The sequence below is a fragment of the Mustela erminea genome, chromosome 13 (assembly GCF_009829155.1).
Source record: "Mustela erminea isolate mMusErm1 chromosome 13, mMusErm1.Pri, whole genome shotgun sequence".
Classification (NCBI taxonomy): Eukaryota; Metazoa; Chordata; class Mammalia; order Carnivora; family Mustelidae; genus Mustela; species Mustela erminea.
In genome coordinates this window covers 24,503,971-25,034,256 of record NC_045626.1, presented here as the reverse complement: position 1 = coordinate 25,034,256, position 530,286 = coordinate 24,503,971, and the positions used below count along the sequence as shown (strand labels likewise).

The 530,286-nt window shown below is 44.4% G+C and overlaps 4 protein-coding genes, 3 non-coding genes and 1 pseudogene across 13 annotated transcripts; all 8 read right to left on the bottom strand.

The window, feature by feature from the left end:
- Positions 1–49,478: 49,478 nt before the first annotated feature.
- On the bottom strand, positions 49,479–80,783 carry SMAD7 (SMAD family member 7). The gene is made up of 4 exons (XM_032309669.1): positions 78,552–80,783; positions 77,194–77,247; positions 71,194–71,268; positions 49,479–51,556 (listed from the first exon to the last, which is right to left on the bottom strand). The coding sequence occupies exons 1-4, from the start codon at positions 79,162–79,164 to the stop codon at positions 51,018–51,020; spliced, it is 1,281 nt and encodes a 426-aa protein (XP_032165560.1). The 5' UTR covers positions 79,165–80,783; the 3' UTR covers positions 49,479–51,017.
- Positions 80,784–156,835: 76,052 nt separating this feature from the next.
- DYM (dymeclin) lies at positions 156,836–492,211 on the bottom strand. 4 transcript variants are annotated; one of them, XM_032310930.1, is made up of 18 exons: positions 491,907–492,211; positions 464,997–465,188; positions 438,385–438,437; positions 429,548–429,641; positions 428,421–428,554; positions 416,125–416,197; positions 396,249–396,374; positions 394,736–394,878; positions 361,079–361,261; positions 357,914–358,092; positions 356,059–356,184; positions 344,642–344,755; positions 343,261–343,355; positions 300,442–300,606; positions 263,909–264,011; positions 221,685–221,867; positions 209,732–209,845; positions 156,836–157,844 (listed from the first exon to the last, which is right to left on the bottom strand). In XM_032310930.1, exons 2-18 carry the CDS (start codon positions 465,134–465,136, stop codon positions 157,695–157,697), a joined length of 2,175 nt encoding a protein of 724 aa, XP_032166821.1. In that variant the 5' UTR covers positions 465,137–465,188; positions 491,907–492,211; the 3' UTR covers positions 156,836–157,694. The 4 variants fall into 4 exon arrangements, with proteins under 4 accessions (XP_032166821.1, XP_032166822.1, XP_032166825.1 ...); XM_032310931.1 differs by lacking the exon at positions 491,907–492,211 and adding an exon at positions 465,375–465,386; XM_032310934.1 differs by lacking the exon at positions 464,997–465,188.
- LOC116572150 lies at positions 223,723–227,710 on the bottom strand (annotated as a pseudogene).
- A 16,977-nt stretch (positions 492,212–509,188) lies between the features above and the next one.
- C13H18orf32 (chromosome 13 C18orf32 homolog) lies at positions 509,189–515,392 on the bottom strand. Of its 3 annotated transcripts, XM_032310432.1 has the most exons (4): positions 514,508–514,629; positions 513,927–513,974; positions 511,112–511,302; positions 509,189–509,889 (listed from the first exon to the last, which is right to left on the bottom strand). In XM_032310432.1, exons 3-4 carry the CDS (start codon positions 511,274–511,276, stop codon positions 509,824–509,826), a joined length of 231 nt encoding a protein of 76 aa, XP_032166323.1. In that variant the 5' UTR covers positions 511,277–511,302; positions 513,927–513,974; positions 514,508–514,629; the 3' UTR covers positions 509,189–509,823. The 3 variants fall into 3 exon arrangements, with proteins under 3 accessions (XP_032166323.1, XP_032166322.1, XP_032166321.1); XM_032310431.1 differs by lacking the exon at positions 513,927–513,974 and having other exon boundaries at positions 514,508–514,621; XM_032310430.1 differs by lacking the exons at positions 509,189–509,889; positions 511,112–511,302 and having other exon boundaries at positions 514,508–515,392.
- Positions 515,393–515,486: 94 nt separating this feature from the next.
- RPL17 (ribosomal protein L17) lies at positions 515,487–519,715 on the bottom strand. Of its 2 annotated transcripts, none has more exons than XM_032310428.1 (7): positions 519,657–519,715; positions 518,863–518,915; positions 518,740–518,780; positions 517,670–517,804; positions 517,326–517,424; positions 516,335–516,526; positions 515,487–515,560 (listed from the first exon to the last, which is right to left on the bottom strand). In XM_032310428.1, exons 2-7 carry the CDS (start codon positions 518,900–518,902, stop codon positions 515,513–515,515), a joined length of 555 nt encoding a protein of 184 aa, XP_032166319.1. In that variant the 5' UTR covers positions 518,903–518,915; positions 519,657–519,715; the 3' UTR covers positions 515,487–515,512. The 2 variants fall into 2 exon arrangements, with proteins under 2 accessions (XP_032166319.1, XP_032166320.1); XM_032310429.1 differs by lacking the exon at positions 519,657–519,715 and adding an exon at positions 519,385–519,406.
- Positions 517,505–517,570, bottom strand: LOC116572556. Its single transcript, XR_004278405.1, has one exon. It is a non-coding gene; the product is annotated as a small nucleolar RNA SNORD58 (small nucleolar RNA).
- LOC116572558 lies at positions 518,589–518,653 on the bottom strand. Its single transcript, XR_004278407.1, has one exon. It is a non-coding gene; the product is annotated as a small nucleolar RNA SNORD58 (small nucleolar RNA).
- On the bottom strand, positions 518,998–519,063 carry LOC116572557. Its single transcript, XR_004278406.1, has one exon. It is a non-coding gene; the product is annotated as a small nucleolar RNA SNORD58 (small nucleolar RNA).
- Positions 519,716–530,286: the final 10,571 nt, after the last annotated feature.

The window sequence follows — 530,286 nt, the reverse complement described above, 5'->3', positions numbered from 1 at the left end:
TGCAGACTGTCCCCTTGGATCTCCAACACACCAGTGGTTCTCAGTGTGGGCGGGAGGCGAGGGAGATGCTCTTCGGGAGGCTTCCGAGCCGGGGAACCAATATCTGGATTGCCTGGGAACTTCTCAAACTATCCTCGGAAGGAGGACACTTATATACACCAGAATTTTCAGAATCCTGCCCTCAGGGAGCCCCTCTTCTTACCGGTGGGGACACAGGTGCCATGCCCTCTGTGGGGAGTGAGAGAAAAGGTGTTTAAGGTCCCCGTCCCTCCCTCCCTCGGTACTCACTCCAGGACCGTGGCTCAAAGGTGCGCATGAGGAGCTTACAGCCATTCTTCCGGTTTAGAAACAGCTGCAGTCCTTACCTCCATCCACTGGATAGGTGTCACCGGCTTCTCAGAAGTTTGCATTAGCCGCTCCGCATTACAAAAGACCCACAGGAGCGCCCGTTTCCTCTAACCTAAAGCAATCCGAAGAGGATTTTCGCTTTTACGATAAAACAAAGCGAGAGGTGAAAAAGACATTTAGCGTTTGCTGGCAGAGCCTGGAGAGAGGCAGAGGTGCCCCTAGCAGGGAGAGCCGAGCACCGGGGCACCTTCCCTGGGTTAATGGCAATCGCTTCTTCACTTTGTGGCACACCAGCTTCTGCAAGTCCTCGTAGGAACATAGGAACACTCTGCTTTCAAACAGCAGAGGAGGCCTGTATCGGGATCTGCCATCCTAAGTGGAGTGAGGCTGGCTGGCAGGTTCACAGTCGGGGAAAGGGCTCCAGTAAGTAGGTGCAGAGCAGAATAGATACCACAGACTCAGGGCTGTGGTAGGACTTTCGTGGGGCCCCAGAGCACCTCGGCCTTCGTCGGCCCTCCTCTTTCAAATAAAATTTAAAATGTGGGCATGAAGACAAATAGATTCCTGTTACTTATTAAAACTTTTTTTTCAACCTAGAAATTAATTTCTTGCTTCTGATTTTAAAAGACACGAAAAGTGTTTTGCAGGCTCCTAAAAGTGTCGTGTGCCCGAGGTACTAGGTCTAATGGGTCCATCGGCCCTGAGGAAAGATCGCACTTTCCCTGAGCCTGCCTGGGTGAGCAGGGCAGACATGTGTGCACGGAGTTGGTCAGCAGGGTGCACATGCTGCCGTCTGCCGAGGAAGCAGCTGGCCCCCTCTGGAAGTGGATGCAGTAGGGCTTCTGCCCCAGACTGGCCGCTGGGCAGATGGCCCGGAGCGCACAGTGAGCAGCGGTGTCTGCGTGGCCCAGGAGACTGGCTCAGAGAGCCCAAGGCAGCACCCAGCCCTAGTTCCTGTACGCAGCACTTCCACACACATGACCTTGTGATGGGCTCACCAGAGTCCTGGGAAGAGACTAAATAACATTCTTCTACCCATTTTACATCTGGGAAAACTGAGGTTTAGGAACCGTGATAGTCGAATGGCACGTTCTGTTTTCAAATACATGTTCTGGTTTGATCCTCACAATAGCTCTGCCAAGTGACAGACACTTTGGACTCCATTTTATTTCCTTCTGTTTGTTTGTTTTTAAAGATTTTATTTACTTGTCAGAGATAGAGCACAAGCAGAAAGAGCAGCAGACAGAGGGAGGAGCAGGTTCCCCACTGAGCAAGGAGCCTGACCTGGGACTCAGTCCCAGACCCTTGGATCACCACCTGAGCTGAAGGCAGAAACTTAACTGACTGAGCCACCCAGGCGTCCCTTGCCTCCATTTTAAAGGTAGGAGGGGCCCTGCACCGCCGCCCTCCCCGTCCAGAAAACCTCCTGGTGGGCGTGTGGGGACCAGGATCCTGGCTCCTGGCCTCCAGTACCCATGGTCACCTTTGTGCCCAAGGCCCCTTGTTCTGCTGTGTCCCCTAGTTCTAACTGACCACTGGTTCCTAGGGACAAGTAGGGGCTCAGGCCAGGACACTTGGGCCCAGTGGTCACCCAGCAAGACATACAGGGACACAGCCCTCAAAGGGACAGGGATGGGTAGGAGAGGGGCTCATGGTTGACACGTCATTGGTGCCTTTAGGCCAGAAGTGGATTCTGCCTTGAGCTTGGCTCAGAGGAAAAGGAGAATTGCCAGGGGCTGAGGAAGGGACAGTAATTCCTGAACCATGTCAGGAGGAGAGGAGAGGGTGCTCGGGGTCTAAGTCCATTAACTATGACCATGTGATTCTGTGTACCTAACTATGAACTATGTAACTGCAAAGCTTGAAATCTCGGTGACTTCCAACCCAGATGTTCACTGCTCTTCTTTATGGGTCTACGGATGGGTTGAGGTTTGGATGATCTTGGTTGACCGACAGGGGAGTCAAGCCCAGTCTTGACCATGGACAGTGGTTGAAGGTATAGTGTGCACCTTCCCTTATTGTTACCTCCTCCAGGAAGTTCTCCCTGACTGAAACTCCTCCACCGTGCTTCAGCAGCTCCCAAGGATGCTCCTATCGTGGCCCTGCTCACTGTGTGACCCTGGGCATGTAGGTGGCCAGTGTCCACAGATCATGAGCTTGACCTTATCCCCTTTGCGTCTCCAGCCGCAAGCCCCAGGCCTGGCCCAAGCAGGTGCCAAGCAAGCATGTGGGGGACAGTGGGTGAACCATGACAGTTGAGGTCCAGGCAATAAGTGACAGAGGGGCTTGGGAGGGAAGAGCTAAGCTACGCAGACCAGTACAAAGTGGGGGGCCCCACATGGGACAGGGACTTCCAGTGGGGAGGGCTGGAGGTGGTCTTGGGGTCCTGAGCTCTGACAGTCCCAAGAGGCCCCCAGGGGGTGGATTTTTCTGTGGTTGGTGCCAGAGCCATGGCGAGTAAGCCAGGGCCTTTGTGTAAATGAGAAGGAGATGCCCTTACTCCCTCAGGGCTGCTGGTCCTAGCCTGGACCCGTCAGCCGCCACAGGTGCGTTCAGCCGGGCCCTGGTGTGGGACACACCCTGTGCGCTGTGTGTGAGATTTCCGGGGGCCTGGGTATATGTTTGGGGTGGGAGAGTGTGTGTGGGGGGAATGCATGTGTGGGAGTGTGCAAGCGTGTGGGGGAGTGTGTGGGTGTGTGCACATGTGTAGGGTGTGTGCACGGTGGTGTAATGATACATGCACATTTGTGCCGCAGTATCTCAGCTCCCCGGCTGGCTGGCCTCTGAGCAATGAGGGGTGAGAAGCAGAGGCAGGACGGTCCCAGGTCCCAGAACTAGAAGCGGGGTGTCTCCCAGAGGAGGTGACAGTGGTTTTCATCCTGTCCCGTGGGGACGGGGCTGATGTGAGCCCCTCAACAGGCCATGAACAAGCTGATGGTCGCCGGATGGGCAGGCCACACGCTGGCCCTCTGCTCAGGCAAGGCCTTCCTTCCTCGGCGTGTTGGCTACTCAGTGAGGGGAGTGGTGGGGACAGGCTGAGCAGAGGACTCTGGGAAGGAAAATGTCCCACAGTGGGTGGAGGGGCCTGGTCTCAGAAGACCGTGGCTCAGGCGGAGACCCCAGAGGGCTTGTGGCCATGGCTGCAGGAGGGACTACCCTGGGAGAGGCCTGATTCTCCGAGGAAGGGGCTGCACGGGGCCAGCAAGGGAAGACTGGGGCTGCCCGGCCAGAATGCGCCCATCCCCGTCAGTTGGACCCCGTCGGCCTCCTCCCCGCAGTCCCATCACCCCCTCGGACTGTGCGGCCTGAGGTCTCAGAGAGGAGCCGCGGGACCTGAGTCTCCTCTCTCGCGGGGATGCCAGGACTGGGCCCCAGCGACGGGGAGGCTGCGGCATCCAGGTGGCCGACCCTCCCGTGCTGCTGAGCTGGGCTCGAGGGGTCCTGGAGAGCATCTGTGGCTCCAGAGGTCCAAAGGCAGCAGGAGTCCCGAGCCGACACTTGCTGGGGAGAAGACGCCCCCCAGAAGAGCTGTGCTAAGACCAGAACGGGGTCTGCAGAGGACAGACAGCGGGCTCCCCCTCCCTGGTGAAGCTGCTCTGAGAATATGGGATTCCCCTTTGGGAACTCCATTCCGTTAGGCCCCTGGCTCAGGGTGGTCAGCAGGCCGGGAGGGAAACGGGAGCTGGTGCTCAGTGAGCAAGGACAGGTGGCAGGAGCCCCACGGGTGCCTGAGAAGGTGCTGGGGGGATGCATCTGTCCTCACAGCTCTGATCAGCATCTCTGGGGAAAAGGACTGGGGGGCTGGACACTGAGAATGGATGGAAGGCCTTTCCACCCAAGGGGGGGCCCAGCAGGTGGTGCGGCGGGGAATGGCCGAGGGTCCACATACGTGCACCAGCCCCCCTAGGAAGTCTCCCCCAGGAGCTGTGGCCCACCCTCCCAACAGTGCGGGAAGCACCCCTCCTTTGTGCCGCAGAGCTCCCGCTGGGAAACACCTAAGATCCCTCCCAGTTGGAGGTGCCGTGAAGGGAACGGGGCCTCCTGAGAAGCCTTCCTTCCCTTGATCCCCGCAAACTACTTCAGCCTTCCTCGCCCCCCACCCCCCACCCTCCAACTACTCCAGGCTGTCAGGGTGTGGAATTGAGCGCCCACCCTCCCATCATTCAGATGAGAACACTGAGGCCCTCCGTCGCAAGGTCAGCAGGGCGGTGGCCACTCACAGGCATTGGACTGAGCACTTCTCAGCATCTCACCCTGGCCCGGGAGGCCCTCCCTCTGTGTCGCAGAGACTGGGAGAGGTCAGCTGGCCCCTGCTGGGACCATGAGGAGAAGGAGAGGCAGCATTCTAAGAGGGTCCCCTCTGCCTCCAAGCCCTGGCCTGACTCCAAACCCCAAAGCTCACTGTCTCACACGCAGCCATCGAATCAGCGACGTCCGCTGAGACACGCAGTGTCTCTCAGTAACGTCTGCCAGGAGACGCGTAGTGCGGCTTCAGTGTGTCTGAGCCTCGGTTTCCTCGACTGAAATGGAGATGCCGTTTTTACAGGGCACGTCCTTGGAGCCCCGCACAGGTGACGTTTCTCCTCCATCCGGACCACCAGGCTGTCCCGCCTCACTGGCTGCGTGTGGCTTTTCTCCTGGATGGGAACGGAGGTGAACTAGCGCGTGTCTGCTCTCCCACTGGGACCTGCCTGGACAGGGGCTGGGATGGGGCTTGAGTGAAATCAAGTGTTGGCCTTTCCACCCCCCATGGAGGCCCTGACAGGTGAGCTGATGTGTCCCCCCCCCCCCACCTAATTCCCCCTCGAGCGTCCCATCAGCCAACCCTGAATGCCGGCTGGGTGCAAGACACAGAATGGGGTCTCACCCTAGAAGACACAGGAGAGGTCCCCTCCGTACCACTTCCTCCCCGCACCCAGTGTCGGCAATCTAGACGCACACTTAGGAGCAGTCAGGGTTCAAGCCAACAGGACAGCCCTCTCCCATGCCCCCCGCCAAACCCCCGCCATCCACCAGGTCTGTGCTCCACCGACCCAGGGGTGGACACTGGCTGGTGGAGGAAACCGGCAAGGAAAGAAGGGACTGTGACTCCCACAGAGCACACAGAGCTGCACCCTCTGGTGACAGGGTCATTAATCCCTGGGCAGCGGGGTGGCCCCCCATCAGATGGGGGCCTGATCTGGCCCATGAGGTCAGCCTCAGGGTGGGCTCACGGTGTGCAAGCACATGAGAGCAGGGCAACAGTGCTGGGGGAGGACCTTGGAAGGCAGGGAGTCGGGGAGGGCAGCTAGTCTCAGATGCACCAGAGAATTAGAGGCCAGGTCTGGGAGGACCTGGGGCTAACGTGCGGGAGGAGTGGCCTGGCGGAGTCACCAGTGAGTGCCCACGGGCTTCAACTGCCGGAGCAAACAGGAGCCATCGGGGAAGCTCCTTCCTTCCTTCCGCCTGCAGAACGGGGATTCAAGGGGAGAGACGCGGACTACCAGCTCCTCCCGTGGGTGGGAGACAGCTTGCTGGGGAGGAGGGGGGCTGGCCCAGGTTTCCTAGGTCCTGATTTCCACACGGGGTCAGCCCTCCCCATCCGGGGCGCCTGGCCGGGTCCAGAATGGAGGTGTCGTTAAGGTGACTTATCTCGTTTCATAGAAAACTCCTTGACAATATTTTGGGCAGAGAAGGTCGGAGAGGGGATCATACACGCCCCCGAGTTCTCCAACAGGGGCACTGTGCATTTCACACTTTCTTGATGACTCAGGGTCATTTCAACAACACTAATGAGCGGACTGGACTGTAATACCGAATTACCCTCGGGGAAGATCAAGGTATATCCCGTCTGCTTTGCGTTTTTAATGAGTGCATGTGCATTTTATAATTTCCCTGCCTCCTCTCTCATCAAGCAGCTCTTCTTGCTACTATCAGTATGCCTGTCGTGGCCTGAGAAACTAGACCACCGGACTTGTCAGAACAGCGCGTCAAGCAAGAGCAAATGGGCCCCGGGGGGGGGGGGGAGGGCATTTTTATAAGCAAAGTCTATGAGCCTTCCTTCGTAAACAGAATTTTCACCCTCACAGAAACCATTTTTGCCAGCTTTTCGTCCCACGATGACTTCCAAAAGTGGTGGACCCACCAGAGCCGGAAGGTTTTGCTGACTTCGGATTCAAGTTGTGTCCGTTCATGTGATCCTCCTTCTGGCCTGGGAGGCTGCCGGGCTGGGTCTTACACCAGTTTTCCAGGGAGGAAAGCAGAGCCTGAGGCTGGGGTGGGCCAAGATCAGACAGTGAGTCAAGAGGAATCTCATGACCACTGGCTTGGGCACCTCGCCCCAAGGCCACACCAGACCTCCCATCCTAAGAAATGAGGAGAAGGGGAAGCCGCAGCCCTGAGTTTGTGGAAAGAGATGCTGCTCCCAGTGATACTCCTGGTTTCACACCCACCAGCTAGGCGCCCGTGGAGGCATTGCTTCCTTGGGCCTCAGTTTCCCCACCCGTAAAAGAAGCATGTGTATATCTGTGTTTCAAGTATCCCCTTTGTGGTTCTAGAGTTATCTTTGCTAATTAGCTGGAGAGGGAAGGAGGAGAGAGAGCTAGAGTAACAGTTGCTTTGTCTGAACGTCCCCCGCCCACCCAAGCCTCCAGAAGCCCTCGGCCCCATGATTTAATCTCCCTTGTGATCCCTCTCTTCCCAGTCTAGTCTACACCTAGGCGGAGCCACCCGGGAGAGCTTCTAAATTTCAGATCAGTGAGCTAAGGTTCTACAGGCCTTGGGGGAAAGATCTAGAAATAATGACACCCCATAGATGCAGCGGGCCTTACCGCCCTGGGTAGAGACCGCAGCCCCGAGAAGGGCCTGCTGGTGGAGCTGGACCCCCAAATCAACAATTCTTTAGCTGCTTTTGTCTTTAGCACCTTCCACCTGTGTCCTGGGCCAGTCTCCAGCTTTAGTGCACTTTCCTCGCCTTGACACTCAGGCTCCCAGGCGGCCCAGGATGGTCCCAGGAAGGGACCGTCAGAAGGTGGGTCCTGTCACTCTGGGGTGAGTCCACGGAAGGCATTGCCCCTGGAGAGGCACCGGGAGAGAAGGCCAAGCGATGACTGGCTGACGACACTGGCAGCATGTCCCGGGCTCCCCACCGGCCAGCTGGACAGCCGGCCCAGCCTCGTGGCCCCTGCCTGCTGGACCCCTTCCCAGCTGGGGTGGACGCAAGCAGAGGCCCCCTGGTCTGCTCGCTGGAGCCCCAGCCCTCCCTGCCCGCCGCGACAGCACGGGCCGCCCGGGCTTGGCGGCTTTCCCGGGCTGCTGCCTTATCGATTATTTCGGCTCCCTTTCTGCTGGGGATGTCAATTTAGCGGGTTCCTGGGATGGCTGTGTTTTAACCTCTCACCCCGGTCTAGACTCCGTCGGCTCCCGCTGTCCCTCGGCCGGGAGGAGATGGAGGGCCCCGGGTCTCTCGGGCAGGCTCTGGAGCCAGCGGACTTCCAGGAACAGATGCTGGAATCGCCCGGCGGCTCCGCGGCCCCGCCAACCTGCCTCCCTCCAAACCGGCCCGGTGAATTATTAAAGATGCAATTTCCTTTCATCTTTCCAGTAAAATCGCTCCCTGTGCCGTGATCCACTGCCTTCCTGTCACTGGCTGGGCAGGGGCCTTGGCAGGACCCTTCTTCACCCCACTCCTTCCTAATGCCTGGGCCCTCTTAGGAGGCTGGAGGGGACTGACCCCCTTCCTAAGAGGGTCCAGGAAGCCCAGGAGTCTTGAGGAAATGGGTGAGGCTGAAGAGACTTGAGAGTAGAATACTGGAGCCTGCAGCTTACAGCTGAAGGAAAAGGAGCCCAGAGAGGGGAGGCGGGCAGCCCCAGGTAGCACAGCAAGCCATCGGCAGTCACGCAGTCACGGGGCTAGAACCCAAACCCCAGACTCCCCGCTGACAGTATCTCCTGCTCTAGCCCCAGAACAGCCTCGGGAGTCCCAACTCTCTCCCCCAGGATGAGTCCCCCAGCCCCTCCCAGCACAGGGAGTGGGGTCAAGCTTCTCATTGCATCGATCAGTCTCTGAGTGTGATTTACAGTCTTCGATTGTTATTTACCAGTCAGTTCCCAGCCCTGCTGCAGCAGGCTAGCTGAACATAAAGCCATAATTATTCCTGCCCTCTTGTCAGTATTTACTGCTTCGGTGTTTGCTGTTTACTCTTGGTGACCATCGTTGAGGGGCTGGTCCTGGCCCGAGCCTGCAGCCGCCGCGTGACCCCAGCCCCAGGCCCCGCTCCTCCCGGGTGCGAAAGCCACCTCCCAGGTCGCCCCAAACACAAGTGCTTTGCCCCCTCCTATGCTCCAACCAAACTCTGCTCTGAAAGGGTGCTTGGAAAGTACTTCGGGTTTTCAGCTGGTGTCCTGATGTCCAAAAAGAGGGGATGCCCTGTGCCCTGCCATGAACCAATGGTTCTGGGGCTCCAGATAACCAATGTCTCTTAGTCCAGGGGTCAAGTTCCCTCAGCCCAGGCAGAGGGATCCCAGAGCGGCCCTCGAGGCCACCCACTTCCTCCCCCTGCTTGGGCTCAGCTGCACAGGCCCAGGCTGCTGGGGGAGAGTAGGTCCCAAGGCTTTTCTCCATGACGGAACAGAAAGCCTCTCCAGACAAAAGAGGCCTCCAAGAACACAGTGGAAAAGCCTGCTCGAGTGGTAAACCCGCAACCACCCCCTTCTCATGGCAGGAAAGTTTTCTGAGGTCCTTGTTAAGCTCTTGCTCAGACCCTGATGGGCCGGGGTTCAGGTTACTGGCCTTTGCCCACAACTTGACCCAGCCTGGCTGGTGCACCCCACCCTCCCCTTACCAGACTCCTGGTCCTAGGGTACCCCAGCCCCTCTCCCAAACCCTCCCTACATCTCTCCAGCCTTTGAGAAAGTGGACGGCAGGTCCCGAGAGGATTCTGAGCCCTTCCTCGCCCACCTGTTTGGAGCACCCACCGACTGAGTTCAACTCTCTCTCCCTCTCGTCCTTAGTGCTGGAACCAGCTGCATGGACAGCTAACCTCTCCTGGCCGCTTCCGTGTGTCCGGCACGGTGGTGGGGCCCTTCATGGTCTACCTTTTACTCCATTTCACGAAATGGGGCCCTTACAACCACCTGTGTGGTGGGGCCCATCATCTCCACTTCACTTAACATACAACAAATTTTTTTAAAGATTTTATTTATTTATTTATTTGACAGAGAGAGAGAGAGAGAGCAGCAGAGGGAGAGGGAGAAGCAGACTCCCCTCTGAGGAGGGAGCCCCATGCGGGACTCGATTCCAGGACCCCGGGATCATGACCTGAGCTGAAGGCAGACTGAGCCTTCAGCTGTCCCAGCAAATCATTTTAAAGTGAACAATTCAGTGGCACTTAGTGGCACTTCAGGGTCACACAGCCACAACCTCTGTCTAACTTCAAATCCTGTTCACTGTCCCCAAAGGAAGCCCTGTACCTATTAATCACTTTCTTCCCATTCCCTCCTCCCCAAACCCCTGGCAACCAGTAATCAGCTTTCTGTCTCTGGATTTACCTGTTCTGGCTATTTCATATAAATGGGATCACACACTATGTGATCTTTTGTATCTAGCTTCATTCACTCGGTGTAGCTTTCAAGGTTCATCCGCATTAAAGCATACCTCGTGAGGACTCGGTTCCTTTTTACAGCTGACTATTCCATTGTATGATCTATGCCTTGTCCATTCACCCCTTGGTGAGCACTCTCATCTTACAAACGGGAAAACTGAGGCTCCAAGAGGTGGTGGAAGGTCCCCTTCACCCTCCGGTCTGCTCCTCCCAGGTAGGGGCCCCACCTGTGCTTCCCCCATTCCCAGGACAGGGTGAGGCCCTCAGGAAGAGAGCCCGATTGCCAACAGTGAAGCGCTGCCTGCCCGAGGGGAGGTGGGGTCCGAAAGCTTGCCTCTGAACCCGTCTCCCACGTTTGAAGCCTGACTCCGCCCCTTCCTCGCTGTCTGGCTCCGCCCCTCTCACCTGGCTCCGCCCTCTCGCTCCCTGAGTGCCGTGCCTGGGGCAAGTCCCCCAACGTCTCTGTGCCTTTGTTCTCTCATCTCTAAAAGGGAGATGATGACAATAATCCTGCAGAGGGTGTTGCAAATATTAAATGAGCTACACTTATATACAATTCTAGAAAATGAATACTTCCTAGAGTGACACAAAGCCCCTCAGTCAGTGGCTGCCTGGGGACCGGAGCCGGGTGAGAAGAGATTCCAAAGGAAGGGTTCTGAGGAAACTCCTGGGACAAGGCATCCATTCATTATATGAATTGCAGTGGCTTGAAGAGTATATGTATGTGTGTCGGAATTTATCAGCGCGTACACTTCACTACGCATCTCTTCTCCTACGTCAGCTCAGCCTCACTAATGCTGTTTAAAAATCTCACCTGAGCCAATCCACCTAAATCACTTAGCGCTGCTCCAGGCACGGTGAGGGCTGTGTGAATATTAGGCACTGGTGTTGTTCTTCTGTCCTGACCCTGCCACCAACGCCCCCCATCCCACGGCTCCCCCTTCTCTTTTTATCATGAGCCCTTCAGAGCGCCCCCAAAGCCCCGCAGGCTCCAGGCAGCCAACCGTGTATCTGGCTAACCATGTGGGTACGTGCCTTCAAACTCCTGAGATACTTCGGGAACAACTGATCCATAGCCACCCGCCCATCTTCCTACAGCCCTCCAATTCCCACTGTCTCCCCCAGCCCCCCATCTACTAACTCAGGGGCTCTGTTCCAGCTCGGTCCTCACCATTCAATGCCAATGGATATCAAATATTTTCTCTTTTTATTTATTTATTTGACAGAGAGAGACAGCAAGAGAGGGAACACAAGCAGGGGGAGTGGGAGAGGGAAAAGCAGCCTTCCTGACAAGCTGGGAGCCAGATCCAGGGCCTGATCCCAGGACCCTGGGATCATGATGTGAGCAGAAGGCAGATGCTCAATGACTGAGCCACCCAGGCACTCCAAGGATATCAAATATTTTAAATATCACCCTGTCTTAGAATGTCTTCACCCACAATCTGGCCACACGGTAGATATAACTTGGCCATGTCAAGCCCCTCCCCAACCCATGCATCCAACACCTGGGAACCCCACCATAACAGAGAAAAGGAAAACCCAAGAACATCAAAGACTATCTGCCCCAGGACGGTCCTATCTGGACATAGGTGATTATTTGGTTTTCTTGGCTTTTCTTAAACATTTCCTCTTCCTTAAGTTGCTCTAAACTCTGATCAAGAGACTTCGACTGAACAGGGACCAAGGAGGGTGTAGACCTTGACTCCATTTCTGTGGCTAGGCTGGGTTGGAGGAGAGAGATGAGTGCAGGGTCAGAACCCCGGGCAGGGGGCTCGGCAGCCTCCTGACTCATGCCCTTCCCAAGGACACTTCCCAAGGGCACTTGGGCAGGATGCTGCCTGCTGTCAGGAAGTGAACCATTGCACAATGCTGTCTTCTAGGGCTACATGAGTGTGATACAGAGCAGATAAGCGTTCAAGAATGGAAGGAAGAGATACAGAACACACGTATTCAAGCCCCCCTCAGAGATCCTGGGAGCCCAGAGCCTGACAAGCATTTGTGTCTTCTTGCATGAAGAGGAGGTTGCAGCCCTCATAGGTGGCCCTCACCTCCTCCATGGGAAGATCTCCTTCCCCCACGCTGGGCAGGGCCACCGATGGCCTTCCCTACCCCCAGGCTGTCCTTCTCTCTGATACCACTCTTTCCCCACCTCCCCGCGGACCTTGAACCTCTAAATCAGCATCTCCTATTTGGCTGTTCACCCTTGCCCCAGTATCCTGGGATCACCCTTTCCTTGCACACCTAACAAACACACGGCCAAGAACCCACATTGCCCAGGGGCTAGGGCAGCCAGGTCTGTAGGAGAAAGGACCAGGTCTGGCCTCACAACGCCAGTCCTGCAGCCCCTCGTCCAGTCTTCTATGGCCGTACACACTCACAGCTGGGTGACAGCGCCTGGAGGGCAAACGCCTGGCGTTTGGTCTAACACACCCTCCCGATCTGCACTGATGGACCTGGCTTTGCCATGCTGCCTGATCTTGAGCCCGTCTCCACCCCCTAACTTCAGTTCATAACAACCAGGAGACAGGCCAGAACAGAGGTTTTCACATAGGGTCTGGGACACAGGGCAGGCAGGGTGGAGGGAGGGCTGGGCATATCCCACCCTGTCCCTTTGGTTTTAGTTTGTTTTACATACAGGCTGATGAGGACCACCCAAAGGGTCCTGCTGCAGAAATTCCTATTCTAACAGACCATGTTTCTATAGGTGCACATGACCTCAGGCTGGTGGGGAGAGCCAGACCAGCCTGAGCCAGAAAAGATTCCCCAGGATACCCCTTGTCTTCTTCCTGTCTTCTTTCCATCAGGGGCTCAAGGGGTCCTCCTCCTCCTTCTTCCAGAGGCTTCAAAGTAGGGTACTGGGGCCTGGGAATCCCCATACAACCGCCCCAGCTTCCCCAGCCTCATAGGACAGGTACCTCAGAACCAGGAACAGGACATCTATGCCACCGAGCAGGGGGGACAGCTTTCCTGGCCAAGGAAATGAAGGACAGCTTCGTTAGTCATAGTCCTTTAGCAAGTGGCCCCCATCCCAGCTGCCCTGCTTGGGCTAGGGAACAGTGTCCCCTTCATCCTCTGGCCACTCTCCAGTCACCCCACCCACCCACCCAACAATCTATGGCTGGCTTCAGGAAGCCCCTCCCTGGAAAGGGGGCGATGTTGGGGGATAGACCAGGCACCAACCCCCTTGCCCAGGCTCTTTGGACTTTTTGGGATTCCAGACCTCTCTGAGAATCTAAGGAATGCTATGGATCTTCTTTCTAAAAAAGAACCACACTCTTGCAGACTTCTACTCTAATCTCAGAAGACTTTCAGGTCCATCCATTGGCACCATGTGTATCCCCAGACCGTGGTTGATGGCACTGGAGGCCCTGGCATCAGAGCAGCCCAGGATGGTTTTAGATGGCGGGGTGCTGGGCTAGAATCTTGAAACACAGAAGGTGCTAGACAAGCTTGGATGAAGGAAAACACTCCCTACCTGCCGTGATGTGGGCGGTAAGAAGGGTGGGCCAGGAGTCAAGAGCTGGGCATTCTGGCCGCCACCATAAATAACCTTGAGACCCGAGGTCTTATTTATTCCTTCAAGGTCTGACCACCCACTCTGTGCCAGCAGGGGGATATGGCGAGGAGTCAAACATGTGGACTTGTAGACGCGTTCTCCGCCCTTGCATTGCCTATAGTCTGAAAACCATCATCAAGAAAGTTAACAAGTGAACAGAGAAATAAATATACTTTTAGGAGGGGGTAGGAATTCTGGCCAACCTTCAGTTTCCACACCTATACAGTAAAAATAACTCAAGCTATTTGCTGGTGTTTCTAAGATGAAGAAATGAGACAACTTTTGCAAAAATATTTAACACTGAGCCTCGCACAGGAAGGCTCCGTCTGTTGGTGTGGCTGATCGGCAGAGAGAAGTATGCCTGCCCTTCCTGTGGTGCAGAAACCAGACCACCAACTGCCCTGGCCAGCCCAGACTCTGTGGCTACATCATTAGATAACATGGAGGGGAAGCAGGTGCACAGGACGGGGTGGAGGTGGGATGGATCTCCACACAGGGTGAGACTGACCCCTTTGAAGGTCAGGTTGAAGCAGTGGACTAGAACTGCGTCTTTGCAGGGCTGGGTTCTAAAGTCAGTACAAATTTCTACTTGTGGCTTCCGTGGACCAAGTTTCCCACCAAAAACAAGTGAAAAAAATATAAGCAAAAAATATATAGTTTTTAGGGATTTTATTTATTTATTTGACAGAGAAAGAGAGCACAAGCAGCAAGAGTGGCACAGGGAGAGGGAGAAGTAGGTTCCCTGCTCAACAGGGAGCTCAGTCTCAGGACCCTGGGATCATGACCTGAGCCAAAAGCAGAAGTTTAACTGACTGAGCCACCCAGGTACTCCGAGTAAAACCTATTTTTAAAATAGTTTTGGAGGGGCGCCTGGGTGGCTCACTGGGTTAAAGCCTCTGCCATCGGCTCAGATCTTGATTCCAGGGTCCTGGGATTGGGGTCCACATCAGGCTCTCTGTTCAGCAGGGAGTCTGCTTCCCTTCCTCTCTTTCTGCCTACTTGTGATCTCTGCCAGATAAATGAATAAAATCTTAAAAAAAAAAAAAAAAAAGTTTGGAGCCATTATAGAGGCCTAGAGGCCATGATACTGAAGAGAGGAGAAATCTGCAGAGACGAGTTCAACATTTTGGCCTTTTTCTCCGCCTTTGCTGAAGTTGAGAATATGCGATTTTACTGGGTTTGGGAAAAAGGGTTGGAGTAGGTGGAGTTTGAGTATCTCCAAGGGAGAGGAGCAGCCATTATTTTTTTAAAAAAGCTTTTAAGTTGGGACCCTTGAAAAGCACATCAGAAATAGATCAGCCTTCACAAAATTGAAACCTAACATCAAATAAACTTAAATCCAGATTCCGTTAGATGAGCTGCCTCTATTCTCACTCTCTTCCAGAAACAAGAGCCAATCCTCCATGGACCATACAGAACCTCGGATTATCTTTATAATATATTTTCCATACACATGGCTGGCAGTCAATAGAGTTTACCAGGCATACTAGGAGATAAAATCATATGACTGAAACCAAGATGGGGAGAAAAAAGTGGATAATATCAACAGACCACAGGAGATTCAGATACTGGCATTTAAAATAACATTGTGGAATAATTGTGATTAATATATTCAGAAAGTAGAAGAGACTAAAAAGTTGAAGCAGAGAACTGGTAATTTTTTTAAGTTATCTAATGGAAATTTTGGAAATGAAAAGTATAATAGTCATAATTAACAATGTAATGGATGGGTTTAATAGCAGGTAGATAGCAGGAAACAGAGGATGAGTGAACTGGAAAACAAGGCAGTATAAAATATTGAACACTGAAGTACAGTGAGAAAATTTGATGGAATATAAAATCAGGGCATAAGAGGAAAAACACTCTTTAAAACAAACAAACAAACAAACAAAATCTCTGAATTTGCACCCATAAAGCACAGTGTACATGGCATGTATGTTTAGGATTCCACAGTGTGGTGTCCATGTGTGTACATGAGATGTGAGCTCACATACATCATGTGGTAAAGAGTGCATCTCTAAAATTTAATTGCAGCATTTAATTGCATAAAAGATAAGAAACTGGAAGCTTCATGCATTAAATATAAACTTGAGACTCCATGGTGTATCAGAAGAAGGGAGAAAGCGAGTTTTGGAGCCTGCTGCTTGAATCCTTCTGTCTCCTACTCTGGTGGCCCTTAGCCCTGTCACGTAACCTCTCTGAGGCTGTTTCATTCTCTATAAAAATCGTGTCATGGCAGTGGAGGCAGAGGGCGGAGGGAGGGCACCTGGGTGGCTCAGTCGGTTAAGCATCTGCCTTCAGCTCAGAGTGTGACCCTGGGGTTGTGGGATCGACACCTACATTAGGCTTCCAGCTCAGTGGGGAGCCTGCTTCTCCCTCTCCTGTCCCCAACCTGTGCTCTCTCTCTCTGTCAAATAAGTAAATAAAATATCTTTTAAAAAAATGGTGTAACCTTGTCATGAGGATTGAAGGAGGTGGTTTATGTGCAAGGTATCCATTGGGCCTACCGCAAGTGAGAGAGAAACCAATGGCTTTGTTTGGTCTTCAGGAGCTGACTTCTCTTGGATTTCTCTAGCACTAGAGCTCTTACTCCGTGGAAATGCCTTCACTCTAGATCCCCCACCCCAGCTGAGAGAAGCATGTGATATATTCAGTTATGCCCCGGAAGTCCTTCAGAATGTTTGCTTCCAGAGGGAGCAGTGCAGGGAAGAGACAACACTTAACTACTAGGGAAGGTTCTGGGTTGGTAGGCCTTCAGGCACAGACAGGCCTTTGAGGAGAGGCTATGGGTAGGGGATTCTTCCTCAGGCCTCTTGACCCACAGTACGTGGGTGATCTCCCCAAGGCCCACCTGTGGCTCTTTCCTTGCTGACCACCCTCATCAAATCACTGGCCTTCTTTCGATTCCATAACTGACAGATCTCTTTCCTACCTCAAGGCCTTTTTCCATGCTGTTCCATGAACCTAGGAGGTGCCTGTCCCCACCCTTTTCATGTCCTACTCCTACTTCAGGTCTCAGCTCAAATATCACTCACAGGGGAACTTCCTTGACGGTCCCAGCTGAATTTTGTCCCCCGTCATGACCCTGACTTCACTAAGAAGTCACTTTGTGTTCTTATTTCTCATCTATCAATTCTCTCTATTGCTGAAGACAGCTTCTCTGGGGCCCTGACTATTACCTTCATTCTGACGCTGAGACCAGAAGTGTCAAACCCTAGGCGCTCACTCACAGAATGTCTCTGGAGCATTAACTGCGAGCATGACAAAGGCACTGGAGCACGAGATGAAAGAAACAGACCAAGTCCATACTCTCGGGGATCTGGAAAGAGACAGGCATAAACAGACACAAAACCTGCGAGAGGTGCTTGGGCAGTTGAGAAAAATAACTCTGTAAAAGGACACGCAGAGGCAGCCCGAGAGGACAGATGCCATTGCCTATGGCGGGAGGCACAAAGACCTCTCCGGGAAGGTGACAGTCCAGTAAACCCTGAAGGAAAGGATGATGTTGGCTAAGACAAGGTGGGGGTGGGGTGGAAACTTCCAGAGCTTCAGAAAAGGGTTTGTTATGCTTGGCAAAATACGAGGTCGTGTTTGTGCTTCTTTGGTTTCCAAAGCAAATTGTCTCTTGTGATTTAATAACATAAATCAAAAGCCTGAAAATATGCATACCCTTTGACCCACAAGTCCACTTAGAAATCCAGCCACAGGAAAAACAACATATGCACATATATTTATATATAAAGACACTAACCAAATGGGAAAAATTAAAAATATGGAGATAGTGTCAGATGTTCATGATGAGGGAAGGGGTTAAGTCAATGAAAGTCATCCACACAATGGGATACAGTGCGATTATTAAAAACACATAGAAAAATATTTCAAGATTTAGGGAAATGTTTACAACCAATTGTTAAGTCGTAATCCAGCCAAGTACCATTTTGTGAAGAAGAAACTGTGTAGAAGCCTTTCAAAGGCATAAATACCAAAGTGTTGACAGTAGTTAAATTCATGAACAGTGGAATTCTGGTTGACTCTGCCTTTTCCTCTTTTTACTATCCTCTCGTGTTGCGCTTCTCCCGGTGAGTGCATTCCAAATTAATTTTGCAATTTGAAAGTGTTATTAGAGTAACCTAACTGTCCCTGATACATATTCGTTTATGCATTGAAAAGCTTTGTATTGAGCACGTACTTTGTGCCAGAAAGTAGCTTTCCAGTGATAATGCACAAGCAAACAATGACATGACTAAGCCATTCACCTACTGGGCCAAGGGCCAGGAAGGGCCCCTGTGGGGGGCTGAAAGGGGCCAGCGGGATTCCCCTCTGATGGTGGAGTGACAGAAAGGACAGGGCAGTTTTGAGAACGCTGTGGAAGCAGGAAGGACGTTCTGCTTGAAGCACGAGGCAAAGTCAACAACTGAGCGTGGGCAGGGGTGGGAGGGTTGAGGAAGTGTGAAGCCTGAAGGACAGCACAGTTCCCAGAAAGCTCAGAAGACCTTCCAGGCAATGACGAGTCCCTCTTGGAAGTCTACGATGTGCCCAATCGGCGCAGCTATTGGATTTTCTCTGGCAAATTTTGACTATTTGGAAAGGTCGGGATTCTCCAAAGATGTACAAGAGAGAAAGAGAGAAGCCAGGAATGGGGAGGTTGGAAAATTGTAGCTGTTGAGCTGGAAGCCTGGAGGCTGGGCGGGGTGGTCAGAGAAAGCGAGGCCTGAGACCAAGTCACGCTATGCCCCTGAGCTGCCTGGGGAGGATGGGTGTGCAGGAGGTGAGGCAGTCAAGGAACCGAGACTTGGACCATGGGCAACCCCATGGAAAGTCCCAAGAGGCTGAGGACAGAGCCAGCATCCCGAGGAATGATGGTGCGTGACCAGGATCAGAGGTCAGCTGGCCTCTAGTGGGAGGAGGCAGAGAGAGGGTGAGCTCAGGACTTGAGCGTCAAAAAGAGCTAGGTTGGAAGTGACCATGTGAGCAAAAATGGGGCCCACCTGCCCACTGGTCCCGAGATGCAAGTGGAGGAGAGAAACACCGCCTCAGCTACAAGGGCTGGTGGAAAGGAGCATCCTCAGGGACCACGGGACATTCACTCCAGAGGCTGAGGCTCCAGGCACACTTGTAATAGCAGATCTGGAATTGCAGAGACCGTGCTCGCTTCGGCAGCACATATACTAAAATTGGAATTGCAGAGACCAAGGAAGGCAGGAGACTGGGTCAGATCAGGGATGTCCAGAAGAGGTAAGCATCAGGGTGACAATGGATAATTCTAGAAAGCTGGACTCCTTTCAGGATGGAGAAAAAGAGGGATGTGAGTTAGCCTCCGTTAGTGTCCGCAAGTCCAGTGCAAGTCCAGAGCAGGTCCAGAGCAGAGACGGGACTCATGAAGGCCGGCTCTCAGTGGCAGTGGGAAGCCCTAGTCACCACAGTTGGCTCTTCTGGGGCTCAGTCTCCAAACATGAAGCTGGGCGAACACCCAGCACCAATGAGGAAAGCCACACGTCCTCGGGTCACACAGAGAACTTGCGTCCTACAGCCGACTCAGGGAGAGTCACTCCAGGCCCCGCAGCCCAGGGCTCACGCCACCCACGAGGAGCTCTGGGCACCCCACCCCCCAGGAGGAGGAGACAGGGTGTATGGGGCCTCCTCCTCTCTCTCTGGGAGGCAGTGCTGCGCCCCTCCCCCTGCCCCACAACCCAGCAGGCTATGCATGGCTGTCCTGACTCACTGGCCTTGGGTGATCCTCCCCTTCCAAGCATTCCTCTGGGTTTTAATGCAGTGCTGGACTTGTTAAAAGAGTAAATTTAGCTTTTATGGGAGAAGCAGCTGGGCTTGGTCAGAGAGGCTGAGGTGGGACCAGGGGTCCCCGGGCTAGCCCCCGCCCCTCAGGGAGAGCCTGGGAAGATGCCTCCTGTCCCCTTCCTCATGGACTACCACCGGCCCTTGCCACTGCTCATTACCCCAATGAGAGCTAGCAAGGAGAGAGGAAAGACGGGGAGGGCATTCCCACAGGTTGTCACCAGCTGCGCATCTGGGGGAGGCCGACCCACGCTCCTCCCCGGGCCTCATCTCTAGAATGGGACCATCGTGATGCCACCAACCAGGGTGGCTGCGCCGTCTCCAGAGCGACAGGAGAGAAAGCCGGAGGGCCAAGTTCTGACCCAGGTCAGGGTCCTCAGATCCCGAGACAGGATTATGTCTGAAAGAAAATGGGGGAAACTATGGGAAAGTGTGAGAGAGCCCTTATATCGGGGTACACATCGGACTCCAAGTGAGAGATGGGAAGAAATCGGGGGATGGAAGAGTCCTAGACCACTGTGGAGTCTAAGGAAGGCTCAGCCAGGCCATCGGGAGTCCTAGAGCCGAAGCCAGACACTGACAGCCGCGTGTCTCCCAGCACGGGCCTGCCTCGGTATCCCCCGCCAAACTGGGAGCAGCCTGTGGGCCTCGCAGCCATGATTCCAGTAGGCAGCCCCCAGGGCCCTGGGTCAGTTCTGCTCCCGTAGTTGGGATACTAGAGCAGGAGGCCCAGATCCAGCCCTGGCCTCCTCCTTCCTCCTGTGGGGCCAAAGATTGCCCGGGTCAGCCTCTCTCTGCCTCTGTTTCCTTGGCAATCGAACACCCACCCAGGGAGGAGATCCAGTTCCAGGGGGAAGTAGTGAGGAGTTCATTATGAACAAAGCGACTAGCCAGGCGACTAGACATCAGCACTTGGGTTCCCCTCTACCCCCTGAGGCTGACACAGGGGTTCTCAACTAAGGAAAGCAATCGGGGCCCCAGGGGTTTCCCGTGCTGTCAGGGGACCAACAGACCTCTCTCTCCTTCTCTCCCATTTCTTCTCTCCTCCTTCTTTCTACACCTCCTTGTCATTTCCTCTCAGAACATCCCTGAGACTGGTGACCACCTCCTCTGGGAAGCCTTCCTGGCTTTCAGCCACACAGCCCTCTCCCTCCTCTTTGGAATGTCGTTGCCTTTTAGAATCCCACCGGCCAGGAAGACACTTAAAGGATTTAGACATCTTACCCCCGCTTGGCATGGAGCTCCCAAGAGGCCTGGCTTGCCTCCTGCCTCCCTTAGCACGGGCTGAGCACACGGAAGTCTCTGGATTGATGGATAACTCTCCAGAATGCCAAGCCAGCCCTTGGCACAGCCTGCTACCATGGGGGCAGGGAGAGACTTATGTGCCCTGATTCTATTAATTAAGCTTATCGCCAGTCTGCTCGGCCTCCCGAGCCTGCATAAGTGTTCCCGTCTGCTCTTCATACACACGTTTCCGCAGGGCAGGTGAGCAGGACTGGACAGCTGTCTGAGGCCTGGCACTCCACCAAGCAGGGGGCATCCATATCAAGGACTAGACCTGCCCACCCCAAGATCACAGAGTCTGGGGGACATGGGCCCCACCTCTCTATAAAGGTTACCCCTCGGGCGCCTGGGTGGCTCAGTTGTTAAGCTTCTGCCTTCGGCTCAGGTCATGATCCCAGGAGAGTCCTGGGATGGAGCGCCACATCAGGCTCCCTGCTCAGGGGGAATCCTGCTGCTCCCTCTCTCACTCCCCCTGCTTGTGTTCCCTCTCTCCCTGTGTCTCTCTCTGCCAAATAAATAAACAAAATATTTTTTAAAAATAATAAGATTATTGAAGTAATCTAAATCTATTTTTTTTATAATTTTTTTTTTAAGATTTTATTTATTTACTTGACAGAGAGAAATCACAAGTAGATGGAGAGGCAGGCAGAGAGAGAGAGAGGGAAGCAGGCTCCGTGCTAAGCAGAGAGCCCGATGCGGGACTCGATCCTAGGACCCCGAGATCATGACCTGAGCCGAAGGCAGCGGCTTAATCCACTGAGCCACCCAGGCGCCCCTGAAGTAATATAAATCTATTTAAAAAAAAAAAAAAAAAAAGTTGCCCCTGTCAGAACGGGAGGGAGGACCTGGGACCAGAGGAGTCGAGAAACCTCACCCCTGTCTTCCCAACCCTGTGGGAATAAGACAAGCGTCCATGAACAGCGCTCCTGGGGCAGGAGAGGCCGGAGGAGCCCTCACCCTTGGCCCTGACCGGACGAGGAGCAGCAGGCCCAGGCTGCAGGGAGAGCATGTGCCGCAGAGAGTGCCTCGACACTCCTGAGAGCAAGACGGGGACAACGCAACGGTCCTCAGAGGACTGATGAGGAAACTGAGCCCAGCGATGTGAAATGTTTTGCCCCAAGTCGCAGCATTACAGACAGATCTCCACAAAACACTGTGACTCTGCCCTACCCCATCCCCCACAGGCTGAGAGATGCCCCACAGAGAGGCAGCCCCACCCCAATCCATCCCTGAGACCTGCTGTGTGTGACTGGTCTCGAAGTCTGTTTCCTCCCCTGTAAAGCTCTGGAGGGGCTTCCCCACCACTGCCTGTCTGGCCCCCGTGGGGTGCCTCGCTCTGCGCTAGGCCTCAGGCTGGAGGCTGGGAAGTGTAGGAGGCCTTCTGGCAACTCCAAGCTTAGGAACCTAGCTGAACACACGGAACCGCCGCCTTCAGGGACACGGCCATGGCCATGGACAAGGATTTGCCATGTTCTGAGGAGAATCGGGTTTACACGGCCACCCCAGCCTACCCTTGGTTCCTGCTCCACTCCCAAGAACACCGGGAATCCCTCCCTGCTCGGGTGGTCTTCCTAACCAGTGAGGCTAAGCCAGCTGTGGACTGGGAGACCTCCTGCAAGGCCTCTGAGGCAGCCACGGGCTTCTCTGTGAAAACAGAAGTCTATTCCGGAGGGTACCTGCCCCTGGAGCACAGCCAAGTCTCTGCTCTGCCTCTCCCAGGCTGTGTGACCTTGGGCAGGTCATTTCCCTCTCCGGGCACAGTTTCCTGTCTCTAAAGTCCCAGCCTCTGTAAGTGAGAGTAAGGGGCATTGGTTTGAGAGGCCTGGTGGAGGCTGGGAGGAGTTTCTTTCTCCTGTAGAAGAAGGCAGATGTGAGCCTCCTCTGAGGCCCAGTGCAGGCTTTCCAGGCCCCCATGGAAGCCCAAAGGTCCTGTGCACCAGAGGTCCAGGGGCTCTGCAGGCCAGACAGGGAGGGGGATGGAAGGAAAGCCAGGGCCACACCAGCCTGGGCCTGCAATGGCCTGAGAAAGAACTGGCTCCCTGCGTTCCCCCTGCTCGAGCCTGCGCCAGCCCAGGGAGGGCCAGCCCTCTGAACCCCTGGCTCCCTTTGGCTGGCTCAGACGCCAGATGCCTCCTTGAACCTCCAGCGACTTGCTTCCCAGGCCAGCCTGGGCACAGAGCACCCCTGCTCACGCTCTCCCTCTACCCAGCAGAGGTGGTACGCCCCCATCTACCTGCCCTCTCCCACCCCCACCAGGCTCAGCACCCTCCTTCTTACCCAACGAATGTCTGGGCTTGGGATACCCTTGGGCCTTAGCCCGTGTCTTGTTCCCAGACCACCAGGGCCATGCCCAGCCCAGCCCAGCCCAGCCCACCCAGACCTGGCAGATTTGAGCCTCAGACAGCCACAACGGTTGCACTTGGGGACCCTCCTTGGCTCTACATGTTGTAAATAATGTCCAAAGAGAACTGTTCACTGCGAAACATCTCCCTAGCCTGGCTGGCTTCTCTGCCTTGTTCACGACCACTCCCGCAGCATCACTGTGGGATCCATCAAACCTTAAACCCAACCGGGTGGTGTCAGGGCAGCCCCTCCCTCCTTCTTGCCTCTCTTCTCCGAATGCTTCTTATGCCTGCGTGATTCCGGGCACCCTTAGCTGCCTGGCCTCCCCCCTGCACCCCAGTATCAGCTCCTGCTCCCACAGAGCCCGCCTGGAGCCCTGCCTTCTCTTTTTCCCTGCGTCTGCGCAGTCACCGCCTGTTGAACGAATGAATGAGTCAACAAGTGAACAGGCACATTTCTATCGAAACCATGTTGGCAAGCTGCCTAGGCCCCAAAAGAAAGGGGTTGCATTAAGCCTTAAGTCAAATAATGAAACAGCAGGGCTTTGGGTGGGTCGAGCCAGGCAGGGGATTGAGATGCTCAGGAGGCATGAGTGGCCTTCTGGGGAAAGAGGAGTCCTAGGAGGGAGGTACTGTGTTTCCAGACTGAAATCCACCTTCAGGGAGGCAACTGGGTCAGGCCACAGAAATTCCGAGTCTGCACGGAATGTGGTTTACGGAGCAATCCAGGCAGCACACCTGTCCTCCCTGGATGTATAGGATCTGTCCCATCCTAGGGACGCTTCATTGTATCCTACCAGAACCTGTGGGGCAGGCCTTACTATCGCCGTTTGGCAGATGAAGAAACTGAGGCTCAGAAAACTTACTCTACCCAAGAACACTTAGTTAGAACGTGAGGCAGCATTTGAACCCAGCTCCCATCTTACTCCGAAGCCCTTTCTCTTTCCTCGGTAATTCTCTGCCCTTCGCCCCAAATGTAGTCCTCCTACCCATTGTTCCTTCCTACGACCCTGGAGGCTGGCAAGAGGAGGATGAATGGGGGCGCCTGCGTGGCTCCGTCGTTAAGCATCTGTCTTCTGCTCAGGTCATGGTCCCGGGGTCCTGGGATCGAGCCCCGCATCAGGCTCCTTGCTTGGGGGGTGGGAGGACAGGGAGCCTGCTTCTCCCTCTCCTTATATTCCCTGCTTATATTCCTTCTCTCACTGTGTCTCTCTCTCTGTCAAATAAATAAAATCTTAAAAAAAAAAAAAAAAAGAAAAGAGGTGAATGCATGTAGTCACAGGGTCTGTGGTCTCCCTCCAGATGGATCTAAAACGGCCGAGTGCTCTGACCAGCCCATCAGAGTTGCCCCTACCCTGACTGGCCACAGGGCCTGGCATCCACCCTGTCTGATACGGGCGTAGAAGAGCTTAGGAACTCTGGATTCTCATCTCAGCACGGCTGCTAGCGAGCTCCGCGACCTTCTCTGCTGCCTCTAGAAATCATACCCACAAGTTTGAGGATATGTCTCTCTCTCTCTCTCACACACACACACACACACACACGCACACACACACAGCCCTTGCCCTCCAGGCCACTGGGGTTCATTTCTTCAGCTGCTCAGAGCAGGGCCCACTATGCACCAAAGACGTGGTCTTCGGCACCAAAGGAACCGTCCCAGACCCAGAAGCACCTGCAGGTAGAGTGTCTCTAGGAACAGCCAAGACCTGAGTCTATAGGTCACCACAGATTCTGGTAAGTTCCTGTCTTTCAGGCCAGTCCTAAACGGCCAATACCAAACTTTTGACCTTCACCTCATTCCTTTATTCGTTGACAATCTCCTGAGCAGCTCCGATACACAAGGCCGTAGACAGCCAGGCAGAGTGGCGCCAGCCAGGGCACTCCAACCCCCAGGCCTGCCAGAGGGGTGTGAGCTGGGACAGGGGGTCTGGCAGTCAGAGCATTTGGCTTTAAACCCCAGTTCTGCAGGACCTGGGCAGACCACCTAACTCCACTGAGCTACCCTTGCCTCATCTGTGAAGCTAATATTAATATTTACTTTATTTGGAACTGATACAGTTTCAAAAAATTAAATGAGAGGGGCACCTGGGTGACTCAATGGGTTAAGCCTCTGCCTTCAGCTCAGGTCATGATCTCAGGGTCCTGGGATCGAGTCCCTCATCGGACTCTCTGCTCAGCAGGGAGCCTGCTTCCTCCTCTCTCTTTGCCTGCCTCTCTGCCTACTTGTGATATCTATCAAATAAATAAATAAAAATCTTAAAAAAAAATTAAATGAGATCACGAACGCAAATTATTTTCACCAGATTTGGTCTGTAGTAAGTGGTCAATAAAAGTTAGCCATTAAGAGCTGAACTCAGCTTAGGAGCGGGACTTTGCCCAGCCACACCTCAAGGCCCACCAGGGGCAGGAACAGGGCTGGAAGGCCAGGCCCTGGGTCTGGGCAGTGTGCTGAGGGCAGGCCCACCATGCTGAGAAAGGCAGAGCCTGGGGGATCCGGCCTGTCAGCCCGACCGCTCTGAAGCACATTCTGACGTTTGAATCCCCCTCCTGGAGCCACGGGCTGGGGCCCTGCAGCTCCTGGGGTCCCCTGAAGGCTGCTCTCCTCTCAGAAGCACACAGGGACCGCACCTCCCCTCGCCAGACACGCACGCACGCGCCGGGCACCCAGGCAGGATGTGGGCCCCGAGTCCGGCAGGTGTGTGCGTGGCCCCTTCCGTGGGACGGGGAAGATGCCAGCATGGTCGTGGCGGAGGGTAAGAGCCCATTTCCAGACGGCGCTGCCAGGCTTCACCATGTTGCAGCTTGTTGACACGGTGATGGCATAATTATAGTTTCAATCACAGATTAATAATAAGTCATTTTTGCAAACAAGGAGGCAGGTCTGCACTGGAAAGGGCCCCAAAGGGCCTGTCGCCTCTGCTATCTGAAGCTGCTGGCCGCTGTTTGATGTTTTCTGCCTAGTCGAGACTTTTCGAAGGTCGATCATAACCACCACCACCACCACCCAGGTAATAATATCCCTGCCTGCCCCATGGGCCTCCAGATGGAAGGAGATGACAATGGAATTTGCTTTGGAGAAGGTCTGTAAGAGATATGTGTGTTGATCAAGATCTGGGGGGGGAATGCCCACAGGTGCTGGTTTATGTGCCTGGGATGTGTCCATGTGTGAACATGTGTGTGTATTTGGGAGTATGTGGGTTCCCGTGTGACATTAGCAGCGCCCAGAGGGAACCCACCCCAGAGAAGCCCAGGCCCTTCTCCTCTTCCTCCTCTACCCCTAGGGGCCTGTGCTGGAAGACTGGGAGCAGCTGAGGCTCTGGACCTCCAAGGAGCCCCTGAAGAGAGCTTTGGGGTCCAGCAAGGGTCCTGGCAGGGTGCAGGCAGCCTGGCACCCCCTGGGGCTCCCAGCTAGGGCTGAGACGCTGCTGGGAGGGCTCTGTTCGGAGAGGGGTTGGCCAGAAGCTAATAATAACAACCTTGACAATAGCAACCACTTACGTGTGTGCTGAGCTTTTTTCTTTCCTATTCTCTATTATCTCCGTGATCTCATTTGATCCCACAACTGCCCTGAAGGAAAAGAGCACAAAACTTGTGACTCCCACTGGCCCCGGTGGAAAAGGGGGTTCGAGGAGGCAGGGGACCTGTGCAAGATGACCCCCCCCTGGCTGGGCTCCGAGCCCCGGACGATCCTGCAGCATAGACTGGAATCCTGGCCCTCTGCTGGGGCCCCATATGGGCCTCGGCTGGACCACCCACCCTCTCCGTAACGGGTGGCCCAGGGCCCAAGGGGCAGGCAGCGCCCAGAAAGCCAGATCACATTTGCCAACTTCTCTCTGGCGCCATGGGGATGACAGCTTGAATCTGGAGACTGAGGTTCCAAGAGCTGGACAGCCTTGGCCGACCTCTCGGTGCCAGGCTCCACACCGGTGGCTGAACCTGGCCTCTCAGACGGGAGTGACTTTGTGAGCTCATTCCCCATGGCCCAGCCTGGCCCAGGTGGTTTTAACAACCCCGTGGGTGAGGCCCTGCCCAGGCACTGTCCTCCTGGTGCCCCAGGCAAGAGCGCAGAGCCCCAGCCGAGGGGAGTGGCCAAGATGGAGGTGAGGAGGAGATGCCCACACAGGCTTGGCTTCTTGCTGACTGGCCCTGCTCCAGGCCCAGGGGGTCCCCGGCTCTTCCTTGGGGAACCTAATTAACGTGCATGCTTGAAGGTCAGTCCTGGTGTTTGTTCCAAGAGCAAAGGGGCCACCATGCTGTTCCTCCTGCTCAGCTGTCTGACCGCCATGCAGTTCAAAGCAATCCCAGGCGAGTTCAATGACACCCAAGTGGAGGGAGGGCTGTGGGAGGTGGGCGGATCATCCCATTTCTCTGCTGGGGAGACTGAGGTGGAGCATCACACAGAGGTGAGAGATGAGTCAGGCCAGGGCGTTGCCTGGGCAGCCCCATAGGGCCTCATGGGCAGGAAGAGGAGCCCAAGCATGGATCCTGCCTAAAGGGCTCACCCGGAGCCCCGACAGGGCAGGCCTGTGGAGCCCAGACAGACCCAAGCCCCTTGTCTTCCAGCGGCCAACCTGGGGCTCTCTGGACCTCTCTCAAAATGCTTCAAGAATGGAGAAGAGTGAGCTCCCAGGTCTCTAAACTGGGACTCGAAGGCTCTCCCAAGGGTCCCCAACCCACCCCTCTAACTCTTTTTTTTTTTTTAAAGATTTTATTTATTTATTTGACAGAGAGAAATCACAAGTAGATGGAGAGGCAGGCAGAGAGAGAGAAAGGGAAGCAGGCTCCCCGCCGAGCAGAGAGCCCGACGCGGGACTCGATCCCAGGACCCTGAGATCATGACCCGAGCCGAAGGCAGCGGCTTAACCCACTGAGCCACCCAGGCGCCCCTCTAACTCTTTAGCACATCCGGAAATTACCTTCTTTGGGCCTTTGCCTGATCAACTCCCCCACCCTCGCTGCCCGCTCCCCGCTCGGGGCCATTCCTCCTTCTCTCTCAGCCGGAAGCTCAGTCAAACCACTGCACATGCTCCTGCCTCCTTCTCCGGGTCTGTGCCCCCAGCGTCTGCCGGACCACCAGACCTGCGGCTGCTCGCTCTGACCTCGGAGCCTGGAGAGTGAAGTATATGAGCTATTCGCTAAGTCCAGTCCGGGCCCCAGAAGCCAGACAGAGCTGAGTACCCCCTTCCCTGTGTCCCCAGGGGCTCCAGCATCCCGCCCTGTGCCCCCATGGTGGGGCTCCAGATCCATGCTCTGGTTAACAGACCCAAGAACGGAGGCGTTTCTCCAGCCAGTAAGTTTTAAAATACAGTTTCTGGGGGTGCCTGGGTGGCTCAGTGGATTAAAGCCTCTGCCTTCAGCTCAGGTCATGATCTCAGGGTCCTGGGATCGAGCCCCGCATCTGCTCTGCTGAACAGAGAGCCTGCTTCCTTCTCTCTCTCTCTCTGCCTGCCTCTCTGGCTACTTGTTATCTCTGTTTGTCAAATAAATAAATAAAATCTTTTTAAAAATAAATACATAAATGAATAAATAAAATACAGTTTCTGCTCTTCTCTACCCCAGAACTTACTCCCCAGCATAAGAATATTAGACACCTTCTTGTTTTGACTTTGTTTTTTTGTATTTTTGCCTCTGTCTCCTGCTTGCAGTGATAACATATAAGAATTCTTGAGTGCTGCTTGGGGGCTGGGCACGGTCCTCAGTACATGGACTATATTAATACCTCTGAGTCCTACCTAACCCTCTAAGCCAGCACTTCTTGGTCAATTTTGTCCTCAGGGGACTTCTGGCGATAACTGGAGACATTTTCAGGTGTCACGGCTTAGGGCAGGGCATGCTCCTGGGATCTGTGAGTAGAGGCCAGGATGTTGTTAAACATCCTATGGTGCAGAGGACAGCCCCTCACCAGGAAGAACTGTCCAGCCCCAATAGCCCATAGTGTTGAGCCTGAGAAACCCTGCTCTAAGACATAGCACCTAAGGTAAGGTCTATAATCCTTATTCCATTTTACCACTGAATAAACTGAAGCCCAGAGAAGTTAAGTAACTTCCTGAAGGTCACACAGCTGATCAGCAGGTGGTTTGGACCCAAGCTGAGGCTGCAGTCCACACATTTGGCATCTCACTTCATCCCTATAGCCAGGACCCCTCCTTGTGGGCAGCTCTGTCTGCCTATCCACAATACTGAAGCCATCTCCCTCTCAGAGGGTCCCAAAGTACTTAGCCACATTCCACTAGCCCCAAGGACATGGGACATCCTGCACCAAGCCCTGCCCCCACCAGCCCTGAAACCCACATTGACCCCTTTTCTCCAAATGGGGTCACAGCCCCATGCATGACATCCGTCATCTCACGTGCAGGGCCTTACATGGAAAGCAGAACAGCAATATCTTCATCCCCAGCCTACTCTAGGCCCAGGACCGTTTACCCACAGGTGGGCCTCAGTCAGCCTTCTGTGGTTTGGCCTATGACATGGGGGAGTGGGTATGAAGGCTCTGGTATAGACAAAGATAGGATGCCTGGTGGACAGATGTGAGGCTAAGGACTGTCAGTTTGCTTCTGGGAACCATGGGGGCCTAAACTGGAGAGGAAAGAGCTTGACATGAGGAACCTGTTGGGGCCTTTCAGACTGCAGGCAGGAGGAAGAGGTCCTGTACAGACGGAGAGAGATGCTGGGACCAGCTCTGGCTGTCTCAGGGTGCAGGCTCCTGCCGGGCCAGGCCTCCAGCCACTCTTCCGCTTGGGAGGCAGTGGGTCAGGGAGAGGGGCCCGGCCTGAAAGTAGATGCAGAAAAAGCCAGCAGGTGCCATGAGACATCTCCCCGCTGCTGGCTTGTTGCTTCTAGGGGGAGGCAGCAGAGAAAGAGGCACCTTTCCTTCTCTCCATCCAGTCTGATGGACAGGGTCTGGCACAATCCAAGGGTCCCCAACAGATCCTGCTAGAGAGGCATGAAGGAGGTGGGAGGGAAATATGGCAGCAGGAGACATGGGTCAAAAACAAGAAGACACTCCAAAGGGATGTGAAATTGAGGAGAAGCCGCAAGACGAAAGATGAAAACCCAGGGAGGAAGAAGCCCAGCTCAGGGGTAAGATTAAGGCTGCTTCCTGTGGGAACCCTTTACAGGTAGAGCAGGCCTCCCTCGGGCTCCTCAGCTTGGCTCCCTCCCTCTGGCCTCCCAAGGATGCCCATTTCCCAGAAGCACTCCCTTTGCTTCCCTGGAGTCCACCCAGAGTAGGTGTGGCTGCCTCCCTTGTAAATGCTCAGCCCTCCCACGGCTTGAAGGTGCATCACCAACTCACAAGTCTCCTCTTCTTGTATTAAAGAGCTCCCTCCTGCCTCTGCAGGAGGTCTTCATATGATATGCTTAAAGAAAAGGGGAGGGGCACCTGGGTGGCTCAGTGGGTTAAACCTCTGCCTTCGGCTCAGGTCATGATCCCAGGGTCCTGGGATCGAGCCCCACATCGGGCTCTCTGCTCATCGGGGAGCCTGCTTCCCCCCCTCTCTCTCTGCCTGCCTCTCTGCCTACTTGTGATCTCTGTCTGTCAAATAAATAAATAAAATCTTAAAAAAAAAAAAAAAGAAAAGGGGAGAGGCAGGAAAAGCAGTAATACAAAGTACATTATTGTGCTTTTGTATATTATCTCATTCATCCTCATAACACGCTTGCTGCTGTGTCCCCAGCACCTTGTGCAGTGCTGAACAGAATACACATTTGTTTGCAAATCCCTGGGCAATCCAAAAATGAAATTAAGAAAACAATTCTATTTCCTTTTTTTTTTTTTAAGTTTTTCATTTATTTAAGTGATCTCTATACTCAACAGGGAGCTCGAACTCAGGACCCTGAGATCAAGAGTTGCATACTCTTCTGACTGAGTCAGCCGGGAGCCCTAAACAATTCTATTTCCAATAGCATAAAAAAAAAAAATGAAATACTTAGCAATCAATTTAATAAAAGAAGTGCAACACTTATACTCCAAAAACTACAAACCTTTGAAATAAATTTTAAAAGAACCAGAGAATTGGAAGAATATACCAAGTTTGGATGTGAGGGTGATCTGGCCACGTCATTGTCACCCCATTGAGCGCCAGCATTGATTCGGCAGATCTGGCTGGGTAGCGGGTGTCCCCTTCCTCCCTCACGGTTCCATGTGCTTCCCTCCCGAAGCTGTGCACTCCGGTGAAGAGGACAACCGTCCCTGAGAGACGAGAGGACTGATCTTCGGTCAAGGGTATACGAGGAGCTGCACTTCCCAGGTAGGACCTCCAAACAGGCTCTCAAGACTATCTAAAGTTTACGGGTCAGGAGACTTAATGTTAGGATGGCAGTCCCCACTAAATGCATCTACAGGGTGCCTGGGTGGCTCAGTGGGTTAAAGTCTCTGCCTTCAGCTCAGGTCATGATCTCAGGGTCCTGGGATCGAGCCCCACATCGGGCTCTCCGCTTGGCAAGGAGCCTGCTTCCCCCTCTTTCTCTGCCTACTTGTGATCTCTCTCTGTCAAATAAATAAATAAAATCTTTTTTAAAAACCCTTATAATAAACAAATAAATGCATCTACAGATTCAGGGTAATTCCTATTAGAACACCAGCTGAGCTCCTTGTAAAGATTGACAAGCTAATTCTCAAATTCAGATGGAATTACAACGGACCCAGAATAGCCAAAACAATCCTGAAAAGGACAAGGTAGGAGGACTCACACTTTCTGACTTCAAAATTTACTTCAAAACGACAGTAACCAAGACAGTGTGGTCCTGGCACAAGGCACATAGGTCAATGGGACAGAATTGAGAGTCCGGACATAAACTCACCCATCTATAGTCAACTGATTGCTGACAAGGGTGCCAAGACCATCCAATGGAGAAGGAAGAATGGTTTTTCGACAAATAGTGCCCAGACAACTGGACATCCACACACAGGAAGTTCGACCATTACCTCACACCATAGATATAAATTAACTCAAAATGGATGAAAGACCTAAATGGAAGCGTTAAAGTTATAAAATTTTCAGAAGAAACTTATAAGGTAAACCTTCATGACCTTGAAATTGCAAAAGATTATTATATATGCCTAGATATCTAGGTACATATCTAGATACATTGGACTTCAACAGAAGTCCAATAGATGCATTGATCTTCAACAGTATTGAAAACTTTCGTATTTCAAAAGACACTATCAAGAATGTTAAAGAACAACACACAGAATCAGAGAAAATATCTGAAAATCATATATCTAATAAGGGATTTGCATCCAGAACACATAGAAAACTCTTACAACTCAATAATAAAAGGGCAAATAATTGAATTTAAAAATGGGTCAAGGATGGGACGCCTGGGTGGCTCAGTGGTTTGGAGCCTCTGCCTTCAGCTCAGGTCATGATCTCAGGGTCCTGGGATCAAGCCCCGTATCGGGCTCTCTGCTCAGCAGGGAGCCTGCTTCCTCCTCTCTCTCTCTGCCTGCTTCTCTGCCTACTTGTGACCTCTGTCAAATAAATAAAATCTTTAAAAAAAAAAATGGGTCAAGGAGGGGGCGCCTTGATTAAACGTCCGTCTTCAGCTCAGGTCATGATCAGGTCAGGTCCTGGGATTGAGCCCGAGCCCTGCAGTGGGCTCCCTGCTCAGTGGGGAGTCTACTTCTCCCTTTGCTCCTCCCCCATGCTCGTGTTCTCTCCCTCTCTCAAATAAATAAAAATCTTTTTAAAAAATAAATAAATAAAAATAGGCCAAGGAGATGAATTTTTCCAAGGAAAATGTACAAATGGCCAAAAGTACATGAAATGACGCTCAACATCATTAGTCATCAGAGAAATGCAAATCAAAACCACAATGAGATACCATTTCATAGTTTCTTGGATGTCTAGATTCAAAAAGCTGGATAATGATGAGAATGTGGAGAAATCAGAGCTCTCATCCGTTGTTGTGGGAATGGAACATGGTGCAGCCACTTTGGAAACAAGTTTGGCAGCCCCTCAAAATATTAAACATAGAGTTACCAGATGACCCTGAACTACTACTCCTGGGCATATATATATAAAGGGAAATGAAAACATATCGTCATAAAGAAATTCATACACAGATGTTTACGGCAGCATTATTCACTATAGGAAGAAAATGCAAACAACCAAAATGCCCATCAACTGAGAAACAAATAAATGAAATGGGGTATATCTATACGATGACAGACTTTTCAGCCAAAATCACTATACCTTAATATAAACTACGGACTTTAGTTGATAATGATGTGTCAATATTGGTTCATTGATTATAACAATCCAGTGCCACCCTGTACCGCACGGGTATGGATGTATGGGATGGTAGGGGAGTCTGTTGTGGGGGCGGGTAGGGTGGGTGGCAACTTTGGACCTTCCACTCAGTTTTGCTGTGAAATTAAAATTCCTCTTAAAAATATATTAATTTTTTTAAAGATTTTATGTATTTATTTGAGAGAGAAAGAGAGAGAGAGTGAGCCAGAGAACACAAACTGGAGGAGAGGCAGAGAGAGGGAGAGAAGCAGGCTCCCCACTGAGCAGGGAGCCTGATGTGGGGCTCGATCCCAGGACCCTGGGATCACAACCTGAGCCGAAGGCAGACGCTTAACCGACTGAGCCACCCAGGAGTTCCCAAAATATATTAATTTTTTTAAGAGCTAAAAAGAAAAGTTAAAGTGTTGATACAGGCTACTGCATGGATGAACCTTGAAAACATTATGTTAAGTGAAAGAAATCAGTTACAAAAGACCACATACTGTATGATTCCATCTATAGGAAATAACCCAAACTGGGAAATCTGCAGAGACAGAAAGATTAGTGTTGCCGAGGGCCAGTGGTGGGGAAGGGATTGGGAAAAGTGGGTGACAGCTAGAGAGTACAGGATTTCTTTGTAGGGTGATTGAAAGGTTCTAAAATTGATGGTGCTGGTTGCACACATATGAACATACTAAAAACCATTCAATTATACTTTTAAAAAAGATTTTATTTATTTATTTGACAGAGAAAAACACAGCAAGAGAGGGAACACAAGCAGGGGGAGTGGGAGAGGGAGAGGCAGGCTTTCCTCCAAGCAGGGAGCCCGGATGCGGGCCTCCATCACAGGATCCTGAGATCATGACCTGAGCTGAAGGCAGACGTTTAACGACTGAGCCACCCACGCGTCCCTAATTATACATTTTAAATTGGTGAATTCTATGGTATATGAACTATATCACTATAAAGCTGCTAAGAAAACGACATTATTGGGGCACCTGGGTGGCTCAAGCTGGTTAAGCTTCTGAGTCTTGGTTTCAGCTCAGGTCATGAACTCAGGGTCATGGGATCGAACCCCGCATGGGGCTCTGCACTCCGCAGGGAGTCTGCTTGGAGATTCTCTCTCTCTGTCCCTCCCCTCACTGTCTCTCAAATAAATAAACAAATATAAATAAATAAAATCTTTTAAAAAAGAAACAAGTAGCTTTTAAAAAATAAAGAGTCCATGAAAATATCTAGTACAGATCCTGGCTCATCGTGGGTACTCAATAGATATTTGGAGTTTGGATGGAGGGACAGGTGGATGGGTGGGTGGTGGGTAGGTAGACAGATGGATGTGGATGGTTATCTGGAACGGTGGAGAGGTGGGTTCTGGACAAAGGCTGACGGGGCCTGTCCAGCCTTACCTCCTCACCTCGCTGCCTTTCCTCTCCTACTCCTCCCTCCTTCCCCTGTGCCTGGCTCCAGGCCCAACCCAGCCCGAGACCCACCCTCACAGCGCAGACCCTCCTCTTCCTCCATGAAGGCTCTTCAAACTTTCCCCATCCTACAAGGCCCTACCAGGCCCCACTTCCCGCAAAGCCGACCTGGCCTGTGTGGTCTGTGTGGTCTGTACTCCTTCTAATGTGCAATATTTGGTGCATCCCATACCACCAGTTACTTCCTGTAGATGATCCTGTCCTGAGATTCAGCTCTGGAGCTTGGGGAGGGCACGGGCCTTGGCTCCTTCCCCCTCTGCTATCCCAGGGGCGGCTGGTGGCAGGCACGGGGTGAAGACACTGCATTGGCCCCATGGGTAGAAAGTCATGGCTTCTCCCTTGGAGGACGCGGGAGGACCAAGGCACTGGTAGGAGGAAGGCCCTCTGTAGCACCAGTTCTTCGGGGAAGGGCTAGGCCCAACCCCAGTGGAGGCTGGGCCAAAACCTGACCCCTCAGCCAGCCTGGGGTTGGGCTGGCAGGGGGACGCAGGCATGCTGGCCACAGCGGGGGCCAGGCGTGGGCGCCTCCCTCCCTCCCAAGCTGGGGCCGACCAGCCCCGGGCAGGCTGGAGGCCTGTTTGCCTTGGCCAAGGGCCAGGGCCGCCCCGCCAGTGAGTAATGCGTGAGGACCGTCTGACTCCAGTTCAAGGGAAACGGGCTGGAGACGGGGCCTCCTCAGCCTGCACTGGGCTAGGTTCTGGGGGCGGCTTCCCAGAAAGTGCCTGCTTTAGCTGCCTCGGGCCACTGCCCAGCCTGCCGTGCCCCCTTCTCCTCCTTCTCCCTCTCCCCCTCCACCTTCTCTTCCTCTGTGGAGACCCAGGAGAGATAGATCTTGAGTTCCCAGAAAAAGATCCTCAGTCGTGGCCCAGTTCAGGGGTTAGGTAGGGAGGCAGGAGGGGCGGGGGAGGCCTCAGAGGCTCTGGGAGCTCGTATTGAAAGCACTAGTGCTAGAAGAGGCCTCCCGCTTATCTGCCCACAGCCCAGGGTTCCAGATGAGGACACTGAGGCCCAGAGAAAAAAAGTGACTTGCACAAGCCCCACAGTGAGGTAATTGCCGCAAGACATGAGCCCAGCCTCCTGCTCCAAAGGATGGCCTCGGTTTTAAAGCTGCATGGCTCTCTTCATGGAAGAACACTGCCTAGGACATTCCTGTCTCGAGACTGGGTCCTCCTGAGAGCACTCCCAAGGGCTTTTGTAACTTTATGACCCTGCCCCTGCTGAGTGGCCTCTGGCTGCTTAGGACCCCAGTGACCACCAGGTGGGAAGGATGCCATGACCGTCCCCACCACTGGCAGGGGCAGGGACTCCCGGCTCTCCTGCCTGCAGCCAGCCATGCCCCATACTTCTCCCTGCTTCCATCCACGGTCAAGCTTCAGAGCTGCAAACTGCAGCAGATTATCCTGGCCGTGTTAAACACAGAAGAAAAGTCATGCCGGGATCTGGGTAGGTCACAGAATCCACAGCAGGCAGAGAGCTTCTCCATAGCGGGGGTAGCTGCCAAAACCACACCATAAACCTGGCCTCTGGAGAACCCACTGGCCCCGCTACGGAGCGGCAGATGACTCTTCTCTCCCCACTGACATCAGCACTGGACACCCAACACTGGACCGCGCCGCTGGCCCTGCAGACACTGCTGTTCCCCCAGAAACAGGATGTGGCTACTTCCCACCCCTTGAATGACTCTGCTGCATCCTTGCTTCTCTGTTCCCAGATCCTGACGCCGGGGCCGGAGCGGGGACATCTGATTGGCTAATCCAGCTCACGTGCCTCTCCTTGGCCGCTAGGGAAGCCGGGAAAACAGGTGTTTTCGTCCTTTAGCCTCCCCCAAGCCAGGTGGAGAGCCCAGGTGACATAGAGCGAATCAACAACAGACATCCTCTTGATTGCGTTCCCTGCCCCGCAAGTCCTGGTTTCTGACATCCCCGCCCACGCGATCAGAACTGAACAGACACACAGAAGGCTGTTGTAGAAGGGCTTGGGGTTCGGTGCATAATTGTATTATGTAAGCAAGATTCTTAAGTGTAGGACATGGCACACAACCGGTGTTGAACGCAGTCAGGTTCTTGTCCATGAAGAGTGTGTGCGGAGGGACGAGCAGAGGCTAGTTGGGGACAGGATCTGGCCTGGGTTTCGTGACTTCTCTTCCTGCCCTCCCACAGCAACAAAGAAGGAGGTTAGAAGAAAGTGTTGTATAAAGTGGTGTAGAGCGTGTTTTCACACTGGCAGGAGAGACTGGAAGGCTTCTTGGAGGACTAGATCTTCAGCTGAACTTTGAAAGAAGAAGTGAATTTCATCAGATTTGTGGCAGGGGGGGTGGGTTGCATGCCAGGTGAGGGGCCCGTGCAAAGGGTGTGGAGGTGTGGAAGTACATAGCTTTTACAAACAAAACCGCTAGGGATGCCTGGGTGGTTCAGTCGTTGAGCATCTGCCTTCTACTCAGGTCATGATCTCGGGGTCCTGAGATGGAGTCCCATGTTGGGCTTCTTATTCAGAAGAGAGCCTGCTTCTCCCTCTCCCTCTCTGCCTGCCTCTCCCTCTGCTTGTGCTGTGTGTGTGTGTGTGTGTGTGTAATAAATAAATAAATAATACAAAGAAAGAGAAAGAGAGAGAAAGAAATTTCTAGTCCAGAATGGAAGAAAAGCACATGGCGGGCGAGAGTAGGGAGCAGAGGGGAAAAAGAGGAAGATGACTCAGCTTTCCAGCAGATGGATCTGAGGTGCTGGATTCCATGTTCAAGGCCCCTTTATACGATGGGCACCAAAAATCACTGAGAAAGCAACAGGAGAGGTCATTTCTTTGCAGAGGGCTCTCGAGTGAATGGTTAGCTGTGTGCAGTAGGGGGTGACTCCCCATTAGGGAAGATCTGGTCACAAAAGGTGTCCCAGAACAAGCTTCTGGCTGGGGACAGTGTAGTTACCAACAGGGCTTTAGCACTGCTGAAGGGACTCTGCAAGTCCAGGGCCAGAGTGGAATTGCTGGAGACGGTGGAGCGGAGGCGGCTGATGGGTCCTTTCTTTCCCTTTTGCCATGCAGTCCTCAGGCAGGTTAAGGGAGGAGTGGGGAGGGAGGGAGGGAAGAAGGAAAACATGGTACATACAACATTTAAAGATGATTGGCACCCAAATGAGAGACTAAAATAGCATAGGTGAACTCATGAGCCCTAGGGAACAAGCAACCCCAGATCCCAGAGAGGAGCAGGGGTGCTGTGCGCCAGGCCAACAAGGCAGCCTGTCCAAGTGAAAGCAGAAGGATAGAGGCCTGGGGAGAGAATGGTGCTGTCTGACAGGTTTGATCTGCAGCAAAACTGTGTAGAGAAGGGGCTGAGGAGTGTGAAAAGCAATGGCAGAAAGTGCAGTGAACTCTAAGAACATGAAAAGAAACTGGCAAGTCTCAACTCCAGGAATATCAAGGAGTTGTGCAAGAAAATAAATACAGGGGCGCCTGGGTGGCTCAGTCAGTTAAGCAGCGGGCTCTGGCTCAGGTCATGATCCTACTATCCCCATGAGGGGCTCCTGGCTCAGTGGAGAGCCTGTTTCCCCCTCTCCCTCTGCCGGCAGCACCCCCTGCTTGTGTTCTCTCTCTGTCAAATAAATACAATCTTTAGGGGTGTCTGGGTGGTTCAGTGGGTTGAGGCCTCTGCCTTCAGCTCAGGTCATGATCCTAGGGTCCTGGGATCGAGCCCCACATCAGGCTCTCTGCTCAGCGGGGAGCCTGCTTCCCCCCTCCCCCTCTGCTAGTCTCTCTGCCTACTTGTAATCTCTGTCTGTCAAATAAATAAATAAAATCTTTAAAAAAAAATAAAATAAATACAATCTTTTATTTTTTTTTAATTTTTTTAAAAGATTTTATTTATTTATTTGACAGAGAGAGATTACAAGTAGGCAGAGAGGCAGGCAGAGAGAGAGGAGGGGAGCAGGCTCCCCGCTGAGCAGAGAGCCTGATGTGGGGCTCGATCCCAGGACTCTAGGATCATGACCTGAGCTGAAGGCAGAGGCTCAACCAGGCGCCCCAAATACAATCTTTTAAAGGGAAGGAAGGGAGGGAAGGAAGAAAGGAAGGAAATGCAATCAGAGTCTACGCCAAGGCTCAACAATGAAGAGTCCTGGCAGAAGTCAACTTAAGTATTGATGAGAAGGGACCCAGTGTGAAGATTCAAGAGAGCTAACCCCTAGCTAGAAACGGACTAGCAACTTAATAGATAATATCTAAAATTGGTGCATTGAGAAATACTAGAATAAGGGAATTATTAAGAAATACAGTGATAGGGGCACCTGGCTGGCTTGGTCGGTGGAGCGTGTGACTCTTGATGTCAGGGCTATGGGTTCAAGCCCCACACTGGGCTCAGAGATTACTAAAAAAAATAAATAAGTAAACAAACTTTAAAAATTTTATTTAAAAAAGAAACATTGTGATGTAATCACAGTTGTAATGTGGATTACCTCTGAAAGTGTCCTGAACACACTGAGAAGGGCTTTCACATTTTTCTCAGCACACCTCTGCACCTGTGGATATTTACTGATGAACATCTTTTTACATTTTAAAACAATAAGATGGGGCGTCTGGGTGGCTCAGTGGGTTAAGTCTCTGCTTTCGGCTCAGGTCTTGATTTCAGGGTCCTGGGATCGAGCCCCACATCGGGCTCTCTGCTCAGCGGGGAGCCTGCTTCCCCCTCTTTCTCTGCCTGCCTCTCTGCCTACTTATGATCTCTCTCTCTGTGTCAAATAAATAAATAAAAATCTTAAAAAAAAAAATCAGTGGGGCGCCTGGGTGGCTCAGTGGGTTAAGGCCTCTCTCTTTGGCTCATGTCATGATCTCAGGGTCCTGGGATCGAGTACCACATCGGGCTCTCTGTTCAGCGGGGAGCCTGCTTCCTCCTCTGTCTCTGCCTGCCTCTGCCTACTTGTGATCTCTCTCTGTCAAATAAATAAATAAAATCTTTAAAAAAAAATCAGTAAGAAATTTTAAAATACTAAAAAAAAAAAAAAAAAAAAGAGGAAATATGGCCATAAATACCAAAAAACACTGGAAGAGCTGAAAGGGTTTTCTGGTAAACGTAAGGGAGGGAAGGAAGGACAGTGAACCGCTGGTTTTCACTGTAAGGCTTTCGGTAGTCTTTGACTTTTTATATTTTGTGTGTGAATTATTTTGAAAAAAATTAATTGAAAAATAAATGACCATAAAGAATAAGAAACCAAGAGGAAAAAATAGGCAAAGATATAAATTAGAAATTCATTTGGGGCACCTGGGTGGCTCAGTGGGTTAAAGCCTCTGCCTTCGGCTCAGGTCATGATTCCAGGGTCCTGGGATCGAGCCCCGCATAGGAAATCTCTGCTCAGCGGGGAGCCTGCTTCCCTTTCTCTCTCCGCCTGCCTCTCTGCCTACTTGTGATCTCTGTCAAATAAATAAATAAAATCTTTAAAATAAATAAATAAATAAATAAGAAATTCATAGAAAACATGCAAATGTCCCTCAAACACATGAAAATAATTCACCTCTTCCCCGCTCGGTGAGGAGAGAAAATGTCAAAAGTGGCCGGGCATTCCCGGACCTGGAACATGTCCTCAGGATATCACAGAAAGGCTGGGGCTGAGGCTTGCAAAACCATATGATAATGTGATTTTATAACAATTTAACAAATTTTCTTTGAGCATCTCCTACATGGTGGGCCCAATAGATATACGTTTTAAAAATCCAAAAGGGAGGGACGCCTGGATGGCTCAGTTGGTTGGACGACCGCCTTCGGCTCAGGTCATGATCCTGGAGTCCCGGGATCGAGTCCCGCATCGGGCTCCCAGCTCCATGGGGAGTCTGCTTCTCTCTCTGACCTTCTCCTCGTTCATGCTCTCTCTCACTGTCTCTCTCTCAAGTAAATAAATAAAATCTTAAAAAAAAAAAAAAATCCAAAAGGGATGTGCTCAGATGTTAGCAGGTGCTCTGTGATTGTGGGGCCAGAAGTAATTTTTTAAAATTATTTTTTCTTATTAATTTCATCTCTGATCTTTAAATAGTGAACCTAGGTTGCTAAAGAGATCAAAATAAATAGCAAAAACAAATGGAACTTTATTTATACATTTACGTATTTTGAGCACCCCCAAAATAAGACCTAAAGCGAAGAGTATTGGCTTGGAAAAGCAGCGGCTTTGAACCTGCTCAGACACTGGGGATTGTAGGACACACCAGGTGTTCTGCCTCAGTGCCCAAAAGGGTCTAGAACCTATTAGGTCCTCAAAATGAACAAACTGAACAATCAAAATTAAGCAGGGTCTGGTGGGAGACTGTACGTATGTGAGCCTCCAGGATGCACACGAGATACTAAAAACTACCCACAGAGGTGTTAAAAGGAGTGTTGCATATAAAGCCCTTAGCACAGTGCCTGGCATTTTGTAAGTGCTCAAGAAATGTTAGCTCCTATTAGTACTAACAATAGTAGAAGTCATAGATATTGTTGCCATAATAGTACCCAGGATCCCAGAAATTCCACCACTCGCGCAGCTGCCCATCCACGAGGCTCTTAGTCTGTCGGTCCCCTTCCAGTCGGGGCAACAGTTTCCTTTTCAGCTGCCTGCTGCTCTGCTCCTCCTCTCCCTCAGCTTCCTCCTCCCCAGGTGCCCACTGACCAACCCGAGAAGGGCTTCGAGGCAGGACAGCCTGAGTCTTCACCTGATACTGGCCACCAGGTCCCAGGGATGCCACCACCGGAATGTCCAACGCTCAGGCGCGGCGCTCCCGCGTGTCCGCGGACTGGGTCCTGAGAGAGAGGGAGAAAGAGACACCCCCAGGAGAGAAGGGACTGCATGCCATTGAGTCCCTCCTTAAAAAACAGACTCTAGGGATGCCTGGGTGGCTCAGTTGGTTGGACGACTGCCTTCGGCTCAGGTCATGATCCCGGAGTCCTGGGATCGAGTCCCGCATCAGGCTCCCAGCTCCACGGGGAGTCTGCTTCTCCCTCTGACCTTCTCCTCGCTCATGCTCTCTCACTGTCTCTCTCTCAAATAAATAAATAAAAATCTTTAAAAAAAAAAACAACAGACTCTAACAGCAGTACACATGCACAGAATGTGTGCCAGTCCCGGGGTACAGCTCAGTGAACGTCACAAACTGAGCATTTCACCTAAACAGCCCCCCTAGATTGAGCAGAACCTCATCCGCCGCAGGAGCTCCTCTCCTGCTCCCTTCCTGAAGTCTAACACCGAGACTCATTTTGCCTGACACTCAGCCTGATACACATGAACTTCACATTCATGGAGTCACAGATCGTGCGCCCTTGTCGGACACCTTCAGCTCCACGTTCTACCCATGAGGGTCACTCTGCTCTTATGTCTGGTTGTGGTCCTTCGTCCCCGCTGCTGCGTGATGCCCACTGTATAAATTAACCGCATTTAAAAAAAAAAAAAATCTGTTCTACCTTTGATGGGCATTGTCTCCAGTTCGGGACTATTTGAAGAGCCCTGCTATGCCTATCCTTGGACACATCTTTTGTTGCATGTACGTGTATGCATTTCGGATACAGGTGTGGTTATCTTTAGAGGGTACTGCCAGTTTTCAAAAATCACTCAACCATTTCATACCTACACCATCTTCAGAAGGTTCGAGTCGTCCCGTTCCATCAGTCTCACCCAGCATCCAGGGGTGTATCTTTTAAATGAATACCAGCATCTTTTAAACTCGGCTCCAATACTAGACATGAAAATGAACAGTCTGCAGAAATGTCTGGGATGTATTATTAAGTGACATAAGCAGGTTGCAGGCCGATGTGTATACCACGGCTTCATTTATGAGACGTGTATATGTGTGTGTATGTAGGAGCTGAGGCCAAATTTAGAAAGGGGCTGTATTAAAGCCTCCGTAGGCTCTGGGAGTGGCTCTGGAATGCATAATTTTAAATGATGACATGGAAGATGGTTTTTACCTTTGATTTGGGGGTTTGGGGTATTTTTAAAATTTGAAAACAAAAGTCTGTATAAATAAAAGGAAACTCTCCATCCCCCATGCTCTGTTCCCAGTACACACCATTCCATTACCAAGGCTGGCAGCCCAACCCTGTCTTTCTTGTTATTCCCAGCATCCTCTCCTGCTCTGGAATTACCCTGGGCAGGGCCTCTGGGACAAGTCTCCCGGGCACTGTAATTTCCCCGGCTGCGGTGTGTCATTAAAAGATCTGGCACTGATGACACAAAGCCCAGATGCAGCAAAGATTCCAGGCCCTGATGGGACAGGAACACCTGGCCAGGAGAAGGCCTCCTGGCAGAGATACGCCCAGAGTCTCAAGCCACCTCAGCGGGATGTGGGCCTCAGGAGGTCTCTGCACCTCCTCAAGGAAACAAACCGAGAAAACGTCACTTGCCAAGCGGCAGCCTCCCAGGGGTCTCGGGGCTCACATCAAGGGGTGTAGAAGGAGGCAGATCTGACTGCTGCTCTGCCACTTGCTAACTCTGAGGCCCTCCCCGGGCCTCCATCTCCTCATCTGTAAAATGGGATAATGACAGCCCTTACCTTGGAGACACCACCAAGTGCCTGGCAGAGAGTGCCTGACACAGACTTAGCCTTCGGTAAATGCAGCTTGCTGTGACTGCTGGGGCCCGGGCGGGGAGCTTACGTGGCCACGGTCACTCCACGAGGCAGAGTTTCACGTTCACCTTTTGGGAGACAAATGCAAGGGTGCACTCCTTTCTTTTCGCAAATATAAAGCAAGCAAGACTCACTGTTGTTGGGGGAAACTGAATTCACCTGAAACTCGAATGCATGTATTTTAGCTGAAACGTAAGTAGTCACTCCACATTGGTTCACCCAAGGAATATCTTATCTGTCGAGGGCTAGGCTCTGCTCTGGATGCTGGGGATATGGCGGCTACCAGAGCGAAGCCTGGGCCATCTCAGAGCCTTGTCTCTGCTGGGAGAGTCAGCCTCTAGCAGAACCTACAAAGAGATACATCATTAAGTGTTAGACAGGTAGGGTTCCTACAAGACATATGACGTCAAACAGGGCTATGAAGACCACTAAGGTGAGATAAGAGTGATAAACCGGGAATGCCCCCTGAGGATTCAAATCAGTGTGTTCACTTGAGCCGGGCCTCTGCTTCCGGAACGTTCTCTCCTTGGCTGACTAGTGAGGAAGCCCAGGAGGGCACTGGTCTTGGCGGAGACTCAGCTGGCCCTGGGCGGGCTCGAAGGGTACAGGTGGCTTGCTCCTGTGGAGATGGGTGTGTTGAGGAGGAGAGGGGCCGCAAGGGCTTATAGGAGATGAGGAGCAGGCCAGTGCGGGGGGGGGGGGGGGGTAGCATTTTCAGGAGGCCGTGGGGAGACTGTGCCCCCAGAGGGCACTCCAGCAATCCCTCAAGGGGCACTGGTGCGGGTGACCTTGCTGCTCACACTCTCAACAGTGGGTACTTACTGCGCCCCTCCTACAAGCCCAGAGCCAGGTGTGTGCTCTGGAAGCTTCCAGGAAGGATGAGCGCTGGGGCCCGACCCACAGGAGCCCCAACCAAGCTGCAGATACAAGACCCATCTTCACGAGAAGCAGAGGGCACCGCGGATTCGGGGAGCACGGGAGTGTGAGGAACATGTCCCGGACGCATGCGCACAAGCAAACTGCCCGATCTCAGTCCCGTAACACACAGAAGGTGCACCTTCACACGAGGTCCTCTACGGGCCCTGTGGTTTCTGGGGGCCGGGATCCAGGGATCCGGGCTTGCACCTTCCAGGTCCCTGGTGTAGGGGGACGGGCTGACCAGGCTTGCGATGCTTCAGCCTAGACGGGGCCCCCCTGCATCAGCCAGAGTGAGTCAAATGGCCCCGTACAAACTACAGGGGCGGCTGGGAAGGCAGGAGCACATGGCTTCTCCCCGAGTGACCCCTCCTTCCCGCCAGGACGTGGCAGGCTGAGCAGTAGAAGAGGAATCCCAAAGGGACGTCCTCGGACGGAGCAGACGAGTGTCGTGCTTTGGGAAGGCTAGCCCCAGGATAGACTTAAGGAGAGCTGCCCGGCCTGGCTCTGCCATCCCCAGGCTGGGTGACCCCGTTAAGCCACTGACATCCCACGTTCTCAGTTTCTTCTTCTAACATGGGGTTGGTCAGAGCCTCCCTCCAGCACCATTTGCAGAACGTGTGTGAAGGTGACATCATTATCTCCGAATTAGCTATATTTTCGTTCAGGTTCAATGCAGCCCTAAGAGACATATTCTCTTTCTACCTCCAAGGCCTCTGTGTCCTGCCTGCAAATCCAAGGCCCAGACTCCGTCTCCTACTCTTCTACACACTGGGCCGGGGATAGGCACCAATGTGGCCCGTCCCCACCCCACCACCGCAGCCCTCACCTAGCCTTCCTCCCCAGCCTCCTACCCCCGCCAACCAGTAAATCATCCCTGAATTAATCGAAGTTCTTGCACTGGTCCGAACTCACTAGGGGCCTCCTCCAGCGGCCACTTTGTGTTCAGCACATTAATCGCAGCTGGGAGTGGGGAGAGACCCCATTTTTAGAAAATCATTACTTTCAGAAAGAGAAGGGGGAGCTCTTCTGGTTGGGGAAAACTGCTGAGCTGGTAGCTCGGGGCTCCTGTCAAAGCACCAGGAAACTCGGGGCTAGTCTAGCTACTTGTGGCTCAGTGGGCACAACTTGGGGGCTCCTCCTCCCCAGGGCCAAGGCACACCAGCCCCCCACCTGACTCCAGCTAGCATGTACCTCCTGCTCTAGGCCTGGGCTCAGCAGTTTGCTGGCGTTCGGAGCAGGAAGGATCACCCTGGAACTGACCACCACCCCCACAGTGGATTGGCTTCCTTGTGTGGCCAGCTTCGGCTACACCACATAGAGGTTATGTTCAGCCCCTGCCTTCAGGTCCAGGACAAAAAGAAGTCTGGGGACCCCTGATCAAAGCTGCTGCCTTGACTCGAGCATCTAGCAGATTAAATGATAAGAAATTGCCATCTTTGTAGGTCACGATGATCAGATCGTAGCTGTCCCACGTGGCTCAACCTAATTATCATATGGCCAGCCCTTCAGATGTATCTTCTCGCTGATCCCCCTTCGTGGCCCCCCGAGGCCATTTTGTTTCAGAAATTGAGGTTCAGAGAGGTTAAGCGGCTTGCCTGAGGAAGTACTCAGACCTGGTCTATCCGACTGCAACACCTCAGGGCCAAGTCACATCCTACTTGGGGTCAGACCCCCCATCCCACCTGCCCCCACGCTCACTCATTCAGGAGCCGGGCTTCGGCTGTTTTCTGCCAACAAGTTCACTGACAGAAAGCCCCTCGGCAGGCGGAGCGTGGGACCGAGTGACCCGCGGGGGAGGCTGCGCGTGCTGGGCTCAAGGGTGATCAGATCAGTTCAGTCCTTCCAAACCAGAACTTGTTTCACAAAAAACCATGCCCAACGTAGTCACCCCATGACCCAGACCTGCCCCTAGAGATCAGATAGCAGAGAAATGGTGAAGTCTGACACTACCACTTACCGGCAAGGGGGCGGTGCGGGGTGGGGGGGGTGTTGGGCGACTCTTTTAACCTCAGTTCCTTCATCTGTAGAATGGGGCTAGTAATGGCATTTTTTTTTAGGGTAGTTGGAAGGATTATATGGGGTCATTCTAACGTGCTTGGAATGCTCGGGACACTGCCTAGCACATAGTCAGGACAGGATCAGTGCTGATTGTTATTCTTACTATTCCTAGCCCAAGCTAAGTGCGGAGTTTTGCCTGCCCCTGCCTCATTCATACGGCAAGCCCGGTCTAGCATTGTGCCAGGAGCTGTTAGGATAGCGGGTCCTAAGTGGGGCCCCAACCAAGGCTTCCGAGTGCCAAGAGCTCATGGGATCAGTAGAGGAAAAAGAATTCTACACTGGGGATGGCTCTTTAGGGCAGGCATTTTTAAAAGGCGGAAGGCTTTCTGGAGAAGGTATGGCCCGAGTTACATCCTGAAGGTGCAGGAAAAGACGGCCAGTGAAGAAGCTGGCAAGCACGTGCTGGGAAGCCAGGAGCAAGGTGTGTTTGAGTCTCCTGGGGCCAAGGGACTGGGGTGGGGAGGTTAAAAGGTGAGGTCTGCAGGGGCTGATGCTAAAAGGCCAGCCAGTGGGATGAGAGGAAGGCAGGCCACGGAGGCGCCCCAAGGCCCTGAACTGAATCATACGAGTGGAGCCTGAAAGAGAATGTGGGTGACAGATTTCGCATTTTTTAAAAAAATATTTTTATTTGTCAGAGAGAAAGAGAGCATAAGCAGGGGAATTGGCAGGCAGAGAGAGAAGCAGTTTCCCCGCTGAGCAGGGAGCCTGATGTGGAACTCGATCCTGGGACCCCAGGATCACTACCTGAGCTGGTGGTAGCTACTTACCCAACTGAGCCACCCAGGAGTCCTAGACATTTGCATTTTCTAATTACAGATCAAATAAGGCAGGAAGGGCAGGATTTGGTTATTTCACATGGCAGCCAGGGCCAGGGAGATGAGAGAACCCGGGTTTCTGGTTGTGGCTGAGGTAGCCACGGGTGAGGGGAGATACGGCCATCAGAGGGATGGGGCTGCCCAGGGAGAGGGCAGAACCCTGCAAGACACCCCAAAATGTGAGGCGTGAGCTTAAAGACAAAGGAGAAGAATCAGGCAGCAGGAAAGCTTTCTTCCAATGTGTGGGGCACCTTCACTGCCCTCCATTAATCCAAACCCCAGCTGCTCTGGAAGCCTGGTCTCCTCTGGGAGGCCCAGGTGGTCCAGGGTACTGACCTCACTCCCCTGTTGGGTGGGTGTGTTGTCCTCCAGCATCCCCCGAAGGAAGGTGCCCCCCCAACAGCAGTCCTGGTACTCCTGGCACGTGGAAGACGTTCAGGGGAGGACTGGGTGGAGGGGATGACCACGGTGGCCAGCAAACCCCCAGGTTCCCCCTAAGCATTACAGCCAGTCATGCCTCCAGGGCCCATGTGCCCCCACCCCAACTCCAGCCTCCCAGGGCTGCAAGTTGAGTCCAGATAACCCAAGAAGGCAGCTTTCTGCCTCCAGCATCAGAGGCCCTGCTGTTCAAGCAGGTGGCATAGTGGTGGCCCAGCTTCTTCTGATCTTGAGTTTCAAGGCTGTCACCACCAGGATTCCATCAAATAGACGTCTCCACAGGGACGAAGGACAAAGATCTCTCAACCCTGGAGTGAGATCCTGAGCTCTCCACGTGCAATCTCCCTAAGTGACCTTTGGCAGGTCTTTTAACTTCTCAACACCCACATTTTTGCAGAGGGGTCCTAGTGGGGATTAAGTAATTCCCTTAAATGCTTAGCTTAGCATCATGCCTGGCACCTGGTTACGCATCCAGTAAGTGGCAATTATTATTATTATTAAAGTGCTTCCTGCAGGCCGATGCAAGTCAAGAGTAAACGAAAATGGCTTTGCCTGCTCCCTAAAGTAACACCTCCCACCCCCACCCCTCCTCCACCACTACCACCCCAGAGTTAATTAAAACCCTCCTTGGGTGTTTTCCAGACAATGGGATTTTACACTTATTCTGGGTTGCAGAACTAGAATGGCAGCGGTTTTGCTTCCACCAATAAAAAGCAAAAAGCTGCTTTGATAGGTAGTAAGCTCCCCATCACCTCATGTGTAACAAGCTGGTCCGGACCATTTGGCAGACATGCTCAAGCATAAATGAGAATGCAGTAGTATTTCTCACTACACAACTGTATAGTAATTCTATTGAATGACAGCAGTGCCTGTAGGCCGTAGGGCTTTGTGTCATTATTTGGCAAAATAAAATATTGATAATCCTACTTTGGCCCTCCAAAAAGGTTTTTTGAAATTATACCAGTTTGTAGTATCCAAAATATATATATATATATATTTTATATATATATATATATATTTTTTTTTTAAAGATTTTGAGAGACTGAGAGAGCACAAGCAGGAGGAGGAACAGAGGGAGCAGCAGACTCCCTGATGAGCAGAGCCCAATGCAGGGCTCCGTCCCAGGACCCTGAGATCATGACCTGAGCCAAAGGCAGATGCTTAACCAACTGAACCACCCAGGCACCCATGATATCCAACATCTTAACCCCCACTCCAAAGAGACCTCCCCATCCCCTCAATCTTAGGTTCAAGATCTAGACACCTACACAACCCTGTCTGGTGCCCAGATTGGACCGACCGCTTTTGTCAGAGGCCTTGAATCCAAAACTTGGCTTAGATCCAATAGCAGAAACCCCAGGGGCAGGGGCAGGGGCAAAGACAGGCCCAGGGAGGTGATTCAGCAGCAAGTGCCACTGGGAACTGTGGCGAGCCAGCAGACAGGAACAGTCACAGGAAGAGCTCTGGCGGACAAGGGAGATCGAAGAGGACCTGACCAGGTTCGCTGCAGCCAACTCCCTGAGTGCCCGGTACAGAGCCTGGGAGAGACCTAGGAGGTGGCATGATCCCTCTGCCCACCACCAACACTCAACCTCCATCAACCTTCCCTCTAGGTCCTTAGCCCTCAGGGAAGCAGTCTTGAAATCCAGGGTGACAGTGACCTTCCTCTGGGAAAGGTACAGTGGGGCTTAGGGTTTGACGTCAAGTAAGGAGTAAGAACCAGAAACCAGAGGGATCCAGGTTCCTCCCCATCCCATCCCCCAGCGCAACCCCCCCCCCACCCCGCGCTTTGTAACTCAGGGATCCCTGAGGTTGACGAATTCAGGACACCAGGCCAGTAACGGCCTAGAGTCACTAAGTACTAACAAAAAGAGGGGTCTTTGCAGCTACGGAATAGATGGTGGCTGAGCAGGCTGTCCTGAACGTCCCTTTTGTGGCCCACCCCCCCCTTCCTCCCCAACCAAGCACTGGGCCAAGAGGACCCCACTGTCCTGGATTCCAATGGACAGCCCCTCCTACGTCCCTCCCACCAGAAGAAAAAGGAGCTGGAGGACATGGAATCAAGTATACGTTTTAAAAATTGTTTAATGGAACATAAACTCCTTTAGAAAAACATTCAGCCAGGTGATAACACCCATAGAAAAAAACACCAATCTCGTGTTTATCTTTTTTTAATTTGGCATTTGTTATTTGCATTTATATTAAAGCAAAGTGCATCTTTTATTTTTCTTGTTTATACACATTGCACAATACATAAATAATGATGCTTATAAAACGTCTTTATATTTACAAGTAATAATATATTTATATATAACATAAAATACATTTTTTCTTTAATAAATCTCAGGGTTTTTTTTTTTTTTCAAGGAGTCCTTTCTCTCTCAAAGCACTACAATGCTAAATTTCCAATGAGAATGCTTCTCTTGTTCATTTAAACCTTTGTAGTTAGAAAAATAGCTTATGTTAAAGTCTAAACATGCTCATTGAGCTAAGAGCAGTGTCAACGTTATCATACGAGTGTATGAGTTGTAGAAGAAATGAAAGAAGAGTTAGGTGTCAGCCCAGGGCGGTACCTTGGGTTATGATGGACCGAATCCTTCTTGGTGGGAAGGGGGGCTGCCGAGAAGTCTCCCTTCCAGGGCTGCTCCCCTCGCTGGTCTAACAGCAGAGCTCAACACACAGGCGGCAGAGGGGAGGAAAGTGCTGAGCTGGTTTTCTGAGTTGGGGTTGGTGGGGCGGGGTGGGGCGGGGTGGGGTGGGGGGGGACACGACCTGATGTGACCAGGGCAAGGGAGAGGCTGAGGGGCTTGGGAGGGGCCCTGGGAGGGCAATACTGCACAGGTAGCCCTCGGGAAGCCCATCTCAGAGATATCCAGGAACAGATGACCAAAAAAGACACAAGGACAGCAGGGTGGCTGGAGGGGGAAGAAGACAAGCATGAAACAACTGATTCTAGTTCAGCCTCTTTGCAGGGTTGCTTCTAAGAAGCCTGCAGACAGGCCCGTGTCCTAGAAGGGGAGAAGCAGGGGTGGGAGTTGGGGGGAGGCTTTTCCAGGGATGGGGGACAGAGCCTGGCTCCTGGCAGCTGTTGGAACCCCAGCTGCCAGCTTGCCCAGGCACTGCCGCTGCCCCAATGAGCATGTCCACAGGGCAGGAGAGACAGAGCTGGGAGCACAGACCGCCCCGCAAGGACACCTGTACGATCCACAGACGCACACGCACTTGCCCACGCGTCTGGCCTGACAAGGGAATCGAGGACCCCCCGTGAGGGCCCGCTCCCCATTCTTATACTACGTCCGGTGGTACGAATTCTTGCCTCCCTTCTTCCTCCTGGGCTGTCCTGCCGGCCATACCCCGCCACCCCCGTCCCCCCGCAAAAAAAACCCTGACCGTTTTTTTCATAAGCTATTTCTCAAAGTTAACGAAACAAACAGAACATAAACGAGAACGACAAGCAGCAGGGTGGGGGTGGGGAGGAGGAGGAGGACGACGACACGCGACGGACCAGAGTCTGCATGAAAAGCAAGCACTCGGGAGGAAAGTATTAGCAGCAACGTCGTTTGGCCTGGGCCCGCGCGGCGCCCGCTGCGTCCCCGGCCCGCGCGGCTACCGGCTGTTGAAGATGACCTCCAGCCAGCACGGGCAGCTGCTGATGAACTGGCGGGTGTAGCACTGGCCCCAGCCCTTCACAAAGCTGATCTGCACGGTGAAGCCAGTCCACGGCTGCTGCATGAACTCGTGGTCGTTGGGCCGCCGCAGGCTGTACGCCTTCTCGTAGTCGAAAGCCTTGATGGAGAAACCGGGGAACACCTTGTGTACCAGCAGCGTCCTGGAGTCCGGGTTGTCCAGTGTGGCTGACTTGATGAAGATGGGGTAACTGCTGCGGTTGTACACCCACACGCCATCCACCTCCCGCGTGAGCTGGATGCCGCAGCCGATCTTGCTCCGCACCTTCTGCACCAGCTGACTCTTGTTGTCCGAATTAAGCTGTCCAAGGCAAAAGCCATTCCCCTGAGGTAGATCATAGAAGATATCCAGGGAGGGCTCCTGGACACAGTAGAGCCTCCCCACTCTCGTCTTCTCCTCCCAGTATGCCACCACGCACCAGTGTGACCGATCCCCAGGCTCCAGAAGAAGTTGGGAATCTGCAAAACAAGATGGCGGACATGGTTGGTGGTGATGGGGGCTGATGGTTCCCTCTTCCTCCGCAACAGCCAAGACTACCTCAGCTCTCGTCAGGGATGGTGCTGGTGCTGGATACGTATGCGGCCAGCTCTGGAGTCCTTGTATGGGGGGGCTAGGGATGAAGAACCCGCGTTTCAACACGGGGCTCCCTGGGGCACCTTGTCCCTCTCCCTACACCCCATCCCACCCCCCACAATCAGGTCAGAGACCCAGGACACCAGCGTGTTTGCCTGTGGGGCCAAAGGAAGCCCTTTCCCTGCAGAGCTCAGAAGCCAGGGACTCAGGAACTCCACTGGTCCCAGTTTGGGGGCAAGAAAAGGCCTTCCAGATGGCCTAGAGTTACAGCCCTTTAAATTCAATGGGACCTGAAAGCTTACAGCTCTAAGAGCCCCTGGTCCTCCTCAGGAGAAAACCAGGACCCAGAAAGCCTATTGTTCGGGCCTCACAGATGACACAGCCAGACCCACAACCCAAGTCTCCAGACTCCAGGGTCCCCTCACTAGGTGGTGTCTGTGTTTGTCACCAACTTCTCAGATCAGCACCTTGGTCATAAAAGAGCACCATCTGATAAAATGAAAGTGCAGGTGGTTTGAGGCACAAACATCTATCTTCCTCACAGAAAGAGTGGCGTGCTCAGTCTGTCTGTCAGCAGCAGCTCTGTACACAAAGGGCGAATTCAGTCAAAATGCCAAATCACAACACACGGATTGGTGTTAACCCAGACTACCTTGACGAAGCTTCCTCCAGCCCAGACAGAAGATTATGTGTCTGGGATGGGCTGACCTTCCCTCCAGTGCCCTTCCTCTGCCTGTTGTACCCCCCTCTACCCCCCCCTCAGAAGCATGGAGACACCTTGCCCTGCCCCCCTCCAGGCCCCCCTTCCCCAGCTTCCCTAGACTTGTTCTTCCCACAGGCAGCCAGGAGACCGGGGTGATTCTGGTAAGGTGACTTTCCCAAACAGACACCCAGAGCTCTTTTGGGGGGGGGGGGGATCCTGTGGAGGGAAAGGGAGGCCCCAGCGGCTGGCATTCCAACTCCTCCTTAAGCTGGAGCCAACGGGGCAAGGCCTCAGACCATAAATCTCCCCAGCCAGGCCAGGCTGCAGGAACGCTGTGGTCTGCGGCGGCAGGGCGGAGACCGGAAGTCTTGTATTTGTTAACAAAAATGGGGAAAGGCAGAGGCCTCCTGCTTTCCCCTGCAGCCCCGCTTCTCACTCACTGGGGGTTCAGGGCCTGAAGGTGGGGGCTAGCTGTGGGATGGCCAAGGCCGACAGAGCACGGCAGCTGGGGGTGGACGAGGGCTCAGGGACCTGTGTCCTGCTGCCCCAGCAGGATGGGTAAAACCCAGGGCAGCTCTGCACACAACTGCTTCCAACCTTCACAGGCATGTTAGGACCTGGGAACCCGTCAGCTCCATTAACTTTTTTTTTTTTTTTTTTTTTAAAGCAGTAGCCAGTCTCGCATGGAGGTGTTCTGTGAGGAAGTCTGTACAACGTGCACTGTGACCCACGGAGGCAGCCACACACAGCCTTAACCTGAGTGACCACTGTCTCCTACAGACACCTTCCCCCGCCCAAACTGGCCTTCCCAACGCCTACCCAGCCAGCCAGACAAAATGAGGACGCTGAGGGCTCCCTGCTCTCAGTACCCCCCTCCAAAAATCAACCCCAGAAAACTGGCCTGTCACCCCCAGCCCGTGGTTCTATGAAGCCTCCGTGTGAGAGAGGCTGTAAGTCCGTGAGGGCGAGCGAGCATGTGAGCGTTTGCGTGCGTACACTCTGGAACATATGGAAAAACAAGAGAGGGACAAGGGCTCCAAGCAGAGGTGACTCATCAGGCATTAACTTGTTTCTGCAGAGTATCCATCAACTGCTAATAAACTCCCGAGTGCTGGCAATCTTCTTTGAACTTTCTCGTGGAGGGAGCAGGGCTCAGGGGCCTGTACCAAAGACCCGTGAGATCTGTGTAAGAGTTCTCTGGCATGCAAGCTTGCTGGGGAGGAAGGCAAGACCGCCCTGCTGTTTTAGGGAGGAAGGTGTTTTGAAATGTAAGAAACTCTTGCTTATGCTTATTATCCCCACTCGGGGCAAGAAACCTGGTCTGGAAAGATGATGGGGAGATGGGCGGGGGTGGGGGGGAGTCGCTGGGAGGGAGATTCAGAGACCCTGGGTGGAGCCTCAAGATACTTTGTTTCATGGAGCTCGGCCCTCCTGAAACCTGGCACCAGCTAGCTGGGAAGAGGAGGAGGGGTAGGAGGTGCAGGGTAGGGTTGGGTGGGGTGGGGGCCTGGATCAAGTTGCCTGTGCCAGGCCCACCAGAAAGGGGTGGGGGGGCTCCCCCGCCGGCTGCCCAGCAGCCTCTGGGGGCAGGGGAAGCTGGGGATGGGGGGTGGGCCTGAGGTTGGAGAGGCCCAGAGCCCTGGGGGGAGGGGGAGGGGGAGGGGGAAGGGGAAGAGTTTGGGCACATTTCTCTTTTATCTGTGTAGCCCGCCAGTCCACCCAGCAATTTGCCACCAGACATCCCCGGAAAAAACCTTTTTCTGTTGAGGTTAATGGCCAAGCCCAGAACACCAGCAGTGATAGGTGTCCCTGTGCATGAGCAAAACCCTGGGAAGCCCACTAGGTGCCCTTAGCCGCCCTAGGACCCTCACCAGCTCCTTCCCAGCCCTGCCCCTCCAAGCTTGCCCCACAGCCACCCCCAGCCTCCCAGCGGCCAGCTACCTCCTCTCCTCACCGCTCCTGGGCTATCTCCAAACACAGAAACCCATGCCTTCCAGCAAGACCATCCCACCAGCAAAGGCCTCTTTAACACATCACACTTCTGGGGGCCTGGGACAACATCCTACATTGCCAACTCAGAGATATGCCCCAAATTCCCCACCATTTGGGCTCATTTCTGGGAAACACTCAGCATCATCTTCAGAGAAGCACAGTTCCCTGAACTGGGCCACAGCCCACAACCATCTCCCCACAAAGGTCAAAAGGTTTAGCTCCTAGAGGGGCTCCCCGGGCCTCCGGGGGAGAAGCGGGGAGGCTCTCACACAGAAAAGTGTCCCTCATTCCAAGAACTAAGGAAGAACCTCAGAAGCCTGCCTTTGACTTTTCCTCATGGATGCTGGTACTTATCCTCCAAAGGCAAGACTCGCAGGCCCTTGTTAACTTCCCTCAGCTTTACAACCTTTTCCGGTATTTTCAGCGACTTCTCTGCCTCCTCCCAAAAAACTATACAGGGGCTTGTTTTAAAACTGTATTTGTGCATTTTAAAGCATCCAAAAGAAAAGCTGTGTTGTAAAAAGCCAACTAATCAGATGCCTGCTCACAATTTTTTCTTTTTATTACAGTTTAGGGAATTTCTGGAGCAACCCCAGAAAAATGCTGAATCCGCCTGAAATTCCTTTAAGGTTGTTCTCCCCCTCCCCTTCCTCATTTCCCTTAAAGCATAAAAACCTACCCTTTAAAAGGAAGGGGGGGCTGTTGAGAAAGGAAAGGATTTTGCTTGTGTTTGCACTTGCATTAGGGAAGACCACTTAACAAGAAGCTCCCTGCCTCTTTACAAAGAGTTATTTAATTACCCTGGCTCATGAATGAACAGTCCTGACCCTTCTAGAAGACGGGAGACTCCTGAATGACTCGCACGCCCAGGGTTCTCAAAGGCAGTGGGTGACCAGACCCCAGAATTTTCCATTTTTGTCTGAAGGCGTGAGGACATGAAGAGAAATGGAGAGAGAGGACAGACCAAGCTCAGTGCCTCAATGGCACCATTTCTGGTCTCTTGCTTATGAAGCTGACCGTGAGGGCCAGAGAGGCAGGACTGTTCCAAAACATCCCATGGTGCTCTGAGGACAGGGCACGGACAGGAGGCCATTGGTGCCCGGCTACGTCACACAGAGGAGTGCTGCTGGGGAAAGTGGGGTCCCCGAGATTCTGGTCTTTCCAGACAGGAACACAGCAGGGAACCAGGCCAGTATAGATAGACTGAGCCACAGCAGTGGGGCCCACTGTTACCCGTGCCCAACTGCTGGGGCACAGGGGACAGGAGTAAGAGGTAGGCTAGGAGAGGTCTAACCCACTCTCCTCTCTGCAAGGCTCTTATAAAGAGGATGTCTCAAGGCGCCTGGATGGCTTAGTTGGTGAAGCATCTGCCTTGGGCTCAGCTCATGAGATCCCAGGGTTCTGGGATCGAGTCCTACATCAGGCTCAGCGGGTAGTCTCTCTCTTCCTCTCCCCCTCGTGCTCTCTCAAATAAAATCTTTAAAAAAATAAAGAGACGTCTCTGCCAAAAATCCCACAGTGGGTCAAGGCCTGTGTGCCCCCTCCCCAGCGCCCCAGCAGAGGGAGACGGGGCAGAAAACAGCTGCTTTCACGCAGATGGCTAAGGGCAAGCAAAGGGCACACAGGGAGACACACAAGTTAAACCCAGCAACCTTGGTACGCAAACACGGCCACGCCTCGCCTGCCACAGGTCCAGGGTCCTCCCTCCGCGGGACTCAGGCGCCACCCTAGGTTGCCTCATCCTGTCCTCCCCCCACCTCAGACATCTCAAAGGTTAACAGCACCCGTCAGCCCTGTTCCCCACCCTGGTCAGGAAACGGGCTGTCCCAAGAGCAACCAGCCCACTTCGGGGACAAGGACTGAGATAAGAGGGACCATCTGTCCCATCTACTCTCAACCCAAACACTTGCAATGAACAAGGAACCCTGCTGGGTCTACTGTCCAATCCCCAAAGACTGAAACCTAAAGCAGCCGTGGAGAAAACCCACTGGGTCTGAGCTCCACTCAGGTTCTGGAGGGAACTCGAATCTGCCAGGTTTACGACCTCGTCCAGAACACCCAAGATTCTGCCAGGGCTCCCTTTGATTCCTACAGACAACCTTGGGGTTTGGAACGTGTTACCCACAGGGGCTGAAACAAACTCCAAACACTTCCCAGTTAACCCTGAAAATGTTCAGACTCAGCCCATCACCGCTAACCCCAAGTTCCTCCACCAAAGAGATCAGGCAATGGATTCTGGTTGGTAAAAGGCAGGACTGAGAAGGTTGGGCTGTTTCCAGACTCTGGAACAAGATCTCTTCATTGAGGTGGATTGGGGTGGGGGTGGGGGCGCACAGGAGGACCACAGGGTCTGCTTCAAAGGCCAGAGAACTTGCTCTGGGGTCCCTGTGGTCCAACCAGCCGGACTCCCTGAAACCTGGCCCCCAGGGAACTCGGACTGTGCGATACCCCCACACCCAGCTAGAGTCCGACACCCCTTCAGACCTCTCTCCCTCAGCACCATGGCAGTGACTTAAGCTCCCAGAGCTCCCAGGGCCAGCCTCCCAGGGCTGTTGTGACAATCTGATACGAAGTGGCCAGGGGCCATGACCTGGCTTGTGCTACACATGCTGGTCTCCTCTCTCAGACATCTTGCCTTGGGTTCTCCAACTTCTTGAAAACGCTACCCAATGCTACCCACCCCTTCTCCCCCCAGGGAAAAGAACCGTCTTGGGTCATGCCCATACCTAATGAGCATTTACTATGTCCGGGCCCAGGTGGAAGGGATCACATGACAACGCTATGAGGTTGCAGCCTGTTAAGTGTCTTTATGCTGTGAAAGGGGGAAAAGAGCCACCGATCACTTGCCCAACAGAGCTGGAACTCCAGGCCAGAACAGTGGCCGACGTGAGCCGCAGTGGGCAGCTACCTCTGACCTCTGAGGTTACTGGCCCTCTCCAAATACTAGAGGAAGAAAATTAAGTGTCCTTCAGAACACGCTTTGGAAACATGATGCCTACTTCACATTTTACGTCACTATTTCCCTTTCAATGAGGACCCTGAGCGTGGGGTCCAGCTCCCCTGCACCAAGCGGGGGAAGGAACCGGGTTTCTTGGCCAGCAAGCCGCTCTACGATCTTGGCCAAGTGGCTTGCCCTCCCCCAGAGGCTCAGTCTGACCCAACCCTAACTAATATGAAGGAGGCAAGGACACAACAGGCCCCCCCGCCCCAGGCTCTCCAGTGTCTAGCTACATTCTGTGATTCACAGAAGTGCCCCATCAGTATGAACACAGGTTCCATTTATTTTTACTACCTTCCGGAGAGTAAGAAAATCACGCTGGGGAGCCTGGCACATTTTTGCATTTAATTTGCAACAATAAGACAAAACAAAATCAAATCAAAAGGGAAGAGAGATTTGAGCCAGATTTTGCGGTGTCCCTCTGTAAACCGGTTTCTTTTTACATGTGGGGAGGTACAAGCTGTGTGTGCTCTTTCGTCGCTCACCGCTCTCAGGTAGAGGAGGATCGCCAGGGGAGGGTCTCCGCCCATATCACCACTTTGCTTCCCAATGTCTACCCAGGCCTGGCCCCCTCAAGTTTCTCGCCATCACCTCTCTCCTCCTGCGAACTCCTGAGCTCACGGATTCAGCAGATCCTGCTTATCATCTAGGAGACTGATACCTGACTGTGCCTTACAACCAGTTCCTGAAACTAAAATGGATTCCTCTACCCTCCACTCCCCCAACGGGCCCCACCTGTGTCCCCCAAGGTCCCTCAAATGTCCAAGGCCAGCCCCAGCCCAGGAGACCTCCCTAAGAGCAGTATTTGGCCGGCAGAGACTATAACTGAGGGCAGTGCCGGGCAGGGGAGGGAAGCCACACAAATCAAAAGCTCCCATCTGTCTCGCCAGCCGGGCTGACACGGCTTCCTGTGGCCCAGCCTTCAGCCATGCAAATTATAGCGTGTACCCGGCTGCCTGCCTTCTGAGGAGGCCCGCTCTGCCCAGCTCCAACAGGACTCAGAGGAAGGGTGGGGACTCCCAGCCCGGCCAACTCCATTCATAATATTTACAGTAAATGGGCCTCTGGCTGTTGAGTGTGTACCCAGGCTCCTCATTTCAAGTTCGAATCTCAAGACTCTTCCCCCCTCCATGGCGCACCCTGACGTTCCCACCGTGACCCACCCTCCTAGAAAGGGCATTCACACACCTGCGTACACACAGCCCCCAGACCTGCACGGCACGTATCCGCCATGGTACCAGGTAGGACCCTGGTCACACTCTAAGACGACACAACAAGTGGGACCATCACCCAACAGGAAAATGTCCAAATCATTACCTCCAGGCTCACCCCCCCCCCAGCCTCCCTCCTAGAGACCGACCAGAGATTACCCCCCACATTCCACATGTGGATTCCCAAGTGGGAAGGCATACATGAATCCGACCCAAGAATCATCTCTTAAACGAGTAGAAACTCCCTCCTCTTCTCTGCACTGACCCCGTCTCTAAGTATGTGGGCTGCATGTTCAAACTCCGTAAGCGTCTTCATAAAAATGGATGCATATGTCAACTGTTTTGAAGGACACGACCCCCAGACGTACGAGGTACAGAACACTTCCCGCCTGGTTCTGCGGGTCTTGGGGCTCTGCAGGGAGCTGCTTTTGCTGTGGGGCCCTTTAATAAAAGCTTCATGCACAACGACCTCCAGTACCCCGAAAAGCAGCACAGTATTACAGGACCCAGACACGGGCACTGTCCCCCCCACCTCCCCAAAGCTCCTGCAGCTTTTCTAAAGGGTAGGAAAACCGTCGAAGACGTGGAAAAACACAGGGAGAAACAAAAGTCCTTTTCATCCCTCCCCTCCCCCAGCTCCCCTTGTTCCACAACAATTATGAAAACTGTTGGATGGGATGGCATTTGAACATTTACTGCATTCCGGCCAATAAATTCCAATGCAGGATCTGATGGAAAAGCCTCCCTCTCCGGCCAGCTCCTGGATCCCCGCCCCCATGCTCGCTCCCAGAGCCATCATTCCTCCTCTTTCTTTACAACCCGACACTGGGGCCTGGCCAGGCCCGGCCTGCACTGTACTCACAGGGAAAAACAACAGTACGACAGACTGGAGACAGTGTGCAGACTGGAAAAGTTAATCATTACTTCTGTCTACCTCTGTAATCTAATCTCTCTGGCTTTGACACACTCGCTGTTCACCCACCCCAGCCCTTTCACCCCCAAAGCACCCAGGGCCTCCCAGGCCTGGGGTGCCCGCCCCGTGAAAGAGGAATGACGCCTCCCCCACCCTTGACTACCATGGCGAGGCCCCCAGAACCCACCAGAAATCGCCTGCCGCTCAGGGCTGTGTGCCCCACGTTTCATAGGACTCTGGGCCTCCCATACATTTGGGCTCCAAACTGGCTTGTATTACTTGTGGAGAACCAGGCCGCCCATCCCCCACCACCCCGGGACAGACTCGGCACCCCCACCCCTTGCGCTGGGGCTCCCCTTCAAAGCCATCTAGTTGCATCAGGGAGCAGGAGGGCTGATCTGAGTCCCCCGCCCCATGGCATCAGTCCGCAACAGACACATGGGCCAAGATGGCGCTGCCCTACAATGCTGCCCCAAAAACCAAACCCAGGGTTACCCCATGACCCAGAAATGCCACTTCTGAATGTGTATCCAGAAGAGTCCTGAAGAAATTAATGGCACACATGTTCACAGCAGCATTTTTCACAACAGCCAGAAAAGTGGAAGCAACACAAGTGCGTCCACTGAAGGGTGAATGAAGGAAGATGCAGAGACACCTACACTAAGAAAGGACCGACACTGTGGCGCGGGCGAGGGCACAGACGAACCTTGAGGAGGTTCTGAGGCGTGACATCAGCCAACCACAGAACGTCACGTGTGGGATGACTGCACTCCTATGTGATACCGAGCACAGTCAAATGCACAGAGACGGACGGAGAAGGGGGCTGCCCAGAGCCGGGGGTGGGAGGCCGGCTGGGGGCTTAGGGTTCTGAGGGGACAGTTTCAGTTTGGGAAAGAGAAGTGGTCCTGGAGGAGGACAGTGGGGGAGGCTGCCCACAAGGTGACAGACTCATGCCTCTGAGCTATGCACTTCAAAACGGTCACGATGGGAAATGTGGGGTGTGTTTTGCCCAAAAAGAAGTTGGAAGGGAGGGGCACCTGGGTGGCTCAGTGAGTTAAGCATCTGCCTTCAGCTCAGGTCATGATCCCAGGGTCCTGGGACTGAGCCCCCACCCCCACTGAGCTCCCTGCTTCTCCCTTTCACACTCCCCTTGCTTGTGTTCCCTCTCTTGCCATCTTTAACAAAACAAAAAAAGAAGTTGGAAGGGAAAGGAAAGGAGAGGGGAAGGGAGAAAGAGGAAAGAAAAAGAGATGAAACAGAAGAGAAGGCCCCACCTCTTTTAATACTTTCTGGTGCTCCGCATTAACCTGGAGGCCTTAAGTACAGGTGATTCACTGGTGGGCTTCCGCCCATCACAAGCATAAAGGCCCCCTGAAAATGCATGCAAATTTTGGTATGCGTATGCATTTTTATGGGGAAGGATTCCTCAACTTTCACTCATTCTTGGGAGAATTTGCAAGCCAAGAAATGTGAAGAACTATCATGTTTTTATTCGCGCATGCAAGAGGCCGTTATCCACCCAGCACCTCAGCAACAGGGGGTCTCATTACCTCCCCTCAAAATCCAAGAACCAAAGACCACACAGATCACAGGATGCTTTGCAAGTTCTGCAAGGGCACTTGGGAGAGACCAGTCCAACATCTTATTTTGCAGATGAGAAAAACTTGAGGCCCTGGAGGCCACCGGCCAGCAAAAAGCTCCACCTTCAGCCAGGAAAAGTCTGCCAGCCCCTAGGGACAGACACCTCGGGGGGGGAGTGCTCTCCCTCCCACTGTCATTCTCCAGGGCCCCTCCCAGGACGCCTGCATGCCCCCCACAGCAGGCCTCCTCCCCCAGGCAACACCCCCCAGCAGGGGTCTTCATTCTGACCCCACCGAGCTGGAGATGGGGCCCATCTATTTTTAAGAGCTGTACTGTGCACCCAAGCTCGCAGAAGACTCAAATGGCTCTTTCGCTCTGGGTTACTGATTAATGAGGGGGAGGGGCCCGTGCTGGCTGAGAGGCTGCCCAGGGGCTGGCCAAGGTCCCCTAGCACCTTCTGGAGACCCTTCCTGGCCTCCAAATTTCACTCTGCCTACTGTGCAAGGTAGACACTTTCAATTTATTAGGGGCCGGTGGAAGCTGGGGCGGGGGTGAACGGGACAGGGTGACAAGAGCAGCTTGTGACCTCTGAGAGGCAGACGCAGAAAGGTGCGTCCAGAGAGCAGAGTCACCGCCCGGTGTCATATTGTTTCTGTTCCTGTTGAGCGGCCATCCCAAGTTCAAACTAAAAAGGCAATTCTGAAATGAACAAACCCGAGAGCCACTGAACAGTCCCTGGCCAGCGAACTGGGCCTGTCTGCTGACAGGAACTCCCAGCCTGACAAGATGAAACCGGAGTGGAGATCAGTACTTTCCTTTCCTGCCCTGGATCAAACCTCACACCAAACCAGCTCTCAGACTGTTCGGGCCAGTGGGGTTCCACAGCAGAGCGAGAAGATCAATAGAGCGAGTGACCTCCACGAACGGAGCCCTCCGGCAGCGGGGGGCGGGGAGAGCGTGGAAACGAACACGCTCTGGTCACTGCCTGTTAGATCACCTCACACAACCCCACCGCATGCTGCTGGCATCTCAGAATCGGCCTTGACCAGCAGATTTAAAATTAAAAAGCGCGAGATGCATCCCTAAATGGGTGCATTCAGAACCAGAGTTCTAAAAGGAAAGTCAAGCTCTAGGGCTTTCAGATTGCCCCTGCCCTGTGACTGTCCAGACATTAATACTATCTTCGGAGACATCAGTGTCTCTGTGGCCCTTCTCCCCCGCCCCACCTAACCCCCCCCCCCGCCCCGCCCCGCCCCTGGGCTATGGTCCCACAACCCAGCCAGGGCGTGGCCGGTCACCTCCCCCCACCACACCATACACCCAAGTCACCTCCCCTCACCACACCACACACCCAAGTACTATCAGAGTCTGGATTATAACTGTACCTCCTAATGCCACTGCTGTTATCTTAACCATCAAGGGGAGGATGGGGGAGGGGGCTGGAGCGGGAGGAGACAGACCTCTATTTATCCACCAGCTTTGTTTTATCTCAACTCTCAGCAGACCACACAACCAAAGCAGAGGCAAAAGCCATTGAGAGCAAAGCTCTGCCTACCCTGCGTGCTCAGACAATCCCTCCAGGGGCCCATCCCTGCACCTCTGCCTCGTCTTCCAACACCTCACCCCACCGCCCGCCTGCAGAGCCCAAGGGTCCTGGCTCATTCTGTCCCGTGGAAACCGCCTGAGAAGCTGCCCTCTCTCTGTAGTCCGGACACAGCCGAATCCCGTTCCTGAGCCCTCTACCTCACTGACCCAAAAACACCTCCAGGAAAAATTTCTACCAGGGGCCCCCAAACTGCATCCTCCACACCTCACGGGGCCTAGCACATAGTAGGTACTCTATTAAATCATCACTGAATGAACGAACCAGAGACCTGCTGGCTTCCTGAAGCGGCTGGGAACCCCCCACCCCACCCCAGCTTTACACCGGCCAGAGGGAGGTACAAGTGAACCTAGCTGGGAGGAGCAGCACTCCTTCCAGCCAGGGGTCAGCCAAAAAGGTCCAGGCCCCACTCCCAGTGCCTGGTGGGAAGAGAGAAGCCCCTGTCCTCAGCTACTTCCCAGCCAGCTGTGGCCGATCCACAGAGAGGGGTTTCCAAGCCAGGCGCCGGCCCGGCAACCTCTGTGGGCACACCACCTGCCCACAGCATTCTGCCTTGGCGTCCTGCTCTGTTTGGACAAGTTCCGCTCACCGAGTGTTCTCAACAATACTCTTACACACCCCACGGCTCTTGTTGTGTTATGAAAACAAAACAATGCACGCTAAGGGAAAAAAGCTGGGGTGCGGGGCGAGTGAGTGGGGAGCCAGAGCATGGCACACACGAATCTCCTTCGGGTCTCTATCCTAAAGGGGGCCCCTTCGCAGCACACGCTGGGGCACTGGCCTGTGTCACCCGAACAATGACATCATAAGGGGGAGGAGGGGGGCTCAGAAACCCAGAGATGAGTAAATGGAAATTGTGTTTTTATACCCAAGGACAATATCCCACCTACTTCATACCGCGTGGGGCTGTGGCAAGCCCTCTTGCTGGGGGAAGCTTCTGGGTGACTGGTGGGCCCCATCAGCCCCCTCCCCCACCACTCCTCAGGAGTGGCCCAGAAACGTCTCAGAAGGTAAGGAATTCCTGGGGGTTGTGGGGGTGGACACGGGGCTGGGCTCTATGGCTGGAAAAAATCAAGGCAGCCTGGACTCCACACCTACCCCATGCCAGGTACCCATGTTAGGGGAAGGCAAGGCTGGGGTGGAGAGCTGCAGGCACGAGCAAATTCTTACCTACCACCCCCGACCAAAAAAATAAGTTTTGGTTTTTTTTTTTTCTTTTGCAAGTTAAAACTGAGCTAATGACACTGGGTGGGGCTCCGTGTTGAGGACCTCAAGCAGCCAAACCAAAATTCACTTCCAGCCAAGAGCTGCTTGGCCCCACCATTTGGGGAAGGAAACTGAAAAAGTCATGAAAAGATTCTTTAGTGAACCAGGAAATAAGGCTGCAGTTAACATTTCAACTGAAGGTGACCCTTCTGGTCAAATATTTTTTTTAATAATAAAAATAACAAAGTTCTCAAACAGCCCCTTTCTTCAAGAAAATGGCCTAAAAGTCCTCGTGGGAGTGGAAGGGGGTGTTGAAAACCCGAAGAAACAACACAACAACAACAACAAAAATTCAGGGCTGGCCTCCTCTTAGACACTACCTTTTGCGAACAACTTTTTTTTTTTTTCTGGAGTTCTTCTTATAAAAGGAATGATGCAATTTCCTGTCTTATCCCAATATTTCCTGTTCACTTACAAGGTGAAAGTTATCACTGTTTTAAACTGTCCTGAACTCCACAAAAAGCTCCTTTTTCCATCCAGAGCCCCCATTCCCAGCACAAAATCTCCCCACCTTAGAAGGCAAACACCTTTTTTAGAGTTGGCTTCATTAAAAAGTCTCCGAGCTCTGTGTGGCAGACAAAATCTCCCGGATCACAGCTTCCCTACCCCAGATCCCCAAGGACACCCCACAGGCAGACGTGGAAAGGGGCCGGGGGCAGCCCTAGCGTGTTTGGGTACAGCCGTCGCTGACCAAGTCAATGTTGCTTTCTTGGTATGTTAGCCACTAAATTGAGAACTGGACCTCAGCTGTTAATAATATCTTCCCGCTGAAAATAGCCCCAAGAGGAAGCCTCTCTGTGACAGTAGGCACCCGGCCAGACTCTGGGCTAGCCATTCAATCCCGCGCAAGGAAGATGGTAGGACCAGGAGTGACCTCCCAGTGGCCGTGATGTACAGTAACCTTTCACGAGGCTCCTGCAAAGGGAGGGCCCCCGGGGAGGTCACCCGCCTCCCTCTGCAGCCCTATAAACCTCAGTGGGGATGTCACACAGACCAGGGGTCCCAAGCTTTGGGGGATGGGGACAGCCCCAGCATCGTACTCGGTTTCCAATCCCCGGGCTGGCCAGGCAGCCGGGAACCAGACTGGGTAGACCTGGGGGGAAAATACTATCTGAGGCAGAGAGGAAACAAGAGCACTCACTTCCCTTGCAAAAAGGTCAGGCTCGGAAAGAACCACAGGGAACTTTCCTGCCTCTCATTTCTGCAACCCACATGGAAAAGGGAAGGTCAAAAAAAAAGAAAAAAGAAAAAAACAACACTGAGAAGTGCCTGCTTCTCCCCACTTCTTCAGGGAGTTAAGAGTTAGAGAAGACAGGCCCATCCACGGGAGCCCCTCAACCTAGGAGACCTCAGAGGTATTATGGGAACAAGCGCTTGTCAACAGTAGCTCCCAGGTACCTAACACAAGTGTCTCCATTTTTATTCTCTGGAATCACCATTCTTGATTACCCAAGTATCAGCATGCATTTAAAAGTGACCATAGGGGGATGCCTGGGTGGCTCAGTCCGTTCAGTCACTGCCTTCAGCTCAGGTCATGGTCCCAGGGTCCTGGGATCGAGTCCCACATCGGGCTCCTTGCTTGGTGGGGAGCCTGCTTCTCTCTCTGCCTCTGCCTACCACTCTGCCTGCTTCTGAGCGCTCTCTCTCTCTCTTATTAAGCTTTAAAAAAAAAAAAAAAAGCTTTATAAAAAAAAAAAGTGACCACAGGTCACTACTTTTAAAAATTGGGGTAAAATACATGTAACATAAAATGTACGTTAGTGACAGAGTGCATTCCCACAGTTATGTAAGCATCAGCAATACGTACATGGTTCCAGAACATTCTTTTCGCCCCAAAAAGGGAACTCTGTCCCATGGGCCACTTTTACAATCTCATTAAAGGGCAGAATCAGCTGGAGGAAGGTGCCAAGTTAACACACCTTGTGAGGCTACTCATCAAGCAAAAATCCTATTTGAGAAGAGGTTCATTCAGTGAGATACTCAAATTCTTCGCTAGAGAGAATGACACCTGCGTGGCCACCAAGAGAAGGCACAAGAATCCACCCCCCCCATCACCACCACCACCGCAGGAACACAGATCTCTCTGCCCCTCCTCCCAGGGCTTCCTCAACTTGTCAGCACCTGGGGAGCTCCACATCCTAGAAGCCCACCTGCACACCGTGATGCAGAACATCCCAGGGTTGTCTAACACGCAGGAAAGTCTGGGACCACCACCCTAGGCCTCGTGTCCCCCCCACCTGCTTTACAGTTGCCACTGTGGGTTCCAAGCCCAGACTGAAGCGAACGGCTCAGGCTGGCTGTCACGCCACACTGGCAAGAGCTGGATTTCAGGACAGCAACAGCAATAAATGCAAAAGAAGCCAAACTTGAGCAGGACTTTAGCATTTCTTCCCTTTCCGTTGTCCTACTTGCTTGGAGCTTGCCACAGAGCCCCCTCCCCCGCAACAGGTCTAGAAGTCCACCTGGCTACAGCCAGGCTCTGCTAAGGAAAGCTCTAAGGAGGGTGGTAAGATTTCACGTGCTAGACTACAGCCGGACGTGACCCTGGAAACTGGCCCTCACCTGGCCCTCTCCCCCTCTGTTGGGAGGCCCTGTTCTGCCTTGGTGACAGAATGCAGGAGGCTGCATTCTGGCCAGTCCTGGCCAGGAGAGCAGCCCAGATTTGCTCCAGAGAACTTCGTCTCCCTGCACTTAACCCCTGCCTGCCTACCTCATTCTTTCCAGGACAAAGGGGATTTCATGAATGAACCTACATCCAGGGCTGAGAGCATGGCCCCAAGCGTTGCAGATGCCTGAGCTGCTGTCCAGGACTGGTCTTCACGGGGGAGTGGGTGTGCACCAGGTGAGCTGGTCCAGGCCCGACTCATTACCCTGGCATTTAGGGAGCTGTGGGCTGGGTCCCTAGAGATCCAGACTGTCTGGAGTGAGTAGGCAAGGAGTTCACTCACAGTCCCATGTGCTGGTACAGCTGACTCTCCCCAGCGCCTGCTTGGATGAGCTCAGCCCTCCTTCTCCACCACCACCACCACCACCGGGCCCTGGCATTAGAGACCTCAGTGAAACCACAAGCTGCTTGTTCCCAGGCAGAGGAAGGAGACATGAAAAACAGACAGGCACCCAGGTCCAGATCCCCAGCGTGCCATCACCATTCCAAGCTGGACAGTAATAACTGTTCCCACGGAGCTGATGAACTTTGCTTAGAAACAAGATGGAATCATCTTTCCTAAGCTACTTGGTTTGAACCGAAGTTGACCATGGACTGAGCCAGAGCACATGTCCAGATTATATACAGCTAATTTTGACGACTTCCTTCTCTGTAGCGATCACAGATGCCAGCAGGGATCAGAGACAAGGAAGGGACAAGCTCCAGGAGCGCCCACGGACCTAAGCACACTCCCATCACCCGGAAGTGGGAACGAGAAGCCATACATGGTCTTTGTTGGTTTTGGGTTTTTTTAAATACATGGCTCTTAAGGCCCTCCCCTGGGCTGGTGGGACCATGTCTCTCCGATAAGCAGGACTCTGACAGCCAAGAGTTGGGGCTCCCTCAACCGCACTCCCACCCCCTCAAGACACATCAGTACCACATCAGCATTGCCCTCCACTTCCTTCCTTGAATTCCACAGTGGCATCTCTCTGGGAGTTTAAGAAAAGACGCACTGCTAGCCTCCAATCCCAGCCCCAACTAAGGCCAGCTCCAGACAGGAGTACGCACAGGGAGGACGACGGAGGACAGGTCAACGGCCCAGAACCTGCAGGGGTAGAGAGACGGTGTTCCTCTAACCCACCCAGGACAGGACAGATGAGCTAAAGGAAAACCCCACAGCGAACTCCAGACAGAGACTGCAAAAATGGCAGCTTCTAGCACATGCTTTTGTATCACTGTACCACCAGTGATACAGGCAAAACTCTGGGAGCAAAATCCTCCCGCTTCCACCACCGGGCCAAACCCTAGAAGCTTCCCCTCTGCCTCAGACCTCTCCCAGGCGGGTCCTCCCCAGGCCAGGACCTGGTCCAGCGTCAAGGGCCCACTCGGAAGCTCCATGCCTTTCAAAAAGCATCACACAAACAACTGAACTTGCGCGGCTGCCGAATCAGGGCCCAGAACCAATCCACAAAGCACCCCCCGCACTCCCAAAGCCCATCTCCTCGTGGAAAAGCTGCTCTGCCATCCACCTACCCCAGGTGAGAGGAAGGAACCCACGCCTCTCCCACAGCCTGCCTGGGGACCCCTGCCTGCTTATGCTGGTGCACAGTCGTCGATCTGTACGTCTGCAGCACGCACAAGCGCGCGCACACACACACACACACACACACACACAAAAAACCATACACCAAGCAATCCATCTGTCTCAGAGAACCGGCTGTCAGAAATGAAAGTACAATCTCCTGGAACCGAGTCCCAGCCTTCTAAAAATGTGCCGTTTTCCCAGACTGAGGAAACTTGCCGGGGTGGGGCGTGTTTCACTGCGAAGTCCCCAAGGCCTGGGCCCATCGCCTCCCCGGCCAGACCCAAGCTGCAAGGCTGGATTCCAAACGCAGGCAGCGGGCCCGCGCCCAGGGCTCCCAGCCACCCACTCCCCTTCGCCGCAGGAGAGGGAAGGGCCAGCCTCGGAGTCACCCCGGCAGTTCAGGAGGGGAATGCCTTTGAGCACACCCCCACCCCAACCTCCGAGGCACCACATTTTCACATGTGGCTGCTTTTTCTTTCCCTTCTTCCCTTGCCAAGAGAATCAAGCTCTGGCTCCCGCTCCCGACCTTCCTCCCACCCTAAACTGAGCCCCATTCATGAAGCCTGCTCTCAGCCAGGGCAGGACAGGAAGGAAACAGCACACAGGGCCTGTGAACGACACACTCACAGAGGTTATTTCAAGGGGGAGGAGGGGGCAGGTCCTGGCGGCCGCTTTCACCGCTCCCCACTTGACTGCCCGCTTGCCGCCCCCTTCCCGAAGCCGGCTCCCACCCTCTAGCCTCTGCTGACCCCTTCCCTTGGGCAGCCTCGTCCCACTTGGCCATGGGCCCTGCCCCATTCAGCCACGCCACCACCACAGCCCCCACCAGCCTCATCCTCCAAGGTGGACACACCCAGGCCACCCCCCTCCCCTGATGGAAACATCAACTTGGGGAGGAGGAGGTTTGGGCTCCCTCCATCTCCCTCATCCTGGACCCGGGCCATTAAATCATCTTTTAGGAGGCACCCTCGCTCCGAAGGGCATAGCTCCGGGCTTTCTCCATGCCCATCACCTCCCCTCCTGACACCCCCAAACCACTGGGCACCAACCCAAAAAATCAAGTTTCTTCCAATTTCCCCACACAACACATTATTAATAAACTGCTCCAACCCTGAACGGAAAGAAGAAAGAGCTCAAACTTTGAAGCCTTGGGAATTAGTAAATTAAGAGCTAAAATTCAAAACAAATGCTCTTTCATGTGGGGGCCCCCTGGTCTTTTTCCTTTTGCAGTTTGGTTAAACCACTGGATCCCTTCAGAGACAACCGCTCCTCCCTAGCAGCTCCTTAGTGATCTAAATGGTTGCAATTACCTTAGGGGGCAGCAGTTAAGTCACTGTTTTACCCACACACCCCTTCCCCCGTTTGGGGAGGGCTTTGGGAACGTGAACCACCCATCTCCGATGGGGCTGCCTGGGGCATGCTGTGCTGTTGTTTGGCTCTTGGGCCAAGGGAGGAGAAGCTCGGGCTGGTGTCGTCACTTCCCCCAGCAGAGGAGACAGACAAGATGTTATCAATGAGACAACCCTTCCGAAAAGCCCCCCCCTTTCAAAAGCTACCACTTCCCTTGCTTATTTCATGTGGTTCGAAGGGGCTGGGGCTCCTCCCTACACGTTCAAGATCTAAAAAATAATCCCATCTAACAACATCCTGAGTGTGTTCTTTTGCCCAGACCCTCTCCTCTTCCTGGCCTTCTTTCTTTCAGGAACTTTCTCCGTCTTAGAAAGCAGAGAAGACGCAGTTCACACGTTCCTGCAAATTGCCAAGTGTTCCCCGCTTCACCGCTCTGGTCCAGCCCCGTCCTCAGGCCCGAAGCCCCACCCCCTCTCCGAGTCCCCCGCTCCTTCCTGCTCACTCCTCATTAGGAGCTTTGTGTAAACAAAACCCTCCTGTCCCAGACAACAGTCAGAGTATATTCTGCGCTGAAATAAAAACAAACAAGGGTCTTCCTAAAGGCGTCTTCCAAGCTCAGTTCCCGGGGAGAGCCTAGGAGGGTCTGGCCAGGATGAGCTGAGCATGACCATGGCATGGAAGCAGCACCTGACTCCCAGAAGTCGCCCCACAGAAGGGGGTACACCACAGTACCCCCCCAAGATAAATTCTACTGCTTCCATCCAAGCCGCCATGATCCTATACCAATGTCCCAAAGCAAGAAACGACAAATGCATGGAACTCTGTGGAATTTCTCCCCCACGCCCCCCAACCCCCAGTCTACTTTGCCTCTTTGCGCTAGCGAGCTCTCAGAAAACCCAGTGACGGCATACTGGGGTGCAAAAATCAGGTGTAAACCGGATGTCTTCAGAAAAAGAGGAAAATGCTTCCCACTTACACTGCTAAATGAGTTTCTCCAAGTTTATGACTCTCTTCTCCTGCCTCTCAAGGACAAGGATGCTGGCTCCCCAATGCCCCTCCCTCAATTCCGTGACCCTTCAGCACTGGCATTCCAGGCCCTCCAGCACACCCATGGACCCTGAGGAAAAGCTTCCCTCCCGGGTAAGCCCTCTGAGATCTACAGTCTGCAGGGCCTCCATCCTGTGACTCCCAGGCACAGATATGCACTAAGCTAGACCGGGAATGGAAACTTTCACAGAGGCATGGAGGACATCTATGCAGGATTCCCACCCGTTATCTCTCCAAGTTCCAGAAAGGTGGGTCCATCCCTTTCAAGCTGCTCAATCATTAAGGACAAGTCGGAAAAAGATTTAAACCCATCAACTAATGAGACCCCAGTCAGCCAAGTACAACCCCCCTGAGCCAGTAGCTTCTTTCACAATAATCAGGAAACAGCACCCCGCCAGCCTGCAGCTGCTGGCCCCCACTTCCTCATCCACGGAGCAGGCACAGGGGACTACAGAATGACCAGCTCAGGGGCCTAAGTCAACACGGATGCATCCAGTTTAAGCACATACAAGTGAGAATTAATCCCAAACCCGTGGGGACAGCAGCAGGCCACCCCCATTCCTCCAGCGTCCAGTCATTTCAAGAGGTCTTGAAACTGCCAGGAAAAATAAGGGAAAATGTCTCACCTGAAAGCCCCCCAGGGGCCAGATAATTCGTTCCCCCTGTTTCAGCGGAGGAAGGCACAGCATCTGGACAGTCCGCTGTGGATTTGAGAATGAAAGAGAAATAAATAAATACACAAATAAATAAAAACACCAAGATGAATTTTTAAGCACATTCTAAACAGCTTTAAAGAGAAACCACACATTCCAAGCAGCTGACTCCTGCTGCGACACTGATTATTAACGGACTGCTCAGGCTTCGCTGCCCACGGCAATCCAGACCACAGCACCTTGTCACCCGTCTGGGCTCCAGGCAGCCAGTTAATCATTGGTCAAGTCAGGCTCCATCACAGACTGGCTGGAAATTTCTCTTTTATTGCAAATCCCCCATTGAGAAAACCAGGTAGTTCCCAAGGTCAAAGAACGCCTGGGTTCTGTTCTCAACCCCCACTGCGGTCTGCCTACCAGCTATCGCTCGATCAAGGGTGAAGACTCTGCTCAAGATCCTGGGGCCTCTCTGCCACTCCCACAGACCAGTCTCTCCCTCATCTTGTGAAAGATAAACTTCCCAGTTCTTTAGGACTTTTTCAAGACTGCCCTTGGGCTAAAAAAGTCTTTTTTTTTTTTTTTGAATCTTATTTATTCCAGGCTCCCAGTCCACGCCTCGCTGAGCAGGGAGTCCAATGTGGGGCTCGATCCCAGGACCCTGGGATCATGACCTGAGCCAAAGGCAGACACTTAACCAACTGAGCCACCTAGACGCCAGCTTTTCCCTTTATAAATGACGTGTAAGTAGTATGGGAAAGCGTACACATCTCAGAACCACTCCGTGAATCCTACTCGTGTACATGCCTGCATAAAGCCACCACCACCAGATCAGGACAGAGAACATCTCAAGGCTCACAGGTGGAGGGGAAATATTCTACCTCCTTCCAGGACTGGTCCAAACTCCTCGTCTCTAAAAACCTTCGTGGGCAGCCCCAGACCTGTAAGCTCTCCCCCCCCCCCCCCCCCCCCCCCCGCTCCCTGCCTTCCCTGTCCTCGGCTCCCATAAAATCTTTCTGGCACCCAGCACTTGGGAGTTCCCTTCTGCCGTCTTTGCTGATCGTTTACCTTCAGATCCCGCCTGTCCTAGCCAGACTAGAAGCTTCTCTTCAACATCTCTGTCACCCTCGGGTGCTCAGCAGTGACCTGAATGTTCACGAGGATCATTAATGACAATTCTACCTGAGAAACAGACTCGACAGTCTCCCTCCAAGCAACTAAACAAACGAACAAAAAAAAAAGCCTCCAAACCACAACTAATTACGCCATGAAACAAAGATACACAAGACCCTGTAAGCTGTGTCACGCACCACTAACAATGCCAAACTTCCAGAGAGCCCTAGAAAAAGGCTAGCTCAGGAAAGAGGCTTCCTGGTGTCACCCAAACACACAATTCCAGCCCCCCAACCACCCCAGGTGACCAGCACCATGTCCCCGGGGTAGTGTCCTAACCAGCTTCCCACTGGATCCACTTGGCCAGATGGGCCAATAGAAGCCAAAGTCAAGAGCAGCCCAGAGGCAAGGAGCCCATCAACAGTCTCTATTCCCCTCCTCAAAGAAGAGGTGAGGGGCTGAGCAGGGCTTAACACAGGACCCCAAAACCACCACCTCTGGGTTTCTCCCACCTGCCCCTGCATTTCTCTGTGGCTGAAAGAACAACTTTTCAAAAATTCTCACCAGGGGAAGGGGGGGAGCGCAGGCGCCGCAGCAGTGGGCAGGGGAGAGAGAAAAAGACGGCGTGTAATCTCGTTTTATCAGGGTGAAGTGTAATTCCTAACAGGAATATACAGTTTTACAGGATACACTTAATCAAATGCAAAACAATAGGGGGAGCAGGAAATGGAGCTGCTTGTTAACTGGTGGAGACCCTACGCTTTCTAAACTACTTTGATGACCTTCACCATGTTCTAGAGATAGGCCCTACCTACCCACAAGCGGAAGACACACCTCCCCCACCCCCGTTAAAGATGACAACTGATCCACTGCCACGGCCCCCTGCCCTCCTTCAGTTTTGGCTGGCTCGGTCCCAGGGGCCAAGTGTGTTTCAAAGGAAGAGCTCAGCATCTCGTGGGGCAGAGCTGGGACCACATTCAGGGTGTCAGCCCCGCTCAGATCAAAGGTAAGCCAGGTCGGCACCGACAACCACAAGCGTTTTTATGAAATGGTGCTCTGCCCTTCTACAGAGCCTTTGATCTCAGGAGGGATTTACAAACATTAATTAGGCCTCCCTACCACCCCTGTGAAGTAGCAAAATATACCTGTTCGACCCGCACCCGGGTAAACTGAGGCGTCCCTGACAGTCCAAGGGGCCACCCAGTGAGAGCTGGGCCATGCCCGAGAGCTCATCTCGCCCCTCCCAGAGCTCTCCCTCCCCAGGCATCCCCGGCCCCCGAAGGTAGTCAGGCCAAAAGTCCCAGCATCCAGCCTGACCTCGAGCTACACAGCCAGGGGCTCGCAGCTCGTAAAGGTCCAAGAGGCCACACACCTCCATCCCTCACCCACTAAAAATCTCCAGCAAGACAGACCTCCAAAGTTAGTGTCTCAGTCTCTGCCCTGTGTCACCGCTCTCCAGAGCCCAGGCTACACACACACACACACACACAAGGTCTAGGCCATTCCTGGCTCTCATCCATTGTTAAACATTACCAAGCACCCAGTTAAGTGCTGGGTTCTCTGGGAGGAAGACTATCCTTAAAAGACGCTAACCTGGGGACCAGCCAAGGAACAAGCTGTTCAGAGGGTACAAGGTGAGGGAGCTGGAGATCCAACTTCTCTCACCGAGAGAATGATTCCTGGAGAGCCTGGATGCTCTGTCAACTTAGTTCTGAGCTTCGTTAAGGGGCACCAGAGCCAGAGGAGCTCCAACCCCGCTCCCTGCCAACCATAGCTGTACCCTCAATGCACCAGCTCTGCCCCCTATCACAAGCCCCATGAACCCTGGGGACAGCACAATCCATGGCATCAGAATCATTCACATTTTTAGACAGGCACATCACCAGGCCTGTAGAATGAATGAATGAACCAGTTAATGAGCCAATGAATGAATCATTTAACTCTTCACTCTTTGATCTAGATTTAAAGAGGTTTGGAAAAGTTAAAAGGCATGCGTTAAGAAGTAAAAACAGGGCTAGATCCCAGACTTCCCAACTACGCTTTGGAGGACTGATCCACCCAGTGGGTACCGATCACCTGGGTCCCCAGCCTACTCAAGTAGTGTCTCCAGCAAGGACCCCCTCCCATCGCCCACCAGTCAAGCCCTCTCTGCACCATTAGATACAATCCGGAGGACACAGGGAGCGGAGCCCACAGAGCACTCCCCTCAGCAGCCCCAGGCCATAAATCAACTGCTACTCTGAAACAGCACGTCCTTATCCCTTTGGGAAGGGAGGGAGTCTTCTTGACTTCAAATAGCCCCAAGTCCCAGCCATCTTGCCCCTAGGTTCAGTTAATGTCTAACTCTTTCCCGGAAAATCCTGTTGGTTTGCAGCCGGCACCCACGTCTAGAAGCTACCCCAGGACGGCCTGAACCACAGCAAAATAGGAGCTCCCAGCTTTAAGCCCTGGAGTTCCTCCAAAGGCTGCAGAGGTACCAGGCCCCAAAGGCCTCTCTTCCCAAGCTGGAGACTTCCCAGAAGGGATTCTCTTAGCTGTGCGACTGGCTAAGATTTTAACAGTTGTCCATTGTAAAACCTTGTAACTGGTTCTCACCTAATCACCCAAGACCAAAAATCCAGCCTAGAGCTCAGACGCTTAAGAACGCAATGAGCTGATCTCAATTCCCCAGCCAAGTGTTCTCCTCCCCTGTGCAAAGTGAATACAAAAACCTGGGGCAGCATCCCATCTGTGTGTGTGACTTCAGGGCCCGGGTCCCTGCCCTATCTCCAGCCCCACCATTCCCAGACCTGGCTACCCGCCAGGGTATGAAGACAATTCTTGGTTTTTGGGGGGGGGGGGGGGGTTTGCCCCTTTAACCACCTCCTGCCCCTACACAACAGCTCCTTTTTTCATTCTTTTGTTTTTGTTTTAAACAAAACGTTTTTGGGTGAGTAACCAGCTGTTTGAGTTTCCGATTGGCAGGCTAATCACTTCCTATTGGCTGATCTTGAAAACTTTTCTCCCCCTTGGAAATGGCACACTCCTGTCTTTGTGGCTTCTCTGTTTACACACATTTTGCTACCTAACGTCAACACTTGCTAATGAATAAATCTATCACTCCACTCACAGAAAATGAAGTCCTGGCCTGACAAGAGGACTGCCTGCATCCTATGAACGGATTTATCCTCATGTCCCTGCAGGAGACCCAAGACAGCGACACCTTCCCTTTCTATGCTTTCAGGTTTCCACAAGCATTTATCGACCCCTAGTAATCTTTACTCCTGGGGCCAAGGTGAATGGTCTTTCTCTCCTTTATGGAACCCCTCCAGATGGGAAAGATGAAGTTAAAACCAGAACAGGGCAGAGATTGGCCCCTTGTAGGACAAACCTCACAAACACTGGGTCTCGATATCGAAGCCCAGCCAGAAGCCCAGCCAAGCTCCGTTCTAGAACAGAGCATCGTGGTGATGTTTGTTACAAATACACAAAGCCGGTTATCTCCTCATTAATGACCATTTATCTGGTGTTTTGTAAATCGAAAGCAAAATATCTCAGGCTTTGCAGGCAGTGGTTAGCGCAGCACCAGGCAGGCAGCAACGCCTCCCGACTTCAGGGAGCGGAGGAGTCCCGGGAGGGCTGGCTGCAGAGCACAGGCTTCGGTTACACCGTTCATTAAAGTATTTAATTTATGACAACGCCCCAGCAAAACTTTTAATTAGTGGGGGGAAAGGCCCAACGGCCAAAACTCATGAGGCGGAAGGACTTGTGGAATTCCAAGAGAGAACTGGGGCCCAACCCTTCACGTCTCCTGCGCCCAGAACCTTGGCCAAACAAAAATGTCACAAGGGTTGCAGTTTTCAGGTACCAGGACATGGGCCTGAAGGCCCAGGTTACACACAGTCCCTGCTTTTCAGGGGGTGAATCCCTTCTCCCCTCACCGTGCAAGAAGGGGCTCGAGGACACTGGGGCCCATCCCTGTTGGCACTCCGGGTCCCAGTTTTCGCTGCCCCGCTGCCCCCTGGCACTGTGTGCCCCAAGGGTGAGCCCCTGCCCAGCCAGCCAGCAGCTGAAAGCAGACGACCGCAATGGGGCTGTGCCAGTCTCAAATGGGCTTCCGCTCTGGCCCCGCGCCACCCAGTGACAAAGCAACAGGCAGGCAGAGCTATGCTAAAAACTCGTGTAGTCCCAAGAATTCTGAGGAAACCCAGGGACGAAGTGACTTCCAGGTGTCCTCTGCTTCTGTCGCCTTCACTTGTTTTTGTTTTGTTTTATTTTAAAGCGGAAAAGTGTCCCAACCTACGGGCACAGAGGCACAGTAACAGAAAAATCATTTCCCTGATAAAACATGTCTACTGGCCAGGTAGGAAGGCTTGTTTACAGATTTTCTAACCTCTTACTTTCAACCGAAGCCTTCCCTGCCCCTTTGAAACAGTCTTCCCTCTCCTCAAATTATCCATTCTTCTCACTGACTCTTCTGGCACTCACAAGGTCTGCATTTTCCCAGCAACCTGTCCTATTTGGCGCTGGCAGACACTCTGCGTGGATCAAATTCCACGTGTTAAAGCTGAGCCAACACTGGTGAGAGTGAAAATACGTTAAAAAAAAAAAAAAGTAACAAAACGTTAAGAACACCTTTGCAAAAAAGAAAATCGAGATACACATTCATTCACGCACGCGCGCACACACACACACACACACACCCACCCAACCCAGCCACAACAAAAACAGAAAAATCCACCAAACTTCCAACAGAGGAAGCCCAGAATCACCTCGGGGCAAGCCCAGCGCCTCCCCAGAGCCGCTGCCTCGACAGAACGATCCGCGGTCTAGAGGCTCCACGTCTAACTTAAGATAGGAAGGGTATTTTTAAAATCATCCACTCACCAGTTGGTTTGAGAAAATCCATCGGGTATCTGGAGTAAGGAGGAGGGGGAGACTCTGGAATTAAAAAAGTAAGAGAAAATAAAGGCCGAGCCATGAGAGAGAAAGATAGAAACTTACGATAACAGAGGCATTCTTTCAGCCCAACTGTTTGTCTTAGCTGTGGGGGTTGGAGGCAGGGCCGCGAGGCGGTGATTGCCTTGATATTTAGCTGTCAGATAAACAAAAGAGGCCGCCTGGCGCCAGCCTCGGCGCTCCGCTCCTCCACGTCTGCAGCAGCCCCGCCGCCGCGCTCCGCCGGCCCGGCTGGAAAGCACCGGCTCGGCCCGGGCCGCGCACTTCACAGTTCACGGGGCGGGGGAGGGACAAAGCCCCCTCCCCTTCCCCAACCCCGACCCCGTCCGCCTTCCCGCCGGCCCGCCGGGGGCGCCAATTCACCCCCCGCGACCCCCCGCCCCCGCCGCACACGCGCGCAGAAAACTCGGGGATCCCCTTTCCCAGCCGACCCGGGAGACGCGCCCCAAGTGCGCTGGCGAACTTGGGAGGATCTGCGGGAGCCCGAGGCACATCCCCCGCCGCGCACAGAGACGTGGAGAAACGGGAAGCGGTGGAAAAGGCTGAAGGAGGCTGGGGTCTCAGAAGGGAGGCCGAGGCTTGGGAGGAGCAGGGGACAGACCACCTTACAGTCAATTCTCTGCTTTACTGTACTGGAAGAAGGGGAAATGCTGGGGATACCCAACTTCTGACCACTGGCTCTTTTCCATTCTGACTGCCGGACTTGAGAGTGAGAAACCCAGCTGGGCCTCCCATCCTAACCCCCTCTGCCCCAAGACCCCAGGGCTGCGCGGCCAGAGAGGATCCCGACGTGACTCTCCTTGTTTACTAAACGCAGAGACTTCCAGCCTCTACAACTCGCTTCTCCCAACCTTCCTTGGCGGGCTTGGACAGAATCCAACTCGGCCACACACCTCAACGCTTTTCCGGGTGCATGGGAGGCGTGACCCCCACTTCTCTGTGCACCCCCAGCTGATGTGGAAATAAAAGCAAACTCATTTTTAACCGCGTACCTGGGGAAAATGTGCCTAGAAAATGCCCTCAACCCACCTAGGGGCAGCAGAGCAAAAGAACCTGGAAAGGAACCCCCAGGAAATGCCCTTGCAGTTTCCCCGCGTCCTGTCTCCACTTTTGTCCCCAAAATCTTCCCAGGAGAGAATGTACACCCTTCCCAAGCAGCGCGCGCGCGCGCGCACAAACACACACACACACACGCACACGCACACGCCCCGGGGGGGTTAGGGGGTTCTTCCACTTGAGCGCCAGCGGAAGGGAAGGGAGGGGGTGCGCGCAGATCAACTTCTTACCTAGTTCGCAGAGTCGGCTAAGGTGATGGGGGTTGCAGCACACCAGCTCGGGGTTGATCTTCCCGTAAGATTCACAGCAACACAGCCTCTTGACTTCCGAGGAATGCCTGAGATCCGGCCACCTGAACACTTTGCACAGCAGGAGGGGGAGCGAGTAGGACGAGGGCGGCTGCGCGGGCTGCGAGCCGGTGGGCGCCCCCAGGCCCAGCCTGCAGTCCAGGCGGCCGGGCAGCAGGAGGCACGCGGTGCGCGTACCGCCGCGGGACTCCACGGCCTGGAGCAGCAGCTCCAACTGCCGTTCCTTCAGTTTCTTGAGCACCGAGTGCGTGAGCGCCTTCAGATCCGCCTCGGCGCCCCCGGCCGCGCCGGCGCCCGTGGCTGGGGGGTGGGGATGGTGGTGACCTTTGGCACCTCGGACCGCCTTGCCCAGGCAGCAGCCAGCCCTGCCCGCGCCGCCGCCACCGGCCCCATGTGCCCGGCCGTCCGTCGCCCCTTCTCCCCGCAGCTCGCCGCCTCCTCCGCCTCCCCCCGCGCCCTCCTCCTCGTCCTCGCCGCCGGGCGCACGGCTCCTCCAGAGACGCCGGACGAGCGTAGATCGTTTGGTCCTGAACATGCGGGGCGAGGAGGCGAGGAGAAAAGTCGTTTGCCGGCTAAGGAGCGAACATGACCTCCGCACACCATGAAGAAGTCGGGCGCCGAGTTGGGGCAGCAGGCGCAGGCGATAGCAGCAGCAGCAGGGGCCCGGGCAGGAGCGGCGGCGGCCCGAGGGGCGCTCCGTGGCATGCGCCAGTCTCCCGGAGACCGGGGCGCGCGCGGGGGCCCGGGGGCGCCCGCCGGGGCTCGGGGGCCTGCGCTCTGGCTGCCCCACCCCGCGCGGCCCGCGCCGTGCGCGGCTCTCGGGCCCCGGAGCACCCCGGAGGAACGCGGCCGCCGCTTCCCTGGGGGCGGCGAAGCCTACCCCAGTCGGCGCCTCCCGAAAAAGAGGCCCCCCCGCAGCGGCTCCCGAGAGTCGGGCTCGCCAGCCTCGGCTTCCTACATGGAAGATCCGCGGGGGCAAAAAACGAAAGGCGTTCGGCTGGGCTGCTGGAGGGAAGAAAAAGCCTCTTTCCCCCTTGCTAAGCAACTTAATTTGGGGGTGGGGAGAACAGGCAATTAAAAAAAAAAAAAAGCAGGCACGCGATTTATTTTTTTCCTCTATATCCTTAGTAACCGGATCTCCTCGAATTCCGTGCACACGAAGACTCGGGGGAGGGGGCCGAGTGGACTTCACCCCGCATGAGATGTCTGGCGAAATAGGAAGGCTCTCAAAAATCTAAGAACCAAATATGCAAAGCCCAAAATGAAAAACACCACCTCCTCGCACCCCCGGAGGTCTGGGGGCGTCCGGCTGGAGCTAAGGTTTAAAAAAAGAAAATGTTTACAAAGTAGAACAAGACGTTTGAGGGGTGGAAAAAAACGTATCCACGAGTTACATCCCCCTTTTTTCCTTACAGAGCCCCGCTGGTCTTCCTCTCCTTTTCTTCTGCCAAGAAAAAAAAAATCGTGTATTTTTTTAATCCACAGAAAGCTCTGGCTAGGCTGCTTCAATCCGCGGCATCTGGGTGTTTCAAGGGAGTCTGGTCTTTCCTCCCGCGCTCCCGGGGGCCCCGGTCCTCGGCGGGGACTTCCTCGGGGCTGGCGGGGGCGCAGGGGCAGAAGATGCTGCTGCGGCGGCGGCGGCGGCTGCGCCCGGCGGGGCTGACAGCGCGGGGGAGGGCGGCGCGGCGGCGGCGGCGGCGGGCCCCTGGCGGGTCGCGCGCTCTCGCCCTCCTGGGCGCAAGCTGTTCACTGACGCGGGGGCCGCCGGCGCCCCCTCCCCTAGCCGCGCCTGGCCGCCGGGACTCCCCGCAGGAGCTGCTCGCCCCGACCCGGCTGCGGCGGCAAGGAGGCCCGGGTGTCCTCACGCCGCCTCCTCCACCGAGACTCTCCTCGTCGCGCCCGGGAGCCTCCTTGTCCCCCGTCCGCCCTCTCCTGGCGCTCGGGTCCTTCTGCCGCCGCCGGGGGCTCGCCGCGCCCCACTCAGGGTCTCCGGGGCCGGACGCTCGGCAGCTCGGCGCCGGCGGGCTGGCTCTGTCTCGGGCAGCTCTCTCCCGCGCGGCGAGCGGACCGAGCACGGCGCCCGGCTGGCTCGGCTGGCGCGGCTTGGGGACAGGGTGCTCCGTGCGCTGAGCGAGTGAGCGAGTGTGCCCGCGGCTCGCCGCCTCCCGCAAGGCCTCCCGCCCCCGCCCCCTTCCCTCCCCCTTCCTCCCCCTTCGCTCCCCCGCCCCCAGCCGCCGCCACCGCCGCCGCCGCCTCCTCCCCGCCCCCCGCTCCCCCCCCCTCGGGCCCTCTGCTCTGCTGGTTCCACTGCGCAGTGGCGCGCCCGGCTCCGGCCTCGTCACGTGGCCGTCTAGACACCCTGTCGCTTTAAAAAAAAAAAAAAAAAAAGCGATTGTGTTTCGCAAACAACAGATCGGGTTTCTAAAAGCTATTTCTCCCCCCGCCCCCCCCGCCACCGCCACCCCCTCCCCAGCCTGCAGAAGGGGGACCACGGTGAGGAGGGTAAAGGTGGGGAGCCTTGCAGCTCCCAGAATCGATTAGCCCTGGCAGGATCAGAGGAGAAACGGGAAGACCCGACAGCACCGAGCAGGCTTCGCCGGCAGGTTTTGGAGCGGAACGAACCGGTCGGTGGCCCGATTTAGACCCAGCCCGGGAAGCTCAGCGGTGGCTGTCCCGCGCGCGCTCGCCCTAGCGCTTCATTCATTCGTTTTGTTTTAAAGGCCCTGGCGGCGGATCCCCTGGCCGCGCGGGAGGGAAGGGGGAGGAGAGCGCTGTCTCCGTTCAGAAGACATTTACACCGGACTGGACCCAGGCCCTGGGAAGGGTGCGCTGGAGGGAACAGCCGGGCCGCCGAGGGCGGGGAGGCGGCGCGAATGTGACCTCAGCGGCGGCCGCGCGCTCCCTCCCGCCCTCTCCCGCTCCGGGCTCGGGTTTCTAGGACTGCCTGGAGAAGTGTGTCTTGTGCACAGCTCTGGAATGCATTTGGCAGGCTGACGGGCTGCGAGGGGCAGCATCCAGGCGGGAGAAGGGGCGGGGGCGGGGGGGGGCGCTCTCCAGCCCGCCGCCCGCAGGTTTCCTCCGGAGCCCGGAAGACCTCCGGCACCCCGCCTCCCGGCGCGGGAAGGTTACCTTTCCTAGCCGACCTGCCTGGGGCATGCATATGCATGCGGGGCTTGTTTCTGAGCCCTTCTCGGCCCCGAAGCTTTCAAGGTGCTTAGGGTCATAGAGTTTATCGCCTGACCCCACGTTCGGGAGAAGCACAGACCCAGCTGGCAGGTTACTGCAAGGAAATGGGTAAGGCCTCCGAACGCACCGGACCAAGATGCGTTTATTTCGTGAAAGCTGATGGTACTGAGAAGCGAAATGATTTAAATATATACACATCACTGTTGACGAGGCCACTAGTTGGCATGGCGATCTAACCTCACAAATTATTCAGTGAAATAAAAAAATTTTAAAGTCATTTACAATTGTACTATCAGGACAATAATAAAACTCATGGGGATGAGATGAACGACGAATCTTTATAAAAGGTAAAACGTACTATTTTCATTATCCCAGCTAAATTATACGTTCTTAGAAGGAAAAGGGATAAATAGCTTTACAACCCCTTCCCGTCCAGCAACTTCAGAGGCCCATGATTTACCATACATCCTTAGTGAACATTTAGGAATCAATTCAGGACAACACAAAGGGGCATTTGGATCACTCCCCCCAAATCTAACAAAAGCACCTTTGGAGGTAAAAATGTGAGAGAAAATCAGTGACATCGATTACAGGGTCATCTCCAGGGAAGGGAGTCCTGAAGCTTATTCACGGCCGCAGAAATGTATGCAGGAGAGGGCAGAGCTGGCATTTTAAACATTTACTTTGAAAGGCCACATAGCTGCAGTTGCATAAGATCATTTTTATTGTAAATAAAAATGTTTCCTATTGAAAATGGCACTGAGACTGTGGGGGTGGGGGGTAACTTTGTAAAGAAGCACCTTGCAAAGACACCAGCCAACAAAGCCCAGAAGGACGTGGTCGGAGGGGAGGTGTGGCTCTGGGTGATCCTATCATCACACGTGGGAAAGACAAAAGAGACAGAAACCAGATTTCTGGGAAATGTATAATATAACTCATCTTAGAAGGGCTTCTTAAGAATCCCAGACTGGAAGTCAGAAAACGTGGTTCCAGGCTGGGGCTCTGCCCTCCTTGTGCAATAACTTGCACCAGTGGGGATCCTCACGTTCAACTTACACTTGGCAGGGATTAAAAAGCTTTCTGGCAAGTTTCCTGCCCTCTCAGGGTCCCATTCCTTCTCTCTGCTCTGGGCCTCGCTGGAAGATCTTTGCTTTTCAAGAGAGGCTAGGCAAGGCTGCAAAGCGACAAGAAGACATAAATAAAGAGAGAAATCAAATGTCATAATTCTAATGAACCATCTCCGCTAAGTGGAGAACGTGCAGAGTCTTTGAGAAATCTGGCCAGTGGTGCCAATACTCCGTGATGAGAGAGGCCAGAGCACACACACAGGGCAGGTAGGCTTAGTGGGTGTTTCAGGAGCTGAATCTGACGTCACAGCTTGTCTGAGTACAACATGCATATACTTGCAGAGCTATGTTCCCATATAGTGTAATTGTGGGTGTTTGAATTCAGGCGTCGCCTCTGCCTTACCCTCTGTGCATAGCTTTCGTCCATTTTACTACCCTAGGGAGATGAGGGGTGGGATGAAGGACAAGTTAGCTACAGTGAATGATTGGTCCTGCTTTATGGCTCCCGGGCAACCCCTGAATCAGTCGACATCCCCAAGCCTTCCTGAGAACCAGCCCCACCCCCCACAGCATTCTTGTTCCTTTCCAAGAAAGAAGCCTGGCCATGGAGGACCTCCTGGCCGGCTGGTGTGCCTAGAAAGGGAGTTCCTTTCCTTTCCACCGGAGTAAATGAGACCGACAAGCACCCTGTTTCAAACTATTCTGATCCTTGAGGAGGTGGGGGAGAAAGAAAAAAAGTTTAGGAGTTCACCAAACTATTGTGAATGAGTTTGATTCTAATCACTTGCTGGCAGGGAATATGGAATAAAATCTCTCATTTGCAGTTGTTTATTTCCTGTTGTGGCTTCTATTTTCATCTTTTAGTCACTTTGGTGATAGTAATCAAACCCTAATCACGGTGCAGCCACAAGTCACAGAGACCAAAATAACTTGCAGCAGAGTTCTGACAAACAAGGATGGAGTCAGCTGAAGACCTGGCTACTTCATCACTGGCCGCCGGCCCCCGGAGGACGGTGGGGGCTGCCACTTAACTGACCGCCCGGCTGAGCATCTAGGGGCGGGAGGAAACTGGAGGGAAGCTGGTCCAAGGCCCCTGGGCTCCCAGCAGTCGGGGGCCTGGGCGTGCACGAGGAAGACCTGCCGCCCAGCGGCGGACGCAGAGGAGAAGCAAGCGGACCCTCCACACTGTCAGGGGAGGGAAAGTGGGAATGAAAGAGACTCTGCCAACTCCACACCTACAGGCATCCGTCCACCGAAGCCAGCTTCTTCCTTTCCGTCCTTTCCTCATCGCCGGCGGTTCCGGGAAGAGAGGAGCCCAGAGGCCCCAGAGCACATGTGGGTGGGTGTGCGCTGGTAGGGCTGAGGACAGGGGTGAGGCAGGGAGGAGGATTTTCTTCTAGCAGAAGCCAAAAGAAGAAACCGTTGAAGAGGCCAAGAAAGTGTTGGAAAATATCGACATTTCTTGCACAACCGTCCCCTGAAAAAATGTGTGAGTGAGCTCTAAACCATCCTGAGCTGGCAGCAGGACAGATGGAAGCCATGGTTCATGCACAGAAGACCGCACGGGTGAGGCCGATGCGACAATCGGCGCTTCTTGGCTTCTCTTAGGAGAGCAAGAACGTAAGTGAATGAAAATGCATCTAATTCACAATCCAATAGAGATGTGATACGCCCCAACTCATCAAATATTCCTGCAGCACAGACACGCTGTCAGCTGATCCATACCATTTGCCAGAATGAGAAGAACATCGTTATGGAGGAATGAGAGAAACAGCCAGAAAAAGTAAAGATCGAGGACCACAGAGCCATCCAGATACATGGTCGTGTAGGGGATATGGTTTCCTCCAGGGAGGGGCACCAGCCGGCCAGCAGAGTGGGCTGGGAAACCGCCACAGAGAACTTTCTGTACCTTGATGAGTTTGGGCACCACGTGAATGTGTTACTTATTCAAAAAAATAGAGATTTCATTATTTATTATTATTTTTTTTTTAAGATTTTACTTATTTATTTAACAGACAGAGATCACAAGTAGGCAGAGAGGCAGGCAGAGAGAGAGGAGGAAGCAGGCTCCCTGCTGAGCAGAGAGCCCGATGCGGGGCTCGATTCCAGGACCCTGGGACCATGACCTGAGCCGAAGGCAGAGGCTTTAACCCACTGAGCCACCCAGGCGCCCCTTCACGATTTATTATTATTATTTTTTAGAAATCCCTGCCTGCTTTTCTCATTTCCTGAAATTTGCTGTTCTGATGTCCTTGTAGAAAAAGGGCTAGTTGGCAAGGTCCCATGTGGAAGTGAGGCCACAGACAGCTTCTCTCTCTGTGGGGCAGTTACTACAGGAAGGCCGATGACAACAGAGGCCAATGTGTCATCCCAGACGGCATGGGTGGAGGCTGCCTCGTCATGACCCTGGCAGGAGTCACTGAGGAAACACGCCAGTCCTAATCAAAAGTCATTCTAGATATCAGTCAGGTGCAAGTTCTAACCCAGGACAGAGGGCCTCGTAAAGACTGATGTGCGACGACCAGAAGTGCAGGAAGGAGCCTGCCCCATGTTCTGCCCCTGAGAACATGAGAGCTTTGCTTTTTAGAACAAAGTGTGTCCACATGCGTCTCCATCCAGTCAGCCAGCATTGATTCCAGACGAGACCACTAAGGGATCTGAGGGTGGTACCAAAGAGCCTATGCCCTCAAGAATGATCTAGAAGGGGGCTAGAAGTAGGGAAATAATCAGCCCTCACCAAACGTGACCAAAGCTTCCCCTGTCAGTAAATGCAGGTGCTTGCCCGGAGAATGGAAAACCAAGCCATTTATTCTGTCTGGGAGGGACAGGTGCAGAAAGCTTTCTCAAAGAAAGAAAGATTTTAGACTAACTAGATGGGCTGAGATGACTAACCGGGCAGAGGGGCTCAAGGTATGAACGGTCACATTCAAAAGGGAATCACGAAAGAAAGAGACAAACTGTAGTTTTCTGCCAACTTAGAGCTAACTCCTCAAAACCCACGCCGCGCTCGTCACTGCGCGTGTACTGCTCTGTCTAAAAACAGCCCTGAACCTCAGGAAGTCCGTGATGGAGGGGAGGCCCCTGCCGTCGGTGTTCTGGGGATCATCTCCCTCAGAATAAAGCTTTTTTCATAGAAAGGGATGGCAGGACCCACACTAGAACATCTGAGTTACAGGAAAGCTTCTCTTCAAATAACTGGAGAAATTTCCACGATCTCCCCTTCTCAGATCAACAGTTGGCCTCACCTGTGTGGGACTGGTTCGTGTCACAGAACGATGCCAGTTTCAACACAAGGGGAAGGGAACTTCCACAGTGAAGTAGGCCTCTGACAGCTCAGAAATGGGAGTTCTTAAGCTAATGCTCTCAAATGCCAATGGCAAAAAATTACTATTCACCACTGCAGCATACGCAGACATACGATTTGGATGATTTGCACAGGCACTAAAAAAATATTTTAAAGACAGCAAAGTAGGGGTGCCTGAGTGGCTCCATCCATTGGGTGTCTGCCTTTGGCTCAGGTCACCTCCCCAGGGTCCAAGGATCAAGTCTCACCATGGGTCTCCCTGCTCAGCGGGGAGTCTGCTTCTCCCCCTCCCTCTGTCTCTCCTCTGACATGTGCTCATTTGCCCTCTGTCTCTCTCAAATAAATAAATTAAAATCTTCAAGATATTCAAGATAAATAAATATATAGACAGCAAAGCAAGAAAATAAACCTTGAGCCTAACTTGGACGCCCCTTAACCAGCCCTGGAGTTATTCCCTGCTGTCCAGGCCTCAGGCAGCACAAAGTGGGGGGGGGGGGGGTGTCAAATGTGGGGGAGAGGGAGTGTCTTCATTTGGGCCTTCATTTTGACCTCAAACTTTCTAGCTCGTATCTCCTTTCCAGCTTGTTTGCTCTCCTCTCCGGAAAAAGACCCTGAGGGTCAAAGCATCCCGTGATGCTTCAAAACTACCCCCTCAAGCTATGAGGACTGCCGGGAGCCAGCAAGACCCCGCCCATGACTGACCCTGAGACCTTGATGGATTTTACCTTCACTGTCTACCTGCAGGCACCCACCTACCGTTGCCCCACCTGGTGCTTGCATAAACCTCAAGTATTTCCAGCCCTTCGGAGACAGTCTTTGAGATTCATCCACCATCTTCCCAGGATGGGCCTCCCTGAAATAAATTCTTATTTCACCACGCTTTTTTCCTCTGCCTCTGGATTTTTGACAGCAGGGAGTGGCTGGACGTGATCTGTATGGGACCCCTTCCGTCTCTTGCACCCCTGTGCTCTGGCTACAAAGCCACAGTGAAAACAGATGCTCCGTCCCACCAAAAAACAAAACAAAACAAAAACAGATTTCCTGCTCCTGGTAGAATTGGATTCCTGGGGCACCTGGGTGGCTCAGTGGGTTAAGCCCCTGCCTTCGGCCTCAGGTCATAGTCTCAGGGTCCTGGAATCGAGCCCCACATCGGGCTCTCTGCTCAGTGAGGACCCTGCTTCCCCCCGCCCCACCCCGCCTGCCTCTCTGCCTACTTAAGATCCATCTCTCTCTCTCTATCAAATAAATAAATAAATAAAATCTTTGAAAAATTGGATTAACAAATTAACCTGAGCTGTTTTTCTGATTCTCTCCCCCTCCCCAACCCCATTTTTATCTTTCCCATTCCAGCAGTCATTAGGAGATGCATTTGGTGCTCATTTCTGCCTAGAAAGTGCTGGGTAAGATCCAAGTAATGAGACATCTGGTCATGGTGAATCAGCTGGGGCTGTGTGCGGAAGGGGGAAAGGACGTCTGTAGTAGGAGCCCAAGTCATGCTGACCACACATGCTGGTCGTGGCCCGTTCTGGGACCCACCAAAGGAGCCCGGCCCCATGAGTGATGGTGAAGGAATTTCTACTGGTGAGTACCTAAGGGAGTAGAAGAGACCCTCAGCCCTGTCTTGGGATCAACTATACTTTTCTGCCATGACTAGTTTCGAGGCCCTAGGAGAACCCATTTCCATAGTCTGTCTGCTTGCTTCATCCAACAAACACCGCATTAACAACATCTTGTCTGTGCCAGACCTGGTGTGAGGTTCCCAGCACAAAGCCCTCACCCCAGGGTTGCTGGGTTCTGGCGTGGACACTGCTCCAGCACAAGCACTATGTAAACGAAGTCGTATACAGATGCTAATTATCATGATTATCATGGATTTTGAGGTGGGGGGCCCACCACTTAAGCTCATTTTGCCCAACCTTCCTGGTAGGAAATGAAGCTTTAACTGGAGATCAGTGCCCTAGGGGTAGGGTAAAGAAGGACGAAGTCACGTTTCTGGTGTCTGGGACTTTGTGTGGGTTTCCCTGGGACGAGCTGGGACAGTGGCAAGGAAGGCAGGCCAGCATCAGAGTTTAAAAGCAACGAACCCGATAAGCTTGGGAAGTCGTTTTCCTAGAATGAGAGAGCGTGAACACAATAAAAAGTGTTTCTCGTTCTTTTCTAGCATGACTATGAGTCAGATATATTTTCCTATGTCCTAGAAATAACTTTGTTGGGAATTACGGCCGGCAAGGAAGAAGTAAAGAAGAGGGCCACCTTCCTGGGGAAGGACGTGCCCAGCGGGTGGGGATGCCGTGTGTGGAGCTCAGCCCCCGTCTGCCACCAAACCCCCCAGGAACTTTGGCTGTGAAGACTTTCCAGGTTGGGGGGAAACACGATGTGATTTAGCATTGCTTGTCCGGTTGTCGGTGAGAGATCAGAAAGTGGCAGTCACGTGAGTGGGAGCTAGCAGCAGTTTTCAGGGTTACCTGGCCCAGATTCCAACATATGCATAGTGGGACACAATTTGGCGAGTCCAAAAGGACACGAAGAGGGAGAGTAAGGCTTCCTTCTTCAGGACCAGGCCGCACACACTCCTCCTGCAAGGCCACCTCCCCGGCCCCGACCCACTGGAGGCAGCCCTCGTTATAGCCAAAGAGGCAGAAACTGAGTCAGACGACCAGGCTCACCTGTGCTTTGAAGGGCAGCCCTACAGAGCCACCTGCCTATGTGACATCTCCCCTTGGATGTCTCAAAAGTGAGCTCAAGATTCTGTACCAAACAAGGGGTCATTTTTTTTTTTTTAAGACTTTGTTTATTTACTTATTTGACAGAGAGATAAAGAGAGAGAGAGACCACAAGTAGGCAGAGCGGCAGGTTGTCCACGGAGCAGGGAGCCCTATGTGGGGCTCGATCCCAGGACCTTGAGATCATGACCTGAGCCGAAGGCAGCTGCTTAACTGACTGAGCCACCCAGGCGCCCCCCAAACATGGGCTCTTCTTCCCAGAACCTGTTTCTCCTCCCGAGCTCCACTCTCAGAACCTTGCCTGCCTCTGTTCAGTAGCGGGAATCTGTCTTTCTCCCTCACTTCATACCCAAACCAGACTTCAGCACCTTGTCAGCTTTACCTTCAAGATGCCCCTCAACCCCTCTGTTTTTCCCCAGGTCCTCCCAGTGCAACCTGCACCAACGCAGGCCACCAGCACTCTCTGGTGAGTGGTGCACACAACGCTTTGTCCCTCGGCTCTTCCCTCAGACCCACTGCTGAGATGGGTCTCAGTGCTCGCCTGACTACACCACCACTCTCAACAGTCTTCCTACAACCCTTGGAACAAGGACAAAATTCCCTTCCTTGGCCTATGAGCCTTGGGTGACGTGATACTCATCTTTCCCCTCGCGGTCACCTCAGTGTCTTCCTTCCACCACAGGGCCTCTGCACATGCTTTCTCTCAGCCTGAAATGTTCGTCTCTCCTCTCCTAAGGCTCTTCTGGGCTCCCAGTCTTTGAGATCAGGTCACCCCACCCATATCTATGCCCCAGGCATCTGCCTTTGATAGTACTTACAACGCAAGAACTTCTAGATTTAATTCTAATTCCTTGGTTAATGCCCGTCTTCCAATCCCCAACTGTAAACTCTTGTGAGGGCAAGGGCCATATGTGACAGGACCTCAAGCACTGTGAGAGCATAGAATAGTGACAATTATTGTACCAGAGGAAAGCACAAAGCACCCTAGCACTGGAGCCAGGAGTGTTGTGTTCAAGGACCAAGTCTGTCAGCATTGGCTGTGAAATGGGGAAAATAATACCAACATGGAACAGTCTTGAGATGAAATGAGTTAACTTCTGTCCAAGGACACTGCAGAGATGGAGCTACAGAATCATGACATAAAAAGAAACTCCAATCAGGCATTTCCAAGCCTAACATTGAGTAGGGTCTGCTTCTACAGGCTGGTTGACTGGAAAGCACTCTATTTGTGGAATTACTGCTAGATGCGTTTGTATAGTAAATTTGTTTTGTTTGTTTGTTTTTCAAGATTTTATTTATCTGATAGACAGGGAGAGAGGGAGCACGGGCCAGGGGAGAGGGAGAAGGAGCTTCAGGCTTCCCGTTGAGCAGGATTCCAGGATCATGACCTGAGTCAAAGACAGATGCCTAACAACTGAGCCACCCAGGTACCCCTAAATTTGTTATTATTTCATGGCTATATATACAAATATACAGCTCAGGTCCCTTCCTCTTTTTCTCCTTGAACAAACAAGAGCATATTAAGTACAATCTCATGGTGAGGATGGTGAAGAAACTGACACCAAAACAATCTGAAATTTGTTTAAAATTGCACAAACACACAAACCTTACTTTTTGAAAAACGAAAGAAAAATTGCCAAAAGGGGCCTAGGAAAACAGATATAGGCTCGCTTGGAAAAGCCCAGAGCCCTAAATTGTTGACAGGGTTCTGGCCTTTCCAAAGGAGCCCCATGTCCTTTGCCTGTGCTTTTGCATCTAACAGATCCTGATGTAAAGAGAGGACAGTCTCAGGCAGTGGGTGGGGTTAGAGATCCCCAGCTCTTCTTCTAGCTCTCCTCAAGCTGAAGGGGAGGGCTTCCTCCTGGCACATCAGTCTTCTGCTGGTTCTCTGTCACACCAGAGACACTCAACAGGCACCTAGTCTATCTGTGTACTAAATCCCTGAGGATGTTAGAGTAGGGGGACACACCCATTCCATGTGCCCCCCACTTACCTCCACCCTGCCACGAATCACACTCACACTTCACCCCAGCCAGCTGTCTCCCAATGTACTCCCGTGGCTTGAGAAATGCAGAATTAGAGGATTCGATTAAATCCCAGCCCAGCTGGGAAAATTCAGGCCCCAGAAGACACTCAACAAATGTGTGTTCCCTTCCTCCTCCTCTCCAGGTAATGGATAGGGACTGCCAGGAGTTTCCTCTTCCAAGAGAATACAGTCCATTGCTCCAGAATTCCACTCTCTACCTCCACACAGCCTTCCAGCCCAACACTCAATCTCTCACGGAATATTCTTGACACTTGAAAGGATCTGGCCAGCACATAAGCCAATGTGGCTGCGTTCTTTAATTAATATTTATTGAGTGTCCTTATTCGTTGCCTGGCAAGCACAGTATAGAGCTAAAATATCTATTTCCTTTCCTCTCCAAGAAAATACATTCCTGGACAACCCTGGTACATGGACAAGCCAAGTAAAGGAACAGCACACTCCGACAACAGCAAAACTGAGTTGGGAGTCAGTGAGGGGACAGAAGCAGCACACAGGGGTCAGGAGATAGGAACTGGAATCCTCTGATCCCCGCCCAGCTACAGGACACCCAACAGGTAGTGTCTCTTCTCAGAATCTGTCTACACAGGTGTAATTGATAGTATCACCCTGTCTGCTTCCTAGGAATCTTGTAGAAACTAGGTGATATCATGTAAGTGATGCCTTTTGCAAAGCCTAATACACTCTACAAATTCCAGATGTTTCTCCCAAGTAAAATCTTCGGTGCCTGTCTTGGTAGACACAAAAACTGAATCAGGTTTAAAGAAAGGAAACCCAGGGAGGTGAAAATCTGACAAATGCCTGTTTGAGCATCACTTTAGATTCTGAAGCTCTAATCCAAACTACAGAAGAGCTCCTTTATTCTTGGAAAAATACTAAATATGTTTACCTTCAGTTATATGAGTTATACGTATGTACATGTATATCATATACCCGCCCCCCACACCCCGACATACACACATTTGGAAGAAGGGGAATCCTTTGGAAGTCCCTTTGCAAACACTGGGATCTGTGTATTTGCAAAAGTAGAAAACTCTAAGCGGATACAGTATGAATAAATTAGACCGTGAATGAATATAATACAGAGTTAGGTGTGCAAACTTCAGAGTTTTAATTTCATACAATCCTGGCAGATATGTAAATTGGTATGATCTTTCAGGATAGCAGTAGATAATTTCAGTCAAGAGTCCTAAAGGGGGTGCCTGGGTGGCTAAGTCGGTTAAGTGTCTGCCTTCAGCTCAGGATATGATCTCAGGGTCCTGGCATCGAGCCCTGAGTTGAGTCGGGCTCCCTGCTTAGCAGGGAATCTGTTTCTCCCTCTGCCCCTTCCCTACTCCAGCATGTGCACACACACACACTCTCTCTCTCTCCCTCAAATAAATAAATAAAATATTTTTAAAAGCCTTAAAAATGTTCCTATCAATAGGGGCATCTGGATGGCTCAGTCGGTTGGGCGTCTGACTCTTGGTCTTGCTCCGGTGATGATTTCAGAATGGTGGGCTCATCCCATGCCCAGTTCCAAACTCATCGGGAAGTCTGCTTGAGAGTCTCTTCCTCCCCTTCTGCCCCTCCCCCCACAAATAAATAAATAAATAAATAAAGTCTTTCAAAAATTAAAAAATGTTCCTATCAATAAACAAAATGTGGTCTAAGGGGCGTCTGGGTGGCTCAGTGGATTAAAGCCCCTGCCTTCGGCTCAGGTCATGATCCCAGAGTCCTGGGATAGAGCCCTGCATCGGGCTCTCTGATCGGCAGGGCGCCTGCTTTCTCCTCTCTGCCTACCTCTCTGCCTACTTGTGATCTCTCTCTGTCAAATAAATAAATAAAATCTTTTAAAAAACAACAACAAAAAAAATGTGATCTATACACACAATGGGATATTATTCAGCCATGAAAAGAGAGGAAATGTTCTGAACACATGTTGCAACATGGATGAATCTTGAACAGATTACGCTGTGTGAAACAAGCCAGTCACAAAAGTCCAAATATTCTGGGACTGCGCTGAATCTGAAGTACTTAGAGGAGTCAAACTCATAGAAACAGAAAGTTGAACGGAAGTACCAGGGGCTGGGGAGAGAAGCATACAGGGAGTTAGTTTAATGGGTTTAATGGGTTAGTTTCATGAGTACAGAGTTTCAGTTTTGCAAAATGAGAAAAGTTCTGGAGGTGGATTGTGGCACAACAGTGTGAATGTACTTTAATGCCACTGAGAAATGGTCAAGATGGTAAATTTCATGTTATGTGTATTTCACCACAATCCTTTTAAATTCTAAATATTTTGTTTATTTGTTTGACAGGGAGAGAGAGAGAGAGAGAGAGAAAGAAAGAGCAGGGGGCAGAGAGAGGGAGAAGCAGGCTCCCCGCTGAGCAGGGACCCTGACACGGGGCTCCATCTCTGCACCCCAGAATCATGACCTGTGCCGAAGGCAGATGCTTAACAAACTGAGCTATCCAGGCCCCCTATTTCACCACAATTTTTCAAAAAAATTTCCTAATTTATAACCCAGGAATCCATCTATGAACGTATCCAAAGGGTATAATCAGAAAAGACAGCCAAGATGTTTGTACAAGACGGCTGACTTAAGTCCTATTCTTGAAAGAGTAGAAACAACCTAAGAGCAAAATAGTAGTAGAATCAGTAAATAGATTACTGAATATCTGTTGGGAAACACGATGCAGCCATTAAAAAGCTTGCTTTATAAGAATACATAATGACATAGCAAGATAGTCAAAGAAAGAAGATTCAAAACCGTCTACCCAGGGTGATCTCAATTTTGGAATATGCATACTGCTGTATTTGCAAGGGGAAAAGATCATAAGAGAACAAACCAGGGGTTATCTCTGGGTGGTAGCCATTATAGAAGATTCTTTTTTTTTTTTTTTTTTTTTTAAAGATTTTCCTTATTCATTTGACAGAGAGAGAGATCACAAGTAGGCAGAGAGGCAGGCAGACAGGTGGAGGGGCGCAGGCTCCCCGATGAGCAGAGAGCCTAATGTGGGGCTCCATCCCAGGACCCTGAGATCATGACCTGAGCCAAAGGCAGAGGCTTAACCCACTGAGCCACCCAGGCGCCCCTATAGGAGCATTCTTATCTTCTTTACATGTTTCCTAATGTTCTGTGATGAGTATGCAATACTTTCATATAATTACTTTCATATGGGGAAAATGATAAAGATAACCAGTACTGGTTATCTACTTCATTCCATAAAACAGAGGAAATTTCAGATGGAGCAAAGATTTAAATAGAAAAACTAAAGCCATAACTGTATGGGGCTAGAACTCCTGACTGTGGCCACGTAACTGTGGCCCCATATATTTCGTGCTGCTTTGGGGCCTCTGCAGCAGTCTTGCTGAAACTTCAGGGATATTTATATCAGCAATTGCCTAAAGATTATTTGTCAGAAGTAGGAAAGAAACATAAGGTCGGATGTGTATTTCATGCTTGAAGAGGATGTGGTTGACAAGTATGATTCATATGGGTTTAGCTAAAATGTCCAAAACAGTCTTCGTTACATGTTAAATAGAGGTATTGGAAGTTGACCAACTGAAACTATAAAATGTATTTGAAGAAAAGCTTCCATTTTCAATGACACCCAAAAAGATAATATCCTTAGGGAAACCATTCCAAAAATATGCATGGTCTATATGAAGAAAATTTTCAAACACAAAAGAAGACTTGATTATATGAAAAGACATACCCTCTTCTTGGATAGGAAGATTCAGTGGTACGAAGTTGGGAATCTTTTTCAAATTAATGTATAATTTAACTTGATCCCAAAGGAAGTGCCAGAAGGATTTAAGCTAGGGATATGCAGGGGCATCGACCAGACTGATAGACTAAGCCTAGAATTTAAAAGAGACGCAGATGCCAGGTAAAATTTGAAAAAGCAGGGGCATCTGGGTGGCTCAGTCGGTTGGGTGTCTGACTCTTGGTTTCGGCTCAGGTCATGATCTCAGGGGTGTGAGATGGAGCCCACCCTGTCAGGCTCCGCACTTAATGGGGGAGTCTGCTTGAGTTTCTCTTCCCCTGCCCCTCCCCTTGCTCACGCATGTACACACACACACACACACACACACACACGCTCATGCACTCTCTCTCTCTCTGTCTCAAATAAATAAATCTTTTAAAAAGAAGCTGAAAAAGCAGTGTGTGGGACAGGGACGAGTCTGACCAAATGTTAAAAAACAATATAAAGCTGAGTAATATTCCATTGTATATACACACACCACATCTTCTTTACCCATTCATCTGTTGATGGACGTCTGGGCCCTTTCCATCTTTTGGCTCTTGTGGACATTGCTGCTATGAACATCGGGGTGCATATGCCCCTTCAGATCACTGCATTTGTATCTTCAGGGTACATACCCAGTAGTGCGATTACTGTCATTTGTAACCACGTGGATAGAGCTAGATGGTCTTACGCTAAGTGAATTGAGACAGAGAAAGACAAATACTATATGATTTCACTCATATGTGGAATTTAAGAAACAAGATGATGAATAGAAGGGAAGGGAAGGAAAAATAAAATAAGATGGAAACAGAGAGGGGAGCAGACCATAAGAGACTATAGGCAACAATGGAGGGTTGCTGGAAGGGAGGTGGGTGGAGGGATGGAATAAGTGGGGGAGGGGCATTAAGGAGGCCCGGGATCGCCTGGGTGGCTCAGCTGGTTAAGCAATTGCCTTCAGCTCAGGTTGTGATCCCAGAGTCCCAGGATCGAGTCTCGCATCGCACTCCCGGCTCCATGGGGAGTCTGCGTCTCTCCCTGACCTTCTCCCCTCTCATGCTCTCTCTCTCTCTCTAATAAATAAATAAAATATTAAAAAAAAAAAAAGGAGGGCACTGGATGTAATGAGCACTGGGTGTTATATGCAACTGATGAATCACTAAATCCTACCCTTGAAACTGATAATACGCTATATGTTAACAAAAAGGAATTTATTTATTTATTTATTTATTTTTAAAGATTTTATTTATTTATTTGACAGAGAGAGAAATCACAAGTAGGCGGAGAGTCAGGCAGAGAGAGAGAGAGAGAAGCAGACTCCCGCTGAGCAAAGAGCCCGATGCGGGGCTCGATCCCAGGACACTGAGATCATGACCTGAGCCGAAGGCAGCGGCCCAATCCACTGAGCCACCCAGGCGCCCCAACAAAAATGAATTTAAATTAAAAAAATTTTTAAGAAACTATAAAGCTTTAGTAATTAAAATAATGTTTTACTGACACTGGCATAAATACAGAGATCCATGTGACGGAACTGAGAGGCCAGAAATTGGTTTAAATATATGTACTTTCGGTCAATTATTTCTCAATAAAACTTTTGAAAAAAAATATATAGTTTTTTCAAAGAACCCATATGGCTTTGGTAATTTTCTATGTTATATGTCCACTTTCTACTTTGTTAATTTTCGCCCTTTTTTTAGTGTTTTCTTCCTTTTTCCTTTGTGCTTAATATGCTCTCTTTTTCCCCTTACTAATTGAAATCTGTTAATTTGATCACTGATTTTTCGCCTTCCTTCTTTTGTAATATCTGCATAAGACTTCATGTAGAACTTTAACTGCAGCTCTCAAGATTTGACACTTCATGTTTTCATTGTCAGTAAGTCAAAAATATTTTCTACTTTCCACTTGGTTGTAGGTTATTTTAATTAATCTAAAAAAATTTTTTTTAGGTTTATTTATTAGTTTAAGTACTCGCTACGCCCAACATGGGTCTGGAACTCCTGACTCTAAGATCAAGGGTCACAGGCTCTTGCGAATGAGCCAGCCAGGTGCCCCACCCCGCCCTCCCCCCTCAGGTTACTATGTTGCTTGGTTTCCAAACATTTGGGGGATTTTCTAGCTATCTCTTTGCACCTTAGTTTCACAGTGGTCAGAGAACATACTCTGTATGATTCCAAACATATATGGAATTTAATTTTGTATGGAAATGGTACCTCAAACCAGTGGAGAGAAAATTTATAAATAAAAAAATTATATTTATTTATATATTTTAGATATATTTTATACATAAATATATACATATATTATACATATATACACTATATATATTCTATAAAAAATTATATATCCAATAAATAGCATTGGACAACTCAATGAAGACATGGAGGAAAACAGTACTGGTTATCTACTTCATTCCATAAAACAGAGGAAATTTCAGATGGAGCAAAGATTTAAACAGAAAAACTAAAGCCATAACTGTATGAGAAGAACCTAAGAGGGAATTCTAAAATCTCAGAGTAAGAAAACTTTTTCTAAACTCAGAAGCCTTAAAAGATTGGCAAATTTAGCCTACATGAAATATTCAAATCTTTGCTGGCCTAAAGTACCCCAGACTCGCTCTTACAGGTTTAGGTGAGAGGGCAAATCTTGGGGAGGGTATGTGCAGAACTCTGCACTGTCAGAATTTAGGACTCAGGAATTCTCATGGCCATGAGCTGAAGTAGGGGAAGAATTTAAAATCCTGGTACGTGAGGAGAGCCAAGAATCTCGCCGTGTTAGAAAAGCATATGGAGGGGCGCCTGGGTGGCTCAGTGGGTTAAAGCCTCTACCTTGGGCTCAGGTCATGATCCCAGGGTCCTGGGATCAAGCTCCGCATTGGGCTCCCTGCTCACCAGGGAGCCTGCTTCCCCTTCCCTCTCTCTGCCTGCCTCCCTGCCTACTTGTGATCTCTGTCTGTCAAAAAAAAAAAGAAAGAAAGAAAGAAAGAAAGAAAGAAAGAAAGAAAGAAAGAAAGAAAGAAAGAAAGAAAGCAAAAAAAAAAAAAAAAAGCATATGGAGGGCGCCTGCGTGGCTCAGCTGGTTAAAAGACTGCCTTGGGCTCAGGTCATGACCCTGGAGTCCTAGGATCGAGTCCCGAATTGGGCTCCCTGCTCAGTAGGGAGTCTGCTTCTCCCTCTGACCCTCTCCCCTCTCATGCTCTCTCTATCTCTCTCTCTCTCAAGTAAATAAATAAAACCTTAAAAAAAAAAAAAAAAAGGGAAAAGAAAATCATATGGAGGGGCACCTGGATGGCTGAATTGGAAGAGCATTCGACTCTTGATCTCATGGTCATGAGTTGGAACCCCACATTGAGTGGAGAGATTACTTAAAAAAATAAAATCTTAAAGGAAGGAAGGAAGGAAGGAAGATAGGCATATAGGAATCGTCATAACTTTGTTCCCAACTTGCTGGGAGATCTGGAACGTGTGTTTCAGCTTCAGCACAGCCATGTCAATGAAAGCCATCAATTGTCCAGGCTCCTAATTGGATGTGTAGTCATAGTGGTGGAAGCCCTCCACATTGAGCATATTGTCCAGGAGACTGGGTTCCATCTCCGTCTAGGTGCTACCACTCAACCAGCCCCATGACCACAGACACATGCCTAAATCCCAATGGGGCCCAGAGGCAGGGGTGAGGAGCACCAACACTGGGGTCAGACCACCTACCTGGGTTCCAGTCTTGGCTCTGCCCCTTACTGGTGATGTGCCTTGTATTCACATCTGTAAACAGGGTTGACAAGACTAGCTCCTTCCCTGTGGGACTTTTCTGGAAATTAAAGAGATTAATAATTTTATTAATATATGTGAAGTCCTTAGAATGGTACCTGACACATAGCCTGCGGTCAGTGGGTGTTAGCGGTAAGGTAAGTCTCTCCTGGATCTTGTTATGATTATTTAAATGGAACTGAACTTGAAAGAGACCAACTCTTACTCTAAGAGGTAGATGACTTCATTTGTAGTCAAAGATGAAACTTTAGATCCTGACATAAGAGATGCTAGAAAGTCTTTCTCCTTGGGAGTTATGGACTCAGAATCGGGGAGAGCTTTAGAAATGATCAATAAGAGAGATCATCCGGCCTGTTGGAAGACTTTCAGGGACTGAGAATTCCCTGCTTTCAAGGAAAACTGTTTGTCCCTTGGTCAACTTTTTAGTTAAAAGGCTGACTCCAAAGTGAGCTGGAGTTTGCCCGCTGGTAACTTCCATCCGTTCATCTACCTCCTGCCTTCAGCAGCCATGCAGCAGTGTGCGACCACGTGCCAGGTCTTGAAGGCTCTCACTCTCTCCTCCCTTCTTCACTTATGCGCCAAACACATCCTGTCCTGTCAGGCGATTGTCACACACCCCTCACCAGCATGGTCACCCTGCTCTGGGGATCCTCAGTTGGTCAGCACTCCTGCTGGAAGTTGGAATGGCACCCAGATCACAGTGGTTTGGGTCTGGAATATCCTAGGCATGAGTGTTGAATGAATGAATGAATCAAGTAGTCCAAGTAGTAACATAACATACCAGAACTATCATCTCCCTTTTATCAACACAGCCTCTGATTTCATCATTTTCAAGAGAAGCTTCCAGAACTCATTGGCGGGGCAGGGTGGTGGTGGTTTGCAGGCATGCCTCCCCAGCCTTTCCCTCCCTGGGGAGGTAAGACTGTGGGACCCACTGATGGCTGCCCACCCCTCTGGGAGATGGCCAAAGGAGCAGCCTAACACCCAAAAAATAAAAGAAGATGAAATCAGAAAACAAGCATCCTAATCACACAAAGAAAGAAGCCTGCCAGTGACCAACTCAAAAAGGCTTTCTCTTCTGATGGACTCAGGGTTATTGGGGCATTGATTAGTGCTGCCCCACAAATATTTCCAATTCCGTTTACAGGCACAGATTGAAACGCATTTCCTTGCGCCCCTTAAGTAGGTGTAGCCACGTGACTTGAGAGTGCAAAGCCAGTGGCAGAGCCAGCCTCTGGTCCCCGTGTTCCCATTTTCCTGCCCTTGGCAATCATGCACACTCAGAGAGGAAACCTTCTCAGTGGGGGCCTTGCAGATCAGCTCCACACCCCACACCCCACCCCCCGCCACCCCCCCCCCCGCCCTGCCCCCACACCCCAGCCAGCCCACGAAGTACATCCAATACAGGTGAAAAATACATCTTTGTTGCTTTACCACTGGGGAAGAAGAAAACCCAAGAGGCTGGCTACTTCCACCTTTGAAACCAGCCTAATCCCAGGCATTTTGGAGAAAAGAAAATGAAACCTCATGTACATACAGGCCCAGAAGGAAAGGGTCTAGAGCCTGCCATTCCCAGCTGTAAGCCTGGGAAAGTCGCTTGCCTACCCCAGGTCTCAGTTTTCTTACCACTAAAAGAAGGGGATTTAGCTTGATGATCTTCCGCTAAGTTTCTTAAGTCCAGCAGATCGCACAGAAAGACATTTTTTTGAAGAGGTCACTTTTAAATAAACTCTACAGCCAGTGTGGGCCTCGAACTCACAAACCTGAGATCAAAAGTTGCACCCCTACTGACTGAGCCAGCCAGGTGCCTCAAAAAGACAATCTTAATGTGGGATGCTCTCATTGGGGAAAACTGAGTCAAGGGTCTACAGGATCTCTCCATTGGGTTTCTTACAACTGCAGATGAATCTATATTGCTTTAAAAAAAAAAAAAAGTTAAGGGGCACCTGGCTGGCTCATTTGGTAGAACACATTACTTCTACTCTTGATCTCAGAGTTGGGAGTTCAAGCCCCACTCTGAGGGTAGAGTTTACTTAAAATAAATAAATAAATAAATAAATAAATAAATAAACAAACAAACTTTTTAAAAAAAGATAACCCAACTTTAAACCTGAACTCAGTTCTCAAAAGGACGGATTTGTGAGTTTGATGGCATAATTCTGCAAGAGAGGAAACCCTCTAAAAGCCTCCATGGGATGTCCTGGGTGTAGGGCACGTTGGCCCTGTCCCCGGGTCCTCCACCCTGCCCATGACTCGACTCCACCCATCTCCAGACCTCCGGAGAAGTCTCTGGAGACCCATTCAACTCCCAACAATAGCAAACCAAGAATTCCCATTCTCCAGCTTAACTTAGCCACAAAAGCTAAATATTTTAAAAAATACAAAAAGGTAATGCCATAATATGTGTCCCTTCACAATGTGAAAACTTTCAGATAGCTGCTTTTTTTTTTTTAAGGTTTTATTTATTTATTTGACAGACAGAGATCCAAGTAGGCAGAGAGGCAGGCAAAGAGAGAGAGGAGGAAGCAGGCTCTCTGAGTAGGGAGCCCGACGCGGGACACGATCCCAGTCCCAGGACCCTGGGATCATGACCTGAGCTGAAGGCAGAGGCTTTAATCCACTGAGCCACCCAGGTGCCCCTCAGATAGCTGCATTTTTGATTGCTGGAATGACAAGTAAGTTCTGGTTGTTATACTTTTCACTTTTCTAGATTTTCTTCAATATAAGAAGTTATGGAAACAAAAAACCTTTCTTTAAGGAAACAATACAACTCCTGGTCCCAGTGGCAGCCCGGTGAGCCAGATTATTAGAGGACGCGATAGAAATAAGAACTTTAAGGGAGCATTAGCCTGGTGACCCCGGGAGAGTCGCTTTATCCCCGGGCGGCTCAGCGTCCCCTTCGCTGGACCTCATGTCAGTCCTCTGATGGCCCTTGGAGGTCAGAGCTTGAGACAGAGCCATGGGCAGACTGTGTCCTTCCAGCTTTAGCGTAGCCTTTGTTGATCTGTCAACAGAGTTCGAGTCATTAGCATTGCCCCCAGCCCCAGTTTTCCATGCATAAAACTTCCAAGGACCTGAGCACGCAATAGAATCTGAGGAATCTGAAAGACTAAGACTAGTCCAATTAACGATGACAGGGTGACATTTTTGGTGACCTACAGACACAGTACAGTAGTGGGAGATCCCCTTTAACAGTGGGCAAACTGAGGCACAGATGAATAAAAGTTTGGTGCTGGTGTTGCTGGTCCTCGAGGTTCCCTCCCCGAAGACGCTCCTGTGTCGAGATCCATGGGTTGGTTAAAGGATTCTTACTGCCCCAAAGAGCCGAGTCGAGTGGAAAACCCTCGTTAGCAGGATGGGCACAACTGTTAGACCACTCTGTTTGCCTCCTGTGGGGGGATGGGGGGGGTAGAAAGAGGCATGGTGGTCTTTCCGAGCTCTAAAGTTTGATGTTTGAAAATAAGTTGATTTTATCATTTGTAAATATTTTATGGATGTATAACTCACACCCAGAAAAGTGCATGGATCATAAGCATACGTGAATTGTCACAAACTGAATACATCCGTATCACCCGCTCCTAGGTCAAAACCCAGAACATCGCTAGTATACCAAAGCTCCCTCATTCGCTTCCTGCTTCCTACCCCCAGCGCCGATATCCACTCCTCTGACTCCTCACACCCGAGATTACTTTTGCCTGCTTTTGAATTTTATATAAATGGGATCACTACATTACTTTTCTTTTAGGATTTTAAGTAGTCCCTACACCCAATGTGGGGCTCGAACCCACAACCCCGAGATCAAGAGTCCCAAGCTTCACCGACTGAGCCAGCCAAGCGCCCGTAATGTACTTTCTTTTAAAGAAGCTAAAAATTTAAGTTTAGCTGAAGAGGAATTTCAAGACGGTGTTGTTCTTGGTTTGGGCAACACGCAGCAGGCTGCTTTAAAACCACTCTATACAGGCCATGAAATGATTTAAAAACCAAATTATTTCACTCTGCCTGATCAACTCACCAACTGAGTCTCAGCAGTCTCTCTCAGGGTCTCTGTGCTCCGTTGCTAGCCCATTCCTTTCTCCCGAGAACATGTAAGTCCTGTGATATTAAAACCCTAGCCAAAAAAAAAAAACAAAAACAAAACCCTAGCCAGACCAGTTTTTGTTTTGTTTTGTTTTTTACTTTTTCTTTTAGAACAGTTTCATTTACTTATTCTTTTTTAAAGAATATTTTTTGAAGAATATTTTTAAATTTTAAAGAATATTTTTAAAAGAATATTATCTGGGAGAGAGAGAATGAGAGAGTGTGAGCATGAGAGGGAGAGGGACAGGGAGAGAGACTCTCAAGTAGGCTCCATGCTGAGCGCTGAGCTAAATGTGGGGCTGGATCTCACCACCCTCCCTCATATCAGGACCTAAACGGAAACCAAGAGTTTAACGGTTAACCGGCAGAGCCACCCAGACGCCCAGGACCATTTCAGATTTACAGAAAAGTTGCAAAGAGAGTGCAGACAGTTCCCATATATCCTGTACTCACTTTCCCCTATTGTTAACATCATAACGTTGCTGTGGTGCCTTTCCTCACGAGAGCTCAGAAACTACATCGGTATATAGTATGTTATTATCAACTAAATTCCTATTCCACCAGTTTTCCCTGCCATCCATCCCTGGGTTCCACCCAGGATACCTCGTGTCTCCTTAGTCTCCTCTGGGCTGTGATAGCTTCTCAGATTTTCCTTGTTTTTGATGAGCGTGACAGTTTTGAGAAGTTCTGGCCAGGGATTTTGTAAGATGTCCCTCACTTGGGTCTGTCTGATGCTTTTCTCATGGCGACACTGGGATTTGGGGGAGAGGGGAAGTGTCGTTCTCATCACATCACAGATCAGGGATGCCTGCTAGTAATAGGACCTACCACCAGTGATGTTGACCTTGGTCACCTCGCTGGGGTAGAGTTTGCCTGGTACCTCCTCTGCAAAGGTACTCTCTCCGACCACCTTTCTACACAGCATCCTTTGGAAGCAAGTCACTAAGGGCTGTCACTCAGGGGAGGCGGGATTAAGCTCCACTTCCTGAGGGGACAATATCTACATGAGTTTGGTTTTTTTTTAAGATTTTATTTATTGGGGCGCCTGGGTGGCTCAGTGGGTTAAAGCCTCTGCCTTCGGCTCAGGTCATGATCCCAGGGTCCTGGGATCGAGCCCCGCATCGGGCTCTCTGCTCAGCAGGGAGCCTGCTTCCTCCCCTCTTTCTCTGCCTGCCTCTCTGCCTACTTGTAATCTCTGTCTGTCAAATAAAATAAATAAAATCTTTAAAAAAAAAAAAAAAGATTTTATTTATTTATTTGACAGAGAGAGTGAGAGAGCACAAGCAGGCAGAGCAGCAGAGGGAGAGGGAGAAGCAGGCTGCCCACTGAGCAGGGAGCCCAATGCAGGGTTCGATCCCAGGACCCGGGGATCATGACCTGCGCTGAGGGCAATTGTTTAACCAACTGAGCCACCCAGGTGCCCCAATATCTACATAAATTATTTGGAATTTTCTATATCGAAAATTTGACTTTTCTCCCCCATTTATTTATTTCTGCTTTGTATCAGTATGAGTTCCTTCATGGATGCTTATTTGATACTCTGGATTAAAATCCAGTGTGACATTATTTATTTATTTACTTATGCTCACACTGTTCCAGCCTTGGATGGCAGGAGCCCTTCAGGTTGGTGCCTTGGACACGTCCCCGCCCTTCTGATCTTGGAGCACTTCCTTACTTTCTGGTGCTACAAGCTGCTCTAGGCTCATCTTGAGGATTTCCTGCCCCAGGCCTAGAATCAAATCAACCAGTTGCTCCAAGAGTAGATTGGTGTTTTCTTTTTTTTTTTTTTTTTAAAGATTTTATTTTTTTATTCGACAGAGGGAGAGAGACAGTGAGAGAGGGAATAAGCAGGGGGAGTGGGAGAGGGAGAAGCAGGCTTCCTGCTGAGCAGGGAGCCTGATGCGGGACTCCATCCCAGGACCCTGGGATCATGACCTGAACTGAAGGCAGAGGCTTAACGACTGAGCCACCCAGGTGCCCCTAGATTGGTGTGTTTTTGTTTTGGTTTTTTATAAGATTTTATTTACTTATTTATCAGAGAGAGAGAAAGCACAAGCAGGGGGAGCTGCAGCAGAGCAAGTAGAGGGAGAAGCAGGCTTCCCTCCAAGCAAGGAGCCTGAGTAGGACTTGATTCCAGGACTCTGGAATCAGTCTGAGCCACCCAAGCATCCCAGATTGTCGGCTTTTTAACTCATCTTCTCCCCTCAAGATGCAAGCATTCTCCAGGGTGGGCAATAGCCTAGCCTTATTATCCAGTAAAAACCAGCCACTTGTAAGCAACTTTATTATTATTATTTTTTTACGATTTTATTTACTCATTTGAGAGAGAGAGTGCAAGTGAGCAGGAGCAGGGGGAGCGGCAGAGGAGGCGGAAGCAGCAGACTCCCCTCCAAGCTGGGAGACTAACACAAGGCTCCATCCCAGGACCGGGCGATCATTACCTGAGCTGAAGGTAGACGCTCAACCACCTGAGCCCCCCAGGCACCCCTGTAAACAACTTTAAATCTAGTTTGGTGTTCTGCAGGGGTTTCCCCCCTGTTTGGGTTCGTTGCTATGATTGAAGTAGCTCTGTGCTCACCTGTGTGCCTACCTACTGTCTCTTCTTCCCCATGGTTTTCAGTTTGCTTGAAGCCTCCTTCATCGTTCACTGTTCTTAGACTGTGGTGTAGACCCGCCCCAAGTGAGTCAGGCTGCGGAGCTGGGGAGAGTAAATTAGAGAGGTCCTCCTCTGGCAAGGCTTCTGGCCTGCCTGGCTGGAAAACTGCTATATAAAGATAGATAAGTAGCCAGCTACACACACACACACACACACACACACACACACACACACACCCAAAAGGGAGAAGGCACCAGAGGGAGGGCGACAGAGGCATTTGCTCTGAGAGCTAGTGTTCAAAGGGGAAAAACAGGGAGGCACTTGGGCAATGCGGCGCTGCAGGTCTGAGCTGGCCTGGGGTTTTAGCACAGGAGGAGTGAGTTCTTCAGAACAAGACCAATTAAAACCTTTTAAAGTAATTGTTCCCCTGCCTTCTTTCAAAGCTGAGCCCTAATCACCTTCTCTTCATTCTTCCCACCATTTCACCATTTGAAATTAAACCCTTTGCTTCTCTCCCACTGCCACATCGGGCCCCTCACAAAAATGCTACTTCGTGCGTTTGTTTGCTGGGGGCGGGTGGGGGTTCATGGGAGGGGACCCTGACACTTGCTTTGCTTCCCCGGAAATCACTATGTGCTCTGTCTCACCGGCATCCCCTCCAACCCCACACCCACAGAGCAGAGGGGAGGCGGCAAGGGGTCCCAACAGGCTTCCAGAACACCAACTAGGTGGTAAAGCTTTACGGCTGTTTCCCTCAGGTGTCCACATTACTCAGCCTCTCCAAGCCTCAGTGATAGGGTGGGCAGGGCCTCCCTGGGTCAGGGCCATAAACCTGTTATGGCTCCCTGAAACATGACACATCCAGTTGACATCACCTGTCCACCTTCATTCTTCTTTCTCTCTATCCAAAGTCCCTCCCCGTCAGTCCCTTGGTGCTCCTCCCCACAGGTCCTTTTGCAGGAGGGTACAAAGGTCTGAAGGTCCTGAAATGACGGGATGTTTCCCCATCCTGATAGAATAATATATAATTAAAGGACCTGCGTAGATCTGAAGGTCACCTTGACTTTGACTGAGGCATAAATATCACCAGAGCTGGGCACAGAGTACCTAACTAAGAAAAGCAAACTTTCACCTCTTTTATTCTTTCTCTCAGATCCACGTTGCCTCTCCATAGTATCAGAACACTTTAAGAAGGAAAACCCAGGCTCCTAATGGGTCAGACAGCTCTCTGGTCTCTCCTTTCCGGGTGGAGGGGGCGTCCACTCTCCTAAGACTGGCCGGGAGGGGCGGCGATGTGCCTCAGTCGCTCAGCCGGTTGGTGGCAGGGCTGTGACGGGAACCTAGGCCTCCAGACGCCTCTCGCGTCTAGGCGCTTCCCATAATGGAAGGCTTCGCTCCATTAAAAGTTATTTTAGGGATTCCACAAGCCCACCACCATCCCCCCCAAAGTGGAAAATTTATGTAAACGAGTCAAAATAAAGCAACAGTTTCTTAATAAGTATGTTTGGAGTTTCACTCCGGACTCAGGCGAGGGGATGGGAACTTAAAGGTTCCAGTGTTCTTCTCTATACAGCGAGACTATTTTTAACAATTTAAGGACGTATTCAGGTCCACAGTCAAGCCCAGCAGTGCACATCCCCCGGCCACCCCCCGCCCGCAAGGTTACGCAGGGCGCTGGTTCCGCCCCGCCCTCTCCGACGCATCCCCTCCGGGTGACCCCGGCCCGGCCACCCTCGCCGCCCCCACCATCCCGTCACAGGGTGCCAGGCGTGGCCGTGGCGTCATCCCGGACCCCTCCATAACTGCATCCTTCTCCCTCTCCCCCCCACCCCGCCCCGCCCGTCGCCCAGTCCCCCTGGGCGTCGGGGGAGGGGCCGAGGGATGGGGCCGAGGGACTGGGCCCTGCGGTCGCGCCCCAGCCTGGACCACGAGGAGGCGGGCTAAGAGCCGGGCAGAAGGAGAGGACCATTATTCCGCAGGGGTGCGGGGGAGGTGATGGGGCGGGGCTGGGGGAGGACGTTCCCAGGGGACTGCAGGAGGCGGGGTCGGGGGTGCTCCCTACTCCTCTGAAATAACCGCCGGGAACAGCCCGGCTCCCGCCCGCTTCCGGGCCGCGGGGGTTGGAGGTCCCGGTCGCCCTACTAGCCCGGCTGTGCGCGCGCCCCGGGCCCCGGCTCGGGGGCGCTCGGCGGGGGGCGGCGGGAGCGCGCGCGCGACGGCGCCGGGCGGAGATCGGGCCCGGCTGTGCGCCGTCTGCCCGGCGCCGCGCTCCCAGTGCCCGCGCCGCCTCCCGGGGCGCCGCGCGGGTGGCGCAGGTAGAAGCTCGACGGGGGCGGGGGCCACCCCAGGGCTCAGGTTCCAGCAGCTGTCCCGGCCCCGAAGTGGGCGCCGCCAGCGAGCCGGCCGGGGAGCCGAGGAGGCGGAGCTGAGGCGCGGGCGGGGCCCCGATTGACCACGCCCCCAGGCCCGGCCCCCGCCCCGCTGCTCCCGCCTCCCGCGGGCGCCGCAGCCGCGGGTGGGGGCGCCTCTGCGGGGCGCCGAGGCGTGGTGGCCTAGCCGGGCGCGGGGACCTGGGCGGGGCGCGGGCCGCACAGCCGCGGTGGCGGCGGCCGACCTGTAAACCTTAATGAGAGCGATCTCGCCCGTCTGCGCCGCTGACTCACGCGGTGACCCAGCCTCCAGTCACCCGGCGGCCTCCCTCCCGCCCTCTGGCCTCAGTTTCCCCGGCCGCCGAACAATGAGGCCACTGTGTCGTTATTCATTCCTCAGAGCCCATTCACCCGGGGAGCACCGCCGCCTCCCCAGGGAAGGCGTCGAGCTTTTAATTATCCCTGGTGGAGGCGGGTGCGGGGAAGGCGGCTCGGCTGGATAATGAACACAGGGACTATTCCCCAGTCGGCTTAAACTCTTCTAAACCGTCCTTCCCACTTCATCCTGTTTAAGTTTTACCCCCTTCCTCTCCACTCTGGTGGGGCTGCTTGCAAAGCAGTGAGATGACTCACCCCGTGATTCGGTGGTTTCTGCCTTTCACAAACATGGCGTGGTTAATCGATTTACTCACTACAAACTTGAGCACCTACTATGGGCCAGGCCCTGTGTGGTTCGCACTGAGGATCCGGCCGAGCCAGTGACCCGCGGGGGCTTAGGCCCAGCTGGTCCCAGGAGCCACGATGGAAGCCACCCACTCACTTGTTAGGTCCTTGTTTGGGAATAATAGGATCGAATTGCTGATACAAGCAACAGCGGATGAATGTCAGCCAGGCGCAAAAGAATACGTACTGTGTAGCTCCTTTGCAAAAACCCTAGAAAAGGCCAATCTACATGATCCACGGAAAGCCCATCATGGGTTGTCTGGGAGTAGCGCCAGGGGAGGGGACTGGGACAGGACAGGGAACTCTTTGGGATGATGGAAATGTCCCATAGCCATTGAAGTGGCTATGTGGGTGTATATAGTTGTCAAAGCTCACCATACCCTAAGATGCATGCGTTTTATTGTACGTTGATTAAACCGTAATAAACTGACCAAGGACGCTCCTCTTCTCTCCTGGAAGCTTTGTCAGGGTCACATGGCTAATCAGCGTCTGCATCATTCTTAACATTGAGAAAGCTTTCAGATAAATAGTTTAAAATATTATACTCATGTCACTTCCAGGAGGAAAGGGGATTCAGGAAGGAGAAATGAGAGCTTCAAAAAGAAGGCTTCACCTGGGATTATTTACCGAAATCTTTCAAGCCCTGAATATTACTGTTACTATTATTATCCCCACTTAACAGTGAAGGAAACAAACCCAGATAAAATGACTTGCCAGCCTCACTACACTTCTCCTGGCAGACGTTACTGAGAGACACTGTGTGTCTCAGCGGACTTCTCTGATTTTAGGGCTGTGTGTGAGACAGTGAGCTTTGGGGTTTGGAGTCAGGCCAGGGCTTGGAGGCAGAGGGGACCCTCTTAGAATGCTGCCGCTCCTTCTCCTCATGGTCCCAGCAGGGGCCAGCTGACCTCTCCCAGTCTCTGCGACAAAGAGGGAGGGCCTCCCGGGCCAGGGTGAGATGCTGAGAAGTGCTCAGTCCAATGCCTGTGAGTGGCCACTGCCCTGCTGACCTTGCGACGGAGGGCCTCAGTGTTCTCATCTGAATGATGGGAGGGTGGGCGCTCAATTCCACACCCTGACAGCCTGGAGTAGTTGGAGGGTGGGGGCTGGGGGGCGAGGAAGGCTGAAGTAGTTTGCGGGGATCAAGGGAAGGAAGGCTTCTCAGGAGGCCCCGTTCCCTTCACGGCACCTCCGACTGGGAGGGCTCTTAGGTGTTTCCCAGCGGGAGCTCTGCGGCACAAAGGAGGGGTGCTTCCCGCACTGTTGGGAGGGTGGGCCACAGCTCCTGGGGGAGACTTCCTAGGGGGGCTGGTGCACGTATGTGGACCCTCGGCCATTCCCCGCCGCACCACCTGCTGGGCCCCACCCTGTCCTTGGGTGGAAAGGTCTTCCATCCATTCTCAGTGTCCAGCCCCCCAGTCCTTTTCCCCGGAGATGCTGATCAGAGCTGTGAGGGCAGATGCATCCCCCCAGCACCTTCTCAGGCACCCGTGGGGCTCCTGCCGCCTGTCCTTGCTCACTGAGCACCAGCTCCCCTCTCCCTCCCGGCCTGCTGACCACCCTGAGCCAGGGGCCTAACGGAATGGAGTTCCCAAAGGGGAATCCCATATTCTCAGAGCAGCTTCACCAGGGAGGGGGAGCCCGCTGTCTGTCCTCTGCAGACCCCGTTCTGGTCTTAGCACAGCTCTTCTGGGGGGCGTCTTCTCCCCAGCAAGTGTCGGCTCGGGACTCCTGCTGCCTTTGGGCCTCTGGAGCCACAGACGCTCTCCAGGACCCCTCGAGCCCAGCTCAGCAGCATGGGAGGGTCGGCCACCTGGATGCCGCAGCCTCCCCGTCGCTGGGGCCCAGTCCTGGCATCCCCGCGAGAGAGGAGACTCAGGTCCCGCGGCTCCTCTCTGAGACCTCAGGCCGCACAGTCCGAGGGGGTGATGGGACTGCGGGGAGGAGGCCGACGGGGTCCGACTGACGGGGACGGGCGCATTCTGGCCGGGCAGCCCCAGTCTTCCCTTGCTGGCCCCGTGCAGCCCCTTCCTCGGAGAATCAGGCCTCTCCCAGGGCAGTCCCTCCTGCAGCCATGGCCACAAGCCCTCTGGGGTCTCCGCCTGAGCCACGGTCTTCTGAGACCAGGCCCCTCCACCCACTGTGGGACATTTTCCTTCCCAGAGTCCTCTGCTCAGCCTGTCCCCACCACTCCCCTCACTGAGTAGCCAACACGCCGAGGAAGGAAGGCCTTGCCTGAGCAGAGGGCCAGCGTGTGGCCTGCCCATCCGGCGACCATCAGCTTGTTCATGGCCTGTTGAGGGGCTCACATCAGCCCCGTCCCCACGGGACAGGATGAAAACCACTGTCACCTCCTCTGGGAGACACCCCGCTTCTAGTTCTGGGACCTGGGACCGTCCTGCCTCTGCTTCTCACCCCTCATTGCTCAGAGGCCAGCCAGCCGGGGGGCTGAGAAACCGCGGCACAAATGTGCATGTATCATTACACCACCGGGCACACACCCTACACGTGGGCACACACCCACACGCGCACACCCCCCCCACGCATACCCCCACATGTGTGCACACCCCACAAGCGTACACACACGCACACCCCCACTCATACCCCCGCCCCACACCTCCGGAAATCTCACACACAGCGCACAGGGTGTGTCCCATACCAGGGCCCGGCTGAACGCATCTGTGGCGGCTGACGGGTCCAGGCTAGGACCAGCAGCCCTGAGGGAGTAAGGGCATCTCCTTCTCATTTACACAAAGGCCCTGGCTTACTCTCTGTGGCTCTGGCCCCAACCACAGAAAAATCCACCCCCTACCAGCTTCTCGGGACTGTCAGAGCTCTGGACCCCAAGGCCACCTCCAGCCCTCCCCACTGGAAGTCCCTGTCCCATGTGGGGCCCCCCACTTTGTACTGGTCTGGGTAGCTTAGCTCTTCCCTCCCAAGCCCCTCTGTCACTTATCGCCTGGACCTCAACTGTCATGGTTCACGCACTGTCCCCTACACGCTTGCTTGTCACCTGCTTGGGCCAGGCCTGGGGCTTGGGGCTGGAAATGCAAGGGGGATGAGGTCAAGCTCATGATCTGTGGACACTGGCCACCTACATGCCCAGGGTCACACAGTGAGCAGGACCATGGTAGGAGCATCCCTGAGAGCTACTGGAGCCCAGATAGGGGAACTATAACCCCAATAGGGGGAGCAGTCAGGAGAAACTTCCTGGAGGACGTGGCATTATAGGAAAGTACACACTTGCACCTCCCATCCCTGTAACTCACTGCATGTTATCTGTGTCCCCATCGTCATAAAGGGAGGCCTTGGTATAGGCCAGAGACTGGGCCTGAATCTCCGGCCTTGGGAAAGGGTGTCTGACTCAGCCTCAGTGTCCTTGTCTATGAAATAAGAATGTCAGCTTTGTCCTTGTGAAAGAATAATTGAGGTAGCCTAAAGAGGTGGGCACCGGGGCCAGATAAACTGTTTTGGAATCCCAGCTTCATCACTATGAGCTCTTCAGCCTTGGGAAAGGGAGTCCATCCCTGATTCAGCGTCCTCATCGCGTGCTAGGCTGGAGCACAAACGTGTTTGCTGTGCTCCCCTGAGACTCACAGCCCGCGCCCTGGTTTGTGGAGCGGCACGGCAGTGACCAGGAAGTGCCGCAGTCACTAGGTGGGTGGCCACAGATGCGGACTCTGAACTTGTCTCCTCCAAGCTGGCACGGTGACTGGGAAGATGGCGGTGCCACTCGTGGTGGTCTGATCGCTTTCGTAACCTCGCCCTTCCCTGAACGCAGTGCTCATTTGGCTGCAAGCAGATTCCTGTTATCATTGGCAGCCTGTCATTCATTTTCTTCTTCTCGGAATAAATATATAAATACCACCCAGTCCAGCCGTTCCTCAGACAGCATTTCCCTAGGATGCAGCCATGCCATTCCTGCGTACATACCCAGCAGATGTGGAAATGTGTGTCCTTGTCTATGACGGGGTCATAATGGGAATGACTTAGCAGGGAGGTTCATGGCGGCACTATTCACAATCGAAACGACCCCAATGTCCATCAACAGACAAATAGGTCAACAGAAAATGGTTATTCACCCAGCGGAATATCATTGACCATCGAAAGGAACGACGTGCAGATATACGCGAGAACATCATGATGGGCCTTGAAAACATTATGCTAAGTGACAGAAGCCAGATGCGAAGGTTACATATTGTCCAATTCCATTTATTTCGAGTGTCCGGAACGGGGAAACCCATAGAGTCAGAAAGTCACGTTGGTGTGGAAGTGAGGAGTCTTGGTGGAGACAGGTGGTTGGGAAAGTGATAGCTAAATGATACGAAAACTTCTTCCCTTTTTGGTGGTGGTGGGGGGTGAGCAGAGATGAGAGAGAGAGAAGGGGCAGAGGGAGAGGAAGAGAGAGAATCTGAAGCAGGCTCCAAACCCAGCGCAGAGCCCAATGCGGGGCTCGATCTCACGACCCTGAGATCGTGACTTGAGCAGAAATCAAGAGTCATGGGGCACCTGGGTGGTTCAGTGGGTTAAAGCCTCTGCCTTCAGCTCTGGTCATGATCCCAGAGTCCTGCAATGGAGCCCTGCATCTGGCTCTCTTCCCTGCGGGAAGCCTGCTTCCTCCCTTCTCTCTGCCTACTTGTGATCTCTGTCTGTCAAATAAATAAATAAAATCTTTAAAAAAAAAAAAAAAAGAAAAAAAGAAATCAAGAGTCAGAAGCTCAAGCAACTGAACCACCCAGACTCCCCAGAGCTGCTGCTGCTGCTTCTTTTTTTTTCAAGCCCACGGACACCCCTCAGCCAGACCACCCCCTTGTCTTTCATCTTTGGCTTTGCGCGCCCCCCAGCTGCTCTGACCCTCCCGTTTTCCTCTCTCTGCATCCACTGCCTGGGAAACCCCTCCTCGTTCACTGTTGTGTGCCAAATCCACACACCACCCCGACCCGGCCAGGCTCGCCCCGAACTCAGTGACCTCTGCCATTGTCCCCAGGGGGTCTTGTTCCTAAGGAGTAAGACTGTCTTCTTCCCCAGAATGAGCAGAAACTGTCCCACTCCCAATCCTGGAACAAACTGGGTGCTGAGTAAGTGCTTGTCAAGTTCAGTAGAACAACAGGGACTTGAACTGAACCAGAAATCAAAAACTTCCACCTGAAATGCTCAACCTTGAGTTCAGATTTTTCTTTTACTAACTCACTGCTTAAATTAATTCTTTTTCCTAAAGATTTATTTATTTATTTTAGAGAGAGAGAAGGGGCAGGGAGAGAGAGAGAGAGAGCACACAGGGGCAAGTAGGGGAAGGGACTGGGAGCCAGAATCTGAAGCAGACTCCCTGCTGCGCTCAGAGCCCCCTGTTGGGCTCAGTCTCAGGACCCTGAGATCATGACCTGAGCCAAAACCACGAGTCAGTCACTCAACCAACTGAGCCCCCCAAACACCCTTAAATTCTTTTTTTTAATCTTGAAAAGTACCCAATGAACCAGTTTGAGTTGAAACCAAATTTATGCATTTTCTAAGTGCATTCAAGGTGAACCAGGATACAATTAGCACATAATGTTTTCCAAGCTGCAAATTTGCCAGGTTGAAGAAGGGCCTCCACGTCCTTTGATTCCGGGTGTCTCCCTTCCTCATCCTCTCTTGCAGGTCAGAACCCCTGCCTAGCCCTAAGGGCCCTAGAGCCTCAAGGTTCTCATTCCTCCTTGAAGCTAGGTGACATTGAAGCTAAGGCCAATTACCCCGTTTTACAGATGAGAGACAGAATGGGAGCGGGTAAGGCCTCTGTGAAGGCCACAACGACGGCACTGGAGGCCAGATCTTCCCCCACAGCTCTTTGCACCCACAGCAGGAAAACATCTGTCCAGTGAACTCCCTAAAGATGTCACTGTCAAAAGGTTCATGGTATTAGTCCTCCCTTGGGAATTTGCAGACAGTTCTTGGGGAGCAGCTGTTTGTTAAAAAGGCTCACTGTTTACAGGTCTAAATGATAAACTCCCCGTAGAAAAGCACCTGCAATCTTTGGCTTTGTGTCCCCGGCTTTGTGCTCTTGGTGGGGCAGGAGCACAGGCTGGAGGGGATTCTGATTCAGCAGGTCGAACGGGTGGGGAGGGGAGTTCTGCATATTGTAACCGTTGGGGTTCTGCCTCTCACTGTAGTTTGAGAACAACCCAGGGGTAGGAAGGAGCACTAGGTTTTCGGAAGCAACCAGATTTGCTTATGAAAGGAGGGAAGAGCAGAGAAAAAGGGAGGGACTGAGAGCCCATCAGACTATTTCATGTGATAATCCTTTTCCGGTTGGGGGAGTGTATACAGTAGGTGCTTAATAACTGTTGCATATACAAAAAACAAAAACAAAAACAAAAACAAAAAAACCCTCAACAAACAAAACACCTGTTGCAGGTGCAGTGAATGATTGCCTGTCTGGGACAACAGGGCAGCGAGCAGCTTCTCTGTGCAGCCTCAGAGGGCCCTGTAGAACCCTGCAACGGTCAAGTGCTGACCGGAAACGCTGCCACTAGCCACTTGTGGTTATTTAAATTAAACTAAGAGGTCAACTTCCTCAGGTGCACTTGCCACCTTTAGGGAGCTCAGTAGCTCCCCCAGGCGCCTAAGTGCTGATAGGTCGCTGGCCTGGGAGGCTCACGGATGCGGGCGCCAGGGACCAGTGGGCGCCAGGTACCAGTTCTCGTCTTGCCTCCAAGTCGGCTTCAGGGGAGCTCAAGAACTTGCTGGAATCAGAGCCTCCTGAAGTTAAACCTCTAGCCCCAAGCTCAGTGGAGAAGAAACCCAGTGCTGATACATGGGTATTTAGGCCATGAAACGATATAGCTATGTTCATTGTTTGGTTTTGAATATAAATCCACCTTAAATCTATCACATCCTGCCCCAAGCGGAACTGAATGCTTTCTTGGTGAGCTGTGGTCTGTCCTGCATGTGAATCTCACTTCCTTGGGCCATGGCTCCAGAGCACTGTGAAGGTGAGCCCCTCATCCTGTTCCAAACTGACCAGACCTCCAAGTCTGATCTTTATTCCCCCTTTGCACAGCACCTTTTCCTCTCCTTTCTTCATTTACTCAAACTTGGAGTTGGGTATCTGTTCCTGCGGGCAGTTACAATTGTACGTAAAGGATGAGCTCAAAGGTTTTGACTGGGGTCTCACCAACAAATAAAGAGCTTGTGTTCCAGAGCATGGGTGTTTGACATCTTTTCTGGCTACTGAGGAGTCTTTTCTAGTTCAATCCTGCTTCTAGGGGGGTATTTTATTTTATTGTTTATTTTTTTAAAAAGGATCACTTATTTACTTGAGAAAGAGCGAAGTGTGCAAGAGAGAACACGAGTAGTGGGGAGGGGCAGAGGGAGAGGGAGAAGCAGACTCCCTGCTGAGGAGGGAGCCCAATGGGGGGCTCCGTCCCAGGACCTTGAGATGATGACCTGAGCTGAAGGCAGACGCTTAACTGTCTGAGCTGCCAGACACCCCCTCCTATGGGAGTTTCAGAGCTTGGACTTTTAGTCCGCATGTTACCACTCGCGGTGAATACAGTTACTGTACTCAGATTAAGCTGCTCCTGCCCCCGGAGGTTGCTTTAAGCTGCCACGCCTACCCTGTGTCTGACAGTGGGGACAAGACCTAAGACTGCCTTGAAAGTTCTACTCCTCCTTTTCTTCTTTTCTTTTCCCTCCCAAATATGGGGCTTTGAGTTTTTCTATACCATGAGGCACCAGATCCGGGCTTTGAGGCCACAGGGAGAGCTTTGGGGAACAGTTGGCTCTGCCAGAAAAGGGAACAGCTAACCCACACCCCCTGAGGTCAGATCAGGATACTCCCATCCATCCGTTCCTCCTTTCGTCAGAGGCACACATTCTGGGAATCAGCCCTCTCAAGAGTATTTGCATTTTCAAGTAAGAACTTGGGGAGAACAGTGTTTAACTTAATAGGGTTACTCTCTGAGGTTGGAATGTCATGTCTGGGGAACATATCTTTAGGCCAAGTTTGTGGCCCCTGGCAGCCCCGCCGGGTCCTCAGACGTGGCAGTGGCTGAAAGAGGGGGACACAACTCCCCAGGCCCAGGCTACCCCAGATGGAGCCCAGGCCCAGAGCTCTCCTGCCTCCTGCTTTGCCGCTTCCTTGGAAGACAAGAACAGATCATTGTTTTCTTCCTGCATGCAACATGGAGGGAATGGGGCGTGGGGTGGGGGAAGGGCATGGATTCATCGCCCCCCACCAGATCCACCCTCGGGAGCCTACCAGGCACGCTGTCTAAGGGAGGATCTAGGAAAGTGGTCACATTCGGGCGGCCTATTTTTAGAATTAGTTAGGATTCTTCATATCCTGAGATGGCTGTCCAAATGTTTTGACCTGTAACCTCAAAAAAAGTTGGGGATTTTTGGTCTCCAGGCCCCTGTGGGGTTTAGCAGTGCTCTCCTGCTGTCATCCTATTTCTGTCTGGACCACCTTCCTACCTGCTTTAGCCGGGGTGGGGGCCAGGGGAGCAGGCTGGGAGCCCCTGGCTCCAGGGGTCCCAAACAGTACATTTGGCCACTCACCACCGACACAATCCAAAGGCAGAAGAACGAGTGGTGGAGAGACAAGAGAGGAATTTATTTCAGTGAGGCCAACACCAGGAAAACCCGGGACTAGCATCGCAGAGACTATCTCCAAGCGCTGGAAGCCCCTGACCCTTCCTTTCCTCCCGGTGCTTGGAAAAGCCCCCCACCACGCAATGTCGGATGCTGTACTTGCCCTGTTTGCCTGTTTTTCTTAAGATTTTATTTATTTATTTGTCAGGGAGAAAGAGAGCGCACAGGCAGGGGGAGCGGCAGGCAAAGGGAGCAGCAGACTGCCCCACTGAGTTGGGAACCCGATGCGGGGCTCCATCCCAGGACCCTGGGATCGTGACCTGAGCCTAAGGCAGACGCTTCACCGACTGAGCCACCCAGGCGTCCCTGCACTTTCCCGGTTTATAAAAGTCTGTTCCATTTTGACCAGTGAGGCTCAGTTCAGCCTTTCATTGCCAGTGGCCTGGAATATTTTTCCATCTTGAGTTTCCAGCGGCCACGGAGCTGGGCCTGTGGCACAGCCCTTCCCCTTCTGCCCCGCAGCAGAGCCCTGCAGGGCAGGAGGCACCCAGAGGCCCGACGACAGCCCCATGTGCGAGAACCAGACTCCCCTCCAGCAGAGAGGAGGATTTGTTTGAGGAGACACGAGGTGAGAGGGTGCAGCTCAGGGGAGGCCCAAACCCCGAATATGAGTTTACACAAACAAGACGGTCCAGCAGCTTCTGGCTCTGACTGGAAACAAACTGGCCTTTCTGCCGCCCCTTTTTCCCTCCCTTCAACCAAATATGCTCTCTTCTGTTTTCCCCCTCCACGCCGGAAACTCTACTTAGGATTTTTAAATGGTCCCAACCCGGGAGAGGAAGTGGAGTGGCCGAGGGGAGAATTCTACACACGGTCCGCATCCCGCTGGGCCGAGAGTCAATAGAACAGCCCTCCCGGCTCCCGGCGGCAGGAGACCGGACAAGCCACGAAGTATTTATTTTCTGTGGCTTTGCTCAGGCCTCTGCAGACAGAGTTTTTATTGAATCTGGCCCCAAAACGGCTGGGATTAGGCCTTGCTTGGCTACTCAGAGAGAAATAAGTGTTCTCCAGAAAAAAAAAAATGTGCCCTCTCCTGCCCTCTCCTGCCCTTCCCCTCTTTCCACTCTCCCCACGTGGTTTCTTTGTTTAAAAGTTTTCCAAGATGTGCTTGTACTGAGGAAGAGAGTCGTGTTTTTCTGAGAAGCCCAGCGTGGCTCCTCTCTCTCTGGACCCGAGCTTTGCAGGGGTTGCCGCAGCTCCTGCCCCCCCCCCCCACCCCTGGCCTCCACTTCCCCACAAGCCGAACTCCAAGAGAGGGGTCCCTGGGGAAGGGAGGCCTGGCCTCACTGCAGCCTTCCGGGGATTGAGGCCCTGCACGGAGGGCGGCGGGGTCATTGCCAGGCCTTGCCCTATGGCTCCGAGCTCGCAGCCCGCCCCAGGCCGCAGGGAGCCTCGGTCACAGCAACTGCAGCCTTGGGGAAGGGACAGCTAAGGGGGCGTGCTGAGGGTCCTGGCGCCGGCCGCCGACTCTTCCCGTGGTCGGAGGCCCTGTCCTGGTGGGGCCAAGATCGGAATCAGGCAGAGCCGAGCTCCCCCAGCCAAGATTCTGGGAGTCCCTGTTGGACCCTGGAAAGTAGGCTACCGAATGCTCTAGGAGGCGCACAGGTTGGTGCCAAAATCATGCCCTGTGGCTGTGCCCTGAAGGCGCTGGCCCGCTGTCCTGAGGGGCCTCTGGCGGCCCACGGGGGCCCTTGGGGCTACTAGAGGGTGCATTCTGTCTAGGAACCTCTGCCACCCCTCGAGCAGGAGAAGGTGCCAGGCCCCAAGGGAGGCACTGAGGTGCCAAGCCCGGGGGCACCCCAGCCCCTGCCCCCGGCCGTTTGCTCTGCTTTCACAAACTTGGCTGCGGTGTAATGGCTCTGAAGGTCCTCTCTGGCAACCGGGTAGCCTCATTTCTGTGACTCATTCATTCATTTATTTACCCAAGGAACAACTGCAAACACGTAAAATAGCTCCAAGAAGATGGTGTTTGGGGGCCTCACAGGGGAGTGGCCTGGCACTTGTGAACTGGAAACAGGAGAATCTTGGGGAAGGAATTAGATCACCCCCCAAAGCATGTCTCTGCCTCTGCCTGGGCCGGAAGACAGCCTGTAGGGGGCACAGAGAGCGTCCCCGGGAGAAGGGGCTGGAACTGGCTGGCGGGCCCAGGGTCCGCTGTGGGCTGGCAGGACGAGGGGCCACATCTCTGGAGGAAACACCAGGGTGGAATGGCCTCTGGAGGACAGAGACACACGGACACGGGGGTCCCGTGAAGGGAGCCCTCTTGGATGCAGGCTGTGGCATGAAGCCAAGAAATTGTCATGGATTGAGCCCAGCCAAGCTGGGTCTGGCGGTTGGTTCCTCTGGTTCCTTGTTCCCAACTTGAAGACTGTGTTGGGGGGAGGAGGTGGCCTATCGCTGGTGTTGATTGTGAGGTTATTGTTAATAATGCGCACACTCTGGCTCTAGGGATGGGGGAGATCGGCCTGCCAGCCCAGGCCTGGAGCCCCTTCCTCCCTCCCTGCCAGATTCCTCAGAGTCCAGTGGATAAGATGAAGGCTACTTCCCAAAGGCAGAGCCAGCCCTTGGGGGCTGGGACTCTAAGACCTGGGTCAGGGGCCAGGCCGGGGCAAGGGAGAAGCCCTCATTCAGAAGTGACTTGAGATGGGAATCCTCAGCGTCGCTGTGTATAGCCCTCTGCCCCCTTCCGCGCTTCCAGGCCCCCACTACTCTCCAGAGTCACAACCCTAAAGACAATTCTACGACAGGGTGAGTGCTGGGGGGGGGGGTCACACAGCAATGGGTAGGAAGGAGAAAGGGGCAGGGAAGCCAGGGCTGGACGCAACCCCAGAAGCCCTGGCTGCTCTGGGCCCTTGTTCCTGTCCCGAGTCCCTTCACCCCCATCCCGGGGGCTACCCTTGCTCAGGACTGGCCACCTCGTGCCCAGCCACCTCCTGTGCCTGGTACCCCAGGAACCCCTCATACGCCCTTGGCCTACTGGCTGCTCACCCAGACCCTGCCAGCCTTTCGCCACGTCTAGTCTGAGCAGAGACACCACTGAATTTGCGAAGGAAAACATGTTCTCCCACCCCACCTCCAAGCCCTGTGAGCTCAAGGAGGGCTGGAGAGCAAGCACCCTGGTGCCATGTTTGGCCTGCCTCAAGGCGTTTGGTTGTTTTTCTGTGTGGAAGAAGGGTCTCTGCCCCTCAGCTGCTGGCTCCTGGGCCGTGGACACACACACACACACACACACACCACAAGTCCCTCCCTTCAGTGAGCCTCAAAGAGGGGAGAAGGGCACGGACCTGATCCTGGCTACTCAAATGACCATGACATGCCTGGTGGGCATACCTCAAATTCCCCACTGGCAGCCCTCGGGAGGCCGGAACTCTAGAACTGGTTCTTCTGCTTGGTGCTGTGGGATCTTGGAAAAGGCACCTGACCTCTCTTAGGTATCCTACTCTGGGAGGAGATTAGATTAGCCTATCTGTAGAACCTGCTAGGAATGAGGCCAGGAAGAGGTCATAAGTCACCGCGGGGTCAAGTCATTCCCAAGTTCCTCCTGGGAGGGGTGTTAGGGCCACCCTACCTCGAGGCTACACAAGATGCTGATGTTGTCTGCAGTTTCTAGATTCCCAGCGGAGGAGTGTCTCTCCTGAACTCCCAGAAGCTTTCTTCCAGGAGGAAGGGCCACCACACTGACCTAGACCCAGTCCCCTTTTCTCCCCAACACCAACCTGCCAAGACTGCTGGCCTCCCACTTGGAGCAGAGCCTGACTCTGAACTCAGTGAGCCCAGGGGGCTGGCCCTCCACTGTGTCCTGATTTAAGCTTCAGATGGTCCCCCACGTCCCTGAGGCCACAGAGGGGCTCCAGGGGTGGTCTATGGGTCAGCCATAGGTGGGGACCTTCGGCAGCACAGGAGCCCAAATAGGCTGGTTTTCTTTTTTCTAAAGGTGTATTTATTTATTTTGAGAGAGAGAGAAGGGAGAGAGAATCTCAGGCCGACTCCCCACTAAGTATGGAGGCTGACGCAGCACTCAGTCTCACCACCCCAAGGTCATAACCCAAGCTGAAATCAAGGGTCTGACACTCAAATGACTGAGCCACCCCGGTGCCCCCAAACAGGGTGGTTTTCTAGAAATTCTAGGGTTGCCTGGAGGCCCACCCAATGGCAAAGGGAGGAAGGGGCCTGAATGGACGCCACGGGTCTGTCAGCCTCCGCTCGCCTATCCAGCCTTGGCTGAACAGTGTCCCCCACCCGCCACGATGCAGACCATCACCTCCCTGGCAAGAGGCGAGTGGCCTGTCATGGTGAGAGCTGCAGGCCGGGCCAGCCTGGGGTGTCCACATCTCCGGTGACCTGCCTCTCCGTGGTCCCCAGCTACACCTTGTCATATGCCCTTGCCGTTTCCCAGGCCCTCCCACTGGGGACTTCTCCAGGATGGTGATGCCATGGACCATCTTCTCCTCTGACTCCTGCCTTGGCTTTTAGAATGCCCCCAAGCTCCAAGTCTCTTCTTGGGGGATGCCTCAGTTTCCCCTGTATTGCTCCCAATACAGGGTCCCCTGGATCCTGTCATCGGCCCCATCCTCCCTTTAATGCTCCCAGGAGTGACTCGTTCTAAATCAAGCCTCCAAACGCTATCTGCACTCGGATCCTCTCCCAGTTGGAACTCTCTTCTGAACTGCGGACCCGCACATCCCGCTGCTGCCTGGACCTCCCCTGGTGTCCCGCAGACACATCCAGCCGCTCCATAACCCCGCTGCCCTCTGCCACTTTTCCCTGTCTCAAAGCCAGAGTCTGTCCAGTGCATTGCCTCTGCCTTGTCCTGGACAACTGCTCGCCTCACCCTCCAGCCAAGCCCCCACCTCAGCTCAGCACCTACCTGCATCCCTTCCATGGCTGTTTGCCCCCCTCCACCAGCCCAGTCCAGGCCACCAGCATTTCTCATGCAGACCCTGCAGAAGGCTCTCAACTGAGCTTCCTGCTTCCCTTCCGGTCCCCCTTCAAACCTTCCTCTACGTGACAACCACTGTGAAGTTTGAAACATGGGAGCCTGGATATGCCACTTCTCTATCCAACCGCTATCCAAGCCCTTATCCAAGCCCCACCGCTTGTAGGACAAGGTCCTCCTTAAGCAGCTTGGACCTTTCTTCCTCTCAGCTCCTGGCTGCCCTCCTCTCCTCCTCCCAACTCTTTTCTCCAACTCCTCCACCCACATTCCAGCCCTTCCGCCTCCTCGGAGTTCTCCAATACACTGTGCATGACATCTCTGATATATCATACCTGCTCTGGAACGCCCTTTCTCCCTTTGTCTAGCAAACTCCTATTCATACCTCAAAACCCCACTCAAGTGCCCCTTCCCCTCCTTCCCCTCAGAACCTTCCCAGGACCTGCTGGTCTGTGTGCAGGAGTCACTCCGACTGTGCTTTGGTGTTTCATGGTGGGAAGCACATCTAATTAGCTTTCAAGGTGGCAGCTCTTCCTATGGCCATGATCCATGGGGAATTCGGAGCCCTGAGAAGGAGCTATAGAGTGTTCAGACGGGAAAGAGGTCATCACACAGCCCTGCACTGGGTGGGGCTTATCGGTGGGGACTTATCCACTGATAAGTGTGATGCACCTGGCCAAGCCTGCAGGTTAGCCATGCCCACACTGTATCTCAGGTGAGAACTTTGTTGGGAGCCTTCTCAAGTAAGAAGCAGCGGCCCACCCTAAGGGAACTTTCTGGGGTGCGTGCACTGTATCTTGCTGGGGTTTGGCTAATGCGGTGTGTTCATTTGTCAAAACCCTGAAAATATACACTTAAGATTTTTGCATTTCGTTGTATGTGTATTTTACATCAAAAGAAAATACACTTTAAATAAATATTGGATTCTGGGGAATGACATGCATGCTGAAGTATGTCAGGGGAGGTGAACTGAGGTCTGCAATTTATTTGAAATGTGTCCTGCAAGTGTGAGGGATGGAAAGAGAGAGGTTGATGGAAGAGGGTAGAGCAAAGACCGTAGATGTTCGTGACAGAGTCTAGGTGGTGGGTGAACACGGATTCCCTGCAGAATTCTTTTAACTTGACTGTATACTTGCAATTCTAAAGCAAGTTTTATAATAACATGCTAGGTGGAGGAAGTGGGGGTCCAGGGGTGGAGAAGCACCCCTTCCCACTCCCTCCTGGGGGATGCAGCCCAGGCTTCCACTGGGTATCGTCCCAGCTCCTCTCGGAGAAGCCCGACTGGTGGGCACACAGTTTGTTTACACGAACTACGTGAACTGGAGATGCTTTATCAGATTCAGGGGAGGTTCTGCAGCCCCCTTGATTGTTCTTACAACCTCCCAGGGAGGAGGGCTGGGCGGACCCTCCTGTGATTGCAGTCAGAGTAAGTATGGCTGCCGTGTCCGTGCCCCCTCCCCGCCTGCAGCACAAGGCTCTGTTATCGTGACTTCTGTCTGCTCAGGGATGACCGCGACCCACGGAGGATTCTCCGTGTCCTCCAGTGGCCACCCCTGCAAGTGCACTCCCCGCGGCAGGGGCCAAGCTGAGTGTTCTCTGCACCCCCGGCAGTTGGCCCAGTGCCTGGCATGTGGTGGGGCTCAGAGCCGTTTGCTGAGTGAGGGAATGTTCTTGGCTATTTCTTGTCACCCACCAACTTGGCCAGCCTTGGCACCCTGCCTGTGCGTGAAGCTGAAGGTGACTCCAGCCCCCAAGAGTCGCCAGGAGAGACGCCCTGCAGTCACTTCCCTAGTGGGTGAGGGCGGTGGCTGGAGCTCAGAGGCCCTCTGTAACTCTGTCAGGATGGAGCTACCCAGTCTGGCGCACTGAGCGTTCCAGAACTTCCCTGCACCCAACCAGCTCCATCTGCCCCCGCCACCCAGCTCCGGTCTTGCCCCAACCTCCACCTGGCATCTTTCAGCCTCTGTGCCTTTGCTCACCCCGTGTCCCCTTCCTGGAATGCCTTCTCCAGCTCCCCCACCTATATGAACCAACGCCAGCCCCCACGGCCCCCTGCCTCCCAGGCCTTTCCTTTGACTTGTGCATCGCTTACCGGCCTTTCTGTCAGCTAGCACCAGACAGCATTAATTAATTATCCAGCGTTCCCAGGCACTTTTTTTGTGTGCCCAGCAGATCTCCCCCAAGCTCTACCTGCTATCCACACCCCTCCCCTTCCCCCGGGGCTTGGCATGGTGACCAAAAGGGACAGGCACCCCAGTGAGCTGGTTGACAGAGAGAACCAATCTTTGGAGCCAGGGTTTCGGTCCCCGGTCCAGCACGGGAGCCATTTTTATGAATGAAGCATCTGAAATTGAAACCCGCCCACATGAGGACAAGAAGCAAGGCCCAGTGTGGCTGCCGGCCCTCCAGCTGGAGAAGTGGGGATGGCGGGAGACGGGTCTTTGGTTTTCATTTCTCCAGCGCCTCACCTCCACCTCCCCCTGGACCCAGAAGGGGTCTCGCATTGGCTGGCTTCCCCACCTCCTCCTGAGCGGCCTTCTGTAAAGTGATCTTTCTATATTGACTTAAACTTCTATTTAAAGAGGAATTCCTCATAATTACTCAGCCGCAGAGAGCTGACGCTGTTTGGCTCTGTTTATTTCGTTTCTCCTAGTGACTGGCAAGATGTCCTCAGTGGCTTTAAAGAGCAGATATAGACGAATGACCTGTTGGTCATAAAATAAAGTATGATGCTCTTTTCTGTCCTCATGGGAGATGGCATGAGGAGGGGACGTGCCTCACCATCCTGTCCCGTCAGAATGCCAAACCCAGTCACTTCTGAGGCTGGATTAATACAGCAGTTTTACAATTTTTGGAAGGTACACGGATTCCCCGGATGGGAACGTGTGTCGTGTGCAGTGTGTGTTCTGCACACGTGCTATGAAACACTTCTTACGCACACACACAGACGTTCACACCCACACACGGTCTTACCAACAGTGCAGGGCAGACACGCCGCAGAGGGATGAAGTGGGGATTAATACGTCTATTTTTTTCTTCCAAAAAAAAAAAAAATTTAATTGATACTTGGCTTTCAGTCTAGTAGTGAAACTAAAATAGTTAAGTTATTTATGTAGACATGTTCCCAAGGCACTTTCCTCTCTTCTCCCTGCCCACCTCTGTCCGCTTCCACCCCCACCCTCCACACAATGACCTTACAGAACATTTGGGGGAAAATTCGACTCTGACAAACCCACAGAGATGTGCTGGGCTTGGAGGTGGTGGCAGTTTCGGGGGTTGGGGGTGGGGGAGGGGTACTGCACTGTGTGCTCGCCAGTTAATCCCAATGAATCTGGAAGCATGCAGGCGGTAGGGACAATTGTCACGCTTCCTCATATGTGACCCAACTCACCTCACCACCCCCTGCAGCACTCCTCCCCCCGCCACTGCCCCTGCTTCCTGTGAGCCCTGCTCAGTGCTCTGCAAACCCTACAACGCCTGCCTTTGGGGGGAACTTCCTGTCACTACAACCCCTTTTGCATCCCTTCCTGAGGTTTCCCACCGACTGGTCCTTGAGAGGACCCCTTTGTACTGGGGCAGCCCTCAGAAACCACCCCCCCACCGCCCCGCCGCCTTCTCAGTGCATCCTTTTCCAGCGGCTGCATGTGGCTGCCTGTGGCTGCCTTTGTCCCCTCTGAATGGACAGGGCCAGTGCCTTGAGCCCCTCCAGTTTCCCCACATCACCTGGCACACAGGGTGGGGACCAGCGGGGAGCAAGTGAGACAGGACAGGCTTGTTGCCTTAACACGGCCCAGCTCAGGAACCCAAAAGATGTCTGCTGTTGACCAAGTGCCCTTTCTGGAAACCTCCTCTCTGTGGGCACAAACGGACGTCAGCCATGCAGGCTCAGAGCCAGATTGTGGGTTGGACAAGGAGTGAATGGCACATCCCCCATCAGCTCCTCTGTTCCAAAAATCATGGACAGGGAGTCAGTCCCCTGAGTCCCAGGCTCGTCTCTAATGTGTGGTGATCTCGCTTCCCTTTCTGCTCTGTCAGTGCCCTTGCTTCCGCTAAAGCCAAGAGGACCACATCTATAAAAGAGGTTGGGTGGGTCAGGCCAGCAGGAGAAGGGAGGGCCCCCCACATCTGCTATAGGCCACGAGCTCTGCTCGAGTGTCCAGAAACAGAGCAGGTGGGGGGCTGCTCTCATGGGGTTACAGTCTAGCAGATCTGGGGTGCATCGGAATCTCCCGGGAGGCCGTGAAATACAGAATGTTGGGCCCCAGCTCCAGAGTTTAGTGGGTGTCTGGGGTGGGACCTGAGAATTTGCTTGTCTAGAAAGTTCACAGACAATGCTGACACTGGGACCACAGACGATGCTGGTCTAGGGACCACACTCTAAAAACCACTGATCTAGCAAATCCCCCCAAGGAACAGAGCCCGGGGCAGTGGTTTTAAAGGAGAAAAAAAACGTGTGGTCCTGAAAAACAAAATGGTGTCTGTGGAGCCAACAGCATGTGGCCTCCAGACCCTCTGCCCGTCAGAGCCTTGTGACCTCGTCGGAAAAGCCCCGGGAGTCACCGACCGGAGGATGGGAGAATCGGCCCGAGGAGGGAGGAGGGTTGGCATTTCAGGAAGGAGGCTGTGGGCAAGGGTGGGCAGGCCGCGGCAAAAGATTCTGGAAACCACGGAGGGTGGGCAAGGGATGAAGAGGAGGCCCTGAGCCTTCCTCTGCCTCCCCAGCTCGTCTGGGCCGCAGCTCTCCTCCCGGGCACCGCCCCCCGCCCCCCGCCCCCCTGGCCCCCAGACACTGCCGAGGTCTGGCCCGGGCCGGCGAGACCTGGGAGCCTTCGCCACTGCCCACGACACCTACTGTTTTAGAATCTGGAGAGCAGATGGCTCTCCTCGCTAAGCAACTCGTGAAACAAACAGTTTGCTTCAGGGCTTTCTTTTTTGAAGCTGACTTTGTTGTTGGGGTGGGGAGATGTGTGTACAGATAAGCTTCTCAAAGTGATGACATCACAAGAATAATAAAATTGCCACTTTGCACGCTGTGTCTTTCACCGCCGCGGCGCGTTCTTCAAATAACCCCAGGTCCGTCCCCCTTATCACCAGCTCCAGGGCCCGGGGTGAAAGCAGAGGGAGAGGGAGAAGGTGCCCCCTGACAAATGGGAGGCTTCATGGCCACTCTCTGAGAGGGTTGGGGCCTTGCCTCTGACAGCCTCGGTTTCCCTCTCTTAAGAGTGGGCTGAGCCAGGTGGCCTTTCGGGTCCCAACCTGTGGCTTTACCTGCACAGAACCAATCTTCACCAGGAAGGCTTTCTTCCTATGGAATTTTCGCTTTATTGTAGGTGAATTTGACTTGGATACATAGAAGTGTTTCGTTTTTGTTATTTATTTTTTTTTCTTTTGTGAGGGTATATGGTCAGAGGTGGCTCCAGGTTCTGGGGGGCCCTGAAGCTTCGACGGTTTGTGAGGGCATCTCCCTAAGAGCAGCCATACAGGATTACTACTGACAATTAGGTTCAGGGCTCTGGCAGCGGCACAGGCTAGGAGGTGCCCCAAGGCCCAAGCTTCTTAGCCCCGTGGAGTATCTTCTCCGGGTGCGGTGAAAGGCCCACTATTGTCCTGGCCAGATGTCAGGGTCCAGAGTACCCGGGGCCCTTGAGAACGTCACGGGCTTGAGCTGGCACTTTGCAAACCTGAGTGTCTCCTGCGTCCATCCTGTCCTGGCCCATGTTTTGGCCTTGACATTGCGGTTGCCCGGCAACCGTCTATCCTATAGGAATTCACACTCGTCCTTGCCGGCAGACGCACATTTAATTTCAGACCCAGAGCCCTCAGTGACGCGGGGTGTCACCAGCCCGCGCCCTCACAGAAATAACCCGAAGCACGGAGTCAAAAGTAGCTGGGGGAACTGATACCCGCATTTGATCTTATTCCCCTAAAATAGCCTGGTCCTGTTTATGGGGCCTCAGCGCAAGAGGGGACGCGGGAGCTTGGCTGTGCTTGCGGCTTCCTCCCTCCCCCTGGCCACTCGCCTCTAGGCTCCCATCGCCAGAGGCATGGCAGTGACTCAGGGCCCCGAGCGTGATGTAACACCCTTGGCTCCCGGGCGGGATGATGGGGAACGTGTGACAGCCTTGGAATCCCAGGCTGGACCCTTGGTGCCCGCCTGCCAGTTCTTGACCAAGGTCAGGTGCAACTAAGAGCTGGACTCTTGAGCCTCGTGGGGCCAGGGGAGGAGGGCCCACGGGAGACAGGCCCAGGCCTCGGCTCCACGGGAACACGCCTCTGTCCATTCTGCAGAGCAGCGGGTCTCCCTCTTGGGCCCACGCTAGAATCACCCAGAGAGCTTTAAATAATAGAGATCTGACCTATCGGGGAATAGATTCTCGCGTGTGACTCATATTAACTCCCCGGCCAGCAGCTGGGCTTTTCCCTCCTGGCAAGCTTGTCTGGGGCTGGGGCACCCCCGGGGCTCTGACATCCCAGGGCCCTCATCTGACTGGAGCAGGGCTGCCTGTCCTGCCCGGAGCCCAGCCTCCTTAGGTGTGCCGTGGGCCAGCTTGGGGCTAGGCTTCCCTGTGTGGGGGCACCTGGCCCTCGAGGGTGTCAGGCCTGGTCTGGGGTGCCGGGCGGTGGGACTTTCTCGGGTGGCAAGTCAGGAGAGCAGAGGGCAGAGCTGGCTTTGGAAAGAGCATCATGGCGGTGCGCGTGTTGGCAACAACGGAGCACCGGGCTCACAGATAAGCACGGACGCATGCACTGGACTAAGCATTTTTTTCCCTTGGTCAGTTTAGTTTTAAATTTTTAAGTGGTAAAAACACATCAAACCTGCTCTTTTAGCTCTTTGTAAGTGGACAGTCCAATAGCATTACCTATACTCACATTGCTGGGTCTCAGATCTGCAAAGTGTTTTCCTCTTGCTGGACTGAAACTCTGTGCTTTGGGAACACCACCGCCCTGTTCACCTTCCCTGCAAACATCTTTCTCCCGTCTGTGTCCCTGAGTTTGACTAGAGGTTGCATGGGAGTGGAATCCTACAGTATCTGTCTTTTTGTGACGAGCTTGCTTCATTCAGCATAATGTCCGCAAGGTTTATCCGAGTTGCTGGCCGGTGACATGATTTCCTTCTTTCTTTCTTTCTTTCTTTCTTTCTTTCTTTCTTTCTTTCTTTATTTATTTATTTATTTATTTGACACACACAGAGAGAGAGAGAGAGCGATCACAAGTAGGCAGAGAGGCAGGCAGAGAGAGAGGAGGAAGCAGGCTCCCTGCTGAGCAAAGAGCCCGATGCAGGGCTCAATCCCAGGACCCTGAGATATTGACCTGAGCTGAAGGCAGAGGCTTTAACCCACTGAGCCACCCAGGTGCCCCTGATTTCCTTCTTGTTTGAGGTCAAATAATATATAATCCACAGTGGGCTTTCCTTACTCACTTACCCGCCAGGAGACATTTGGGTTGCTTCCGCCTCTTGACGAAAGTGAACAAGGCTGCCACGATCATGTGTGCGCATGTATCTCAAGACTGCGCTTCTAGTTCTTTCGGATAAATGACCAACGTGGGATTGCTGCATCAGATGGTAATTCTGCTTTTTAGTTTTTTGAGGCATTTCCCTATGGTTTTGCAAAGTGGCCACACCGTTTTACATACTCACCGACGGGGCCACAAGGATGCCAATTTCCCCCACATCCTCACCCACACATTTTTTTTCCTTTCTGTATCTTTTTTTGAATTATGTCCATCTTAACAAGTGTGAGGCAATAGCTCATTGCGGTTTTGACATATGCCTTTAATGACTGAACATCCTTTCGTATGCTTGTTAGCCTTTCATAGATCTTCTTTGGAGAAATGTCTAGTTAGGTCCTTTCCTTATGTTTATTTTTATTTTAAGGTTCATTTATTTATTTTAGAGATAGTGAGCATGAGCAGAGGGGGTGTAGAGGGAGAGGGAGAGAGAAATCCCAGCTGACTCCGTGCTGAGCACAGAGCTGGATATCGGGGCTCCTTCTCATGACCCCGAGATCATGACCTGAGTTGAAACCAAGAGTCGGATGCTCAACTAGCTGCGCCAGCCAGGTACCCCCTTTCCTCATGTCTAAAATCGGGTTCCTTGGTGTTTTGTTGTAGGAGTTCTTTATATATTCAGGATATTAATCCTTTTTCTGATACATGATTTGCAATTATTTTCTCCCATTTTGTAGGTTGCCTTATCACTCTGTGGACTGTTCCCTTTAACGTGCAGACCATTAGTCAGTTTTGCTTTTTATGTAAGTTCTACACCCAGCGTGGGGCTTGAGCTCATAACCCCAAGATCAAAAATCACAGGCTCTACTGACTGAGCCAGGTGGTGTCCCCACGGTCAGTTTTGAAGAACAATATAGAGCTGGCCAAATAATTAGGAGCATTAATTTAAATACAAAAATCTCTTTGGTCTATTTCAAAATTACTCCCAGACAATATGATCCATGTTGGGTATGAAAGAGTCCACCATCCTGAGCCGCCTTCTCCCCTGTCCTGGGCTGGCAGCAAAGCACCCCTTTCCTGCATTTATGGGCATCATTGTATCCATATCCTGGTTGTGTGTATTTATTTTGTTGGTGTTTTTTTAATCTGTTCTGTGACTTTCTTTCCTAGCTTTTTTTTTTTTTTTTTTTTTGAGAGAGAGTGAGTGGTAGGGGAGGGTACAGGGAGCGGGGGAGAGAGAGAATCTTTTTTTTTTTTTTTTTTTAGATTATTTATTCAAGAGAGAGAGAGAGTGGTGGAGAGGGACAGAGGGAGAGGGAGAAGCAGACTCTCCACTGAGCAGGGAACCCATGTGGGACTCCATCCCAAGACTCTGGGATTGTGACCTGAGCTGAAGTCAGACGCTTAACCGACAGAGCGCCCCCAGGTGCCCTTTATTCCTATCTTAATATAGTATCTTGGAGGGCTTTCTGGGGTCAGTTCACAGGGGTCTCCTTGTGCTTTTCAATGGTGAGGTGTTATTCCAGAATTTGCAAGGACTACAACCGACTCTACCAGTCTTTGTTGGATGGAAAATATCCTGAAACGACAAAGCTTAGGAAACATAAGGGATCCGGGGACGGGGTGAAGGGAAGGGAGGGTGGATGTGGGGGGGAGAAGGGAGGTATTTGTTTTCTTCATGTAATTCGTTTCATCTAAGGGCTGTTGTCACAAATAATTAGATCTCCATGTCCTGAGTAGGCCCAGTGAATGGGGCTGGTTGCGGGGCGGTGGGGAGGGGGTGCGTTTAGCTGAGGCCCACCATGGCCTTCAGAGCTCCAGATCCCGGGTGGAGCCTGGAGTTCTTCTCCCTTGCAGATGCAGGTTTTGACCCCTGTAAGGAGCCCAGGGTCACCATGCCCTTTGGCATGACCCGAGGCTTTCGTCACACCTGAACACTCCACCCTTTGTAGGCAAAGCTTTCTCAAGACTTGGGCCCCAGGTTGGAGATGATCTGTGTGTTTTACCTGAATCTGAGCCTGCCCTAACTGGGACCTGGGGCAGGCCCCCCAACCCTGGCTTTTGGAGCAGGTGCTCCCTGGCGGGGTGGGGGTTTTGGAGCCAGGCCTGAGAGAGAGAGAGAGAGAGAGGCAGGGAAGGAGAAGGAGGGGCGGGGGTCATCAGGGAGCGTGTGAGGACATTGGGGGAAGGACCCACGTGCCCCTACCCAGTGCCCTCCTGGCTTCATCCTCCTCAAACTTAGCAAGTATGAAGCACGGGAAACTGTTGAATCATAGGGGATTAGTCATTAAGTTGCATTAGAGACTTGGGAATGCCGGGGCCCTGGCCTGCAGAATGGGGCTAACGAATGTTTGTCAAGAATGAGGATGATGAACTTCTGCAGAAATAGCCTGTTGTGACCAAAGAGCTCTCTGTGAGGAGGGGTGCCCTGAACCTGCCTCAAGGGAGGAGGAGGGCGGTTGCTTCCGCAGGGCCCTGCCAGGAGCCGGGTTCACAGCCTCACCTTGCTCGCTGGCTCTCTTACTGGCTTTCGGGACGTCAGCCCCTCCTCCTTGCCTCACCAGGCTCAGCACTCAGGCTCTCCCCTCCCGCTGCCCCCTCTCTCCCCCCCCCTCCTCCTCCTCTTCCCGCCCAGCTTCATCCTTCTCCTCTCTGGCCCTGTCAGGGCCTTTCCCAGCCTCCAGCTCCGGGAAGGAGCCCCCGGTGGTCTTCTCCATCCCAGCTGTGTGTGGAGGACTCCCACGTGCATACACCCGCCGCCGCCCCGCCGCCCCGCTTTCTCTCCTGACCTCGGGGCTCACACATCCGCCTCCCCAGACATCCAACGACCTTCTCAAATGCAGTAGGATGAGCCTCAACTCCTGACCTCCCCCGAGGCTGCTCCCAGGGAGGGATCCCCACAGCTTGGTCAGTGGCAAGTCCGTCCTTCTGGGACTCATCCTTGACCTCAATTCTCTCGTACCTCATGTCCAGTCAGCCAGGAAATCCCACTGCCTCTGCCTCCAAAGTATAGCCAGGATCCAACCACTTCTCACCGCCTCCACTCCCGTGGCAATCACATCCGAAACTTTCCATTACTCACTGGTGTCCCCATGCCCATCCTATACCCTCCCCCTCCCCGCAGTCCAATCTCAACAGAGCAGCCAGGAGAATCCTTTTAAAATGCAAAAGTCATCTCAGCCTCTGCTCCAAACCCGAAACCCTCCAATGGCTCCTCATCACACCCAGAGCAAAACCTGAAGACCCAACAGGCATCTGTTATGGCGATTCTCAAAGCAGGGTTCTCACATCAGCTGTACCCACACCTGGGAACTGCTAGAAATGCACGTACTCAGGCCCTGCCTGCCCCAGACCCACTGAGTCCCGGGCTCTGGGGGGTCGGGGAGCAGCAGCCTATTACTAAAGCTGTCCAGGTGACTCAGATGTCCACACAAGTTTGAGACCTACTGGTCTACCAGTGACCTACTTCTTCTGGCCTCCTTGACTTCATCATCTCCCCTACTGGATCAAGGACTCCCTTCTGGCCCAACAGGCCTCCTAGTTGACCCCCAACCCTTGCAGACACACCCCTGCCCTAGGGCCTTTGTCCGGGCTGTCTCCTCTGCTCACTGTCGCCCCTCTCCCCCCCTTAAGTCTAGGCTCAATGTCATCTTCTCAGCTGGGCCTTCCCTTCCCACCCTACTGATGACATCCACTCTCATCCTCATTAGAGCACGGGTTACCTCCTGATGCTTCAGACAGTTCACTTACTGACGAGGCTGCTTGCGGGTGGCTGACTTCTCCCTCTAGAACTTTTCCCAGCTCCACTGGAGAGAGACTCGCCTTGTGTGTTCACTGATCATCCTGAATAGGAGTCAAGGTGCTGGGCTCAGCCCGTGTTTGTTGAGTAACGCATGAATGAAAGCATGAATGAATGAAAGTCCACACGACCCCAAACAGCAAAAACCATCACTTATGGACGTTGTACTTTGTTCTGACCTCTTTTCAAACATTAGCTCTACTTCTCTCAAGCCCCCTGTAGGCAGGCAACGTGATGCCTACGTCAGAGAGGTGAAGTCTTTTGCAAAAAGTTGCCCAGCTCGAGGGGTTGGTGCTGGGTGTCTCTCTGATTCTGAAACTTCTGCTCTTTCCCTGATACCAGGCAGCTACTCCCAAATGCCCTCTGCCCATCCCCCTAAAGGTCACTGCAGCCCCCAGCCTCATGACTCTGCATACGGGGGAAAAAAATGACACAGCGCGCCCTCCATGTGATCTGTGCATCAGAGCCTGAAGGAAGGAGCATCTGGCCCTCCCAGGTCTGCCAGTGGTGAGGAGGGACCTGGAGAGTGGGGTGGGCTGGAGTGGCGGCCGGCAGCCTTCCTGCTTTCTCTAGATTCTCCTGCAGCCTTTCAGAGAATGTGCCCCTTCACCCAGTCGCTAAGCAACCGCCTTGTGCAGTGGGTGGGAACCGATCCATTCAGGATACGTTAGGAAACCCTTACTGAAAATAATTACACCCTCCTCTGAGCACGACGTGTCAAAACACGCTTGGAGGATCCTCAGTTCAGGCAGAGCCCAAAGGCCAGCCCGGTCCCTCAGCCCCCTCCCTCCCACTCGCTCTTTTCTGCCTGGCGCACAGACCTCCCTCCTCCGACTGTTGGCAGAGCTGGGCGGGGGCGGGGAATGGGAGGCTGGGGGGAGCACCAGAAAAATCCACATCCCATCTCTCTTTGATAAAGTTGATTTATGTATTTATTTAAGTTATCTCTACACCCAATGTGGGGGTAAAATTCACAACCCCAAGATCAAGAGTCACGTGCTCTACTGACTGAGCCAGCCGGGCCTCTCAGGGCCATATCACACCCCATTTCTTTTATAAACCACACTACTTAGCTGTCACTGGGCTCAGAGGATGGGCATCAAGTTTTCAGAAGGGCTGAAATCAGGGCTGCCCTGGGAAACCCAGGCAGATGTAGCTGTGGGACCTGATACACAGTCCTCTGTGGCAGGGTCAGGCAGACCCACGCTCCAATCCCGGCATGACCTTGAGCCAGTCATTTGACCTCTCTGTGTCTCCGTTCCCACCTCCATAAAATGGCCATAACAGCTCTGCAGGGTTTTGATCGTTCTCTGCCATTGAACCGACCGGTCTTACTCTGGTGTGACGGAACTGGGCACGTGGTAGGGGCTTCCTGGAGGTGCTTGACTCCCTCATGGGGCGAATGTGGCTTCACAGTGAACGATCACACGCAGAGCACGGCTTGGTAGCAAAGAAATTTGGAAGAGGAGACAGATTGGGATAATTGGGGACAGCCGGCTTATAGGATGAGGATGATTTGTAAAGTCAGAGGCCCAGGCAGGGAGCCAGCTAGGGTGCATCAGGCTGGAGGGTGAAACACTCAGCCACATCCAGGGGCATCTCTTTCACTTCCTCGGCCTCTCCATCATCACCATTCAGCCTCCCTGGGATGGCAGTCGTCTGTGTGGTTGTCTGTCCTCTCACTGCCCGCCTACAGCAGACACCCAGTAGTAGTTGTCTGAGCTGGGGCCAAGGGCAGAAGTACCCGGGCACATCTAGGATGAGTGGGGTTTGCTTGGCAGAGAGAGGGGACTGGCCGCTGTGCTGGGAAGGGGAACCCAGAGAGTGAGGCAGAGGCCTGCCCCAGCTGAGTGGGAAAGGTGGGGAAGGTGGGGTGGAGGGGCTCAGGGCTGAAGAGCCAGGACCCCACTCCTGGCTTTATCCTGCCGGCTCTGGGGTGGGAGGCAGGGGCCCTGTGGATTCTGCATTTCTGGAAGATAGAACCCAGCAGGGACTTGTGTCCCTGCGAGGACCACACCCCAGGACAACAGCTGTGCTGCTGCCCAGTGCGAGCGGCCATGAGTGGCTCAGAGGGAACAGAAAGATTGAGGCCCTGCCTCACCCCTGCCCATGAGCCATCACCTTACTTCGGCTTCCGGCTCTTTCTCCCAGACACCTACATAAGTACGTACAGCTGACAGCTTGGCTGGCTTTCTCAAGGTTGGATCTTTTTAATTTTAGTTTTTCTTTGTGAATTTTTAGAATATCAAATAATACATGTTTGCTGGAAAATACTGAAGCAACACAAAAGTATGTAAATAAGAGATGCAGGTCTACCCCGACCCCAGAGACCTGCTTCTTAAATTCCACTCCCCAGGAGCTAAGAGTTCTCTCTCCCCACATCCCCCCTTCCTGCCCCCCAACAATCACAGTGTTTTATTCTTTATTATTGTTCAGTTTCTCAGCTTTGATTTGTCTCATTTCCACACATTGGGACTCACCTTACACATGTTTCCATGACTTGCTTTTTCACTCAAAGCACAACATCGTGGAAATTGCTGAAAGCCAGGGCCATGCCTGACATTCGCAGCGTGTGGTGATCTGGTTAATTGCACTGATGGGCGTTTGGGTTGTCGCTCATGTCTTGCTAACTCAGACAAAGCTGCACGGACTTCTTTCCAAACCCTCCTGCCAAGCTTGTGCCAGTGCTTTGGGGCGCTGTCTTTCCAGAGGTGGAATCGCTGGGTTGAAAGTGGGGTGAGTTTAAGCTTTGGAGAGCTGTTGCTCAATTAACCTGGCAAAAGGCGGCAACTGTTTCCTTTTAAGCTGTGAATGTAGGCTGTCTTCTCCCATCCCGCACAGCCCTGGGTGGTGGTGGCCTTTTCTTCTCCCAAACCGATAAGGGAAAAATACCATCTCATTGGGGCCGTTTTGTGTTTCTTCTTTTCGTGCGTTCATGGACCATTTAATTTGGAAGGGGGAGGATTTCTTCTCCCCATCTTTTGCTTATATTTCTATTGGGTTCTCTTTTTTTCTCATCTATAGATTCAGGATGCAAATCCTTTCTATTTTAACTTATGGTGTCAATATAGATTTTCTTCTGCTGTGTCATTTGTCTTTGAACTTTGTTTATGATGTCCTTTACCCGTCTCTCAGTGTTTAATTATCCAAAGGATTCCTTTCTGCTCTCTGGGGGTCCCGCACCTCTCCAGTCGTACCCCGTGGGGTAAAAATGATGAGGACTCAGCCCTTGTTGGCCTAAGAGCCCGGCCTGAAGGAGCTTAATGTGACAGAGGCATTTTGTCAAGCAGGAGCAGGGGGACCCCAGGTCTCTGGCTGCCCCTGGAACAGTTCCCCCAACTGCAGGAGGCCCCTCCTTTCTCACCCCCACTGCCAGGCTGTGGATGGACTCCGGACTCCACGGCCCATCACGGCCCCATCACCATCCTGCTGGGAAAGGAGAGCAAGGCAGCAATGGCTCCAAGGCACCCAGATAAGGGAGGTATGTTCATGGATTTTTTCTGGAAGGGGTAGGGCTCTGGCTCCAGTGGACAGACCCATGGACCATAGCACAAGTCTGCTGGAGATGCCAGTGTTATCTCCCAGGCCTCTGGAGGGCATCTCCAGAAAATGGGTCAGCAGCCTTGGCCTCTGGAGCACAGCCTCCCCTTCTCAAGGCCAGTCCCACTCAGGAGGAATGACCACAGCCCTTTTTCTGTTAAATGTTTGGGGTTCTTTCTGTTAGAAACCCATTATACCTAAGCCATTACAGGTACTGTATACTAAAAATACTGTATGCTAAAAATCACAAGCATCACAGAAGTGAACCGCACGGAAAGTGCCAGCCGCCTGGCGTCTCCAGAGAGCTACACAGAGTTTCTGTCTCCTCTTGCGGGTCTGTCCTCAGCAGTTCTGAGCAAGCGTCCATACCAGCTTGATTTTCCAGCGTCGTGCTGTTGCGCTATGTACAATAGTTCCCAACAACCTGCGAGCCTCACGCTTCTCTGTGGTCGGGCTCCTGTTCCTGGGTCCTATTGTTCTGGGTTTCCCCCCACCTCTTTAAAAAAAAAAAAAACAACCCTTCCTTATCATGAAATAGGCAGAGATAAAAGTGTGTTAAAGACAAATGTGCCACTGAAGAGAGGATTATCAAGGAAATGCCCACAACCAGCTCACAGATCGTGGGGATGTTTCCACCACCCAGAGGCCCTCCCCCGCCCCCCCATCCCGGGCCCCTTCTAGTCCCAGCCTCCTCCTGGCCGCCCCCTCCAGAGGTGACTGCCATCCTGACTTCAAAAGTGATGGCTTCTTTGCTTTTCTTGGCATTTGTCCCACCATGGTTTGGTTTGGCCTGTTTGTCTCTTTCTTGGACTCCCCGGGTCAGGCTCGCTGGGCAAAGGCAAGGCCTCGTGTCTCCTACGCCTAAGCCTAAGCCTAACCCTAATCCTAACCCCTGTCCCACCCTCCCAAGCACTCTGCGGGCCCACCCTTCACCCCACGGAGAGAACTCCCTGGCCTCCAGGCCCATCACCCAGGGGAGCGAACTCCTTCTCTGCTCTTCCCCGAGCAGTACCGCCTTGGCGGCCGCATCTTCCCTATAAAGTGAGTTCTCAGGAGGACCGAAGGTGTTAGAGGCCGGCAACCGTTTGGTCCAGTTTCTGGCGTTTAGTAAGCAGGACACAAACGTGGGCTTTTATTCTCGAAACTTCCCACCTCCCTGACTCGGCTACTCCTACCCCGAGCCCTTGCGGGCCGTCTTCTTTCTTTCCCGGGGACGGGCGGGTATGAAGGCCTGGGCTTTTATGACTCCCTCTGTCTGGTGACGTTCTCCTACGAGGCTCTCTGCTCAGGCTCTCTTCTACTCTCTGAAAGGCAAACAGATCTCCACTATGTATCGGCCAACTACTCCATCCAGGCTCTTTGTATGCGTTGTCTGCCACTCTTAACGTCAAACAGAAGTAGGCTGCAGCTCTCTTTTACAGATGAGCAAACCGAGGCTCCCAGAGGTGAAGGGATTTTGGCCAAGGTCATGGAGTTGGGAGGGACAGAGCTGGGAGTCAGAGCAAAGAGGGAGGAATCCTCCAGCACTGCTGCAAGCCCACGCAGCAGCAAACCGCTGACCACAGCTCCTAAGGGCTCCAGAAGGCCCTTGTGCATCCTAGCCCTTCCAGGACATCAGGCACTAGACAGCATCCAGAGTGCACATCACCCTGGGTCCCCAGCCCTCTCTAGGCCCGGGCCTACCCCAAGGCAGGTGCACCCATCCGACCCAGGAGCTTGAGCAAAGGAGAGAGGGCAGGCAGGCAGCTAAACCTTGGATGAGCTCCTCGCGTGTGTGTTGGACCCTATGGGAGATATCTTGCAAACATTTGTTTTACTTGTTTTTCACAACTCTGAGATAGGTGATAGCTATCCCATCTTGCATAAAAGAGGCTCAGGGAGGCTAAGCAACACGCCTAAGGTTACACAGCACTGGGGTTCATTCCAAGTGCATTTGAGTCTGGGCTTTCCTTCGACAACTAACTTACCGCCCTAAGGTGGGCAGACTTCTGGGGTCAGCTGTGGGTGGTCCTGAGCGAATAACTAAGTTAAGACCCATACTCTTGTAAATAGAAGGCTCCATCCCTGACTCATGGAAATGGACATTTTTGTTGTTGTTGTTGTTTATTTATTTGACAGACAGAGACCACAAGTAGGCAGGGAGACAGGCGGGGGGATGGGAGGGAAGAAGGCTCCCTGCTGAGTAGAGAGCCCGATGTGGGGCTCGATCCCAGGACCCTGGGATCATGACCTGAGCAGAAGGCAGAGGCTTTAACCCACTGAGCTACCCAGGCACCCCAGAAATGGACATTATGGGGACTTAAGAGATGGGAATTGTGTTGATACCCTAGATCAATTTGGGGAGTACTGTAACCTTAACAATAGTAAGCCTTTTTCTGTTTTGTTTTGTTTTTAAAGATTTTTTATTTTTGAGTACGCCCTATGTGGGGCTCGAACTCACAACCCTGAGATCAAGAGTCACACACTCTGTCAACCAATCCAGCCAGCCCCCAAGCCTGTCAATCTAGGAGTATGGGATGTCTTTCCATTTATTCCAATCTTTAAACTTTCTTTCAACAATATTTTGTAGTTCTCAAATTACAAGGCCTACATTTGTTCCATCAAATTGACTCCTAAGTGTTTCACTCTTTTTGATGTTACTGTAAATGGAATTGCTTTCTTAATTTCATTTTGGATTGTTCGTTGCTAGTGCACAGAAATTAAGTGGATTTTTGCATATTGATTTTGTATCCTGCAAACTCGCTGAATTGTTTACCAGTTCAAATAGCTTTTTGATGGATTCTGTAGGATTTTCTATGTACAAGATCATGTCTTCTGCAGACAGAGGGAGTTGTATTTCTTCCTTCCATCTCTTTTCTTGCCTAATCACTCTGGCTGGAATGTCCAGCACAAGGTTGAACAGAAGGCATGGTGGCAGCGGTCCCTGTCTTGTTCCTGATCTTAGGGGGAAAGCCTTCAACATTTCACTGTGAAGCACCATGTCCATGGTGGGCTTCTCATAGAAATCTTTAATCAGGTTGAGGAAGTTCCCATCCATTCCTTGTTTGTTGAGTGTGTGTATGACAGGAAGTTTTAAGATACAGTATCATAGGGCCACCTGGGTAGCTCAGTGGGTTAAAGCCTCTGCCTTCCAGGATTCTGGGATTGAGCGCTGCGTCAGGCTCCCTGCTCCCTCCCCAACTGGCTGCCTGCCTCTCTGCCTACTTGTGATCTCTGTCAAATAAATAAACAAAATCTTAAAAAAAAAAAATACAGTATCATAAGAATGGCTCAGAAATGACAAGAGGACCAGCTCCCACGAGGGCTGACTTGCTCGCTACCTGGGAAACTCAGGGCCACCTGCCCCACCCTTTGCCTCCCCCGACCCCCACCCAGGAGGGAAGTTGTCTGGGTCCTCAGATTCTACTCAAGTCTCAGGATAGGAGGGCTCTGTCTGCATGAATGTACCCCCTGCCAAGACAGAAAACATCACAGCGCTGAGGCTCTCTGGGCTCAGACAGGGCTGAGCTTCCTGCCTTGTGATTGGACACCTAGCCGAAACCCTGTTCTCCCGCTTCCCTGGTCCCCAGGAGAGGCCCCATTCTTCTGGGGCAACTCATGCGCCCCACCCGCTCTGCTGTCACGCCTGGGCTCCCGGGGCCTAATGAAGATAATGAGACCAAGGAGGTATTTACGGCGCGTCTTCCTGGAGGAACCTCATGGCTTCCCAGCCATGACCTCAGTGCTCACGGGAACAGCCTCGGGGGCACCAGGCGGGTGCTGACTCGCAGGAGGAAGAAACTGAGGCCCAGGAGGGAGAGGGTTCACCCAAAGATGCTGCCCTGAGGGTTCTGGGGAAAGAGAAGCCTTCCTGCTTCATGGGAGTCAGAACGAAGATGTATTTAGGCCCATTTACTCCTAGTGTGAATCTGGGTGCATCTGGTTAGGGTTAGGGGAGGTGGGGCATGGTTTCCACCCCCCCTGCCCGCATGCCCCTCCCTGTCTTCAGGTACATTCATGGGACCTGCAGGCCAGCACCCGCCTGGCTGGGCATCATGGAGGAAGCCAAGGCCAAGGCTTTGCCCTCATCCCTCAGGGAGTCCGAGGGGCGGAGCGAACCAGCAAGGCCAGATTGGGGACAGAGGTGGAGGGTGGGGGGTTGTGCCCAGAGCTCGCTGGAGCAGCTGAATTGAAGCCCTAAGGGGCCTCGATCTGGGGCTTTGAAGGGCTGGTCCTGGTGCCCACTCAGCAGGTTGCGAATGGGCAAAGTGGTCTTTATCCAGGGCTGCTGCTCCCCAGCCCCCGCCAATGGCCCTGTTCAGGGTTAGGGGAGAGGCCTAGATAGTCCCCTCTTCATATCCAGGGCCACCCTCCACCAGCTCAGGGCGGCTTTGGCACTGGGGGCTGGTAGGCTCCGGGAGGGCCCCGTGTCTCTTTAGCAGTGCTCGGCCGGCCTCCGAGCAAGGGACTGAGCCCACCCTTCAAACCCTGCGCAGATCCACAGCTCAGGGGCCCCGGGTTCCTCCCAGCCGGGCCGGCTCTTGGGCATCGAGGCCTCTTGCTCCCTGGGGCCCTGACCTGGCTCACCCCCACTCTGCACCTGAGCTCAGGCTGCGGGGCTCCCGGCCCCGGAAGAAGGTTTCATCCACCGAGCCCTCCGCCCCCCGCCATGCTCTCCGAGCATCATCTCAGTCAACCCCACAGAAGTCTTCTGAGGTGGACGCCTTCATCAGAGCCTGTCACAGATGGGAAAGAGAGGTCTAGGGAGGGCACATGCCTGCCCAAGATCACAGACCTGGTAAGTGACAGAGCAGGAAGCTGCTCCCTCAGCACGTTTGCTGTGACTCGAGACCACCCTCCCCAGCACCCTCCCTCAGCCCCCCACTTCCTGGCCCAGCAGAGGGGGAGCTGGCATGGTTGCAGCTGGCCAGGAGCTTTGAGGCTGGGGTCCTCTGCTGCGGGAGCTGACATCCCTTTTGCGGCCCCACTGTCGAATTCTTCTCCTTACTCCTCAGGTCGTGGGGTGGGGCACAGCTCCAGCCGTGGTGGGGCAGAGCGGGTGCTCCGTGGGAGGGAAAGCCCACCTGCCCAGGAGCTGGTGCTCCACGTGCACGTTGGGGCCAGCCTCTGGGGTGGGGTCCTTGGGAAGGGACTGTGGCAGAGGAACCCCCTACCCCCACCTGCCACCAGGCCCCAGCCTGCAGAGGGCCCAGCCTGGCCTGGAGGGGAGCCGAGGCCCAGGGGACAGCAGGGGAAGTGAGCCAGGAGTCGGGTCCGGGGTGGGGGCTGCTGAGAGCACCTGCTGCTGAGCCCTTGAGCCCTCAAGGGCCCTGACAGGCCTTGGACCAGCCCTTCCCTCTCAGGGCTGCAGCCACAGCTGCAAATCACGACCTTCCCTTGAGTACGCCCAGCCCGGGTCCCCCCCACTCCGCCTCCTGGGACGTCCCTGACCTGAGCCTCCATCTTGGCTGCAGGTGTGCATGTGTGTGTGTGAGAGTGTGTGAGTGTGTGTGGTGTGTGTGAGAGTGTGTGCGTGTGTGCGTGTGCCGAGTATGTCTGGGAGCTTGGGAGTGAACACAGCTGTCTCCAAAAGCCTCGAAACCAAGCCCAGCCAGCTTCCCCCTTCCTGGAGTTGCTGAGGGTGAAAAACCGCCCCCGAGTCAGTGCCGGGAGTGCCGTGGACATGGGGGCGTGTCAGACAGGAGGGCGGGCAGAGCCCACCCGATGCTCCAGCTCTAAATCGTCACCCCCAGCCCCTCCAGCAGCGTCCCTAGGGGAAGGGGTCAGGGCCTGGAGAAGAGCACGGAGAGCTACCCCCTCCCCCCTGCTCATCCCAGCTCCAAATATAAGGTCTCTGGGGCGCCTTGCTGTGGTCTGGCCTGAAGTCCGAGGACCCGCAGGCCCTCAGGATGACTCCTCGCCCCCATCCTCTGGTCCTGGGCGGCTCTGCTCTCCAAACCCCCTGAATTTCTGAGGGCTCCGCTGGTCTGGAGTCATCCTTCCGGCTTCTGGGGAGATGGCTTCAGAAGCCCGAGTCCTGGCCTGTCCCTGTTCTAGTCGTTTTCCCACATGTGCGTGGATGCTTTATCCCCATCACAGAGTCCCAGGTGTGGAAGCAGCCTTCTGCTCTTCTCCGCTCCCCCGCAAACGCCTGCCTCCCTCACTGACAGCCGCTCCTCCTCTGGGCCGGCTCTGTGGGGCCGAGTCCCACCACTGTGGAAAGATGGGGCACAGCTCTGGAGTGGGGGTGCTGGACTGAGCCCTTGTGGCCCCCCTGGTGACCTTCTCATAGCCTTGGTTTCCCTTCTGGAAGCTGTGGCTGGCCTGTCTGGGTCAGGGTTGGGGGAAGACGCATGACTTTTCGGCAACAGTGAGCTGCTCTGTGCCAAGCAGCCTGGGGCTCAGCCTAGGCGCGTCCTGACACTTCCCTGCTCTCCATTCTCGGTGGGGCCTGGTGGCCTTCTGTGTCAGCGGCACCTGCCTTCACGAGGGCCCCTTCGAGCCTGGGGACAGTTCCATGGTAGGGCCGCACGCCCTCACCTGTGCCAAGCCACACCCCTGCTCAGAACCCTGGGGTAGATTTGTCACCTGTACCGGTCTAGCACCAGACTCTGACTTCCTTCCCCTCCTCCCGAGACTGTCCCCAAGACACCCCCACCCCCCAGGGGAAGACAGCCCTTGCTCTTCCCCCTCTCTGTCATGGTGCACCGAGTGCCCCTCCCTGCCCTCGCAGAGGCCCACCAGGCTCCTGGTTTCTCTTTCAAGTGGAGGGGACAGGAAGCTGGAGGGGACCTGAAGGCCAGAAGGAGAGGCAAGCCCCCTCCTGCCTGCTCCAGTGTCCAGGTCAAGGCGAGTAAGCTCCCGGAAACATGAACTCAGCTGCCACAGCACTGGGAGGGGCGGGGACTGTGGTGGACGCGACCCATGACCTCACCTCTTCTGGCTCCGGGGTGCAGCCCTGCCCACTCTGGAGAATTCCATGACTCAGGTAAGAGGGGTGGGGCCTTGCCAACGTTTCAGAGCCAAGGTCACACCGCCCTGCCCTCTATCGTCCCTGCTGCATCTATAGGAGGAACATAACAGGACCACTTGGCTGAGGGAGCAACCTTGTCAGGAGGACAAAGAAGGGAAGCCAGGAGGGGCCCAGAGGGGATTTTGGGCAGTTTGGGGCCCTGGGGAGTCGGACGGCACAAGCTCCTACCTGATTCAGCCTGCGGGATGGGGAGTCTAGGGAGTAGCTCAGGAAGGCAGGGGTTGGGGTGCAGGCCCTGGGCCTCAAGGGCTTCCTTAGCAGATGGGAGGCAAGGCTTAGGGCAGTCAAGTACATTTGCATGGGTTGTGCACTGCTTAACTCCAGGGGGCACCCCACACACAGACTTTGATGTGATGATGACTCCATTCTCTTTTCCACACGCACACTCATGCATGTGCATACACACATACACACACACACACCATTCACATGGCACCTGGAAAGTGACTTCCCATCAGTGTCCTTCTGTGCACACATTTCTTCTGCCCCGTTTAAAGATGGCAGCGGCGAAGTAAAGGTATGACCGTGGAATGGGCTCCATTAATGAGAGCAACAGGTTTAGAATGGAAGAATGAATTGCCTTCCCTCTGAAACCCCTTTTCCAGGCCTGCTCCACGTTCCCACAGTCAAAATTACTGTCACAGCCCTCACTAGGACCTACTGGGGCCAGCTTGGGGCCCCTGGCCTCCTTTGGCCCAGGCCTTGGCTGAGCAGAGCCGCTTTCCAACCCCAGGACTTGTCTCTTGCCTTTGCGCCAGCAGGGCCCTTCCTCATGGTGTCGCCGTCCAGACTTAGAGGCACAGCCGAAATGTGACCTCGCATGGGGCAGCTACCCTGCGCCTTGAAAGGTCTCATGCCAGCCATCCCCTCTACCCCACCTGAAACTACAGTCTCTCTCTTCCCCCAGCTCCTTCCCCTAAACTGAGGACACAGAGCCCCAGACCCCAGTACTGTCTCCCCTCCCCAGTACCAGCTCTGATTCTGTGTTTGTAGACCGCAGCTGGTAGCCGTTCTGCAGCGGAGGATGGAAATGTCCTCCAGCGTGTCCCCTGGGATCTGGTGCTGCCCCCACCGAGCACCCCACTGGACGGGTAGACCGTCCTGAGTCAACAAATTCACGAGAAAGATACACAAGGGAAGGAACAAGCGTGTCAGAGAACAAGGCAGCAGAGCAACTGGCGGGAGGGTCAAGTGGGAGGAGCTTCTTCAGGCAGGGTGGGCGGCGGTCAGAGGACCCGGACAGAGAGCGGCCGCCCCGGGGACTCGGAGAGGCCGCTGGGAGGCGTTCAGGCCAGCTCTGCGTCTGACGGTAGCTCCAGGGAAAGAGGGGTCCAGCTCCCCAGGTCGGAGCTGGAGGATGCTGGGGCTCTGTCCTGAGTGCTGAGTGCTGGTGAGTGTGAGCATGTGTGGATGTGTGTGTGGGAGCAGGGACACTGCCTGGGGCGCCCAGCAGGAGAAGGAAGCAAGTAAAGGGAGTTAAAGGTGAAGGGGTTGAAGTGGGACCACAGTGGGAACCATTTCCTTCATAGGTGAAGGTCCGAACCCCCAGTGCCATGGAACGGGACTGTATTGACCCTTGGGAAGTGCAGGGTCGGGGGCCCCGACCCCCATGAGCTGAAAATCTGATTGACTGATTGGTTTTAGAGAGAGCGAGAGCACGAGCAGGTGTGGGTGGACAGAGCGGAAGCCGACGCAGGGCTCGATCCCACGACCGGAGCTGAAACCGCGAGTTGCACGCCTGACTGTGCCAACCAAGCGCCCCGAAAACCTGTCTGTGGCTTTTTGACACCTCCCTACCTAGAGACCTAACTACTTCATAGTGTCCTATTGCTGGAAGCCTTACCGAGAACAGAAACAGTCCACGAGCACATGGTTTGTGTGTCTTTTCACCATGAAATAAGCTGGAGAAAAGAAGTGTTAAGAAAATTCTAAGGAAGAGAAAACACTTACAGTACCGCTCTGTAGAGAATCCTTGTTTAGGTAGACCCGGGAGGGTCAAATCTGTGTTGTTCAAACTGTATTTGGAGATAGGGTTTTTGAAGAAGTAATTAAGGTAAGATTAGGGAGGGCCCGAAGCCAGTATAAGGAGTCCTTAGAAGAAGGGATTAGGGCCCAGACCAGAGCACACACAGAGTGGAGGCCATGTGAGGGAGCACACGGGGAGAAGACCACCATCCGCAAGCCAAGGAAAGAGAGCTCTGGAGAAACCAGTCCTGTGGACACCTTGACCTTGGAATTCCAGCCCCCAGACTGTGAGAAAGTAGATGTCTGTGGCTGAAGCCCCCTAGTCTATAGTATTTATTACGGCAGCCGGAGCACACCAACACATCTGGGTTCAAAGTTGGGTCAGAAGAAGAGGCATGTAAGTGTTGGGGGGTGGGGTACATGGCCCTGATTTCCCATCTGGCTGCGCTTCCCACCCCCCATCCTAGGCGAGGCGGTCTCCTGCGCTGCCCCCATCAGGCTTGTGCTGAGGCTCAGCCCTCTTCCCCCACCAATTCCTGAAGGAAGGCTCAGCTCCTTTGCAACGCACCGTGAACTGGGGAGCGAGCCTGGTGGCTCTTTCAGAAACACCCCCCAGCCCACACTCGTCCCAGGATACTGAGGCAGCAATGGCCCCCACCCAAGATGCCCAGACATGTGTGTGCACGCGAATACACACACACACACACACACACACACATACACACACATGCACACGCGCCAATATGTCATCTATTAAAATTCCAGTTTTACGAACTTGTTTTAAAATTGCCCAAAGGACATGGAAAATAGCCGTGCTTTGAAGATGTGTGCATTTTGGAATGGCCGCCTCAGCTGACATCTGGTTTCCCGGTCCCTGGACCGGGAGGGGGAAGGGGAAGGGGGAAGGCTGGGTCTGGGCTTCCTGCTCTCTGGCGGGGGGGGTGGGGGCGGGCTGGTGGGAAGGTGTCTGCACCCACCCAGCTGCCCCTCGCTCTGCCAGCACCCGCTCCGGCCCGGGCTCATGCTGACGTGGGGCTCGGGAGGGCGCAGATGGCACCTGGACTTAGGCCTGGGAGGGCCTGGAGGGGCCAGGCCTGGTGCAGCCAGGGGCTGGAGGCCTCGTGTGGGACTCTCCTTCCAGGCTGTCCTCCACCCCTACGCGCTGGGGAGCACTGCTCGTTGGCTGGCCTTGGTGAAGAAACACCTTTCCCAGCCTCCAGCCCCCGACATCCCTTGCCCCCAGGCCCCCAGCAGCCACTCCCTCCCCAGCACGTGCCTTCTGAGGCCAGCTCTCCCCACACTCTGAGGCAGCAGAGGCGCAGCGAGCGGGCACAGACGCAGAGTCCGGAAAGAGAGCCGGCAGTCTGGCCCACCCGGGGGCCGGGAGGAAGATGCCTTTTGGCAGGGCACTGCCCCCCGCCCCCCCCAACTCCCTGGAGGACCTCCTGGGGTGGCAGGGCTGTGGTTGGGCCAAGGAAGCCCAGGAAGGGAGAACATGGGACTGGTCTGGTCTGGAATGGCTTCCCGGAGGAGGCTGGATTTAAACTGGGTCAACTGGGCGAGGCCTCATCAGAGGCAGCCAGGACCCATGCTCAGCCTTGGCCACGGGCCGAGCTCCTTCCACTCCCTCTACCCCCCACCCATGAGACAGACAGCCCCTGACAAGGTCCTGCCATGCCAGGCTCTGGGCAGAGCTTTCCGGGGCTTAGGGGCTCCCCTGCCCCTCCCCCATCTCTTCAACACTTTCTGGGAAAATTCCTTCCATGCCGCTGTCATCTATGTGAATTCAGGTCAGAACCAACATTGCCGGCAGCCTGCTGGGGGCACATGCCTCCACTAAGCCCCCTACCATCCATGAAGCCCCTATGCCCTGGGCACTTCTTGTCTTTCATCTCCAATGTCTCCCCAGCCCTGGTCCCCACAGGCTGATCCTCCCATTCCAGACCCCAGACCAAGGCCCAGGGCGACCTCGTGACAGGCCTGTGCTGCAGAGACGGAAGCTAGGTAACCAGACTCTCTTCAGGGCAGCCAGGGGACCACAGTGGTCTCTGCTGCGGCAGCAGCAGCCTTTGTGGGAGCTGCATGGGTGGGTATCAGCTTTTGCGGTGGGACCCCCAGGCCTCAGCCCCTGCCAGGCACACTTGGTCCCAGGTGCATGCCTCACTTCTCCTGCCCTGCTGTCCCTGAGGGCTTGCAGATGCTGGCATGGCCATAGATGGGCCCCTGGAGCTGCCTGGAAGAGCTTCTGTGTCTATTGAAGTAGGTGCCCAGACAGCGACTCTGGGGGCACCACTGTCATCTAAGCAGCAGGGGCTGGGCTGCCTGGCCGAAAATGACTTCTGAGCCTGGTCTGGAAGGGGGACAGGAACTGGGGGGGACACAAGGTGGGCAAAGCTAGTCCCGGCAGAGAGTGGGAGCAGAGACAACTGGAGGAGTAAGGGACAGTCTTGGGGACTGAAGCTAGAGCTGTCCCCAGGGATCTCCCTTTCCAGCCCTGGCCCCCAGTGTACATAAAATCAATGGTCACCCCGGGCTCCTGGGGGACCATCAGTTCTAAAGCCCCCATGGCCTGGGGTGGGACAGTGCTGAGGCCAATATGATTAAGGCTAGGAGTTCATGAGGCTCTGGGGGCCAGGCTGGGAGCTTGGAGACCCTCCCAGGCTGGAGGCTCCTTCATGTTATCCCCCAAAAGTTCTTGGGTTCCCCAGCCAGGCCGGGTGGGCCCCCTCGGGAGCCAGGCTGGGCTGGGCTGGAAATTGTGCTATGGTGAGGACAGATGTTTCCAGTTTGAGGGCTGGGGTTGTCATAAACTGTTTGTTCCCCCACCAAATCCTGTTTCCTATTAAGCGGACTCTGGGAGATGGGGAAGCCGCCATTCGTTCATGCAGCCTGTGTGTGGGATCCCGGACGAGGACGGGGCTGCGGATGTGTGAGGGACCCTCGCTCCACACCTCCTGTGCTTCCATAGGCCTTTGGCCTGGGAACTGTCCTTGGGCTTCTGACCCGTTTCACCCAACTGCTGGGTCTGAGAGCTGGGACTCAGGAGTCCTGGATGGGGGTTGCTGGGGACAGCCTGGCTCCGGCCTTTCCCTCTGCCCTGATCATAGCTGATCTGTTGGTTACCTGTCTACTCTGCTTCCCACTCCCTTCTTCCTGTAGGAGCCTGATGTATATTCTGGTATTCCTTCTCGTCCACACAGCTGATCCAGCCTGGCTCCAGATCCCGATTAGTTTGCTGTGATGGTGGATTCCTCTCCTGGCACTGATGGTTTAGGGATGAGGGTGGGAAGCAGGCTCAGGCATGAAAATGTGAGGGGACCTGTGGGAAAGGAGCCCCACTCCCAGGCTGTGCCCTCAATGAGATCATGCCTTGATGCAACACCAGGAACTGGGCAATCCCCTTGTGCCTGTGAGGGGAGCCAGACAGAAGGTGTCAAAAGCTACAGACAGGCAGAGTTGGTGTCCTCAGGACGGTGTTGGGTTGCTGGATTAGTTTTCTCCGGGACTTCCTATCATGCGAAATAATACTAGCTACTCCTTATTACTGCTTATCATGTTTTAGAAACTGTGCCAAATGCTGGTATCATTCAACAGATATTTCCTTTTTTTAATTAAAGATTTTATTTATTTATTTGAGAGAGAGGAAAGAGAATGATAATGGGGAGGGGCAGAGGGAGAGGGACAAAGAGACTCCCCACAGAGCAGGGAATCCCGTGTTGGGACTTAATCCCAGGACCCCGAGATCATGACCTGAGCCAAAGGCAGATGCTTAACTGACTGAGCCACCCAGGCGCCCCTCAAAAAATATCTCTTTTAAAATTTTATTTTAGTTGGGGAGAGAGAGAAAGCTAATGGTGTTGGCTGTGGGGAGGGACAGAGGGAGAGGGAGAGAATCTCAAGCAGACTCCTTGCCAAGCACAGAGCCCAATGTGGGGCTTGATCTCACAACCCTGACATCATGACCTGAACTGAGATCAAGAGTTGGACATTTAACCAACTGAGCCACCCAGGCACCCCTCTTCAACAAATATTTCTTGGGGCGCCTGGGTGGCTCAGTGGGTTAAGCTTCTGCCTTTGGCTCAGGTCATGGTCTCAGGGTCCTGGGATCGAGCCCCGCGTCAGGCTCTCTGCTCAGCAGGGAGCCTGCTTCCCTTCCTCTCTCTCTCTGCCTGCCTCTCTGCCTACTTGTGACCTCTGTCTGTCAAATAAATAAATAAAATCTTAAAAAAAAAACAAAAAACAAATATTTCTTGAGGTCAGGTACAGTGTTAGGTGTGGGATGCAGACATGCAGAAATCAGACATAAATCCCTGTCCTCGAATTTATATTGTCCGTGCTTTAAGTATTACCTCACTTAAGACTCAATAGCAAGGTGTAAAATGACAGCGGCCACAGTTGGGCTCATGTGACGCACTTCTGACACCAAGGGAAGCTAAAGGCTTCACTGTCTAGGTTTCCCTGCAGCCGGGGCTCTGCATGTGGCCAGCTTTCCCCAGGCAGAGCCAATCAATTGGCTGATACTTAGTGGGGAGTGAGCATCGGGGGTAGCAGGTGCACGGGCACTGGGGCAATGTGGTGGTCCTGGTGTCCTCTGCGGCAGCTGTGGGCAGTTAGTGACCGGCCTCTAGCTGCGTGGGTGGGTGCTGGTGCTGGGTGGGGCAGCAGCTAAGCTGTCTCAGTCGTGGGGAGTGGTTGGGTGTTTCTCCCGGCTGAGCAGTATCCAAAGTTAGTTTCCGGTCTACCTCAGAATTTGGTAGCTACCTAATGCCCAGAAATAAGTCCTTTTTTATCTAAATTAGCTCGAGTAAATTATGTGATTGCTGTAAATAGCATCATGTTAAATGTGCCGTTGACTTCAGAGGAGGTGGCCGGTGGATGGTGAGAACCCACCAACGGTGAGTGAAAAGCAGGAGGCCGTCATTGCCCACTGGGAGAGAGTATCAGGCCGGATGGGTTCCTCCTGTGCTTCGGAACAAGACCACGATCAGGTGTCAGGCTGAGTGCAGGAGTGGGATGGGGCTTTGGGATATCTTCTTTGAGGAGGGTGCACGGTGCTGCTCTTAGTGCAGGGCAAGACTGTGTGGATGAGGGATGGGCAAAGGAAGGAATTCGGTAGACTCGTCCTGCCTCCCAGACTCAGGAGCAATGTTAGCTTCTAACCCATGAATCTAACACCCTCCCCCTACTTAGGTTTTTCATTTCTGTCACTATTTTCTTTTTAGGTGGATCCCTGAGAGAGACCTAATGAATTTCTATGTATGTGTGTTTTAAATATTTGAGAAAGAGAGAGAGCAAGAGTGAGAGAGAGAGAGAGAGAGAGCGCGCACGCATGCAGGGAAGAGGGGGAGAGGGAGCAGGAGAATCTGGAGCCGACTCTCCGCTGAGAGCAGAGGGGAGCAGTGAGCCCCCCCACCCACGCCCCTGAGACCATGACCTGGGCTGAAAGCAAGAGTCAGATGCTTAACTGACTGAGCCACCCACGAGCCCCTGGATTTTTGTTTTTTAGTTTTTTTTTTTTTTCTAGTAGATTTTAAAAATTCTATTGTAGATGGTACATTTTTAACATTTCATTTTGTTTTTAAAAATATTTGGCTCAGTGGGTTAAGCCGCTGCCTTCGGCTCGGGTCATGATCTCAGGGTCCTGGGATCGAGTCCCACATCGGGCTCTCTGCTCGGCAGGGAGCCTGCTTCCTTCTCTCTCTCTCTCTGCCTGCCTCTCAGTGTACTTGTAATTTCTCTCTGTCAAATAAATAAATAAAATCTTTAAAAAAAAATTTTTTTTTGAGAGAGAGAGAGAAAGAAAGAACAAGTTGGGGGAGCATCAGAGAAAGATGGAGAAGTGGGCTCCCACCAAGCAGGGAGCCTGACGTGGGGCTCTATCCTAGGACCCCATGACTATGGCCTGAGCCAAGGGCAGATGCTTAACCAACTGAGCCACCCAGGTGCCCCTCATTTTCTGTTCATTGTTGGCGTATAGAGATGCTAGTAATTTTTGTTTATGATCTGGTATCTGGAAAACTTGCCAAGTCTACTGGTTTATTGGTAGATTCTTTTAGATTATCTACATAATCATGTCATCTGCAAATAATGACAGTTTATTTTCTTTCCATTCTTTCTAATCTTTTTTTTTTTTTTTTTTTTTAAACATATTGCACTGGGCTAAGACCTCAGGCACTATTTTCCCCTAACATGCAATGAGGTTGAAAGAATTTTTACAGTGGGCGCCTGTATGTACACAACCTAGACTTTACCCAGTCTACCGTAGATGTTATACCATACATCTATCCATCCTTCTATCCATCCATCAGTCCATCTTTTTTTCTCCTTTTTGTGATGCATTTCAAAGTAGTTGCAGGAATTGGTACTTCTCCCCTAAATGCTATAGAGTGCATATCATTACCTAGTTTTTTTTTTTTTTTAATTTTTTTTAGATTTATTTCTTTATTTTAGAGAAAGAGAGCACATGAGCTCGAGTGGATGGAAGGGTAGAGGGGGAGGGAGAGAGCGAATCTGAAGCAGACACCTTGCTGAGCATGGCACAGGGCTGGATCTCACGACCCTGAGATCATGACCTAAGCTGAAACCAAGAGTCAGATGCTCAACCGACTGAGCTATCCAGGTGCCCCTATCTAGTACTGTTTTGAATAGGTGTGTTCTTGGATATCTCTTTCTTGCTCCCAATCTTAGGAGGGAAGTTTTTGATATTTTAAGTACGATGGGCTCACTCTAGGTTTTTTGTGGCTATCTTTATCAGATGATACTTGTTTTTCTAGTTTGCTAAAAATTTGTATTATCCAATGACTTGAATTTTTTAAAAAGTTTTGTTCACATCTATTATCATTTACTTCTCCACCTTCATTCTGTTAAATGTGAAGGACTGTGAGTTTTGAATGATAATCCAATTTAATCATGATGTATTTTTACATATTGTTTTTTATACCTTGCTGGTTTGCTTTTTTTTTTTTTTTTTAAGATCTTTTACATCTATTATGATGAGAGAAACTGGCATGCGATTTTCATTTCTTGTCAGATTTTTTATATATAAGGATATACTGGTCTCTTAAAATGAATTTGGTGGTTTTCCATTATCTAGAAGTGTCTGGGTAAGATTGGCATTATTTTTCTCTAAGATGTTGGTTGAATTCACCAGCGATGTTATCTGGGCCGATGGATTGCTTTGTGAGATTTTATTCTATTTTTTATTTTATTTTTTTTATATATTAAAGACAGAGATCACAAGTAGACAGAGAGGCAGGCAGAGAGAGAGGGGGAAGCAGGCTCCCTGCTGAGCAGAGAGCCCGATGCGGGGCTCAACCCCAGGACCCTGGGATCATGACCCGAGCCGAAGGCAGAGGCTTTAACCCACTGAGCCACCCAGGCGCCCCTGTTTTGTGAGATTTTAAATCAGGAGTTCAATTTAGGCAATAAATGTAGGATAATCCCAATTTTCAAGATTTTCTAATGTCAGGTTTGAAAAACCACTTAAAAAAAAGAAATTTGTTCATTTTATCCAAAGTTTAAAAACGGCTTTATTGAGGCGAAACGGACATATGAAAACTGCACATAGGCAAGTGCACAATTTGATTAGCTCCGACATACATGTGCACCCCTGAAGCACCACTACAGCCAAGGCTGTTCTGTTTTCCTCGGGTTTTTCACCTTGCCCATTCTCTTAGTTGGGAATCAGCTCTTAAGTTCATCCACCGAATTATTAATTCTTGTTCTATATTTTTCCCATTCTAGAATTTCCATTTGGTTCTTTTTTATAGTTTCTAATTCCCTGAAATTCTTGGCCACACTTTTTTCTTTTCGTTTTTAAGCAAAGAAAGCATAGTTGTTTCAAAGTCTGTAACTGATACAACTGGCGACAGTGGGAGTTTCTTGATTCTTGTTATTTTTGTGATGGTTTTAATTCATATTATCTGATCTTCTCACATACCTGGATTTTTAAAAAGATTTTATTTATTTGAGAGAGTATGAGTGAGTGGGGGAGGGGCAGAGGGAGAAGGAGGAGTAGACTCCCCACGGAGCAGGGAGCCTGACCCAGGGCCCCATCCCAGTACCCCGGGATCATGACCTAAGCCGAAGGCAGATGCTTAACCGACTGAGTCTTCCGGCGCCCCGTAGATATTTCTGATTTTAATCCTAGAAGTTTCCTTCCTGGCTCATAGATGGTGGTCGTCTTGTTAGGTCTTCACATGGTGGAGAGGGAGAGAGGTCACTCTCATGTCTCTTTTTATAAGTGCACTAATCCCATCACGGTGGCTCCATCATCACAACCCCCTAAACCAAATGACCTCCCAAAGGCCCCTCCTCCTAATACCATCACATGGGGAGTCAGGGCTCGTTATGTTAATTTTGGGGGGATACATACAGTCCATAACCCTCCGGAGAGAATATACATTTGCTAGCATTAGTAACTTGGACGCATTAGTAACTTGGTTTCACCTCAATTCACATTCAGGGAATGTGATTTAGAAGCCGGGCCACAATTAGAAGCCGGGCCACAGCATCCACGGATAGTCTACTGATCAGAGTGGAGAGTCAGGTACTCCAAACCAACCCGCCAGCAAAGAACTCAGAAACATGGCCAAAACATTTTAAAATTTTGCTTGAAGTCCTGCCAGAGTCAACAGGATAGTGAGGTAGTACCCGGTCAGTTGTGAAAAACTGCTTTTTTTCTGGGGGTCTGTGCTATTCCCGTTGTCTGAGTAGCTGGCCCTTCAATGCCTTAAAGTCAGGAGAGTGGGTTAGTGGCTGCCGTGTATGACCTGACCGACGGGGAGGGGCGGGGCAAGGCGGGTAGTTCCTGATGAATCCCCCTTGCTTTGTGTGAACTCCAAATGGATATACCCTGAGATTAAATTTTATGCCTTAGTAAAGTTCTTAAAAAAATACAAATGTATTAGGTGCTGTGAATTGTGTGCTAGAATCCACTCCTTAGCTCTTCATGTTCATAGGAAGCTTGGCTCTTTGTCAGAGAATATAAACCCTGACCTCCTTGACTCTTGGAGGCAACATAGGACACCGGAATAACCCTGAATTTGGCGTCAGAAAGCCCAAGGATCAGTCCCGAATATCAGATGGCAGCTCCTGAAACTGCAGGCATAGTGCCTAGGAGGGAATTAAGAGACCCAAAGGGTTGACCTTGCAAACTCAAGCCTATAAAGTATCAACAAGTACCACAACTCTAATTTATGGCTCTGGAAAGGAGCGTAGAATGACTCAGTTATGCAGAAAGATTTAATGCCTGAGGCAAAACACTGGCTCCCCAGAACCTAAAGGACAGTGTGTTGCCTAAAGAATGTTAAGAGATCCTTGCCCTAGAAGCGTCCCCCCTCCACTGAACATTTCTCTTCACCTTAGCAAGCTTGAGGAAGTTGCTAAGGGTTTTGATCGGTGCTGGTTCTATGTTCTCCCCTCTTCCCACCTTACACGTTTCCGGCTCCTGTGACTTCCATCGGGAGCAGTGGACTTTCTGGACTTCACCACAGGGACCTTCTCCGTCTCTGTCCCTGAGCTCTGCCATAGCCCTGATTCTGCCTTCACTGCCGAACGAGGAGCACCTTGGGATACCAAGGCTGCTGCTCACAGATCCCACACCGGCCTCAGCGGGGGACTGCGGGCCCCAGAGTTACTGTTTTGCAGCTTTTTTGCACAGCGCCTTAAACTCCTGATAGGAAGGGTGATACCGAAAGGGGCCCATGCTTTCAAAAACAAATATCATGGCAGAACCATTTGCTGATGACACAGCACAGTAACAGTTTCGTATCTTGGGGAAGATCAGACGTTAACTTCCATCCAAACACAAGATGGGCCTGTACTGCCTCATTCTACACATTTTTACTTTGTGGAAGACACATTTCTAAGCAAATTAATGCGAGCGCAATTCAAGTTTGTCAGTTAAATTTATTGTCATGTAATAAATCTTTCACAAAAACCAGGAGGAGACTCCCGGTGGGTCTCCCGAGCTGAGGCAGTGACGCAGTGGAGTCTGGAAGCGCGTGCCCACATGCTGCCTGAGGCCGTGGCCGCAGCTGAGCTTTCAGGCCGGTGAGCACTTCTGCTGCTTGGTTCATTAAGAGCGGGCGGGGGAGAGGAGCCTGTTGGAGAATAGGGCTTTGGAGGCACCTCGGTGAGCCAGGTGGCCTGGGGAGGAAACGGTGAGATGCCCTCAGTCAAGGCCTCTGTGGTTGTTGGGCCTCTCTGGCTTTTGGGGGACCCTATTTCCTCCTGCCCCAAGAACTGACAGGCCTGCAGCCTAGTGATTATCCCATGGCGCTGCCCAGCCCTCAGCCTCCAAGGACAGGTCCAGGTCCTGACAGAGGTTCAGGTGCTGCACGCGACTCTTTAATATTGTGTGTTTTGGTTAAAAGGAAAGGAAGCAAATCAAAATGCACGGGAAACCAATTTAAGCTGTCTCTTGTCTCCCCATGAGGGGAACACAAAACACCGGCTACCTGAAATGATCACCATTCAGACTGGGAGGGCGGGCCCCACCTTCAGACGGCCTCGCCCCCGGGGCTCCGCTGAACAGGAGCTGTTGCCATGCCTCGTCTGTCCGTCCGTGGCCTTGTCCCTGAGATCTTACAGGAGCCACCCAGCCTCACGGTGACAGAAGAGGACTGCACAGAGCAAGACCCTAGGAAGCCGTGGACCACCTGCACTTGCCTCCTGCGTCCAGCCACCAGCGATGCCCCTTCGTCTGTCCGTCTGTCCGTCAGTCAGCCTCAGGGAGCTTCAGCTCCAGTGCCTGTCCTGATGACGAAGATGAAACCACCTGGTTGGCCCCCAAAAGCCCACCAAAGTGATGGAGCAGCCCAGGCTTTTCACAGGTAGAAGCCACACAGATGGGCATGAAATGCTGGTATGTTCTTCACCTTTCCAGAGCTTGCTGGGACTGAAGATAGTTCCTCCTAGGCCCTCTGAGATTGTGATGGACCAAAAGGACCCCCAGCGTCCAGCCCAGGGACACAGGGAGAGGAGAGAAGCTAGTTCCCGAAAGAGATCAGCCAACAGCCACCTGATGTGGGGTGCTCAGTCTCACTTGGGATTACATGCTTTGTATGCAGAAAAGCAAATACTTTTCGTGTCTTTGAGAAAGAGACGAGGCTCCTCATTCGGGCTGTGAGATGGTGGTCGTGGACTCAGACCCTGACTCCACAGGCCCACCCCACTCTGGCCTCAGTGCCCATGGCTCCGGCCGGCACGCTCTGCTCAGGGCAGCCCCGGCACGGCTGCCCTCAGAGAAGCTTCGTCCTCTAGTTCAGGGCCCAAAAAAAGTTTAAACAAAGTCAGAAATGAAGAGAAAAACATGTTTTTAATCTCATGTGGAATACCGTATTAATCAAATTGGTCTCCTTTTCTCCTAATAGCCTGGTTGAAGAAAAAAGATTGCTTTCAAAATGAAGCTTTTCTTTTCCCAATGATTAATACAGAGTAGATTAACTTAATTTGTGCTAGACTCCAATTTAATTCAGCTACAGCTCAGAGGCCAAAGCCACAGTAAAGCTAATCTGAGCTTTATAAGAAGGAGCCACTTCTTTCTTTGAAAGATGCAGAGGATCTGATCTAAAGGCTCACATCCCACGGCCCCGGCATAGTGTCTGTTAAATCATGGGCCCTCTAGAAGGCAACCCCGCATACATATGACTTCATTTCCTTACTAATTCCTGTCTCGTCATCTTTTCAGATATTTCTCTATGTTGAAAACACACACACACACACACACACACACACACACACACACACACACGTGTGCATGCGTGCACACACTGGACCAAAACAAAAATCTTGAACATGCAAAGAAAAAAACAGTATGTACTGGTGAAGTGTTACATGCCTAAGGCATCGGGTTCCTGGAAAAGCTCTAGATTTTTGGTTTAGAAATAAAATTGCATGTGGAATAGCAGGTTTTTACATTTATTATTGTCGCGTACCCCCCTCCCCCCTTTTTTGCACTACAATCTAAGCTGAGTGATCTCCTGCCAACCGGCACCAATTCTCCACATCCAAGTGTGTAAGGGAAGCACGCCTGTGTGATCCTCTCTGCTGGAAGGTACACTGGGCACTCTGTCTACTTCTGTTCCCCCAGGAAGAAAGTAACTAGAAGGGCTGCTCGGCTGGAGGGAGAGGGGAGGGTGGGAGACGGTGTCGGCCCTCAGTCGGAATCCATCGTGAAGAGCTGGATGTCCTGGGGGTTCCAGTAGAGGCCTACTGCTGAGTTGTAGACCAGAGACCACACATAAGGGATAAAAAACTCCTCGGGCTGCTCCTCTTCGACATATTTGAATTTCAATTCTGGAAATTTCTGCAACAAAAACAAGACGATTTTGTGATCTCACAGTTCTGTGCAAAAGCCCTGTTGAGGTGTGCGGGGAAGCCTGCCTTGCTCACTGGCCACAGGGCCTGAGAGCTCTGGGGCTTCCCTGGTCGTTCGCAAACGACTCCTGAGAAAACGCGCAGGACACGGAGGAAAGACGAATAAGCCGAATAAGCCCGTCAGTGCCTGTCTGCTGAGTGGGGAGCAGGGACCCGAAGAGGGGGAGGCAGGAGGACAGATGTCCGAGCGGAAACGGGCCCTGCATGGGTGACAGACGCCTGGCTCCTCCTGAGAGGCTTTGCCTTCAGGGCTGAGTCACCGTGAGGACGAGAGCTTTCCTTCACAGCTCCTCAGCCTTGACCGGCAGGACAGGCCCGCGCCCCTCGCAGACGGGTGCTGGGGCGGCCTGCCGTGCGCGGCTCTGCCGGGGGCCTCCTCCTCGGGGCCCCGGTGATGGCTGTGGCCTCGTGGAGGGAGGCTGGGTGATCCCTCGCCGCGGCTCAGTGAAAGCCTCAGTCTGGCTCTGTGAGCGCAGCCAGGCGCCCGGCACACGCTCTGCCGGCCGGCCGGTGAGCGAGCGCTGTGCCTGGAGCGCCTCCCCGGGATTTGGGTTTTTCAGTTTCTAAGTTTTCTCGCACCAGGGCGGAGGAAGGGATTCTCACTGCAGCGGCCTGAGGAGCCGCTGGTCTCCTCAAGGCCCCTCTGGGCACCTTCCCTTGCCAAGGTGACCTGGGCAGGACTTGGGACAGTCGGGGCCGGGAGACGGGCAGGCGACAGTGGCCTGAGAGGAGGGGAGTGGCGGAGGGCAGGCGGGGGCAGTGGAAGAGACGAAGGGGAAACATGTACGGGGAGCGCATGATGGGCACGTTTTTCTCCGCCCGGCTTGCTGCTGTTCCCCCAACACGGTGGTCAGGCACTTAGTGACCTGATGACGGTGTGACTGCGACAACCAACCACATCCTGAGGACCGAGCACGTGCCAGGCAATAGGAATGCTTCATGGATAGTGTCTCATTCCGTCTTTCATTCATTAGACTGGCCGGGTGTCTGCGGCTCTGCGCCGGCCCAGGGCTGCGGGGGGCGGCGGGGGGAGCGGGGGTGGGCAGTGGCCATGCGCTGTCCTCTCCTCAGAGGTGTGCTTTCCTGACGGGGAGACGCGGCAGCAATGACAAAACAATGAGAACAGGTTAGTCACACGTGGAAAGACAGGAGGCTCCAGAGGCCCAAGGGAGGCCGTGGGGCAGCCGGGCGAAGAGGGAAGGGTGTTCCTCCTGCAGGGCCAGACGGAGGCACGGCCTGTGTGAGGCAGGGGCACAGCGGGCTGGAGGGGGGAGGAAGAAGAAGTGGAGGCGGAGGAGGTGGTGGAGTTGGAGGACAGGGAGGAGGAAGCACCAGCAAGCAGAGTCCAGACCCAGGAAGGGGGTGGGGACAGGCCCGGCCCAGGGTAGAGGCAAACAGGCCTAAATTAAGATGAAGGAGCGGGGTGGGCAGGAAAGCCACCCACTCACCCACACAGAATCGTAGGAATTTAATTTTTATTTATTTTAAAGACTTATTTATTTTATAGAGAGACAGAGCATGTGTGAATGGGGGGGGAGGGCAGAGGGAGAGAGAGAATCTCAAGCAGACTCCCCACTGAGCGCAGAGCCCAACACGGGCTCAATCCCAGGACCCTGAGATCATGATCTGAGACAGAAGCAAGAGTTGACCGCTTAACTGACCACCGAGGCACCCTTTACAGGAATTTTAAGAGAGCATTTTATAATAACTGAGACTCGACCCCTATGTGCTGGGTCTTCAGAGTTCCAGAAAGATGAGAGAAGGGCAGAGTAAGGAGGAGATGCTTCTGGCAAGGTGAGTTTTGAGTTAAATCCTCACACTGTGTATAGGAATTCCTGAAAGGGGGTTACCCTGGTCATGGATGTTACTTCAACATACCACACAGAGCGCAGACCCGTCACAGCTTTAATGCAAACCAACTCTAACCCAGGGCTCCGAAGGCATTCGGTAAACACCAGTACACACAGCGGGGTTGCCAAGTGGCCTGCATTACCTGCTCCCACACCCTCCCTCGCACTCTCCGTACCCCATACGTCGGAGGCCTGTGCAGAAGGCCTCTGGGGTAATGAAAACCCCAGCCTTTTCAGTCCTTTGTTTTCATCAGTCGTGGGCTGAGAGGCCAGCGGCGGCAGGGACTGCCACTGAGGAGGGGACAGCTCCTCCCAGCGGGCTCTTCCCGGCCTTCTGGCTGACACCGTTTGGTCCGCTCAGGCAGACGATGGCTGCCGACACTTACAGATGTGACTGGGCTTCAGGGGGGCCCTCCCCACGCCCAGTGCTGCTTCCGGCCTGGCCCAGCATCCTCAGGGATGAGGGAACAGAGTTCTTGGAGGCGAAAATGGATCTCTGTCATGGAGTCAGTTGTGTTGCCTTATAGGTCGCAACAACGATACTCCTTCCCGTGAGAAGCCCATGTTTGCAGCAACAGGGCACGGCTGGTGGCAACCAGCAGCTGGGCGCACCCCAGCAACACGCTGTGGGCAGTCACCCCAAGGTGCTGCCGAGGCCGACACGGCCAACGCCGCTGATGGAAGGTGAAGCAGAGCCTGGAGAGGCCAAGCAGGTTCTAGGTCGCGCAGCACGTGGGGTGGAATTGGGATTAAAGTGTAGGTCTGACTGGATGGGAAAGTCAGCTTGAAAAGTGACAGAGAGCTGTGGCCATGCAGTGGCCAAGCTCTGTCCTTCAGTTCAACTCTCCTAGGCCGCCTGGGACCCCTCAGGGATAGCGCTGTGCTCCTCGGCATGGCACAGACCCCAGCTCACTGCTGGTCCTTAAAGAACAACCAAGCCACAGGGACGTCATCATCATCAAGAATGAGGAACTGTGTTTGAAGAAGAAATTTACCCTGTAATAACAAAGATGAACATGCTAGTTCTTAGAACGGCCCCAAACTTGAGAAAACCTCTTACACCGACCCAGAGAGAAGTAAGGGGCTGGGGGTGGGGTGGCGGGGGGACAGAGGTGGTGGCCTGAAAAGGTCAGAGTCCCCGTACTGCTCTTTAAACTAGACTAACAACACCCTACATTTCTAAGGGGTAATGCTGCCAACACGATGTACTTTTTGTTAGAGGTAGAAATGACTAAAAGATGTGCGGCCTTTTCTCCATCCAGTGACGTATCTGGAGGTTTTCCTCACAAGGCCTTAGGAAAGGGCGTCACACAATCTGCACCAGGCTGTTCCCTGCCTCTCTGAGGGTGGAATGGAAAAGGGAACCAGAAAACCAATGGCTTTTGTAAGAACTCCCTCCAACTTAATTAAAGACGCTTAGACTAGAGTCACTCAGTGGCTGGCACAAAGTTTTCTTGCCCTCATGATTTTGGGGAAATTCTGATGACTGTTCAGTGTGAGAGAGTGATGAGTCCGAGCCTGCCCTTTGATCATGCATGGGCAGATCGAGGAAAAGGCCACTAGGAAAAGCACCTGGCATCCCCACTACTATCCTTCCCACCACCTGAGCCAGCAGAGCTGAAAACGCCTTGTCCTCACTGTGGCTCAAGTTTATGTCATAACAGCAACCCCTCTCTCACTCTGGTAGTAAACGTAGTTCAGACTCTGAACAGAGGATGGCACCCAGGTTAGCAAGAACATCCGGTATTCGGTATGTGACAGCAGATGAAAGACAGCATATAAAACGGCATAAACTTTACGGCTCACATCTGTAGCTAACAGAACTGATTACCTATTATGCGGCGGGCAAGTTCAAACACTACATTTAGTCACTCATCGAATCCTTGAACTAGGAAAAGCACTTGAAAGGCAAGCAGATAATTTTGAGTTTTAGCCCCATCTTTTCCCACTAATTCATTCATTCAGCAAGTAGTTTCCAAGGCCTGTTGTGTCATGAGCTCAGGACGAAAAATGGAGCTGAGTGACACACACGCAATCCTAGCATTTAAGAGCTGGAAGTCCAGGCCTTGGGAGCGGGGTGACCTGGGACAAGGCTCAAACCGTCACTCAGGATCTTAAAACATAAAGTTTACTCTGAGATTTTGAATTTAACCATCCGTCGCCTTCACAGGGTTGTAACAAACTGAATGAGCTGGTGCCAGTCTGGGGGAGATGGTGAACATCGAAAGGTCCTGAGCAGTCCTGTGGGTTGATGAGAGATGGTTTTAAAGTCTAAGCCCCGCAATTGCTTAAAACTGAGACAAATATGAGCTTAGCTGCTCTGTGGCCCGAGAGCTTGTGGCTAACGGCGTGGCCATCCAGCCACGACCCTGCCCGTGCTGGCTTGTGACAAAGGGCCAACCCCTGCCGCACACTGGACGCCTGCGTCATGTCGCTGGAACGGGGACCACTGGACACAGTGGAAGCAAAAGAGCAAGTCCAGACAAAGTGGCATGAATGCACTTCTACTACTGCAAAACCTGGATACTGTGGCTCACACACACACACACACGCACATGCACACGCACACGCACATGCCCCTGAATTTGCAGGACCAGCTCCCCTCTCCTCAAAGGAACAAGTGAGCGCAGAGGTAGTATTTCTTGTGTTCTTTGCACAGATCTTTTCAGCAACACTTAAAAGGTTCAGAACAGAGCATAAACCATAAATACCAGGAAAAAGAAGAGCACGTTCTCGAAATCTGGCTACACACATTTTCAAAGCACAAGGTAAAGAGCTTCCTTTTTCCTGCAATGAGTTATTTTTAAGACAGTGTACTGGGAACATTTTAAAAGGGTGAAATAATAGAAATTAAGAGTGTTTTGGAAACACTCTTCAGTCAACCTGACTGAATGTCAATGTGGCCTCCGTAGGACAAGCCAGGCTCAAGCTGCAGTGAATTTGCGGCCCCCTCAAATTTACCTGTGTCGCTGGAGAGAGCCAACATGGTTAGAGATTTAAATAGACATTCTTAAAAATATGTGCTCCTCTAATATGTCTTAGAAGTCTTGAAAGCTAAGGAAAACAAAGACAAAAGGTTTTATTTAGCGCTAATGACACTGAGGACACATTTTGTCAGGATTCAGTCCAAGAAATATCATAGTCTGAAAGTCAGATCAACAACCTAGAAAAAGTCACTCTTCTCTTTATGTTCCTTTTCAAGCCAATGGAGAACAATAATGCCATCCTGTGATGGCTGAGGGAAGTCCAATTTCCTCACTTGAGCGTCTTCGTTCTGACTGGGCCGCCTGGGCCCTCCCAGGCCTTCCCACCTCCAACATCCGTCCACATGTTCTTAAGCACAACTCCTCTCTGGAGTTCCCAGACCCCCTTTGGGCTCTAGCCAGGGGCTGTCGGCGGATGGATGTGCTTGAGGACCACAAAAGCTCTGGGAAAGTACAGGAGGGCCCCTGGGGACACGGGGGCTTCGACTTGATAGTTATGGCAAGAACTCTCCGGAATGGGCTAGCAGAGGGCAGGGTGCTGGTCACCTTGGGCCCAGGCTTTTGTTCCTTTCTTTCTGAGACAGTTGTCCTGTGACTTAGCTCCATAAGGAGAGAAAACCCATCTCTCAAGCTCAGAGCTTGGTCTCAATCCAAAGCTACTTACAAACAATCCGGTTGTTTTGATTTTTGGAGCCAGAGGTAATGCTAGACTCTCAAGTTTGGCTGGAATGTTTTTATCAGCTCCAGTGAATCAACCCACCACAGTGGGACATCCGGACGCCCGGCCCAGAGACAAAGCAGAGGTCTGACTTGGTGATTGAGACTCGGGTATAACAAGCAGACCAAAAGCTTTGAAGACCAAGTCTTTCTGCTGTCAGTCATGTGATTGGGTGAAAACCCACAGGAAGTTCAGTGAGCAGATGTAGGGCTCCACTGCAATAATTTTTATGACCACGAGAGTTCAATAGCGCTTTCCCCGTTTTACCTAAAGATGACAGAGATAGCACCAGAAACTCTAGCAAGCTCCTGGCCTGGCTCCAGAAATGCAGTGCCGTGTAAAATCAAACCTCTACATAGCACGTTAGAAAGAATTCTTTAAAAGCCCGCATTTAGTCTCTGAAGGGAGTGGTGAGGGGCGATGGTTGGGGGCGAGGCGGAGGGCAGAGGGGAGTTCCTGTTGGTGGCGCATGCAGTGTTGGTGGTGCGCGGGTTCTGTGTCGACAGAAAGCCAACTGGTTTCAAGATTTGTTGTAAGACGGCAAGATGAAAGCATTTACTACATACAGTGGTTTTATCTGGGGGTGCGTTTGGGGAGGATTTCCAGCTCCCCTGCCCTTCTCTCCCTCATCCGTTATGACTGTGCGACACCGAGCCCCTCAGTGATGGGCCCTTAAAGTAAACCCCAGTTAAGTACCAGCTGCATCTGAGGCGCCGTGCTTGGGGCTCGGGAAGAGGGAAAGGACGAAGAACTGGTGTTTCTCTACCAGGCAGTATAATCTGGTAGGAATAAGAACCGACAGGAGCGTGGCACATGAAGGATGGACAGTGCCCCGGCAGGGCGCCCTCCCCGGTCCCTCTGGCTAATACCCCAGGATCAGAAGATGTGAGGTGGGCTTGGCCAACAAACTCCAGGAGAAACAAGGAACGGACAAATCAGGAAGCATCTACGTTCAGCTGCATTACCGTCCACACAAGGCTGGGCTGCAGTCTCTTCCACGTGTAAAGGAAGGAGTTACACATGGATCAAACGTCATTACTGAACTGACAGAAGACAGGCTCTGGTCTATGAATAACGGAGACGCGGAAGGGGGACTTCTAGTTTATGTCAATTTCAAAAGTAATGAAAAGCTAAATTCAAAATATAGAAAATTAGGGCTATTTTTAAAAGTTAGGAATTGGGAAATACGATGCTAAAATTACAAAGCCTGTGATGAGGGTGGCTCAGCAGAGAGTCACGAAACACTGCAAATCTGAGAGCACCGCAGCAGGCCAGGAGTGCAGGGGGCCATCTGGGAAGCAAGCTACCTCCTAAAAGGAGGGTTACAGGTGGGCAGGCACCCGTCCTGGAAGCTCGTGCCAGGTAACCGCCCACCTCTTGCTCAGGACAACAGCTGGTCACCTGTAGTATCTGCAAGTGACACTAACGGCTTCTGTGACCAGCGGTCAAAAAACTTTTAGGAAAAAATAGATGGAGAGACTAGAAGGATGAACCCACGCTTGTGACGAGCTCTCCCTAAATTTACCGTCATGCCATCAAGCAGAATCTGAAACCCAGCTGAGCGTGAAACCTGAGCAAATATCCCTGGCTAGACCCCTCCCTTACAGAACCCAGGTTAAGGGGATCACAGAAGGATGTCATCCGTTTTAAATTTCTCTCTCTTTTCTGAGGGCTGGTGGGATGGTGCGAAGGAGGAAGGACGGACAGGCAGACTCTCCGGCTGCAGCGGAAGTTGGAGAAAAACCCTGCCAGGTGGGTTCTAGCCTGTAGGGACAGGGCTGGGGACAGGAAGGGAGCGGACACTGGGTGTGCAGAGACCCTCAGGAGCCCCGAGCACACCTCGGGGCCGGGCAAGTAGTGTGGGGCTAGTGCCCAGGGAAGACGGAGGGTGGCGCCAGGGAGGTGGGTCTCCAGGGCTGGGATGGCAGGTCCAGTTCCTGTGGTGAGAGAACAGGCTGGGGACGGATATTTGCAATTTAAAAGTCATTAGCTCGAGTCCCGCGTCGGGCTCTCTGCTCGGCGGAGAGCCTGCTTCCCTCTCTCTCTCTCTGCCTGCCTCTCCATCTACTTGTGATTTCTCTCTGTCAAATAAATAAATAAAATCTTAAAAAAAAAAAAAAAAAGTCATTAGCTCCGACGCTACAGTCCAGTTGACTAAATGTGTAAACTCCTCAAGACTGACCTGCATTATTGAGTCACAGCTCTTGTTCTGGAAGCCAATCAATTCCGATTCAGGAGGCCGGGAGGAGGCGGGGGACGGAGGTTCCAGGGCGGGAGGATGAAAGGCCAAAGCAGAGTGTTGACTGGCAGGACCTTGTTGAAAGCAGGCCCACGGGAGGGCCGGTAGCAGGAAGTGCCTGTCCTTCTGTAGCAGCTCATCAGTTTGGATAGGACCCAGCTCTCTGACCCGGAGAGTGCGATCCCAGAAAATAAACCTACTATTAGATAAAATTCCCAGTAGAATATATGCTCCTGGAGGGCATGGATTTTAATTTTTCCACTGATGTGTTCCCCCCGACCCCCCCGTGCTTAGAATATTGCCAAGGGCTTCAGAACAGTTCGCTGTGTAAATGAATGATGGGGTAAATGAACAAATGTGTACAAACGGTTGTTTGTAGAAAAACCTAGAGCTGTTTGGGGGTGGGGCAGGGGGAGGAGTTTGGGAAATGGGAGTCCCGCACACTGAGTGAGTTAATGGAGTAACTGTCTAAATTTATTTGGAACAGAGTGAGCCAAATTAAGCCCATGTCACTTTGAGAAGCAAATGAGCTGACTTACTGGGATTTGGGGGGCAATACTTCAAATCTAATAGATTCATTTACTTCTCAAACTGCCATGCTCCTTGCCTACCACCATTCTGCCATGTTGGATTCCTGCTGGTAGAAAAATCTAGCCCATGGATAGTGGATAATATTGATATACATTAAATCAACATTAAAATTAAAATAAGTTCAATGTTCATTAAACATTAAATATGTTCAATGTTCATTAAACTATGTTCAAATATGGTCAATGCCATGTTTTATATTTCAAAATACATCTAATTATGGAAAATGATGAACTGTTTGGATGTAAATTACAGTCATGGACTAGACAGATGCATAATATGTTAACAGAGACAAGTTCCAGTCTTGATCAGCCTTTTACGGTTTACTCTTGTCAAGGTCACGATGTGGCCAGACCAGATGCCCTCAAATGAACACTTAAGTTCTAAGTGCTGTTTCAGTGATAATCTTTCTTTACACTATGCTTTTTTCAGAATAATATGTGAACTAGGGGAGTGAGAGAGAGACAGATTTGGAGAAAGATTCTAAATCATGTTTAGATAAATTCTAGCAAAACAAGGATCCTTGCTGAGTTTGAAATGTCCATGCATGAGGAGTTACATGAGAATGACATGTACAGGACATGGGGATGTGGGGACAAGGGCAGGCAGGAGGCTTCACTGGCCCAGCCCCAGCCCAGGCTGGGGTGAGTTCAGGTGATAAGAACACAGCCTTTGCCACAGTATGTCAAAGAGATATGTGGAAAGACGATTCCAACTGGGAAAAGCTGCCTCTAATTTCTTAGCGTTAACTTATTGAGTTAACTTCTTTGAACATTCTTATTAGGATTTAAGTTATAAGCAAATGTGATAGTTTTTCAAGACTACAAGGGGATCATCCATTCTTAGAAAAGCCACGCCTTCATTATTCCTTCCTTGGCAAGAAGTTAAAACTAGCCTCTGATAATCAACATTCCCAGGCACCAATTATAGATAGGAGGATTTTTTCCCCTCTGCTTATGGAAAGAACAAGCTATTCCAAGTGTTATGTGAGAAGCCTTGTGGTTGCTAACCCAATGTTTTCCTCACTCTAGCTGGAGAAAATCCTACTTAAAAGCCATGATCCTCATGACGAGTGTTTATCACCTAAAATTCGGGTTCAGTACCTTCTATAGCCGTACTTCCCAGTGACCCAAGCATGATCCATGAGGGGGTGACCCGGATCTGTGACTTCCTGTCAAATGCCACAGTCTTGGCCCCATAGTTATGACAACATGTGTTGTCAATGAATTAAAAACACAAAATGAGATTTGTTTATTTCTGCACAGTCGTTAGGACTAACAAAGAGTATCAGGAAATCTAGAGGAAAGGAAACAGAAGCAGAATGCTCTAAAATGAGCCGACTACTACTTTGTGCCAAAAAGCAGGATTTGGTATGAAATGAGTCTTAGATTCCATTCAAGGATGGTTATGTCTGGGAAGTTCCAAAATCATAAATGTGAGGTAATTCAATCTAGAAGATGTGATCCCTAGCTTTAAAAAAGACAGGTTGAGGTCAGTTAGAAAAACCCATATTACATTCCTGAGCCTTAATTTTTTTCCTTCTTCTGAGCCTTAATTCTAAGAACTCAGGGAATGACAGAATGTCAGCACTAGAGGGACTGAACACGCCCACTCCCACATACTTATTTACTCCTACCTTTTAAAAAGAAGGTACAAATAAAACAACAAAAATCTTTAATAATCCTAAGGTACACGAAGTTAACTGAAATTTACATTAAAGGACTACTAGACACGTTTACTTTTTTTAAATACCTTAACTTTTTTTTTTTAAGATTTTATTTATTTATTTGACAGAGATACAAGTAGGCAGAGATGCAGGCAGAGAGAGAGGAGGAAGCAGGCTCCCTGCTGAGCAGAGAGCTCGATGCTGGGCTCGATCCCAGGACCCTGAGATCATGACCTGAGCCGAAGGCAGAGGCTTTAACCCACTGAGCCACCCAGGTGCCCCATACCTTAACTTTTTAAAGAAACTGTTTTAATATAGTGAACATATTCATTCTCTCCGCCCTACACGCCTTCAAACTGAGGCTGTTCTTTGAGAAGGCAATGGGCACTTCTCCAAGATTAAAAAAATGCCATTGATAAATTAGTTGTGTTTTTGGTCTCTTGAGGTCAGTAAACACACTGACCATAGTTAAGTGATCAAAAAGCTTGATTTGGTGTCATGTATCAGAGGATGCGCTCTTGATTTGTGAAAGAGCTAGCAGTGGTGAGATGTCTAATTGGTTGAAAACCTCAAGACGATAGCCAAGCAATGAGTGCATCAGAGAGAACGAATCAAAACACTTCGTCTGATTTTTCTCCGGGAAAACACCAACAGGTAGAAGCAAACACAGAGCAAAGTGGGAGGTCAGGCAGGTCACTGAAGAAGGGGGCATGAGAGAAAACACTAGCACAGCAGAGCTGTAACTGGGAACTAGGACTGGAAAAAGAACAACAACAAAGGGGAAACCTACCCTGCTCTATATTCAACTACATGGCTAAGAGAATGGAATGGTGTAATCCCTCTCCAACTGGACTATCACAGATGTATATAATTTAGAATTTATACCCGCCATGTCAGAAACACAGGAGAATAAAAAGGCCTGTACAAAATATCCAGGGAATATAGGCTACATATTATTTTTTTTTAATTTGGAAAAATTTTTTTTAAGATATGTATTTATTTGAGAGAGAGCAAGAGACAACATGAGCAGGGGGAGAGAGGCAGCCTCCTTACTGAGCAGGGAGCCCCAAGTGGGGCTGGATCCCAGGGTGCATGTGCGCACGGGACATTTCTCCAGGCAAACTCCTTCCATTCCCTCGCCCCTGCCGAGAGTCACGCTCCAGAAACGAGATCCACAGAGCAGGGGCATCAGTACCAGCTGGGCAGGCACCTACTAAAACACGAATTCTCGGGCCTCACATAGTCCGTGATTCAGGAAGGCAGAAGGAAAAGAATGACCAGGGCTAAGAAGGATTTCAGTTTTGGAAAAGGTGCCGTTGGTGGGAGTGAAGGTTCGGGATCTGGGGTGGGGGCTGAGGCCCCAGATGGTTAAGGCATACCCGAGAACTGGACGTGGAATGCTTTAGACACCACCGAGACAGCTCCCTCATTTAGAACGTGGGGAAAGCGAGGCCTACAGTCACAGTGATTTATTTCAGGCCTCAAGGCTAAAATGTGACGGAGATCTAACAAGAAATCAGTATTGGGGCCACGGGCGAGGCTGGCCCCCAGACACAGAGGCCCAGAACCATCGGCACGGACCTGAGAATAAAGTGAGAGCTTCCGGCAATATTAAATGGGGAAAGATCAGTGGAGAACGGTGCTTCAGAGACTGCGCAGTGGGTCCAAAGCACGCAAGGGACTTCCTAGCTTCCCTCGCATGCAGCCATTTCACGGATAACGAACTGCTTTTACGCTCTGGCTGTCTACGTGCAAGGACGTTGGTGCTACCGGGGGACAGACCGGGGCACAAAGCATACGGAGCTCCGGCTGGCCCCCAGTAGCAGGACCCCTCCAGGCCTGCAGTTCTAGCGGGACTGTGCGTGCAGGACCCTACCTAACAGCTCAGGGCCACGCTCTGCAGCTGTCCCAAAGCATGCCGCGGCACGCCATGCAATGCCGTCCAGCGCTCTGAAGACAGAAGTTCAATTCCCCTTCTTGGACAAAGGTCTCCCTGTAGCAAGAATGGGAAGGCCAAGAGTATGAGGAGCTGAAGGACGGATGAGGAAATGGTCCCTTCTAGGGTTCCAAGAAACACTCTGAGAGGGCGCATGCAAGATGAACGAACTGGCCCTGGGAACAGTGGCCCTGGTGCCAGCCGGGGGTCATGCCGGAGCTGGCCCTGCCATGGGTGTGCACGGCCCCCAGCCTGGCCAGGGCGTGAGGGATGAGGAGGGAGTGGGGGGGAAGGCCTCAGCAGACTTCAGCGTCTTTCAAGTCCTACTGGTCACGGGCCCATGTCCTCTGCCATCACCTTCTCCTGCTTTCCTGAGGCCGAGGCAGGACCTTGAAGACAATTCCGAGACTGGAGAGCCACGGAGTGTCTCAGGGTCCTTCTTTATTCTAGCATCAAAACTAGGCAAAGCAGCTCAACAGCTCACCAGGGAGAGTATTTTTTTCTTGTCAGTACTATGGAAGGAAGGAACCCACTTCAGATGCTCGGCTTTCCAAAACGCACACAGAGAGAGGGTACTACAGGAGAGGCCGGTGATGTGATCACAGGTCATGTACGACCTGGGTCTCGGGCCAGAGGCTGCCACCGAGGAGCTGCCCGGAAAGCTAACACAGGTAAAGACGTTACTACCTGTGGCCTGAAATGAACATCGAAGCTTCCATTTATGAAAGCCTGTTCTTTGCGATTCGTGTATCCCCCGTGTCCCCATTCCTGTGCAAAAAGGCACAGGTTTTGTGTCATTCCTTATTGTTGGAATTTAAAAATTGGCCCACATTTAAAACACTGGCCTCCGGGCAGGTTAGAAATGGAACTGCACAGAAAGAACCCCACACAATTACAATGTTTTTCCACAATTTTCTTAAGAAGGGAACATTTCACAACTTTATGAATGAGCCACAACCCACGGGCAGGTGAGAAGGTTGCTAGAGGGGGCAGAGCAGTGGTACCGAGCGGCAAGGCCAGGCCAGGCCAGCCCAGGAGGGCGAGCGTGCAAGGGGGCTGGGGGGGAAGAGGGCTGTTCCTGGAGCTGCAGGTCTCATGGACGCCACTCACGTACGGGGTCACGCGGGGCCACAAACCTGGGCCACGGTGGTCAGGAAAGGCAAGACAAGGAAGCTGGGAGTCCTATCTGTCTCTTTCCTCTGCGGTAGTGGCTCTGTGTCCTACAAAAACGGGTGGAGGGGGTAGAACTGGAAACATCAACGAAGGGCGCTGGTCAGGGCCGCGGGGGCCCGGGTTGGAGAGCTGCGGCTGGGCCAGATGAACATTTTGCCCCCTGTCCCTTTCTGATTTCCCAACTGACACGGACTAGAAGTTGTAACAGGCAGGCAGTTGGTACTTAATGCTCCTCATGGCAATGGTCACACTTACCGGTTACTTGAAATGGAAATAACCCCGGGATAAGGAAGCATAAACTTTTAAGATTAATAACGTATCTGCCATGGAAGCCATGAACGGTACAACGGAGGGGGAATTCGGGACGTCTGCATTCAGCCCTGGCTCCAACACTAATAAACTCGGACCAATCACGTCACCTCTCTGACACTTAGTGCCTCATCTGTGAAGCATTACTGCTGACGAGGCTCACGTGGGGCTGGGGGCCCAGCCGGCGGAGGGGGGCGAGGGCACGCTGGGCCAGCACCTCGCTCTGCTTCGTTCAAGCCACGCCACAGAAGGGCTTGGAAAGAGCCTGTCTCCTGCCCTGTGACAAAGGTCATGACCACCGGCAAAGTGGGAACAGAGGGACTCCTTCCTTCTCCATTTGGTCTCCACCATTACTTTTGTTTTCAAATGTGTCCCCCCGAAGGGAAGCAAAACGTCCGCAGGTGAACCCTTCGAAGGTCTACAGTCACTTCCACGACAGGACAGTGGCTTAGCAGGAAGGAGTCTTCTAACATGGGCTCTAATTATGCCACATTTACATATTTGAATAAAGAAAGATATAATGCTTATCTTTCGTTCACTTCCAGGGGCTGACCATGGATAACTCAATTTGTTATATGCTGCAAGCATGAAAATTAAATAAGACTGGAATTTACCTGGAAAATATTCACAGAACACTCTACAGGATATTTCTAAGGGAAATCCTGAATTTAAATAATCAACATACTGTAGTTCAGGATTTGGATATAGGAAGCAAATAATAAAATGTTCTTTTATACTTGAAGTTTATTTAGAAAAGAGAATATAGATTTTTTTTTTAAATCAAAATTTGGGATAAATAAGAAAAAGTAAAAACTATAAACTTCCCCTAAGGAGAAATACTGTGTGCTCAGCACTAAAGTGATGATGACATCTAAATTCTGGGGCTTTTAAAATAGAGCTTTACTTTTAAAAGAGACAGACTAAGAACGAACTCTGGGCTTGTTACAAAGAGTAACTAACATTGTTAGTTATCCTTCCGTGGTCTCCCCTTCCTGGTGCGCACAAACATTTCTTTCTTTTCTTTTCTTTTCTTTTTTTTTTTTTAAAGATTTTATTTATTTATTTGACAGAGAGAGATGACAAGCAGGCAGAGAGGCAGGCAGAGAGAGAGAGAGGAGGAAGCAGGCTCCCTGCTGAGCAGAGAGCCTGATGCAGGGCTTGATCCCAGGACCCTGAGATCATGACCTGAGCCGAAGGCAGTGGCTTAACCCACTGAGCCACCCAGGTGCCCCACAAACATTTCTGATGAAGAAAGACGTGCTGAGACAAAGCTTCTGATTCAGCCCCTCTTGCAAGGTGACCTGCTCATATCAGCGCCCTCCCCTCCTCTGTATTAATATTTGCTTTTTCATTACAGCCACTGATACTTTAACAGTTATGGTATTTTAACACAATATTGGCTATAAAATAATGGTCTTCTTTGCCATTTGGCTGCAGGGTCCCATGATTTGCTGTGACTATACCAAAACCCTGACCAAGTGGCTGACTTGGGGCTGTTTTCTTGGCTGTTCTGGAGCTCAGGGCTGCGGAGTGCCACAGGAGGCACAGGCGGGGGCCACACGGGGCTGCAGCGCTGGGCGGCGGGCTGGCAGCCCAAGATGAAGGCTTGCTCAGGACCACTGGAAGGCCCATTTTCCCCATGTTTCAGTAGGGATAAGTGCCTGCATACACAAAAGTGGAGAACAGTGTGCCCATCAACCAGCTACAAGTTATCGACTCAAGGTCACTTTTGTTTCATTTATCTCAAACTTTCCTCCTCTGAATTATTTTGGTGCTAATCCCAGACACACACTTTTATCCCTAAATATTAACCTATATATTATCATAGAGGTTAAGAACTTTTTGCTCTACTTTTGAGATACCCAATATGAGACTTAATTAAGTTATAGAGTGATTTTGTTTGTTTGTTTGCTTGTTTGTTTGAAAGAGAGATCACAAGTAGGCAAAGAGGCAGGTGGAGGGTTGGGGGGAGGTGGAGAGGAAGCAGGTTCCCCACTGAGCAGAGAGCCTGATGTGGAGCTAGATCCCAAGACCCTGAGATCATGACCTGAGCAGAAGGCAGAGGATTAACCCACTGAGCCACTCAGGCGCCCCTAGAGTAATCTTTTGTATCAACATGTTTAAAAAAAAAAAAGAAAGAAAGAAATATGGTCCCTGCTGCCTAGCATGAACGCAAATGGAAAAAAGACTCACTAGGGGCTCAGTTGGTTAATTAATTCTTGATTTCAGCTCAGGTCATGATCTCAGGTGGTGAGATCCAGCGCAGTGTCGGCTCGTGCTCGGCATGCAGTCTGCTAGAGGTTCTCTCTCTCCCACCACACTCTGTCTTTCTCTCACTCCCTCTCTCTAAAATAAATAAATTTAAAAAAAATCACTTAAAAAAACCAGACGACTCTTTAACATCACATACTGTCAGAAGACACGACGGACTAACTGCCAGTTCTGACTCTGACGGAGGGTGGGATGTGCACAAACAGGTCCACGTGACCTCCTAGCCTCTGCTGCCTCTCCTTCACACGAACCATCAAAGTGAACTCTTCTAGGCCCACTGAACGTTCCAGGTAATTCCTACCTCCGTGCCTTTTCTGAGACTGCTCTTCACGGCCACCACGTCCTTCCTACCCCATTATCATACCCTGCAGAGCTGGCTCAGACGCTCGCCCTCCTCTACAAAGTCTTTTCGTGGTCCTGTCCGGCGCTTGGTGCCTGCCTGCCCGCCTGCCACGGGCTCTGTCTGTCCATTTCCCACAAGGGACTGACCTGGAGAAATCAGCTTCTGGTAGCATGCCATCCCAGTTCAGGGGCGGCTTTGCTGAGGGAGGAACGGTACCCCCTGCCAAGGGCTACGGTGGCTCAGGACGGAGAACAGAGACAGACCCCGTGGACAAGAGCAGTTAGAAGCTGATGAGACAGTGAATGTGGGTGGTCCTGACGGAGGGACAGTGGGGTGGGAGTGTATCCCAAGCAAGAAAAAGGTTTGAACCCTCGTATCTACTGAACTGTCTGAGGAGCTCCAGTAGCGAGGGGCACATGAGCAGTGATGAAATCTCACCGTGGTACTATTTTGTGGCTTAAATAATCCTCATGGTACCCAAGAAAACTCAAGGCAGAGAAAATACCGAAAAGGACAGGCAGAAACTCTGCACCAGGGCGTTTATAACTTAGGCATGGAAATAAACCATCTACAAAAACAACTGTAAGACAACATGGAAGTGTTAAGTATCATGTGAAGTGTGCAAGTAAGTGCAACTTATGGAAGTCCAGAGAAGAGAGAAATGACATTAAGTGAGGGCATCAAGAAAGGCTTCAGGGAGGAGGTGGCAGTTGGGTGGTGTGTAAACAATGGGTATGATCTGCCATGTGAGCGGGGGAGGAAGAACACTCGGGCATGGAGGCAGAAAAGGACAAGGCTGACCAAGGACCACCCAGCTTCCAGGATGCTTGGGTATGGGTAAGGGGAGTATACGGAGGAGTGATTTGAGGGCACGGTCAAGGAGACTTGCCAAGCCCGAATGAACTTCAGTCTGTGCAGAGAGCCACTGAGTCTTTGTGAGCAGGGGCTACACGTGGTTTTGGAGCATTACCTGGGGAGCAATGGGCTCCATCTAGAGTGGGGGTGGCGAAGTCGGCCCCAGGAGCAGAGAGGCTGGGATGGAAGGGTAGGGGTCCAGGCAACAGGGGCGACAGCCTTCTGAATCCAGGCCATGGCAGTGGGAACAGAGCAGCAGTGGCCAGGCCACTGAGGGAGAGGGAGGGAGCCTTGGCAGCCTGTCACAGCTGCCTCTCCCCAGAAAGAGAGATCGGGGGCAGGGAGCGCCTGGGTGGCTCGGTGGATTAAGTGTCTGCCTTCAGCTCAGGTCATGGCCCTGGGATGGAGCCCCCGCTTCAGGATTCCCTGCTCAGCGGCGAGTCTGCTTCCCATCACCCGCTGTTGCCCCCACAACTTGTGCACACATGTGCACGCACGCTCTCTTTCTCAAATAAATAGAATCTTAAAAAAAATAAAAAAGGGAAATCACGGCTTGCAAGTGACAGGTCCAGAAATAATTCCAAGAGTTTCCTCTGTTGACGGTCATATGTTTGGAGTCCATGAGCTTTGTTACTTTTGTTTTTCACTGGAAACAAAGGGGCAGACAAATAAAACCCAGTCTCAGTCCTCTGTCTGGCTCCTTACTAATGAGTCTTTATCTTGTGATAGGGTTTCTTTGGAGCTTACTCGCCTCTGGGAAAGGGCCCTCGGCAGCACACTTCACCATGCCTTTGTGTTTAGCTCAGCAGCCAGTGCCGACACAAGCCCCCTCCTGCCTCCTCCCTGCCCCCCCACCCCCCATAGCCTCACAGCCCAGGTTAACCGAGCTGTCTGGAAGGGCCATCAGAATTCTGCCCTGTCAGCCTCTGTCTTTCAAAGTTCTAAAAATGGGAACGAGCGCCTGGGAGAAAGTCTCAATACCTATTTCTGAAGGGAGACGTCCTGCTTAATTTGGTCGGGTCCTCTGGTTCAGCAGCCCTGAAGTATTCAAGGGCAATAACGATGGCAAGGGGCAAGGACAGGCTGATCACCACTGATGGGCTTTTTGATCAGCGTCTAGGAAGTACATCCTTCTCCTGCTCAAGTTCAGGTCCTGCTGGCAAGTGCCCTGGTCAGTCCCCAGGCCTTGACTCTGGGATCTCCATGGCCTGCCAGTACACAGACACTGATGCACAGTCTTCCTGCCTAAGTGCGAAGCCAGGAAACTGCCTCCCACAGTTGAGGGGAAAACCAGCAAGCCCTTAATGTTCCAGGGATAAAAGTTAAAATGGACTGGACTCAAGGTGCCTCACACAGTGCCTGGCCCATCTCTCAGGCACAGAACACATGTGGTCGGTAGTGCTGTTTGCCCTGTGGCTTTCCCCCAGCTCCACTCCTGGCGTAGCGGGAAAGGAAACAGGAGCCTTTGGGACACATGAGGGTTAGGGTTCCAGCTTAGAAAAAATGGACTGTTCTTCAGAAACGGGCTTATCAACTTCATTCCTGGGATTGTTCCCCACTGTATTCCCTCTCATTTCTGGAAGCCAGGGATGGGGATGGAGTGGGTGATGGGAAGGAGGAAATATTAATAACCTTGGAAAGCCACTTAGGTACCTTGATTCATCTAAGGGTAGAGGGCAACACTATACCCAGGTGGGAGCTTTCTGCACCTGGAATATTCTGTCATCACTCTTTCTTATTCATTTCTCAACTTCCCTTTCTACAGTGTGGCAAAGTCTTGATTTAACTAGAACCCTACTGATTGGGACTTTCACTAAAGGGGACAGAGAGTACAAGCACATATGCAGTAAGTGCAGAAAAACACAACAAACTTCCACAGAACCCTCCCCTGGAGATCTGTGTATCTGCAGGATTTGCCATACCTCACAGGGGCCTGTACTAGAACTCATGTGAGAAGGATGATGGACACAGAGCAAAACTGTGAATTCTTCACAAAAGATAAAAAGCAACATGTTCCTCATCTATGCCTGAAGAATTTCTTTCTCTTACCACGCAAAGCCCAGGGAGTAAGTTATATGTTGAAGTTGTAGTTTGTAAGTAAATGAGTATATGGACAGAACTAAGGAAATATGTAAGCGAAAGACACTGTATCCCCAAGCCAAGAAGCTGAATGTGGTTTTGGACAGTCCCTGACCCGGAAGAGCTTCCCGGCTAGAGGACAGCCCTGACCGCAGGGCTTGATTCACGGCACGCAGAGCTCTCAGAGTTGGGCTAACAAAGTGGGAGGGGAAGACTTGGCTGAAATGGTGAAAACTTCCAAATCCTGAGAGAAAGCGGGTAGTTTTGGTAGGGAGGAAGCACTTGAGACACTGGGAAGAAGCATGAATAGAGGCTTGTACACAAAAGCAACCGCAGTGACTTTATCTTTCGAAGGGAGATAGTAAACCCAGTCATTCCCCAAGGGATGAGATGTTTTTATATTTTACTTCTTATAAACCGACAACTTATAATTTACAAGCTGATATAGAATCTTAACATAAAACCATATACATCATAAAAATTTTTAGTAGAATGACCGCAATGCCTAGAAAAGTAGCATTTTTAGGCAGGTTCCAGCTTGGAAATACAAATTCTCTGATTTCAAAATGAGGGGTTTCATAAAGCTATTCACTGACCAAAAAAATGAACTTCTGAGATTTCAATTATTTTAAACTACTATTTTTTATTTCATTCTTCCCAAAGTGACTTGCTGCTTATAAAGAAAGTGCCTTTGAAAATAAACAAGCAAAAATTTATATAAAATACATAATTCCAAAAATAGATGAACTTTGGGAGGCCCTCGATAGCAAACTCTATGATTTCATATTCTTTTTTTTTTTTTAAAGATTTTATTTATTTATTTGACAGATCACAAGTAGGCAGAGAGGCAGGCGGGCGGGGGGTGGGGGAAGCAGGCTCCCTGCTGAGCAGAGAGCCCACTGTGGGACTCGATCCCAAGACCCTGAGATCATGACCTGAGCCGAAGGCGGAGGCTTAACCCACTGAGCCACCAGGCGCCCTTTACATTCACTTTCTAAGGGCCACTCTGAATTTTCAGCTACAATCTCTTTGATTAAATCCTACTTAAAAATTAAAAATAATATAAATCTCTACCAGACTGATAACAAGGAAATTTTTGGACTTTGTGCTTATGCACAGAGAGGTTAACATGTATTTGAGATCGCCAGCAAGAGTGTATTAAATTCTATTAATAAATCTTCTGGGACATTGTATTCCAAAAATATACATTTTTCCTTTTTAGACTTCTAAATCTATAATTGAAATATATCTAGTTTTAATTTTTTCCATGTTCAAAATTGTAGTTTCTTTACTTTCAAATGCTGTTTTGCAATTCAACTCCTTGGTTGCTTATTATATATCTAGTATTAATCTATAGTCATAATTAAATATTGACTGTTAACACAGATGCCCCATCCCTATGGGTTTTTAAGCTCTCAACATATTATTTTCTCAAAATTTTTACTTGAAGAATTTTTTAAAAAATTTTATTTATTCATTTGACAGACAGAGATCACAAGTAGGCAGAGAGGCAGGCAGAGAGAGAGGGGGAAGCAGGCTCCCCGCTGAGCAGAGAGCCCGATGTAGAGCTCGATCCCAGGACACTGAGATCATGACCTGAGCCGAAGGCAGAGGCTTAACCCACTGAGCCACCCAGGTGCCCCTTACTTGAAGAATTTAAGTTAGCTAGTCTTATTTCTGAAAGTACTGAACAATTTTTTTTTTTTTTAAAGATTTTATTTATTTATCAGAGGGGGGCGGAGAGAGCGAACACAGGCAGACAGAATGGCAGGCAGAGTCAGAGGGAGAAGCAGGCTCCCTGCGGAGCAAGGAGCCCGATGTGGGACTCGATCCCAGGACGCCGGGATCATGACCTGAGCCGAAGGCAGCTGCTTAACCAACTGAGCCACCCAGGCGTCCCAGTACTGAACAATTTAAGGTTACTTAAAGCTACCTGTTTAGGGGCACCTGGGTGGCTCAGTCATTAAGCATCTGCTTTTGGCTCAGGTCATGATCCTGGAGTCCTGGGATCGCCCGCGTCAGGCTCCCTGCTCAGCGGGAAGCCTGCTTCTCCCTCTCCCACTCCCACTGCCACTCCTCTCTTGCAGTCAAATAAATAAAATCTAACAACAACAACAACAACAACAGCCCCTACTGTTTAGCTAACCCATTGCTAGAGCTGAGAGAAGAACTCAAGAAGACAAACTGTCTGAAAATGTTCACTTAAATCTCAAAGCCCTGGCTCGGGTTCTTTCTGCAGCATTATCACTAAAACACCCACACAGGGTTTGGGTTTTTATTTGAGAGAAGGCAGGGGTATCCTTGATTTGTCCCATTCTCATTTGCATTAAAACCATTACCTCTGTTAACCCTGAGGTCCATACACTCATCAGCATAACCTCTTCTAACTTGTACTGCCTTGATCATCTCTTTCTCTTTTTTATCAGTCCTAAAAAATACACCATAACATTTACTATCTTACCCAGTTTTTACAATTCGGCAGTGTTACGTACATTCACATTGTTGTGAAAAATCTCAAGAACTCCTTCACGTTGCAAAACTGGAACTCGGTACCCACTTAACGCCTGCCCTTCTCCTCCACTCCTGGTAACTAACATTGTGTGTTTCTGTGAATCTGACTACTTAGGTTTCTCGCATAATGAAATCATCTGTCTTTTCATGCCTCACATGAAACAATTCGCACGATGACCTCAAAGTTCATCTCTTATTGTATCACATGACAGGATCTCCTTCCTTTTTAAGGGTGAGTAATATTCCACTGCGTGTATGTACCACATCTTGTTTATCCATTCAACCACCTTCTGGCTGCTGTGAATACTGCTGCTAGGAATGAGGGGGTGCAAATAGCTCTTCAAGATCCTTTCAATTCTCTTGTACATATATACACACAAGTGGGATTGCTGGATTAAATGACAGTTATATTTTAAGTTTTTTGAGGACCCTCCAAACTACTTTCCAGAGTGGTTGGACCATTTTACCATCCAACCAACAGTGCACAAGTATTCTGGTTTCTCAACATCTCACCAACAATTTTTACTATAATGGGTGTGTTGTTTTGTTTTTGTGGGTTTTTTTTTTTTTTAAATAGACTCTATGCCCAGTGTAGAGCCCAGTGTGGGGCCTGAACTCGTGACCCTGAGATCAAGACCTAAGTTGCAATCAAGAGTTGGATGTCCAACTGACTGGGCCACCCAGGCATCCAAGGTGGTTTTTTTTTCCCCCTAAATTAAAAAAAAAAAAACAAAAAAAAACCCAACTTCTATTATGTGCCTCATAGTTAAAATATACTATTCACTGAAGAAAAATGTTAAAATAGGGATTAAGAAAGTATTAGTGCCACGATCCCAATATAACAATTGTTAAACATTTTGATAATATATTCCTCTAGCCTTTTTTTGAGGGGTGCAGAGATCATTTTTTTAGGAGAGGGAAACAGGTAGAATAATTTGATTATCATGCGCAAAAAGAATCAGAGAAGAATCTTACATATTGATAAAAATATTTTTACCATCACTGAAATCTCTCTAACGCTTCATCAGGTACCATACACACGTCATTCATTTTTAAAATAAAGGGGTCTTCATGTACTCCCTCACTTTTTTGGCCTTTTAAGACTTCTTACTTGTTTATTTTAGAGAGTGAGAGAGCACAAGCAGGGGAAGCAGCAGGCAGTGGCAGACGGAAATGCAGGCTCCTGCTGGAGCAGGGAACCAGACGTGGGGCTCCATCTCAGGACCCTGGAATCATGACCTGAGCCGAAGGCAGATGTTTAATCCACTGAGCTACCCAGATGCCCCTGGCCTTTTCTACTGTGAAGTACAACACACGTACAGAAAAGTTCGTCAGCACAAACATATGACGACGAGATCAGCATAAGGCAAGCATTGATACCGCCATCAGCCGGGTCTGCCCAAGCACGTCCATGGCCTCCCTGGTTACCACTAAGTGATGGGAATCATTTCCTTTGCTCTTATAATCATACCACCTACATTTGAATTCCTTAACACTACAGGTGAGTTTTGCCTTTCCTTGAACTTCATATTAATGGACCTTTAGTTATTATATTTTACCTGGATTTTTTCATTTGCATTGTCCTCATGAATTGCATATATATGGGGTTTGTGGTGGTTCACTCATTTGCATTCCTACACAGAACTCTATTGTTTGAATATACCGCAATTTATTCATTAATTCTGCTGCTAATGTCCAGGTTATGTCCAGGGTTTCACTATCATGAACAATGATGTGATGGACATGCCTGTACGACCTTCCTGGCACATGAGGGTGTGCGCTCAGGTCAGAGGTCCGCTGAGAGGCAGAGCAGAGTGTGCATGTGTTCAACTTTAGTGCCCAGGCCAACCCCTTTCCTACTTTTTGTACAATGTCGTTTTTTTGTTTTGTTTTGTTTTAAAGACTTCCAACAGGGCGCCTGGGTGGCTCAGTGGGTTAAAGCCTCTGCCTTCGGCTCAGGTCATGATCTCAAGGTCCTGGGATCAAGCCCCGCATCAGGCTCTCTACTCAGCAGGGAGCCTGCTTCCCCCTCTCTCTGCCTGCCTCTCTGCCTCCTTGTGATCTCTGTCAAATAAATAAATAAAATCTAAAAAAAAAAAAAAAAAAAAAAAAAAAAAGACTTCCAACAACCTCACCAGCCCTAGTCTGTTGCTTCTTATCCCTGATCCTGCCCCTCTATGAAACCCTCACTGGAAACTGTTAAAGCCTACTTGGTGGCTGTCACACTTGCATCCTGGTCAGTGTGGCCTTCTGTACTCTGGTCAGACTTGTACCTTCCCAACACAACACCATGAAGAAACGACTGTGCAGTGTGTACCTATTGTCCGCAGGGTCTCAGGCTGAGCGTCAGGGATAATAAAAAGGAAGATGGCAGGGCCCTGACATCATGTGTTACGACGGAGCTGGGAAGATGGGCACACAGGAACGAAGGTGAGTCTCACTGGAGGCAGCACTAAGCGGCTAGGAACTGGGGTAGATGAGGAATGTTACGGAAGGAGGGGGAAGGTAGGGGTAGGGTGTTACGTGAATGCCTTGGGGAGGAGAGTTGATCTTGGCTGGGCCTTGAGGGAAACATAGGCTGAGCAGATGAGCAGAGGCCACGGCTGGGGCATGCTATGTTTAGAGAACAGGGAAGGATGAGCGTTACCTTCTAACAATGATCCGAGCCACCTATGGCTGCACGGGGGCAGAATCTCTCTCCCGAATGGCCAGTTGAAGAGGAAACTTGCAGCCAAATAAGATATATAACATAATAAAAAAAATTAAAGTCTGCCCATTAAAAACATTGCACTTAGTCACATATGTGCATTCAAACAGAACTCCAAAATATAGTTCTAAATATAGGTATGGTACTAGGCCACTGAGAAGGGACCACTTGGAAGGGTCACATTCCCTTCCAAGGCCTAGAAAGATTTGCGATGTTACTGTCACAGGCCACACAGGACTCCAAAAGTGGCCCTCACATTCTGTTGGTCATAAAGGGGCAGGTCAGGGAAAGACTATTTGACCACAAATACAACATCAGCAGCTAGCAAAAACTCACAGCATCATCTTTCCATGTAAACAACAGCAAAGGACTTGCAAACTTTTTTGAGGCGTCTCTGCTGGATGGCGTAGGCTGATCCTGGGGGTTAGGGCACCCCCCGAATGCAGAAGTGAACAGTGGTGCACATGGAGGCAGGAAGCCTGGATCTGGGCCTGCACGTGCCCCTACCAGTCCTGTGACCAGAGACAGTGAGTTGACTCCCTTAACTTTCTCTATTTGTAAAATAAAGGGCTAAAACAGGGTTTTCTAGAATATCTCTTATCACTCTGTTCTTGCAACTGATGCCAAGTGAAGGAACATTTTTTTGGCCCACGTCCTGATGGATGAAGGAAGCTCACGCCTCCCTTCTCTGTAGCTTTCTTTAAACAACAAAATTTCCCACAAACCCTGAGACTTCAGTGCTTGATGCCGCTCCTGAGAAATGAATGAACTCCAGAAAACACTGTTTAACACAGATTTGGTTAGCCTGGGCTCCTGGAGAGGAGATGTGGAGGACAAAACAAAACCACTGAGGAAATGAACTAGAAGCCCTGAACTTGGCAGCCTTTTTCAGACCTTCAATAACACGTGCACGCTCCTCTGCTGAGGATAAGAGTGGAAAATTTAAAACAAGGAAGTGGCTTCTCCTATTTCCCCTCGAGGAGTGACTGCATTCCAAACCATCTGTTTTACTGGACTGGAAAGTGGCACACTTGTGAATGGAGTCAGGTCAACTCTTATGGGGAGGATGGATATATCTGCATGGGATTGATAGGTCTTTTCATAAGTATATACACTAAAGTGTCTTTTGAAAATCCCCAGATCAGGGAAAAATCCATTAATAGCGAGTTTTCAGCTTCTGTGTCCTGAGAATAGCATGTATCCTGAGGAGATATGGGCACAACAAAACAGGTAGTAAAAGAAGTTGGTTATGGAAAGACCAGATCTTCAGAGCTGGCAAATGCGGCTCAGCCTTACTTTACAACACAGAACTTTCTAGATGGAGTGATGGGTGAATGAAATAACTTAGTCCTACCAGACCTACTGATGTGAGCACAAAAAACAGTGAATAAACTTTAAATTATTATAAATCAAGGCGTATTTCCAACCTACTATTTAGAAAGTATCTTCCTATAATTCCCTTCAAACTAAAATGTCAAACCAACCAATGAGTTAACTACAATCACTCAGGAACTGATCTCTTGTGAGAGTTCAAACTAGTGACTGAGGCTCGGGCTGAGGTCACTCACTTGCTCTTTGAAAAAACGAGGCCTTGAGATCCTTAAGGACGGAGAGGCATCAGCTCACTGTCCTTGAATGACCCCGGCTTTTCTTCAGGGTCATGACCTCCACAGATGTGCAACTTCTGCTATCTTTTCATGAATAGTACATAAAAGTTCTTATAAGACACCAGAAAGTAAGATTCACATGCGTTGTCTTCTTTTCCTTCCTTCTCTGTGCCAGGACCAGGGGCCCTTGGTCTTACTCCCGCTAACGTACTTGAGGGCTGCAGGTCTCATGAGCTGTGGCTCCTGATCCGTGACCTAACGTGGGGAGTAGAGAGCTAAGCTTGGTGAAGGTGTATCAAACAAGGCATCTCAGGCTGTGAATTAAGGGGCTCACAGCCATCAACTAGTGACAGAATGTATAAGGACCTTGAGCCTCCTATTTCGGTTGTTTAGAACGTACTGTCCTAGTTCTTGGTTTTGTTCTACGAAAGTGCGGTTGATGGATAAGCGGGAAAATAACATTGGCTAATGATTACTGAGAGCTTACTTAGTGCTAGAACTCTGTACTTAGTGTCTCTTGAAGTTCCCCAGCGACCTCAGGAGGCAGGTCAAGGTTATAAGACAGATCCACCCATGAGGTGAGACACTGCACAGAAGGGGTTAAGAACCTGCCCAACACCACACAGGTGTGAGACTCGCTCTGAAGGCCTACAGCATCCTACCTGTCTCCCCATTTCTGTGCTTCAGGGCACTGGTTTGGGGGTCTGTATTGGGTCCACAGCCATTTATCATTTCCACATTCTGGGAAATCAAGGTATCTCAAAACCCTGAGGGGTTCGAGCCGTTTCTTTCCTTAGTCATTCGCTTACCATTCCTTAATTATTATTTTTAAAAGATTTTATTTATTATCTGAGAAAGAGAGACAGAGATAGCGAAAGAGAGCATGAGTGAGGAGAAGAGGGAGAGGCAGGCTCCCTACTAAGCAGGGAGCCAGACTCAGGACTTGATCCCATGACCCTGGGATCATGACCTGAGCCGAAGGCGCCAGACGCTTAACTGACCAAGCCAACCAGACGTCCCATGATTCCTTCTTTAAAAAGGAACAGAAGAGAGGAAGTTGTTTCTTTGAATGCTACTTTAGAAACTGTGCCCGCCCTATGCAGGAAGCCTCTTTAAGGGACAAGCAACAGTGGAGTGAGGAGCAGTTCTCAGTCAATACTAGCTGAACACGTCCACAAAAGGCAAGAAAATCCCTACTGCAAATAGTAGCTTTGTAAAAAGAAATATGCTAGCCACTGGATGTTGGAGATATTTATTCAAGGACTCAGAGGTCCAAGGACTGTGGGGGCCATAAATAAATACAATGATCACATGGTTCCTTGCACCCCACTCTACCCTGGTCTGAAAACCCCTCAACACTGGATTTGGCATTTTTCTTCAGTAGGGACTCTTATCAGTGAGAGGCTATGGGGGGAATGGAAAGAACATGTACACTCACTGGTTTTTCATTTTCAGATCCCATAGCTTAGGGCTGGATGGTTAGAGATGAAGGCAAATCTTTTACAGTGCCTACCTGGCATTATTTCTCATCTCTGTGTCAGGAGGAACAATGCCGAATATACCAATTTGGTAAGACTGAAATTTAATGGCAGGAATCATTAGAAACGATGAAAGAACTAGACAAACTATTTGAATACCCTCTTTGGTGAAATTCCTCTAATGCACATTAAAAAAAAAAAGATTTTATTTATTTATTTGAGAGCGAGAGAGTGAGAGAGAGCATGAGAGGGGAGAAGGTCAGAGGGGGAAGCAGACTCCCCGTGGAGCTGGGAGCCCGATGTGGGCCTCAATCCCGGGGCTCTGGGATCATGACCTGAGGTGGGGGCAGTCGCTTAACCACCTGAGCCATCCAGGCGCCCCTCCTCTGATGCACATTTGAAAGTACAGACTGTGCTTTCATTCCCCCCAAATATGGTCTTTTGCTATAAACCCATTACAACTGAATGGAGATCACCCCTCACTAAAAGTTACCACCCACACTAGTCTGTGTAACATTCTGGGATACAACTGAAACCATGGCCACAATGCTCTGAATGCAACTCAAATTCACCAAAGCTTATCTCTGTGTGATGAAGAGAGAAAACCATTTATTCATTAATCCTTTATGGAATCCGCTTCTCTCTTTGGGGTTCAGGCTATGAGCACGGCAACCAGCCAGCAGAGGCTAAGGGCTGGCTTTGTGACTTTGATACATTTTTAGCAAATAAGAGCTATGCCTTTCAAGGGGAAAAGTGCTCTCTGGTATTAAGTTTTTGCTAACTTGGGGGCCTAAAATAAAAGTTAAATGGAGAGCATCTGCAGAAGGGCAAAAAAGAGTCGAAGGACTTCACTCCTACTTATTATCAAGTGTATCCATTAAATACCTCCTGTTTCGTGACAGGGAGAGGGAGATAATAATGGCAAGACTGTGAAAGGTCTCATTTACAGCATCTTGTCATAGGAACTCCTGAAAATTAAACAAGGCTGTTTCTAGTGGCTCCCGCTATCAATTAGCTAGCAGCCACTTCCCCCACCGTAATAACTGCCACATGAACTCGGTGCATTACCTCTGGGCCTGCTAATCCCAAACACAGGAGGTTGCAGGCGAACGTGGCACCAAACAGACGGGCCTACGACCGCGCGCCCTGCTAGTCAGATTTTGTTGTACAAAATGAAATGATTCAGGACGTCAGAATATTTGAGGTAATTTTAGCCTAGTTCCGCTCCTTAAACATATGAACTAGATTATATACTTTGTAATAGTTTAACCTTCACTTACCCAAATATCTCTGCCACAGAGCTACATGCTTCTCTTTTTCTGGGTTCCTCACAATCCCACAAAATTTAAACACTGATCTCTGGTCTACGTTACAAGGTTATGCTGCCAATAAGGTGACTCGCGTCATGTGTAAAGGTCTTCAGTTTTGAAAATGAAAGAAGTCAGTCCCGTGAAACTGGCACTTTGGGTTGAAAGACGAAGGTCACGTGCAAAAATACAACAATCCCGTTCCCCCAAGTCACCTTTTTTTTTTTTTTTTTTTAATCTATGGAAGTAGCCCCTGACCCGATGCGTGACCTGGGGGCTATTTCCATAGATGTAAGCCCTCTCCCTCCAGCAGCACCTTCCTGATGGGGTTCCTCAGACCCTGGTACTGATGGAGTCCCCATGGCCCCAGCCATGAAGTACTGGACACTAAGAAAGAGTTAATGCTCCTCCTGAACTCTGGAAGAAATCGCATTTCGTCAGTGAGGTTTGGCAATGTGAGAAACCCTGTAACCAATTTCATTTCCTGATAAATGAATGGTCCACGGGGGAAAGTCGGCCAGTGAGTTTCGGAACTGTTGAGAGCTCAGCCTTTACTGAAAGACTCCTGGAAGGAGCCAGCCTGTCTGTTGCTTATCACAGCTGAGCCAGCCGGCCCCATGCAAACAGGGCAGCCGCCAGACTCGGTTCCCAGCTGACGGAAGCAGCGGGGAGAGGCAGGCACAAACATGTGCGATCCCTTTAAGAAATGACACTGTGAGCATATCACCACTGCCCACCCCCCGCCGCATTATACTGCCCTTTTTAACCTGTATGTCTGGAAACACATGCCTATTAAAATTATTCTAGAGCAGCAGGTTTAATGGTCTTCATCATTTACACTTAATTCCACCCCCCATCTCAAACCAAAACACCCTCAGCATCCAGATCAGATTCCGATTTGGGGGGACGCAGTGTCTAAAAACAGACAAAGGCTCAGGCAAACAGCCGTCACATGCAGAAAGTCAATCGGAGGGCAGTTCTGGAAGCCAGAAAGTACTTCAAAGTACCCACACCAGTTTACCTGAAATCTAAGTAGCCTAATGAATCACAAGGCCCTTTACCTTCCAAGCTTGAAATGAAATAAATACTTGTAGGTTTCAGTAAACTCAAAGGCAATTCTCATAAATATAACCATATAGGCTGTATTTATAATTCAAGTTTTAAAAAATCTTAAAGAATACTTCTTCACATTAATTCAGAATTGGTCAAAGCATATACTTTAAGATACACTCACTGAATTCAAGTAAATTTTCGCCAAAGGTTAACCTGATGTTTAAAATACCTAATTTGGCCTTGCTTAGAAAACACACAAAATTACCCTATATAAAATAGTCAAATGAACACTCGCAGGCAGAAGAAGGGGGAAAAAAAGAAAACTCTAAATAATAGCTTGAGGCCCTTAATTATAAAAAATAAAGCAAACAAAATCTGAAACTAGCGAGCTTTCAAGAGACTTGCAGGCCTGGCCTGGCGGCGAGGAAACCTGAAGCTGATTAGCCCCTCCCTTGCCAACTCTCGTCCCAGCCCGCAGGAGGAAATGCTGGGGGTTTACAGGGAGGGAGAACACGAATTCCATCCCCCAAGAATAAGGCATAAAATAAGGGAAGAGGGAAAGCCAATGGGTCCTTCAGCTTCTACTTTCACCATTTAATCCATAGTTTTTTTCTCTTTTTCCATGGTTTGGGGACCACAAGACACATTCTTTCTTTGACTTCAGTCGTCGATTCTTGGTGACAGTGGGCTGGGCTGTCTTCAGGCCCAGGCTACGGAGAGAAGTCTATGGATTCCCTCGAGGGAATCAGTACTAAGTTGGCTTGATTTAGGACAAATAATCTGATGACAGAAAGGAGAGAATGAGGCAACGGGAGTTTCCTAGATCTAAGTCATGACCCTGATCGGTCATGCGAATTGAAAAAGATGGCCACCTTCGCACCAGGTCTCTTTTGGGTCTCTGCAGTTTATAAATCAAGAGAAAAAAAAAAAATCTAAATACTGGGTTTATGAACCCCTTCAAATTTTAATTATCCATGTGTAAAATAACCGTGCATGGTACTTCTAAATTCCGAAAATAAGCGAAACTGGAGAAACTGAAATGTTTAAAAATAGGGCTCATTACCTGTGGTAGGGACATTAGTCTGGTTCTTAACATGAAAAGAGTTATTTAAAGGTTAATCGTCAGTGCTTTGTAGAACAGAGCTACAAATGACTACTGTATTTAATAGCCAAAAGCACATCTGAGGCCTTTAATTAATCTCAAGAACTGTTTCTTGTAAGTATTCTGCAAAGCACATGGGTTTCTTATGCAGTAAGTTCCCGAAGAACGAACATGTTTTTCTGTTTTGTTCTGAATGTGGCTGCTTTTGGAACCTTGTTCAGAAGCTTGATGGGATGGGCTGGAGTGGGGGGGAAGGCTTACCGAGTGGCGGGGGAGGATGCTGAGACCGCTGTGGGAAAGGGCTGAACATTGGGGGTGGGGATCTGGGGGCGAGGGGTGGGTGGGGGGAGTCAGGCAGACAGGACAGGATTTTCCTCAGAGGCTCATGGACCAAAACTGTCGCTTCAACTTCTGCCTTCTTGCTGGTGAAGGGCGGTCAGCAGGCTTTTTGTCAGGTAGGAGATGAATGAGGACTCAAGATCCCAGGGTCTGGACAGTTGGGAATGTGTACTCAGGGTACACATACCCTCCTGGGTACTCAGGAGGAGGAGCCGGGGAAACCCCCTCTTTCAGTGTGTTTTTCCTTCCTTCAAGGTTCTTAGTATACGTGAGTCACAGTCCTCACCCCTTTGAGAGCTAAGCAAGCCGGGGGCACGCCAAGCCTGAAATGTGGGGTCCTCTCCCACTATTCTGTATGCCCGTCCTCAGACTTCCACCCAAGGATCAGAGTCACTCGGAAACATTGAGTGTAGCTTCAGCAAACAAGTATAAGCAGCACTCTATAGCCGAGGACATGTACACACAGACAGGCTCAGTGAAGGATGACCAGGGAGCCGACGAATGGGTCAAAGAGAAAACACATTTCTGGATCCTTCCTTGGGAACCTGGCAATGGGTACGATGAGCTAAACTATAGATGTGAAATTCCGTCCACATTTTGATGATGGCGGGAGCGGGTGATGCTATAAAATGTCAGGATTTTTCCAACACGGAGAATCCAAAACATTTACTACTGTGAGTCTTGGAAAGGAGGAATGGCAGTTTAAGTTTTGAGGTGGGGAAGCAGAGGGATCAAAAGAATGTTTACTCTGTTTTATAGAAAAAAAAAGTTTTATGAAGTGCTCTTTCCAGTGGAAGACATAATTATTATTTTCTGCTGGGAAACATTCTGGCTAGTTTACAGTAAGGATCTGATATAACATGGGAAGAGTTTAAACCCCACACATTTAAAAGCTTGCTAGCACACATTTTCCTCTGTTGAGACTAGGGTAATGTTTACCCTTCATTTTGATAGAGCAATGTCAGAAATGTGTTAGCAGGAGCACCCTGTCACCGCAGAAGCAGAACGGCATCCACATGAATTCTCAGCAAACAGGCAAACAAATAAACCCTACCCACACTTAATCTCACTACTCAAAGTAAGTAAATGTTTTCCTTTTGGGGAAGGATCTTCCCGTCTGTGCGTCTGTGTGTCCACATTGGGATGACTGAACTCACAAACACATACACACAAGCATGTATGTATAAATATAGACACGAACATTGTTGCCATCATATGAAAAGTGTTATGATGTTTTTGAGTCTGGAAGACACATTAAGAAAAACTGCCATGGCTTTCTAGTTTTAGATGACACTATAAATTATTTTCCTACTTTTGGTTTACTCTCCATGCTACAGAGATTATGCCAGAAGTAAACTACTGAATGTATGTTCTGGTAAAACATCATATTGTAATTGTTCAAGTAATTTACCCCTCCAGTGTAATAAGAAGCACTGTGTTGTCGAGGGTTTGAGACTACAGGCCACACAAAATGAGCTTCGTACTTTTTATATGAACGTTTATCATATAAAAAGGCAGGAACAATATAAAGTGTAGCATGTTCCCATCCTGACAACTGGGAAGAAGTGAGTTGTACATTCTGCTTTCAAACAATCTGTGGAGGTGCCGAATCAGTGTGGTTTCAGTGACGCCCAGAGTTCTCCCCGGGAGCACCACCGACAGGCTCCGGATGCCACATAGCACACCACTGCTGCCAGGCCCAAGAACTTTTTGGCAGATGAGATGCTTAGATGGAAAACTTTTTTCTTGTTCCACCTAAAGCAGCTCGGTCTTTGAGGGCAGGGGTTAAATTGCTTTTATTCTGGCATAAGGACGAGCTCTGGGCTCTGCGAGAAGGGACACAGAGGAAGAACGCTCTTGAGTTCTCTGTAGGACTGCAGCCTGTAAAGCTCCTTTTCCCCAAATCTGAACTCTTTAAAGTATCCAACTGCCAATTAGCTCTTTGCACAAGTGGTGAAACACACAATACCCTGTACGGCCAGCCAGCCTCACGAAAGTACTTTTTCCTCTTGGCAATGTTTTTCTGGTCTCCGGTTACATTTTTGGTTTTTTGTTTGGTTTGTTTCTTAAAGATTTTAAATAATCCTTACCCCCAACGCAGGGCTCGAACTTACAACCCGGAGATCAAGGAATTGCATGCTTTACTGACTGAGCCAGGCAGGTGCCCCTCCAGTTAAATTTCTAAATTGAACTCTGGCCATCTGTTAGGTGAGAATGACCAAACTGTTTCCTTTTTGTTTGTTTATTGAGATTATCCTATCATGACATTTGCTAATTTCAGTGTTCAATGTAATCAGTTTTGCTCTTTGGATGCATTTCTGTAACTGTCAATGATGATATAGTCCAGTTCCCTCACGCGAAGAAGCCCTCCCTCTCTTGACTCTTTGCACCTACCCTTGGCCCAAAGCAGCCACGACCTGCTTAAGTCACAGTTTTGCCTTTTCTAGCATTTAAAAAATATTATTTAAAAAGATTTGACAGAGAGAGAGAGAGCAACAGTGCCCATGTGTGAGCACATGGTGGGAGGGGTGGGCAGAGGGAGAGGGAGAGAGAGTCCTAAGTAGACTCTGCACTAAGCGTGGAGCCCAGAGCTGGATTTCATGACCCTGAGATCATGACCTGAGCCGAAAACAAGAGTGAGATGCTTAACTCACTGAGCCACCCAGATGCCCCGTATTTTATTAATTTCTAATCATTGGATTTAACTCTGATGATGCTAGTGTTTTTACAATTACTGAGATTTGCTCCATGGCTCAGAATCTGGTCTTCGTGTAAATGTGCTATGCGCATGAATGTGAATTCTCCCACTGTTAGGTGAGATGTTCTATGAATACCAATCAAGTCAGAGAGTATTTTCCAGATCTCCCATGTCTTCGTTGATTCTTTTTTGTCTAGTTGTTCTACCAAGTGCCGCGAGAGGAATGTTAAAATCTCCGACAATGATAGTAGAAATATCTCTTTCTCCCTTTAATCCTGCCAGTTTTCTGCTGCATGATTTTGATGTTCTGTTACTGGTCCCAATACACCTACAAATTTATGCCCTCCTGTTGAATTGTCCCTTTGACCATTATGAAATATCCCTTCTTTCATCCTAGGTTTTGGTGTGAAATCTGTTATTATCTGATATTAACAGACACTTTAAACCTTTTTATGTTTCCTGTTTGCATGACACCTTGTTTCCCCCCCATCATTTGCTTTCAACCTATCTATACCTTTAAAGTTAAAGCATCTCCTTTGCAGACGTCATATAGCGGGGTCTTATTTTATCCATTCAGACATTCCCTGCCCTTTAATGAGCGTTTAGTGCATGAACATTTTATATAATTATTGCTATGACTAAGTCTGGGTCCACCACCTCATTTCCTGTTTTCTATTTGAATCTTTTGTTTTGTTCCTTTGGTCCTCCTTTCCTGCCTTGTGGGGGAGGGGAGAATCATCAAACTATTTTTTAGATTTCTACTCTGTTGGCTTTTTAGCTATTCATTTTTGTATTATTTTTATAGTGGTTGCTCTAGGGATTGCAATATATACTTCTTTAACTTTTCACAGCCAACTTACAGATAATAGTTTACTTCTTCATGTAAAATACAGAACATCCTACGGGACCACATCCATCCTCGCCTATACTTTATGCTATGATCAGCATTTACTCAGACAGCTACCACTCTGGTAAGTACTCGTCCTTTTCCAAAATCCGAGTTTCCATCTGGGATCATTTCCCTTCAGCCTAAAGAACTTCCTTAGCATTTTTTAAAATGCAAATGTGCTGGCAACAAATTCTCTTGGTTTTCTTACACTTGATGGTGTCTTATTTGCATTCTTGAATGATCTTGTCACTGGATATAGAATTCTGAGTTGACAATTGTTTTTCTTTCATACTCGAAAGATTTTGTCCCATTCTCCTCAACACTCCACAGTTCCCAACCAGAAGTAATCTGTTAATTGACTGTTGTCCTTCCCTATGTACTATGCTATTTTCCTCTTGGTCCTTATCACTGCTTTCAGTACTTCTCATGATGGTGCGTGTTGATGTGGGATTCTCTGTGTTTATTCTGCTTTGTGTTAGCATCTTATATTTGCAAATTTGTCTTTTTTCCACTTGGTTCTTTTTTATTGTTTCTATTTCTCGGCTGAGACTTCTCATTTCTCTGCTGAGACTTTCATGCATTGAAAACATGTTTTATGCAATGAAAACATTGAGGAGAGTTCTAGTAACTGCTTTAAAATCCTTGTCTGTTAGTTCCAACATCTGGTTCATCTTGGGGTTGAATTCAATTGATTTTCTTTTATGTAGAGAACGTGTTCCATTTTCTTGGTTCCTTGGATGTCGGGAAATTTTGGACTGCATCCTGAATAATATTAAGTTGTGGAGATTCTTGTCTGGGTTTGAGCTGCAAACTCTGTATTTTACGTAGCAGGCCTCTCATTCAGAACTTTTTCTTTAGCTCAGCTTCTCAAAGTCTAGTCTATAGACGAGCGATTCAAAGTTTAGTCAGAGGTATGGGTAGATGCCGTTTAGGATCCCCTTCTTTGATTTCTCTTCTCCAGGGATTCCTCCACTATTTTCAGATTTCATAGATTCTCTGCTTCTCCTTTCTGGTTCTGCAGGATGGAAAGGTTACAATTTTCCCCACGCACCCCTTTTCTGTGGTGTGGGCCATGGACTACAGTTAGCCCCAGGCTAAATGCCTCAGAGACAGGAGGTAAGTCTGTTATTTCCCATCCTGCAAATCAAAGTACAGTTGCCACCAGAGTCTTCCTGCATCTGTTCACCCTTCTCTTTCTTCAGAGTAGCAAGTCTGGTCTTCTTTCAGACTTCTGGTTTTTGGCTGAGCTGCTCTGTTTCCGATACATGGTTCAGGGATCACTTGGAGTTGGGGACAGACACCGGATGCTGTTTGGGGATCCCTTCTCATGCTCTCTCCCTTCTGGGATTCCTCTACTCTCCTCAGCACTCATGCTTTCCCAGCTTCACTTCTGTGGCTCCTCAGACCAGAAAAGCCAAGTTTTTCCATGTAAGCCCCTCACCACCATGGAGTAAACTCCAGGGACAGTGCTTAGCCCCAGGCTAAAAGCCAATGACATAGAAACTTATGTATATAAGCTCCAAGCTCCTTCCTCTAAATGAGCAAGAACTCTCTGTGGGAGTTTGTTTGCTTCTACTCAGTCTCCAGTGCCTTCCCTACAGCTGTATTTTGTATTATTTGTCAAGGCTTTACAGCGGTTTCTGTAGGGGGTGTCATGTGGTGGGACCTTAGTTCATGATACCCAGAAGCAGGTGTTCTCAAGCTGATTTTCAACCACACTGTCTTCATTCAATAATATTTGATGAGTAGCTATACTGTGCAAGGCAGTTATTGTGCTAGACTCTATGAGGGGGATGTAAACAAAAAAAAAAACAGAGCGAAGAACTAATAATGAAATGGAGAGATTAAAATATATTCACATATTTGTATATGAGATAGCATGGGAACTTTTTTTTAGTAGCTTAAAACTGAAAATAATCCAAATGTCTACCAATAGTAGAATGAATAAACCTGGACTATATACACAACCTAATACTAATACATGGGTGGAAAGGAACAAACTCCAGGTAAGCAAAAAAATCTCATAAATAATGCTAAATGAAAAAAATAAAGGTGCAAAGAAAAATAAACTGCATGATTCCATTTATGAAAAGTTCAAAAATGGAAAACCATATTGTTTGGGAATATATACACAGATGGTAAAATTATGAAGAATAAGATAGTCACCTCCAAAGTCAGGACAGTGTTTTTATTTCTAGGACTTTTGGGCGGTTGGCAATATTCCATTTCTTTGATCGGAATAGTGACTTCATGGATATTCACTTTATAATTATGTAGTCATCTATGTATGATATTGCTCACAGTTAAAAGAGCAAGAACAGGGGGTGGCTTTATTAATAAATGAAAACTTATTACATTCTACATACAATGCATGACCAGGAACTGGTTATTATTATTCTTATGACTCAAAAGACTTCTGGAAATGGGTATAAAACATGTTTCTTCCAATCTCACTGTAAGACTAGTGAGCAATAATATAGTTTGATAACACACACAGGTCAGATTTAACTTCTCCAATGCCAAAGGAAAACTGACTTTAATTGCTTTTTAAAAACTGTTTCTTTATTTTAAATGTAAAAAGGTCATTTCTACTTGAAAGCGCACAGAAGGAATCTTTTTGATCAGCACAGACCCTTTCTGGACACAAATAATTAGCCTCTAATTGATCATTTTTTAATCTTGGGGTTTTTATATCTTCGATTTTTTATTTATTTATTTTTTTTATTTTTTATTTATTTTTTTTTTTAAAGATTTTATTTATTTATTTGACAGAGAGAGATCACAAGTAGGCAGAGAGGCAGGCAGAGAGAGAGAGAGGAGGAAGCAGGCTCCCTGCCGTGCAAGGAGCCCGATGCGGGACTCGATCCCAGGACCCTGAGATCATGACCCGAGCCGAAGGCAGTGGCCCAACCCACTGAGCCACCCAGGTGCCCTATCTTCGATTTTTTAAAGAGGGGCACACTGGTAGTGATCTCCATAGTGTAGTAATCAGCACTGTATTGGTCAGAGATCAGGAAATCCCCTGGAATAGTTGTCCACATTCATGTATTTTGTTGTGATTGGGCTGAAGACTTTACCTAAAAGTTTTCAAAATGGATTAGGCTGCTTCTAATTATCATGCACTGCCTGAGGTACTCCCTGCTACCCTCAGAGCTCTTAGGCAGGAATCCTGAAAGAAAGCTGGATGTGAATTGCCAGGAAAACAAAAATTGTTACATTCGTTAATTATCCCCAATTCACTGATAGGCATGAACAGTATTATGTTCTTCATAGAACCAGGCTTTCAAAGTCTCCAGGCCTCTAACACCAACAGATGCAGTAGAAAGAAACTTTAACACGTATGGCCAGATGCTCACCAACACCCTCAGTGTGACTATTTATGTGCCGATCACTGCTCTTTCCAACTTGCCCCAGAAATTAAAGCCACCATAACGAAAGTAGTTTTGTTCCTCCAAACGAACCAGTTTTGCTATATGTAAGGAATTAGAGTAGCGGACTTTGGTTTCTTTAAAAAGTCTTTTATCACCTTAAAAACTTCAGAAGCTTTTAGGATATGTATGTTCAAATAAGAATATCTCTTTAAAACTCACTAGAACACAATTATTTCATTTTCTCATTCCTTCACTTAAAAAAATTATATTTTCCCCTCTGACTTGAGTACTAATAAGCAGAACCCACAGAACAAATTATTATAATTCATTAGTCATCCTTTTTTTCAGAAGTAGTTCATTTTTCACTTACTACCCATTAAAAAGAAGTAATTTTGTAACTAACAGGGAGCTTTGGTCATTACACAACACTTTGTAAGGATTACAGCAAATGACTTGAACAGTAGCTGCAAAGGCACTGGAACAATCTCAGTCATTAGCCTATGGTCAACCTAGTGGAAAAGTCAAGATGGAGACAGATGAACAATGGGATCTGGGTCGATTTTTTTCTAACCACCACAGTAGACTCTCTCCTTCGGAAATTTCTGTTTGTGAATTACAAAGTTCTACCCATACCAAAGCAAATAATTCTATCAAAACTAATAGCAGAGATTTAAAGATAAAACCACACAGTTTTGGGTTTCCTTTTCCACGGGAGAGTATCAACATTTTCCACAGCTGCCCTTGCAGAGCCAACATGTGTCCCTCGGTCGCTGGAAAGCATGGCTGAAAACTGGGCAAAGAATTCTTTGACTATAGAACAGTCAGATTTTTATCATTTTTCAATTATGTGTTTTGGTTTTCATGACTATATTTAAGATGTAATGATAACAAAGACTGAGTTTTATACTTTGGGATAATGAAGTAAAAACTAGGTTTACTCTACTTCACATTCATTGCAAAGAAGAAAAAAATCCCATCAGCTGCTTATTAAATCTACCAAAGGTTTAATTAAACAAAAATAGTGTAAAATATTATAGCAAATACCATGTGTCAGACTGTTTACTAGGAATGGCTATTCTAAAAATAAGTATGACATGAGGTTGCTGCAGGTGTAGTACCGTTTTAATACTAGGTATGAGAAAATGCTCTATGTACGAGCTTTCGATAAAGTGGCAATGGGTCTCACTTAGGGTTACTCTACAACACTGAGTAAGATACTGCTGAAACCAAGAACTAGGTGTACTATGAATGCTTTAGGTTAAACAAGTTGATCTGACAGCAAATAGATTTATGATTTAGGAGGAAACAAAAATTTAAGATTTAAAAGAAAGAACAGTTGAAATTTACGGCCCAAAGATAAGACGGAACTGAAATAATCTTGGACAAGCCATTAGATTCTCGTTAGCCTGCTCCCTCACTTAAAAAATATATAAATTATCTGTATATTTCTTATAATTGTTGGGAAAACTGAGTAAGAACACCTATATAAAAATACCCAGCACAGGGGTGTCTGGGTGGCTCAGTCTACTAGGTGTCCGACTCTTGGTTTTGGCTCAGGTCATGGTCTCGGGGTCATGATATCGAGTTCTGCATCAAGTTCTGCACTCACCGTGGAGTCTGCTTTAGATTTTCTCTCCCTCTCCCTCCACCTTGCACACTCTCTAATAAATAAATAAACAAAATCTTAAAACAAAACAAGACCTAGCAGAGGACCTGGCACAGAGCAAGCACTCAATAAATGTAATTAGTTGATAAAATAACGAAGAAAAAAGAGCCAAAAGGGGAATATTTATGTCAGAATGAAGAGCAGATATAACATTTTAAAAGACACAGAGTTTAACTTTTTCCTACTATTTGTTTAATTTATAAAATAACTGCATTATCTTGTATTGGAATTACATGTAAAAGAAATCTACTTTCATCATGCAAAAGTTATCTGTCTTTTGTAGGAAGGGAAAATAGAACCACTCTGAGTCAATCAAAGCTAACCAGTAACCCTAGCCATCACCTCCTTAGCTTTCATGGGGGCAGGGATTTGTTAAAAACCAGGCCATACAATAGTGATTCCCTAATCTGGTAAGTCATCTGGACCACTCAGAGAACCACTTAGAAAGACAGACTCCCAGAAAAAAATGGGGTGCCTGGGGGACTCAGTCAGCTCAGCATTCTTGATCTCAGTTCAGGTCTTGATCTCAGAGTTGTGAGTTCATGCCCCATGTTGGGCTCCACGCTGGGTGTGAAGCCTACTGAGAAATATAAAAATATAAGAATCCCAAGTTCATCACCAAACCACTGAGAATCTGAGGTGAAGAGTCAGAAATTTGCATCTGAAAACAGTGCACTAGAAGAAACCCTCATCTTGACGGCATGAGCAGATTTGTTCTTACATAAGACCCATACAGAAAGGATTCTAACATTCACATTATCAAAGTTCTATCATACTTTCTACAGTCCTTGTCCTCAAAAAATTGCTCGGAGGGATTTTACACTGAGGGACTAACTCTTCCTGGATAAGATTTCCTGTTTGCTTCCCCACCGATGTGTAGACTGGTGACTTGGAAAGCTCAAACAACATCATGCACACGTGTGTGTTAGGGGTCTGTGTGCATGCGTGCGTGTGCATTTGAGATCATGTACTTCCGAAGACAGTTCTCACAGGGGGATCCAATGGTCCTAAAAATCAGCTGCCAGCATTACGACAGCGGTCTCTTGAACCACTAATGAGCTGGTGTTTATTGTTCCAGAAGACAAAGAAGTAACTTGTGAGTAAGACTTGGGTCTTCGTCTTTCCTGGACAAGAAACTCAAGAAGCTGAGAACAAAAGGGAGAGCCACTCTGACTTTTAAACTTCTGCAGAGATCATTTTGAATCTGGGAAAACCTCAACAGGAATGTTACCAGTGTCCCTTTTCTTAGGATGCAAGCCCAGGACAGACCTGTACTTTTCACGCTTAGCGCTTCCTAGAGTCCAGCCAAAAGTAAAAAAAATTGATAACATTCCAAAAAGAAGAGAGAGAACAGTAAGAAAAAATTAAGTCTAAATTCATAAAAAAATATAGAAGAAAAAGCCAAACAAGGCCATTAGAACCATTAAAGTAGTCACAAACTAGTAGCAGACTGAATTTGAGGAAGAGACTATTGGCTGGTGGGATGGTGCGGGGCACTGGAGCTCTAATTTCCCTGTCGGAATGTGACCGGTTTATTACCAGTGTTTGTCCGGACCTGAAAACACGCATGCTCTACATATCCCGAAGAAAGCAGAGGGCAGGCAGTCAGAACGATCAGCCTGGTAGCTCCGCCATGCTCTTCCTTTTCCAAGAAAGATTCAGAAATAGAATGAGGTCACTATCTGAATAGTTTCCTCTGCTTGAACTATAATGGAATCAGTGCCAGCAACAGCCAAGAAGAGATACTATTAAAAATTCAGTGAGGCCCATCTGCACAGGCAGTATCCTGTTGACGGGGGCTCCGAAATGGAGGTCAGATCAGAGTTTTGTAGCTCTCAGAATGCATGAATATGGACTGATACTATAGGCTTGAAAGAAATGTAACTATTCCTATAAAGTGACTGGGACTTCTGCTTTGAACTTTGCTCCACTATGGTATTTTGGCATGAAAGCTGACCTTGCAAAAAGACTACGGAGAGCTGTTCTCTAAAGAATGTTTACTTGAAGCAGCATCCTGGGCCCCCATCCAGTGGTCCGCCTGCCTCCTTTCCATCCAGTAAATAGGAAAGCGCCCACATGGGCCAGTGTAGTTTCAGATACATCAGGTTAACAAACTACGAAGGTTCCTGCCCTCCTGGAGCTTCCATTATCTGCAGAACAACAGGAACACAGTATGGTAGGTAATAAATAGCGTGGAGAAAGAAATACAGGGGAATTAAGGGGACTGGAAGTGCAAACGCTGAAACCAGAGATCAGGGCAGCTCTCAAGAAGATGGCGAGTGGGGGCATGACATCAGGGAGAACAGTGGAGATGCAGAAGAAAAACCCAGTGCAGAGCCAAGAGTGGAGAGTGCTGGTGCACTGGAGGGAATGATCTACTGCTGTGCTTTTTGGGGTTTGTTCAAGCACGGCTGGGTGCCAGCCCCCAGAGTTTTGGCTGCAGGAATTCTGGGGTGGGGCCCAAGAATGTGCATTTCTAACACGCTCCTTGGGATGCTAATGCTGCTGGTTCAAGAGCCGGTTCAAGGTTTCCTGCTTTGGAAACCAATGTTCTAATGCTTATTTCAAGCACTGAGTCATTAAATAATAGTGGACTATTAAATTGATTTAATAGGTCTGCCTGGCAATTTAAAAAAGTAAAGAAATAGGAAATATCAGAGCTCATCACATTTACTAAGGGCAAGTGAAACTTTTATCTTCTATGAAACTTTTGTTTCAGTTGTATAAAAATGTGTATGATGCATTTTTTGTTGTGGGTGGCGGTCAAAAAAGTTTGAAAGCCACTAGTCTAATGACATTAGTGTGTCACTAAATAACACCAACCACATGAATCTGCTGGCAGGAATCTGAGATTCCTACTCTTTCAATGGGACATGAAGCTGAACTTGCCTTGAGTCTTCTCTTTCACTCACCCATAAATTTCCCTCTGTTTGGATTTCTCCTTTTTCATCTCAGTCTATGGAAACCTCACCATCCCTTCAAGACAGAGAAGATCAAGTCCAGGTTTCTCCTTCAGACCCTCCCAGTGATGTCTCCTTCCCTGCTCTGACCCCCTCCAGAGCTTAACTTCTATACCGCTCTTCGGACATGCAGCATAGGTGGTCCTGCTTTATTTATTTATTTTTAAAGATTTTATTTATTTATTTGACAGACAGAGATCATAAGTGGGCAGAGAGACAGGCAGAATGGGGGGGGGAGCAGGCTCCCTGCTGAGCAAAGAGCCTGATGCGGGGCTCGATCCCAGGACCTAGGGATCACGACCTGAGCCGAAGGTAGAAGCTTTAACCCACTGAGCCACCCAAATGCCCTGATGGTTTGAGGGCAGGTTGGTGTCTTAGACACCTGCGTTTCCCCAACAATGCCCTGGTAATGTCCTGTTTTAAGCAGACTAGCGGGGCACCTGGGTGGCTCAGTCGGTCAAATGTCTACCTTCGGCTCAGTTCATGATCTCAGAGTCCTGGGATCGAGCCCCCATTGGTCTCCCTACTCAGAAGGAAGCCTGCTTCTCCCTCTCCCTCTCTCCCTGTTTGTGATCTCTCTCTCTTGCTGTGTCTATCTCTGTCAAATAAATAAATAAAATCTTTTAAAAAAATAAATAAAATTATAATGTGTTATTTGTATATGTGCCAAGCCTCCCCCTCTCCACTCCAGAGCCTGGGCCAATGGCTCCTTGGTACAGTATGTCACAGAGAAAATCCTCACTTCTCACTGGGGTAGGACGAAGTCCTCTTGATGCTTTGCTCTAATACTGTGAAATGGATTAGAAGAGCCAAAGGACCAAACAACAAATCAATATTTTGGCCAAAAGGAAAGAGATATAAGGAATCAAGAGAGGGGGTGGCAACGTTAATTTGTTCAGCGTCTGTGCTGCCTGGGTGAATGAGAGTGGGCTGCGCTGGAACTTGAAGCTTGAGTCGTTCATGTGACAAAAAGCCATGAAGCTGTGAGACTGCGGGAGGAGAGGAGGGAGGAGGCAGGAGCAGCAGGAGGAAGGCACAGGTGTGCAACAATACCGTCCACGTGGAGGCAGGTCAGCAGTCTGGGGCACAGGAGCCCCGGGGACAACAAGAACCAAAGTCAAGAGTGAGGCTCTGAGGGGCCCTCCGTGTGGGATCAAAGCAGTGTGGGCCAAGGAGATACTTCTAGCTCAGGGAGCCTTGGGAGGAAGCCTGGGGAAGTGGGGACTCCACTTAGGAGGCTACGGTAACACACTGCATGAGATGTGGGGAAGCGAAATGGGACAGTGGGAACATAGAGGGGAAAGAGAGATTTGGGAAATCATCAGAATTCACAGAACTCAGGGTCTAGTGGCACTTCTGCGTCAGAGAAGATCCTGACTGGCTGCATTCCAAGGGTAAAAATCCATGGAGACACAGAATAGTGTAGCTGTCAACCTGCTGATGGTAGTTCCTGGGGGACCTGGAGAAGGGACACCCAACAGCAGGTGGGCACACCAGGGTGGCCCTCAGAAAGCAGCTCTGGGGATCGAGAATGGACAGGGAAATGACAGACACTTGGGATGGGGATGGGGAGAGACTCCAGCAGGAGAATGGGGGCAGTTTGTAAGCAAGTCAGTATTAAGAAGCTATGAAAAAATTCTTGAAATTTCAGTTAACTGTATTTCTCTTTATATAACAAGGAACAGTGGAAGTACTCTAAAAAGTGAATATAAAATAAAGGCTTTAAAAATAATTTAGTGTGGGGCGCCTGGGTGGCTCAGTGGGTTAAGCCGCTGCCTTCGGCTCAGGTCATGATCTCAGGGTCCTGGGATCGAGTCCCGCATTGGGCTCTCTGCTCAGCAGGGAGCCTGCTTCCTCCTCTCTCTCTCTCTGCCTGCCTCTCTGCCTACTTGTGATCTCTCTCTGTCAAATAAATAAATAAAATCTTAAAAAAAATAATTTAGTGTGACACTGGCTATCCACGCTTAATTCCTATGGTTTATCAGGAGAATGAAATGAGAAGTTCAGTTAATGTCAATAACTTACACTATTCCATAGCTTCCTGTTTATACTAAAAGGGAAACTGGTTAATTCTCCCTGAAAGACATGACCTATTTTTCAAACTCAAGATATATGGTAAAACTCTTAATTCTCAAATGACAGATAATTCACGAAACCAAAGAAAAGAGGGAACCTGGAGACTTTGTGTAACTGAGAGTAAGTTGGAGCGGAAGCGGAACAAGAGCTGTACAGACTGGGATGTCTCCGCCCCGTCATCAGGACACTCAGGCTGCTCGCTAGCAAGCGAAATAGGAGCCGGGAACATGCCCTGCTGTGCAGGCAGACAGTGAGAACCTTGAGCGGTGGCTTCTAACTCAGCTCCCAGAGGACACACTAACTTTATTTATTTCCTTCCAAACCCTAAAGGAGAAATAAGCAACTTAGGATTTCAGAGCCCGTCCTCTATGTCTCTGTTTATGAAGGAGAGTCTGAAAAAACTAATTACCTGGTATCGCCTTTCCCAGACTTCATGGAATACCAGTAAGAAGAGGATGTTTAGAATGACATTAATACTATTTACTCTGAACAGCCAAGTTGTTTAACAATATAGACAGATTTATCCAAAGAGTATATGTTCCCACACAGGATATTACACAAATATTTTAGAAGGCTATGTCAAATAACATTTGATTGAAAAATATTTTATTTGGTTGAAAGTCAATTACTATGCCATGGGCTTCCAGATCTTCATGTTTACTTGCCCAAAATTGGAAGAATAATTCTTCTACAAAATTGGCTTGAGTTCTATAATGCAAAGGAAACTTCAAAAACCTTTGGCTCATCTTCAGTTGACATTAGCTAACTATTTCTCATGAGTAAGAAGCACTGAGCTTCTCTTAACAACCCAAAGGGTAGCTGGAAAGAATTCTAAATTTTCTTAATGTGTTTTTTTTAATTTTTATTTTTTTTATTTATTTGACAGACAGAGATCACAAGTAGGAAGAGAGGCAGACAGAGAGAGAGGGGGAAGCAGGTTCCCCGCTGAGCAGAGAGCCCGATGCGGGGCTCGATCCCAGGACCCTGGGATCATGACCTGAGCCAAAGGCAGAGGCTTTAAAACACTGAGCCACCCAGGTGCCCCACCTTAATGTTTAATTTATATTTTAAGAAGGAATAAACCAATAACTGCACACTATTCCACACTTTCATAAAGGCCTTATTAAAGCAGCATTTCCAATTTCCAACAACCTCTTTTATATGTCTTGCATACAAAGCTATTATTACATACCCGACAATTATTTTATCAGTATATATTAGTAAACCACCCAAAAGGCAAAATAATGTGCTGTCATGTTGTATAATACAAATATTATTCAACACACAGCTTGAATTTTCAATCAACTCTAGATACAGAGTATTCCATGAATTAAACTCTAGAGGTTTTAAGTGATTCATTTTGTTATAAACACTCAATCCAAAAAGATGATTAAAATAATTGAGATAAGACTTGATTATAAAGATAAACAGCTTTTTTTTTTCCCCTGGTAACATCTGTGGTAATAATGTGCTATCATTTAAACCAACTGAAGATGACTCACCATCTGTGAATAAATATAACTTAAGTTTCTTTTCTAGTACTGGGGATGGTTTTCTTTCTTTTCTTTCTTTCTTTCTTTCTTTTTTTTTTTTTTTTAAACTAAATCATCCCTCCTCCACCATCTGTCCCTCTTGCAACCACAGAGTGAGATGGTAAGCTGAAGTAAGTACAGTTTCTCACTATGTTTCGGAACAAAACGAACTGGCCCACTTAAGGGATTTATCCATGACCTTGGTTTCCATAGGATATTAGTCTAAATAAGAGTTAACTGGCCTGGGACCTCCCACAGATGAATTAATCTCTCCTTAGCCATACTCCTGAAAAAATGAAGTTATATTTTCATCTGTATGTTACTGTCTCCAACATAGAGAAGACTTTTTCTCCTGAATATAGTATAATGAAGGAACACCATATCAACATTCAAACATATAGCCTGTATACTATAATTCATTTCACTTTAAGTATTGTAGTGAACTCATGAACGTTCGTTATCTGCTACGGCCTAAGGAGGGGTCTTTGGGCCAGCAGCATTCACCAAAGGAATTAGAGATTTATCTGGGATTGGAAACAGTAGGTAAAAATGGACTAAAGACACAAGTAGTGAGCAATTAGTCAAAAGAGAGGCGCTAATAAGGTTTACCACAGGGTAGGAATAGATATAAAAGAAGAAGAGTACCTGGTCTGACATCACTGTAAGGAAGCACTGGTTGTCCACAGAACAGAAAGGAGATGGGGAAAGGATGAGCAAGTGGAAGGGTACATAAAATTCTAGGAAGATGGCCTAATGCCCAGGCCTTGTTTCCAAAATACCATTTATTAAAAAAAGAAAAAGAAAAAGAAAAAGAAGGGGAAACCAGAGCTCGCTGGAGAAGTAGTTGATTCTAGGACTGGGGCAGGAAAAACAAGATGAGTCTGAAATACTTTGTGCCGCAGAAAACGAAAGGTGTGCTCAAAACAAGAATGGGGCAAGTCAGAGGACACCGGATCCAACCCAGAGGAGCACCCACGGGCCAATGCTAGAACAGTTCGAGCAACAAAGGAAGTGACAGGACTGAATTATAATCTATAACAAAATACAGAATTATCATTAGGTTAACACCACAGTAAGAACTGTGCAGGTCCACTGTGGATGACAAAATGGCCAAAAGTTTGAGGAGAAAGAGGATATTAGCAAAGTCTCGCTCCTAAGACCGTAATTACTTACAAAGGGCAGAACACTGACTCTTCACAGGAGAAATCTGGTAGACACCAAGTTAACCGAATGATCAAGGATACTCATCACCAGGAGTGAGACATACTGACATCACGTACCTCCTGATTCTAGGAACTGAGAAGGATACACCACCACCTCTGTGGGTACTTTTGTCAAATATGCATACCTTTAGTGTAATCATGAGAAAACATCAGAAAAAAAAAACACCTGAGGGACATTATGCAAAGTGACTGAGCAGAACTATCCACACCATCAAGGTCAAGAGAGGTAAGGAAGACAGAGTGACAGTCATAGGCTGGAGGAGAATAAGGAGACATAACAGTTAAACGCAAAGTGGAATCCTGGACAGGACTGGGGAGCAGAATAAAGAACCCAGGAGGAAAAAACCAGTAAAAATTGCATAAGGTCTGTAATTTAGGGGACAGTATTGTACTCACATTAATTTTCTAGTTTTGGTAGTTGTAATATAGGATAAATAATGTAAATAATGTAATATATGTTACATGTGTTGTTAACATTAGAGGAACCTGGATGAAGGGTTTACATAAACTATTTCTACTGTTTCTGCAACTTTCCTGGTAAGTCTAAAATTATTTTAAAAGAAAATGTACAACAAAAAATAGCAAAGTGGCACAGATTCAAGTACCTTCTGCCCGCCCCAACCAAAACTGTTTCTTCCCTAACACCATCCTTGTCTTTCTCCTCTGTATTTTTCCTCCCGTTTACTGCTGCCTAAAGTAGCAAGCATTTTACTATTTATCTGCTTGTCTTATTTATTTGATTTGCTTATTTCTCTGATTATCTGATTACTTATTATCTGATAACTTATTTACTTATTTATCTGGTTGTATTTACTTATTTATCTGATTATCTCCCCCACCAAAAAAATAAGCCCTATGAAGACAGGCATTTTTACCTATTTTGCCCATCGTTGTATCTACTACCTAATGCGCTACTTCTAACAAGTTCCCATTTCCTCTCTAGAACATTTCATTCACCTTCTCATCACATTTACTGAGTAACTACTAAGTACAAGACATTGAACGAGGCATCAAGGGGATGCAGATAAGACATGATCCCCCCCTTCTCAAGGAAGTTACACTCGAGAGGGAGACAGATAACATCTGAACAAGTCCGTACAGGCTGGAAGAGGACAGGAGTCCCACCCAATTAAGTATGAAAAGCTGTGGGCATTTAGAGGAGGGAGGCCTATGCCGGGTGAGCAGTGAAAGAAAAGGTTTCAAACAAGTTCTCAAACTCAGCAAGGCCTCTGAATACTTAGGATTTGGATAAGCAAAAAGCAAAGGGGTGAGGGACTGATATACTGGGAAGAGAGAACCAGGTAAGCAAATCCGAACTCCAACCATGCAGGAAAGCAGCAGCAAAAGGTACAGAGATCATGCTGGTTGGCTGGTGCGCTGGCTGGGGAAAAGGAAAAAGGAAAAAAAAAAAAAAAGGAAAAGACTGGAACAGCACATAGGGGTAGGCTGTGCATGGTCTAGCGTTCCAGTCCAAGGACTCCGGGCTCTGTCTGGTGGCGACAGGGCACTGCCCTCTAGGTAGTTTGGAAGAGGAGGAGGATGTTCCTAGAGCTCTGCTCTACAAAAATTCTTCATGGCATTTTAGAAGATGGAAGTCAAGACTCTTAAGAATTACAAGAGATCTTTGGGGTCATCCTCTATGACTTTCTACCATAGGAATTCTTTCAACCTCTTTTCCGACGTTATGGATTTGAGTCCCTCTGCCATCTGGTGTTCTTCTCACACTGACCATCAGGTACTGAACTAACACCTGTCCTGGTTCAGCTTCTACCCACTGTCCTCTGGCCTACCACACGCTGCTTAGTTCCTCCTTTACAGAATCGTCCTTACAGTAGCTGAACACAGTTTCTCTATTTTCCTGAAGCCCTCTGTTCTCACCATCCTTGAATTACAAGTTCTTTCCAGTAACGTCACCCGCTTCTGCACACAGCTTGGTTTACTGACGTGATGCTCGCCACATTGCTCCTGTATCCTACAGTGCACTTCCGGATGCCCGTTTCAGGCTCGTTAAACGTCCCTACATTCTCGGTCCATGCAGGGAGTCTTCCGACCTTACTTCTTTCTTAAGTGAAACCCAGCTCTCCCCTAGGACTCTGACTCCCCTAGGGACTTCGGAAGTGAGACACTGCTCATCCTTTCGCATTCCGGACTTCAGGGTCTGGAGGTGTGGGGTTGGTGCTTTGCTTTCATTATTGTTTCATGATTGTTTCCTGGCTACTATTCCTCTATCTCTAAACAGAAAGCTTTGCCCCTATGAGGCTGGTACCAGCTTCCTCTCGCCCACACAGCTGGCACCTACTGCCTTCTAGACTATGGTCCCCTTGGCTCCAGCATCTGACTCACAGTCTTGCTCTCCACCCCACGGCTTATTGTCCTGAGGGACTGTGAAGCCTGTGTAAGTAGGCCATCCTCGGCTTCCCGTTCATGAGCTGCTCAACCACACTGACTTCCATTCACAGGCACAGCACTTCCATTCCTCACTCACGGCCAAGGCCAGACCATCACTGAGCTGTGCTCCACTTCTGATGTCTTCAGTCTAAATATACTGTTCTTTAGGCCCATTGCCATGACTTCCACCATACCCACTCTTCGCTTGCACTCAAATCCCCTTCCTGAAGCCTCTGTGACCCTCTCCTTCCAGCCTCCTGATAGCTCCACTTCTCTCCTGACTTAGCTTAGACCAAGATCCACCATTTCCTGTGAGCAGCCACTCCCATCTTTATGGATTTCTGTATTGGATCCCATGGAGCCGTTCAAGTAAATTGGAAAACCTGCATACGCACATGCAAACACACACACACACACACACACCCTCAGAACAAAAAGTCCTCCGAAGCCTTACTTTACATAAGAGTGGAAACCATATAAATTTCTTACATTCACAGAATTGTCAGGAAGGGAGGCAAATCCCAGTGGGAGGGTCTGGTGAGCACCAGTGTTCACATAACTACCACACGGTGGTGCCATTCCAGCTGATAAACACGAACCCCACTGCTCTTTCCTTTCCCGGGAACTTCTCTAAGTGGTTACGATGACTCACGTGCTATTGTTTTACAAACTCTGTTGTTATAACTGAAAATATTTTCATCTCCTACAACAATCTCTCTCTCAAGCCTTCATAAGCAGTGGTGTTCTGTGATAGGGCTGAAAACACGGCCCCCCAAAGAGTCACTCTGGACCAGAAGTTAGCTGTGATAAAACACTATGATGAAGAAGGCCACGTGTCTGCTAGGATGCCCTGTGTTTTTAACTGAGGTGATGAAGGCAAACACTAATAAGAAGCATTAAAGCAAAGACAGGCTACCGTGCTGCACAGTCTTGAGACGCCACTCAATGTCCCCTTCACGTCTTTTCTTATGAGAAGATCAGTATTGGAGTATGAGTTTTATATCATGAGATCACTTTGGAAACACACTGACATGCAAAAGGAAGTGTGTTCTTTTTCTTTTTTTTTTTTTTTTTAAATAAGGGTTTTTTGTTTTGTTTTGTTTTTAATTTGGCAGAGAGCACTCGAGAGAGAGCACGCACAAGCAGGGGGAGCAGCAGGCAGAGAGGGAGAGGAAGAGGCAGGCTTCCCACTGAGCAGGGAGATTGGGATTTGATCCCAGGACCCTGGAATCATGACCTGAGCCCAAGGCAGATGCTTAACTGACTGAGCCACCCAGGCACCTCATAAGTGCCTTCTTAAGATACAATCGTTCCCCGATCTGTGCAAGAAATGCTGCTCTTTCCAGAGGGGACTCGGTGTGTGCACTTTAGAGCCAGACTGCTTGAGCACGAATCTCCCAGTTCCACACTTTTCTAGCTGTGTGGTTTTCGGGAAGTCATTAACCTCTCTGTGCATCTGAAAAGTTGGGGCCAAACACTACCTACTTGTAAGGCTCGTGCGGATGGAAGGAGTTCATCACTGAGCCGCTTGCAGCTCCACGGACACACCACATGTGGGTCGGCGGCGGCAGTCAGCATCCCTACCACCAGCAGGGCCTTCCCATCAATGCTTGATACTTACAAGACTGAATTATTTCACTGGGTCAAAAAACATATGGTGCTTCTTTATTCCCAGTATTTGGCTTACTCACAGTATGCGAAGGTGTTAGTCCTTCTTTGGCAAGACTGTCAGACTCCTCTGCATCGCTGTTCTGTGTGCCAGCATGGAGGAGAGGGTGAAGTGCTTAAAGAGCCCTTCCTAGCACCAGTACTAGAAAGTGGGGCGCCTCTGCCCTGCGCCTGCTCAGACACAAACACTCAGCCCAAGCAATACCCCAGGGTTCCTTCTCCGGTCTTACCTTCAGCCGGTCTTTGGGCAGCGCGACAGCCCCCTGCTTGATGATTTCCAGGACCCGCTCCACCGACAGCTCAGCCCCAGCCTGCAGCAGTCGTGAGCTGAAGAAGGTGATCACCTGGAACATAAAGTGTTCGTTTCTGAACAAATAGTTGTACCAGCTGTGTTTTTAGGAGGCGCCCTACTCCCACGGCGGTCCCACTTCCCAGAGTGACCCGGCTTGACTTCATGAGCTCTCCTCCGCACCGTCCCGTCTGAAGGGGTTGAGGACTGCGTCAGAGCCAGCCTCGAAGCGCTCTGGACTAATGCCCCCCACCGTGCCGCGGCAAGCCTCCTAAGCCCAGCTCTTTCTGCCGGTGGCCTCGCCCGCCCTTAGTCAGACTTCAGTGAGACGGCAGCCCCCCTCAGAAGGTGGGAAGAGAATGCTACAGCTTAAAACCCGTCAGTTTTGAGGCTTACTAGTAACTCTCAAAAAAAAAAAAAAAAAAAAAAAAAAAAAAAAAAAGGCTTAAATGAGAAAGGAATTGAAGCTAATGGTGAAAATGATGTTCAGGGGATTGTTTATAAATTTAATTTATTCCCTGCACTCTTCTCCCTGAGCCACAGGGATAATGAACAGCAAGCTAGGACTTCTCATTTCATGCCCCAGAGCAGCCGGATGCTGGTAACGTAGGAGCATTCTCAATGTAACACTGTCCTTTAACATCTGTCCCTCAAAGTGAAAAGAATGTCATTATTTTTTGAGGAAATCATTTTAGATCATGATGTTACTAAATCAAGAAGATTATACGTCTTTTTCTTTTTATTCAAGAGAGTAACACTTAAGTATTTATAGTCAGACATGCAAAAATATAAAAATGTTCTGTTAAAAATTATACATTTTCATGTATAGGTTTTCTGTTTTATATGTAAAAGACAAACACTAGTGTAAAGAGATTACCTAACTGTAAAAACAAAATAGTTTTTTTTAGCACTCATTAAAATATGATCATTAAAACTAATCTGGACGATTAGCTATCCTATGCCTTACTAATCCTGAAGTCTTCACATTATCAGCAGCAAACACAGTACTGGTCACAGTAAGGACACTGTTTATCACAGTCAGTTCAAATCCATAATGCAAACATGCTGCCTGGTAATTTCTGCGCATCCGGCTCTGGTGAGACGAGGCTGGTTCATTGCTGCTTCTACCCTGTAACGCAGCGCCTGTTCTAGGATGAGGGGGACATCAGCTCAGCCATTTCCTTCTTGACACGTGTACTTATACTGCACTGCCTTTGATTTGTGGTTCTTTTGCAGGAACAATACCCACCCTCCATTTAGAGGGTTTACTTAGTTAAATCTAGATATTATAACCATCAATAACATACACTACAAGGACCTGTAAATGAGTGAGGTGACCTGTAAGTGAGTGACAGCCTTCCAAGCTGAGAACCCCCCCTCTCCTCCTGGGGATACTGTCGGTAGCTGACACGGCTGAAGCCTGGCAGGTTGTGTGTGCCAATACTAAGAATGAGGAAAACTCCATGTGTTTATTTTTAGATGAAGAAAGGAAAGCTCTGATACTATCTTCCCATGCTTCTGCGGACGGTGGGTGCGACCTCTGGGGTGTGTGTACCCATCCACTTTGGAGATTCTGGATGGAGATAACAAAAGGTGTACAATCAAAGCGAGGCAGACGGCACAGCGTTCAAGCAAGGGTACTTCAGACAACCGTGAAAGACTGCGGACATGTCGCATCATCAAAGCAGCAAGTAATGCAATGGAATCTACTTTGGTTCACTCTGTGGTCTACACAGACTTGCCTCTAAGCCTCAAGGAACTTGTGTTCCCACTGGAGGAGCCGTGGAGTAGGCAAGAGACTCCCTCTCTACGTAAGTTCCTGTTTTCAAACTGGCTCTCATTTGTATGTCTTACGCGGATATTCAGTTCTTGGATTTGGATGCACACTGATTTAAAAAATGATAAAACTACCAACTTCTGGGATGCCTGGGTGGCTCAGTGGGTTAAAGCCTCTGCCTTTGGCTCAGGTCATGATCCCAGGGTCCTGGGATGGAGCCCCACATCAGGCTCTCTGCTCAGCAGGGAGTCTGCTTCTCCCTCTCTCTCTCTGCCTGTTGCTCTGCCTACTTGTGATCTCTGTCAAATAAATAAATAAAATCTTAAAAACAAAAAACAAAAAAACTACCAACTTCCAGGAGAAAAGTAAATTTATGCATCAAAAGCAAAGGGAACAGACAGCTACTGTATGTTTACTATGGCCCGAGAGCTCCTCTATTAATTAATTCTCATCACAATCCAATAAGCTGATGAAAGCTCTGCCTACAGACTCTATGGGATGAGAGAGCGAGTTGCTTGACCCAAGTCAACCAAGTAAGTGTCCGAAGTGGCACTGGTACTTGGATGTTCCTTCTCACTTTACCATGTTGTCTCCAGCAATTCTTGAGTAACAAAAGGCTTCGTTTTCTTCATGGAAAATATTTGAGATGAAAGGTTTAAGTTGCGTAGCCCCAAATTTCATTTGGAGTCAGGCTGTACCATTAGCAAAGAATGTGAAACGAATTCATTCAAAGAGACAACTTGTAATTCCTATCACCCAGTTAGAATTTTTGCAGACAACAGTGTATTTAGTGATGATGATTTTAATAGTTAGGTGGCTTTTATCTACTTTCATAGGAACCATTAAAATTGTTAAGGTTGATGAACTTTTTCCCCTCTGAAAATGTTTGCAGAAGATACAGTTAATGATAGAAAAAATTGAGAGTGAAACCTTTAGCGAAATGGGAATGAATGATATGTTAGTGCAATTTAAAGGCAACTTTTTCAGAGGAAGTTTCTTCTCCGTGGGTGTTACACAGCTTCCCTCCACCCACCATATTTGGCCACAATTCCTGAAATCTAAGTAGAGCACATTACCTTCAATTACACTATTAGTTGTGCGCAGTAATTATCCAAGGTCATGGTCTGATTAATCAGCTGTACCCTTTGAGTAATGTCAAAATCACATTTAACAACTACTTATTATGAAACCAGTGAGTGATCACTAGAACACAGATATATAGAAATGAGAAGTTAAAAAAAATTAGAAGCTTTTGTAGGGTAGATGAGGGTATATATTAGGCATTTTTGCTTGCTAAATGGTCACTCCTCCAAGAGGTAAAAGTAGAGAGCTAAGCCATTTTCTTCTCTTCCATAAAAGATAATAAACATGTCTTTAAAAGTGAAATCCATATGTTTTCTCATTGATCCTGGGTTTTCCTCAAGTTTTTGTGTCTTAATCAATACGTGTGTTAACAACCTATTCAGTGGGAGAGATCTCCAGAAGATTTACAAAGAAAATAGACATTTTCAAGAAAGATGCAATGTAATTGGGAGGACAAGAAGCAGATTAAATAGGCATAATTAAACAGATTAGACATCATGGTACTGTGTACCACTTCACATGACTGTGAAGTGCTCAAAGTCAGAAGGCATAGTTGGGGTCCTGTCTTTGATACTGACAAGCTACCTGACTTGTAGAACTCAGGGTCTAGAGCACCTACCAGGTGTCAGAGGCTTAGGTTTAATTCCCAGCTCTGCTTATGAACGTAGACAGGTTATTTAACTTTTTATGCCTCAGTTTCCTGATCTATAAGTGAGGAAAGATAGAGTACCTGCCTCATGCATGGATACTGTTAGAATTAAATAAGTTAATACCTTCGAAGTGCAAAGAACAACGCCTGGCACATGGTAAGGATTCATAAAATATCATTATCATTAGGTGTATATCTCAGTATCCTCACTTATAAAATGTAAAAGTTGCCCTACATACCACATAGGAAACACTTATAATACACATGAAACTTAAGGATAAATCAAACCAGACAGGAGTAGCAAGTGTGATCTACTGAAAGTAAATTCCAGGAAAGTCTGCTGGTTAAAACCAACATGATCATTATCAGTTTAATGCATTACTGAGGGTCAATTTAAAACTCTTCTATTTTTTTCTTTTAAGATTTTATTTATTTGACAGAGAGAGAGAGGGAGAGAGAGAAAGAGAGAGAGCGAGCACCAACATGAGCAGAGGGAGAGGGAGAAGCAGGCTCCCTGCTGAGCAAGGAGCCCAACTTGGGGCTCCATCCCAGAACCCTGGGATCATGACCTGAGCCGAAGGCCGCCACTTAATCGACTGAGCCACCCAGGCGTCCCAAAACTCTTCTGTTTTTACTTGGTGAGTTTATGTATTACCTTCCTCTTTCAAAAACAATTTGTATTTTATTATTTCCAGAAAATTTAAATAGTACAGTGTTGGGGAAGTTTTCATAGTTGGCGAAGTTTTCTTTTCTCATGAAAGAATGCTGAATTTTGACAAATGTTTTTTCTGCATGTATTGGAATGACTGTCTGGTTTTTATCCTCTTTAGCCGTTTAATTTTGTGAATTACGTCAGCCTTTGAATTCCTGGGATGCACGATAACTGAGGATGTTGCATTATTCTTCTGGTAACACTGCAAGATTTGATTTGCTATTTTGCTGAGGATTTTTTGTGTTTCTATCTATGAGTGATACTGACTTGTAATTTTCTTTACTTGTAAGGTCTTTATCTATGAGTAGCATTAGGGTAATAATGTCCCCATAAAGTGAGTTGGGAAGTATGTCCTCTTTTTGTATTATCTGGAGGAGTTTGTATTGAAATTATAATATTTCTTTCTTAAAAATTTGGTAGAATTCGGGTGAAGACTTCCAGGCTCAGAGTTTCCTTTGTTGGAAAAATTTTTAATACTAATAATTCAGTATTGTTAAAGATATAGAACTATTCAGATTACCTATTTCTTCATGAGTAAGCTCTGAGAGTTTGTGCCTTTCAAGGAATCTGTCCATTTGATCTAAGTCACGCAATTTATTGCCAGAAACTTATTCATAATATTACCTTATTATCCTTTCAGTGTTCCTGCTATCATTCCTGACACTGGTAATCTGTGTTTTCTTTCTTCTTCTGGGATTAACTTTGCTACAGATTTATCAGTTTTATAGTGTTAAGGTTTTTATCCCTCCCAAATAACCAGCTTTTGCTATCACTGATTTTTTGTTCTTTTATTATTTCCTACCTTCTTCTTGCTTTGGATTTAATTTACTCTTTGTAGTTTCTTAATGTGGAATCTTATTTATTTAAGACCTTTCTTCTTTTCTAATAGAAGCACTTAATACTATAAATTTCCCTTTAGCTGTATTCCACAGATTTTGATATTTTGCATTTTCTTTTTTACTAACTTTATTATTTTTGCTATTTCCTTCTATCTTTATTTTTTAGTTTTGAATTTTTTGAACTTTTTTTTTTCATGTTCATATTCTTTTTTTTTTTTTTTTCATGTTCAGTTAGCCCCACTGTATTGCTAAGTTTAAAATATGTTCTCTTTAGGGCGCCTGGGTGACTCAGTTGGTTAAGCAATTACCTATGGCTCAGGCCATGATCCTGGAGCCCCAGTATCTAGTCCCACATCAGGCTCCCTGCTCAGCAGGGAATCTGCTTCTCCCTCTGACCTCTCCTCTCTCATGTTCTCTCTCTCATTCTTTTTCTCTCTCAAATAAATAAATAAAATCTTTAAAATATATATATATGTTCTCTTTAGCTTTGGCCTCCTCTCTTTGATGTACAGGTGTACTGTTTACTTTCCAAATATCTGGGGGTATTTTCCAGATATGTCTCTTACTGATTTCTAGTTTAATTTCATTGTGGTCAAAGAATATACTCTATTATGATTTTAAATCTTTAAAATTTGTTGAGGTTTGTTTCATGGTCCTGTATATGGTCTGTCTCAGGGACTGTTCCATGTACACTGATGATGATGGGTACAATGTTTTATAAATGTCACTTAAATCAACTTGGTAGTATTGTTTGGGTCTTCTATATTGTTACTAATTTTCTGTTTATTGTATCAGTTACTGAGGAAGAAGTGTTGACTTCTCCAATTAAAATTATGGGTTTGCCAATTCCTTCTTGCAAATCTATCAGTTTTTACTTTGCGTATTCTGAAAGCTCTGTTGTTAGGTGCATCCATATCTAAGACTGTTATGTCTCCTTGCTAAACTGACCCCTTTATCATCACACAGTGTCCCTCTTTATCTCTGGCAATGCTTCTTTTAATGAGGTCTACTTAGCTGATCGGATACTAACTCCAGCTCTCTTTTAATTAGTGCTTACATGATAAAACTTCTTTCAGCCTTTGACTTTTAACAGACCTAGCTCTATTCACAGTGAGTTTCTTAGAGAGAGAGAACATAGATTTTATCTTTCATCCAATCTGAAAATCTCTTTTAATTGAGGCATTAATGGGACCACACTGCTTGTCATTTCTCTTTGTTCCACTATTATTTAGTCTGCTTTTCCCTGCCTTTAGATTAAATATAATTTATATTTATAAATTATAGTATTTATATATAATATATTATATAATATAATTAATTTAATATATAATTTATTATGTAATATAATATAATATAATTTATATTAGTCTGTTTTTACCTGCCTTTAGATTAAATATAATTTACAATTCCATTTTATCTCCATCTCGGGCATACCAGTTCTCTCTCACTTTTTTTCTGGGTGGTTGGCCTAGAGCTTGTAACAGCCATCTTGCATTTATCAGTCTACCTTCGTATAATACCATAGCATTTCACATTGTCAAGAAATCAAGAATTTTGCCCTACTTGCAAGTAAACAAGTCAGTTTTGTGGATCCTGGAAGGATATGGAGATTTCTGGGTCAGTGATGAAGGACAGCTGTTAGTCAAACAACAGCAGCAACCAGGACATTATCATTTTTAAAAATGGGTTCCCCAAGCCCCAATTTGCATAAAAGTGGTTTGATGAGGGATGGGTAACCCCCCCCCCCCACATGTAGTGGATTATATTATAGGAAGAGAACTCTTGAGCTTAGGGAACCCAAATCTTTTACAATGGTCAGTAAGCAGGTTTACCCTTTGCTCCTGAGGGAGACACAGGCATGCCCCCACCCCACCCCTATGGTTCTCTTTGCCTGGCACACTCTGACCCTAGATTATCTGCGCGGCTCACTCTCTACCTCCTTCAAGTCTTAGCTCCGATGCACCTTCTCGGAGAGGCCTTCTCTGACTGCGCTCTTTGGCCTTGCAACTTCCCACCCCTACTCGGACCAGCACTCATTCCTCTTCTTCTTCTTTTTTTTTTTTTTTTTTTGCATAAGAAACTTGGTCGATGTTGATGTCATTTACTGAGATAAGGAAGACTGCACAAGGAAGAACTGATTCATTTTGTGTTTGACTTTTTGAAGAAAACAAGGAATTCTGATTGAACCTTCTTCAACATTTGTGGGATTGTCAGGTAGGCAACTGGACGTACTTGTCTGGAGCTCAGAAAGGACGGTCGGGTTCGGAAATATACAAAATCTAACATGACTTTTACACTGTCCAGAGATAAGAACAGTACTTGCCTTTAACACACTGCACATCTGCACATGTTACTATTAATTGCCTCTGCTCTTTACTTATATTCAGCCATGAAATTCCTTTCACATCTTCTCTCATTTGGTGTCACAATTCTATTGTCCTGTTACTTAATCCACCCAGATCATATCACCTATGGGTTAGATGGGAGGGACATACAGCAGTGGCTCACAGATATCTGGTCATTTGGAAAACACGCTGGAAGGATTTGCGAAGTTAAAAGTGCTCCAAGGTTAGTGCCTCCTGTCTCAGATATTCAACACTGCTGACTGTCTTAATGAAAAAATATCAACTCTGAACTCCCTGTCAGCTAAAAATAACAGTAATTCTTAGTCTTTTTTACCAATACTTTTCAAGGTTAACTCCATGAAAAAAGATATAGCAAAGGCTTGCTGGAGCCAAATTTCAGGGGCATTTAGGTCAGGGAAGGGGAAGGCAAAGTGCTGAAAGAAGCAAAAAGTAGAGATGTTATTTACAGCTCTGTCATGGCATTCTTTTCAAAATATGCAAAAGAGTTTAAACAACTTTTTGAATGAACTTCCATTGTGCCTGCACTATTTTGGATGGCAGTATTCAATAAAAAACTGTTGGACAACCTGACCATTTGAAATTTTACTTTAGGTTTATCTAAGTGCACACTGAAAGCATGGAGTTTTTAATCTGGCTTCAAGGCCTGGCTGAGTGACTTACCGGCTAAGTGACCTTGGGCCAACAATTTTTTCTCTCAAGTCCTGCCGGGCCTCCCTGGTTTAGGGGTCACATGAGATACTGCATATGCAAATTATCCACAATCAGGACCTACTTGAATATTTAATCATCATTTAAGACAATGATTCTTAGGCTGGGATTTGTGTGAAAGTCACCTGAGAAACTGTCGCTCAACATCCTGGTTTTCTTATCCACTAAGTGGGATAATCAAACCTAGTTTACTTTTTACTGGTTTAAGAAGAATTAAAAAAAAAAAAAAAGGAGAAGAAAAAAAGAGATAATGTATATGAAAGTACTTAGCCTCATTCCTAGCGCTTAGCAGGTGCTCAACAACATTCAGGCATTTATTTGCCTAAAGAAGTGCGTTAACAGCATATGGCCAAATGTTTACCATAAGAGGCCCTTTCTGCTGAATATACAGAAGTGTAAGTGGCCCATTCTTTTGTCAGCCACAGGAAAGTGAGCCCTGGATGTAAGTCCAATTAACACCCTGCTTCCATTTCCACATGGTCATACACCGTGTGATACGCAGTCAAGTCCCTTCTTTTCCTCACCTTAACCCTGATCTTCACTTCTTTCAAAAGGGACTAAGTTTTGAATGGGGGTAGTGAAACCCTTTCCATGGTTCTTGTGTGCCTTTTCAAAAACTAATATAGTCTTTTCAAGATGTTTTTAAGGATGTCAAGTGTTAATCACCTTGTTACTAAGAAGGATCCTCAGTTCTATCATTGGGGGAGTAAAGACTGATTTGACATCAGAAGTGATTATGAGAGAGAAAAGGGAACTGTGAAGTCTCCAGGTTTGTGGATATGGCTCGATGTTTTCAGGCAGTGAGTGAGAAACTGTGGGAGCATTTAGCGAAGGGGTATAGTAGTTAGGCCTGATGATTATAAACACTGGCGTGGGCTTTGTCACAAACTGCCTGGTCTGAGTCCCAGCTCTATGACTTTCTTCTGAATGTGTGACTGTGAGCAAGTAAAAATCTTTCTAAGCTGGTTTATCTATAAATTGAAAATGAAAATGAAAAAAATACCTCATTCACACCCTTTTCCCAGAAAGCTACTACACAGTCTATGCTCCCACCAACACAGAGCAGTAAACCAAAAAAGAGGAAGCCAGAGGAGCCGATGTCAATCAGAAGAGCCAAGTGAAGGAAATTCCTAAGAAGATGCCACAGCTAGGCACGAGAACCAGAGCACAACATGGCTGGGGCAAAAAGCAGGAAGCAGGTCTCCAAGAAAAGGATAGAAATGAAAATTTTATTGGCTCTGCTTGACCATTTTGAGAGGAGTTTTAGAGTTATGCCTGAAAGTCTGAGGCTATATTAGAGACTAGATATCTGTAACATATAATCGAGAAATTTGCCTAGAATTCAGAGCACATCAAGTATCTGCAAGAAAATATACAACAGAAAAACTGGAAAAGGATTTGAATGGAAACTCACAAAAGAGGAAATCCAAATTGGGGGGTGGGGGAATATTCATCCTCAATGGGAATCAAGAAATTATAGATGAGATGCCATCACAAAACTGACAAAACTAAGTGTTCATGGGAAGTAACAGAACCTCTCACACACCACTGGTCGGACAGTCAAATGGTAGGACCCCATGTTAAACAGTTGGCACAATATACACTGCCCAGTAATTCCACTTCTGGGTGTCCATCCAAGAAAGAGGATGTACATATGCTTACTTATGACCGAACTTGCATATTTCTGCCTGTGTGAGAATACAATGATTGAATGTCTTCCTGAATGTGAGTCACACAAGGACAAGGATGTTGGCTCTTGGGTTTACTCTTGTGCCTGGTACTGTGAATCATTATTAACTCAAGGAATGACTGTGGAGTCATGAAAACATGAATTCAAAAAGACATATGCACCCCCATGTTTAAAGCAGCATTATTTACAATAGCCAAATTATGGAAGCAATCTAGGTGTCCACTGATTGATGAGTGGATAAAGAAGATGTGGTACAGACACACAATGGAATATTATTCAGCCATAAGAAAAATGAAATCTTGCCATTTGCAACCACATGGATCGATCTAGAGGGTATAATGCTAATGAAATACATCAGAGAAAGCAAAATCTTATGATTTCACTCATCCGTGGAATTTAAGAAACAAAACAAACGAAGAAAAAAAGAGACAAACCAAAAAACAGACTTTTAACTATAGAGAACAGACGGTTACCAGAGGAGAGATGGGTGGCAGGATGGTGAAACAGGTGAAGGGGATTAAGAGTACACTTATCCTGATGAGCACTGAGTAATGCACAGCATTACTGAGTCACTGTATTGTACAAACTAATTGTACAAACTATTACAATGCGATACATCAGTTATACTGGAATTAAACAAAAGGAAAAAATAGAAATATCCTGCATATAGTTTTCCTCAGAACTGTTTTCATACGATATCTTTAGCATTTAAGATTTATTTATTTATTATTATTTATTTGACAGGCGGAGATCACAAGGAGGCAGAGAAGCACGCGGGGAGGGGGGGGGAAGCAGGCTCCCTGCTGAGCAGAGTGCCCGATGCAGGGCTCGATCCCAGGACTCTGGGATCATGATCTGAGCCGAAGGCAGAGGCTTTAACCCACTAAGCCACCCAGCATTTAGTAAGATGATCCTATTATATATGGATGATTTTTTTTCCTACTCATTTGCTCTACTACAATAAATAAATTACCAATAAGAAATGTTAGTTTTTTTCCAGAGTTGAATGCTACCTGTTCATGGTATTTGGTTTGCTTAATAAATGTATTAGTGAAAACACTAATACAACAATAGAAAATTTAGCAAAAACACCTTTAGAAAAGACAGAAAGTAAAAGTTTATAGACCTGTGAAAAATATTCTGTCAGACTAGAAAAGAAATTAACCGAAATGATAATGAGATGTCAGTTTTGATATAAAAAGACAAATATTAAAATAAGTATAATACTCAAAGCTGCAAGAGTGTATGTAGTGGGACAGACCCTCTCATAAATCAGGTGTGGAAATATAAGATGTTTTACAGGTGCATAAACTGCCCAGTGTTCTGGAAAGCAATCTGGCAGCATGTGTTGAGTCTTAAAAATACAGATACTCTTACAGTAAAAATTAGTACAATTCTAGTCCTAAGACTATGCCAAAAATGTAACTGAAAAATAAGCCAAGATAAGATTGTTCATAAATTATGAAGTAACATAAAATAAGTGAAACACCCAAAATGAGTAATAATGGGATAATGGTTACATACTCTTTTGAGGGGGTGTCTGGGTGGCTCAGTGGGCTAAGCCTCTGCCTTTGGCTCAGGTCATGGTCTCAGGGTCCTGGGATTGAGCCCTGCATCAGGCTTTTTGCTCAGCAGGAAGCCTGCTTCCCCATCTCTCTCTCTCTGCCTGCCTCTCTGCCTACTTGTGATCTCTGTCAAATAAATAAATAAAATCTTTAAAAATAAATAAATAATCTTTTGGGACATCAATAATACAGGTTATACAGATATTAAAATGGGAGATTTTCAAAGAATTAATGATACCACAGAAAAATGTCAATGATCTAAAGGCTAAGTAAAAATGGCAGAATATAGAACTGTATAAAGAATGATCTCCATTCTATCAAATAAATGTGTATGTGTATATAATACACACAGACAGAATACAATAATTACTATAGCAGAAAAAACTACAAATATACTTTATGTTCAAAGAAGGGATTTTAACTTTCGTAGTTTTTGGCAAGGTTTCTTCAACTTTTGCTGCTTTGATACTTAAAAAAGAATCATAATGTCTCCATTTATACTTACCAGATCGATATTCTGCATTATATCCTGAAATGAAGGATGAGTTCGAAACTGTTCGAAGAGATCTCGTTTGTAAAGCAGTGCATACACCAAGTTTGGATTGTGGTGAAGAGAATTCGTCAGGCAGGAATTGATGATCTCTAACATCATTCGAATCACTTCTTCGATGACATTCAAGTCTTGTGCCTAATAAAGAAAGAAAAGCCACATGCACAGTGTTTTTCTCCTTAACACAGAATTAATCAACAGTAACTGCTTTAAAATTGTAACTTTCGGGGCACTTGGGTGGCTCAGCTGGTTAACCGTCTGCCTTCAGGCTCAGATCATGATCCCAGGACCCTGGGACCGAGTCCCACATAGGGGCTCCCTGCTCAGGAGGGGGCCTGCTTCTCCCTCTGCCTACCACTCCACTAGTTTGTGCTCTCTGACAAATAAATAAAAATGTTAAAAAAAAATACAATTATAATATTGAAAAGATAATGCAAAAGAACCTGTCCAGGTGACTTCTGTCAAGAATCTTCAGAATTAGGTTTACCATTTAATAAAGTATTTGAGTAAAAATCCTTTGAATTCATATGGTCACAATTAGGAACTGAACATAATAAAATATAGACTTGCCAATATGGAAGGAAAGTTGGGGCTTCCTCAGCCGCTCCCTTACTAGATCCTTACTGGCCTTCTCATTGTAGCATCACCCTAAATCACGAGACTTCCACAGTGCAAAGTGGTGGCTGGGTCTTACCAAGTCCAAGAAAAGTGCCTAATTCAGAACATGACCTCACTTCTCTACACTGTATTTTCAATCTCTCTATTTACAGATAAATAGCCTATTGTTTTGTCTCTTTTTCCTCAGTCAACATCTTTGGGAATCTAAACAAGAAATAGTTAAAAGACGCCAAAAACAATCAATAAATCTCTTCGAAGAAAGAGCGGAAAGAGCAAAAATACAGGTATATACAATGGACGTTCCTTCTCCTCTTGAGTTTTCTAAATTATGTTTCAAAGTTGTAGCAAAAGATTATAACATTGTCTGATGTGGCTCTCAACATATATAAGGGAATATATAAGACAATTATATTATAAAACAGGGAGGGCAAAGGGATGTAAACAAAGAAAAGGTTTCTACTCTTGAATTGTTAAACGTCAACAATACTAGACAGTGACAAGTCATGCATGCATACTGTTTAGAGCAAATCTACAGAAATCCACACAAAAATACTACCCGTACATCAGAATGGAATTCTAAAAAACTGTTCAAGTTTTTCAGGAAGGCAGAAAAATAAGACAGACATATGAAAAAGAGGGAACAAACAGAAAACAGTGAAATGGCAGACTTTGGCAGAGTAGATAAAAAACACAAGACCCAACTATATGCTACCTACATGAAATTTCAAATAAAACTCACTTCAAATATAGTTAGGTCAAAAACAAAGGATGGAAAATGATATACACCATGTAAATATTAGTTGAAAAATTAATCTGGTAGTGACAGATGAAGTACAACTCAAAGACTGTGGCCTGCAAAGTAAAAAATATTTACTATCTGGTCAAGTAAATAAAAAGCTACGCTTATTCCCACACAATTTATCTTAGCGCATACAGCGTATACAGAGTATAATGTCCAGCATTCAACCAAGATGTATGAGACAAATAGGTAAAAACAACCCACATCCAAGAGACAAATGGGCAGTATCAGACAGAGCTACAAAGATAATAAAAATATCAAACAAATTTAAATGAACTACGATTTACAAAATCTACATATGAATCTACATATGTTTGGATCAACAGGGAATTTCAGTGGAGTTGAAAACTGTAAGAAAGTGACAAACATATACTCTAGAATTTAAAAGATACGTGGCATTAGCAGTAAAGAACACCTACATGGTTCAACAGTAGACTTAACAAAGTCTTTTTTTTTTTTTAAAGATGTTATTTATTTATTTATTTGACAGAGAGAAGGAAGGAAGCAGGCTCCCCACTGAGCAGAGAGCCTGATGTGGGGCTTGATCCCAGTACTCTGAGATCATGACCTGAGCTGAAGGGAGAGGCTTAACCCACTGAACCACCCAGGCACCCCTTAACAAAGTCTTGAAGAGGTAATGGCTAAGCATTAAAATAATGAAAGAATCAAACACTGTCCCAAGAAACTCACAAAATATCTCCCAAATCCACCCAAAACAAAACAAAACAAAAACACACACATAGACACATCATGTTAAACTCTGAAAACCAAAGACAAAGAGAAAATCTTGAAGGCAGCCAGAGGAGTAAAAACACCCGAAATATGGAGACACAAAGATCAGAATTACGGTAGACAGCTCATGAGAAACTAGGCAAGCCGATCTACAGCGAGTGGCGCCATTACACTCTTGAACAGGAGTCTAGCCACACTTGGTCACTTCTGATGGAAAAAAGAAATTGAAAATAAAGTTGCTCAAAGACACCCTGAAGCTGAAACCCTGAGTCGCATTTTTTGGGCCAACTCCTCTTGGAATCACTCTTCTAATTTGCCTGGTACTTTGGACCTCTAGAGCAACGACGCCTCCCAGCCTGGGTCTCTTTCCGGCTCTGGCTCTCAGTAAGGCAGGCTCCTGAAGCTCTTCTTCCTCTGTAGTGAGGGCAGTACGCATTAAGCTGAAAAGTTACTTTCCAAATGTGAGGAAGAGGTCAGACTGCTGGTTCAGAACTGGGGAATTATCTGGAATGTTTTACAAATGGTCGCTACATCAACAACAAAAAAGATAATTACAAAATGTATACATTACCTCACGCTTTTAAAGACTCTTAGCATGGTGCTGGCATTCCCTTAAGACATTGTTCCCAAGGGTGCTCAGCCTCAAGCCCAGCCGGAAACCCTAGGGAGAGGCAGACAGTCTGGCAAAAAAGACATGGGTTGGGATAGCAGAAGCAGCAAAAGGAGAAAGCAGCCTTCCTATTAAAGATTAGCTCTTGGTTTCAAGGCCAGCTTTGGGCAGGCTGAGGGTTTGGGGGGGCAGGGGTCAGAGGGAGGAGCAGCAGCGGGGCGGGCCTAGGGTGCTTGTGGTCTCATTCAGACCAAGCAGAGCCTGGTGCAGCGTTCTTTGTGTGTGGAGGTGCTCATCTTCGGTGCATTTCAGTTTATCTTCCAAATCTTGGATCCTCTTCTCCCGCTTGGCTACCGATGTCTCAGCAAACTCAGCACCAGTCTCTGCCGCCTTGAGTTTTTTTTTTTTTTTTTTAAAGATTTTATTTATTTATTTGACAGAGAGAGATCACAAGTAGGCAGAGAGGTAGGCAGAGAGGCAGGCAGAGAGAGGGAGGAGGAAGCAGGCTCCCCGCTGAGCAGAGAGCCCGATGTGGGACTCGATCCCAGGACCCTGAGCTCATGACCTGAGCCGAAGGCAGCGGCTTAACCCACTGAACCACCCAGGCGCCCTGCCGCCTTGAGTTTAACCATGAGAATCTTTGCCTCTTCCCCATCGCTGTCTTCCCTCTCAGAGTGCTGTTCCTCAGCAGCACACACACCCCTCGGGTTCTGGTCTGTCACTGGGATCCGCTCATCCACCTCCCGGCAGCGGGACTCTGCCAGCTCAGCTCGTTCCTCTGGGCGTTCCGGGTCCCCCTCTATAATCACCGACTTCTGAGCCCCCTCTTTTCAGACTTCGATTGGCCTTTTCTGCAGTGTGCTTGGCCTCTCTGAGTTGGATTTCCTGGTGTTCCATCTTTTCTTCATCTTTTATGGCTCAGCTCTCGAGAACCTCCACACCTCTCGCTCTCATCGGCGGCTTTCTCTGCTTCCTCCAGCTTTTGCAGGGCTGTGGCCGGGGCTCCTGGGTGTGGGCCAGCTCCTCTTCAACCAGCTGGATCGTAGTGTTCAAGGAGACCACCTTGGCCTCAGCCTGCTCCCTTGCCCCCTCCACTTCCAGCCGCAGGTGCTCGGCCCTCTCCTCTGCGTCATCTTGCTGCTGAAGACCCTGGACCTTGTGCTCCCGCTGCCACAGTGGTGGTCCTGGCTACGGTGCCCACCAGGCCACGGCTCTGGCTTGTGCTCGCCTGACTCCCTCCTCCGCTTGGCACGGCAGCTGCCTCTCCCACATTTTTATTTTTATTCATTCTGAAAGACACTGATTTCAAAAGCAAAAGAGTAGCAACGTATTATTGGTTTATGGCATCCTACTAATGTGCATCCAATTTATTTCTGTTTCCTCATTCCTGTGAGCAAGGAGGCAATAAGCATGTTGGTAGATCTGTCCTTCTATTTCTCTGGGACAGATTCCAGGAGAGGGACTGGTAAAAATAGTGGATTTGTATCATGAATAAATGTTGCTAGATCACTGCTTAAAGAGCAATGACAACACATGTACGCTGACAAGGGAGGAAGGCTCTTGCCCTCACTCTCACCCACACGTACACTTATTCTGTTTAACACTCATGGTCTGAAAGACTCATCACTTCATGGTTATGTCAAAATTTCCCAAAAACGGGAAAGGATTTATCAGTTCCTCCAAGTGATTCACATTTTCAGAGTGACTCTAGGTTCACAAGTGTCATCTTTTAAAAAACATTTTCATCATTATGTACTGCGTCTCTTAGTCCATGTTGGTTACTGAAGTCCACATTTTACGGATATTGCTATATCATCTTCCTTTTTTTTTTTTAAACATTTGACAGGTGTATGTATGACTTTCAAGTCTTTAATTTTCAAACTTTCTGTATTACTGAAAACTTATATAGTTCAAAGCAACTATATGGCTAGGTTTTAGAATCTGTAGCTCTAACCTGATAGTTTCTGAATTCTAAGTGAGTCTGATTCACTTACATTTGTCATTGCTGGTACCTTTCCATGTATTCCTACCATCATGTTTCGTGACTTTTAAATCAGCTATTGCTGTGAAAGGAACTGCTCCAAAGCTTCCCGGCTTAGAATAGCAGTAACCATTTGTCTTTCTAATCATCTGGGCTAGGCTTGATGGGCCAGCAGGTCTCTGCTCCATGAGGTCGCTGGGATGCTCAGCAGGAGGTGGGAGCTCTCCTGGTAGGACAGCTCGCAGGGCCGGCAGGCTGGTGCTGGCTTGTGGGGAAAAGGGTGGAGGGCACAACTGGGCTGGGGACTAGGGTCTTTCCTTCTTCTCCACATGGTCTCTTCTAGGCAGCAAGAGCTTCTTCACAGCATGAAGGTTCCAAGAGATCTAATTACCTATTATCAAACTTTTGCTTAATTTTAATTCCCAAGGAAAACTATCCCAGTAATCATAATTTACAATTTATTTGAATCTTCAAGTTGCTACTATGACTGAATCGGATTAAGTGAAACCCTATATGCTTCATCTTTAAAAAGCATTATTGGGTAGTCATCACTACTGGTAAAAAGATGAAAAAGTAGCATGAATTTGATAAGCATTTCTTTACAACTACAAAACTGTCCAAATCTCAGTATTTAAACAGACCTAAATGTTATCTAATCACATCACCATTTGGGTGTCAGAATTTCAAATGGTATTTAGAGAAGTTTGCTACTTGATTTTTTTTCCCAGGAAGATTAAATGAGGTACCATTTGTAAAGCTCTTAAAATAGTGTGTAACACACAATAAGTACCATGTGAGAGTTTTTTAAAACAATGTATCTGGAAGAAGAAAACTCATTTTAATCTTAGACATTATCATAATAAGAACAAAAAGATAAATGCCTTTCCAAAGCTGGTAAGTTAATTCAATTACTGTAACTACGCAGAATTTAGAAATCACATTTCTTAGTGTTAAATAAGCCCCAGATACCACTTCCATTAATTTGCAAAACTGGCCCATTTGAGGAGACGTATAGAAAAGCTGACTTTCATTTCTGGAATAATTTAAGGTTTTATAAAAAGATGTGTTTTAAAACCCAACCGTGTTTCCTCTGTATTGTGTCAAAATTAGCTTTGTCAGAGATAAAATCTGATGGCTCACTGGTGGAGCAGCAAAATATGTGCAGAATATCACGTCTTTTTCATTCATGCTTTTTTTTTTTTTTTTTTAAAGCACATACAGCTTCCATTCCAGAGTCTAGATCAGACTTTCTTCTCAAAAAAAAAAAAAAAAAAGAGGAAGAAGAAAAAGAAAAGCATATTTTGTTATAGAACATCTCAAATGTTAAAACAAATATCCTTAAAAAAAAAAAAAAAGGTCCCATTTTCAGCTGCTCCTGCTTGGTTTTGCCCATGCTGGTAATGACCACTACACACGCTCTGTGCTAAGCTGCGATTTCATGTCTGACAGACAAGCTGGTAGTTACCGGAGTATCCTACCCTGTCAACAGTAATCAGAGTTGCCTCATTATATAAACTTCCTTTTCCTTTTAGGAGGGAATTTATACAGTTAAATAGTTTCAAATCATTTATTTTTAGTTTCCTTAAGAGAAGCATATGTATCTTGTTTGTATTAGTTTTGGGGGGGTTCCAAGAGAGTTGTCTAAATTTCCTGCATTTTCAGCAGAAAATAAAACCTTCAACAAAATTAATGGGACTTTGCCAAAGTCGGGAAGAGGGGGGAGGAAATGCACAGGCAAGCCTCTTTTTAAAGTTAATGTGCAAATGGCCTTCAAAGCCAATCATTCGGTGATAGACTCTTGTTATCGTTATGTTGTTAATTTACTGGCACACATACTAAAAAGCTTTGTGACCAGCCAGAACTGGATTTGTCCCCACATCTCCAGCTTCTGATAGCAAGAACTAGCTTTATGTTACATGCAAAACCACCGCTGAAGACGAAATCCTGTGACCAGAGGAGACAATGTGTAACCTTAATAATGTGGGGGCCAGAGAAGGGGGGCAGGAAAGGGGGAGGCAGAGTTACGGTACCACAGTTTTTGTGTGGGGATGTAAAAACGATGTGGTCTTTTTCATTCCTTGGACAGGGTTTGAACATGCGCCACAAACCTGAACTGGAAGCCTGGGGAGTCTGTTACTGAAAACATACTTACTGGTCGCAGAAAGGCAAGAGAATGGTGGCTGCTAGGGGACACTGGCTAACCTTCCATGTTTTTCCATACTTGGAAAACAGCCACAGAACTCACAAAAAAGGAATGTTCTGATGGAATCCAACTCAGTTCAACTCCCAACGATCCCATTACTTTAGCAGACTACCCACCCTGGGCACAAAGCGGGGTAAGGGCAGCGCCTCTCCTACTTCCCCAGGCCCTCCTCTGGTACAGAATGAGCATATATCTGAGTCTCGAGCTTTTTTGTTTTGATTTTTAGTATTTAATGTTTTGCCTTAAGAATTAGTGTTCCTTTCCACTCTTCTTCAATATATTGGTGTTTTACTATAAAAAGAACTATTCTTTCTTTCTTTTTTTTTTTTTAAAGATTTTATTTATTTATTTGACAGACAGAGATCACAAGTAGGCAGAGAGGCAGGCAGAGAGGAGGAAGCAGGCTCCCCGCAGAGCAGAGAGCCCGTTGTGGGGCTCGATCCCAGGACCTGAGATCATGACCTGAGCTGAAGGCAGCGGCTTAACCCACTGAGCCACCCAGGCGCCCCAAGAACTATTCTTTCACATCCTATGAAAAATAAAATCTGAGTCAAGTAACTCTCTAGGAAGATGTATCTCCTTTTATAATGGCTTTGACATTCTCCTTCACCCCATCAGAGAGAGAAGAGCCCCCCATTACAGTCTCAGCTCTGCCAATAACGAGCTATGTGACCTTTGCTCGGTCACTTCGCCAGAGTGGAAGTTATTTTTAAGTCTCAGCTTCCATAAGGACTGTAGAAAATACTGAATTTAGAAAGCAGATTTTATTAGAGGAATTGAACACGTAAGCAAAGTAGAAAAAGCTTTCAGATGACCTCAAACTTCAGTAAAATCCAGAATTTACTGTAGATCACCCTAGCACCTTGAACTGAGTCACTGTTAGTTTAGAAGGGAAAAACACTCAACCACCTTTGAGAGTAAAAATGTGGAAGGTGAAGTTTGAAAATAATCATCCTGTAAACCCAGGAACCTACTGGTTCTTCTAGAATGCATTAAATTTCAAGGCTTATTATCTTTGATATTGTTAATGCACAAAAGGGAAATAATCTCTACACTTTGGTGCCCTTTTCCCATTCCCTCTCTGGAAAAAGAGTCAGTGTGCTCTGAATCACGTACAGGAGAGCTACAGCCCAGTTTAAAAAAAAAAAAAAAAGGAAAAAGGCAAAACAGAGGTAGCTACATGTCAATGGAGAGAAGCTCTAGGTAGGGTTTTGCCCTAGACTGGACAAGTCACCATCTGGGCCTTAGCCCCTTCCAATGAAAGATAAATGGGCTCTCTGGGGTGATGCAAGGAAGCATTCTAAGTGACCCAGACAGGCTTCTGCTTCGGATATGCAAAGACTGCCTCTCTTACTCTACCAGTGAGAAAAAGCCAGATAATTTAATAAATCATAAGTCTTCCCAGGACCATCAGAGAACGATTCTGGAAGGCAATCAAGTGAAATGAATTCTCTAGAGGGACCAGCCCCTCTAAAGAGAGAAGGAGCACAGATACTCTCTAGCTTTTGGCAGAGCACAGGAGGAAGACACGTCCTCACGGAAGTTGACACACAGAAATCAGATAAGATTTCAGTAAGTTCTTAAAGGCTACGTGTGGTCTAATGTGTCAGTCTGGAAAGCTGGAGCCCCAGGTACGGTGGGGTTTGCACTCACTGGAAAACTCTTTTTCCACCTGCCTTCACCAGGTGCTCACGAGAAAGATGAAGTGTGGAGGAGATGGGAAAGAGCCCTCTATCTAACCCTGCTTCCCAGACCCCCCTTTCACGCTAAGCAAAAGCCTTTAGCTCCTGGGGCAGCAAACTCTATTGGCCAAGAGCACCAGGAAATTTCCATTGCTTCCAGGGGAGTAGAAACATAACCCACGTGCCTCTGAATGAGAAGCAGGAAACTCACCTCCAGGACACAGGCAGATATCTGTTCCTGCAGGTGGAGGGACTGAGCAAAGCCCTCTAACACGGGGTTGGGGCAAGAAACCGTGTTGGGTGCGGAATCCTATCCCTCGATCCTATGCTGCCACTCGGGAAGGGGCAGGAACCTCTCACTCGAGGCCAACCACAGACACAGAACTGCCAAGACGAGGAGGGACAGAAATGCTGGGAAAGTCCCACTTCTAAGACCGAGGCACACACAGAGACTCCCCAAGAAAGAGGCTGGACCAGGACAACAGAAATTCCCTTCTCTGACTCCACTGCACGGACTGCTGAAAGCAGAGGTTGGTAGAGCAACACTGAACAGAACCCAGGCCCCACTTTCAGGCACAGGCAACAACCATGGGGGCATGTCAAGCCAGTAGAGTTCTAAAGACAAAACCCAAACCCACCCCCGGTCCTAACCAGAATGAGCTAACTCCACATCAGCAGAGGTGTGCCCATTTATAGGCATACTTTTCACTCCAGACTCTACTGTCTTAGACATAATGTCTGGTATTTAATAGAAAATCGAGACACATAAAATAAATCATATGTTCCTAAGTAACAGAGAGTATGATGTGGTAAGTGCTAGGGACAGAGCAGTGATCCACACAGGTCCATACCTTCACATGGGTTATCATTTAGAGGAGATTCACCCTGGGGGGTACAGGTGCTACTTGGGGGACTTGGGGAGAAAGGGGAGAAGTATAGCAGAGTGGTTAGGGACACAAGTTCTGGAGTCAGGCCTGGATTTGTGCCCCAGCTTTAGCATTTACTAGCTATACGTCCTTTGGGCCGTAGCTTTCTCATCTGAAAAATTAGAATATTACCTATTTTATAGGATATGATTAAATAATAATATATTTTAAAAAATCTGCTGTCTTGCTTAGCAGATATAAAGTGCTCATTACATGGTAGTTACTGTGATTAGTTATTATCAACAGGCAGCGACCTGTCTGAGTTTGTAGGCAGGTAAAAGGCAGAAGGAAGTGCACGCACAGAAAGCCTAACAATGAAGAGGACCACACTACGGGGAGGAAATCCAGTTTGGCTAGAATGTCAAATGTTGGGGGAAGGTGACAAGAGATGGAACCAGATCAAACAGGTCTCACAGGTCAAGTCAGATGAGTGCCAGACTTCCCTGAGCATAAAGAGGACCTTCGGGGCTCCTTCTGCTTCAGAAACACCCAAAAAAGAGAAGAAAAAAACTACTTTTGGCAAAAATACAGCACTGGAGGAGAAGATGAAACAATTCTGGAAAGGTCCAGGGAGAGGTGTTTTGTTTTGTTCTATGATTTTGTTTATTTATTTGACAGAGAAAGACACAGCGAGAGGGGGAACACAAGCAGGGCGAGTGGGAGAGGGAGAAGCAGGGTCTTTGCTGAGCAGGGACCCTGATGCGGGGCTCAATTCCAGGACCCTGGGATCATGACCCGAGCCAAAGGCAAATGCTTAACCGAGCCACCCAGGCGCCCTGAGGGAGTGCATTGTGAAAACCTACATGGGTAGACATTCGGACACATGATTTGCTACCCACAGTGCAAAGGGCAAAAGAAATGGGAAAGAGCGAGCAGAAACTGAAACAAGGGTGAACTCTGGAACTACCATCCAAAATTTTGAAAAAGAACAATAGGCTGACATTTTCTAACAGAATAACACATAGTACAAAGCTATACTGCGTAATATATCAGAAATGGCACCATATACAGAAAGATAAAAACAGTGAGAGACAGAATCCAGAAATGCATCCAAGGATGTGTGGGAATACAGTAAATTATACGGATTCAATTTCATACCAGAGGAGACAAATCATCGAATTATTGCTACTGGGCTAAGTAATAATTAAATAGAAAAAATGTAAAGGCTAGATCTCTAATTAATTCCTTCAACAAAAAGAATTCCAGAAGATTAAAAGGTTAATAAATAAGCTTTAAGGGGTTAGAAAAAATACAGGTAAATATTTTCAGCTTCTTGATCCAGGGATGGGGTGAGAGACAGGGACGTTTTTCAGTGTTTGAGAAATAGAGTCTCGAAAGGAAAAAAACACAGTTTGGAATACATGAAAATTATAAGTCTTTTGAAGTGAAAAAAGGAGTCTCATAAATGTAGAGGAGACTAATAGCAGCTAAGAAAAAATATTAACAACATATTCAGTAGGAGCAAAAACACATAAAGAAATTCTACAAATCATTAAGAAAAATATAAACAGCCAATGGCTTGGTGCTAATCAGGGACACAGATGTAATCAGAGTTGTTCTTAACAGAAGAATGCAAGGCCTCAGAGTCATTCAGAAGAGCACAAGTAATATCAAGAAAGCAAAGAAAATCAATCCAAAGAAAGCAGGACAGAAGAAAAGACCAAAAAATCAATCAATTAATCAGTTGGAAAATGGCGTAATACCATAAGAGATAGGTAAATAAATGCATTTGTGTCTTTTAAAAGCAGACAACATGCGATTCAGGAAAAAAGGGAAAAAACACACATATAAAACATTAGGGAAGGGTAAGGAAATTAACTATGGATATGGAAAACACTTCCTGAAGATTCTCTGTATAATTCTCTAGGAGAATTGACAATCTGTGATAAAAATGTAAAAATTCAAAACACTAATACGATATATTAGTGACGTTGTAGGAAAACAAAAACCTCTCATGAAATGTTAGTGGGAATGCAAAAATGGTACAACTTCACTGGAGGGACATTTAGCAACACATAACAATGTGCATACGCACTCTGACTCAGGAATGCTACCTTTAAGAGGTGAATACGCAGGCAGACTCACACAATTATGAGACAGCATACCCACAAGGTTAGTCATGATAGCATTTGTAAATAATGAAAGAAAACAAAGTGTCCATCAATAAACTATGGTATCTCCAAATACCATAACACTATGCAGGCAGAAAAAGCAATGAAGAGGTCTCTACACTAATATGGAGTGACCTCTGGGAGATACCAAGAATACAGAAAACAATACACATTGTGTCATCTTTGGGGTAAGAAGGGATTGGGCGAAGACTATAAGAGTGTGTATGTGTGTGTGTGCATGCAAAAAGAAACTGAAAGGATAAACTAAAAATAACAAAAGGGTGCCTGGGTGGCTCAGTTGGTTGAGCATTTCACTGCTGGTTTTGATCCAGGTCGTGATCTCATGGGTTGTGGAATCAAGCCCTGAGTCGGGCTCCTCACTTAGCAGGGATTCTGCTTGAGAGATTCTTCCCCTCTGTTCCTACCCACCCCTCTGTCTCTACCTAAAAACAGAGGAATAAATTTTTAAAAAAGAAAAATTATAAAGAAAATAATAGTTACCTACAGAGGAAGGGAGGAAACAAGGAAGAAGAAATATGGATGGAAGCAAGAACTTTCTGAGTAGATCCTGTTACACAGTTTTAACTTTGGAAACAAACATTTTACATATTCCAAAATTGAGACTTAAAAAAGAATTCTCTAAAACTTGACAATAAACTGAAATGACTTATCAGAATTGTGACATAATGATACAGACAAAAGTACTTCCTGTGTCTTTGAAACACAGTATTATTTCGACTGTACATAAATAGAATCTTAGTAGAATACTAAGTAGAACGCATTCTAAGGACAAACAGATAGGAAATCTCAAACTTAATAAATGGTCTAATTTTTAGAAGACATACAGGTGACAGTATTTTCAAGCTACTGATTACCTAATGAAAGTAAACAGTGTTAAGGTTTTTTAAGAATCAAGGTTTTCAGTGTAAGAGAGGAACGAGAAACATAAAACCAAATTAAAAATGAAAGCTAAAAACTTGTAATGTTAAATACGAATTTGAAATTGTAAACATGATTTTTGTTTTAAAAATATGTATTTTCTAATATAGTCCACTGAAAAGGTCTAGTAATGATAGCCAAACAGCAACAAAGAGTATCAGTGGTCAGATTATAATCTCTAAACACCATTCATGACCAAAAAAACAAGCAAACATACAAAGAAAGAAAACCCAAGTCTCCTTGAAAGGATGACTTGACCAGGTCTGTAGCAGAATGTACACAATATTAGCTGGGACTTCTCACACTAGAAATCAAGAGAGCTTGCAATGACTAGTGGATTGTGTTAAAGGGACACAGAAGTCAATATGATGTGTTATCCAGTGACCAAAGATGAAACTTCAAAGAGCGATGGGATTTCTGGCAGGTGGATTAGATGTTTTAGGCCAAGTGTCCCACCTGAGAACGGCTATAAAAGCTTGACATGTGTGAGGCACCTCTGTGGCTCATTCAGCTGAGGGGCTGACTCTTGATTTTGGCTTTGGTCATTATCTTAGTGTCCTGGGATTGGGCCCTGCCTTGGGCTCCATGCTCAGTAGGGATTCTGCTTGAGGACATCTCTCCTTCTCCCCCAGCCTTTCACCCTGCTTGTGCTCATATTTTCTCTCTCTCTCAAATAAATAAATCAACCTTGAAAAAAAAAGTTAAACATTTGTATATACACAAATGCAAATGCATACACTGTTTAATGGCCTCAGAAAGCTATCAAGTTGGTAAAAAATTGTAGACCCAAGATTTGGGAAAACAGGAAAGTTGAGAGGTGAGCCTGGCATTTAAGCTACATTTCCCTTAAAGATATTTGCTGAAGTATAGTTGAGAGCCTCAGAAACTGAGTAGGTAGAGAAGCTTAGCAAAAGGTTTGATGGGCTCATTGGAATTGGAGATGGAAAGGGCAAATACTGGGATTCAGGATCTGTCAAAAAAGAGGGACCCAGGTAATTCCTTCCGAATTTTATGTGGAATTCCAAGGGGTACACCTGAGTTCTACAAATGAAAAAGAAATAGACCACCCCTCAGAGAGACTCATGTACAGCTTTGAAGCATCTCTATCAGATTGGACGAAGTCAATCTGGGTGTAGTATCATTCCTAGCCTTGGCAGCTACCACAAGCAAAAATCCTCTCCGGAGAAAGATAACATCATCCAAGTCCTCAAATTATCTCCATCATTCTTCATATAAAATGTTTGGCACTCAATAAAAACAATCAGGTATAGTAAAAGATAAGACCACGTAACTGACAGACAAGAGAAACAACAGACAATAGAAACAGGCCCACAGAGAAACATCAAACACATGCTTTAAAATAACTGTGCTTATTAACAAGTTTGAGAACAAGACTAAGAATTTTTGCAGAGAACTATAAACTACAAAAAGAACGACATGAAAAAATCTAGTAGTTAAAAAATACAATAAATAATGAAGATTTTAATGGATGGCTTAAATAGCATCTGAGACATAACTGCAGAGAAAATCAGTAAAGTCGAAAACAGTTGATAAGAAAACATCCAGAATAAAGAGAAAGGAGGAGAAACAATATTTTAGAGATCAACACTAGCTGAGAAGTACAATGGGCAACAAATTCAAGAATTATGAACTCTAAGCAGGATAAATCTGACAAAAATCACTCTAAGTACATAACAGTAAAACTACTGAAAATCAAAGAGTAATTTTACTAACAGTCAAAGGACAATCTGTGATAATCCTCTATGTACTTAAGATTTGCACATTTTTCTGTATTTATGCAACATTTCATGAGAAAGTTTTTTTTTTAAAGAATGTAATGAGTTCAAACACATTTAATATATAAAACTCCATGAGTTTAGTAATGTAATCCTTTGAAAAATGAGAGAAAGAGGAATCTCTCACCTCCCAAACCCAGCAATCCACTGGAAGGCATTATAAATAAATGGGGCACCAGCTTCTTACTCTAAAAACTGGAGATTAAAAGGGAATAATAAGCCTTTGACTTTCCTTTATGAACTGTATTTAAACCACCCCATCTGATGAAGAAATGTTCTTCTAGGAAAAGTATAGTTAATGAATGTAGAAGAAAAAATAGTGTCGAAAAAAAATGTTTCAATTCTTAACTAATTGACTCATTTGGGCAATACTCATCAGTGGTTAGAACTGTGCTTTGAGGTGAAGCAGAACTTCACAGAGCAGAAATCAGGCTGTCCCCACCTGTAACCACCGATCACTCTTAGCCTCATCAGGAGTAAGTAAGACAACCACGCCTCCTAATGTGTGGAGCAAACAGTATCACCTGTGAAGCAATCTGGCCAAGAAAGAAGAATCTGAATCTACTCAGGCCTGTAAAGCTAACTTCCATTTACAGTAAATATGAGGGAGAGAACGAGGTAAACTCTACCAGAGGAAGCCAAAAGACATGCTTGGGATGTGGAACATTCTACAGGACAAACGGCTATTTCTGCAACATAATGATGGTATGAGGGGAGTAAAGTGGGGGCCACTCTAAATTAAAAGAGACTTAATAGACATAACAGCCAAATGTATTAATTTTTATTTCGAATTCTGATGTTAGCACTGCTGACAGCCTTATGAGACTGCGGGAGAGATCTGACTGTGCTGTGTATTAGATCACACCTAGGAAATATTGCTACTTTCGTTAGGTGTGATAATCATACATGATTATGAAAGAAGATATTATTTTTAGAGACACATATCAAAATATGAGAGATTAAAATTCCAATATTTCCTCTGAAATACTGAAGCAAAGAAGGTTCAGATGAAAGATATATGATGAAATCTAATGGTTGAATCTAGACGGTTGGCATATCGGGGTTCATTAAATACCTTCTGCATTTCATCTGAATTTTTTTTTCACAACAAATATTTTGTTAAGTCGAAAAATTTGTTAACTGAATGAAAGGGAAACTTGTCTAGGTAAACACAAGTCATTCTACTTCACCTATAACCAAATTAAAAAGAGACAATAATGAAAAGAATAAAACACAAAAAAAGTGAAAGACTTGTTGGGGATAAACTGTTGAAAATGGGGACTATGCTCATGTAGTTTTATAAGTAATGCCTTTATATCTTTAGGGAATATGTAATTACTATGCCCTTTAAGCTTTTATTTATTTTATTTTTTAAAGTTTTTTTTTCTTTTCTTTTTCTTTAAGAGAGATTGAGCAAGTACGTGAGCAGGTAATGGGGGTAAGGGGAGAGTAAGAGAGAGAATCTTAAGCAGGCTCCATGCCCAGTGCAGACTCCAACTCTGGGCTCGATCTCATGACCCTGAGATCGTGACTTGAGCCGAAATCAAGAACTGGATGTTTAACTGACTGAGCCACCCAGAGGCCCCTAAAGATTTTTAAGTAACCTCTACATCCAACATGGGGCTTGGATTCACAAGCCTGAGTCCAACAGTCATATTCTCCACTGTCTGAGCCATCCAGGAGCCCCACCCTTTAAGCTTTTAAATCAGAAAAAAAAGTTTCTCATGTTTTCCTTACATGAGGGTAGCATAACTGATTTCAAAATATGGTAAAGTTAGCTCAAAAATGAAAACAAAAGCCAATGTCACTAAAATACTCAATATATATATATATATATATATATACACATCAAAGTCAACACTGCTAAAAAAATTCTATAGCCCAAGTAGTTTTAGGAATTCTAGAATTGTACAATACTAGGAAATCTATTGCTGTAATCAGAGTAAATATTTATTTATTTATTTTGAAAGATTTTATTTATTTATTTGAGAGAGAGAGACAGTAAGAGAGAGCGTGACAGAGGAGAAGGTCAGACGGAGAAGCTCCCCGTGGAGCTGGGAGCCCGATGTGGGACTCAATCCTGGGACTCCGGGATCATGACCTGAGCCCAAGGCAGTCGTCCAACCACCTGAGCCACCCAGGCGTCCCAAGAGTAAATATTTAAAGGAGAAAAAAGTTATGGTTGTCCTGATGGATTTTTAAAAGTAATCTGAGAAAAGTTAAATTAAAAAGTTGTTTGGTAGGGGCGCCTGGGTGGCTCAGGGGGTTAAAGCCTCTGCCTTCGGCTCAGGTCATGATCTCAGGGTCCTGGGATCGAGCCCCGCATCGGGCTCTCTGCTCAGCGGGGAGCCTGTTTCCCTTTCTCTCTGCCTGCCTCTCTGCCTACTTGTGATCTATCTGTCAAATAAATAAATAAAAACTAAAAAAAAAAAAAAGTCGTTTGGTAAAGTAAGAGAAAGGGCCTTTATTTGAAAAATGCAGAGTGGACACAAACAAGTAATTCACAAAAGATAAAAACATTAAGATATATTCACTTTTGTTAGATTAAAAATACCCATTAAAATGATAACGCTATCCCTCTCTTTTTTCCCGACATGTCACACTGAACACAAATAATAAATCTAATTCCCAGTGTTGTCAAGAAGAAAGGAAATGGGATTCTCAACAGAGTCCTGATGGAAGTGTAATCTAACATAACTTGTCTAGGTTTCAATGTATCAATATATACTAAAAAAGCCTTTAAAAGTGCACAGACTTCTGTGCCTGCAATTCTAGTATCAGATATTTATCCTAAGGACAGAAGACTGTGCTCAAGGACTTAAGCCTTGTGGATGTTTACTGTGTAATAATGAAAAATTCTCATTACCCCGAATTCGTTTTCTATTGCAGCCATACCAAACCACCACAAGTTTAGCCGCTTACGACAATGCAGACTTATTATCTCACGGTTCTGAAGACATTTGGGTAGGTTTGGCTGGTTCCTCTGCCCTGGGTCTCATGAGGCTAAACTGAAGGCGTCAGCTGGGCGAGGCTCTTATCTGGAGGCTCTGGGGGAGAATCTATTTCCAAGTTCATTCAGGTTGTTGGCAGAATTCAGCTCCTCCTGGCTGCAGAGCTGAGTTTCCTATTTTCTTGCTGGCTGTCAGCTGGAAGTCTCTGTTAGCAGCTTCAGACTGCCTGCATCACATCGTCCCTTCCATCTTCAAACTGGCAATGGCGTGACAAATCCTTCTCAGCTTTGAATCTCTCCAACTTCCCCTTTGGGCATATCTCTTCTACTTGAGCTGGAGAAAGTGCTCTACTTTTAAGGGCTCATGTGTTTTAATTGGGTCCACCTAAAAAAGCCAAACTAATCTCCTGATCTTAAGGTCCATAACCTTACTTATATCTGCTAAGTCCCTTTGGCTGTGCAACTTACCGTATCCACAAGTTCTGGGGATTAGGACCTGGACACTTTTCAGAGGTCATTACTCTACCACAATTACTCAAGGGTCATTACTCCTACCACAATCCCAAATGTCCAACAGCAGATGATTGGTTAAATAAACTGTAGTACATCTGGACAATGGAATACCATGTAGTTAATCAAATGATGGATGTCAGACAACTTAGAATGGACTGAGAGAAGGGCAGACGTGAAGAAGTAGGTAATAAAGCAAGTTCAGTAACATGTTAATTGTGGAGTCTAGGTGGTAGGTATATGGGTATTCACCGTAAAAACTCCTCAACTTTTTTTGTCTATTTGAAAAATTTCATAGTAAGATATTGGGGAAAAAATAATTAGGCCAATCTTTCAAGCCCTACTTCCCCTTCCCCATCAATGGTCTTCAAATGGAATTGGGTGAAAATCTAGGTGTCTATAAGAATTCTAGCAAAGCACCAGCAAATAAGCTTTTGCATAAGGTTTATAAGGAGACTAAGTTTTAAATAGCATTAAATATCCCTCCATTTTATTTTTCAGATAATTAGCCAAATTAAAATAGGAAAACAATAATACAGGATGCATTTTTTTAAATTGTTAATTTAAAAACCAACTTCTATCTTATGCTTGAGGCATTTTTATTTTCAAAAAGGAAGTTCTCTTTAAAATAATTAACACATAAAACAAAAGCTGTCTCGATTTAATTATTTTCTCAATGGGAAACAACAAACCTACCCCACAGTTCAACAAAATTTGATCAAACAGATTCTCAGTTGTGACAAACAAAATATCAAATAACCATAGAAGACAATGATTTCGCAAACAGTAACTGAGGGCCCACATGATGACCTGCAGCATTGTCTGAAGCACTGAGAACAGGTAATGAGGATATAAAATAAGTGACATCTTTGACCTTTATTTCACCTTGGGAATTAGAAAATTCTGTCTAATTTTGTAAGGTAGAAATTTCTCAAAAACATGTCTCTCAAGATATGTAAGGAATTTTACATAAAAACCTAACTTAGTATTTTCACTTGGAAATCACATTGTGGATTTAACTGAGAAATACTGAACCTCAAGGGAGACACCAAAAACTATTTTCATGGCCTCAAGTCAGGAGCAATTACTCTGTATCTTAAAGACTTCCCAGTTTTATGGAAACTTGGCCAGAGCTACAGAAGAGGAGTACTGCCACAACAGTGAATAGCCTAGGCTCTGAGGTCAACCTCACTGGCCTTGGAATCCCTGTTCTACCATGTGACCTTGGGAAAGATGCTAAACGTGGGCTTCTTTATCAGCAAAACTGTTACAGTAGAGTGGCAACAAGATAATGAATATAAAACACCTACCCCAACGTCTAACACACAGTAGCAGTTGCTAACTGTGCTCTTACTAGTGAAAGCAACAGGAATAGTGAATGAAAGCTTCCTGTTACATGCTGATGTGCTTCGGAGGCACAGGAACTCTGTTGGGACTAAGACAAACAACTGTGATGCTTCTGACTTACACTTTCATGTCTATTCAAAGAGAAGTGCCTCCATGATGCTGAAATTTGAATTCTAGAACATCTGCGCGCATTGCAGTGAAGTGCACCGAGCCACTGTGAATCTGAGATCTTTAAGAACCTAAATGCTACTGTTATATTAAATGGCCCAATCCTTTAGGAAATGCTGTATTCAAAAATACTCCAAGTCTAATGCTGAAACACAGGTGACCCCTGATGGAAGACAGACAGTTTGATTTGAATCCCACTGCATTATAACTATATTCCACATAATGTCCGAGGTTGTATTTATGGTTGTATAATAACTGGGATCAATGCCTACATTTTGCCCAAACAACTGCCAATACTTACAACTCAGTCAAGGTCAGCAGCAATGAGGGTGACTCGGTCTTCTGCTACAATCAGAGCAACAGATCACTGAAAAAGTTGCCATGGAAACTGCCTACATCCATTCAGAAACTTCAGGAGGCAATTCTGTATTAAATTTGCAATTTATTTCTTGTGGCAGAAACAAATTTTAAAGAACAATTTGACAGTCCTTAGAGTAATGAAGAATGCTTACTACAAGAAGAGTTACTAAAATAAGATGTCTTTAGTCTGTCATTGGACTTCCATTTTCAAAAAGCCTCCAAGGCACCCAAAAGTATATATAAATTCAGTTTTTATGTTACTATTGTCTGTGATATAGGTTAAGAAAATACAAATTGTTCATTCATTTTAATTACTTTTGAAGACTGGAACTTAACCTATGACACTGACATGGATCTAACAGCTCACCTCAGGATCAGATTTAGCAATCAAAGACGCCATGCATTGGGGCTGCCCTCCAATTTGCTAGAGAGTGCCGACTTCTTTGTAAGAGAAAGATGCCTAATTTTACTCTCCGGATAGTTTTCCTGGAAAACAGTTTGTGGAAACAACTACAAATATGTAAAAGATAAAATCAAAATAGGATGGGAAAAACCTTAATGTGGCATAAAGGAAATCCCTTTTTAGAGGCGAAGAGAAAGTTGATACTGCTACAGAAACAGAGACAAAGACTATTAAAAGGAGTCTCTTCAGTCAAAATCTACTTGGCAAGAAGGAAAGTGATTCCCCCTTATCTCCTGTTCTACTTCTTTCGTCTACTTGTATCAGTTGGGAATAAGGAAAAGATCTTGTTATCAGGAAGGTATGAAATCAAGCAAAAGACATTTTAAGATAATGAGAGCAGTGTTAACAAGAAAACTTTCAAGCACAAGTCTTAGCATCAATGGTAACAACTCTCAAATTCACCTGGTGGCATTTCTCCTAAAAGCACAGTGACAGTACCAGGAAATAATACAAAGATGTAGTTTTCCTACAGTTTATAGACCATTAAGTGGCAATTTAGTGAAAAGCCTCTTCGGCCGGCTGTTTTTAAGTAGGAGACTGGCAGTTTCAGTCCAAAGTCAGAGATGTTGTCAGACCCGCACCAGCACGAGTGGGACACACTGTGGGTGCTGCCTCACCATGTGGGCATCCATCACAGGCTGGGGCTGCAACACGAAGCTTTTTGTAGTGGACGCCATGCGCTTCACTTCGGCAAGGACCCGAATGTTCATAGCAGCGATTCCAGAACAATCTCTACCTCATTTCATCAAAAAAGCCAATGTTCACTTAAATTTTCCTGAATATCGTTTGGTTTTACTAAGAGATCACACCAGAAGCTAGGTGGACAGGAACTCTCAAATATCCAAAGAACTGGAAAATGGCGGTGTAAAATCAATTTTAGCAATTTAGTTACACTTTTGTATTAAAAGTGCCTCTCCAAGCAAAATTTTTCAGAAGCAGTTTTTCTCCCTATAGGCGTCTGATTTATACTGAGGGAACATGTTATGACATTATTTGAACTAATTCACTGGTTCCTATTTATTCAACAGTCACTGTTAACTCTCTCTGATGTGCCAACAAGCCAAACAGACAAATGATGATAACCTTCTTAAAGACCTCAACTTTACGTCAATTAAAATTTGAGGAAACTGGATGGGGAACAAAAAGAGTACAAAGATTTTTAAGACAGACAAAGACATGGAGGGAGACACTAACAATGAATTAACTGTGCACACCAAATACCAGTTACAAACTGCCTTTTATAAAAGCTCTCAAAACAGTTGCTGTCTGTTCTGTACCCTTCTAAGAGCTTTGGTAACAGCAAGGGCACTGAACACCTGCCCAGGATTCTGTGCTCCTCTGTAATTTACTGGCCATGGTAGGTCTGGTTCAATGTACTCCAGGCAGCTGCTAAGTTTTATTAACTCCTTCAGGTTACCAGGCTAATTGATGCAATTTAATCAATCCTCCCAGTAGCTACCCATTAGCCCACACAATATAGTCCCAGGTGAAATCTGCCATTCATTTAACAAATACCAATTGACGGCTGTTATGAAAAGGTGCCCGACTAGGAGCAGTATGGAAGCAGGGACCAACGATGGGACCCCTGCCTGTACAGAGTTTTGAGTCCAGTGGGAGAGCTGTGAATTGTGGGAAGTGCAATGAAGGCAAAGAAAAGGAAGAAACAAGAGTATAAACTAATGCAATTTAGACAGAGACTTCGTATAAAACAGCACAGGGAAGGGTCCCCCATTTAAGACTTCCCATCAGAATGCTTTTGGGAGTTCCAGTCAGTGTCCTTAGAGATCTCCGATTAAATGAGAAAACCAGAAGTAGGAGAAAACGCCTAATTGTGGAATGTGTAAATTTTTTTTTTTTTTTTTTTTTTTAGCAGTTTTAGCTACTCTCTCTTGAATTACCAACAATCAGACGAAGGTTTACGGCGTGAGGGTGCTGATGAGTCTGTTACTCATCAGACTCTATCTAATTAGACAGAGAATAATGCATTAAACTCAATTTTGAAAATGATCCCAAATATTTACTGCACATGAGGGTTTGGTTTCCTGTTCTTCTTTTTCTTTTCCCTAAACTTTAGTTTTAATTTTATCAAAGTAACGAATGAGCCTAGTTTAAAAGTCACGACTACTTACTACTAGATCTGAAACAGAACAAGAGCAGTAGGAAGCCGCCTTCTGCCTCCCTCTCATCTCCCTGCCCCCTGCATAGAGGCAAGGATTTTTGAACCATATTATCGGTTTCCTCGGACGTTTGTATTCTTAATTCTGAAAGAGTGTGTGCTGGTCTCTCAATTTTTAATTTAAAATCATCTATTTGACTTCTCACCCTTAAAAAGAGGTTTTTCCTCTTCTAAATTAATTTTAAAATCAGCTTAAATTTTTCTAGTTTACTATACTATTGAAAAAAATACCCATTTTTTAAGCCACCACAGGAAAATGAGAACTAAGAAGAAATAGACATCTTTCTAAAGTGCGGAAAGAACTGCAAGCAAGATTTAACTGGGAATTTGTGAAAAAGATTCTGCCTCAAATGTTACGACCCTGCTTTGAGACAACGGCAGTTGACCAAGGGGCCTTGTAACTGACTGTGTTATCTGCAAAACGGGGGACGGGAAGAATCATTTCTCATGCTCTCAGTATTAGAGTTGAATCTGAGACTGTGAGGCTTGGCGTATTTTCCAGAGCACCTTCTAAATTCAGTTAGGCCTCTTCTAACTGTACCCCACGGTCACTCCTTTTGACGGACAGATTTCTTTTGCAACTCTCAGAATCTGACGAATCCTAGGTGGTTGTTTTATTCCTTTTCTTTTTTTTCTTTTGTTTTCTCCTCTTTTATTTCTTAAGAGTCTGGCATTCCCGACAGGCACAAAAGTGATCCTGCTGGCTTTCTCTCTTGCTCCTGTGCTATTAGATTTAATTTGTGTGCTTTTATAACTTTGTACTTACGCCCACGGACTTTTGAACAATGGGCACCCATTCAATGAATCTAAGAAATAAATGACTTGATGATTGTAAGTGCTTTGAACTCAATGGACAGAAGGCTCTACATAAGTAATATAATAGTAAGGACAGAAGAATGTAAGATTGAAAAGAAAAAAACAACCTAAAGCTTTTTTGGAAGCCGAACACACACACACCCCTCTCCCTCCAACACCCTTTGTTACTCAGCATGCATTTTCCTCATTTGTACTCAGTTCTTAAAATCTCTTCCTCTGTATTTTTATAGATGAAAATGACAAACATTTGTAAAGCAAAAATGCTTTAAGGAGTATTTCCTTTGAACCATGGATGTGATGGTGACTGCAAAGCTTCCTATCTTATGTAAGAGTTGCTTAAATAGGTTCAACAATCTCATAGAAGTCACCCCAGGGCTACTATGGGACTCTCCGGAGCTTCCTATAACAGGAGTTGTATAAACACACTTTTGATTTTAGTTCTTTCCACTTGATTTACTAAGTTTACTAAGCATAACCTAGTTAAACTCTGACATATAGATTTAAATTAATCAAGATATTTAGCAGCTGTGAGGCTTATTATTATAAATTATTAAAGTACTAATATAAAACTTGCATTTTCAATAAGCTTCACTCTTCTTACCATCCGTCCACATAAGAGCTTCATAAGCTGGGTATGTTAATAGAAACAGGGGTACAGACATATTCTAAGGTAGGAAAGGCTGAATAGGAGATTGAGAATAATTATCTTTGTATTTTCTTTCCATCCTAGACTTCAATTTAAAAATCTAATCTCCAAAAGATTTTTCTCATGATTCATCTAGCTACCTATTAAAAATAATTCCCATTTTTACATGCGCAGATACCTTCTCTGTTTCATGGATGTGTTTTAACCGTCATGTCGTCCTCCGTCTTCAACCCATCTTGGCTCACCATTTCTTCCTAAGACACACCTACCTGGGACCACGCACGTGGTGTTTCCCCAATTCCCTGTTTACAAGCACTTCCTCTTCTATCCAACTTCTGAAGGTTGGAGGCCCCTCAGAGCTCTGTACTGATCCCCCTTTCCTTCACATGCCACCTTCTCTTGCACTGGGCTCTTGTCAATTGTCATGACTTTGAATATCTTGTTCAGGTGGACAACACCTGTACTTCCACCTCCAGGAGAGACTTCCCTTGAGTTCCAAGCCACTGTACTGTGATCTCTCACCAAGCTGATTTAACTGGTCTTGGTCTCAACTCTGACCTCTTTAGAATCACTTGTCTAAAATGCTTTTTTTCAAAGGTACATCTGACCAGTTGCTCCATTGCTCAAAACCCTTCAACGACCTTATGCTGAACTATGGGTAATACCCAACTCGGGTGCCTGGGTGGCTCAGTTGGTTAAGCGACTGCTTTCGGCTCAGGTCATGATCCTGGAGTCCTGGGATCGAGTCCCGCATTGGGCTCCCGGCTCCACGGGGAGTCTGCTTCTCTCTCTGACCTTCTCCTTGCTCATACTCTCTCTCACTGTCTCGGTCTCAAATAAATAAATAAAATATTAAAAAAAAAATACCCAACTCCTTTCCATCAACAACCTGCCAGGCCTGGCATGGCCAAACAATAACCTCTGCCTCCAGTCTTATTTAATGCTACTCTCCAAGGCATTCTGGCTTGCGTACATTTTCCTGAATAAACAGAACTCTGTCTACCTGCAGGGCCTTTGAACATGCTGTTTAAAACACTCTACCCCCACTCTTCCTCTGGCTCTACCAGGTCTCAGTTAAATTTTCACAGAGCAAATACTCCATCTCCCCAGCACCCCAAATTTAAATTAAGATTCTCAAAATTCTCTTGCATTATGTTGCAGTTATTTTCCCTATTTATAATGTTGTATTTATTTGCTTGCTAAATGATTGTGGTATTTTTTCCCTCCACCAGATCCTGAGGCAGGGCAAGGTCCATTTCTGTTCATTCATCACTGTATACTCAATGTCTGGAGCAAAACATGGCATACAAACATCATCATGGATGATGCCCTCCTTGAATATATACTGTGTTTCGCTTTTGTATTTACTGTTTTTAATCCTATTTAAAAACTAAGATTAAGTCATTGATAACAGGACTGTCGTGCTTATTTTCAGATATGGAAATTGAAACTCAAAAAAATTAAGTAATTTCCTTACTATCACACAGCTAATAGGAGACAGAAGTAGAATTCAAATCCAGGTATGTCCAAGGCCGGAGTCTGGACAAATCTTGTTTCTTTTCTTTTTTCCCACTGGTGTCTTTCAAAAAATTATTTATTCGAGTACCAGTCTTGTTTCTTTATACTCTATTTCCTCCCCTCAAGTGTTATTTTGAAGCAAACTCCAGACACATCTTTCAGTCATTAACATATCAGTAAGTATCTCCAAAAGATAACAATTTTTCTTCAAGGGGCACCTGTGGGGCTCAGTCAGTTAAGCATCTAACTCTTGATTTCAGCTCAGGTCATGATCTCAAAATCCTGAGATCAAGCCCGATGCTGGGCTCCGTGCTCAGCAGGGAGTCTACTTGACATTCTCTTTCTCCCTCTCCTTCTACCCTCTCATCCCCTGCATGTGAGCGCTCTCTAATAAATAAATCTTTTACAAAACAGTCTTTTAAAAATACAACCACTATGCCATTCTCGCACATAAAAGAGTTAATAGTCATCTCTGAAAATTATCAAACGCCCAATCTAATCTAATTAGGTTAAGAAAAAAAGGCCTTTCTTGTTCTTTTTTTTAAAAAACAGAATGAGGATCCAAATAAAATTTTTTATAGTGCAAGTACTTTTTATTAAAGTGTGTTTCTCTCTTTTTCATTGCAATTATTAGTTGAATAAACCAGGTTATTTGTCCAATATAGTTTCCCGTAACCTGGTTTTTGGTGGTGGCAGTTAAGGTTTTTCTGTTCTCGATCTTTCCTGTAAATTAGCAGCTTAATCTAAAGGCTTGATCATATTAGGTTTGATTCTTTTTTTCTTTGAAAAGCAAAACTATTTCATAAACGGTGGTGTGTTCTGCAACAGAAGGCACATGATGTCTGGTTGTCTGTTTTTGCAAGTTTAGCAGCCACTCATGCTCCATGCTTGGATGCATTCATTTATTAAGGTTTGCAAAGTGGCCATATTCTAATTCTATCCTTTTTTCATTTTTGGCTATAAAACTTCTCCAAAGAGGAACTTTTCCTTATCTATTGTTTTCTTCCATCTTATAATAAAAGGCAGGATAAATTCTTTGTTCCTTTTAGTGGAAATCTGGTTGCTAAGGATGCTCAGTGCTATGCGACTGGGTTGGTCACTGTTTCCATAAGTTCAAAGGACAGAAGTAGAATGACTAGACATAGCTAGAGATATTAAACAAACAAAAATATGAGTCCACAGAAATAGTTCCTATTCAAGCTAAGATCAAAGGGGTTTTACTCAATCTCTTCTATTTTACATCTGCATATACTGTTCCTGTGCCAAGAATCCAGGTTCCCAAGGCAATGGAGGAAGCAAAATTAGAATACTGCACAACCATTCGTTTGTTTTATCTCACATTACACACGCGTTTCTTGAAATAACAACACCAAGGCTTCTACATAAATATGACTAGTAAAAACAGTTTAATTTTTTTTTTTCCCAACTGTGTTTTCAAGGTATAGCCTAGAGTCACTTGGTTGGTTGGTTATGCCACCAACTGGATATATATTTAGGTTTATTTATTTCAATGTATTTCAGTGTTAGAGGCTGCTCTTTTAAATTTCCTTTTATAATCATGCTATATGTGCAATCACTAATACTCAATTCTATAGGCGGAAGTTTTGTTCCTTTAAGAACTGTCTATGTAGTTCTTCAATTAAATCTAAATAATAAGGATTATTCAGAGGCTCATTTTATCCCTATCACTTTCCTTCACTCTTATAGGCAGGTGTTCAAAAAAATTTCTACCTTCCCTTCCTTTTTTTTTTTTAAAGTAAACTCTACCCCAACGTGGGGCTCGAAGTCATGGCCCCAAGATTGAGAGTCACATGTTCTACTAACTGAACCAGCCAGGCAATCCCACTGTACAAATAGATACAAATGGATATCACCAACCTATCCTGAGGATGATTATGTGGTGGCACATAGACTTTCTACAGAAATATCTCTCATTCATTTTTACAGCTGCATAGTACCTTACTATTTAAGTGCACCAAAAGTTATTCAACCAGTTCTTACGGACTGAGTTTTAAAGATCAGTCTGGTTTCAGTGCTCCCATATAATTTTATATTATATTTATATGTAACTAAGTCTTTTAAATAAGTAGACTTTTGAAATGTGTCTATTTTGTTGCTTTCTTTTCATATTTTGTTTTTTTAGGTATATTTTCTGGTATTTAGGAAGTTCGTACTTTTATTCTAATGGTAATCTTTATATGAATAACTTTGTATTAAATTTCTCCCATCCCCCCCCCTTTTTTAAAAAATCATTTTCTATTGGTTCCCTATCATAAGCAATACTGAAATTAGCTAATTTCTTTTACTGCCTACTTCTCTTCTAGGATCCGAACTGAAATAATATCCTTTAACTCCCAGTTAACTATAATCCGCGAGCTTATTCTACTCTCATATGCTTTCCCCATTTCCCTCTCCACAGTTTAAGAGTCATATCCCTATTGTCAGAAAAACAGCCTTTACTTACTATACTTGTTCCTTCAGGTGTATCATTTAGTGTTCCACTAGTAAAAAAATGTAGCTAATGCTCACCACTAGCCTTTGTGACTGTCCAGTCAGCGTGGTTGTCTAAAGCTCTTTCTCCATACAGAGGCTAGCAAACCATGAACCATGGGGCCAGACTGTTTGTGGCCTATTTTAATATGACCTTTTGAGCTAAGAATGGTTTTTACATTTTTAAAGGGTTATATATAAACCAATCAAAACAAAAACTAGATACTCCATAAAAAGATAGGCAACAGAGACTAGCATGTGTCCTACAAAGTCTAAAATATTTACTCTCTGGCTCTTTATCAAAACCCTTTGCTGACCACCACTCAGAGAGAGTAGTGGGAGATGGACCTTAGGAAGGAAACAATATTTGAGTTCCTAGATTTAGTAAGATTGTCTATGTCTGTTATAGTTGGAAGTCGGCTTGGTGGGATATAAAACCCCTGTGCTTTCTTTGAGTAACTTTAAAATGTGATTCCATTTTCTTCTGGCATAAAACACTGTTGTCAGAAAGTGTGTTGACAGCTTCATTTTCTTCCATTTAAAGTGCCTGGTCTTTCTGCCGACTATCCCTGAACTACCATCTCCTTATCCCTGTGTTGGTACCGGTGGCCCAAAGCACAGAATATGTGCTTTCCACATGCAGTTTTGACTCTTTTTTCTCTTCTTCTTAATTTTAGGAAAGTTTTCTTGAAGTACAGCTTTTAGTAGTTTTCCTCCTTTTTAAGGGATTCCTATTTTATAGTTGTTGGATCTTGGCCTATATTCTTTAGTCACTGTCTCTCAAAGCCTTTTCCTTTCATTCCTTTTTGCTTTCAAGTTTTTCACTTTTCACGTTCCGTTACTCTTAAGGCATTATATTTATTTACTTAATAAATACTTGTGTATAGCTGGCATTTCTAAAATGATTCTTTTATTTAAGAAAAATATCAATTTTTAAAATAATTCTGATTTATGTTTTTCTGTTTTATCTTTTTTTAAAGTTTTATTTATTTATTTGACAGAGATCACAAGCAGGCAGAGAGGCGGGCAGAGAGAGAGGGGGAAGCAGGGTCCCCACCGAGCAGAGAGCTCGATGTGGGGCTCGATCTCAGGACCCTGAGATCATGACCTAAGCTGAAGGCAGAGGCTTAACCCACTGAGCCACCCAGGCGCCCCTATCTTTTTTTTTTTTTTTTTAAAGTAATCTCTACATCCAACATGGGGCTCGAATTCACCACCCTGAGGTCAAGAGCCACCCATTCTGCTGACTGAGCCAGCTGAGCACCTGTTTTATCTTGTATGATTTTCTTAGTTTCTTTTAGTTATTTGGAAAAGTTATTAAATAGTTTTCATCTATTCTATGGGTACATCGCATGCTTTCATTATCAGTACAGATATTCTTATTCTCTTAGTCTCTTTTTTCTTCTACCTTTGCACTGCATTTGACTGACATTCTCTTTTGCTCATTTCTAATGAAGTTAGTTTTTTTTTTTTCCTAAAGAGTTTATTTATCTGAGAGAGAGACAGCATATGAGTTAGAGAGTGAGAGAGAACATGAGTTGGGGGGAGGGGCAGAGGAAGAAGCTGACTCCATGCTGAGCAGGGAGCCCCATGTGAGACTCGATCCCAGCACCCCAGGATCATGCATGACCTGAACCAAGAGCAGACATCAACTCATTGAGCCACCGAGGTTCTCCTGAAGTTAGTTTTCCTAACACATTAGGAGGGAGAGGTGGGTCAAGGTAGCACTTTTCTAGTTTCAGGACTCTAGGGCTATAGTATGAAGCATTCCTAAATATAGTCATGCCCCTTTTGGGATCTCATGGCTCTCTTCTCTAACCCTACATTTATCTGAATTTTCTTTTTCTTTGCTTAGTGTCCCTGACCTCCTCTGTGGGCTTATTTCTAGTAGCTTCAACTTAGTGTGGGGCTTGGCCCTCAAGGAAAACTTGAGCTGTTTAGTTTTAAAGGTTCATGGGGCTCACAGTCTAGAACTCCTTCAGCTCTTCCAGCAGACAGCTTACATTCAACCACGAATTAGAGAATGCAAAATCCCTAGTGGTTTCACATTGCTTTCCTCAAACTGGTCTTTCCAGAGAGCCCATTCTGGCTACTTGGGGGTCCTCCTGTCCTCAGATCTCTCAGATGTCTCTTTGGGTCCTTCTAGTTCCTCCCCCACACACTACAGGGATCTTGTAGCTCTCGGTAGTCCGGGTTTGACGTGGCCACCATGCACTCTAGTTTGCTGCAGATGTTAGTGTGAGTGAGTGAGTGCTGATGCATTCTATCTGCTGTTTCCGTAGGGAAATTTCAGGAAACTAAAAAACTGTAAAGCTGGGTCTGTCTTCCAATAATTCTCCTCATAAAGCTGATACTCTCAACCACTCTCCATACCGACTCTAAGTTAAAGGCCCTTTCACTACGTGAGATTCAAATGAAAACCTCCCAAAATTTTTACGATGCCTTCTCAGAGAAACCTTTTATTTGCAGCATTCTATAAACCATAAGCTGATTTATCTTATGTATAAATATGTCCATCACTCAGTGCTATCTACAAATGTCTGTCTCAAATCCTTAAAGAAAGAAACGGCACCACGATTCTCTATTTCTTACTGAGCTCTTCCTGCGCTGGCCCGCTACTGTTCCGCAACCCTAGGGCGCACTATTCACACTATACTCCAGGCTGTGTTTTAGGGGACATTGTTCACACAGAATATGATGTGGGTGGAGTCCCCTCTGATTGTGCATTCCCACAATCCTATACAAATCCGTTTCTTTTTTTTTTTTTTTAAAGATTTTATTTATTTATTTGAGAGAGAGACAGTGAGAGAGAGAGCATGAGCGAGGAGAAGGTCAGAGAGCGAAGCAGACTCCCCATGGAGCTGGGAGCCCGATGCGGGACTCGATCGCGGGACTCCAGGATCATGACCTGAGCCGAAGGCAGTCGTCCAACCAACCAAATCCGTTTCTATCTGCCCAGTGTATCCTCACAGAAATGATGGAACCAGAGAACGCTAATGCTAAGGAAATCACACTCAAAAATCTACCTCAAGCTAGATTTTATTTTTATTTTTTACAGATTTGTCTATGTATTTTAGAAAGTGAGAGACAGCATGCACGCAAGAGCACGGGGCGGGGGCGGAGACAATCTCAAGTAGACTCTGGGCTGAGCAAAGAGCCCAACACAGGGCTTGATCTCAGGACTCTGAGATCACCATCTAAGCCAAAATCAAGAGTTGGGCGCTCAACCAACTGAGCCACCCAGGCTTTCCTACTTCAAGATACACTTCAAAGGCAAAGAAATCAAGGGTCAGGATGATGAAATAAGTTGCCCAAGCTCACAGCAAATTAAAGGTAAAAAACACAGAGCACAGGTCTTCAAATTCCCAGGCTGTTGTTGTACCTAAACTTTTTCTGATTTCTCCTCAATCAGCAGTGGTTCAAGACAATTATCGGTGTGATCCAGATCATCTCCTTCCCGGCCTCAATACCCTGAATTTTTGAGATGTGAACACCACACTGTCAAGCTCCAGGAGGCTCCTTCCTCAAGCCCTCTGGCCTCCCTGTTCCATCTTGCTAGAACACGTCTTCTGAGTAGCCACCCGACTTGTCTTTGCTCAAATGCTACCTTCTCAATGAGGCAAGCACCCCACTGTCCACGCATTTACACTGCTAACTTCCCATTGCCAGCACTCTCCGTCCCTTCATCCTGCTTCATTTTCCCATGGGACCTTCTAACATTTCATTCATTCATTCACCCGTGCTGACAGTCATTAGACATTGCTCTTCATTAGAACATAGGCTTCACGAAGGAGGAGATTTTTATCTTTACTGGTATCTTCACAGGGCAGAGGGAAGTACCTAAAAAATAGTAGTAGCTAACAACATGTGGGATTAAAGAATAAGGAATTTTAGAAACCATATGGAGTGTGTTTATACATGCACTACTCTTTTGTAGCTGTTACTATCAACTGTTAACCTGGAGAGTGTTAGTAATGATATGATAGAGCACTTACAATGGGTAAGGGAAATTCAGTACTTGGAATTGGTTAACGAGCAGAAGCACTACTCATAATGAAACAAAAAAGTTACTCTTATCTGAATTAATGAGCAGTGTAAAACAACTTCATAAGAGAGATGGTCCTTAATTATTAAAGGCTCAGTACCTTTTAGCCTTAGAATATGACCCTAAAAAGGATGCCATTAATTCAATCACAAGAATGGTCAGCTGGCATTGCATATTCCAGAAAAAAAAAGACAGGTTTGAGAGCAACACAATACTCTCCTCGTGACCTCAATCAAAATGCAAACTTGAGGTCATAGAAGATACCAGGTGAAAGATTACAGGGCCCTCACAAGCGTGAAAATAATTAACCATGCCCCAATGATTACTGAACAAACATGCTAAGTAATTTCATTTCCCTGGCACCAAATGCATCTAAGGACTGAATTTAGTTCTTATAGCTCAACTTTCCAAAAATAACTGCTTTGCTGTATTAACAAATGAAGAAAATACATTCCAATCATGAAAAAGCCTCTAATAATGGTCAAAGCACAAATTAAACTGCCTTTCTACTTTCCTACATGTACCATTTCTCATGACTGAGATCTCCAAATTCACATCTCAGAAACTCAGGTAATCCATGAATAAATTAATAAATAATTTAGGTTTGACTCCCTCTGTTGTTAATGGAATCTTCTAATAGCTGAAGTCTAGATAGATCTGATGCTCTCTTGTCCGTCCTTGCATTTGTAAGGTGATCCTCAAATGTTCTTGTGAAGATTAAGAATTTTCCAGAAATCCACAAAATTTCCAGAAAAACAGGCAGAGCTGAATTCTCAAATATAATTTGTTTTCATAAATTTAATCAACTATGGAAAGAGCTGAATTTCTACTCATACAATGAGTAAGATTACTGGTTTTTCAGGGTCTTATTTAGAGAAACAAAAATAAAGTGCCATTTATAAAACATTTGCAGCTTTGACTATAATCAACTGTAATAATAAGATACCAGCTCAAAAAAATTCTTTTCATTTAAACCCCTTTTGTAATACTGCTTTTTAATAACCCTCATAATAGCCGAATTAAAGGACCCCAACAGAAATCATTCATCCCACATAAAACAAACATTGCCTTTTCTTCTTAGCTTTGTTTTACAAGCTACATTATTTCCAGATGACGCTTGAGGGGACTATGGTTTCAAGAATTAGATGCTTAAATAGACAGCTGCTTTCTATTTGCCATGTAAATCAAGGATATATCAAAGAAAATTCCAAATAGTAGACTTCTTTTCTTCCTATTCCTACCAACTCAGGCAGAAAGGGAGATAGAGAAATCAATAAAAATTTGAGCAAATGGAAAATTAAAATTAGGATTTCTTAAATGAATAAAAGAAAATTTGGAGACTGTCAGGAAAAGGTATTTTCATATAAGCTCTGCACAGCAGCAGGTAAGAATTTTTTCAGTACAACAGGAAGGGGAAAACACTGTGATCACTAGTTTTTACAAATGTATCACACAGAGCTACTGAATTTAATATGCATGGGTTTTCTGTACTCTTTAAACTTTGCTTAGAAAGTTAATTAATCATTGCCAGATTTCAACGCAAACGCATCCCATTTCCTTTTATAAGCCAGAGGAAAGAAAATAAGGGTTATTTAAGTATTTCTGATGATAATTTTTCTTAAAAAAAATCCTTAAAAAGAATATTCTGCCATACTCCTTAAGAACAGATATAGGACAAATTTCCTCTTGAGGAATAAAGAAATGGGAATTATCTTTCCCTCAACAGAGGTGTGTTTTCTAAAAACAAAGAATTTTTTCTAAACAAGAAGGGAATCCTTTGACTAAATATTGTCCTTAGAATCCTAAGAACATTTCTGAAACTCGTAATTCAGAAGTGTACTTAAAGATTTTTTTTTTTTTTAATTTAGAAGTGTACTTAAAGCCAAGTTATAATACAACCTAGAAAACCAGTCTGATTATGTTAAAGTCAGGTCCAGTTTATAATTAAAGTGGTGGTGGCAGAGGGGGGTTGTTCACTTGCTAGAAGCTTTATTTATTTGAATTTTAAAATCAACTGTTGTAAGGAAGAAACTTCCTGGGATCTAATCAATGTGGGGCTTGAGACCTATATGAGATCAAAACAGTTGTTTCTTTCTTTTTAAGATTTTATTTATTTATCTGGCAGAGAGAGAGCACAAGCAGGGGATGCAGCAGAGGGAGAGAGGGAGAAGCAGGCTTTCTGCTGAGCTGGGAGCCTGATATGGTGCTCGATCCCAGGACTCTGGGATCATGACCTGAGCTGAAGGCAGGTGCTTAACTGACTGAGCCACCTCAGGGCCCCAAAGCAGTTGTTTCTTTTAGAGATGTTCACCAACCTTATTCAGAAGATTTGGCCTTTTTTAAAAAAAAAAAAAAAAAAAAACAGCAGTTTCTACATTATGAAAGTAACTACAAAGATCTTGATTCAAATTTCATGATCTTTCTTGAAGATCTGGTTGATCCTAGAGCTGGAGCAGAGGAAATACCTGATGACTTAAAACATCTTGAAAGTCTCAAAGGAAAAATAAACCAACACAAAATCACCAACACTTGTGATTTTCTGTCTTTTGATGACAGTCATCTTGGTGGTATAAACGTCACCGTGGCTGAAATTTGCACTTTCTGACCATGACATTGAGCATCTTTCAATGTGGTTACAGGTTACTTGTATTGTCTGCTTTGGAGAAATGCCTATTCTGTTCCGTTGCCCATTTTCTTTTTTAATTGCTCTCTTGCATCACAGTCCAACAGGGTACCCAGTTGGCTTTCAGGGAGATGATTCAGGGGTCCACGCACTGCCATATTGTTGGACCCTGGAGTCTCACACCAGATTTCCTGCATCCAGCTAGCACGTGATGAGAGACATGTGGAAGATGGCTCGGGGTGGTGGTGGTGTGGGGCGGTGGTGATGATGACATCACTTCTGCCTACATCCCACTGACTATAGCTGGTCTGATGCTCCCGCAACCACCAGACACAAGCATGATGGAAAGTAGTGCTTAGCTGTGTAATTAGGCAGAGATGGGACTGGTGAGCAACCCAATCACTGGCTCACCCAAGGCCTCGTGGGACATCTGGCATTCAGGAGGACTCGCTGACCGCCTAGAAAAATGCCAGTGCAAGCCACTGCTTTGATCTTGGTGGCCACTCTGGTGTGGTTCACCTTAGGGGCTCTGGGACACACTCAGCCCTGGTATATTTCTAAGATCAGGGAGCATGCTGAAAAGTGAGGGCCTCCCTTTGGGGTTGAGATTCACCCTTTGGTGCCAAATAACAACTGAGGTGTCCCCAGACAGATTAAAGACGCCTCCTCATGTTGCTGCTCAACTATGAGTTTACGGTGGCTTCCGTTGTCTCCCCCTCTACTGATGTCATAGCTCTCCTGAAGGAAGTCTTCCCCGTCACCAGAGGGCACACACACATCTTCGTCTCCTGAGCTGGCTTCTGTTGTCCCAGAATCCCTCTCCCAAACATGAACTGCACAGCGTAACTGCAGTAGCTAATGCTTACTCAACACTTGCTATGCACCAAGGTTCCTCCCTGGACTTGTTCATTCATTTAATCCTGACAACAAACCTGGGTAGTAGGTTCTACTGTCACTCCCATTTTACAGATGGGGCAATTGAGGCCAGGAGAGGCAAAATGACCTGCCCAAGGCCAGACAGCTATGTAAGATACATAAATTACAGAACCAGGTTACAAAACAGTCACCATATTTAAAAAATTGGACTATTTGTCCTTTCTGTGTCTGAGCTATTAAGAATTCTTTACATATTATGAATACTAACTAGTCCTTTATTGGATATAAGATTTGTAAACATTTTCTCCCATTCTGTGGGCTGTCCTTTCACTTTCTTGATGGTGGCCTTTGAAGCTCAAGAGTTTTAAATTTTGATGAAGTCTAAGAGTTGTCTGTTTTTATTTTGTCACCAAAGATTTACAACCATATTTTCTTCTAAGGATTGTACAATCTCTGCTCTTACATTTAATGGCTATGGTCCATTCTGAGTTACTATGTATGGTGTGAGCACCTATCACATGCCAGACATTGTGCTGGACACGAGAAACCCAAGGGTGATGACGTGCTGTTTTCACCTCTATGCCTTATTCAAGAAGCATAACCCCAGACTGTTTTCCCATTTCAATCTCTCCTTTCAAAATACTACCTGGCTCAAATTGTAACTCCTTGCTGTGAAAACTGGCACAATTCCTTCCCTACTTCCCCCAAACTATTCTCTCCCTTTTCCGAAAACCCCCAAGTTTGGTTACAGACCTCTTACAAAATTTGTCATACAGAATTGTATGTAGCCACCGAGAATCCCTGTGTATAGGTGCTAGGCTCTTTTTGTTTTTACCTCTCACACCATGCTAAAGTAATCCCCAAACAGAAGTTTTAGCAACATCCTGATCAATGCCCCCATCATTGGAATAAACGCCCAAAAGTAATTCCTTCAAAAGTAACAACATCTAAAAGGAACGGTTTTAACAAAGGCAAATTTCATCGTTTCCAACTCCTTGGATATGACAGCTCATTCCAGATAGTCATTCCCATGTTCTAGCAATGTTAAACTCTCTATCCCAGCCTCTATACCCCATAAGAACATCTCCAAGTGATAGTCTCAGCCAGAACCAACACTGAAATACAAGAAGTATTATGTAGTACGTATGTGCATTTATGACTGTGTATGTAAAAGAAGTGTTTTAACACTAGCTCAGTAAAGGCACACACGTGTAAAACAAACAGCTGAAGATATTTTTCAAGATTACCTATACATCAACTGTTTCAGTCAAATGAATTTAAGATTTGAGTTAAAGAGTACACACTAACAAGGAATCTTAAAAATATAACTGCCTAAAATACAAGGGAGGAAAACTGGAAAATCCCTGAATTCAAGTTTTCTTGTTATGTGCAATGAGTTCAGAATATCTTGTAATATATTTCTGAAGAAATGAAATGTCTAAAAGCAAATATAAATGAGATAAAAGACTCTGAATAAGAGTTATTGGTTCAGGGTGGCTCAGTCAGTTAAGCATCTGACTCTTGACTTCAGCTCACGTCATGATCTCAGGGTTATGGGATCAAGCCCTGTGCTGGGCTCTGCAGTCAGCGGGGTGTCTGCATGGGATTCTCTCTCTTCTGCCGTCTCTCCCCCACCATTTGCTTGAAGCCTGTGCATGAGCTCCCTCTTTCTCCAAAATAAATAAATAAATAAACCTTAAGAGTTATTGGTTCAAAAGTTTAAGTCAAATGGCATACTCCAGGGTTAGCAATATTTTAGGATTCCATGCCGAGGATAAGCCATCAAGACTTGATCAAAACAAATTTCAAACACATGGTGCTTGCTCTTTAGGAAGTTAGAATTTAAGATAGCGAAGTATTAGATCAAGTAGAGGTCGAACAACCTGTTTTATGTGTACTGAACTAAAGGAAAGAATACTACAACTACCCTTTGAACAAGAAAGCAGCAATTTAAACATTTTTTTAAAGCCATCGCTATACTCACTGTGGGGCTCAAACCCATGACCTTGAGATCAAGTCACATGCTCCACCAACTGAGCCGGCCAGGTGCCCCAGAAAAGAAGCAGTTCTGACATAAAGATCATGCACAAATTAATGAGAAAATATATAATTCAGCTTAAAAATTACACATGTCCCCTGCATGTGAGAAACTATCTTTTTTGACTAGGGAAACAACCAAACCACTCAAATTTAATGTCTTACAGATATAATTTAGATCTGAAACTCTGCAGTTTCGGACGCCTGAAAGAGCAGTGGAGGTGTGGACACGGAGCTTCATCCTCATCAATTAATTGGTTAATATTTAGCCTACTTCTTTCAGCCCAAGACAGAACAGACTCATGCCTTCAAAGTACACTCAATCCTGCCGAGAGAGAAGAATATCACAGACAAAAAACAAGCATAGGATATGAAGCAGCATATATTTACTTGTTCCTTCTGCATGTGTGTGCATGGATGTTTGTGCATGTCTGTGTGAGTGTGCTTGTGTGTCTGTGTGTGTAACAGATCATATATTCCACTGGTTCTGAAGTATTTTGGTCTCAAGACCCTTTTATATTCTTGGAAATCTCTGATGCTCTCAAAAAACCTATTTTTATGTCGATAATATGTATTGCTATTTATATTATGAATTAAAACTAAGAACAATTTAAAGCACGAGAATACACAAGAACATGTTCTGTGAGCTGCCAATGAAACGATCACTCACCATGAAGCCTATGGACAACTCTACTGTTCAGTCACAGGTAAAGGAAAGTAAAAATGAGAACTTAGAGAACCACTGGAATGTGTGTGTGGACACATACACACAGACACATATACAGAAGTTAGTAACGTGGGCGCCTGGGTGGCTCAGTGGTTAAGCCGCTGCCTTCGGCTCAGGTCATGATCCCAGGGTCCAGGGATCGAGTCCCGCATTGGGCTCTCTGCTCAGCGGGGAGCCTGCTTCCCTCTCTCTCTCTGCCTGCCTCTCTGTCTACTTGTGATCTCTCTCTGTCAAATAAATAAATAAAATCTTAAAAAAAAAAGAAGTTAGTAATGTTATATTTGCTTAGCATTCAATGATAAACTCTTAGCTGCTATTTACATTCTAGCTGATTTTTCTGATTCTGTCTCCATCTTTTTGGTTGCATCTTTTTAGCTTATGTCCTTGCAATTACTGTTTAAAATTAGATGGCAGAGTCAGTCCTTTAGAAAGGTTCCCAGGTTGGCTGATGATCAAAGGACAATATAAGGGGCACCTGGGTGGCTCAGTGGGTTAAAACCTCTGCCTTCAGCTCAGGTCATGATCTCAGTGTCCTGGGATCGAGCCCTGCATCGGGCTCTCTGCTCGGCAAGGAGCCTGCTTCCTCCTCCCTCTCTCTGCCTGCCTCTCTGCCTACTTATGATATCTCTCTGTCAAATAAATAAGTAAAATCTTTAAAAAAAAAAAAAAGGACATTATAATTTGGTTCCTTATGGTTCTACCTAGAATAAGACTTAGATTCCTCTTATCCTAAATACTTGCCAAGATGATTGCCAGAAATTAGGGGAAAAAAGCTTAGAGGACACTGTAACAATATTCGTAATTTAAAAACCACAGGTATAGGTTTAAAACACAATTACAGCTCATTTATTGTTTTTGTTTCACTTTATATATTCAGGTCTGTCGTACATGACTCAAGTGGCTTTAAAAAAAAAAAAAAAGATGCGGAAAGATTCTCCTTTAGCCATTCTCCCCTGCTCTAGTCACTGAATTCACTTTTAGGAAACCTTGAAGACAGCAAAGTGCAGTCACGTGGCTGGATGGACTGCCCGTGCCTTCCCAGACGTCTTTACCGCCCCCGGAGAGAGGCTGCAGAAACAGCTCTCCCTCTCTGTGCTCAGCATTCTCTCTCCCAAAGAGGACTTGAGTGCAGTTTTTGTTTTATTTCCCCTTCAGCAGCCAGTCCCCTCATTATCTAGAACTCGGTGGAAGGCTTCAGGTCTCCCCTGAGCAGTCCCACCAAACAAGGCCATACTGAAGGATGAACACTCATGCTTTTTTAACTTGCTATTTGTTTTCTCTGTCGTTACTCAACGGACTTGTGAATTACACAGTACAATGAGGATAAGTGTTTTCTTAATAAACTCAGAGAGCTCCAGGCAGACTGAGAGTACTCTGTGTATTACAGTGAGAAGAACACATGATTATCTTTGAGCGCTTATTCAAACCCATCTGATCCCTGGTGGTCTAGTGGTTAGGATTCGGCGCTCTCAAACCCATCTGATCCCGGTGGGAAAGGACAGTCACGGCTTGGATAGAAGTGACCTCTTATGCTGTCAGGGACCCACTGCAGCATTTCGACCCTTTCCTTTCCATCTTTTACAAATATGTGGTCTACAGCATGAGTCCAGAACACAGAGTTTTATGTGGCTGTTGGCAGAGATGTTTAATTACGATTTCCAGGGAGGGGAAAAAAGGGAGAAACATTTTGTTTTCCCAGTTAATGACCAATTTCAAAGAGAATGACAGTGGGAACATGGTTTCAAATACACAGATCACTTACAGTGTTTTGCACTGTGGGAATGACAAGGGAACACGCTCAGTTATGATTAAAGAAAACACACAGCAGCACTGACTTCTCTCGTCCCCACATGGCTAAGTGGCAGGAAGGACCCCGCCACCATCACCACTAATGAATCAGGGCGACCCACCCTCTGCAATGAACTCTGAGGAAAGGCGGCAAAATTCGTGTTCATTAGCCCATCTGGAGTCTGTTGTGATTCGTAAAGTCTCTCACACACAAATGTTAAAATAAGGACTGTTCAGATTCTACGTAGAATTTTCTGTGTATTTTTATGAACCAGATACTTTAAAAAATTCATTTTTACCTAGTGAAAATTTAATGCAAGAACAAGTCAGCAACTTAAAAACTATCAGGTTCAATAGTAGAACTGGTGTGTCTGTTAGGGGCTTAACCTGTCCTTTCATTGCATAATCACTTTCATGACTGGCGGATACCATTAAATATGATCCATTTTCTCAAAGACATAGTGATTTTCTGGTCTCCGATTACAGGAGAATGCTGCTAGCACACCCTCAACACTAAATACATTCAACACATTTTTGTGGAAGAAATGACACAGGAGTGCTATGTAAGCAAATGGTAATTATATAAAAATAAGAAAAAATTTATAGAGGAATTGAAGGGGTTTTTTTTCTTTTCTTTTTTGGAGAGGGAAGGGTAGAGGGAGAGAGAATTTTAAGCAGGCTCCAGCCACAGCACGGAGCCTGATGCACGGCTCAATTTCACAACACCGAGATCATGACCTGACCTGAAATCAAGAGTTGGATGCTTAACGGACTGAGCCACCCAGGCATCCCTGAATTCAAGTTCTTAATAAACGCAATCCCCACAGCCACTCAGAGGCCCCAACTGAGGTTTTCAAGGAATGATTAGGAAGAAATATTTTTCTTATAACAAGTTCTGGCTCGGATATTATGCTAATTTTTGGAAAAAGCTGAGAATATTCAGTTAGCAGGAAAATAATCAAAGATACTTTTTTTTTTTTTTTGGTAAAAGAGAAGTCCTTTGGAATTACACACTTAATACCTTCATGGGAATGACAGGTCATCACATCACACGCATACACGAAATAAATAAAAGGGAAGAAAAACAGCATGAGTCGGGCTGTGGCTGCACCCAGCCATCTCTGTTTATCAGCGACCGCCATCGGGACTGGGGGCCGTTCCCACAGTCTCGTATCAGCACAGCCATTTAGAAATGAAACAAACCACAGGAAACAGAACAAGTCGCCGGCTGTCTGGTATGCATCACCACTTCAAACTCCCAACTTAAAAATTCTCTCATGAAGTACTTAAGTATCAACCCACTGAGAGTTGTTGTCCTTGTTAGAACTCGATGGACTACTTCTGTGGTCTGTGACAAGATAATTTTTAGCATCCTCATCCGAGCCATGTTCCAAAATGTAAGGAAGGTCACGGACAGTGGCACTGCCCTGAAGGCACTCCTAATATTCTCCTTCCTGTTATTCTAGAACGCTCATGCCTGGGCCGCTCCCATTCCACTCTGCCGTCATTCTCTGAGGTGAGGTGGGAATAAGCTCTTTATCTGTCAAGTGGATGAAACCATGGCAACACACGAGTGCTGTCCCCGCTGACCGCGGCTCACAGGACCAGTGTGGCGCACTGAGCTGAGCGGAGCCACTGAAGAGTGTCTCTCCCTGGAACGGAGAACTGGGGCTTCAAGACTGGTCAGGTGGCTAACGATACGACACTCCCAGGGCGAGAGGAAGGCTGGAGCGGCTATTTTAGGTCCAAGTCAACACATAGGGAAATCTGGCCAATCGAGAATAACAGCTCAAGAGTAAAGCGGAAGCAAAGGAACCAGAGCCTAGAAACTGAAGAGCCTCAAAAAGACAGGATGTTCTTGAATCCAAAAGCTTCTCAAGTTCAGGTTCTGGTTCTCTGTGAAATCCAGCCCCTGTACCCCCGCCCCTCGAGTTCAGTGACAAACCTCTGCATGTTTTCTGTGAAACTGCTCCTTTTGCTTCCATGGAACTAGTTTGAGTGGGTTTCTTGCCTGAGGTAACAAGGGTCCTAATTATTAACAGTCACTGGCTTAGGGTTGACTTTCTTTAACCACTTGTTAATAATCACTTAAAAGTTTTCCCCTTGATGTGAGACAGCACTCCTTTATCTGCATATTAGAGGCACCAAGATCACAGTCAGACCTTGAGAACAGAGATCGTTACTTATGAGCCTTACAATGAAAGGAAAACTTGTTACTGACAATGTAAGGTTAACTACTTACGTAATCTGGTAGAGGAACATCGTTGGCACTCAGTGACCCTCTCAAGGACTGTGTGGCTTGTTCCAGAACTTTGTTGTGTTTTTTAGACAGCAAGGAAAACAAACTGAAAGAAACAAAAAAACAAAAAAAGAGAGAAATAAGTGTCTCCTTTTCTGGGTTTTATACGGTATTATAGTTCTGCAGAATGTCATATTCTAAAATACACATGTATGATTTTTTTTTCTTCATGCCTGTGTTAACAGCAGGATCAATGATACCATCGATATAACAAAAAAATAAAGTGAGGAGAATGTTTAAATTACAGGGATTCAAAAGAATAAAAAAAAAAAGTTTGACAGCTTAAAATACTACTGCAAACATAGGAGAATTTTCCAGTATCGAGGAAAGAATAGTGGACAGAGATTCAGACAGACTAAGGGGCACTGGGCTTCCTGAGTCACTCTGAGGGCAAGCTATGACTAGCCCCTTAGACGTGTACCTCAATTTCCTCATCCTTCAAAGAAGCGTATTGGATTAAATTATTTCTCTAGGATAAGAGAGTCAATCACTTTCTATCACAGCTTTATCTTCTTATTTCTTAAAATAATAACTTTAAATATATGTATTATAAGATTTCCACTTCTGGTCATGATGGACTAACCAGCCCCAAATAACCTTCCTGCTATTAATACCTTAAAAAACGGACAAAAGATATGAAATGACTTTTCACCTGGTGTACAACATCTGCAGTGCAGGACTGGGATCCCTAGAAGAGAGTAACTGCCTAAAGAACGTTCCAGACTGGGACCCAGGGAGTACACAGCAGCAGCATCGCGAGCTGAAAAGCCAGAGGGGTCAGGGCTCGGTGCTGTGTGGCAGGTGGAATCTGTAGGCAGATTATTCGACTGGGGAGAACTCCAAGAGGGAGGTCCAGAAACCTGCTCAAGAGTCTTCTCCACTTGAGGTTCAGTTTTGTTTTACCTTCCAAGGTTCAAAGTAAACCTTACACTTTCTGCTCATACCCACTGCCATGACACACAGGTAGCTACTATGTACCAGCACTTTATTGTCTGTGATCCCAGAAATGTTAAAGGTGGCTATACATACACATGCATCTTTTTTATTTCACCCAATGTGTACTGTTCCGTACTTCACACTTTTTTCATTGAACAATATAGTCCTTGATCCATTCAATAAATGTTGAGGGCCAGGAATGGACATATAAGCATATGGATATACTATAATTTATTTATCTTTAGCCCATTATTAATCAATCATTGCAACGTTTCCAGTTTTTTTTTTTAAAACAGCACTGTGATGAACACCCTTGTATATAATTTTTTAGCATATTGAAGTGAGACTATGTACAGGATAAATTCCTTGAAGTAAAATTGCCAAGTAAAAGAACAACAGAATAGGACAGTGAACTGCATTAGCCGTATACATTTCAAATATACAAATTATTTTGTAAATGATGAAAATAAAAGGCGAAAATTTGTTGGGGTTGTGTACAAAGCATATTCACATGGAAATGCATAAAGAAAAAAATTACTAAGGTTCTTTTAATTTGTTAGCAGCACATTTGAGGAATAAAGGGAATTTCAGGATCTTTTTTGAGGCCAAAGGAACTATGATGGTCAGTTCTTGCACAGGGCATGGCAAGTCTCAGAGGCATGAACTGATGCCCAAATAAAAAGGGAAAGCACTAAAAATGCTTGGAAGAAGTACGCTTCTTGGTATTAGTTAGAAGAAGGGGTGCAAGTGAAGACAGACAGCGGCCTTTGTTGAGTTTACAAAATACCAGCAACCTGGGGTTCTGTCTACGTCCCCACAGTGTCCCTTCAGAGGAGAGCAAAGGTAATCCATGGTCCCTTCCATCAAAATTGAAGAGAATTCTTAAACAAGTTGTAGGAATCAAAGCAAAAAGGATCTGAAATTGTTTCCTTAGGAGAAGAAAGGCTAGTTTTGTTTATTTTCAAAGAGAATACTAACAATCCACTTTCCTTGTTAGAAGAAGACAAAACAAGGAAGTAAGACTCAGTTCTAACGTAAGCTCTTTCATTTGGGTATAACAGAAAATCTGACTGGTGAGGGCTGAAAATGTTGACTGGTCTACCTCAAGGAGCTGTAGCTACTGCTCCCAGCTGTTCCTAAGAAAGCTGGTGTGGGAACAGCTGATTTGAGGCCACTTCAAGTTTCCTATCACGAATGAGAAACAGCATTCACACTTGACTTCAAGCTGTTATTCTCCTACAACTTAAGAGGCTTTTCCCTCAGGTCTTAAAGCTAAAGAGCTTTATATATATATATATATATATATATATTTTAACATTCTAATTCTGGCTCGCATTTAACTTTTTTTTTTTTTTAAGATTTTATTTAGTTATTTGTCAGAGAGAGAGCACAAGCAGGCAGAGCGGCAGGCAGAGGCAGAGGGAGAAGCAGGCTCCCGGCTGAGCAAGGAGCCCTATGCAGGACTCGATCCCAGGAACCTGAGATCATGGCCTGAGCCGAAGGCAGCGGCTTGACCCACTGAGCCACCCAGGCATCCCCACATTTAACTTTTTAAGGCAAAAGGACCTAAATGTATATGAGATGTGGCTTGTAAATTGCTGGGAAAAGTAACTTCTGGTGAAAACTTTGCAATCAAACTACGAGCCCCCTTAGCTTACTGCCAGTTAGAGCGAATGGTAGAGATGTATGGTGTTTGCGTGTAAAGGGGTAATTCTGAGCAAAACTGGCTTTCAAGTGTACTATTCACTCAGGATATTGCTGCCAGAGTCCTCGTTTTTTAATCTTAGAAAAAGACTAGATTTTTCTTTTATACAAGTATGTTCACTACAAATTGGTTTAGCAATGAAAAACTGAAAATCAGAACACTGCTGAACAGCATGGGTTAATACTGCGGGCGAGTCCTGTAAGGAAACCTACAGAGCAATGGAAAGTTATCCGAGGCTCTGTGCCACAATAAGGATAAAACTCCAAAACAAGGGTATTTTACATGCAAGGATTCTAGTGGAAGAATGCGGCCAAAGTAGTATTATTTACATAGTGTATTAAAAATGCAAAAATGATATTACCGATCTTCTACAGATAAAACATGAAATAATAAACCATATGGAAATGATAAATACTATATTTAAGACAGCCATTCTTCACTGAGAAAGGGAAGGAAATGAGATCAGAGAGGAAAAAAATAAGGGATTTAGCTCTTTCTCTCATTCTCTCTCTAAAATGTTGTTTTTGTTATGCTGGGTATATACATAGGGGATTGCTGTATTACTCTATCTCTTTGATATATGCCTGAAATATCATATACATTTTTAAAAAGTGGAATAAAAAGAACACACTAACCTGAAGAAAACAGAGCCCCCGCGACCAGCCAGCACTTCAGAAAGGAGCACGAGGATAGACTCTGCATGGTTAGTCCTACACGAGATACGCTCAGAAAACCACCAGCTGCTTTTGCAAAGGGCTGCCGTTCAGGGCTCACAGGCAGCAGCAGGAGACGAGGCCCAAACAGAGATGGTTTAGGACGGACTGTGAAGGACCCATTAGGGCACACTGCAAGCCCTGGACTTGACTCAACATGGAGAAGCAGCTAAAGGAACATTAGTCTTACAAAATGACAAAAGAGACACGTCCCTTGCTCCCAAGGAGCTGAAATCTAAGGTGGTAAGAAAAAGAAAAAGCCTGTAATTCCGAAATCGGAGGACACGGTGGGTTTCCAGAGTGCGCTGAGGGAACACAGAGGAAGGCTCGGTGCCTGTCCCAGGAAATCTTCCCCAGGGGCTTGCTGGGCAGGGAGAGTATGGAACTCAGAAGGGGAAACGGTGTGCCCAGGGGCTCAGAGAGGCTCAAGCGAAGGAGTCCCATGGCTGAATGATGTGAGTCCACGGGGTGAGGGCAGCGAGAGAGGAAGCACAGCAAGACAGCGACGCGCCTGTTACAAAAACCGTGTTACGAGGTTTGCATCTCCACTCAAGTCACTGAGGCAGGCAGTAAGTCAAACATTTACCAAGAACCTATGATGTGCGGGGCAATGTGCAAAATGCCCGGCACAGTGACAAGCAAGGGCAGCGCTGCCCTCCTGGAGGGGTGGCTGGTTGGGGAGGACAAACGTACACAGAAGGTTCTACTGTCCGAGCAGGGAGGGCCAGTGGGACGCAGATGAGGCTGCCCAGCTGCCCCTGGAGACAGGAACAGGAAGGCATGGCTGGAGGGGACGCCTGAGCTGGATCTGAAGGAACTGTCAGGAGTGAGCCAAGCAAGTGAGGCAAAGGTAGAGGTCATCTGTGCCGAGAAAGGAGCACAGGGAGGACAGAGATACTTGAGCACTGTCGGCGTAGGCAACAGGATGGCACATGCGTTCACCAAATGTTCCATTTGTGGCCGAGCACACCATCAATGCTGGGCCAGCAATGGCGACAGTTTATGAGGTGTCTCTCATGTCTCGCTTAGATCTTGGACTTTATCCTGAAAGCCGAGGTTTTTGTTGTGGTGGTGGTTTTTTTTTTGTTTTGTTTTGTTTTTTAAGATTTATTTATTTCTTTGAGAGAGAGAGCGGGATGGGCAGAGGGAGACAATCTCCAGCAGACTCCCCGCTGAGTGCAGAGCCCATGAGATCATGCCCTGAGCTGAAACCAAGAACCAGATGCTTGACTGAGCCACCCAGGTGCCCCTCGAAAGCCAGAGGTGTTTTATGACAGCAGGAGACACGAAAGCAAAGCTGCTGTGTCTGGTGTTCAGGCGGGGAGTGTGGGGCAAGAGATGGACAGGAAGCGACCAGTCCTTGTTCATGTGTGTCCTCAGTCTCTCCCCAGTGTGCTCTCATCCCATGGAGGTGATCCAGTTCCTGCCACAGAACCTCAGGGCTCTAGGAAGCCACATCTGAAAAATACAGGCCCAAGCAGTGAGGCACAAGCACATCACTGCTGCGTTCGTTTCAGAAAGATCCCTCCCCGCCTCAAGAAAAGGATGACAGGGAAACAACTGCTGAAGCAGAAAGATCCTTTAGGTAACGAACCTCATGGCTCAAAATAAGAGAGCAGGAGGTAACCGAGCTAAGGCAGTACGAGCCGCTAGGAAGGCAGAGAGACAACAGAAAACAGTGACAAAAGGGAGTCCCGGGTGACTCCAAAGTTCCCAACTGGGAAACAGCAGCTGGCTGAGAATGTGACCGAATGTGCTGGGAAGAGAAGAGCGTCAGAGAAGGCAAAGGGCCCAGGAAGCCCACAGCTGTGTCCCAGCAGCAGGAGCGACTAGGACACACATGCACTGCTTGCTGCTCATCAAACCATCAGGAGAGGCCAATGCTATCATTATCCATCCTGTGTTTGGTTTTTAGGGAGAATAATCAAAGCAGAGAGGAGTTAAGTACTTTGCTTAAGGCACAGGGCTACTAAGTGGTGGGGTCAGGAGTCAAGCTCAGGGGCAGGCCAAGTTCCAGAATTTGTGCTCTTAATGATTCTGCCACAAAAGCCAGAGATGCGCAGGAATATCCAGATGGTAAGAAATATCCAGCAGGCAGTTCAGAAATATGAAGCTGGTGCTCCGGGAGAGAGCAGAGAACTTTTGAGGGTTATGGGCATCAGCGGCCATCACACAAGTACACGTGACCACCCAAGGATACTGTGTCAAGTGAGAAAAAAAGAACAAGGTCAGGATTCCGGGAAACACCAAGACTAAAAAAGGGAAACAGCAGAGGGACCTTAGAAAAACAGAAGTGGAAGAACAAAAAGTGGAAGACATTTTGGAAGCCGAGAGAATAGTCTCAAGGGGAGAGTGGTCATCCCTGTCAATAGGTAAAGAAGGATTAAAGAAAAAAAAAAAAGAAAGAAACAAAATCACTGGATTTGGCTCAAGGAAAGAAAACAATGATGACCTTACCAAAACCTTTCTTGGAGTGGAGGAGGAGGCTGAAGGGAACCCCCGTGGCTGAGAGAGAAGCCTGATGTGGGGAAGTGGGCAGTGGGGAGGCGGGGGGCAAAGAGCTAGAGTAAGACCCTGAAGAGGAAGCAACACAGAAGTGTCACTTCCTAGGAGGTGGCAGGGGGGCTCCCTCCCAGAGAACTGCAGACCTTCCCTACGACAGCCTTGCCCCCCTCACAACTTGTAGTCACCTTCCCTCATCATGGCGGTCCCCAGAGAGACAAGGAGCACCTCAACTCCACAGAAGAATGGGAAGTTAGGAAACTGAGGTACAGAGTTGACAGTGCATCTGAGGTTAAAGTTACACAGGGTAGTGAACTCAAAGTTCCTGACAAAGCCTGAAGAGCTATTTTAAAATGTCAAGATAGACAAAATATTATTAAAGTTAATAAGAGCAAAGCTGCAGACAGAAACCAAATCTCCTTTAATGCCAAGCCTGAGACTTTCTCCTCTGCAGGCAGAAACTCCTTCTTCATGCAGGAAGCTTCCTTTCCCCTCCCTGCGCAGCTGAATGTACTCATCCCTCAAGGCCCAAGTGCTGCTGCCCATTCCATCCCGTCTGCGAAGGATCTGACTAACCTGGGCTCACCTTCCATGTGAACTACCCTAACTTCACGCCTCAACCAATACTTCCATATAGTCTCACACTGTGCTTACCTTGTTTTTGATCAGCTTTATAGGAATCATCAACATAGACTCCAATTATCCAATTTTAAGTATACAATTTGATGAGGTTTGAAAAACTGAAACATTCATGGGCCTCATCACCGTAACTGTGACGTAGAACGTTTCCATTCCCACGGGACGCTCCCTGTAGCCCTCTGCAGTCAATCCCCTGCTCCACCTCGGGCAACCGCCAACCACAGAGCTGTTCCCTGTCACTGCGGTTCTACCGTTTCTAGATTTCAGGTAAAAGGGATCATACCATGTGTACTCTTTTTGGGTCTGGTTTCTATCACTTTAGTGTTTCGCCCACGTTGTTTGGTGTATCTGGAATTCATTCCTTTTAACTGCCAAGTAGCTTTCCGTTGCATGAACAAACTTCAATTTGTTTACTTATTTATTAGTTGACGGACCCTTGGGTTGTCTCCCTTTCTGAGCCATTAAGAATAAAGCTGCTATAAACATTCTTGCAAGTTTCTTTGTGAACAAATGTCTTCCATTTCTTTTGAATAAATATCACGATATTTGTTTAACCCTGTAAGAAGCGGCCCACCTGTCCTCTATATTTGCTGGCACTTGCTAAGCCAGTCTTCTTAGCGTTAACCCTTCCCCGGGGTGTGAAGATTTCGCTGTAGTTTTAGCTTGCGTTCCCCTAACCAACTTTCCTGGGCTCCTAGTTCTGTTTGCGGCAGTGCGTATTCAAACCTTGTGCCCATGTAAAACAATGGGCAGTTTCCTTCTTCTTCCTGAGTTTGTAAGAATTCTTTATAATATTCTAGATATAAGTACTTTATCAGGTATTGTTTTGTAAATAATCTCCCCCATACCGGCAGTGGGGGAGGAGGGTGGGCGGAGAGGTCTTTCTTTTCATTTTCTTATCGGTGCCCTTTGAAGCGCAAAATTTTAGAATCTGAGGGAGTCCAATTCATCAACTTTTAAAGAAAGATCTGTGTTTTTTGTGTCCTAAGAAACCTTTGCCTAACCCAAGATCCCAAAGATTTTCTCCCATGATTTGATGTATATGGTTTATAGTTTTAAGTCTCCTATGTAAGGTCTCTGCTCCATTTGGATGTAAAAGTCAAGGTTTATGTTCTCCCGTTGGTTTTTTGCATATGAATATTTCACTGTTCCGGTGCCATTAGTTGATAAGACTATTCCTTCCCCCTTAAATTACCTTGATGAGCTTGTCAAAACTTCACTGACCATATATGAATGGGTCTATTTCTGGACTCTATTTCATTCCACTGGTCTATAAATTTATTGCCTACCAATAATACCACACTGCCCTGATTGCATTAGCTATAATTTATAGTACATCTTGAAATCAGGTAGTGTGAGTTCTCCGTAAGTTTTCTTTGTCAAAATTGCTTTTGGGTATTCTAGGATTTTTGCATAGCCACATAAATTTTGGAATCAACTTGTCAATTTCTACCAAAGAACCTGGTGGGATTTTGATTAGGACTGTGTTAAATGTATAGATAAATTCTAGGATCTTAACAATACTGTCTCTGACCCATGAACATGGGATCACCTTGTTTATTTAAGTCTCTAATTTTTTTTAAAAATATTTTATTATTTGACAGAGACAGACACAGCGAGAAAGGGAATACAAGAAGGGGGAGTAGGAGAGGCTAAGCAGGAAGCCTGATGCGGGGCTGGATCCCAGGACCCTGGGATCATGACCTGAGCCCAAGGCAGACGCTTAATGACTGAGCTACTCAGGTGCCCCTGAAGTCTTTAATTAAAAAAAAAAATGTTTAATTAAAAAAATTTTATTATTGAAATACAGGTGACACACTGATATATTAATTTCAGGTGCGCAACATAGGGATTTGACTGGTCTTTTAAAATTTCTTTCAGCAGGGACGCCTGGGTGGCTCAGTTGGTTAGGCGGCTGCCTTCGGCTCAGGTCATGATCCCGGCGTCCTGGGATCGAGTCCCACATCGGGCTCCTTGCTCCGCGGGGAGCCTGCTTCTCCCTCTGACTCTGCCTTCCACTCTGTCTGCCTGTGCTCGCTCTCGCTCGCTCTCTCTCTGACAAATAAATAAATAAAATCTTTAAAAAAATAAATAAAATAAAATTTCTTTCAGCAATGTTTTAATTTTCAGTGTACCCATTTTGCATGTATTTTAGTTATGGTTTTTCCTAAGTTCTTTCATATTTTTATGCTACCATAAACAGTATTGCTTTAAATTTTGATTTCTGATTGCCACATAAATATCAGAATACAATTACTGTTATATACTGACCTCTGTGTATCCTTTGACCTTGCTAAACTTATCTCTTTCAATTTTTTTGCAGATTAGGATTTTTATTTTTAACATATGACCATGTTTTATGTGAATAAAGCCAGCTATAAGTGTTCTTTTCCGATCTGAATTTCCAAAATTTCTTTTTCTGTCACTGTACTGCCTAAGACTTTTAGTATAATGTTAAATAAATGTGAGAGTGGATATCCTTGCCATTTTCTTGACCCTAGGAAAGAATATATTCAGGACTTTAGCTATAAATTGTCCATAGATGCCCTTTATCATGTTGAGGAAATCCCCTCTATTCCTTGTTAACTGATTTAAAAAAAAAAAAAATCAGGAATAGATGCTGATATTATTAAAGTTTTTTCTTTATTATTATTTTATTATTATTATATATTATTATTATTATTATTTTAAAGCTCTTTCTGTACCTACTAAGATGGTCATGTGGTTTTCTTCTTAAGTCTTTTAAAAATAGTGTATTGGCTGATTGATCACAGAATGTTGAGGCAACCTCACCTTCCTAGGATGGATCCCACTAGTTATCCTTTTCTATGCTGAGGAGAAATAATAAGAACGATGGTAGCTGTCACTTACTGAGAACATACTCTGACTCTATGCGGAGCACCTTACTTACCTTTCATAATTATTAACTAAATTAATATACAACAGGCTTAAGGGGGGTACTAATACTTTCATGACATTACACAAAGGAAACTAAGGCATTAGAGAGGTAAATTAACTTGCCAAGGATTATACTTCTCATGAAGGGAAGAGCTAGAATTTATACCTTGGTAATCTGACTTTCAGTTCCACACTCATAACCGCCTTATTATCTCATCAGGAGATTTGTTTTACTGATTATGGTTGACGATTCTTTTCCTAACCTTCATGATTCACTCCTACTCCCCTCTTTTAAGAACAGAACTAACCACTCTCCTGAAAAAAAGTGACTTCATGACACAAGGCTGAGTCAGTTACAGTACCCCTTCCCTGGATCACAAAGATAGGTCACTGGACATATGCTCTAAGCTGTGCCAGATGGAAACTTCCCCTAAGATTTTTTCTACCTAGGAACAGTGACAAAGACTGCTTTCCCCTGGGTGAGAAGACTGCAGAGATGTGAATCTGGACGTGTCTATGGCCACGATTTAGCTTCATGGAGAAAACCCACACGCAAGGAGAGAGAATGAACTTATGCTGAAAGAGTGAAAGAGAAAGACACAGAGAAGGAGGCAGAGGAACTACTCTGGGGGTGCTCACTCCTCAGTTCAGGTCTCTGGAACCTCACTTCTGGATCCCCTACATCTGCATTTCTTTTGTGAGCTATTCTCCACTGAGCATCTCTTAAGACAAACCTCCATCTTCACACATGCTGGGGTCTGGTGTGGCTTACTCCTTCATCTGAACATATCTGTTCAAATGTCATCTCATCTGGTTTCTGACTCTTTAGACAAATACCTAATTTTTTATGGCCAGGACATTACCCCCCACCCCATATTTTACTACATTAGAAAAACAAACATTTTCTCTCACTGAGCTAGAAATACAATCAACTTACACATCTAGTTTTCCTGGAGTAATCCTCCAGTATTTTTCATGTGTGTTCAAAACTAGTTGACAGCAAAGCTGAGAGGGGCTGCTGCCAGACCGGATTTGGGGTATAAGAGGAGAAGAGTCAAGGATATCATCAAAGTTTTTACCCCAAGCAAATGGAATGATGAGCACATCATTTACTGAAAAAGGAAAAACTTTATAGGGAATAGGTTCTAAGGAGATCACCAAAGGTTCCCTCTTGGATATGGTAAGTGTGAGATGCCTATTTGTTACCCAGGTGGGAGCTTCAGGTAGACATTCTGGCTCAGGAAAGGGATTCTAGTTAAAGATATGCATTTGGGAACTGAAACATGAAACTGGAATTTAAACCCATTGCAATGGATGAGAAAACTCAGTACTGAATACAGAGAGAAAAAGAGAGACCAAGAAAGGCTCAAAATCAAGCTAGCAGTGAAGGAAGACTAGATGCTACGTATTTATACTCTGGAACTCAGGCAAGGTTCAGGTAAACAGAAGTACCAGGTATTAAAAAGTGTGGTACAGATGAGGCCAGAGACAGTAAGAGAGACTGAAAATCTGTATTTAAAAAGTCAGACTTTCAGTTCCCCTCTCCTCCCCTGCTCAGCCCAATGAATGCCTTCCTTTTTGCTGCCAGAAAAAGAGAAGTGTTCACCCTTGAAAGGATGAAGCAGAAAGTGGGTTCTCACATATAAGGCACAACTAAGGATGAGTATGCTGTCCCAAAAGAGGGTGACTACGTAAGAGTCTAGAGATCAAACACCGAAACCTCTGCCTTCAGCAACAACCACCCTTGCCCCGGCTACGTTTGTACATTCAGGGGAAATACCAAGGATTATTCTCAGGAGAAACTGAGAAGTATAATAAAAATACTCCACAGATACAGACATGAGGGGAGGGGGTGGTCCTCAAGAAACCCAGCCCAGCTGGAACAGTGTTAAGAAAGCCACCAGTCAACAAAGTCCAAACCGAGCACACAGAACTTCTGGTCACTTCTTTAGTGCCTCACTTTTAGATATGAACTCGCCGAAGATCACCAGAGACAGCCACGAAAATGACAAGGAAGAAAGAAAAAAGGAACCCAGATGAAACCGAGATAAAGCAGGGAGAAGCTGAGAACTCCCCAAATGGTACCATAACTAAACTAAAGGAGGGAAGTCAACACATCAGCTGTGAAACAAGGAGGAGGTGGTATCAAAACGAGTATCAGACAACAAAAAAGAACTCTTGGAAAGTGTAAGTATGATAGCAGAAATGAAAACTTCAACGAAAGAGCTGGAAAACAAATCTGAACTTTCCCAGAAAGTGGGGCAGAAAAGACAAAGAGATGGCAAGCAACAGAAAAATGACCAAGAAATGGTCCACAAAATTTACCAGAGGATATTTTAAGACCAAAAAGAATATGGAAGAAGGAAAAAGTGGACATTATTAAAGAATTATTTCAAGGAAACTTTTCAAAGCTGGAATATATGCCTTTCCCAAAAGAGCCCACCAAGAATCCAGAAAATAGGTTAAAAAAAAAAAAAAAAGAAGAAGAAAAAAGAAATCGCACCCCCCCGCCCCCACATGATAGCATATGACTGGAATTTTAAAACACTGAAGACAAAAGAAGGTCCTAGAAACCAAGAGAGAGAAAGAAGAGGGAGGGCCATACACAAGCTGTCAAGAATTGCTATGGCATTAGACATCTTGACGGCTACAGAATAGTGAGTAGCGCCTTTCAAACGCAGAATGAAAATGACTCAAAGGGAGAATTTCGATACTTTTTTTTTTAAAAGATTGTATTTATTTATTTGACAGACAGAGATCACAAGTAGGCAGAGAGGCAGGCAGAGAGAGATAGAGGAGGAAACAGGCTCCCCACCGAGCAGGGAGCCCGATGCGGGACTCGATCCCAGGACTGAGATCATGACCTGAGCCAAAGGCAGAGGCTCAACCCACTGAGCCTCCCAGGTGCCCCCCTGATAAATTTTTATTCTAAAGGTTAAAATAAAGATATTTTCAGACAAATTTTCTAAGAAAGTAAATAGCATATACTATATGGACCATCGGTGAATAGTATCTTGTTACAACAATATAAGCACCAGCCACTGATCTAACCGGAAAGTATGTGCACTTGTAGTGGGAGAATGGGAGAACATGCCCGCAGCGTGCGTGCGTGCATGCGTGTCCAGCTGCAGGGGAGTCTAAGGAGATGACTACTACTTTTGCAATACTAGTCTGTTCACATAAAATGTTTTTCCAGTTCTCTGCTTCCCATGAAGAATCCTTCTATTTATTCAGAGAAAGTCGAGCAGGCCAATGGTTGCCAACAAGAGCCAGGGAGCCTGTCGAAGACAGACCAAGTCGGAGGTGAGGGAGATGGGAACAAGTGTTGGATGGCTCTAATAAACGTGGGAAAAGCCGGAGGAGCTAAACACCTTTGGCAAAATAAAAACTCATCAAAGTCTATAAAGATTATTACTCATCTTATGAAATGTGTCCCCTTGTACTTAGAGAATATGATATAATTAGAAACTTCCCAGGCTTTTCCTCTCAAACGATATATTATTTGTTTTAATACGCTGCTTCATGCCCAATTGCTATGCTTATATGTATGTTTTATGATACATACAATACATTATGTGTGTTGTAAACATGGGGTTTTCTCCCGAAATACTAAGTTCATTTATAGGCCTTGATTACAGATATTTTTTACAGTGTTCTGCATATAACAGGGTCTAAAATATGCTTGCTACTAATGATTTGTCTTTCTTCTCTTTCTCTTCTGCCTTTCTTACTCCAATAAAAGAAACTGCAAAGACATCAGTATTTCTACCTTACAAAACCGGAAACATGAGACCTTTATTTTTAGTTAAAAAAAAAAAAAAATCTTATTTTTAAGGATCTAAAATTAAAATGAAGGAGATGGTTAACTACATAATTATCTTCACTAAGAACACTGACATTTATAAAAGAAGCAAGGTCAGAGGAGAATAAACTGCCCATTCACATTTAATTGACTTAATTACCATAAACATTACTTTACATATCTAATAAATAGCTTAAAACTCATTTCTATCCAGGACAAGTGCTAAAATGACATTGATTTTATGGCATGTAAGGCAGAGGACAAAATAGGAAACCTCAGTACCAATAAATAGCTACCTGACTGTGAAGGAAGTATCATGAAAATGCAAATGTTTAGTGGACTACCAGTACGGACAGCAATGGATGGAAACTTGGGTCCATCCTCACACTTGATCAGCTCGAATCTATATTGCTCCATATTTCAACACAATTTCAACAATTCAGTAATTCATCCTCTAGAAAAACCCTGAAGGTAAAAGCAAAAGATACAAAGATATGCATTTATAAAACCTAGTAAGGAAAGTTCCCACCAAAAGGGCACACACTGTACAACTGTGTAACCAAAAATTATATGTATAACCAAAAATAGCTAGTCATACAACAGAGCAAGGGAACTGACTAAACGATGGGTCTTATTAAAAAAATGCTGACGGGCACCTGGGTGGTTCGGTTGTTAAGCATCTGCCTTCGGCTCAGGTCATGATCCCAGGATTCTGGGTTCGAGCCCGGCACTGGACACTCTGCTCAGCGGAAAGCCTGCTTCTCCCTCTCCCACTCGCCCTGCTTGTGTTCCCTCTCTCTCGCTATGTCTCTCTCTCTGTCAAATAAATAAGTAAAATCTTTAAAAATAAATAAGTAAAAATTTTTAAAAAATAAAAAATTAAAAAAAAAATTAAAATTAGGGAATTGAATTTCTACTGGTTAAGGTAACAAAATGAGGAAGTCATTAAGGGAAAACTGAAAGGTAATTAACAACTTTAAAAATCATGCTACATAAATTATTACAGGTATAAATATTTTGAATGTAATGGATAAAATACATGATCTGTCAATACATAATCTGGTACCTACATTATGAAAAATGTGAGTGGGTGAAATAAGAGATTCCATCTTTAGGTTAAAGTCGATTTTATTTTTTTACAAATGTGTTCATGTGTAAGTTTTTAGCTTTAAAGTCATTCAGTGGAAAAATGTCATAACGCAAAAGGTTTGTTTTCTAAAGTAGATTTTTCCAATTTTGGTTAAACTTGGTTAGAAATGCTATTTAGTAAGAATGACCTAATTAAAAATTTTGTAATTTGATTTACTCAAAGGAAAAACTTTATCCCTAATTTTAACTGGATATTATACTTAAAAATGGATACTTAACTGGATACTATACTTAAAAATGATATTCTTATATAAACTTAAGTATAATGAAAGACCCAAAGTATGTTTTCATTAGTACACATTCTAAAGATAACAAACTTATTAGAAGTTTTATGGTATTTTCAAGTGTATTATGTAACAAACAAACTGATTTCCTGACCGGGAAGAGCTTAGGTTGTCTTTCTCAGTTACTTTCTTCGTCCCTTAAGAAAACTGCATGCCGAGCAGACAGCAAACCCATCCACGTAAAACAAAAAAACCAAATTCTGTAGCACACTGTCACTAATTTATGGCAACAGTTAGGACTGAAATAATATTTAACGACAAAATTCATCTGGAAAGTGGGATTATTCCCCAGTGAACACAAGAGGAGTCAGGACAGTTTAGAAGTTACTATCACAAGTTGGAAGGCACTTCCTAAGTAGAAAAAAATTTCCTCTCAGGGGAAGCCTACCAAATCAAGTATGTTTATTGTATGTCAGATTTTACAAAGATAGTCACAGGAAACATGACACTATTCACTGTATTTAGAAAACGCTGCAGAATACCTGCTTTTCTATTATAACACCATTTATCAGGAAGATATTTTCCAGGTGTTGAATCCTTAATAGTGGGGATCCCAACTAGAACTTTGGGATTTCTTTTGCTTAGCTCTTAATCTTAATTTAGCAAATATAATTAGTCTTTGGGAGGGCTATAGGAACAGGAAGTCTTAATTGGAATTACAGGTCTTTACTAGTAAATGCCTTTTCTAAACTTCTGCCAGACTCATTACTAGTAAAAAAATCTTTAGATTTATGAAAACTTTTTATGAAAACTTTTTACTTCAACTTCCTTTCAACCTTTGTGTACTTAATTACTAATTTATACTTGCTTTATATGCTTTTAATATATATCTTCCTTTATCTTTTGCTTGTATATTTATCCCATTTCTTCTCTGAACATAATTTTAAGGGCACAGATGTCCATTCCTGTTCTTTTCAGCTCTTCTGCAAGGCCTATTGTGTACACACAGTAATTTAGTTACTCCCCTTCCCCGCATTCTTTTTAAACAAATCTATCCTGATCAACCAAATTATTAAAAAATATGGTTGATGATTGGTGGAAAAATATACTTTCAAGTTCAAGTTTAGAAAGACCTTTTAGAAAAACCAAGAAACCAAATATATATTTATAGTAACTTCATTGGAAACCCACCTCTACACAATGACTCATTCTCCAATACAGGAGCAGCCCCCGCCCCTCCCCTAAAGACATAAGCCCAAACCACAAATAGAGAAAGAAAGATTTCCGTGTATGAATCAGTGCCCAATGGAAAGCTATGACCTTTAAGTCAAAGTCTTATTAATCTGATTTAACACAATTCTCAACAAAGCTAAATTATTAGCTTTCCTTAGTTAAAACTTCTAAGTAAAAAATTAATAATAATAATAATAATAAAGGAAAAACTTAAGTGTAACCAAAACCATGGAGAAGAGTTCTGATGGTAAAGTAAGAGCAAACTTAGAATTCCACTACGGATTAGCATGATGGTCCGTGTTTCTAGAGACTACTCTGCAGTATCAAGTCTCAAATATACACAAGGTCTTGCAATTAAAAACTCAAGGAAGATGGCAACTGCGAGCTCTCTTATCTAAAATACTTTTAAATCATTTTAAGGTAGTGTTTTCATGAAACATACTTTTGTTATCTGGAGTATGTAGAACTCCTAATTCCCAGGGACACTGGATAAATGGGGTATCACTTAATATTGCTTCAATAGCGCTTTAAAACCCTGTAATATTTGAAGGCAGAGTCCCTTTCAGCTCTGGGTTAAGTTCAAACAGCAGAGTTACTAGAGTATCAGTCAGAATATTTCTGATATAAAGTTATAATGTGTTTTAATTAAAACATATTTCACAATACAGGACATAAACCAAGCGATCCTCACAAATAATCACTATTAGATGCGCTTTTAGAACACAGCTCTTTCTTATAACTGCCAGTAATTATAGAGGTAGAATTCTATATGGAGTTGTAAAAATATCACCATTTCCAGACAAATTAGAGTGCAAATGAAGTTGGGCATAACCCGATAAGAAATAATCTCCTATTTTAAGAACTGTGATTAGTATTGAACCACATAAAACCCCCCAATTTTCCTAAGACCCCGACATAAATTCATGCTTTGTGCTCCCTCTGCTGGCTCTACCGCTACAGTTAATCCCATTCTCAAGAGTGTTTTTTGTACAAGGCAATCCCATTACAACACTGAATGGCACTGGTATATTGTATTTGGGATCTCAAAGATGTAAGCCAGCTCTGAGGAAAAACAAAAGAAGAGAAAACAATTTGACCAAAGGTCACTCGAGGTGCTGAGAAACACACTTTGGACTCCTGATCCAGTGGTTCTTCTACTCCATCACGATCTCAGTCAGTGTCTTCATGTACAGGACTATTACTGAACTATACTTTGCTGCGAGCTACCTAAAACGTGGTATCTTTGAGCCACACAGGCTTTCCATTGCCCCATAATTACAACTGATAAAAGCATTTGACCAAAATTCAGTGCAGACATACCAGGCTCAAAGAGTTCCAGATTCCTAATTTTCTTGGACAGGCCCCAATTAAAGTCACCTATAGTAAAGGTTCCTAACACACTGGATACTTAAATTTCTCCAGTGTGCTCCTACCATTTGCTTACAGGAAGTCATATGCCACCATATTTGTCTCAGAATACATGGTCACCATATAATATGTCTTCATGTTAGTAAAAACCATAAAAGTCATTTTGTTGATGATGGGAAGGGACAGCACCATCTATCCAGTGCCTATTACAAACCAAGGATAGGGCTGGGTCTTTATAGATATAAATGTTTGCCCTAGGCAATCTGTGAAGAAGGCATTACAGTCCTTGTTTTACAGAGAAGGAAGCTGAGGGAAAGTAACTTGCCCAAGATCTGTTTGATAGCCAAGTCTCTACCACTTCCTTTGTACCTAACTCTTCTGGTATTTTGTTCATTCTTCAAACAACAGAGATAGTTACAGTAAACGATGCTCCCTTACCCCCGGCACCATCACCACCACCTCCTGCAGAAAAGCAAGCTTTGAGCAAAAGAGATTTTATTAAAAACATGAAGCTGTGAGATTTCTTTTAAAAGGCGAGGGTTAATACTTCATTTTTAACAGAGTAAAGTACATGGCACATACCGCAAATATTCATTAACTTGTAGCCTACGTTAGTATTTAATTCCAATTGACTTTTGTGTAATGGATGCATTTAATTATTTGTCATGTAGTCAGTGTGTGGAAAACTGAAAACACTAGCTCTGGTCTGATAACAATACTATTTACACAGACACAAACAGTCTGGGATTAAAGAATTTAATCTGTTCAGACAAAAAGTAAATATTTATTAAGCTAAAATATACAAGTCTATCTTTGTAGGGAAGAGACATTTGTTTCTTGATGAAAGATATAAATTGTTATCTAAATCACTGGCAATTTTATTCAAAGTGAAGTTTAAATTCTGTGTTCCTCCTGAAAACAGAAAACGAAAGACATCAGTGCCTATCCTTGTTCTCTGGGAGGGTTACTTATTTTCACAGAAGGGAATCATGTTAAAGTATTCAAACAGGAAAGTAGTGTTAAAATGAATACAATTCTCAAGAACTGACTGGTAACCTATTTGGACAATACAAGGGATGTCTACATTTTAGATATGAGAATGTCGGGGTACCTGCCTGGTTCAGACAGTAGAGTATATATGACTCTTGATCTCGGGGTCATGAGTTCAAGCCCCACGGTGGGCACAGAGATTACTTTAAAAAAATAAAATAAATTAAAATATTATTAAAAATCACTCTTTAAAAAAGATTTAAAGAAAGAACAAGAAACGAGAAAGTGGCCTACGTTAAATGTAGACTTAAGGAATTTAGTAGAAATGACAAATGAACGTAAATCTTGCTTAATATAAGTAATGTGATAAACTTGTTGCCTGAGGCTCTATAGGAAGCATCATACAATATTTATGGATATTGATTTTTCAACTGAAATGACAGATAAAAAAAGCCCTGTGTTTCATGATCTGAAGAAAGGAATTTAAAATAATTCAGACACACTTGTGTTCAAACACCAGTCCTTCACTTACTAGCTATGTGAACTTGGGCACTTGACTTTCCTGCGACTCAGTTTCCTTCCATGAGGACAGTGACTGCTGACTGAGAGGAAGAGAAACACCCTAACTGGGAGTGTGAGGAAAAGGCCACCAGTCTGTGCCAACTGGTTATCAGCATGGAGAGATGAGGGCGCTGGGTTACCAGCTATGTCAACTTTCTTTTCTTTTTTTAAGATTTGTTTATTTGAGGGGGTGGGGAGGGAGAGCCGAGCAGGAGAGGCAGAAGCAGAGAGAATCTGAAGTAGCCTCTCCACTGAGCATGGAACCTGACATGGGGCTAGATCTCACAATCCTGAAATTACAATCTGAGCGGAAACCAAGAGTCGGATGCTTAACTGACTACGCCACCCAGGCGTTCCCTAGCTATGTCAACTCTTAACTGCTGTATGTTAGCAACGAATTCTGACTTTTTATAAATACTGTGCAAACCAAATACACCAGCTGTCAGGGCTGGGTCTTGACCACCAGCTGCCAATATTAGCTTCCCTTTTGCAGAATTATGGGAAGTGCTCCATGCCACCCAGAGGAGAAAGCATCTGGACTCAAGGTTGTTCTGGGGTTACACAGATATTCTAAAGCAAAGAGATGTGCTCTGGCAGGAAAAGTCAAGAGCAGAACTTAAGATGATTTTATGAGAGAAACTCAAAGCAAAAGTGTGTCTCCCTGGCACAACATGGTTTTGATATAGCTAAGAACTATATTTACATTCCAATTTAAAATCTTTTTTATATAAATGTATTTTAATTTAATCACCGATTCCCCACCCAGTAAAGAGAATGTTGTGCCTTGTCCTCTGAACCTCAATAATATAAATCCAAATTTACTCAACATACGAATGTTGACCAGAGATGTATTTCTTTTTTGACCTTTTCAAGAAATGAACTTCTGGTTTTACTGACTTTCTCTTATGGCTTTTTGGTTTTCTATATCACTGAGTTCTGTTCTCTGTCTTTAGTCGCCTTTTTGGGATTTAATTTGCTCTTCTTTTTCTAGTTTCTTAAGATGGAAGCTGGGGTCACTGACTTGAGACTTCTTTTCCAACATGATATAGGCATTTCAGGCTATAAACTTCCCTCTAAATACTGCTTTAGTGGCATTTTGATCTGCTGTATTTTCTTTAGCCGAAATTACCTTTTTAAATTCCATTCATTTCTTCTTTGATCTATGGGTTATTCAGAAGTATGTTATTTGATTTCCAAATTTGGAGGATTTTCCAGAGAGCCTTCTGTTATTGACTGCTGTTACAATTCCTTTGTGACCAGAGGACATGCTTTCCATGACTGGAATCTTTTTTGTACTTACCAAGTCTTGTTTGATGGCACAGAATGTGATCTTTCTTGATAAATGCTCCCACGTGCAAATGAGAAGAAAGTGTATTTGGCTGTTATTGGTTGGAGTGTCCTATAAATGTCATTTAGGTCAAATTGGTTGATGACGTCTGAATTTCCGATATTCACACTCATCCTCTGTCTACTTGTTCTACCAATTATTCAGAAAGAAGTATTTAAATCTTTAATTGTGGAAGTGTCTCTATTCCTACTTGGAATTTTTTTTTCCCCTTTTTAATTTTGAAGCTCTGTTCTTTATTTGGTGCATACATTTAGGATTCTAATAGTTTTCCTGTCGAAGTGACTCCTTTTGTCATTATGAAATGACCTTCTTTATTTCTTTATTCCTGGAAATACCCTGTGCTCTCAAGTCACTCTCAGTTTCTTTTGACCACTGCTATTGATAAGGTTATGTCTAGCACTTTGCCATTAGTTTTCTCTTGGTCCCGCCCCTTCTTCCTTCCCCATTTCCTTTTTTTCTGCCTTCTTTTAGGTTATTTTTATGATCTGATCTGTTGGTTTATTAACCACTGAACAGTGGTCTGGAAATTCTATTAGAACAGTGAGCTGTGATACTCACAGGACTCACCCCCTTCTTTTCCCATCCATGAGGGATTAGTTTCTTTTGCTGTCTGATGCCCAGTACTCTGAAAACCTCAGTTTCTTACATTTTATCTGTTTTTGTTATTGTTTTGGGATGAAGGGTAAGTGAAAAGCAATTTTTAAATACTTATATAAAAAAATACAGTTTTAGAAAGTTTGTATAGAAGCTTATTAAGGAATGCTAAAGAAAACCAAAGATTTTTTATTTTTTTCTTTACTTGAAGTTGTACTGTACAATTTTTCCCAACCTTTCATAGTCACACTATTTTAAATTTCACCTTGATTTCTCAAATATGACACTAAGTAAATGTTTATCTCACTTTGTGTAGAAAATTTATTCCTTAAAATAATCCCACTAAGTATGTGCTTTGTAGCACCATCTTTTATTTGCACAATTAGTCTCATGTTGTAGATTATACATGCCAATCATTCTAGTCTTTTAAAACTCATTTTTCTTCACTGTAGAAACCAACATACTAGGTATTCTCTACTTTTTCAGATAACACTGTGGCACCATGAGGGAAGACATAAAGCAGTTTTGCATTTCTGGTTCAAGCCCACCATGTCCTACTTCACTTCAAACTCTATCCACGTTGATCTGCTCATTGGTGAACAGGTCACGCCTTTGCTCACACTGACCTCCTGGCCTATACTTCCCTTTCCTACATCAGTCTGCCCAGCAACTTTCCACCACCCTTCAAACTTAGGGGAAAAAAACCTCTCATCACATTTTCTAGTTAGCTGTATCCAGTTTATCTCCTTTACTAAAATATAAAGTTCTTGAGCATGAAATAATTCACTTTGGCCTTCTTGGTACCCAGTACAGTACCTATATATTTAAAAGTTTCTCAAAAAATGTTTAATTGTGGGTGCCTGGGTGGCTCAGTCAGCTAAGCACCTGCCTTTGGCTCAGGTCATGATCCCGGTATCCTGGGATCAAGCCCTTCATCTTGCTTGCTCTAATCTCTCTCAAACTTAAAAAAAAAAAAAAAAAAAAAAAAAAGTTTAACTGAAGGAAACTCAGAAATAGAAATAATTTGGGATGCAGCATGTTATGGACTGAATGTATGCGTTCCTCCAAAATTCATATGTTGAAGCCCTAACTCCCCAGTGTTGCTATATTTGGAGTAAGGAAGTAATTAAGGCTAAATCAAGGTCATAAGGGTGGGGCCCTATTAAACAGGATTACTGTTCTCCTGAGGACAGACACTAAAGAATGACCTCCCTTGCCTCTCTGCCCAGGACCCTGCATAAAGAACAAATCATCTGAGCACACAGCCACAGAAGGCAGCCATCTGCAACCCAAGGGGAGAGCCCTCACCAGACACCAACCCTACTAGTTAGTACCTTGACCTTGGACTCCAGCCTCCAGAACTATGAGGAAATGAATGTGTGATGTTTAAGCCTCTCAGTCTGATATTTTTCTTTTACAGCACGTTGAGCTCACAGATACAGGGAGGTGGTTAAGATGAGGCTGTTCCTCTCTCTCAGCTAGAAGGCAGGTAGGGTTCTTGGGTCTCCAGGGCCAGTAGTACAAACTCCTCAGTTGAAAAAAAAAATTATTTCTGCCTTTTCTCCAGAGGGCTATACTTGAAACAGTGCTGCTCTGCCATTTCATTCTTAGTTGTTACCAGCATGACTCCCTCCAAACCAAGATCAGATTGGCTGTAACCCTGTTTACATGCAAATTAACACTAAAAGAAAGCTCAGTTCCCTAAGGACTGGGTTACTGAGGTATCAGACAAGCTCACATTTTTATTCCATCAAAGAGTTCTAGTTACTCTAGTTATATCTCGGAGGTGTGAAGAACAATCACATTGCTTCTAGAATGTCATTTACAACAATAAAAGCGGAAGAAAGAACGGAGTCTGGACAGGGCTCTGGTTTCAGAATGGGGTAACCAGAGAGGGCTCTACTGAGGAGGTGATATTTAAGCAAGGACCTAAAGAAAGTGAGGATGTGAGGTGTGCAGCTAGCTATCTGAGGAAAGAACATTCTAGGAAAAAGGAATAATAAATGTAAGTGAACTGAAGAAGGCCACGTTCAAGTCAGATTACTGGTAAACATTTCATGAATCTCTTTAACTGATTTTCTGAAGCTTAAAAAACCTAAAACACATCACTATTATTTGCCAAGATCACTCCATCTCACTCCTAGCAAAAGTAAGTTTCATCTTTCTTACTTAAAGCTGGAAATTAAATTATTATTCTTTAGTCATCAATCCCCTGCAGAACGGGAACTGGAAAAGCATGCTGCTGCTGAAAACATCTTTAAGGTTTACCTTAATGCAAAATGAGAATTGCTATATTCAATAATTCAATAACAGGATGGTGAAAAGTCTGTTTGCTTCTGAAAAGTGAGAACTGGCACAGACAGTGAGATGTGAGCTGTAGAATGTTGAAGCCAGAATGAAAAATAGTTTTCTAAACTAACTTCTCTTTAATTCCTGAATTATCGTCACGAACAAAAGGCACAAAGCTGCCAGCAACATCAGAAAGATTCAAGTACTTACTACTTTAAGTTAACCCAAACGGAAACCAGGCTGAGCACGGATAACTGGTCGCTGGGGTCACCGCGACACCAGAGCGTGGGCCCAGCACCAGCACCAGCAACAGCGAAGGGTCCCGCACACATCCCCTCATTTAAACCTAGACTCCACCCCCGACGAAAACGCCAGCACCTGCAAATCAGACTCAGCAATGGGTCTGCTAACCCTGGCCAGAATCTGCTACTTTAACTATTTACAGTTTCTTTTTTAAAGGGAGGGTATGATGTACCACTTTCAAAATTTGGAATTTTAATTTCCCCTGTTTTGGTGATCTATTAATGAGCTCCAAACGGAGTATTTAATAATAACGGGATAAGGTCCATGCCAATTTGCCTAGGATAGTTCATGCATTCTGTCCTCGTGGAACGATAAATAAGAGTCCCCTTTTCTTCTCCTAAAGGGTCCCGGTTGGATGGGTAAGTTATATGGTCACCCACTTGATGATCACTTCCTTTATTCCTTTACCCATTCACTATCTTTCTCACTGCATGAAGAAACACGCTGATCTGCCAGCATTCTTTCCTCTGGGGGCACCCACAGCTCTCCTCATCACCGGGGCTCTCCATGTGCACCGCACAGCTGTCTGCAGATGGCCCCACGGCACTTGCACTTGAATTTTCGGTCTGCTCTCCTCCCACACCCGGTCCCGTCCCACTCCTTCCTCCTAAGTGAACCCTTTGTCTCCCTCGCCTACTCTCGCCTCTATTTTCTTTCATGCCGCCCCCCACGCCGGGAACAACTTACTGATCTACCAAATTTCTATCCTCAAATCACTTTTTAAAAGTCACTTCCGTCGGTGAAGCCCACCTGGGAGCGCCCATCCGCCCACCTGTCCTATTTATGGATCAAATCTGTCAGACTAACCTCTCGGAGGCTCAAATGTGAAATGTTTTTGCTATTACATTGAGGTTTTCACCATATTCACTCACATCAAAAACAATGCAACTCCCGACAAACTTTACAATATCCAAGTAGAGCTTTGAGACCTATACTATAGCTATAAACAACAACAACAAGGAAAATACATAAACCAGAGGGATCTTACTAAAAATGATAAATCCAACTCCTGCTTTCAGAGGCTTGAGGGTCAGTCAGATGTGGTTATTTGGAAGCTGAAAGGAAGACCATCCTCATTGGTAGTACACGATCTAAAAAAAGACTCTTTCCTGGACCCAACTTTAGTCAGGTTCCTGAGTATGAACACCTTCCACCCCTGGACAAGTCCTCTAGGAGCCCAGTGTTAAGCATCCTGTCAAGCTGATTTGGGCAGAGCCCCCCAACCCTAAATATCTGATTAAATATTCATCCTCTAAAATCCCCCCCCCCAACCCCCGGGTCACTAATAGCCCTAGCCTGCCTTCAGTAAGAATCCCGTTACATCAGTTTAGTGAAAAATCACCCACTTCCGGGCACCTGGGTGGCTCAGTGGGTTAAGTCACTGCCTTCGGCTCAGGTCATAATCTCAAGGTCCTGGGATCGAGCCCCGCATCGGGCTCTCTGCTCAGCAGGAAGCCTGCTCCCCCCTCACTCTGCCTGCTTCTCTGCCTACTTGTGATCTCTCTCTGTCAAATAAATAAATAAAATCTTAAAATAAAAAAAGAATTACCCTACTTTCTTAATAATTTTCCTTCTGCGGACACTCACCTCCCCCCAGGTTGCTGTTTGACTAGAAGCCCACTTTCCTTTGTTGTAGTCAGAGTTGAGAGCCTACTCTCTCTCCCCTATTCCAAAACCCCACGGAAGCAGTCCCCCTCAGTAAGTCTGCCTCACATTCTTCAACAAAACCCAGACAGGAGTACACAGGAGATGAGTATTCTTAGTATGTCGTCAGCGGGTACGTCATGGTACAAAGACAATGAAAGAGATCAGTGAGTCTTTAAGATGTGGCTGTTCATAAGTGAGAAATTTCCCACAAGAATATGGGTACAGGGGCACCTGAATGGCTCAGTCGGAAGAGCGTGTGATTCTTGATCTTGGGGTCATGTGTTCGAGCCCCATTTGGGGTGTAACAATTACTTAAATGAATAAAAACGTAAAAAAAGAAAAGAGTATAGATATAGTTGCTACGCCTTCTTCAGGGCAAAACAACAACAACTTTGGATTTATAGCTCTGGTCAAACTTCTAAGTGGCACATGAGTACCCAGGAAGCAACAGGGGATCTACTCTAACAGTATTTTGCCCCCAATGCAGTTTTAAAAAGCAAGCAGTCCGCATGTACTGTCTGCCGAACAATAAGTTAAGCCCAGAAATGACCACATAACAAGAATGCAGGCAAACAGAGCAAAAGGAGAATAAGAACAAACGACCCAAGAGTCACTCATGGGCATGAATGAATTGCATTTACAAGTCTGGAATCAATGCCTTAGTTTCTATCATGATTCTAGCTCATGAGGACCCTCTTTCAGTGGAACCACAAGTTATTAATGTACACCCATTCGGTGCAGACACAGGTTGCTATTGTCATCATTATATCCACAAGAGGAAGGGAGGGACTAGAAAATCAGACAGTGAGGGTAAAATAAAATATTTCTAAACCATGGTAACAGGAAATGCCACAGACTCTTGCAACAGTCACACCAAGTGTCATACAAAATTTTGTAGCCTGGACACCTCCTGTTGCAGTTTAGTGCCTAGGCACAGAAATCCAAAGACACTGAGTGATTCTTCAGAAGGCATATTAAAAAAAAAAAAAATTTAGGGGCGCCTGGGTGGCTCAGTGGGTTAAGCCGCTGCCTTCAGCTCAGGTCATGATCTCAGGGTCCTGGGATCGAGTCCCGTGTCAGGCTCTCTGCTCTGCGGGGAGCCTGCTTCCTCCTCTCCCTCTCTCTGCCTGCCTGTCTGCCTGCTTGTGATCTCTGTTTGTCAAATAAATAAATAAAATCTTAAAAAAAATTTTTTTTGGTGAAAATTAAGGCTCTTTTCTTTCCATTAAACCAGACTACCACAACACATTGCTTTAATATCTTGCTTGCTGTGGTAATGTTGTTACACAAGACAAGGAAACAGCAAGAAGGAAAAAAAAACAAAAACAAAAAAACAAAACCCACAGATGATTGCCCACTGCATTTCACTGACCAGTATTTAATCCACAGTGAGGCTCTCCAACCTGACCATTCAAGGCTAGTAGAGACTATCGTACAATCAGCTAACCAATGAAAAGTATTCCCCAGATGCGATTTTCTTATTGAACATGTTGAAATAAATAAATACACCGGCAGCCATGTATTCACTGGTTCTAGATTGATTTGTTGATACTTCCTTTACTTTCTACAGAAAAGATACTAACTGCTACCTTTAAATGTGATTTTGTAAGTTCAGGACTGAGGGATATGACATGAATCCTAAAAGCTGGGCCTACATTAACAAGACACAAATTGCTCTCTCTGCCAGATTCCCACTGCTGCCACAAGCCCTTTGTGCTAGGATGGACAGACCACATATTAAATTCTTCAATCTTCTACTGTCAGGAGTAACAGGACTTGAATTTCCTACTAGCTTATACTTTGTGCTACTTGAAATGAATGCACATAAGAAATTCCTAGCGTCAGCCTGAGGTACAACAAATTTAACAGACATTTTAAAACTCTATATAAATGTTATCTGGACTAACACACACATGCATATATAACAGTTAGCTATACTTCTAAATCCCCAGGAAAACTTCTTATTTGGTTTGCTTGTCTAATGACAGAAGAGTAGCACAACTGGTAGACATTGAATGGAGGAATAACAAGGGAGCTCTAAGACTTTAAGTCACTATTAGAAATTATTTCCAGTTGCAAACTGCTTGTTTCTTTTCCTAGTGGCAAGTAAAATGTATAATTTATTCTCTGGGGTGCTTTGTGAAATCTGGTTAAAAATCTTTTGAGAACAGCTTGTATCTACTATTACTTTGAGAAAAAAAAAAATCAAATCTATGACAAAAATTAACACCAAACTTGGACATCTGATATGTCAAAGTAAGGACTTTTGTAAAGATTAGTAGCTTTGAAAACCAGGAGAGATTACATGTTTAGACAGTAACAACCACACTAAATGGTCCATACATAGACTTTAGAGGAAGAGAAATATAGTTTTGAATTTCTGGATCTATAACCTACACTCCCAATTTTAAATTTTCATCAGTTTTATGATCTATCTCCAAATGAAATTGTGAGTGTGCAGAGAACAGAAGTTCAAGACCTTAAAAACAATTAGTTTAAAATATATAATCATCAAACAATATCAGATTTGTAGTGGGCTTTTTAAGATGGGTCAAAATAATTTGAAAGGCAAAGTTACTTCATAAAATCATACTGTTGTTAAAAAGTTTGATGGGAGGCAGTAAAATGTTAAAAATGGGACTTTTAGGGCCAGAATATTTGCATTTCCATATTGGCTTTACCATCTTCTAGTGAAGTATTAAGACAGCCCATGCATCACTTCCCTTGCGTATGAAATGGGGATAATTAACAATCTCAGAGAGCTGCCTCGAGGATTAAAATAAAAATAGTTAATAATTAGAACCATGTCTGTTACAGAGCAAGAGCCCAATAAATAGTGGCTACTACTAGCATTACTGGGCAAGTAAAATATTTTGTATGCATGCTCCACGATACAGCCTTTAGAAAATCTATACTGTACATCTCAAGTTCATTTAAAAATTAATTTTTAATGAACTACCTATTATAGACAGCTAGTTTATAGAATTGTTACAGAAAATGAGCGGCCTGTTGGAACACATCTGACTCTAGTTTAGATCAATGTAAGAATGCACGTGGGACAAATGCCTACGAAAATGAGGACCTCCTCAGTTCCCATTCCAGCTCAGATCTGCAGGGTGGAGACTAAAAATGTAACAGGAGTGAACTGAGATTTTTAAAAAATAGAAGCAGCTATCTATTGAGAGTAATTCATTCTGCACACGTATGGTGAGATGCGTTTCTCTCTCTCTCTCTCATGCGGTGACACTCAGTGAAGATGAAACTCTGATCAGAGTAGAGACTCTGAGAGACTTGGGTTCTACTTCTGCTTTGTTGTGTGGTCTCTGCCAAACCATTTAATTTCTCTACAGTCTCCTCTGCTTCCTCATCTTTTGTAAGATAGAAATTAGTAATTTTGTTGTCCATCTAACTTAGAGGGACGGTTTTAGAACAAATGCCAATTCTACTCAGGGCCACAATGAAAAGAATTTACCTTCCTCATCGCAAGCATGACAACAGAGTTACTGAGTGCCAGTATATTACTTCAACAAATGTTAACTTCTGATTTATGTCACCACCTATTTAAATTCTGGAAGTCAAACATATGTAAGGGCTGGCACTATGACGTGCCAACGCATGGAGAGTAGGCGGAATCACTTTTCTTCCATATATGGGAAACCCTGTAAGTTTCAGTCTCTCGGACATTTAGTGACCAAGAATATTTCTCTAATAAGCAGTTATGCAACTCTGCATGTCTGAATATGCACACGGAATTCCCTGCACATGGCAGCCCCAGGGTAAGAGCATCCAATGGAGGGGGAGGGAGGGAATTTTGTACCCTCTCCAAGTCCTCCATACATAGTTTAACCTCCAAGAGAAATTTTGTTATCTGCCCTGTTCACCTTTAGGAACTCTGGTTATACCTATACACCCACAGGTAAAACACTGTGATGTGAGTGCCTCCTTTACCAACGCTCTATACCTGAGAACACTTGCGGGGGAGGAATCACCATTTTTTTGGATCACATATGAATTTCATATTGTTTTGCCCTAAGATTCTGTCACTTTTTTCTAAGTTTGTTTCCATATGCCCAAATTCTCATAACATCCTTCTCCCAGAAGAAGTATCTTCTGTTATGTTTTAATTATTGATTTAATCTAAATTTCTTCCCTCTGGACAATACGCGGTACAACTGGGTGATAGTTCAGGGCCGATGACCATAGCAGGCTAAAGAAGCATTTGTTTCGAGTGGGGTTTTAACGCCACTGTCGGTCTTCAATAAATCTTACCAATATTTGTAGACTTAACACACTGAAAACATTTTTTAAAAACATTTCCAAGTAGGGATAGTATAACAAATCTGTTTGCTTCACTACTAAAGAATTCTGAATTAAAAAGGAAGTTAAATAGAATTTTTTAATACATACTGTGATATACTTTCTTATTTCTTATCCATATTTCTGAACCTTCATTCTATTACCACTATTATGGCCGGTAGCCTCCATCATTTATTTATGCCAAAGGAAAACTGCAGGGGTGGAAGGTGGTGATAAAGCTTGTTAAAAGCGACTCTATTTTCAGGTTATTTTATAGTATTGTGTTTAAATTTCAAGAGGCAAAATTTAAAGTATAATAATTTTACTTTTCCCTTTGAGTTTCTTCTGCTTGACTACAGCCACCCGAGAAAATATTATTTTTGCATTTTTACGAGGCACCTTTCAAAGCATACTGATACTGCTTTGATGGTCATGGTTTACCATGTAAATCCAAAAAGTAGAAAGTTTATAAAATATTTAAGGAAAGAGTAATGAAAGGCATATGCCAGGCAGTTTTACTACATAACTATAGAAACTATCACCAGGATACTTAATTATCTAATTATGGTATCTTGAATGCTTTTTTGAAGATGTAGTAGCTTTATTTATTTATTTGTTGAGGGAGAGGGTGGGGGGCAGAGGCAGCACCTCAAGCATGCCCCATGCCCAGTGCAGAGCCCAATGTGGGGCCTGATCCCATGACCCCAAGATTATGACCCAAGCGGAAACCAAGAGTCAGAACTCAACCGACTGAGCCACCCAGGCGCCCCTGCAATAGTATTTTAATAGGATTGCCACCTTATTGCTTCTAGCCAAGAAATCTCTAAAGAGCGGCCATTTTGTGGACCTAAGTATCACATTAGGTGCTAATGATGAGCGGACTAAAAACCATACATTTTCTGTCCACCTGGAGCTTACAGTGTACTCTAAAAGAGAGAGAGAGAGAGAGAGAGAATGTATGTGTGAGCAGAAACATGGTATCAAGCATAACAGTGGATTTAGGGATAAGGGAAAAGCCCCATGTTAGGAAGTAAGAAGTGTAGAAAATATGGAGTAGAGTAGAGAAAGAAACATTCTGAACATGTGCAAAGGCCTAAGACAGGAAAGGGATCAGTAAATCCTGGAAAAGAAAGACCGTTGGTGTGGCTAGAGAGTGTGTCATCCCAAAGACAGAGGGTGGCCACGGAGGCCATCTGAGCAAGGAAGAGACGGAATCTGATTTCGATTCTCTTCAGATGGTTGCTTGGTAAGGGACTGGGGGTGGGTGGTCTGTACTGAGAGCACAGGAAACCACCACTACACATGAGGTGGGGATGGTCTGGGATGGTCTGAGCTGGCGTGGCTGGCAGCAGGCACAGAGAAAAGAGGACACGTTCCATTTACATTTTAGAAACAGAACAGAAATGGACAGAGGATGGATGTAGGAGGTGAGGGAAAGAAAATCCTGATGAGTCTCAAGACACTTATGGGCATAAGTGTCTTGATGGCGGGAGACACCACTTGCCAAGATAGAGGAGACAAACAGAAAAAGTTTGTGGAGAAAGGTTTAAGAGTTGGCCTGGGAGATGGGGTGTGAGAGGGGCGAGTGGTGATGTTAACGCTGTGGCAGCTGACAGTGTGGGGTTGGAGCTCAGAAATGCAGCTGGAGTTGGTCATTTGGGACATACTGCCACATGGATGACCTGTAAAGTCATAAAAGGAGATGAAAATGCCTGAAGTAAGAGCTTAAGTGAAAAGAGGGGAGGGCCTTAGGAGCAGGCCTTAAGGAATTCTAATATTTACAACAAAGGCCTAAAAAGGAATGGCAAACCTGTGGGAACAAAGCTAGGAGTACGCTGTCACAGAAGCGAAGAGAAGGTGGTGGGCAAAGCCATCCACCTCAGCTCTGAGACCAAGCAAAGATGGTGGCCGGTTTGTCCAGAATGCACAGCCAACGATTCATTCTTTTAATTCTTGAGAAAAGAAAATCCCAAGTCCCCAAACCAGAAAACATGCATTCAAAGAGTGATTCTAAAAATATTTAAATACATATTGTTCATTTTTCCCAACTTTTCTGATCTGAATTTACCTGCTCTGTTTTGCCTTACAGGCACTGAGTACTAAAGATGTAAGTCTGAAGACCGAACACCACATTACAGAACATAGAATAAGTTTGATGACAGGATCAAGTAGTGAATATGTAATTCAAAAGGAAACCATAATGGTTTAAGTGGAATAATGCATTTCATTTCATGCCACAGAAGTGGCACAGAAATCAATAAAGCACAGAGCCACAACAGAATTATTAAGACAGTATCATATGCATGAAAAATTATTACTATGGCTTCAAATATTTATTCATGACAGATTTAGTGAGTGGTATACACTATGACAAGACCGTTCTAGTAATTTAAAAAAAAAAAAACCTCTTTTGAGGAAACTCATTAGAAGATTGTCCTAGATTTACGCTTAAGATGTAATCCTTTTTCAAAGCAATCAAATGGCACCAGATGTCATTTTTCTAAACCACAGTATAAAAGACATACCAAATGGCGAAAACACTCCGAAATTTGAAAGTACTACAGTTTAGACATGATTTAACATTGTGCTTACTTGGAATAATAAACCAATTCAGTCAGAAAAACATCCCCCCCCCCAAAAAAACTATAAAAATTCTAAAATATGCTGAGAGAAATTTTCTGTGATCACAGATCAAGGAACTATGTCTCTTTCCATAAACCACTGTATGTCTCTGCCAACTTATAAAATGATATTACATGATGCTGGTGAAGAAAAAAAAGAAAAAAAAAAAGAAAAACCAGAGATACACACTTAAATTGCGGCAGTGGAGGGAGGGCAGAGAAAAAACAAAGGAGAAACTTATAATTTAAATTTATGTAATTTTTAAATGCTTAAAAATTTTAAGATTCTTAAAATTTCATGTATACTTCACTAATTTCCACAACTATTTATATATATCATCTAGTTTTTGTCCAGATGCATATAATATATAGTTGTTTATAGCAGTATATAATTTTACATTCTTTCCTCACTTAACATTATATCAAAAGTTTTCTGTATTTCTATTTTACTTCATAATATTTTTCAAGGCTAAATCATATTCCCTTGAGTTGACAGAATGTAGTTTACTTGACCAATCCCTTATTTGGTTCCTAAATATAACTCTTTCCCAGAGTTAAGTTATTTCCGTAGGATAAATCCCAAGACATTAGCATTTCAATAAATTTTGGCAGATATTTCTTTATATAAATCCACTATTTTCTACCATTTTTTACCTTACATATGCAATTTATGCAATTACAAAATAATCCAGGATTATATCATATCTCTATAGTATAATAAAGCAATTTTTAAAAAAGATTTTATTTATTTATTTGACAGACAGAGACCACAAGTAGGCAGAGGCAGGCAGAGAGAGAGGAGGAAGCAGTCTTACCGCAGAGCAGGGAGCCCGATGCGGGGCTCAATCCCAGGACCCCGGGATCATGACCTGAGCCGAAGGCAGAGGCTTTAACCCACTGAGCCACCCAGGTGCCCCTATTAAAACAAATTTTAAAATGGTTGAAAAGTTATCGGCAGGTGGACTTAACAGGACAATCTAAGATTGAAACAGTAAGAACTCCACCGCCTCCTGAGATTGGAAGCACGCAGAAGCATTCTCTCAGAGATGCTATAAAAACAATTTTTATACTGGAAAGAAGTCTGCAGTACAATGACCAAGGTTTCTATCTACAGCAGTAATTCCAGTTAGACTAAGGCAAAGTTCTTTAGGGATAAACTGATACCTCTATCCAGGGACTCAGTTACATTTTAAACACTGCGCACTTCTGGTGAAACACTTTAAACCAAAGCTATCTGAGACGGTGCAGTGAGTGTGTGATGGCTCCATGCAGGCGTCTGGCTTGCTCTGCTCTTCCTGTAACACAGTTCTGCTGAAAGAAAAATCTGTCACCTGCAGACGAGCATACATTTGACCATGTGTCCACGTGGATGCAGGATGTTAGTCATCTACAAAGGAACACAGCACAAAGGCGACCAGATCTGTCCTTTTGTGAAAATCCCATGGTGAAGGTTCCTGGCCCCCAGTCCCAGACTGCATGAGCTGGCACGTGCTGGCACGGGAAAGCCGGTGTTGGGGGGTCATTGCCTTAACTCTGGGGCCTGTGCCGCCAACTACTGTATTTCCTCTCGGCCATTCAGAAAAACTGGTCCGGGCCGGGCAGAACTTGGGGGCTGAGACAAAGTACATCTGTTGTAACAGGCCTGGAGTAAGGTGAGGGAGGACGGCTGACAGCCAGAGAGGGGGCAGGCTGGCAAAGGGACAGCATTTCGAAAATGCCATGAAGCTCTCTCAGACTATTTCCTCAGGGGATCTACCTGATCTACCACAGCCTGACATTTCCCAAGGGCTTTTCAGTCCTGAGGAGGGCCTGCCCGGCACTGAAAACAGACCCTTTGGAGGTACGGACCCCCACCTTGGCTGGGAGTACTGAACACCCGCCCACGGATGAGAAGGGGACCAGAGTGGGCAGGGGCCGAGGCACTGCAGGAAAGGTGCTAAAAGAGGAAACAGAAAATGTGAAAGAAACGCTGTTCCAACTTGGAAACAAAGTGCACTTCAGCTCTGCCAGGAGCTGGGTGAAAGGGGCTCAGGAATCACAGGCTGCTTGGGCCGTGCGCTGCCTTTACCTTTCCTTCCCGCACTTTCTTCGCGCCTCCTGACTTTGTCTTCCTGGTCCCTTCCCCTCCACTGCCTTGTAGCTCTCCAGGTGTCCCCGTATGCCTCCCTCCCCTGTCTGTTCCTGTGATGGGAGGGCTGTGACCCCAAAGACAAGTGGCTAATGGCCTCCCTCACAAATGGCAAAAGGCCCAAACTGCTGCCACTGGTATTAATGCAGGTGAACTGCGCAGCTGTGTGAGGTGTGGTCAGACACATAAGGAGGGCTATGACGGATGCTCTACCGATGAGGCTTAGTGTCTGGTAGGACAGACGTGTACATGAAGACATACACAGAGGAAAGACAGGAGAAGTGCAGTTGATGGCAGCCTTACGTGCCAACTTGGCCAGGCTATGGTACCAGTGGTGTGGCTGAACACCCACCAAGACACTGCTGTGAAGGTATCTGTGGGTGGGATTAACATTTGTAATAAATGAGATTAACATTTATAATCAGCCAACTTTAAGACGAGCAAATTATTCTCTATAATGTAGGTGGGTCTCCTCCAATCAGCTGAAGACCCTAAGAGCAGAGACTAAGGTTTCCCGAGGAAGAAGAAATTCTTTCCCAAAATTCTAACACAAAAGTCCCGCCTAGGTTTCCAGACTCCTGCCCTGCACGGTGGAGCTAATATTTAAGACTGCAACATCAATGCTTACCTAAATCTCCAGCCTGCCCCAACAGATTTCAGACTTGTCAGCCATTACAGTCCAAAAGCCAGTTCCCTAAAGTAATTCCCAATCTCTCATTCTCTCTGTACACATGACTGCACGTGTGTACATCCTATTGGTTCTCTTTTTCTGGAAAAACCTTAGTCAGGTAGGTACGTGGTATATAAGGGCAAGAATAATTAATGTTGCCTGTTCAAGAGGCTCAGTGAGGAGGGGCAGCTCTCTCTGTTCCTTGTAAACAGACAAGTTCTGTCCCTGACTCATAAAACTCTCACTTACCCAGTACTCCCTCACTTTACCTAAGTCAATCGAAAGTAAATGGCTTTGCTTTGGTAAATTCTTCCATATTATATGCAAAAGAGTTTACTCCATTATTTTCACTCACTTTTCTATCTCTGATTTTTTTGTTTCTTTCTTTCTTTTTTTTTTTTTTAAAGATTTATTTATTTGACAGAGAGAGTGCACGCACGCACATAAGCAGAGGGAGTGGCAGGGAGAGGGAGAAGCAGGGTCCTGCTGACCAGGGAGCCTGATGCAGGGCTAGATCCCTGGGATCATGACCTGAGACAAAGGCAGAGGATTAACCGACTGAGCCACCCAGGCACCTGTGACTTTTGATTTCTTAAAAATGTCTCTACTGACTCAATAAGAATCTGACCAATATCATTATGAGTCTACAAATGTTTCTGCCACCAAGAACATGCTGTCAACTTAGATGTCACACTATCTTCTCCTCTTTTTTTTTTCTTTAAAAGATCTTATTTATTTGAGAGCGAGAGAAAGCAAGTGAGAGAAAAGTGCACAAGCTGGGGGGAGGGGAGGAGGGAGAGGGGGCAGCAGACTCCAGGCTGAGTAGAGCGGCCGGATGAGGGGCTCAGTCTCAGGATCCTGAAAGGCAAGACGCTTAACTGACTCTGACTGAGCCACCCCACCCAGGCACCCTATCTTCTACTCTTAAAAATCAGAATGTTTTCACTTAGATAGCCTGTGTAGGGTAAAGCTTTTGTAGGTTTCTACACCTGAAAAGATCTACTTTAATTCAAAACATCTGCTACTTTCAGAAGGTGTTTGTGGGGCTTTTTCCTTCTTCCTCTTAGTCATTCCACGGAGGAGACACTGCCTCAAGCATCCTACCTAGCTAACAATACAGGGCTGGCACAGAAGTCTTCTCTGACTTACAGACATGTGTGTTTAAAATGCCAACTGCAAGTACAAGGCAGTAATGTCAAACTATCCCTCCATTTTGGTGCACGACAGACGCCAAACAGCAGGCGGTGATTTTCTCTGATACTTGACATCAATGCCTTGTTTCCTTCTTACTACTCCCACCGTTGTTCTGTTTGATCTACACTCATCCATGACACACTGCACTTGCTGATTTTATAACCACTCTGTACATAAATAAAAGGAGGAAGAAATACAAAACCCAATGGATAATTTCTACCTTCTTATAAAATCAAACCTGCTTAGCTGAATGTGCTTCTATCAAAACATGGGGGAAGTGCCAGAGCCAGCTCTCAGGAGAGAACTCAAAATTCATGTGTAATTAATGGCAACTGTAGAGTCCATTCATACACAAAACAGAGTGCTCCTGGCTCGTATATATTAAATCAAAAGATTCCCAAATGGAGCAAAGTCTAGGAAAGTTCTGTCAAGTTGCACGACAACTGTGTGGTTGAGAGCTATTCTCTCTCCCCTGAAACATGAAGTACTTAAGAAGACATTTGCAAGGAAACAAATCCCAGCCATTATTTTAAAGAATTATTTAGCATCATTTCAAATATAAATTATTGTCTGTCCTCATTTGACTGGTACGCGTCCCGTTCGAACATGCAATCAGCAGTCACGGGAGCATGCAGCATGCAGAAAAGGGACAGCAGAGTTAATAACCTGGAAGCATAGGATCTGAGAATGTGAGAGCAAGTTAAAGACAAGAGTTCCTCTCCATTGTCACTGAGGGTCGAGAAGCAATGCTGAAGCGTAGAACAGTGAGAGTGGGGGAAACACAGTTTGTCCAACACATAAACATATCTCCGCAAGTGGCGGCAGGTATAACTGAAAGACAAAGGAAAAGGAGAAAAGGAGAAAGAGAGGAGTTTTCCTTCGAAAAAATAAACCATTCTCAGTGTCCTCAAAGCCCTCTGTGGTTTTCCACTAGATGGTACCCAAAAAAAAACAACTGTTAAAAGAGAGTATTTAAAAGATAAAAAAGAATACAAGCAACACGATTTAAAAATGGGTAAAAGATCTAAACAAATACCTCATCGAAGAAGATATACCGAAGGCAAATAAGCATATGAAAAGATGCTCTACATCATATATCATTAAGGAAATGCAAATTAAAACAATGAGATACTGCTACAAACCCATTCGAATGGCCAAAATCCAGAACACTGACAATACCAGTGCAGGGAAGGATGCCGAGTGCCAGGAACTCTCCGTTACTGCTGGTGGGAATGTAAAAATCATGTGGCCATTTTGGAAGACAGTTTCAGCTTTCTTACAAAATCAAACATACTCTTACCATACGATCTAGCAATCACGCACCTTGGCATTTACCCAAATGAGCTGGAAATTTCTGTCCACCTAAACACCTGCACATGGGTGTTCACATCAGTATTCGTAATTGCCAAAACTTGGAAGCAATCAAGAGGTCATTTAGTAGGTAAACAGATCAACTGTGGTACATCCAGAAGATGAAGATTATATTCAGAGCTAAAAAGAAATGAGCTATCAAACCATGAAAAGACATGGAGGAATCTTAAATGTGTTATTACTTAGGAAGGAAGATCATCTAAAAAGGCTACCTACTGTATGATTCCAACTCAATGACGTTCTAGAAAAGGCAAAACCCTGAAGAAGGTAAAAAAGATCAGTGGCTATCAGAGGTTAGTGGGGAGAGAGGGATGAACAGGCAGAGCACAGAGGATTTTAAGGGCAGTGCAATATTCTGTTTTTTTTTTTTTTTTTTTAAGATTTTATTTATTCATGAGAGACAGAGAGAGAGGCACGGGCAGGGAGAGAAGCAGGCTCCCTGAAGAGCAGGGAGCTCGATGTGGGGCTCAATCCCGGGACTCCAGGATCATGACCCGAGACGAAGGTAGATGCTTAACCCTCCGAGCCACCCAGGCACCCAATATTTTTTATGAAACTGTAACGGTGGATACATGCCACTATACATTTGTCAAACCCATACAATGCATAACACCAAGAATGAACCCTAATATAAACTATGGCCTCTGAGTGATACTGGCATATCAAGGGAGGTTCATCAATTGTAACAAAAGTATCACTTCTGGTGTAGACAGATGATAGCAGGGAAGGCTGTGTGTGTAGGGTGACGGGGTACATATGGCAATTCTCTGTACTTTCTGCTCCAATTTGCTATGAATTTAGAGCTGCTCTTAAAAGGCTATTAAAAAGTAAGGGAGATACACTAATGGGGGAAAAGTTATAAAAATACGATGGTGTAATTAGTTAACCATATGAAATCTGCCTTGCTAGAGCAAAGTGGTATGAAAGATCCTCTCCCCACAATACTATAAACACGTTCCTGGAATACAGGCAATAATTGTCCTGCCATTTGGAAGATACCACAGTAGAAGGAACATGGAATCAGGAGTTGGAAAACTTTAAAATTTGGATCCAGCCCAGCCACTGGAAGTTTTGTGACAGTGAGGATTTGATCTCTCCAAGCCTCAACCCCACAAATTGTAACACAGAAGTAAAAATATTAAATTATTCCAAAATTTTGAAGTGATATTTAAAAATATAAAAGAATTATTATCATCAGAGCAATTTCACTCACGCCACATTTCAGACCACTTGAAAAGAACAAGTTTGAAAGAGGGAAATGCCAAGTCAGTCTGACAAGGTGAATCAACAAAACCGTGAACACATTAACCTCAACGGATATGCTTAAACTCCTATTCGCTGAGAACCTTGTCTAAAAATGCATGCCGAAAGTACACAAAGTTCCCAACTTTTATTTTGGGAATAAACTAATAAAATAAAATTAATACATTAAAAGATTAGAAATAGACACATTCCCAAAACTTGGGACACTTCAATCACCCACTCAACCTATTAACCAGCCCATCCACTCACTGGCAAGCAGAATCTACTATACGTGCCACGTAGGAACTATGCATGGCCCTGAACATGGCATGAGGAAGAAATGACACACAATTCTTTCCCGGGGAGATTACAAGATAGAATCAAGACACATATTAGACAATAATAAAAGTCACACCGAAATTGTGAAATTAACAGTCTTTCTCAGTTCAAAAAACAAATCAATTTTTTAAAAAAACTGAAGTATAGTTGATACAGAATGTCACACTAGTTTCAGGTGCACAACACAGCAATTCAACAAGTCTACACCTTATGCTATGGTCATAAGTGTAGCTAGCACCTGTCACCATCCAACACTATCACAATACCACTGACTACATTCCCTATGCTGTACCTTCCAACCCCGTGACTCACTCATTCCGTCACTGGAAGCCTGCGTTTCCACTCCCTTCACCCCCTGCCCTCATCCCCTTACTTCCTTTCCCTCCAGCAATCATTAATTTGTTCTCTTTTGGGTCTGTTTCTGTTTGTTTGAAAAAAACAAATCAGTGTGTTGTTGTTGTTGTTATTAAGAGACAGTGAAGTGCGAGGGAGGGGGAGGGGGAGAGAGAATCCTAAGCAGGTTCCATGCCCAGTGCAGAGCCTGACATGGGGCTCGATTCCATGACCCTGAGATGAAATCAAGAGTTGGACACTTAACCGACCGAGTCACCCAGGCATCCCGAAAAAAAAACCAGTTTTTAAAAATATAGTGATTCTAGTCCAATGACAATAAAATAAGGTGAAACATCCAAGAATAATGTACAAATATCTATGAAGAAATCTTTAAAATGGTAATAAAAAAATTTAAAAGAAGTGATAAAATGGAAAGAAAATTTTAGATAGGAAACTCTAGGATTATAAAGTCACCAAATGTTCAGGTGTCTAAAAATTCATATTCTCAAAAATATCAAGAGTTTTAAACAAAGAAACAAAACATATTAATTCTGAAGTCCATATAGAAAATTAAACATTTAAGAAAAGCCATAAAATACTGAAAAACTATAGTTCTAAGATAAGACTAGTTCTACCATTTATTAAAAAAAAATTTAACAATAATAATAATAATAGTAGTGGTAGTTCTACCATATTTAAAAAAAAAACTGTAAAGTGACATTACCAGAAACAGTTTAATACAGTACATGAGTACAAGAACACTAGAAGAGACTAAAATAAGATGAGAACAGAGTACAAGATAAAGGTAGTATTTTTTTTAAAAAACTGGTTTCTGGTTTCTTTTTCTTTTTTACTTTAAAAAAAAAGATTTTATTTATTTATTTGAGAGAGAGAATGAATGAGGGGGAGAAGGCCAGAGGGAGAAGCAGACTCCCCATGGAGCTGGGAGCCCAATGCAGGACTCGATCCCAGGACCCTGAAATTGTGACCTGAGCCGAAGACAGTTGCTTAACCAACTGAGCCATCCAGAAGCCCTAAAGGTGGCAGTTTGTTTTTATTTTTTAAGATTTTATTTATTTGAGAGAGAGAGAGTGGGAGAATGAGCAAGGAGAGTGGCAGAGGAAGAGGGAGAAGCAGGTTCCCCCACTGACCAAGGAGCCCAACCTGGAGCCTGATCACAGAATGCTGGGATCATGACCCGAACTGAAGGCAGATGCTTAACCAAGTGAGCCACCCAGGCGCCCCAAGGTGGCACTTTAAAACAGAAGATCAGATGAATTTTTCAGTAAATGGTATTGGGATAGCTGAGTAGGTAACGAGGAAAAAACAGAGATAACTCTTAGCCTCTCCTCCTAAATCAAAAGAAATTCCAGGTTGATCAAAGATTGTAAGGTAAAAATAAAACAACAAAAGTTCAAAAATAAGCCATATACTTGAGTACCATTAAAAAATGAGTCATAGGGATGCCTGGGTGGCTCAGTTGGTTGGACGACTGCCTTCGGCTCAGGTCATGATCCTGGAGTCCAGGGATCGAGTCCCGCATCGGGCTCCCAGCTCCATGGGGAGTCTGCTTCTCCCTCTGACCTTCTCCTCGCTCATGCTCTCTCTCACTCTCTCTCTCTCAAATAAATCAATAAAATCTTAAAAAAAAATGAGTCATAAATCTGACCACAAAAAAATGAAAAATACAGAAGAGACAATCACTTTTTCACTGTACATTTTTTGTACAGAATGAACTTTCTGCCATTTTCATATATCATAGACATAAATTAATGACTGAATAGTTTTTAAAAATGGAAAGGGACACAGGAACAATTATTTCAGAGGGAATATGCTAAATGCAGGGAGACTTGGTCAAATTCAAGAATCCGAGAGGAGTTCGGTATGGCTGGTGTATATTGGAAAAATGGTAAAGGTAAGGTAGGTTCGTGCAGTGCCTTGCGAGTTATAAGACTTATCCAACATGGAAACTAATGAAGGGTCCGAGCGGGGAGCAACCAGATATGGCTTACTTCTTTTAAGATGTGTTTCTGCAATACAAAGATAAAACTGGCAAGGGGAAAAAGTTAAAAGATACAACCAGAAGCACCAGGAGTGGCAAAGCAAAGATCATGGAAGAGCCCGTTCCAAGATGACGCAAGTATTGCTGACGATGGCTTAGAGCAGGGGACAGCAGACTCAGAACTTTCGGAGGTAAAATCAGTGGGCCTTGCTGATTGATTGGAATGCGAGATGGTGTCAATGGAGGAAGATACCAAGAATAATTCTCTGATTTCTGGTATTAGGGGATGAATGAAAGTATATTTTCTGAGATAAGAGAAACCAGAGGAGGGATAGGTTTTATGGAGATGATGAGTTTAGTTTTGGATATGCTCTGTTTCAGATACTGCCGCTGTGAGATGTCAGCAAATGCTGCTACACATGTAAGCTTGAAGCTAAGAGAGGTGTGGACTAACCCAGAGATAGAGGTGGACATAGACACACACATAGATGGAGGTCAAAGTTTGGAGAACGTATATGAGATTACGTAAGGTCAGAGGGAAAAGACAGGAACCAGACTAAGAAATTCCAGGATTTACAAGCTAGAGAGAGAGCTGCTGGTGGAGAATACTCACTGGTAGCTCGAGAAGTCGGAAGAAAACCTAAGAATGTTGTGAGAAGGTGTTTCAAGAGGGCCATGGTAAGGCTATACCTTTAAGATGATTTCCATCTATGCAAAGCATATAAATCTTCAACTTTCAAGCTATGTGACTGAAACAGTTAACACATTCTTGGAAAAGGAGCTCCTGTTCAATTTAGAGAAGTTCCTTCCTCTTAATTTAATAATCTTGAAATATTCTTTATTATTATTTAATAGAGATTAAATGGAAATAGGCCTGGTGATTAGCAGACGCATGAGAGACGTAGTCTCATTATGAGAAAAATCCTTTGGTCCCACCACTTTTAGCTTACAGGGAAAAAGAAAAAAAAAGGAAAAGAAAACAAAAACCCAAGAAATGACCAAACGAAATACAACTAGTTCTTAATGATTATGTTTTAATCACAACTCTATCATGAAGTCTGCCTTAATATTTTCACAGCAACTGTAATAATGGTAAAAAATGAATTCAAAAATGTAGTTAGTCCTAGACTTTGACACTGTTACTTTGAATTCAGCTCAATTAATCTGTATTCCTTAAATATATATCAAGGCACACCAAAAAATGGGCTTTTGATTACATTATGCTGTCATTATTAGCTATGAGCAGCCACTGGATAAATAGTATTTATTGCTTGATAAACAAGATTTTAATTATGAAATTATTTTAAAAGCATGTAGTCTACATAAAATCTTTCAAAATACATAATAGATAAATACATAATGTATAAAATCTACATAAAATCTTTCAAAAGAAAGGCACAGTTAAGAAAATGGATTTAAAATCGCATGTTGCACTTCAGCATTTCACAGCTATACCCACCAAAAGCGTGTATTTTCTAAATACACTCTCATTTTAAAATATTCTTAAAACATAGTGGTAATATTACTATTACCTTCTATGAACTGAGCAGTATAATCCTTTTTTTTTTTTTTTTAAATGATTTTATTTATTTATCAGAGAGAGAGGGGGGAGAGAGCGAGCACAGGCAGACAGAATGGCAGGCAGAGGCAGAGGGAGAAGCAGGCTCCCCGCCAAGCAAGGAGCCCGATGTGGGACTCGATCCCAGGACGCTGGGATCATGACCTGAGCCGAAGGCAGTTGCTTAACCAACTGAGCCACCCAGGCGTCCCAGTATAATCCTTTTTGATGAGCACAGGATCACAGTAAGTTTTTAGCAATTGCTCCTATCAAGCTGGTGACCAAACACACCTGCATTACAGAACAATCTTACCAGTCCTTTATTTTGTAACTGATCTTTGGAATTTAAGTAAGTAAATGTCATCTTGCTGAGCCTGACTTCATTCTAAAATGTAAAGCTCATTTTGAATACAGATTCTCTCTCATCCTCAAAACTGAGAATACCTTCATGATTTCTTCTAAGAAAGTTATTAATAGAAGTACTGAATAGGAACAGGTCAAGGACAGATCTAGAAAAATGCACTGGAAATCTCTGTGTTAGCCACTGGGCCATACACAAACTTACTAAGCAACAGCTGTTTGAGATATCTTTCAGCCATTAAAATCTGAAGAAGAATCCGAAAAACAAACAAAAAAACAAAAACACTTTCACATTTACTTCTTTTTCTGACCTCATATTCCACTGTGATAATTAAAGAGATATCACAATCCCCCCTTAACAAATGACAAAACTGCAGAATGAAGGAAAGAAATGACGACACAGACTGTCCCGTCACTTAGTCATGGAAGAATTCCACCCAGTGGAATCCATCCACAATTCAGTCATACTCAAGGCCAGAGACTCCTGACTCCAGGAACCAACAAGCTCAGTACCCTGTTCTCTGGAATCCTGTCCTGTCCCCGCCCACTTCTCCCAAACCAAAGTCTTAAGAGGCTGATAATGTCTAAGACAAGGTAGGGTTAAAAAGGTTTTTAAAAACAGGTTTATAGTTAGCTATTTTTACTGAGTCCTGGAAAAGACTCTAGGACTCAACCCACCAAAGGAAAACAAAACTTTAGAAAACATAAAAACTGTGTTAACGTAGTAGAGATTCACATTTTGAAGCAAGTGATCACAGTTAATATTAAGTGAAGAGACACCATGTATCTCCTGATAGGATCACAGCAGAGCTTAAATCTTATGCTGAGGAATCAAAAGAATCCAAATTGAAGAGTATTACACAAAAAACAAAAACAAAAAATGTTCCATATTCTTCAAATTTTAAAAGACAAAGGAAGGCGGAGGAGCTGTTCCACACTAAAAGAGATAAGAGAGGGCAACTAAATGTAACATGATTCTGGGATTAGATCCCAGACCAGGGAGGGTTACAAGGTGTTTCTTTTTTCTCTAGAAAGGAAATTAGTGGCATAAATGGCAAAATTTGAGTGTCTATAGACTAGACAATGTTAATTTCCTGGTTTTGATAAATGTTTTTGTTTTCAAGAAATAGACACTGAAGTACTTGGTGGTAAAAGTAAAGGTATATCATGTCTATAAATTCTCAAATGTTAAAAAAAAAAAAAAACCAGACACAATGCAAATGTGGTAAAATTTTACCATTTCAGGACTCTAAGTGAAAGGTGAATGAGTAAACTTCATACTTGTTTGCAAATCTGCAATTTCAAGATAAAAGGTTTTAAAAAATGAATACAGTATTAAAACATGAAAGTCATTTTTTTAATATAAGAAAGAAAACAGAACTAAATCTTTTCGATATACTGAATAATATCCATTTTAAGATTACGACATTCAAATCCAGAGCACTAAAATGTCACTCTGACCTCTATACTTAAAGCTTAGGACATCAGAAAAACTAGAGCGTGGGAAGTAAGCAAATGTGGTCTGGAGCTATCCCATAAAAAATAGTCACTGTTACTTAAGAGTTGCATTTTCATAAAAAATAAAATCTCTTTAGTGCCTTCTTATATGAAAATATCCAAGATTATGCAATGTATAGTCGTGAAATGTTATTTGATATGGTTATGCTTCACCAAACTAAAGTATGAAAATGTTCTCTTCTAGAACAACAATTAAATCTGTAAAGGATCTCTAAAACCACCAGTGAAGAGTGATGCTTTAAAAAGATCCCCGAGTCAGGCTTCCTAATAATGTATTTTACAGCCCTTTGGCAGTAAAATTATATTCTCATAGCAACTTTTTATTTATTTCTTTTAATGATTTATATGCTTAACAAACTTTCAAAAAAAATTGAGGTTGCCAAGGAGATTAAACTTTTGGGGCTATCTAGAATATTATGTGCATCCCTTTCCAATGTCTATTAAAAAAAAATTTTTTTTGGAAAAAGTTTGTTGATAAATTCATTAGTAGATATAAAATACCAAGAAATTATATTAATAATGAATGTTTAGCACCTCTATGAAGAAAATTACAAAAATCTACCATTGGGCATAAAAGAAGCCTTGATTAAATAAAGAGACACCAGCATGGTTCTGAATGGGAAGATAAAGGACACCATGATCCTTTACAGACTTGAAAGCCCACTAGGATCATTACGTTTAATTTCTACCCAGTTATGACACCTGGAAATAGAAACAAAGTCCAACTTTGTCTCTACATGAGAGCCTTTAAATATATGAAGAAACTGTAAACCTCTTATTTTTTTTTCTCTGATTGATATTAAGCATCTTTTCTTTCATCTTTCGTGGGCTATGGTTTCTAGATTCTTCAGTCTTCTTACTCTCCTCTGGAGAGTCACGTTGATTAACTTTTCAGCAGTGTAACAAGGGCAGAGAGGAATATTTTCTTACTGACAGTATTTAGAATTGCTGGCATATGACGATGATAAAGAAGCAAACTTTTAGTCAGTTTTATTATAGTTTTAAAATTCTTTACAGATACAAGACGGAGCATTGCCAGAATCACTGGTATCATCCCACCCTTTGTTCTTAAAATACGACAACATAAGTGAACACATTATTCTAGATGTGTTCTGGGCAATGATGAGTAATTTATATTCTATTAGTATACCTTTAAATTGTATATGTTCAAAAACTAAAATCAAAAGCGGGGCAGCACCTGGGTGGCTCAGTTGGTTAAACATCTACCTTGGGCTCAGGTCATGATCTCAGGGTCCTGAGACAGAGCCCCACGTTGGGGGGGGGTCCCCGTTCAGTGGGGAGTCTGCTTCTCCTCCTCCCTCGTCCCCCCACCTCTCTCCAATAAATAAAATCTTTTTTAAAAAAAAGATTTTATTTATTTATTTGACAGAACGAGATCACAAGTAGGCGCAGAGGCAGGCAGAGAGAGAGGGGAAGCAGGCTCTCTGCCCTGCATCAGGCTCCCTGCTGAGCAGAGAGCCTAATGTGGGGGCTGGATCCCAGGATCTTCAGATCATGACCTGAGCCGAAGGCAGAGGATTAACCTGCTGAGCCACCTACCAGGCGCCCCTCAAACAAATAAAATCTTTAAAAAAAAAAAAACCTAAAAATCAAAAAGAAAAAATTTCCTCAAACTGAAAACCGAAACAAATGATTTAACTGTATATTGAGTGATAAAAGTACACAAAGATTTAAAAATTATAACAAGTTATTTTAAGATATAGAATTGATCATATATATTCAGTGGCATATGTTCTAAGGACAGAGACAAAAAAAATTGTAAACTTCATTCACTAAGACTTAGTAGTAATGTTATTATTACCTTGAAGCAATTAGTTGTATATAGAGAGACACACATATATGGAGAGAAGAATAAAGAGAATATATTAATGCAGTTCAAAAAATCAAATTGGAATTTATGTTACATAGCCTTGAATCTGAATCAAAACAGTATGAACTATCCTTTACCCTTTTCAAGAATTGGTATTTTACTAGTTTTGTCCACTGAAGGGCTCTGAAAGAAATGACAGACGCCATAGCAATTAGCACCCCTATCACCCACCACCAACTTGTGGTCTCTAAATTATCATTTAGATAGAAAGAAACCAGAGCTTCTTGAAAGAATGGTGGTTTCAGGGACCTGGGTGGCTCAGTTGGTTAAGCAACTGCCTTCGGCTCAGGTCATGATCCCAGAGTCTTGGAATCGAGTCCCGCATCGAGCTCCCAGCTCCACGGGGAGTCTGCTTCTCCTTCTGACCTTCTCCCCTCTTGTGCTCTCTCTCACTGTTTCTCTCTCAAATAAATAAATAAATAAAATCTTTAAAAAAAAAAGAATGAACGCTGGTTTCTAGGTTTGAGGCAGGAAATGTGCAAGACGAGCCTGACGCATTCTTTTGGCCTTAGAGCAGGAAAGCAGGATAAATATCAGAGAAGGAAAGTGTCCTATCAAAAGACAACATAAGAGTCTCCCATTGGCCAAAGATGGCACATTCAGAAACCAAAAAGATTACTCTGCAAGTGATTGAAATATATAGTATTTATATAAAAAATGAAGAGTTCATAATAAAACAACTGAAAAACCAGAAACCAAAATGTTTTGTTTACTACTGAAGGTAACAAGGACATTAATCATTCTTTCTGAAAATTAAATATTAAAGGAAAAGAAATAAGCATTAATGCTATCTTTCCAAGCAAACCTACTTGGGAAGAAAGAATTCTATCTAAAAAATATGTGCATGATATTATAATTTAAAAATTTCCTGGGGCATCTAGCTGGTTCAGCCAGTAGAGCATGAGACTCTTGATCTCAGGGTCATGAGTTCGAGCCCCATGCCATGTGTAGAGATTACTTAAAAATAAAATCTTAAGGGCGCCTGGGTGGCTCAGTGGGTTAAGCCGCTGCCTTCGGCTCAGGTCATGATCTCAGGGTCCTGGGATCGAGTCCCACACATCGGGCTCTCTGCTCAGCAGGAGCCTGCTTCCTCCTCTCTCTCTCTGCCTGCCTCTCTGCCTACTCGTGATCTCTCTTTGTCAAATAAATAAATAAAATCTTTAAAAAAAAAAAAAATCTTAAATTTTTTTTTTCCTTTTGGCAGCCTGTAATGAAACAACTAATTCAATAAAAGATCATCAATGGATAAAACTATCACATGAAAGAACACTGGGGCAATTTAGAAGGAAGGGATTAGGCTATCACCAACTGAACCTACCAATTAATCTTAGTATCTCTGGGATAATTAGACATTATATATCTTTTGATACACTGCAATATGAAATATACAGGAATGCTTATGAAGAACTTTAGCCAAATCAATGCAAGTAAAAACAAATTAAAGGGCATAGGAAAATGCAAACAGATAAACCCAGAATGTGGGATATTCTATAAAACAATTGATTGTTGATCAACTTGTCAGAGGTGAGAGTTAAAAGAAAAGAAAAAGAAAAAGAAAGGTGGGGATACAGGTCTAGATCAGGGATCAGCAACCTTTTCCTAAAGAGCCAGACAGTACATACTTTAGGCTTGTGGGCTATACAGTCTCTCTTACAACTACTGAACTCTGAAACTAGTGCAAGAAAACAGCATTAGACAAGATGCAAATTAACAGTCATTGCTGTGTTCTAAGAAAACTTTATTTTTAAAAATTCTGACCCTGTTCCACATTGAAATAATCCTAAGAGACACAACTATTTAATGTGCTGTGAAGACCTCAACTGAACCCTGATTTGAACTAACCCAAAAAACGAGGTATTTTTAAATCAGGCACAATGTGAATATTGATTTGGTATCAGATTAAGGAGCTGTTAATATTCTTGTGTGGACAAACGAATCACACCGATGCAAACAGGTAACAGGTGCTACAAATGAGAACTAAACATAGGGAGACTTCAACGGACCATATAGGTAAAGAAAGATTTCCCTACGAAAGTAATGATCCAGCCAAGATTTACAGGATGAATAAAGACAAGCAGGAACAGAAAACAAGCAGAAGGAACAACAAAGACTAAAGATCTCTGTGTTGACCTGGAGGGAAGGAGCAGTAAAAACGGCCAGATTACAGATGAGTTTGGTTTTCACCCTGAGAACAGTGAGAAGCACAAGAAGGGTATTAAGCCATCTCAGGATGAGATTTGCATTTTGAAAGGATCAGTCTGGGTGCAGACTGATGGGCCAAGAGTTGGTAACAGACCTCACGGAAGTTACTGCAGTGGGATTGGGAATCAAGGCGATGCGGTAAAGAGAAGGGGCAGATATGACAAAGTTATTCACAAGACTCAGTAAAGAATGTGCTATAGTAGTGAGAGGAAGGGACAGTCAAAAATGACTCCCGGGCGGGGCACCTGAGTGGCTCAGTCAGTTAAGCACAAGCCTTCAGCTCGGGTCATGATCCAGAAGTCCTGGGATCTGAGACCCAGCCCTGCATGGGGCTCCCTGGTCAGCAAGGAGTCTGCTTCTCCCTCTCCTCCCTGTGCCCTCTGGCCCCCACACCCCTGTTTCCGCTCTCTCTCAAATAAATGAGATCTTTAAAAAAAAAAAAAAATTAACTCCCAGGCTTCTCACTTACATAAAAGGTGATGTCATTCACTCAGAAAAGAAACAGCAAAAAGGATCAGGAAGGGCAAGAAATGGGCAAGATTTCCATTCTAAACACATTGAGGCTTGTGATAACTCTGAGAAACTTGAAAGGATGGTATTAGGTATTTGAATGGACAAAAAGGTCTCCGAGATTCAAAGATAGGGTTTAGCCTGGAGACATGTTTGGGAGCCATACGGGCCAGAGTGGCTAAGATCATAGACATGAGGAGTAGAGAGAATAGAAAGGGGTCGAGGAGTGACCTTGAGAAATGCCAACATTTAACGGTCTCATAAGATACTGTTTATTTATTTATTTGACAGAGAGAGAAAGAGGGAGAGCACAAGCAGGCGGAGCAGCAGGCAAAGGGAGAGGGAGAAGCAGGCTCCCCGAGAAGCAGGGAGCCCAAAGTAGGGCTCGATGCTGGGACCCTGGGATCACAACCTGAACTGAAGGCAGTCGCTTAACCAAGTGAGCCACCCAGGCGTGCCTCGTAAGATCACTTTAAATCTAGATTGAGGAAGACGACCCTTCACAGAATTTTGAGAAGTGGCCAAAAAAACCAAAACAAAACAAAATAAAAAAACAGAACACAATGCAACAAAAACAAAAACACAATGAAAAGAAAAAGACGAAACCAAGAAGAAACTGTCTTAACGAAGAGTAGTTAACAGTGTCAAACACAACTGAGAGGGCAAATAAAACAGAAATGCCCACTGGATTCACTGAGGAACAAAGGACTGAGGTTAGTAACGTCCAAAAATACCATTCATTAAAACCCAACCCTGGGTATAAGACTTCTTAGCTTCAATCCCACTGATTAGGTCATCCACATGCATTAAATTTCATTAAATTTCTAGGGGAGATTTTGACAATCCCCAAAATTTATAAAATAACTCACACAATTTTACACAGTATAAAACTTCTAATACGATGTGGACATGTCATGACATCCAAGAAAACAAGCAGAGGAAAATCTGAGACAAATGTTAGGAAAGTACACAACAGTGGTGCAAGCACAGCCCTTGAATCATTTAACTCCTTGGCAGCAGAAGTCATTTTTTCTGGAGGTAAATCTATTGCCAGCAATGAAGTTCCTGGGAATCTCTAGTATGAAGGATGAACAGACTGGCCCGAGCGCCGGAAAAAATATTGAAAGGAACAATCTAGTGCTAGCTCAGAAGGGATGAAATGATCTCATATCCCACTGCCAGATCTAGAAAGTAATAAAGATTGTAACAATAAAAAAGGATCTCTTTAACAATAAACATTACAATGTAAACATTTCTACAATTTATTTGTCAGTTGCTAAAGAAATCAAAATAAGAAAAATCCCCAGGTTTGTGTAACAAACATTTTAATCAACTAGAATGTACACTATCACTGACACTTGAAATTTAATCAAATTCTCTGCTGATTTAAAAAATCTTCCAATAAGATCTTTCATCCTAAACTAGCTACTTATTTTGGGACATACATGCACCAATAAAGACCTAAAATGTAAACTCGTGGAGGAGCTTAAAAGATAGCCCATTGTTTTAGGTAGCAATTTCACAATGTTTTTGTCAAATCACTTGCTTCCTGTCTCTAAAACATTTGTTATAATCACATATAAATTTGGTAGTATCTATAGAACTAATCATATGTTCCTTTGGGGCATACTTTATTTCCAAGAATGTTTTGAAAACTTCAACTTGTCTTTGATGACTTGATCACAGTTCACTTAATAAAATCTCATTCTCCTCTTTTTACAGAAATCAAAGTAGTTAAAGGCACTGACCTTCATATACTACCAAAGTAAAGGAGACACAGCACTTGAAAATAATTTAAAGTTTTGTAAGCAGTAACAGGTCATATATACCAGATATCTAAATATTAGTTACACTAAGCAGATGGACACTTACATGGTACTCATTAAGTAGACCACTGTCCCTTGTCTTAAAGATGATGTGACAATCTGTATTTATAGGTTTGGATAAGCAAGATCTGCATTCCCTCCTATGTGGCATATGTATACAAAAAATGTCTTTGACTTTGGACAAAGCAACTATTTGAAAAGAACGTTGTTGTGGCTTTCCATTACAGACATTTGCTCTGCAAATGCCCAATAAGGCCATGTAGCAATGTACAGCTGGCTGGGTTCCCAGCAGTGCACAGTTATGCTATATGGCTTGAAATTGTACTTCCATGTGTTAATAGCGTGTTGCTGCCTGCTCTACTTGTGGTCTCATAAGACGGTCTAAAAATCTACAAACACAGACATTCATTCCAAGTTCCCTGCTAACATTTTCATGACCTGAGAGTTAGGAGGAGGGGAACACTGATGGGCATTTCATAAGGAAGGAAAATTTGCTTGGTAAGAATTACTTGATTGGATTTGTTTACAATTATATTTTAAAAGGAGGATTTCAATATGTTATTATGCTCCTCCTTGTGCCAAGGGAAGTGGTGGATTGACAGAGCACCCATTAAGATGACGACTCCCACAGACGCCAAATTGGTTCCAGTGGGGGTGGAGTTGATTGAAAGGGGGAAAAAAAAGCACATGTTCATTACAGAATTAGCTATCAAAGAACTCAGCCTGAAAGTTAAAATTATCTTTATACATCATCTGGAAACATGTTCAAAAATTAAAAGACATGTTTTTAAAAATCTGGACTTTGGGGGACATTAATGATGACTATACACTAGATTCAAAAGTGTTCTTCAGTCCATACACATCTGTCTACACGGAGTAACTTGGAGTGTAAACATTAAGAATGTAATGGAAAGACTGGGTTCACAAATAAATAGCTATAAAATAGCATAAAATAGCTATAAAATAGCATATTTAGCACATTTTATGACCATCAAAAAGCTTGCTCGCTTCTAAAGTATTTATATTTTTACAAACTCCCTCTTGACAAAAAGGCATGAAAGGATTTACAACCATTGTAAAATTCTCCTGAACAATCTGAGTTCTGAGTCTTGATTTTTCAATACACATGCCGCAAGTATTAGATCAGGGGGGTTAGATAATTTGGAGCCATGAAAAAAGCCCAATTCTGCTGAGACTGATAAAATATTTATGTCACATCCTTTCTATAGCAAAGCAGGGAAACATACACCCCAGATAGAGTGCTCTACAATCAGAAGAGTTGAAAATCTATTAAGGTCATTAAAAATCTGGACAAGTCTTCTTATATCGAAGTTATGCTAATAACTCATCATCAGGAGACCGTCTCAGAGTTGTTTTTCCGCTGTGGTCATGGATGTACGCTGTAACAGCCACATTCCCTCACCCTTTCACCCACATGGGTGTGGTGACACACACACTGAACCCACATCGGCGAGCTAGCGGCAAAATTCTGGGTGCTGTTACAGGAATGTGGTCATCATGAAACTGAAGCTCACTGGTGTAGGCGGGTGGAGATGAAAAGCCTGACGTTGGTCCCGGTAGCTCAAGCTCTCATCAGCGTAACTACAGTCTGAGCCTGCCTGCCACAGTAACTGATGGACTCACCAGGACACCTCTCTGGGTGGAGGAAGGACAGGCCACACCTTCTTTTGCGTCCAGTCTTTGCACCTGCTGGCTACTACTGGAGATGTTCATTCCATCTCCGTCCTTCTGGCAACCCTGTCCGCCTCCATTCTCTAAGTGCAACTCTTCTGAGGCTTTTCCTGACTGCTTTAGACACATCTAGAGCTGTTCCTTCTAGACTTCCATTGTGCCTTGCACTTACTGCCAATATACAACTTAACGAAATGCTCTTATAAGTGTCTTTGTATCTGTCTCCCCTTTCAACCATAATCTCTTTGAGGGAAGATCCTGAATTTTTACTCTGCTTTTCCTAGCACCCAGCACAAAGGCTGGCTTTAAGAAAGCACGATATTGGGGCGCCTGGGTGGCTCAGTGGGTTAAGCCGCTGCCTTCGGCTCAGGTCATGATCTCAGGGTCCTGGGATCAAGCCCCGCATCGGGCTCTCTGCTCAGCAGGGAGCCTGCTTCCCTCTCTCTCTCTCTCTGCCTGCCTCTCCGTCTACTTGTGATTTCTCTCTGTCAAATAAATAAATAAAATCTTAAAAAAAAAAAAAAGAAAGCACGATATTGATTAATTCACTAGAGAAAAGCTGACAAAAATTAATGTTCCATATCCAATGATCCAAAAGTTACCTTGTTTGAGGAAGTTTTCATGCATTTATGCTAAACTGACAATCATACCTCAGGCTGGGCTGGGAGTCATAAACATAAAATTACATCTTTCCTTAGCAGTGAGCAAAAGCCTATAAATCATTGGGAATAGAAACTCACACAAGTTCCTAAGGCCTAAGTTTCTCTAAACTGTTAATTTTTTTTTTAAAAAGTCTTCAAAGAAGGGGCGCCTGGGTGGCTCAGTGGGTTAAGGCCTCTGCCTTCGGCTCGGGACATGATCCCAGGGTCCTGGGATCGAGCCCCGTAATGGGGTCTCTGCTCAGTGGGGAGCCTGCTCCCCCCCCACCGCCTGCCTCTCTGCCTACTTGTGATCTCTGTCAAATAAATAAAACTCTTTTAAAACAAACAAACAAATACATAAATAAATCTTCAAAGAAGTCTAGGATTTGTCGACTTTTCAGAAGTGGAAGAGAACCAATTGTCTTAATCACCTCTACCCTCCAACCAAACAAACAGTTCTTATTTTCATTGCATGTTACAACTGCATATACTTACTAAGTGGCCAAATAAATCTAGGACACTAAGAGGCATAAGAACAGAAAAAGAAGAGAGTATAAAGAATTAAGTATGAGAAGAAAAATAAGTAGGTAGCATGGGTTGAAACGTATCATGCAAAAGACATGTGGAAGCCAGCACTGCAGGCCCTCACCTTCTTGAGAGATGAGCTTGTCACACCTACCCAATTAAGATGAGGTTATTCTGGAGCAGGGTGGGCACTTGATCCAATATGACTGGCATCCTTAGGAGAAGTAACAGAAACACACAGAGAAAATGACCATGCGACAAAGGAAGCAGAGACTGGAGCAAGACATCCACAAGCCAAGGACGCTGAGGACTGACAGCAAACACCATAAGCTAGATGAGGAAAGGAAGGCTTCTGCTATAAGTTTCAGGGTAAGCATGGCCCAATTTGGGACATCTACCCTCCAGAACTGTGAGACAATAAATTTCTGTTGTTTTAAGCTCCTGGTCTGGGATCATTTGTTACAGCAGCCCCAGGAAACGAATACAGTGGAAAAGATATATCCATTCCGTTGGCAATGACATGGCCATGACGAGGTGCAGCCATCACAACCCCTTCCCTGTGAAGAGAGGGGAGTGGACTAGAAGATAAGGAAATGGAGAGGAGGACTTAACCGCAGAGGTGGGAATAGCAGTGATGGGGAGGCCTTTCCACCTGCTTCAATTTTATCATCATTTAAAATGGAGGACTCCAAACCGGAAGAAGACGGAAAGGTCACCCAGCAGTTCTCAAGCACTTCCTGCGACCAGAATACCGACAGCTGCCCTCCCCTTTCAGTTCAGGCTCTACGGGCCCTTTATCTCCACTCTAGAAAGCACACGTGCAAGCAAGAACATTGAAGGGACATTTTAGGGCCAACTTTGGATCCACTCTCATTTATTTTATAAAAGGAACAATGACCTCATAATTAGACACAAATTACCTTCAAGTTACCTCAGACCTTAAAGATGACTTCTCCTGACCCACCAATTCACGAGGCTCTGCTGTGCCTTCCCTCATCCAGTCTTCATTTTCACTGTTCGCAAAGTCCCTAGCGTGTTCATTCACTTGCCTATTGTCTGTGTTCCTACTCAGCAACCCCCAAACGTCTCGTCTACAGGGCAGGGAGGGAGGAGAGAGTCAACTGATTACAGCACAGCATCATGTTCAAGTTTTCGCAGGAGGCGGGGTGAATGGCAGTGGGGAGGAGGAGACAGGAAAAAAGGATTTCAGAGGACATGACACCCAGGCTAGGAGCTAGAGATGAACAGGAGAAAGACTCAAAAATATCGTCTCTGACCTAGTGACATTCATGAAGAATAGTATTAGAGCAGAAGCAGAAGCAGAAGCAGGTTTTTCAAAAAGGCTCCCAAACTCTCAGATTCAGGCCACAGATTTTAAGTCTTTTTGAGGTCTTCTTAAAGTCTTTCAGTATATTCCAAGAACATGTAATATAACTTAGAACGACATAAATAAAGGAACAAAGGGCCCTATCTTTTCTAAAATGGCCAGAATTACGCACAAGATATAGCAAAATCTGCTGCACAAACTTTATTCTCCAGAAAGCAGAGCAATTCTCCCTTCACACTTCAGCTGTGTATAGGTGTTGACTTATTTTAAATCCGAGTGATGCCGGCTGCTTTCAGCATAATTTTTCACTTAAAAAATGCTTTGATGCTTATAATCTATCATTTCAACATTAAATTGATTTATAAAGGTAAAAATGTGGCTTTAATAATTTGCAGTTGTGGCTTCTGTGTTTCAGATGTTAATCAACTCAAGACAGACCACCACCAGAGCAGAAATCTGGAGGAGAATGGCAGAGGGAAGGGACAGGATGCTCAAGTCTCCTTCAAGTAATAATGCTGAGGCTCCGAGGTGCAGCTGGAGAGGGTAATGTTTCTCAGTGTCCCTGGACATGCAACGATTAGGTCAACCTCTCAAGAAAGGGGGCACAGAGTTCAAACACTTGACAATTCTGTGATTTTTTTAAAATTAAATTTCTCTTTTACCCATCATTAATTCTTATAAGTGGTAAATAGGAAGGACATTATTGGTGACAGACTCATCTCCAAAAATTCCATTAAAAAAAACATATCAACTGCTAGTGTGCTGCCAGATTCAGTGGAGAAAGGATGATCTTTTTGACAAATGTTGCTGGACTAATTATATGCCCAAGTGCAAATATGTGAACGTTAATTCATACTTTGTAACATAGACAAAAATTAACTCAAAATTAATTACAGACTTAATGCTAAGAGTTGTAACGTCTAGAAAACAAAGGAGAAAAATTTTGTGGGCCTGGGTGAGGCAGAAGAGATTTTAAATACCAGAAGCATGATTTGTAAAAGAAAAAACTGGACATTTGAATGTCATCAAAATAAAAAATACCTGTTCTTTGAAGGATGTCGTTAAGAGAAAAGACAAGCCGTAACTGGTAGATACAGCTTCACAAAACACACACCTGTAAAAAGGACTTGTATTCAAAATAAATAAAGAATTCTCAAGTTGGGGGGGGGCAGTGGGCAGAACAGGTGATGGGGATCAAGGAGGGCACTCATCAGGATGCGCACAGGGTGATGTATGGAAGTGCTGAATTACTATACTGTACACCGGAAACTAATATTACAATGTATGTCAACTGTACCAGAATTTAAATTAAAAACAAATAACACCAAAAACTAACCAAACAAACAAAAACAATATACAAAAAGAACTCTCAAAAGCCAAACATAAAAACCCCAAACAATCCAACATAAAAAGGACAAAAAGTATGAACAGACATTTCATGGATGGCAAAGAGCACAAGATGCTCCACGCTATTGGTCATTAGGGAAAGGCAAATTAAAAGCACGATATACGATTACACATCTCTTAGAATGACTTTTACAAAAAGACAATACTAATTGTTGGTGAGGATGCGGAGTGACTGCAACTTTCTTACACTGCTAGGAGGTATGCAAAATAGTGCGGTCACTCTGGAAAAGAGTTTGGCAGTTTCTTATAAAGTTGACCATACATGTACCATGAACCCCAAAACACCATTCCTAGGCATTTATCCAGCAGAAATCAAAATTTACATTCCTCCCAAATTCTCTACCCAAATATCTGTAGCAGCTTCATCATAACTGCCTCAAAAGAAAAACAGCCCAAATGTCTTTCAACTGATAAACAAATCAACTGTTTCCCTTTCCGGGGAATATTACTCAGTAATGGAACAAAAGGAATGACACAACAACATGGATGAATCTCCAGACTCCAAAGACGACATTCTGTATGATGTCATTTACATGACAATCTCGAAAAGAAAGACTTACAGGAAGAGAATGGGGTTCTGGGGCTGGCAGGGTGTGGCTACAGAAGCGCCAAGGGACTCTTTGGGGAGAGGACCCTTTCCTTCATCTCAACTGTGGTGGCAGATGCCCGATTCTACGTGTGCGGCAACTCAAAGGGCTGTGCGCTAACAAAGGAAAACTTTCTCTGTACAATAGAACAGATTATTTACTGTCCTAAAGAAATAGTAACAATCATCACCTGTGCTAGTCAAACAGACCAACTGCTTTCAAGGGAGGAAGAAAATCTGGCGGCAGATCCCGAGCTCGGCTCCATACACCCTGTTTGAGCCGACCACATGTCTCAGCAAAAACCTTTCATACTCAGCCCTTTGTAACCTCTGTACACTCCTGAAGTTTCTTCTTCTGTGTCCTCATCAAAAGTTCCTTTTTATTCTCAAAACAGGACTACTATTAGACATCTGGGAACAAAACCAAGTGTTTTGTGAAATGACAGAAACTGAACATCTCACCAGAAATGAACTACCTAGTCAAGTTAGATAGGTTACTGAGAAAAGCTTATCACACCCAAAGTACTACAGTGATGGCTCTTTCCACAGCAATCTGTGTATTGGCCCAAAACAAACAAAAGGCTTATTAGAGAAGAATTATTTCTAGAGGTCTTAATGGAAGTCAGAGGAAACAGTCAATGAAACACTAAATATTTAATTCAAAACACTCAGTATACTCTGTTGGTAGCCTGATATATGCCTTATAATTAATAAAACAGACTTTCTCCCTAAGAGTCTACATTCTATCTGTTAACAGATAAAACTCTACAGAAGGCAGAGAATGAGAGAGAATAAATAATAGAACCAATTACAAAAACTCAATCTATATGTAGAAATAAATAAGAGAATGCTTCTATATTATAAATACATAAGAAAATGCATACCATTTAATCAAATGGAGCCATTATTTATTGTTTTTTTTTAAATGACTTCACTCGTGACACTAAAATACTATTATTCTACTGTGTGATGTCCATCTTTTAGATGGATATAATACCTTGAATAAAACATCACCTTTTGAGAAGTTCGAAGACCTTAAGATAATTCTCATAATTCCATCATTGAGAGAAGTATTGTCTAATTTTCCCGAATTACTTATGCATGTTGCTAAAGATAGAAACCGGTACATAAAGCAATGGTGCCCTTTCTTCACATGCAATCTGACATGAAAGTGGAATATTTAAGGGATCGTAGCAGAGGAAAGCTGCTCCAGGAGCAGTAAGGGCCCTGGGAGCCCTAGTTGCTCACATTGCCACTACCAAGGATGATATGAAATCTAGAGGAGAGCAAAACACAAACTGCAAAGCCATAATCACCCAATCCTGGACGTAGGAGGGACCGTACTTAACTTTCCATCAGTCTCTTCTATGGCGCCTCTGAAGCTGAGTCACCAGTGTCATATTAGTCCTTTCCCCAGTGAAGCCGAAACACAGGCCAGAGCCCGCACTGTTCTATGTGAGACACTGAAATGTACAAACCAGCTACTGCTCCCCTTCCGGTTACTGACAACCACATGCCCACTTGGCACAACCGAACAGAGTGGGGCAGATCTATCTGTGTCTGGTTCCTCTAAATCAGTGACCCCTCTAGGTCCAACTTGAATGACACAGCCACTCAAATGCCTCAGCTGTACTAGCACTAGAGCTGAAAGATTACCAGAAGAACCTCACTCAAAGTCTTCGGACTGCAAAACTAATGAGTCTGCCCTGAAGAGGCCTACTTTGAACAAAAATTGATAGTGCCCGGGGCGCCTGGGTGGCTCAGTCATTAAGCGTCTGCCTTTAGCTCAGGTCACAGTCCCAGGGTCCCGGGATGGAGGCCTGCATCAGGATCCCTCCTTGGCAGGAAGCCTCCTCTCCCTCTCCCCCTGCTCCCCCTGCTTGTGTTCCTTGTCTTCTCTCTCTCCGTCAAGTAAATAGGTAAAATCTTAAAAAAAAATTGATAGTGCCTGATCTGATTTTAATTCTGCTAACAGGAAAAGTAAGAGGTGGCAGATCAGAAAACTCCAGAAGCAAACACTCATTGATAAAAAATAAAAAAATTCTTCTTATAGTGACAGGTAGTTCTATCTACTTCCCCAAATCCTTCTTCCTTGCCAGGCCAATGATGTTTTTAGTTACAAATGTGATTTTGCTTTCCCCTACCTTTACCTGCTGAAATGTTATTCACCTTTTAGGGTCTTGATTAAATTTATCCTAGGTTGGAATCACCCCTTCATTCTATGTACCTACGGCATTCTGTACAACTTCTCATTTTCTGCCTTGTATTATAGTTGGCCACATAGAAATTCTACTGGATTCTTGGGCGCCTGGGTGGCTCAGTGGGTTAAGCCGCTGCCTTCGGCTCAGGTCATGATCTCAGGGTCCTGGGATCGAGTCCCGCATCGGGTTCTCTGCTCCGCGGGGAGCCTGCTTCCTCCTCTCTCTCTCTCTGCCTGCCTCTCTGCCTACTTGTGATCTCTCTGTGTCAAATGAATAAATAAAATCTTTTTAAAAAATAAAGAAAGAAAGAAAGAAAGAAATTCTACTGGATTCAAACAGAATTTATTCCTAAACTCTATTTTCATCTTTTCCTTAGTCAGAGAAGAAACTTTGATGTTGTAAGCATTAAGGACCCAGATAATGCAAACATGGATGGACTGGTTATATACTGTTTCTAGCTAGAATTCAATATAATACCCAAACAAGAAACTTTTAACAGTTAGATTAAAAAAAAAAAAAAAAAGTCCACTGTAGCTTTATAAAATTGCTTATCTTACTCCAAATATCATACGGGTAGCAACATTTTTATTCATTCCAAAAATATTTACTAAAACTTGCTCTGTAAAAACACTGTGCCAGGTATACAAGAGTAGAAAAATAAACCCAGGCCAGACTAAGTTGAGCAACATAATATACTGAAGAATTTCTCTGCAGTCTGCCCCTAAGGGCCTTGACCTTCCCAGAAAGCCATGCGACCCCACTCCCAGAGTCCATGGTTGTACTACTGCAATCCCCTCTAGTTTCTTATTTTCCAGTGATTAGAAAAATGTACTTGGTGGAGGAGGGGCAGCTGTCGGTCTTCCAGTGATCCATTTCTCTACTAACAGACTTTTAGTGAGCACATGTGGCAGTAAATAAAAGCTACATTTCTCAGCTTCACTGCTGCTAAGTGTGGTCACATGATGAAGCTCTGGACTATCAGACTTAAGTATTTCACAGCAGCTTCTGGGCATCTTCCTAAGAGTCATCTGGTGCTTTGTCTTGCTTTTTACTTTTTGTCCCCTCCTATCTTATGGCTTGAACTTAAATGCTGACTGGGGCCATAACAACAAAGATCAGACTCTAAGGATGGTGGAGGCATACCAAAAGTAATTTCCCCAAAGGTGTCCATGCCCCAATCCCTGGAACTAATGAACGATACAAGTCGAAAGGGAACTCGCAGATGGAATTAAGACTACAGATCTTAAAAGAGCTAATCCTGAACTATCCAGATGTGTACAGACTAATCATATGAACCCTTTAAAGCACAGAACACCCTCTGGCTAGAGTCAGATGTGGCAAAAGGATAAGTCAGAGTGCTTCTAAGCATGAGAATCACTGGATGTGCCACTGGGCTTTAAGATGTAGGAATCCACGTGCAAGAACCAGAGAGGAGCTTCTAGTAGCTAAGGGAAGTTCCCCAGCTGAGTGCCAGAAGGGTAAAGGTGACCTCATTTCCACAATCACAAGGAACCGAATTCTGCCAACAACCTGGAATCTAGAACGAGATTCTTCCCAGAGCCTTCTGATAATAGCCCAGGAGGGCCAACAACTTGGTTTCAGCTTTGTGAAACGTGCAGCAGACACCAGCTGAGCCACAGAACTCTGGAATAATACATTTAGGTTGCTTTAGGCAGTTTAGTTGGTGATGATTTGTTTTAACAGCTAAAGGAAACTAGCACTTACTGGAGTAGAACCTCCATCAGCCCTTGATGGCATGCTCTGGACTTCTACTGGGAGAAAAATAAAATTCTTTCTTCTTTAAACTACTAAAATTGTCAGTTTTTTTCAATTACTCACAGTTGAACCTAAATTTGACTGATACACTTGATGAAATCCTTTTAACATAGCACAGTATCATCATCACCAACATCTAAAGAATAACAGAGGCAAAAGTGAAATACTATTTCAAGCTGCGAACACTTTATATACATATATATGTAATGACAATAGTTCGCTTTTTAAAAGACTATTTTCACTTTCTCAGTTGCAACAGAGAGATTGTGTGTTATATAACACTTAGCATGTGACCCAATTTAAAGAAAGTCTTTAAAAAATGGTGTCAGTTTGCATCACTACCACTGTCTAGACCAGTCAGGATTAGTAATTACTTACTGGATACAATAAGGTCAGTTTACATCAGCAAAAGAGATGCAAATGGTTTGGAAGGAACGAAAAGCATAATTTCAAGCAAGCACTACATGTCACAGTGAAAGAAAAAAAATAGGTGAGGCTTAAAAAATGCCTAAAATCTTTAAATCATTACAAAATATTCCATTTCATGACTGCAATATAAAAACATACTAGAAAACCCTCACACCACCTTTCTTCTTCATAAGGAATCAAAGACTTCTGCAAACAACATTTCAAGCTAATTTGATCTTCATTTTAACATGAAACATTTGATTTCTAGATATGTAAGGAATACAACACTTGTGTCAAATATTTAATAATTTAGTTAAACATTCTTGGTTTTGTTCTGGAATCTTTTATTCACACTTCAGGTGTCGCTTTTGGATAATCTAAAAAATTAAAACCTTTTGACGCCTATCAGAAAGGACTTCAGTTCCCCCTTCATGTGAAGGTGGTCTGTGAAATACCCACTAATACATAAATGAAAAAAAAAAATAAACAGCCATTCTCAGTCATGTTATTTGTATTTTAGAACTACTTCGGTTTGATCAAGTATACCCCATTTTAAGAACCAGTATGTGGAAAGAAGAAATTGATTTGCAAATGGTGAGACTCAGGAAGGAAAAGAGAAATGAATTCTGCAAACTGTAACAATGAATAAGAAGCAAAAACAAAGCCTTTTAAAAATAATCATGTAAGTAGGTGGGAGACGGTGAAGTGTGCACGCCAAAAGGCAACTACCAAGGGCTGGGCCCCTGAGGTGGTGGATGGACACAGCTGCAGCCCCACGTACACCCAGTGGGGTCAGATCAGTCCAATCAGGTCTTCTCTTTGTTAATATCACTTAGCAAGGGGAACTGAGAAAGCAGCGGTCAACCATTTGATCTTGCTCTCCCCAGACCCAGAAACAATTCTCCCCGCTGCTTACTGAAACACAAGACACACCTGAGATTTAGGGGCAGTGACGCCAGATTCACGTCCTTGCAGAGAATTCTCCTGCAGCAGCGCACTCAGGATATCCTCACGCTAAACGGTATCAAACAAGTTATCTATAAGAGTCTTCTATTGTGAACCCAGGGATCACTTGAGGGGACAGCATCAAAAGGACAAGTTACAAACAAATACCTGGGAGGGGTTTTGAGGCTCGTGAATAAGGAACATCATGTAATGGTCACTCAGAATCACGTCTACCATTTTTCCCAAGCTCTGTATTTGGAGAAACGGAGGGTTGGCTAATGCTTCAATATGTTAAACATTGTTCTAAATGGTTTCCATATTGTTACTGAATCCTCACAACAATGCTACAAAATAGAAACTATTATTTCCCACATTTTATTTAATTTGAACAGCTAGCAAGAAGCAGAGGCAGGTCTCACTCTGCCTATAATATTGCTAACTTTCATACACTGACTCTACTACACGCACAAGAATTTTCTTTCCAGAGCTGTAAGTATACATATGTGCAAAAAATGTCCAAATACATGGCATTATTTATTTTATTGGATACATCAATAATATTTCAAAGCCATGCTATGAAACGCTCTCTCCCACCACAGGTGATACACACACAAAATGCTTACAAAATTATGTACGCTATAGCCTGCTTTTTTTTTTAAACATATACATACATATGAATAGAAAATCATCTGGACTGTTACATACTAAGGCATTAGTCTAAGGATTACTCAGAAGTGGGAACTATGGTTGTCTTCAAGCTTGGCTGTATTTTTGTAATGAGTCTGTGCTGCCCTTTTTTTTTTTTAAAAGGCAGGCTCCATGCCCAACGTGGGGCTTGAACTCACAACCCTGAGATCAAGACCTGATCTGAGATCAAGAGTCAGATGCTTAATGGACTGAACCACCCAGGTGCCCCAGATTCATGTTGCTTTTTTAAACCAAACTATTATTTTTGCATAATCATTTATTCTACAATTATTACTTAGGTACCAGGCACTGTTATAGGTACTTGGGATACATTCATAAGGACAAAGATTCCTGCCCCTCTGGAGCTTATGTGGTTAGAAAAGAGAAACACAGGCAGTGAAAAGTCTTGCTTTGCTCTCACCCCACAACCATTTTAATCAGGTTCTTGTGTATCCTTCCAGATTTTTTCCATGTGAATAAGGACAAATACAAACAATATTATTCCTCCCAACTTAACAATCATGCACTACACATACTCTTCCCTGCCTTCCTTTCTTCATGTGTCTCAGAGCCTATTAGTACCTGTACTTTGTTATTTAGATGAACACTGTCTACCGGGTCAGTGCAGCACATTTATTCAAGTAAATCTCTACTGGGGCGCCAGGGTGGCTCAGTCATTAAGTGTCTGCCTTCAGCTCAGATCATGATCCCCAGGTCCTGGGATCGAGCCCCACGTTGGGCTCCCTATTCAGCAGGAAGCCTGCTTCGCCCTCTCCCACTCCCCTTGCTTGTGTTCCCTCTCTCGCTGTCTCTCTCCTTCTCTGTGTCAAATAAATAAATAAAATCTTTTTATAAATAAATAAATAAATAAGTCTCTAATGATAGGATACTTGAGTTGCTTCTACCCTTTTGCTGTTATTAAAAAAATACTGCCCAAATAAACTTGTATACTGTCATTTTGACAAATACAGGTATGACAGTTGGGTCAAGGAATAATGTATTTAGAATTTGGGTAGACAGTACCACATGGTTCTTCAAAGGAGTTTTACCAACTTATAGTCCCACAGGCACAGTTTGAGAGTGTCTGGATATAACTGCACAAAAAGATTTTTCTAATCCAATACATAAAAATGTAATCTCGGGGAAGTTTTAAATTGTACTTTTCCCATTAGAGTAAAACTGAGCATTTTAAATATATTTAAGGGTTACCTGATTCCCTTTCATATAACTTTAAAAAATCCTAATTTTTGTGAATAGGTGACCTTGAGGCAAATTGGTCAGTACCTTCAGGGTGTCTAGATGCAGCTATGCGCCTGGCTTCAATTCAAGTAGGTATTATTTTTCCTCTTTTGAGAAAATGTCAGGAAAGTGAATAGCCAGGATTAGACTATGTGGACAGTAACTGTGTCTTACTAGGTCCTCTATGTCTAGCCAAAAGGCCTGGTGCTCCCTAGGTGTCCAATCAAACATCTGCAATGTAAAGAAGGCACCAAGAAGATATTTTCTTTGGACGTTTATAGCACAACAGCACCACCAAGGGGAGCTTCAGCTCAAGCATTCCCCCCATCGAATTTCCTGCAGCCAGATCCTAAGCCACAGCAAACACATCATCAAATTGCAGACAGTAAGACTGCTGTATAAACGCTCCTTGCAAACCATCTCTGGGTTCCGCCCTCCAGATTTAATGGTGCCCCTTCACCTACCTCTACAGAACATCTGGGGCTGCCGCTGTCAGAGTGAATGTGTGGCCAGTCACACTGCCACAGGAAATGCTGCTCTGTTTTCTCAGCCCAAACGCAAGATCGGCCCAAAGGCCAATATCAACCACTCAGGTGACCAACAAGGGCACCGACGTGAGCATTCACAGGGCAGGAGCTCTGCCCACTTACTCTAAGTAAAGACACCATGACTGGAAAGTGGGCATTTCCTTCGGAACAAAAGAAACTGAACACAGGCAAAAATCAAGGGAGAGGACGTCCATGTCAGATGTAGATTAAGCAAGTAAAAAAGAAAAATGCAAAGATAGCATTTGAATGAATTCAGCTGAATTTTCTATTTTGAAGAGAAATACAAACATTGATCTTAAGCCTAGAATTTAAGACTGAAAGTAGTCATTCATTTTTCCCAGCCACACTGGGGAATAATTTATGATGGCCCTGTGACAGGTAGAACCCAAAGATGGCTACAAAGGAATCGAGCCTCCCTGTGTTTATGTCCTTTTGTGGTCACCTCCTTTTGAATCCGGGCTGGTCCCGAGACCTGCTTTTGACAGATAAAATGTGGTAAAAGTGATTTTCTGGGATAGATGGGCGAGGTCAGTTTCCGTCACTCTTAGGATGCTTCCCCTTTTTTAAAATTTAATTATAGTCGACACAAATATTATATTACTTTCAGGTATACAACACAATGATTTGCTATTTAGGAGGTGTTTCCTCTTGTGAGAAGACCAAGCTGGCCTGGAAAAGAATGAGCGGCTCTAGTTAACATCTCGACAGACCCCCCCGCCCCTCGTCAGCTAACAGCTGGCATCAACTACCAGTCATGAGCCGGGGCCACACTGGACATCCAGCCCAGCGGCTGTCTAGCTGCAAGTGTGTAAGAGACTTCCAGCGAGCATCACTCAGTTAAGCATCGGTCCACAGCACTGTGAGACGGAATTCTAAATCGTCGTTTTAAGCAGCTAACTTGGGGGGGTGGGTTTGTGACGCAGCCATGAACAACCAGAACATATTTTATAGCCACGCCCAGGCAAGATGAGCAATGAACTTATCAATTTAGTATGGTAACATTCCCAGCTTCTGACTTTTCAAGAAAGAGACCAGGCCCTCTTAACGGGGAATAAACATGATTTATGTATTCTGTGTATCCCCTTTCCCTTCCAACCCCCTGATAACTCTGTTGTTAATAAATATTTATTAAATGGAAGCATGAATAATACAAAACAGCTAACTATTGATTATATCGATGGAAGGAAGTAAGGGTATAATTAATTCGGAAACAGCAGATATTTAAAAGTATATACAATGAACTCTGTAATACACACACGTTCATACTCACTCCTATCCCCCATCCTCTGAAAGGGTATTAGAGCAATGGTTCTTAATCTCAGAGCCCCTTTAGACTCCTAAAAAAATTATCGAGGACCCAAAAGCTTTCCATGTCAAGATTATACCTATAAGAATTAAGTAGAATAAAAATAAAAAATGAGAAATATAAGAAATATTTAATTCATTTAAATCTAATAATTAACATATTACATGTTAATATAAATAACATTTAATAAAAAAAATAACTCCTTTTGAAAACAAAACAAGATGTCTGAAGAGTAACACTACTTTCTATTTCTGAAAATCTTTTTACTGTCTGGCTTAACAGAAAACAGATCCTCATTCCTGCTTCTTAAGTCAATCTTGTTTTAGTTGAAGCATATTAAGAAAATGCAGTCTTAGACTATACGTACTTGGAAAAGACAGGACTTTTTTTTTTTTTTTTAGATTTTATTTATTTATTTGAAAGAGAGAGAGAGAGAGAACGAGCACACATAGGCACAAGCAGGGGGAGGGGCATGGGAGAGAGAGAGAGAGACAGACTCCATGCTGAGCAGGGACCACGGACCCTGACATCATGACCTGAGCCAAAGGCAGACGCTTAACCAACTAAGCCACCCAGCCACCTAGTGCTGGAGGACTATTTTAACGTCCTTTCCAGAAAACTGTACATATTCTGCTTAGATACTATAATAAAATTCAAGTGGTAGTTTCCTAAAGATTAGTTAAAATATGGAATCAGAAACAGTAACAGAAGATCTTTTGAGTCTTTTGCATTAAGACTTATTGGTCTCTTTGTACATTCAATGAATCTTTTCACCCATGCTTAATTTTGTAACTTCATGCTTTGGCCATCTGAAAAATATTGGTTTGCTGAGTTATACAGAGCTCACAAATACTGATACATTTCATCACACAACAGCCGAAATTGTCACAGTTACCATCATCTTCGATCTCATCACAAAATTCTTTAATTATTGGGAAGCTGTCAAACCCGTGATCCCAATATGAGTTTTTTAAAATTCTAATTTTTGCTTGTAAGTTTCAGTTTTATCATTGGCAACCAACACTAGTGGCTGTTTTCTCTGAAGCGACAGGCTCCTTTTATTCACTTTTACAAAAATGTCTGCCACGTCTAAATAACCACAGACTGTCACTCATTCTTTAACATAAAAATGGTATCTTGTCCCAAAAGTGGCTAGTTTAGTTCACAACACAGTCAGACACTCACATTCCTTAAGACAACCAAAACAGCTCAATCTTAATGGTAGAAGTGCTTTATGTCAATCGGTTTTACCACACAAAATATCTCAAAGACATGTATCCAAAGGTCAAGATTTATCACAACTAATTAGTTTTACTATGTCGCCAAGGACATAAAAGAAGAATGGTTTTCACCCCTTTCACTGCAAGTATGCGGTTGTAAAAAATACAGGGAGTACTGGTACAATTCATGGCCATTTGCCCTGACTTGTTGTACCTTAACTTTACTTTTATGATGCTGGTTCAGAATGTCAGCACAGTGGAAATGCCAAATGACACCTTATTATAGAAAGAGCTTAGACCCCAGGGAACCTGTGTGGTCTGTGGACCATACCTTGAGAACCTCTGCATTGGTGTAAGCAAGAAAGAAGACCATGGAAACTCTACAGAGTGGACATTCGACTCTTTGCTAACAGAGAATCTGAGTTTAATGTGGTTGACACCTGTTTCTCCTCTCCAGTAGTTGTCAATGCCAGGTAGGCCATAAAGAGAAGCACGAACACTTCTGGGCTCAGGTCACACCTGGATTCCAATTTCAGCTCCATTGCAACAGGCGGGAGAGTGTGGTGACTCACATGAGTCGCCAATTACTGGCAGTATCTGATAGGTGGCAGACATATAGAAAATATTTGATACATGATTAAATGATCCCCAAATACCTACCCTTATTTTATTTTATTTTTATTTTTATTTTAAAGATTTTATTTACTTAATTTGTCAGAGAGAGAGAGAACACAAGCAGGTAGAGGCAGAGAGAGAAGCAGGCTCCCCACTGAGTGAGGAACCCGATGTGCGACTCAATCCCAGGACCCTGGAATCACAACCTGAGCCCAAGGCAGCCACTTAACCAAATGAGCCACCCAGGTGTCCCTCTATCCTTATTTTAAAATAATCACATATCACATTATAAAATATTCTGTGAAGAATCAGGATATGTTTTGAATTTCAGTGACTGAGGGGTTCTAAGTGAGAAATTTAGAACGATGTATTAAGGTACCATTATTATGTTAAGTAAATAATGTACAATGTTCTTATGCTTCAATATGATCTTGTCTCACTAATAAAGGTAAGAAAAGAGGCACGTTTTAGATGGAAAAACAACACTAATGGCCATGTCATATTGGGTTCCTACAGACGTCCATCTTAATTTGTGATCCTCAAACCCGGAAAGCCCCCCACATCTTTTTTAAACAGGGTTCCTAAGTAAGTGTAATTTCGTCATCAATTAACTCCTCTCCTATGTGGTTAGAAAGGTTTTGGCTATGTGCCATCCTTGGGGAAAATTGTCACTCTTCTTGTTCTCCACAGGGAGATTCTCTCACTGAACCCCAAGTGACAAAAGCTTGCGAGATGAAAGGAGCTGTCTGAGACCTCACAATTCACACTCCAATCTTCTCAGCTGCTACTCGAAGATCGGCAATGGTTTCTTAAAAACAACACGGGGATCACAGGCTTAGAAAGGTTGACAGCAACTCGCCCAAGGCAGGATATAATAATAAATGTCTCGTACACAGATTATTTGCATGCTTTTAGTCTAAAACTTCCTTTTTAAGAAGCACTTGGCAATGGAAGGTAGTATACTATTGCGGATGAAAGACAGATGAAGGCTTAAATCCCAAAATTGTCACTGTCCAGCAAGGTGATCTTAGAAAAATTATTTCTCTGAGATTTAACTTCTTCTCTATAAAATGGAAATGGCAACACCCGTACATCAGGTAACACAAACAACACTCTACAGGGCCCAGTACGTAGCGCATGGCAGAGACCAATTGTACAAAAACCCTGAAGTGGTCGTCCATATGGCGTGCTGTTTCTACCTCACCAGTCACCAGGAGATTTTAACTGTTTCAATCCAATTAAAGTGTCAGAATGTCATCATTCAAATACCTCCTGAGCCACCAGGAACAAGGCCTGCTGCTGTCTGTCCTTTAACCAGGAAAATTAAGCACCTGGTAATTGCTATTCGTAAAGCAATTCACATATAATAACTCATTTATTCCCCCTGACAGCCCTGGGAGGATATGCCCAGTTATAAAAGAGGAAACCGAGGTGTTTTAAACAAACGGACCACTGTGACCGCTGGAAGCATTCATTAATGTCTGCGACAGAGAGTACCTCCTACCCTGCCAGCAGCTACCTCTCCTCACCTCTCTCTTCCTCCCTTCCATAGGCAGTCCCTCCTCCCTGCGCGGCCCTGTCCCCGCTCCATCGGATCTGCACGCCCTTCCACGAGACACACGAGTCAAACTCAATCTCGAAAACTGCTGTTCACTCGCTTTCTCCTATTCACACAACCCTTATTTCTTTGTCATGGAAAAGGTGCTTTTTACAAAATGTCCGTGAAGCATGTGCAGTTCACCAAAAGGAAAATGTTTCCTAAGTCACTTTATTTCTCTTAATCTGGCCTTATCATTTTCTAACATATCAGGTATCACACTTACGTTAGAAAAGGGAAGGGGGAGAGAGAGAGAGAGAGAATACAGGAGCATAAATGCATGCCTTTTTTCTCTCTTTTGTTCCGGGAAGGACACTACGCAAGGAGCTGGGAGACGTGCTTTCTACTCCTGCCTTGGCCACAGCATTCCCTTGGACTGGTCACATAATACATCTAGGTTTCAATATTTCTGTGTGTAAAACATGCAAACTTATCTTGGATGTTCTATTGAAGGTCCTTCTAAATCTAAAATTTTGCGACTTGTGTTTAAAACCAAGATATTCGGGACGCCTGGGTGGCTCAGTTGGTTGGACGACTGCTTTCGGCTCGGGTCATGATCCTGGAGTCCCGGGATTGAGTCCCGCATCGGGCTCCCAGCTTCACGGGGAGTCTGCTTCTCCCTCTGACCTTCTCCTCGCTCATGCTCTCTCTCACCTCCTCTCTCTCAAATAAATAAATAAATAAAAATCTTTAAAAAACAAAAAACAAAATAAAAAAATAAAAAAAACACCCCAAGATATTCTGTTTACGTCAAAGCCACTCAAAAACAAGGCTTTTAAGGGCCGTACTAATGACAAAGACACCTGCGCAGGAGATTCATTATGACACATGACAAAGCTGTGCATGGTGAGGCCATTCAATCCTTTACTACTTCCTCTAAGATACATTAAATCCAATCCCTTGGCAAGTGACATACGAAACCTAAAATAGTATCAGCTAGCTACTTGAATAACACGGTGACAGGTTTTTCCAACTGGCAACAGAAAGGCATAACTAGGTAAAGACTGTAGGGACATAATTTCCCACGGGCCTCTTGAGTTTCTACAAATCTTGAAAGTAGAGGCATTGCTGGCCTTGTGCTCTGGACCATCTTTCCATGGATGTCTGCAGAGCGAAGAGATGTCAAAGGTGGAGACAGTGTCTCCCTCTAGAGTAGAGGGCGGTTTGTTTAAATACATTAAAGATGTCTCCATGCAAAGGCTGGGCAGGTTTACGTGGAGCCTATAATAAAAGATCGGAGTTTCTGAAGCTCAGGGCCCCTCTTCTGTAACGCAACCCATTGCATGTACAGATGTCACCTGACCTTTGTCACACTGCTCTGTGAGCATGGGGAACCACACAAGAAAATGATACTCTGGCTCCTCCCACTGCTGTGGTTAATCGGCTGTCCTTTGTCTCTGACCCAAGAATACTGAGTCTCTACCAGGACCCATGAGGCTGTGGGACCTAATCTGTTAGCTTATAAATTGGGTAAAAATCTCAGATCCTTTATAGAAGATAGGAATAGGGGCGTAATAATTCATGGCTAAAGGACAAAGTACGAACTCTCTCTATTACCTCTACAATAGGACTACAACATTCTATAAAGCTCTATGCAAGTTATTTCAATGTTTAATATCCCATGTGACAATTCTGTTTATAGAAGTCTGTACTTCCAAGAGAAATTCAGATCAATGTAGGCCATGCTACTTTAAAAGTTGGTATTTTGAATGGGCCAGCAGTCTAAACCAATTGAAATTAAACCAATTATGAAGTTATCACATGTCCCATCAAGTCTACTGAGACACTCTTATTGTAAATATTAGCCATCTCTGATAGTTAGAAATTTTCTATTGGAAACACGGATTTTCAACTGGGAGCTACGTGCTCTCAATGTAACTTCTTAAGAAAAGGTTGAACTAAAAAGCAAACTATGTCAGATTTTAGTTTAGTTACCTTCAAAGTAGCACTAATTGCAGGAAGTGCAGGAAGACAGATTTTCAAGGCAAAACATTTTTCCTTCCTTTCTTGGCTACTGTTATGCCAACATCAAATAAGGATCGGCAAAGTCCAAAGCCATGGAGAAGGTGAAAGTTCTTTATTGCCTGGGCATTAGGCAAAAACCACTTAATTTTGTCTTTTAAAATAAATAATGTAAGTTTAATAGAAGTACTTCCACTGCAAAACTATTGCTCAGATCTCCTACCAATGTAAAGCATATTCTTGAGAACTCTCTATATTCAGTGAAGTTTGCATTTAGTGAAATATTTGGGAAATACAGGCGAGGTGATGATTCTTTGGGCAAGGATTCAGAATCCAGGAATATTAACAGAGTGCAAGAAATTTTTTTGTAGAGATGTTATCCAGATTTATTTTTAGGTTAAAATTATTTCAAAAATGTCATAATACTGTAATAGAAAAAAGAGAGCTATTAAAGACTTTGCAAGCCTCTGATAACTCTCGCAGCACTCACATGAAGTGCACATATGCTATTTTAGAGATGGAAAACAGAACTCACCAGGATTTCAGAACAGAACTGAACTATTTCTTATAACCCTTAATATCATAAAATTCCTCCCCTAAAGAAATAATTTCCTGACTACAATGATATCAGATAATGATAAGCATACAAACTGAATTAAAGATTTGAAAAATAAAACCAATATGAGTATAAACTAACAATTTCTAGATACAATAAAGGGCACTAGGCTGAAATTAAAATGTAAAATATCTCAAGGAGAACTTCGGCAGTGGTAGGCACACAGCAAAACTTAGTAAGTACTTAAATGAATTAAAAATAAACTCTAATGTCAAGGATTAGGTGGAAGAAAAATATTAGAGTCGGGGTGGAAAGATACACAGTTCTTGTCCTCTTTTCCACATTCACCTCCCAGGATAATATCTGCAGGACCTCAACACATCCATACCTTCCTCAACTAGCAGGTTTAAGAAGGAAGGAAGGAAAGAAAGAAAGAAAGAAAGAAAGATTGATTTTCCACAGTCTTTGCAACTATAACTCTATATATTTAGCTATATTATCGGAAGAGAGTTGAAATGAGGGGTGAAAGTGGCAAAGGGAATGATCAACAAGGGCTTGGTCTCCTTATGGCAGAGAACCATCCGTTTAAGAAAACCCCCAGCAGCTTGGATACACGATCTCACGGCAGGTGAATTACTCTCAGAGACAATGCTTCGTGGGTCTCACTCTGCCAGTGCCATGCAAGGAACACAGGCTTTTAATCTGGAACATTCACCAGTTGTGTTGCACCAACACCCTAAACTATTTAAGCCTTCAGTCTTCTACTAGTCTTAAAGATAACAAAAAGAAACAAGTGGCGAGATACTAATGGTGACAGGTAGGAACTTACCATTAAACGGACCTTACTTTAAAAGACAGTCCTCCTGAAATATCAGAACCAAGAGAAATAACCAGATAGGTTACTATATTATATATTTGAGTATTTTATGTTGTGTAATATAAATTCATCCCAACAACAAACAGACCATTTGCTTCTTAATATTCTCTTGTATGTTTTCAGTTCAATGTATTGTTTGGTGCAGAAAAAAATAATCAATCCATGAAAACATAATGCAGTGGGGAAAGCAGCGAGGAAGCCTGACGTGGTAAGGTAATACCAGGAAGTATTATTAAAAGCAAACTATTTTCCTTTGATTCCATGAGCCGTCCTGAAAGATCTTTATTTGTCCAAAACACTAGAGCTAACCACTCAGAGTTAAATAGTCAGCCTGGTTTTTGCAGTCTTCAGAACCCTGGGTGACTACAATGTCTACTGTTACATATGCAGAGCAGAACAAGGACGCTTACATAAACTGACAGCTTGGGGTTGGTTAGACAGACAGAAGAAGAATTTGCAAGAGTTTATGTTCACTACTGGTGGCTGTAAATGGTAAGAAAAAGTAAAAGCATAAATCATGGATTGAAGCATTTTTAAATTCTCAAATTACATGATTAGAATTTACTCCCCCCCACAAAAACTCCCTCTGTACTATTAAAAGTCATAATTAAAAATCTAACCTATGCTTTATATTATTTTATTGTCAAGAGGTTTGAAAGACCAAAACATTTTCGAGGTTCTGTACAGTCATCAACTTCCCTAGCTCCAAGCAGCAGGAGGTAGGTACAAAATGCAGCCCAAGACAATTGACTTAAATAAAGTCTCAAGAGTGATGGCTGCCAGAACTAAGCCTAAACTCTCAGACACCAGCCCACCCTTTAAGAATCAGTCATTAAGTACTTATTAAAAGTCTACAGTGTGCTCATTTGAGAGTTATCTCCGTAAAGAAATGCAAAGAAGTATAGCACAAATCTTTTCTTTCCAGTAACTGCTACTCTGCTTAGGCAACAAGATTCGCAACTTCAGGCTAGGACTGTGTGCCACAAGTACCTACACTGGTCAGGTCAAGACGTTCAAGTTCTCTCTCTCCAACACCCACCTCGGGAAGGAGCCGCATTTTCCAACAGGTAACTTTCTCCTTTCCTGGACCCTTGTCCCTGCTCTTTGCCCAGAACCCGACTGTGACCCAGGACTTCTATGAAGCGATAAATAGGGCTGGTTGGGTCCTTCCTCTTTGCAATCTGAATAGGGAAACAGGAGCTATGGAGGTGTGTGGGTAGGCTGGGGACGGTGTGTCATGGTAGGAGGCTGGCCATTACAGGTTTTAAGATAAAACGTACAGGGGCAGGAAGCTGGCAGAAAACGCTCTACAGAAGGAAGAGGTGATACCAGGAACTGCCTCAACTTTTTTTCCAGGTCCAGACTACATTTTCTTCTGACACAGAAGCGTGGCTGTGAAAGGACAGGGAACTGCCATGACTGGGTGAGGTCAGAGCCGCAGAAACCTGCCAATACGCTACAAGGAGTAACGGAAGACTGAGCGCGAAAGGCAGGACCCCAGTGATTTACTATAAGGCAGGCTTCCTCAGCCTCGGCACTACTACATTCTTTGGTGTCCTGTGTATTATAGGATATTCCTAGCCTCTACCCACTAGATGTCAGTAGCCATCTCCTCCCCAGTTGCAGCAACCCCCCAAAAAACCCCTATCAAACCAACCAAAAAACCCCACAAAACAATGAATAAAACAAAACCTTATTTCAGCCATTGCCAAATGTCCCCTAGGGACAAACCTCCCCACGGCTGAGAGCTACTGCTCTAAAGAGGTTGAACTGTAACCTCTGGCAAAGGGAAGCCATGGACTGATTTTAAGCACAGAGAGTCATTTTGTCAGATGCGCTTTTCAAATGGAAGCGGCAGCGCAGGCCGACCGTGGCAGGACAGGTAAGGAGGCAAAGGACCCGGCAGGCTAGTGACACAGCACGGCTGAGGATGGCGGACATGTGGACCAAGGCAGGCGTGGTGGAGAAGGACACGGGGCACAGGTGAATGCGAGTTTCGACGGCACAGTGAGACGGAACTTCTCCAGGACACAAGCGGATAGAGCATTTAAAGGAAAAGGAGAAATGAAGAATTACTCGTAGGGTTCTAGTGTGGTTATTTAGGTGGCTGGGATGAGGGCTATCACACTATTACCTAGGACGGGGAATTTAAAAGGAAGAGCAGGTTTGAAAATGAGTTGTTTTCAACTTAATGACAGTTTGAGGTAAGTGTGGGATATCCGGGTAGTGAGGTTAGTAGAGTGCGTGTTCACTCAGTCGACACTTACATAGACTACAAGGTACGTGCCGGGGCCTCTACAAATATCAACTTCACTTACCCCCCACCACATCCACTGAGAGAACAACTACTGTCACCCCGTCTTACCACAGGGAAGCTGCTGCACTAAGAAGTTAAGTAACTTCTCCAAGGTTCCACAGCTGGTAAGTTTTGGAGCCGGGATCCCCAGCTCAGAGTCTGTGCTCTTAGCCACCAAACTGTGATGCCTGCCTCAGGAAAAAGTACTGTGAATGTAGATTTGGATGGTTTTCTGTACACAAGGCCTGGTAGGTGAAGTCAGAGGCATGCATGTGAACTCCTAGCGAAAATGAGCAAAGAGAGAAGAAAAAAACCAACGTAGCATGAAATACTGAAGAAAAGTTGTGCTTTAAGTCAAAGGCGAAGGCGAAGTCAGAGGAAGGAGCCAGTCAGGGAGATGGCAGGGTCAGGAGACAAAGTCTTAAGGGCAGGAAGTAAGTAATGACGTCTTTGTAATACCTGATAAACCCTTGCATATAATCTACTCTTTATAAATGTTTTTAATTAAGTATAACCCCAAATAATGATATCAAATACTCATACTTACAGAACAGTCAAAAGACTTTAGAGTTGAACAAAACTCAAATCATACATGCTTGAGATTTTTCTAAAATACCAAGAGTTTGTAGAAGATACACTGTCAGTGACTATGAAACAATAGCACAGAAACCATATGAAATCATTCCTTACATTCATGTCCAGCTAAAGCAGCTTTGAGAAGTTTTATTCACACCCTACTTCACAGCAATGTAACATGTTACTCTATTTTGCATTTTGTTGAAGATCACAGGAAATATTGGCTCTTCTAGGTTTTGCAACTGACAAATACAGAACTGTGTGGTCTCTTCCTAAAGCAGGATTTAGAAAATGTGTATATGAAACTGATTACTTCTCACTTGAAGGAGTTACTGGAGCATCTGGTGAATCTTGAGCTGTACTGCTATAATGAGTCTGTGTATCTAAACAGCTCTCGTTAGGCATTCCTCATCATACTTTACAATCCTATACCCTAAATACAAACATTTAGTAGAAAATGAGTTTCCTCAAGATGAAAAAAAAAAGTTGGCCCCCATTTCCAATTCAAAGCAAGTATTTCCCATAGGGATAAATCTTGATTTCCAGGTCCAAACTCAGAGTGTTTTCCAACCTTTACCGTGTATAGAAATCATCTGGGGATCTTGCTACAATGAAGGCTCTGATTCAGCAGGTCTAAAGCTGGGCTGACACTGGCATTTCTAACAGGGCTCTCTCTCCCCTCCTGGATGAAGATGTCCATCTACACGGGCTACTCACGTGTGACCCCTTGAGCCAGGAGCACTGGCAGCACTTGGAAATTTGTCAGAACTTCTAGTCCTCCATGGGACCAACACACCATACGGACATCAGCTGCTGTAACTGATGACGCCAGAAACTTACATTCAATTATTTCTTTCAAAATCCATTTATTTACAACTCATTCATTCACAGTTTTCTTTTTTGTTACTGAAGATCGGACCTTCTTTTCTCTCCATTCCTTCCATTATCCTAAACTGTGTATCTAATAGTTAAGCACCTTCCACAAGGCAAAAACCCAGCTGGTTCTTCCAGGCTTTTCTCTTCTAATCCCTACACAGGTCCACAACATGCCAGCTGAATGGAACTGGTTATTTTCTCAACAGAATGTCCTTTATCACACTCCCTCCTGTTCTGTGTTGTCATTGTTGCTGCTTTTCCCCATCAGGCCAATCTCGAGAGTCATCTCTCTCTACTCACTTTGCCAGATTTCTCAGGGAGATGTGATCTCACCATTCTCTGAGCCAACTACTCACCCTCATCTGAGGAGTTTTTCTCTCATTCTAACACTTACTGCATTCTGCTGTACACGTGTATATACTTGTCTTATCTCGGCTACTGAAGTAGAAGCTACCTGGGGGCAGGAATTTTTTAAAACTAATTTGGATACACCTTGCAAGGTGTAACACAGTTCCTCACTAATACAATGTTAAATAAAACCCCATTAACATCAAGTAAAGCAGTATTCCTTATTGATGATAAACTTGATCTAAATATTCCTAGGTCACAAATCCAAATTCTGTTTCTTATTTCTCCAAGTACAACTGGTTTTCTGCTTTACTCATCACAGACAGAAAATTGGGCACAATATTTTATTCGCTTCTCAACACTTAATACCTAGAAAATTTTTATTTAATCTTGCTTGACACATTATCAGAACATAAATTGTAAACCAGTTAATTTGCCAATTTCTTACTGAACAGGCCAAATGTTGGTGTATCCACTGAGGAAAATGAATCCTGTACTGAAACCTTCCTCAAACCATTATGAAGCTCCACATACACACAAAAAAGGAGACTGCAAAACAGCACAGTATCACTGAATCTCTCCCGTTAAATCTCTGAACTACAGCATAGTAACAAAAATTAATATTTAGAAACTAAAGACTCTTCAGAAGACCTGGAAGAATCTGAGGCATGAGGAGATGCTATTTGTGCTTTAAGTCATCACGTTAGTGTTAGTACGAAGTTAGTCAATAGACAAACACAAAAGTACAAACCCAAAAAGTAATCCAATATAATATTAAGACCAACCTAAATTAAACAGTGAGTCACTGGAAATATCCTCTGCTAAATTCTGAGGATAAATATAGAGATCAAGAACATAAGTTAATGTGGAGCAACTGCTAAAGAAGAGGCCAGGTCAATGAGCATCTCTAACCAATGGATGCCAGGTGAGATCAGAGTTTAAAAGTGATGTGGACTTGTGATCACCGCCAATGACTACAACACAAGACCTCGTCATCTGAAACGCACTGCGCCAAAAGCAAGACCCAGAGAAACAATCTGACTTCACTGACTTATGAAACAAATGTTCTATTTGAGAGCCATTACAACAATCTACCTTAAAGACCAAAAAGTATCCACACGTGTTTGAAAAAACAAAAACAAAAACAAAGAAACCCTACAAATTATATTTATTCATCATTTGTTAATTAGGTTTCCTACCTTAAAGAGCATATCTTTGGCCAAGGGTGGAGAAGGGACCAGAAGGAGCTTCTGGTGATGTTGTGAGAGGCAGAACAATGAGTACCCCCGAAATATCCACCTCCCAACCACCCAAACCTGTGGATGAGTTGCCTTATGTGACAAAAGGGATTCTGTGGTTGTGATTCAGCCACGAACCATGAGATGGGTAGATGAGCCTGAGTTACCTGGAGAGAGCCAAGGCAATCACAAGGATCCTCAAAGTAGAAGAGGGAACCAGATGAGGAGATCAGAGTGACAAGATGTGAGGAGGACTCAACAACTTACTGCTGATGGCTCTGATAGTGGAGGAAGGGGCCAGGAGGCAAGGGAGACTGCAGCTTCTAGCAGCAGGAAAAGGCAAGGAAAAGGTTCTCCTCTACAACCTCCAGAAAGGAGTCCAGCCCTATAGCATCTGGACTGCAGCCTGTGTTGAACTTTTAATCTACAGACTGCATAATAAATTTGGGTTGTTTTAAGACACTAATTTGTAGTAATTTGTTACAACAGTAATAGGAAAGTGATCCAACAGTAAGCTGCTATTAAGAGAATTCTCTAAAATAAACTCAGCTACCCTGTGTAATGTGATGCTCTGCAAATATGCGAAGATTTAGTTTGCATTCCTAAGAAATATACCCGCTCCTCTGTAAAATGCTAACACACAAAGCCTAAAATTAGATTTTATGAAGAGATGGAGAAGTAAATCCAATTAACTTTGATCACGAAAGTGGGTTAGAAAATAAAGCAGAACGAGGTATGTTCAACTAAACAAGAAGGTGATAAATATTAAGCAGGAAAATTTGATACTCCTTGTGCATAACATTAAAAAGGGAGCAACACAGTACGCATTCCACTGAGTCAGCCAAAAGGTGAAGTGCGGTATTTCTCTTCAAGCTCCTATTTACCTAATGATCCTCTGGGCAGCATACTGATGGAGAGAACGGAACTGTGCCGACATGTTCGCTAAAGCGGCCAGACAGTTGGTGTGAAGGTACTTGTCCTGTAAGGAAACAGAAGGGTGAAAACAGACATCGAGTCTTCTCTACATCTGAAGCAAGATTAACTGGAAGCAAACGTAAACTCGATTGTCACTGATTTTTAGAGCGTTCAGGCCCACAATCCCTTTCCTCTCATTATAAAATCCTAAAAACTCCGTTTTATTCACTACACATCTGGAAGCTACATCTGGTGCAAAAGATTATGATGCTCTTTGTCGTCGCCTTTATCCCTGTCCTGGTGCATATCAGAACTATTTCACTGCAGAAACATTAATGCTTAACTACAGAGAGCTGCTGCAGAACTCACAGTTACACAGACTATAGCATATACACCATAATAATCTTTTTTTGTTTTAAAGGTTTTATTTATTTGACAGAGACACAGCAAGAGAGGGAACACAGCAGGGAGAGTGGGCGAGGGTGTAGCAGGCCTCCCGCCAAGCAGGGAGCCCGACGCGGGGCTCAATCCCAGGACTCTGGGATCATGACCAAAGCCAAAGGCAGACACTTAATGACTGAGCCGCCCAGGAACCCCCACAATCATCTTTCTGGAGTCAAAACATTCTCCATTTTTAAACATGTCTGACTTCTAGAGTTTCAGATAAAAGACTGTGAACATGTATCCACATTAGCCTCATTATAGTAAACTTGACCGTTTCTCTGAGCTACAAATTGCTTCTCTATCGAGCAGAACTGAAATTTGCTCCCAGATGCTGCAAATACAATCCAGCTAAAATTTTCCTTTCACTCTTTAAAGTATTCATTCTACTTTTCTTTTCCATTTAAATTCATATTTCTTGTGCTTGTATCTTCATACACTTTGTTGTTGCTGCTTTTAAAGAGCAAATCAGTTTTAGTGGTCTAGCAAAGATAGACATCTTTTATCTAAACATGCCCCACTGCCCATTTTATGTAAAATACCTCTAATCCACACAACCTATTAAATATTAAGAAACAGACACTATATAAGGTAGAAGGAAACATCAAAGCAAAAAATGATGATCTTCTTATAATGTGTCATTAATATTTATTAATATTTTAGTATTATTTTATGTTAAAGTATATATTACATTATAAAACATGAATTATTTTTAATTAATAAAAAAGAAACAGACACTATACACATTACTTTAGAATCATGTATTTCAGTGACTATACGTACATCTGTTATATTTTTTTACCATATTTCTTGAAAATGTTAGTATTCTACATATTGAGATTGCTTTAAACTACAGGCCCAACTGTACTATACATATAAAGATAAAAATAATTGCTATGGAATACTTACTCTTGTCCTCGTCATGTTGTACTGAATGGTTCTTATTACAACCAGTATCAGAAGACTCCCCAGTGAAATTTCAGTTAAAACCCGTTCTGAATACCAACTAATATTTTTTAATATCTGTAATGGGGAAGAAAAGTTTAAGTAAATATGACTGCTTCAGGGAATAAAGGATTATCCATGTCTAAAATCTCAGATAAGCCATGGCTTTGCTCTGAAGGTGAGTTAAACAATATAAAAGTGAATTGTGAGACTTTCAGTTCAAGATAGCAAAACAGTGCTGAGGTTCACTTCTCTTTCCTTCTTCCTTCTTAAATAGAAAAGAGATCTGGAAAACAGGAGGATATCATTAATACACAAAAAGGAAATATATTTGAAAGATGGGCAGCACAAAGGCAAGACCGAAAAACTGGAAAAAGTGGAAATAGGAAAACTGAGGAGTCTCTTGAAAAGTAGAGTTCTCTCAACAACCACAGAAAACCTTCATACTTGTGTTCAGGAAAAGCCAAGAACACAAATAAGCCAAGATCCAGAAGATCCATGCCATGTTCTGCTCTGGCTGCTGAGAACTGGTAGCTCTGGTGCTCACCTCCAGGCACCATAAGCAAGAACTGTTTTCTAGCTTAAGCTGGTGCAGTTCCACAGTGGAATGAAGGATGGACATCAGAGAGAGACAAAAACTGGACATTGCAGATTTGTGATTTGAAAGACTAATTCAAAAGTTCTCTCAGACAACAGCAATAAATAGGCAAAAAGATAAAGTATGAGAGAAAAGCAGAGACCTAATGTCTACTTAGTAAAAGTTCCAGAAAGTACAGACTAGAAGGAAGACAGAAAAATTAGTAATAGGATAAAGTTTTGCTGAGGAGAGGAAAAACTTCCAACATTATGAGGAGAAATAATGAGAAAAAGTAAAAATAGTTTGGTAAAACTTCTGAATTTATAGTATATAATAAAATCTTACTGGCTCCCAGACAGAAGAAGGTTATCACCAAAAGAGACAAGCAAACTAACACTAGATTTCTTGTCCTAAACACTATACATCTGCATAACAAGAGAACAATGCCCATACATTTCCGAGGAATGGATTATGATTCTAGAATTCTATACCTAGAGGAACTACCACACAAGTATACAAACAAATAAAGACTTGAAAGTATGCAAAGAGTCAACATGAACTGTTCATGCACCACTTCTGGGGGAAAAAACAAATCACCACACATGTAAGTATTTAGTTGTCCATCCTTCCCACTGTGACAACAACCAAAAAATGACAGATCAAGAAATTCAAGAGGAAAATAAGGACTACCAAACAAAACCCAAAAGCCACAACCAACCACAATCATAATCCATGAAGTCAGAGAAATAAAATTAAATCTAAGTAATATGGTTGTACCTCAGTTCTTCTAAAAAAATCGTTAAAATTGACATTTCTCTGGTAAATCTGCCCCCCATAATGTCCAAATAACAGGAGGAATGAGAAAGGGGGTATAGAAACAGACCAGAAGAATAAAAAAAAGTAGAGATACTGTGTTCAACTTCATGCAAGTGCACACGAGTGCCTTCACAAAAGATTTTCACTCAGTTCAACTATGTGGCAAGAGTCCCAAATCACCTAGCACCCGCCTTTACAAATAACCAACCCTGACCTATTCTGCAGTCTCCACTCAGAGGCTGGCACACGGCAAACAACCACTAAATGGTAGCTGAGTATTGTTTGTGAGGTAAAAAATGTAAATGTGTATGCATCCCTGTGTATTCATGACTAAGGATGTAAGTGGAAGAGATAATCTAATGTGTAAAACAAATTAACAGTTGAAAAATTCAAAACAATGAGTTTTGCCATTGAACCTTTACAAAGAACAGTGAAGTGCTCAGTCCCTCTGACTTACTCTCTAAGGCACCAGTTCTCAAAACGTGGTCCTGGGACCCTGTACAGGTCCCACAGACACATGTGGACAATTCTCAAGGCCAAAACAATTTTCATGATAATACCAAAATATTACTTTCCACTCTCATTCTCTCATGAGCATACAGTTGAATTTTTCAGGTGGTACATAACATGGCTGATAATGTAACAATTTTAGTACAGAAGCAGACATGAGAAACTGTAAGTCTTCCGTTAACGCAATTTGTTTAAGAGATTTGTAAAAAGGTAAATGCCATTCTTCTTGCTAAATTTTTGTTTGGCAAAAACAGTTATTTTTCATAAAAATATATTGTTGATGTATCTAACATGTATCGGGGTTTATTATAATAACTATTATTTCCAAATGACCTGATTAAATATTTTTCAAATATCTCAGTTTTAATTTCTAGTATGGTAAATGTACAGAACTAAAACCCACAGAAAAAAACTATTTGGTGTCCTCAATTATTTTTAAGTGTAAAGACCAAAAAATTTTAGAACCAATGCTCTTAAGTCTCCAAATAAATACTAAAACAGGATACTCATTAGGCAACTTTACTAGTGAGAAAAGTCTCTGTCTTTTTAAAGGCCACACATTTGAATATAGTTCAGTTTCTCCTCTCTCAGCTCCTTTATTTAGAAATAAATTGTCATAACCCATCCTTATTTGGAACAGAGGTCATTAGTTCTTAACATCTGCTTGTGTGTGTCAATTATAAACCTGGATGGAAGAAATGTTTTGAATAAAAGTAGTCTTATTCATTTGACATTCAACAAATATTTAAATGGTATCCACATAGTAAACTTATAATGTCACTATAAAAATGAGAAATCCAATTTAGTCTTTACATAAAACTTTTTCTTCCTGTGAAAAATACATTATTGTTTAGAAATTCTGGTTGTGTTTAAGAAAAATTATAAAGAACTAGTTATAAAGCTCACAAAGCTTCCCATGGGACATCAATGCATCATGGGTAACATACAGAAAATTCTTTTTGGTAACTTAGCTGTAGCCATTGACCTATTTAGAACCTATTTAAACTACTTAACTTACAAAAGTAATTCCCCATTTCTTGTATCCAATATTCAGACATACAGTTTAATAGTCATAGACTGGCATCTTGATTATACAATTTCATGGTCAACTAACTCAAATAATATGCAAAAGGAAACCTCTCAAGGATCTGAAAATGTCTTCTTTCTTAAAAAGGATATGAGAATTGCTTGTTGTGGGTCTTTTCCTGAGCTTTCCCCTCAGATAGATTTGATTTTATTGAATATCTCTTCCAAATGTTTATATGCTAGAGTAGAGTAACATACTGTGTAATATCAACTCTTTAGAATATCAAGTATGTTTAGAAAGGCAAAGAATAATTAACTTCCATATTCCCACAACTGACATTAACTGTTAACATTTCACTTTTTTTAAGATATAAATCCCATTTTATTCCCCCAAAGTAAGGATACACTATCAACCGCAAATCAACCACTACCTTGAACTTAGTATGTACCTTTCCAGTCCCCTTCAAATGCTTTCTATGTACACACACTCCCTCCAAAGCCTAGGAGATTCCTTTGTGTATTTGCTAGTTTATAAAAACAATACCATGGTGTCTTAGGTTGAATAATGCGCCCCAAATTCATGTCATCCAAAACCTGTGAATGTGATCTTACTTGAAAATGGGGTCTTCATAAATACATAACCGAGATGAGGTCCTACTGGGTTGGGATGAACCCTAAATCCAGTATGACTGGTGTCTCTAGAAGAAGAGGAGGAGACACACAGAAATAGGCACCCACGTGAGAGGAGGACACAACACAACAGACACACAGAAGCACAGTAGCTGCAAGCCAAGGACAACAAAGACTGGCCACCAGAGACCAAGATGAGGCAAGACCTGTCTCCTAGGTCTTTCAGAGATACCATCGTCCTGCTGACACCCTGCTTTTGAACTTCTAATTGCCAGAACTCTGACAATCAATTTCTGTTGTTTTTAGCTACCCAGTTTGCAATAATTAGTTATGGTAGCGCTAGGAAACTAGTACACATAGGTATTTGTTTGCATCTTTTTTTTTTCACTCAATATGTTCTCGTAACCCCCCCATGTTGATGCATATAAGGAAATTAATATTTACCACATATGCCAAATTCTGGTAGTACTAATCATTTCTTAAAATGAATACAACTATGGTCATTAATAAACAGCTGTTGCCCCAAGCCACTCTCCCAGGACCACCTGGGGGTTCCGCAATGATGGGACCATGGTTGATATCCTTCTTACTGGCTGACTCTGGTTCCATACTAGTTAAATGTCTGAATATCACCCTTACTGCATCCCACCAAGTACTGAATAGTACTATACCAACAGGCCACATGTTCTTGGGTCCAATCTTCTATTAATGGAAATTGGGGTTATTTCCAGTTTTTCCCCTAGTAAAAAAATGTTACAAGGTAGATTCTTATCCTTACTACCCAAAATCTCACTACAGGATACTCAGATACCAGGGACCCCTTACTCTCCATATTTTCATACTCTGAACATTAATTATTAAGTCAGTCAGGAAACATATAAATTTTAAAAAGAAAAATAATCTGTAAAACACCCGTTTTAAGCCACTCATTTTTCAGTACTTTATGACTTCAAAAGTGAATCTCCAAGAGTTTGCGAGGAGGCCAAATTGCAAAGTCACTGAACAGCTTTTTTTTTTTTTTTTTAAATAAACGTAGGCTTGGGTCACTATTAACTAAAAAGCATAGAGCAGCCGTGTTCATCACAACGGCCTGAATCACAAGCAGGTATTTGGCTTCAAATTTTTCTTTTAAATTTTATTTATTTATTTGGCAGAGAGAGACAGTGAGAGAGGGAACACAGCAGGGGGAGTGGGAGAGAGAGAAGCAGGTTTCCCACCTGCCCTGGTCTGGGGCTCGATCCCAGGACCCTGGGATCATGACCTGAGCCGAAGGCAGATGCTTAACAACTGAGCCACCCAGGCGCTCCTAACTTAAACTTTATTAAAATTTAAAATTCAATTCCTCGGTCACACCAACCATATTAAAAGTACTACCATCTCAGCACAGAAATTTCACAGAAGTTAAATAGCCTGGTATAAAGAACACCACTGTATCCAGCACTGTTTTCTTAAATGCTAATATTTTGCTTCTGACATCCTGAAATCCCTAGCCACTCTCACTGATCCTGTCCTCTAACCCCTGGCAGCCTGAATTTGATACTTCATTACCATGCAGATTTTTGAGATTTATTATTACCAATACATGCAGCTCTATTTGATTCACTCTAGCTGTTCTACAGTATTCCATTTATGATAGCATTTATTTGCAATTTTTGAACACTACAAACAATGCTACAATGCACATTCCTTCAAATGAGCTATTTTGACTCTCTGAAAAAGTTTTTCTTAGGACACAACCAGGAAATGGAATTGCTGGGAGGCTGAGTACCTACTTCTGCAGGTTATTTGAGGAACATAAAAGGCCAGATTTCTTTCAAAAGCTATTCTGCTCATTTACATAGTAAAGAGCATCCTCCTTCTCTACAACTTTACCAATTCTTCTTTTTTTTTTTTAAGATTTTATTTATTTATTTATTTGACAGAGAGCAAGATCACAAGTAGGCAGATCACAACCTTACCAATTCTTAACAAAGCCTGTAATTTCTGCCAAACTGATGAGTACAAAATATTTGTTGTTATAATTAGCATGATCCTGACAAATCAGCAGTCTGAATATCTTTTAAAAATGTTTGCTGGTCATTCCGGTTTTATATTCTGTTTATTACTTTGCCTATTTTTCTATTGAAGACTTCGGTTTTACTGAACAATCATGCTAACCCATCTTCCTGTCTGCGTCCTGTTTTCCCCTTTATTAACCATGAAAGTTTTTCATTGCAATGCAGCCAAATTTATTAATGTGTTTTTTCATGGTTTATACATTTATGCTATCTTGAGTCCATAAAAACATTATCCTTTAGCTTCTCTTTGAAGATTTTAAAGTTCAGCTTTTCATATCTAGGCCTTATTAACACAAGTGCAATATATCCTTCTATGGGGGCAAAATCATCACTTTTCCTGTGAGATAAGCCAAGATCTCAATCTCAGCACAATTTACCCACTACTTCCATCATACATTTGTGTTGCTGTATGTGAGTGTGTAATTTCTGGACTCTCCAAATTCTTTTGCATTTATCTTTTTTTTTTTTAATTCTACTGTTAATGAAACACATTTAATTACTAATGTTTTATAACTAGTCTTATCTGGTTGATAACTCCACATTGTTTTTCTTCAAAAACTTTCTATGCAAAATGTTCTTCCATATGATTTCAGGGACTGCAGTTGACACTTGAGCAATGCAGAGGTTAGGGGTGACCAACCCCCTGCATGCACAGTCAAAAATCCATCCAAAAGTCCAACTTTTGACTTCTGAAAAATTTACTTAATGATAAGCTTACTAAGGAAGAGAAGATATATTTACAGTACTATATTTATTGAAAACATCCATGTATAAGTACACTCACACAGTTCAAATCTATTTTACTCAAAGGTCAACTGCAGTTGATTAAGTCTCACAAAAATCTCGAGATTTTGATCAGGATTGCATTCAACACAATGATTAATTTGAAAGCAGAATTAACAATTCTGTCACTGAGTCCTCTTATCCATGAACATGGTATCTCTATTTATTAAGTCATCTTTAATATCCTTCATTTAGGTAATTTTTCTCATGAAAAATGTTGCACTTCCTCTGTTACATGATTCTCAAGTTCACTACAGTTTTATTGGTATTATAAGTAGCATCTCCAGATCACATTTTTGAAGACTTATTATTTTTTTTTTAAGATTTTATTTATTTATTTGACAGAGAGAGATCACAAGTAGGCAGAGAGGCAGGCAGAGAGAGAGAGGAGGAAGCAGGCTCCCTGCTGAGCAGAGAGCCCGATGCGGGCCTCGATCCCACGACCCTGAGATCATGACCTGAGCCGAAGGCAGCGGCTTAACCCACTGAGCCATCCAGGCGCCCCTGAAGACTTATTTTTTGAGAAAGAGAGGGGGACAGAGAGGAAGAGAATCTCAAGCAGACTCCCTGCTGAGCATGGAGTCAGATGGAGGGCTCTGAAGCTGAGATCACAACCTGAGCTGAAATCAATAGCTGGACATTTAACCCACTGAGCTACCCAGGCACATTTCTAGAACACATTTTTGAAGAGCTTTGTTACTGGTGTGTAGAAATTGTATTTGTTTATATATGGATCTCAGATTCACAAGATTTGCTCAACTTTCCTAACAGTTCAAATATTATTATAGTATCTTGAATTCTCTATGTGGTTAATTCTAACAGCTGTAAGTACGGACATTTAGATTTCCTCTCTCCAAGTTTAACTAACTTGCTTAGAGTTTTGATACAACACTGAAGAGGAGGGGTAATACAGAACATCCTCTTTGTTCTGACTTCCAAGAAAATATTTCTAAAATTCTCCAATTGAGTACACTACTTTTAACTGTAGATTTTTATAGATACACTCAGTTAAGACAAAGAATTTCTTTTCTATCCCTATTTTGTTGAAAATTTTGTTTTGATTATCATGAATAGGTATTGAATTTTATCAAATCTTTTTCTATGTCTATTGAAATGAATGTATGGGATTTCTCTCTTAAATGTATAAGTTACATTAAGAGATTTTCCAATATTAAACCACCCTCACATCCCTGGAATATTGTTATTGACATAGATAACATAGACACAGTCCTCCCACCTGCCCCTTCCTGCTCATCAGGGAGCCTGCTTCTCCCTTTGCCCTTCCCCACTGCTTGTGCATGCACATGACTCTCTCTCTCTCAAATAAATAAAATCTTTTAAAAAATTTGTTTTAAGTATAATTTTTATAAAAGGGGAAAATTTGGAAAGATACTTCACAAAATAGGATATATAAGCACATGAAAAGTACATGAGGTCTGAGGAAATGCAACTTCAAGCCAAAATGAGATACCAGAATCTATTTCATGGACAATTAGATCCACAACTAATAATTCCACATAAAGAACTTTGGTAGAAACATTTACTTACTCGTTTTCACTACTACATATGGAAAGGAAAAGAAAAATAAACAAAGGTCAACATGAAAGTCAAATTCTAGAAGGAAAAGAAATTTGTTTAAATACCTGAATTTGAAATGTCATCTACAATATCCAGAAATCCTTACAGAACCGAGTCTGAATATGAACAGAACCTAATATTTTATCGGAACATAGACATTTTTAACTCTTTCTTTTCTTGATCATCTTTCTGGGGGGTTTTTATCTTAGTCTTAAACAGAACCCTGTCTTATCATCTCCTATTTCTGCAGTCAGTAAAGTTTAATTTTAATGCAAACTCCTATTCTAACTTTAATTACTAAATAAAATAAGCATATCAAAAAAGCATAGAAAACAATATAATAAAAAGTGTATCCATACTTGAATTTTGTCAAATCAGTTCTTTTTGGTAACTTCTTGTTTTATTTTGTTTTCCATACTGTTGAAGCAAATACAACATTACAGACATAGGTGAAACCCTGTTGTGTACCCTTCTCCACTTTCTTTTTTTAAAATTTTATTTATTTATTTGACAGACAGAGATCACAAGCAGGCAGAGAGGCAGGCAGAGAGAGAGAGGAGGAAGCAGGATCCCTGCTAAGCAGAGAGCCTGATACAGGACTTGATCCCAGGACTCTGAGATCATGAATTGAGCCGAAGGCAGAGGCTTGACCCACTGAGCCACCCAGGTGCCCCCCCTTCTCCATTTTCATTCCCTTTTTGTACTCTCCAGATGTAGCCAGCACCCTGCTGGACTCTGCAGGGTGCTCTCAACATTTGCAATATTATATTATCAACAGTGCTGTCAGATGACCGTTAATCAGCAGGTGTGCTCTATGGAAAAGTGCACATACAACCTTGGAGTAGAACTGCGAACTTAGGGTTAGACGCTGCTTCAGTTTTATTACTGTCTCTTCAAGCTAAACATACACCTGCCCTTGACCCAGGAATGCTACCCTAGGTATACACCCAAGAGAATGAGGGCACATGTCTGCTGATGTACAGGTGCAAAAATGGGACAGCAGCCTTATAAAAATAGTCCCAAACTGGGGGGGGGGGAGCAATTATTTACCACGAAGAGAATGGATAAATATACTGCAACACAATACAACAGAATAACACCTAGAAATACAAAAGAACCAACCGGTGATGCAGTAACACAGGTCAATTCAGCAGTACTCTGGAGTAAAAGAAGCCAATACAAAAGATAGCATACTGTACTCCAAGGAGAGATAAAAACTAATCTGTTGGGAAGAAAGTCAGAATAGTGGTTCACTATTGTTGTGGGGTATTGGCCAAGAAAAGGCATTTCTGTTATGTTAGAAGTGTTCAGTAAATTGATCTGTGTGGTAATAACACAGGTATATACATACGCAAAAACTCCTAAGTTGTACCTTCAAAATCTGTGCACATTTTATACTTCAATTTAAATGTTTTTACTTTTTTTTTTTTAAGATGTTATGTATCTGAGAGAGAGACAGAGATAGCTAGAGAGAACACGAGTGGTGAAGAGAGGGAGAAGCAGATTCCCCACTGAGCAAGGAGTCTGATGTGGGGCTCGACCCCAGGATGCTAGGCCCATGGCCTGAGCCAAAGACAGACGCTTAACCAACTGAGACACCCAGGTGCCCCAATTTCAATGTTTTTAAAAATTATATCAGGCCTAGCTTGTGTTCCCTCTGTCGCTGTGTCTCTCTGTGTCAAATAAATAAAATCTTCAAAAAAAAAAAAAAACAAAGATAAATGCTATAAAAAATGAGAAAGTCAATACAAATATTTCCTCTGTGGTACTTCACTAAACCATAAGAATCAAGAAGTTTGTATGTTTTATCCTCTTTCTACAGTGTCAAGATTCCTTAAATCTTAGTTGAAATGATGGTCACACCATATAAGAGACAAAAAAAAGTTTTAATGGAACATCTTCGGAGAAGAGTAAACATGCCACAAAAACCCTACTGAAGACAAGAAGAAAAGAGTGTTTGTATCCTATGAGGTGTGAAAGCCCTAACCCCCTCTCCCACTAGACCCCCACAGCAGGAAGACTGGAAGAGCTCCTCTGAGAAACTGATCAGCCCAAAGAAAAGGCCTACAGAGAACAGAGTGCCCAGAGAAACAGACCATGCAGAGAGAGTTAAAAGCAAGTAAAAGCCCTGCCCACATATAGAACTTACAATCAACTTTTTAGTGCCTTACTTCTAAATAAAACAAACACTGATCACCAAACATTTGACTTAAGCCTCCAATATGGCCAAAGACAGAAGTCAAAGAAGAAAACGAAACTAAGAAGATATGCAATGTATTTTAATGTACCTAGAGGGAATTCTCCGTTTTGTTGAGGTATGGGAGCTGAATGAGTGATGGATACATGAATAAAAAACTGGGCAATCGCGTGCTACAGAAAAACCAAAACATGAACAAGAAAGGAAATGCAATGAACATACATTACATAGCTGAGCTAAGAATACTAGTTAATCATAAGCATGAAAAAGCTGAGTTCTCAAGCTGAAAATGGTAATAAAAAGGAAGGAGGGATAAAAGTATATGAGTAGAAAGGGGGCTGGGAAGCCAGAGGGAACAGGCATGATGTGCAGGAAGGAGAGCTAATTATGACTTATTTTCCATTTTAGGAAGAGGATAGTTAATATCTAAATCTGGAAAATCAAGAAATAACAAAATAAGAATGTTATTTAGAAACATGGGCAAAGCACTGGTCTTTGGGAACTGGGAATCAGGTGTAGTAGGGTAGACATGGGATGTATTATGTTGCATTAAAACCTGGTATATAAGTTTTAAACCTTCTATATACATTTTAAAACAATGTGTACATGTGTTGGAGTGCCTGGCTGGGTCAGTCAGTGGTTGTAAATTTGAGCCCCACATTGGGTGCAGAGATTACTTAAAATCTTAAAAAACACTATATACATGTGTTACTTTGATACAAAGAAAATACGAAGAGGAAGATAAAAATCAGTTTGGGGTTGGAACTCACCCATAAGACTAAAACTGGAAGAGTTAAATTATGTTACATTGTTTTCAAAAACATAAAACAATTTCTCAGGCTTCTTCTCTTTACTTCCTATTCTTTCACTTATTCTGTATACAAGATGCAACCTGTTTGACAATTTCTGCCACAACTAAGAAGGAGAAACGAAACAGAGAGGAAAAATGAACTCAGCGGCAGCAAAAACATTTGCCTCAGTTACTGAGGAAACCATTTTGACAGAGTTTTTAATAGTGGCTAATAGTCATTCAGAAAAAAAGCACTTCATAAATCTGAAGACAGGCACACCATTTCTAAGTCAGATTCTTGCGGAAACACCTACCAGAAGGAAGAGAAGGAAGAAATGCTAAGGCTGCAGTAAATCTCGTGGAGGGACCTGCCTATTCTGTAACTCTGAAACTCTACGCAAAGTAATGGTAACTTACCACTTCGTGAATTGATCTATTAAAGCCATCGTCTTCTGTGAGGATCAATAATATTATAAGGGCCATATACACATGGTGTGAATTTCTTTCTTCGACATGATACAGAATCTCAAGAATTGGTAAAACCTATCAAACAGAAATTTTAATTTACTATTTCAATTACTTTAAGACAAATGTTTTCAACATTTATGCTTTTATTATACACCATTTTAATTTACTAGTTTTAAGTTTCTTTAAAGAAAAAAGAAAACCACACAAACCAGCATACACCTGAAAGTATTTTCCCCACATACAGCTCCAACACCAATAGAGAAACCAATCCCCCTGGATGACACTGTGTCACCATGTAAAGAGTGGGTCTGCAGAGACCACTCATGCCGATATGTGACACCGAGTAGAAGCAGGTCTGTCTCTAGTCTAGCAGGAACTTATACACAATAATGTATTCTTACAAATACTAATGTGTCAAACATTACCTTAATAAGAAAGATTGTAGAATAAAATTATTAACAAAATCAGATCAGCCCAGTAACATTTTTTAATCATAGCCCCAATATTATAGAATAAAGGTAAAAAGACAGATAAGGACATAAGTTGAGACATTATCAAAATAATCTATATAAGTTAAAAACAAAAATGAACATATAACCCCTCTACCCCCACTCCAAAAAAAAAAAACCCAAAACAAAACCTGTTAAGTGTTTACTGGTGTATGTCATCACGTAGAGATGTCTGTTCCCAACAAATTCTTAGGTACCAACATACTTACCATGGAACTTTCTTGAACAGGTGGTGTCCTGGGCTTTCTGCTTACTGCCATCATTTCCCTTAGGATACATCATGCTCAGAATTGTCTCTGCTTATTCTCACTCACCCCTCAGTAAACAAGCCATCTCCCAAGTGTTTACTCACATGAGCAGTACACTGTTACATCTAATTTTACTACTTAAAATAACCAATGTTTCCCACAGATAGCTGGTGTGCAGACAGGTTCGCTCATCACTTATTTTGTCCTTAGTGTCACTTTGACATGGAACATACTCTTCAAATGAATTCTAACATTCCATGTTAACTCAGTATTTTATCTTTAACACTGAAAAAATGGCCACCAAATCCCTGGTAAATCCTGCTGTCAACCTGTAAGACCTGGTACAGAGGAAACATTCCTATTGTCACCAGCAAGCTGCTGGCTATTTAGGGATGTTCACAATTCTGTTAACGTATAAATAACCAACAGGTATCTCTATAGAATGTATTTCAATTATAATATTAACACCTTGGTGAGGTAAGGTTACTTGCCACTCACAGAAACATTTTTGTTTAAACATTAGTTACAAATGTAAATCCGTGATTTCCTACCAGAGTTTTTCACTCACATAATAAAGGAATAGTGTACATGTAAATTGCTATCTGGTATAGGTGCCCTAAAGAAACTCTAACAACACTACCAGAATTGAGATCAGACAGACCTCAAGCCTAAGCTTCCCAAAGGGATGGGACACATGGGAAACCAAGCTTAGCCATGTTCACCAGGAACTTGCTGTGACTGGGACTAGCTACAGGCACTTGGTGGGTGGACATTTAGCATCTGAAAAGAACCACCAGGGTATAAAAACTTGAGAACGGTGGCAGTGCTTCCTCAAGGACTCCATCAGGCTGGATCCTGGGCAGGGAGAGACCTGGAGGACAGGGAAGCCATGTGCTGTGTCTCCCACACTATAAACTTGATAACCCCATCTGTGCCTGGTGGCACCTTTGCAACCAGGCAAACATACCTTACCCTCCCGGGAAAAGAAACTACTCTTCAAAAGATTAAACAATACAGAAAGTTTGAAATGTGTAGTGTGATACTTACAAGATTTTCCATATCTGTGCGAGCCAACATGTATGTTCTAACATTACTATTCTGATGGAGCAATGTGTACAAGAGGAGAGTTGCCTGGTCAGATGTCTGCTGTTCGCAAAGAGCTGTGTACAAACTGTTGAAGTTAATCTGGAAAGTGTGTGGAATTGATGAGGGGAAAGGACTGCTGTCTGGAACAGAGAAACCACAAAATTTTTAAAATATAATGTTAGGATTTTCTGGACCATGCCTCATGTAAATAAGAAAAACACTGTTCACATCTAACATTCATTTCCCATCAACTTGGTACGTCACTACATTTCAGATTCAAAATTTCAATTTATATTTTAAGTTTTACTTCAAGAACTAAACTAATGGAAAGCATGGAGCCTAGAGTTGATCATACTATTGTATAACTGAAATTTGCTGAGAAAGTAGAACTGAAATGCTCTTACCAAAGTAAAAAACAAAAAAAAAACAAACAAACAAAAAAACAAAACCTGGGACAGTTTATTTCTCTGTACTATCTAAACTGAGGCTTTCCAATGACTAAATATATGTGCAAATACTACTTGAGGGCAACTTTTTATCTTTAAAAAAAAAAAAAAAGCAAGTAAACTAAGTCACATACTTTGACTTTATTAGGATTTGTGCATTGATATAGCTGAATGAAACTGGCTATAAGAACACAGGAGCTTAAATAAGCAGAGCTACAGACCCAGGCCAAAGGTGCTCTAAGAGATATAATTTAAACATGGCAGCTTAAATTTTAAATTTCCTTCCAAAAAGGAAGGAAAGACAGGTCCATGGACTTGGAGAAAAGTATAATCTTATCAGATAAAACACCAGAATGTGATAGCACAACAAGTTGATATTTTAATATCTTAAAAAGAACCAAGACTTTTTGAAAAAAGAGACAGAACCACTAGCAAAAAATAAATAAATAAAAATAAAATTTTAAAGCCACTGCTTTAGCGTCTCCAAAAGCTTTACTCTTACGGGAAAGAAATGGGTGCCAATACCGTCTTTGATAGCACAGTCCCATACCTCTCAGATTCTTCTAAATTGTACATTTGTGAGAATTATCTTATACGTCTTCAATTTTACTACAAAATGCCCTCACTTTTCCTCCTACATTTAAAATACAGGTTATTTTTTCACTAACACTGCATTTTTGTCAGTTGTTTTATGTGACTAACTTATTTTTGCAAAGGATGGTGAAAGGAAGCCTTGCAGGTAATCTGTGAATATGCAAATGACTAGAGCATCTATAGAACTCTCAGTGGAGGAAGATTCTGGAAACACTACGCCTCATTACGAAGTAATGTGTTCACCAGCTGTATACACCTGGCTGCAAATGGAATATGTGTGTTGTGTGTCTCCATAACATTTAAATATTACTAGTTAAGAAGTGATATGAACTAAGTCATTAGACTGACGGCTTTCCATGTATTATCCCTTATTTAATGCATACAATGATCATGCCATTATTTTGACCAGTTTCACAAAGGATGAAATAAAGGCTTGTAGAGATTAACTTTTCCAAGATCAGTCCCAGGTAAGTCTTCACTACTCCATTACACTGCTTCTTAAAATTATGGCAATAATATAGTGACTCTGTACTATAAGAAAAACCCGCTTAATTTTTATAAGAACCCTGTGAGGTAGAGATTATAACTCCTGCTTTACAGATAAAGATACTGGTCTTTAAAGAATAAAAAATGGGATATGAACCCAAGGCAATCTAACCTTAAAGTCAATGTTCAGAATCATTGCACGAAATGATCCACCAGAAAGATGGCTATTCCCCAAAAGGTCCAACCTTAAAAAGTAACATCTGGCCTGAGCATCAAAAGTAACAATAAATACCATATACTGAACATTGGGTTACGTTGTAAAATGTGAGCTTATTGCTTTCAAACATTACCTTGCATGGTACTTATACAAATCCTATTAGGTTATCCCCATTTTACAGACAAAGGCCAGTGAGGCCTGGATGTTAAGCAAACTGTAGGAGGCCTCACAGCTCTGAAGTGACAGAATTGTGGCATAAACTTAGATCTGCTTGGCTCTCTTAACCAGTAAGCCATGACGGAATGATAATGGAAATAGGAAAGCATTCTCAGATACATGAGTTTTTCTTTTTTTCTCTATCAAATTGTTAGAGACTCCCTATTATTGTTTTCCTCTACAAATAATAATACTAGTTGGCAAATGTACCCCCAGCTGGCACACTCATACACTAGTAAGAAACATGCATGAAAACTCTGGAAAAGAACATGCTAATACGTATCAGAAGTTTAAGAATGTTCCTACACAATAACTTCACTTCACTTCTTAACCCATCTTAATTACACAAGTGTTCCATAAATCTTGAAAATCTAGCTACTGTATTAATTTGACCTATGGAGTATAATCCCCCCTTTTTTTAATGGGGTGTAATCTTTTGATTAGAGATTATTCTTTCAACATGGAACTAGCTACTCAAGCTCTACTTCAGGGCAAGTTAAGTTTTGGAAATAAGTTTTAGTGGAAACCAGCGAAGCTCACATCCTTATTATCTGTGCCTGCTTTTGTGCTTTGACAGTAGAGGTAAGAGGTAGTGACAGACAATGTATGACCCCACAAAGCCATCTGCTCCTTTGTAGAAAAAAGTTAGCGGAGTTCTAATTTTTAGTTTTATAAAACTCTAACTGGAATACAGACTTAAATGAGAAACTTCAAACAACCTGTCATTTGGAGTTTTCTGGTTAGTTCCTACCTCTAATAGGTAGGACGGGCAGATCCAAATTAAGCAAACTCTGTCTTGGTTATCTCTAGATAAAAATATAAATTTACATGGATATAAAGAACCACAGTTCTCATCTAAGATTTATTTGACCTTCCTGTGAATACAGACAGAAGAGTCTGTTTTTCTCATCTTTAACCAACATGAAAATATAAAAATTGAGAATCATCTTCACAACTATAAAAAAAATAAACAATATGTGTAAGCAATACCCTCTTTCCTCATAAGAAAGAATATTCAGGGGCTCCTGGGTGACTCAACTGGTTGAGCATCTGACTCCATTTCAGCTCACGTCTTGATCTCAAGGCTGTGAGTTTGAGCCCCGTGTTGGGCTCCACGATGAGCGTAAAGGAGGGAAGGAGGGAGGGAATGAACAAAGTAGCACAAACCTTGCGTATTCTTAAAGGACATAATGGCTTGTCTGTAGGGGTTTGGTGCATCTGCAGCATCAGTCAGGTTGGCCAGCACCAGCAGAAGCAAGAGACTCTGGTTGGCCAGAGGGGAAGACAGTTCTGGAGAGGCAGCTGCTTTGCTGCCCACACCACCCAGTGTGAAGACAGTCCAGAGGCCAGCTTGAGAAGAAAACACACAGTTAAGATGTGCCGGGACTAGTAAAATGGATGTACATATTTCTGTATGATATTCTATACTTTTAAAAAATTCTATAATTTTTTAATTCTATGTTTTTTTAATATTTAAAAGTTCGAAATAACACTTTTCAATTATTAAACTGAAACAAGTTCATTACTTGAAAATTCTCATATTGCCAAAGGAGGTAAAATTTTTTAAGACTACCACTCCCTACTCTCATAATTCCACTTCTACTTTCCGTAGATAACCACTAATAAGACTCCTATATCTTTCTAGATTTTCTTAATATAGCAAAACATCTACATAATTATAATAAAATTTCATGTACAATTTTATACCAATATCTTTGAAAACTTAAGCAAAATATTAAAATATCTAGGAAGATACAAAATACCAAAATTGGCCAAGGACAAAAATGTGAATGGACAAATAACCTTAGAGGAGTGGGAAATGGGGTCAAAGAGCTAGCCCTAAAAACCAAATCAAGTCCAGATGTTTTACAAGTAAGTCTACCAAGCTCTCCCAGTACAGACAATTCCCGTATTATCTAAATAGCTCCAAAGTACACAACAAGAGGCATATTCACACAACTCATTTGCCAAAGCCTGAAAAAGGCTCCTGATACAGAAACTGAGTAATGACTGCATTTAAAACAAGAGGGCACGGACTGCATGGAGCACTGGGTGTTATACGTAAACAATGAATCATGGAACACTACATCAAAAACTAATGATGTACTGTATGATGACTAACATAATAAAAAAAAAAGATTAAAAAAATAAAAAATAAAACAAGAGGGAGAAATGCAAAGTAGATGAAACCTTAGAGAAAAATCTGTTAAAAGAACAAATGCATGATAATCAGGAAAGTTTTGTCTCTGAAATGAAAGAACTGTTCATCATTCTAGAAATATATTAATTTACAGGCACACCTCAGAGATATTGCAGGTTTGGTTCCAGACCACAGCAATAAAGCGAATAGTATTGTGATAAAGTGAATCAAATGAATTTTTTGGTTTCCCACTGCGTCTAAGAGTTATGTTTACACTATATTGTAGTGTATTAAGTGCACAAAATAGCATTATGTCTAAAAAACCAATGTACATATCTTAATTAAAAAATACTTCAATGTTAAAAAAATGCTAACTAACCATCATCTGAGCTTTCTGTTGGTTGTAATAACTGATTACAGATCACCATGACAAATATAACATTAATGAAGAAATTTGAAATATTGTGGGAATAACCAAAATGTGATATAGAGATACAAAGTGAGCAAATGTGGTTAAAAACATGGGGCTGATAGGCTTGCTTGATTCAGGACTGTCAAAAACCTTAACAAACAAACAAAATGCAGTACCTACAAAGCACAACCAGCCAAAACACAGTAAAATGAGGTATGCGTGTATTTCTAGTCAGTTTGAAAGACTGAGAGAAAGATACTCTGGCCAATTTTTTAAATTAAACCTAAAACCTATTAAGAATTCTTACAAGCCAGAAAAGTAAAGTAATCTCTTTTGATTCTGAAGTCTATCTAATCAGAAATCCCCAGTGACGACACACTGGAAGAACTCCCATCATTATCACCCACATCACCACTGCACCCCTGGTGCTCCAAGCAAAAGCTTATTAAGGCAAGGGGAAAAAAAGAGACCTCCTCCTCACCCCCCAAAAAGGAAAAATATTTCATTATTTGCAAGCAAACTGACTATGCACTGTCCAAAAGAGAAGCCACTGGCCACAAGCCACTGTGGGAACTGGGCACCTGAAATATGTTTAGTCCCAAATGCATTATGCTGTAAGTATAAAATACTGAATTCTGAAGACTTAATACAAAAGTAAAAATTTCATATTAATTTTTTTATTTGATTCCATGTTGATATTATAATATTTTGGACATAATATATTAAAGAGTATTGTTAACACAAACTTCAACTGTTTATTTTTATTGTCTCAATAAAACTACTAGAAAATTTTAAATTACGCATGTGGTTTGCATCTAGGCTCACATTTTTTTCGGAGAGACCTTCTCTAGGACATCAAGAGAATCAACTGACACAGTATTAGAACTAATAGATTTTGTTCTACAACTAAAATGATCAACATATAAAAAAATCAAAAACCTACCTACACACAAGCAATAAATAACTATAAAGCCCGATTACTATAGCAACAAAGCCAATAAAATCTTCAAGAGTCAACACAAAAGAAATGTGTAAGACCATCAGAGAGATAACCACAGACTTTGAGACTGAATTAATATATAGGCCCAACATATTTCTGGACAAGAAGGCAGTACTGCAAGGGGCACCTGAGTGGCAGTCAGTTGAGCGACTGACTCTTGGTTTCAGCTCAGGTCATGAGACTGAGTCCCATGGTGGGCTCCACGCTCAGTGTGGAGTCTGCTTGAGATTCTCTCTCCCTCTCCCTCCCACTCACGCTCTCTCCAAAATAAATATATTTTTTTAAAAAGGCGATACTGCAAAACTGCCCCTCAGTTAATCTAAAATTCAGTACAACTACTATCAAAATGCCAAGAGGAATTTATGCAGTATTTGGTAATACAGAACAAATAAAATATTGCTGGATGTAAAAATACATAGGAAATGGTTTCTAAGAAGGACTAACCCGGGGAGGAATGTTCTGGGTTAAACAGCAAGACTTTTATAAAGCTAAAGTCACTTAAAAGCATGACACTGACAGGAGACAAATTAGTCTGATGGGCCAGAAATGTGTTCAAGTTCAGAAACAGAACCACATATATTTGGTAATTAACCTTATGATACAGGAATATTCCAAATCAGTGGGAAAAAAAAAAAACCCAAAATTCTAGAAATGTCTCCAGGACAGTAGAATTTAGTCATCTCCACAATATTTAATTATAAATTATGTGTGTCAAACTTGAGTTGGGAAAGGCTTTTTCTCATACAGAAAACAAAATTCAAGAAGATAAAAAGAATGGTAAGTTGACTACTTAAGATATGAAATACTTAGATGTGATTAAATATATCCTAAACAAATAAGAGAAAAGAAAGTATCTACAACATACAAAACAGAAATAGATATTTATTTTTAAAAAGAGACCTCCTGTAAATCAGTAAAGAAAGCCAACAACCCAAAATAAAAGTGGGAACTAAATATTCAAAGCAATAAAAGAGAAATTAATGTGATAATAAGGTCATCCAAGAAAACAAAAAAAAAATTTTTAAAGATTGTAACACAGATTGGTAACAATATATAAGAAAATAACCAAAAGTGAGAAATCAAAGTGGTACCAGATTTTTGAAGGATATTTGGCAGTTCTCCTGGAAACTAAAAATGCACTCCCCTATCAACCCAGCATTTTTTTTCTTATACTAGAGAACACTTGAACAGGCACACAAAGAACCATGTATAAGAATATTTAATAGGGGCGCCTGGGTGGCTCAGTGGGTTAAAGCCGCCTCTTTCGGTTCGGGTCATGAACCTAGGGTCCTGGGATTGAGTCCTGCATCAGGCTCTCTGCTCAGCAGGGAGCCTGCTTCCCCCTCCCACCGCCTCTGCCTGCCTCTCTGCCTACTTGTGATCTCTGTCTGTTAAATAAATAAATAAATAAAATATATTAAAAAAAAAAGAGGGGCGCCTGGGTGGCTCAGTGGGTTAAAGCCTCTGCTTTGGCTCAGGTCATGATCTCAGGGTCCTGGGATCGAGCCCCACATTGGGCTCTCTGCTCAGCAGGGAGCCTGCTTCCTCCTCTCTCTCTCTCTGCCTGCCTCTCCGCCTACTTGTGATTTCTGTCAAATAAATAAATAAAATCTTAAAAAAAAAAAAAAGAATATTTAATAATGTTTATAAATATCAGATAACAGAGACAATGTTAATGTTAACCAACAGTAAATGGTTACAATAAGCTATGGTTTATCTATACTATGGAATACAGTATGAGTTAAGATATCTACATATTAACAAGGAAATATCTCTAAGATATACTAAGTTAAAAAAAAAAAAAAAGACAAGCTGCAGGAAAACTGAGGCAATAATTTAAAAATTACCCACCAAAACCGTGTGTGTGTGTAAATACTAAAGACAAAAACAAAATAAAATCTTTAAAAAAGGTGGGGAGGTGCCTGGGTGGCTCAGGGGGTTAATCCTCTGCCTTCAGCTCAAGGTCATGATCTCAGGGTCCTGGGATTGAGCCCCAAGATGGGCTCTCTACTCAGCGGGGAGCCACTTCCCCCCTTTCTCTCTGCCTGCCTCTCTGCCTGCTTGTGATCTCTCTCTGTGTCAAATAAATAAATAAAATCTTAAAAAACAAACAAAGAGGAAGGACTCCAAAAATCAGACTCTTAACTACCGAGATGAACTGATGGTCACCAGAGAGGAGATGGTGGGGGGGGGGGCTCAGTGCAAGAGGTGAAGGGGATTCAGGACTGCACTTGTCACAAGCACTGAGCCAAGTACAGAACTGCGGGACACTATACCACCTAAAAGTAGCAGAACACTGTTAACCTTATGGGAATTAAAATTAAAACTTTAAAAAAAAAAAAAAAAAAAGGGAAAAAAATTTAATTTAAAAAATAAAAAATAAATAAAAATAAATAATTTTTTTAAAACCCAGGAAGGACAAAGTATACACCATATTGGTAACAGAAATTACCTCTGGCATGGAATTCAAGAAAGACATGTGCTTTATTTGTATACATTTTTTGTAAGAAGAATATAACCGTTTAATTATTTAAAAATAAATGTAAAACAATAAAATTAAACAGAACACCACCACAGACCCTAGGGATATATGATTATGTAGGACATGGAAAAACTTCATTAGTATCTCATTAAGTGAAAATGCAAATCACAGGACAGCTATATACGCACACAAATAATATGCCCCCTGGTTTTTAAAAAACTGTAGCTACATCCCTCTGCACGTGAAGGCCGCGACAGGTGGCTGGCAGGGTACGCTGCTAACCGCAGTTAGCTCTGGCCACGGGCAAGGGTGAAGGGCACCTGAGGAGTCTCTTAACTTCTTTCCGTGTTTCTTCAGTGGACTGCTCTTCTACAACATGGACGGATTCAAGCACAACTCTCAGTTAGGAACGTGAAAGAAACAAGCGAGGGAAGAAGAGCATTCCCTGGTCACCAGCCCCAGAAAATGTGACATACTGCACACTGGGGATGGGAATGTAGTTCTGAAAAGCTGAAGAAGCACCTCTGACAATTTTGGAGGGATAAACACCAACACATGAACATTGAGCAGACCTGAGGGGGTGGCAGTGGGCGTGATATTTTAGTCTTTGTACTCGGTTAGTTTCTTATTATTATTACTTATTATAACGAGCAGATGGCATTTATAAAGAACACCTTTGTTAGGGAAATTAAGTGTTTTTGTAAAGAAATTTTAAATGGATGGCAAAATAAGCAAAATTGAAAAATGCTATTTTGCTTCAACTAACATAAGCAGATACTTTTAATTTCTTCTTTATGCCGTCAGTTCAGAGTGAACATTTACTCATTCCTTTCTAATATTTTACATCTTCACTTGAACACACCGTACAAAACGACTGCACGGATACCTGACAATTTATCTTTTCTTATATGATTGTGGTCCTGCAAATCTCAACCTTTTTCTGTGAGTCAGTGGAACGCCTACTATTTACTCTGAAGAGGCTGTTATGGCGGGGGGGGGGGGGGGGGGGGAGATAGAGAGGATAAAGAGTCTTCCTGACCAAGTTTTGGAGGTCCTACAGGTGTATACTGGGAAGCTCAAAGTGTGCAGCATATTCAGTATAAACCTTCAGTGTAGGCAAAAGCAAACTTGAGACCCAGCAAGAGAAGTGAGGTGAAGGATTTTTTTTAATATAGGATAGACTTTAAGATGATTGAGACAGAAGAAAAATTTCTGTTAAGCACTGTTCTCCCTGCTTTTCATTAGGAAAATCCAGGTATTTGAATAAAAATTATCAACTGACAACTGATTATTATCCATCACAAATTTAAATTTATTCAAAACAGTCTTCGTGAGAGAGCTGAAAAACTTGAAGCATTTCATAAGAATCTCAAAATCATTTAAGAAAGTCCAACCAGCCTCCAAGTATTATTTGCTTTGGGACTGATTTGTTGTTTATCTTAACATTATAAAAACTTTCCAGTCCCTTCCTTCCACTCAGAGTACGCTCCATGACTGTGTACCCCTACGTCCACCACCTGTGTGTTCCAGGATCGCAAGCAAAGAAAAACACAATTAGGAAGTTCAATCTGCAAGAAAAATGATCATGAAGTGCTCTCCGAGGTAAAAGATAAGTGGCTTTTTGCTTGTTTTGGGGATTCTCTTCAGAGCTGCACATCTTCATGACTAGGAGAAGAAATAAGAGCTGACTGCCACTGGAAGAATTTCACAAAATTCTGAGGGCACAACTGCACTTCCCCCCCCCACCCCCCCACCCCCCGCTTCAGGTTTCCCCACGCTGGTGGAGAAGCTGCATATAATGTCAAATTCTTTATTTGAGAAGCTAGCACAGGCCAGCCGGCCCCCACCACACACAGCCTCCTCCCTTTCCCTGGTAAATATTACTGCAAAGCTGCCTTTCCTCATAGGGAGAAAGGAGGCAGCCTGCCATTGCCTACATTGTAGTTTAAACTGGCCCATAATGTTGGACCAGAGTTCTTCCAAAAGTTCGTTTCTTTTTGTTGATCCAAGCCTCTGATCTATGACCCAAGAATCTTAGTGGAATTGCATTTTCCTGTGGGCAAACAAAATTTCTCTCCACCAGAAAAATAAGGGAAAGTTACAGTATATTTCCTTCTGTTCTAAAAAAGCAAATTAAGGATGGTCTCCCAAGTTTTTTAATTGTATCCCTCAGGTCTTCCAAATAAACTCTTAAAATAAAATTGATCTAACTGAAACCAGAAAGTACTGAAATCAACTAAAAGAACAAATCTGGTGTTGTTGATTCAATTTTTTAAAAAAATACTGATACAAAATTACTTATTCTTAACAATAAAAATGGGAGGAAAATACAAAGTATGACAAATGGAAACATCAATAAAATAATCAAGGAAAAAAAGTGTTAAACTCAAGCTTAAACATTATTTTATTAAGCCAATGAAATTAAGGTAAACTACTATTTTTTTATGTTACTAAACATGCTACCTGCCAAACTAAAATTGATCTCTTACATCTAACAAATGCATAACATTAATTATTCAATTGGAACTATACAAAAAATAGTGATACTATACCATCTTTGGTTATAAAACCAATGCTAAAAGGGACATATTCATACATTTGGACCTATAATATTATAACGAACCAGGTATCAGGAAAAAATTTAGGAGAAAGTAGGTCAACTGTTAGAAATATGTATGAAAGTTCTGCTAGAGGCATTTCAATCAACACAAGTAAAAGACTATAATCAATCAATAAGTACATAGTAAGTACCTATGAGGGTGGGGCACTATGGAAGTTACCAAAAGTATAAAGAATAACAATAAAAGTCACACTTGGCCTCTAAAGAAGTTAACAGCAAAAAGAGAGGATGAGCAAACCACCACAATCCAATTTTAATTTTTAATTTCTGTAATGGTCTAACAGGGGCACCTGGATAGCTCAGTCAATTAAGTGCCTGCCTTCAGCTCAGGTCATGGTCCTGGGATCGAGCCCCGAGTCAGGCTCCTTGCTCAGTGGGCAGTCCATGTCCCACTCTGCCTCTCCCCTGACTCGTGCTTGCTCTCTCCTTCTCTCCCTTTCAAATAAATAAAATGTTTAAAACAAAACTCATAATGGTCTAACAAATACATCTGACTCTTAAACACCTATGCATTACCTGAGCTATATGTAAAATAGTAAAACAGTAGGAAAAGACAATGCTACCCATAAAGAAATGGAACATACATTCCAGAGCAAACCCGGGGTGGGGGGGAAGCCAGCTACTTGATCCTAATACCACACTCCCCTTTTCTCCTTTTTATTAATAAAACACCCTGGGACTGAGCTGGGCAGGACTACATTTTCTGGTCTTTCCTGCAGCACACTACAGCCATTGACTAATTTTCAACCAACGGGATATGACTAGGAGTAGCATATGCAGTTTTTCGGTCAAATCCTCAAAAAGAAATTATTTTCTCTTCACATCCTCACTCTTCCCCTGGGCTGGAACCAAGGCTTATGGGAGGCAGACAGATTCAACTTTGTCCATGAGGACACCACCCAAGGGGTTGGCAAAACAAGACAGAAGGAACTCTGATCCCTGCATGACCTCAGGACGTAAACCTGCCTACACCCCTGGACCAGCTTAGAGTTTTGTGACAGAAATGTAAACCTTCTATCTTGTTCAAGCCACTGGTATTTGACCTCTAATGAAAAGCCAAACCAATATCCTTAACATAATTATGTGTTGTAACATTCCAGAATATTATTGCTTGGTTTAGAGACACTTTTGTTTTTAACAAACAATCATAATTAAAAAAAAAAAAAATTCCTTGCACAAAATTTTTAAAAACTTTTACAGGTGAGTGTAGATTCACATGTTCTTATTAAAAAAAAAAAACCAATATAAGGGCCCCTGTGTAGCCATCACCCATTGTTCTCTAATGGTAACATCTTATGAAACTATAGTACAGTATCACCACCAGGATAGGACATCAATATAGTCAAAACACAGAACAGTTCCATCACCAGTTAGGAGTATCTGCAGGGAAAAAAATACTTGTCTGATGATCACTAACTTTAAAGTTGATTTATTTTGGGGCACCTGGGTGGCTCAGTGGGTTAAGCCGCTGCCTTCGACTCAGGTCATGAGTCCTGGGATCGAGTCCCGCATCGGGCTCCCTGCTCAGCAGGGAGCCTGCTTCCCTCTCACTCTCTCTCTGCCAGCCTCTCTGCCTACTTGTGATCTCTGTCTGTCAAATAAACAGATAAAATCTTAAAAAAAAAAAAAAAAAGTTGATTTCTTCTAAGGGTCGCATACGAACCACACAGGAAACTCGCCATCCCCAGCTCTGTCCTGACTGCCCATGCACTTCAATGCAGTCAGTTCACCGTGTAGTAAGGGCCTGCTACAGACTGGGCAAAGTGCGAGACTCTGGACTGGACCCTGATGAACCCAAGGATACTGAGGCCCTAGGCATGGAGCTCACGGTCCAAAGGAGAAATGGACACAAAACAGAGACAAGCAAATAAACTGCACTACATTTGTGCAAAAAAGAATGTTACCTAAATGTTCGGATGATCTTTGAAGGAAAAAAACCAGTCCAGAAATCTATCAATAAATAGATTTATACACTTTTTATGAGTCTCAACCAAAGATGCTATTTCACTTCCTCCCATTTTTTAATTTTCTTTCATTTCTTCTTCTACATCCTTTCTAGCTTGGAAAATCATTTAAGGTCCACAATAATCTGTCTGCTCTAATACATAAAGCAAAAAATAACTCTTGCCTCCTCTCTGCTCTCCCGGCACTTTGGTTACGTCTTTCCCCATCACTCACTGAAGCTATGGACCTCCATTACACTCGTGCACGGTGTACATGACCGAGACCTCCTGTGCACTCCCTGATGGAAAAGAGCTACATCTTTTTCATGCTTTATATCTTACAGGGGTCGGCCTGCTTTTGTTCCTTTACTTACCGACTTCACTTACTTGTTTTCACTTTCTTACTTTGGTTACTTACCAAAGAATTTTTTAAAAGTGTATAAATAACACAGATTTTTATATTTGATACTCTTAAAAGTACATAAATACAGATTTTATATTTGCTATTTAAAGGAAAAGCTATTTTTAAAGTTCTAAATACTGCCAAAATTGGCCTTAATCCTGTATTTTAAATTACAGTGCCTCCAATGGTGATGAGGGTACTATGGCACAGGTACTTTTAGACACTAGTGGTGGGATATAAATGGGTACAATCTTTATAAAGCATATAAAGCAATGCATGGGACAAGCATCAAAACTCTACAGATCAGGGTGCCTGGGTGGTTCAGTTGGTTGAGTGTCTGACTCTTGATTTCAGCTCAGGTCATGATCTCAAAGTTGAGACTGAGCCCTGCATCAGGCTCCACACTGGGCATGGAGCCTACTTAAGATTCTCTCTCCTCTCCCTCTGCCCCTTCCCTCTCCCGGCTTCTCTTTGTGTTTTTGTTTTTGTTTTTTAAATACTTTATTTATTTATTTGACAGAGAGAGAGAGAGAGAGAGATCACAAGTAGGTGGGGGGCAGGCAGAGAGAGGAGGAAGCAGACTCCCCACTGTGCAGAGCCCGAGGCAGGTTCGTGGGATCTGGGCCTGAGCTGGGATCATGACCTGAGCCGAAGGCAGAGGCTTTAACCCACTGAGCCACCCAGGTACCCCTCCCTGCTTCTCTTTCCAACAAATAAATAAATAAATAGATAGATAAATAAATAAATAAATAGAAGGAGGGGGTGCAGGATAGTCCTCAAGTGACTCCTTTTTCTATGTAACAAACTTTAAGTTAAGAAAATATGATCATGATGAGCACTGGGTGTTATATGCGACAGATAAATTATTGAACGCCATGTCTGAAACTAATGATGTACTACATGTTGAAAAAATAAAACTATAAGTCAATTAAAAAAAAAAAGAAAACGTGATCCCTGCAACAATTTTTTTTTTCATTTTAAAATGAACATAAAACAACAATATACATAATCTTGAACTATAGCTGGTCATATACAGTACTGGGGGAGAGAGAAAGTCGCTTTTTACATGTGTTTACATTCAAAGCCCTCTTAAAATATCTGATGACTGCTAGTTCCTAAAACAATTTTGAGCCAAATTCAATTTTCCTAATACAAAACAACATGATATTACTACCCCCCAACCTGACTCCGAAAAGGAATGCTTCAACTATTTCAAAAAAGAGAAAAAAAATAAATATACCGTAAAGGAACAGAGGAAAATATTTTAAAAACTGATAGGACAGTAAAACATTTATCTACTTGAGTAGTCTGAAATCTTTCAAAATCTCTGATGCACAATATAAGCCATATGGAACTTTTTTTAAAAAAGTTTTGTTCTAAATAAAATCTTTAAAAAAAAAAAAAAAAAAAAGGGGCGCCCGGGTGGCTCAGTGGGTTAAGCCGCTGCCTTCGGCTCAGGTCATGATCTCAGGGTCCTGGGATCGAGTCCCGTGTCGGGCTCTCTGCTCAGCAGGGAGCCTGCTTCTCTCTCTCTCTCTCTCTCTGCCTGCCTCTCTGTCTACTTGTGATCTCTCTCTGTCAAATAAATAAATAAAATCTTTAAAAAAAAAAAGTTTTGTTCCCAGGGCTCTTGGATGACTCAGTCAGTTGAGCATCTGACTCTTGATTTCGGCTCTTGTCATGAACTTAGCATCATATCATGCCCTGCATTGGGCTCTGTGCTCAGCACAGAGTCTGCTGAGAGTCTCTCTTCCTCTGCCTGTCCCCCATCTTTCTCAAATAAATAAATAAATAAATAAAATCTCTAAGGTTTTATTCCTTTAAGGAAACAGAATGGTTAAAGAAAAACTGAAAAAAAAAAATACCCACTGAAATAATTCAGTATTTACAAAGATGATAGCTGTTTTTGAAAAGGAAAAACAATGAAAGATAATAGAATTCACCTATCTCAGTGACACTCCACAATCACACATCCCTAAAATATACATTTACAAGATCCTAAGATGCATTAGACACTATATTAAAGTGTAAAGCAGGGGCGCCTGGATGGCTCAGTGGGTTGAGCCTCTGCCTTCAGCTAGGGTCATGATCCTGGGATTGAGCCACGCGTTGGGCTCTCTACTCAGCGGGGAGTCTGCTTCCCTCTCTCTGCCTGCCTCTCTGCCTACTTGTGATCTCTCTCTCTCTGTGTCAAATAAATAAATAAAATCTTAAAAAAAAAAAACACCCAAATAAATAAATAATAAAGTGTAAAGCATTAAGAAAAACAAAATGAAATCTAGTGTCCTCAGAGATAAATCCTATCTCATGCAAAGATATCAGGTAAATTAACCATGATCCATGAAATAAGAAAGGGGTCCTGTGAGTTCGGAGGACCAAGAGCCCTTCCTTCCAGAACAGGCCCCTATCTAGTTCCCAGTAACCTCATTCAATCGGGTTCCAATGCTTGCCCCTAAAGCAGTGTTTCCCAAAACAATGCACTGATGACCAGAGGGATGGTTAAGTCTGGCATTTAAAAAGAAATCTTCAGTAGTTATGCATATTAGAAATATAAATAATTAGCACATCAATCTCAATTTTCAAGACGTTACCATTTGGTATAAGGATAGAGTAAAAATACGCTTAAGATTTTGAAAAAATGGGGTGCCTGGGTGGTTCAGTTGGCTAAGCAACTGCCTTTGGATCGGGTCATGATCCTGGAGTCCTGGAATCGAGTCCTGCATCGGGCTCCTTGCCCAGCAGGGAGTCTGCTTCTCCCTCTGACCCTCCGCCCCTCATGCTCTCTCTCTTTCTCTCTCTCTCTCAAGTAAATGAATAAAACCTTTAAAAAATAAAAATAGGGTATTTACTCACAAGACTTTTGAAAAAAGATTTCGAAAAAATGAATCATTTCAAAGTGAAATAAGGAAATGAAAATTCAAGTTGTACTCACGTAACACAAAATCATAGTGGTTGCATGGATGTGCTGAGCTGGGGAAATGCATATCATATCGCTAAGCATTTGGCAGGTACATGTCCACAGGAGTCCCACTCTTCACACTGAAAATGCCCTGTCCCCACAACACCTGCCCATGATGCTTCATGTGCAACTCCCTGGCACCCTGGCCACCCTTCCACATGCTGGTGATGAGGCATTTCCAACAAACGTAAAATGTAGGTGTGTGTTAATGACAGAAGAGTAATAGCAGTACCTTTCAACAAGCTTTAACCAAACATAACCATTCACTCCTTCCGCTGAGGAAATTCAACCAAGTAATAGGTCACCCCATGAAAATCCCAGAGCCTTATTATGTTTAGAATTTTCACTGTTACTATAAACCTCTTTGGTCTCCTGCGCATGGCCATATTACTGCATACTCCTGGCTTACATGACTGTTTTTGTTGCTAGACTGTGGGTTTCCTGAGATGAGTGGTTTCCATTCTTCGCTGTGGTTCAATTCCTTTGTATCCCCCAGGGCCCAGTACCATTTTTTATATTAAATAAGAAAACAATGAGTAATTTTCAATTTTTCACTTCTGCAAGAAAATTTACTTTTTATGCAAAAATAATATGAAATTCTTCATCTTCTCCAAACAAAAATCAAGACTGAAGTGTGCATGATGTATAAGATTTTGTCAGAAACTATCTAGATTAGCACTATCATTAATACTCAAAAACACAGAATAAATTTAAACACAGTATTAATAACCAAAGAGAATCAATTTGGAATCTACAAATAAGTTTCTACCCAGTAAAATCTTAGACTGACTGCCTATCTTAGCATTCAACATCCACTGGCAAAGGCATAAATATGAATCAAATGACTGCCCATGAATGATGCAGTACAGGTGTACCGTATACAGCACAGACTTAGTCCTAACTTCAGGAGCCGACATTTTTTTCCATGTAGGTCTCCAGGTGTTACTTTTCTGGGGATTATAAACCAAGAATCTGTAACTGCTACTTCCTGATTGAAAAACGACATTCCAGAAAAGATGAAAAGAATTTCTTCTCAAAACTCTGATCACTTCAACTTAAAAAGAATTTTTAAATGCTTTAAAGATATCTACCATTAAAGAGCAGGATGGGAACTTAGGAGACACTGGGAAACTAGAATCTTTAAAATGAGAGGACAGGGGTGCCTGGGTGGCTCAATGGGTTAGGGCCTCTGCCTTTGGGTCAGGTCATGATCCCGGAGTCCTGGGATCAGGTCCTGCATCGGGTTCTCTGCTCGGCAGGGAGCCTGCTTCCCCCTCTTTCTCTCTGCCTGACTCTTTGCCTACTTGTGATCTCTGTCAAATAAACAAATAAAATATTTTAAAAATAAAATAAAATGAGAGGACATCCATCCACAACTATTTGAAAAAGAGGATTCCAAATTCATGAATCCAGAAAGTTCCCATGATGTAAGTGTTTGGCAAAATGGGAGTTACAGGTGGTAAATCTGAGATATGCAACCTCCAGAGTGAGCACTGTAGATCAAACGGTCCGAAAGTTCTCATGAAATTGAAACAACACCCCCAAGGCATTCAATATAATTCAACATGCCATTAATACACACACTGACAGCAGCAGTCTGCAAAGTGAGTGAGGGGGGAAAAATAGTAGTACCCTGTGTTTCCCCTAAGAAATATGAAGATACTAAGCTTTAGCGGCACACGTTATCCAGACTGACACCAGTACCCACACTCAACCCATCTGTCAGGAAGTCACGTGTCTAGCATGCCAGTAACCCAGGAACTGTGAACAGAAATGGGGGTCTTCCTTGCAACAGGGGTAACACAGGCAACTCACTCCTTCCTTCTCTTGCAGCATAAAGACACGTTCCGTGGGTTAGGCTTAATTAACTAGGCTTAACTAAACTGACTCTCATAAACATCTATTTTAAAAATAATGGAGTCATAAAACCATTTTAAACTTTCTGGCAAAGAAATCACACATAGAATATATAGCAAACATTCAAGTTGTAAGCAAACACCACCACAAAAGACAGCAGAGGTAACCTTCTGCTACCTGTGTGGGCCCTGTGAGATGCATTTTGGAAAATAAAAACAAAGACAATACTCAACAGATCTCTGAAGAAAAATGACTCTGAAATACAGTTATACCCACCATTATTAACAGTGAACATGGCTGTAAATATGTATGTTCTTTGGGATATTAAATGATGAAACTATGAAGCCATCGTGATTAGCAAGTCTTTTAAATACTCATCCAGATGACTGTTAATAATAATAATAATATCAAAAAAGGTTTTCTATATTGCTAATCATAATTTTATATACTTAAAGTTTGTACTGAATCGTGTTTTTCAGAAAACATCAATTTTGTAGATGTCTTATACATGATACATTAGTATAACAATTCGCTTACATCGGGGGCTGCTAGAGGAGGTTATGCGGATGGGATGATCAATAATGTGTAAAGGCCACCATGCTCCTGGGACTGCTAAGGGGAAGGGGCATGAGCGAAGAGAAGGAAACTAAGAAGGAAGAAAAAGAGCAGCTTCTGCCATTCAATGATGACCTATACTAATTATGTTAAAACCTCACCAAGCATTACCATTAATTCGCCCAATTTTACAGACGAATTAAACTCAACGCTAAGTTCTTTACTCACGTCACAGAGCTAAGCAGATCTGCACCCTGTTGCTCTGAGTCTAAGGCAGATAGTCTCACCCAGTACCCTCACTGCCTTTCTGGCTCCAAAACACTAAAGGCAGCCTCTGGCCTTAGTTGTGAATTACTAGTTGAAACCTCACCAGAGATCAGTTCTTAAGCACTTGGGATAGGACAGGCCTAAATTCAATGGATTTGCTACGAGGAGCATCATTCTGTGGTTCACAAATGAGCCCGGCCCCAAATTATCTAGCCAGACTTCTCGACTTTTCAACCCCATCCACAGAACGCTGCATATTGTTGGTTTTGCATGGAATGCCTTTTTGGTTCTCCTACCTTCTGTCCATGTTGGTAATGCATCTGCATTTTTTTTTACTTCCCCCTAAGGAACCATCTCTCCTGGGCACATTGCCCCTTTCTTATGGTGAATAAACATCTCCTAAATTATCTCTTTGACAAGCGCGCTCAGATTCTTCAATGAATACACTGTCGCAGCACTACGTTCAGGAATGCCCACCACCCGAAGACAGGAGACAGGCAGGGGTGTCCTTGTAAGATGATGGACTTAGAGTGTTATGAAGTCACATGGGGAAAAAAGATCTTGCTCTCCCGGAGCATTCCCAGGAAAGCGTTCCAAAGCAGCCCGTGAGCTGCTTTCTTGCCTGTGAGCTGGTATGCACAGGTGAGCAACAGAGCTGCAGGCGGAGGGGACGAAGCCATTTTCAGTGCATGGACGGTATCACACAAAGCTGGTCAAGCACGACCCCTCTGCATACCCAGAGCTTCGGCTGGAGGTGTGGAGCGAGGTAAGGCTGGAAAGAAGACGGGCTGCAAGGAGCCTGGAGGACAGTGCTTCTCCGGGAATGCTCGCTCTGCTGCCCGACTCCGAAGGGCCCCAAGCATGCCAAGGATTCAAGTCCTTTCTGATGTTCACACAGAAGAATGACCATTATACAAGATTCATTTTCAGGTTTACCTATGATGGATACTGACCTATTATTAACCACTAAATCAGTCATGGGATACTGTATTTGGTTTTCATAAACTGGAAAAAAGAATGACTAGAGCTTGAGGAAATCCTAAGTCAGCCTCCTATCACAGCCTGCCTGCTATGCAACGCTTGTCCGTGCTACAAAGCTTCTCACGCGCACGCCCGCATGTACACACCCACGTTTCTCACGTGCACGCCTGCACGCACACACCCACGCTCCTCACGTGCACGCCTGCACGCACATACCCATGCCCCTCACGCGCACGCCTGCACACACACACACACACCCACACACAACAGGTGTTTGGGATTCCGGCACTACCCCTTTTGTTTTGAATTGGTCACAGTCTTAAATAATGCACTTCAAGCTTTTTAAATTACACATTTGTTAAATCAGCTTCAAAATGGTCAAGTAAGAGGTTGTGGATTCTCTGGTGAGCCCTCCGGAACACAGTGATACATGACTGGCAAGACCACACTCTACCAACCAGAAACTCGTCCCCTGCTGGGATGCAACCAGCCAGCAGGCTGTAAAGGGAGGCTCACAGTGCTCAGAGTCCCTCAGATGAGACGCCTCTCTCCTGGGCCATGAGGCCAAAAGCCTCTCGAGGACAAACTGTCCAAAGCTGTATGTAGAACTGATTACTCATCTTCCTCTAAGAGAGCATCAGGACTAACTGCATTATGTCCTACATTCTTGTTTACCTCCATCCGCAAAGAGCTCTGAAGCTGCTTCATATAGCTAGGACAGCTCTTTCTCAGAGGACTTAGCAAGTGGTGACTTGCTTTTTCTCTCTCTATAGACCACGTGCCACAGAGATGAGTCTCCGTTACTGTTCTCAACCACCTCTCTCCAGACAGTCCAGTGACCTTCCAACACCCCATCAAGCCTTGCTACCATCATCTACAGACATCGCTGCTCCTTCTGCTCATTTTCTAGTAACTTGAGCACCTGACTTCCTATCTCTCCCTCAACACTACTCCGGTCCTCATTTTAAGTCACCCAATAATATGCCTCTTAGGCCCTGATCTGCTTATTCACTTCCTCTATGCTACAGCAACTAGCCTTTCCCATGGCTGCACCCTGCCATGCGTTCTCTTTACTAATAATGGCGCCACTACTACAACTCTGAACCCATGCATTCCACTCCCTGGCCACCACCTCCCAGCTTTCCAGTCACCTCCTCTAGCACCAGACTCACACGACTTTTAACCTTATCACGTCTCTCACCACCCCCACGTCCTTGCTTCCCTCCTCACCCAGCTAAGATTCTACAGATGGCTCCAGGATCACTCCCCTGTATTCTCCTTCCCAACTCCCCCACTTCTCTCTTCCTCATCATATTCACCTAGCCAAATACCAACCTTGATGAAACCCAACTTTCCACCAACACCGTGTCCCAGAGCAGATATATGTTGCTGAAGAGCAACGTACAACCGTTCCAGTGGCTCTAAGTCCATCACCACAAATTTCCAGTGAACCCTAAGCTCTACCCACACTGCTCAGGGCAGAAAGAAAAACCCAGTGTGGGAAGAAAATGCCATGAGGCTCTAATCACATATCTGCTACTTCTCCAACTGGGCTACATGAACCCTTGGAGATGGACCATGATGTGCTAAGAATAAGTGAGGCCAGAAAATAGACATGGTATTTTCTCCTGAACTACTGACTTTACATAAAGATTTCAAGGAAGTTAATTAAGTCAATGAACTGGCATAGAATTGCATCTTCATAGAAGTGAAACAAACATGGATGTGGTAACTGAAGCATAACTTAACATGCATTCACTCATAAGATAAAATATAAAACCTGAGTGTATGCCAAGTGGCTTCTGACAAACTCCTATGTCCTTAAGGTTGCACACACCTTTGCCTCAGCTATTACAACTAGATTAAAAAAGCACTGGTAATAGCTCTTATGGTTTTCTCAACAATGCATGAATTACTATGATTGGCAGAATTCAAATCTGTTTAACAACAAAAAACATTCTTCCTGTAACTGTTTTTGTTTCATTCTTTCTTAACTCTTTTTTTTTTTTTTTAAGATTTAGTTATTTGATGGACAGAGATCACAATTAGGCAGAGAGGCAGGCGGGGGCGGGGGGGGGGGAGGAGCAGACTCCCCACTGAGCAGAGAGCCCGACTCGGGGCTCGATCCCAGGACCCTGAGACCATGACCTGAGCTGAAACCAAGAGTCAAAGGCTTAACCCACTGAGCCACCCAGGGGCCCCTGTTCTTTCTTAACTCTTAACATAAATGCTGTCATTAGTGGGGTGCCTAAGTGGCTCAGTCGGTTAAGCCTATGGCTCTTGGTTTCGGCTCAGGTCATGATCTCAGGCTCCATGTCAGGCTCCATGCTGGGTATGGAGTCTGCTTAGGATTTTCTCTCTCTTTCTTTTCTCTCTCCATCTCTGCCCCTCCCCCACCTCAAAAAGTTTTAAAAGAAAACATTATAGTTTGTGAAGAGTATAGCAAAAATGCTGGGGGAATGGGCCCCAAAAGTGGTTTGCACAGAAGGAAAGATGCAAGGTTCTAGCTCATCCCACTGTTTTCTGGTCACTATGTTCTGATGATAACGCCTACAAATAACCTATCCTAGAAAGCTAGTTTATTATGCTACTGCCTTGTCTTTATCCACTATATATTATAACCCAAGTGTAAATTAGGATAAGGCTAAGTCACAAGTAACAGACCTGTGTAACAATGGCTTCAATAAAACTAATAAAAATAAAATAAATATAATAAAGATAATAAAAGTAGGTGCAGCAGAGCTTGCATTTTGCTCCATGATGGTCAAAAGCCATGATATTCTCTTGTTGTTCCACTATGTATGGCCTGCATTCCAAAGTTTACTCATGGTCCAACATGGCTAAACCAGCTCCAGCCATCACATTTTCATTCAAGTCAGCAGGACAGAGATAAGTACACACATTCTCCTTAAGAACTCTACCTCCAAGTTTGCCTGTATCACCTCTGCTTATATTCCCTTAGTCACAATGCAGACCATACATGGTTGCAAAAGGTTCTAAGAAATGTGACCTATTCTTGGCATTCATGTAGTCAGCTAAAATGAAGGAGGTGACAGACTAGCAGTTAGTTTCAAACCATATTTGAATAAATCCTTTGCCATGTCCCCTAAACATGTCCCTTCTACTTGAGATGAGGGAACAGCTAGTTTGTCAGACATACCCTGCCTTTTTGAGTCCTTCCCATAACTTAGCTCAGGGGAAAGTGTGTCCAGATAAACCACTGGGTTTTATGAACATGAGAACTTGCAGACTTACCAAGACACCTTAAAAACTTAAAAAAAAAAAAAAAAAGAAAGAAAAAGAAAAAGATTTATTTATTTGAGAGAGCGTGCGCGCACGCATGCGGGGTGGTAATGTAGTGGGAGATTGGGAGAGAGAATCTCAAGCAGACTCCTCACTGAGCATGGAGCCAAATGAGGGGCTCGGTCCCAGGAATTTGAGATCACAACCTGAGCAGAAATCAAAAGCCGGTGCTTAAGCGACTAAACCACCCAGGAGCCCCTAGACATCCTTAAAAAACAAATGACACAAGCAACGAGATGCCTCAAGGTTTGTGCTACTAATCATACAGTAAGAGGAGGAGGTATAACTTTGGCTGTAATGTGACAAGAATCTGACTGCTTCCTGATTTGACCAAGCCAGGAACAAAACTAACGTAAGTTACCGCTTGGATTTAAATTGTACCTTTTCCTCATTAGGAATCAAACTTCTCAAGTATATAGTAATGCTCTTTTACTTTCATAATGTACCCTAATGATGAAATAAAACTTGGTATTATTTGCACATCTTTGGTGTCTCCTACTTTAACATTTATTATATGCAAATATATACATATACAGAGGACTAAGGACTGAAAAAGAATGAGAAAAAAATGGAAACCGCTGATTTGTTACACAGTGATAGAATTATAGCCTAGCTCTTTAAAAATTCATTATTCTAATGCTCTTTGTGCAGTAATGTTTTCAAGATTTTTTATGAACACACACTCACGGTCATATATAGCTAGCTTACACACAAACAGCATACGGCATGGACCAAGATAGATGGTATCATGAAAACATCATTGGCTTTGAAGCCACACATAATTTTAAAGCCCAGTCTTACACCTACTGGCTGTGTGACTTTGGGAGAATTAAATGATCTTTGTAAAATAAGGATCACACTCGTAGCCACTTACTGTCTATTGGCTCCCGTTTCCCCCACTGATGCATAGTGCAGGGGGCCAAAACCTGCAAGCTCCTATTTTCCCAACTCCTTTGCCTGCTGTCTTCAGATAAGAGCAGACAATGGGAGACACCGGCAGGAGGCGGGAAGGGGAAAAGAATAGGGAAGCCATTTTCTTTCTGCTTCTGGTGGGATGGCTAGCAGATACAACCATGGTTCCAATGCCTTCCCGCTTTGGAAGGAAGGCTCCAGGGGTAGCGGAGCAAAGTGGGATAGTCTAGAAATTATCTTGAAAAGTAAACAATAGATAAACCCACAAATTGTTATTTACTCAAACAGCACCATCTCGTGAGCAGTACAAATATGTACATAGGCAAAATTATTTTTGCTTTTAGAAATATTCCTGGAGAGTTATGTACTTTAGAATAATTACTACTGAAAAGACTTCCTCTCTTAAAGCTGGTATCTGTCAGCCTCTCTTTACTTTCTAAGATAAACTGGGGTTAAGAATTGATTAACATTAGAAAGGCAGAGGAAGTATTATTAGAAAGAGTTCTAAAAAGACAAATTTAAAATGTTCCCACATTTACCCTCAATCCATATCATAAGGACTATGAAAGTATATAATATATCAGACTATGAAAATAACGTAATTCAGCAACTTGTGAAACTGTCAACTGCAAAATTATCTCAACTTGGCTTGCTTCTGCACCAAATGGCCCCCAAAATGGTACTGAGAGCCAGCAAGGCTTCCAACTGGACAAAGTTATGGTTAAGGATATTAAAGAGGATGCCTACTAAATGTGTTCATCATCCTTTTTAATCTTCAAGGCAAGGGGGGGAAATTACCTTAATTTTTAAGCAGAAAGGCTGAGGAAACAGTACATAAGGTGTTTAGAAAACAAAAGTAAGACAGAAGCACATAAGGTGTTTAGAAAACTAGAGAAATGGACACAGGTGACAGGGGAGAAAAGATGAGGAAGATAAACAGTAATCGGTACGTTTAGCATTTAGCATGTTCTAGGCACTTACTCACTACTTGTCATATATACGTTATTTAAATGTAACAAAAGCCCACAGGGTGAAGATAGTCTAAGTTCCGTTCTGAAAACGAGGAAAAATTAGGTTTCAGTGAAGATAAGTAACTTAATCAAAGTGACACAGCTGGTAGGAGGCAGGGTCTGGTTTCCAGCTCACATCTTCCTCTCCCCACTGCTATCCCACTGGGAAGGATGGCTAGCTGCTTCTCTCCCTCCCTTTCTTTTGCCTGCTCTCTGCCAAGTACAGGACCCCCACTGCTCACAAAAGTGAGTCTAGAGACTCCCAGGCACCACAGCGAAAGGTACCTCCCTCTCGCTCCCCATCATTCATTCAACAGGATTCAGTGAGCCTTCTAGGACCAGGATCTGGCTTAAAAAGACTATAAACAAGTACAAGAGAAGAAAAATGAGGAGATGCTTACTAGAATTCTGCAAGGAATCATCATTTCATTTTTATAAATAGGGAAAGGCTTAGAGAGATACATAACTTTCACGAGATTATAGAGGTAATTAGTTTACTCATAGTAAGGGTTTGAATCCAGGTCTGGTGGTCTAGTCCAGATTATTCAGAATCTTACCTAGCAATTCTGGAAGGCTCAAGAGTGAAGATAAAGCTGAAATGTACAACACTAATTCTTCCTCCTAGTGGTTCTATTCTTTCCCCAACGTTTTATTATGAAAACTGTTAGACATATGGAAAACTGGTAGAATTACACAGTGAATACCCACAGACTCACCACCTAGATTTTACATGAACATTTTGTTACACTTGTAATAATATCCCTAACCATCCATGCATCCCTACATTCATCCATCAATGTAGCTTATTTTATTAATGCATTTTTCTTTCTTTTTTTTTTTTTAAGATTCCATTTGTTTAATTGACAGAGATTATAAGCAGAGGGAACAACAGGCAGAGGGAGAGGGAGAAGCAGACACCCCGCCAAGCAGAAAGCTCAACACACAGCTTGATCCCGGGACCCCAGGCTTAACACCGAGTTGAAGGCAGACATCCAATAGACTGAGCCAGTCAAGTGTCTCTTATTAATGGATTTCAAAGTAAGCTGCAGAAACATTTTATTTTTTTATTTTTATTTATTTCTTAAAATATTTTACTTATTTATTTGACAGTCAGAGATCACAAGTAGGCAGAGAGGCAGGCAGAGAAAGAGGGGGAAGCAGGCTCTCTGCTGAGAAGACAGCCCAATGCGGGGTTCGATCCCAGGACCCTGAGATCATGACCTGAGCCGAAGGCAGAGGCTTAACCCACTGAGCCACCCAGGACCCCTGCAGAAACATTTTAAAAGGGAGTCTTTGAATAACTCCTAACACTGAACTTTAAAATATTATTTGTTCATGTAAAAGGTGGTCTCAAAACTGTATCAGCTATAATTTATGAGTCTTTTACTACCATTCACAAATTCTGTCAGCATGTAATCTTAAATAGATCAGCCTGTTTTTTTTTGGTAAGATTTTATTTGTTTATTTGACAGAATGAGAGAACACAAGTGGGGAGCAGCAGAGGGGGAAGCAGAAGGAGAAGCAGGCTCCCTGCCAAGCAGATCCCAGGATCCTGGGATCATGACCTGAGCCAAAGGCATCTGCTTAACAACTGAGCCGCCCAGGCACCCCTAGATCAGCCTTCGCATTTGCTCCAACAACCATGTTGAAATTAATACAAATTAAAGGGGCTGTTTAATAAAAGCTCACTTACTTGACTGTTGATAAAATTAAGCAGTTTTAAAGCAAATCCATTTTAATTGCTTCATTTTTCAAATAAGATTCAAATAAAAATTAGAATTCCCCAATTTTAATGTTATTTTTAATTCCTTACTATTTAAAAATTCCACAATACAGTAAATTATGTCACAGAAGTTTTAAAAACAGATTAAATCAGTGCCTAATAAACAACACATCTAGCAAGCCTTAGAAATTTATTCCTAGGATTTCATCTGAAATTGACTGCTTTATTCTATAATTTTCCTGGTGAATATGAATGAATTTATTTCCCAACCATGTGTAGCATGAAAGAGGCCTCAATCTTCCCTTCCAATCTGTTGAGAAGGAAATGAACATAGAGGGCTGGCACATTGACTTTCAAAGCCATTTCTGGAAACTGCCTGAGGAGTGGTTGTCAGCAAATTATGAGGATAAAAGAAGTCAAAACTGTTGTTTTGACACTGTATTACTTCCAATGGATATCGTTTAGTAAACAGCTTTTTTAAAGTCTAAAATCTGAAATACTTTTTTCAGAGAATAATTAAAAGTGAAATAGCTTATCTTACTACTTTCCAACTAAATCCAGGTGTTCTGGGTCGCAGATACTAATCTAAACGATCCGTGTATCCCTGCAAGGAATCTATCCAAGGAACCATCACAATGAAATTAACTCTATTTCATACGTCACAAAATTAGTTCAGTCCTGAAAATAAAGGAGGAGGAAAAAGCCATTCTTTCGCTTGGTATATAAAATCTACCAAATCATTCCAAGTAAAAATGAACTGAGAATATAATTACTGTTTATAAAGCACTTTCTTCTTCTCAAAGTTCAAAGTGCTTTAATTAGAAATGTTTTCACAACTATGCCTCTTTCTGAGTGCCACATACTTTTTCTCTTACTGTAGTTTTTCTTTCTCTCAGTGAGTCAGCCCAGAAAAAGCCAAAACTGAACAGAAAAATAACCATCACATAAAATAAGTTACAACTACCACACAGCATACCTTTCGTAATGAATTCAATAACTTTCTCAATAAAAGTAACAGGGAGAGATAGTTTCAATCTTCAAATTCTACTTTACTGATTTCTCTACTACAGCATTTGCCTAAACAAATAATCAGGACTTTGGCCTTATAATTTGGCTGGGACACCCACCACTGCAAGCAAAGGGAAAAAAAAAACATTTTTGATGGCTCATTCAAATGGAAAAGCCATATATCAGAAGTTATTGTGTAAAACCTCAGTACTTGTGATGGAAAGCGCAGTCTGGCAGAACACATTTAATTAGGGTTGGCTCTTTAAAACACTAAATACTCAGTTATAATCACATTACAGCTTTGTCTTATAAAGAAAAAAACACAAGAAATTTCAAGGTCAACCCTTTCTTGCTTTTACTCTTTTTTTAGGCACCAGGGGCAATTAAAAAACTTGAAAATATAAGAAAAGACAAGGTCAAAGAAGGATAGCATCAAAAGAAAAACTAAATAAATGTTACATTTTTCTAACTCACAATATTAAGTATTCAACATTATCAGTAATTCTTTTAGTGACTATCTGAAGACTCTATTAAAACCCAAATAGCAGATTTTCATAATTTATTTGAGTTAGAAATCTGAGTAAACTTCTAAACCACTATAAAATCATAGGCTTTTCCCAAAACAATTTTTTAAACAAAAGTTATCTTTTAAGTATTACTAAGTAATATTTGTTATCTAGTAGTGACCATTTCTGTGTTCCTCCCAGGTGCCTGGCTCTTTCTACACTTGCTCATTTGATCACCTCAGTATCCTACAAAGGAAGGCATTATCCTCATTTACCATGACTAATCCGAATCACTAAGAAGTTAGTAGCCCAAAAACACCTAGCTGAAAGACTTCAGTGTTGGCATTCAGTTCTAGTTCTGCCTGATACCAACAGCCAGTCTCACACTTGCTCCTCTTCCATAATTCCAGTTACCAAAATCTAGAGCCAGTCCCTCCAAAGGTTAATGTAAATGGTAGCCTCCAAAATCAGAAAAGAAAATAATCTTTTATTTTCTGGTTGTTTCTGGTTGTTGTTAGATTTTAAATTTAAGTAATCTCTATACCCAACATGGGGCTTGAATTTACAACACCAAGATTTACAACTCCAAGATCAACCCACATGCTCTACTGAGCCAGTCAAGCACCCAAAAAGAATCTGTTTCAATCACAGAATTACTTTTGAAGGGGCTCCTTAAACATCCTGAAATGCCCTTTACACACACCCCTAACACATTTGCGAGGTTGGGATAGGCTGTAAGTGACCTGCTTTGGCCACACCATAAGCAGGATTGTGGTTAAAAACAAAGAATGACTGGCACTGAAAGATGTCTTAGCTATCAACCTACAAGAGACCAGTGGCCTCCCACACAGGATTTCAGCAAGGGGAGTTCCAGCATGACCTACTTAGTACTATTATGAACTGAAGTGTCCCTGTAAAATTCATATATCAAAGCCCTAACCCCCAATATGATGGTAACAGAAGATGAGGCCTTTGGGAGGTGATTAGGTCTATAGGAGGTCATGAGGGAAAAGCCCCCATGTTGGGATTAATGGCCTTACAACAAAAGGAAGAGATACTAGAGCTTTCTTTCTCCACCCTGTGAAAATATAGCTTGACCATCTGCAAGGCAGGTTGAAGCCCTCACCAAAAATTAAATCCGCCAGCACCTTGATCTTTCCAGCTTCTGGTATTGAAAGAAATAAATACCTGTTGTTCAAACTATCCAGGCTATGGTATTTTGTTAAAGTAAGGTGATCTATTTGTTACCACCACACAGCTGGCTCCATCACATCACAAATCAGAGGGGTAAGGGTCTTCAGTCATTTGCTTTGCAGAAGACGTTTAATGATGTCACGGGGGATACTCTTACAGAGTAAAGAATTAAGTATCAACTGCTTTACAAACTATAACTAAGACTACCAATAGTACTGGTATCTTTGATTAAGTGAACGTTTGAAATATTTATTAGAATTCAGGTTAGGTCAGCATCAAGTCTTTCTGTATTAAAATCTTTGGCTAATTTTATATTCAAACTATCAAAAAGAAAATATAATCCTTTCAGTTAAATTAGTGAATAAGAAATGATCCCATAGCAATGGTTGTCAAGGCAAGTTCATTTAGGAAGCAAGGAGAAATCCCTTGTGGGCAGTATCTATTTAACAATCAAATTTTCCTTTCTGACTGTCACTGGCCAAATTCTGCACCACATAAAATGACAAGCCAGTTGGAGAAAGAGCAAAAACATGGCTGGTGTTTCAAAACGTTTTTTACATAAATTTTAAAGTATGAACAGACCAAAAAGATATTCTCTTAAATTTTTAAACTGGCTTACATAAGTTTTTCAGAGATTTTCTGACCACTCATTTCATCTAAATTATTTTGATTTTAACAAGGAGCAACAGAGCTCCAATGCAGGTTAAAGAAAAAGTTATTTACATGAGGAAAAATGGTGTATCATTTTAGAAGTGATTTCATACACAACACCTCATTTATTCTTCAAAATAACTTGGTAGGGAAAAAAAGCCTTATTTATCAGCTTTAGAAAGTAGGATAATGAGATTCAAAGAGTTAAAGAATTTGTCTAGGATCCATGCTAAGCTGGGACTCCATCCCAAATCATCGGAGTCTCAATATCAAGCTCTGAAAATCTCCCCTTACCCACAAGGACTTCCAGGAATGCCACAGAAGTCCACTGAGAGATGCTTGTGCTGTAATCCAAGGGCCCTGGTGTAAGCTCACAAGAGGCCGGGCCAGCACCTCCTGCCACTGGGGGGCTATGAGCTCCAGCCTCGTGAAGATCCTTGTGGGTAAGTCCCTACGTCAGGTTCTGCGGGAACCCTCATGAACTCTACTGCCTGCTGCCTGGGAAAAACCGGCTACTGCCCTCACCGCTAATCCTCCCTGGGATTCCAGGAAATGAAATCCAGTCTCTGCAGAAAAGTCACAAAATCCCTAGATACCTTAATTTCCTTTGTTATTTTACATGTGCCACCTACAGAAATGGCCTGCTTTCCATAAAGGAATCATAATGCGTCCCTGCGGCCGCAATATGGTGACAAGGTCATAACCCTGAATGAAGGAGGAAGCCCGAAAACTGTGTTTAATGATGATCCAGAGCTGAAAACAAGTACAAATCTTATCTTTGGCTGAAATTATGGACCATAGCACACCTAACAAAATGATATTTGAGATACACTGAATGTTGTATGTATAAAACCTTAAGGGGGTTAGACAGGACATAAAACTACAGGCATAGCAAAGAGGAAGATGATGAGGCTAACAAAAATTCATTAAAAACTGAATATTATCTGCCAAAAGAGTTAAGTGAGATTTTGGTATAGATTAATTTTTTTAAAAATGCAGTGTCCAGGGACGCCTGGGTGGCTCAGTTGGTTAAGCAGCTGCCTTCGGCTCAGGTCATGATCCCAGCGTCCTGGGATCGAGTCCCACATGGGGTTCCTTGCTCCGCAGGGAGCCTGCTTCTCCCTCTGCCTCTGCCTTCCACTCTGTCTGCCTGTGCTTGCTCTCGCTCGCTCTCTCTCTCTCTGACAAATAAATAAATAAAATCTTAAAAAAAAAAAAAAATGCAGTGTCCAGAATCCACTCCAGTCTGCACTGGAGTATTGCAGTGATGGTTAGACTTCAGGAAAAGCTAAGTAAACTGATAGAGCAACAGAAAACAATGACAAGAGCAACAGAAAGAAAAACCAAGATAATACAAGAGGAGGAAGTCAGCTGAAACCGTCGGAGCTGCTCACAACATGTTGCCCAGCACGTAACAGCACTGGCTCAATGGTCTGCAATGCTGGGCCCGCAGCAAAACAGATCCAAGCACGGGAAGGGACCTGGACCACGTGAGTGGTGCTAAAATGGACTGGCTACATCAGAATCATCCAGAAAGCTTTCTGAAAATGGATATGACCCGGCCTAAGCACAGGTGTAATGACTCAGAAATTCCAAGGTGTGAGTACACACATGCGCATTTTTTTAGAAGCATGCCAGGTTGATCGCTGATGTTTGGAAGGCACTACAAGACCTTTATCCTCGTTTCTCCTAACCTTCGAATTCTACAATTCATTAAAAAACACCACCCTTGGGGCGCCTGGGTGGCTCAGCTGTTAAGTGTCTACCTTTGGCTCAGGTCGTGGTCCCAGGGTTCTGGGATCGAGACCTGCTCAGCAGGAAGCCTGCTGCTCCCTCTCCCGCTCCCCCTGCTTGTGTTCCCTCTTACGCTTTGTCTCTCTCTCTCTCTCTGTCAAATAAATAAAATCTTCAAAAAAACCCAAAAACACATTAATTAAAACCGTAGCACGCTTTTCTAAACAGTAAAGCAATGAATCAATTGGTGCCTCTTCCATTTTGCCAGCATTTTAGAGAAATATCTAAACCAAAAAGCTATAAAGAGGAAGAAAATCATTTTTTTCTTGTACTGCAAAATTATGAAAAGGCTTGTTGACATGTATTACTATTACAGGTACTCCCAGGTAAAGTAATATATTAATGTATAATTGAGTCTAACCACCACTTTCAGTGAGTGACATTAATCACACTTCACACATCTGAAAACATTTAAAAAAAAAAAATCCATACGAGTAATTTTCATTACTCTCATTAACTGGGAAAAAAAAAAACCTAACTCATGGTCATTAAAATATATTAATAATTCCTCCATTCATTTACTAGCTTCTATTCAAACATCATGGAAGCATTCACCAAATACTGCAGGACCCATAATAAACAGAAAGGAGCAGGGATGTGCTGCATGTTGGAATGGCTAGTCTGGGATACACAAACTGAGAGCAGCCTAGTTACAAGAACACCTAATTGTCAAAATTCAATCTTGGTGCAACACGAGTGATACTGTATTAAGAAAGTAGATTTTAAAATGCAGAGGAACTCTACATTTCTTTCTTTATGCTGACAAAGAAATAAGCATCTGTTTTTAAGGGCAGTTCAATATTTAATCTACTCAAGTTGATAAGTGTGCTGTAGTTGTGTAAGAGATGCCCCCTTTCAGGAAATAACACATACAAGTATTTAGAGATAAAGGGCCATGATGCATGTAACTTACCCTCGAACGGTTAAAAAAAAAGGGGGGGTGCGTGTGCGTGTGTGTGTGTGTGTGTGTAGAATGAAAGAGGAAGAGGAAAGGGATACAAACACAGAACTAACAGGATGAAATGGTAATACTAAATCAACCTGGAAAGAGGCGTAATTTTTGGTAATACTTTTGTTTTTGGAACTTTTATACATGCATGAATTTATTTCCAAATAATTTTTTTTTTAAAGATCATGAGACAGATAAATGAGAAAAAAAAACCCAGCAAAATGTTGCTCATTCTTAAAGATGGGTTATGGATAGATGGTCATTCTCCCAACCTCTCACTTTTATCTATCTTTGAAATTTTCTACAATAAAATGTTAAAAAATAAAAATAAAGAGCACATGAAATTATGTATGTAAGTTAGCTACTAAAGTGACTGGAAAACAGAAGGCATTTAATAATGACAGATGTGTTATTATAAACTGAATTCACTCTATCTGGAGTGTAGACGAGTTACTAGCGTTTAGTATTTCAGTACGTGCAGCAAATTTACTGACAGGCCACAGATGTAAGGTGCTGTGCTGGAGACAGCAGTGAACACGCTCACATTAAGTCAAACACCAGCCGACACACTCAGGACTCAGGTTAGGACGAGAAAGGACAAGAAAACAAAGGTTAAGAGTCAAAGGAACTGAGCTCAATTCCAAACCAACAACACCTCTTTCCTAGGTGAATCTTAGAAAAATCTTAACTAGGAACATCTCTTCATCAAACATATTATAAAAAGGTAAAACCATGTATTTGACAAGCTTGTTATGAGAATAAAGTGAGATACATGAAAAGTGCTCTATAAACTCTCAAGGGTTACAGACATCTTGGTTTTTGCTGTATCGTATGTAGAGGCCAGTTATGGAGAATGAGGTCTGTATACTGTAGTCCACGGCACAAAGAAGAGTTAAGCATGCCACAGCGGGGGCACCTGGGTGGCTCAGTGGGTTAAAGCCTCTGCCTTCAGCTCAGGTCACGATCCCAGGGTCCTGGGATCGAGCCCCGAATTGGGCTCTCTGCTCAGCAGGGAGACTGCTTTCTCCTCTCTCTGCCTGGCTCTCTGCCTACTTGTGATCTCTGTCTGTCAAATAAATAAATTAATTAAATCTTAAAAAACAAACAAACAAACAAAAAAAACATGTCACAGATGAAGAGCACACCTGGCTAGGAGAGAAGAGGAAGTCTTCGTGGGGAAGGTGGTACTTGAGATGGCCCTTAATAGATGGATGGGCAGAATAAAGTCAGAAGAGAAAGCAGGATTCTAAGTGAAAGAGAGAATCCAAGGAAAGACATGAAAGGGGGAGGCGCCAGGCATGTAATGAGCAACAGAGCTCTTGCTAGAGCCTGGGAAACAAACAGCAGAATAACCAGAAATATATCTGAAAAAGTGAGACTAAACTGGAGAAAGCCTTGCCTAACTGCTGGGAGGGTCCAGACGTGTGGTTCACTACTCAGTTCGCACAAGGAAGCTCCTCTTCCTCTCCCAGTGCCAGCAAGACTTCACCATCCAAAACTAGGAAGTCTCCAAAATAAGGCACTCTGTTTCAAAGGGAATGACTCAAGCAGCAGATACCAGGCATATACTGCTATGTAAAGAAATGCTTTCTACTGAGTTTCCAGAAAAAACTCAATCCCAGTGCAAATAAATTTAATCCAAAAGAGTTTATAATTTACATTTGGCTTTGGAGTTGTTGGTTTTTTTCAGTGAGGAGCTTCCAAATCATATTTTTCTCAAGCCAATATTAAAGTAAGAAAACTCCTTAACTACCAACCAAAAGATCTTCAAAAGTGATCGCACAACTGAAGTTAAATTTCCTCATTAACTTGATTAACTTTCATGGAATGTGACTTAATTCGAAATTACATGACCATATTTTCTTTTTCTTTCCCCCATAATACATAGCTGTGCTTTGGAAGAGAACACCCTTTTGCTGTTTTTTATAAAATTTTAAGTCGCATATTATGAAATAATGAATAATCACTCTTATCATTACTCATAACTTTATATGAATAGATTTATTAAGTGTAAGAAGCTATATAAAATGTCTTTTGACTATAGTACACTAAAAATCTAGGTCCATTTTCTTTTTTTTTTCTTTAAGATTTTTATTTATTTATTTGAGAGAAAAAGAGAGCACAAGTGAGGGAGCACAGAGCAAAACACAGAGGGCTGGATCCCAGGATCCTGGGACCATCACTTAAGCCAAAGCCAGATGCTTAACTGACTGAGCCACCCAGGTGCCCCCATAAGTCCATTTTCATGTCCTTAACTAACATAAATTTTTTTTCACCACTACCTCCCCCAGACTCTGAATATTACGTTTTTTAATGGTAAGGGCTAAGGCCATAGAATCATCAAAAGTTATATGGAAAATAGTCTTAGCAATTATCCACCCTGACCTTCTCATTCAGTAGACAAAGAAACTGGAAGCTGGGAAAATTAAGGGACTTCCTTCTGGTACCCTGCTAACTAGGTAGGGCAGAGGTAAAGTGTAAAAGCTCTTTGGCACCTAGTACTAATGACACCACATTATCATACTGGACATTATTCTGGTAACACATAACTGCAAGGAAAACTAAACATAACACACGAATCTATGTTTGTCCTTATAAAAAAAAAGAGTGCAAAGTATTGCCTTTGTTTTGAAGAAAGCAGTTAATGAACTTATACTATCATCTCTTCCCCCAAAATTTTCAACCAGGGGCATCTGGGTGGCTCAGTCGGTTAAGTGTCTGCCTTCAACTCAGGTCATGATCTCAATCTGGGGATCGAGCCCCACATCAGGCTCTCCGCTCAGTGGGGAGTCTGGTTCTCCCTCTGCCTCCACCCCCTCCCCTGCTCACGCTCTCTCTCTCTCTCAAATAAATAAAACTCTTAAATGAAATTTTAAAATCTTAAAAAAAAACTTCAACCACCCTGAAATATTGGAAAATATTAGCTTTTATATACTTGCACCAGTTTAACGATGGAAAAAAAGAAAATACTAATGGATTATGAAAAGCCTTTCCACGGGAAGAAAGCAGCCATTGCTGTGTTGCCTTCAGAGACCATGAGTGCGCCAGCCTGGTACAGCCTCGTCATCTGAAACAAGGGCAAGTCAGAGCACAAACCTCGGCAGGCCCGGCTTTCTAGGGAGCCTGCTCATCACCAAACACAAAGCAATGAGGGAGCACAAGTGTAATTCAAACCACAGTATTAAAAGAAATCAAAGGAAGGCAAACCTAGAAAGCCTGGTCCACAAATCAATTCCAAAAGTCAACAGAGGTCTCTTAACCCAAAGATGTTCCCAAGACCACTACCAAGTCCATTATCAAACAGGACTACATTTTCCTATTGTACTGATATTCCTTCCGGAGCGTGGCGAGCACATCACAGCCATAATTTTGCTGTGGATTTCAGCCCTGGGTAGCATTCCTTCAAACAGCCCAACTGTGCACGACGTGGTACGCATACACTGCTAGTTTAGGAAGAGTGCCTGTGCCAAAGTACCGGTCTGCTTTTTGTTTCTCCTTTAGAAAAAAGCAAAAGTTCAGTTTCTGAGACTTCACATGCCACAGACCCGCCCCACAAACACCAGGGAGAGCCGAAGCTAGACTTGCCACCCCTCGTGTCTTCAACATCGTGAAGCAGAAATGAGGCTTTACTGTTGGGTGGGAAAGGATTTTCTACAGTTAATGAAATCTGCTTCCAATCTGATAAAACCCACATTTGTGCCACTTCAGAATTTAATAAAAAACTCTTCAAAATGTGCTAATTTGTTGCTGAGCAAATGAAACCTTGAGTATAACAAGAACACTACACCTAATTAGCCATGTAAGATCTTAAGCAATAAAGCCTCTAAAATAGCATGATTTCCTCAAAGCACAAGCAGTAAAAACTTCTTAAGAGCTTAATCGCATTTATCATGTGCAGTTAAAATTCATACGATGTGCAGATTTACAAACGTTATTCTTGAAAAATGGTGTCTTACAGGTAAACAATTATTTGCATACATTTCACTGCATCAATCATGGCACTAAATGGAAAAAACATTTTAAATTATTTCCAGTATTTCACATTTAGCCAGCTCCACAGAGCCAGCAGTGGTGGCCAAGTGGACAGAATTTCTTATGACGTATTAGACAAACTCTGTCTACATCAAAGAACGGACAGAATCTGATTAGACTTACTTGCTACTCCTGATGCAAGCCCATAGAGCAGTCCTCCCCCGTCCGACTGCTGTGAGAGCACATGTGCTCCTGGAGGGGGTGGCTTTTCTTGTCTGATAAAGTTATACAATAAGGTTTTCACAAGTTTGCTGGTATATGGAAGACTACACAAAAAGAAAAAAGAAGAAAATCAAACTCATGGTTATGGAAGCCCCCTGATTTTGTATAATATCATTTATATAATCTATTAATAGCAAAGGGATTAGCACAATTCAAAGAAATGTAGCACTGTCACATAAGAGGGAAGGCTGTGGGCTCTGAGATCAGACTTGAGGCTTAATTCTGGCTTTCCTGTTTCTATGCCATAGCTGTTGGTCAAGTCACTTCAACTCTTGAGCGCCGGTTACCGTACTGGTACTCTGTGTAACCGGTGACAATATTATAAATTCAGTGTATTATATAGTACCTGGTTCTTGAAGGGAGGTAGTAACACAGAATCAGTACGGAAAAGCAAGAATTAAAAAGCATCAATATAAAAGACTACATATTTTAAGCATGAAATTATTCAATTTATGCATGCATATGAAATAAATATATATTTCTACTCTTTCAAGTAATGGAATGAGAGAAGGGAGAGAACGCAGGTGAAAAAGGTACGTGTCCACAAAGTAAAGTGATAAATCAATTCCAGCAATCTAGAGAAAACTCTGTAATGGACTCCTGAGCCAAAGGGCAGGCTCCTTCTCTATTACCAGTGATTTGCAAATATGTTCCAAACAGCCTTACAGGATTCTGTGACCGTATCACAGGTACAATCAAGGGAGCGAGAAGGTGCCACACAGATAACCCAGGCAGCAAGATGTGGGAAAGACGAAGCTCCTCCCACTCCCTGAGAACTTTAATCGAAGCTGCTTTATTTGTAATTGTTTTGCATTCGCCAGTTCTGTGAAGAATGTGTCCACAGAAGACATGTGTGTGTGCGTGTGTGCACGCGTGTGTATTTTATCTACCCCAGTCCCATTAGAAGACTGTAAGCTGCCACTCAAGAGCCACGCGTGCCGGCACGTGGTTGGCGCACAGTTAGTACCGCGACTGCATGCAAGTAGGAGCGGTCAGCTGAGACGCTGCTGGCCAGTCCAGACACAGGGTGACCGCGTGGAGATGTGGCCGTTTTGACAAGACGGGTGAATAGGGGAAGATTCGAAATAATTTCAGTGGACAAGCAGGACTGGCTGAGCGCGTAGACATAGAGAATGATGCAGAGAAAGGAGAAAGAGGGCTTCAAAGTTTCACTTCTAGAAAGAAAACACAAACACCAGAGACGTGGAAAGCCGTGGAGATGAAAGGCGCAGGAAGGACGGACCGCTGAAACAGGAAAGCAGAGTTTGGTTCCTTGTGCCTTGGGTTTGGAGTGTGGACAGAATCACAGAAGGAAATGTCTGGCTGGACAGCTGGGACAACAGCGAGGTTAGAGGACAAGACCAGAAATAAAGATGTAGACTAAGAAGTAGAAAAATGTAAAAGAGAAACATACCATCGACCTTGCATCAAATACTTGTGGCTGATGCTCTGTCGCAAAACTTCCTTGTGGAAGAGTTGACAAGAAAGGAAAACCACCATTGTTGATACAGCTTCAACTGAGATTTCGTACGTAATATCTCTGGAGAAATAGGAAACAAACAGAATAATGATACCATTGGAAATTAGCTCTTTTCTAAAGAAGCTATACATTTAAAAACACAACGTAAATATTCAACGTGTTTCTAGATTATAAAGAAATACTAATACATTTAACATAAAAATTAAGGTGTGCCTGGGTGGCTCAGACAGTTAAGCAGCTGCCTTTGGCTCAGGTCACAATCCCAGGGTTCTGGGATTGAGTCCCACGTGGGCGGGGATTCTGCTTCTCCCTCTCCCTCTGCCTGTCACTCTGCCCATTTGTGCTATCTCTCTGTCAAATAAATAAAATCTTAAAACACACACACACACACACACACACACACACACACACACACACACACATTAAGTCAAGCAAATATATGAAGCCCTTTCCCAGCCATTAGCTCTTGCACTTGGGTCAGGCATCCCATGACTTTCCTACTTTCCAGTTCCCATCCTCCGCTGAATAGCAAGTCTCTTGGTGTATAACGGAAAGCGTTACCCGCAGTTTCGGCTTGGAAGACTCACCCTAAAGCTCTACGTTCATCCTTGTTTAGTTATAATACAGAACATATTCTGGAATACGCAGAGTGTCAAACTGAAGAGAAGTCCCCAGTGCAGGAAAGAAAACGATGTCTTTTCGTGGCGATAATCACTTTACAATGAAAACAACGGTATATCCTAACAATCTCTACCTCTACTGTCTGCGGCCTCAAGGCCAGCTCTGCATGGTCAGCAAAATGTGTACAGGGAACACATTATACCTGTTTTATTAAGCATGTTTCTCCCAAGACCATCAGCCCCCCTTCAGAAATAAATCTTAGATCAAATAAAAGGAAACGAAGTTTTGGCTGAGCAGGAAGCACAAACAGGAATAAATTCCTCGAGAAATCTTTAGTTATTTCAAAAGTATAACATGATTTTCAGGGGGACAAGTAACAGATCAGGAAAGTGCAAATCTCAACCAACACAGCAAAAAGAGTAACAGCTCCAAAGGAATATCAAAATATTGTGACACAACTGAAATACTCATGGAAAGTCCCCCCCACCAAAAAACACTTAACACCTATTTAAATGAGGCTCATTAAGCAAATTAAACGTGACTTGATTCTAGAACTGGGCAAGTGTAAATTCTGCAAATATTTTAAGGAATTATTGCTGATAGAAATCTCTTTTAAAAATAAAGTATATGAGGGCACCTGAGTGGCTCAGTGGGTTAAAGCCTCTGCCTTCAGCTCAGGTCATGATCTCAGGGTCCTGGCATCCAGCCCCGCATCGGGCTCTCTGCTCAGCAGGGAGCCTGCTTCCCCCCCCCCCTCTGCCTACTTGTGATCTCTGTCAAATAAATAAATAAAATCTTTTAAAAAAATAAATAAAGTATTTGAAACAGAAGAGGTCCAGGCAATTGATATTATGTAATGAATAAATCTCAGTTCTACTCAGAAATCTCATTCAAAAGTATTATAGAACAATTCCCTCTCCTGACGGTTTCGTAAGTAGTGTTGTAAATATTAGCCACAAAAAACACAACTCTTATATTTGTTCTTACTCCTTGAACTGAATGACAAGCCTGACATGTCATGCTATGATTCATTAATTCTTCATAATGCTGATCTGACTGCCTAGAACCCAAAAGGTTTGGTATCACAGTTATCATGTATTCATATAGCCCATGCCTGTCAGAAATCCACTCTCCATGTCAACTGGCTAGGCTTTTAGCTACATCAGGGCTTAAAGCCAAATCCTGAAGAGCAAAATATCTTGCTACAGGGTAGAGCCTACCTAGATAGATGACCACCTCCAGGACATTTGATAATTACTGCATCAATAATAAAGAATCACCTGCAGTGGTTTCTAACTTATAATTTAACATCTTTTTCTATGTCCCAAATCCAAATTCTGTAAAGCTATAGGAGTGAAGGGTAGAGGGTTTCTTGTTGGGAAGCAAGGAAAGCGGACAGCACTTTATGTATATTGACTCAACAGGACATTTGTAGTTTCATATGAAGCTGTAAATCCATTCCCCAAAATTCCTAAACAGAACTAAGTGGTCCCCCTTGTGTGCTTCCGTAGGTCTATGGATAAAAGTTCTACTAAATTGTTTATTATATCGTACTCCGCTTTGTAGGTCTTCCAACAAATATTTACAAAGACCTTATTCTTACTATGTCTAGACAGGCATTATGTCCCATATTAGAGACACATCCATCAACAAATAGATAAGGCTCCTACCTTTTTGGAGCTTACAATTTAATGGAGAAAACAGAACTCAAGAAATAATTACACCAAAAAGGGTCGTAAAGAAAGAAAGCAAGTCACACCATGAAAGGATTATAGGGAATTCTGGTTGTAAAGCTCTTATAAAAAAGTGACATTAAGTTAAGCCCTAAAGCATGACTGGCAAGCAGTTATATGCACATGAGTTTCTTTCCTTTTTTTTTTTTTTTTTTTAAGATTTATTTGTTTGAGAGAGAACACGTGCTCACGTGCAAGTGGGGCTCCTTCTTATGATCCATGAGATCCTGATCCGAGCCGAAATCATGACCTGAGCCAAAATCAAGAGTTGGACGCTTTACCAACTGAGCCACCAAGGTGTCCCAAGACGACTCTCTTTCACTAGAACACACGAGATTCTAGCTAGGATCCTTCCATTTTTTAGTTATTTGTATTCCCAACTCTAGTACGTAATAGACACTCAATAGATAAATGGATAGAGAGACAGAGAGATCTTTTCTTTTTTGTGAATTTTTGAGAGAGAGAAAGAGAGAAAGAGAGAATCTTAAGCAGTCTCTATGCCCAGCAGGAAGCCTCACACAGGGCTCAATCTCACAACCTTGAGATCACAACCTGAGCTGAAATCAAGAGTGGGACACTTAACTGACTGAGCCGCCCAGGTGTCCCAAGACCAAAGGATCTTTAATGCTCTGATTTTTATTGGAACTGACTGACTGGGTCTTCCTGAATAGACTCATGAGCATAGTGGACAAAGCATACATATTTTGGAATAGCAAAAAGGAAAAAATGTGTGAGGCCATGTAACACCTGATCATAATACAAAAGAAAAATGATTGCAAACATAAAGGGAATTTCATGAAGGACCACGATGCTGCTGATTGACTGAGAGGGTATCTTTTATTCATTTTTCTGACCAGCATCATTTATCAGCAGTAAAACAAAAGACACATAGAGTGATCTGAATGGAATGACTTAATGCCATGAAAATAATAATTCTACACAAATTAATCCTAAAGTTAAGTCAGGAACTTTTCTAGGAATGTCCTCAAGTGACTCTAAACTTTTTATGGAAGAGTAAACATGGCCAAGGCAACCTTGAAAATAAAGAGTGAAGAGAGGGACTTTAACCACCAGGTATCGAGCCATGCCACGCAGCTGTAACAATAAAAACAGCATGGTTATTTGCACACACACACACAAAACAGGCAAATGAATGAAACCCACCTAAGAACCAAACATGGCTCACACCTGTGGTGCAGGTGTAGACAACACACAACAAAGACAAATTCACGAATCAATGAGGACAGAAGAGACTACACAGAGGATGGTGCTAGGAACAACTGGCTCCTTTACAAAGAAAACAGTGATGGTCCCTATCTAACAACACACTCAAAGCTCCATTACAGATGGGTTAAAGACCTGGATGTGAATTGTAAAGCTAAAGTTAACACAGGAAAACATATGATGGTTAAGTTTGGAACATAAGCCACATGGAAGGACTTCTTAAAAGCCTGAGAGCACAAACCATAAAGCCCCAAAATGTACTTAATCACATTAAAATTAAGGATTATTGCTTAACGAATGAAACCTTGGACAAAGGTAACAAGCAGATGATAGATTAGAAGAATAAGAAACTCCTATCTAGAATGTTACAAACAACTCCTGCAAACGGCCAAGGAAAAGACAAGAACTCCACTAGGAAAAAAGGGCAAAGTTTAAAACACTGTGATACCCTTTTCTGCCCTGGAAAATATGAAGTGTTGGTAGGCATATGGTGATATATAAACCCTCAAGTAGTGCTGATGGGAATACTAACCAGAGCAGTCGTCCTCAGACAGGACGACTATGACCCAACATACATATATATGCCAAAGAGAAACTCGCAGAACTGTTAGAGGACTGTGGTAGGCAAACTCTAAAAGGACCCCAATAAATCCTGCTTCCTGCCATTGATATGTCCTTGTGTATTGCCTCCCCTTGAGTGCAGCCTGAATCTAGTAATTCACTTCTAATAAACATAAAAGTGAAAGGATGCCACTACCATGTGGAGGTAAATTTACAAAATGAACACGGATTGCATCGGGCACCTTCTCTTGCCTTTCTTTTCCTTTTCTTCGTTTTTTTCTCTGCGGGAAGCCAGCTACCTTGTTGTGAGCTGATATATGGAGAAGTCCACCCAACAAAGAACTAATAAAGGAGGTCTCCAGTCCACAGCTAAAAAACTGAAGTCCGATTTCCTTTGAGTAACTGAATCCTGACAACAGCAAGTGGGAATCTAGAAAGCAGGCTCTCCCCCTCCTAGATGAGACTTCAGATGAGACCACAGCCCCAGCAATGAGCTTAAGCACAACGTCGAGAGATCTTGGAGTCACCGGCACCATGCCGGCTGCACCTGCGCTCCTGATCCTAACACTGGGCATGAACCCTACTTAAAAACAAACAAACAAACAAACAAACAAACAAAACCCATGTACATATAACATTTAGTTGCACATATATATAAATAAACAATGCACTAAACACACTTAAAATGGCTGTTTACAGGAAAGGAGATCAAGGAATGGGAATAAACGGGAATAAGTGAATGGATTAACACCAAATGCTGGGAGCGATGGGCCTCACAGGAACCAGTAATGATAACGATCCTTGAAGCGAAGAATGTGATCGACTCAATCCTATGCCTGACGTGTCCAAAATCAGGGACAGGGGAATGAAGGGGGCATCAGAAGTCAGACATACAGAAGTGAGGAAACGCTTTAATTCAAGAAACAAAGCGTGTGCAATAAACTTCCCACTGGAGCCCAGTGAGGACTCAAGGAAAACAGTGACCAAAGGAATGGCAAAGAGTAACCAGACTTGAATCACATGGAACAAATGAAACTAGCAGCACTCAGTGACAGACCGGATACTTAAAGTAGGCAAGAAAGACGAAGACTAATCAAGAAAGTCAGGCTTCTAGATTTAGAACTCAGAGACAGTGATAGCAACCTAAACCAAAAACACTTTTCTTTTTCCATGAATGGATGTTGAATTTGGTCAAATGCTTTTTCCACACTTACTGAGACACCTCATATGGCTTTTCTAATTTATTCTGTCAATATAGCAAATTATGTTGATTGAATTTCAAGTGTTAACCGTATCACATTCTTCAGGTAAACCACACTGATGATGATGTACTGCCCTTTCCATATATTGCTGGATACAACTTACTAATTTTTTTTTTTAAGGATTTTATTTAGAGTGCCTGGGTGGCTCAGTGGGTTAAAGCCTCTGCCTTCAGCTCAGGTCATGATCTCAGAGTCCTGGGATCGGGGCCCCACATCAGAGTCCCTGCTCAGTAGGGCGTCTGCTTCTCCCTCGCTGCCCCCTTCCCATGCACACGTGCATGCTCTCTCTCAAATAAATACATTTTTAAAAAATAAAACAAATAAAGATTTTATTTATTTATTTATTTGAGAGAGTGAGTGCTAGCATGAGCCAGAGGAGGGACTGAGGGAGGAGGAGAGGCAGAGAATCTCAAGCAGACTCTGCACTGAACGTGGAGCCTGACGTGGGGCTTGGTCTCATGACCCTGAGACCATGACCTGAGCTAAAACCAAGAGTTGGATGCTTAATCAACTGAACCATCCAGGCGCCCCAACTTACTGTTTATTTTTAAGAGATTTTTCTCCTATACTGATAAAAGACAGAAGTCTGTAATTTTCTTTTTATGTAATGTTTGTTGGGTTTTAATATCAGGGTTAGGCTAGCCTCACAAAACATTATCCCATCTACTTTGGAAACATACTTTATGGAACTATTTGCTTCATGACACAACACTGAACAAAGACAGCAGAAGATTATGTACCATATGAATGAAGAATATAAGCATGCAGATGCGAACAGGCAAAAAATTTAAAAAGCCACCCTGAGAGATGAGATTATAGGTGACCATTTTTATTACCTTAAACTTTTTAAATGGGAAGGGCATGAAGAAAATAAGTGGGAGAAACATTTGCTCCAAACTGATTATCTCTACTGTGAAATTTCCTAGGAAAAAAATTTCATAATTAATAGTCTGAGGATAATATCTAACCTCATTTTGACCACAGGTGGTCTTAATGATTCCTCTCTCTCTCACTTTACTGCAAACAGTCAAAGTAACAGAGACTGCAACTAGGGAAAAACTATCCAACATGAGTATCTTAGTGCTTGCGGACTGCAATAAAACTAACGGAGACTGGGCGGCTTATAAACAAAAGACTCTCTCCTCACAGTTCTGAAGACTAGAAAGTCCAAGATCAAGGCACCTGCAGATTCAGCATCTGATGAGAGCTACCTTTCTGGTTCACAGACAGCGAGCATCTTTTTGCTGTTATCACATGGAGGAAGAGGGGCAAGGGACCTTTCCAGGGTATCTTTTACAAGGGCACTAATCCCGTCCATTAAGGCTTTGCTTTCAGGACCTAACCATCCCCCTCCTCCCCAAATACCATCACCTTGGAGGTTATGAATTCGGGGAGGACATAAACATTCAGATCATAGCAATAAGTTAGCCACACTTACTGTATCAGTTAGGGCTCTGCAGAGAAACAATCCACAATATATGAAGAGACATATACAAAAAGAGATTTAATATAAGGGATTGGCTCATACAATTACAGAAGTTGAGAAGTTCCATTACAAGGCATCTGCAAAGCGAAGGCCCAGGAAAGCCAGTGGTACAGTACACATCAAGACCCAAAGGCCTGAGAACCAGAAAAACCCTGGTCTAAGTATGAAGGCCCGAGAATCAGGAGCACCAGTGTCCAAGGATAGTAGAATACGGATGTCTTAGCTCAAGCAGGAGAGCAAATTTACCCTCCCTCCATCTCTGTGTTCTACTCATGCCCTCAACAGACTGGATGATCCCAGCACTGGTGAGTCTGATCTTTTTGACAAAGTCTACCAATTCAGATGCTAACTGCTTCCAGAAACATACTCATGGACACACCCAAAAAAAATGAAATCATGTTTGACCTCTGGGCACCCCTCAGTTCAGTCAAGCTGTCACACAAAATTAACTATCACATTTGCCCATCAAAGATGTAAGTTAAACGTTTAAATACTGGCAGAGTGCACGGTCACAGATTGTTTAAAAGCATTTAGTCATTAAAAGCATTTAAGCACTATTTGAAAGATTTTACACCTAGAAATGTTGTTCCTACAGAAGAAACAAACAGCATTCCAACACTCACAGGCACCTCTAATTGTAATAGCCATAAAAAGCAAATACATACTTTGGTAAAAAACAAATAAACAGGGACTCCTGGGTGGCTCAGTTGGTTGGACGACTGCCTTCGGCTCGGGTCATGATCCCTGAGTCCCGGGATCGAGTCCCACATCGGGCTCTCAGCTCCACGGGGAGTCTGCTTCTCCCTCTGACTTTCTCCTTGCTCATGCTCTCTCTCACTGTCTCTCTCTCAAATAAATAAATAAAATCTTTAAACAAACAAACAAACAAACAACAACAAAAAAACCTTTTTACTCAATATAAAGCTTGGTAGCAGAGCACATACAGAATTTGCAATTCCTAGTCACAAAATAGCCTATAACTATGAGCCAAAAACCAAGCTATTCCACATGTCAACATACCATTTAATATGAATAAAAATATAAGACTTAGAGAAACAAAAAAATTACCTAGAAAGAAGAGCATCTAGCATCTTTTCATGTGTGCATAGAATAAAAAGCAGTTTAAATACATTACAGTCACTCGGATTTGATAATGACTGAGAATACAATGATCTCTCTTAGAAGAAATCTACTGAGGAGACAAGCAGGCATTTCTTATTTGTAAATCATTGTTATACAAGTTATAAATGGACTTCATCAATGATACTAAAAAGATAGTGAGATACATACACACTGTTGGAACAACTATATAGCCTTCTAAAAGGGGGAAAAAAAACCCAAAAGCTTGAATCTATACCTCAGACCCTGAACTAAAAGAAATCCCAAATATATCAGAAGTTTAAATCTTAAAGGAAAAAAAAAAAAAACAACCTTACACGACAAGATGGAAGGTTCTCTTATAACATGCTTTATAGAAGGCCTTTCCAACCATTCATTCCAAATATTCACTGAGCACTTACTATATGCCAGGCCTCCTGGAGCTTATATTCAAGAGGACAGGCAAATAAATATGCTACATAATAAACTAAAAGATTATAAGTGCTCTGAAGGAAACAATCAGTGCATGAAGGCTGGACAGGAGTACCTGGTTGGGGAGGAAGGGTAAGGAATAGTTATGCTAAACCACTATGAAAGAAGTCCAAAATCATCCTTTAAACCACATCAAAGTTCATTCCTCTGCCACTTAACAATCAGATAAAGCAGGATCTACTTAATAAAATACAAAGGCCATGCTGGAAAGGAAGTTCTGTCACCCTCTGCACATATTTCCAAGTTTCCCATCAGAGAGAAGGGAGAAAAATCACTCCAAGGCACGTCAATTCTTTTTAAGTAATACAAATGTTGTATATATCACTTCCTGGGGTACACATGTATCTCGATCGGCAAGCGAGGCTGACCAGCAACATCTTTACCTGGACAGCTTCTGCCCAGCCAAAGTCTAATAAAGAGGAGGAGAATGAATCTGGGGGGCCACTGACAATCAATCAAAGATGTGTTACAATTTTAAACAGTAAGACTCAACATGAAGTTGACATTTGAGCAAAGACTTGAAAGAAGTAAGAAGGCAAGAGAAGGGTCTGCCGGAGAGAGGGACCAGCACATGCAAAGGCTCTGAGCTAGAAACATTTTTATTTAAGGATATTTAGCATATTTAAGGAAGTCAAATGGGGCTAGAATGAAAAGTGCACGAAGGCAACCAGCAGAAGGGCCAAAAGGGTCAGCAATGAGCCAAAAAGCCCATTCAGAAGGCCTAAAACCTGCAGAAGACAGACAAATTCAAATTCTTAAAAACCGTGTTTAAAACTTTATTATGGCAAAACAAATGCATACTATAAGCCAATAAGTCAAAAGGTACATTTAGAAAAACATATACTTTAAATTTATGTCACAAAGGGCTAATCTTCCTAATATAAAATGGGTCCTAGAAACAGATACAACAGAGGCCCCAGTATGAAAATGAGCAATGGATAGGAGCAAAAAAAAAAAAAACAATGTTAATAACTCTAACATCCAACAAGAAGGGAATGATTACATATAATTTGATATTGACCTACCACAGATCATACTGTTGTTGGTTTTTTTTTTTAGAAGAATGAGAAAGGATGTAGGAAATTAGATAGAGCTCACACGCAAGGCCAATGGGAATGTAAAATGATGAAGCCTCTGAGGAAAGTTAAACACACAATTACCAGATGAACAGCCATTTTACTTGTAGATACATGCCCAGGGGAACAGAAAACGTAAGTCCACCCAAAACCTTATATAGGAGTGCTCGGAGCAGCATTATGAGTAATGGTCAAAACCCAGAAACAACCCAAATGTTTACCATCTTACAAATGGATAAGCAAAATGCGGGTACGCACACAATGGGATACGGCTCAGTAATAAAAGGGAATGAAGTACTGAGACTTACTACAACAAGGGTGAACCTTAAACTCATTGTGCTAAGTGAAAGCAGCCAGACATAAAAGACCACATAGCCTAGGTCTAAGTCCATTAGTAGGAAATGTCCCAAAAGGGCAAATCCACAGAGATAGCAGATTAGCTGTTACTAGGGCCGGGCAGAAGGAGAAATGAGAAGTGGCTGCTCATGGGTACAGGGTTTCTCTGCGCAGTGGTGAAGATCCAAAATTTGATGGTGATGACAATTTCACAACTTTTGTGAATATACTAAAAACCACCTAATGATACACTCTGAAAGGGTAAACTTTGGGGTAGTTGAATATTCCCGTAACAAAAATGAGAAAGCTCTTCAAATGCATGTGTACAGAAGCTGCCAGGATAGACTTTCAACTGGAAAAAGAGGAAAGTTCAAAACAGGATGTACGATTTCCCTCCTTTTGTGTGAATTCAGGGAGAAATAAGATCCTGTGTTCATAACCGCATCTACATCGCATGAACATCCTCAGGAAGGACATGTAAGACACTAAGCACAGTCGTTCTTTATGGAAGCAAATGGGACAGCTGGACAGATGGAGGACCAGCGTAGGCAGGAGACTGTTCACATATATTTTCATGTGTTTGGATATTTAAGCAATATGCTCTAAAATTAAATTAATCAAGAACTAAAAATAGAAGACTGTCATAAATGTTAAAATTAAACTTTTCTTGATTCAACTCTAAGGACATAATGAAATAAGAGCAAACAAAATTAAATCAGATTGTGGTATGCTATAAAAGTCACTGAGCCAAAATCAGGAGACCCAGGCTCTGCTTCTCAGCTCTCTATTAAACTCATTCTTTCAATTTCAACAAATAATCCCTTTGGGTCTCAGTTTTCCTATTTTTAAATAAGTACATCAGGCAAGATGATCTCTACTGTCATTTCTTGCTGGAACTTTCTATAATGCTCAAAAAAGGGAATTCAAGGCAATGTTAGACTTCTGTGAAAACAAAATCTAAAATGTATTAATTGGCCTATCCTAAATGCCAAATAATCAGGGAAAAGAGCCAGACAGGCCAATACTTGAAAGAAACCAAAATGCTACCATGCTGAGTGTGGTGGTTTTTAGAAGATGAAAAATGTTTTAAGCCAACAGATCTTTCTTGTTTTAATGTCCTTGTATGATCTTCAGAAGATTTTCATCACACAATCGCCAAAACAAAGTCAACTTTAAAAAGCCAAAGTGTTGCTCTGGCTGCTGTATTATCCCAAGAACTTTCCACCATCTGGGCTGGAAATGTCCTAAAACAAACTACTGTTGGAGCAAGTTATTAATTTCATGTGAAGAAGAAAAAAAAAAAAAAAAAGACAGGCGCCTTGACCTTGTGCTGCTCTGCTAGGGCAGAGTGGAACACTTGGATAAAGACAAAAGCCTTCATGAAATGGGTGTTAGTGTTGGCTAAGGACAAAGTCAACGAATATGGAGGAAAAAAACATCCTCTTCTGACTTACTACTGGATAAGAAACAGGACAGTATGTAAATGGAACATAAGTTTAACAAAAACAACAGACAAGTTCAAAGGATTAAAACCAAAATTTAGAAATATCAGGGTCATGCCACCAGAGAGAGTGTGAAAGTGAAACACGAGGGAAGACTAAAAAGTGGTAGAATGTATTAAAGATACCATCAGTGGCAGTGGTGGCTAGTTTTCAAAGGTAACAAAATCAAAGACATGGGAATGCTTCTTGTTTATAAAAGTCTTAACAGTGGAACAGAAAGAGCCTGGAGGTTAGGAATCAAAAATCTGGATTCTGGTCTCAGAATGGTCACTCACTAGTTCCATTAGCCACCTTCCCTATCAACTCCGTCATATGTAAAAATCAAGGGGGTGGATCAAATAAACTCAATATCCACTCCACATTTTCAAGATTTCTCAAAGCACTAGTGTTCTATGGGGCGCCTGGGTGGCTCAGTGGGTTAAAGCCTCTGCCTTCGGCTCGGGTCATGGTCCTAGGGTCCTGGGATCTAGCCCCGCATCGGGCTCTCTGCTCAGCAGGGAGCCTGCTTCCTCCTCTCTCTCTGCTTGCTTGTGATCTCTGTCAAATAAATAAATAAAGCCTTTAAAAAAAAAAAAAAAGAACTAGTGTTCTACATCTAACACTGCATCAAATGTATCAATAAAAATATAGCCACATATCTTCCTGAAATAAAGTTCAACAAATTGAGTTTTTAAAGATAACCTTAAAGATGAAAAATTAGGCTGGATTGATAAGATTCATATATAATATTTTAAAAAGATGGAGACATAATAATAAAGCAAATATACCAAAATGGTTATATGAGTGTTCATAGTGCTGTCATGCCAACTGAATATGCTGCATTCATAAAACAGAGGAAACAATCAGAGGAAAAGAGCTCTCAGGAATTAAAAATGATTACTAAACCTTCATCAAAAGTTAGAAATGGCTTCTGAATATATGAAGAGATGTTCAATTTTACTTGTAATGAGGAAACATATATAAATATCATACTATGGGGACACCTGGGTAGCTCGGTCAGTTAAGCATCTGCCTTCGGCTCAGGTCATGATCCCAGGGTCCTGGGATCAAGCCCTGCATCAGGCTCCCTGCTCAGTGGGAAGCCTGCTTCTCTCTCTTCCATTCCTGCTGCTTGTGTTCCCTCTCTCGCTGTCTCTCTGTCAAATAAGTAAATAAGATCTTAAAAAAAAAAAAAAGATTAATATATATAAGTCACACACAAAAAAGAAGAAAATTAACTCTTTGCGGTAGAATTGAAAGTTTGCAATTATTAGTGTACTCTGCCGCATTCATACTTTGTCATTCATGTATAAATAACAGCAAAAGAAAGTAACAAATGTACTCTGTACCAGTCTTGGCTTTATAAGAGTAAAAACTCTTTCAAGGCAGAGTCAAGTGTTTTCAGGGACACCTACTAAACTGACCTTAGGAAAGTCACTTCCCTTCTCTGTACTTAAGTGACATCATATATAAAATGAAAGGGCTAGAATAAAGAAAAGCTGAATTCTAATCCTAAAAACCCAATGCACATCTGGCTCTAAATAGCACATAACCTACAACAGGCAAACACAGGCCATAACCTACAATAGGCAAACACAGCCAGGATCCAGGATCCAGGACCCAGCTCTTACGGATGCTAGTCTTTCTGTCATACCTAATGCCGGGAGAGCACCAGCCCTCCTAAGAAGCCAGGCACTACAGAAACTTCTTCAGCTTCCAGATGAGTCAGCCTTGTTCTTTTGAATCTCTCACATACCGAGTCCTATGCCTACTGGACTTGTTAGTGAGCTAGTGCTACTCTTACATACGGAGAAATTTAAAATAGGAAAATTAACACAGAAAGCAAATATACTGAACGTTTCTGAGTACTTAGTATGGGTAAGACAACACACTTTTATAATCCTAAAGCATTTTACAATTTACAAAAGCATCTTCAAGCGCACTGCTTTGGTCCCCAACACAGTCTGAAGCAACACAGTAGGCAGTGAGGACACCAAACAGAGGAGGAGATGCTCCCTCTCGGCCCCTGTCCCCTCCACAGCATTGAAGGACACGAGGTACATACAGTCTGGCTCTTCCTCCAACAGCTACAGGAGTTGGTCTTCAAACTGAGGCACTTCAATTTCCTTCTCTAAAATACTGAACAGCTGAACTAGATGTCTTCAAATGTCTTTTCCAAGAAATGAGTTCTGGTCTGCTACCCCTACTTTCAAAATGAGAAACCCGAGGCGTGGAGTGACATTGCCGGTTGGGGGCAGAGCCAGATTCGAGCCCCATCTTCTGCATTCAGAACCAGAGAGGTTTTTCTCCTATTACAGAATACTTCTACACTTCTTAATGATAATCATTAACAATAATTCACAAGTTATGAACAATCTGAGCATGTAACTTTTAAAATCAACATTTTTTAAAAGATTTTATTATTTGACAGAGAGAGACACGGTGAGAGAGGGAACACAAGCAGGGGGAGTGGGAGAGGGAGCAGCAGGCTTCCTGCTGAGCAGGGAGCCCGATGCGAGGCTTCATCCCAGGACCCCGGGATCTGACCTGAACTGAAGACAGACGCCTAATGACTGAGCCACCCAGGCACCCCTAAAATCAATGTTATTTGTGGTACTAGCTATATTTAAGTCAGACTTCAATAAACATGTAAAGGTCTGCATATTTTTAAAAATTTAACTGAGATCCTCCCCTCCTCACCACACCAGAAATCAATTTTCCACCTAAAATGCTATTGTGAACTTAATATATAATACTGTCTTGGTGTATGGAAATGCTATCACCTTTAATTCAGTGCTTCTAAGGACTTAAATACCTCACTGATTGAGCCTGAAAGCTATACTCGATATTTCCCTTCCAGCACCTAAAACTTAAACACTGATTTGCTTTAGGCACCCGCTCTGCAGAGGCTGCATCTGGAGGGTGCCGAAGTATCAACAGGCAGGGCTATAGAAAGGCATTTTTCCAACAGTCAAACCCTTCAAGGCCAACCCAGGTCCCTCCAGTTCCTTCATTCTCCTCCATCAACCGTTCACGGCTTTTCACATTCTTGAACCACCTTATCACGGTTAGCAACAAGAGTTTTCAATGTTCAAATTTTCCACAGTATAACAGTGAAGCCAATGTCATAAGTTTACGGGTTGAATCATAAATATGCATTTCCTATCATTTTATTACATTTCAGAAACCCTATGAAGAAAGAAAATCTCATAAATAAGATTCTTAATCAGTTCCATTCCTCCCCAAATACTTCCAGAATGGATTTTAGAGAAAGAGTATATATATATAATATATGTATAATATATATTAAAAAGTATTATATAAAGAGTATATATATAAATATAAATATGAAAGAATATATTTTACATCTTAATAAACAGAGAACTCTATATGTAATCAAACAGTTAGTCCTTCTAAAATTCAAGACGCCTGGGTGGCTCAGTCGTTAAGCCTCTGCCTTCAGTTCAGGTCATGATCCCCAGGGTCCTGGGATCGAGCCCTGAGCAGGGCTCTCTGCTCAGCAAGAAGTCTACTTCTCCTTCTCCTACTCCTCCTGCTTGTGTTCCCTCTCTCACTGTCTCTCTGTCAAATAAATAAAACCTTTAAAAAAAATAAAGTCTCTGCCCCATCGAACAATAAACACAGCTTGTCCATCCCTAATTTCTCACAACCCGTATGCTCTACTCAAACTAAATGCACTTGTGATTCTTCAGATACATTATTTATATCCAAGAGGTCCTGAGCAGGCCCCTCTCTGGCTCTTTGCTGACACAGTCACTACTACTCACTACAGTTCCAAATGACTCTTAAACTTAGGAACAGTTCCTCCCCCTGGGCTTTTTTTTTTTTTTTTTTTAAAGGATTTTACTCATTTGTGAGAGAGAGAATGTGCACAAGCAGGGAGAGAGAGCACAAGCGGCAGGCAGAGGGAGAAGCAGGCTCCCTCCGCACTGAGCAGGGAGCCCGATGGGGGCTGGATCCCAGGACTGCGGGATCATGGCCTGAGCCAAAGGCAGACGATTAACCGACTGAGACACTCAGGTGCCTCATGGACTCTCTTTCTATATTATCTGTCCGTCTCTAAGCTCCAGAAGCCACACCTTTCTTTGTAGAGGGCCTAGTACCTTACAGATAAATGCCATAGTCCCAATATACGTTTTTCAGAATGAACTTAACAAGAGAGAGATTATTATACTGTTAAGGGATAATGTAAGGACTGCTGAGCTATAAAGCTGATGTCCCTACACTACATAGTCTTGGACCACTCAACATTTATATAACTAATCTACCACTTCCTCAAATATTGCTATTTGGAAATATCTGAGGATATTAGTTCTCAGTGTTTCTGCTTCTATAGCCCCTTTCTATTTCTATTTCTCCTGTCTATGAGACACCTAGTTTTCATAATACAATATACCAACTACAAAGGGCTCTGAGCCACTGCATCTGCAGTAAACGCGCCTTAGCACTATACTGTGTTTCTGTACAGACTAGATGATGACAAACAAACAAAATGCCTTAAGCGCACTGAACAGGTTGTGCCCCTACCATCTTACTCAGTCAACAAATATTTGTCGAGTTTACCACATGCCACGCTAGCCTGAATACTAAGGATAACAGCAGTGAGCAAAACCAATGCAGGCACGGGAACAGTCCTTGTTTTCACAGAGTCATCCTTCTAATGTTATTTGAGAAATACAAGCGAGAGAGATAACAGACAACGTGCAAAGCCGTGTTCAGTATAAAGTCAAAGAACAAAGCAGATGACAGAACAGAGAATGAGAAGCGTGCTTCTATTTTAGGGTGGTCAGAGCGGTTATTCCTGAGAAGCAGACCTCCCCTGAGCAGAAGGAAGCGTGAAAGTCAGGACAGGAGCCATGCAGATATCTGAGGGGAGATAGTCAAGGAGGAAGAAGCAGCAGCAGCAGCAGCAGCAGGGGCAAAGGCCCTGGGGGCAGGGGTGGGTTGGTCTGTCCCAAATCAGCATGGACACGGATGCGGCTAAAGCAGCAGGAGGAGATGGACGAGGTCAGCAGATAACAACAGTACCCCTGTACTAGAGAGGTAGACAAAGTCACATCACACAATTAGACACACCCAGAAAAAGGCAGTGAAGTTAATCAACTAGGAATGTCTCAGCTTTACCAATATAGAACTTATTTAAAAAAAGAAAAAAAAAGATAAATGTTCTGGGGCACCTGGGTGGCTCAGTAAGTTGGGATCTGACTTTTGGTTTCAGCTCAGGTCATGACCTCAGGTTCATGCGGGATCAGGCCCCACATCGGGCTCAGTGCAGAGTCTGTTTGAGATTCTCTCTCTCTAGTGTTCGCTCTCTCTCCCTCTCCCCCACCCCACAAATAAATAAATACATACATACATCTTTAAAAAAAAAAAAAAGATAAACATTCTTATAAAATTATAACTGAAAATCTGCAAATGAGGGCCAGGCTAAGAACTAAACGGTTGAGTTGACAGGTTGCTAAGAAGAACACAAAAACAGATCTCAGAGGAAGAGGCTGTATGTCTGGCCTGGGGCCAGCAGAATGGCCGACTCCAAACAGACTTCACAGGGACCTGTCTGGAGTGGTGGCACTAGAGAAAGGGGCAGGACAAGAAATGGTTGACAAAAGTATCACCATATACAGATAACAGTGACGGCTTTCACAAAAACAACACTGAAAACAGGTAAAAAGACAGGTTAAAAGTTCTCAAAATAACTTCTACTTCATACTAAGCTTCATGAGCAAACCTAAGTATTGGGCCCATCCAGCAGTGTGGCTCAGCTGCTGGGGCCCATCTGAAGCCCCGTCACTGAGCTGAGTCATCGGGGTCTCATTCAGTGTCTCACAGTAAGACCGTGAGAACCAATCCACACCACAGATTTTCTAAGTGTTGCGCTTTCAACCCTGGCATGCCAAACCACGTTCTTTCTGTTATGCTTTCTATTAGCGTCTTCAGGAAAATACCTTCATCTTACTCTATCCCTTCCCGTGCACTTCCCTAAGATCATGGACAAGGTATAACAGAAACAGGCTTTTACTTCTGGCAGATTCATTTCAATTTCAGTGGGATCAACACAGTATACACTGAAAAACATCTAGTGATGAGCCTGTGAATTACTTAATCTTTACTTTAAATATATAAATTCTGAGAGGTACGGAATTTAGAAAGGATTCCTAGAAGATGTGTATTTCAATCAGACTTTGAAGATTAGACTCTCAGAGAATGAATCTTATCAACACATTCAATCTTTCTGAGAAGCAGTATCTACTAACTACTTGAAAGCCAAGCTTTATTACAAGTGAATTCCTACAAATTCTGGGAGTTTAAACCACTGCAGTTGACTGTGCTCTTAATAATAAAGAATCATTTCAAACTTAGCGTATAGATCTCTTAAGTATCTGTCTATGCTCTTGGTAATCGCTGGCTTCCAATATTAACGGGATGATTTCACAGCCTCACAAGAAATGTTTAAGTGAGTTCTGAATTGCCCTGGGCGGACACGAACGTCGCACTCCTCTTGCTGCGCACCTGCTGATGGTGCGGGGACACGCTGACGTTAAACGTGCCAACGTGCCGAGTCTACCGTGAGACTGACGACAGTCAGGAATAAGAGCGTCCCCACTTTTCAAGTTCATAATCCCCCTTCAGTCAGGAGCTGATCCACAACACTGCACGATGGTTATAGTAAATGAAATATTTAAATAGTAATTTGGTTTCACATGGAAACTGTTACCAAGACAAACCTTCTTGTAGGATGGAGTTCCAAGAACATTAAATCATAAGAAATTGTTTCAGCAGCTGGTTAAAGCTGAGTGTACATAATACAAGACATCTGGTTGTCTGTGCATTTTCAGTTCATTTAAAAAGTATAAACACATTAAAACACTGAAATGTTTGATATATTACAACACTGTCTGCTTGCTCTTCAAGAGTGTTTAAGTGACTGGTCTATCCACTATATTCAAGTCTTACTTACCAGCTGAAGAGATTTACTACTCCCGTTTCCCTTAACTTCACCAAGACATTTTATTAACAAAGGAGGGGGGAAGAATGTCCTCACTGAGGATATATACTAAACCCCAGGTCTTTAGTAATGACATAAACTCAATAGAGATGGAACTATTTTAAAAATTAAGTCAAGAACACATGAAGCACCGCACATACAGTGACAAGTAAATAGTAGACAATCTCTGTGTTTCCCTTCCCACATCTGACCACATGTAACAGAAACCTAACCACAGTGGCTTAACCAAAATAAGTATCTATTTTTTTTTTGCACTTAAGAAGAAATCCAAAGATAAGCCATGTAGGGCTCGTATAATAGTTCCACGGCATCATTCAAATCCCATACTCCTGGGACCCTGTTCTTTGCATGTGGCACTCATCATCATCGTTTCAAGATGGCCCCAGCACTGCCTCTGCATCCCAGGACGGAAGAGAAGGGCAGCAGGCCAGAAAGCTAGAGATACACGCCCTGCAAGCTCACGACTTCCGCTCACACAGCACTGGCCCAAACCACGTCACGGGGCCACATTTAGCTCCCCTGGGGCCTGAGAACTAAGCTGGGCACACCATGGCCCCCAAACAATATCAGAGATGTGTCGGAAAGAAGGCAAGGAAGGACATCAGAAAGTCCAGTTACCTGGGTCTGCCACATGAGCTCCACCTGCATGGGACCCTCTCCCCTTTGCCCTTCGCCACTGGGTGATTCTTCAGTGGCTTCAGCCCTGTGGTAGGTCTTGGTGGTTCTCGTTTCTAAATCTAGATTACAATTCTGGATGCTGTACTTATGCACAACAGAGGCCGGGAAGCCATCTTCTCACGAATACCTGGTCCTTCCTCTGTGGGCCACAGGCAAGCAGCACACATCCAGTGATATCCCCACGTTCACAGCGATTCCATCATAATCAATCTTAACTCTTCTTCTTTATTCAAAAAATAATTCCTTTAGGGGTGCCTGACTGGCTTGGTCAGTAGAGCATATGACTCTTGATCTCAGGATTATTAAATGTGAGCCCCATGTTGGCTCTTAATTAAGAGATTACTTAAAAACACAATATTTTAAAAAATAATAATTTCTTTAAAATATGCATTCTCCATGGGGTGATATCACTCCTAAGAGAGTGAAAACTGATTCTTCAGGGGTGAAAAACTTCACAGATATTATAATGATCTGTGGCCCTCCAAAGGGCCACAGTACATAAAGAGACATTCAGTGTATCTGGGGTATTCAAATTTCACTAGTGGGGAGAGGCAATTACAAAAATGTCTGAAAAGGCTCCAGAGAGACAATTTTTTTAAAATATTGAGCATAACTGCTTTAAAAAGAACACTTTACAGCATATAGGAATTGCGTTCACAAACTCTTCAACATGATCAGTCTCTATCTTCAATACACAAAGAAGATAAAGCAAATCCTGGCTTGGCCAGAACTTACAGGAGTGGAATATCAGTGATCAACTGCATCAAACAACAGAGCAATTCTTCCAAAAGATCTTCAGAGTCAGAACCTGGTAAGACACACAAAAATTTTTTTTAACAAAATATGAAATAGAATAGAGCTTTGTACAAGTTCAGTCTTCATTCCTAATGAGAATAACAACTGTTATTATCTCATAAACTCAGACTCTAATGGTGACCTCTAATAAAATCCAAACCATAAGTCAGTACATACTACAATCTTCATTTAGTATAGGAATTTTGAACATTAGCCATTAATTATATAACTTTTAATGTGTCTGTATCTTGTGGTCCCTGTAGACCAGCAGTTTTTAAATCTCTTATTTTATACTGTTATTTTTTTTTTCAAATGAAATCTTACACTGAAGTGAAATACATAAAAAGACCAAAAAAAAAATCAAGCTGCCCTAGCTGCTCTGTTTGAGTCAACAGAATGCCTATACCTCTTTTCCCCAGTAAATATCTGATCAAACACCAGATCTCCTTGATGACCCTCACAGCACCTTTTCTGAACCTGTGGGGCTCCACAGATCACAGACTGAAACCCAGTGAGAGGGTTTCCATCCCTTTACAAATAAAGAGCCAGAGGTAAAATGGCTTTCCCAGGTCACAGAGTAAGTGGCAAGGATAAGAGGCAAATTATCATTCCTGTAGAAATGTTTCTCTGTCCCAAACCACTCTAAATGACGGTCTAATTTCCAAAGCTAATTTCCAACAGCTCATGCGACTTCTGGCTTTGGACACTACTGACACCTATTCCTTCATGAAATTCTTATTCCCCTCAGTTCCTACAACACCTTGTTTCCAGTCTACATCTTTTTCTACTCATTCCCACAATCTGCCTCCTCAGAATATATCTTTCAACTATGGGCGTGTTCCCCAGACTTCCACCACTGACTTCCTCCTCTCCCCACTCCCTGTGTCCCCCTTCACCAATCATTACTAACATGCTGGTGATTGCTACCGCGACGGTTCTCCTCTTGGTCTCTCTAGTGAACTCCTTCTTATCTTTATATCCAATTGCCTCCTGGCCATCTCCACTTAGATGCATCACTGGTAACTCAAACTCCACATGTTCAAAACCGAACCCATCTTTCCCAGTACTTGAAACCCACTTATTTTTTTTTTAAGATTTTTTATTTATTTATTTGACAGAGAGAGATCACAAGTAGGCAGAGAGGCAGGCAGAGAGAGAGGAGGAAGCAGGCTCCCTGCTGAGCAGAGAGCCCGATGCGGGACTCGATCCCAGGACCCTGAGATCATGACCTGAGCCGAAGGCAGTGGTTTAACCCACTGAGCCACCCAGGCGCCCTGAAACCCACTTATTGCTTCTTTCTACTTCCTTTTGGGGACCACATCAAGAACGCAGGGCCAAAGCCCAGGATACTCACGTATATGCTTTTTTTTAACCAATCTCTGGGTCCACTCAATTGCACAGCCTACCTCTCTGATGTTTCCTCTTTTCTGTACTCCGTCATGCTTTTGTTCACTATTTCATCATCTCGGTTCAGTTAAATCAGCTTACTAAATTAAAACTCACTCCTGAACTTCTTTCAACCTTCCTAACTAGTATTCCTACATCCAATCTTACTTCTCTCCAATCCAAACCCTAGACTGCTGTAGCTGACTAAACCCCCCCCTTCCCTCTCCTGGCTTACATCTTTTCAACTGCTTTAACTGAATACTAGGTATCAGAAAAAACTCAAGTGCTCTAAGTACAAGTTACCAGATGCTTCAAGACACAGACCCTGTACCTCATTCTACCATGATCTCCCCCCATTATTCACAATTTATATTCCAACAATACCCAGTGCCCTGCTGCATGCCATTTCAAGCCTCCTCAATAACATTCCCTCTGCCAAGAATGCCCTCCAACAATGAAAACCTGACTTTTTAAAAAGCCAATCTTTATTCACCTGCATCATCCTCAATCTTCCTCTCCTCCATAAAACCCAAATCTCTGCCTCACCCTGAAAAAAAAAAATCACCAACAAACTATTTTGCCTTGTTCATGTCTTTCATTGTATACATAGGTTACATTATACTATAATTTCTGTCTATACGTGGGCAGGCAGCCATTGGACTCTAACCTTTTTTTTTTTTAAAGAATAGGCTCCATGCCCAGCATGGAGCCCAGTGCGGGGTTTGAACTCAAGACCCTGAGATCAAGACCTGAATTGAGATCAAGAGTCAGATGCTTTACCCAGGAACCTCTGGACTCTACTTCTTGAGAATGACAACTGACAAAGAGCTTAACACATAACATATACTCAAAACGTGTTCGCCAAACCACAGCCAGGGCCTAGTACAAATCTAGTGGTTATTTCCGAAGCATCAAAGGACTGGGAATTTCAAAGTTTAGCAATTCTTTTTTCTAAACCACACTATCACCTGGCATTCAGAAATTATGAAGAAATTCCTTCCTGACTTTCCATAAATGGAACTGGCACAGTAACCCTCTGAGAGGTGAGTACAGAGCTGGAAGAGAATACTGAATCATAAAAGCACCAATCAATGCTACAAAGAAAACATGGCAAGAAGTAAATTCAGTAACTACATTAAATCGTACTCTAGAAGTGCGAGGCTTAGCTCAACCAGTGAAAAAATAGAATTTGGAAATAAGTAACACTGGTCTCAGAGGCTACACAATAAAAAGTAGATGTAACTAAAATCCTTCTCACTGCGAAAGTGGTCCAACACAACCCAAATGAGTCAATAACCTGCTCCAAGTTCATCTCCCGGCATATGATACATACCTAATACAACTTGCTGCAATGTCATCCCATGGCTCATCCTACAGAATGCAGTGACCCAGACCCAAGTAAGGATATTTAAAATCATTCCTTCATTCCCTAAAGAATATCCCAGACCAAATCAGCAGGCCATTTTAACAGCATATCCTTGTTCAGCCAAGTAGTCAGAAGTTTTTTAATTACGGAAAGTGAGGGAACAAATGCTAAGGACCATAGAGGGTTGGATTTTTTTCCTTCCGGGGTGCAAGCACATCTCAACCTCAAATCTTAACACAGTGAAGAGGATTCTGTATTGTATTCCATGTGCCATCTAAACCATCACTTCTGCCAAGATTACAGCTTAGGTCAATTAAGGAATATATTCACAGCATCATTATCAACTTAGTAATGAAATTATGATAAATACATTTCATACAAGTGAAATGTACCATTTTAAGGCCAAAATTCTAACAACAAAAGACAAGAACAGGCAGTCTCCAGTTGAAATCTCTATCAACTTCTATTACTAAAACAAAAACATTGCTACAGAATACCATATTCTTGGGGTACCAGGGTGGCCCAGTGGGTTAAAGCCTCTGCCTTCAGCTCAGGTCATGATCTCAGGGTTCTGGGATCGAGCCCCACAACGGGCTCTCTGCTTAGTGGGAAGCCTGCTTCCCCCTCCCTCTACCCCTCCCCCGCCTGCCTCTCTGCCTACTTGTGATCTCTGTCAAATAAATAAAATCTTAAATTAAAAAAAAAAAAAAAGAATACCATATTCTTATTTCTGGGACTAAGCTAGAAGCAAATAATTGTTTATCAAGTGAAGAGTGACAAGATTTGACCGCTTACCAGGTCTGACATTAAGCAAGTCACTCATAGGGCGTTCTTTTCCAAGCAACATTTATATCACTCAGCTTTCATTTGAAGCCAAGTATCTTCCTTAGCGCCAATAAAAACAAGTAAATATAAACTCACCTGCCAAAAATTATAGTAACACTCATGCATTTCTCATAGGAAAGAGAATCTGAAAAGTCCTTGAAATCTTCAGGTCAGTAACAAAGCAAACTGAAGATCTTTGAGCAAAGGACTCTGAAGAGATTCAGTATGTTTAGTGTGAAGTTTTAAACCGACAGTTTTTCTCTCTTAAAGAGTTTTAAATTGCCTCTTATAGCTTCAGTCAAATACGCTCATATTTTCAATGTCAGCTTCTTGGAGATCATATTCATAGCTAACATTTACTGAGTACCCTCCTCTTGGAGAGGCACTGTGCCAAGCATTTCATTCGTCATGTCACATTAATCCTGACAATAACTCTTAAGGAGAAGGTATGATCATCACCATCATGTTACGGATAAAGAGATCAAGGCTCAGAATGGTCGGTTAACTTAAAATAAGTGGCGGAGACTGGATTTGAACCCAAATACAGACTCAAAAAAAGAGGGGGGGGCTGAAAAAAACAAAAACCCTTACAAACTATTTTTAAAGTTGGAAAAAATCCAGTCGGTCAACCATGTCTCACTGAAGACCCCAAACACTAACCCCTGGTAAATCTGAGGGGAGAGATATGAAAAAGCCCGTATTCGTTTACACATCAAGGTCGTCTGTTACACATTCATCAACACATACTGGAAGTCTTTGATTTAAATACCCAATTTAGAAATAGCCTCTAACAATGCATAAATATAAACTGTTATCATATGTATTGTGCACAACAAGGTCACTGATATCTCCTCTATCTGGGGTTCCCCCGCTTTAAAGCCCTAAGCTTACTTCTCTCGTGCCTGTGAGTGACACCAGGGGAAGGAGCAAGTGAAAGAGCAGATGATATCCATGGTCCCTTACAACTCCCATCATCTATACGTGAAACTGAGTCATTGGGCACCCATTCATACACACCACACTCTCCCTAGGGAGGGAACCAGAGAAGACCAGGATGCTGTTTAATCAAATACCTTCCACCAGAGTAGGAAGGGCAGGAAGAGAGGGAGAAAAGAATAATGAAAAAAGCACTCACTCGAGGAAGAGGGAAAAAATAGCACTAATGGAAAACAAAGAAGCAGCCAGAAAAAAGAAAACATATGGGTCATTTAAATCAGGTAACATGGAAATATTAAAACACAGAGAGCTCATTGTTGCTTACTTTGCATGCAGAAAGTCAAGCTGTTGGTTTCTAAATGCTGCTCAACTGTGCCAAAAACAAGTATTAAAAACATCATCAAGAAATACCAGAGCTATATTCCAAAAACAGGTTCCCTGAGTGCCTAAAAAGTTCAGAGTAAAACTGACTTCCTTAAGATGAAAGACACATAAGCTAGAGTGTATTTACTATAAACTTATAGTCAGAAAACCATGGTAGAGTCTGTAATTGGCAGTTTTAATTGTGAAACTAATATTGGAATTATTCTAAAGTATTACAAAATCATATTTAAACTTCTAATGAGAAAAACTGAATATGTGTCTATAAAATAATCGTAAATGAAGGGAAAGCAGATGGACTCACTCTTTTCTAAAATTCAAATTGATCTACATTTTAATGCATTACAATATTTATAAGACTGTGCCCCACATATTCCAATAAAATCTGTAATAATTCTGACTGTCTGCTATTATTGTAGTCAAATGGAAATGTTTCTAATTATACTCAAGGATAATACAGTCTTCCAGGTTCTATTATAAAATATGCCTTCTTTATTATAAAATATGCCTTCTTTATTTCTATGTTGAGCATAGTATAAAAACTGTTGGTAACAGAAGAGGGTAGAAAACAGTTTCATGGTACATTGGAGAAAGTATCGAAATAGATTTTAGTAAGCAACTACAAACTATACAGAATATATACATGACAGGGTACTGCACTGCATTACATATACTTAGATTCTAGGCCAATTTAAAGTATTATCCTCTTAAATCCCAGTTTTATTATTTTTCATCCACTCTGGCCACTATGCTCTCATTGTGGGTCAGCAAGGAAGGGAACCTGCCAATCTTATTCAGGCCTGGGCCCAGGATTCAAAGGATCTGCTTCTTGGCCAGCTTCTTGACTGATTTTTATTTCTTGTTGAGTTTCTTCAGCATCCCAATGTCTGCGTGGGAAATATCCACAGTCCTGGCCTCATCAAGTGCTGTTGATCCCCCAAAACACATACTTAGAGAACTTGGAACTAGGAGTGGACTTAAGCCTGACAGTGCTGAGAGGCATCTGTTCTCCTGAGGGTCACTGTTCTTCAAGGGGATCTGCAGCTCCACCATCTCCCAAAACTTCTGGCACTTGCACTGGTCCTGTGAAGGACTTTCCGCACCAATCCATGCAGAGTGATGGAAGCTTTGCTGCTCACGAGGCCATGCACCACAATAACTGGAAAAGAGGTCTAAGATTTTTGAACCCTTCGGATTTTTGCTGCTGTTGTTAAGTAAACTTTACATGCAATGTGGGGCTTGAACTCATGACTCTGAGATCAAGAGTTGCATGCTCCATCGACCGAGCCAGCCACCGGCTGAGTTCCCTATTTATCAGATATGATTTGGAAATAACATCTCCCATTCAACAGGCTGTTTTTTCATTTTCTTGATGGTTTCCTTTGCTGGCAGAAGCTTTTTAGTTTGATGTAGTCCCACCTGTTTATTTTTGCTTTTGCTGTCAGATTCAAAAAATCTTCTCCAAGACCTATAGCAGGGGGCTTACCCCTAGGTTTTCTTCTATTAGTTCTAAGGTTTCAGGTCCTACATTCAAGTCTTCAGTCCACTTTGAATGGATTTTTGTGTATAGTGCAAGACAGGGGTCCAGTTTCCTTCTTTCGCATGCGGCTCTCCGATTTTCCCATCGCTATTACCGAAGAGACTGCCCTTTCTCCACTGTATATACACTTGGCACCTTTGTTATAGACTAACTGGCCACATATGCATGGGTTTATTTTGGGGCTCCTTGTTCTGGTCCATTGATCTGTATTGCTTTAATGCCAATACCACACTGTTTCAATTACTACAGCTTTGTGATATAGTTTGAAATTGGAAAGCAAGCCTATCAATAAAGTTTAACGATTTGTTCCACTGATAACAGAAAAGAAAGGGAGAGAAAAGAGAGGAATATCAAAAACACTATCACTTATTGTAAGGTGAAGAACAATTCAGGAGGTCCTAGAAGCACTTTAATTTTTCTACAAAGACAGATGACAAATCTTATATGCAAAATATTTCAAAAGAGTAAATCCATGCTTTCGTGAGTCCTTTCTAGCAATTGGTTTCTTTCTTTCTTTCTTTTCTTTCTTTCTTTCTTTTGCATTACTCAACTAATGAAATTAAACTCTTTGAGACAAAAATAAAACAGAAACAACTCATCTACCAATTTCAGGTTTACCTCTTGAGCTACAGCTTGCCCCAGGCCCTAAGGATTAGTCCAAGCAAAAATAAGAGAAGAGTAAAACACTGCTGCCTTGAGAGCCAAAGCACTTTGGCCATCTGAAAGAATTCAAAACTAGTTTCAAAAGTTTCACCTCTAGCGCATTTAGTTAAATGAATACATCATGGGTTTTGAATATACTTCCAGAGAGTCTCAAAAAGGTTTGCAGTCAGGGACACCTGGGTGGCTCAGTCAGTTAAGTGTCTGCCTCCGGCTGAGATCATAATCCCAGAGTCCTGGGATTGAGTCCTATAACGGGCCCCTTGCTCAGCAGGAAGCCTGCTTCTCCCTCTGCCTACTGCTCCCTGCTCCCTTGTGTTCTCTCTTTCCCTCTCTCTCTGACAAAAATCTTTCAAAAAATATTAATAAAATAAAAACGTAAAAATGTCTTCGGCCAGAGGAGAATGAAAAGGAAGGTAGTGGGGACGCTTGGGTGGCTCAGTGGGTTAAGCACCTGTCTTCAGCTCAGGTCATGATCCCAGGATTCTGGGATTGAGTCCCACATCAGGCTCTATGCTCAACAGGAAACCTGCTTCTCTCTCTGCCTGGTACTCGCCCTGCTTGTGCTTGTTCTCTCTCTCTCTCTCCCCTTCCCTGGCAAATAAACAAAATCTTAAAAAAAAGAAAAAAAGGAAGGAAGGAAAAGAAAGTAGTTGGAAAAGAAAGTAATTATATTAGAAAAGTATGATTATGGATTTTTAAAATTTAAATTTAAAATTTTTTAAAAGTTAAATTTAAATTTTTTTAATTTAAAATTTTTAAATTTCCATAAATATATATTCTACCACTTTTTCTCATTTTGATCTCTCAGAAGTTGGAAGTTGTTTCCAATTGTTCAGGATCTTTGGGTCTCCATTTATTTGCCAGAAGGAGGCCAATGCTGATGGAAGCTCCATGTGCACAGGCACAGCCTGCAAGTGGTGGCTCACACTGGAGGGTTTGGAGCTGTATCACTGAGACACCCAAACATCAGCATCTCTACATCTTTTTCCTGGTTTGGTTCATTTTCTCCACAAGTGTATGCATTAACCTTCTGGAGGGAAGGGGATGTAGTGGGCACAACCCCAGTGCCTGCATTTAGAAGCCATGTCAAGATGCCTCACTCCTCCATTTGTAGCCTTTGCTCTTAGCCCTGTTCTCAGCAGACCATCCCTCCACAGCACCCCAGAGCTCCCAAGTAGAGGAAGGTCCTCTTGGTTCAGCCCCTCGGAGAAGACATTCTAGTATTAACCGAGGAGGGGGTGGTCTCCTGACTGCATGTGGTGCTGGAGAAGAGCTGAGCGTCCAGCTGCTCCTTCAATCACTCCTCCAAGGTGTCTGCCTTCAGAGACACCCGGTACTTCCAACTCCTAAGCCTTTCCAGGGCTCTATGACAAGAACTGGCTGTTTCTTGGTAGTTCTCCGACCCTAAAGGCATTTAACCTTCAGCTTTCACTGATCAGTAGAGTTCATCATTACTCAACTTTCCAACTTGAAAAATGTTACTAACAGTGTGTTCCCCTTTCCTCCTCTTTAAACTAATAAAAAATTCATGACTTATTAAAAGTCCCTTCACTGATATTTTATCGGGGTTTCAGAATAAAGCAAAGATAAACATGTGGGTTCAATCCACTATGCTTGAGAGCAATTCCTACAAAATAAAATTTTTAAAAATACATCTATATTAAACTATTTTATGCCGAGGAAATGTGGTTAAGCAAGCATTTTACCTGGACTCAACAAGTCTCCAGTCCCTTTTCTACTCTCCAGAGAGCCGCGCTAACTAGCTGCCGTGTGTGCCAGCTCTTGGCAGGTGACGGGGTCCTCTGTCCCCCCACTGCCCGCCCACAGCGCTGCTGGCACAGGTGGCACGCTCCTGCAGTGCAAACCCACACTCCCACTCTGTGCTCTTGATCCTAGTGCCCCCCCACATCCCTGGGCTTTCCAGCCAGCTCTCTCCCCCTGTGTGTGTGTGTGTGTGTGTGTGTGTGTTTCTATCTTCAGTCTCAATCTCCAAAGACTTCTTCCCTCATCTGAAAAAGATGTAAAAATATTTGTAAAGAAACTGTAATTGCCTTCCATTGGCGACAATATTAGTAGTTACTCCAAAGAGGCCTCCTGTACAAAACAACTAGTTCTTGGCTAAAATACAGTTTTTAGTGCACTGATGGGCTTCCAGAAAGTAGAGGAAATCTCCAGGGACCCTTGCACCATAACCAAAAAGAACAACCACAGGCAAACAGACTGTGGCTTGAATCCACAGTAAAATACTGAGCAGTAAACAAACCCGGAGGGTAGGGTGACCCAGACGAATGCCAATCCAAAGCTGCCAATACAAAGGCGTGCCACCAGCTTGCTACTGGGGAGCTGAACCCCAAGTGGTCACATTAAGCCAAGAACCTCTGAAGGAGGTTAAATGGCCTCAGGTGATGCAGTCTAGATCCCTCTAGAAGCAAATGCAAATCCCTCCTTTATTTGGGGCCTCAGATTAAGATGAACAAACAAAAGCTCACAATCAACATCATCAAACACATAAAGAAACAAACCACCATAGTGTTTGTGGAAACAAATTACAAATTCATGTCCCTAAAAAAAAAAAAAATCATATCCCTAAGGACTTAAAATATTGGATTTATGAAATACAAAACCTATCAGTTACTACCTTGGGGTAATGGGGGATGATCCCAAGACAGAAGGCCGTACTCACATTGAAGGCAAAGGGAAAACACAAAATTTTGCCCAGGGCTAGTTTTGTCCTCTCTGACTATGCTCAAAGGCATGCACTAGTGGAAAGAGTTATATTTACAAAATGATACAAATTCCCTCCAGCAAACAATCTGCCACCAAGCATACAGAGCCTGTGGGGAAATGTTCACACAGGACAGTCTCACAAATTTCTATTACAAATTGGGAGCCTACGAAGAGTCACATGACCCTCATGTGCTGGCAACATCCACTTCATCACAGCAGAATTACAGTGAATGGAACCAAAAAAAGTCCTCAAATTCCTCAGCTGACTTTGCTCAGCTGTTTGTAGGTGGTCCTCCGCTTCTGTCAATTCAACCTCTGAGCAACCTGTACTACTGTCTAGTCTCTCAACCCTTGCGCAGTCTCCCACGCGGTCTCCCGCACATCTGATTTCAAGATTCACATTCTAAATGATAAACAGATGTTTTTAGGTACAGCATAGTGAGGGGTTTTTTTGTTTTGTTTTGTTTTTTTACCATTTAACAGTATCTATGTATTCATTTAATTTTATTACTTTTACAAATTATAAAAAGACATTAAAAGAAAATGTAAAAAGGACTTAACACCAGTGAGAAGTAAATATCTCAAACTAACAACATGTATGACTAAAATGAAAATAATTACATATGCCAAAAATGGGAAGTCTTTAACCTCACAAAGATATTTACTGGACTTAAAACTGGTGGATCAACAGCAGTCTCAACTGTAAAGGAAAAGAATAAAACAAAACAATGTGTATAAAATCCTGAAGTGCTAATCCATATTAAAAAAGAGGACAATCTGTCAGTGCACAGACAAAATTACCAGTACTAGACCTCACAGATGGCTCTTTTGGTGAGATAAACATCTTGATAATGTGCCCCATGGCTGAAAAGTGTCATTTTTACACTGCCCTCACTTGAGGTTATGTAGGATGTACAACAAAACCATGTTTCCCGGGATGCCTGGGTGGCTCAAGCATCTGCCTTCAGTTCAGGTCATCCAGCTCCCTGCTTAGCGGGGAGTCTGCTTCTCCCTCTGCCACTCCCCCATTCATGTGTGCGTGTGTATGTGTGTGTGTGCGTGCGCGTGCGTGTGTGTGCTCTCTAATAAATAAAATCGTAAAAAACAAACACCATGCTTCTCAAACTGGGGTATGAGTGGAGAGCATGAGTTCAAAGAGGGTTCTTCTGGGCCTCAAAATAAATACAGCATATCTCTGAAGTGCTTCAACTTACTCAATGGTATGTATGACAAATAATTTTATATTAACACAATGTTATTGTATTTATTTTAAAGTACAATGCAAGCATAACTGTTTTGACATAAAGCAGAACAAAGTGCTGGGTTTGCAGGTTCTTGGTTGGCTCAGCTCTCAGGTGCCACGGGGTAAACATGGACTCCATTCTTGCTGTTAGACCTTCTGTGGAAAGGTTTGCAACTCCCCAAGCCCAGCCGCTCTTGGCACTTTCAGCACCACAAAAACAAAGCCTAGCCTTACAAAATTAACACATGCAAGACACAATTCTGATTCAAAGCTCTGTTTAAACATCAGTGTATGCTTAACAAATACAGATTCTCACAACAGTAAATGGAACACATTTATTTCTTAAAACTCAAAAATCAACATATAAAGCTGTAGGTAGGCAAAAAGCCTAAAGAGGGCAGAGATGTGTTTTGAAAAATGAACCCAGGGATCTCAGGAGCAACACTGCCTTTACCCTCAGAGACAAGTTAGTGTGAAGGTGAGATGCAAAATACTATATTCCCCATATTTCATGTAAGAATCCCATTCTGCCCTTCTACTCCTTGGTTATAAGTTTTAATGCTAAAAAATGAAACACCATCTGGAAAACTACAGACCTTCCTAACTACTGGCAAAAAACCCCATAACACAATCCCAGCAATATCATGAGAGAATGGTAACCTCTCCCCATGTCTTCAGAAAAAGACCACACATTTCAGCATCGTAAAATTGTCCTTAAACATTATATCTGATCAAGTAGTCCCAAAGACCCAGAGCCTGTTCTGTCCTATGAAAGTCATCTTTAACATTTACAAAATCTGCGATTCTGATTGGCTGTCTTCCATAATGCATCACCCTGGTAATAAAACCAAAGTTGACATCTTTGTTTTCTGAAAGGTATACTTGTGGTTTTTAACTTTATTTTCCATATTCATGGAAGTCCAAAGCAAATAAAAGTTTCAATCCTATTTGCTTTCTTATATAAAGAGAAAAAGGGAAAAAAAAAGAATTTGTGTCTTGGCTTACTGTAATTAATACAGGAGGAAAAAAGAGTCAGAGAGCCAGGTCATTTAGAAATGAAAATTATAAAAAGAAAAATAGAATTTTCAAAATTCTACTTTTATTCCTCAAATTCTATCCTTCCCTGTCACACACGCTATCCCTAGAACATCTTAAAAGGCAATACTTACTGTAACTGCCGGGAGATTTTTCTTCGTAAGTAAAATGAAGTTGCAGTTCTTCCTCTGACATCTCACAGATGAACACTTTCAGCAAACAGCAAATAATAAACAAAGCATTGTGTGTCTGCCAAATAAAGATGTGGCTGCAAAGGAAAAACCAAAATCACACGAGAATCCATACTGAATCAAGAGCATGAGTGCTATCTAGTTCATTTCTCAAGCATTTTGCCCCTTCTGCTTGTAATATAAAGACAATAACTCTATCTCTTCATGGTTCATGATTTATTACACTGTTCCAGTCTCCTTCATGTTTCATTCTCTGTATTTTAGTGAGTCAACCTAATAAAAATATTTTCCTTAGGCATGACTGCTCATTGTTCTGAACTTAATACTTGTCCCATACACAGGCAGTTCAAGGAAAAGTGAAAAAAAAATTTTAAGTATAATAACAGAAAGAGAATATATGCAAGCACACAACTAAAATTTTAAGTAGGGCACAGTTAGCAGCAGCCCCGTACAATACTTGCTACTTGTATTAGTAACCATGAACTCAAAAGAAGCTTTAATTTTTAATTTTTTAATTTTTTAAATATCATTTGTTTGGAAGCAGGGCAATGAACCATTTCTTTAGAGTCTGCCATCCAAAATGGTTTTTAAAAATGGTTGAGTGCATAGATTAACCTTCCAATGTATCAAATATAAAATTATAATACCTATGTTAGCTATGGTGGAATTAAAATAATATTCTAATATCTAATCTGAGCTTTCTTTCCTCTATGAGGAAAGATAGAAAGGAAATAATGTGGAATGAAATAATCCTCAAACTTATTCATTATTCAAACTAAATATGAGCAATGGTGATAATGGAGAGGAACTACCTTTTTTAATAATAATTATATCACTATTAACCTTAAGGAATGTATTTCTGAAGACAGTCTAAAATACTGTAATCAAACAGATTCCAGAATTCATAATCCCACCACAATGGTTTGGACAGTAAATTATAACCTCTCTTTTACTTTTTAATAATGAGAATTCCTTTATAGCTTTCAAAAGACCATAATCTATTTCTACCCCCCCCCAAAATACTCATATTTCTAAATATAAAGAGAACATGATTTAATCAGTCAGCTTACTTCTGACATTCTGCTGAAAGTTTTAGTTCTTTGGTTCTAGAAAGGAAGACCTTAATTAGCGCACCAAGGTTTCCTGTTCGAGGGTTGTTTACAACTGCAAGAGAAGATAAGGTTTTAGAAAGTTAAAATTAACTGAAATCAAAGTGAACATATTACAGCATTTATAAAACCAAGTTGTCAAACTGAAGTTGCTCCACAGACAAACCTTACTGTACTTTCAATCTAATTAGGAAAAATAAACAATGAGAGAAATTGCTACTTGGTCTTAATTCTGAACCAAAAATGATCTGTAAACTGAAAATGATAGACACAATATGAGAAAGTAGCCAATTCATCTCAGAATTCAAAATAATAGCTGATATATAGTCAATTTATACACATACATATTTTTCTCCTTAGAAAAGCAAATGTTAGGGACCTCTGGATGGCTCAGTCATTAAGCATTTGACTCTTGATCTCAACTCGGGTCTTATTCAAAGGGTCATGAGTTCAAGCCCCATGCTGGGCTCCAAGGGCGTGGTGGAAGGAAAAGAAAAAAAAAAAAAAGGAGAGGAAAGGAAAGGAAAAGAAAGAAAGCAGGCAAGTGTTAAAAAAAAACCAAAAAACAAAAAATGATCCCTAGTACACAGAATACAATAAACTAGAATGGTAAAACTCTTTTCAGATAACCATAAATCATTCTAACGAAAAATAAACAGAAACATTAAGTAATATGGCCAGGGAGAAGTTATTTGATCAGAAAAAATTTTAAAGAATTTGTTTTAAAAAACTTTTAAGTGTAAAGGTGAGCATTTCAGCAAATCCAGCCAAAGAATCAAGCAGATACTATCATGAGAATCAGAAGATCTGATCTCTAGATCCAAGTCTAAATTAACAGAATATTAAAACTCAAGTTACTTTTCTTCTCCAACCTCACTTTTCTCATCAAAAGAAACAACAGGTAACAGACACTGACTAATATACACTAAGCGCTTTACACACATCAACTCATTTAATCCTTAAAACCAACTATGGGAGAAAAGCACCAATATCACCTCCATTTCACAGATCCTCATGTCTCTGTTGTTACTGCTCAAGGATACATCCTTATCTATTGGTTCCAATCCTTGGCTCTAAAACGCTGTGCTATACCAATCCTTATAATCAAAAAATTAGATTTAATGAAAATATAAAGTTCTATCAGTCTGCACGGTAACACATATGTGACGGTTAGTTTTATGAATCAATGGGACTGGACCACAGCACGCCCACATATCTGGTTAAACATTATTTCTGGATGTGTATGTGAAGGTGTTCCTGCACTTTAATTTTCAACTGAGCAAAGCAGACTTGCCTCTCCAAAGTGAGCAGGCATTCTCCAACACATTAAAGGCCTGAACAGAACAAAAGTCAGAGGAAGGCTCAATCCTCTCTCTCTGCCTCACTGTGGAACTAATACATTGGTCTTCAGCCCTTGCACAAGGACTTAAACACTGGCCCTTTCGATTCTCAGGTCTTTGGATCTGAACTAGAATTTACATACCATTAGCTTTACTGGGTCACTGGATAACCCTAATACATCACAGAAGGACAAAGGTTAAGAACCCATCAGAGCTAGATGGTATTATGCTAAGCAAAATCAGCCAGAGAAAGACAAGTACCCTATGATTTCACTCATATGTGGAATTTAAGTAACAAAAAGACAAGGAAAGGAAAAAAAGAGAGAGAGGCAAACCAAGAAACTTAACTCTGGAGAACAAAGTAATGGTTCCCAGAGGGGAGGGGGTGGGAGGATGGCTAGAACAGGTGACGGGGAGGTTAGGGAGGGCCTTTGTTGTGATGAGCACCAGGTGCCGGATGGCAGTGTTGATCACTGTCTTGCACACACTTACACTGTCTGTTAACTCACCAGACCCTAAATAAAAACTTAAAGAAAAATCTCTTTGGAAGGGAGAAACTGTTTAGTCAGAACCTTTAATTTTACTGAAGAAAAAGAGGGCACCTGGGTGGCTCAGTTGTTTAAGTGTCTGCCTTCAGCTCAGGTCATGGGATCAAGTCCTATACAGAGCTCCCTGCTCAGCAGAAAGTCAGCTTCTCCCTCTCCCTCTAACCCCCGCCCCTGGCACACTCTTTCTCTAACAAATAAATAAAATCTTTAAAAGGAAAAAAAAAAGAGACCCAGAAAGTTTAAGTGTTGGGCCCAAAGTCAACAATGTTAGTGACAAATGCCCAGTCTTTTTGCTTTACGAATGGTTTTCAAACAACGAAGATTCCAGACTTCTGAATATTTGTTTTTCTTCTGAAATATATTTTTAACTGCTTCAAAAAATGGAAATGCAAACACTCAAACACACTGGCCTATGCTGCCAGAAAAATCCATTTTTATGCAGACCTGAGGGTTATGCTTTTGCTGCCATCTCTATGCATATATTTGAACTTCTTGAAAATGTGTCAAAGATTTGGAAAGATGTACCAAGCTTGTCTACGGCCATACCACCCTGAACGCGCCCGATCTCGTCTGATCTCGGAAGCTAAGCAGGGTCGGGCCTGGTTAGTACTTGGATGGGAAAGATGTACCAAGCTTCAAATACATTTTAAATATTTTAAAATCCAGGTATGTATACTTTAAAAAAATCATGCGTGGGAATAAGTACACCATGACAGCATACCTGCTTTGTGCTCAGTAACCGTCAAGTTGACTCGGGTCGGCCTGCTGGGTAAGTGTTCCTGTCACAGCTTGAGTCAATGCAAGTTACTCATTGTCATGAAACAGGAGCACCTCGCTATTGGATATGTGGTTCACAGAGCAGTGGCAAGAGCATTTTCTGGGACCCCACTGGCCATGCAGAATCCCAGGTCCATCTCCCTGCACCTACTGAAGTGAACGGTACTTCCTAAAGTCTAATGTGCCTTTAAATCACAAGGCAGTCATTAAAGTTTAAATTCTGGTCTTGCATGCGTCAAATGGGACCGGAGATTCTGCTCCAGCCTCTCCCAGGCGATGCCCCTTATTGCGGGATGGAGAACCACGCTGGGAGCAGCAAGTGCAGCATGGGCTGGCAGTTAGGACAGGTTCTGTTCAACTTTACCATCAAGAATAGATATGTAATTAGATATTAAATCTAGTCTGTTTCACTTTGAGACAAAAATTTCCTACTCCTCTTTCAAGCTTTGGGGTTTAATGAGAGAATACCCTGAGATTTCAAGATAAACTGTTTAAAATAGTTCATGTTCGCCAGTGCGTCTCTGTGTGAATCAATATTATTGAGCTATTGTAAATAAAAATACTGAAACAAAGAGCTGGGGATGCTAGGATTACAAGCATAATTCAGACCCCCAACTTCACAATCTTGTGTTCTCTCAATAGGCCCTTTATTACTGAACGACTTTATAAGTAATTGTTTGAATTTATAAATGGTTATCTATTTAAAAACAAAACAAAGCAAAACAACCCGTGTTGTTGGAAAGAGAAACCGGCTACTGAACTGATGTAAATGAAGCTTTGTACACCTTCTGCATTTCTTTACTCAGCACATGTTTAACTGAACTACTTAGGTGGACCCAGCTCTGTTTCGGGGACTAAGGAGATACTTAGAACACCGGGTCTTAATGGAGCACACACTCTAACACAATTAAGTTTTCACAAGTACTCTTAGACAAGATGTAGAGGGGAAAGTCAACTAATAAGACAAAGTATGTTCCCTGATGTTTAAACACCACCACCCAATGGCAGACTTGCTATTCTAAAACACCTTGACAGAACTTAACAGGACCAAAGTTAATTGGCAAAAATCAAATGTTTGGGGCACCCGGTGGCTCAGTTGGCTGAGCACGCAAATCTTGATTTCAGTTCAGATCATGATCTCAGAGTCATGGGTTTGAGCCCCACACAGGCTCTGGCCTCAGCAGGGTGTCAGCTTGGGATTCTCTCCTTACCCTCTGCCTCTCCTACCCTGGCACACTCTCTCTTTCTCTCTCTCTAAAATAAACAAATAAATCTTAAAAAAAAAAAAAAAATCAAACATTATGTTGAGGTTGAATAAGCTTTAGAAACCAGAGTGGGAATGTGATAGCTGAGAGGAAGACAGAGAAGCATAATGGAACTAGACTACAGAGTCTCACTAGGTTTGAATCCCAGCTCCACCACTGACTGGCTGTGACACCTAGCAACTTACTTCACCTCCCTACAACTCACTGTGTCCTCAACTTTAAAATGAAGATAACAATGGTACTTAAATTAAAAACTAACTTATCTGGTCCACAACAGCCAATGGAAAGAGCCTAGATGTCCACTGACAGATGAATGGATAAAGAAGATGTGGTATAGATATACAACGGAATACTATGCAGCCATCAAAAAACCTGAAATCTTGCCATTCACAATGACGTGGATGGAACTAGAGGGTATTGTGCTAAGTGAAATCAGTCAATCAGAGAAAGACAATTATCATATGAACTCTTGGATATGAGGAATTTGAGAGGCAGGGCAGGGGGTTGTGGGGGGCAAGGAGGGAAAAAATGAAACAAGATGAGACCAGGGAGGGAGACAAACCATAAGAGAATCTTAATCTCAGGAAACAAACTGAGGGTTGCTGGGGATGGGGGTGGGGGATAGGGAGAGGGTGATTGGGTTATGGACATTGGGGAGGTTATGTGCTATAGTGAGTGCTGTGAATTGTGTAAGACTGATGATTCACAGACCTGTACCCCTGGGGCAAATAAAACATTGTATGTTAGTAATAAATAAATAAACAAACAAATAAATAAAATGGTTAATTTTATGTTGAGTTTCACTTCAATAAAAGATTTTTTTAATTAAAAAAAAAAAACTAACTCATTTGACACTAGAAGTTGTAGCAATCTGTTAACTTAAGCAGCTTTTGTGTGAGGAAGGGACTTCCCTATTTCTACAGGAATTCAAGCAAAGTCTGAATAACTCTAAGATAAGGGTATTATAAAGAGAATTTCCATCTGGGTGAGAGATTAGACTTGCTCCCAGCCCCTGAAAGAACCTTTCCCAATACTTCACTATAATAGCCCTGTGTCTCCAAATGCAATACCAAAGATACAGAAAATACAGAGAACAGAGAAAAGTTAACAATCCATGGGGATGCAATCAACAAAATTTACACTGGGGAAACTTTACTACCTACTTTCTTCCATAAATAGGAGAAAAAGAAGAGAGAGACAATTGCCAGAGGAAACTAGTTATGAAAAGAATTGTAAAGATATACCAATAATAACCAATAATAACATACAGACTCTATAGGATTCCTGATTCACAAAAACTAAGACAATTAGAAATTGAACACTCGGTGGCTATGTGACAATGCTAAAAATGGTTTCCTAGTAAGATAGCATTGGTCTCCTTTAAAAAAAATCTTACAAGATATTTACGAATGAAATGATATGATTCCTGAGGTTTCTATCTAATATGTGAGAACACACCGCTTTCTGTTGTTTGTTTTGTATATCCTTTTCAGTTGTCAGCTTTTCTGTACATATTTCATACTTTCAAGTATGGGTAGAATGTAACGGTGAGAGATACAGATGAGGCCTGCCCATGAGGTCAAAATAATTGAACTGAAAGATGAGCTTACAGCCGTTTACTGGGTTATTTGGCCCTCATTTCTAGAAGTGTGAAACTTTTAAAAAATCAAACACCCATGAAAACATACAAACAGATACAAATTCACAGAAATGCTAAATCCAGATAGTCCTTCTCCCCACCAAAACAGAGAATACTTTCACTAACGACAGAGATTATAGAAATGATCTAAGTATTTACTTGGTAATCAATGGATGGTTCGCAAGGTTAACAGCTTCAAAGTACCTCCGAAGACAAAATCTACCCCCACTGGGGCACCTGGGTGGCTCAGTGGGTTAAAGCCTCTGCCTTCGGCTCAGGTCATGATCCCAGAACCCTGGGATCGAGCCCCACATCAGGCTCTCTGCACCACAGGGAGTCCGCTTCCTCCTCTCTCCCTGCCTGCCTCTCTGCCTACTTGTGATTTCTATCTGTCAAATAAATAAATCTTTAAAAAAAAAAAACTCCCCCCACTGTCTTCTCCAACCAGACAACTCCCACCAAGTCACTTTCTACACTAGCTCTGAGACTACCAAGCACAGGGTATAGGAAAGAGCCTAAAATATAGCAGGAACTCAATAAATATTTGCTGGTTTAAGGAATAAGAAAAAAATAGTAACAGTAACACTCAGGTAAGGATATGTTACACTAGAATTTCACCCAAAGAGCTGAATCAAAACTATCAAACAGTGCGGCACCTGGCTGGCTCAGTCAGTAGAACATATGACCCCTGGGGTTCTGAATTCAAGCCCCACATTGGAATGGAGCTACTTTTAAAAAATAAAGGACTGGGGCACCTGGGTGGCTCAGTTGGTTAAGTGTCTGCCTTCGGCTCAAGTCATGATCCCGAAGTCCTGGGATCCAGACCAGCACTGGGCTCCCTGCTCAGTGGAGAGCCTAATTTTCCCTCTGCCCCACACCCTGTGCATGCTCTTTCTTGCTCTCTATCACTCTCTCAAATAGATAGATAGATAAATACATAAGTAAAAATAAAGTATTTTTTTAACTGTCAAATGAATTTAGTAATAAGTGTCATCAGTGGAAGATGAGAAAGTCACCTATTTAAAACAACAACAACAACAAAAACAGAAAGCCACTGGGAAAAATGAGTATAATGAAAAGAGAGCAGTCTAAAGTTCAGGAAAAACAAAGAATGATTAAAACAAAGAATGATTAAAAACCAAAAAATGAAGTAACTAAAAGATGTACTAGAATCTTGACAGAACTGTTACGTATAAAGCACTGACTGAATCAAAGACATAAAGGAGTAAATTCAAGAAGCGAAAGATGACAAAGAAAAAAGAAGATACGGAAAGCAAAGAACGGACATCGAACCTGAATGTTAACAGGTGATCCTACGTTGGGGGAGAAGAAACTCAAACACAAGTAAAATCAAAGCCATAATTATAGAAAATTTCAGAACTAAAAAAGATCTTAATAAACCAATAAAAAAAACTTCATCAAATTACAAGCAAAATCATAAAGAAAAAAGTATAATGAGGAACACTTAATTTTAACAGTTTAAAGAAGAAGTCTAATGAACAAAGAAGAAGAAAAAAATAAGGGTCCTCTCAGGTAACTACCTTCTTACACCATATACAAAAATAAATTTGAAATGGATTAATGACCTACAAGTATGATGTGAAACCAGAAAACTCCTAGAAGAACACATAGGCAGTAAATTTGGAGTTCAGTCGTAGCAATATTTTTTTGGATCTGTCTCCTTAGGCAAGGGCAACAAATGCAAAAAATAAACAAGTGGGACCAAACAAAACTAAAAAGCTTCTGCACAGCGAAGGAAACTGTGAACAAAATGAAAACAACCTAGTGAATGGCAGAAGATATTTGCAAATCATATATCCAATAAGAAGTTACTATTCAAGTGGTGCCTCACTGGGTCCATCAGTGGAACATGCAACTCGTGTTCTCACCCTTACAAGCTCAAGCCCCACGCAGGGTACAGAAATTACTTAAAAATAAAATCATTTTTTAAAAAAGTTAATATTCAAAATGTGTAAAGAATTCATACAAGTCAACAGCAAAAAACCCCCACGTGATTAAAAAGGAAGCTGAAGACCCAAACATTTTTCCAAAGAAGACATACACATGGCCAACAAACATGAGAAAAGATGCTCAACATCATTAGTCATGAGGGAAATGTAAGTCAAAGGCACGATGAGATTTTGCCTCACATCTGTCAGCATGGCTAAAATAAAAAAGACTAGAACTGGGAAGTGTTGGCCAGGATATGGAGAAGAGAACCCTCGTGCCCTATTGGTAGGAAATGTAAACTGGGGCAGCTATTGTGGAAAACAGTATGAAGGTTCCTCAGAAAAATTAAAAATAGAACTACCAAATGACCCAGCAATTCCACTTCTAGGTATTTATCTGAAGAAGACAAAAACACTAACTTCTATAGCGACCTGCACCCCCAGGTTCATTGCAGCATCTACAACAGCCAACAGGTGTCCACTGATAGATGGATGGATAAAGGCAATGTGGTATATGCATACAATGGAATATTACTCTGCCATAAACAAGAATGAAGTCTTGCCATGTGTAGTAACATGGAGGGACAGGGAGGCCGATGCGCTAAGTGAAAGAAGTCTGAGAGAGATCAATACTATATGAGTTCACTTATATGGGGAACCAAAAAAAAAAAAAAAAAAATCAAACAAAACAGAATTATAAATACAGAGAACAAAGTGGTAGTTGCTGGGGGCAATTGGCGGAGAGAGGGAGGAATGAGTGAAATGGGTGAAGGGGATTAAGAGGTACAAACTTCCAGTTATAAAATAAGTAAGTCACAGGGACCATAAAGTAAAGCAAAGGAAATAGAGTCAATAATATTGTAGTGTATGCGGACAAATGATAACAAGACCTATCATGGTGAGCATTTCCTAATGTATATAAATGTCAGTTCAAAATCAAATCACTATATGTTGCACACCTGAAGCTAAGGTAACATTGTATGTCAACTATTCCTCAATTAAAAAAAAGAAAAGAACAAGCTAAAAGAGCATGTCTTAGCAGAGTCCATTACCACTCCTGCAAGTAAGCTAAACATGTGTCTTTTTTCCTATTGACTAAAATGTTCCTTTCCAATGACATTATTGAGCCCCATAAATTGAAGTATTATTATTAAATATTATCATCAAGAATATATCACTTCATTATTTCAATTCATATTATACTACCAAAACTTTTAACAGAAATTTTGAAACAAATGCCACACACGTACATATATACGCAGGCTCATTTTGCCCCTTACCTAAAGACCTGCAGACTGAAATGGTTGCTTCCTCCAAAAGCTTCAGCTCATTGCTGGAGAGAGAGAAAAAAGGTAATTAATAACTACAACACTAAATATATACATGCTAACCAGTTAAAGGAATATACAAAAATAAAGAGAAAAACAATTTAGGAGGAAAATATGGTATATGTAGCGGTAAACAATACAATCAACAAAATAAAGTTAAGCTTCTGTTTTCAACATAATTAGAAAATGTACTATAATTCTCAATATAAGATTTTTTTTTTAAGATTTTATTTATTTATTTGACAGAGAGAGGGAACACAAGCCAGGGGAAAGGGAGAGGGAGAAGCAGACTTCCCGCTCAGCAGGAAGGCCAACGCAGGGCTCAATCCCAGGACCCCAGGATCATGACCTGAGCCAAAGGCAGACCTTTAACTGAGCCCTCCAGGTGCCTCTCAATGAGATTCCTAAAAGAGAAGCACTCGAGGAGCCCCACCTTTCAGGCACTGGGGCAGGGGAAAGGGAGGAATGGAGAGACTTAGAAAAATGCAAGAAAGTCACTCCAAAGTACCAAGCACAGAGCAGGGTCCCAGCTGCCCAGTTCAAAGAGCAGTACCAATCATGGGGTTATAGTTATTTGGGGAAAATGCCATTATTTTTAGGAGATATATGGAATCTCGTGATATCTGCAATACCTTCAAACAGATCAACAACAAAGAAAGGAACAAGGGAAGAAAAGAGAGAACATATACATAAGCTTCAATAATTTATAAACATATAGGAAAAAAAACACAGAAAAATAGAAACAGAGACAGAGACAAGAGGTACAGACACAGACAGACATAAAACTCAGAAATAAAAAACACAGGGGAAAGCTTTATGACATTGAATTCGGCAATGAGTTCTTGGATATGACATCAAAACCGAGGACATGAAAAGAAAAAATACGTTAAGATGGGCTTTACCAAAATTAAGAGCTTTTGCACATCAAAGGATACTATCACAGAGTAAAAAGTCAACCCAACAAAATGGGAGAAAATATTTGCAAATAATGTATCTGACAAGACTAATATCTGGAATACACAAACAAACAAACAAAAATCTCTGACTCAAGAACAGCAACAAAAAAGCCCACAAAAACAATCCAATTTAAAAATGGACAAAGGGGGGCGCCTGGGTGGCTCAGTGGGTTAAAGCCTCTGCCTTCTGCTCAGGTCATGATCCCAGGGTCCTGGGATCGAGCCCCACATCGGGCTCTCTGCTCAGCGGGAAGCCTGCTTCTACCTCTCTCTCTGCCTGCCTCTCTGCCTACTTGTGATCTCTATCTGTCAAATGAATAAATTAAAAAAAATCTTTAAAAAAAAAAAAAATAAAAAATAAAAATAAAAATGGACAAAGGATTTAAACAGATATATCTCCAAAGAAGACATACAAAAGGCTAACAGGTATATATGAAAAGATGTACAACAACACTAGTCATTAGGGAAATGTAAATCAAAACCACAATGAGATACTGCTTTCAGACCTATTAAAATGGCTATTAAAAAAAAAAAAAGGAAAGAAAAAAGTAAATATTGGACGGGATGTAGAGAAATGGGGACCCTCATGCACAGCTGGTGAGCATGTAAAATGATGCAGGGGCTATGAAAAAGAGTATGGCAATTCCTCAAAAAACTAAATATATAATTACTATGTGACCAAGCAATTCCATTTCTGGTTATACATACACCCAAAAAGGACTGAAAGCAGGGATTCATATTGATATATGTACACCATGTTCACCATCATTCACAAAAAGCAAAAGCAGAAGCAACCAAAGTGTCCATCAATGGATGAATCATGATACAAAATATGGTACACATCCATACAATGAAATATTATTCAGCCTTAAAAAGGAAAGAAATTCTGACACATTACAACATAGATGAACCTTGAAGACATTATGCTAAATGAAACAAACCAGCCACAAAAAGACAAATACTGTATGATTCCACTTATATAAGGCTCCTAGAGTAGTCAAATTCATAGGGAGGAAAGTAGAATGGTGGTTCCCAATGGTGAAGTTGGAGGCAGAGGAGATGGGAAGTCAAGTGTTTAATGGGTAGAGTTTCAGTTTGGGAAGATGAAAGAGTTCTGGAGATGGATGGTGGGTTAAACAACAAAGTGAACATATTTAATGCCACAGAAGTGTCCACTTAAAAATGGTTAAAATGAGGGGCAGCTGGGTGGCTCAGTCCACTAAGTGTCCAACTCTTGGTTTTGGCTCAGGTCATGATCTCAGGGTCAGACTGAGATGGATGTTGGGCTCTGCGCTGAGCATGGAGTCTGCTTGAGACTCTCTCTCCTTCTCCCTCTGCCCCTCCCCACCCTGCGTTCTCCCCACCCCCCCGACTCTCTAAAATAAATAAACTTTTTTTTTTAATGGTTAAAATGATCAATTTTCTGTTGTGTCTATTTTGCCACAATAAAAAAAAAAAAAAAAAAAGCACATTCCACTTCCAATTCCAGCTCAACTAGTTACAACCTACGTGACTTAGGCTAGTTTCTTAACTCTTTATGTCTTCATTTCCTCATTTACACACAGAGATCATCATGAGCACGCCTGCTCCACAAGCATCGTCATCATTACGTCACCTAACACATATGAAGTGCTTAGAACAGTGTCCAGCACAGAGTAAAACCTCAGGAAATGATAGCTAGTTACTGATTCCAAAATGTAGTGGGTTTTCCCCCAGTTAATTAAAATAATGTTTTATGCTTATATAACCCTTTAAACGTTTCTCACAGCACTTTCAAATTTATTAGCATATTTAAATCCCATGATGACCTCTTCTAATAAGCAGAAGAGTTACAAATCCTCTTTTTATGTTTACATAAATACATATGGCTGTATTATTAAAATTGATTTCACCTGCTTCACTTTTCTAATGTGGTTGTTGGAAAACTTTAAATTATGTGGGTCTCCCCTTGTATTTGCATGAGAGCCACTCTAGAACCTGTCTCCCAACAAGTGAAGACAGTATCATGTTTAAGTATTATACACACACATAAAGCTAAAACCTACTCATTACTTCAGTGAACATGCCATTACCTTAGGAATCTCAAATTATATTCACACTCAAAAAGGTAAATATCTGGGGTGCCTGGGTGGCTCAGTGGCTTAAACCTCTGCCTTTGCCTCAGGTCATGATCTCAGGGTCCTGGGATCAAGCCCCACATCGGGATCCCTGCTCAGTGGGGAGCCTGCTTCTCTCTCTTTCTGCATGCCTCTCTGCCTACTTGTGATCTTTGTCAAATAAATAAATAAAATCCTTAAAAAAAAAAAAAAGTAAGTATCTTTTCAAAGTTAAATCTGCAAGTTTCACCCAAGGTTGAAAAAAAAATTTTTAGGCAAAATAACCCCAAAATGATCCTACAACAAAGCGTATATGGGTCTCTAGTCTTTGTCACCGTATTTTTATTTATAAAAATATTTTTATTGTCTGACTGCCTCACGGTGTCAGTCTGCTGATCTCCCCCATCCTTTTCTCTTATCTTCCCACCTAACAGGGTTGTTTAGCATAACCCCACTCCCTGGTCACTGCTGACTCAATCAGGGATAGAATCTACTGTAAGCCACGCCAGTCTTGGGGAATTTGGATCTGAGATGGAAAGACAGATTTTCCATACACCTGGAATTTGGCTGCAAAGCTGAGAGTTGGGGGAAACCATCCTCTATCCACTGAGAAGCAGAGAAAGCCAGTTAGTAAGAAAAACAAATGAAGGAACTTTGAGGAGAAAGCAGAGGCCAACAGAAAGGTCTCTCTGAATTCCCGCTCGCCTTCTGATTCTTGGGGTCGGTTCTTCCGAGAGCCCAGCTATGTTCTCGACCTTAGATTCAATGAGATATCCCTGTCTGTTCATCACATATGCCCCTCATTCTGGCATATGCTAAATCAATTGATTTTTGTTAATAACCAAGACTTCTAATTAATAAATCACTGTGGTCTGATTTAATAATATACATTAGCAGTTGGCAGGAAGTAGAAACTATGAGTTACTCAATTTATTGGTTACTCAGGCAAAAAATAAAAGAGGTATAAATGCAAAAGACTGTAAATAGCTTTATGAGATTAATAACTCAACCACATGCATAAAATCTGTCTCAGTGGTGCTTCTATCTTCTTCAGTCAATAACACTCTCTTAAAACTGGCTGGAACCAAGAGCTTCAATTATATACATGAGGCTACAATCTTCAAAAGCTTCTATGCCTATTCATTCAGCAAACACTGCCTGGACACTTGGGACATCCCGGGTTCTCTGAAAGATGCTGCCTCTGTCTTCAAGTTACATTTAGAAATAAAGAAGTAGACAAACTATTTGGTGGAGGGGAAACCCCAAGATCAAGGCTAGCCCTTGAACTCATAGGAGGTGCCTCCAACCTACCCCAGGAGAAGTCAAGGAAGACATCCCCGAAGAAGTAACTGCAAAAGAAGTCAGTCTGGCAGACAAAGGGGAGGGAAAAGGGGAGGGTTTTCTAGACATTGAGTAACAACACATGCAAAAAGCATGGCCATCACACAGCCGGGCACATTCTGGAAAGCAGAGGCTAATCTACATTGGAGAATGGAAAACCAGAATACTAGAAAAGTACCCTAACCAGACGAAGTCTGGAGTTCAGTTTCTCAACTTGTTATCAACAGAAAGGCACTGAATGGTCCCAAAACAGGGTTCTGATTTATTTTTCATACAATACTAGCCTGAAAAAATGATTAATTCCAACATCTATTAGTAAGGCTGGCTTGGACATCACTTCCTCCAGAAAATCTTCTTTGATCACATAAGAAGAGGTCTCTGGTGCCCCAAAAGCACCCAATTATAAAACTGAGTACTTAGTAGCAACTTTGCCCAACTTCTCCTCTGTGTGTCCCTCTGCTCCAAGCCTGTGGGGTCCTCATTCATCCCGGCATTCGCAACCTGGTACAAAGCAGGCACATAATAAAAATGTCCTGACCGAGGGAATGCCATCGTCAGACACTCTGTTAGAAGACAAAACTAATTATTTCCCCCTATTCCTCCAGAAGCACCTCACACTCTCCAACCCTCGAGGCAAGGTCTGCCCCAGAGCTTAAATTTTTATTAAAATATTTTTAAAATACATCTATTTAATTCCAAGTATGAAATAATATTTCTTTCTGAAGCAGTCTGATTTCTTTGTCACTCAAGGATGAAGAGAGGGGAAAGGTGGGGAATCAGCACCCCCTCTCTTGGAAAGCTCCCTCTTGCGGTAAGCCAGCCAGCACCTGTGGGTGGTGTGCAATCAGGCCGTGTAATCAGGCTGGGCAGGCCTGGGTCCCCTCCACAGGGCTATGAGCTCAAGGAGCACCACTGCCGCCACCCCCTCAACAATCACCACTTTGGGTCAGAAGCATCTCCAGTGCCCAAACTGTAAACGAAGGAGGCCAGGGAAAATGTCTCAATCACCCATGCCTCCCAGAAGAATAACACTTGGTCATGACCCAGTAAATCACAGGTTCACAGAACCGTGTTTGTAGCAGGAGCAGCACAGGTTCCGCACCCTGAAGCGTCACTTATTTCTACAAAGGAAATCAGCCAGACACACCGCCCTGGCCAAAAGCAACATGCTGATCATTATAATAGAATTCCCCTTCCTCTCATCCCTCTATCCTAATTTTCGAAACTTCTTGGAACATTTTAGGAATAGTCTTCGTTTTCATTTGCTTGATTTAGAGCTAAAATGAGGTGGTAAGCAACCGGGGCGGTTGGTAACTGTTGCCGGGTATTTAGGAATCTACGCGCAAAGCTGTTTTAGTTAAACAAATGAGCTCAGATGCTCTGGCAGCAGGCGACTAACAAATCATCATTTGCAGTAAATAAAAGTAAAATGGTGCTGCAAAATCAGCCAATGTTTCCAAGACAATTACAATTAGAAACCGAATGTTGTTTCTGAAGGCAGATTTGGGGTACTGGGAGAATGCAAAAAGGGGGCAAAAGGGCAGCAAATATTTACACCAATACAGATTTAATAAATGAGTACCACACAGGGAACTCCAAACTCATTGTACACAAAACTCTACAACTCGAGGTCAATTGTTTAAATGTCGATAATGGGATGTTAGGGATAATAAATACTCAAAACTAGTCATCTCTTCACTTGATCTTAGCCAAAAGGCCGAGAAACGATAAAACTAGTCATCTCTCTCTTTTTTTTTTTCCTAAGATTATTTATTTGATAGAGAGACAGTGAGAGAGGGAACACAAGCAGGGGGAGTGGGAGAGGGAGAAGTAGGCTTCCCGCTGAGCAGGGAGCCCGATGAGGGGCTCAATCCCAGGACCCTTGGGACCATGACCTGAGCTAAAGGCAGACGCGTAACGACTGAGCCAGCCAGGCGCCCAAAACTAGTCATCTCTTAATCAAACTTTTGTACATGAACTAAACTGTAGATAAAACAACCACACTGATCGATTATCAGGCGCAGCTCAGTCTGAAGCAATCCTTCTCTGTGATAACGTAGTAGGCGCCTCCCACCCAGGGTTTGGCCACTCTTCCACAGCAACACAAACAAAGGGAGTCTCACAGGAGTCTCAGTTTTGCTGGTGACACTGGGATAACAGTAAGACCCGTGGGACTGGAGAGATGTTCCCCAGAATCACACGCACGTATCTCAACAAACTGTGAAACTGGTCTAGGGATTTTTCTAGTACTAAGAACCTTCACTGAACTTCCCTAAAGGTAATTCAGCAATGAAGTGGTTATTAAAATTTTCACAACTACAGCCAAGTTCTTAAACGTTACCACTGCCATTTCTGTTCCTTTGATTCCCTGAAGATAATCTCCCTAGGAGAACTCTACCAACCTCGAAGTCAGCTTCTAAGACCAAATTCCCCAGTGAATACCAATAATACAGCTCAGTGATTTGTGAGTTAGGTCTCAAATAACCAGTACAGTCGATGCCCCTTCCGTTGAATGTGCTAACATACAGCAAAACCAAACTTAAATAACCAGGAAGCGTAGGCAGAGAACACTGGTAGGATAAAATACAGCCGAAGAGTAGAGAACCTCAAAGTCACACTGAGTTTGGATTTCACCCTGCATTAAGGGGGAAGCCACGGAGCACAGAATCAAAAACACACAGAACACGACTCTTAGAGCAGCAGCAAGGTGCCCCAGCTACACAACAGTTAAATGTCTGACCCTGATTCCAACCATCTTTTTAGACTTTCAGAACAACAAAAATGACTCAAACTAATGCTTCCAGGGATGTATATGATAAAGAAAGCCTGAACACGTACTCACAATACTAGAATTAAGACTACGGCCAAGTGTTGCACCTGCAAACTTAGATAAACTACTATCTTAACTGTTACTAAGGCAGAACACTTGACTTTAAACAGTCAAGTTTAAATGTTTACGGTTTAAAAAATCTAGTTGAATTCCACTAAAATTATACAACAATTGGAATACTGGGCAGGAATATCAACAGGAAGGCTAGAGAATGTCTCTGCATCCACTACATTCTCACGCCAGTCACTTCCAGTACCTGACCAAGCATACAGCCTCTCAACGGTTCCCATCACTTCTGCACACTAGCAAATGACTTTCCGACCATGTTAATGATTAATGATAATGACAATTATCAATGGTATAACCTAGCCAAGTTACTTCATTTGAGAGACTCAGTTGCTCATCTGCGAAACGAAGCTAAGGATACCACCAACTCACCACACAAAAATAAAATGAAACCGTATGTAGTAAACTATCAAATCTGCATAGATTTATTCTTAAATACACCTGACGAGTAATTTGTCGATCTTCCCGTTTTTCCCGCATGACACAGAAGGAAGGATAAAACAAAATTCAGTAACTCTTTAAGCAGCTTTATACATTTTGTGTCAAACAACTGTAGGTGATCTGCTTTGATCTTACTTACATTCGTATTTTACTACAGATGAACAACCCTAGTGGATTACCAAGGAAATCAAAAGTCCTTTGTCACCTAACAAAACTTCTCAATTTTACGTTACTTTTAATAAATGGCAGAACGGAGGCTTCTATCTAGGTAATTTTTTTAAAGATTTTATTTATTTATTAGACACACAGAGAGAGACCGCAAGCAGGCAGGGGGGTGGGGAAGCAGGCCCCCTGCTGAGCAGGGAGCCAGATGTGGGGTGATCCCAGGACTCTGACATCATGCCCTGAGCCGAAGGCAGATGCTTAATCCACTGAGCTACCCAGGTGCCCTTACTTTTTCTTTTTTAAAAGAAAATGTTTTGGGGGGCACCTCGGTGGCTCAGTCGGTTAAGTGTCTGCCTTTGGCTCAGGTCACGATCTCAGGGTCCTGGGATCAAGCCCCACAGCAGGCTTCCTGATCAGCAGGGAATCTGCTTCTCCCTCTTCCTCTGTTTCTCTCCCTGTTTGTGCACTCTCTCAAATTAAAAAAATCGTTTGTAAAAAAAGGTTTTATTTTTGTAGAAATGAGCCATACTAAATAAAGACAGAGGTAATACTATACAGCTACCGGAACTGCTAAACAAAGAAAAAAAAAGGAGTGACAAGTGACAACAGCAAATACTGGCAAGGACACAGAGAAAATGGATCTCACATACATTACTGGTGGGAATATAAAATGATATAGCCACCAGGAAACAGTTTGATAGTTTGTGTAACACCAAACGTGCACTTGGTAACTACACTTATCATAGTGAGAATTTTGTTATGTATACAATTATCATTTCACTAGGCTGTACAGCTAGAACTAACATAATATGCCAACTATACGTCAGTTAAAAATAAATTTTAAAAAATAATTTAAAAAAATACACTTCAACCTGCTCTTACCATACAACCCAGTGGCTGCACAGTTGACCATTTATCTCAAAGAAATAAAAACTTATATTCACCTGAAAACCTGTACACAACTGTTCACGGCAGGTTTACTCATAACAGACCCAAACTAGAAACAATGCAAACGTCCTTCAGTGAATCATCATTTAAACAAACTATGAGGGGCGCCTGGGTGGCTCAGTGGATTAAAGCCTCTGCCTTCAGCTCAGGTCATGATCGCAGGGTCCTGGGATCGAGCCCCACATTGGGCTCTCTGCTCAGCGGGGAGCCTGCTTCCTCCTCTCTGCCTGCCTCTCTGCCTACTTGTGATCTCTGTCTGTCAAATGAATAAATAAAATCTTAAGAAAAAAAACTATGATACATACAAAACACAGACTACTACTCAGCAATAAAAAGGAATGAACTACTGATATACACAACTTGAATGGATCTCAAGGGCATTATCCTGAGTGAAAAGAGCCAATCTCAAAATCTCAGAATCTACATAACTTTCTTGAAATAACAAAATGACAGAGATTGAAAACTGATCAGCGGCTGCCAAGAATTAGAGATGAGGGGGTGGGGGTTCGTGCAGCTATAAAGGGAAAGCACAAGGGAGCCTTGTTGGAATGAAACAGGTAAGCATCTTGATTGCGGTAGTGGTTATACAAGTCTATACATGTGATAAAATTGTACAGAGCTATATAAACACACAACAAATGTGTGCCATGTATAACTAACTGCTGAAGTTCCAATAACCTTCATGGATAGTACCAACATCAGTTTCCTGGCTTTGATACTGAACTATAGTTACGGGAGTTGTTACCACTGCGGGAGATGAGTGCAGTATGCCAGGGACCTCTTTGTACATTTCTGGCAACCTCCTGTGAATCTGTAATTATATTAAAATAACAAATTTTAAAAAGCAAATCATAAAAATAAAGCTACACAAGTGTTATATGAATAAACACATTTTTAAAATCCAGACTTCTACACAATTTTGCTTGAATAAATTACAGTATATGAATGGTTTTATAATTGGCTTTAACCACTTAAAATGCTGTGGATCTTTTCCCTTTTGTATAAACATATGATCATTTTTAATGACTGTGTAACATTAACAGTATGCAGATGCATCATTTTCATTTTTTATCAATCTCCTTACGAACATTAGGTTGTTAGCAATTTCCTTTCATAAACATTGTCTTCACACATGTATCTTTCTGCATATATTTCTGAACCTGTCCAATTATCTCAACATAAACTCCAGAACTGCAATTGCTAGGTCAATGAATACTTCTGTTCCAATGAGTACTGCAATTATACTGCAGGATGATTTAATGAATTATCACTCCCCACAGAAGTGCACAGCTATGGCTTATAATCCCACACATATTCCTAAATTTGCAAAATCATATGCTCAGATCTTTTGACACGAAATCCTGTGATCTTAATATTCAGAAAAACATATACCGACAGAAAGCAAGAATAAGCACCTATATGACAATCACAGAATTTCTTTTCCCTCTAAAAGAGCCTATTCAAAGGAATTCATAAAGGATGTGATGTCTAACTGGCAAATTATCATCACACCACTGTAAAGTCAGAGCAGAGTCTATCGAACACCACCGGCACTCCTTCATCACACCAGGCAGACCATTTTTGTATTAAATAACATGGGAGCCCACCAAGAACTACTGTACAGAGAGTTTGCAACTGCTTTGAACTTAAACTCCATGTCATGGTCCTCCGACAAAGAACTCTGGCCTTAACTTCAAAAATGGTACAGTGGAGAGGATACAGAAATGTTCAGTTTTGATGGAAAAAGAAAAAAAATAGCAAATATTAAGTAAAAAATAATTGTGTCTATTTTTTCATTACAGAAATAGATGATCAACTGTATCAGCCACTTATGCAGAAAATGTCTCCAGTGTCTCCAGCCACAATTCACGAGGTGAAAGGAGAGAAGAGAAACCACCTTGTCCCGCCTGGTTAGGTCTGCTGTCCCCCCACTACCTCGCAGAAACCCCGACATCCCTTCGTACACGGAAGAACAAAATGGACGGAGCTCAGTGTTAAGAGCACACATCCCTCCATTCACCAACACAGCACCCCTGTGAGGTGGCAAGCAGTTTCCAAAACTGACCAATAAACAAGAAAGAACATTTGTTGGTAGGGGAAAAAAAAGCTAATTTCATACGAAGCCTGTAGTTCAAGAATTCTAGTTTCGGCAACCAAAATAAATATATAAAAAGAGTCATCTAATAAACTAAATACCTATTCCTGTTAATTGTCACCCGTGAAACTATGGAAGAGTTATTTACAATATTTTAGTCAGCTGGCGTAAGAGCTCAGCCAGGCTTCAGCTGCCAACCCAAACAGTCGCCACTGCTGTGCGCAGAAGCGGCACACTTAGGCTGCTAACTGAACTTCCCCGTGACCCGTATGATGGAGCCAATACGACCCACCAGGAGGAATTGTTTGTGACCCTTCAGCACGTCCCACAATCCACCGTTGGTTCCCTGCCCATGCCTGGACTCTTCCATTTCTCTTCTACCAACCCATCTGTCTCATTCTTCATCTGTCCACACTTTGGATTTTTGAGTAACACAAGAGGTACTAAGGGATGCTGCCAGGCCACGGCGCTGGCCCTCGGGGATTAAGGAAAGAAAGAAGAGGTGAATAACACATAATCTTAGAAAACAGTCTTACCAAGTGGTTGTAAAACAACACTGCAACCCAAGTAAGAGTCTTACCATACTCTCAGATACGCAAGGTATGTCGGTTCCCACATAAAAGCAAATTTTTAAATTTTATTTGTTTAAAGATTTTATTTATTTATCTGACACAGAGAGAGAGAGAATTCACAAGCAGGGGGAGCAGGAGAGAGAGAAGTAGGTTCCCTGCTTGAGCAGGGTGCCTGACGCAGGGCTCCATCCCAGGACCCTGGGATCATGAGCCCAGCCAAAGGCAGACGCCTTACTGACTGAGCCACCCAGTCGGTACCCCAAAGGCAGATCTATCTATCTATTTATTTATTTATTTATTTGTCAGAGAGAGTGAGCACAGGCAGACAGAGTGTCAGGCTGAGGCAGAGGGAGAAGCAGGCTCCCTGCTGAGCAAGGAGCCCGATGTGGGACTCAATCCCAGGACACTGGGATCATGACCTGAGCTGAAGGCAGCCGCTTAACTGAGCCACCCAGGCGTCCCGGCAGATTTTTTTTTTTAAAGTTTTTACACACAGATAAAAGTATTTTTAAAAACTAAAAATGTGACTAAGTATACAGTTAGCAGGATTTCATCAATTTGAACTCCACTAATTGAGAATTTTAATTGCTTGTCTAAAATGAAGTTTAAACTAACTTTCACATTCTATTTAAAGACAGTATTTCAACACGAGAGGAGAAGATTTAGGAAAAGTGTTTTTTAACTTCTAACAATAGAAATGTGTTTAAAGGGGCACCCGGCTGGTTCAGTCAGCAGAGCAAGCTACTCATCTCAGAGGGTTGTGAGTTCAAGCCCCACACTATACAAGCCCCACATAAACCTTACTTAAAAGAAAAAAAAAAAAAAGCCTTTTCTTTAATCTCAAGAGTCTCCAGTTCAAGGCCCATGTTGGGCTCCACGCTCAGCATGTAGTCTACTTGAGAAAAAAAAAAAGGAAGGAAAATAAATGTGTTAAAGGACTCTGGCATATTAATTGCTGATATGGAAATAAATTTGCTGATTAGCTCTAATTTGCCATCTTTACAGACTTGTAAACAACTCAGAGTGCTCTCACAGCGGTTACTGCACCCGACTTCTTTCCAAAACCCTGAGAAGCTGCCTGAGGAAACTGGAGCATTCTCATTTTACACATGGCAGGAACAGAGAAGCCAAGCAAGCAACTTGCCCAAGGTCACAACGTGAGAATAAACACATCTAATGTCTAATACTCTTTCCATATGAATAGTATTTAACTCCTTTCTTTAAATTTTTTTGAAGACTTATTTGAGAGAGAGAGAACGTGCACAAGTCGGGGGGGAGGGGCAGGGAGAGAGGAAGGAGAGCAGCAGACTCCCCAGTGAGCCCAACTCAGGGCTCACAACCATGAGGATCATGACCTGAGCCAAAACCAAGAGTCAAATGCTTAACTAACTGAGCCACCCACCCAGGTAGGTACCCCTTAGCTCCTTTTTTATTAAAGCAAACCCACATAACATCAAACTAAAATATTATTACTAGCTATCCGGAATTTCTATACATACCTAAAAGAAGTTATGCCATACAGGTACCATCTACTATAAAGATTATATCTATGTTATGATTAAAATCATGTAAAGCCTTTGGGAATGATAAAGAACTAAAGGAAACAGAAAATTTTAAGCCTAGTAAGGAAAGTGGCAGGATGACAGAGGGACTTTTTTTAACTGTTACAGAATCATAAACTATAGTTTCGTCAGGAAGCTAAATTTTTAAATTTTATATTTCCTAAGTCACAGCTTTCAGCAATTTAGACTGGTTTTACTGTACTTAACTTCAAGCACACCCACCTTATATGTGAATCTCAGTAATAATAGATGATAAACTCACAGTTCAAAACTTATTTAATGAAAAGCTGATGGACAGAAAGCTGTTGGGGGTAAAATTATATGTAGATTTTCGGAACACACATCTGCTGAGTGATCAAACTACAATTATGAGGTTCAAAAAAGAAGCACTAAAAATTTTGTCATGATTTCAAAATCGACATTAATAATGTTATTTTCGGCCCACAACACACATACTCTGAGAAGATATAATGTTTTGTCAGTTTAAAACACAACCTGAGGGACACCTGGGTGGCTCAGCTGATTAAGCGTCTGCTTTCAATGATCCCAGCGTCCTAGGATCGAGTCCCCCATCAGGCTCCCTGCTCAGCGGGAAGCCTGCTTCTCCCTCTGCCTCTGCCGGTTACTCTCCTGCTTGTGCTCTCTCTCTCTCTCTCTCTGACAAATAAATAAAACTTTTTATAAATAAATAAATAAATAAATAAAGCACGACCTGAGTAAATAAACAAGTAGCCATTCAGCAAAATACGGAAGCATTTCTGAAGCCTTTTCTTCCCCTTAGCAAAGAGAAAATTACAGAAATCATTCACAAAACTAACTAGAATCAGCCCATTCAGTAGTTAAACTGTGGGAATGTTAATGTTTTAAAAGGGCCTATTCATGGGAAAAAGTCAAAGGATAAAAACTTCATATAAATTTATTATAGCAGTTTTTAATGCACCAAGCAGAACCAAAAAGGTGTTTATATTCATGTGATTCACAGACAATCCTAAATGTTGTCATTCAACAGCCAAAATGAAAGGAACTATAACTATTAAAACGTCAAAGTTTCAGCAGCCACCATGCAAGATAATATTGCTTTATTTTCTCAAGAAAGGAACAGAAAAAAAAAATTACTTCAAAATCCAGATTCCAACCAACATACCAAGAAAAGCAAAGAAGGGAGCATCTGCAATAAAACGCACTTGCCCCTTACTTTAATGTTTTAAACAAGGTTAGTTATATTGCCCCCATTTAAACTGGTAGTTTGAAGGAGGCATCAACCCGGGCCAAACTCAACGAATCTTCTAAAGGGAGCTTGCACAGAAAGGTATCAATGAAAGAACAGGAAATAAAGGTTTTTAACTCAAGACGTAAAAACTGAACTTCTTTGGGGATCTCAACTAGAGAAAATAAGATGCCAAAAAAAGAAATCTCAAATTATTTCTTCCCTTAGTCAAACGGTGAGGATGTGCAAACGTCTGATGGAAGAAATGGAGTTGAGGCGGCGGTCAGGGGCCCCCCCAGGCCCACCTCAACAGCACAGCAGACAGCTTCACCTTGAGAGGTGCTTATAAAACCGCACAGCAAGTACGCCAAAGAGAATAAAAACACAGCCGCGGAGACAGGCATCAAAAATTCAAAGAAAAAAATAGTTTTACAATGACTGAATAGTTTGTCAGTTAAAAACTTGTGACTGAATTCAATAAAGTCTCTTTTCCTGTTTCTCAGCTGAGGAAACAGATCAAGGACCTCTGAGAAAGGATCATTCAGGCAGCTCCCTGGGAACAGAGAGAAGCGCCACTCCACGCAAGGCAAGGTTAAAACACCAGACAGACTATCCAGCCACTTGCGCGACTTAAGCGTAAATAATGTAATCATTACCTTTACGTTGTAATAAAGGCACTCGAACATTAAAGTACCAGCGCTTGGGACATACCGGGCTTTGAAATTGCTTGAAAATGTGAACAGATAATCGGGTGATTCTCTACTCAAAGACTGTACTTAGATACGGCAGGTCTTTAACCGTTATTTGAAGCTCAGTCTGTATGATGCTTCCAAGTGGAGACTGTGTAGCAGGATGGTCAACAGATTCCATGTCCACAGCTACAGAATCTGGGTTTAAATCTGGTCGGCACCAGCTATGAACTGTGTGATCCTGGACAACCCCCAGGTCTCTGTGTCCTCGCCTGCAGTCCCTACATCACACACCTGATGGGAGATGTACACAGGGACAGGCACTGAGGGCAAAGAGCAGGCACTGGGCCACACAGTGAGTGCTCGGTTAAGAACCGCTGAATTAACCATCGTGTTTGCATTAGAAAGTCTTTTGGCTGAATATACGCATTTTTATAATGTAAGAAGGATCCCCGAAAAAAAAAAAAATCAGACTAGTAACTGGAACCTAACAACTGCACAGAAATGGAGAACCAGAGCACCTGAAAGGCACAGTCGATTAAGCACCTGACTCTTGATTTCGGCTAAGTCGTGATCTCAGGGTCGTGAGATGGAGCCCCATCTCCGGCTCCGCGCTCAATGAGGAGTCTGCTTGAGACATTCTCTCTGTCTCTCTCTGCCCTCCCCCATACGCACTTTCCCTCTAAAATAACTCGTTTAAAAATTTTTTTATTAAGGGCGCCAGGGTGGCTCAGTGGGTTAAAGCCTCTGCCTTTGGCTCAGGTCGTGATCTCAGGGTCCTGGGATCGAGCCCCACATGGGGCTCTCTGCTCAGCAGGGAGCCTGCTTCCTCCCTCTCTCTCTGCCTGCCTCTCTGCCTACTTGTGATCTCTGTCTGTCAAATAAATAAATAAAATCTTTTAAAAAAATTTTTTTATTAAAAAATAGAGTTTAAAGAAATGTGTAAGTACAACAAACTGAAGTTTTAAAAACATGATGTGATGTGGTATGCACATACTATGGATACCATTCAGCTTTAAAAGGAAATTGAGGGGCGCCTGGGTGGCTCAGTAGGTGAAGTATTTGCCTTTGGCTCAGGTCATGATTCCAGGGTCCTAGGATCTAGCCAGGCATCTGGCTCCCTGCTCAGCGGGGATTCTGATCTCCCTCTACACCACTCCTCCCCTACCACTTGTGTGCTCTCTCTCGCTCACTCTCTCTAAAACATAAAATCTTAAAAAAAAAAGGGGGGGGGATAGACACGTGCTACTGCATGGATGAACCTTAGAATTATACTATGTCAAAGAAGCCAGACGCAACATGACAGATACTACATGGTTCCATTTATATGAGGTGCCTAGAATAGACAACTTCATAGAGACAGAAAGTAGACTATAGAGGGCCCCAGGGGCTGGGGAAAGGAGGAGTCTAATGGGTACAGAGTTTCTGTCTGAAATGATAAAAAAGTTCTGGAAATGGACACTGATGATGACCATAACTGGGAATGTACTTAATGCCACTGAATCACATATTTAAAAACGGCTACAACAGTAAATTTCACGTTATGTAAATTTTCCCATAATAAAACAAACTATGTGAGTAAAATCTTTCCATATATTATAGGAGAGTAAGTAAATTATAATAGACGCAACTCAATTCTCAAATATCAACATGAAAACATGCTCATCTCTGGACTATAATGCAACAAAAAAAAATCTCTAACACGGCCAAAAAGTTTCCTTGCTCACCGTTTGCCTTTTACCACTTTTTTAACAAGCAAGACTTACTCCTGCTGCAGGTCCATATTCATACTTGTTATTCCTCTACCTGGAATACTCTTCCCCAGAATTTGCATGGCTCAGTCCCTGATTTTGCTCATGTCTCTGCTGCTTCCCTGCAAACCCTCTACCTAAAGATACCTAAGGAAACCACCTGCTTCTATCTGCTCCCATTCTGTCACTCCGCATGACCTTGCTCTGCCTTATTTTTCTTCACTACACTTGGCACTTTCAGAAATGATTTTACAGATTTATTTCCTTTCTTATCGCCCATCTCCTCCACTAAAATGCAAGCTGCAAGAGGGCAGCTTCATTCCTCAAGTTCACTGAAAGATTTCCAGCTCCTAAAAATAGAGCCTGGGAAATAGGGGGCTTTCAATAACTATTTTTTTGGTAAATAAGTTTTTTAAATTTCCATTTACTGGAAAACAAATATGTCATACAGAATACATTATTTTTTTTTAAAGATTTTATTTATTTATTTATTTGACAGAGAGAGAGAGAGATCACAAGCAGGCAGAGAGGTAGGCAGAGAGGAGGAAACAGGCTCCCTGCTGAGCAGAGAGCCCGGGGCTCGATCCCAGGACCCTGAGATCACGACCTGAGCCGAAGGCAGAGGCTTAACCCACTGAGCCACCCAGGCACCCCCAAAATACATTATTTTTAAGTTGCAAAATAATAAGAGTTTAATCCCATATTTGTAGGAGAAAAAAGGCAGATATAAATAAATATGACTATCTGTAGGTATGTGCGTTGTAAAAAGTACAGGAGAATATATTCTAAATGTCAAAAGTGACATTCTCTATGTGATGAGAACACATGACCATTTTCCCTTTTATTTTCTAACTTTCCTACAATGAAAGATTTGTGTGATTTTTAAAAAAAAAAAAAAAAAGATGATTTTTACCAGCAAAGCAACTACTAGAAACTCACTCCCCTTACACAGTTAGAGATATGCATAAAGACTTGGCTACTATTAAGTTCATCAGAGTTTTACATTTAATCACAAAAAAAGAAACGACCAAAAAGTCCAACATTAGTTAGATAAATTACTGTCCTCTGTAAGACAGAATATTGTACACCATTTTAAAATCTATATTGCAGGAAAAAAAATGACATGAGGAAAATGTAAGTTAAAGAACACGTAGAATATGAGGCATTTTTTTTTAAGATGTTATTTATTTGAGAGTTAGTGGGCAAGAAAGCGGGAGCAAGAGCACAAGCAGGGGGAGGAACAGAGGGAGAAGGAGAAGCAGACTCCCCACTGAGCAAGGAGCCGGACCCCGGGACTCCATCCCCAGGACTCCAGGATCACCAATGGAGTAGAAGGCAGACACTTAACCAACTGAGCCACTCAGGCGCCCCCTGATGCAAACATTTTATATGAGAGGACTGATGGCATATACACCAAAATGTTAATAATAGTTACTTCTTATTTCTTTTCTTTTTCTTTTTTTAAGTAGGCTCCAGGCCCAGCTTGAGCTCAACACGGGGCTTGAACTCAGGACCCTGAAATCAAGACCTAAGCTGACATCAAGAGTCAGATGTTTAACCAACTGAGTCACCCAAGCACCCCAATAATGGTTACTTCTTATCACTATTATTTTTACCTTTTTGCCTCTGTGCTTTGCTGTATGCAAAGGTACCAAAAGCAAACACACATTACTTTAGTACTCAAAAACATGAGCTTAAGTGACCATGTTGACAGTGCCAAAAATCGCCTTCTTGCCTTGTTTGAGCGCCATCTAGTGCTCAGGACGTATAATACCATTTTCACAATGCAGTCGAGGTTTCTACAGGTATTCTTTACAAACAGGGCATTATGTAAGCACAGAGACAAATATCACTACGCTCTGTGTCTGGCCTGATTTCTACAACTGAACAACTGATTCAAACGAGTCAGAGGATTTCTGATCTTTAGGATAAAATAGTTATCAGAAAAATTGGTTAGACTTCTTTTTTTCATCACTCAAATATTTTAGGCTAACTCTTGAAGACAAGACTAACTCCTTGAAGAAGTGGAAACTCAGACACTGTACATGCATTATGGTGTTTAATCTAGACGATAGGCATTATTTCCATTTTACAGAAGCATCAAAAGGCCCAGTGAAATGAAGCAGCTTGCCTAGATTCACAAAGCTGGTGAGTAGCGGAGCTGAGATGTGAGACGAAGTTGGGCTGCTCCAAAATCCATGCTTCCCCAACACGCTTCACTGTCTCCATTCTTTACAGATCACCAAAAAAAATCAATGCATCTTTTAGGAAAATTATTCTCATTCTCAATTAGTATACACGCATGTGGGCCTCTAAAAAACAAAACCAACACACAGACCAAAAGCAGAAACACAATCATAAATACAGAGACCTGGTGGCTGCCGGAGGGGAGGGAGGTGGAGGGATAGAGGAAATACGGGAAGGAGATTAAGAGGTTTAAGCTTTCGGTTATAAAATAAATAAATCATGGGATGAAAAGTATAGCAGAAACCATAATCGAGAATATTATAATGACATTTGGTGACAGATGGTGACTACACGTTGAGGCGAGCACTGCACAATGCACAGAATACTGAATCACTATGTTATATATCTAAAACTAGTATAATGTTGAATGTCAACTACATTTCAATAAAAATTAAATACACAAGCTATCACTATATTCCGGAGTGTTGCTCTCAGATCTAGTACTGTAAGCTCATTAAGCATTTAGGTTCAAATCAAGTATCTATTTAAAACAAAAGAACATTTAAAACACACTGTGCTATCTATTCTTCTGTTGGCCACTCAATTCCATGAGGACAGCTGCCTGCCCTACTTTCTCCTTTCCTGCTCCTTCCAATCTAACATCCAGCCCACCCAAAAAGAAATGTCCCTAAAACAATACTTCCGCTAAATCCACTAAACAAGAACCTACAGTTCTAATCCTCAGCTTTCTAATAGGTGTGGCCAAAAAAGTAAGCACCCTTCTTCCTGTCACCAGACCTGGGCAGCCCCATCACTTCACCCTGCAATACCATGAATCATGTTGGGAAGTGCCTTCAGTGATCCGTAAAATCCGTTCCCAACCTATTACACTTGTTTCTCATACCTTGCCAACACAAACTAGAAGAATTAATGGAAGTCATTTGGTCATACTTTACTCACAGCACAAGAATCACTTTTTTCTTTTTTTAAGTAGGCTCCACACCCAGCATGGAGCCCAGCTGGGGGCTTGAACTCACAAACCCCGAGATCAAAACCTGAGCTGAGATCAAGAGTTGGATGCTTGGGGTGCCTGGGTGGCGCAGTGGCTTAAACCTCTGCCTTCGACTCAGGTCATGATCTCAGGGTCCTGGGATTGAGCCCCGCATCGGGCCCTCTGCTCAGCAGGGAGCCTGCTTCCCCCCCCCCCGGCCCCGCCCCGCCTGCCACTCTGCCTACTTGTGATCTGTCAAATAAATAAATAAATTTAAATTTAAAAAAGCAACAGAAACTTATTTTTTTAAAAAATGAGTTGGATGCTTAATCGACTAGCCCCCCAGGTGCCCTCACAAGAATCACGTGTACGCAGTTATTCACTGTGGCATTTGTTTGCAAGGTAGTAATAAAATGCTGGAAGCAATCCAAATGGTTAAACTATATGGCTGTAATAATTTTGGTATATTCAGGAATGATACGTTACGTCTTCATCAAAAACAATGAGGAAGCTAATACACAGAAGGTTCTCCAAAATACAATCAAAGGAAAAAGCACAAAGTGCAAAAGCATAAGTAATACATATTATCATCTAAAACAAGGGGGATGTATGTGCATGTGTTTGTAAATGCACATTTACATGCACATGCATGAATGTTTGTGTCCCCCACCATAATATATATGTTGAAATACTAACCCCAAAAGTGATGGTATTGGTAGGTGGGTCTTTGGGGTGATTAAGTCATGAGGATGAAACCCTCACACATGGGATCAGTACCATTACTAGAAAGGCCCCCAGAGAGCTTGCTCACCCCTCCCACCGAGTGCAGAACAGAGAAGGTACTGGCTGTACACTTAGGATGACTGGTAACATTGGTTGCCTCTGGGGAAGAGAACGAGACATCCTGGAGGACAGAGGAAGAGAGACTTCCCACTTTCCTCTAAGTCTTTTGAATTTTGGACAAGAATGTGTTATCAGGTGCTTGGATGGCTCAGTTGGTTAAGCATCCGACTCTTGATTTCAGCTCAGGTTGTTATCTTGGGGCTGTGAGATCGACCCCCATGTGGCGTTCCCGGCGCAGTGGAGAGTTTGCTTGAGATTCTCTCCCCCTCTCTCTGCGCCACCCCTGCACTCACAAGCACTCTCTTGCTCTCTCTCTCAAATAAATCTCTAAAAAATAAAGAATGTGGGGCACCTGGGTAGCTCAGTTGGTTAGGCGTCTGCCTTTGGCTCGGATCATGATCCCAGGGTCCGGGGATCGAGTCCACACTGAGCTCCCTACTCAGTGGGGAGCCTGCTTCTTCTTCTCCCCATGCTTATTCTCTCTCTCACTCACTCTCTCACACACAAATAAATAAAATCTTTTAAAAAATAAAAAAATTAAAGAATGTATTATCTTTCCAGATAAAAATAAATTATAATTTTTAAAATTCCATCTACAGACACCATGGTTCTTCCATTTCTTCACACCATCTGCCAATGCCAGAGGAGGCTCTAACCTCAAGACAGGCCCCTGTGATCAACATTTTCCTCAGGCAGGCTAGTGTCCCACTGGTCCACACCCACACACAGAACTGTGTCCTGCCTCACTGTCTCTGTCCATGCTCTTTTCAGAGGCATTTGAATTCTCTCTTTCCTTTTCTCTCCCTTTCTAAATCATTCACCTCAGCTGGGGCTCTGTTCACATTCCAACACCTCCAGAACACTTTCCAGGACCCGGTAATCGTGACTATCCTACACGGCTATCCATGTACCTTCTAACACTGTTTGTTTGGAACATGATAACTGAGCCTGTAACTGAATTATTTAAAAAAACAAACACTGAAGAAGTAATACCGTGGACCCTGAACAGTGCAGGGGTTGGGAGCACCAACTCCCGCAAAGTAGAAAATCCGCATTTAACTTCTGACCCAGAACTTAACCTCTAATAGCCTAATGTTTACCAGAAGCCTTACCAGTAACATTCAGTAGATTACCACATATTATGTATATGTATATATACTGTATTCTTATAGTAAATTTAGCTAGAGAAAAGATTATGCCATTAAGAAAATCATAAGGAAAATACATTTACAGTACTCTAATTGCAGTACAGTACCGTACCGCATTTATTGGTAAAAGATCCACACTTAAGTGCACCTGCAGAGTTCAAGTCTCTGTTGTTCAAGGGTCAACTGTAATTTCTGCTGAAGGAGAGAGTAATGACCACAGATGATGCAGTCAGGGTATCTAATAAAATGAAAGCCTGATCTTAGCCTTTCTACTGAAAATCTTTCAGTGGTTCCCACTGATACTAGGACAAAATTGAAACTGCTTACTATTTTCTACAAGGCCCCTCAAATCGGCCAAACCCCCACCCCTCACTGCTTCAGTTTTGCACACCTGCCACGTTCTTCCTCACCACTGGGAGACTCTGCGGCTCCCCTACTGCGCCGGTCCTCCCCTACTCCCACCCCCTTCCCTCCGGCTCAGGACTCCGAGCATCACTCCTGCTTTGGCTGCCTCCTGAAAGGAGTGCTGGCTGAGGGACACAGGGGTAGGAAGGAGGCTTTCATTAAACATCCTTTGGTACCTTCTGGGATTTGAGCCAGAAGTGAAACAAACCTATGCCACTTCCTCCTGAAAATCTGTGACTCACCCCGTCCGATTCTAACTCAGACACTGAGCTCCTGCTTCTGCTGTGCTCATGCTTCCCTGTACTACTTCTATAACAGCTTTTACCGTAGTTCACTGCACTCATCTATTGGTTTACAGGTAGATTGTAAGTCTGTGGAGGGCAAGAGACTTGACCTAGTTCTTCACTATATCCAGAGAAGCAAGTGAATAAATAATAGCTTATAAAAAGTGAAAGGTCATCTGGCCCAGTTGTTCTCAGGGACAAGCATGACACATATTACAAATGCAATCAGCACACTCCATACATTGACGTAGGGATATTTGGATGCCCATGAACCAAAAAAATAATAAGCATAGTTCTGTTTCTTGTTTTTGCTGCTATTATTTAGTAATCTATAAATGTACAAAATCAACCATGCAAGTAATTTAAAAATATTTTATAAGAAAAATAAACAGCATATTAAACTTAACTCTTAAATTAACCCTGATTTCATTTCAGACTTTTGCTTCACAAGTAATTTTTTAAAATATTTTATTTATTTATTTGACAGACAGAAATCACAAGGAGGTAGAGAAGCAGGCAGAGAGAGAGAGGAGGAAGCAGACTCCCTGCTGAGCAGAGAGCCCTATGCGGGGCTCAATTCCAGGACCCTGGGACCATGACCTGAGCCGAAGGCAGAGGCTTTAACCCACTGAGCCACCCAGAAGCCCCCACAAGTAATTTTAATAAGGTGAAAAGTTAAAAAACTACTGAAGAACCTAAACAGGATTTTGCAACCATGCCTGGAAACGCTAACAAAATCTGATTACTCTAGTGCCAACAACAATTTATAGTAAGGAAGGATTAGATTAGTCCTAAAGGCCTTATAGTTTCCAAAATATTGGCAGACACCAGTTTTTGGCTGCAAAAATGGGCTGCACTTGAAAACCACACATAGGGGTCCAAGGAGTTTCCAGAAGTGAGCAATCTCAAAAATGTCTAGGTTCAGAAATTCACCTCCATCCTGAGTCATTCACAAACTTTGTATTTCCATCCCTGCCTCTGTCAATGAGGTGGCACCTGCCAGCTCAGAGTCAAGGTCCTACAGGTCACACGTCCAACACCAGCACTGAGGGGGCAGGAGTCTCAAACCAAGCGACAGAGGGGCACCACCACAAGTGAAGCCCCTGGGACTCTTCCCCCGACACCTGCCACATGCAATGTGTTCACTTTCTGCTTTTCACACTTTCTGAGATTCCTGCAGTACATTTCTGCATAAACTAGGGTGAATTAAGAAAAAGGAACAACGTCCAAAAGAATATATATATGAGAGCAGCAGCAGATTTTCGAGAAAGAGCAGGAATTAACAAAGCAAACTAGAGAGCCGTGGTAATTCAAACTGTGAGGCAGAGGTTTAAGAAATAGACAAAAATGGCTAACACCTTATTCACATCACTGTTTCTTAAGCAATCCATCCTGCCCCTAGTACTCCAAAGTGCCAGTTCGGCATAAGTACACGGACACACAACACACTCTTCTTCTCCAAAAGTACTTGGCTGGGGGGCGCCTGGGTGGCTCAGTGGGTTAAGCCTCTGCCTTTCTTTGGCTTGGGTCATGATCCTGAGGTTCTGGGATGGAGCTTCACATCTGGCTCTCTACTCAGCAGGGAGCCTGCTTCCCTCTCTCTCTCTGCCTGCCTCTCTGCCTACTTGTGATCTCTGTCAAATGAATAAATAAAATCTTTAAAAACAAACAAAAGTACTTGGCTATTATTTTCTTTCCTTTGCCATTTAAGTTTTAGAATCAGCTTACCAAGATCTCTCCACCTCACTCCCCCAAACCCCCAATAAAAGCTGTTGGGATTTTAACTGGAATTGCCTTCTCTACAGGTCAACCGCGGAAGAACTGACGTTTTAATGAGTCTTCGAAACCTTTAAATGTGGTATCACTCTTCATTTAGTTAAGTCTTCTGTATAGTCTTTCAGAAGACACCGCACTGCAGTTTACATACGTGAGAAGAGAATTTTTTTTGACAACAAATGATGCGATCTCTCTCTGCCCTTTTTTCTCTTAGCGTTATTTCAATAGGAGCAGCAGTACTCAGTGACAACCCCTCAAAGTTTGCTGACGCTACAGCTGGCTTCAGTTTGACATCTCCTGCCCCTCCACAGCATCTTTAATTTTCCAAGGATCTCAGAAGCAGTAGTAAGTAGTTGCTTCATATAATGTGCAACTAATCCATGCTATCCCATGAACTGCAAACTAAGGGAAAGTCCTGAGTTAGAAATTAAACTTTATTGCCAAAATATATAAATAGTTCACAAAAAGGAAATGCCAATAATCCTTAATCCCTAAACACATAAAAACAAACATAACCTTGATCACTAAAGAGAGGCAAATTGAAACCATAAGGACTACAATACACATACATACATAGATTTTTCTTTTCTTTTAATTCACCATCAAAAAGAGAAAGAGACAGACCTTCCAAGCCTGGGATTAAGGGAGAGGGAAAGTACTTGTCACCATTATACTATTTTCATTAAACTGGTAAAGGAACAGAATTAAGTGTTTACCCTTATTTAATAATATAGTAAAAACTGTATTTTATATAACCTAAATGATGAAGGAAAGCTCTTCTTTACAGAAAAGTTCCACTTAATAAATGTACAAGAAATGACCAAATTAGAAATATCACCATTCTGTTATTTTTTTTTTAAAGATTTTATTTATTTATTTGACAGACAGAGATCACAAGTAGGCAGAGAGGCAGACAGAGAGAAAGGGGGAAGCAGGCTCCCCGATGAGCAGAGAGCCCGATGCAGGGCTCAATCCCAGGACTCTGGGATCAAAACTCAAGCCGAAGGCAGAGGCTTTAACCCACTGAGCCACCCAGGCGCCCCGCATTTTGTTATTTCTTATGAAACAGGTGATTCAGACCAAAACCATCAACATTCTCAAATCTCTCAGCAAATTTAGCATAACTAAAACCACACATTTTCTGTGTCCTGATGTAATACAGTACAAAGTATATAAAATCACTCATATAATACTCTTACCAAAACTGTTTAAATTTTATCAAGCCTTTAAATCTGTCTTCCAGTTTACAGAAAACAAAAAAAATTTTTTTTTTAAATTATGGTATGAGAAGCAATCAAGTAAATCAAAAAGGTAAAACATTCTACAGAAAAACAGACCCAATTTTTTCTTAATAGCACAGGAAAAAACCTGTGGCAGGGACTGGAGAGTGAATACCTCTATTCTACATACCAACTGCACCGTACCCACCTTATTTGGTTCCTAATGTTAGCAACCTTTATAAAACAACGGGGGAAATGTCAATATGGACTGGGTAGGAGGACTTTTTATTAATTTTGTTAGGTCTAATAATGGTATTAGGTCACAGAAGAATTTTTATTCTTATTTTACTTTAAAATACTTTAGAGGGAAAAAAAAAAAAAAAACTTTAGAGGGGTGCCTGGGTGGCTCAGTGGGTTAAAGCCTCTGCCTTCAACTCAGGTCATGATCTCAGGGTGCTGGGATCGAGCCCCACATCAGGCTCTCTGCTCAGCATGGAGTCTGCTTCTCCCTCCCTCTCCCCTCTCTCTGCCACTCCCTCTGCTTGTGAGCTGGCCCGCTCTCTCTCCCCCTCTCTGTCAAATAAATACATAAAATCATTAAAAAAAAAATACATTTTACTTAACTGTGGGGGAAAACGCAAGGGATAGCAGCAGAAAAAATAAAAAACAAGGTATGTGTAGGATGCTAGCACTTGTGTTCAGACAATTTTCTAAAACTACATGCGATAAATGTTTAAGTAACCTTGTACTATTCTAGAGATTCAAAAGCAACTGCTATGAGGAATCATCTCTGGGGAAGGGAGATGGCTGGGTGGAAGAAAAGAGAAAAATGTGTTTTCTACTTGCATCTCTTTATTTTCTACTGGCACATGTACGACAGGATAGACTGATGGACAGACAGAACAGTAAAAACTTTCTTTTTTTAATAAGCATACCACACAAGTTCGTGTGGCCTTCTACATGGATTTTCAATCTCCAAGTAACCTTTTACCTGCTGGTTGGTGCAGGGAAAGAAAACGAGAGAAGCTGATTCCAGAACGGGTCGTTCTCAGAGACAGATTCTGTGCCCGATAACTTTTTTAAGTACTCATTTTTAGGAAGATCACCGATTCTGCTGCTGTTCGATCCCATCTTCTAATCTGGTAGATAACTTGCCCTTAAGCCTTCATTTCCACAAGACAACCTATAAAGAATGAAAAGAAATTTCAAACTTATTCACAATTAACCATATTTTTCCTATCTTTGACACAAAGGTAAGAAAGAAAGAAAAAAAAAATAACGGTGAACTTACTTGAAGAAATCACACTTCTATTTTTAATTATATTAGACACCAGATACAGAGTTACAAAGGAGGGAAAAGGGATAAAACCTGTCTTAGCCAACACATACACAAAAATCTCAGTCTATGCTTGTAGATCTTTGAATGGGCACACCTCTGCCTAAGAATGTATCTCGAAGCAAATCCCTAACAATGACAACTTATTACAAATTGTCTGAAAATGAGGCTCCTTTACGATGAAGGATGGTGATAGATAGACTGGATGTCTTGAATGTCCTCAGAAGGGGACAAGTAGTTGAAGTGATGACCACGTGCTACCTACAATCAGGGGAAAATGAGGCTTGAACTGAGTCCCATGCTGAATAAGAATGGGCTCCCTGTTCCAAAGCAGTCACTTAGTGTCCTTCTCGTTCTGTGGTCACACACATCAGCATTTGTTGGCATGCCTCTTCTCCTAAACCATTGGTTTTGGTGTTTTTTTGTTGTTTGGGGGTTTTTGGGGGGTTTTGGGGTTTTTTTTAATTTTTGTTTTTGTTTTGGAGGGTGGGAGGGACAGAGGGAAGGGGAGAGAGACAATGCGAAGCAGGCTCCACGCCCAGCAGGGAGCCCAACATCAATCTAAGGACCCTGACACCATGACCTGAGCCCAAATCAAGAGCTGGACGCTTAACCCACTGAGCCACCCAAGCTCTTACCTTTCTACCCCCAATGTCTAGATAGCATGTAACAGGCATTCCCTAAGTAGTATGTTGAAGGGAAGAGTAGATGAATAAATGATCAGCATCTTCAATATTTGTTGTAGTTGGTCACTAATGGGAAAACTAATAGTTAAAATACCAATCACTATCTTCATCAAATCACACTTAACCTAGTTCCAAATCATGTTCTATCTCAATTTGTTCAAGGAAAGTCTCTCACTGATGATAAAATGGTAGTGAGATGAATAATAAATTACAGTATGTTAAAATTACCATTGCAATGAAAGCAAATGATATCCAAAGTAAGTTCAGGGCAGATGAGAACTTATATTAGTAGTGACTTACTTTCTTATGTCTGTCCCTCCTTATTCCACAGACATTGAAGCCAACATCAGAATTTGGAAGCATGCCTTCCACGTTCTCTTTGGAACTCTTGGACTGGCTTAGGCTCAATTATCTAAAGACACGAGGCTTCCCCAATGCACATGGACAGCTGATCTTCTGAATATGAGGGAGAAATACTGATCTGGCTTCTTGTCACCTGTCCCTGAAATCAAGACCACTACTACTTTCCTCTTCCCTGATCAGGGGATGGAGACCCCAAAACCAGCTGGCTCCAACTAATCCTCCATATCAAGCCAGCGAACCATAAGCCTTGATTTTTGTTTAACTTCTTAAATAAGAATTATTAAACCTAATGAGAAAATGCTATAAAAATATTGTGCAATATATAAATATCTTACTCGTCATAACTTATTCCAGAGCTGTTTTATATATCTTAAGCAATTTAAAATTAAATTTTTAAATATAATCTTACAATGGGGTACATTACACTAATGAAAGTGAATTAATGAGAGCTACAATTACCAACATGGACATATCTCAAAAGTATATATTTTAAAAAGTGTTACAGAATAACAGACATGGTATGATTTCATTTATAGGATTTTTACAACATGCGAACAATATTATTATGGATATATTCATAGCTATTACAAGTATTAAAACATACATAGGAAAAATACACAAATTCAGAAGAATGCTTTTTACATAATGTTATCAGGAAAGGATCAGAGGGGCTTTAGCAGTATCAATAAATACCTTCTCAAACAGGAAAGGGGAAAGGAATAGAAGGAAAGGGATGAAGCACATGTAGCAAATATATAGGTCTGCTGAAAACTGGCAGTATGGGGACACCTGGCTGGCTCAGTCAGAAAGCACGTGACTCTTGATCTCAGGGTTCTGAGTTTGAGCCCCATGTTGGGTGTAGAGAGTACTTGGGGAAAAAAAACAGTAGTAATAAAAGAAACGAAAATGGACATTATATATATGGGTTTTGGCCTATTACCCCCCTTTTCCTATCATTCATATACATATATATTTTAAAGGATGGTTTCTCAATCTCTCAGTAACAATACTGGAAGCTAGATAACAGGGAAGCAATGCTTTTAAAATATTAATAAAAATAATTTAAGCTAGATTTCTGTAGCTAGCCAAGCTACCAGTTAAGTATGAAAGTAGAATAAAAGCATATATTAGACTTGCCACAACTAAAAAAACCTCCCATGGACCCATTTTCTGAAGTCACTGGAAGATGTATCCTTTCAATGCAAAGGAATAAAACAAGAAAAATGAAGACAACAAATTCAAGAAGCAAAGGACACAACACAAGATAGAGAACACATGTACTACAGGCTGGGACAGGAGTCCAGATAACCCCATGACCTTCATGGTAAGCAAATCAGAGGACAAGAGGTCACTGATGTGTCTGACCTTATCCTGTGGAGGTTTACAATATCATAGGAGAATCTGACAGGATTCTCTGAACTGATACCATTCTCTGAATAATAGCTACCTAGAAAATAAATGATTTTTTGATAACTATGTAGTTTGGAAAAAACAAAAATCGTTCAAAAAAGGTCATGTTATCATAATATATGACTCAATTCAACAGCTATCAATATTTATGTAATCATCATAATAGAAACAGTAAATAAAGACTTAACCAAAAATTGTGAGGTAACTGTATTGGGAAGATGCTAAAAAAATGAAGTAGGAGTGGATTTAAGTGTGTGAAATCCTGGGGTGTCTGGGTGGCTCTGTGGGTTAAGCCTCTGCCTTCAGCTCAGGTCATGATCTCAGGGTCCTGGGATGAAGCCCCCGCATCAGGCTCTCTGCTTGGCAGGGAGTCTGTTTCCCGCACCGCCCCCACCCACGCTTGCCTCTCTGCCTGCTTGTGATCTCTCTGTCAAACAAATAAATAAAAATCTTTAAAAAAATAATAAAAAAAAAAAAAAGAAAAGAAAAAAAAAGAGTGTGAAATCCTCATCTTCCCTAATAGGCAGGAAGTCAACAGAAACATCTAAAATTCCTAAATCAGCAAATAATAGTAAAAGCGTGTTAAATGCTTATACTATAATTATATTGTAATATAATTATAATATAACTATGAATAAGGAGGCAAATAATGAGAAACAACAGCTAAGAGATCTAAGTGTGGCCCATTCTGGGGAAAAAGATTCTGGAGAGGTGGTCATGCAGTCTTTTCATTTTATGTCAATCACATTATCTGATTTTTTTTTAAACTAAATCTATATATTACTTCAATTTTAAAAATTAAATGTTTTTAAGCTCCTTCACCAACTCAAATTTAAATTTTTAACATATATGGAAAACACAAAGTTACCATCATAACTAAATTCACAGTGACAAGAATGTAAATTATTCTTTACTGAGACAAACCAGCAAACTTAAAAAATCTATTTGTCTGATATATATAGTTCAATGTTAGTATTTGAGTTACCATCCAAAATCAAAATTTCAAATTTCCACCATTTATGTGTTTACTGATAAGCAACAGTCACAGCTTGGCCAGAAAAGAGGAATTAAATTAAAACCTATGGTAGTGATAAACACAGAGATCAGTAAAACAAAAGAGAAAATCCAGAAACAGACCCACTACAGTATAATCAGCTGATTTTTGTCAACAACGCAAAAGCAATTCAATGGAGGAAGGGCTATTGTTGAAACAAATGGTGCTGGAATAATTGGACATCCACAGGTCAAAAAAACAAAACAAAACCAAAAAAAAACCCTGTATCTTAAAAGCTAACTCAAAAAAATCATAAACCTAAGCATATAACATAAGACTCTAAAACCCTTTCTTTTTATTTTTTTAAGATGTTATTTATTTGAGAGAGAGGGAACACAAGCAAGAGGACGGGAGAGGGAGAAGTAGGATTTCTACCGAGCAGGGAGCCTAATGTGGGGCTTGATCCCAAGACCCTGAGACTATGACCTGAGCCAAAGGCATATGCTTAACTGACTGAGCCACCCAGGCACCCCTAAAACCCTTTTCAGAAGACAACATAGGAGGAAATCTTTGTGACCTGGGGTCAGGAAGTGCTTAGGCATTACATAAGAGCAGTACCCATAAAAGAAAAAGTTGGTAAGTAAGCTTTATCAAAACCGAAAACTTTTGGTTGGTGAAAGACCCTACTAAGAGGATGAAAAGAAAAGCCACAGGCTTAGAGAAAATATTCGTAAGTCACACACCCAAAGGACTTGTATCCAGAACATATAAGGAACTCTAAAGTCAACAATAAGAAAACAATCCAATTAGAAAATATGCAAAAGATTTTAACACATCACCAAAGAAAGCATGCAAATGAGAAACACATGAAAAGGTATTCCATCATTATTAGCCATTCAGGGAACCACAAATTAAGACCATGATGACATACTACTACACATCTATTAAAAAAAAAAAACTGACAGTAACAAATGCTGCCAAGGATGTACTGAAAGTAGCTCATATGTTGCTAGTGGGAATGGAAAATGGAAGAGTGTCTCTGGAAAATGGTTCAACAGTTTCTTATAAACACAGGGGTGCCTGGGTGGCTCAGTTTGTTGTCTGCCTTCAGCTCAGGTCATGATCCCAGGGTCCTGGAATCAAGCCCGCAAGCAGCCTGCTTCTCCCTCTCTCCCCTGCTTGTGCTCTCTCTCTCACTCACCATCTCTAATAACTAAATAAAATCTTTTAAAATTTTTTTTAAAAAATTAAACCTATACATACTATTGATACCAGCAGCTGTATTCCTGGAATATGATCCCAGAAAAATGAAAACATAGGTTCACACAAAAAACTATACCTAAATGTTCTTTCAACACATGAATGAATAAGCAAACAAAAGTACATCCATATGATGAAATAAAAAGAAGGAACTATCTGATATGCCCAATAACTTGAATAGAACTCGAGGGCATTGTGAGTGAGAAAAGCCCATCCCAAAAGGCCACATACTCAAAATAACAGCAACCCTGTGTTTGATGATTATAGTTTATACATAAGTGAATAAACACCAAGGATGATAAAAGGGACAAAAGGGAGGAATCAGGAATATGTACTTTATAGTTATAAGGTACTTCTACTACCCACGAAGTGATAGAGTGTTATTTGAAAGTGGATTTGGGGGCATCTGGATGGTTCAATGGGTTAAGCGTCCACACCTCCTCTCTGCTCATACACTCTCTGTCTCTCTAGCTCTCTCTTAAATAAATAAAACCTTTAAAAAAAAAAAAAAAGCGGGGGTGCCTGGGTGGCTCAGTGGGTTAAAGCCTCTGCCTTCAGCTCAGGTCATGATCCCAGGGTCCTGGGATCAAGCCCCACATCGGGCTCTCTGCCCAGCAGGGAGCCTGCTTCCTCTTCTCTCTGCCTGCCTCTCTGCCTAGTTGTGATCTGTCTGTCTGTCAAATAAATAAATAAATGGCTTGGATTAGTTGTAAATGCATATTGCAAACACAAGGTCAACTTCCAAAAAGTTTTAAAAAGTGTAAGTGACACGCTAAGAAAGGAGAGAAAAAGGATTCATTTATGTGCTGCATTAGAACCACAAAAGGCCGAAAGAGTAGAAGACAAAAACAGGAACAAAAATAAGGGCAATGAACAGAAAACAATAACAAATGTTGGTAGACATTAATACAACTTTATTGCGTATCCTTTGAACATCCAGGGTCTAAATTCACCAATTAAAAGAGATTGTCAAAGTGGATCAAAAAAAAAAAAAAAAGAAAAAAGATTCAACTATATGCTGTCCACAAGAAACCCACTTTAAATATAAAAGACACGCACAGAGTAAAAGAGATGGAGAGAGATATACCATGCTAACACTAATTAAAAGAAAGCAGGAGAAGTTATATTAATATTAGACACAACCAACCGCAGAGGAAGGAAACTTACCAGGAGTAAAAAAAGTCATTCCATGCTGATAAGGAATCAACGGTTCCAAGAAGACATGCACCACCTAACATCATAGCATCAAAACGCGTGAGGCAAAAAGTAACAGAACTACGAGAGAGAGAGGAATGCCCTATACTGCAGAGGAAGACCTGAGTACCCCTCTCAGAAATGGTCAGTAAGGACCTAGCTGATCTCAACACCATTATCAATCAAAACTGGATCTGACATCTACGGACTACTTCATCCAATGACAGCGGAATACACATTCTCCTCCTGCTCACCTTGAATATTCACCAAAATAGACCACATGCTGGGCCATAAAACACATCCTATCTACTTTAATTTTTTTTAAACAAGCCATGTAAGGGCGCCTGGGTGGCTCAGTGAGTCCCTCATCAGGCTCTCTGCTCCGCGGGGAGCCTGCTTCCTCCTCTCTCTCTGCCTGCCTCTCTGCCTACTTGTGATGTCCGTCTGTCAGATAAATAAATAAAATCTTTAAAAACAAGCCATATAGGTTATTTTTCTTAAAGATTTTATTTCTTTATTTGACACAGAGAAAGAAAGATCACAAGTAGGCAGAGAGGCAGGCAAAGGGAGGGAGGAAGCAGGCTCCCTGCTGAGCAAAGAGCCCCGTGCGGCTGGATCCCAGGACTCTGAGACCATGACCTGAGCTGAAGGCAGAGGCTTAACCCACTGAGCCACCCGGGCGCCCATCCTACCTACTTTAAAAGAAGAGATACCATAAAATGCTTTGAGTGTTCAAAACCAAGAAGCTAGGGAATGAACAATTTAGATGACCTCACGAGGAAATAATCTGATGAACCCAGAATACAGGACATTGTAAAGAACCATCACCCTGGGTTCGCCAAAAAGTCAGTACCACGGTAACTAAAATTGTGTGCATGGGGTGGGGGTCTTTTCTAAACCGAAGGAGACTGAAGGGATATTGTAACAACCAAACATGTATTGAACCTTCAATGAACCCAGGTTTGGAAGAAGGAAAAAAAAATTATAAAAGACAATCTTGAGACCAAACCTGATATGGACTGAACAGAAGATATTACATGGACATAAGTGAGATAACAATAGCATAATTGAGTAGGAAAATGACCTAATCCTTGGGAGATGTGTGCTTAAATATTTAGGGGTGAAGTGTCATCATATCTGCAACTTCCTTTTAAATGGTTCAGAACAAAATAGAGACAGAGCAAACCTGGCAAACAGAGACAAAGCAAACCAAAGCAAACTATTAGGCAATTGCAAATAGTTTAAATATGGATGGAAGAAGTAGGTGTTTATTATACCATTCTTTCTACTTTTCTGTATGTTTGAAACTTAGTAAAAATGAGTTTTGGTAGGGGCAACTGGGTGGCTCAGTCAGTTATATGTCTGCCTTTGGCTCAGGTCATGATCCCAGGGTCCTGGGATGGAGCCCCACATCAGGCTCCCTGCTCAGAAGGGAGTCTGCTTCTCTCTCTCCCACTCCCCCTGCCTGTGTTCCCTCTCTCACTGTGACTCTCTGTCAAATAAATAAAAATCTTAAAAAAAAAAAAAAAAAGTTTTGGCAAACAAAAAAGGCTACACACTATGACTCCATATATGTAACACTCAAGATGACAAAACTCGTGTTGAAACACAGATGGGAGGCGCCTGGGTGGCTCGGTGGGTTAAGCCGCTGCCTTCGGCTCAGGTCGTGATCTCGGGGTCCTGGGATCGAGTCCCGCATCGGGTTCTCTGCTCCGCGGGGAGCCTGCTTCCTCCTCTCTCTCTCTCTGCCTGCCTCTCTGCCTGCTTGTGATCTCTCTGTGTCAAATGAATAAATAAAAAATCTTAAAAAAAAAAAAAAAAAAAGAAACACAGATGGGTGCTTCTAGGCAGGGCACGGAGGGCCGGGGGGCAAAAGGTGATCATAAAGGGGAGCCTGAAGAAGTTCATTTGTGGGAATGGGAAAATTCTGTCTTGACCATGGTGGTGGTGGTTGTTTGAATCTGTACACATTGATAAAATTTTGCAGAGCTATACTCACACAAGGGGAAATGAATACATGTAAAAACTGGGAAATTTTAAGTATGTTCTGCAGTCTATTGTGTTGTATCAATATTCACTTCCTGATGTAGATAATGTACAACCCATGTATTAACACTGGGGGAGAACTGGTGAAAGGTACATGGGATCTCTCTGTATTATTTTTGCAACTTATGTGTCTATAATCATTGCAAAATAAAAAGTTTTTAAAATCAGCTAAAAAAGTCCAAACCTAATGTCTGATCTATAGGTGCAAGAAAAGGGCCAACAAATCATACTAATGGTACTTTCTGTCACAACTACTAAGTTTATTGTTACATATGAAGTTACTTCACCACCTATAGTATCACATGATGAGATATTAGGATCTCTCTTTTACTTTATTTAGTGTCTTGGGATGCTCTTTTACTTTCCCCAAATAAGTTTCTTCAAATCTTATTCAAAACCGAACTTTTTCAATAAAAGCAAGAGAAATCCTGTGTCTGGGTCCTTTAGGGACTCCCCATTAACTTCAGAACTCGGAGAATACACAGATTTTTAGGCTCAGCCACCTACATAAAGGCGTCGCTCTTTCCTTTTGCTCCAAACTTTCCAGTTCTTTTGTCAAATAATCCCTGACACTCCTGAAAACGCCTCAATGAAATATGTTTTACAGAAACAACAAAAAAGACCTCCACAATTTGTTTATAGTCTTCTATATAGTGTATGTAGTTCCTTAAAAGCAATCAGTTAAAAACAATTTACTTTGTGAATCTAATTAGATATATGAATGAACAAAATTCCATCTCACGTCTCCTAGATAAGCAAGGCAACACTGAGAAACATTATTATCATGGTCTACTAATGAAAATTTAATAAAATAAATTTAATAAAATAAAGTCAGACTTTATTTTTTATTTGCATTTAATTTTTGAATAAGTAATGCACATGGTGAAAAACACAGAGTTCACAGGGTATATAATAATGAGTTTCCCATCGCATCTCCTAACCAACCTAGTTTCTCAACTTAGAAAAAAATGTTACCAGTTTCTTGGGTATCATTCCTCAGATATCCTGTGGTATATACAAACACATATTTTCCCGTTTACACAGACCACAATACACTGTTCATACCTCTTTCCTTTTTCTAGTTACTAAATATTAGAAATCACTACATATCTGTATATAAAGTACTTTCTTATTTTTACAACTCTATAACATTCCCGTTTTTAATTTAATAAATCCTATAGTAATGTGCATTTAAGTAGTTTATGGTCTTTTGCAATTATGAGTTCTCCAAAAGGTATCTGGCATGTGAAATATTTCACAGGTGTATGACATTACACGCAGGATAAATTCAGAGAAAAAGAACTGCCGGTCAAAGATTACGTGGGTAGATTATGCCACCTCAAAATACGCCACTTTGGCATTTTGATTATTCTGAGCTATAGGCATTTGAAAAACACCAAATGCAGGGTGAGGTTTTCCCTGAACTCCCTTTAGCTGCCTAAAGACAGCTCCTCCAAAAGGAACTTCATTTTCATAAATCCCCTTCTTGAGAGTTTTACCAACCAGGTGACTCATCACAGGAAGAAAGACTAGATAGACATGGACACCACACCCAGACACATAGTTACAAACTATCGCCTTCCCATCTGGTGTTTTGTTTTGTTTTCTTTTGTTTAAGATTTTATTTATTGGGGCGCCTGGGTGGCTCAGTGGGTTAAGCCGCTGCCTTCGGTTCAGGTCATGATCCCAGAGTCCTAGGATCGAGTCCCACATCGGGCTCTCTGCTCAGCAGGGAGCCTGCTTCCCTCTCTCTCTCTGCCTGCCTCTCTGCCTACTTGTGATTTCTCTCTCTGTCAAATAAATAAATAAAATCTTTAAAAGATTTTATTTATTATTTGAGAGAGAACATGAGAGAGAGCATGAGAGGGGAGAAGGTCAGAAGGAAAAGCAGACTCCCCATGGAGCTGGGAGCCCAATACAGGATTCGATCCCAGGACTCCAGGATCATGACCTACCTGAGTTGCTCAACCAACTGAGTCACCCAGGCGCCCGCGCACACACACACACACAAATCTGTTCCTCTAAGGGCTTATTCCTCTTTCCTAAAATCCATTTATTCACCCCTAAGAGGCCTACATCTCCCCTCCCCATCCCCATTACGATGGTACTTAAGTCTGAATTCTATGCCACTCCCTGGGTATCGCCCATGCATACATGAAACACACATTAGTAAACTTTTGTTTTCTCCTGTTAACCAGCCTTCTATTACAAGGGTCTCAGCTAAGAACTCAGAAGGGCAGAGGGGGTTATGTCTCCTCCCCCACACCACCTAGCTGCCCTCTTTCGAAGCGATCAGCCCGCACTCCTTGCAGCAGGCCTGTTTCTTCACACCACAGCCACCACCCTTCAAATCAAACTTTCTGGTCCCTGCCAACTGATGAAACATAATAGTTTTCAGCACAGTTTTAGCCTGAGTTTTGTTCACTGTGACAGAGGCCACTGCCTGTTCTTACCCTTTGTCTATTTTCTATTAATTTATAAGAAATAAATTTGATTTTCAAAGCAGCTAGAATAGATCACAAAGTTTTAAAATAAGTTCAGTCCAGGACCACTATGAAACCTTTCTAAAAACAACAATAAGAATAAAGCCTATAAGCTTATCAGGAAAGACTAAACCAGGTATTAAGGAGCAAAACCATGACAGCCAACTGAGCACAAGGTGCAATGTGTCCCCTGCTGCTTTTCTTCACCAAACCCTAGAAATCACGCAAAACATTTTGCTTTATTGTAAGTAATTCCACAGCCATGCTCAGAAATTCACAGGAGACCAGAGGTTGTGAGGAATCCCTATAAACTGGAAAACAGCCCGAGACGAACGGAGAGGGGAAATGGCATTCCAAGGCAAGCACAAGAGCCTTCCATCAAGGGCAGCGAGAGTATAAAGCGCAGCTCCAGCCCAGAAGCAGAAGGCTAGGAAAAAAGAGCCCAGGGCCAACTGACAGCTATGACAAGGACAGCCTGTCCCATCACCCTTGCCCCAGCCCTCCCTCCCCTAGGCAGCAAGAAGGTACTATCAACAAGAAGGTACTATCCGCAACAATTCATGCCAAAGATTCCAAACACAAATACAGATACACACACACACACACAAACACACACACTAGCTCGCCCACACACTCCACCTGAACGCAATTTACTTTGAACTCCCAAGACCCTTATCAATGAAACCCAGAATAAAATGGAACTTGAAAAAACCCACCATCCAATCACCTCACCCCCTAAGAGCCTTGTTGCTTTTCCCTCGGGCCATGCATCAGACTCCCTTGGCCTTCAGCTCTTCTTTCTCTCAATTTGTAACTGAGCCTGTCTCCTGAGTTCACTAGCGGCTTTCACGATAGGACTTTCAGATCTCTCCCAGTCCCAACCTCCCGCCAGAATGCCAGTTCTGTCTACATCCCTAAAATACTTAAGACTGTTTTTAACTCAAGGAGAATATATAAATATATAATTTTATATACATACATATAAATTTAAATATCTATATAAAATCAGTAATTTGGGGGATAACAATGCTCCTTACGTAAGTCTAGACTAGAAATGAGAAGTGTGCCATCGCTGACACTTTCAGTAATAAACCTTTCTTTCAAAGGACCTATCTTTAATGCAGTTTAGTCAAGAACTTGATCTTGACCCATTAAAAAAAACTCATACAATCCTTCTTTCCAAAACCACTTTCTCCTCTCAACTTCCCACCATCCCCCTCAAGTTCCCACTATGTAAGAACTACTTTGAAACTTTATGTAGTATATATGCCTGCCTCGTGACGTAGATTATTCCTCTGAGACATAAATCAAGCGTCATTAATGCTCCTTCCCTGTCCCTAATTAACTTCCAGCACACTGTTAAAAAAACAAAAGAACAAAAACAAAAAGCAACTTGTTGAAATGGCCAAGGTCAAATGAAAACATCTTCAGTATTAATTAGGAATAAAATATGCTAATTAAAATAAGGTACTGGGGCACCCGGGTGGCTCAGTGGGTTGAGCCTCTGCCTTCGGCTCGGGTCCTGATCTCAGGGTCCTGGGATCGAGCCCCACATTGGGCTCTCTGCTCTGCAGGGAGCCTGCTTCCCCTCTCTCTGCCTGCCTCTCTGCCTACTTGTGATCTCTGTCAAATAAATAAATAAAATATTTTTAAAAATAAGGTATCATTTTTACTCATCATATTAGCAAAGGTTAAAAGAAAACAACCGTGATAGCGTGAGGGCAATAAAGAAACAGGCACCCATGAGTGTGTAGATATTTGACAATATCAAAATTTTAATTGCATATACTCTTTGTGCCAAGGATTTTATTTTTATAAATTTACCTCAGAGGTAAACTCATACCAGTTAACAAGTTCTAGGTATACAGATGTTAATCATCTCATTGTTTGGAACAGCAAAGACATAAAATAACCTAGATGACGGTCATGAATACACTATAAGGTTAAGCACAAAAGGGACCACTGAGTAGCCATGGAAAAGAATTGAGGCAGAATTTATGTGTTGCTGTGTAAAGATATCTTAAATACCTCAAGTAAAAACAAACAAGAAAGACCTCATACAGTAAGGCCCCATTCGTTTAAATAAACACGTTCATTCCTACATGTGCCCAAGCCACTTCTGAAAGGGAACATAGCCAACGGTGCAAGGCTAGTTACCTCTGAAGAGTGGGACTGGAAATCTGGAAGGAAGGGACTTTTCACTTTAGTTCTTTAGTATTGCCTGATTCTTTTTTTTTTTTTTATTAACTATAAACATCATAATTTAAAGTAAAAAAAAAAAAGAGAGAGAGAGAAAAAAGTTAAATAAATGCACTGTTCTCTGTACCTGCTCTTCCTCAGGAAGGATCTGAACGTGCTTCTAGCTGGTGCCTCCACCTCTATGTGAGAGCTGTGCCAGGACTAACACTTCGTCTTGACTTCTCAGTCAAAACCCAAGCATAGATCTTTACTTACAAGATATTTTAATCCGATGTCCTACTGTTATCATAAATTTAAAAATAGAATTTAACATTTGCCCCCCCAAAGCAGCAACCTTTCAGAAGTCACAATTTCTATCCATGTTATCAGCACTCTTGCCTCGAGTGATCTCACGCAAGCCCACACTTGTTCCCCAGACACCTATCGCACACTTGCTGTAAATGCTGGGGGTTGTGGTGGGGACTGAAAATGCAAATATGAATAAAAGCAGGTCCCTGCCATTAACAAACACAAAGCCAAACAGGCCAATAAATGCTTGTAACACAGGGTAAGCATTACCCTAGAGTTCACTACACACAAGAAGCTCTGGAAGGACACAGGCACATCTGAGGCAGAGGAAACGGTAAGTGCAATGGGACTTCTTCTTAGCCAGTTTACTTCTGTGTTCTATATGCCAGGAACCAGTCTCAGTTCTTTACAACTGTTGATTTATTTAGTTCTCGTTAACAACTCTTAAAGGTGAACACAATTTCCTCATTTTATTGATGAGGAAACAAAGGCACAGACGGGTTAAATACATTGCCCAACATCCCAGAGACAACAAGTGACAAAGCCAGGATTTCTACCCAGGCGATCTAATTCCCTGATGTGCCTATATGGTTAATTCCCCCATTCCAATCCGGTCCCTGGCCTTTCCCTTTACTAGAGTGACTCTCCAGTGACATCAAGTCCTGTAGGGCAGTGAAAAGTAGAGCAATACAGTCAGTATTTTAGGAACTTTGTATGGCAACAGATGACTTAGCACAGCGAGCATTTCATTGTGTATATAATGGTCGAATTAGTCTGCTGTACTCCTGACACTCATGCATTGTATGTTAACTATACTTCAGTCAAAAATTAAAATTAAAAAAATCCTGTGGTTCTTCGACAGCAACCACAATTCTACATATCATCTTTTAAATCTACCTCTTCCTCTGTATTGCCCCGCCCCTATGCTAGGCCAGGCTCCTGTAATCCCATGTGACCTAGTGCAACAGTATCTGATTTCTCTGTCTCCACCTCTTCTGGATTCACTCTGCACCCTCCAGGACTGCACGAATCCTTAAAAGGAAATTCCGTCCAACGCTACGATTAAGACCAAAGGTTCTTAGTGTGAGACAGACCCTAATAAGTCTGTGTAGAGTCAGGATGAATCTCTGTTTCACGACTTAAAAACACCACCGTGTAATGGGGGGGAAAAGTACTTAAAACTCGTAAGATTTTCGGAGGCTGAAGCAGGATGAGGCAGTACGCAAAGCACTCAGGAAGGGACCTGGCAGAGCAGGACTAGACAAATAAAGGTCCAATATCATAGATCTTTATTTTTAGCAAAATCACCACTTCCATCACTTCACTCACCAGCTCAAAAACATTCAATGATTCCTCATTGCTTGAAAAACAGAGGACGGTATTGACATTGAAGACCCTCCAGTCTGAAAGCTCACTTTCCAATTTATTTCCAATGACGTTCCAAACCAGTACTTCCCAAACTTAAACATACATAAGAACATCTGAGGAGCATACGGTTAAAAAATGCAAATGCCTGGGGATGCCGGGGTGGCTCATTCAGTTAAGCGTCTGCCTTCGGCTCAGGGCATGATCCCAGGGTTCTGGGATCGAGCCCCACATTGGGCTCCCTCATCAGCAGGAAGCTTGCTTCTCTCTCTCCCACTCCCCCGCTTGTGTTCCCTCTCTCACTGTGTGTGTGTGGCTCTCTCTCTCTGTCAAATAAATAAATAAATAAAATCTCTAAAAGAATAAAATAAAAAATTATTTTTAAGAATGCAAATGCCTGGGGGCACCTGGGTGGCACAGTCAGTTGAGACTCTGACTCTTGATTTCAGTTCAGATCATGACCTCAGTGTCACTGGATCAAGCCCCATGTCAGGCTCTGAGCCCAGCAGGGAGTCGGCTTGAGATTCTCTCTCCCTCTCCCCCTCCCCACCCCACACTCTCATGCTCTAGCGTGCTCAGGCATGCACGCGCTCTCTCATATAAGTAAATCTTGGGGAAAAAAAAAAGCAAATGCCTGGGTACCAAAAATTCAGAATGCTGAAGTAGGGCCCATGCATCAGCATTTTCTAAAACGCATTCATACTGATTTGGATACAAGTAGCCTGTAACCTCAGTTTGCAAGTAAGTGTCATAGCAAGGTAAAAGCAGGCAGTCTTCTCAAACGTTGACCCCGCGTATCCACACCTCTGCTCCTGCCATTCGAAACCACATCTAATCCACGGCACCTTCCACCCTATTCACTAAGCACAGAAGGGGCTCTGCTCTCTCCTTGCTCTGAAATCCTAAGCACTCTATCTCCACCACTCACTTCAGAATCCTTCCAGTAACACCTGGTTTGCTGTCTGACTCCCATACTGCTACTTAACTTTTCATGTTATTTCCCCAAGGCAATTTTACCATCATGGACGAAAGCAATACCATGACAGGAAATGATATGCTCAATATTTTATATTTAATTTAAGAAATATTTGATAGACACGTAAAATTAAATCTCCTCTTTTATGTGTACTGACTTGCTGACTCATGACTCAATGTGCCTTAAATGGAAAGTAAACATTAATGAAACTGAAAAATCCATAACCAAATTCCATAACCAAGTTCTGTCCTAATACCCTCAAAATATGCAAATGATACCCTACTGTATTTTGTCCCAACTAGGCTTGAGAATCCATTAATCATAACCTATATTCCAGAATCGCCTGCTTCCTGAGAAAGGAAAAAAAAAAAAAATACACATGCCCCTCATTTGTACTCGAGACTTTAAGGTGAAAGCTCACAGTTGAAACAGGAGACTAGAAAAATAGTGGGCAATGGTTACTAGCCAAAGGACATGTTAAATGCACAGGTGCCATTAGTCCACCAAGTAATAGAACATTCTCTAAAAGGTTACTATGTTCCACATGCTATATTAAGTACCCTGGGGTACTCCACTCCATCAAAATGGGAGTCATGAGGGACATCTGGGTGGCTCAGTTGGTTAAGCAGCTGCCTTCGGCTCAGGTCATGACCCCAGCGTCCTGGGATCGAGTCCCACATCGGGCTCCTTGCTCGGCAGGGAGCCTGCTTCTCCCTCTGCCTCTGCCTGCCTCTGTCTGCTTGTGCTCACTCTCGCTCCTCTCTCTCTCTGACAAATAAATAAATAAAATCTTAAAAAAAAAAAGATGGGAGTCACGAGAATAAAAAGATTAAGCTCTCAAAGATCAGAGGAGGTGTGGAAGACAGAAAAGTGACGGGTAGGAACTGACCTGGCAGAGCTGAGGAAGCCCCAGTGTGCCTGCTAAAGGGGACCTGAACAAGAGGCAAGCCAGCCCACCTCATGGAGCCGCAGGAAAGCCAACAAGCTGGAGAAAAGCATCATAAAGACAGGAGCAAGGTGCAGAGCTAAATAAAGTAAGTGGGCCCCGCCAACCCCCTCCTCCCCCCGCAACAGAAACCACGTGTGTGCTCTCTGGAGAAATACGACTACAGACACTCTGGCCTCCAGAGCCCAGGATGGGAGGGTGATGAGGAGGATGAAAACAGGAGACTCAAGTTCAGGTGTGCTTGCTGCAGGCACATGGTGGGCTTCCCCGCCTCCAAGACAGGGGACTGGAGGCGTCTTCTTGAGAAGCTGAAGGGGCACCCAGGGAAAAGTTCACAATATTTGGGATCCCCCTCATTTCAAAAGCTGCCCTGCCAACCCCAGCAATGCCCACCACTCAAGAAAATCCACTCACACAAACCGCTTCAATCTTAAATACAAGTGAACAAGCAAAAATCACTGGACTTGTGAGGAAAGCCTATAACACTAATCATAGAAACCAAAATATACCAAAGAAAGGAATTCTCAGATACTCCAAAGAGGCTTCTCAGAAAAAAATTAAAAAATAAGACAGCCTCAGAGAGGTAAAGCAGTAACAATAATAAATGCAAACATTTATTTAGCACCTACTATTCCCCAGGCACTATTCAATCCTTTACACATGTTAACTCATCTATACCTGAGGTAGTAGTGTCATCTTCTCATTGTGTAGATCATGGGTCAGCAAATCACAACCCAAGGGGCCAAATCCAGCCTGCTGTCCGAAGAATGATTTTTACATTTTTAAACAACTGGGGGGGGGGTATGCTGTGACATGTGGAAATCACATAAAATTAAAAAGCCAGTGTCCATAATTAAAGTTTTACTGGAACACAGCTATGTTCAATTGTTCACGTACTGCCTGTAGCTGCTTTAATGATACAACAGCAGGGCTGAGTAGTTACTACAGAGACCAGATGTGATGTTCTCATGCCTTTATGCTGCTGATCACCACACTACAAATCTCCGCAGACAGAAGTCGGCATTTCAAGTGTCTTGCATGTTGCAACGCTTATTACCAGTGATATCTGTCATGCGGAAACAAGAAAAGAAGTAGACTTTGATGTCAAGCCTTTAGCAGAGCATAGATCATTTTTTTAAAAATCTGATGAAATGTCAAAGCGTCGTGTCTGTTATGTAACAGCATCGTACTTGTACCAGAATACCATACAGGAAGACATGACCAGCTAAGTACTCATCACAACAGACTGACAGGCCTACCACGGAGCACGACCAGGAGAGCTAGCAAATCTAAAACATTACATTTCATCACAGCAGAGTGTCTTCCCATCAACAAAGGATAAAACTGAGACTGCAACCAAAGTAAACAAAGTTCCGAATGGCTCACGTGTTAACCAAACAAGAAAATTCACACCAATCACGAGTTAAACTAAACCGTGTTTGATTACAGCAAAGAAATGTGTCCAGAAAAAGTAAACACCTTTCAGACCTGTCAATCAGTGAAAATAGCTGTTCAGAGAGCAGTCTGTATGCAACAATTACAGCTCTGAATATTTCCCCCCAGAATGGAGAAAAATACTAATTCAGTACAACCTGAAGTAGAATCTGCTAAGATGCGTAATAACTGATGGTGGTAAAAATGCATGTGAAGCTGGGCGCCTGGATGGCTCAGTGGGTTAAAGCCTCTGCCTTCGGCTCAGGTCATGATCTCAGAGTCCTGGGATCGAGTCCTACATGAGGCTCTCGGCTTAGCGGGGAGCCTGCTTCCCTCCCGGCCTCTGCCTGCCTCTCTGCCTACTTGTGATCTCTTTCTGTCAAATAAATAAATAAAATCTTAAAAAAAAAAAAATGCATGTGGATGGATAACTTAACAAACCTTGTGGAAATGCAAGGTGTCTAAAACCTACTCGTTATTCACTGTATAATCAATGAGCAGGTAGGTGGCAAAAAATACCTGAATCTACCACGTTACTGAACCAGTTACAACGGTTAACTTCATTACTTTCGTGAACTTTGCCACCATCAGTTCCATGAAAATTTCATCAGAAACAGAAGCTGAATATCCTGATTCTGTCCTGGCTTAGCCAGGGTACAGTTTTTATGAAAATTTTTCAAGCTCAGAGATGAGAACAAAATTTTTCTGAAGAACCTTACTCAGTCACTGTTACTAAACACTAAATGGCTTTGAAAATTCATTTTTGCTGCAGATTTGCTCATATTTATCAGTGAATTCAATCTAAAATTAAAAGGCTAGTAATACTTCCACGTAAAACCTGCACTGAGGTAGTCATTTCACAGGACAACTGACACTGAGTCGCAAGTGATGTTGGGCTGCCTTACACGCTCGGCATGCTATAAAAAATTAAAATGAGATGTGAGATCTCCAATGCCACACAAATATGTAATAAATGCATTTTCCAAAATCAAACTACATTTCCAGCATTTTTCAGACCTCAATACAAGTTCCACATTTCAAAAACCATTTAACTGTGTGACAAGAGATCAGTGATCAATGTGATGATTTGCTAAAAGGTAATTATCAAGAAAAGAATCTAGCAGAATTCTATAGATACTTTCCAAGCAATAATATGCTCCGCTAAAACCCTATGTTCATGGACTGACATCAGTATTTGGAAGTACCATGTAAAAAGATACTGTCAAAAGCGAAATACAAAAAAATCTCATTACAAACCAACATTAAATATGATCATTTGTGATCAATATTGACTACTGAGGTTTAAAGTTGGTATACCCTGGGGTGCCTGGGTGGCTCAGTGGGTTAAGCCTCTGCCCTTGGCTCAGGTCATGATCTCAGGGTCCTGGGATGGAGCCCACACTGGGTTTTCTGCTCAGCAGGGAGCCTGCTTCCCACCCCCCGCCTGCCTCTCTGCCTACTTGTGATCTCTGTCTGTCAAATAAATAAATAAAATCTTTAAAGTTAGTATACCCTGTTAGACAAAATGTTATCCCCTTCTTCCAAAAAGAGATTTCATTCTTCTCAGTAGCAAAACTTATTACAAAATAAATTATCAACCATTATTCGTATTGCATTTTGAATTTCATCAGTAAAGAACTTGTGAAAAATTTTCCTCTCCCATTACATAAGTACCTGTATAATAGCCTTCATTTTGCCTTTTGGCCTACGAAGCCCAAAATATTTACAATCTGGCCCTTTACACAAATATCTGCCAACTCTTGGGCTAGACAAATAAACTGAGGCAAAGAAAGATTAAGTGACTTGCTCCAGACTACAGTTAGAAAGTGGCATACCAGGGTTCACACCTAAGCAGGCTGGGTGCAGAAACCACTAGGCCACATTGCTTCCATGAACCAAGAACAAGATGTCACAGAAAAGGAAACAGCTGAAGGACAAGAAAGGATACCTGACAAGCCCTTTAAAAAACTGGACAGAGAGAAGATAAGGTCAAAGAAACTTCCGTAATAAAGAACAAGAGACAAACATGGAAAATGTTAGTAACAGGAACTCCAAAAACAGAGGAGTGTGAAGTCAAGACACTGCCCAGCTGGGTGTGAATGCCCACCTCACACGCACACCAGAAAGCCAGGAGGCCTCTGGGACAGGAACCAAACAACTCCACGCTCATGGCAACAGCAGCAGCCACAGCAACATCCTGCATCGGTTTCCTGGGCCCCAGTCCCCACAGGCCCTTCACAGTATTTGGTAAAAATCAGTACTATGTTCATGGAAAAATACGCAAATGGGGGTGGGGCGCAGGGAACCCAGGTAAATTACGGGGCTCAGCAGTGAGCAGTATTTATGTACTCCTAGCAAGGTAAGCACTGAGCACTAAATTAGCCAAGAATTCTCATATCTCTCTACTAGAAGGTCTGGAAGGGAGGGGAGGAAGAGGAAGAGCACCTCATCTACCATAACAAGGAGTCAACAGGTGTCAGCCACAATGGATAAATCGAAAAACAGCCACTGAGCCGTATGACGTATACACATGGTTAACGGTGGCTGACTCTGGGAACTAGACTACAAAGGACAGGGAAGACAGGGTATGGCTCATTTTTTATAATATGCCTTCTGATATTATTTATCTTTTCTAAAACACAAGCATTACTTTAAGTAGAAAATTAACTCTTAAACAAATTAGAGAGAAAGTGCTTTACTATCCACTATCGTGATCACTGATTCACATAAACAACTCAATGTGCAAATACCAAAGAGCAGTGCAGGGTTGAAAACACAAACCAGCATTACCCAAGTTCTATCCCATCATGCTTATGTAAACACAGGGGGTCTGTCATTATTGCCTGAGAGCCCACTGTGTAGCCAGCACGATGCTAAGTGCCAAGATTGCAAATATGAAGAATGGAATTTATTTACAGTTGAGTATAAGATACAGCTAAATCAACATGAAATTGTAATACAGCAACTATTCAAGACTCAGTGAAAGCTTCCCAGAGGTCAGACCACAAAAGCTAAGACCTGAAGGATAAGAAGGATTGGCCTACTTGGGTGTGGGGTTCAGAAAATTGTCCAAGCAAAGAGAACACTAGGTATAAAAGGCCTCAAGTGAAGATAAAAACAGGCAGGGGCCCATTTAAGGAAGAGCAAGAAGTTCAACAAGGCTGGAGTAGGGAGGGAATCAGAGTGGAAGCAAAAAAGGCCAGAGCACAAGCTGATGCTTGATGCTTTAAAACAGGAAGACTTCCTAACGGGCTTCTACTTTGCCCACTGGAACTGTAAGAGCACACCCAACCCTGATGCTTGTAGATCAGAGAACTCTTCCACTATACACTGATGATTTCAAAATATTTAAGTCCAGTGCAGAATGTTCTTGAGGGTACCAGACCATTTATCTAATTGCATGCCATGCATCACCATCCAGACCCAGAAATCAAGGACCACACCCTAAGGATGACAGAGTAAGAAACCCAGTCCCCTGTGACACTGGAGCCACCACACCAGCCCTGGATTGTCGATCTGGACTTTTACATGAGAAACAAACATGTTTAAGCTATTATTCAATAAAGTGTCTGTTACCCCCGGCCAAACCTAATCTTAACTGAAGCAGGAGGCTTTAAAAGTGTTCCAAGGTGGGGTGCCTGGGTGGCTTAGTCGGTTAAGCATCTGACTCTTGGTTTCAGCTTAGGTCATGATTTCGGGGTCGTGAAATCGAGCCCCTGAGTCAGGCTCAGCACTAAGTCCGAAGTCGGCTTAAGATCCCCTCTCCTCCTCTGTCCCTCCCTCTGCTCCCCTGCACGCTCGTTCTCTCACTCTCTAAAATAAATGAATAAATCTCTTTAAAAAAAAAAAAAAAAGGTATTCTAAGGCGAAGGGTTACAAGAGATATTCTGAAAGAATTGTTAAGATTCAGTGACTGAACCAATCTAAAAAAGAAATTATCAGCCATATGACATACAAAATGTACACTGTTTAATTCTTCCAGTGTCTTTATTGAATTAACAGACACTTTTAGTGTCTGCATTTGTATTTTCTTATTTATTTTAGAGCAAGTGTGGTGTGTGCCTGCTGGGGGAGAGGCAGAGGCAGAGGGAAAGAATCCCAAGCAGACTCCACACTGAGCCTGGAGCCCAACGTGGGGCTCAATCTCACGACCCTGAAATCATGACCTGAGTGAGATAAAACCAAAAGCCGGATGCCTAACCAACTGAGCTACCCAGGCGCCCAGCATTGTCTGTAAGTTGAGATATAAGTGACATGTAGCACTATATTAGTTTCTGGTGTACAACATTACAGTTCCCTAGGTGTATATTGCAAAATCGTCACAATTAAGTCTAATTAATATCCATCACCATACATAATTACAATTTTTTCTGATGATGAAAACTTAAAAGATCTACTGTTAGCAACTTTCAAATATATAATAAGTATTAACTACAGTCGCCATGCTGCACATTACTCCCCCAACCCATGACTTAAAATTACACGTTTATACCTTTTGAGCACCTTTACCCATTTTGTCCACACACCCAGCCCCACCCCAACCCCACAACCCCGGCCTGGTGTCTGCATATTTAAAGAATATGATAAAAATTAGATAAGATCAAAAAGTACCAACCAAACTTCCTGAAAGGAATGAATAAAAAAAAAATTCTGGGGCACCTGGGTGGCTCAGTGGTTTAAGCCTCTGCCTTCAGCTCAGGTCATGATCTCAGAGTCCTGGGATCGAGCCCCACATCGGGCTCTCTGCTCAGTGGGGAGCCTGCTTCCCCCTCTTTCTCTGCCTGCCTCTCTTGTCTATTTGTGATCTCTCTCTGTCTATCAAATAAATAAATAAATAAATAAATAAAATTCTGTTAATAAGACCTATTTGTAAAGCTGTTCTCAACCCTACTAGCTTAGGTTATTTTGACTAGTGATAATAATAAGTAACAGATGGATAATTTACACACTGTTTACATGCAGTTTTTAAGTAGAAGTTCAAAGCATTAGCTCCACGAAGAACCTTCTAAGGGGAGACGAGTTGAGAGGCAGGAGCAGACAGCGAACAATTCGCCTTACACTTAACTAAGAAGTGGTACACTGAAACACACCACCATCACAGCCAGGACCTTCATACCCGGACATGGTCAAGGCCTTGAGAGCTAAGGTGGAATGCACAAACCCCTCTGGAAGTAGGATACCAGACTAGAGGACTTCCTTAAGTCCTCTGTGCCTCCCAGACTCAGTCTTCTCTCGGTCCTGGGAAAGAAAGAGCAGCAACAGCCATCAGGCCCCTTACCTGTTCAGGCTCACAGCCCTTTTCAACCAAGTCACAGAAAGAAAAGTTGAGAAGGAGCCTCAACTCGAAGTCTTTCTGGAGCTCATTCTTCCTGCATATTTTCTCACTTTAAGAGTCTTTCTGGGGGCGCTTGGGTGAGTCAGTCAGTTAAGCATCCAACTCTTGATTTCGGCTCAGGTCATAATCTCAAGAGTCGTGAGAGTGAGCCCCCATGTCAAATTCTGCACTGAGCGTGGAGCCTGCTTGAGGTTTTCTCTCTCTCTCTCTCTCACTCCCACTGTCCTCCCGGCAACTCCCTCTCTCCGAAAACAAAAAAGTCTTCCTGTTGGATTGGGGGTGCCTCGACCACCCCTGGGACAGAGACTTCTCAATGGAAGCACAGGAGCCATCACTGCCCCAGACTGTCCTATGACTTCAAGAAGCTGCTGAGCATTACATACACTCTGATTACAAGTATACAGTACTTAAAAAACATAAATACAAGGAGACCAAATCTAAATACAGAAAGACTTTACACATTGCTTTAATGCTTAAATCACTTTTAAAGGTTTCATTTTACCAAAACCTATATTGCAAGCACACAGGAACTTCTCATGTTAGTCAAAGTCACTGAAAAGGAAAACGAAGTGGTCCTCTCTATCGCTAACCATTCCCATTACCTAAAGTGAAAGACAACACACTGAATTTGTAGCAATAAAGGAAGCCAACTCAAGGAATCAAGGCTCAGCAAAATGTCCCGAAACACACTACGGTAGGCAGAACAATAGCCCCCAAAGATGTCCATATCCTCATCGGTGGAACCCGCTGATTGTTAGCTTACCTGGCAGAGAGGATTTTGCAGCTATAATTAAGTTAAGAACCTTAGGATGGGGGAAATTCTCCTAAATTATCCAGGTGGGCCTGATCTCATCACACGGGTCCTTAACCTTTCCCAGCTGTGATCAGAGACCTACTACAGAATGGGCGAAGAGATGCAATATTGCTGGCTTTGAAGAGGAAGCCCAAGGGAGGTGAGCCAAGGAATACCAGTAGCTGGAAGAAACAAGAATACAGATTCTCCCCTACAAACCTCTAGAAAAGAACACAGCGTTGCAGACACACTGATTTTAGCCAAGTAAGACCCATTTTGGACTTCAAAATACAGAACTTAAAAATAATGTGTGTTGTTTTCAGATACTAAATTTGTGGTAACATATCACAATAAGCATAGAAAACTAATATATGCATGGGGCCTGGGTGGCTCAGTCAGTCAAGTGTCATAACTTCAAGGTCCTGGAATCAAGCCCCACTTAGGGCTCTGTGCTCAGCGCCAAGTCTATTTGTCCCTTTTGCTCTCCCTCTGTCCTTCCTCCCCCTACCTCATGCCCTCCCTAAAATAAAATCTTAAAAAAAAAAAGAAAACTAATACATAGTAAACTTGTAACAATATGTGAAAGTATCTAAAAAGTGTAATCAAATTGCCCAAATATTTAGAGCAATGAGACATACATTATTAGTGCATGTATATTTCACTTTTTAAAATTTGCACAGGTATTTCACTTCTATTTTTCTCCTGCTCTCCTGCTGCTCCTGCTCTCATGAAAACTCCATCACTTAAAATGCCAGCCAAAGTGACAATTCCTTGAACTTTCTGTAGAAGGATGAACCATATCAACCAAGAAAATAAGAGGATAACAGGAAAAAAAATCAGGAAACAATTATACCATGTTTTTTAGAGAGTCAAACATCAAAGTGTTTGCACTATGTAATTTCCTTGTACCAAATGGATGTTACATTTTAAAAAATAAGTCCTTCTAGGGACGTGTGGGTGGCTAGTGGGTTGAGCCTCTGCCTTCAACTGGGTCATGATCTCAGGGTCCTGGGATCAAGCCCCGCATCAGGCTCTCTGCTCGGCAGGGAGCCTGCTTCCCCCTACTCCTGCTTCCCTCTCTGCCAATTTGTGATCTCTGTCAAATAAATAAATAAAATATTTTTTAAAATAAATAAAAAATAAGTCCTTCTAAATATTGATATTAAGAGCTTACTATTAATTTTTCTAGAAGTGATCATGGTAATGTGGACATATTAAGAAGACAGTGACTCAACCTTCTACAGATATACACTCAAATATTTACAAATGAAATGGTATGCCTATGGCCTGCTTTAAAATAGCTGGGAGTGGGGATAGGAATGGATAAGGGAGATGAAAGTAAATGAGCCTGAGCTACTAATCACTGAAGCTGGGTAATGGGTACATGGGGGATATTAAATTATTTCAATGTTTAAGCTTTTCTGTATTTAAAAGTTACATCAACAAAGTCCCTGGACTTTAATAATACAGACTCAATATATTTAACAGTTGAATCTCCTTCTCCAGACATTGCCCCCCTCAACTCTCTGCCACTCAAGCCACCTGCAATTTATAGTTAATCGATTATTTTTTAAAATCAATTATTCTTAAATCCCCAACTCATTTTACCCTATTAACCTGAAAAGTTTCGCCAAATCACTTAACCTCTAAGAGCCTGTTCTTCATCTACAGAATGGCAATATTTATACTTGGTCACTCTGAGATGCCAAGAGATAATCTAAGATAAAAATTACAACAAAGAATGATCATTCTAGAAATCTATATTCACAAATTTCATGCTCAGGAACAACCATTCCCCTACTCCTATAGATCTCTTCCCTCCACCTCCAGTTTCCTTCTGGCGCCCTCCACCATCAGACCAAAGGCCTGGGATCCTCTCTGAGATAACACTCCCCTCCACGGAGTCCATCCCCCATGTTTTCACAGCAGCTTCTCTCTACACGCCTCTCCCTCCAACCTCCCGTCTCCCCTTCAGGGGTCCCACTCCACGTACACCCCTATTCGGTTCATTCTGTGTACCCCATTGCCGGCCCTATCACAATCACCCCAACATTCCTCTACCCCCGTTCAGTACTTCCTGCTATCAGCTTGATCACCCACTACTACCACCAGCTCTCAAACATCTGGGCTAACTTCCCACCCTTTCGGTTAAAACACAACTGCTAGGTGTCAGGAAGTGGGAATGGGGGAAATAAAGAGAGACTGTTAATGAATACGAGTTTCTTTTTGCGCGATAAAAATGCTGTGGAATTAGACAGTTGCACAACCCTGAGAATATGCTAAAAACTACGGAGTTATACTTTAATTGTACTTTTAAAGGGTGAGTTTTACGGTCTGTGAACTACTTCTCCAGAACAATGTATACCTCAAGAAGGAATGAAAAGGAAAGAAAGATCAACACTACTGCTCACCCTGCCCATTACACGCCCATTTGTCAGATCCACATCGCCCCATCTCCCGAAGCCTCTATCTACCTGCTCTTCAGTATCCCCCCAACTCTTAACACTAGACTCGGACAGAGGTCCCTCTCATTCTTGACTAACACACTCCCTCACCCTTTAAGTGCCCACTGTGCCCTGAAAGGGGACGGGGGGAAGATGCGGGCGGCTCTCGGGGCCCAGGCACAACCCCTCCACGGTGGCCCAGTCCCCCACTGGCAGGAAAGGACCCTCTCCCCCGTGCCAGCGGAGCTGTCCCGACGACGGGATGCGTCCGCGATCCCGCTCCGACAAGGGGCGGGGGGCCCCGCCAGGCTTCTAGGGCCGCTCCGCTGGGGGAGGCGCCACAGCCCACCTGTCTCAGCCGCAGGGCAGATCCGCTTCTAGCTCCACCGACACACGAGTTGGTGGCAAGGGGGGGATAAGAAGAAGCCGCCGTCGCCGCCGCAGCCAGGGTGGTGCACGCCGGCTCAGGCCTTCATGATTCCACGTCTCTGCGGCTCCGGCTTCAGCTCCGGCTCGACTCCGGCTCGGCTCCGGCTCGGCTCCCGCCCCGGCCGCGTCCGTGCGGAGGCCGGGAGGCGGAGAGAGAAGAGGGAAGCGGCAGAGAACGCCGCTGGGGACCGAACGGCCGGGCGCGCTTCGGCGGACGATCACGTGGCGCGCGGCGCGCAGACTTCTGGGAAATGTAGTCCTTCAGACGTTGGGCGTTCCTCCACCCTCTTAGCGCATCCAGGGCAACGGCAAAGCCACGTGGCAAATTCGAGAAGCGGCTAATCCTTCTTACAGATCGCTGGATCGCAAGCACCACACTAGTGGTGTGACTTAGCTTTGTTAAGGCCCCTGTTTTTTCCAACTCGGATAACCATCCCAAAGTCAGCAGTCCCGTGTCGGGCTCTGAAGAGTTGGAAAGAGGAAAATCATTTATCTTGGGGGTATTATTATTTTTCATTTCTATCTTTATTCTTTGCAAACCCTTGTGTCCAGAGCTGACTTGCAGAAAATAATTTTTAATGAAGGCAGGTAGTAGATCTATAACTAACTGCACCATTTACAGAAAGGGCAGGTCCCATAGGAAAGAGTATCAATACAGTGCAGTTCCCAAAAAATGAAATTCGAAGTGAAATGAGACTGTTACCAGACTGACAAACGTCCTTGAGTTTTTCCCATCAGCTTCCTCTTCTTAAATAAATGCAAGATGATGATAATTCTTCTCATATAGGACTATTGCCGAATCAGTAACAATAATTAACAAGTCCCATTATGTTGTTTTCTATGTGCGGTACATTGTTGTTTCTCCAAATAACACCGAGATAGATATCACTATTACTTCTGTTTTACAATCAGTGTGTCAAATGCACTCTGAGAAGTACCATACAGATCTTCTATGTATTTTTCTGTCATCTGTTGCCAATAAATTCCCCGAGTTTACAGATTATTTCAGGAAAACACACTAAAACACAAAGTACCTGAGAGCCTAGCTAAGAAGAGGAGGGCACTACTATGTAGCCATTGTAAAGGATACTAAGGATACACGCTCATGATATACCCAACGGAAACAATATGTATAATATCCAATTTTCATAAATGAATTATGTTTATGTTTACTGTATATGTATATACACACACAGTGGGGGAGAAGGCTAAAAGAATATTAACAATTATAAACTTTGAGGAATGAGATCTCGTGTAATTAAATTCCGTTTTTCCCTGTTTCCTATTTTTCCTGCAATGAATATGTGTTACATCTATAGTTTTATAATTTTTATTTTTAAATTTTAGCAAAAAGAGAGGCCCCCAAACCAAACTCAAAGTACTTAATATTTTTGCCTGTACCAAGAATTACACCCTCTAGCTACCCCAAAATGATCTAGAAATAAATGTGAACCTCTCTTCAGAACTAGCTTTATAGACCAAGAAGCAACTTATCCTACTTTGAGGCAAACTTGTTATTAAAATTTAATGTCCCCTCTTTTTAATATTTTTTGGATAGCTTGAAATAAAAAGGGTCTTACCAGTGTTCCTTGGTAAATGTTATAATACTGCTAGGCAATCATCATAAATCAGAGTGTTAAATGAGGAATGGTTTTCCCAATGTATGAACCATGAGTTGGGTAGCAATCTTTCACAAACCTTTTATTGTACATGTAATGTGCTAAGTATTATCTTTTGTCACCATCTCTCAACACTGCCAGAACCACTGTCATTGATAACTTTGACCAACTTGATTACATCAGTGTCAGGTTAGTGCAGAAACACTAGCAGGAAAGTCATGAAAACCTACTAAATGCAACTGGGTGTCCTGGTTGGATCCTAGAACCCAAAAAAGGCAATAGTGGGAAAACTTATGAAATCCAAATGAAGTCTGGAGTTTAGTTAAGGGTGTTGTACCAATGTTAATTTCCTAATTTTGACAAATGTGTTACTGTTATTATGCAAGATACTAACATTAAAAGAAACTGGGTGAAGGATATAGAGGAACTCTGTGCTTTGCAACTCTTCTGTAAATATAAAATTATTGCATGTGGTAGGCAGAATAATGGTCTCCCTGAAGACATCCACATCTTAATCCCCAAAACCTATGAGTTTGTTTGGTTACATAGCAAAGGGTTAAGATAACAGTAGTTTACTAATCAGATGACTTTCAAATAGGGAGACTATCTAACGTTATCAGGGCGGGCCTAATGTAATCACAAAAGTGAAAAGTAAGAGGAAGTCAAGAGAGTCCTATATATGGCTCTGCAGATGTACAAGTCTCTGCCCTCAACAAGGAGTCTGCTTGAGATTCTCTCTCTCCCTCTGTCCCTCCCCCATTCCTGCTCATGCACTCTCACTCTCTCTAAAATAAATAAATACATCTTTAAAATAAATAAATATGGCTCTGTAAGAAGATGAAGTGATGTAGTGTGAGGACGAGACATTGCTGACTTTGAAGATGGCAAGACCCTGGGAACATATGCAGTGGCTTCTAGAAGCTGAAAAAGACCAGGAAACAGATTATATCCCCTAGAGCTTCCATAAATAAATCAACAAGTTATTCCAGAAGTGCTAAATGCCACCATGGCCCTTTAGGAATATAATAGCTCCCCAAATCATCAAATGGTCTTGGTTATGGACACTGAGTAAACCTTTTACTAGAGACTGGCTCCCTTTTTTAGAACCTAAAGGGCCAAAAAGGACCCATGCCTAACAGAAGGCCCCCGCACAAGCAAGATCAAGACTACTTACAGATTATTGTTTCAAACCTATTCCAAGAACAGTGCTCAGATTTTCAATGCCCTGAGAGCAGACTATGGAGTCAGTTCTGTATTTAAGTCCTGGTTCCATAATTTATGAGCTGAATGGTTCGGAAAGCTAACCATCATGGCCAGTTCAGGCTGCTCTAACAGAATACTGTAGAGTGGATGGTTTAAACAACAGACATAGTTCTCACAGTTCTGGAGGTGGGAAGTCCAAGCTCAAGGCGCAGGCAGATCCAGTGTCTGGTGACAGCCTTTTCCTGGGTTTGCAAATAGTATCTTTTTATTATATCCTCACATGGTAGAGAAAGAGAGCTCCAGTTTCTTCTAAAAGGAACACTGACCTCAAAAAAATAAAAACACTGATCTCATCATAGAGGTTCCACCTTTATGACCTGATCTAAACCTAACTACCTCCAAAAGGCCCCACCTCCTAATGTCACCCCATGTGGGTTTAGTTTATATGTCTTTTCGGGGAACACAAGCACGTAGTCCATAACAGCTCCTTGACTCCTCTGAGCCTAGTTTTCTTCTCTCTGTACAGTTGTTATGAGAATTAAGTAATGCATGTAGCATGCCTTTTTTTAAAAAAAATTTTATTTATTTATTTGTTTGTTTGTTTATTTAAGAGAAAGAGAGAGAGTGAGTGTGTGGGGGGAGGGGTAGAAGGAGAAGGAGAGAGAGAATCAGTAGCAGATTCTAGGCTGAGCACAGAGCCTGACATGGGACTTGATCTCAGGACCCTGAGCTGAAATCGAGTTGAACACTTAAACAACTGAGCCACCCAGGCGCCCTACATGCCTTTTTAAAATAAATGTTATTTTGGTCACCTGGGTGGCTCAGTTGGTTAAGAGACGGCATTTGGCTCAGGTCATGATCCTGGAGTCCCCGGATCGAGTCCCACATCAGGCTCCCTGCTTGGCAGGGAGTCTGCTTCTCCCACTGACCTCTGACCTCATGCTCTCTCTCTCAAATAAATAAAATCTTAAAAAAAAAAAGTTATTTCATTTGCATAGTCCAAATAGTAATCAACTCACATATTGTCATTGCCAGTCCCTGGGCTTTCCTCCGAAGAGGGATCGAGATTAACCAGAACTAGATCATCTGGGCAGGGCCGTCAGGTTGGTGAGACGCCTGGAAGTCATGGCAGATACAAAATGGCGGCCGGCACTGAGCATGAACAACTAGACTAAGACTTGAGATAAGTAACTGCTCTCAGGAGGCATGACCAGACTTCTTTCATGTTGCCCCCGAGAACCAAACTGGGACCAAAGGGTTGAAGCATTGGATACAGGTTTCAGTTCCACAGAAAAACTTACTGACAAGGATATCGGTACTAACAAATAGCCATTCACACTATGGCTGCTTGTTACGAGTTGTGCACTGTTCCTTTATTTAAATCTCCAAACAACCCTGCGAGAGAAGGGTTGGTGTATAAACTGTACTTACTGACTTGGAAAGCACCTCACAACAGTTTGTTAAGTGGAGGTCAGCTGATGTACGTGGAAGAAACATGAGATTCCAATCCCTACATGTGCTCAAGCTGAATCTGGTTGAACGGGTAGTCAGAATTACAAGAGGCTGGGTGGGTTGGGGGGGAGGGTGCCTGGATGGCTCCGTTGGTTAACCATCTGCGTTTGGCTCAAGTCATGACCCTAGGAACCTGGAACCGAGCCCCTGCTCAACAGGAAATCGACTTCTCCCTCTCTCTTCCCCTCCCCCTACCTGCTTGTGCTTTTCCTAGTTCTCTCTTGAATAAATAAATAAAATCTTAAAAAAAAAAAAAAAAAAAAGAAAGAAAGAAAGAAAGAAGGAAAAGAAATGAAATTACAACTGGGAAGGAACATTGGCAATTAATCAGGTCTCTTCCCTGGAGAGAGGAAGAGCTGAGTGCCAGGGCCGGGCGAGAATTCGGACAAGGACACACAGCCGGTCAGCTGATGACGGAATGGAACATCATCTAAAGCCTTCCCGAAGACCCAATAATGCCACCTGTTAGCAGGCAGTCAGACACCGCAACGGGCTGCGCGGGTGGCTCAAAAGGCCACAGTGACTCCACGGTTCCGGGCTGTCGCTTGGCCGAGTGAGAGGCTACACAATTACCTCTCCAGTCCCTCCAACCCCTCCCATAGCTCAGCGACACATCTGTGCCTCAGAGTCCCTGTTCATCTTCCCTTCTCCTGCGCGCTGAGGCTGGGCCTGGGGAGAAGGGCTCCGGTCAGCCAGACCACCACAGCTCCCCACAGCTGGTCCCCGAGAGGAGCTGTCCTCTGCTGCACTGCTGGAGGAACAAGGCTTGAGGACAAGGTACACCATGCAGTTGTCACGGGCTCCTTTTTGCTGGGGACAAATCAGGATGAGTCACAAACTAATATTAGTTAAGGGATTCGTCTGGAAAACAGCTACTCGCGCCAGTTATGGGTCTAAAGTTGCAGGTGTATTAACTCCCTGATCATCACAACCCTCCAGAATAGGCACATTATCATCCCCATTTTACAGTCCAAAGCCAAATAGACTTGCCGACATCACAAAACTGGCAAGTGGCGATTCAAACCCAAACCCAGGCTGTCTGGCTACAGAGCCCACGCTTCTTCACTGGAAAAGGCCACCTCAGAGATCTTTTGGGCAACACCACTAGTACCTGAAGATCCACAGCAACGTCCTGTTCCAATGGCAACAGACCTCACGCCTGGGTGTGTTAGTCAGGGCTGCTCTGACAAAGTACCACAAACAGAGGGATTTATTTATTTTGTTTGTTTGTTTGTTTTAGCAGGCTCCCCGCTGAGCAGAGATTTCCCAATGCAGGGCTCTATCCAAGTACCCTGGGACCATGACCTGAGCAGAAGGCAGAGGCTTTAACCCACTGAGCCACCCAGGCGCCCCAACAGAGAGATTTAAACAATAGACATCTATTGTCTTGTCTTCTGGAGGCTGGAAGTCCAAAATCAAGGTGTTGGCAAGGTTGGTTCTTCCAGAGACCACGAGGGGAGATCTGTTCTGTGCCTCCCAGCTGGTATCTGGTGGATTCCTGGCAATCTTTGGAGTCCCGTGACTTGTAGAAGAAGGTCACCCGATCTCTGCCTTCATCTTTTCATAGTGGTCTCTCTGTCTGCATATGTCTCTGTGTCCAAATTTCTTTTTTGTAAGAATACCCGTCATATGGGATTCCAGTCTACCCTAACGGCCTCATTCTAACTAATCCCATCTGTAATGACCCACTTGCAAATAGGGTCAGGGTCACACTCTGAGGTACTGGATGGAGACTTCAACACAGAAATTGTGTGTGTGTGTGTGTGTGTGTGTGTGTGTGTGTGTGAAAGAGAGATAGAGAGAAAGCTAGTTAGGACTTCAACACAGAATTGTGTGTGTGTTAGGGGGTGGGTGAGTGACATAATTTAACCCCTAACTGGGTACAAACAATTCAAAGAAGACTTGAAGAAATGCAGCTGATCTCAGATGACAGGGCCTGACTTATTGGTGCCAAGGAACCAAATCAGGTAAACGATGTCTTAACACACACTAGAAGACGTTTTGTAGAAAGATATAATTATACAATAATGAGACTGCTGGCCTTACCAGGCAGAGTGAATCTCCCAGAAGCCAGCAGCACGAGCCTAGACTTAGGACCTAGTCTGTGCTAACCTGCCATTGTGCGGAGATGGGGATGGGGTATCTGGAGGAAAGAGCAGGAAAGACCACAGGAGAACAGATACCCAAACCTCCAAAGCCTCCACTGGGTCAGTCACCAGGTGTCAGAGTGGTGGCTTAGCTGTTTGACAAGGCCACTTAAACTGCCCTACATGTGCTACTAAAATATCAGGGGGAGATATTCAAGTTAATTTTCGCGTTTAGCATTTGGTGATTTGTAGTTGTGCTTATTTTTTTTTTTTTCTATTTAGTTCCAAAACATCCAGAAAAAGTGTTTCCCCGAGGTACCCTAGGAAGTGTCTGTATGCATGGAGCTCACCATCCTGTGAAATAGTCCACAGGTGCACAAGGTAGCCTGAAGGAGAATCCCTGAAAGGAGACTGCAGGTCACAAGGACAAGAAAAGAAGGCTTCCCAGAGGTTGTGGCATTTAAATGCAGCTACTGAAAGTAATCTGGTACCGATTTCCAAAGTAGGGGTGAGAGGTTTCCTCACATCGCCAAGCAATTCTGACACTGCTGCATCTCCTGTAATTCAGCTCCCTTCTGTTTCTCTCTACCTGAGAGAGCATCATATCTCACACATTAAGGGCTCAGACCCACAAGGCTCCCTCCCACTCACCCTTCAGATGCCAATCCCAACCCCAGGTTGTGCTTCTAACCAACTGGCAATAAAGCGAATGATCCCATGACCCCCTCCTTGGGTTTAATTTGTTTGAGTGGCTCTGAGAATTCACAGAAACATTTTACTTACTAGTGAAAGGATCGCTGATTTATTAAGAAAGGATACAGGAACAGCCAGATGGAAGAGATGCTTAGGACTGGGCTTGGGGAAAGGGTGAGGAACTTCCCTGTCCTCATGAGGGCCACTCTCCCGCACCACCAACCCAGAAGCTCTGCAAACACATACTTTGGGGTTTCTATGGAGGTTTCTTTAACTAGCCAGGATTGATTAAATCGTTGGTCTTTAGCAATTGACTCCACCTTCAGCCCCTCTCTTCTCCCTGGCGATCCGGGGAGTGGAACGGGGCGGGTAAATCTTGTGGTAGGGTCTCCCAGCAAGCAGCCCACATCCCAAGGGGCGGGTCAAATTGCATCATTAACATATCAAAAGACACCATTGTTGCTCTGTTCCAGAAGGAAATTCCAAGAGTTTTAGGAGCTGTGTGCCAGAAATGTGAAGACCACAAATGTATTAATTATAAATCACAATATCGCCACAGCCTATCAAGGGTTCACTGCCTCCAACAGGTGACAATGGACCCCGAAGGGCACACAGCTCTCCTCTAGTAAAAGACTACCAGAGGTGCCTGGGTGGCTCAGTGGGTTAAGCTGCTGCCTTCAGCTCAGGTCATGATCTCAGGGTCCTGGGTCCCACATCCGACTCTCTGCTCAGCAGGGAGCCTGCTTCCTCCTCTCTCTCTGCCTGCCTCTCTGCCTACTTGTGATCTCTCTCTGTCAAATAAATAAATAAAATCTTAAAAAAAAAAAAAAGACTACCAAAAGATAAAATTTCCCAAGAAGAGCTAAGTGAGGGAGTCACAAAATGTAGAAGCTTTTTCCTTGGACACAAACATCAGAATTAAAAAAGCATGCGAAGGAGAAGAGGAAGGAAGAGCTTTTTATTTTGTCTAATATACATACATCTTGAAATCACAATTTTTTGGAAAGAACATTCATTATGCATTCCATAAATATTGATTATTCTGGGTCAGACACTGTTGTAGGTGCGTGGGGTTCAGCATGTACTAGTCTCACAGTAAAAATTAAAACATAAACATTGAGAATAACAGATGAGTAGGTTTTGAAAGATTGTTCCTGCGTTCATTTCACTTCTTGTCCTAGAGATTGCTTAAAGTCTGTTTTCAAAGTCAACAATAAAAAAGTCACTACAGAAAAACATCTAGGATGGCTTTTCCGGGAAGCATCCTGCGGTGTGCTCCGGAAAATGGTTTGCTATTCACTTGACCCAGAGCCCCTACCAAATCATGCAAATCGAGAGGATCACATCCTCACATTCACTTTAAGAACATGCTGGGGAACCGCTCAGGCCCAGGCCGTCAAAGGTATGCAGATCAGAAAAGCCACCACGTGTCTGAAAGCTGGCACTTTGCAGAGGCAATGTGTGCCTTCCCTTGCTCCAATGGCAGAGTTGGCAGGTGAGCCCAGGCCACCCAGTGGGGCTGGACACAGGGTCGGTGACACAAAGAGAGTGCTGCAAAATGCACAGGCTTCTAAGTGCAGAGAATGCTGCTGAACTCAAGTGTTTAGATGTCGATTCTCTGGTCATGGAACACATCCAGGAGGACAAAGCCCCCAGGATGCCACCACGTACATCTTGTACGCAAGTACAGGGCTCATGGTCAGATTAACACAGACAGGAATTTCTCTGCCACACTGAGATGATCCTTACTGAAAAAGAGCACATTGTTCCTAAGCCAGAAGAGGAGGCTGCACAGAAAAAAAAAAGCTATCCCAGAAGAAACTGAAGAAGCAAAAATACACGGCCAGGGAATAAATTCTGCATAAAATAAATGCAAATAAAAGTTAAAAAAAAAAAAAAAACAAGATGAGGGTGATTAGGAGGAATTTTTATACTATCTGCATTAAAAAAAAACTTTTTAACATTAAAGATTATATCAGTGCATTATTTGTAGAATAACATTACATTAAGATTTAGGAACTACGATGGGGCGCCTGGGTGGCTCAGTGGGTTAAGCCGCTGCCTTCGGCTCAGGTCATGATCTCAGGGTCCTGGGATCGGGTCCCGCATCGTGCTCTCTGCTCGGCAGGGAGCCTGCTTCCCTATCTCTCTCTCTCTCTGGCTGCCTCTCCGTCTACTTGTGATTTCTCTCTGTCAAATTAATAAATAAAATCTTAAAAAAAAAAAAAAAAAAGATTTAGGAACTACGCATTAGTAAGTGAAGAGTTTTGCAGAGGTGACCCATGCTGCTGCTGTTTCTTTTTTAAATTGTGAGACATATTATACATGAAAAGAAATCTATAACAGACACAATTTAAGTCTAAGAATAATGTGAAACCCACAACCCAGCTAAGAAGCAGAATGACAATATCCCAAAAGTCCCCTCTGTGCTTCTCCTTTTTTTTTTTTTAAAGATTTTATTTATTTATTTGACAGAGATCACAAGTAGGCTGAGAGGCAGACAGAGAGAGAGGGGGAAGCAGGCTCCCTGCTGAGCTGAGAGATCAATTCGGGGCTCTATGTGGGGCTCGATCCCAGGACCCTGAGATCATGACCGATCCCAGGATCCTGGAATCATGACCTGAGCCGAAGGCAGACACTGAACACACTGAGCCACCCACGTGCTTCTTGAGCATATGTCTCCCCCAAAAGGGAACCACCATCTTAACTGCTCTAATAATTCTCTAGACTCAGAAATGTTTACTACCTTTGTATCCCTAAATAACATATTGCTTAATTTTGCCTGTTTTTAAACCATATAGAAACAGAATCATTCAGTATGTATTCCTCTGTGACTTGCTTTTTTCTTTCAGAAGTCTTTTTGGGATTTACCCATGTGGACTCAAGCATCTAAGAATTCACTTTCTAAATTAATTTACTTTTGTTATTGACTTACCTCTAGTAAACTGTCAAATGTTAAGGCTATATCTAAGTCTTTACCTACCTACATACTGTGTAACTACCACTCACATCAAGATATAGAAAATTTCCAATCAGCACCTGGCTGGCTCAGTTTGGAGAACATGGGGCTCTTGATCTCAGGCTTGTATGTTTGAGCCCCATATTGGATGTAGAGATTACTTAAGAACAAGATCTCTTTTTTTTTTTTTTTTAAGATTTTATTTATTTGACAGCAAGAGATCACAAGTAAGCAGAGAGACAGGCAGAGAAAGAGAGAGGAGGAAGCAGGCTCCCCACCAAGCAGAGAGCCCGATGTTGGACTCGATTCCAGGGCCCTGAGATTATGACCTGAGCTGAAGCCACCCAGGTGCCCTTAAAAACAAGATCTTAAAAAAAAAAAAAAAGATCTAGGACATTTCCAGAGCACTAGAAAACTCACTTGTTCTCCTTTCCAACTAATATCCCTCAGAAGTAATCACTATTCATACTTTAAGCAACACAGATGACTTCTGAGTTCATGTATTTTTCATGGTTGCATAGTATTCTAGAATATGCATATTTTGTGAATTTGGATATCAAACAATTGCTGATTGGCTCTGGTCAGGTAAACTAAGCAAGCTTGTCCCATAATTTCATTAATCTCAAAGTATATTATCCCACTGTTTACACAATGGGATTTTTTGGAACCCCACTTAGAGCATGATAATGGGGCTTATTCACACCAATTTATTTACTTATTTATTTAAATATTTTATTTATTTATTTGACAGACAGAGATCACAAGCAGGCAGAGAGAGAGGGGAAGCAGGCTCCCTGCTGAGCAGAGAGCCCGATGCAGGACTCAATCCCAGGACTCTGGGATCATGACCTGAGCCGAAGGCAGAGGCTTTAACCCACTGAGCCACCCAGGTGTCCCTTCACACCAATTTATTTATTCTTCCTATTTTAGATGAACTTTCTGTGGGTTGTTTTGTTTTGTTTGGGCTGTTACATAAGCAGTGTTTTTTAAGAATATTCTTGTATATCTACTGATACACAGGTATACAGTTTTCTCTGGAATCTAGACTGTAGGAATATAAACTCTAGGAAAGAGTGTATATGCATGTTCGGCTTTACCAGATTATGCCAGATTCTTTCCTAGAGTGGTTGTACCAATTTACACTCCCACAAGCAGTTTGTAGGAGCCTCTTCTGTTCGTCCTCCCAACACCCGATCTTTAATTTTCAGCATTTTGATGGTTTCTCATTGTAGTTTTGATTTGCATTTCCCAGCTGAAACATATGTTTCTATATATTTACGGCCCTTCTTCTATGAAATATACTATTTAATTACTTTCTTCTTCCCCTCTACCTGAAATTATTTCTAGCCATCCAATTTGGGGTCAGAAAAGGCTGAGTAGCTCCTTAAATTTCAAGACTGTAAACTCTTCAGAGTTTAAAACCAGTGAAGTCTGGGGCACCTGGGTGGCTCACTGGGTTAAAGCCTCTGCCTTCGGCTCAGTTCAAGATCTCAGGGTCCTGGGATCGAGCCCCGCATCGGGCTAAGCAGAGAGCCTGCTTCCCCTCTCTCTCTGCCTGCCTCTCTGCCTATAAGTAAATAAAATCTTAAAAAAACAAAAAACAAAAAAACAAAAAAACAAAAACAAAACCAGTGAAGTCTGGATGTTCTGATCCGTGGTGATGATGGTATCCAGAGCCCAGATGGATTCCCAAGTGATTGAAATACTAGAATAATTAATCAGGAAAGGGGACAAGTGTAGTAGGCAGACTTCTAAGATTGTGCCCCTGGATACCTGGCCTCTGATAGACACACACTTTCTTCCCAACACCGATCAAATACTAACCTAGGCACAGATGTTGAGGGGATTTTGCAGAGGTAATTAAGGTCCCAAACTAGCTGACCTTAAAACAGATTATTTAGGCAGATCTAATTTAATCAAGGGAGATTAGAAGTCAGAGGGACATGCTCCAGCTGCCCTGGAAGAAAGCGAACACCCATGTTGTCGGCTGTCTATGGGAGCCACATGCCGAGAGCTACAAGCAGCCTCTGGGAGCTAACAGTGATCCCTAGCTAACCAGGACCTGTCCTATGACAGCAAGAAAATGGATTCTGCTGACAACCAGCAAGCCTGGGAGCCCAGATGAGAACTGCAGACCGGCCAACATCCTGTTTTCAGCCTGGTGAAACCCTGAGCGGAGAATCCAGCCATACAACATCAATTTCTGACCTACAAAAACGGTGAGGTGATGAATTTGTGCTGTTTTAAACCACTAACTTTGTGATAATCTGCTATGCGGCAATAGAAAAGGAACACACCAAGTAAGTATGAAACATCACCTGCTGAATTACAAGTGAGGAGCAGGACTTCTGTCTGTAGCTGTGGGTGTGCAATGCATAGGTCTAAAGGCATCATTTACATTGTTGTCCATGTGAATGGTACCCTCTGAAGTTGGGCAGTGCACGTTCAGCACAACTGTACATAGCAATCCTACAGGAGACCCCACTCTTGCCCTGTTCCAGAATCTTGGCTACCTCCCTTAACCATAGTAGAAATGAGAGCATTGGTCTAGAGGTAGTCAGAAATCCTTACAAGCTCAGCATTTGGAGTATTTAGTGTATTTTGTGTCTACTCTACCACACATTGGCCCTTCCATTTCCCTACAGTTTCTTACCTACTTAATTTTAACCTCTTGCTTCATTTAGGTTTACCCAAAGTCTTCTGTCTTAAGAAGCTGTCACTATGCCAATGAATAAGGCTTTGAGAATGGAAGCCAGTAGCTCCCTGGGGAGGAAACTATGAGGGACCTTCTTTCCTTTTGATTATGAATGCACTCAGGACATTTAGCTGTAGAGAGTTCAGAAGGCTTAAGATCAGTGGTTAAAAAAGTACTTTTCTATCCTGTCAGTCTGTCAAGTTGACCAACTGGTCAGGGGTAGTCGCTTTGAGGAAATGCTGACTCACCTCTGTTTCTGAGGAAGGCAGCTTAGTAGTGAAGAAAATGGGACAAAAACTGAGTCTTTCAGGTGAGCCTTGAAGAATTAGCTGGGAAAATGAGCCTGTCTCACAGAGAGACCGGAAGTGCTGTTAAAATGAGCTAAGGCAAAAATAAGCCACTGAAAACTGGGTCAGTCAGTCAAGCTGGTGCAAGGAGAGCAAAACTGAAACTTGAAAACAGGTCCACGAACACTGCCCGGCGCACACTGCCCTCTCCATTTCTGCTCAGTTACTCTCACTGAGATCTTGCAGGTCTTAGGAGCTGTGTCTGCTCCATAAAGGATCAATATTTTAAGACCTAAGAGGATAGTTTTGAAATCCTGGACGCTCCATGTAACATATTCAAACTCTATGTTCCTATTTCTTTGTACTTCAAGGTTTTCTAAGAAGCAGATAAGATCATACAAGTGACATACTCGTGCACAGTGCCAGGTGTTTGTGTTTAACACAGTAGCTTTTACTAGAAACGCACCCTGGAAACATGACTGACGGATGGTGGGACTGGTATTTTGGGACAAGAGAACACTTGTATGGTATAGAACAGCGGCTACCAAATCCCGTGCAAGGGTAGGTGATGTTTTTACCAGTCAACTATAAAAAGAAGAAAAATAAAGGGGCAATTGGGTGGCTCAGACAGCTAATCTTCTGATTTTGGATCAGGTTGTGATATCGGGGTCCTAGGTTGGAGCCCTGTATGGAGCCCTGCATCAGGCTCCGCACTCAGTGGGGAGTCTTCTTGTCCTTCTCCCTCTGGCCCTCCCCCGCTCGTGAGCATACTCTCTCAAATAAATAAAATCTCTTCAAAAATTTTTTAAAAAGATTTTATTTATTTATTTGAGAGAGACAGTGAGAGAGGGAACATAAGCAGGGGGATTGGGAGAGAGCAAGCAGGCTTCCCGCTGAGCAGGGAGCCCGATGTGGGGCTTGATCTCAGAAGACCTGAGCTGAAGGCAGATGCTTAATGATTGAGCCACCCAGGAGCCCAACAAATAAAATCTTAAGGAAAAAAAAGAAAAAGAAAAAGAAAAAAGACATAGAATTATGGACAAAACAGTGAATTTTCCACAAAAATTTTTCATATATTTATTCAAACTAATGGGCTATTGTTTTCCTTTATTCTATTTTCATTCTTTTGGTGTCAAAATGTCTTATGAAATAATGGTGATAATCTATTATACCTTCTTAAAATACTCTTACTGGGCCAAATAACGTTGTCAACAGTGTATTAGTATCAGTCCGCTCAACCCTTTAAAAAACTTTTTTTTTTACTAGTTTGGAAAACATGAGACTGGGAACCAGTGCTTGGGTATGACTGTTAAGAAGGGCAAAGGCCTCAGAAGACCAGCAATTCTTAGGAAGGTGGGCTTCCAGGAACCAGCATGATCCAGGGAAATTTTCAAAATTATTCATACTCAACCTCCAAGACTATTAAATTAGAAAACTGGTGTGCTACAGAAAAAAATGAGAGTGCAAATGAAGAAAGAGGATGTGGGATCCAGGAATCAAGAGATCCAGCACAGAGAGGTAAAGGAAAGTCCCCAAAACCACCCCTGCATGCCAGTCCTCCGCAACAAGTGAGGAGAGGATGTGTGTGGGGAAAGAGGTCATTAATAACTCCCGGAAAGCAATGCTTGTATGTGAAACACACTCACACTACAGTAGTCCCCCTTTATGTGTGGGGGATTCATCCCAAGACACACAGTGGATTCCTGAAACCATGGATAGCACCGAACCCTAGACGTACTGTTTTTCCCTACACGTATGTACCTACGACAAAGTTAAATTCATGAACCAGATACAGCGGGGCACCTGGGTGGCTAAGTTGCTAAGCGTCTGCCTTTGGCTCAAGTCATGATCCTAGGGTCCTGGGATGGAAACCCGCATCAGGTTCCCTGCTCAATGGGGAGTCTGCTTCCCCTACCGCCCCTCTCGCCGCTCTTGCTCTAATAAACAAAATTTTTAAGACAACTTAAAATAAATTCCAGTAAGAGATTAACAGAACAATCATCACCTACTGTAACAAGCTGTGAATGCGATCACTCTCAAAATATCTTACTTCACTGTACCTATCTTTCTTCTTTTGATGACATGAGGATAAAATGCCTACATGAGGTGAAATTAGGTGAAGGAGTCGGCATTGTGCTATAGCTGTTAGGCTACTGTTGACCTGACCATACACCTGGAGGATTACCTGCTTCCAGATCGTGGCTGACAGCAGGTAACGGAAACCGTAGAAGCTGACGGTAAGCGGAGACTAGTCCACGCACATACTCTACAGTGAGGAGTTCCTGATGCTAATCGGGTAAGTCAGCGTCCCAGAAAGTGGATGGCACCCTTGAGATAACACAGTAACCCAGAACCAGCAGTAAGAGATGTGATCACCTCAGGCCCAAAAGGACAGAGGGAGAGGTTAGTGGCAAACGAAGTCACACGCAGTTGGCCAACTTGAGGTGCAGGACTTTTGGCTGAGGAACACAATTACCGAGAAGAGAACCAGGAGAGAGGCAGCAGACGGAGTAATAACTTGACCTTCCACTTTACTTCCCTTCCTCCCTTATAGAGCCCCACTGGGAAAACTCAACAGAGTCTAGAGTCTGTTGGTGTAGTTCATATAGTTCTTGGGCATCAAAGTAGGGTAAAGGCAGCAGATTTGGAGGGGCAAATGGAAGGCAGCTGGTGCACTCATGATATACTAATTAATGACAACCCAAATTTACAAAAACATATTAGAAGGAGGTGTAGAAGCAGAGGGACTTACAGTGTAAGACCACAGTATCAGAACCATGGCAGAAAGTAAGAGCTGACAACTCCAGAAATAGCAGTATATTTTTACCTATTATTTAGAAATATGGAGATAAACAAGACACAGCAACAGCTAAATGAGTAATGCCTTTGGGGACTAAGGAAGTATGACATAGTAAGACTTAAAATATGATGACTTTTAAAGAAATGATATATTTAATAAAAACAAATTAAGAAAGCTGCTAGAGGGGCATCTGAGTGGCTCAGTCAGTCAAGCATGTGACTTGTGATTTCAGCTCAGGTCTTGATCTCAGGGTCATGAGTTCAAGCCCTGCACTGGGCACCACACCCAGTGTGGAGCCTACTTAAAAAAAAAAAAAAAAATAATAAGTTGGTAGAAGGTACACAGATACCTTCCAGTGGTTACATCTTTGGAGCTAGAATAAGGGTAGAGAAAGAACATGAACTGTTCATTTAACTTGTCCTTGCATTCTTTTACTATGAACTTTTTTTTTTCCCAAGAATTTAAGTAATCTCTACACCCAACGTGGGGCTTGGACCCACAACACCGAGATCAAGAGTTGCGAGCTCCGCTGACTGAGCCAGCCAAGTGCCCCCAAATTTCCTTTTTTTATAATATAGCTTTTAATACCTTAAAAAAAACATAATCAGGGGCTACCCTCTGCAAAAAACCCCCACCACAATCTTATGAACTGAATATAGTTGCTAAAGGGGATTTATCCTTTAGGTGGGTTGGAGCAGAAAAACTAGAAGCTACTGATTTGTATCCAAATGAAATCAAATTTCATTTGGATCCAAATGAAATCATTTGTATCAATGAAATCAAGGATGGATCAATGACTTAACCATACACACAGCTTAACAGAGCCTCAGTTAGGACTGAGGGCTTCTCACCCCACAGAGAAGAAATACATACAATACAAAGATAAGGCTCATCATCTCTGAGTATTTATACATCCCCACACTTATGTGAAGGGGGACAGGGATGAAAGACCATATGGAGACCCAAAGTAGCAAAGAACTACCCAGTCCTGCATTAAAAAACATTGAATTCTGGAGTCTCTTGTTATGTGAAACAATGGATACAATGTACGCTTTAAAAAAAAGACAAGACTGGGGCACCTAAGTGGCTCAGTCGGTTAAAGCCTCTGCCTTCGCCCCTCCCTCCCACATCGGGCTCTCTGCTCAGCAGGGAGCCTGCTTCCTCCTCTCTCTGCCTGCCTCTGCCTACCTGTGATCTCTGTCAAATAAATAAAATCTTTAAAACTAAAAAAAGAAAAGATTGTTGTTGTAGGACTATGCAGATGCTATCACCGTGTATTTGTGCTTTTTGATAGGGCAACAGATGTCCGTTTTAAATATTTAAACTGCAAAGGAAAAAAGAACCACAAACTAAACTGAATATTTAATATACTTTGTAAGAACAGAAGGAATGCAACAAGGATTCGAATTTTATAATGTACATTAGATATTTTTGTAAAAGGTATTCCATTTTTCAAAGGCGTTTTCCCGATTTCCCCGTCTTTTCTATTTTCCTCAGAGCCATAAGCAGGAATTACTATCAGAAGTAGGCTGCTCCGTTCCACTGGACAGTAATTATATTTTTATATTTGAAGTCTTCATCATCTCCCCAAACCCCCTCCTTTCACCACACAGTCTCACTGCACTGTTTCACAGTAACATTGTACTCCGCTCAAATTCGAAGAGCCTGAACCAAAAGGATTTTTGAGTACTAGTTCAGTAGCAGTGTCTACTGGCACAAACCTTCTACTTATTCATAACTGCGATAATAGAAACGGAAGCTACTTTAATGAAACAGGAACTCAGGAATGAGATCATTAAATATAACTAAACACTTTTAAAATATAAATATCCTGTATTTCCTGATTAGTATCAGGTGAGTATCTAAGCTATCTATTCCAAATTCTGGTCTCAGAGAGAAAAAGGTCAGAGACAATTGCAAGCAAGGTGCTTCATATTATCAGGTCCATTTTTAAAACAATGAGATCCTTTGGAACAATCACTTTAGTCTTTCTTTTTATCAGAGATTTCCGCGGGACCTTTTGTTGGTAATCCATTTATGTCTGCACCCTAAAATTAAAAAAAAAAGAACATTTTAGATATTATTACAACTCATTATAAGAAATCGTCTCTTTAAAAACCAACAACAAATTTCAGAATGAAAAAAACTCTGCTTCTAGAAATGTGCAGGAAGGCTAAATTAGTACAAAACACAGGTGAAGTAGAACTTAACAAGAACCAATGCTAAAAATAGTTGTCCAAATATTCATTTTAAAAAATAACTTCATTTTGTTTTTTTATTTTTAAAAAGATTTTATTTATTTATATGATAGAGCGTACAAGCTAGGGGAGGGGCAGAGGGAGAGGGAGAGGGAGAAACAGGCTCCTAGCTGAGCAGGGAGCCCAACAAGGAACCCAATCCTAGGACCCTGGGATCATGACCTGACCGAAGGCAGATGCTTAACTGACTGAGCCATGCAGGCATCCCATTTTGTTTTTTTAAAAATCTCTATGATCCCTCCAACTAAATCTCTTACCAAAGTTATCAATCAGTGAAACTGGCATATTTTAGTATTATCTCTTCTCGTCCATTAGCTATTATTCTTCCCAGCCAAGAAATATTGGTAATTATCTTGGCTATAAGACAAGGAACAAACACACTAATCAGAAGTGTAGTTTAAAACCTTAGTTTAAACCAAATGTTACTTAAAAAACACCCTAAATCCTTTATTTTAAAAAAAGAAATTGGGGCACCTGGGTGACTCAGTTGGTTGAGTGTCTGCCTTTGGCTCAGGTCATGATCCCGGGGTCCTGGGATGGAGTCCCTCATCAGGCTCCCTGCTCAGTGGGAAGCCTGGTTCTCCTCCTCCCTCTACCTGCAGCTCCCCCTGCTTATGTTCTCTCTCTAATATATAAATAAAATCTTAAAAAAAAAAAAAAAAAAAAGCCAAAACGCCTGGGTAGCTCAGTTGGTTTAACTCTTGATTTAGGCTCAGATCATGGTCTTAGCGTCATAGGAGTGAGCCCCACAAAGGGCTCAATGCTGAGCATGGAGACTGCTTAGAATTCTTTCTCTATCTCTCCCTCTGCCCCGACCCCATCCCCGGCTCATACGCTCTCTCTAAATAAATAAAATCTTTAACAACAACAACAAAAGTAGAGAAAAAAAGAAATTAAAACACATTAATGAAGTTTCTGGTTCCAAAAACATGACTTTTCCAAGGCAAGTAATTTCCCCTGACTGTACCAGCCTCCCCACCTGCCCTGAGTCAAGGTATTTTAATGTTCTTACCTTACAGTCTACTTTGCCTTTGTTTTTATCGTGGGATTCTCGAAGAGCTTTCTTAGGCCACATACGACTAACAAAGGGGGAAATGAGCGGGTATATGTAGGGCTCCAGGAATTTTTTGTAGATCCAGAGCAGAATCGGAATGACGATACAAGGAATGCACACCATCCTCCCAGGCTGGAGCTCCTGAGCGGCTGACGTGCGAGAGAAAGCAAATCAGGTCATCACAGAACAACAACTAAACACATTTACCTAGATGAAGATTCTTGAAAGGACTATTTCTACATTAAAGGGAAAATCTAAATTATTTATTGGCTAAATGCACAAGTCTATTAAATAAAAGCGCTGCTCTCTATAAAGGAATAAGAGGTGGTAGACATGAAAATAACAGTGAGGTGCCTGCCTCCAAACCTCTCCAATCACTGCTTCCCAACCATAAATTTAAGGATAAAGCTAAGATATTAACTTCTGCTGGGTACTGGCCAGTTTGGCCCTTTGCCTTTATCAACTCCTGTAATTCTCAAAACTCAGCCTCACCATCTTCAGAGACTTGACAGTATTTATTAGCTAAACCTCCAAGGCTAAGGGCAAATCCTGTAATAAGAAATTCATTAAATCACTTTGGTGGTTGCCTGGGGGGCTCAGGTGTTAAGTGTCTGCCTTCCATTCAGGTCGGATAGAGCCCCACATGCTCTGTGGGAAGCCTGCTTCTCCCTCTCCTACTCCCCCTGCTTGTGTTCCCTTTCTCGCTGTGTCTCTCTCACATAAATCAATAAAATCTTAGAAAGAAAGAAAGAAACAGCACTGGAGTTCTACTGCTGATTTAAAAAAAAAAAAGATACCACTTTGAAAGACCTGTAGGCTGCAAACCAGCCGGACTTTCCCAGACAACAAATCTCCTTTGATGTATCTGCTTTTTTTGGTTTAATAACAATTAAGGTAAACTGAGTAATAAAAATATTTTATTTGGTGTTAGTATTGTTCTAAGTACATTGTCCATTTCAAAAAATGAACACCTCTAGGGGGGTCTGGGGGGGCTCAGTCAATTAGGGGTCTGACTCCTGGTTTCAGCTCAGGTCAGGAGATCAAGCTCCTGAGCTGGGAAATCTGCGCTCAGCAGGGAGTCTGCTTGAGACTCTCTCCCTTTGCCCCTCCCCCCATGCATGCGTAGGGGCTCTCTTTCAAATATATATATATATTTTTAAAGATTTCATTTATTTATTTGTTATAGAGAGAGCAAAAGCATGGAGAGCTGCAGGCAGAACAGGCAGAGAGAGAAGCAGGATCCCTGCTGAGCAAGGAGCCCAAGGCAGGACTCAATCCCAAGACCCCAGGATCACGACCAAAGTCCAAGGCAGATGCTTAACCAACTGAGCCACCCAGGCATCCCTCAAACAAAATCTTTTTAAAAAAAGTTAACACCTCTAATTTCCTTGAAGATTAGAAATTATCTTGGAATTTCTTCAAATCAGCAATTTCTTGAAAAAGAACCAATACTACTTCCATAATGTACTATTGAACTAAAGACCTCTTAAATTTACAGGAATTTTTAATCCCTTAGTGTAGGCCTGAAAAATTAAAAAGTTTCAGAACACTGCATAAAGCTAATAATTCAGGATGTTAATTTTCAAAATATTATAAATTTAGTAGCTTGCTGGCAAAGGAGTCAGCACCATGACTCCACTAAAGCAATTTAAATATTCACAACACAAGTGAGCAGTGGTACAGATAATCCAAAGTAATGTCACTTTGAAACGAATTATAAGAGTTATAAACAAGTAAACATAAATGTTTATTAAGGATTGATCAGCTGTTTTATAAAGGATTCATAGCTGGATTCTTTAAAACAGTCCCCTGGTCAAACTAAAGTAACGATTTAAGAATTTACCAAAATATTGTTTCAAAATTTTAAAGAGCATATTTTCTAATTGAAATCAGTCAAAATGAGCAATGAGTCTTTTTTAGCATTTTTCAAGGAATCATTATTTTTGTCATAGACATTTAGAATTTGACCTGGAGAGACGAAGAGGTGATCTGGTTTAGATCTCGCACGCTTACAGGCACAAAAGCCTAATAATCAGGGCGGACTGGCTGCTGATGCCCAGATCTGAAGCCTGCTTTCACCACTTTTGAGATGGTGTTCTTGGGCAATTTATTTAATGAGTCTGCCTTGATGCCCTCCTGTGGAAAATGAAGACAATAGCCTTATCTCCCAGGGATGTAAATGTGGATTAGATATGTCGTTAATGAATATAAAGCTCAGAAGAGTGTGTGCGTGTATTAAATGCTATGTAAAGGTGGTTACCACACACACACACACACACACACACGCACACGTTGCAACCTGTCCAAAGTTCACACAGAGCTAAATAGTAAGCCGAGTTGGCTGAGACCAGAATTCCCAATTCTAGTTTCCTAGCTCAATGCTCTTGCCTTTTTCCCTAGCAAAAATACAGTGATTAAGTTATTCCCCTCCTATCAAGCCTTCACAACCCAACATAAATCCTTCCACGCAACTGATAGTGTTCCGAGGGCTAGGTTAAGTTAATGACTGGAAGTCCACCACAGATTCATTTTTACCTATTTTACAGTGTTTTAAATTCTCAAGAACAAGTGCTACCAATCACTTATGTCATAATCATGGCTTTTATAAACATTGTTAGCTCTCTTCATGATGAAACTACTGTATTTCCTCTCTCCCTTAATCCTTACATGACTCCTTAGGGTGAGATTTTACTTCACACATGTGGAAAACATAGCTTACAAAGGTTTAGAAGGTGGCTAGGATACATTGATAAAATATTTTATTTGCTCTTACCAAGCTAATTCTCAGATAGTACAACAAAGCGAGCAAAATGGATTTAAACTGTTGGAAGAGAGAGATTTTCTTTCATTCGGCTTCGACCCAGACAATGGAATACAGAGGAAAAGCGTGAGGCTCTATGAGAAATCGGGCAGGTACCACGGGGGAACGCCACCTCCCTCCAAGTAACCCAGTTTAGCACATCATTTTACGGGGAAGGGGGAGTCCAAGACAAGGCCTGAAAAGACAGGAGAGAGGAAGAGCGAATGCTGGTGACGATGACAGGGGAGCGAAGTGAAGCCGACAATACACGCCGAGAATAAACGCACAGAAAGACAGAGGCGGGACGCAGGCCAGCAGGCGGGTGGGGGGCGGTGGAAAGAGCAGGCAGGGGCGCGCGTCTGGAGGGCCAAGCAGGGTAGAGCGAAGAGCGCCGGCAGGCCGCGCGGAGCGCAGAGCAGGCCAACTGCGAGCCCGTGGGGCTCGCTCAGCGCCGCCCGGGCTGGAGGCTGCGAAGCGGCTCCACAGCACCAGGGCCATCTCCCACCTCCGCCCGACCGCCAAGCGCCAGTCCGGGCCCAGCCGACCCCACTCACCTGCGACCACCGGGTCCGAGTGGAGATGACCGCACTTCCGTGGGGAGGGACGTGCTGCCGCGGAGCCAATGGGCGCTGCAAAAGGGGCCCGGACAAAGGCGCGCCTGCGTAAGCCGCAGGGCGCCCAAGACGTAACGGTGACGCACAAGCGGAGGCGCGGCCTGGCTTCCGGCGCAGCCACCAGGCGCTCCAGCCCTGCGGAAGGCGAGGAAGAGCGGGGCTTCTCTGCCCCGAATACTCGAGCAAAATCCGAGACCGTGACTAAAGTTGAAGTGGTTCGCCATCGGGGAAGTCACCGCACTTGCACGTGAGGGCTAGGCGGCCACCAGAGCAGTCGTGGCTCTTCACTAGGTCGAAGTTCTTTAAAGCGCTGTGAAGGTTCTACCTCTTTACACCGACTAGGACAGCGGGAAGCCAACGGGAGAAACTGGAACCCTCACAGTTGGTAGGAAAGCGTTGGCAGTTTCTCGCATTTGTCCTGCACTTCGCTCTGGGGGTGGACCCACGAGAAATGAGAACGTCATGCAGTTCAAGTCAGTGAGAGGGCTGTTTGCACGAAATGGCCAGGATAGGCAAACACACAGACGTCTACACACGGGTTGCTCGGGACTGGACAGGTTCTGGTGAGGAGTGACGGCAGACTACAGCCGCGGTTCCTTTTTTGGATAATGAAGAATGTTGAAAAATTTACCTGGCAATGGATGCATAATTGAATCTAATAAAAGCTAGTGAACCGTAATTGGATTAACTGTACGGTGTGTTCAAAGTGGCTGGAATAAAACTCAGAAATAGGCCCAGGCTCAAATTCCATTATGCAAAGCACCAAGAAATTCAAAACAGCATGTTTGTTAACAATTAATGGCACAGGACAAACAGAAGAATGTTTCTAATTCTAATCAGAGGAAAACTCATTTGATCCATTTTGTGAGGATACTTGAAATACATTTAATAATAAATACAACCAACATTCTCTTTTATGTTTATTTGCATTTATTCTGTGCAAATTTACTCCCGGGCCATAAGTTTTTGTTTCTTCAGTTTCTTCTGGGATATCTGGGAAAGAAATAAAAATAAAAGGTCTGTTACAAGTTTCCTGGAGCAACTTGCACTACATCTTAAAGGAGTAGGTTGTAACTCAGAAAAATAGGAGATGTTAATGTAAAGGGAGTCCAGTCTTTTGGCATAGAGAAATGGCACAGGGGGAGGGAGAGATGTAAGGAAATGAGAGTAAGCAGGAAGTCTGCTGCAGACTGGAGGCATCGAGACCACGTCTAAGTGGCAACAAGAATGGAAGACAATAGGGGCATTTGGGTGGCTCTGTCGTTTAAGTGTCAAGTGTCCAACTTTTAGTTTTGGCTCTGTATCTCAGGGTCATGAGACCCAACCTGGAGAGGAGCTCTGTGCTTGAAGAGTCTCTCCCTCTGCCCCACCCGCCCCCAACTCTTTCTAAAAGAAAATAAATGAAATTTTAAAGGAGAAAAAGAAGAAAAAAAAAGAATGGAAAACAATGTATTTAAGCAGTAAAATCAACACAATTTAAAATTCATTAGGCATGAAGGGAGGGAGTCTAGAATCACTCCCAGGTTCCCAGCTTAAAGAACTCTTAACAGTAGAAAAGAACAGTAAACTGATCATTTACTGAAAACAAGATTAGTTTGGAGAGGTGAGGAAGAGGGGAAGGGCCCATTTTTTGCCCATATTGCATTTAAAGTGGCTATGGACATGTAGGTGGGGCCATCAGCAGATAATTACATAGTTCTGATATAACATAATACAAAAAAGCCAGTATCATAAACAAACAAAACTGACCAAGACTGAGCAGTTTACCTTTTTCTTCTGTGCAACCTCCTCTTCTGGTTTAGGAACAATCTGCTCTTTTTCAGTAAGGATCATCTCAATGTGGCAGGGAGAGCTCATGTATGGGTTAATGCGACCATGAGCCCTGTAAGTCCTACGCCGCATCTTGGGGGCTTTGTTCACCTGAATGTGCTCAATGACCAGAGAATCGACATCTAAACCCTGGAAGAGCGAGAACAAAATCAACACCTTTATCTCAGCACCACTAACCCTATCACTGGCTCAAGTCCTTACCTTTACAAGGCAATTCTTAATTACGTAGCGAAACTGTCAAACACTTGTTTTTACCTTTATTCTAAGCATCTTTCCTTAAATCTAAGTAACTTATCAAAACCCAATGCTATATGCAGTTTGTAAGTGGCCTCCCTGAAAGTCATTAAGGGGAGATCTAACAGTGTCAATTTCTAAGCCTTGATGAAAAACAGGATTTCAGCCAAGCGGTTTAGCAGCTAGAAGGGTTATATATAGCCAGACCTACATTTGGCCTAGATTTCCAAATGCAAAGGGTAATGGCTAATGCACAGAAGAGACAGACCCCTTTATTAACTAAATTTAATGTTTCTCCATTATGAACATAGGCAGCAAACGATATTAACCACTACTAAAGCAATCTCTATTTGTTCCAAATGATTTCTACTGTTTGTATTTACAAAATTTTGTGAATTCGTAAGTCGTATCACCAAAAATGTCTGTCTATGGTACTAGAGACGTTATAAACCCTTGAGTAAAATATAGGAAAGCTTATAGGGAAAAAGTTAAGATTTAACACCATGCTTTTGAAGATCTTCACTGACAAAATTTTGGTCTTCTGGAAATATGAGGTAGAGATTAAATTAAAAAACTAATGGGAAATTTAGTTACTGAGAAAATCAAGACAAAGAAACAAATCTGGGACAACAGCACCAGTAACTGAACAACCATCCAGGTTGTATACATATAAAGATGTTAATGGTTTGGGTACCTTAAGTTCAGCATTACTCTCTGCGTTTTTAAGCATGTGCAGTAAAAATTCAGCACTCTTCTTGGGCCACCGACCTTGTGTCCAGCCCCACTGTTTGGCCTGAAAGAAATCCAAGAGGTGATCACTCATTCCCCCGATTTAATTCAGTGTTACAACCAAGATGAATTTATTTTACCAAGGTTGCTCAGAACACGGTTTTTTTTCATGGTTAATCCAAAGGTGTCCTAAGTTGGTCATCACAGCAACCAGGAAGAACCTGATTAAAGGCAGATTCTAAATATTCCTGCCCCACCCAATCACGTTCTGTTACAATGTCATTTCAGATAGCAACTAAGAAGTCTCACCTGGGCACACCTACCAACTCCACCATTGTAGCGACGGAATGGCACACACTGCTTCTGCAAAGTTACGTCTTTCAGATACTTGGTGGCTTTTCGGATATGCATACCCTTGATGGCCTGGGCAGTTTCACGTGTGTTCTAAGTATAAACAGGAAAAACTGAGTTACCCATGTTAAAGGATAACAGTTCTTCAAGTAAACATTCAATTCTAGGTTTTTCAAAATGTCTACACTGAATCAGAATTAAAGGCTTCCCACCTTTTTTTTTTTTAAAAAAGATTTTATTTATTTGACAGAGATACAGTGAAAGAGGAACACAAGCAGTGGGAGTAGGAGAGGGAGAAGCAGGCTTCTGGAGGCTTGATACCAGGACCCTGGGATCATGACCTGAACCAAAGGCAGATGCTTAATAACTGAGCCATCCAGGTGCCCCAAAGACTTCCCATTCTTCAAGGCTGAGGTAATGTAGTGAGGGAAGAAAAAAAAAAAAAATCTATGATTAAAAGCCAGGGAGGGTGGCTTAGCTGGGTTAAGCGACTGCCTTCTGCTCAGGTCATGATTTTGGAGTCCCTGGATGAGTCTTGCATCTGGCTCCCTGCTCTGTAAGGAGTCTGTTTCTCCCTGGGCCTTCCCCCTCTCAGTCTCTGGCCCTCATTCTCTCCCTCTCAAATAAATAAATAAAATCCTTTAAAGAAAGAAAGAAAGCCAGCCAGCCAGCCACGGAGAATTAGCTTGAAGTTACAGGAAAATAAATCCCAAACTCCTATGAAGTGTACGTTTTAACCCCATCATGTCCTAACTATTTGTGCCCCATTATTTTGATCTCTACACTAGCTTAAGTGGTTCTCTTGTAGTTTTACCAAATTCCAGAAACCTTGAAGTGCTCATTATTTGACAATTACAGAGCCAATGTCTCAAAGGTGGCCGCTCAGAACGGATTCATTTTCACGGTAATTCCAAAGGTGTCCTAAGAAACGCATCACTGCAGTCACCTTTTCAGAATGGGGGCGGGGGGGGGGGAATGCCCTGGAACATGTGACACAACTCTTAGACCGTAAAAGTGGATTCCCATACCTTAAAGTGAACACGGAGATTTGAACCTCTTGACTTGCATGCTAAAAAACGGAAAGTTTTGGTTAATTTTGGGTATCTCGTTCCTCCTACCCCGCCCCCACGAAGAATATATTGTTCACTTACATTTCGTAGGGTTTTCCGGGTCAAGCGAATAGCGAACCATTTTCAGAGGTCACCTGGAAGGGAGGGGGAGGAATTCTGTCAACACGTATTTACTGTAACCGAGGCAGGGTAAGTACGTATGAACTCCTACCAACGGCCGCTCAGAAAGTACTTGTTTTCACGGTTAATCCAAAGGTGTCCTAAGAAACGCCATCATCGCGGCCATCCTTTTCTCCCCCGGCATCTACCAGGGGCTGCGGCAATGCTGACACAGACTAAGGACACGGACCCAGCAGCCCTCTGACCCTCCGCAGGAAAATCGTTTCAACCCCCGCTCTGGATCCCTCAGGAGTAAAAGGACTGGACGCCTCGGCATGGCAGGGTGCTCCCTCTCTAGGGGTGCCGCCGTCTCCCCAGGTCCTTCTGGGCCATTACAATAAGCGCCAGCGAACTTGAAACACCCGTTCAAACGGGTAAAGGCTCAACCCGACTTTAATTCCCCCCAAAACGTTCTCTCGCTGCAGCTACACACGCGCCGCGTACCCGGCCAGCACTCATCGCAAGACACAGGCTTTCCGGAATCAGAAACCGCACTGACGACAGGCCGCCCGTACCCCTCGTCACCCCCATTCCCGCCCATCGCGGCCTTCTGCTCCGACACGTCCCCCTGCACCAAAGGACATCGCCCTCAGCGAAGAATCAGTAGCCGCAGATGCCTTCCTCCCGGGGGCACGGACATTAGCGCCACCGAAGCCAGGATGGCGGCGATGACCGGGGGATTCGGCAGTCCGGAGACATGGCAAACACTCACTCACCCCAGGCCGCTGAGAGGAAGAGGAAGCCCGGTGGCTCCTGGGAGAATTCATGAGATCTCGATTTCTCGCGAGATTTCCAGCCGAGAAACGTGATTCAAAAGGAGGCGGAGCGCTAGGAGAAAGGGAGTGTGGAATATGTTTTAGAAGGTTTGTAAATGAATTGCCCTTTTAGGGAATGTCTCAAAATTCTCCTTTTTCTGGTATCCCGAATTAAAGTTATGGATTTTAAATATCAGTCAATTAAAAACAGGGTTGTAGTTCTAGGACAGGATTACGTATTATTAGATAGAGACGAGACATTTATTTTCCAACATTTTTTAGATTTGATTATGTGATCATGTACTCCTAAAACTGGTTAGTTAATGGACAATTAGGAAGATGCAAAGGATGGGATGTAATTATAATAATCAGAAAATTCTCAGGGGGGCGGGAATATCACCCAGTCAGTTGTACTGCAGTGGTTGAAGAGTGACACTTCTCGATCTTCTAATGATGCAGAAAAACCCTTGGGCGCAATCTTACCTTTCTTCTCACCCAAGTCATCTATCTGGTTATTCCCTCACAGCCATTGGTGGTGTTAGCACTTAGCCCTTTCAAGGGCGCCATTGGTGGTGTTAGGCTAAGTGCTAACACCACCAATGGCGCCCTTGAAATAGAAGGCACTCCAAGCAAATTAAAACTCTAGGTGAAAGAACTCTGGACAATACCCTAAGCACTCTTTGTTCCTTGACCTGGGTTCCAGAGACCCCAGTCCCAGATCGCTCTCCTGGACTCCATCCCATTGCCGGTTAGAGGATGGAGCATCCCTCACATGCTTCATCCGCAGGCTAAGAACGCCCAAACTAAATTTCCACTCCACGTCTCTTGCTTGAGCTAGCCCCAGACATCAAATTACTCCCCGGTTGAAGTTCTTACATTTGGGTTGAATTAGTTTTTGTGACTCAGTTTTGTTTGACATAAGGGTCTAAATTAATCTTTTTGCAAATGGATATTTAATTTTTCTGGCACCATTTGTTGAAAACACTGTCTTTATTGAATTGCTGTGGCACTTTTATTGACAATCAGTTGACCGGAAAGGGGAGGATTGATTTCTTTCTTTCTTTCTTTTTCTTTTTCTTTCTTTTTTTTTTTTTGTTTTAAGAATTTATTTATTTGTCACAAAGAGACACAGCGAGAGAGGGAACACAAGCAGAGGAAGTGAGAGAGGGAGAAGCAAGCTTTCCCCTGAGCAGGGAGCCTGATGCTGGGCTTGATTCCAGGAACCTGGGATCATGACCTGAGCCAGAAGGCAGAGGCTTAACCCACTGAGCCACCCAGGCAACACTAGTCTTTTTATACTATTGTGATATTATTATTTTTTAAAGATTTATTTATTTATTTGAGAGAGAAAGAGAGAGAGAGTGCCTGTGGGCGCACCAGAACTAGCATGAATGGGTGGGGGCAGAGGGAGAGGGGGAGAAGGAGACTCCCTCCTGAGCACGGAGCCCACTGTCCTGAGTTGGTGGGGGGGCTCAATCTCATGACCCTGAGATCATGATATACCTAAGCTGAAACCAAGAGTTAGATACTTTAGTGACTGAGCCACCCAGGAGCCCTGAGTGAGATTATTTTCTAATTTCATTCTTGGGTTGTTCATCATTAGTATGTAGAAATAGAACTAATTTCTACATTTTTAACTTGTATCCTTCACCTTGCTGTATTCCTGAGGACTCCTTCCTTTCTCATTATTCTGCTCACAGCAATACTACAGCTTTTTGTGATGTCTTCAGCTTTGGTATTAGGGTAACGTTAGTTTTACAGAATGAGTCAGGAAATCTTTCCTCCTCTGTTTTATGAAAGAGTGTGTGGGGATGCCTGGATGGTCCAGTTGGTTAGGCGACTGCCTTCTGCTCGGGTCATGATCCCAGGGTCCTGGGATCAAGGAGACTACATCGGGCTCCTTGTTCAGTGGGGAGCCTGCTTCTCCTCCCTCTCCCTGCTACTTTGCCTGCTTGTGCTCTCTCCGTGTCTGTCAAATAAGTAAGTAAAATTCAAAAAAAAAAAAAAAAAAGAAGAAGAGCATGTGAAGGATCGGTATTATTTCTTCTTTTCATATTCTATAAAATCTAATATCTGTGGGATATTTTCAATTTTTGAGGGAAACAACAATACTTGATGTGGGTCAGTCATCATGCAAATGACTTGCTAGAGTTAGTTCATAATTTCAACATTGGATATTTACTACATTCCTTTTGATCCATTATATCTTTGAAAAGGTGGGGTTTCTGTGGTTGCTGTGATGAAAAGAAACTACTCTGTAAAAATCATCATGAAGAGGAAATGAAGATGGTGGAGTCCAATAGGATCCCAAGGTCTGCAGATTTGTACAATGCCCAGAAGATGCACATATCTCATTAGTAAGAAATTATTATTTAAGAAGTAAATAAAGTTTTTTTAAGATTTTTAAAATTTATTTGACAGACAGAGATCATAAGTAGGCAGAGAGGCAGGCAGAGAGGGAGAGGGGGAAGCAGGCTCCCCGCTGATCAGAGAGCCCGATGTGAGGCTTGATTCCAGGACCCAGAGATCATGACCTGAGCCAAAGGCAGAGGCTTTAACCCACTGAGCCACCCAGGCACCCCCAAATGAATTGTTATTTAAGAATAAAGTAAGTTTAAGAAATAAATACAATCTTTTTCTTCATTTTATGCATGTTATTTTTTTCAGTTGGCTACCAAGGATATAAATAAAATATTATGTGATAATATATAATATAAAATATATACTATAAATATAAATATAACATTTATAATAGGATAGATTTATTAACTTTTGGGAACTAACTAGGAAATGGAAATGTTGGGTATTACTTTTGTCCTATGAATACTGAAAAATTCTGAACCCGGAAAGTTTGGGAGCCTCTGCCCTAGGCCAAGAGTGTGGATAGAGAAGAATACAGGGTCTACAGTTGAAAACACACTCTACCATGTAGATGTTGAGGAAGGGGCATAGACCAGCAAGAAAGGACTCAGAAAGAGCAATGAGGAAAGAGGAATACCAGGAAAATTTGGTTCTCATGGAGTCTATGAGAAGCTCCTTTCAATGCTGTGATGTTAAGTAGGATAAAGACAAAAAAGTGACCAGTAGATTCTATAGAAAGGAGGTCAGTGGTGTTCTGCGCAACTGTTTGTAGAGCTGTAGGATTGAGAGCCAGACTGGAGCCAGAGGAGACAATAAAGAGAAGGGAAATTTTACTGTGAAAGGGAAAAGAGAAACATGGCAGCAGCTGGAGGGAAATGTAAGAACGAGAGAATCTTTTAAAAATATTTTGTAAGAGGCAGCAACCTCTTCGACCTCTCAGCCGCAGCAACTTCTTCCTAGAAACATCATCAAAGGCAAGGGAAACAAAGACAAATACGAACTATTGGGACTTCATCAAGATAAAAAACTTTTGCTCAGCAAAGGAAACAGTAAACAAAACGAGAAGACAACCATCAGAATGGGAGAAGTATATTTGCAAATGACATATCAGATAAAGGTATCTGATATCTATCTAGGTATCCAAAATCCATAAAGAACTTATCAAACTCAATACCCAAGAACTAAATAATCCAATCAAAAAATGGGCAGAAGACATGAACAGACATTTCTCTAAAGAAGACATACAAATGGCCAACAGACACATGGAAAAGTGCTCAACATTACTGGGCACCAGGGAAATATAAATAAAAACCTCCTTGTACCAGTCAGAATGGCTAAAATTAACAAGTCAGGAAACGATAGGTGTTGGCGAGGATGTGGAGAAAGGGGAACCCTCCTACACTGTTGGTGGGAATGCAAGCTGGTGCAGCCACTCTGGAAAACAGCATGGAGGTTCCTCAAAAAGTTGAAAATAGAGCTACCCTACGACCCATCAATTGCATTACTGGGTATTTACCCCAAAGATACAAAGGTAGTGATCCAAAGGGGTACGTGCACCCGAATGTTTATAGCAGCAATGTCCACAATAGCCAAACTATGGGAAGAGCCTAGATGTCCGTCAACAGATGAATGGATAAAGAAGATGTGTGTGTGTGTGTGTGTGTGTGTGTGTGTGTGTGTGTGTTATGCAGCCTTCAAAAAACCCCAAATCTTGCCATTTGCAATGACATGGATGGAACTAGAAGGTATTATGCTAAGCAAAATCAATTAATCAGAGAAAAACAATCATCATATAATCTCATTGATGTGAGGAATTTGAAAAACAAGACAGAGGACTATAGAGAAAGGAGGGAAAAATGAAACAAGACGAAACCAGAGAGGGAGACAAACCATAAGAGACTCTTCATCTTGGGAAATAAGCTGAGGGTTCCTGGAGGGGAGGGGTAATGGAGGGATGGGGTGGCTGCGACATTGGACATTGGAGAGGGTATGTGCTATGGTGAGCGCTGTGAATTATGTAGGACTGATGAATCCCCGACCTGTACTCCTGAAACAAATAATACATTATATGTTAATAAAAAAAAGAGGAAAAAATATTTTGTAAGACATGCACATAATTAATTCAAAAGAATCAAAAGGATATATAAGAAAATGAAGTTCTCCTCTGTTATGGACTAAACTGTGACCCCTAGAATTTATATGTTGAAGTCCTAACTCTGGAGCCTTAGAATATGACTGTATTTGGATGAAGGACCTTTAAACCGGTAATTAAAGTAAAATGAGTTTATATGGATGACCAGTACGATTAGTAATCCAATATGAGTAGTGTTATTATAAGAAGGAAATAGGATACACACACACAGACTGAGGAGGAAACATCTACAAAGTCCGGGAGAAAGGCCTCAGAAGAAACCAACCTGCCTCAATCCCAGGGTTGGTCAAGGTCAATCCCAACTTGACCTTGGATTTCTAGTTTCCAGGACTGTAAGAAAATAAATTTCTATTTAAGCCTGCCAATCTGTGGTACTTTGTTATGAAAGCCCCAACACACGGATATACCTTTGCTCCCCAAAACTCCCAGTTCCCTACTTTCAAGGCTTCCACCAATACCAGCATTATATCCTTTCCAAAAATTTCTTTGAATTACAAAAGCTCCCAGAATAGCATACTGTATACAATATTCCACACCTTGCGGAATATTGGAACCTTGGAAAAAGTTTCCACATCAGTGTATGTAAAGTTATTTCATTAAAAAAAAAGGAGTTGGGGGCGCCTGGGTGGCTCAGTGGGTTAAGCCGCTGCCTTTGGCTCGGGTCATGGTCTCAGAGTCCTGGGATCGAGACCCGCATCGGGCTCTCTGCTCAGTGGGGAGCCTGCTTCCCTCTCTCTTTCTCTGCCTGCCTCTCTGTCTACTTGTGATCTCTCTGTGTCAAATAAATAAATAAAATATTTAGAAAAATGGAATTGTATTCTGTTGGATGGACAAAGCATAATTTATATCTCTACCGATGGACATGTAGTTTGTTTTCAAACTTTTGCTTTTAAAAACAAGTCTGGAATAATTGCTCTGTATACAGGTCATTTTGCACATGTGAGATTATTCGTAGAATAAATTTCCCAAAGTGGAACTGTTAGATCAAAGTGCAAACACATTTGTAACTTTGATATACACAGTCAAATTGCACTCTGTCAGGTTTAGAAAAATTTATATTCTCATTAGCAATGTTTGTGAGTACCTCAATGTTTTCCATGCCTGCACAACACAGTGGATTATCAACCCTCTTTACCTTTTTTCTTTTCTTTTGTTTTTACCTCTTTACCTTTTCAAAAGTGTACAAAAAGCCATTAAAAGGTGTAAAATAAATAAAAAGTATTTAAAGGTCATTTGTATTCCTTTTCTGCAAATTGTTCATATTCTTTGTTTTTTACTGTGTTGATGATCTTTTTCTTTTTAATTTGTAGAATCTCTTTATACACTAAGGGGTTATCCATTTGTCCCTTGGTGGGGGTGGGGGTAGGGGTGGGGGTGGGTGGATGGGGGTGTGGAAAGGTAGGGAGGTAAGGGAAGGTGAGGGAGGGTGGGGGTGTATGGGGGAGGTGGGGGTGTGTGAAAGGGTGCTAGACATACACACGCAACCCCCCACCCCTGCCTTTTCTGAAGGTCCCCCCTCCGCTGCCCCCCCCACCCCCCGCTAGTTGGTAGACGTGAACTCCCTGCCCAAAGCAACAGGGTGTGTCGGCTCTTCTCCCCGTGGCCTTGGGATCGTCCAGTTACAGCCTCTGTCCAGATCTGGAAGCTTCCAGAGAGCGGTTGCCTAAGTAGAACGAACCTGTATGTGTCCCTCCTTCTTGGGAACCTGGGGTGGCACCCACTCCAGTGTAGCTCATTAACCTGCAAAATACAGAGACTAGTTCCCGTCCTTATTGTAATCTGGTTTGGGACAGGAAGTCGTTGGGGCGGACATGGAAATGAGGTAGCAACTTTACGCCCAGTTGACATGATTACTTATCTTCCCCTCCTTCTGCTACTTACTTAAAACTCTCAAGACACAATTTTAGCAAAAAAGTTTCTCAGCTAAAACCTGTTTCCCTTCAACCCTAACCCCAAAGAAGAAATACAATCTCAGATGTACAACAACAAAAAGAGTTTCAAATATCCATTCACCCTCAACACCCCCCCACCCTTTGTAATTTGTACTTTGACTTTGTTTATGGTGCTTTTCACTTTGCCCAAAATGCTTTAGTTCTATGTTTTCAAATTTGTCATTTTTTTTTCTTTTATGGTTTTGTGTTAGAAAAACCTTCTCTACTCTGATCATTTTAAGAAATTCTCTCATTTGGGAGAGACTACACGGTTTTATTTTTCATGTTCGAATCTTGTCTCCAACTGCTGTAAAGCTTGAAATACCTTTTTCTCTTTGTCCAATCATCTTTGTTTTCCCTATTGATTTGCAATGCTCTCTTGATCATATGTTAATTGAGGGAAGAGTCGAGAAGATGGGAGACACTGGAAAGAGGTACACAGCTGTGAGTCCTCCAGCTGAGAGGAGAAACTGACTCTGCGAAAAAGAAGGCATAATTTTAAGAGCTAAGATCTTGCAAAGGAGAGTGGAGTTGGATCTGGAGCGTAAGTGTCCCAAGAGCAAGGCAGGAGCACATCATCACTGGTAGCGGGAGAGGACTTGGAGATGGCGTGGGTGCCTGCAGTTTTACAGAAACGGTGATGGGAAGAAACTTGGTTGACGTTCGACAGCACTTGGCAAGAGCAGGCGTAGTTTCAAGCATTTTACGTGGGTTTTCTCACTGAGCAAACTTTGACGGTCTTCTCAAAGACCCTGTGAGGCAGATGTCCTTGTAATCCCGTTCTCTTAAACCACCCGAGGGATTTTGGAGAGAGGCCATTTACAGAATACTTCCGGGAGCGTGGGCCCCAATTAATGTGATTTTCAGAGTCAGAGACTTGGAGGGTTCTAGGATCAACCTTGCAAGTGGATAATAATAAGATCCGGAGCAATTTGGGACTTGTGGTCAGAAGGAAGAGTATCTGGCAGTAGAAGGTAGTAGAAGTTTTTGCAGCAGATGATTCTGAAGGCATTGCAAAATGCAAGACTGATTTCCCACAGCAAGGAACATAAGAAGGAATGTACTCCTAATACACCTAAATATGCAAGGGTCATAGCATTCAGTTCAGTTTTGTCAGCATTATCTCGAATGTTTCATAGTGTGGTGTTTAAGGGCATAGACACTGGAGCTGGACTTCTAGTTTCAAATGTCTCCTGCCGCCTTGGCAAGGGCTGCCATTCACTAGCCGTTTGACCTGGAGAAAGTTACATAAGTTTCCTGCATCTCAGTTTCCCTATCTTTATCTTTCCTTATCTGTAAAATAGGAATGATGATAATAGAGCCTCCCTTGCAGAGCTGTCAGGAGGATTAAACGGGTTCCTATTGGTAGAGCACTTAGAACAGTGCCTGGGACGTGGGAAGTGCTACATTAGTACCTGTCAAACAGAAAATTACTGTGTTTCAGAGAAGGATGTCCTAGGTTAACAGCATGACATGTTATGGATTTCTTTTTTTAAAAAGAACCTTTTTCATAGCATTTCATCCTATCTAATTCTGTTGCAAAGTTGTGGACATTTTGGGGTACTTTTCCAGCAGTAGTTTAGTACCCCGTCTTCACGGAGGGCATTGTTTTAGGATATGGGAAATACTTTCTAAATTACAGCAGGGAATATCCCAATGGGATGTAAAATCAGGGATGTGCTTAACAAACATAGTGTTGAGTGAAAGCAGTCACAGAAGAGTATGATTGCAGGGCGCCTGGGGAGCTCAGTCAGTTAAGCGGCAACTCTTGGTTTCAGCTCTTGGGGTCGTGAGATCGAGCCCCACGTCAGGCTGGGCACTCTGCATGGATCTGCTTTCGATTCTCTCTACTTCTCCCTCTAACTCACACAAGTAAATAATAACAAGTAATCACAAGTAAATAAAAATCTTTAACAAAGAGAGTATGATTGTATTTATTTTATAAATATTGTATTTATATTATAAGACTTCGTTTACATAAAAGAGATAATTAATCTTTTCTGTAAGCAATCAGCCTCGTGGTGGCCTCTGGAGGGGGCAAGATGCCTGGAAGAAGGTACAAGGTGGCTTCTGATGGTGGGTGCTGGTGAGGTTCTGTTTCTTGATCTGGGTGCTGGTTACACAGTTTCTTCACCTGTGTACTAACCCAGTTTATGAAAATTTGTAGTTATACATGTGTAATAGGTGTTCTTTTCTTTCTTTATTATTTTTTAGTATTAGTCTTCTTTTTAGAAGTTGCAGTACTTCTAAATGACTGTGGGCATTAGTTGTCTTTTTTTTTTTTTTTTAAGATTTTACCTATTTATTTGAAAGCGAGAGAGTGAGCATGAGTGGCGGGAGGGACAGCAGGCTCCCCGCTGAACAGGGGGCCCTGGGATCATGACCTGAGCCAGAAGGCAGATGCTTAATCAAGTGAGGCACTCAGGCATCCCAACAGGGAGGGCATTAGTCTCACAGAGCTGCCTTAAGGAGGTGCCACAGACTGAGCGGCCAAACCATGGATTTTTAACAATTTCTTTCTTTCTGACATCATGAATCCATTTGGCCAAGAAGGTGCTGCCTATACAGGGGGGTCATGCACCATCTGTGTATAATAATGCCAAGGGACAGTCCACTGTCTAATGAGGAAGACAGCAAGACACAGACACAGTCTATAAAGGAGTGAACACAGTGTAGGTGATGTCGTAAAATGAACCAGGAATCACGCCCTGAAGAGGTGTGCAGATCTTTTTTTTTTTTTTTTTAAGACTTCATTTATTTGAGAAAGAGAAAGAATGAGAGAGAGAGAGAGAGAGAGCATGAGAGGGGGAAGGTCAGGGGGAGAAGCAGGCCCTCTGCTCAGTCTTGGGACTCCAGGATCATGACCTGAGCTGAAGACAGTCTCTCAACCAACTGAGCCATCCAGGCGCCCGAGGTGTTCAGATCTTATGTTGAGTTGCAGACCGTGTTCCGTGACACCATGAAAGTTTTGTGGCAGAGGGATCATGTCAATACTGGTTGAATAAATGTTACAGTAGCCTTTAAGGGTTTGGCTGACCACGTACTGGGTCCAGCTGGGTTAAATCGGGAGAAGGGTTTTACTGAGACCAATATCGCACTGTAGGTAAATGAACTAGAATTTAAATAAAAATTTGAAAAAAAAATTTGGAGAAGGGAAAGAGGTTGACATTCATTATGCTGGGTGTTGTGACTAGATGCTTTACACTTGCTGCTTTCTGGAACCTCCTGAATGGATGAGGGGGGTGTCCCAGATGGTTCTTCCCAGGAAGCAGAGTCTGAGGCAGAGATTAAGTGGTGCTCATGGATTCAATGTTATGGAAAGGAGGTAGGACTGATCAGAGGACCAAGTAGGTTGTGATGCGTCCCAGTGAAGGCTTCCGCCAGCACCCCAACCCCACCTAGGGGAACTCTGGAGCTAGACGTTCCTTCATAGTTGTCCCAAGTTGAGTGGGGGCTGGAGTTCTGTACCACCCATGGATTAGTCACTGGATGTGGGCTTCCCCAGAAAGGAGATGTGACCTTGGGTGAGGCATTTTCTTCAGCTCATCCTCAGGATGGAGAAGGTCCTTCGTTCCTGAAGAGAAACATCTCAAGTGTCCACCACAGAAGGCATTATTGTTTTATTTTACAGATAAGAAAAGCAAGGTTCAAAGGGGCTGGGTGGGGATTTGAACCCGTATCTACCCTCAATGTCTATGTTCTTTTATTCCATCCCAGCTGCCAGTTCCGCATGTTCCTGCCTTCCCGACTGCTTACCAGTGACCTCCAAATTTCCTGGCGCCCCCTGGCTCCCTTCCCCATCCTGCCTCGGGGCACTCCATTTAATGACTGGGTCTGAAACTTCACTCCAGCTTTTGCAAGGCTCTCAGGGCCTGGCCCACACTCCCACCTTCTCCATCTACTGTTGCCTGCTTTCTTCAGGAGGGACCTAACAAAAGCAGGTTGAGGAGAATTATTCTGGCTCTGAGGTGCTGGATGATTTGGGGAGGCCAGGAACCCCAGACTGAACTGTAGCAGAGCCCCAGAAAAACTAGCAGATATTTAGGCACGAGGTCTTGAGTTTGGCAAAGGTGAAGAAGGTGGGCGCGTCTGAGCAAAGGCCTTTGGGCTCCTCAAACATGACTGAAAAACCACTCCCCCAAGACCT

Bases quoted from the DNA above. Each gene is read 5' to 3' on its own strand.
- DYM (XM_032310930.1), bottom strand. From the start codon at position 465,136: ATGGGATCGAACAGCAGCAGAATCGGTGATCTTCCTAAAAATGAGTAC. The intron at 428,555-429,547 runs GTAAGCTGACTG...TTTCCTTTGCAG, and splicing joins CTTTCAGCAGAATGTCAGAA to CCACATCTTTATTTGGCAGA. The intron at 157,845-209,731 runs GTAAGACCGGAG...TTTTTGTTGCAG, and splicing joins TGCCCAAAGACCGGCTGAAG to AAATTTCCAGAATTGAAATT.
- C13H18orf32 (XM_032310430.1), bottom strand. From the start codon at position 514,791: ATGGCGAACCACTTCAACTTTAGTCACGGTCTCGGATTTTGCTCGAGT. The intron at 513,975-514,507 runs GTGAGTGGGGTC...CTCTTCCAACAG, and splicing joins CTCGGACCCGGTGGTCGCAG to TTTAAATCCATTTTGCTCGC.
- RPL17 (XM_032310428.1), bottom strand. From the start codon at position 518,902: ATGGTTCGCTATTCGCTTGACCCGGAAAACCCTACGAAAT. The intron at 518,781-518,862 runs GTAAGTGAACAA...TCCGTTTTTTAG, and splicing joins CCCGGAAAACCCTACGAAAT to CATGCAAGTCAAGAGGTTCA. The intron at 515,561-516,334 runs GTAAACTGCTCA...TTTCTTTCCCAG, and splicing joins AGGTTGCACAGAAGAAAAAG to ATATCCCAGAAGAAACTGAA.
- SMAD7 (XM_032309669.1), bottom strand. From the start codon at position 79,164: ATGTTCAGGACCAAACGATCTACGCTCGTCCGGCGTCTCTGGAGGAGC. The intron at 77,248-78,551 runs GTAAGAAGTTGA...TTTTAATTCCAG, and splicing joins TAGCCGACTCTGCGAACTAG to AGTCTCCCCCTCCTCCTTAC. The intron at 71,269-77,193 runs GTGAGTGGATGA...TCAAATCCACAG, and splicing joins GGATTTTCTCAAACCAACTG to CGGACTGTCCAGATGCTGTG.